At 63.0% G+C, this 480941-nt stretch overlaps 9 protein-coding genes and 3 long non-coding RNA genes across 36 annotated transcripts; 5 read left to right on the top strand and 7 right to left on the bottom strand.

Annotated features, from left to right (window-relative positions):
• Positions 1–3605: 3605 nt before the first annotated feature.
• On the bottom strand, positions 3606–6729 carry LOC144300901 (uncharacterized). Its single transcript, XR_013367627.1, has 4 exons — positions 6618–6729; positions 6016–6136; positions 4598–4658; positions 3606–3868 (listed from the first exon to the last, which is right to left on the bottom strand). It is a non-coding gene; the product is annotated as an uncharacterized LOC144300901 (long non-coding RNA).
• A 4345-nt stretch (positions 6730–11074) lies between these two features.
• VENTX (VENT homeobox) lies at positions 11075–14681 on the bottom strand. Its single transcript, XM_077877006.1, is given in 4 exon segments — positions 11075–11782; positions 11784–11894; positions 12729–12889; positions 14447–14681. Coding segments are annotated over 4 exon segments (777 nt in total). The 3' UTR covers positions 11075–11512.
• A 4372-nt stretch (positions 14682–19053) lies between these two features.
• UTF1 (undifferentiated embryonic cell transcription factor 1) lies at positions 19054–22035 on the bottom strand. The gene is made up of 2 exons (XM_077877016.1): positions 21207–22035; positions 19054–20733 (listed from the first exon to the last, which is right to left on the bottom strand). Exons 1-2 carry the CDS (start codon positions 21763–21765, stop codon positions 20255–20257), a joined length of 1038 nt encoding a protein of 345 aa, XP_077733142.1. The 5' UTR covers positions 21766–22035; the 3' UTR covers positions 19054–20254.
• Positions 22036–25224: 3189 nt separating this feature from the next.
• KNDC1 (kinase non-catalytic C-lobe domain containing 1) lies at positions 25225–77067 on the bottom strand. 2 transcript variants are annotated; one of them, XM_077877096.1, is made up of 31 exons: positions 76708–76896; positions 70845–71043; positions 70372–70430; positions 59872–60018; positions 59423–59540; positions 57593–58227; positions 55796–55910; positions 55318–55389; positions 55168–55229; positions 48773–48931; positions 47793–47870; positions 47146–47239; positions 46642–46804; positions 45925–46568; positions 45499–45643; positions 44551–44651; positions 43396–43772; positions 40052–40081; positions 36810–36903; positions 36647–36738; positions 36330–36556; positions 33141–33254; positions 32346–32493; positions 32068–32247; positions 31371–31574; positions 31038–31120; positions 30722–30872; positions 29142–29264; positions 29010–29069; positions 28474–28631; positions 25225–27241 (listed from the first exon to the last, which is right to left on the bottom strand). In XM_077877096.1, the coding sequence occupies exons 1-31, from the start codon at positions 76807–76809 to the stop codon at positions 27010–27012; spliced, it is 5166 nt and encodes a 1721-aa protein (XP_077733222.1). In that variant the 5' UTR covers positions 76810–76896; the 3' UTR covers positions 25225–27009. The 2 variants fall into 2 exon arrangements, with proteins under 2 accessions (XP_077733222.1, XP_077733223.1); XM_077877097.1 differs by lacking the exons at positions 25225–27241; positions 28474–28631; positions 29010–29069; ... (23 more) ...; positions 59423–59540; positions 59872–60018 and adding an exon at positions 62692–64217 and having other exon boundaries at positions 76708–77067.
• A 3189-nt stretch (positions 77068–80256) lies between these two features.
• On the top strand, positions 80257–84011 carry LOC144300903 (uncharacterized). Of its 2 annotated transcripts, none has more exons than XR_013367628.1 (3): positions 80257–80859; positions 81246–81319; positions 81447–84011. It is a non-coding gene; the product is annotated as an uncharacterized LOC144300903 (long non-coding RNA). The 2 variants fall into 2 exon arrangements; XR_013367629.1 differs by having other exon boundaries at positions 80257–80855.
• Positions 84012–87537: 3526 nt separating this feature from the next.
• ADGRA1 (adhesion G protein-coupled receptor A1) lies at positions 87538–108650 on the bottom strand. 4 transcript variants are annotated; one of them, XM_077877100.1, is made up of 8 exons: positions 108347–108650; positions 107616–107807; positions 101767–105393; positions 100151–100278; positions 97997–98120; positions 94832–94977; positions 90255–90353; positions 87538–90060 (listed from the first exon to the last, which is right to left on the bottom strand). In XM_077877100.1, the coding sequence occupies exons 4-8, from the start codon at positions 100198–100200 to the stop codon at positions 88842–88844; spliced, it is 1638 nt and encodes a 545-aa protein (XP_077733226.1). In that variant the 5' UTR covers positions 100201–100278; positions 101767–105393; positions 107616–107807; positions 108347–108650; the 3' UTR covers positions 87538–88841. The 4 variants fall into 4 exon arrangements, with proteins under 4 accessions (XP_077733226.1, XP_077733225.1, XP_077733228.1 ...); XM_077877099.1 differs by lacking the exon at positions 101767–105393; XM_077877102.1 differs by lacking the exons at positions 107616–107807; positions 108347–108650 and adding an exon at positions 105911–107577.
• LOC144300905 (uncharacterized) lies at positions 101041–120111 on the top strand. 9 transcript variants are annotated; one of them, XR_013367631.1, is made up of 6 exons: positions 101041–104256; positions 105070–106153; positions 108892–109003; positions 114246–114858; positions 118924–119138; positions 119821–120111. XR_013367631.1 is itself a non-coding variant. In XM_077877104.1 (6 exons), the coding sequence occupies exons 4-6, from the start codon at positions 110371–110373 to the stop codon at positions 111706–111708; spliced, it is 978 nt and encodes a 325-aa protein (XP_077733230.1). In that variant the 5' UTR covers positions 101041–104256; positions 105070–106153; positions 108892–109003; positions 109364–110370; the 3' UTR covers positions 111709–114239. The 9 variants fall into 9 exon arrangements, 6 of the variants coding, with proteins under 6 accessions (XP_077733230.1, XP_077733231.1, XP_077733232.1 ...); XM_077877104.1 differs by lacking the exons at positions 114246–114858; positions 118924–119138; positions 119821–120111 and adding exons at positions 109364–110622; positions 110723–110969; positions 111230–114239; XM_077877105.1 differs by lacking the exons at positions 114246–114858; positions 118924–119138; positions 119821–120111 and adding exons at positions 110723–110969; positions 111230–114239 and having other exon boundaries at positions 105070–105235; positions 105913–106153; positions 108892–110622.
• A 49887-nt stretch (positions 120112–169998) lies between these two features.
• On the top strand, positions 169999–264257 carry CFAP46 (cilia and flagella associated protein 46). 8 transcript variants are annotated; one of them, XM_077877109.1, is made up of 59 exons: positions 169999–170133; positions 170553–170677; positions 170810–170941; positions 171437–171501; positions 172702–172866; positions 173686–173809; positions 174435–174529; positions 175618–175728; positions 180087–180186; positions 188881–188979; positions 190482–190672; positions 195596–195824; positions 195918–196038; positions 197179–197302; positions 197477–197607; positions 198404–198528; positions 199451–199584; positions 200013–200225; positions 201728–201893; positions 202272–202421; positions 203038–203145; positions 203377–203543; positions 210796–210927; positions 211233–211395; positions 217160–217244; positions 219401–219539; positions 219735–219918; positions 220867–221026; positions 221301–221506; positions 222326–222547; positions 223134–223283; positions 228456–228604; positions 229428–229526; positions 229824–229956; positions 230552–230698; positions 232502–232702; positions 232789–232895; positions 234118–234294; positions 235375–235510; positions 241697–241885; positions 242550–242738; positions 244243–244377; positions 244452–244631; positions 245104–245274; positions 250863–250960; positions 251373–251449; positions 251936–252066; positions 252446–252567; positions 253532–253611; positions 254627–254788; positions 258779–258843; positions 258921–258981; positions 259052–259087; positions 259521–259623; positions 260762–260874; positions 262018–262099; positions 262692–262828; positions 262927–263007; positions 263714–264257. In XM_077877109.1, the coding sequence occupies exons 1-59, from the start codon at positions 170085–170087 to the stop codon at positions 263836–263838; spliced, it is 7851 nt and encodes a 2616-aa protein (XP_077733235.1). In that variant the 5' UTR covers positions 169999–170084; the 3' UTR covers positions 263839–264257. The 8 variants fall into 8 exon arrangements, with proteins under 8 accessions (XP_077733235.1, XP_077733239.1, XP_077733238.1 ...); XM_077877113.1 differs by having other exon boundaries at positions 252491–252567; XM_077877112.1 differs by having other exon boundaries at positions 251936–252030.
• Positions 227291–229598, bottom strand: LOC144300908 (uncharacterized). 2 transcript variants are annotated; one of them, XR_013367633.1, is made up of 4 exons: positions 229450–229598; positions 228815–228952; positions 228474–228561; positions 227291–227755 (listed from the first exon to the last, which is right to left on the bottom strand). It is a non-coding gene; the product is annotated as an uncharacterized LOC144300908 (long non-coding RNA). The 2 variants fall into 2 exon arrangements; XR_013367634.1 differs by lacking the exon at positions 228815–228952.
• Positions 264258–275792: 11535 nt separating the features above from the next.
• NKX6-2 (NK6 homeobox 2) lies at positions 275793–279584 on the top strand. Of its 2 annotated transcripts, XM_077877123.1 has the most exons (4): positions 275793–276251; positions 276349–276521; positions 276782–276997; positions 279031–279584. In XM_077877123.1, exons 1-4 carry the CDS (start codon positions 275849–275851, stop codon positions 279247–279249), a joined length of 1011 nt encoding a protein of 336 aa, XP_077733249.1. In that variant the 5' UTR covers positions 275793–275848; the 3' UTR covers positions 279250–279584. The 2 variants fall into 2 exon arrangements, with proteins under 2 accessions (XP_077733249.1, XP_077733250.1); XM_077877124.1 differs by lacking the exon at positions 279031–279584 and having other exon boundaries at positions 275795–276251; positions 276782–277178.
• On the bottom strand, positions 279000–436621 carry INPP5A (inositol polyphosphate-5-phosphatase A). Of its 3 annotated transcripts, XM_077877118.1 has the most exons (17): positions 436503–436621; positions 393043–393084; positions 380725–380838; positions 375729–375829; positions 371919–372006; positions 337416–337479; positions 328771–328874; positions 323245–323297; positions 322293–322412; positions 312248–312332; positions 299130–299225; positions 298935–299009; positions 291774–291847; positions 283502–283613; positions 281363–281431; positions 280510–280596; positions 279000–280427 (listed from the first exon to the last, which is right to left on the bottom strand). In XM_077877118.1, the coding sequence occupies exons 1-16, from the start codon at positions 436575–436577 to the stop codon at positions 280516–280518; spliced, it is 1353 nt and encodes a 450-aa protein (XP_077733244.1). In that variant the 5' UTR covers positions 436578–436621; the 3' UTR covers positions 279000–280427; positions 280510–280515. The 3 variants fall into 3 exon arrangements, with proteins under 3 accessions (XP_077733244.1, XP_077733246.1, XP_077733247.1); XM_077877120.1 differs by lacking the exon at positions 380725–380838 and having other exon boundaries at positions 436503–436618; XM_077877121.1 differs by lacking the exons at positions 380725–380838; positions 436503–436621 and adding an exon at positions 435710–435799.
• On the top strand, positions 318684–324703 carry LOC144300910 (uncharacterized). The gene is made up of 2 exons (XM_077877122.1): positions 318684–321199; positions 324081–324703. Exons 1-2 carry the CDS (start codon positions 320108–320110, stop codon positions 324285–324287), a joined length of 1299 nt encoding a protein of 432 aa, XP_077733248.1. The 5' UTR covers positions 318684–320107; the 3' UTR covers positions 324288–324703.
• Positions 436622–480941: the final 44320 nt, after the last annotated feature.

The raw sequence follows: 480941 nt of genomic DNA on the forward strand, positions 1-480941 counted from the left end.
CCCCTGCACCCAGCAGGCTCAGGGTGGGCCTCTGCGGCACGGGGTGCTCAGGGGCGGCGCGAGGGCCCCCAGCCCCTTGCCCCCCAGCTCCCCCGCCCCATCGGCAAGTGAAGACGTGGGCCTTGTTCCCTCCAGCCCCGAGCTGTGCTGCCGTCATTGCGGCCGCGCAGTTCCTCTCTGGGGGGTGTTGCATCACGCAGGTGGTTGGCGGAGCCGCAACATCCTGCGGCAGCCACACTGGCCTCCTGTGGAGGGTTCTGCAGAGGCGCTCTGGGGTGCGCCTGTGGGCTCGCCCCAGGTTCCCCAGGGAGGGGGCATGTGAAGAGTGGGAAGTGCCCTCGATGAGTGGCTCCAGGCGACCCCCCAAGACGGCCTGGTGCTGCTCTGGGGTCCCCTGGCCTGCGGGATGGCAGGGGGCTGCACCCTCCTGCTGGGAGCACCCCTACCCGGCTCCCACTGCCCCCGCCCCACCTCCTGCAGCCTGAGCCTGGCCCTGCGCGGCTCAGGAAGCTGCGTCAGAGCCACAAGCCACCTCAGCAGCTCTGAGTCAGACTGTCCAGGCCCCGCAGCCACCGAGGCCCGCGTCGGGGCTTGCAGCTGGGTGCAGCAGGGCCCGAGGTTTGGGTCTCCCCAGCCGGGAGGCACGTGGAGACTCGGGTCCGGTGGCATCTGGGCGGCACCCGGGCACCGCGGTGGATGGAGGGGGGCTCAGAGGTCTACACAGCCTGCCCTGCAGGACGGGGAGCTGCCAGGCGGTGGGGGGCCCGGCTCCTGCTCCGGAGTCCACACCCCACTAGCCCTGAACGTCTGGGCTACAGGTGGCGCTTGCTTGTTCCGGGACATCAGCGTCAAGAGCCACAAAATCTGCCTGGACACCGGGTCACCAGAGCCCACGGCGGCCTCTTGGTGGCTGCGGGACAGGTGGGAAGTGGCTGAGCCCGGATGTGCAGGGGCCAGTACAGCTGGGGACCCGCCTGCCTGCTCCTGCCCGGGGCTCACTGGCAGAGGTGGCCCTCGGGGCTGCGTCCTGGGGTAGAGGCAGGACGGCGCTGGCCCCACAGCCTGGAGCGGTCCTGAGCATCTGGGGCCGGGTGGGAGGGGCACGTCCAGCCAGACCTGGACCCCAGACCTGGTGGGCGGGTGGCCGGGCACTGGGTTCTGGGTCCTCGGCGGTGACTCCGCGGGACGGGGGGGGGGCAGCTGCAGCCCCTGCAGGCTGTGTTGTGTCCTGGGCCACTGCAGAAGCCCTTCCCCAGCAAACACCCCCAAACTGAGACCCCAACGGGGGCTCCCTCTGGCCCCACAGCACCCACGACCTTGGTGCCGTCTAGGGTGCCTCACAGGGGACTCCAGGTAGGAGGTGTGGGTCTGCAGCCCCTCGGGGCCTCCCCGGTGTGCCTGCATCTCGGGGTGCCCCAGGTTGCGGAGCCAGGGTTCCCTCAGGGCCTGGACAAAGCTGATGACAGCAGGGCACCAGGGCGCTGTGGGCCCCACCACCCAGTCCTGTTTCCAGGGGCACCTAGGGCCACCTCAAGGTCAGGCCCAAGAGGCTTCTGGACCCTCCCCTGGGGAGGTGGGACCCCAGCACCGAGCCACAAACTCCCTCTGGGGGGCCTCATGCAGGTTCTGCGGGGGTGGGGGGGCCACCTGGCCTGGGCGCTCAGGCCTCCGCAGCGTGGGGTGGGCTGGGTCACAGCCCCCCAGGTGCACGGAGTGGCCACCTCCCGGGTGAGTGACCGGCCGCGTCGGGAGGAGGGGACCTTAGGACCAAGGACCCCCGCCACCGCCCCCCGCAGCTGCTCTCCAGTTCGAATCAGCTGTGTGTGGGTGGACGGAGGGCAAGCGCCAGAGCCCGATGCTGCCCGCGGGCCCGCAACCAGCCCCTGCACCAGCGCAGACCCCGGAGCAGACCCCAGAGCCGCTGCCCGAGGTTCCCGGGGCTGCAAGAGGGGGGGGGGAGGGGGCGGGAGGGGGGCAGGGGGCAGAGCTCGGCGCCCTGCAGTCTTGTTTTTAAGCTTTTAAGGGGAAGGCGAAGGTGGCGCGGGCTGCAGACCTGCACGGTGACCCCACCCCCTGCCCAGGAGAGCCCAGCACCCCGGCCTCTGTGCAGCGGCAGACCCGCTCCCCCCCACCCCCCCACTCCTGGGGCGGCCCGGGTCTACCCACTTCCTCATTTGTAAAATGGGGAACTAAGGATCCCACTGCCCCTCCCGTCCCCGGGGCTGGCCCAACCCCCACCACGTGGACTCCCCTTCCTGACCCGGGAGATGGGCCACACCCAGCGAGGTGTGTGGGGCTGCGACACGCGGTGCCCAGCTGGGCCGGGGCCTGGGGGCGCTGCTGCGGGGGGGTGTCCCCGTGGGCAGACGCCCGACCGCAGGGCCTGCCCCCCCCATGCCCGCCCGCTGCCTCAGGAGCATAGGTTGTCATGAATTTTTTGTGTTTGTTTGTTTGTTTTGGTTTTCATGAATTTTGAAACAACGGATCCGACTGTCGTCCCCTTGCACCCCCGTTTCCAGCCCCATGTGTGCGTGCGCGTGTGCAGGAGGCTGGGGAGCCCCGGCCCGACTGCTGGGACACGCAGCAGCTCCTGGTGGCCTGCGGTGCCGCGGGCAGTGGTGGGGAAGCAAGGGGCAGGGCCCTGTCCCTGCTGGTCCCGGTCCTGGTCCTGGCGAGCGGGACGACGGGGGGCGGGGGGGGGCAGCGTCCCCACCTTGGTGACACAGGCCCTCCGGCGGCAGAGGGAACCGCAGGCGGCGTGGGGGGGCCGGGGAGGGGAGTGACGGGCGGTGGAGAGCGGTGGCCAGGGCAGCCCCGCGGGGTGGACACAGGAGGTTGGTGGCCCCGGCCCTGGGGCAGCAGGTGCAGAGAGCCTGGGGTCCGAGGCCTGCGGGCTGGCGGGTCACGGCTTGGGGATCCTTTGCTCTGAGAAAGGTGGGAGCCGCTGGTGGGTGCTGGGCAAGCGAGCGGCTCACCGTTGTGTCACGATCCTCGTGACCCCGACCCCCAGTGGACGAGGCCCGGACGAGGCAGTGGACGCCTGAGGAGCCTGCGGCTCTGGCTGTGCTTTGGAGGCGGAGGGAGCAGGATGGCACAGGCGTCCTCGGCGTCGCTGATGAGACGTGTCCAGAATGCCAGCAAACGGGAAGGATGCCTGCATCCCAGGGGGCGCGCCACCCCAGGGCCCGGGGTCACCTGGGGGTCGGGGTAGTGCCTGGGCTGGGGGGGATTCTGGGTGGGGAGTGTGGTTGCATGGCCGCTGGTTCAGAGCTCAGCACGTGTCTTTGCGGCGTCCCCTGCACCTGTGCCCCCTGCACCCAGACCCCCTGCACCCGCGCCCCCTGCACCTGTGCCCCCTGCACCCAGACCCCCTGCACCTGTGCCCCCTGCACCCGGACCCCCTGTACCCGCGCCCCCTGCACCTGGACCCCCTGCACCCACGCCCCCTGCACCTGGATCCCCTGCACCTGGACCCCCTGCACCTGCACCCCCTGCACCAGGCCCCCCTGCACCCATGCCCCCTGCACCCGGACCCCCTGCACTGGCCCTCCCTGCACCAGCCCCCCCTGCACCGGGCCCCCCTGCACCCGCCCCCCCCCCCGCGTCTATAAGGGAGCCCCGCGGCGCGTGGGTGCAGAGACACGCCCTGCTGATCGGAACCGCGTTGCTGAGAAGGCCCGTTTCTGCAGAACTCACTTCGGAAACAACGTATGAAATTAGGTCAAAGCTTGAAATAAGTCGGAGCGCACGGAGCAGAGGCGAGGACTGCGTGGCCGCGCGGCCCGGGCGCAGGGAGCCAGCGTGAGGACCCGGCTCCTTGGGGCCCGTCCCCATCCGTGTTGCTGTTTCCATAGCTGTTGTTCTGTGACTGGGGAAACCACAGCAACTAAGGGTTCTTCCTGGTGCTCGGGAGCTGAGACCCCCCCCGGGACCAGGGGGCGCAGGAAAGCTCAAAACTGGACGAAGCCTGGACCCACGGCCCCGGCCCACGGCCCCCCCCGCCGGGAAGCAGCCTCGGGCCAGGAGGCGGCTGATGGGCGTCCTCAGGGTGGCCCTGTCCCCGGGGAGGGGGGACCCCACATCCAGACCCTTCGGGCCCTCCACGCCCTCCCCCTGTTCTCAGAGGGGCTTGGCCTCCCCCCACGCGGTGAAATAAACGGATACCTCCCCCACCCCTGCCACTGCCCCCATCCCTCGGGCCGGCCCAGCTGCCGTCCAGGCAGAGGTCAAGGGGGCGGGCGGGGGACCGCGGGTCCGAGGAGGGGCTGCAGGGCCGGGCTAGAGGCCGCGGCACCCTGGATGTCCTCGTGGTGGCCGTCACCCGCATCGGGATCGCCCCCCAGGCTCCTGGCCCTGGTTGGCACAGGGCCAGCTTGCCCGCCCTGCCCCGCGTGGAGCCGTGTCGAGCTGCCGACTGGCGGGTACTGAGCCCCCTCGGGGCTCCCGGGGGAGCGCCCACCCTCCAGGCTGGGCCCCAGGAGAGACCAGCAGGGCTGAGGGTGGAGGGTCAGCTGGTCCCTCCTGAAGACGCGCACCATGTCTGCCCCCCTCTCGCAGGGCCGCCGCCCCGGCCCCGCCCCGGCCGACCCTCCCTTACCTGCTCCCCAGTGTCCCTGGGGGCCCAGCCGCGGGCACCTGCCTGGTCACCCCTCCAGCGCCTGGGGACAGAGGGCAGGGGCTCTGCTCACTTGCATTCCCAGGCTCGGAGGCCTCGCCGTCCCTCCCCATCAGGGTCCCAGAGCACCCCCGACCCCGTGCACGCCCACCCACACGTGAGCGCACACTCAGTCCCCCGGGGCGCCCTCCTTTGCTCCCACCAGCCGTTGGGACTGGTCCTCTTCCCCGTGACCCAGAGCCGCGGGGAGCAGCCCCTTCCCCAGATTCAGCGGCCTCTGGGCCTTCCCGGCTGGGTCCCAGGCAGGGGGCCCTGGGGACACGGCGCCCGCAGCCTCCCCGAGCCAGCCAGCCAGTTTCTCTGTGGACAGAGTGGGGAGGGGGCCCCCGAGGGTCCCCGGAGCCCGGGCCCTGGATGCTGGGCTCGGCTTGCTGTCGGGGCCTCGGTTCCCCTCAGCACAGGGCCCCAGGACCGGGGCTCCCAGAGCTGCCGAGGGGCCTGCGGTTGGGGGGCCGGGGGCCGAGGGCGTGTCTCCGTGGGCGAGCTGGCCGAGGACCCGAGGGACACAAAGGGACCACGAGTGAACGGCAGTGGCCGTCGTCAGAGCCCCGTCCCAGCGTGAAAGCCCCCGAGCCCGGGGCAGTGGGGACCTGGCTCAGCCTGGCTCCAGGCCGGGGTGCGGGGGGCCCAGCCGGGGCAGGCGGGCAGGAGCGCGAGGGGTGCTGAGGCACACACACAGGGCTGCCCGGTCAGCACTTCCTCGTGGGTGCGGGTCCCGGAAAGGCCAAGGGTGCCTGGGAAGGGCCTGTGCGCAGTGGCCTTGGACGGCAGAGGGGGGTTCCCACGGCCGCCGTGCTCGGGCCGCCCGAGAAGTGGAAGAAAATATCAAGAAGCCGGATTATCTCCCCCAGAGGGAGTCACAGCCTTGAAACCCTGACGCAGGGAGGCCCAGGGAGGCCGAGGCAGGGCCCCCCCAGCCAGCCTTAACCCTTTGCCGCCCCTCCCGTGGGCCCGGGCATCCTCCTTCAGAGCCTCTGGGCACAGGCCGCAGGTGGCTGCAGGTGGCCGCAGGTGGCCCCAGGGACCCAGGAGCCTCCGCTGAGGTCAGGCTGGCCGCTCCGTCCCCCTGCCCAGGGCGCCCGGGCCCAGGTGGTCCCAGCAGCACCCGCCCAGCCCAGGGCCGAGGATGCAGACCCAGCCTGGTTCCCGGGGAGTCCCCGCCACAGACACCTTGGGGAGCAAGTCGGAACCCAGGGCCCCAGCTCACTCCAGGCAGATGAAGGATTAACAGTTGCTGCTCCCCAGCCCTCGGCGGAAGGGCGCCCTTGTTCTAGTGGGGGGCTCGCTCCCCTGGGTGGGCTCCTGCGGGCCAGATTTCCACACCCAGACGCAGCCTTTACCTTCATGCCCCAGGGGGCTTGGCCATTCTCGGGCAACTGAGGCCAGGAGTGTCGCCCCGGGGAGCTGGGCCCCTGTGGAGGGAGGGGCTGCTGACCCCGCCTGGCCTAGGCTGCAGGGCGCCTGCGGGGAGCAGTGGGGAGCTGCAGGGCATCCAAGAAAGTGTGGGGCAGGCTGGGGTGCAGGGCAGGCTGGGGGGCCTGGACAGACTGGGGTGCAGGGGGGGCCAGGCAGGCTGGGGTGCAGGGCAAGCTGGGGGGCCTGGGCAGACTGGAGTACAGGGGGGCTAGGCAGGCTGGGAGGCCTGGGCACACTGGGGTGCAGGGGGGGCTAGGCAGGTTGGGGTGCAGGGCAGGCTGGGTGCAGGCTGGGGTGCAGGCTGGGGTACAGGGCAGGTTGGGGGGACTGGGAAGACTGGGGTACAGGCAGGTTGGGGTGCAGGCTAGGGTGCAGGGCAGGCTGGGGTGCAGGCTGGGGTGCAGGGCAGGCTGGGGGGCCTGGGCAGACTGGGGTGCTGGGGGGCTAGGCAGGCTGGGGTGCAGGGCACACTGGGTGCAGGCTGCGGTGCAGGCTGGGGTACAGGCCGGGTTGGGGGTCTGCAGACCTGTGGGCTGCTCTCGGGGCACAGAGGAGAATCAGTGGGGTTAACTGCAGGGCCAGGGCTGAGGCGACAGCCGGGACAGCCCCTCCGCACGGGAACAGCACAGGGAGGGAGCGAGTCGTCTTGAAGGACACCCCTTATCGCCCATCAGGCCGGTGCCAAGCACGTCCTCCCAGGGCCAGCAAGGACGTTTTCTGTCTTGTAGGCAGAGGGAGGGCCGGGTCCGGGGTGTGTGCAGGGGTGGGGGCCACTCTTGGGGTCCAGGGTGCCCAGGGTTTAAGTGGGTGACACTTAAAGCCCCTTCGCAGGGGGCTCTGGCCGGGTGACAGCGCCCGAGACGCAGAGCCCAGGCCTTGGTGGACCCCGGGGGCTGGCGGACGGGACGGCTCCCTGGGGGTGGGGTCTGCGAAGACCCGGTCCCTCGGCTGGCCTCCCCCAGTCCCTTGTCTCCCCCCGGGGGGGCCGCCCGCACACAGTGGTCTGACCCGGGCTCCCTGCAGGCAGGAGCTGCCCGGCGGCTGAGGGTGCAGGCAGGGCCCCAGGTCTGAGGGTCACTCGGCGCGAGGCGACCAGGCGGCGGCTGGGAGCGGGACGGGCGGCCAGGGCAGCCCCGTGGGGTCCTGCTGCCGGCGACTCTCCCGACGGCTCCGCCAGGCTGACCTGGACCCGCAAACGCCACGTGTGCGGGAGGCTGGGCCACGGGGGTCGGGGCTGGGGGGACCCCACGGAGCGCCCGGCCCCTCGGCGGCCTCGGCCTGGCAGGAGCGGAGGGAGGACCCCGGGCACAGGACCTCCCTGGTCACGGGGGGCCCTCGGTGGATCTGGGCCCTGCCCCCCCCCGCAGGGGACTGGCCACCCCACACCCGGATGACGCCTTGGGCTGCGGGGGGCCCATGAGGTGACGGCGGGGGCCAGTGACTCCCAGCTGCCGGCCACTCGGGGGCCCGGCCTGACAGGCCTCTCCATACCCTTCTGGGCTCCTGATAATCAGGAAAACAAGTTTAAGGAAACAAAGGGGCGACGTGGGGATCGATGCTCGGGAGCAGGGCCTGCCCCACCCACCGTCTGTCTGTCCGTCCTCCCAATGACCCACCTCAAGGAGCCCAAGGTCAAGGGCGACAGTGTGTTTCCCAGAAGCCCTGGGGCAGGTCTGTGGGGCCTGCGACCCGGGGCACCGGGCAGGACCCCTGTGGTATCAGGGCACAGCGGCCACCGCAGGGGGGAGGCTGGGGTACGGGCTCCGCAGCCGCTCCCCGTCCAGCCAGTGTGAGCGGGTTTGGGGCGCCCCTGCCTCCTCCAGCAGCGGACAGGGGGACACCCCTTTGCTTCCCCGTCGTGGGCTCAGGGAGCCTGTGTCCCCGGCTGGCCAGCTGGGCTCTGCGCCTCTGTGTCCGTCAGCCCGAGGACCGGCCCCATGGCGACCGCAGGCCTCCAGCTGCTCAGGCCACCCCAGGGCCCAGGCCTCGGTGCGGCGGGTCCAGGGGCCACGCGTGTCCACGGGAGGCCAGGGGCTGTGCGCTCTCGCGGCTTACCCCGGCGCCGTCAGGTTTAGATGCGGCGGCGTCCACCCCGTGCTGCGGGCGGGCAGCGCCGAGGGGCTGCTGTGTGTACACGCACATGCACTTGCACACACACACGCACACGCGTGCATGCACAGTCTGGGCAGGTGCCTGCCGAGGAGGTGTCAGCGGGGCAGCTCGGCTCCCGCACCGAAGTAGGTGCCCGGGCAGTGCCTGCCCACGTTGGGAAACAAGTCGGTCCCCATGGGGGGCGTCCAGCACTGTGTTCACAGGGTGAACAGGCTGCGGGTGGCAGGCGGGGGCCCTAGTCCGAAACAGAAGGCCTTCGGGTCCCCACCTGCCCGTCCAGCACCCCCCGCCCCCCGCACAGCGCGTGGTCTCGGCACGGGAGCCTCCGGTCCTTGGGCAACTGTCCCCGGGTGTGCGGGGGCCCAGGGACAGCCGTCCACCTGACCCTCTGGGCTCCCGGGCGGTGTTCCCGGGGGGGTCTGGGACTCACTGCCAGGGGCTCCGGCGGGGCAGGGGGGGACAGGGACAGACGCGCACTTTCCGGGCCCTGACGCAAGCAGTGGCGCGTTGGCAGATAAGTGCGGGCCAGGCTGGCGGGCTCCCAGCTCCGGGCGGCCGCCCCCCGGCCCGGGCCCCGCTCAGCGCTGTGCTCACAGCTCCTCTTTGTGCCCCAATCTCGCAGGCGTGGGGGTGGACGGGGCCTTGGCACGGCTGGACGCGGGACCCACGTGACAGCGGTCGCTCCGCCCGCCCGGCCCCAAGGTCGCTGCCTCGCATAAAGGGGCCCGACGGGCCGGGCTGGAGGCAGAGCTCGGGGCCAGCAGCCCGCGGCCAGCAGCCCGGCTCTCCTCCCAGCTCGCACGCTCCGCCGCCGCCCGGACCCGCCGCCTGGGACCTGCTGCCCGGACCCGCTGCCGCCTGTACCCCCCACCGCCCGGACCTGCCGCCCGGACCCGCGCCCGCGCCCGCTCACGGGCCCTCCCGACGGCGAAGCTGCTCGCTGTTCCTTTTTCCTATGCATATACTTCTTTGAGGGTCTGGCCTGAAGAGGTGTAAGGCATGGGAAAAGGGGGTAACGAGGTCCTCCTCGCGCCACGGAGCCGCCCGGGCCGCCGGGCGAGGTGGGTCCTGATCGATCGCAGGACGAGGCTTTGGTGCGGGCCCCGGGGGCTCTGGACGGGCGCTGGGCCCTGGCTGACCTTTGCCCCCAGGGGCCAGGGAGCGCCCAGAGCCGGGGAAGCTGCTGGGACAGGACGTGGGTGGGGGGCAGGCCGGGGGGCTGGGGCCGGGGTGGCTCCGCAGAGGCTTGGGGGGCGGGGGGCGCTGGGTCAAGGCCTGTAACCGCGAGTGTCGTTCATGTTCTGATCAGAAATGTCAATAAAGCTAATTTCGTGGGAACCTAAATGTGATTGTTTTGATAACTGGTTTGAACCGAAGCCGCGTGGGTTGGTGCGGGGCTGTCTCCTGGCTGCCGGGGGGTGGGGGGCGCGGGGGGCGGGCTCTGGGGAACTTAGGGCGGAGCAGGTGCGACCCCGGGGAAGGGCTGGGATTCGCCGACCGGGGTGGGGGCCGGCGTCCCTGGAACCTGGGGCCTGAGGTTCCCGTGTAGACAAATGGACAGGAGCTTCCATGGCGACTGTGGGGCCTTGGTTGGCGAGTCGCCCAGCAGACCGGCCCCTCGGCCCCGCGCCCGGCGCCCCCTGCCCTCCTTTGATAGCTCCTCCCCCCAGGGCCGCGGTGGGAGGGGGGTGGGCGGCCCCAGGAGACCTCGGGTGCAGGTGCCGCCCCGGGGCCCAGCACCAGTCAGTGCGGCCAGGAGAGCCCTCTGGGTTCCCGACTGACCCCCCCACCCCCGTAGGCCACTCTGGGGAGGGGGAGGAGGAAGGGGAGGGGGAGGGGCAGAGCTGTCCCTGAGGCTGGTGTCAGCCGCAGCCACAGTGGGGACACCCTCGGAGTGTGGGGACGCCCGCCGTCCTGCGAGCAGTGGGGTGGGGGACTCGCCCATGAGCCACACTGTGCCTTCCCTGGGGAGGGGGTTCCCAGTCATCCACGACCTGCCCAGTGCGGGGGAGGGTCCTGGGGGCTGCAGGGGGCGCCAGGGCTGCTGCATGGGGGCCTCACGCTGCCCCTCAGGCCGCGGCTGCTGGACGAAGGTGGGGTCCCGGGGACAGTCCTCCCTCTCGCCCGGGTGCCCCGGACTGGAACGTGTGCGGAGAATCGTGCCACAGGCCAGGAGCTGCGTGTTCTCACCAGTCGGGTGCCCTGAAGCCAGGCCCGGCAGGGGCAGGGGCAGCGTGTGTTCAGCAAGCCTGTGACCTCCGCTCTGCTGGCAGGGCTGGGGGTGCCCCCCCCTCACCGCCTGGGGCCCTCGGCCTGTGGGCTGGGCCTGCACCCCCAGCCAGCGTCCCTGCAGCCCCGCGGCCTGGACACAGGCTCCACCCCAGGGACCCACAACCTGGCCCTGTGGCCACCTGGTGTTTCAGACGTGAGACCTGCAGGGAACCGGGCTGCTCCTGGCCGGGGCTTGGCCCCCCGCGGAGGGAGGTGGGGGAGGCCTGTGGCGCCCGGCCCTTCGGACAAGCGACCTCCGAGGAGCACCAGCTGGCATCCACTATAAAGCCCCCGTTTTCTGTAAACTGGAATGTAGGTTTTTGGCAAAAAGACTATTTCTCTCACAGGCTCCTGGGTCTGTGCTGAGCCCCAGCCAGCTGTCCTGTGCTGGTCACAGCCGAGGGCGACTGCTGGTCATGAAGGCCGCTCGGGTTACAGAGAGGAGGCCCAGGGGTGTCCGCTGCCCGGAGTGAGCTGCTGCTTCAGCCGCGGGATGCCCAAGCTGCGGGGGGGGGGGCGGATCCCGAGAGCAGAGGGACCACGCAGATGCACCTGGTGACATTTCCACGTTTGCACTCGAGGCACGAGGAAGTATCCAAATCTTTTTTATGATTTTATTTTTAGGTAAGCTCTCCGCCTGCCGTGGGGCGCGAACTCACAGCCCCAAGATCAACAGTCTCAGCCTCCACCATCAGAGCAGGCCAGGCGCCCCCGCAGCTTTATTTTTTCCAACACTTTATATTGAATATATTACTCTCCTATCACAGGCTACGAGCCCAACGTTTCAAAGTCCACTTTCGGCTTTGGGCTTTGTCCCCCGACCCCTCGTCGAGTCCTTAAACCGAGCCTGTAGTATCCAGGGAAGGAGCAGCTGGGTGGGGTGGGGGTTCCAGGTCCCGGCTGCCGAGGGGGCGCAGGGCTCGCAGGGTGGACGTCTCCCGGGGAGATGCGGGGCCCTGCGCGCACCCGCGCCGTGTGGACGGCAGGTCGGCCCCGCTCTGCTCCCGCTCCCGGCGGCCGCTGGGCTGTCACGCGTCCTCAGAAGGCATCCCCGGTCTGGGGCAGGGCACACAGGCCCCGGGGCACCCCGGACAAGGCCAAGGCCGGGCCCAGCTCCTGGCCCCCCGGGTCCGGGAGGCAGCACGTGGGAGGCTGTCTGCTGCACGAGGCCCACGCCAAGGCCACGGAGGCTCGATCCACCCGGCAGAGATCCCAGAAGGGGCCAGGGGGCTGCCCCAGAGCTGGAGGCCCCAGTGGGGGCGCCCAAGGACACAGCAGCCGCAGTGGCCTGCGCAGGGCGGGGGGGCGGAGGGCAGAAGGTCACTGGAGGGTGGAGCCCCCCGGGGAAGGGGCCGCTCAGCTGCGAGTCCTGCAGTTGGCGTTTGTGTTTCATCCGGCGATTCTGAAACCAGGTTTTTATCTGCGGGGAAACCTCCATCAGAGCAGGGGCGGGAACAGCCGCCCCCCACCAGGCCCGGCCCCCCTCACCTGCACCCCCGGAGAGCCTGGCCTGCACCCCCAAAAGCCTCACCTGCACCCCCGAGAACCTCACCTGCAGCCCCGAGAGCCTCGCCTGCACCCCTGAGCCTCACCTGTAACCCCCGAGAGCCTCGCCTGCAGCCCCAAGTCTTGCTTGCACCCCAAGAACCTTGCCTGCACCCCAAGAAACTCACCTGCATCCCCAGAGAGCCTCGTCTGCAGCCCTGAGAGCCTCACCTGCACCCCTGAGCCTCACCTGTAACCCCCAAGAGCCTCGCCTGCAGCCCCAAGAGCCTCGCCTGCACCCCCGAGACCTCACCTGCAGCCCCAAGAGCCTCACCTGCAGCTCTGACCCTCACCTGCACCCTGAGAGCCTCGCCTGCACCCCCGAGAAACTCACCTGCACCCTCGGAGAGCTTCGCCTGCACCCCCAAGCCTTGCCTGAACCCTGAGAGCCTCACCTGCACCCTGAGCCTCGCCTGCACCCCCGAGCCTCACCTGCAGCCCCGAGCCTCACCTGCAGCCCGGAACCTCACCTGCAGCCCTGAACCTCGCCTGCACTCCCAAGAGCCTCACCTGCAGCCCTGAGAGCCTCACCTGCACCCCTGAGCCTCACCTGCACCCCTGAGCCTCGCCTGCAGCCTGAGAGACTCGCCTACAACCCCGAGCCTCACCTGCACCCCCGAGCATCACCTGCCGCCCGGAGCCTCACCTCCAGCTCCGAGAGCCTCGCCTGCCGCCCCGAGAGGCTCACCCGCCGCCCCGAGAGGCTCACCTGCACCTCCGAGAGCCGCATGTCACGGGCCAGGCGCCGGCGCTCCAGGGGGCCCAGGTAGCGGCGCCGCCGGAAGGCGCTCTCCAGGGTGCTGAGCTGCTCTGCGGTGAAGGCCGTGCGCACGCGGGGCACCCGCAGGCCGTCCCCGTCCCTGCCCCACCCTGAGGGAGGACGGAAACGCCATCAAACGCCATCAGCCCAGCCGTCGGCCCATGCGGGATGGGGGGTGCCCAGCACCCAGTGCGTCAGGGCGCAGGCCCCTCCTCTGCCGCCTGGAGTGTGGGCTGGGGTCCGGGCGAGGAGGGCGCCTGGCGAACAGCTCTGCAGCCCCCCAGCAGTTTCGCCCAGGACGGCGGTGCCCCCAGGCTGCCCGCCCCCAACGTGAAGCTCTGGCAAGTCTGCGTCTAGTCCTTTTTTATTGATTTAAGATTTCCTTCCCTTGGGGCGTCCGGCAGACTCCCTGCTGAGCTTGGAGCCCGACCCCGGGATCAGGATCTGGGCCGAAACCAAGAGTCAGACACTCAAGCAGTGTCCCCCGGCGCCCGTGTGTCCGCCGGGAGGCGGCGGGAGGCGTGAGCGCTGGTGTGCGGAGCTCGGCTACCTGGTCGGGCCTCACCCAAATGCCAACGGGCTCTAGTGCTGGTGTGGGGGGAGCAGAGCTTACCAATGACTTTAACACTTCCCTGGAAGCAGGCAGGGGACCAGAGGAGCGACCCTTGCTTCGGAGGGGGCGGGGGCAGGGTGTAAGGGGTCGGGGCGCAGGGATGACTGGCTGGCTTTTGTTGGGGAGGGGGCACTGGTTGCAGAGAATAAACGTAGAATTTAACTTCATTGAAGTATAGCATTTTCCCCTAAGATCAAACTCGTTCAAAAATGAACTTAACAGGGGCGCCTGCCTTTGGCTCAGATCGCGATCCCAGGATTGGGATCGAGATCGCATCGGGCTCCCTGCATGGAGCCTGCTTCTCCCTCTGCCTGTCTCTCATGAATAAATAAATAAATCTTAAAAAAAAATGAATTTAACAGATAACATCAATCCCACTTTTGATCACATAGGGCTTTTTTTTTTTTTTTTTTAAGATCCTATCCATCTGTTCACGAGAGACACAGAGAGAGAGACAGAGGCAGAGGCACAGGCAGAGGGAGAAGCAGGCTCCATGAGGGGAGCCTGACGTGGGACCCGATCCCGGGACTTTAGGATCACACCCTGGGCCAAAGGCGGCGCCAAACCCCTGAGCCACCCGGGCTGCCCTGACCACGCAGGGCTTTAAACCTAAAAGCAATGATTACGTCACAAAGACCGAGAAACGCTCCGCAGTGAACGGCAAGGGGTCAGGGGGACGCCCTGCAGCCGAGGCCCGGAGCTCCCAGGTGCAGACAGCAGGGCGCCCCGAGCCACCCCGCAGGGCCGCCGGTGCACCGCCAACGGGCCGGAGTCCCGAGGCCTGGGCGCCCAGTGGGCGGGCTCTGTGAGCTTCAGGACGTGCGTGTCCAGCCCCGACGGCCGACCGCACGCCGGAAGCCCGGGTCCCCCACGGTGCGAAATGACCGTGTCACGGCTCAGGGCCACACGCCAGCCCTTCCAGGACGTGGGAGGCGGGGAGCCCCAGGGGGCCTAAAGACAGGAGACCCCGCCCCCGTGGCTTTGTAGTCCAGGCCTCCCCCCAACCCTCCCGGCTCCCATCTGGGAAGGGAGGCACCCCCCGCCCCAGCCTTACCAGCCGTGGGCGTCCGGGGCGCACACGCTTCTGAAGACTTGGCCTCCTCCACGCCTGCACCGTGCAGGGGCTCCGCGCTGCTGCACCCCCTGGCGGGAGCGGAGGGGCCCCCCCGAGGGGCTTCAGCAGGCCTGGAGGGCGGTGACGGCCCCCCGCGGCTGCTCTGGGAAAGCCAGTCCACCGAGCCGAAGCTGGACGGCCCGCGGCCGCTGGGCAGGGGAGGGGACGGAGACATGGCTGCTCACAGGACAGAGGGGGTGACGCACAGGGTTCCCGCAGCACCGACGGCGGCTAAGGCACCAGGTCGTCCGCCGCCTTAGCGTTTATAAGCTCCGGAGGAGGCGGGTGGGAGGCCGGCCTGCGTAGCCGCTCAGAGCCTCGCCCACCCCCAGATAAGTAGCACCTAATTGCCTTCGATTCAGAGGCACAAAGGAGGCCATTCACACCTCCCCCGGCTCCGAGATGTCTGCGGCGGGGCGGGGCTGAGCCCGGCGGAGGCTGGTCACGTCCTTTCATCCCCCACCCCCACCGGGTGGCCCCTCCCAGCTGAGCACCCAAGCTGGAGGCTTGTCCTTCGGGGTGAGGAGCCGCCTCCTCTCCAGCCCGCGGGGTCTGCGGTGCCGAAGGCGGCAGGTGTGCCCACCTGAGGGAGGGCATGCTTCCCGGAGGGGGAGCAGCATCACCGGCGGGGGTGGGGGCTCCCAGAGCAGGTGCCGCTGCCTCAGGCTGTCCGGCGGGGGGAGGAACGTAGGGCAGGGTGGGTGCTGCTGCCCGGGGAGCACCCACCGGCCCTTCCCTCTCAGACGGTACTCGGTGCCCCCACCCCCGCCTCCACTCTGCAGTGGCAGGAAGGAGGGGTGTCTGCCCTCAGGAGTGCGGCCCCGCCCTGCTGCTCCCGGACGACCCAGCGGGAGGGATGGAGCAGCCCGGTGCTGCCGAGAAGGGCCGCCCCACTGCCCAGCGGGGCCCAGAGCCGCCAGGGACGCGGCAGCCCGGGTTCAAGGCCTGTCCTCTCTCCGGGGACCCAGCCCCCTCCCACCTCCGCTGCTCGCCACCACCACTTTCTGCAGGACGGGACCGAGGGCCAGCGCCTTCGGCGTCCAGGGTGACCCGGGGCAGCCCGGAGCCCCCACCCCCCCACGCCCGCCCCCTGGGTGTGGTGGCCCTAGCCCACCGGCCGACTCCTGGGGGCGCCGGCGCCAGCCTGGGCGGGACCGTGGGATCAAAGGCCCCTCTGGCTGGGCCCGGATTAACACCCCCGGCCGCCCTCCGGCGGGCACAGCGGGAACGGCGGCGCTGACCCCGCCGGGAAGGGTCAGGGGGCCCGACGCCTCCGAGTCAGCGCAGTGGTCCGCCGGTGGCCGCGTCCCGGGCGGCGGTGCTGGCCTGGACCTGGACGGAGAGGCCCCTGCTCTCGGACGCCGTCCTGCCCCTGGGGAACGAGGCCCAGCTGGTGGGGGCTGCGCGGCTCTCGGACCGGGGATGGGGTCGGCACTGCGGACCCCCCGCCCTGTGTGCGGCTCCAGGGGCGCCCTCCCGGTGGACACGACAGGTGCCGGGACTCTGCGTCCTGGTCCCACCTGCACCCACCTGTGAGCAGCGCGCACCCGGTGCTCCCGCGGCGGGCCAGGGTCCTCCCCAGGGGTCCTGCTGCCCACACCCTCCCAGCCCAACCACGCGCCTCCGCACCGCCTGGGCTGCGGCCCCTCGTCCCCCAGGGGTGGGGCTGGGCTTCGTGTCCCCTGGGGTGGGCCCTGCGCGGCCTCCGCCTTCCTCCGAGGCTCAGGACCCGACGCGGGGTGGCCTCGGCCCTGACCGCTGACCTGCCCCCGAATCCCGCACCTGCTTGCAGCGGGGAGGGGCTCCCCAAGCGCATGCCCTGGGTCACTTGGAGGCCCCGGCCGCCCCGCCCCCCGCGTTCCCTGGACGAAACCTTCCCGGGCCTCAGCCCGCCCCCTGGGCTCCATCCCGCCGCCCCGGCCAACCCAGATACAAGGCCCAGGGAGGCCCGCCCTGCGCCAGGCCCCTCCTCCACACCCACCCCAGGAGGGGACTGGGCCGCAGCCCTTCCGGCTCCCCCACGGCTGCTCCTGTTGGAGAGAACCTGGTGTGAGTGTGCAGCTGGGGGGCTGGTTTCCAGGCTGCGGGGTGATGGGGGCACCCAGCCTGCCCGCGCACTCCGTGGAGCAGGGGGTCCAGCGGCAGGGTCCAGGGACACGGGGAGGGAGGCGCGAATCAGCAGGGAGTGCGGCCACTGCCCATCTTTCCGAGATCCCACATTTTGGGGAGACGGGAAGGGTCCTACAAGGGCTGTATCAGAGTCAAGGGTGCGGGGCGCCCACTTGCTGTCCCACGTGTGACATACGTGTGACTCTCTCTATGGGCAGAAAAGCCCCAGGGCCTGCATGTCGGGTGCGTCCATGCGGGATTGCCGGGAAGAGGACCAGGACGCAGCCGGGGATTCCGCGGGGCTTGCATGTGGCCCAGTCATGGGCCAGGAGGACATGAGCCTCACCGCGACAGAGCCACTGTTACACTGAAAGGACAAAAAAAAAAAAAAAAAAAAAAAAGCTAGGGTTTCTCTAGATCTAGATCACAAATAATGGTTCTGGGAGACAGCAGCACGTGCATGTGCCCTGGGGGACGTCACGGGGACAAAGTGAGGGGCCGGCCCGCAGACGTCTGGAACACCCCCGTGGACCTGGTGTGGGATTCCAGATGCGCTCGAGTGACACGTCCGGGGAGCTGGGCGGCACACAGATGCTCCTTTCTCACGGGTCCGGAGGCGGGAGGGCCCAGATCCGGGACCGGGGTGCAGGGGTTCCCGGCAGAGCCACCTCCCGGCCAGCGGACGGTCACCACTTAGCACCAATCCCGGTGGCGAAGCTCAAGGCCTAAGCTCACCCCGGAGGCCCCACGTCCTAACACCATCACACCGGGGGGTAGTGGGGGGTAGGATTTCAACACAGGAATTTGGGGACACAAACATCCGGGGCATAATCCAGAGCAGCGTGGTTTCTGGCCGGGCGCCCTCGCCACAGGGCCGGTGAGGGAGGCCGAGGAGGACCCAGGGACGCAAAGTGGGCGCGTCGGTGGTGCAAACACGAGGAAGGAGTCGCAGACCCTGTGCAACCGGGAAGGAGGGCTCGGGCCTCGGCCGAACTGTGGGATCCCGGGGGGGGGGGGGCGGGGGGACACACCTGTCTTACCTCCCTAGTCATACGGAGGACGAACGTCCACCCAGATCTTGGGGATGTGTTCTCTGCACAAATGGCAGGTCAGGGACACGGAGCCCTGCTGCTGTGACTGCGGATTTCGGAGCCTGCCCCAGCGAGTCCCAGAGCAGCCGGGGTTTGAGAAGGTTCCCGCCACGGAAGCGTTTGTCACTGGAGCGTTACACGGATGCTTCTCCCTCTGCCCGCGTCTCTGCCTCTCTCTCTCTCTCTGTGTCTCTCATGAATAAATAAATCTTTAAAAAAAAAGCTAAGAAAATACCACGTGCTGGGGAGGACTCCGAAACTGGAGGCGCTGCTGCTGGGAGCGTGAAATGGTGCAGCCCCGTGGACAACAGCATCAAGCTTCCTCAAAATATTAAAAATGGAATTACCGGCGGTCTCCCCTCCGAGTGCCCCCCAGGATGGGGGCAGGGCTGCATCACACGCTCACAGGCGCCCAGAGGGGGTGGGGACCCGAGTGTCCCACACAGACGGACCTGAAGGAGGAGCACGGCAGCTCTGGCCACACGCAGCAGCGTCTCTCAGCCTCGAGAGGTGCGGACACGCCCCGAGGGCGAGAAGCCAGACACGGAAGGGCGCCGCGTGATGCCACGTGCATGAGGTCCCCGCGGGGTCGCCTTCCCAGAGACGGGGGCGCAGGGGGCACGGAGGGCGGGGACAGAGCCTCAGCCTGGGGGTGGGGGCCGCACCGCAAGGAACGTGCTGGGTGATGCTGGACTGGATGCTTGATGGCTGAGATGGCAATTTTGTTTTTTAAGATTTTATTTGTTTATTCATGAGAAACACAGAGAGGCAGAGACACAGGCCGAGGGAGAAGCAGGCTCCACCTAGGCAGCCCGACGCGGGACTCGATCCTGGGACCCTGGGATCCTGCCCTGGACTGAAGGTGGATGCTCAACCACTGAGCCCCCCAGGCGTCCCCAAAATTTTTTAATGTATATTTTAATGCAAAAAAATTTTTAAAAGGTATGAATCTATTGTCCAAGGACCCTTAGTGACATGAGAGGAGCCCTACTCTGAGGAGCAGTCCTAGGAGACCCTGCTGGGGACCTCCCCCCGCCCCCGCGCTCGCCGTCAGGCCCGGGCAAAGATGCGCTCGTGCGGGGACGCCCTTCCCGCTGCGGCGTGTGCATGCCCCCCGCCAGAGCCGACCCGGGACACCCGCACGCGACAGGCCCACAGAGCAGGGTGAGGACGCGCTCACCCCACTGACCCGCAAGGGAGCCGCGGGCCGACGGGAGGGCCGCAAGAAGGGGCTTGGAGTCTTCAGGGCTTCGGCCACCGCACGTTTTTTTTTTTTTTTTTTTTTTTTCACCGCACGTTTTTAAAGAGCGGAGCATCCGGCCGAGCCGCTGGGCTGAGCCAGGGCGATGGGAACAGCCAAGACCCCTCCCCTCCCGGGCCTGAAGCACTGAGGATACCAGGCGAGGAACCTTGGGGTTCCCTCCTCCGCAGAAGGGGCTGGCGAGGGAGTTTGGGGCGCTCTATTGTCCCTACCCCTGGGGGGCTGGCAGATTTGCCCACCCTGGCTGTGACCTAAGAGGGTCTGGATGGCAAAGGGCCAGGATCGTGAAGCAGAGACGAGCGTGTCTTGCACCAGGGGACATCGTCACCTCTACGGTCGTGGTCTCACAGGCCCCCAGGACCTGCCATCGACACCGTGGAGAGGTGGGCTCAGCTTTTGGGCTCGGGGAGACCACTCCTGCTCCCACCGGGGGCTTCTTCCACTGACTCCTGAAAAGGACTTGGGGGAGGGGCTTGTAGCCCACCCTAGGCCCACCACCCACCGCAGAGCCCCAGGGACTGCAGGAACCTTGGAACACAGGCCTGCAGAACGCCCACCCCCTCACTGAGCTTTGTGGCCCGGGGCACCTGAGCGTCTGAATGAGCCCCTACTTGGGAAACTATTGTTATGTTGGGCAGGAGCCCCCGGCTACTTCCTTATCTCCCCAGGGCGGGAGCCCCTCCACGGCCCTTTCGGATCCACCTGTGGAGGGTGGGGTCACAATTACTATTTGGAAAATGCTCCCAGGGCGGTTCTGGCCAAGTCTTCCCAGAACAGCAGGGGCCTGGTCCTTGACCTAAGTCCAAAGTCTCAGAGCCCCTGCCAGGGCCGCCTGGGCCCACCCAGAGCAACCACTTCCCCGGGACTAAAGAAGCCCCTTCCCGGAGGTGCCTTAGCTCTCCGGCCGCTCCTTAGGCCTGCCTGGGGCAGCAGGGGAGGGGACCCGCCCACAGGGTCGGGCTGGGAGGTCACTGCCACTCCCACCCCCTCCCAGCGTCCTGCTCAGCAGGGCTCCCGTGAAGGCAGAGGCTGGTCTGTGCTGCTGTGCTGCGTCCTGGAGCCCAGGGTGTGGGAGACCTGGGGGTCCAAGGACCCCAACCTACCGGCCAGCAGCCCCGCACACCCCTGGGTCCTCCCTGGGGTCTGGCTCCGCAGGCCCCACCAGCACATTCGCAGAACGAGGTCGGGAATAAACAATCTCTTTATTGAACTACCTAGACTGGGAGTAGGGGTGGGCGGCGGGACCGGTCGCAGGAGACGCGCCCCTACCGGACGGGCAGGCGGGCCTCACTCCCGCAGGTCGGCCAGGACGCCTCGCTCCGAGGCCGCGGCGCTGCCCAAGATGAAGCCCACGGCCAGGGACACCGTCTGGTCGAAGGAGCCGCGCAGCTGCTCCACGTGCTGGTTCAGGGTCAGCAGCTGGTCGCGCAGGGGGCCCAGGATGGCCACGATGTCGCCCAGGTGCCCCAGGGTCTGCAGCAGGGCGGTGTTCAGCGACGGGGCCGCGGCCTGCGGGGGCGCGTGGTGCTCGGGGCGCCGGGGCGGAGACTCGGGGTCCTCCCGGTCCAGGGACGGCGGCGGCGGGGAGCCCGGGGCGCGGAACGGCGCGCTGTCCTCGTGGCGGCCGGGCGCGGGGGCGGCGGAGAGCAGCGGCGGGGAGCCCGGGGCGCGGGGCGCGTCTGCAGACTTGGGCGGGGTCGGGCTGAACCTGAGCCTCCAGGCGGACTCTGCGTCGGGGTCGCGGGCGGAGGGCGGCGGCAGGACGTCTGCGGGGCGGCGGGGGCGGCGGGCCGGGCTCAGAAGGGCCCTGCCCCCGGGCCCCGGCCCCCACCTCTACCCCCCATCCTGTCCCCTCCCGGCCCCTGCGCCCCAGGACCGCCCCCGCTTCAGACCCGCGGCCCTGATCCCCACCCTTACCCCCGACCCGTCCCCTCTCGGGGCTCTGACCCCCACCCTCTACCCCCCATCCCGTCGCGTTCAGGCCCCTGCGCCCCAGGACCGCCCCCGCTTCCCGGGCCCTGACCCCCACCCCTACCCCCCCCCCGTCCCCTCCCGGCCCCGCTTTCCCCGGCCCTGACCACCCCCTCCCGTTCCCCACCCGTCCCCTCCCGGCCCCTGCGCCCCAGCTCCCCGGGCCCTGACCCCCACCCGCCCCTCCCGGCCCCTGCGCCCCCGCTCCCCGGGCCCTGACCCCCACCCCTACCGCCCCCCCGTCCCCCCCGGGCCCCGCCCCCCTTACCTGGCTCGGGGGCCGGCCGACGTCCGCGCGGGGGGCGCCCGGGCCCCGGGGAGCGGCGGCGGCCGCGGGGGTGCCCGTTCTCGCCCAGCAGCCCCATGAGCTCGCGGATCTGCGCGTCGAAGGGCCCGGGCGGCTGGCCGTGCGCGTCGCGGAGCTTGTCCTTGAGGAACTTGTAGCGGCGGCGGCACTGCGCGGGGGTGCGGCGCACCTGCTGGCGGGCCAGCGCGGCCGACACGCGGCGGTAGGTGGGCAGCGCCTGGCGGCGGTCGAGCAGCAGCGCGCGCCACACGGCCGGCTGCAGGAGCGTGCCCAGCAGCAGCTCCGTCTCGCGGGCGCTCCAGGGCGTGCGCTGCGCCGAGCCCGGGGACACGGGCGAGCCGCGGAGGCCGGGGGACGCGGGGGGCGCGGGGGGCGCGGGGGGCGCGGGGGACGCGGGCGCCGCCAGCGCGCCGGGCGAGGCGGGCCGTCGGGGCGGGGTCCGCGGCTCGGGGTCCGGGCTGTCCGGCGAGGCCGGCGCGGGGAGGGCGGGCGGGGGCGGCCGGCGCGGCCGGAGCAGCATCCCGGGGCCGGGGCCGGGGCCGGGGTCGGGGGCCCGAGCGAGGCCGCGCACACGCGCTCGGACGGTGCGAGCGAGCGGGAGACGGAGCTGGAGCCGCAGCGGGAGCCGCAGCGGGAGCCGCAGGTCTACGCCGCCCGCCCCCGCGCGCCCCCGCGCGCCCCGCCCCGCCCCGCCCCGCCCCCGCCGACTCGCACCCGGGCCGCGCGGGCCCCGACCTGGAACCACCTGCTTCTCAGGCTCTCGCGCGCAGGAGCGAACGCGCACGGCCGCCAGCCCCGGGGCGCAGCGGCGACTCGCTTTTACGCATGTGCGGGCCCCGCCACCGCCCCGCACCCCGAGCCCTGGAACGTTCCACGCCACGAGGCGCCCCCGCCCCGCCCCGCCCCGCCCCGCCCCGCCCCGCGGCCTTAGCTGCGACCTCCCCCACCTGCGGGGGTGCGCGTGCGCGGGGTGGGGCCGCCTGCGCCCCTGCGGCCGCGAGGGCAGGGCCTGCCCAGGGCCCGCGGGCGGGGCTCACGCTCCGCAGAAAACCGTTTTGTTAAAGAGTCTGCAGCGCGCGTCAGGACTAAGAATGTTGAGCATCCCTGGGGGCGATTCGGAATGAGCCAACGGTGCTGCAACCAAGCACCAGTGACTCGTTGTAGTCGACGTTATTCTAGAGGTTTAGCCAGAGCAATAAGACAAGAAAAAGGAATGAGGCTCATGAAGGTCGGAAGGAAACAAGTAAAGCCACGATCGTTTGCAGCTGACGCGATTACAAATAGGGAACGTACAAAATAACCTGCGAGGACGTTATTGGAATTGAACGGATTTAGCAAGGTCGTCGAATACGACGAGAAACAACAGAAATCCATCGTGTTTCTGTGCACCAGCTCTGGTAGCTTTTACAGTTTTTTATTTGGGATAGTTTTAGGTTTACAGCCAGGTGGCAGGGAAGACGCTGGCGTCCCCGTGCTGCCCTTCAGGTGAGCTGCCGGCACCTCCGTCCCAGCTGAGAAAGTCTCGGTGGCCCAGCGCCGTGGGCTGAGCCGCAGTCTGGGTCTTACCAGGTTTCCCGCAGATGCGCCTCTGCCGTCCCCAGACCCGGTCCCGCGTCCTGCCCTGCCTCCCCTACCCCTCGGGACCCTGGCAGCTTCTCGCTCTTGTTTTCCACGTTCCTGACGCGTGGAGGAGCCTCTCGGGCGTTCTGTGGGTGCCCCTGTACTTGGGTCTGCCGGGCGCCTTCTCGTGATTAGCCTGGGGTTACGGGTTTTTGGAGGAAGACCGAGAAGTGAACGCGGCTGAACGTGGCGCCTGCCAGGTCTCCGCGTCCCCTCCCTGCCCTGCGGGGGTCCAGGCATCCTGCACCCCACCCTCGTGGGTAAACCAGGCCGCGCCCGGGGCACCGACACGTGCTGCTTGGGGTTATCCCGGAATTGCTCCTGGTGGGTGACTCAGGGGTGCTCTCTGGTTGCAGGGTGCAGGTCCACACATGGTGTGTAGAGGTCAAGGATACCAGCCTTCCCCTTTCCCTCTCCTCCCGTGTCCTTCTGACATGCTCTACGCCCCGCCCCCCACACTTCCTGGTTATGCAGTGTGACCAGAAACTTCTGCTCATCTTGTACTTGACCAATTCCAGCCCTAGAATCAACCATTCGGCCATTTCTCCAAAAATCTGTGCTTCCTTTTTTTCCCAGAGGATGGTATCTGGGTACAGGGTGTACTGATGCTCCTGGGGTGTCACTGCTTCCAGGCCACCAGTTCTTGGGGGGAGTAGTTTGTCCCCCAGGGTATGTTTGATGGCATCTGGAGATGCTGGCTGTCACACATGGGGGTGCTGCTGGCATCTGGGGGGTGCAGACCAGAGGTGCTGGGAACCCCCTGCCCCACGGTGCCCGGCATGGCCCACGGCAGAGATGGTCCACCCAGAACACCATGGGGGCCATGACAGCCCTGTGCTGGCGTGGGGGAGGGGGTGAGGACACCGACCCACAGGTCCACACACACCTTGCGTCTCCACTGGCTTCTCGGCCACGTCTTTCTCCGACAGCAGGAGGCCTGGCTCCCTTATCTGTGATTTCCTTCTCCATCCGTGAGCCCTCGTGTGTAAGGGAAGCGGCTGTAGGATGGCGCATGGGGATGCTGGTGAACTGGACTGCAGGCCTTATGTGGTCTTTGGCCCCACACTTTCCTTTCTGAGCACCGCTTCCCACGGTGCCTTAGGTCAGCCCCCAAAGGGGTGGGAGGTGGGTGAGGAGACGGGCAGGCCCACGCGGGGCGACCCATGGGAAGCCCCGGCGCTCGTAGAACAAGCCCCAAACGGCAAGGGCGGCCAGAGGACAGCCCCAGAGTGCCCCTGCCCGCAGGGCGGTCCAGGAAGGCCGGCCTGGACCCATCCACCGGGACCCGGGAGCCCACGCACCCTACAGCACACAGGACACCGAGCTGTTCGGCGCAGCGTAACCCAGTGCTCCGAGCAGTGGCTGGAGCTGGCGATTCTGGGGCCAGAGCCGGGCCTTCCCTCCTGACGGGGCGCCGTGCCCCGGGGCCTGGCTGCGTGGGGCTCCGCGGGCCTTCAGCGGGCCTGTGCCGGTGTCCCCGCGGCTCCTGGGCTGGCCAGCCGGCGCCGCTCCCTGCAGGTCCGCTTGGCCCACTCGGGGCCACCTGACGCTTGCTCCAGCCTGGTGGTCCTGGGTGGTCTGGCTGGTGTGGGAGGGGACTGCCCTGGTGGGGGTACCTGGAACCCTGGCTGAGGGGGCGCTCAGGGGTCACCTAGAGGACAACCCGGTGATTTGCTTGGCCCCGGTGCAGAGGAGCTCCTCATGGTCCTCATGGCCTTGCTCGAGTCTCTGGGAGCAAGAGATACCGGGCTACAGCGATTTTAAAGTGGGTGAGGACCGGACCCACCCCTCCACCCACGGCTGGGATGCGCGATCCACCTAGCGGTGGCAGCTGCTGCCCACGGTGCCCTTGTTCTTCGGGGTCCCCTGCCACGTGGAGGGCTTCCCGGGGGCTCCTGCCAAAGGTGCCACATCATGTCCCCGAATCCTCTGCGCCCACGGCCTCCCCCAACCCTAAGCTCTTCCCCCAGGACCCTTCCCAGCAGCCGGAAGCCGGCCCTGCCCCGGACAGAGGATGGAGGAGGAGGACGGAAGAGCTGTCGTCCCGCCCTAGGCTCCGGTGGGCTGAGCTCACTGCCGCCCACAGACCGTGGTGGAGTCGCCTTGGGGCCTCGGGACGGGGGCCTCGGGGGCTCCGCGATTTCAGGCAGTTTGCCCCGGAGTGATGGGGTTCACTTCTGGGGGCCCTGAATTGAATGGATCGGCAGACCTGGCCCGTCTCTGTGCCTCCCAAGGACACGGCTGTGGCCGGTACTCCGCGTCCCCTGGTGCCGTCAGGAGCACCCCTGAGGAGCCCACCCTGACCCCCCAGGGCAAGTGTCACTTGGGAGACAGACAAAATAAGGCGTCTGAAGCCGTGTCCGTAGAAATGGTTTTATTTAGAAATCTGTGCCAGTGACATTCGGGCGACATGCAGACAGTCGTGCTTAAGCCGAAAGCCCGGTCACTTCCCGCGAAGAAATCGTTACGACTGGAATGTGTATCGGCGCCAGACGCTAACTAGGCTCGGGGACTCCGCCGCTGCAACCTCGGAATCTGAACGTCAGCGTTGATTAGTGGATCGGGGTCCTCGTGTGAAGGCCAGAAGCCCCGCCTCCGCGTGGCGGGGTACCGAGTCCTCCGCGTCCCGGAAGTAAGTCTCCGATGAATTTATGTGGGAAACACATCTTGACGTTACAAACTCAGCATTTTATTGCAAGTAGCCGCTTTCCCAGAATCCCACTGGCTGGTTGTCGTAAGAATCCGTGATTCTGAGGTGAGAACAGCCCTGGGTCTCCCGGCGATTTGCCACTGAAGGACGTTGGCACCTGCGATGGTGTCGGGGCTCGGACCACACTTCCGTGCCCGCACGCCTGGCCCAGGGGGCCTTCTCGCTGCCGAGCGGCCCCCAGCACCGGCCAGAAACGGAGCCCCGGGAAGAGCCTGGCACCATCCGGGCAGCACCCGTCCTCTGTCCTCGGCTGTGACAAAGCTCTAGTGAAGGCAAGCGGCAGGAGCCTGGGCACAGGCGTGTGCAGCGCATGCACGGCTGCAGAAGGCAGGTGGGCACGGGCCCCAGGCCGCCGGAGGGGCTGCCCTGGAGCTGCTGTCCGTGTGCTTTGCGAGGAAGCAGAGCCTGACAGGCCTCCCCGGGAGCTGTCGTAGGTGGTGGGGTTGGCAAGGGTGGAGGGCGCGAGGGGCCGCGGGCACTTGGCTGCCAGCGTGGAGCTGTGAGGTGCTCACCAGCAGCAGGAGGCTGGGCTGGGACCGAAACCCCATCGGGCCTGTTGGGGCAGCGGCTGCAAAACTCGGGCACCCCTGCTTAGGCTGGAACAGGGGTGAGCTGAGCTGCTCCCCTAGGAGGAGGTCTGCAAGGAGGGTCGGGGGAAGCGGGGCTTGTGGGGGTGAAGTGTGGGGTGTGAGGGGAGGTCTGGAAGAGTGTGGGAGGAGATCTGGGGGGCCTGAGTGGAAGGGAGGGGGAGGCCTGGGGGGAGGCCAGATGGATGGGAGGGGGCGATTGGGGTCTGGGGGGAGGTCTGGAGGGTGGGGAGTAAGGGGTGAGGTGGGGGGGTAGGAGGGGAGAGTGTGTGGAGAGGTCTGGAGGGCGGGGGTGAGGGAGGGGGCCGGGGGAGACTTGGGTGGAAGCAGGGGGCGGGTCTGGGTGGAAGGGAGCGGGAGGCCTGGGCAGGGGAGTCTGGACCCGGTTAGGGGCTTGGGCCACTGGGAAGCCTCGGGCCAGTGGACGGCTCGGAAAGCCCTGGAACCTGGGTTGGCATGGGGGTCGGAGGTCGTTTTGGTCCTTGGTTGCTGGGCAGACGGAAGCCAGACTCCTGGAAACAGTGCTCTGAGTCGGGGGGGTGGGTGGGGTCTGGGGGATCCCCGGAGCTGGGTGGGAGCGGTTCATCTCTAGAAGTGTGGGTGCGAATACGGCTCCTGGGGAGTTCACTTACTCTATTATTGTTTTAATTTGTAAATATAGTTTTACCCGAGCAGGAAGAGCCCGCCTCCGCGGGAGCCCGTCCCCTCCGGGCCCTGGGCCTCCACCCCCCGGGCCCAGCCTGAGCCCCGGGCGAAGGCCGCTCGCCTGGCCGGGCCGCGGGGCTCCTCTCCCAGCCCCCGCCCCCCGCGCTGCAGTTCTCGCCCCGGGGGGGCCCCCCTCCCCCCGCTACTGAAACGTGGCCTTCATTCTGCGCAGCTTGTCCTGGATCTTCCGCGAGTGCTTCTCGCTGCTCACGTGGTGGAGGGAGGCCCTGCTGTCGGCCGCTAACACGGAGACGTCGGCCCCGCTGAAGCGGGCGATCCTTTGCTTGAGGTAGGACTGCAGCTTGGGGTCGGGGGCGAACGTGTAGGGGTTCTCCTGGAACGCGTGCACCTGGCTCACCACCTTGGCGATGTTCCTGCGTCGGGGACAAGACGTGCGCGTCGGTGTGCGCGAGCCGGGCCTGTGAACTCCCCGCGTGTCCTGGGAGGCACGCGAACCGGACGGCGTCCAGCGGCAGCTCGGGGCCGGAGCCCACGCCAGCCTCGGCCCGCCTGCCCGCCTGCCCTGCCGTCCGTCCCTCGGTCCGTCGGTCCATCCAGCCACTTCTAGCGCATGAACACTGCAAGTCTGTGTTGCGCCTGGTCGGTGCTCAGGGGTCCAGGAAGGACACCCCCAGGGCCAGCCCCCGAGGGTCCCCAGAGGAGGTCCCCGGGGCAGACGCACGCCGGGTCGCCCCAGGGCTGTGCTCAGGGACGTGATGCGGCTCAGGAGCCGCCACCGTGGGAGCATCTACGCCCTGGGAACTGGCCACCGCCGGGTCCCAGGGCTCCCTTCCCCGGAGCGCTGTGACCCGCACGCCCCGGGTGTCGTCCAGGACACGGGGAGCAGGAAGCAGAAGTCGGGACTAATGCCCGGGGAGGCTGCGGGCCTTACAGAGGTTCCCACCCTGGTGGTGGACGAGGGACGGCGGGGCCAGCACGAAGGGTGCACTTTTGGTTGTTAAAACACAAACGTGCGGGGCGCCCGGGGGGCTCAGTCTGATTACAGTCGCGGTCCCCGGGTCCTGAGATCGAGCCCTGCGTGGGGCTCCGTGCAGGGCGTGGAGCCTGCTTGGGGGTGTCCCTGTGCCTCTGCCCCACCCCACCGCCCATGTCTCTCTGTCTCTAAAAACTAAAGAACATAAGTCGAAGACAAACATGCGTGCACATCGGACGTAAAGCAGGGCAAGGGGCGTCGTCAGAGCCCGCCCCGCCGCCTCTGGACGGTGGCCTTCCCTCCAGCCGCTGCGTTCTGTGTCGCCGGCGCCGACCGCGCGCTGTGCTGCGCGTCAGACAACCGTCAAGCTGGTGACCGGGGAGGGGGCGCTGCGGGGCTCCGGGCCCCCTGGGCCGTGGCTGCCGAGGCCTGCCCTGCCCCGACCCGCTCGCCCGCGTGGGTGCTGCGGGGGCGGCAAGGGGGGCAAGGGCACCCTGACGGGGAGGGCGTCTGGAGGCGGGGCTCCTCGCCCGGGGCGCCACGGGGGTCACCGCCAGCAGCCCCTCCCAGGCAGGTGGCCCCGGGTGCCGGGCAGGGGCCCCGCGGCAGCACGGGGGGGGGGGGGGCGAGGACTGGCCGCAGTGCAGCAGCCCCAGGGCGCGGCCCCCTCACCTGAGCTTGCTCCACCTGTGGGCGCCGTTGGTCATGGTGAAGCCCCCGGTCTCCAGCTGCTGGATGTGCATGGCCAGGAGGCGGGCCGAGGGCAGCGTGGGCTGGGCGCGGAAGCGGCGGCCTTCCATCAGACACAGGCTGTCGCTCTTCAGGAAGACCTGCGGGCCGGCCAGGGCGCGGGCGGGCACGGGTGAGGGGGTGAGGGGGTGAGTGCTGCGGCCGGAGGGACGGGCCCGCGGCGGGGAGCCGCATGCAGCCCCCGGGCGCGGCAGCTCGGCCCTGACCCGCTGTCGCCGGGCCGCGGAGGGGCGCGGGCGGCCCGGGAGCAACAGGGAGGCCGAGCGCCAGGGCACGCGCGCCAGCCGTCCGGGCCGGGGGTCGCTGCCGCCGTCGGGTGCGCGGCCTTCCAGTGGGCGCTGTGCGGGTCCCGCCTCTGGGCGCCCCCTCCCGCCCGGTGAGGCCCGGGGGACGCGGCCGGGTAGTGGGGGCTGCCTGGGCTGCTCCGGCTGCGGGGCGGGGCCGCGGGGCGCCAGTACCTCCACGGCTTTCAGCTCCTCCATGACCTCCGCTATCTTCGCGGGTAGAACCCTCCAGGCCTGGAAGAAACGCACGGTGAGGCGCGGCCCGGCCGGTGCCCGTGCGCCCCCCGCGGCCGGGCCGCCACTCACGGGGGACTGCCTCACGGCGAGGTGCTCCAGGCCCCCCAGGATCTGCATGGCCGTCGCGAAGTTCCTTTGCTCGTAGCAGGACTTGGCGATCAGCAGGAACTTGGAGAGCAGAGTCACCTGCAGCTGGGGGGCGGGGACGCGGTCAGGGCCACCCGCGCCAGGTGTGGGGAGCGTGGGCCGCGGGGGGGCTGCTGGGAAGGGGCGGCCCGTGGGGCTCGGGCCGCAGCCGCGTCGAGGGGTCGCTGCCCGCGGAGCGGCGGTGTCCACCCGGGAAGGGGCCGCGTCACACGGGGCTGCCCCAGCGCGCGGCCCTCAGTCCTCCGCCTGCCGGTGCCGCCTCACGGGGACGGGCTCCAGGGGCGCGGGGTGAGCAGGACGGGGCACAGCCGGGCGCCACGGTCCCCGCCCTGGGAGCCGGCTCAGGCACGGGGCGCCGGGAGCCCCTCGGGGGTGCCCTCTGACTGAACCGAGCGTGAGTGTGAGTGTGTGAGCAGGTGTGAGCGCGGCAGAGAGAGGGCGTGCGTGTCGGGGAATCTGTGAGAGGAGCTATGTGGGTAACAGACGATTCGGGAGAGGCTCGGGGGTCAGGCACTATGTGTGCGAAGGCAGCTGTGTGTGAGGGGGCGTGTCGGGCTGTGAGGGGGCACGAGGGATAGTGTGAGGGGGTGAGGGAGCGTGAGGGAGTGTGAGGGGGCATGTGTGTGAGGGGTCATAAGGGAGTATGTGAGGGTGTGTGTGTGAGGGAGTGTGAGTGTGTGTGAAGAGTGTGAGGAGGCGTGTGAGGGCATGTGTGAGCGGGAGTGGGGGAGTGTGTGAGGAGGCATGAGGGAGTGTGTGAGGCGGTGTGAGGGAGCGTGAGGGACTGTGAGTGAGGAGGTAGGTGTGTGAGGGGTGTGTGTGAAGCGGAGTGTGTGTTAGGGGGCATGTGTGTGAGGGGGTGCGAGGGGCCGTGTGAGGACACAGGAGGGAGTGTGTGTGGGGGGAGTGTGTCGGACTATGTAAAGGGGTGAGGGATAGTGTGTGTGTGTGACGGAGTGTGAGAGTGTGAAGGGGGTGTGAGGGTGTGTGAGGAGGCATTAGGGAGTGTGTGAGGCAGTGTAACGGGGTGTGTAACAGTGTGAGGGATTGTGTGTGAGGGGGAGTGAGGGAACGTGAGGGATAGTGTGTAAGGGCATGAGGGAGTGTGAGGGTGTGTGTGTGAGGGAGTGTGTGGAGCGTGTGAGGGGCGTGAGGGAGTGTGAGGAGGTAGGTGTGAGGGGTGTGCGTGAAGGCGTGTATTTGTGCGTACTGGCGTGTGCACACGCGTGGGGCTCTGCGTGCCCACGGATACGTGTGCAGGTTCCACGGAGGAGGGGCTCGCCCCGGCGTGCAGAGCCAGTGCGCACTTGCAGGCGGCGCCGCGGGGAGCCGACCGTGTGGCCGACGTCACCGTCCGCGGAAGCTGTGACGCTACTTGTAGCCGTTGCCTGGGGTTGAGCGTGGCTTCCCCGCGCGTGGGGCACGCCCGCGGGTCCCCGGGAGGCAGCCGGCGGCCGCGCTCGGCCGCGAAGGCCCCTGTGGGACGGAGCTGAGGCGCCCACCTTGGAGGTGTGGCTGGTCACGATCTCGGCGGCCACCCAGGTGCTGACGTCGTCCGCGCTCCGCAAGAGCTGTAGGAGGTACTTGTCCTGCACGTAATTGGGCAGAAACAGGCTGCAGGTTTTGGCTGACAGGGACTCGCAGGAGCTGGCCCTGGGGAGACACGGGTGCCCGTCACGGCGGGGCCGCGGGGCGCTGCCAGGTCCGCGGGGGCCGCAGGGGGCTCTGCGCACGCGGGGGCGCCGGGCCCGGGCCGTAGACGGGCCCCTCGGGGAGGCCCCAAGCCCTGGCTCCGGCCGCGGCCCGGACGACACTCACTTGGGGATGGCCACACTCTTGTCCATGACGCCCAGGGCCCGGGAGTTCAGGAAGTGGACGGGATGGCACTTTTGGAACAGCTCCTGCCGGAGACAAGGGCGCGGGCGTCGGGCGTCTCCGGGCCTCGAGGCCGGGCCGCGTGTCGGGGACCCGCCGCGCAGCCGTCGTGGCCGCAGGTGGGATCGCTCGGTCACCGCCTCGGCTGCCACCTGGGGCCCAGGCGTGGGGCGCGTGGGGCGGGCTCGGGGAGGCGGGGGCCGCGGGCGGGGGTGGGGGAGGGGGACGGGCGGGGGAGGCCCGCGGGGGGCACAGGGGGGCCGGGGGCGCCCTCACCTGCTGCAGGAGCGTCAGCTGGCTGCAGAGCTGCTGGGTGCTGTACTCGGTCAGGAGGCAGGGCCCCTTCTCGCCGGCCCTGGCGTACGGCCCGTACAGGTCCTCGAGGAAGCAGGGCTTGGGCAGCGCCGCCGCGATGCTGTACTGACGCTCCTTGTGCGGCAGCGCCAGCCCGTTGCCCCGGCTCAGCCTCCAGGGGAAGCTCTGCGGGGCAGGCGCGACGTGCTGAAGGGGCGCGGGCACAGCCGGCCCGCGCGTGGGTGGCCCGCTGCGGGGTCGGGGAGGAGCGGCCGGCTACAGCCCCCGCGCAAACGCCTCCCGCCCGTGGCCGTGTTGGCCCAAGGACACCTGTCCCGGTCCCCCGGGCGGGTCCCTCGCGGACAGAGCCACTGAAGTGCCCGTATACTGTGGACAGGCCCCCCAGGCCCCCGGCCCGGGCCACGTCCCGAGTGGTGCCTTCCACCCAGGCCCCTGGCCCGAGGGTGGGGAACGCTGGTCCTCCGGGCCGGGGCTCCCCTGCCGTCCTGTCCTCTGCGGGGCGAGGCCTCACGGGCTGGCGCCCCGGCCGGCAGCGTGGGGAGCACGTGTGGGCGTGTCTGCCCACGGATCCACGTGCGCGCAGCCCCCGGAGTTCGCCGGGCTGGGCTGGGGAGCCACGGCGCCCGCCCCGGGAGGCCCACCCGGGAGAGGCCCCCACCTTCCGGGAGACGCCGTCTTCCGAGAGCCTCTTACAGAGCGCGTTGAGAGGCCTGGCGTCCTCCTCGGCTTCCTTGGGGTGCTCCAGGTCCGCGCCCCGTGAGGGGCCCTCGGCCCGCCGCTCCGCGCCCACCTCCAGGAGGCCCAGCAGGTGCTCCGCGGAGCCGTCCAGGGGCAGGATCTGGGCAGGAGCGCAAGGCGGTCACTTGCCACCCCGACGGTGGTGGCCGTCAGGGCCCCGGCGCCGCCCGCGGGGTCCAGGGGCTGTGCCCGCGTCACCTTGGAGGAGATGAAGTCCTCGAGGCTGCCCAGGAGCCCGCTGTTGCGGGTGAAGTCCACGGCGTAGCAGTCCTCCAGCCAGGCCTGCAGCAGGCAGAAGCTTCGCTTGTAGATCTTGGTGAAGGTTGAGCTGGGGTCCTGGTGGGCCCTGCGGGCAGAGGGGACGACAGCTGAGCCGCGCGGGTCCCCCCAGCCCTGCGAGGCCGTGCGCTGCGGGGGCGGAGGGCTGAGTGGGGTCTGGACGAGGCCGTCTTCGGGGGGTGGGACGCAGAGGCGGCAGCCGGCCAGCTGGGCTCCGGGCTCCTGGGGCGGCCGTCACCCCCGCAGCCGGGCTCTGCGCGTGGAGGTGTCTCCTGTGAGTCCCTGCCCCCAGGGCGGGAGGTGACGGCCGTTGGGCCGCGGCTCCGGAGCTCCCAGCCTGGGCCCCGCGCACAGGCCTGCCGAGGGGCGCATGGGGGTCTGGCGGGGGCGACGGGCCGGCTTGGACAGCAGGCCACAGCCCGTCCGTCGCGCCTCCCCTCCCCTGACCCTGGCCCTCACCCCGTGTGCGGCCGCGGAAGGCCGAGGGCTTGGCACGCGCTCGCCTCCCACGGGCCCCACACCCGCCGCGGCCACCGCCTCCCGGAGCGTCCGCGGCCTTGCCGCCCGGGTCCCTTCCCGTGTACCCTCTGTCCTCCGTCTTTGCCCATCCTTCCCCGACCAGGCCGCGGCCTCGTCCTTGTCGGGGTCCCTGGGACCCCGGCCCTGCGGAGTCCCTACCGAGGCGCCCGGGGTCGCCGGGGGTCGCGGCCGTACCTGGACAGGGTGCTGTTGATGCGGTCCAGCAGGAAGTGCAGGAAGTCGTGGGGGGTGCAGAAGTACCGGAAGGTGTAGAGGAACTGCTGCACGTAGCCCTCCAGGAAGGCGTCGCTGCGGCGACAGGACGCGCTCAGGGCACTGCGGGGGCCCGGGCTGCTCCCCACCCCGACCCCCAGCCGCCGTCCAGGGCCCGCGGGCCTCTCCTCCCGCCGGAGCCCGCCGGTGCGTCGGGTACGTGGGGGAGGCCCGGCTCCCCGCGGCCTTCGTTAGCGGTGCTGGGGTAGGCGTGTGGAAGGGAGCCGTGTGAACGTGCGTGAGCGTGCAGGCGGCTGGGCTGCGTGTGTGGGCGCGCGTGCATGCTCACCCTCGCCAGGAGGACGGCGGGAGAGGTAAAGGGGCGTGTGGGGTGCTGGGAACGCGAGGGGCTCCCAACCATTTCCGGGCGGAGGACCCTCTTTACCACCATTTTTGAGGCGCCCTCCCCACGGGCTTCTGGAACCCGTTCGGAACCCCCGCGCGGCCCGGGACCCCGCCCCTAGCCCGAACTCGCTGCATCGGGGGCGAGGCTGGCAATTTGTGCCCCCACATTCTCGGTTCCTCGGGCAAACCAGGCGGTGAGGGGACGAGCGTCCCCAGCCTCGGGGTGCCCCAGGGAGCCCCAGGTCGGGCGACACCGCGCCGCTCAGTGACTGGGTCCCAGAAACAGGAAAGGCGTGAGGGTCGTGCGAGGCCGCCTCCCCGGCCACCACGCCGGGCCTCCGAGAGCGGACACGGCGCCTGGAGCCAGGTGGGCGCCCGGGCCGGCCTCCGTGGGCTGCGGCTGCCGTGGGCGCCGGGACCACCTGCGGGGGAGCCGCGTCCTCCAGCAGCCAAGGCCCCCGCGCTGGGCTGCCGTGCGCACTCGTACACGCCCCCACGCACAGCCCACTCACGCACCCGTGCAACGCGCACCTGTGCACACACACCCCCTCACAACGCACCTGTGCATACACACCCGTGCACACACATGCCCCCGTGCACACATGCAACTGTGTACACCCCCAAACACACACTAGTGCACACACAGCCCATGCACACACCACCCACACATGCACTCATGCACCCATGCACTACCCCACTCACATATGCACCCATGCACACACACTGCATTCACACACGCACCCGTGACATACCCATGCACACCCCCCACTTAACGCACCTATGTGCACACACGCACCTGTGCACACACTCATGCATACATACCCCACCCACACACGCACCCGTGCACACAGGCATCTGTGTACACAAACCCCACTCATATACACACCTGTGCACACACACCACTCACACCACACACACATGCAGACACACGCACACCATGTGAGACCCCTCAACACACGCACCCCCGTGCACACCCCACTCACACACACCCCCACCCATGCACATATATACCCCCCATTCCCCCACAGGCAGATACAGGCACACCATGAAAAACCTCTCAACACACACATTCCCTCATGCACACACCACACACACACCTCACTCACACACCACACACACATGTATAACCCCCTCATGCACATATATGCACATTCCACTCACACACCACATACACTCCTCACCCACAAACATGCACACACACACACCCATGCACATAGGCATACATCCCACTCACACCCCCACATGCACATATGCGCACACCCTACTCACACACATACACACATGAACACAACCCACACAGGTACACATACACCCCTCATACACCACACACATACTCATGCAATATGCACACCCCACTCACACATGCACACTCCCCCATGCACATATATACACTCCCCATTCACACACCATACACACACTCATGTACTTATGCACACACCCCACTCACATTGCAGACACCCCACTTACACATGTACATTCTCTAATGCACATATACACACCCACTGCTCACACACCAAACACACTCATGCACATATGCACACATCCCACCCACACACACACCCCCCTCACACACCACACATACACACACTCCACTCACACAGGCACACACGCATCTCCTGTCATCGCACAGCCAGCCCTCGGCGTGTGGTATACTCATCACAAAGAAGATGGAGGCTAAGGTCTGAGTCCAAGGGTCGGCCTAGGGCCCAGGGCCAGTGGAAGGCTCCTAGTGCAGCCAGGTGGAGCCCAGCTTGGGAGAACAGGGTACACGGGAAGAGGCTTCTGTCCTGGGAGGCCCCTGCTCTCGGGGACTTCCCTTGTTCTCTGATAGTGTCCCCGTGTACCCTGCTGACACCTGACCATCAGTTCTAGCGTCACCACAGCCTCCAGCTCAAAGGTCTTGGGAGCTCCCAAGAGTGTTATGGGTCTCCCAAAGCCAAGACTGGGTAAGGCCTCCCACCCCTGTCTGGGAAGGTAATCTGTACCCAACCCTGAGCTGCTGGGCCTGTGCCTGGTGTGGGCCAGGCCACTGGGTCAAGGGGACTTGCCAAGTGGTCCTGCACCTGCATACCAGGTGGACCTGAGAGGCCCATCCACACAGGACATGTGGCCGTGCCGATGGACTGGTGGGCACAAGGGTAGAGGGGTGTGAGGGTGTCCTGGGGTTCTGTGACCCTGAGTGTGAGGGGATTGGCCTCCCTGCTGCGCACGGTGAGCATGCACATTTATCAGTTACGGTGTCTGATGAATGGGTATAGTGCTCCTGCCCAGAAACAGTGGCTGCAGAAAGAATTCAGCGAGCATGCTGAGACCAGCCTCCCTGGCAGTCCGGGGGGCTAGACAATTACGGGGTGTTCTGACGTGGCAAAGTGGCTAGGATCCAGGCATGTCCCGGAGGCTTCTGTGTCTGCTTAATTCTAGGGGCCCCCTGGGCTGTTACTTCTGCACGGCCATGCTCCTGGCTCCTCCCTGAAGCACCTGCCCTGGCACACCTGAGGCTGCAGGTGCACGTCCACCCAAGAGCTTGGCAAGGGAGGCAAATTGCAGCTGAGCTGACACAGGAGGCTTAAAGTTCTGATGAAAAAAAATTTAAATTGAAAAACGTATAAACCCACGTCAGATGAGGGAAGGCAGAGACTTTCCTCACCTTGTTTCCCTCCTGGGGGCCTGTTTCTTTTTTTCGGTCTCCCTTTTGCTTTCAAAAGGCATGAAAGGGTCCAGGGAACCCCCAGGCCCGCCTCCCCACTTGGGGCTGGGCAGCCGCACCTGGAGTAGAGGTATGCCATGAGCCCCAGCGGCGTGCCGGCCTGCAGGACACGGGCCTTCCTCTGCTTGCCACCGCGGGGGTGCTTGCTGACGTTGTAGAAGATGAGGGACGAGGACTCGTCCAGAGGGCTGAAGTCCAGCGTGTCGCAGTGGGCCGCGGAGATGTTCACGATTACTGGCAGCGCACAGGGCTCCAGGCCCCACCGCTCGGCATACATGACCTGTGTGTGCGGGGAAGCGGGCGCCTCGGTCTGGCTGGCCTCTGCCACCAGGTGCTGAGGGAGGGGGTGGGCCGGGTGCGGCGGACTTGCCTGCAGATACTTCTTGACCAGTCCCAGGAACTGCACTTTGCACTTCATTTCTTCCAGCTGGCCTCTCAGTTTGGACAACATGGTCTTCACCTCGGAACCTGTGGGCGGGCAGAGTGGGCACAAAGTGCCCCCCACTCCCCCACGGGTGCCCTGCCCAGCGCCCTGCTACCTTTACTGCGCTTCTCCTTCTGAAGGAGCTTCTGGTAGAATTTCAGAGTCTTCCGGTAATTCCTCTTCTCTATCAGGAGCTGCTGCTCCAGCTCCTGGCAGGACAGAGCCGGTGAGCGTTGCAGGTGCCCGCCATCCGCCCGCCTGTCTCCGAGTGCACCTGTCCCAGCGCAGCCTCCAGAAGTGGCCTCCCCCACCTCTGCGGCCACGTGGGGACCTCCCAGGGACACAGTCACCCAGCTGCAGAAACAGTATCTGTGCGCCACGGGGGACAGGAATCCGATGGAGGGACGAGGAAATGAGAGGGGAAACCGTGACAGTGGGTGTGGACGCTAACAGGAGGAGCCCTCGGCACCCCTCTCTGGGAACAGGTGGTGGAGCAAGGAACCCTGCAGGTGGACACACTGCTCTACCCTGGAGGGACCGGGAAGGTTTCCTCCTGCCCTGGCAACAGCCCAGCCAATGAGAGACGGCCAGGGCCCAGCCAATGAGAAGCCGTTTCTCTTGCAGCCCTCAGTTTACTCCAATTGGGTTTTAGTTTACAGCGGGCGCCCCAACTTTCTCTATAAAAGAGCCTCCTCTCCATCCCCAGGGCTCACCTGTGGTTTTGCCTTAATTTGCCATTCTGTGCGATTCCCAAATAAACCTGTTTTTCTGGTAACGTAACTGGCAGTTTTATCCTAAGAGTCCACAGAACTGGGGTGTAGACAGAGCACGTCGGTAGATCCCACTGAGCCACTGAGGACAGTGAGCTCGGAAGACGGCTGGGGTGGTGAGCACCTGACCTGGACCCGGACCTGGTCCCCGACCCGGACCCTGCCCGCCACCCCCAGCAGCAGTGCTGGGCCCCCAGCCCCCGCAGTGGCTCCCCCAGCCCCCCCATGCTGCCCCACCCACCAGGGACTGCACTTCAGGGGGTCTCCAGCGCTGCTTCTGGCAGCGGGGTGGGGTGTGGTGGTGGTGGTGGGGTCTGCTGGCCAGCGCCTCCAGCCATCCTGCCCCCCAGGCCCCTGTAGGCCCCCGCACACCCCGGGCCCCTGCCGCAGACTCCTCCCACTCACCCTCGTTACCCCGGGCCCCTTGTCCGCCCTGCGTGGGGACAGCAGCCTGGACGTGGGGTCATTGCTGCCCCCCGGCCTTCCAGTGAGTCATGTCCTCAGGGGGTTTCCTGGGGGTCACGGTTTGTGGGGTGCCCAGGAGTGGGGGTCCCAGCTCCTCCTGGAGAACAGGCACCTCCCAGGGGACCCCCCAAGTGGGCCTGGCCACGTGGTGCCCCCTGCTCTGTCCTCCCCACAGGCACAGGTCAGGGTTCTTGTGTCACAGGAAAGCCCCGGGCAGGGCCGGCTCAGGCAGCCAGTGGTAGCAACGACCAGAACCCTCTCGGGACAGGTGCAGCCTGGCTCCATGTCCCCACCCCGGGGCCCGGGGCTGCGGAGCAGTCAGGGTGGCCTGGCACCTCTCCTCCCGGCCGGCCCCGGGGCCCTGACGCGGCCACACCGCCCGGAGCCTCCACCTAAAGCCGGATACACTGTGGCCTTCCTCCGGGCCCGGGGATCAGCGGCACCCCGAACGAGCTCCCCCTCACCTGTCCAACTGCCGCGAGGGACTTCGCTTTGTTGGTAACACCTACTTCTGTGCGGCTTGTGAGATTGAAAATGCAGGTGGTGTTGTATTTAAATGTTTGAATATCTGGTGGTTTTACCCGAAAGGTGGTTCCTCATGCGGCTGTTTGAACAGCGGGGAGCAGGTGCTACTGGGGTGCTGCGGGGCCGGGGCCGTGCCTGCTGTGGGGGGACGCGGCACAGACCGACCACCTCCTCCCTCTGCCACGTGAAATCAGGTCCCAGGCCTCTGGCTCGTTTTCCAACCGCAGGACGAGGAGGTCATGGTGTCCCGAGTGGGCTGGAGGCCCCAGCGGCTAGCTGCCAGGGTCGGCGCGGGACTGACCCCCGGGGTACGTGGGCAGAACCGGGTGCGCAGGACCTGCGCGCCTGCAGCGGGGAGCCACTGGCCGCATGTGGCGTCTCTCGTACAGAAAGGACACAAAAATGTCAGTTCCTGGGTCTGTGGGCTGCACCTCGAGAGCTCAGCCGCACGTGGCCGGTGGATGGCACGGATCCGGCCTGTGAGGTCACTGCCGACAGGCTGCCGGGTGGTACGAGGCCTGACACAGCGGTCCCCGCAGCGGCCCCGCAGCACTGTGCTCACAGGGACTCGCCCCCCGCCCCACCCCACCCCCAGGGTCTGGCTTGACCCCCCGGGGTCTCTGCCGTCCTGTCCACACACACTTCTCTGCGATCCGGCTTCCTGAAGATGCGGGGACCCCGGCTGACGACCCCTAAAGCCCAAAGCGGGGGACGGCCTGGAGCCCTGGGTGGGGAGCCCTCCTTTTGCGCGGCTCAGGACCGCCATGCGGAGAGCGCCCTTGGGGGACAGCCTGCACACAGCCCCCTCCAGCCCCGTCGGCCCCTCGCACCTGTCCAGGTACGGGCCTGGACCGATGGCACGCACCCGCTTCCTGCCCGAGTGGGGCTCCAAGTCCCGGCATCTTGGAAACTTCCGTTTATGAAGTTAGGTATGAAGTTTGTTGGCCACACTTCTCACCCCACAGAACTACAGACTGGTTTTTCGGAAAGGACCTTTTTGACTGATTTTAAAACTAAGTCTAGTGAACTAAAATTCCTAGATGTTGGGGTCTGCACAGTGGCCGCAGGCCCGACACGGACTGGCCAGGCCTAGGTACACTCGGGGGCACGGGCGGGCAGGCTTCCGGGCCTAAGCCAGCCAAGGGTTCTCTGGGGTCATAGGAGTGAGTGTGGATTCGAGGCCCGGAGCACACGCGGCTCCTGGTGCAGGACCTGAGGGCGGCCCGGACCAGGACAACCCATTGGAAGGAAGCCGGAAAGTGGGAACGCGTAGACAAGGAGAGGAAAGGCTGAACGGGAATCAGCACCGAACGCCGACAACAAAGCCTGACAGCCCGGGGCCGCAGGGGCCGCGGGCACCCAGCCCACACTCACGCAGGGGCCCCAGGCCCGGCCGCTCACGCTCCTGTCGATGCCCTCAGCCGTGCTGCCCACGCCACGCCCGGGCCTGCCCCACACTCGCCCTGTGTGGGCAGCGAGTGTGAACGCGTGTCCAGTCCATCCCTTCTGAGGCAGATGCGGCGGGTTCTGAGAGGAACGCGCAACGACGGCCGCCCCGTCCGGCCCGCCCACGACGCGTGGGGCGCGGGAAGCTCACCTGTCTGCATTCCGGTTCCAGGAGAGACGTCTTCCCAGGTGAGCGGGAATGAAAAGGAAAACAAGGTCACTGAGGTCACTCTGCAGCGCCTCTCGCACGGCCTGTCTCCCCCAGACTGTGCCTCGGGGGCCGCCCCAGAGCACCCGTGGGGCCGAGCCTTGGTTTCGGAGCCCGAGGCCCAGGGAAGCTCGTCCACCTTGGGGTCGTGGCCGCCGGCACCTCCTGTCCTGCTCTGGTCCGCGAGGCCCTTTCAAGACCTGTGGGAGCATGGTGACGGGGCCCGGGGTCCCCGGTGGGTGTGTGTCCCTGCCTGGGGCTGCCGGGGGGAGCCAGGGATGGACGACAGGGCCCATGGGCACTCACACGCACCAGAGCCACCCTCTGCGGTCCCCACATGGTGTGACCGAGGTCGGTGGGCGTGACCTGTGATGTCAGAGGATGATGAGAACGACCTGAGGCGCTGGAGGCCACACCTGGACTCTGGGTGTCCCCCTTCCCCACAACTGCGAGGATGAAGCTGTTGGGGCCTCCGAGAGGCCACGTTCTTTGTGACTTGGGGCATGGCCCCCGGTGCCACCATCATCCCCGTTCCTGGGTCAGTGGGGCCCGTGTCCTGGTCCAGCTGAGGTCAAGGTGACAGGCCGGTGCGAACACCCAGGCTCGGACCAAGGGACGGCAGAGGGACCTCCCGGGGATGCCGCCCGGCGTCTTCTGCGTTCACTTCGACTCAACTGTGATGACCTGTGCTTCACGTCCCCAGGGCCGCTGGTCGTCTGCCCCATTTTGTTCTCAACTATTTTATTTAAAGATTGATTTATTTACGGGATCCCAGGGTTGCTCAGTGGTTTGGTACCTGCCTTTGGCCCAGGGTGTGATCCTGGAGACCCAGGATCGAGTCCCACATCGAGCTCCCTGCATGGAGCCTGCTTCTCCCTCTGCCTGTGTCTCTGCCTCTCTCTTTCTCTCTCTCTGTATCTCTCATGAATAAATAAATAAAATCTTTTAAAAAATTGATTTATTTGAGAGGAAGAGCGAGCACGTGGCACAGTGGGGAGGGGCCAAAGCTGGGTCCCTGAGGTCATGACCTGACCTGAAACTAAGGGTTGGATACCTGACGGACTGGGCCACCCAGGCACCTCGTTCTCAGCTGGCTTTTACATTTCATTTTCAAAAGTTTTTTGTGACAATCTATAGAACGTACAATTTACCGTTTTTCATCGTGCTGTTCAGCGGCATCACCCAGCTGGGTCACCTGGGTCACGGCGGTGCAGCCCCAATCCCCACCCCAGCCCGGTCCCCAGGCCTCTCCCACCCCCACCCCCACCCCCACCCCAGGCTGAGGCTCTGTTCCTGCCCCCGTGCTCCGGTGCCCCCTGTTTCTGGGAAGGCGACCTCGCGGGGACCTCGTGCAGGTGGCATCATGCAGCGCGCGTTCTTCCGTGTCCGGCTTCTCTCCCTCGGCCTTGTGCCCTCAGGGCGCATCTGCACTTCCTCTCGTGGCTGAGATTTGCTCTGTGTGGCCGGAGCTGCTGTGCTCCTCTGTCTGTCCCTCCGTGCGGGACACGTGGGTCCCCGCCCCCTCTGGGCACCTGGGCCTGTGTGGTGCAGCCCTGCCTGGTCCTGGGGGGACCGGGGTATGTGCTGAGTTGCGTGGTAAATCCAGGTGTAGGCTTGGAGGAGGCTCCCGGGAGGTGGTGCCACCTCCTTTCTCCGCATGCTGCCACGCGCATTTCCCCCCTGAGGGAGCTCTGGGAGGCTGGAGGAGGCTGGTGGGGGCTGGAGGGGGCTGGAGGAGGCTGGAGGGGGCTGGAGGGGGCTGGCAGTCCCTCTCACCGCCCGCGCCGTCCAGGTGGTCCTGGGCTTTCCCGCGGGGATCGGGGATGCTGGGCGCCTCCTTGCGCGCGGGGCTGTTCGGCCCCTGTGGCCCCTGCACGGCCGAGGACCCCGCGCCCTGGGGCCGACCCTCCGCGGCCTGGGGCCTGCGCGAGCTCCCGCCGCTGATGCACAGCTGCCTCCTGGCCGCGCACCTTCTCCGCTGGTACCTCCGGTGCCTGCGCTCCGGGCGCCACATCCGAGAAGCCGAGTCCGCGTGCCGTGTCGCGGAGCTTCCACGCGTGATTTCTTCCAGGGCTGCGGCTGCAGCGCTCAGGTCGGGACGTTCTCGCTCCTACTCAGAGCAGCCTGTGGAGCCCGGACACCCAGGGGTGCAGGGCCGCCTCGGCTCCTCCGGGCGCTGCAGGCCGGGCGCTGGGCCCGCGGTGCCGACGACCCCCGCCCGCACCTTCCAGACTCAAGGCCCCGTCCCCAGGCCGCGGCGGTCCCGGAGGTCCCTGGGCTTCTCCGTAAGGTCGGGTCGGCTCCCTCCCCCCGGACAGCGCGGCCCTGGGCGTGGGCGTGGGCGTGGGCGTGCGTGTCTGTGACTCTGAGCGGGATGCGCTGGTCTCCAAGGCCCTCCCGCCCCGCCCCCCGGCGCCCCCTCTGCGCCCCGCGGCGACCCCCGGACGGCCCAGCGTGGGGAGGACCATCCCGCCCCCGGCGCACCACGCGCTGCGGCCCCGTCTCACCCGTGGCGCGAGCCCCGTCCGCTTCGCAGCCTCAGTTTCCCTACGGGCCCACTCGGGGCTGCCCCCGGGCTTCGGGGTCGCCCTCCGCGCCAGGCCCCGGGGTGTCGTGGCCGCCACGGCGCGTGGGGGCGCAGGAGGCCAGGAGGAAGGGGCGGAGCAGCCCCCATCCCCACGCGTGCCAGGCCCGGGTCGTGCCGCGGATGTCCTTAGGGTGTGGGCAGCCACGCGGCAGCGGGAGGTGACCCGGGGAGGCCCCTGGACCCGGGGGAGTGGGCGGAGCACGGCAGGAACCCGAGCATCTGGGGCCCTGCCCGTGGCTGTCCGGGAGGCCAGGCCTGCGCCCCGAGGCCTGAGTGGGCCCTGCTGGGGGGCGCAGGGGCTACAGCCTGGGTCCGAGCTGCTGGCTCCGCAGGCGCGGGGCCGGGGCTCTGGGTGTCCTCCCCAGGGGCGGCCTGGCCGCTCTCAAGGGTGAGGCCCACCTGGCCCTGCTGACCCGCGGGGCGCAGGGGAGACGCTGCCTGCCTCAGACAGCCGGGCCAAGGGACCCCTTGTGCCACCTGGACAGACCCCACGGGCCTGGCACCTCTGCTGTTCTCACACCTCGTGCTGCCCCCCGTTTGCGGAGGCGGCCTGGAGGAGGGGCTCGGCCCACCTGCCCCCGTGGGGGACACGGCCGCACCCAGCTGTGGCGGCCAGGCCAGCCGGGGCTCACCACTGGGGGACGTGCGGCCGCCACGCCCCTCCCCGCACCGCCAGCCGCGGGCCGCGGGCGACACTCACCGGGCCCTGGGCGTCCGCGTCGCCGGCCCCGCCAGCCTTCTGCCTCGCCAGCTCCCTCACGTAGCTGTAGACGTCGGCGCCGAAGCAGTCGGCCTCGTAGAAGGCGCTGCACCAGCCGGGGCTGCAGCTCTGGAGCTCGGCCAGCCCGGCGTCCTTGGGCCTGGCCAGCCGGGTCACCGCCTCGGGGCCCGGTCCCCCGCCCGGCTGCCCGTGCTCTCCCGCCTCCTGCTGCCGCTCCCGCTCGGCTTTGACCGACTTCTGAGGCCGGAATCCCACCTCGAAGTTACCCCGTGAGAGCTCGTCGGCGTCCACGTCAGACAGCGATGGGGGCGGGCAGGGGGCTCGGCTCAGGCGCCCCGCGGTCAGTTTGTCCTTCCCTGCACAGGACGGGAGGACCCCGCTGGGAACACGAGCGCGCGGGGCCGACCGCATCCCGGATCGTCAGGAGAGGCTGCTCGTGCTGAGCCGCAGACGCGAGGCCCTGCCTGCTGCTCTGGGGCCCCCGGGGTCCTGAGGGTTCAGGGTGCAGTCCTGCTTCCCAGGAGGCCCCCGATCCCCTCCCCAACGCAGGCTGCCCTGGGGCCGGCATCCCAAGAGGAGCCCCCAGGGCCTGTGCAGGGTGAGCACGGGGAGGCGGGCCCGGGGGGCCGAGATGCTCGCTGGGCACCGGCACCCTGCTCTGCACCTGCCGGGGCTGTGCGGGGCGAGAGGGCGGGAGGAGGGCGCCTGCCCCGCCACCGCTGCGGTGGCCGTCACATGGGTGCTCGTGGTCATGCGGCCTGGTGCCCGAAGCCGCGACCGCCCAGGCCGGATTCCGTGAGCTTATGAAGGTTTCAGTGACCTCGGAGTCCTGTGCTAACGTTGTAGGACGACCAGCCCCAGAGCCTTGAAATGGCACAAGTTTGCAGGAAAAGTGCCAAGACGTCCCGGTCACCACGCTGCCGCCCGTGATCCCAGGACGCCGAGGTGTCCGCCCAGCCCTGCCCTGCGCTCTGGCTTGCCGCCCACCTGCTGACGTGGGGACCCTCCCGGCACGGAGCCCCCAGGGAACGAGCCTGTGCTGGGGCCTCCGCAGGGGCAGGGAAGCCTCTGCCGTAGTGACCCAGTCACAGGCAGGGGGCAGCGGGGATCCGCCGCGCACAGCTCCTGTCTTACCCGCTCCACGCAGCGACGGCCTTTTGCTGGACAGCGAGCAGCCAAGTGGCCCGCTGGCCTCGCCGGCCTCAGCCTGTGACCCGGCCTCCTCCTCGGGAGCTCTGGCATCAGAAGGGAGGACAATGCAGGCGCCCCCCGGCCCCCCCACCACACCACTTCCCTGCACTGCCTTCTGGGGGGACACTTGGCGCCGGGCTAGGGGCCTCCGAGGGCACCCGAGCGCAGGCCCCAGGCTGTCCCGACACCCTCCTTCCAGAGTTAAGGGGCCCAGTGTTGGCACGGGGCTTCCCGGGCACCCGTTTCTGGAGGTCCCCGGAGGGCCCTGCTCACGCTGTGGGAACTGTGGCGTTTGCTGCTTTGTGGGGCGCAGGGGGGTCCGGGGGGGAGAGTGGGACGGGGTGGGGTGCTCCTGCCAGTGCTCCGTCGACGTGTGTGCACAGGCGCCCTCACAGCTCTCACAGCACATGTGAAGTGACCGTGGGCCCCACCCGCCTGCTGTGGTCGCTGTGGCATCGGGTCACCTCCCTCGGTCCCCACAGCCCCCTGGGAGGCCTGCGACTGTCACCCCACCTTCTGCCGTTAGGACGGGAGCTGTCCCCCCGCGCTGACCTGGACAGTGAGGGGGCAGATGCAGTTCCCTGGGGTCACCCTCCTCTGGGGCTCCTGTCACGTGGCCTCTTCAAGCCGGTAGCTGAGCGGGGAGGTGTGCTGCCCGCACCCCGGGAGCCCCCTGCCCTGTCCTCCCCGGGGGTTCGGGTGGGTTCAGGCCCAGCCAGAGGGCCCCAGGGCCGGGGCGGCCAGTGCCGGGAGGGGAGGGGGACGAGCTGGACGTCAGGCGACAGGAGGGTGTGTGGGGACACGGCGGGGCTGGGAGGGGGTGGACCCGGGGCCGTCCCGCCCGGCAGGGACCCCAGGGTGCGGAAGGCCTGGGGCCTGAGCAGGACTCACTTGTGGGAGGGGGACGTCCTCCCGTTCACCACCCTGAAGAGGCTCTGCAGCAGCTTCTCCCCCCAGTAGAGGTCGCAGAACTTCTCGGAGATGGCCCCGCAGAACGTGGCGTACGTGAGGTCTTTCAAGGCGTAAATGTATTCCCCTGGGTTTGCGGGGCGGTAGCGGCCAGTTACGCGGTGGGCGAGCCCCCCTCGGGTCCCCTGCTCCCCACGGCTGACGGGCGGGCGGGGAAGGGGGTCCTGGCTCTGAGACCCTCGTCCTGCCCCCCCCCCCCCCCGGGGGCTCAGCTCTGCCCCGAGCTCCTGGTGCAGATGGACGAGCGGGGCCCCTGCTGGCGCCGAGCCTCCCCCAGTGCACTGGGTCCCCTCGTGGCCTCTCCCGGGCCCTGGGGTTCTCTGGGGGACCCCGTGCCCCCCACGCTACCCATGATCAGAGCCTCCAGCCCGTTGTCCAGGTAGCCGTCGAAGGCAAACTCCTCCTGGATGAGGCGCATGGCCTCCTGCAGCGACGGGCAGGCTGTCCTCGGGAGGGGCGAGGCGTCCAGGCTGGGCGGGCCGGGCTTGCGGTCTGCTGGCGGGGGCCGCTCGGGGCCACCGTCCGGGGCCTGCGCATCCTGCTCTGGGACACGGGTGCGTGTGGGGCTGTCTGGACTGGCCTCGGCCGTGGAGGGGTCCCGGGGGGCTGGCGGGGGACCCGCAGGCTCCTGGCCTGGGCCCTCGGTGGCCTTGCTCCTGGGTGGCTGGGCCGGGCAGCGGGCGTCGAGGCCGGCTGCATTGGACCCTGGGGCTCCGGGTGCGACTCGGTCCGGCCCCTGCTCTGCGGTGGGAGGCGCCTGTGGCTTCAGGGGTGGGACAGCCGTGGCAGACTCGGGCCTGGCCGGGGAGGCCCCCTCCAGGGCAGGGGGTGCGGGGCAGGGGCTCCCCTGGGCCGTGTCCGTCGCGGGCTCCCTGAGAGGTTCTGGGGCTGCTCCCTGGGGTCCAGGCCCCGGTGCTGGCTGCTCAGGCGTCGTCCAGCTGGGGGCGGCTCCGTGGGCCTCAGGGGCCTGCCTCCTGTCGCCCGCCCCGTCCCTGAGAGCACAGAGAGCAGTTGGCACTGTGGGGGGCTCGGGGACCCCGCAGGCTCCGGGGTGGGGGTGCTCACCTGGCGCCACCTGCGTCGGATGCCAGCACGATGGGCCTGAAGCGTGAGGCTGCGGAGGTGAGGGCGGCCGGCAGCAGCGCGGCCCCTTCGCGGCAGGGGGGTGCAGCGGGCACGGGCCCCTGCGTGGCCTCCAGGCTGGTGGGGCCGCTGACCCCAACAGAGCCTGGGGACGAGCTGCGGGTGAGCGCCGGTGCCGACGCCCTGGTGGAGCCCCCGCCTCTGCCCCCCACGGGCCCCGCGCGTCTCTGAGGGGACTTCCAGAGGCCTGAGCGGGGGTGGGGAGGCAGCCGAGGGGGGCCGGGGGGACGCGGCGGTCGGCGGGATGTGCACGTGGCGGTGGGGCGAGAGCGGAGAGAGGTCACCGGCCTGCTGTGGTGGCTGGCGACGCGGGGGCTGGCGGCGGTGGGGCGAGGGCTGGAGTGGACGGCAAGGCCGCTGGACGCCCTGGGGCACCCCCAGGGCCGAGGGGGCAGCGGAGCGCGAGGGGCTGGACCTGGGGCCCACCTGAGCCGGGCCCTGGGGTGGGCTCCGCGCTGGGCTGCAGCTCAACCAGGGAGACGGCGTTCTGGAGGCCGATGGTCTCTTCCTCCTGGGGAACCTGGGAGGGGACAGGGCCGGCCCGGTCAGGGCGGCAGCAGGGCCCGAGGCGCAGGGTGGACGCTGCGGCCCGCACCGGCTCACACGACGGGCTGGCTCGTCCTTCCCGTGGGTGCCCTCGGGGGCACTCGGCTTCCCAAGTCAGCAAGATTTTCTGGGTTCCTGGCCCCGTGGAGGCCCCGGGTGACCTGGGGCGCAGACTCCCAAGCCGAGCAGGGGGGCGTGTGTGCGAGTCCAGTGTCCGAGGGCCCTGCCTGGGGCAGCTTGCCCAGGAGGCTGGCAGGTGCATTTATGAACCCCGCCAGCACCCCAAGGGTCGCCCGGCAGGATGTGTCCGCATCCCCGTGGCGGCCGAAGGGCACCCACCCACGCGGGCCAGCAGCAGAGGACGGGGCGCGGGCTGGGGGGGGCCCCTCTGAGGCTAAGAAGTGACCACCTCCCCCCTAAACTCGCTCTGTATTTGCAAAAAACAGCATATAATGAAGATCCTCCTGCCCCCCCGGGCCTCCAAGGCAGAGTAAAGGGGGTTCGCCACCTGCGAGGCCCCATCTCACCTTACAGGTCAACTCCCGCAGGTGGGCCAGGATCTTTCTGCTGTCCATGCCTCGCTGCAGGAGGTAGGTGCTGCATACCTGCGGGGGACAGGCCTCGTGTGCAGGCGCTCTGCGACGCCGCAGCCGGGCACCAGCCCCCAGGGCCCCCCGTGGCCCCCCGGGATCCTAGGTCACCCCCTGTGACCCCCATAACCCGCACGTGGAGGGGCACCAGCCCACCATGTGGGAGCGTCTACGGTAACGGGGGTGACCTGTCCCCTGCCCTTGAGCATCTGTGTCCTACCCCCCAGCCTCAGGAGCACCATCGCCAAGAAGGACGGGGCCCTGGCTCCCAGCATCTCTGGGGCGGTGGGCACAGCACCCCCCCAGACCCTCATTCTCAGAAGACTCCCAGCGGGCTCCATGCCGATCTGCAGTGGAGGGAAGGTCCTTCCCTGGGGTCTGTCCACCCGTCTGTCCACCTGCTGTAGCCACTGAGCAAAGTGCTTCAGCATCGAGGCTGACGTCTGCTGCCTTCATCTGCCAGGGGAGCGGCCAGGGCGGCCGGGGGCACAGGGGGCCACACAGGGCTCCCCTGCAGAAGGTGGCCGCCTGCGGCCTCTTCATCTCGGGAACAATCTCGGGACCCCCTGGGCTGGTGCAGCTCTTGCTGGCAGATGGGGGCTCTCCTGGGAGGGGCAGGACCCGGCCCACGGACCCCTGCCCAGCCTGCAGAGACCACAGCGGGAAGGGGAGGCCCAGAGGACCCGGAGGAGGCGTGGGGGGTTGGGCTGTTGGGGAGAACACCCCGTCCCCACGCCGGCCGGCCGAACTCCCCGGAGACAACCGGGTGTCAGATGCTGTCGGCCACCTGTCCGCAAACGAACCCACGGCCCTCCCGGCGCAATGCCCACGTGTCCTGGAGTCAGGCACCTGTGCACCCCGTCGGCCACCGCCCGGGCCCTGGACCGGGAGCTGGGGTCCTGCCTGTGGCACGTTACCTTGATGGCCTCAGCTGGGCACGGCCGCTCCTGGGCACTGCGTCTGGCCATGTCCAAGAGGAGGGTCTTGAGCCTGCGGGGCAGGGCCAGCTTGTGGTCTCGGGGGACGCTGAACTTGGCGGCCGTCCACAGCACCGCGGCCACGCAGTACACGGAAGCCTGGTGGGGAAGAGCCCAGCCCTGCTCAGCACCCCCCCAGGGCCCCCAGGGCCCCAGCAGGGCAGCCGCTCCGTGGGGACCCCCCCTCGGATTGCAGACGCCCAGCTGGACCCGCAGGCAGGTCCCCCAGGGGCCTGTGGCCTGGGAATGTACTCGTCGCCAAACACCCTGGGGTCACTCGCAGCCACGACCCCGGGGCCCCTGCAGGACCCTCCCACTTTCACTGACCTGGGGGGGGTAGTGGAGGCCGCGTCCCGGGGCCCCGAGCCAGCGCGTGCTGTGAAGTGGTCGACCGGGCTCCTGAGCAGAAGTGCCCGCCTCTACGTCCACATGGGACTTTGTTCTAAGTGCCCCGTGCGCAGGGCGGGCGCACACCGTGGACGAGAGGGGCGGGATACTTAGTACGTTCCACGGAGCCTGGGGATCGTCCCCGACATGCTTGTGCATTTGACTCGGCGCTTGGACCTGAGTCCACCTGCGGCCGACACGCGGCCCCCACGCCTGCCGCCGGGTGTTTCCGTTTAACCCAAGACGGAAGTGCAAGTGGAAGGCCGCGGTCGGTTCGCTGCGGGGCGGGGGCGGGGGGCGGCTATCTCGCCACGGGCGGCGGCTGCTGGAGGTCGCGGGTCGGCACCGGACACGGCACGCTTCACCACCAACGCTTCCTCCTCACGCCGTGAGGTCTGCGCAGCCCTGGTTTCTGCGTGTGCCCGTCTCCGGGGTGAACGGTCCACACGCCTGCACCGGGCACGGGGGGGCGGCCCACGGCGCCCCTCCTGGAGCGCAGATCCGTGCATGACGCTCTCATCCCGCAGACCCCGTTTGCTGTGCACATTTACTGACGTTTTTAGAAAACGTAACCCTTTATTTTGAGATAATTACAGATTCCCGTACAGCTGTAGGAAAGGATACAAACGGACCCGCGTACCCCGTACCCAGTTCCCCACAATAGTCACATCTCGCAAAACCGTTGGGCAACACCGACCAGGACGCTGGCCTCGACACGATGACGACACAGGATGTGTCCCTCCTTGGGATGCGCCCCGCTGCCCTCGCCGCAGGCACTTAATCCCCGGTGACTAGGATCTGTGGTGCGTTTCCGTGATTTTGTGCCGTTCGCATGAATGGGCACAGCGGGTGACCTCTGGGGATCAGCATACGCGGAGATCCAGCCAGGCTGCTGCCTTATCGACCCCCGGCTCCCTGTGCGCAGGGACCACGCTCGCTTTACCACCATTTGCGCCCCGGGGGCAGACGTCTGGGCTGTTCTGGAGGCAGTGGCGGTGATCATCCGGGGGCAGGATTTTGTGCAGATTTACGACTCATTTCTCCAGGACGGGTGCCTGGGAATGCGCTTCTGGGCTGCAGGGAACCTACGTGTTGAGTTTCTGACCCAGCTGCCAAAAGGGCTGTGCCCCCCCAGCAGCGACCAGGAGCTCCCGCTGTGCCGTGTCCTACCCGGCACCGGCTCTGGTCAGCATTTGCGGTCGAGCCATCCTCATCGCAAGGAGTGGTGTCTCCCTGTTTTGGTTTGCAATTCCCACGAGCCACATGACGTCGCACGGCTTTCATATGCTCGCTTGCCATCTTGTTCAGTGAGGGTCTGTGCAGATCTTTTGCCCACTTTTTTTTTTAATTTATTTATGATAGTTACAGAGAGAGAGAGAGGGAGGCAGAGACACAGGCAGAGGGAGAAGCAGGCTCCATGCACCGGGAGCCCGATGTGGGATTCGATCCCGGGTCTCCGGGATCACGCCCTGGGTCAAAGGCAGGCGCCAAACCGCTGCGCCACCCAGGGATCCCTGCCCACTTTTTAATTGGGTTGGTTTTGTTAATTGTTGACTTATAAGAGCTCTTTGTATATTTAGGATATAGGGGCTTCATCAGATGTGTGTTCTGCAAATATTTTCTCCCATCCGTGGCTTGTCTTTTCACTCCCTTAGAGTGTCTTTCGCAGACTGGAGGTTTGAGGTTATAATGAGGCCTACACATCGGACTCTCTTTCACAGACTGCTTTTGTGTCGTGCCCAGAAGCTACTGCCAGATTCCTCCTCTGGTATCTTCTGGGGGCTTTACGGTTTGCATGTTGCATTTAGGTCTAGGATCCATCTTGAGTTAACGTTTGTGAACAGTGCAAGGTCTTTGTTAAGATCCGTCTTATTGGGATCCCTGGGTGGCGCAGCGGTTCGGCGCCTGCCTTTGGCCCAGGGCGTGATCCTGGAGTCCCGGGATCGAGTCCCGCATCAGGCTCCCTGCATGGAGCCTGCTTCTCCCTCTGCCTATGTCTCTGCCTCTCTCTCTCTCTCTCTGTGTGACTATCATAAATAAATAAATAAATTAAAAAAAAATAAAGATCCGTCTTGTTTTCGTGTTTTGCACGCGGGCACTCGGTTGTTCCAGCGCCATTTGTTAAAGAGACTGTTGTTTTTCCACGGAACGGCCTTGGCAACTTGGCTGAGACCATGGACTATATTTGTGTGGGTCTAATTCTGAGTTCTCTGTTCTGTTCCATTTATTTGTCTTTTGCCAGCAACACAGTCGTGATAACAACTGGCTTTATAGTAAGTTTTAAACTTGAGCAGCGTCAGTCTCCTGACTTTCTTCCCTTTCTCCTTCCCCTTCCCCTTCTCCTTCTTCTTCTTTACTGGCCCTTTAGTCTCCATACAGACTCGAAAACCAGATCGTTCACATCTGTGAGTAACTTGCCGGGATTCCGACTGGAGTTGCATTCAACCTATGGGTCAACTTCGGAAGAACTGATATCTTAACGGGATTGAATCCTCCTATCCATGAACATGGACTATCTCTCAATTTATTTAGATTTTTTAATCAGAGAGTTTTGTAGTTTCCCTTATGGATCTTATATGTATTTTGTTAGATTTTTACGTGTGAATGTAAATGGAATTGTATTTTAAATCCCAGGTGCCAGTTGTGCACCGCTGGTGAACAGTGAAGCAACTGACTTTTGCATATTAACCTGCCATCCTAAAATCTCGCTTATTAGTTCCAGGAGGTTTTTGTTGATTCTTTGGGATTTTCTACATAGACAATCACGTCACTGTGAACAAAGGCAGTTTTATTTCTTCCTTCTCAATCTGTACCCATTTTCTTTTCTTGTCTTATTCCATTACCTAGGACTTCCAGTATGAGGTCAAGCTGCAGTGGTTAGAGGGACACTCTTGAGTTTTTCCCAATCTAGTTCCTCACCATTAATTGTGTGAGCTGTAGGTTTTAGTAGATGTTCTTTATCAAGTTGAGGAGGTTCCCCTCCATTCGTAGGTTGCTGAGAGTTTGTACCCTGATGTTTGTCAGATTTTGTCGATAGCTTAGCATCTGTTGACATGAACACAATTTGTCTTCTTTGGCCATTGACGTGATATCCTGAATTAATGGCTTTCCCATTGTTGAGTCAGCCTTCCATACGTGGAATAAAATCTCACTTGGTCAGTTTCTGACTTTGGTGCAGTTAATTTTTCCCACTTTTCCTTTCGTGGAAACATTTATGGACACTGCTTGTGGTGTCAAGTTTAAAAACTCTTTGCCTGGAGCTTTATCGCAGAGATTTTTCTTTGATTTCTTTCATCAGCGTTTTGTAGTTTTCAAGACATAAGTCCTGCGCATGCTTGGTTAGATTTACATGTAAGTATTTCATTGTTTGAGTCACTATACATTAAATTGAGCCTACATTTTATATTTTAATTAGATTTATGTTTATTTTTGAATTTTCCTTCAGCTAAGACAACAGAAGAGATTTATTGTACATGTTACAAATCAGCAGCAACTGAGAACAGAATTAGTCCTAAATGTCACAGTTCCGGGGCAAAGGACCAAAGGGATTGTTTTTGTATGAACAAGGTGGATCTCTCAGAAGTGGCTGTGATCAGGGACCCCTGGGTGGCTCAGTGGTTTAGCGCTGCCTTCAGCCCAGGGCGTGATCCTGGAGTCCCGGGATCGAGTCCCACATGGAGTCCCGCAGGGAGCCTGCTTCTCCCTCTGCCTGTGTCTCTGCTTCTCTCTCTCTCTCTCTCTCTGTGTCTCTCATGAGTAAATGGATAAAATCTTAAAAAAAAAAAAAAAGAAATGGCTGTGATCAGATGGCGATGGATGTTCTAGAGCCATTGAGACAAATTCTAGAAGGTAAGTGTGGCTGTCCAACAATTTGCACCACTGTCCCTGGCCTCTGGCCTTTCTTTCCTGTGGCCTTGTGGGTGCACAAGCTTGCACTTTACTTGGACCTCAGCCTCCTCTTTCTTCTTTTTCACTTTGGTCTCTGCATTTGCTTTTTCCTCCACTTGGTTCGTGGCCCAAAGGTTTCCAAGATGGTGCCAATGCTGAGAGCAAATGCACTGTATATGTATATTTTTTGTACTGTATTTTAAATTTTGGGGTCTGCATGTTCATCGCTAACATACAGAAATACAATTGATTTTTGAACGTTTATCTTATATCCTGTGAGCTTTCTGAACTCACTCGCTAATCCCATGGTCTTCCTTGGAATTTTCTACATAGACAGTTATGTCTTCTGCAAACAGTATCATTTCTTCTTCTTGGCCTTTATGTTTTTTACTTGCTATTTTTTTTTTTTTTTTTTTTGCATTATGGTAGTGGCTGGAACTTCCAGCAGTAGCCATAGAAACTGGTACTTAAAAAAAGAAAAAAAAAAGAAAAGAAAGAAAGAAACTGGTACTTTGTTTTCTGAAGAGTTGGTCCATTTCATCTAAGTTGTTAAATTTATGTGCGTAGAGTTGTCTGTGGCCTTCACTGCATTATTCTTTTGATGTCTAAACGGTCTGTGGGGATCCGTTTGCCATCCTGATATTGATAATTTGTGTCTTGTTTTTCTTTCTTGGTCAGTTTTGCTGGTAAGTTTAAAAATTTTATTCATCTTTTCCAAGAACCAGATCACTAAGTTGAGCTTTTACCTCTTTTCTCACATAGGCATTTAGTGCTATGAATTTCCCTCTTAGGCCTGCTTTGGTGTCTCGGCGTCGATGTTGGCATCTGTTGATTGTCTTTCTTTCATTTGGTTTGAGATCTTCCTGGTTCTTGGCGTGGCAAGTGGTTTTTGGTTGAAACCTGGCCATTTTCATGTTGTAAGACTCTCAGTCTTGTTTAACCTGTTTTTCCTGGCTTTCTCGGACAGCACCGTCAGGAAGAGGGGCACCATCTCATTATCGCCAGGTGGGGGCAGAGTCCAGGTTCTGTATTTGGCTCCATCGGACACCTGAGTTGTGGGGGGTCTCCTCTTCACTGTGAACGGGGTTGGGGGATACTCCTCTGGCTGGGGAGGCAGGCATGCATCCTTTCTGCTCCTCACCTGCCTCCATTCCCAGCACGAGGTGGGGGTGGCCTTGTGGCTGCTGCGAGGTGGTGGGAGCCCCAGCTCTCCACGAGGCCTCCTCCAACAGCACCTGGCTGGGAGGGGCATTTGCTACTGCCAGGGCTGGGGGGTGCGGTGGGGGTCCAGGCTCCCCCTGGGTCCCCACTGGCCTAATGGACAGAGGTGCCTGGGGGCCCACTCCTTCCCTTGCCACGTCCTCCGGCTTGAGAGCACGGCCTCTGTGTCTCCGTGTATGAGGTAGAGAGAGGGAGCACGGCCTTCCCTCCTGTGCCTTCCTCGGGCCTGAGGCCCCGGCCCGGCTGCCTTCTGCGCTCTACCCTTCAGACCTCTCGTGCTTGTTTGAGGGATCTGGGGTTTTGAGATGTACGTTGGAGGAGCGGGGAAGTGGAGTTCACCTCAGTTTTGAATATAGTTTACCTAATTTTCAAGTTTGTACAATTTGATTTATTATTATTATTATTATTTTTTAAAGTAAGCTCCATGCCCAGTGTGGGGCTTGAATCCACCACCCTGCGATGAGGAGTCGCGCCCTCTACTGACTGGGGCAGCCAGGCGCCCCGTACGTTCGTACCGTTTAATCTTTAATAAAGCCTGTGCTTGGCAGGTGCCTGGTAAATATTCCTGCACGTTTGGCCCTGGGCTCTCAGGCCAGGACTGCCCAGAGTGTCCATGCACAATCCTGCCCATGTGGGGCCGATGCCCCCAGAGCCACTGCCCGTCCCCCCTGGGGAGGCACCTGCTGGGTGGGTGCTGCCAGGACTCTGGATGCACCTGCTGCCCTGTGTCCGGGCCGGGCCCCTGCCTCTTCCCCCAGCCCCACTCCTTGGGCAGAAGGGGGGCTCCCCGAGGATGTGGGGCCCAGAGGCTGCAGGAAGGGAAGGGACGGCCCCGTTACCTTCTCAGTCACCAGTTCCTTCTCTGCAACCTCAGGAGCCAGAAAAAATGTGTCATAAGTGCCTATAAGAGAAAAGCCCAGGTTCTGAGTTCACCTTTCAGCCTTGGGTGCGGTGGCGGGGTGCAGGTCGGGGGGCTCCCGGGTACGCACCGTTGGCAGGGGGTGGGCTGAAGAGCACGGCCCCGTCCTCGGCCACCAGCACGGAGTCCAGGCACAGGTAGGCTGCAAGAGAAGGTGAGGGTCAGGGCAGCTGGAATCACAGGGGGAACCAGCATTTCTCCGCATTGTCCGTCCCCAGGTCCTGCTTGTATCCAGGGGCCATCGGCCAGTCACACTGTCCAGGAGGGTCGAGCTTCGGGGAGCCGCAAGCCTGGCCCAGTTTGCCCCCTGGGGGACAGCGTCGCACCTGCCGAGGGGCTGCGGCCGTCCACGCCCCCTCACTTTAGAGCAGGGCCATCGCCCCTCTGCTGCCCCCTGACATCTCTAGGGCACCCCCGGCCCCAGTGGGGACACAGCCACCTGGCCCCTGGGTGTCCCCGTGGCCCACATGGGGCCATGTGCTGCCCTAGGTCCTGGGCCTGGGCCACATGCTGGGGGCAGCTGAACGGAACCACAGACGGGGCGTCACCTGGGTGCTCGCTGTGTGTGCGCAGGGCAGTGAGACACGCGTGGGACAGCGCCCAGAGCTCATACTCCTTGAAGGGCCGGCCCAGCTGGCACAGGAGGTCCTGCAGGGAGACGCCCTGTGGGGGGAGGTCGCATCTTAGGGAGAAAGGGCCGGGGGGTCGGCTGGGCCCAGGCTGCTGGGCCAGTGACAGGCGGGAACCCCTTCAAGTGAGGGCGGGATGTGCCTCCCACGCAGCCCAGCCTTGACCAGCAAGGCCCCTGCGTGTCCCGCACAGACGGACAGACGGAGGAGCACAGCGGCTCCGGCCACATGCAGCGTCTCTCAGCCACGAGAGGAGGTGTAGACGCGCCCCGAGGGCACGAGGCTGAGAGAAGCCAGACGCGGAAGGACGCGCGCTGCGTGATGCCACCTGCTCGAGGTCCCTGCGGGGTCGCTTTCCCAGAGACAGGGGCGCGGGGGGCGCCAGGGGGCTGGGACAGAGCCTCAGCCTGGGGTGGGGGTGGGGGTGGGGGGCTGCACCGCAGGGAACGTGCTGGGTGACGCGGGGCCGGGTGCCTGACGGCGGGGACAGCAGATTCTGTGCCGTGAGTTGTACTCTAGCCCCACCGTCCCCGCCACACACGGGAATGTCCCCGGGTCAGAAGGATGCGCTCAGCTGGAAGGTGGGGCTAGGGCCGCAGCCACCACCCTTTAGGGAAGGTTCCAGAGGCAGCGTCTGCCCCCTGGGCCCCATCCATGCCCCGGGGTGCAGCCGCCCTGCTCTCCTAGCTGCTGCCAGCATGGCCGGCGGCCCATGTTCGGGGGGCTCCCTGCCCAGACCTCCCACATGCGGGGCAGCCTGCTTGGAAAGCAGGAGGTGCTTGCAGCAGGCTCTGGGTGGGCCCTGGTCCCATGAGGCCTCTGGGCAGGGGAACCTGCTGGTTAAGACCGTGCCTGGGCTCCCAGTCCACGCTGCCCCTCATGGGCGCCCACCCTCCAACGGAGGGCATGCCCACTCCATGCCTCAGTTTACCACCTGGCAGGTGGCTGTCTGAGGCTGCTGGGCATGGGAAGGTGGGCCCAGTCCAGGGCTGGGGTGTGTGAGGTTTTCCGGCCTTGGTGGCTGGAGGTCGGGTGGGTGGATCCAGGGGGCAGTGGAGACCGCGTGAGCTGAGGTGTGGACACACGTGTGTGCGACGGGACCTGTCAGTGCACTGGGATCTTCAGGGTACACATTTGTTTTAAAGTAACCGTGTCTTTGGGGGGCTTGGGTGGCTCAGTCGGTCAAGCATCCGACTCTGGGTTCGACTCAGGTCATGATCCCGGGGCGTAGGGTGCAGCCGGGTCGGGCTCCCCGCTCCATGGGGCATAGGCCCCACGTCCAGGGTGAAGCCCAGTGCGGGGCCGGAGCTTGGATCAAGTCAGACGCTCAACTGACTGCGGCACCCAGGTCCCGAGTCCTCACACAATCGCAGAGGAAGCCGCTGCAGCCCCTGAGGGCCGGGGTGGGGGACAGGCCCAGAGGTCAGGGGCTCCTCCTGGGGAGCTGCTCCCGGCAAGAACATGAACCCCAAAGCGGTGGAGTGCCTCCTCCAAGGGACGCACGGGGTGCTGCCTGCGGCCGGAGCCAGGTGAGGCCTCGGGGACGCCCCACCTTCAGGGAGGCTGCAGCAGGGGCTCCGAGCGCGGGGCACCAGGCTGTGCTCAGGCGCCCTGCGGGCCCCGGCAGCTCGCCCGAAGCTGGTCGGTGACTGAGCGGGAGGCTGAGCTCCTCGCGGGACGGCAGCGGCCCCGGGCTGCCCACGGCCCGTCACCCACCTGCTCCGCGGCGACGCTCGCCGGCTCCCCCGCTCCGTCCGGAGGCCCCCCGGCCCTGGAAGGCCCTCGGCCTGCGTCTCCGGGCTCTCGGGATCGGGGCGGCGGGCTTTCCTCCGCAGGGCTGCGGCCCGGCGTCCCCGCTGCCCTGTGCCCCGCGCTGGCGTCTGCGGCTCCTCCCTGCCGAGGCTCGGGGCCCCGCTCCGGCCACAGCCTGGCCTGGGGCTGCGTCGTGTAGCTGGAAAGGCCGCTCTTCCCGTCGAGGAAGACCCTCCTGGGGTCTGGAGGGAAGACCTCGGAGGCGGGCAGCTGGAGCCTGGAGGGGGCCAGGGTCAGGCCGAGGGCGCTGGGCTCAGGGCCGTCGGGCAGGAGCCTGGGGAACGTCTGCACCTTCCTCAGGCGGCTCCTGTCCAGGTCCCCCAGAGGGCGCTGGGGGTCCAGGATGAGGCTGGCCAGCCGCTCTCCGTTCCTCACCGGGGCTGACAGGAGGGGCTTGGCGGGCGGCTCCGGGGGGCCGTGGGCTTCGCGGGCAGGGCGCGGGGGCAGGCCCTCGGGGTCGGCGGCACGGCTCCCAGGCGGCTTCCTGGGCCCCAGGCTCCCCGCAGCAGGTCTCCCGCGCCAGGCGCTCTCGTTGACATCTGGGCAGAAGCAAGGTGGTGGCTGCGGGGACCTCCCCGGGGGCTCCTCCCAGTGGGGGAGGGGGCGCCTCTTCTGTGCTCCCGGGTCCCCCCCGGGTCCCCCACGCCTCCCGCAGGACCCGCCCAGGACCGCCTCCTTCCGCCTCCTGCTCACATACCCCCGCGGATTCTAATTACCGGGGCTCCAAAGGCTCCCGGGCCCTCCCCGCCTGCACAGCCGCCCGGGTCTTCCTCAGGCACCCGAGCAGCGTGTCCCTTCCACCACACGTCCACGGGCGATGCCCCCGACGGAAGGCACTGGGTCTGGCTGCGGCCCCGTCCCTCGCACCATCTCCCCCACACTGTCTGGGTCTCCGTGCAGACACCGGCCCCTCTTGGTGGCCCGCAGCCCCTCCTGTGGTGACTGCTCTCTGCCGCCCCGCTGCAGCCAAGCCTCAAGCCTGTGGTCCCCGGGGCGGCGTGCGGAGGGCCCTGCCGCCCCCAGAGGCTCTGCGCACCTCCCCCGAGGGCCTCTAGGCTCCCTGCTGCAGGCACAGGGCAGAGCGGACGCCGGCATTTGTTCAAAACGTGACTCGAGACGGAGCCAGGGTCCCACGAGAGCCGGGCAAGTCCCAGATGCTGCAGAACAGCTTCCACAGTGGAGAACTACGGGTCTGCTGGACACCGCGTGGAGACCCCGCGTGGAGACCCCGCGGGGTGTGTGAAATGTCCCCATGTCCAGGCACCGACCACTCACAGACTAGGACGGAGGTGAGAGGTCTGATTCGCTCACTCCTCAACATGACCTGGGTTTGCACCCCCAGGGGCACAGGTGTCTGCAGAGTGTGCACACGGTGATTGAGAGTGATGGTGAGCGTCTGTGTCAATCTGCGAGCGTGTTTGCCCAGGGGTCTGTACACATTGGGGAGTGCTGTGTCTGTGCACAAGTGTGCATGCTTGTGTAAGAGCGGGCGTGCATGACTTTGCACCTCCATGTATGTTTCTGTGACTGTGAGCAAGTGGGTGCGAACATGTGGGGTCCTGTGGGGCACCTGCGACCTGTGTGCATACATGTGCACGTGAGTGGGCGTTTGCAACGGTGTGGACCTGCGTGTCTGATCTGGGCTACGGTTTGTGCACACGCACGTATGTGAGCGGGTACGTGTGTGCATGGCCATCTCTGTGTGCATGTGCAAGCACATGTGCACCTGCTTACCTTGAAATGCTCCGAAGGACTCGATGGAGAGCACCCTCCTCCCGATGGCCGACAGGCTCCGGCAGAGGCGGCAGGAAGACGTGAAGAGCATCTTCTCTTCACACAGCGCGATGATGCTCTGCAGGGTGCGGGGGCGGCTCAGACGGGGAGGCGCACCTGGGAGGCCCGCCCCCCGCAGCCCCCCACCCGGCCTGCTTTCCGGCCTAAGGAAGCATCGTGTCCTGCGATTACAGAAAACCAGCCCGTGAGCATCACGAGCCAAACCTCTTCTAGTAAGAGTGTGCAACCACGGGTCAAGCTCTTCTTCAAGCGAAAGGCGACGTGGCACCAAGTCCTGGGCGCAGAAGAGCCGCGACGCGCAGGGGAGAGACGCGCGGGCCTCGTGTGTGAGCGGGGCCCTCAGGTCTCCGCCTCGGGGTTGCAGGCGGGGAGGGTCCCCCGCTGTTTACCTCGAGGTCGGGCCGGTCCCTGGGGTCCTCCGCCTGCATCTGGCTCAGCAGCTCCTCCAGGTCTCGGCTCAGCCGGGGCTCGGGCTCGGGCTCCGTCACATACTCGAGGGCGGCCTTCAGCGTGGCCCCCAGGGAGTAGATGTGAGCCTGCGGCGCCGAAAGCCTGTCAGCGCCTGGAGCGTGGCTGGTCCCCGCGCGCCTCTGCCCCCCCGGCCGGACACGTGTTGGGGGGCACCTGCCGGCCACGGGGGGCGCAAGGAGGGCCCAGCGGCTCCCCCACCACGGCTCACTGCAGTGCCCGTGTCCCCCGGGCCTCGGGGTCGCCCCAGACCCCAGCTCACCCCACCGGACGCTAGGATCCCACTGTGATGGCGGCCGTGCCTCCGAAGGGCTGTCGTCTCTTTTTATTTATTTTTAAAATATTTTATTTATTTATTCATGAGAGACACACACACAGAGAGGCAGAGACACAGGCAGAGGGAGAAGCAGGCCCCGTGCAGGGAGCCCGACTCGGGACTCGATCCCGGGTCTCCAGAATCAGGCCCTGAGCTGAAGGCGGCGCTAACCACTGAGCCACCCGGGATGCCCCATCGTCTCTTTTTAAATCTGCGTTTCTCTAATTTCGAACGGGGCCGAGCATCTGTTCGTCACTATTCGCGGCTAACTTTCCTCTCTCTGCCCACTCACGGACCCCGTTGCTTCCCGTTCGGGGTGGAGCCCTGGCGCACAGGGGATCTGACTGCCGGTCTGGGTGCCACACATATGTTCTTACCATTTGTCACTTAGCTTTTGACGTGGTTCACACATCTTTTGACATTCACAAATTCTAATGTTTAATTTGTGAAAACAGACGTTTTATTTCTTTAGCTGCTTCTTAGGAGGAGCTTCTCTATCCCAAGATGATAAAAACAGCTTTCTTTTGTTTCCTCCAATATTTTTATAATTTTTACACATCCAGCTCTAATCCGTCTGAAATCTGTCAGCGTGCTGGCGTGCCGTAGGGATCTGGGTTTGCTTCCCTCCTCGTGGAGAGCAGCCCCGGCACCATTCACACAAGATTCCAGCCTCTGCACGGAGCTGCTGCCCGACCTGCTGCTCCGCTGGGGCCCTGGTACCACTGGCCTCTCCTCCTCTAATGCTGGTCCCTGAGTCTGTCCTGTCCAGACTGTGCTGTTTTGATTATAGTAGCGTCAACGTGTATTTTCATATCGTGAGGACAAGTTGTCCCTTTTTTCCTCAAAAAGTTGGATTATTTTCACATTTGTCAGCTTTTAAAAAACAAATATGGGTTCTCCCATTCCCATTCACAAAACAAATCAAAAATGGTTGCGATTTTATTGTAATTGCACTCCCATTGCAGAATTTGGGAAGGACCAACTTCTTATAAAATAAAATGTTAAATAAAATAAAATAAAATAAAATAAAATAAAATAAAATAAAATAAAATAATAAAATGTTTAGGATGTCGCCAGGATGGTCAACAGGACGTCCCCAGAGCCTGTCCCTCAACAGCCATCCAACCTCCTCCGTGGGGGCCGCAGGAGCCAGTGCCTCACGCAAGGGACCTGCGTGTTGGCTAACGGGTAGACTTTGGTCCTGGCTGTGACCCCACTGCTGGACCAGCCAGAAAAACAGAGAGGAATCAAATTAGTAGAATCAGAAGTGCAAGAGGAGACGTTACAAGTAACCCCACAGGAACGCCCTGATCTTAAGAGACTAATATGAACAACTGCACATCAACAAATCGGATAACCTAGGGAAAAAAACGGGTGAATGCCTAGAAACCTACAACCTACCAAGACTGAATCATGAAGAAATAGATACTCTGAACAGACCGTGAATAGTAAGGAGATTGAATCAGTAATCAAAGACCTCCCAACAAAGAAAAGCTCAAGACCAGATGGTTTCCCCAGCAAATTCTACCAAACATTTAAAGAAGAATTAATACCAATCCTTCTTAAATTCCTCCAGAAACCTGAAGAGGAGGGAATACTTGCAAACTCATTTTGTGAGGCCAGCATTAACCTGATACCAAAGTCAGATAAGGGACCTAAGTAAAACCACAGAGTAATATCCCTGATGAACACAGATGTAAAAGTTCTCAACAAAACGTTAGCAAAGTGAATTTAACGACACATCAGAAGGCTCATACGTCACAGTCACGTGGGATTTGTCCCTGGGATGCAAAGGTGACTCAGCATCCGCAAATCAGTCAACGCAACGACTACATTAGTAGAAAGGGGAATAAAAATCGTAGAATCATCTCAATAGACGCGAAAAAAGCATTTGACAAAATCCAACATCTCTTATGATAAAAACTCTCAAGAGATTGGGTTTAGGAGAAACACGTCTCAACATAACAAAGGCCACATGTGACGGCCTCCAGCCAACTTGACACTCAATGGTGACAGGGTGAGAGCTTTCCCTCTGAGATGAGAACAAGACAGGGGTGCCCACCGTCCCCTCGCCCATCCGACACAGCACTGGAAGTCCCAGCCAGAGCAATCAGGCAAGAAAAAGAAATAAAATACATCCGAATCAGAAAGGAAGAAGTACAACTGTCTCTATTTGCAGACACTATGGTCTTACATATAGAAAATCCACCAAAAAGGCTCCACCGAAACTGTTAGAACCAATCAACAGGGATCCCTGTGTGGCGCAGCGGTTTAGCGCCTGCCTTTGGCCCAGGGCGCGATCCTGGGGTCCCGGGATCGAGTCCCACGTCGGGCTCCCAGCATGGAGCCTGCTTCTCCCTCTGCCCATGTCTCTGCCTCTCTCTCTCTCTCTGTGTCTATCATGAATAAATAAATAAATAAATAAATCTTAAAAAAAAAAAAGAACCAATCAACAAACTCAGTAAGGTTGCAGGACACAGGTCAACATGCAGACGTCAGCTTTCTATATACTAACGATATATAGGAAAAATAAAGGAAGAATGCAATCCCATTCACGATAGCATCAAAAACTAAAAACAATAATTAGGAATAAATATACCCAAGAAAGCGAAAGTTTTGTACATGGAAAAAGTTTAAGACTTTGGTGAAAGAAATTAAGGAAGACACAAGTACATGGGGAGATACCCCACGCTCATGGACTGGAAGAATTAGTGTCGCTACAATGTCCATCCATACCACCCAAAGTCAGTTCCTACGGCATTTTTCACAGAAATAGAACAATCCTAAAACTCATCTGGAGCCACAAAAGACCCCTAAAGAGCCAAAGCAATCCTGAGAAAGAACGAAACTGGAGGCGCCACACGTCCTGATTTCAAACTTTGCTTCAAAGCCATGGTGATGCGAACAGAGCGGTCCTGGGATAAAAACATCACACAAGCCAACGGAACCGAATCGAGAGCTGGCATTGAGCTCACGTCTATACAGTCAGCCTGTATTTGACACGGGAGCCAATAATACTCAACGGGGAAGGGATGGTCTCTTCGGTAAGTGGTGTTGGGAACACTGGACAGGCCCCTGCAGGAGAACGACGCTGGACCATCTTACACCACTTACAAAAATTAACTCAAAATGGATGAGACTCCACGTAAGATCCCAAACCGTAACACTACTGGAAGGAACCATGGGAAAAAGCTCTAGGACGTTGGCTTTGCCAACGATTGTTTGGATGCGACAGCAAAAGCACAAGCAACGAGAGAAGAAACAGGTCAGTGGAATTACATCCAACACTAAAGATTCTGGACGGCACGGGAAACAGTCCGCAGAGCGAAAAGACGACCCACAGAATGGGAGGAAATATTTGCAACCCGCCTGTCTCCTAGGGATCTAATATCCAAAAATATATAAGGAACTCGCACAACTCGAGAACAAAGGAACAATCTGACCGAGAAACGGGCGGAGGAACTGAGCCGACACCTTCCCAGAGAAGACGTCCAGATGCCAACGGACACATGAGAAGATGCTCCACGTCCTCGTCATCAGGGGAGTGCGAATCAAAACCACCCCGAGGCGTCACCTCGCGCCGGTCAGAACGGCTGACGTCGAAAAGACAAGCGGTAACGTGTGTTGGGGGGGATGTGGAGAAGGGGGAACCCTCTGGCGCCGTTGGTGGGAACGCGAAACGGTGCGCGGAGGTTCTCAAAGGTCAAAGCGGGAGCCACCTTGTCACCGGCCATTCCACTCCTGGGTACGGGTCCAGAGGAGCTAAAATCACGATCTCAGGCAGGTGTGTGCCCTGCCACGTTCACGGCAGCATTATTTACAAAAGGGCAAGATGTGGAGGCCGCCTGGGTGCCCGTCTCCGGCTGAACCGGCAAAGCAGTGTGGTCTAGAGACAGCGAGTAGGGTTCAGAGAGGAGGGCCCTCGAGGGCGCGGGGCTGCAGGAGGCGAGCCTGGCGGGGAAAGACAAAGACTCTGTGACACGACGGACGTGTACGTGGGATCTAAGAAAGCCAAACTCTCAGAAACAGTGCCGGGGGGGTCGCCACGGGCCGGGGCTGGAGGAGACAGGGGGGCGCTGGAGAAAGGACGCAGGGCTGCGGTGCCAAGATGAGCAAGCTCCGCATCTGACCCCCGGCTCGGCGACACGGGACGCCCGCCGCGCTGCAAACCTGGAGGCTGACACGGCAGATCCGGGTGTTCTCACAGCCAGAAGCAGCGGTAGCTGCGTGACGCCGGTGGTAACCGTCCCTAGGAGTGGGAAGCATTTTGCAAAACACGAACGTGTCAAATCATCTGTGCACAGACTCAGTGCTCCGTGTCGGTTCCGTCCCCGAGGCCGCGAGGACCCACCGACTCCTCGTTTTCTTGCATCTCGTTTTCTCATCTTTGGAAAAGTGGTTCCCTTTACATTTCTAGCCCTCCTGCTCGGTTTACTGCAGACCTTCCATGGTTGTTGCTATTGTTAATGAGATATTTTCCATTTCATCTCTAAGTCTCTAACTGGTAATTACTGGCACAAAGAGAAACTACTTATTTTTGGGGGGATTGGATCTTGTCTTCAGCTGGCCTCTGAGAATTCAGGCCCACGATCTTGTCATCCATCCGCGGACAAGGCAATCCTGCAACCCCCACCCCCCACCCCTGGCACCACTCAGCGTCGGTGTCCTGCGGCCGGCTTGGGTCCCCCACGTACGTGGTTGAGCAGCCCTGGTGACGCCTGAATCCACCCACTGTCCCTGTGCCCAAAGCTGGGCCCCAGGCCACTACCCCATCTCTCACAGAAGACACGGGAACCCCCAGTTGGTCCCCATGTGGAGGGCAGCCTGCTCCCCCTTCTCACGCATCGACCGTGCCGATCGCACCCCAGGTCCCCCCCCCGCCCCGGTCCCCACACAGCCAGTGTCCAGGGCCTCCGGAAGGGGCCAAACTAAAGTGACGCTGCTGCATGGACTCAGGGCAGATGCCTTGTTGTAGGGACCCTGCTGGTGCCCTTGCTTGGGGTGGAAGGAAAAGCAAACCCTACGCGCCCCCACCTGTAGGGCTCCAGCCAGGGTTGTGAGCTGTGAGTCTGCAGTGAGCAGACCCCCCACCACCCATCACAGGTCTGAAAATAAAACCTGGCTCCATACCCCCAATGTCAGGGCATCTGCTTCTGCCCTCTACCACCTTTTATTTCCCTCCAGGAACACTGGTACTCACCTGTCCAATCACCTGTCTATCTAGCCATCCGTCCATCTACCCACTCACCACCCATCCACTCACCATCCACTCACAATCCATCCCCATCCGTCCACCCACCCACCCACCCACACATCCATCCATCCATCCGTCCACCCACCCACCCACACATCCATCCAGCATCCATCCACCCATTCGTCATCCCATATCTTTTAGTTTGACAATGATTCAACAAATAAACCTCTCCTTCGTTGTTGGGTGACACTGCCCGTGACATGCTGGCCAATATCAGCATCTTTGCCACCCAAGGCCTCTGCATATGTCCCTCCTTCCGTCTGGGTCCTCCCTGGTCTTGATCTGGTGAATCCTACTCACTCTAGGTTCCAACCTGAACATCATTTCTCATAAAGTGGCCTCTACATGAAAAGTCCCCGGATGAGAACCCTATTATCTCCTTGGAAGGCCCCGTGCTCCTCTCTCAGGACCCCACCCACTGCCCACATCAAGTCTGTCTCCTGTGAAGATCGTGGCCCCCCAGGCGGCAGGAGCTCGTCTGTCTGCTCTGTTCACCGTGAGGCCTGACACACGTCTGTGGACAAGCGACAGTGGGCGGTAATGGTGGGTGGTGGGTGTTGAGGTTGTCCTGGCTGCGCTGCCCTGGACCCCCGACAGGCTCAGGATGACGGGGCCCAGAGGAGAGTCAGGGGCTTGCCTGGCGCAGGCCTTGAATGCTGGTGATGGGTCATAGCTTATCTTTAGGGAACTAGCCCACCTCTGGGGTCTCCTGGGCAGGGGGTGAGACGTGCAGGGGATGGGCCCAGGAGGGCCAGCTTCCATGTGTCTGGGGATCTGGGGACCTGAGGGGTCACCCCAGCAGCGGGCAGGGTCAGAAGGGGGAGTTCTGTGCGAGGATTCGAGGGCTCAGAAAAGCTGCCCCCCATCTTTGTCCTGTGTGTGGGGTGGACGTGGGGGCAAGACCGGACCAGCAGGGGCCGTGCTGACCGGTGGTCAGGAAGGCACACAGTGGGCCAGGGGTGGGCTCAGTCCCGACGTGGCCAGCAAGCACGACCCGACATGCTGCACCCTGGCCACAGTCCTGGGACCCAAAGGTCGCGACCGGAGGCGTCAATAGCAGCAGCGGCACCAATAGGCCACATTTGCCACTGTGGTCCTGTGGGCAGGGGGCCGCCACCCCAGGCCGCAGGCAACGGGCACCTGAGCAGACGTGGTCCGTCCATGTGACGTGTGCAGAACGTGGTACCTACGGAAGGGGCTCCTGACAGCCCCAGGAACAGGCACGGGATAGAAGCCAATCCGAGAGCAGCACGGAGGCCCTGGGGGACACACGGGCCACGCACACCGAAGCGTCGGTGCACACCCACAGGCCCTTTGCACGTGTCGGGAAGAAGGGCTTGTTTGCCCCGTGGAGGGGGGACCCACTGGGAATTGCCCTCATCACAAGACAATTAAAGACTTGGGGGCCTCCAGCTTGGCAGGTGGACAGGCTGGAGTGTGGACCCCGTGGCAGGCCCGCCGGCCCCGCGCCCCGCAGGGTGCTGTCATCTGTGCTTCTGGATCCGGGTGCTGCCTTAGGGACCTCGGTCTGTGAAAGCCCGTGGAGACGAGCGTGCTTCTGGGTGTGTTACATCTCAGTAGAAAGTCAGGAAATGGTCAGCCCACTGCTGCTGCTGAACGACTCACAGGCTAAAGAAGAAACCCCCGTGGGAATAAAAGAGGCACCTAGAAGTGGAGGACCCGCGAACGCTCCCTGGCAGGGCTCCCAGGACCCAGCAAAACCCGCATCTCGAGGGGAACTCACGGCCTGGGCTGGAGATGCTCGTACCGGAGAGGAAGGGGGGCCAGAGACGGGCGAGCCGGGGCCCCCCGCGCGTTGGGAGGGACGCCTGCCAAACTCCAAACCAGGAGAAGAGGATGAAAAATAACAGCAGAATCAGTGGAAAAAGAAAACAAAGACACGCCAGGGAACTAGCAAAATGAATACCCCTGGCGCGGCTGACGGGCGCGAGGAAGGAGGATTTCAAGCATCCCACGTCCCACGTCCCACGGACCGTGCGGTGACTCACAGGAGACGCCACAACCTAAAAGCCAAGTAGGAACGGGGTAACGCTCGGAAATATCTAGTTTACCGGGAAGCCTCGGAGAGGAGTACACGACAGGTGAGGCCCGTCGCCGCGAGAAGCTGGGCAGCCGCGAAGGCCCTTCCCTCCAGGGACGCAGGCGGCCGAGGGGGCGCGGGGCCCGGCTCGGGGACAGGGGAGGGACAGAGGGAGGGGTGCTCGCACGCCCTGGGGGCCGAAGCCGCGCAAACGCCCCAAGGAACAGACGCGACCGTGCAGTAAGCTGGGCCCTTAGGCCTCCCTCGGCGGGAAGGGGGCTCGACGCTGGAGAACACGTGTGCAAACAGGGGACGTCCTCACGGTCACTTCAGAGGACGCAGACGCACTTTTGTGAAAGCCCCGGTGGCTCGACAGCTGGTGCAGGCGCCGTCCTGGCCGGGAGGGTCGGGCCCCACGCTCAGGGCCCCCGTCCCCCGTCCCCTGGGGCGCGCACCTGCCACGGCCCGAACCTCGACCCCCACCCTCGCTCGTGCTGCAGGTGGGGCCGCGCAGAGGGAAGCCCGGGAGGAGCTGTAGGTCACGGGACACACGGAAGGAACTCAGCCCGACGGCGGGATAGGACACGCAGGGGTTCCGGCGACTCGCGTTCCGTGGACTTGAATCAAACGGGCAGAAGGATGCCATCGCGAGGATGACGTGGGGCTAGGACGGAAGCAAAACACCAAGTTCCCGAGAACAAACGAGTAAAGGGAAGGGACTCCGCGTGGCTGGCACGTTGGAGGCTCTCGCTAGGCCAGCGGTGAACCGCGTGTGAAGACCGGGTGTGACAGAGGCTGAGCCTCCCCCCGTGACCGACGGACGCGCCGCCCTTCCGTCCAGGCCCGCGGAGCTTCTTACGGGACCCGATACCCACTTCTGACCCTTACGAGGAGGACAAAGGGCCCGGAACAGTGAGCGGGGGTCCCGGGGGGCCGGGCGGGCGGGGTCTACACGGAGAGCTGTGCCGCTGGGTCCTCCGCTCACACTGCAAAGTCCCTGAAGCCGCTCACAGGAGAACAAGAGGGTCTGCAAAGTCCTCGTAGGAGATTTCAGGGAACCTCCGGGAGCCTGGGGCTTGGGACGGTCCCTTAAGGTACAAGAAATACTAGGATGCTAACATGTCAGAAACGTGAATCGGTTTCACTCCACCAAGCGGGGGACACTTCTTCCCTCGCGGGAGGCCTTGAGGCTGTCGTCCCAGCTGGGGTTCCTGGGGGCGGCTGGGGACATGCTGCGTGCCCCCCGACCCCTTCCAGCCCAGCGCACCTGGACCTGCCAGACGCTATGCCCGGGGACGCTGCCCTGGGGACACGGCCTGGGGACACTGCCATGGACCGAAAACCCAGCTGGCTTCCACGGAGCCCAACATTAAAGGGTGGACGACAGGTGGCTGGAAAAGCCCTATTCTTTGCAGATTTGGGGGAAAAATACTGCTATTTTTCATAAAAATACATTCTGGATGGTACGTGCAGTGGCTTGTTACTATTTTTAACCGGCCACGGGCTCTGGCCTGCAGGCGGTCCCAGCTCTGGCCTGCAGGTGACCCGCGGCGGCGTCGGGAGTGGGAGGCGCCCCCGGAGCCGCTGGCTGCCCTCGGGACACGCTGTCCGCGGGACATTTACAATCATGACAAAAAGAGTGAAAATTCACGGAGAGAGACGGGCCTTGCGGGGGGCGTGGGGCTGGGCGTCCGCCGTGGCGGGAGGCAGAGGGGCACCTGCCCGCGCGCTGTGGGGCCACCCGTGGCTTCGTCCACCGAGGCTGTGCAGAGCGGGCCCGGCGCTCCCGGGGGCCAGAGGGCGACGCGTGCGGTGACCCGGAGCACCTGCTGGGGCTCGGCCGCTGCGTCCCGAGCACGCGCGAGCTAGGGGGGCGGGCGCTGCCCTGAGAACGCGGAGGCCAGCACAGGCGAGCAGCGTCGCCGTTGGGGACAGCCCGGCGCTCGGGGGAGAGGGGCCCGGACGGCGGGGCTATTTCCAGGGCCGTCGCTTCCAGAATGAAACGCGAGGGAGAGAGAGCGGTCGGTGCGGACCCGGGACGGGGCGGCCACAGCCCACGAGCACGCGGAGCCTGGTCCCCCTGGGGCATCCAGGGCAGCAGAGACCCGGCCTGGTCCTGCCAGGTGCCCGGGGGGGGGGGGACGAGGGCCCCTGGGGCCAGGGGGCCGGGCAAGAGCTCACCTCAAGGTAAACAGCACCGAGGAGCCAACCCCTCAGATTTGGGGTAAAGATCTGACCTGATGTCACTAAGCTAACGGGTTTTCCCTGAAATGTTTGAGTTTGTGATCAGGCACGTGATTTATTGTTCTCCACGCAGGCTGCTCGGGGGGATCCCGGCGCCACTCGCAGCGGGGAGGCGGGCTGGGCAGGGCGTCCCCCTTCCTTGGCGGCCCAGCCTCGCTGCCCCGAAAACACGGGGGCGTCCGGGGGTCCACCCTGTGAGCAGGCGCCTCGCAGGGGCATGTGGCCCTCGGTGGTGAGGCCGGCGGGCGCTGTGCCCACCCCTCGGCTCCTCCCCCGGCAGCTGGGGTGCCTGCCACCCACCAGGGCCACCTCGGCACCTTTAACATGTTAAATCCGGCGAGTTCACACTCCAGAAACACACTTGACGACGGTGAGGACGAGCAGGCGTCCAAACAGCAAGCTGCCCCCAGAGCCAAGTGCACCACGGGGAGCCCGAGTCTGACCAGGGCGGGGGTGCCCCCAAGCAGCCCCCCGGCCCCGGCCCGCGTCCCGCACGGAGCTGCCCTCAATGTCGCGGCCTTTCCCACCCGTGGGGTCAGGGTTGCGGGGGCCCCGGCGCTGCTCACCTGGAAGGTGTTCCCGGTCACGTCGAACTCCGGGGGAACAAACGCGCCCTCGGGGTCGTCTGCGGAAGCGGAAGACGGGCTCGGGTCACGGGCCACACACCCACGGGGCCCGGGAGCAGGAATCCCGAGGCCGGGAGGGCAGGCACTGGGGCCCGTTTCCACCCCCGCCCGTCGGGGCCTGGGCCCTGGGCGTCGAGGAAACAGTGCTCGGGAAACAGTGCTCCAGCAGGGAACCTCCCTCCCCTGCGAGCCCGGGGACGCTGCCCCAAGGGAGGCGGGAGGCGGGAGGGTTTTGCTGGCCTCCCAGAGTAGGGGCTGCGGGCTCCGTGGGGGAGTCGGGCCCGCTCAGCCTCCCCGGCAGCGGGGCAGGGGCGGCGGGAACACGGACGCGGGCGTCCTCGAGCCGGCAGGGGCCCTCCCCGTCTGCCCCTCGCGGGCCTGGGCTGGACCCCAGCCCCCCGGCCCCCGCTCACCGCTCAGCTGCTCCATGAAGCACACGTTCCCGCTGGTGTTGAAGGCCAGCGTGTCGGGCGTGATGCACAGCGTCTGGAAGATGGCCGCGTGGGCGACGCTCCTCATGGACAGGCTGCACTCCAGGCACACGGCCCAGGCCTCCTGCTCGCTGAGGCCGCTGTCCCGCAGTGACAGGATGTCGGCCAGGGACACGTTCTCCTGCCGAGAGGGGCCGAGAGGGGCCGCGGTGAGGCGGCGTGGGGCCGCGCGGCAGGTCCTCCTCCCAGGGCCAAGGCTTTCCAAGGACAAAGGGCGGCAGCCCAGGAGGTCACCCGCCGCACTGTCCCCGGCCGCCGGGGCCCGGAGCATTTGGCAGAGGGGCCTGCGCCTGGGGCCGGGACCTGGTTGTCCCAGAAATCACGGCGCCCCGCGGCCCCACGAGCAGCGGCCCCACCGCCGTGGCGCCGGCCCTCGGGCTCAGGAGCAGCTCGGAGGAGCGGTGGACGTGAGCCGGTGCGTGCAGAGACACGCTTGTGTGGGGAGCCCGTGGAAGAGCACACGCGCTGCGATCGGTCCACACAAGCCCGTGACGTACGGGATTGTGCACACGCGCGGCCGAGGAGCGGCCCAGACGTCAGCTCCGGGCAGTGCACACAGGGACGCAGACCCCAGGCCTCCCCGCGCGGGCCCTGCCCTCCGGCCTGAGCTCAGCGCCAGTGTGTCAGCAGCACACGCGCAGGCACTCACGTGTGTGTGCACACACCTCCTGCGTGCACACACGCCACGTGTACTCACACACGCCCACGTTTTCAGGGGCGTCCCACACGGACACACACTCATGCAATGAGTTCATGCACCGTGGTTGTGCACGGGCCACCCAGCCTCACGCACACACTCAGGGACCCACACTTTCACTCACGTGCACGATGGTGCCGTCCCCCCTCGCAAGCCTGCACACTGACTCATACAGACTCTCACACGTCACACACCTCGGATCTCCAGGCCCTAAGCTGGCCTGCGGCTCGGTGCCCTGGTCACCTCTGTGCTCCACGAGGGAGTCAGGCTGGGGGCTCAGGTGGGTCAGGGTGGGGTGGGGGGGGGAGCAGGGGCGATGGAGCAGGAGGCCGGGCCCCACCCCTCCCAGCCCACCGGCCCTCCTCCCAGGCGGCTGAGCCCTCGGGGCATCAGAAGTCTCCTAGCTGCGGCCCCTGAATGTCCCCACCCGCACCACAGGCGAAGGGCAGAGGCTTCAGGAAAGAAGGGGAGTGGGGGGGGAGGGAGTGGAGGGAAGGGGAGGGGGAAGGGAGGAAGTGAATCAGGAAGTGCCCCGGGGGTACCTCGGCCAAGCCTGGGGGTCAGCAGTGTGGGGGTGGGGACCCGGGAGCTGGGCCGCCCGGTGCCCATGTGCTGGGCGCCCCCCCACCCGGCTTCCCGGTCGGCGTTGGGTGTGGGCCTCCCCTTCCGGCTCCCTCTGCCGGGTCCATGGGTGAGGGGGCCGGTTCTGGAAGCTTCTTCCAGAACTGGCCGCAGGGCACACTGAGCGCAGACGTGCCATGAGGAAGGAGGTCGGGGGTTTGAAAGGAGGCTGCAGCATGGGCAGGACAAGGTCACACCGGGCATGGGGGGGGCTGCCGAGCCCCGAACCTCACTCCCAGCTCCCAGCTATGCCCCGGGGCCCCGTGGAAGGTCTGCTTTGGCTCAATCCCGAGGCCTGTGTGCCCCACCCAGGGACTCCCGAGATGGCGGAGAGCCCGTGACGCCTGGGGGCCTCGTTCAAGAGGGTCTTGGCTGTGTGCACACGCACACACCACAACGCTGCACCTGCATACACGTGCACACACTACAGCACACACGTGTACACATACGCACACATGCACACATGCACACACCACACGCTACACCTGCACACACGTGCACACACCTGCACACACGTGCACACATGCACACACCACACACTACACCTGCACCCACGTGCACACATGCACACACCTACACACACCTGCACACACGCACACACCACACGCTACACCTGCACCCACGTGCACACATGCACACACCTGCACACATGTGCACACATGCACACAACACACACACTACATGTACACACAATGCAGATACCTGACACGCATGCATGCTATACCTGCACACACACCTGCACACCTGCACACACGTGTGCACACACCGCACAATGCTACACCTGCACACATGTGCAGATAACACTCGTGCAGACACACGTGCACATGACACACGACACCCACACATGCCTGCAGATAACACACGTGCACACATGCGCATGCGTGCAACCACATACAGAGGCACACACTAATAAACAACCCAACGGGCCCGTGGTTTTGTGCTATTTAGGAGAACAAGGCCAGCCCACGGTGTGAGTGTGAGCCAGTTCCCAGTGCAGGGGCTGGTGGACACCCCGCGGGCGGTTGCCCACACGGGCCTCACGCGCCAGCTCCCGCAGCTGCCAACTGGATGTGCTGCCAAGAGAAGGGAGCCCAGGGCAGCTGTGCCCCCCGCATCTCACGGCCCACGGCGCCGTCCCGTCCCCTGGGACGCGCCCCCGCGGTGGGGGCGCCCTGTAGCCCCCCTGCCTGTTCGTGGTGGAAGCACCTAAGGGGGGACTCTCGGCGTGACTTTATGGGGTGAATCCTGTGGGTCCTGAGTCACCGCTTCCGGCGCTGAGGCCTCCGCTCACGGACACGACGCTCTCAGCCCCTCCGAAGCCCAGCTGTTGCGAGGGGAAGGCATGATTCAGCTGACAGCTGGCCCGGGGACAGAGCCCAGGTACGCCGCTGGCACTCCCGATACTCCAGGGCTGGGGGGCGGGGATCACCAAGTGCTGGGGATGCTGCACCATGGACCCCACGGTCACCTGTCCTCTGGGACCTGCCACCCACTTTCCCCGTTCACCCTGGCAGGAGGAATGACCCTCCCTCGCCTGAATCCATGGCCCGAGGAGGGCGGACAGGATGAGGCTTGGCCGATGGGCCAGGTAGGAAGACGGCCATGTCCCCATCACAATCCCAGGGGACACCCCCGCCCCGGCCACCCTGACCGACAAGGGCCGTGGGGACATCCCGCACGTCTGCGCTCATGTCCAGGAGCTGCTCCGGGACCTGTGGGCCCTGTTCTGTGCCCGAATGACACTGCGGGAGCCTCACTGGCAGACGTTTCAGGAGGAGGCCAAGCCGGCCACGGTGCCCCCTGATGCCCGTCTGCAGCCCCAGCCCAGGGCACCCACACGCCCAGCACCCACGAGGGCCGTGGCAGGCCGGACGCATCATGACTTCCACGCCGCAGCTGTCCCCTGCCAACAATGTGTGGCCTTGTGCCTGCTGGGCAGCCTCCCCCTCCTGGGTGGGCCTAGAAGGTTCTCCAGAACCCAGCAGAGCCCATGGGTCCTGGAACCCCACCGCGCACCGTTCCCCAGCAGGGCGCCGCCTGGGTGGGCCGTGGAGGAGGGTCACCGAGGTCACGTTCCTTGCAGGGCACGGAGGACTGTCCTTCCCTTGCACAGACTGTCCCGGGGGCCAGGCCGGGAGGAGGGGCAGCGCTCACGGCCGCCCCGGGGGTCAGGGGGCAGGGCTGGCTTCCCCCCGAGGACCCCAGACGGCCCTCCCGCGGCCGGTGCTTGGCCCGTTGCCCCCTCCCAGCACAGCAGGGCCGCTGCGGGAGGCCGGAGACTCGCCCGGGCCGGGGTGTCCCGCTGGGGGCCGTCGGGGCAAGCTCCCAGAGCAAGCGCTGGGCAGTGGCCGCCTCCCGCGTCCCTCTCAGAGCCAAGCTGCTTTCCACACCTGCTGCCACCGTCGGGGCTGGGGTCCGCCGCCCTGCCAGTCCCCGCCGGCTCGGCCACCGCCCAGGGTTTACCGCTGGCGCTGCGGGGGCGCTCACGGCGGGGCCTCTGCATTCCTTGCTGACGACGAAGTTCGACATTTTCCTGTGTCTCCGGGCCCCTCGGGTTTTCTCTGGGGTTACCACCAGATTCCACGGGGCTCCTGGGGGCGCACGTAGGGCCCCATGTCTGGGCCTTGCTAACAGTCTGCTCCAATCAGCTGCAAACCGGGTGACTCCCCAGGTGCACGTCCCTCTGTGGGAGCTGCCCGGAGCTTCTCCCCGGGGTCGCATCAGCACGGCCTGGCCTGGGGACGATGCAGTGGCCCCCCCTCGTCCTACATGGGAGGGGGAAGTCGCCACCTGACTGTGACGCCGTAGTAGGAGTCGGGTGTCTCTGACGGGGCCGTAAGACCTTCAACAGCAACGGAGCTGAGCGTGTGCGGGAAGCATGAGGCGGGACCAGGGGTGTTTGCGGCTCCAGGACATCGGTCTGGCTCCATGGCTGCGGCCTGGGCAGGCTTCCTGTTTTGTGGGCGCGGGCCCCAGACAGTGCCTCTGCGTCCCGGAGAAGGTGCGGAAAGGCGGGAGGGCCCACGAGCCTCCCCAGTGGAAGCCAGCAAGGTGGTGGCGATCCCACCTCCTCGAGGCCCCGGGCCTAGGCGGGAGGTCGGAGCCCTGTGCACTGGGCACAGCTGGGGGTGCTCCGACCCGGAGACGGACCAGGGCACCCAACGCCCAGGCCGTGGGCTGAATCTGGGCCCTGCTGTTCTGTTTCCCGGGCACCAGCCGCTGGCTCCGTGGGGCACAAACAGGCCCCCAGGTGTGGGGCGGCTGGCACGACACAGCTCTGTAGGAAGAACCACGTTCTCCATCTGCTTCCGATGGTGACTCCGGAGGTGAGTCTTCTGAGAGATGCTCTGAAATGTGTCCTGTGGGGGAGCCTCTGGCGGCTGGGGGCGGGGTGCACCTTTCATTTTCCATCAAAGCCACGGAGATGCCCAAAGGTTTCTCACTCCCTTGCTTCTCCCTCCGCAGCCTTCCCTGTCACCAAATCCAGGCCACCGTGGGGGGGTGTGTGTCGTGGGGGAGGCAGCTCCAGCCCTCGGCTGCTGCCTCTGCGGCTCTCACCGGCACCCTGTGGCAGACATGCCTCCCAGGGCAGTGCTCCCGGGGCAGGAGCTCCGTCCTCTCAGGCAGCTCTTCTGAGAAAGTGGGCGGAGGGGGGCAGCGGAGGAGGAAGACCCTGGGGACCGCCGCTGTGGCCCCCGTGAGCCCCCCTGTGTGCTCCGGGAGGGTGGTGGCCACGTGTAAGTCTTGGTGTTGGAGGGTGCTCATCGGCACCACGCTGGTCACAGCCTGTCCCACGAACGCTGCGTGATGCCAGCATTCCCGAACCCCGGGCGCAGAAGCCCAGAGGCGGGGCGTTGGCCTGCTGGAGGCCTGGAGGGCCGACCCCCCGGACCCCGTGGCCTTGGGTCTTCCTGGGAGTGGCCGCCTATCACGTGGATGGACCTGGCCAGCTCCTCTGACCCCAAGCCACCGCCTGCGGGGCGCGCCGGGGAAGCCGGAGTTGCGGGCACACCGGTTCTGTGGGCACCTGTCCAGCTAATGACCAGGAGCTCCACGGGGTGGAGCCTGCGGGCCCTCTGAGCCTTGGGCAGGGGGTGCTCAGGGCTCAGGACCCAGGACCCCATGTGGAGGCGCCTGCTGCCCTCCGTGCCCTAGAAGCAGCCCGCAGCCCTGGGGGGCCTGCCCGACCCCCACCCCAGCTCCTGAGCCTGTTGCCAGGAGTGGGCTCTGCTGGCTGGTGACCTGCCAGGTGCCCGCAAGGAGGAAAACCGCGGCCCACGGCGCCCCCCAATGCCCAAGCACCTCCCCCAGGCGCACTCTAGCCCGGAGCCCCCCAGGGCACCCGCTTCCTCAGGGACCACCCACCCCTGCGGCCCACGCGGCCTTCCGGGGGCCTGGCGCTCCGTTCGGGCGCTGGGGGCCGCGGCCCGGGGGAGGGGTGGGCGGCGGCGGCGGGACCGGGCTCACCTCGTCCTCGGGCAGAGTGGGGAGCGGCTCGAAGTCGTAGCCCGCCAGCCCCGCGCCCTCCTCCGCGAGCACAGCGGCGCCCGGCGCGTCCATGGCCTGCATCCTGCTGCGCCCGCCCCGCGCCCGGCTGCGCGCCGCTGGGTCGGGTCGCCTGGGCCGCGGGCTCCGCTCGGTCCTGCCCCGCGGGCTCGGCTCGGCTCGGCTCGGGCTCCGGCTCGGCTACGCGCGCCCGGCCTCCATGGCAACGCGCCCGCCCCCCGCGCCCCGCCCGCGCCCCGCCCGCGCGCCTGCCGCAGTGTCACCCGAGCGAGCGGCCGGCCCGGGAGGAGGGTCCCCGGGGCCCGCTCCGGGGCTGCGCGGGGGCTCGGGTGCGCGGGGGTGCGCGCTCGGGGTGCGCTCGGACGCGCGGGGCCTGCGTCCTCGGCTCGGCTGCCCTCCGCGGGGAGGGGGGGGGGGCTGCGGGCGGGGCCCGGGGGGCCGGTGTCGGTGTCGGGCGGCGCCACCGCAGGCTGCAGGGGGGCACCTGCGCCCCGAGGCCGAGGCCGAGGTCCACTCCCCAGAGGCTCCACGGGGGCTCCCTCCCCCGCCGCCAGGACGGGGCTGCCGCAGTCTTGGGGGGGGTGGGGGTGGGGGTGGGGAGGGGCGCCGGAGACCCGTGGCCCCCTAAGCCTGAGCCAGGGTCCAGAGGCCTCCTGGGAGCCACCACTGCTTTCAACCCACCAGCCTTGGGGCAAAGGCCCCCCAAGACCAGACAACCGCACCTGCCGTGCCCTGGTTAACCCCTTCCCTGCCCCACTTACTGTCCTGGCCAACCCGCCTTCCCCAAGCTGGGGCCCCTGGTGGTGCTGGAGCCAGGATGCTCTCCCCACCCCCCGCAAAGGGCCCCACAGCACCCCCACCACCTTGTCCGGAGCAGGGGGATGGCAGCCACGTCCCTTCCCTCCCAGCAGCACCCTGGGTCACGGCCCTCAGAGAGCAGATCCTCCCGGCCAGGCTGTCAGCATCCACGTCCTCACAGCATGGCCTGGCCAGGTACACAGCAGGTGCTCCATAAATGCTGCTCCTGGGAATGAGGCAGGGCTTGTGGCCAGGGGTGCAAAGTCCAGGCGTTCGCTGAGACGCGGATTCCCAGCGTTCTGTGCTCAGCTCAGGTCACTGTGACCCTGGGCCCTGGCACGGGACACCCAAGCACACGGGGGGGGGGGGGTGCCCAGATGACCAGAGAAACAGGCCTCCAGATGGTCACGGGGTGGTCAGCCTCACTTTGTGCAAAATGCTGGTCCTCGCGCTCACCCAGGTCAACGCAGCAGAACCTGGGTGTGGCCCCCCTCGTGTGGCGCTGGAAGGCTCAGGGCGACAGCCGGGGCTGGAGAAGAGCGGCTCCTGGGGTGCGACGGGGGCCAGCGGTCTGTGGGCTGTGTCTGCGAGCGCCACACGGGGCCTCAGGGCGGGCAGGGGGTCGGGGGCCCTGGGTCCCCCTGCCACAGGGTCCGGGGGGGCGGCTGTGGCACATAGGCCTCCCCCACCTGCAGCCTAGGTGCCCGGGGCGGGGCACAGAAGAGCACCTCAGGGACCTCACGGAGGTGGATGTGGGCCTTGTCCCCAGTGTCCGGTCACTGCACCTGGCCGCGGGCACCAGTGTCAGGGCTGGGGATGCAACCCGAGAGCGGGAGATGCAAGGATGATCCTTCTCCAAGGAGTGAAAGCAAGTGTATGGTGAGTGCTCCCGGGCGGAGGACACGCGTGTCCCTGAGGGGAAGGTGCCTCCCCCTGCGGCTTGGGTAAGACACAGAACCGACAGGCTGCCCGTGTGCCCCTATGTCCTCAGCCGGTGGAGCGCTGCCGTGGACAGCCACCAGGAGCGTGGGCCGGCCCGGCCGCCGGGTCGTTCTCCTGCCGCTGGCTCCCCCGCTGAGGGCAGCGATGTCCCCCCCGCTGGTACCGGGGTGCACACTTGGCGGTCGCTCCGCTGCGGGAGGTGCTGGCCCCGTGTGCTGCTGCCCGAGCGCTAACGGGCGCGGTTGGGCGGGCGAGGCTCTAACTGGCAGGGCAGCTCCCCACGAGGCCCTGGGAACCTCCCAGAGCCGAGGAGGCCACGCACGCAGCCGGGAGCACGTCCAGGCAGCCCCGACGGCCCCCAGGATCCCCGCGGCTGTGGCTGTGCCCACGCCTCCTGCCCTGCCTGGTGTGCACCCCGCGCCCAGCCCCTCCTCAGGCCTCAGGCCCGTGGGATCCTGCTCTGGGGGTGAGGCCGAGACGTGGGGGTGCCCCGACCTTCCAACTGCTCTCCCTGCCCCCACGGCCCTCCCGCCCCCAGCCTCTGCCCTCCTCAGGCCGGGCCAGGACGCCCCCGAGGCCGGCTGCATCCTGCAAAGGCCCTGCTTGCCCCCGCGCCCCCGTCCTGGCACATGGGGGCTCCAGCCCGTCTCGGGGGCGCAGGCGGCACTCGGCCCGACAGGCCTGAGGTGACGTCGGTGCAGCGGGCTGGGGGGGCGTCTTCGGAGTCTGGCTCTCGTTTTCCCTAAATGAATTTTGAAAACTTGTCAAACTGCTTGCAGAGTTTGAAGTCAACATTTAAATTTCGTAAGAAATCTCAAATGTAAATAATTGCAAAGGGTGGAATTTCTGGCGTGGTAAACATTGATGTTTTGCAGTGAAGCTGTTGCTCTCGTCAATGTATCTGAGAAGCTAAATATCGAAATTTTTTTGTTGTTGTTGTTTTACTTTTTTTTTTAAGTAGGCTCCGTGCCCAACGTGGGGCTGAAACTCACCGCCGCCCCCCCCCCCCCGAGATCGGTGGTCGTGCCTCCACTGACGGCGCCAGCCGGCTGCCCCGATACCAAAATAGGTTTTGATGCCAACCGTTGACTTAAAAAAAAATCACATAAACACGTTGTTTAGCGTCCAAAATCTTCATCACAACATTTTCCCTTAAAACAGAACATGAGAGACTCCTAATTCTGGGAAACGAACTAGGGGTGGTGGAAAGGGAGGTGGGTGGGGGGTGGGGGTGACGGGGTGACGGGCACTGAGGGGGACACTTGACGGGGTGAGCACTGGGTGTTATTCTGTATGTTGGCAAATTGAACACCGATAAAAAATAAATTTATATAAAATAAAAAAACCAAAACAACAAAAAAGCATTTTCCCTTAAACTTACTACAGACATCAAATTCCGGCCAGAGTCTATCCTACTGGGATATCCTTTCGTGCTCAGAAGCCTCTATACATACCTCCCCCGTCCCACGTCGTTGCAACAAATACACATATGAATTTTAATAAATTGTATATTCAATAAATTAAAAAAAATTAGAGTTTTGTTTTTTTTTTTTGGTTTCCAGTGACCATAAGACTCGCGTACAGTCCTGAAGTCTCTTGGTGAAGTGAGCATTTGTCCTGGGGCTGGGAGCACACACCCGAGGATGGTGGCCGTCGCCCTGTCCCTCTGTCGCTCTCACCCTGCCTGTCCTTTTTTTCACAAAGACACCGTTCATGTTGGGTTATACCCACCAAGCACTTATGTCCGAATATGATGACTCTTGCAGGTGCCTGGAGTCAGGCCTGACGTGTCATCCTGGGGACGCGCTCCAGCCCACCGAGCTGGGAGCCTGTGAGAGCTCAGCAAGGCCCAGGGCCCTCCCGGGGGCGCCCGCACCCCACAGCCGGCTCTTCTCCGCGGAGGGCAGGAGGACCCCGGCCAGGGAGGGGTGAGCAGCGGCAGGACGGGCCCGCTCTGGGCCGGCGCCCGTGATGGGGTGTCGTGTGCAGCCCCGGCCCCGCCGCCCCTGCAGGGCTCTCCCCAGCCAGGCGGCCGCTGTGCCCACTGCAGGTTTAAAGATCGAGACGCGCCGCGGTGTTTTCCTGTGTTTTCACCGCGCGCCGCTCACGATGATCCGCGAGGACAAGAGCAGGCGTGGGCGGCGCAGGGCCCGACTCTGATGTGCCAACGCCAGACGGTGGCGGCCGGGGTGGGAGTGGGGGCGCCAGCTGCCTCCCCGCCCCCACGGTGACTGTCGGCTCGCCTCCCCCTCGCCGCTGCTCGAGACCGTGGGAGATGAGGAAGCCATCGGGGCTCAGAGGGGGCCTCGCTGGGTCCGGAGGGTCCCCGCCAGCGTCAGGCCTTCTCTGCGGCCAGAGCGTCTGTCCTGGTTTGTAAGCAGAGCCGGCCCCCGACTGGGAACCAGCGGGAACTGGCGCTTCTTCCCTTGTTCCTATTCATGGAGCCGGATTTCAAACAGGGCTTTTATAGGTTATGGGGCGGGGGAGGGGGCAGCTCTCACTCCCCAACGTGAACCCGCTCAGTCTTTCCACGCGAGATTCCTCGGCCAGGAGACCAATACTAACCCGTTATAAACAAACATTGGTCTTAGACACACGATTCCAGAATAAATCCAACTGAGCCCAGTTTAAACGAGGAATTGCCAGGAGCTTATTGCTCCCGCGGTTCCCTAACGCCTGAAGCGTGAAATTGATATTACGCGCGGGTCCCTATAAATAAAATGCTAAAATGCTGCCCCCTTTCCTGGATGGATGCTTAGGTTTATTGAAAGCCAGCGGAATACTCCATTTCACCCGCTTCAGTGGGAAACGTTTCGCAGAAAAACACAAGAAGGTCTGGGGCTCAGATCCTATGGGCGTGGGCGGCAGCGGGGAGCCCTGGACCCTGGACCCCGCGGGCGGCGGGAGCAGGATTCCCCGTGTCCTGGCGACTCCCTCTCCTTGCTCCAAACTCCACGCAGGGGTCTTCATTCCTGGACGCCCCGTGATGTGTCCCCTCCAGCTCTCCGGAAGCTTCTGCAGCCAGGGCTTTGGCGACCTGCCCACGGAGCCCCAGGACCCGAGCCCCGTGGCATTCTCGGGGGTCCGCGCGGCCACCAGCGGTCAGCGGCTTTCAACGCTGGGCTCGAGCTCAGGCCTCTCCTTTTCCACGGGGGTTCACCGCATCGTCTGCCCCGAGTCCCGGGCCGGCTTCCCCGCTGGCCCCGCCTGAGGACGGTCGCCGTGACGCGCTGTCTTCACCTGCTGATTCGTCCCTTCTGGAGGCTCGTGGCCTCCCCCGGCCGAGGCTGACGTCTGGGCTCAGGACGGTGTCCCACGGCTCCGGAGGGGATTCCGCGCGTTGACCAACAGTCTGGACATTCATACTCACCTGCCCGAGTTTCTGGTGCGTCTGCAGGAAACGAGAGACTCTGTGTCTTTGCCTCATGAGCTCCGTCTGCAGCCCTGGGGCTCTGAGAACATGACAGGCGCCCCCGTGAGTCGCCGGCACCCGTGGTCGCTGGGGCCCCGGCCGCTGAGCCGTGGGGATGCACATCCACGGATGGGGAGGGAGGCCCGGGCAGCAGGGAGCGGGCAGGGGGGCGGCGGGTGAGCGCCTGCGTCAGGCCGGTGCAGCCCGGGGAGCGCTGGCCACGGGGACTCAGACGCCCCTGGCGTGTGCTTCACGCAGGTTCTGGCTCCGTCTCGTCCCGACTGTGTGGCCCTGGGCAGGTCACTCGACCTGAGCCCTGGGGCACTGCACACGGTCAAGCGAGGCCCCGGGCCCAGGGACGGGACGGGATGGGGGTGACGGGGACACCTGCAGGCCCCTCCTCCGGGCAGAAGCTTTTCTGTTTTCCAGTTTCCAACCCTGGGCTGTGGAGCGTGTGCAGGTAAGAGGTGAGGCACCTGCTGCGCTTTACCCGCAGGTACCTGGTGAGGTCACTTCTCGCCGACCCTGTGTCCTGGACCCAGTGGGTCACCGGTGGGGGGGGGGCGCCGGCCCGGAGCCTGCGGTGGGGGAGAGCCGTCTTTCCCGAAGATTCAGGTGCCATTCGTAGGGGCTGTTTTACATCAATTTAGATTTTTTAGCGCGGCGTCCCGGTCCGATGACGGAACTTTTGGTGCCCTGCCAGGGTGTGCTGAGCGCGATCCCCGGGCGCCCCCAGGCCTCCCAGGTCACGTGCCTTCCACCGAGCTCGGGCTGGGCCGCGGCTGCAGGGGCGCCCTCTGCTCCCCAGGGGTGGGGTCTCCGAGCTGGGCCGCCTGTGAGGTCATCATGGGGCGCGGGGGGCCCTTTCTTGCACCTTCTCGCTCAGACTTCTGGGTAAGTTCTGGGGAAGGAGCAGGTTTTCCAGGTGGTGCTTCTTTTTCGGGGTGTGTGGGTGAGGGGAGGCTCGGCCTGCCCCGAGGTGACCCTCAGGCCTGTTGTCCGTGAGTCCTGGGGTTGGGGAGGGGACACCTGGGGACAGCTGGGAGCAGGGCGGGAGCACAGGCCCTGGCTTCCGTGCAGGGTGTGTGGCAGGCAGACCCGTGGGTCCTTGTCACGGCCCCGAGGCCCCGAGGTGCACGTGGTGACGGACTGTCCTCACTCGACTGCTCAACTCCCAGGGCCTGGCTCCTGGGCTCGGAGCTTCCCTCCAAACCGTCCGGTTTCAGCGAGCGTCCTGCTGGCCCGCGAGGCAGGAGCCCGGGGCCTGGCAGCTGACCGGCCACCCCGATGCCTCCTGCGGGGATCCCAGGGGCCCCTGCTCCTGGCTCTCGCTCCCGCCGTGTCTGAGAGCAGCGCAGGGCGGAGGCCGCGGCAGTGCAGGCTCCTCCGTGTCAGGCGGCTGTGGGGCAGGTGTGGGCCCCGCGCTGAGCGCAGCGTGGACATGGGCGCGGCCCTCGGGGAGGACCTTTCTCCAGCAGTGAGACCCGAGCCAGCCCCTGACTGAACACAGGAGGGAGCCGGGAAGATGGTGGCAGCGCACCCAGCGCAGGACCTCGCCCACGACAGGCCCGACCCCTGCAACGAGACCCAGGCCCCAGCAGCGGAGACCCCGGCCGCTGCAGTGGAGACCCCGGCCCCTGCGGAGACCCAGCACATCTGAGGCCCAGGAGACAGACGGTCTCACGCTTGTCCTGGTTCGCCTCCCACTGGGGACCACTCTGCCCTCGGCCAGCACATGTGCTCAGGGTGGCCCCGGGCACCTCCCGCCTCCGGCCCACCATGAGCCTCACCTCGTCCGTCCTTGGTCCCTGGTGCCGAGGAGCAAGGGCAGCCGAGCAGCAGCCGAGCAGGGCCTGGGTGTGCCCCCCCCCCCCCCGTCTTTCCCTTGTTTCTTGCCCACGGCCTACGGATGAGTTTCTAGGGTTTACGGAGGGATGAGGACACACCCTGAGCTGTACTCGCTGGAACCGCGGGGATCCGCGGGGGGAGCAGCAGGGCAGTGGGCAGGGCCACCCCGTGTGCCCGCGCGGGGGCAGTGAGGACACACCTCAGGGCCCAGCCCTCAGATGAGGGCTCCCTGGGAAGGAAGGCAGTAAAGGCCGGAGAAGTTGTACTTTGCTGTTTCACGTTGATCGCGGGCACAGGTTGCAGAAGTGGAGACGTTAACCTGGATGAAACAGAAACCCTTGCAGGTGAATTTCCGAGCCAGCCCTGCAGCGGGGGTGACCCTCGGCTGCTGTGATGTCCCCAAGTGGCCCCGTAGCAGAGCCTGTGTCACGGTGTGACCCCGGGCCAGCTGCGGGGGCAGGGTCAGGCCCCCAGTAGCCCCGGGCCAGGCCGTGAGGGGGGCTGCGGGGCTGAGGCGTCCTCCTGGTGGGGTGCAGTCCGGCTGGCTTCTGAACGGGCTGTCGGTGGTGGGTCCCGTGTTCGCGAGCTCCTCACCACGTTCCCCCAAAACCAGCGTCCCTGCGTGCGGTGTGGCCCAGCGACACGTGCTGCAGCAACGCCAGCCCCCGGGGGCAGAGCCAGGTCCGGGGGGACCTCAGGTCCCGGGGGGCTCACACCTGGCCTGGACACTCAGCCTGAGGTGGCGTCTGCCGTGGGACGTGATGCGGGGACGTGTTTGGTATGGGGGTGACCTGCGGTGCCCACTGCGATGTCTGTGTCCTCGGGCCCCACTGTCCCTGGGCGCCGCATTCCCTGGGCCTCCCGCACACAGGGCCCTGTGGGTTTTCTCCGTCTGTTCTCTGCTCCTGACCACCGACCTCGCAGCCCAGGGCGGGGGCTGCACAACCTGGGGGGGTCGTGTGGGCGCAGCCACCCGCAGGTACCATCTGCGGGGGCTCAGCCCTCACGGCCGGTCTGCTCACTCTCCACCTGGACTGGGGCTGGGGCTCCATGGAGGGGGGTGCACAGCGTCCAGCACCCGGGGCTCCACGGAGGGGGGTGCACAGTGTCTAGCACGCACGGCCCCACGGGGGGAGGTGCTCAGCGTCCAGCACCCGGGGCTCCACGGAGGGGGGTGCTCAGCGTCCAGCACCCGGGGCTCCACGGAGGGGGGTGCTCAGCGTCCAGCACCCGGGGCTCCACGGGGGGAGGTGCTCAGCGTCCAGCACCCGGGGCTCCACGGAGGGGGGTGCACAGTGTCTAGCACGCACGGCCCCATGGGGGGAGGTGCTCAGCGTCCAGCACCCGGGGCTCCACGGGGGGAGGTGCTCAGCGTCCAGTACCCGGGGCCCCACGGGGGGAGGTGCTCAGCGTCCAGTACCCGGGGCCCCACGGGGGGAGGTGCTCAGCGTCCAGCACCCGGGGCTCCACGGAGGGGGGTGCTCAGCGTCCAGCACCCGGGGCTCCACGGAGGGGGGTGCTCAGCGTCCAGCACCCGGGGCTCCACGGGGGGAGGTGCTCAGCGTCCAGCACCCGGGGCTCCACGGAGGGGGGTGCACAGTGTCTAGCACGCACGGCCCCATGGGGGGAGGTGCTCAGCGTCCAGCACCCGGGGCTCCACGGGGGGAGGTGCTCAGCGTCCAGTACCCGGGGCCCCACGGGGGGAGGTGCTCAGCGTCCAGTACCCGGGGCCCCACGGGGGGAGGTGCTCAGCGTCCAGCACCCGGGGCTCCACGGAGGGGGGTGCTCAGCGTCCAGCACCCGGGGCTCCACGGGGGGAGGTCCTCAGCGTCCAGCACCCGGGGCCCCACGGGGGGAGGTGCTCAGCGTCCAGCACCCGGGGCTCCACGGAGGGGGGTGCTCAGCGTCCAGCACCCGGGGCTCCATGGAGGGGGTGCTCAGCGTCCAGCACCCGGGGCTCCACAGAGGGGGTGCTCAGCGTCCAGCTGCATCCGTCTGGCAGGAGGAGCTGCCCCCCACTTTCCATCCAGCCTCTGCGGCCCTGGGGGCAGGAGCCTGACCGGGCCTCGGGGGCCCGCAGGGAACTGGCTCCCTTCTCCGGGCCCCCAGCTGGGGGTTACGGGAGGCAAGGGCCCCCAGGCCTGTGGGGTGGGAGGTGGGGCCTCAGGGAGCTGCTGGGGGAGGATGGGCGGAGATGAGGCCTTCGGTGTGTGAGTGTGCACATGTGAGCGTGCCCCGTGTCCTCATGGGACTCCTGCCCTGTCCCGTCCCCACCTCCGGACACACCCATCCCCGCACACGCAGAGCTGCCCTGCATCCCAGCCAGACGCTCCTCCTTCCCGACCTATGGGCCCAGAACGTTCTTTGATCTTGGATCCAACAGGAAAGTTATAACCCGAAGGTGCCTGTTTGATAATAAATCACGTAATACCAGCTTCTACTGGAGCCCCGGGGTCGTAGACACCCCCGGGGACAAGGTGAGAGGGAGGCCCCGGCTCCAGCGGGTGGGGGGGTGGGCAGTCCCCGGGAGGCTGCGGCCGAGCTCCGAGCGAGGACACGCACAGCCTGAGCCCGGCGGTACCCCCCCTTAGAGACCCCGGGGGTCACAGGGAAGGGGGGCAGCCTGGCGACAGCCCCGGCTCTGCGTGCGGCTCCGTGTCCGCCCAGGGCCCTGAGTGCGAGGGCAGGCTGCCACCCCAGCCCCGTGCACAGCCTGGCACCTCGTGGGAGCGCCCGCACAGCTGCCTTTGGAGGTGTGACCTATGCCACGACGCCCGCCCCGAGGCTCTCCTGGGCTCCGGCCCGCAGACAGCTGGCGCTCACGGGGCTCCTGGGGGCTCAGGGCTACCGTGACCATCGTGTAGAGCCCCAGGCAGGCAGGGGGCCGTGGGGTGATGGGGGCAGGCTGCTGGCCCTGAGCCCCGATCCTGCCCCTTCCCCACGGACCTGGAGGGGCTCCCCGTGGCGCGAAGGCCCTGGGGTCCCTCATTCGGAGGGGGCTCCGGAGGCTTCTCAGAGTCAGGGGCCGCGGGGTAGCCTTCATCCAGTCGGCCGTGCCCGCGGGGGTGGAGCCTCCAGGTGAGCATCCGGGGCGCAGGCAGGTGCGCGGCTGCTGCGGACGGCACGGGGAGCAGGACTGACACCGAGGCGGCGCCCAGCACTGACCGTCCGCGTCCTTGGCTCCAAGCGCCGGAGGGACGCTGTTCAGGCCCGTTGGGCTTCCAGGGCCTTCGGCTGATGGGGTCAGCGTGGCGTTCCTCCCCCGGGCAGCTACTCGGGCCCAACACGCACCTCACACGCTCTCAGAGGGCGGCAGACGCGCAGCTCTCAGCACCCACACGTGTACACACACACACACACACACGTGTAGACAAGGGAAGGAGGGGACACGCCGTGAGACCGGAGACCCTGGTCCCGTCCCTGACCTCCGTCCCGCATCCTCCTGGAGCGCGCCCCGTGTCGTGCGCTGAGGCCTGGGTGCCCTGACAAGGTGGCAGGCAGACGGAGCAGGTCACAACACCGCCCCAAGTGGACTCAGGAGGCTGAACCGATATCGAAACGCGAGATTTAATGTTTAATGTTGAATTTCTTTGGCTTGAGTCGGGGAGGTGCGCTCCGCTCGGCCGGGCCGCGGGGGCAGGGAGGAACGCGGCCGCCTCCCAGGGGCCCAGAGGGTCGGGGTGGAGCGGCCTCCCTGGCGCCGGCCCCGCCTGGTCCCCGCGTGCGGAAGCAGGAGCCCCCACCGAGGACGAGAGACGCACGTGATGCCATTAACCAGCCTCACAAGGACAAACAGTGCAAAATACTGTATTTTGTCTGACAGTTGTGCATCTACAGCGTGTACACAGCACGGCGTCGGCTCTCTGGGTCCTCTCGGCTACGGAAGCAGGCGGCCCGGCCGGACAGGCGGACACTGCCGGGCGGTCATCTGGTGGCCCGTCCGGGTGGCCTGTGAGGACGCGCGGGGCTCGCGGCGCGTGGGACGTCGTCAGGTCTACGGGAATCCCAGGAAGCGAGGCTCCTCGTGCTCAGATGCTGAGCGGTGGCCCTCGGACCCCGACACACCCCTGGCCCCCAGGCGTGCGTAGGACGGGCCTGCGCCTGGTGGAGCCCCGCCCAGAGCGCGGCCACGGAGGCGCCAGAGACGACGTCCATGGGGGCAATGACGCGGGCGCTCCGATGCCTGGGGAACGCGGGCTGTGCGTGTGCACGGTGTGCTGAGTGCGTGTATGCGTGCACGCATGTGTGTCTGCACGTGTGCGTGGGCCTGGGGGGAGGGAGGGGGATGGCTGTGCACAGTCCTGCACACGTGTTCCCCGGGAGGTCGGGCCTCCATCCGTGGCCCTGCCTGCGGGATGAGCCTCGCTTCACTCACTGTCCTGACACCCGTCCTGAGTCGGAGCGTCGTGCCCGGGTGTTCCTGGAAATGCCAGACCCCCTCTTCCCTGCCCTAGTGACCTCGTGGGGTGCGGTACGGTCCCGACAGAGGCTGGCGCGACAGGCGAATCTGAAGGGCTTTTGGGCATTTCCGGAGGCGCGCAGCCCCTCAAAGACCCCAACCAGCGCCCTGGAGCACGGTCACACGTGCGCCCACATCACGGTCACAAGCCCCAGTGTCCGTGACGCTTCCAGGGTGGCCACTGCAGGCGGAGGTGGCGACGTGGGCCCCCGACTCTGACACGGGCCGGCGAGGGGCCAGCGGTGACTGCCCAGGTCCAGGGCACCTGTGCCAACCAGCAGGCTGCCCGTGCCTTGGAACCAGACCTAATGACACACACACTAGACGCTGGAGAAACCGGGTGGCACCTCCTGTCGCGGCCGGGGTGGTGGGGCAGGCGCCGGGCGCCACGGGTGTTTCCCTGCTCGGTTCCTGGGCTGCCCCGGGGACTGGGTGCCGCGGGCCAGGAGTGACCGGGACGCGGACGGCCCGTCCGGCCTCAGGGTTAGCGGAAGCAGGCGCAGCCCGAAGCACGTTCCCGCTGGGTCCGTCGCAGCGCAGGTCAGGGGCGCCAGCCGCTCCGAGAAGCGGGCCCCGCTGGCCTCCCCTGGCGGCCCGGCTCTGCCCGGGCGCGTGCGTGGGGCGGGGACGGGGCAGCTACACGGTGGTCTCGTTCTTCCACGGCCCCGTCCGGATGTTGCCCATGCCGTTGGCGCTGAAGGACAGGACCTCACACAGGTCGCCCTTGAGCAGCCCGTTCTGGCCGGGGCCGCCGAAGGGCAGGGACTGTGTTCTGCGGAGCATCTCGAAGTGCGGCGGGCCGTGGGCCGACTCCCGGCCGGGCCGCAGGGCGCAGCCGTACAGCACCGAGCCCGCGTCGCTGCCCTCGGGCTGGCTGACCAAGGGGAAGGGGTCGGCCTGGGCGCAGCAGGCCAGCGCGTGCGCCCCCACGGGGCCCTCGAGCGAGCTGGGGGGGCTGTCCGAGCGCGAGCTGCGGGGGCTGCCGTCGGGGCTGGACGGGATGTGGTAGGCGTACTCCTCCGCCGCGGCTGCCCGGTGCCGGCCGAAGTAGGGAGGCTTAGTTCTGGCCTGGAGGCACCTGTGCAGGTGCGGGTCGTGCCCGAAGGCGTCCTCCTCGTGCACGTGGACGTGGGCCGCGTCCTCCATCAGCTGCTCGCAGTGCATCTTGGCGCAGCACGGCGTGGCTGGAGACAGGCAGTTGACGTGGCTCTGGGCGGCCTGCAGGTTGGTCACCTTGCAGGGGCCGGCGGGCAGGGGGCCGAAGCCCCGCGGCTTCCCCAGACACGGCGAGTCCTGCAGGCAGGCTGCGTGCCCCAGGGCGTCCCCGTTGGTGTCGAGCGCGGGGCAGGCCCCGAGCTTGGCGCCGTGGGCGTCCCCGCGGGAGGGGCAGCAGGACCACCAGCAGTGCCACACGTCGTCCCGCTTGGCGCAGTGGTGGATGAGCACGAAGAGCCCCAGCGTCACGCAGAAGGCGCCGTACAGGCAGCTGAAGACCATGTCCAGGAAGTGGCCCTGGGACACGGCCAGCGCCCCGAAGGCCCAGGTGGCCGCGAACAGGAACAGCGTGAAGGCGGCGGCCCGCAGCTGGGCCTTCAGCGAGTGCTCGTTCTGCAGCAGGGAGGCGGCCAGGGCGTCGCAGGCGGGCAGCGAGCCGGGCCGGGCGCCGGGGCTGTGGCGGGCCTCGGGCACTGCCAGCCGCTGCTGCTCCTCCACGCGCGCCCGGAGCTCGTACCTGCGCTCTGGGTGGCGCCGCAGCTGCACGTAGGTGCCCAGGAAGTAGACGCAGGTGACCAGGGCGATGAAGGCCGCCGGCCCGTAGAAGGCGCCCAGGCTGGGCTCCCAGGCCATCCAGCAGCTGCGGAGGGGGGGTGTAAGGGGGGGCGGGGGGGCAGACACACCTCCCGCTGCCGGCAGGGCCCTCACCCCTCCCTCCCGCCTCAGGGGCCGCGGGCGTGTGCCCGGCGCTGGAGCCCGGGGAGCAGAGGTCAACTGAGGGCAAGGGGCGCTGGGCGCTGGGCGGGGAGGGGCCGCGGGCGCCGGGGGACTCACTAGGGCACGTCCTCGCTCTCCGTCCCGTAGTTCCTGATGTTCGTGGCGGCCGTGACCCCGCAGATGATGAAGGGCACCCCTCCACTGATGAGGTAAAACCTGGGGGGTGGAGGGCCACTGGGTGCCTGCGGAGCCGCCCTGGCCCCCGCCCAGCCCTCTGTGGGCAACGGGGGCCTGTGCTGGACCCCACCCCGCACCCCCGGCCCTGCACCCCCACCCCACCAACCCCACCCCGCAACCTCCAGTCCCCAGCCCTGCAACCCTGGCCTGCAACCCTGGCCCTGCATCACTGCCACCCCCCGCTGCAACCCCCGGCCCCCACACACCCCCCCCCCCGCCCCGCAAACCCCACCCTGTAAACACCCTGCCCCCGCACCCCCCCGGCCCTGCAACCCTGGCCCTGCATCACCATCTCCTGCCCCAGATCCCCCGCAACCTCAGCCCCGCAACTCCACCCGCCCTGCCCCCCCGCCCCCCCACATAGCCCCTCACCCCGCACCTCACCTGCTCCACAACCCGCACCCCACATTCCCCCGACCCTGCAACCACCCCCCGCAAACCCTGCCTGCAACTTCCCCCCTCCTCGCCCCCCCGTCCTGCACACCCCGTCCCACCCCCAACCCCCGCCCCGCATCCCCCCTGCAACCGCTCGCCCTGCCACATAACCGTGCCCCCCCCGCCCCCCCTGCAACCCCCATTCCCCACCCCCCACACCCGGCAAACCCCACCCTGCCATGTAATCCCCCCCTGCAACTCCTGCAGTCGGCCAGGTAACTCCGTCCCCCCCAAACCCAGCGCCCTGCAAACCCCCACCCTGCACGTCCCCGAACACCCCCTCCCCCGTAACTCCCCAGAGGGGCCTCTGCCCAGCCCTCCCCTCCCTTCCCCTCCCCCTCCCTTCTCCCCTCCCCCACACCCAGGGCCCTGCCTGGCAGCCCGGCCTCTCCGCTGCTTGGGGCGCATCTGACCTCTGACCCCGCCCCAGGACAGTGACCCGTGTGGACGGGAGTTGGCCCCACTCCGGGCCTGGCCGACCTTGGCAGCAGGGCCTGAGCCAGCAGCTCCCCCTGGGGCCATTCTAGGGCCCCCCCAGGCCGGGTCCTGGAGGAACAAGAGCTCCGGGCCCCACGGTGAGGGTCGTGGGCGAGGGGCAGCTGGCGGACGATGCCCCACGCTCCCGGCGGGCACCGCGGCTCTTTGTCCCCAGCGAGGGGATGACACAGGTCCCAGGCCTGCAGGTGGGAGCCCAGCGACCCCGGGGACTCTGTGCCTCCCCGAATTCTATATGCAGACAACGTGTCCTTCAGAACAGGAAAAATACAGACGCTTTCTGACAAAAATAAAACTGAGCGCATGTGTCACCAGCTGGCCTTCGGGAAACGCTGCGCTGCGACCTTCAGGCTGAAGGGCTACTGCACCAGACTGAAACCGGGGGAACGGGAGCACCCGGACGCCAGACATCGGGACAAACGGAAACTTTGCTTTCTCTTCGTTAAAACACACGTATACGGTTGTGTAAAGAAGCGAACGCTGCCGAGCGGAGCTGCCAGGGCGTGTGGGCGCGCGGACGGCGGGGGCCGGCCCCACGGGGGCTCCGGCGCACACTTGCACGGACCAGCGTGACTCTCACTCCAAAGATACGGGAAGAGTCCGTGGACTTTGATCCCCAAGGCAACACGGAAGATTAATAGGCAAAGGGCTAAGAGATAAAACGAAATGTAGAAAAATATTAAAATATTTCAAAAGAAGGAAACAGGACAAGAAAGGAGAGGAGAAGGGAGAAAAGAGGTAAAACCAGAAAACAGGTGGTGAAGCGGAGCCCGAGGGCCCCCTCGTCCTGGACGGGAGGCAGAAGCGGCAGCTCGGGTCCACGGGAGACGCCCGGGGCCCCCGCGCCCAGGCTTCAGGGGAAAGAGAGAGGAAGGCCCCTGCGTGTCCGCGTCAGCACAGCCCACGGGGACCCGGCGCCCAGGGAGCCCACATGGGAGGGAGCATCGCCCCTGGGACCTCAGGGGACTGGGCCAGAGCCGCACGGGAGGGACGGGAGGGAGGACGAGCGAGCGCACGGCAGCCGGGCCGCGGGGACCAGGGCCAACGGGGGCAGAGGTCGTCAGGTCAGAGGACAGGAAAGCCACCCGGGACGTGGATGAACCCCACGCGGGTCCTTTAGAGCCGCCCGCAGAAGTGGCCAGCCGCTGGCCGCACCGGCCCGGAGCAAGAGCGAGAGGGAGGGAGGGGGGGCTCGTATGGTCCGAAGTCCCGGCCTGAGCCACCAGGCGGGAAGACACGCCGTCCTCACTGGACAGGTGTCCCGTGGCCGATGACGGGACCACGGACGCAAGATCCTAGGGACCCACGGGCAGCTCCCCGAGCTCGCGAGCAAGCGCAGCGGATCTTCCGGACACAAGGCCCGTGCATGCGACTCGGTTGTGTTTCGACCCGTGAGCGACGCTCGACCCAAAGAGACGATGAAGGAGACGATCCCGGTAAAGTCGCGTGAAAACGATCCGTGGGCAGGGAGCCCGGCCCGGGCGGCGCAGGACGCGAGCTGGGGGCTGGGAGCGTCGGATGCTGTGGGCGTGAGCGCGTCCGTGATCCCTACGGGCTCTGTGGGGCCCAGGCCGGCGCCACCGAAATTCCAGGGGCTGTTTTCCCAGAAATGGAAGAAGGATCCTACTATCCACACGGAAGGGAAGGGACGTGGGATAGACAGATCAGCCTGGCGACGCGAGACCCTGCGCCCCCTGTGCCCCTTGAGCCGCCCCGCCCGAAGGCCGGCCCCACACGGGGACGCGGGCTCCCAGCCCCGGCAGGCCGTCCGCCCGGCAAGGAGGCCCCAGGTGGGGGGGCAGGGCCCCCGGTTGCTGCACATTCCAGGTCACGTGAACCATCTAAACGGGTTTGGTTCCCCCAAAGCTGCACGGAGGGCGTGTGCAGACCCCAGCACGGCCACGGGGACAGCGGGGCCCTCGGCAGACCCCTGGGGCACAGCCCAGGGGCCACCTGGCAGCGGGGCCAAGGTCAGCGGTTAGACGACTGGGCCCTCGTCTCTCCAAAAGCCGTGTGCTCGGGGGCACACACCGGGTCCTGACCCACGACCACTTTCCTTTTATTTGTCGTCAGAAGTGAGACGGAGCCCCTGCCTGCCGCCGACCGTGTCCCCCGCTCTGCCCCCCGAGGCTCTGCGGGGCCTCTGGCCGCTCTCTCGGCCTTGGCCGGGGCCCAGCAGCCCGAGCAGGGGCTCCCCCCTCCCCGGAAGGCTCGGGAGGGACATTCCTGCTGATGGGCCCTGCTGGGAAGGGGGCCGGGGTGCCGGGGGCCGTCGGGGGGTCATCGCTGGTAAGGACGCCTCCGGCTGGACGGGGCCGGCAGCGGGAGGGCACACGAGGGGCGGGGCTCAGGGAGGAAGGCTGGCCCCAGCGTTGGGGCCCCACCAGCAGCCCCGGGCAGGGCCTGAGCAGAGAAGGCGGTGAAGGGGGCAGGCCCGCAGCCCAGCCCAGAGCCCGTGTCCCCCCTGCCCCCAGGGTCCGGCTGTTTGTACTAAGAAGGGGACACGGGGGGCGGGGGACAGGTGACAGTGGTTTCCAGACGGCACAGTGAGGGTCTAACGTGGCCGATGTATTACACGGTCCCCGAGCCCACCCCTGCTGGTCCAGGGCCCCCTGAGCCCCCGACCCACAGGGCACTTGTCCCCCGAGCCCTGGGGCCTCTGCTCCCAGAAGCGCCTGCGAGTCTGGTTCATTTTGTGCATGTGATGCCGTCGGACAGAAAGGTGCCAGAATGTTCTGAGGCTGCCATCTTGTTCTTCCATCAAGCAGAGACCAGGACAATCATTTTGAGACGGATTCTTACACCCAGGAATGGGGGTGCCCCAGCAGGGAACCCCTGCCTCCCTGGGCTGAGTGGGCAGCAGAGGCTCCGGGGCCCTGGGAACGGGAGGCGCCGGGCCCGTGGGCTGCAGCGTCGGGAAGCCCCGGGGGTCGGCGAGTCCTCCGCCAGCAGGTGCACGGAGCTGTTTTCCCAGATGCCCCTTGCAGTTTGGACCTGGACCGAGCTCCGTCCAGGGGGCTGGGTGTCCGTGACCCAGGGCCCAGGCCACAACCCGATAGCGGCGTCAGCTGCCCCTCATGGCGACCACCTGCCCTCCCGGCACCCTCCCAGCTTGGCCAATAACTGCCCCCCAGCCTCGGGAGGCCCAGGCCCCGTGGTCACCCTGGGGTTGGCACCCGGGCCGCCTCAGTTCTCCCCGCTGAGGAGCCGGTGCCTGAGCTCGCTGAGGTCCACGTGTGAGCCGTGGGCAGGCCCGGAGCAGTGACGCGTCCCCCGAGCTGTCTCCACAGCCCCTGGTGGGCACACTGGCCCCCGGCCCCGCTGACTCGGCTGCGGCCCAGCACCCCCACGTCCCGTCCCCGGCCCCCGGCCCCAGCACCCACCCCCACCCTGGCCACCTGTGCACACTGGGCTGCCCTTGACCCGTTTCCCTGGAGCCCGTTTGCTGAGGCCCCGGAGGGGAGCCCAGAGCTGGCGGCTGCGGGCGCCCGGGGGGTGCGGGAGGCCGGGCACGTGCGCTTGGCTACCTGAGCAGGGGCTGCTTGGGGTACGGCGGGTGGTCTGCGCCCGGGCACGGCAGGGCCTTCTTGGTCACCTGCTTGTAGATGTTCCTGGCGGTCACCCCGATCCACAGCATGGTGGCCAGCGTGGAGTAGTGCAGGAGGATGCCCACCTGCAGGGGAGAGGTGGTCAGCTGCGGCCTGGGAGCCCGTGCGGTACCCTGGGTCTGACCCTCCCGCTCCCCCTGCATCCTCAGGACAGCCACCGGCGACCGGGAGGAGGGCACATGGGGTCCCGTGTCACAGGGAGGCGCACGGGCACCCGGCCTGGTTCTGCTGTCCCGCGGGGAGCCGGGGCTGGGCGCACACGGGCCTGTGCGCACGATCCCCCGGGGGGTCCGCGTGAGGCTGGCCACGTGTGTGCCCCTCGGCAGCGTGCACTCAGTGCCCACCCTTCAGGCCTGTGTGCCCTGTGTCTGCGGTCGGCGTGGCCCAGATGTGGGCCCGGAGGGCTCCAGGGAGGGCGTCCTGTGGGCTCGGGGCCGGGCGGGCCGGGCGTCGCCTCCGGAGCAGCGACCGACTGTTGGCGTCTGCGGGGCACGCGGCCACGTTCCAGAAATGGCAGAGGAGTCCCGGGCAGAAGGTCCCCCCGACGGCTCTGCGGGCTCCTCCCACTGGCTCGCCGGGCCCCAGCTCTGTCCTCCCGCCCGCACATGGGGCCCACAGGAACCACGGGGCCCTCTGTCCCTCGTCCCCGCTGCAGAGCTGGGCGGCACCGCAGAGCCCCAGGGGCTTTGCTCCCCAGGGCGGGTCTGGTCCCGATGCACGTTTGCAAACGAGTGAGCGAGGGAGCCCGGGCCCTGCTGCCTCGTGGACAGGGGTCTGGAGGCCACGGCGGCCTCCCGCGGGAGGACTGTCTCCACCGTGAAGCGACCGTTTCTCACGCCAACCTCACTCTCCTGACCTGGCCTCTCGGGACCCGGCCGGGCCCGGGCCGACCCCAGGCTGTCGACCCGTAGGCGCCGGGCCCCACATGGAGGAGGACCCCTGGCCTCCGGGGCTCGCCACCCAGGCTGGAGCGCGGGCAAGGCTCCCGGGTGTTCGGGGGGAGTGGGCCCCAGGGGCCGAGAGCCGCGGGGCCCGGAGCGGCGCTTCCTCACCGCCAGGGGCCTGGCTCGGGGCGCGCTCGTGTGGCCGAGTGTGACCTGAACACGCGGTGGAGCTCACGGCTTGCCCCTCAGCAGGCGCTCACGGGCTGGCCGTTCCCACGCCCGTGCCCAGGCGCCCCAGATGTGCGGCCGCCCCTCGGCGTGCTTCCACGTGCGCGCTGGCGGCTCCTTGCTGCGGCCCAAGCGCGGGGCCTCCCTGGGAGGTGGCCGGCCGGGGGTGTCGGGCAGGGCTCGGAGCCGGCCCTCACTCCCGTTCTTTCCCAGGCACCTCTGCGGAGCAGCGTCCCCCGGGGCGTCGCCTGCCACCTGCGCCAGGGCCAGGTTGTCTCTTGGTGCGGACCCCACCAAGGACGGCACCGGCGCCCCCGGCTGTCGGGTGAGTAGGTTCCAGCAGCCCCTGCAGCCCTCAGCCAGTATCGACCTCCCAGAACGACGGCTGGAGGGGACCAGCTCGCCATCCCTGCTGCGGCCCAGGCAGGCGCGCCCGCTGACAGACCGAAGACGCGGGTCCTCGCTAAGATGCTCTTTGGTCCCCGGGGCAGCCCCCCTCCGGCTCCCACCTGGGCGCTGGAGGAGACGGCCCTCCTAGAGGCCACTGTCCGTGTAGAGGCCACTCTCCACGTGGAGGTCACTGTCCACCCTGGAGGCCACTGTCCACGTGGGTCACTGTCCACATAGAGGTTGCTGTCCACCTAGATAGAGGCCACTGTCCATGTGGAGGTCACTGTCCACCCTGGAGGTCACTGTCCACCTAGAGGTCACTGTCCTTGTAGAGGCCACTGTCCACGTGGAGGCCACTGTCCACCCTGGAGGCCACTGTCCACATGGAGGTCACTGTCCATCTAGAGGTCACTGTCCACCCTGGAGGTCACTGTCCACCTGGAGGTCACTGTCCACCTAGAGGTCACTGTCAATCCTAGAGGTCACTGTCCATTTAGAGGTCACTGTCCATATGGAGGTCACTGTGTCGAGGCCACTGTCCACCTAGAGGTCACTGTCCACCCCGGAGGTCACTGTCCACCCTGGAGGCCACTGTCCACATGGAGGTCACTGTCCATCTAGAGGTCACTGTCCACCTAGAGGTCACTGTCCATGCAGAGGTCACTGTCCACATGGAGGTCACTGTCCACCCTGGAGGTCACTGTCCACCTAGAGGTCACTGTCCATTTAGAGGTCACTGTCCACATGGAGGTCACTGTCTGTGTCGAGGCCACTGTCCACCTAGAGGTCACTGTCCACCCCGGAGGTCACTGTCCACCCCGGAGGCCGCTGTCCATGTAGAGGCCACTGCCCGCCTACAGGCCGCTGTCCACCTAGAGGTCTCTGCCCCCCTGGGCTGAGCTGGGGCCCGAGCAGGAGGTGGGGCGGGAGCTGGAGGGGGGAGAGCACAGAGCACCCCGGGTTTGGGGTCACTTGTCCTGCGCCCGGGGCCGCGGTGAGCAGCACAGGGAAGCGGCTGCCCGCTGGGGAAGGGCCTCTCCTGCGCCATGTCGGAACCAACGGGTCTTCTCCCCTTGGAGACAAAAGCCAAGTGAGGCCACAGAGGGGGACGAAGACCCCTTGGTGGCTTGTTCTCAAGGCCGGATGCGCTGAAGAGGGGAGCAGAACCTTCCCGAGTTCCACGCGGGGGGTGGGCGGCTCGGCCCTGACCAGAGCCTTACGTGGCCGCGGTTGCGGGAGCAGGTGAGCCCTTCTCGTGCCCCTGCCGCCCCCACCTCCGGGGGGGACAGCTCCGGCCCTGTTCCTGGGACCGACACGGCTGGACGTGTCACCATAGGCCTCCGCAAGCTGCTCAGGCGAGAAGCCAACGATCCGACGTGAGCCAAAGGTGAGCGAGGCCGGGGGCCTCGTGTGGAGAGGCTGTGGTTCAGGCGCGGGGGTGCCGAGCCCTCCCCGGGGACGCGTCTGGACAATGCCGCAGGGTCCTTACATGAGCAAGACCGTTGGCACAGATGCCCCCCTGGTAGCAGGGTGGACAAACGCTTCAAATCTGTAGCGAAATGAGGACGCGGACAGCACTCACCGCCTGGCACAGGATCGGGTACTTGGTGCGGTTCACGCCGCCGGCAAACACCGTGAAGGTCAGCGCCGCGTGGAAGCAGAAATTCAGGAGCGTGTGCCGTCCTTTCCGGCTGATCCGGATGGCGCTGCGGGAAATGAGGTTTCCCGTCAGGACCCGGCGTGCAAGTCAGCCCTCCTCCCAGATGCCGTGCTCCGTCCACACGGGGCGGAGCTGAAGGCCTCTCAGGGGTGACTGGGGGTCGGGGGAGCAACCCCAAGGGCCAGGCGGAGGGAGGACACAGTGAGTGGCCGGTGGGTCGTTCTGTGCTACGTCTGTCTGGAGCGCTCTGACGGGAAGGGGTTTGAGAAGTCTCCAAGCTACTCATTGGCCAGATGCTGACATTGAGCCCCGAGACTGACTTGTCTGGTCACAGAGACAGACGGTGGGAGGGACCCCCCGGCCTCACCTCCTGGCTCCCCAGACGGACGTCTTCCCTCTTGTGGAGAGGCCTGTCCTCAAAAAGAGGACATGACTGTGACTGAATGTTAGCAAGACCCCGACAGCCACACTTGCCCCTGGCCATCGCCGAGACCAGGCCTCACCTGGGCTGTGGCCACCACAGAGATTGCTCAGCCGATGCCTAGAACTCTGACGATGGCCACAGTGTCTCCATGGCCTGGGACATGTCCCAGCCTGACATGTCCATGACCCTGACCTTGGACATGCCCAAGACTCTGACCATGACCATGACCTTAGACACGCCCAAGCCTCTTCCCATGACCCTGACCTCGGACACACCCAAGCCTGTTCCCATGACCATGACCTTGGACACACCCAAGCCTGTTCCCATGACCATGACCTTGGACACGCCCAAGCCTGTTCCCATGACCATGACCTTGGACACGCCCAAGCCTGTTCCCATGACCATGACCTTGGACACACCCAAGCCTCTCCCCATGACCCTGACCTCAGACAAGCCCAAGCCTGTTCCCATGACCATGACCTTGGACACACCCAAGCCTGTTCCCATGACCATGACCTCGGACACACCCAAGGCTGTTCCCATGACCATGACCTTGGACACGCCCAAGCCTGTTCCCATGACCATGAATGACCTTGGACACACCAAAGCCTGTTCCCATGACCCTGACCTCGGACACGCCCAAGCCTTTTCCCATGACCATGACCTCGGACACACCCAAGCCTATCCCCATGACCCTGACCTCGGACACACCCAAGCCTGTTCCCATGACCCTGACCTCGGACACACCCAAGCCTGTTCCCATGACCATGACCTTGGACACGCCCAAGCCTGTTCCCATGACCATGACCTTGGACACACCCAAGCCTCTCCCCATGACCCTGACCTCGGACATGCCCAAGCCTCTCCCCATGACCCTGACCTCAGACACACCCAAGCCTCTCCCCATGACCCTGACCTCGGACATGCCCAAGCCTCTCCCCATGACCCTGACCTCAGACACACCCAAGCCTCTCCCCATGACCCTGACCTCAGACATGCCCAAGCCTCTCCCCATGACCCTGACCTCGGACACACCCAAGCCTGTTCCCATGACCCTGACCTTGGACACACCCAAGCCTGTTCCCATGACCCTGACCTTGGACACACCCAAGCCTGTTCCCATGACCCTGACCTCAGAGACGTCCAAGCCTCTTCTCATCACTGTGGTTATGGCCACAGTCTGGGCTTTGCTCCTGACTGATTATGAGCTTGGCCCTGCCCCTGTCAGAGACTCCTCACATTTCCCAGGTCATCCTCCCTGCAGGCAGAGGTGGCAGGAAACCAGCTCAGAAGGAAAGCAACTAGACCCCCTCCCCCCAGGCTAAAGGGCGCAATGCAAAGGTGGTGAGAGTTCTGGCAGCTACTGTAACTTCCCAAGGGTGTGGGCTCTTGAGCTGACCCTGCGCCGTCGGAGGAAGACGTAGGTCACCAGATTTGGTAAGAACACGGAGGCCACTGTGAGAAGACCCTGGTGGAGGCCTAGCCTGAAGGGCATGGCTGTCCTGGAGCGCTTGGCCACCCTCGGCTGCAGCGGGCCACCCCTGGTGCTAGGCAGGCGAATCTGAAGCACCTTCCGGGACCTCCTGTTATGTGAGGGTGGGTTTGCCTCTGCGGGTAAACGCACGCGATGTCGAGGCAAAGCGGGGCCTTACTTCTGGTGCACGATGTAGGTGATGACAGAGGCGAGGAGGCACAGCAGCATGACAGCGGTGCAGGCGTACACCACGGGGTGCAGGAACTCCCCTGGGTACTGGGGCAGGGAGAGGACAGTCTTCAAATCCTGGAAAGAACACAGACAGGCTGTGTGGGCCAAGTGGCCAGGGAACGAGGCGCCCGGCAGAGCCGCCTGGCTGCCCCCAGGTCTGGCCTCGCCCCTGCAGGCCGTCAGAGGTGTCTGCTGAGTTGGCTGGAGATCTGTGACGGGCGCCCCGCTCCCTCGGGGCCCACCTGGGTGAGGGCGCGGGCAGCAGAGAGGCAGCAGCACACGGCAGGTGCCCCGGATCCCACCCGCCCCGGCACCGGGAGATTGTGCTCCCTGGGATCACGCCAGCCCCTGGAGCCGATTCGGGCCGGTGGGGAAAGGGCGGTGGCCGTGACGGGGCCGTGTGGCTGGGCCCTCCGGAGCGCGCCGACCCAGGGTCGGGGGGCACGTCTACCCCAAGGGACGGGAGGCTGAGGGGCGAGGGCCCCGCTGGCGTGTGAACTGAGGGCATTTTGCCTCTTTGTCCGCGAGGGGGTGAGGTGAGCTCTCGCGGGGTCAGCACAGGCCGCCCTGGGGTTCCGGGCCCCGGGCCCGGGTTCCCGAGACGCCGCCGATAGAAGAGGCGCCAACCAAGCTCAGGGGGGTGCGGGCGGCCATGCACACCCCGCCGGGCACCCCGCTCCCAACCTGGTGATTCTGTGCGCTGAGCAGGCCCCAAGGGTGCAGAGCCTCCTCTGCCGCGGGCTCCGGAGGTGCAGAGACAGGAGGCAGGGAGGCTGGGAGTCGGGAGCCTGGCCTTGTGCACCTCTGACCTCCGACCTCTGACCCGCGCGGAGCAGTGTTCCAGCCCGTCGTGTGCTGTAACTGCCGCGGGACAGGGAAGCCGGGCTGTGGACAGAAACGGAGCCCTACGGCTCAGGGGCTGGAGTCCTCGCGCCCCACGTGGCTGTAGTCACCCCACGGGCCTTCAGGGGGGCGACTAAGGCCACGGGGGGTCATAGGGCGAGGCCTGGTTCCATAGGACCCGCGTCCTTAGCGGAGGGAGACGCGCCCAGGACCTGCCCGGAGGGAAGGCCGTCGGAGGACACGGCGAGAAGGCGGCTGTGTACACGACCGGGGGGTGGCCTCGGGGGAGACCTGCGACTCCTGGACCTTGGACTTCCAGGCTCTAGGACTGAGGGGTGGGTCGCGTCTTAACGGGCTCAGGGGCCTGGGGGTTGGGGGCCGGTTATGGCCGTGCCCTCCCCGCCCTAGCCGGTCACGGCCCCCGCAGCAGATGCGCACGCTCGACCAGGGTCTGCTCCTGCTCCCACTTTGCAAGTCAGAGGGTCAGAGCGTGAGACCCTTTCTTGGCCTCTGGCCTCCTGCTCTGAGCCGCCCGCTCTGCTCCCACGGCCCTGGACCTGCCCCGCTGGGGGAGGCAGGTGGGCGCTGGTGCCCCTAGAGGGCCGCCCGGGGCCCCGTGAGAGCGTGCCGAGCCATCCAGCTGTGACAACAGGCTGGTGGCCAGCGGGGGAGGGGGTGGTCTGCAGCCTCGCCAGCCGTGCCCGAGGCGGGTGCACCCACCCCGGGCTGACACGGGCCCTGGGTGCGCGATGGGCCGCTCCCGGGGCAGTGAGGGCGGCAGGAAGCGGCTGGTGCTCCTCCAGGAGGGCACCCGGCCTGGGTCACGTGGGAAAAGGAGAGAAACTGGCCCTCGCAGGACTTGGGCTCGCCACGGCCGGGACGGCGCAGCGTCCCAGAGCTTTCCTGGTGGACCACATCCTGCCGGGGCAGCGAAGACGAGGCCCCGGGCTGTCGGGATTTCCAGGGAGCGCGAGGGCCACCCTAGTGTCCGGCCGTGGCCTCTGCACCCCGATCTGGCTCTGCCCGGGGACGTTTCCGAGGAGAGCTCCCAGCGGTCTTGGCAACAGCAGATGGAGTCCCGTCACCAGGGAGAAGGTGCCGAGCGACCTGGACACCAAGGGACTCCTTCCAGCTGGCCGTGCGGGAGGACCGACTGACTCTCGAAGCCAGAAGTGGGATCCCTGACCCAGCACATGGCCAGCTGCAGCCGAGGCGGGAGGGCGTGTCACTGGGTAGACCGGGGACGGCACGATGGCGGCGCGCCAGGAAGCCTGAGGGCAGGTGCGGTTGCGCGTAGGGCGTAGGACGCCAAACCCCAAGTGCCAGGGCGTCATGAGCTCAGGAGGGAAGACAGCCGAAGGACGCCAGCCTTGCGGTGGCAGGGCCACGTGGAGGGCCCACCGGCCTGGGCCGCATGGCCACTGCGCAGGCTGCTCCCCGGGGCACACACCTGCCGGCCTCCGCCCCGCGGCGTGAACGTGCGTCCCCGGGGCACCGCTGTGCCGGTGAAGACACGGAGCGGGGCCGGGAGGTCACGGCCGGCTTGTGGGCTTTCCGGGCTCGCTGCTCCCCTCGGCTCCCCGCCTGCTGGAAGCGCTCTCGCGTCCCGACTCCATCCCAACTTCCGAGCGCGAGGGACCCTCCCTGTGGCCCTGGGGGGACGAGGGTTCAGACGCTTGTCACCTTCAGCCTCCTGCCAATTGTAAATCGCTGCAAAAGTCGAGGAGGGCACGCTTTCCTGGTCTGATCCTGATACGGAATCGTCTTCTCGTGGCCGTTCCTTCTGGAAATTCCCCGCTGTCCACCGGGAGAGAGCCTGGCAGGCCGTCGACAGGCCTCAGCACGCCCCAGATACGCCCAGGCCCTCGCCTGCGTCGTAGTCCCTGTCACAGAGCAGTGGCTTCTCACCTGGGGTCTAAGCACCCTGACGCTCCTGACCTGAGGCGCCCTGGCTGCTGGGACGGGCTCCCTGAGCACGGAGCCGGTGCCTTGGGTCGGGGCCAGGGGTGGGCGCGGCCCTCCGGGGGCTCACGGCCCCTCTGGGGGCTTTGCCGGGCGCTGCCACTGCTCGTCCAAGGCCTATGCCCTCCTGCCGCGTTGGCAGCCCCGAGTCCTGGCGGGGGTGGGGGGCCGAGGGAGCAAGCACGCGTCCCAGAGCAGCGATGCCCAGCCCCGCGCCCTGCACCCCATGCCCCCTGCGGCGCCCAGGCCTGCATCGGAGACGTCACGCTCAGCACGTCCCACCCGCCCAGGAAACCAGGCCCCGGTTGTGCCGCCGGATGATGCTTCAGGGCGATGCTCCAGACGCAGCGCTTCCCGGGAACGGCCCTGGCCCCACGCAGGCCCCACGCACCCGCCTCGGGGGCTCCTCAGCCCAGGGCCGGGTTTTGAGTGAGGTGGTGCCGGGGGGCAGGGGGGGGCTTCCTGGCCTCGAGCTCTGCAGCAGCAACATCTGCTTTATGAGAAACGGAGCTTCAACCATCGGGGCTCCTGGGTTTCTCCTCCGAGTTCCCGACCGACTGTGCCTTCTCTACATTCTTGAGGTGACATTTAAAGCTCCAAGTAGGTAATGCGAAAGGGAGGTATTTTATATGTTAAAGTTCACGCGTGTCCCGGCTCCTCCTGGAGGACCTGCTTCACTAGCGTCCCACGGACGGGGTCCTTGAGGGGTGTGGACGGGCCTGCACGGAGCTCGCATGGAGACGCCGGGCTCGGCCGCAGATCCCCTCCTGCCGGGGCCCGGCCTGGGGAAGACGCCGCGCCTCCTGCCAAATCCGGGCTCCGTGTTCCCTCGGACGGGCCGTGCTCCCGCGGAGCCCGGAGGCTCAGAGCCCGGCCGGGTTGGCTGGAGCTCTCCCTCCTCTTAGGCTTTGCCTTCCTTGCACGTGTTATTATTATTTGAGTGGATGTATCCTTTCTGGCATGTTCTGCAAACAATCGACTTGGGTGTTGAGAGAGACAAGAAGAGAGAGGAAGGAGGTGCTGTCGTCCGATCCTGACGGGGCCTGTGCCGGCCGCGGGGCAGGGAAGGGGCCGCCTCGGCCCGGGGGGCGCGGACGGTGCCGGCGTCCCCTCTGCCTCCGCTCCGGACCGACTGAGACGGATCCCGTTCCTGGTCTCCGGCGTCCTTTGTGTTTTTAACGATCGTCGCGGCTCATCGATCTGTCAGCCTTCCGCGGCAGCGTCCCGGGGGAAAGGCAGAGGCAAAAGGTAAGTAATTTATTCATTTGGAGCACAAATTACCCTAATTGGACATCACATTTGTACAGTGTGTTACACTTTTCTCTGGGAGGGGAGTGTGGGAAATAGCACAGGCTCGCCTGGTGGCCTCAGGTTAATGCTCAGGTGGGCGTAGGGGTGACATTTCTGGGACGAAGGTAAGCTCAAAAGTTTTTAGAACGTTAAATATGAGGCCGAAGAGCTGGTGGGGTGTGGGTGCTTGTACGTGCCTGCAGGTGTATATAGGTGCTTGCGGGTGCTTGCAGGTGGTTTCAGGTGATTGCAGGTGTTTATAGGTGCTTGCAGGGGGTTGCAGGTGGTTTCAGGTGTTTGCAGGTGTTTGCAGGTGTTTGTAGGTGTTTGCAGGTGTTTGCAGGTGACTGCAGATGGTTTCAGGTGATCACAGGTGTTTGCAGGTGCCTGCAGGTGCTTATAAGTGGTTTCAAGTGTTTGCAGGTGCCTGCAGGTGTTTGTAGGTGCTTGCAGAGGGTTGCATGTGCCACAGGCGCCTTGTGTGGCCGGCTGGAGGTTATGAGGGTGCAGCCTCGACGAGCTGTGGCGTGCGCACAGGCCAGGCTGGGTCCTGCCCAGCTCTGCCTGCACAGCAGTGTGGTGGGCACCAGGAAGGCTTCTGCGTCTCCACCCTGCAGCTACCCCTGGTCTTTTCAGGGATCTCCATTCCACTGTTGGCTTTTCAAATGTGGGGTGCTTTTGTGCAGAAAAGGGGTGTCCTGAGCATGCTGTGTCCTTGGGATCCTGTGCTCCGAGCACAGCCAGGGCAGGTCTTGCTTTCTATCCTTCCAGCCCCTGCTGGATGTGGCAAAGGACAGTCTGGCGACACGGAGGCCAGCCCGAGTTCAGGGCAGGTGGGGCTCTGCGGGGTCCTCGGCTGCTGCCGGCACCTGCTGGGCCAGGGCCATGTCACACAGAAGCCACCCAAGGGAGGTCTCGGCCCCGAGGCTCAGCATCGGTAAGTGGGGGATCTTGTCCTCTGAGATCCGCTTGGCGCCCCAGCGACCAGGGGAGTCCCCGGCACACCTCGTGGCCTCGGGAGATGTGGCCGGAAGGCAGAGCTTGTGCAGCGTGAACGTGGTGACCACACGCTCCTCAGGCCACCAGACCCACATGCTGAAAGGAAACAGGGAGAAAGTGCACAACTTTGGACAACTTCTTACTCCCTTCTGGCGCCTGTCACGTGTTCCCTTGGGGGAGGAAGTGTGAAGCTCACGGAGGATCACGAGGTGCCAAGGAACATGCATTTTGGTCGCTGCTTGAATTTGGACACTAGCGGGGCCGCTGAATGCACACACTCACATGCACACACACAACTGCCCGTGCACACACGCACACACATACACGTGCATATGCACACACACGCTCACACAAGCACACACCGCAAGTGCACACGCACACACGTGCACATGCACTACACATGCACACACGTGCACAAGCACACACGCACACGTGCACACAGACATACACACACAAGTGCACACGTACACGCACACACATAGACACACGTGCACACGGGCAATACACGCTCACGTGCACTCACACAAGTGCACACGCATGCACACAGAAATGCACATGCACACATGTACGTGCAGGCACACACACAAGTGCACGTCCGCTTCTGTTGGCTCACAGCTGTGATGGAGGCCTTGGTCCTGCAGGCCCGGCTGGGGAGTGTCGGGTGTGTGTGCGTGCATGGTCCTGCCGGAGCACTGAGGGCAGCTGGGGCGCACGTCCAGGAGGGAGGCACAAGCGTCTGCGGGGCCCCCCAGGTGCCTCCAGGGGACCACGTGGCGTCACCCAGGAGCCAGAAGGCTGATTGCCAACCGCAGGCGTCAGGGAAGCCGACCGCCAGCCCGAGGCAGGTGCCTCGCAGGTGAGTGTGGCAGCGTGGGCCGGGCAGGTTGGGCCGCCCTGCTGGCCGCAGCCTCTGGGCGTCCTCCCCGTGTCGCCTGGGCCCCAGGGGTGAAGCTTGCACCGGAGCTGCCCCACGCGGGGCTGCCTCCCCATGTCTTTGGAGACTCTCCAGTGAAAATGTTATTGAGAATAAAAACCGAACAAATTGCTAAGACTCCAAACCCTCTGGGCAAGTGTAACCCGCCCGTCTCCACTGTCCTGGACTGGCCGGTGTCAAGAGGCTGGACCAGGGCAGCACTGTGCATGGACGCCGTCACCGGGGATGGGACGCCGGGTGGACGTGCTTGGGGGCCGGGGTCAGAGAGGAAGAAGCGCCAGGGCAGCCGCTCCGGCCGGGCCCGCCCCTGCCCCGGCCCTGCAGGCCTCCTGGCTCACGCTCCGTGTGCCGACAACGGGCTCCACTTTGCAAATAAGGCTCTAACCTGAGGACGAAAAGCCAAGAAACAGGCCGACCTAGAGGCCCCAGGTGCGTCGGGTGAGGCACCGCGGGCAACAGGCTGTCCCTTAGGGAGCCCGGCCAGGCTGGGGGCCTCCCGAGGAGCCGCCGAGCCTGATGCACAGCCTCTAGGGCGTCTGGCGTCCTCCTGGCCGGTGAGGCTTGGGGCGGCCGTGTGGACGCGCGATGCTGAGTCCTGGCAGCCAGCACCGACCTTGTTTGCGCGTCTCGAACGAACAGGAAGGAAACAAGTGACTCAGACAGACCCCCCCTTAGGAAGCAGACAATCGGGTGTGCATTTGACTCATTGCTGGCGTCCGCGCCACGGCCGCTGCCGGCCACGTGTCCCGTGGCCATTGGCATTCCCTGCACGCGCTCTGGGCCCTCCGCGGTCGCCGTCCCTCACACGCGCGCGCACACACACACACACACACACACACAATGCATTATTTACTCGGCCCCCAGCCTCCCAGGATCCAAGCTGGCAGCGACCACACGGAGGCTGCACAAGCCTTCACGACGATCCCCCGTGGCCCTGCTCGCTGCTGACAGCGGCCGTGCCCCCTTTCCTGGCGAGAGAAGCGTCCCCCCCCTCCCCGTGTTTGCCGTATGCGCTGCTGAAGCTCACCCACGTCTCCCCGCCATTCGGCCAACTTTCCGAGGGGAAGGGTCCGGCGGGCCACAGTGGGAAGGCCGCACGACAGCCTGGGACGGAGGGCGGGGGCCCAGCCGGGGGTCGTGGGCCTGAGCCCTGGGGGAGGGACGCAGGCCCGCGTGTCCTCCCCTGGCTCCACGGCTCCACATTGCGGCACGCCTGCCACTAATTAGTATGATCGACGCCGAGCGAGCCGACCTCAGAGCAGCCCGCAGGCAGCCCCCGGGACCGGGGACCCAACGCCACTACCTGACCGTGCGGTGGCCCCACTGATGGGGTGGCCGCCCTCGGCGCTGCTGGGCCCCGCTGCCCGGTGGGGCACGTACTCACCATGAGCCCTGCGAAGTGAGTGCTGGACGGAGGGGGGTCGCCGCCGAGCCGCTTATGTGGCACCCTCTTCCCCGCCGGCCTCCATGGCCGTCCCGAAGGTCAAGGTCCCACACAGTGGCCGTGGGGTCGGGCCCCGGGCCAGGTGCCTCGGGGCGACCGTGGGGCGGGTGATGGTCAAGAGGCCGTCCCCATCTGTGAAGACAGGGCACGGTCAGGGCAGGGCGGAGGGTCCCCTGGCCTCAGCCCCCGCTGGCCCCACGCGGCCGTCCCACCCTGGCTCGGGGCACACAGCGGCGGCGGCTGCCCGGGGACCCGGGGCGGGACGTGAGAGCAGACGCTGCCGCCCGCCCGGGAGCCTGTCCAACGGGGGAAGGCAGGGCTCAGAGCCCCGCGACATGTCCGTCAGGTTCCATCAGGAACAGAGCAGACCCGGGATCCGCCTCCTGACCGGCAGCTGCGTGGGGCCGGCACATGCGGGGGCCGGGGTGGCCCCCCAGACACCCCCGGGGCCCAGCCGCTCGCCCCCGGGAGCCCGAAAGTTGTCAGCGTCCGCATGGGGCTCCGTGGCGGATCCGATGTGGGGGAGCCGCCCCAGCCCGGGGAGGGGGGCGCCCAGGGCCGGGAGCCGCAGGGGGCAGGTGCTGGGGTCCGGGGCCCCCCTCGCCCCCTCGTCCCGCGCCCCCGCCCAGGCCCACCCGCCGCGCGGCCCGAGCCGCAGCTCAACTTCTCACCTATTTTGGCAGAAGCAGCCGGAGCGGCCGCGGCGCGCCCCGGGGAGGCGAGCGGCTGCGGCGGGGGCTCGGGGCCCGGGGCCGGGCTGCCATGGCGGGGGGCGGCCGCCGGCGAGCCCGCCGATCAACAGATTGCGGGACCGCAGCCCGGCGCGGGCTCCGCAGCCCAGGGGATGAGTCAGAGCCCGCGGCGGCAGACATGCGAGGCGATGCTCCGCGGGCGGCCTCCGGGGCTCGGGCGGGACCGCGGCCGCCTCTGCGCCTGCTTGGAGGGCGGGCGACAGCCGCCAGCCGGGGACGGGACCGGCCGCGAAGCAGGCGCCGTAACCATGGGGACGGGGGAGGCGCCGGGCGGTGGCCGCTCCCGCTCCCCGCTCCCCGCGCCCGCAGTGGTTCTTCCCGCGCCGCCCGCCACACTGCGGAGCCGATTTAAAGGGACAACCGGCCGCTGTCGCCTTGGCTCCCTACAGAACCAGACTCCGTTAGACATCTCCCCGAAGGGAGGCGGGGGACCGGGTGGTTTTATTTTATTTTATGTTTTGCAGGAAATCCGTGTCTGTTGAGGCTCAGGAACGGACACGTGAGCAAGAAAATTGATTTCAGAGGGATTCTCACGGGCCTTGTGTTAGAGTAGCCTCCAGTCCCTGTCCGCAGGAGGTGAGCCCACCTTGGGTCTGTCCCCCCGAGGGCCGGCGGGGTGACCCTGCCGGGGGGTGGGCCGTGCCCACGCAGAGGGGACCCCCTGCCCCAGCCCGGGGTCCCGGCCCCCAGCCCCGAGACAGGCCGGGTGCCGGGAGGGTGACGGGGCTGAGGGCAGGCGTGAGCCCAGGGGACGGGGCCCCGGGCGGGCGAGGGGGGACCCGGGGTTCCAGCCCCGAGCCCCAGGCAGCTGTGGTGGGGGCCCCGGGGAGACCCCCGCTGTCCCCTCTGGGCGGGAAGGTCGTGACACTGGGGCCTGCTTGGAGAGTCACTGGGTTCAGGACCCCTGGGCCCCGACGCCGGGGGGACATCTTTCAGGGTGAAGCCTTCAGGGGGCCCTGCCTGAGGGGCTGCGTCCTCGGCTCCTGGGGGTCGGGTCGCTGTGAGGATCCCGGGCTCCCGACCAGGGACGTGAAACCCGAGGGCTGCACGGATTTTCTGGTCGCCCAGAGAGCAAGTGTCAGCGTGGGCGCCCCTTGGGCCCCGACCACCCTGCTGCCCCGGGGTTGCACCCCCAGAGCTCGAGGGGTCGAGGGCCCGGGTTGGTGCTTCTGTGTGAGTGGGGGCAAGCGGAGGGCGGGAAGGCCCGCAGCCCCTGACGACCCCCAGCCCCTGACCACCCCAACCCCTGACTGCCCTGTAGCCCCCGATCGCCCCCATCCCCCAACCGCCCGCAGGCCCCTCCACGCCGACTGCCCACAGGAACACAGGTCAACTCCTCACCACCTCTGGGGGCTCCCAGCCCAGAGACGATGGGAGGACAGACGCCTGGGGGAGTGGGAAGGCCACAGAGGAGGGGGTTTGCGGGTGGCCACGGCCCCCTGCTCCGTGCGGAACCCCATGTGCTTCCCCACACGGCCTGTGCTGTGCCCTGGCCTCGGAGCAGGGGTTGTAGGGCCGGGACCGGGGCCTCCTGCATCCCGAAGAGGTGGCTTCTGGGAGAACTTACAAAGATGCATTGGGAGGCAGAGGGTGGGCCCAGCCAGCCCTGGAGGCCCCGCAGAAGCCCCCGCCCCGGCCAGGGCGCAGCACCACCCGCGTGCCTTGGGCCCCCGGGAGGCACGTGCACCCGGACCTTTGTGGCCTGGACGCGGGTGGGGGGAGCGCCCAGAATCCCAGTGTTAACCTGGTGAAGGTGGGGGTGTCCCTTTGGAATTGCTGGGCGGGCCCTCATCAGCGTGGGGGGGCACAACGGAGGCCTCTGGCAGGGCCCTGCCCCCCACGGCTGCCCTGCCAGCCCACCTGCAGGCTGCCGGGTGCCCCGGCCTGGGGGCTGCCCCCAAAGGGCGTCTGCGGCAGGTGGGGGCGAGGGCCAGTGGGTCTGCATGTCACGCGCCTGTGAGATGGGGAAACCGAGGCACCAGCAGTGGGTGCTCCCGCTGCCGCGCTGCCCGGGGGGGCCGGGGATGGCGGGTCCAGTGCTCGGTGTGACCGTCCGCCGCCGAGAGCCTCAGACCTTCCCTCCAAGGCAACAGCGTCCCGGGCGTGGAGAAGCCGGGGCCCCACTGGGTGTGACTGTGGACGTCACAGGCGCCGGCCCCCCGCGTTGCACCCAGAGCCTCAGGGTGACCCTGGCGGTGAGCCCCGGGCCCTTCACCCTGGGCTGCGGGTGCCCTGGTTTTGGGAGCGTGGGGCTGGCGCAGGAGACGGTTGTCACGCACCTGTCGTCCCTCCCAGGGCGGCAGCCTCATCTCCTCGACGAGCGAGCAACCCCTGGACGCGGGCAGCCCCGGGGACTCGGCCGGCACACCCGCCGTCTCCCGGGAAGGCCGGCCACCCGCACGGTCCGGGCTCAGGCCTCCGCGTGAAGAGCTCCCACGGCCGACGTGGGGCCGCGCTGTCCTCGGGGGAGGCCACGCCGACCTCGGCACGTCCAGCTCTGACCTCCTATCTCACGCCCGAGCCGCTCGTTCAACCGAGGGAGGTTTTTTCCGTCTGGGGGAGCTTGCTTGTGACGCGGAGGTGGGCGGCTGGTGGTTTCCGTGCGGGCCGGCTGGACGGGCTGCTCCGCCTGCGTGGGGCCTGCCTGCTGGGGTGGGGTGGGGGGTGGAGGGTGGGGGCTGGGCCCGCCCTGCTGCTCCTCCCTGCTGAACGGCCGGGGTCCTAGAGCCCTGGGTCCCCATGCCCAGGCCACGTGCTCGGGGGTCGGGGTTTCTCTGCACCTGCTGCCTTGGGGACCCGCAGGTGTTTGGGGAGAAGAGGAAACGGTTCAGGGGAGGCTGGTGGGCCTCGAGGTCGGCCTGAGTGACGTGGCCTGGGGATGTCATGAGGACGGAGCGGCACGACGGGGCTCAGGGAGCTCGGGTGCGTGCCCGCTGCCCTCCGTCTCCCGCGAGTGCCCAGCCCCCACCCGCGCCCAGATGGCCTTGGAGCCCCTGGCAGGTGTGCGCTTTCCTGCGTGGCCCGGGCCCTGGGCCCGAAACAGAAGCCCTGGGACGCTGGGGACGCACCTCCGGGTCCGGGGGCGGGGGGCGGGGGGCGGGCAGGACGTGCGTGCAGCCTTTCTCACCGCGCACTTAGCATCCAAGCCTCACGGAGCGGAATTAAAACCGGCTCTCCCGTTGCCGTGGCAACCAGCCCCCACCCCCAGGCGTCAGTTTGAGTTTGTGCCGAGCGTTTCTAACAAAGATTTGCAGCAACAGATTCATTCTGCCCTGAAGTGAAGCCCAGTTTGAGACCAAACAGTAAAAGTAACACACGTGTCGGGCCCCAGGAGCACCCAGGCGGCGTCCCGGGGAGGCCACGGGGAGGTCACGGGGCATTTTGCACGACTTCCTGGTGACCGTCCGTGGTTGGCGGGGAGCAGAGTGTTCGGGCCCTGCCGGATTGGGCCTGGGCGGTTTCTGCTGTGGGAGGTGTCCTGCGGGGTCTGCGCCCTCGTGCGTCTGGGCTCGGGGTCGGGGGTCGGGGGTCGGGGGCAGGCCCACCTCGGGCTCCCCGGGACACAGGTGGGTGGCCCTCGGCGACTGAGCACCTGGGGGCCGCTGGCCATTCCTCGGGTGCATCCTGATGGCCCCCTGCAGGCACGGGGGGCGGGCGGGGTGCTGAGGTCCCTGGTCACTGGTGCATGATTAGTCCTTTCTCCTTGAAATCACATTTTTTCTTCTTCCTCGTCTTCTGGCCCCTGGGAGTGTCCTTCAGGGGTGCGTCCTGGAGCCGACGTGCTGGGACGAGGGGTCTGCGGGCCGCAGGGCTCCAGGTGGGCCGGACTCGCGGAGCGGGCGAGGGGGGTTGCTCTGGCACTGCTGGGGGCCTGTGGGCGCTGCTCCGCCCGGAGGAGGTTCGCCTACGGAGGAGGAACAGCTGGGATGCTATTCGGGACCAGGTGGGGAGGGCGGGTGTGTGAGGAATTGCCGCTGGCTCCGAGGCACTGGGGAGTCATGGTGGGTGTCGGGGAGAGAGCAGCCCTCCGCGGCGCCGGACTGTAGGTGTGCCAGGGCTCGGCTCCGGCTCTTGGGCCAGGGCTGCCGCCCGAGGCCGGTCATCGTCCTCGGGGGGCCTCCTCCTGGCTCTGCTGACCCCCGTGCGCCCCACGGCCGCGCTGCAGCCTGCCCCACAGTGGGCACCGCGCGGTGGGAACGCACGTCCGTCGGCCGGCCCGTCGGAGGACACGCCAGGGCTCCCTCGGGAACTGAGCACGCTGCTTGCCGGCGACCGGCGACCCTGTCGAGGCACAGACCGGCCGGCGATCCGCTCGGTGCAGGTTCTGGGCGGCAGTGACCGCATCTGCCCACTGTGGCCCCCAGGCCCCCGGGCTGTGCAGACGTGCACACGACGGTCCCGGGCACGCAGGGGGAGGCCGGGCGCTCCACACGGAGTCGGGCCCAACAGGCCGTCCGAGCCCAGGGTGCAGCACACAGCAGAGGCCGCGGGCGGCACCCCGGAGCTGGAGACCCGGCGACTCCGAGCCCCGACCCCGGGCGGAGAGGAGGCCTGGCCCCGTCACAGGCAGCAGCCCGTGGACTCCGGTGGGGCGTCCCCCGCGGTGCTCGCGGCTCCTCTCCCGGCCTGTGTCTGCGGTGGTGGTGGGGGGGACTGCAGCCCCGGCGCGGGCTTTGTTGGGGGGGGGGCGCATGTTCCCTCCAGACCCGGAAGTCGCGTGAGTCGCCCGGACGCGGTCAGCACGCCGCTCTCGTGACCGGGGCCTCCGCGCGACCGTCTCTTGGTGGAACCGCTACGCCCGCCACCGGCCCGATGGTTTTACACCAGGACCAGGCGCCAACAGTGGACCGAAAGCTGATGTTCCCTGGAGGCGTTGGGCCTGCTGGACGGGGCGGCCGTCGTGGGGCTGGGTCGGGACTGGACGCTCCCTGCCCGCGCCCCAGCTCGGGGTCCTGCTCCCAGGAGCTCCGTGTGGGGAGGCAGGTGGCACTCACGCCCCCCGGACACGCTCACCGGCCCTGCTGCCCCCGAGGTTCACGCGGCACCTCCTTGCCCTGCACCTGTGAGGCTGCAGCCCAGACAGTCCGTGATCTCCCCCTGGTGACCCGCCCGGAGCCCTCAGCCCAGCTCCAGGCTCTTGGTGCCCCTGCCCGCCTGTCCTGCCCACCTGCCCAGCCAACGTGGCCGCTGCCCCGAAGCTGCCCGCCAAGGCTTCCGCACGCGAGCCAAGGCAATGTTACCAGATTGGAAGTGGTCAGGAGCAAGTGTGTCTCCACCTGGCGATTCTCTTAGAATCCTGATTTGTCTGAAAATTAATATTCCCAAGTGGCTGGCTTCCACATTCCACACACGCAGGACGGTCCGACGGCGCCCGACGTCCTGGAGCAGCTCTCCCTCTCCTTGGAAAATATCCTTGGGCATAAAAGCATCTTTAATTTCTGTTTCTCAGCCATTTAGTCCCATTTTGAGCTGCTGGAACAGCAGTGGTTGGGAACGTTCTGGACGCCTTAGACCAGGGGCCGGTTGGGGTCACCTCCGGGTGGGCGACGGCGTGGGCACCGGTGCATGTGCCGGGGGTGGTCCACGCGGACCCCGCGGCCTCGGGACGGGTGCCCACAGCCGCGCAGGATGGGGACTGTTGTCACCTTATTCTTTTGCATCCGTACTTCCAGTATTACTTTCTTGACCATGTAGAGAAAAACCCCAATAAAATTGGCTTAAACAATAAAAAAACAACATGACGTTTTTATGTGGCGACGTCCAGGTTTTTTCAGTTAACTCCTTGCTTGTGCTTTGGTTTGTCCCACTGTTTGCCCAGGTCACAAAGCAGGAGAGGAAAAGGTAGCTGGAATTTATGACAAAGTAAAAAAAAAAAAAAAAAAAAACCAAATCAAGAGAAAAGGAAAAGGCAAACATTGTGATAAGTAGAAACGTCGGGAGCAAAGCTGGTGGATCCCGAGGAGGAACTCGTGAGCACGAGCGTGCGTTTACCCAAACCGGGTCCTAAAGAAGCTGCGGCGGGCGCCCCGCGGGGGTCTCTGGTGACACGGGGACGACGGCCGTGTGCAGGGCAGCCGTGAGGACGGGGCGCGGGCGGACCCCCCTGGAACTGGGCCTTGGAGGGAAGCACGTTGCGGGGTCCCAGGCCATAGAGCCAAGGCCTCGCTCACGGCCCCGCGCCCGCGCCCCCAGTGCACCTGTTGTCCGGGCGGGCGCTGGCCCTGCTGCAGGTGGAGCTGCCCCCTGCACCCCCCTCCCGAGTTCGGGTCCTTCTCTCCCGGTCGGCGTGCTCGTCTATGCAAGCTAAGATCCTCATTAATTTCAAAACAGTTCACAGACTCCAAGTACTTGACCAGGAGGCCCGCAGGTCCCGCAGCTTCTCCCCGCGGAGGCGCAGGCGACGGAGGGACCAAGGAGACCGCAGGGGAGTGGTAGGTGGGGGGAGCGCGGCCCCAGCGGGAGGCCTGGGGAGCACGGGTCCCAGCTCCCCGCTGCCCTGCGCTCACCTCTGTCTGCAGACCCGGGTGTCCCCCCTGCCCTCCCCAGGCAGGGCTCAGGGCCGCACTGGCCTCTTCGTCCTCACCCCTGCACCTGCCCCACCCAGCCCCATGCATCCCGAGGGCCAGAACCTCGCCCCTGCCCGGCCTCCGCAGAGCTGAGACCCCGAGGGCGGCCCATGGGGCATCCCTGCTCCCGGGCGGGTCGGGGACGCTGTCTGTGGGGCGGCCCGCAGCCTTCACCCCTGCTCCGGGGGTCGGCCCAGCGCAGGGAGTGAGACGCCCGGCCGTGCATGCGGGCTGGGGAATGGGCTGTGGGGCCGGCGTGGGCAGGTGTTGGCCCGGCCGCCAGGTGGGAGGCCTGGCTCCCTGGGCTGGGGGTGGGGGGCGCCTCCCGCAGGGGCAGAGCGTGAGGGGCCTGGGGCTCCCAGCAGGCAGAGGCCGGGGTTGCAGGACGACTTCCAGAGCCCTCCGTCCGCGTCTACCCCGAAGGGTCCGCGGCACCGACGGGCACACAGGCACCTCCCCACGGCCCGGAGCGCCAGGTCACTGCCCAGGTGGCCTCTGTAAGGCCGGACGAGGTGCCTGGTGCCTGGGAGAGGCCGGCCCCATCCGGATGCGACGTCTCCTGACCGGGGGCTCCCGGGTGACCCCCGGGGTGGCTGGCTGTGCCCTGCGGGGCATGGGTGCGAGCGGGGCCCCTCCTCTGACCCCAGCCGTGTGCAGCCAGGCTGGGGTGCTGGTGGGAGGAGGGTCCAGAGGCCAAGACCACCCTGTGCCCGTAGTCACCCCCAGGCCGGTGGCCGGCCCCTGGCTATTCCTCGCCTGGAAAAGTCGGGGACGACCCAGATGCCGTCTGGAAAGAGGATGTTAAATGGGAGGTGAATTTGGAAAGCTCGATGTTCTAATTCTGTGAACGAGAGGCCACGGCTCTCAAGCTCTCGATGAGGCATAACGAGCGTGTGTGGATGTGACACCGGCCGCGACGCCGTGAGGAGCCTCCAGGGCCCCCGACTCCACGGGGCTCGTCCGCGTCTGGGGTGCTGGCAGCTGCTCCCCGCCTCGGGCGCTCAGCCTGGGCCCCGTTGCCTGCGGCCTTCCTGCCGGGGGCGGCCCAGTGGTGCCTCCGCTGTCCCTGAACCGGCTCCCGGAGAGGATCGCAGGCGCCCCCGGACTCTGGGTCGGAGCCCCGGGCCCCGGCGAGCTCCTCCCTCCCCCACAAGCGCTCGGGTCAGCGGCCTCTCCAGAAAGGCCTCCCGCCGGGTCCCGAGCCTCCGCACATGGACGTCCCGCCTCGGGAGGCGTCCTGGGGGGGGACAGATGCCGCCCAGGCAGGAACCGGCCCGGGCCTGGACACGGGGAGGGGGAGGCCTGCTTCCAGGACAACGGCTCCTCGGGCGGTGGCCGGGCCGTCCTCCCACTCGTCCTCCACCCGCCGCTCACTTGGGGTCCTGCCCCTCCTCCCACGGGGCCTTGTCAGAGCCCGAGCCCCCAGGCCAAACCCGCACAAGCCTGCTTGGGGGTGACTTGAATTCCCTCAGAGACCACGTTCCTGCCGGCCGCCTCTCCCAGCTCCACGCCCGCTGCCCCCTTCCCGGCTCCCCCGCACGATGCCCACGCTCCCCCCTCGGGCCTCCATGGCGCCTGCATCCTCTCCCCTCTCCTGCGGTGACCCGACTGCCCCGGACACTCAGAGGCAAAGGCCACACTGGTCACGAGACAGAGAGAGAGGGACAGAGGGACAGGGAGACGGGGCGACAGAGGCCTGGGGTGGGTAGCGGGCGGGAAGGCTGCCCTGGACCTGCTGACCCGGGGGAAGAGCCTGGAGCCCGAGACGCCCGGGAGCAGCTGGAAGGCCGGTCGGAGAAGCCGCCCTCGTGCTGACCGCCCGCCCCTGGGCGGCTGCCCGGGGGCAGAGCGGCCTCGGGGACCCTGGGGGCCTGGGCTCAGTCTCCTCTGACCCCCATCACCCCCATCCTGCACCCCCACAGTTAAACAGGGCAGAGCAGTGGGGTGCGGTCGTGGGTCGCGTCCCTGTGCTGAGTCCCCGCCGTGTTGCCCTGTGACCCAGGTCGCTGACCTGGGAACGACCCGGAGACATGAGCGCTTCACCTGCAGGTCGGGCAGGCGCTGGTCACCCCGACCTGGGGCGGAGTCAGGCCCGCGGTGCTGCTGTGGGCACATGTGTCACGGGGTCACGTGTGATGATTGGGGCGTGGGTGCCCTCCCATGCCGCCGGACAGTCCGTGAGCAGAACCAAGGTGATCCCAGACGGGGCCGTGGGCACGTGTGTGCAGGTCGCACCCTGGACCTAGAGGGTCCCAGTGGCTGCTCCCCCCATGTCAGGGCTGCTCCCCCCCATACCCTCCCGTCAGGGCTGGTCCCTCCACCCCTGCGCCCCCGCCCGTCCTTGTCACTCCAGCCCCCGCCCCTGTCCAGCCCCGGCGAGCCCCAGCCTGTGGGCAGCGGTGACCGTCTCTGCTGTGACCCGGATCACGTGGGGTGGGGACCCCACTCCTGACGGCCGGCGAGGAGCCCGTGTGGACTCGGCCTACGTCTCCTCCTCAGGTCCCGGGAGGTCGGGGCCCGGTGTGACCCCCAGAAGGGCCCCGTGTGGCTTCCTTGGGAAGCTGGCCCAGTCGTCCTCCTGAGGCCTCTGCTGGACGCGGTTCTGAGATGCTTCCTGGGGCGGGGCCCCCCCACCTCAAGGCGCCACGCCCTGGAGGGCCCCGCATGGAGGGCCGGCCTCCCCCCCGTGACCCTGGCGCCCGGCAGAGCTGAGCCCGCTGAACCCCGGAAGCAGGTGTGCCGGGTCCCCCCCGCCGGCTCCCCCAACGTGGGACTGTGACCCCAGACCCCGCCCCTGTGCCCCCAGGGGCTGCGCCCGTGGCCCTCGCCTCCGTGTCACCTGCACGTTTGCCTGTTTCTTGGGTGACAGCCGTCCCGGCTGCAGCCCTGCGTGTCCGCGATGGCCTCGTTCTGCGGGAAGCGGTGCCCACAGACAGCCCGCGGGGACGGACAGATGGCGGGTGCAGACGTGGGCACCTGTGTCGGGGACAGAGAAGGGGACAGACTCCGCCAGGCTGGGGCAGGTGGCCAGCAGCGCTGAGTCCCGGGGTCAGACCCGGGTGGCCGCTTGGTGTGGATGCCGTGGCGCGGGCCCTCGGCCACAAGTTCCGGTTCAGCAGGTCCGGTTCTCGGGACCGACACCGACCTTACAAACCCAATTTGTGCGGGTCTCCGGCTCCGTCACGGCGGAGGCTCCTAGGCAGCCGGTCACTTGGCGGCTCGGGGGTCAACTGGCTGAGCGGGTGTTGCTTGAAGGTCCCCTGGGGGGCGCGGCCTGAGGCGGGCCCCCTGCATGGAGCGCGATCCTGAGGGTGGCCCTGCCCTGGGCACAGGTGACGGGGGTCCCTCCGGCCCGGGGACGGGGCGCTGGCTCTCCATGGGGACGCTGCCGGCTGTGCCGTCGGGTCCTGTGCGGCGAGCCCCAAGGGCAGGGCTGCAGCGGCTCCGACACGGGTCCTCCGAGGCGTGGGTGAGGCAGGAGTCGGCCGTGGGCAGGCCGGTCGGGGCAGGCAGCGTCTGTGGGGGGGAGCCGACCCCACGGCTGTGACAGCCCGGTGCCCACCTGCCCGACGGCCTCCCCACCCTCCACTCCCGGAGCCCCGCTGTTGGGGTGTACGGGGTCAGGACACTGCAGGGGCCCGGGGCCGGGGCTGTGGGGTCACCTATGGGGTCGGGCAGGAAACGCGGCTCCGAGCCACCGGCAGTGTGTTGTCCTCACCCAGCAGCCTCTTCGTCATTTCCTCAAAATGACAAAACTGAGGACAGAGCTGGGGGCGTGGGGACCTGGGAGCCCCGCGGACCAGTCAGGGAGCCGGGGCAGCGGGCGGCGGCCGGCATGGGGGCTCGAGGCCCATGGCCCGACGTCACAACACGCTGGGGAGCAGCTCCGTCAGCACGTGTCAACGTTCTTCATTTTTCTTTTTTCTAAAGATTTTATTTACTTACTCATGAGAGACGCAGAGAGAGGCAGAGACCCAGGCGGAGGGAGAAGCCGGCTCCATGCGGGGAGCCCGACGCGGGACTCGAACCCGGGGTCCTGGATGGCGACCTGAGCCGAGGGCACACGTGTCACCCCCCGAGGCCCCGGGCGCCCCAAATCTCAGCATCCGCGTCACAGTCTCTCTACAGTATTTGTACACACACAGGTGAGCAACACACTGACGTCTGTGGGAGAGGTCGGGGCGCAAATCCCAGAGAAGCTGCCCAGGACCCACGGGGGCCCTGGCGTCCGGTGACGGTGGGGGGGCGAGCGGCCGCGGCAGAGCCGGACACACTGGGTCCCTGCGGGCCTTGAACAGCTGGGGTCGGGCCTGGTGCCTGGGCTGCGGGGGTGGGGGGGCGCGGCGTCTGCAGGGCGGGAAGCTCGGGGCCCGCAGGAGCCCAGGTGGGAGAACGGGAGTCAGACGGGCTGCAGAGAACTGTGCTCCTGGAGGGGGACGCCTGGGTGTCACCTGGGGGGATACATAGGGGTCACCTGAGAGTCACCTGGGGGTCACCTGGAGGGGGATACATGGGGGTCACCTGGGAGGTTACCTGGAGGGGGAGCTTGGAGGTGGCCTGGAGGGGGATACCTGGGGATCACTTGGAGAGTCACCTGTGGGTCACCTGGGGGTCACCTGTGGGTCATCTGGGGGGTCACCTGGAGGGGGATACCTTGGGGTCACCTGTGGGTCATCTGGGGGGTCACCTGGAGGGGGATACCTGGGGGTCAGGTGCAGAGCCTGGGGGCTCCTGCAGGGGTCTCCCAGGGGATGAACCATGTCTCCCCAAGGACGGCTCCGTGCTGCCCACTGAGCTCTGCTCACCCCTCTGGACTGACCTCCCAAGGACGAGGGAGCCCTGTGCCAACACACGAACTGTCTGGCTCTGGGCGACCGTGTCCTCGGGCGCCACGTCCGACCTGATCCCCGAGCCGTGTCTCCCCGTGGCTCCTTCCCGCCTGCTCTCGGGCGCCGCACTCATCCGTGATCCGACTGCGTTGCTGCAAATTCCATTAGTCCTGGTGCTGAGCTGCAATACGAAGACTTCAAGAAATTAATTTCAAGTTTATTCCCTTGATTTGTACTTGATTTGCTAAAGCAGTTTTCATTTGAAGATGCTCTCTTCTCATTAAAAGAGCAAAACCAAAAAAAAGAGAAAGGGCTACATGTGTCTGTGACGGGACTACATCTGTGGCGGGGCGGGCACGCGCGGCGGGCGGGCAGCCAGAGGGGACGGTGGCCGCGGCCCTGTAGGACCCCGCCGCCCGGCTGCATGGACGGCAGCCGTACTCAGCGCAGTCACTAGCAGATTCTGCCGACGGCTTTCAGGGGTCTGAGGGCCCCTCCCGTGGGCACGCACGAGGCGCAGGGGCGATCGGGTGAGGCAGCGTCTCCTCCGCCAGGGCCCCGGGCTGCGCAGCACAGGGGGCCTCACCAGGGGCCAGGCCAGCAGCCATTGCGCTGCCCCAGATGCACCTGTGTGCCGGTCCAGCGCCACCACCACGTGCCCCTGCGTTAGCAAGTGGCCTGGCCAGCCAGGGAGCCGGTGGGCACGTGGGGCGGGTCTCGGGCTCAGTGGCAGCTCTGCAGGGCCAGGAGGGGACTGGGCCCTGTGCCTGCAGCGCCAGCCCTGCGTCACCTCCCCCTCAGTCAGCTGCCCCAGAAGATGGCGGCCGGGGTGGGGTGTGGGAGCGCATCTGTCCCCGAGGTTCCTTCAAGGCCGCGGTTGGCTCAGCCAGGGCATCACTGCAGCGGGGGTGGGGCTAACCCTAACCCCAACCCCAACCCCAACCCTAACCCTAACCCTAACCCCAACCCCAACCCCAACCCTAACCCTAAACCTAACCCCAACCCCAACCCTAACCCTAACCCCAACCCCAACCCCAACCCTAACCCTAACCCCAACCCCAACCCTAACCCTAACCCCAACCCCAACCCCAACCCTAACCCCAACCCCAACCCCAACCCCAACCCTAACCCTAACCCCAACCCCAACCCCAACCCTAACCCTAAACCTAACCCCAACCCCAACCCTAACCCTAACCCCAACCCCAACCCCAACCCTAACCCTAACCCCAACCCCAACCCTAACCCTAACCCCAACCCCAACCCCAACCCTAACCCCAACCCCAACCCCAACCCCAACCCTAACCCCAACCCCAACCCCAACCCCAACCCCAACCCTAACCCCAACCCCAACCCCAACCCTAACCCTAACTCTAAACCCTACCCGAACGGAGGACGCTGTGCCAGAGGCACCCTGGTGAGTCCCCGACCCATGCCCTGCCGTGGGCAGCACCGAGACGAGGCCGTGGTCCTGGAAGCACTTCCGATGGGTCCGCGGGGGGCAGGGCTGCGGGCGGCATGTGGTGGGGACGGCAGACGCGTCCGGAGCTGAGCCGGGCAGACCGTGGGTCCGCGATGCATCTTTTCAGAAAATACGTCCCACTCGAGGCTGGCTGACGGCCGCTTTGTCCTGGGGGTTTTCTTTCTCTGAGTTTTTATTTATTTTATTTATTTTTTTAAAGATTTATTTATTTATTTATGATAGAGAGAGAGAGAGAGAGAGAGAGAGAGGCAGAGACACAGGCAGAGGGAGAAGCAGGCTCCATGCAGGGAGCCCGACGCGGGACTCGATTCCGGGACCCCAGGATCAGGCCCTGAGCCAAAGGCAGGCGCCAAACCGCTGAGCTCCCTGGGGATCCCCTTTCTCTGAGTTTTTACCCGGGACGCGTTCCTCAGAGTGGCCCAGACGCTCCGGGTCGTGGGCGCCCGGTGGCCCCTCCCGCGTGCGGTGAGGGCGGCTGCTGCTCGGGGCCCGGCGCCCTGCTGGGAGGGCGAGGTCACAGGCAGGCGACCTGGAGCCGCAGGGAGGCGGCTGTGGCGGGGACGGGCAGTGACGGGGGCGCCCTGCACCCTGGCGTCCGGGTGACGTGCTCACGACGGCAGCACCAAGGACCAGCAGAGCGGTGGCTGCGCGGGGTCGCTCCAGGAGTCCTGGGGCCCAACCTCGGGCCGTGTCAGGGTGAGGGCAGGACCCGCCGCCCCAGGTGCCCGCGGAGGCAGAAATGTCTCGTGAGTAAATAAATCGGAGAACATCCCAAGGCAGGAAAATCTGTGTTGCTCACTACAAAGGGCTGAGGAGTCCCGGCGAGGCCCGTCACCCCTACGTGTCTGAGCTGGGTCAGGGGGGCGGTGTGCCCCCAGCCTCGGAGCAGCCCGGCCGCCGGCACGGGCAGGGGGCAGGGGCAGGGGACACGGGCAAGGGGCACGGACAGAGGGCAGGGACTGGGGCCAGGGGCAGGGGGCAGGGGCAGGGACAGGGGGTAGGGGTAGGGGGCAGGGGGCAGGGGGACGGGGCACGGACAGGGGCTGGGGCCACGGGCAGGGGCTGGGGGCTGGGGGCAGGAGCAGGGGGCACAGGCAGGGGGAGGGGGCAGGGGCAGGGACAGGGGCAGGGGCTGGGGCCACGGGCAGCCGTCCAGTGTCACAGCCTTGAGGGTGGACGAGGCCCCGGGCTGCCGCGGGCCAGGGAGGGACGCCCGCTGAGCGCAGCACCTGCAGCCCCGACCGTCTCGGGGTCCCCCGTCTCAGGAGGTGCCGGGCGGCAGCCGGCCCGAGGGTCTGGAGACCAGTGGAGGCCTGGGGCCGTGAGGGCCTCAGAGGACCCAGCGTCTGCAGAGGACGTCGGTCCCCACGGCAGGGACGTCCAGAGGCAGGGCTGGAGGCCCCACTGGAAGCCCGGCTGGCGTCCACGCGTGTCCACCCCGTCCCCCAGGCCTCAGTCCAGCAGCCACGGTCGTCTTTGCTTCCTTGACCCCAGGGGTGGGCCGAGGACACGACCGTGCGGCTCTTGCAGCTCCAGCCCCGGGGACGACTGATTAATCACAATATGCAAATAGCTCATTAAAATAATCCATCACCCGGGACGGTTAGATTCATTATTCAGGGCCGAGGTGTGCACAGAATTCCTGATGACCCCACGAGCCAAGGCCCAGCGCGGTCGGTGGAGACGAACCGACCTGCGGGGTGGGGGGACGCTGCTGTGCCCCCGCCCGGCTCCCTCCCCCACGTCTCCCCAGATCACCAGGACCCAGGGCCTGAGCAGGGGGGTGGGGGGCTGGTCAGCGGGACCAGGAAGGAGACAGGGTTCTGGCGTCTGCGCTGCCCCCCAGCCCACCCCCAGGACCAACCCCCGGGCCCCTGGCTGCCTCTGCTCCTCCTCCCCGCAATCCCGGCTGGGAGCACCGAGTCCCCTGTGACCTGCCCCGGGCTCCGTCCCGGGACACTTGGAAGCTCCCGTCCGCGGCCGCACCCAGAGACCAGAGCGTGGGGTGCTGCGCGTCCCCGTGAGAGGAGCCACGTCCGGGTCCCCAGGTCCCCGCGCCGTCCTGGCTTCATTCCCGGGCCAGCTGGGGCCTCCTGATGGGCCGGAGGCGGGGTGGCCGCCCTAGGGTCAGAGGGGCGCGGGCGCGGGGGCAGGGCAACAGCTTCTCCTTGGACCCGGCAGGATGGCAGGAGGGCAGGGGGGCTGGAGCAGCCCCTCCCCGCACCCCATCCTCCCTGGGCGGGAGGGTGAGCTGGCCCCGGAGGGGCTCGGCGGGCGGGCTTCGGGCCTGGCTCGTCTCCAGGCTCCGGGGCCACAGGTCACAGCTTCTTGCGTGGGCTCCCTGGGGTGGTCCTAGCACATGGCCGTACACGGGGCCCGCGGCCCGAAATCGAGGTGTCGGCAGGGCTGTGCCCCCCACAGGCTCTGGGGAGGTTCGGAGCGGCTTTCCCCGACCTCCCTGCGTGACCCCACCTCTCCCCTCCCGTCCCGTGTCAGGACCCTTGCCAGTGTACGTGGGTCCATCTGGACCACCCGGGGCGGTCACCTGTCGAGGTCTTCAGCTTGTTGTGTCTGTGAAAGACCATCTTCCGGAGGCGGCCACACGCACAGGTGTCGGGCGTTCAGACACGGGCAGACCCTTCAGCCCGGGGACCCGCAGCCCAGGGCACAGAGGTGAGGCGGGCAGGCGGCAGGCGAGGGCCCCGGGGACCCCTGCTGGGGGCCAGCGTCACCTGCCGCCGAGAGGCCGTTACCTGGGCTCTGAGAGCTGAGCCGCGGCGCAGGGGTGCAGGGACTGAGCTTCGTCACCTTCCTCTTGGGCTCCGGGCCGCGGGAGAGCGGGTGATCCGGGGGGCCTGGAGCAGGCGGCGGAGTCCTCGGAGCCCGAACCCCAAGATCCAGGCTTTCAGGCCTTACTTTCGCACCCGAGGCCGGCGCGATCCCCCGCTGGCAGGTGTGCGGAGCTGGGGCTCGGCTCACCGCCCCCGGGCAGGGTTCCTGGGCCCCCTTGCACACCCGCGTCGGGAAGGCCTTTCCCCGCTCCCTCCGGCCAAGGCCGCCTGCGGGGGTCACGGAGCGCCCGGCACACGGAGGCCTCAAATCGGGGCCCAAATCAGCTGGGACGCACCGGGAGGCCCTTCGTCAGGCGGCCCGGCTCCGGCGCCCGTCACCCCGGAGGACAGGAAGGACGTCCAACAAGACAGCAAGACGACCTTGGCATCCACCCCACAGGGCTTCTGTGACCCGCCCGTGGACGGGGAAGGGTGGTGACGCGGGCACGGGCACACGAGGGCGCTTGCTGGCTCTCCGAGGCACGCCAGGCCTAGTCCCGGGGGTCCCTCTGTCAGGGGCGCCTTGGCTGAGCCCGTTCGTGCAGACCCGGGGGGGGGGGGGACCCACGTCCTAGGTCCTCACGACAACCAGGGAGCCGGGAAGGCCTTCCCTCAGCTCGGAAACACGAGGACGCCTGGGGGCGCTCCTGCCTCCCGAGGTTCGGGTTCAGTATTTCTGCCATAATTGTCTCCTTCAACGACTTCACTATTTATTTGGAGCTTATTTTGGACCTGAGATTTTATTTTCCTTGAGAGAAAGAAAACGCTCCCAAGTGTTTTCTACTCACTGTCCCAACCTGGGAGCGGGCCACGCGGATTGAAGTGTACGACGGAGCATCAGGGTTTAGGCTCACTATGATTTTATTTTTTTTTTATTTTTATTTTTTTAAAAAATTTATTCATGAGAGACACACAGAGAGAGACAGGGACACAGGCAGAGGGAGAAGCAGGCTCCCTGCGGGGATCCTGATGCGGGACTTGATCCCGAGACCCTGGGATCACACCCCCGAGCTGAAGGCAGATGCTCAACCGCTGAGCCCCCCGGGTGTCCCGACTCACTATGATTTTAAACGTTACGTGCTGACCGAAATGGAAAGTTCATCATGAAGGGTTTCCCTAAAAATACTCCAGAACTGCATTTACTTGGGACTAGATTCATTAAACATGTATTAGGTTTTATTTGAAACGCTTGCGTTCTGAAGCTCTCACTTCGGGTAAAGGGTCCTCCTCCCTCATCCGCATGTATTTTAAACATTAACGCGTTTCTTAAAATGGTGTTTTCTCTACAAAACAAAACTGTGTGTAGCCTTTTAAACATTTGTATCCTATATAATCCTTAAAACTTCCTTCTGGGATGCTCAGCCTGGCGCTTTCCCTGCAAACACGACGGTTTGTGGAGGCAACGCCTTCGTTTCGATGCGCGGGGGCCCCTAGTGCCCGGCAGCCGTGACGGTCGCGTCTCACAGAATCATCATCTCTTTTGGGCTAAAACACAGCCGCTGGGAAGGGGGGGCAGGTGCCACCGGTCACTTCTGTTCACGGAGGAAAGGGGCTCCCCCCACCCCCTGGCCAGAGCAGCACAGAGGGTGGAGTCTGCCTGTGTCAGTCTTGGGGGGTCGGGGGGTGGAGGAGCCGAAACCAGATGCCGTCCTCCCAGGCTGAGGCCTCGGCACCTTGGTCTGACCCCACTCTGACCCCCGCTGTGACCCTGCTGTGACCCCTGCTGTGACCCCCCTCTGACATCTGCTGTGACCCCGCTGTGACCCCACTCTGATCCCCACTCTGTCCCCTGCTGTGACCCTGCTGACCCCACTCTGACCCCCTCTGTGACCCTGCTGTGACCCCACTCTGACCTGCTGTGACCCCGCTGACCCCACTCTGACCCCCTCTGTGACCCTACTGTGACCCCACTCTGACCCACTGTGACCCCACTGTGACCCCTGCTCTGATTCCCCACTCTGTCCCCTGCTGTGACCCTGTTCTGACCCCTGCTGTGACCCCTGCTGTGACCCCCACTGACCCTAGTCTGACCCCCTCTGTGACACCAAGGACAGGAGCGGTCGTCACCTGGAGGCGCAGCTGTGGGGCCCTGAACACAGGTTTGTGCAGAGACAGGCCTGATGGTGCCCTGTCCTGCTCGGGGGCCCCAGGGGGCAGGGTCGTGGGGCTGCGACCTGGGCTGATGCAGCCCCGCCCACAAGGACCCCACGCTCTGCTGTTGCCGTCCCGAAATTCTCGGCACTTTTTCAACAAGGACCCTGAGTGTCCAACTTGCACCGGACCTTGAAAACCAGGTGTCCAGCCCTATGTGTGTCCTTGGGGCCTGTCCTCTGGCCAGAAGGGCAGGCGGTGAAGGGACACCGGAGGCGTCCTGCATCCTCGATGGGGCTCCTCCTGGGGGCCGGCCGCCCTGCCAGCCCCGTCACTGCCCGAGGAATGTGGGCCACAGTGGGTGTGAGGATGCTCGGAGCCCCCCACCCTGCCAGGCACCCGGGCCATGGTCCTGTCTCCCCTGGGGCAGCCCCTGCGTGGGTCAGCGGGGAGGGCGGGTGACCCCGCGCCCTGGATGCCCTCGCAGTCCAAACGCCGGGAGGGAGGGGGCTGGCGTCCTGGCACCGCGTGGTCAGGGCCTCATGGGGCTGTCCCTGGGACCGGGGAAGCCCCGGTGTGTCAGGTGGGGGCCTTGGGACTCTGCTGTGAGGTCCGGGGACGTGGACTCCGGGCGCGTGTGTGTCGGAGCAGGTGCACGCGTGTCAGCCCGGCCTCTGTAGGGCTGAGCGTGTCCTCACCTTCACCCCCGCCGCCCGCACTGGAAGATGTCCGGTTGCCACGGCTACTTTCACGCACAAGTCGCGCAGGCCCAATTGTCAAAAACGGTCCCTACGTCTAGGCTGTTCAACTCCATTAGCCACGGAGAATTGTCAGCGTGACCCAACACGTGTGTTGCATCGGCGCGTTTTAACGGGAGGTTCCTTCGTGTTTGCTCGAAGGCAAAAACGATTCTTTAAAAACCTCCCTTAAAAGTACTTTGGGAGGAACGAGCATCTGGAGAAAACCACGAGCGCAAGGGGAACACGGGATCTGAAACCCAGGCGGCCCCGGGCTCTCGAGTGCTTGGTGACACGTCAGCATCCCCGGGGACAAACGTCAATAGGAAAACAATTTCTCGGGAGATTGAAACAGAACCAATGCTCACAGACATGTCGGTTCTGGAAGGAGGAACGGCCTCCGGCTCGACGTGCTGCTCAGCTGCTCCGCGGCGGCCCGAGGCGGGAGGCTCCCGGGTGAACCACCCACCGCGTGGAACCCTCTGAACCAGCCGATCGGGGAGGGCCTCTCCGGGCCGCGGGCATCTCGGGGGAGACGATTCTCCTGCTGACTCAGCCTGGATTCGCGGGGAGGCCAGCCCGGACCTGGGGTGGGCGGGGGGCTCCGGGGTCGGCGGCCGCGCTGTCCGCGGGGCTGCCCTTCCTTCCGCGGCTTGGCGAGGCCACGCTCACGGGCTTCTCTGAATTGGGGCTGGTGGCCCAGGTCCCCGCCCGCGGCCAGGGCGGTGAGCATCCGCTGCGGACGGCTCTGCGCCCGGGACAAACTGCGCCTGGCCCGAGGCTGGGGGGCCGGGGAGTCACGGGGTCTGTCCCCAGACCAGAGCTGCTGGCCATTCTCGCCCCAGGGTGGACGGCAAAAGGCAGGGGCGCTGCGAGCTCCCGTATTTTGTTATCAGGCTGTTTAAAAAAGAAAATTAAGACCCGCCTGGTTGAGTGAGCTGCACACTCGGCCACCCCCGCGTGCCCTCTGGGCCGTCCCGCTGTCGCGCGGGCACTCACCTAGACGCTGCACTGCCAGCAGCTGCCGAGCGCCTTTGCGAGAGGACCTCACGGCCTCGCCGGCCAAGGAAGGCCTGACCCCGGCACGAGCAGAGGAAACCCCGTTTCTGGTGGCGACTCCGCCCCCACGGGGCCAGGCCGCGGGCGTCAGAGCTGCGGACGCGCAGACCCCGAGAGCAAGGTTTGGGGTGGAGAGTCTGCTCCGGGCAGAGCACAGACCCCAGAAGTAAAAGAACAAGGACTCTTCAGACACCGGCAAAGCCGAACCCCCTTACGGAGCGAACGGACCAGAGCAGCCAGGCTGGAAAAAGAAGAGTGTGAGGCTCCCACGGCCCGCTTCGAGCTAGTCCCACGCACTGGCCATCGTGGCCTGTGGCTCTGGCGTGAGGACGGACACATGGATCGGGGCCGCGAGCAGGGGCCGGACATCAGCCCTCAGACCTCGGACAGAGGCACAGAAGCACTCCAAGTGGGGACAGGACCTGAGGCCACGACCGCTGGACGTCCACGTGCAAGAAGAGGAACTTGCATGGAAACGAGAACTGGATCAAAATGAGTCAAAGACCTAAATGAACAAATGGAAATTTAAAAACTCTTAAAACGGGATCCCTGGGTGGCGCAGCGGTTTGGCGCCTGCCTTTGGCCGAGGGCGCGATCCTGGAGACCCGGGATCGAATCCCACGTCGGGCTCCCGGTGCATGGAGCCTGCTTCTCCCTCTGCCTGTGTCTCTGCCTCTCTCTCTCTCTGTGATTATTATAAATAAATAAATAAATAAATAAATAAATTAATTAATTAATTAATTTAAAAAAACTTAAAACAAAGCAGAGGAGTAGGACTTCCTGAGCTCGGCTCAGGCAGGGATTCCTTAGAGGGACACGCAAAGGACAAGCAAATGAAGAACCAGTCAAATGGACCTAAAAAGGCATCATTTAAAGAGGCAAAGACAAGCCGCAGCCTGGAAGGCGCCCTTGCCAGCCGCGCGTCTGTCAGGGACTTGTGTGCGGCGTACAGAAAGAGCCCCTACCGCCCCGTGACGTAGCACAGAACCCAATAAAGTGGACAAATCCTTGAGCGGAGACGTCACCAAAGGAGACGCAGGAATGGCCAGTGAGTGCAAGACGCCACCGGGCCTCGGCCCCCGGGCGGGTCCAGGAGTGTCCCCGCTGGTCCTCGGTGGCCGCTCAGCACGGGTTTCCTGGGTGCTTCGCGGCAAACACTCACTTGGAAACACCCCCCACCCCGAGGGCGCTGGGGCTCTGAGGCCGGCCCTCCCGTCCCGCAGACTCACCGGAGCCCCGGCCGTGGCGCGTCACCAGCCCGCGGCTTCCCACCAAGCGGCGGCATTTACCTACAGTCGGACACAGAGACACAGAGATGGAGAGACAGGGGTGGGCAGAGACACAGAGACAGGCAGAGATATAGGGACACAGAGACAGGGACGCCGATGTCCGCCCCGTGCTGGCCCACAGTGTCCCTCACGTTCCGTCCTCATCACCGAGACCCCAGAGACGACACCGGCCCCGGATGGTGGGTTTGTGGAAAGGCCTGAGGTCCCGTCACCAGCGCTTGGCTCCCCTGGTTAGTGGACGCCTGGAGACAAGGGCGCAGAGCTTCCCCCGGCTACCGGCCCCTTACAGCTGGGGGGGGAGCGGGAGCATCACGGCCCCCGAGGGCGGTTCCCCCGAGGTGCCCCTGGCGTGTGAGGGGGGTGGGGACAGGGCGTGCCCACCCCACATCTCCCCGTAGGGTCCCCCCACCCTGTCCTGTGGACCCTCGGTGCCTGGGCCCGTGCGTGCGGTGCATCCGGAGCGGGCAGGTGCCTCTGCGGGGGGCAGCCTGGGAGCAGCCAGGGCCTGGGAGGGGGTCAGAGGGGGTGGGACGGGGTGCGTGGGGGGTGAGGGGGTGGGGGGTGGGAGGGAGTGGGAGGGATATGAGGGGGGTGGGTGGGCAACGGTGGCGTCTCTGGGGCCGGGAGCAGGTGCTGGGAGCACATATGGGGGCGCCCGCATTAAGGCCGCACCCGCCCTTGGGTTGCTCGCCCCGAGGTCGCTAACTGGACGTGAACTTTACCCCAATTGAAGTAGTGAAGCTGCCGTTCTTTCTCGGGGTCCCCGCCCTGCGCCCTCGGTGCCCCTCCACCTCCTGGTCGCTCGGGAGGGCTGCAGCCTCCTTGGCGTCACTGCCCTGGCCCGGGGACAGCCAGGGACGGAGTCCTCAGCGGCGGGACTTCTCTGTGCTCTCGACTCCTGTCCCCGCACGTTCTGTGCACGCTCCGCATGCACCTCGGGTCGGGTTCTGGGAGACTCCCTGCTCCCCGAACGGCCTCCTGTCCCTCGCAGCTCGGCCAGGCCCCCCTCTGGGGCCACCAAGTCCGGTTCTGGCCGAAGGTCACAAACCCAGGGCCCCTGGGTCTCCCTCCAAGTCTGGCGGGTGCCCCCTCCTGCCAGGGCAGCTCCGGGTGACCCGCCGCGTGCTGGGCGTCTGGCCCTGGGGTGGGGTCGAGGCTGGGCCGCTGCCGGGTCACGTGGTCCCCCCGCCCTCACCACGGCCGCCCGACCTCCCGGGGCGAAGCCCTTCCAGGCAGGGGGACACGAGCCCCCACCGGGCCTCCAGACGTCGTGTCCTGACGCTGCGAAGTCTTGGGGAGATCCCCCGGGGGCGGCTCCTGCTCGCGGCAGTCACAGCCGGAGCGAGCCTGCTCGGTACCATGCGTCTCCGCGTCTCTTCAAGCCCTCGAAGCATCGGCGCCTTGTGCCTGTGACGTGCGGGGGGCGCCGGGTCCAAGGGGCCGGCGCTCGGGGGCCGCGGAGCGTCCACCTGCCGCCGAGTCTCCTGGGACATGCGGTGCTGCGGAGGCCGCCCTGGGGTCCCCTGGGCTCGCGGCGCCGTCAGCTCCAGGCGTTGGCCCCGGGCTGGAGGTGGACGCCGGGTGGACGCCGGGCCGGGGTTGCCGCGTGTCCCCTGCCCCTGTGCTGCCCGCGGGTTGGGGCCGCGGCTCCAGGGCCGTGGATGGAGTGTTGTGGGGCTGCTCGGTCCTGCGGCTCCTCCGCCCCACACGGGGCTCCCCGAGGCCCTCCCGCCCAGCCCCTTGCCTCCCAGTCAGCGCGGGAGGTTCTCGTGCCTGGAGGCCCCTGCACGGGGCGTGACACGGCAGCGGCGGGAGCGTCACCCCGGCTGCTGGCCCCGAGCAGGCATGAGGCCTCCGTCCGAGATGCCCCTGGGAGGCTGGGCACCATGCTGGCCACCTGTGCCCACGTCCACCTGCACCCGGGAGGCCGGGAGCCGGTGCAGGCAGGAGGCTCGGTCCCCCGGGGCTTCCCCTGCCTCCAGGGGCCCCTCGCAGGGACACGGTGGGAACCCCGCCAGCTCCGAGCTCCGGCCCCTGTGCCTCACGCCAGCGGGCAGGGCCGGGCGCCCCAGTCGCAAGGCAGCTCCCGGTCCCCGGCTCTCGGGAGGCGCCTGCTGCCGGGCAGGGAGGATGGGTCTGGGCCGAGCGGCCCTGGGCTCCCCTTCACCCTGCTGCCCTCCGTCGTGACGCGAGCAGCCCAGAGGGGCGCAGGGCTGAGGGGCTGGGGCGCCCAGGTCAGGGGTCGCCCCCCAGGTCAGCCCAGGTACATCGGCTGCTCAACGTTTGTTCCCCCCAGGGTCGTGCATCAAAGCCCAACGCCCCGGAGGTGGTGTTGGGAGGTGTTTAGGGCGGGAGGGTGGGGCCCTGGCTGGTGCCTCTGCCCGGGTGACCCCAGAGACCCCGTGAGCCCGCAGTGTGCGCACGGCCGCCCGGGGACTGAGGGGCTCTCAGTGAATCTGCGGGACCCTGATCGCGGCCTCCGGCCTCCAGAACCGTGAGCAGCGTGCTTGCTGTTGGCGAGGGCCCGGGCGGGCGGCGGGCGCGGGAGCCAGTGGACAGCGAGGGGACGGCGCCCCACGGTCCCCGGTAAACCGCCCTCGCACACCCGTGCTCCGTCCACACTCCGTCTGCGCGCTGGCGTTCCTGCAGGCGGTGCTCCCCGAGCGTGGATGCGGCGCCCACGCTTGCCGCCCGCTGCGGTGCCGGCCTCGACCCCGTGTCACGCTGTGGGAACTGAGGCGCAGGGACAGGCCGCGCCCCAAGGTCGCGCGGCTCAGAGGCGGCTGCGGGGCACTCGCGGGCCTGCACCCCCACACGTGTGCACACATGCACCTCGTCCCTCCACAACCGCAGACCCGTGTCGAGCAGGACTCGAGCCCGCCCAGCGGGGCAGAGCACAAGCCGGAAGCAGGACTCGCGGCGGCGGCGCTCACAGACCGGGAAAGGCGGCCGCTCGCCTCCTCGACGGCCTCGTCGCTCCTTTCGGAAGCAGCCGACTCGCCCCTGCGCCGAGAACGCGTTTCCTCCCCGGGGCCACGGCGATCGCCTGTGAGGGGTCGTGGCGAGGAATTCTCAAAATCCTGCGCACTCTCCACGTCCGTCCCGCGCGCTGAGAAGACAAAGGTCACACAGGCCACTCAACATGCGTCTTCAGAACTGTAGGTGTTGGTGTCTCTGTGGACCGAGCTCCCCGTCGGCACCGATGGGCTCTCGGGACCTCGGCTGGGGACCGGAGGCCGTGCACCTGGGGGCGTGTGACGGCGGCGACGGCTGTCCGGGGTCCTCACAGAGCGCGGAGGAGCGGCCCACCTCGCCCCACACACCCCAGCGCTGCAGCCCAGCGCCCGGGCACGGGTGTCACTGGTGGGACCCCCAATCTCAGGAAGCCCCAGGAGCTTCTGCGTGACCACCGAGTTTATTTTTAGAAGTTAACCACGGAACTGCTGGAAGAGGAGAGGAAACGCTTTGAGCATCTGCACAGACGAAGCGTAAGGGGTCCAGCCGGCCTGCAGCATCGTCATAACGTGAAAATCCACCCGGCGGCGGGGGGCACAAGCTCCATTAGCATCACCTACAGCGGGTGCCCGCGAGGGCACACCTCGCCCTGCCCACTGTGTGATAACAAGGCCTGTGCTCTGAATCTTCATCCCGAACCCCGATAACAGGAGCCTGTGCACCCCGGGGAGTCAGGGCTCTGACGCCCGTCCTGCGGTCTCCGGGTCTGCGCCGATGGGCGACTCCCCTGCTGTGGTCTCTGCTTAGGTCTCGAGCAGTGGGTCCTCCGTGGTCCGGGCATAGGGCGGCTTGGGCTGGGCTGCGCGGCGCGTCCACGGCCCCTGCCCGGCTCTGCTGGCGGCGTCCGTGGGGGCCGCCCCCACCGCTTGCCTCACACTCCCATGTGCTCGGACGCCTTCCCAGAGCGGAGCAGGGGCCCCGGGAGGCGCTGGCCTCAGGGACGGGGCTTGCGGGCCGGCCTGGGGGAAGCGGCGGTGTCCACGGGGCCCCTGCGTGGGCGTGCAGCCGGCCTCCGACCCGCGGGGGGGTTGGGTTTGGTAGCAGCTGCCCTGGTTTGCATGGCCCTCGGGCCTGTGTGCCGCCCCCCCACCCCCGCCTCCTCATTCAGCCCGACCTGCGGCAGCACCAGGTGCAGACACGACACTCACAGTGTGTCTAGGGCTGCGGACATGGAAAGCACCGTCCTCCCGTCCAGAAGCTGCTTGCGGCTCAGGACTCCACGGAGGCCAGAGAGCAGCCAGGCGGAGGCACGCGGGGCCCGGTGAGCCCGGAGCTGGGCCTGCTCTGGGAGGCGGCCTGGCCCCCAGTCCAGCGGGGAGACTCCCACGGGGGGCGGTCTGGTGGCAGGAAGGCCAGAGCGTGCACCCAGGGCGGCATCCCCAGAGGGGTGCTCGCTGCCCGGGGGAGAGAGCCCACCTCCTCTGGCCCTCTGGGTGACGTCTACGGGCTTCGAGGGGTTGAAACACCATCAGTTCTGACACCAGTGGTGGAGAATTGGGTGTAATTGGATAAAAATGCTTTTGAAAATGTGTGTATTTGGCCGACGACGCAATCTGGGCAGGGTGCCATCTGCTCCGTCTGCCTCGGGGACACGTGTCGGAGCGGCCGGGCCACAAAACAGGTCACCAGAAGCCGGGGGCTTAGGCGGCACACTTGTCACCTCGGAGGTGTGAGGCCGAGGTGTCGGAGGCCAGTGCTCCCCCAGGGGCCCCGAGGACCCCCTTCCAGCCGCCACCTGGGCCCTGAGCACTGCTCCTCCGCCCCGAACCCCAGCCCCCTCTGCCTCTGCCGGGGATGCTCGTCGGGGACTCGGGCTCACCTAATTCCTTAAGTCAATCACACTTCACAGAACTTTTGCCAAACAAGGTCACCTTCACGGGGACCCGCTAAGGGCGAGGCGGGTCTCTTTGGGAGACGCCGTTTAACCCACTACAAAGCGCCTTAACTATAATCCGCCGGGATGGAGCAAGGAAGACCTCAGACTTGGCGAGACATCACGGCAAGACTCCGGTTTCCAGCTCTGGCCTCCTGCCTCGCCCACGCGTGACGCAGAGCCTACACAGCAGGTGCCATCAGGGCGCACAGGCCCGCCGGTGGGTCCCGGGGTGGAGTGAGGCCCCTGCGGAGGCCCGGCGTGGTGTCCCTCACGCAGCGTGGCCAGCAAAGTGACAGCCCCCCCCGGGGGAGCTTGACTGGTCTCAGCAGGGAACGTGGTGCGGAGTCTCGGAAGTGCAATCGGCCAGACAGAGGATTCGAACTCGGGAGCCAGGCTGCTTTACTGCAGGGCTGTGGAGACACCTCCGGAGCGAGGAGCTGGTTAGCAGCGCACAGGAATGAGAGGAAATCTGTGGCTACGGCTCAGCCCACTGCCCCCGGGGGAGGCTGGGCCCGCTCAGCGCTGAGCCCTGCTCCTGCGGGCAGTGGGAGGGGGCCACACGGTGGTCCACACTCCCCCACCCGAGTCCACAGGGCCCCTGGCCCCACAGCACAGGAAGCCCGCAGTGGGCAGGCCAGCGGCAGGGACGGGAGGGGGCCCACCGGACCGTGGCCGCTACACCCACGGGGGCCCCTCGCCACCGCAGACCTGCACCTCAGAGGTGCCCCCTGTCCTTTGCAAACCAGCCTGCGCTGGCCACCTGCAAAAGAATGAAGCTGCGCTCTTACGCCACAAACATTAACTCAAAACGGATCAAGGGCCCTAAATACAAGAGCTCAACCTCTTGGAAGAAAACACGGGACAAAAGCTTCACGACACTGGGTGTGACAGTGATTTCTTGGATATGATGTAAAAGGCACCGGCGGCAAAAGAGAGTAATAGATACATCTGACATCATGAAAAATAATTTAAGCTTGTGCCTCAAAAGACAATATCCACAGAGTAAATAGGCAACCCACGGGATGGGAGGACGTATTTGCAAACCATGTAGCCGGTGAGAGATTACTATCCAGAATGTACAGCAAATCCCTAAAATTTAACATCAATAAAAAACCCGATGAGGGCAGCACGGGTGGCTCAGCGGTTTAGCACCTGCCTTTGGCCCAGGGCATGACCCCGGGGTCCCGGGATCGAGTCCCGCATCGGGCTCCCTGCATGGAGCCTGCTTCTCCCTCTGCCTGTGTCTCTGCCTCTCTCTGTGTGTCTCTCATGAATAAATAAATAAAATCTTAAAAAAAAACAATGAAAATACAAGCAAAGGACTTGAACAGACATCTGTCCAAAGAAGAGGTACAGATGGTCCCATAAGGTGACACCAGTAGTCACCAGGGAAATGCGGATCCAAACCACAATGAGACGCCACCTCACATCCATGGGGACAGCCACTTCCAAAAAAGCTAGAAAATACCAAGTGTGGGGAGGATGTGGAGAGATGGTGGGAATGTTAACGTGGGGCAGTCACCGTGGAAGCAGAATTGCCACGTGGTCCAGGAATCCCACCTCTGGGCATGCACCCGAAATAATCAACAGCACGATTCGGAGAGGTACCTAGGCGCGCGTCACCGACTACAGGAGCTGCACCATGGAAGCAAAACAAACGTCCACTCATAGATTAACGGACAAGCAAAATGTGGTGCATCATACACGCCATCATTCAGTCTCAAAAAGGACATTATTTCTGCAAAACACCGACACACCTCGACGACACTGCTTAGTGAGATAATCCAAGCACAGGAAGGCGAGTATCATGTGGTTGCACTTCTAGGAGGTACTTAGAATTATGCAGACACGATGGAGAAAGGGGGGGCCCGGGGGCTGGAGACAGGAGAATTGAGGGTTTGCTGGGTGCAGAGTCTCATTTTTACAAGATAAAAGGTGTTTTGGAGAAGAACGGTCTGTGCTGGTTGCACAACACCACGCATGTGTTTAGTATCACTGAGTCATACACTTAAAAACCATTAAGATGGTAATTTTATGCTGTGTGTTATTATAGCACAGAATAAAACAGTGGGGGAAAATCCAAACACCTAGTAAGACACTTGAAATGGGTTTTCCATAAATAACATACACATTCTTTTAAAAAGATGGTTAGAGAACAAATGACACACACAAATCCTACCTCTCAGTAATTATATTAAATGTAAATGGGTTAAACACATACTCAAAAGGCAGAGATCAATGAAATGGGATTTTTAAAAAAGTTTTTATTTATTTATTCATGAGAAAGAGAGAGACAGAGGCAGAGACACAGGCAGAGGGAGGAGCAGGCTCTATGCAGGGAGCCTGATGCAGGACTCAATCCCGGGACCCCAGGATCACGCCCTGGGCTGAAGGTGGTGCTAAACCGCTGAGCCACCCGGGCTGCCAGAAATGGGCTTTTTAAAAGTGCTCCAACATTTTCTGCAAAAGACAAGCTCAGATTCAAAGACGGGAGTAAATTGAGAGTAGGAGGCATGGAAATGGACACACCTGCAAACGGTGACCTGGAGTGGCTACGCTAATGTGAGACGAGATCTTTAAATTTTTAAAAAAGATTTTATTTATTTATTCATGAGACACAGAGACAGAGAGAGAGAGAGGCAGAGACATGGGCAGAGGGAGAAACAGGCTCCATGCAGGGAGCCCGATGCGGGACTCGATTCCGGGACCCCAGGATCAGGCCCTGAGCCAAAGGCAGATGCTCAACCACTGAGCCGCCCAGGCGTCCCCAAGAGATGACCTAGGTCTTGAGACAAATTTGTTACTAGAGATAAAGGACACGTTCAGATGACAAGAGCCTCAATCCTTCAAGAAGACGGAACATTATAAACCTGCAAACACCTGACGACTCAGCTCTAAATGCAGGAGCTTCAAGGGGGCGTCAGCACTCCGTCTGAGAGCTGGGCGCTTGACCCCCCGCCGTCTACACTGAAGAGTGGCCAGACAGAGGGTCATGGGAGGGTGCAGAAAGACAGGAGCCACCGGGCGACAGACGCCCCAGAAACCCCACCCGACGGCGGCAGCACCACGTTCTTCCCACGTGGTCCTGGGGCATCGTTGAGAACTCTGCAGATTCCGTCGTGTGTTGGGCCAGAAATAGTTCCAGGACGTTGGAAAGGACTGAACTCGGAGCGTGTTTCTGCCTCGGCAGGGGGGCTGGAAGGAAAAAGGAAACTGGTAACAGGGAAATCTGAGAAATTCAGAATCTATGGAGGTTGAACAGGATGCTCCCGATAACCTGTGGGTTCAGGAGGAAGGGACGTCGTAACGAAACCCACAGAGGCCGCCGAGCCGTGCGGCGGGAACAGACGCCGTGAACGCGAGTCTGAAGGAGGGGGACCCCCGCACGTCGGCAGTTCAGTCTCCCGCCTGTAGAAACTAGGAAAAGAAGGGCAGGCTCGGCACGCAGCGGGCTAAGGCAGGCGGTAGGAGACGGGAGCGCAGGGAACGAGGCGGGGGCAGAAGGGCCACGGGGACAGTCAGCAAACCAGACCCAGGTTCTCTGGGAAGGTCAACAATATTGACAAATCTTTAGCTAAAAAGAGAGGACTCCGGGTGCCGGCCGCCTCGCGGAAGTAAGTGGGTTCGAAGGAGCCGTGAAGACGATTCGGCGAAGACGGTGCATCCCGGGGCAGACACGGCCACCGAAACAGGCGCCGCGGAGCCGAAGGTCAGCAGGGGTCTCCCGGAGGCCAAGCAGACCGAGCGGACACAGCTGCGCAGGGCCACGGGCCACGGGACGGCCAGCCAACGAGGGGCGGCCGAGGGTGTCCGGTCACCTTCACCGACGGCGATGGCTGGAGCCCCTGGAGCCGGGCAGCAGGGTTGACGAGGCCCGGCGGGGTGGGGCGGGGAGGGGGGGTGGGGGGGCAGGTCAACAGCAGGAAAGCACGGAGTTGGCGTAGAGGGAGGGGTGTTCGGGGTCCCCGCCGCAGCCTCCCGAGCTTCCAGAAGCTGGGCTCTGCGTGGGTCAGGAGTGAGGGGCCGGGACGTGGCCGGGGCCCCTTGGACGCTGCCGTGTGCTGGCCGCCCACCTGGCCTGGGGGGGTCCCGTGAGGCCACGCGGCGAGGGGGCCTTGACCCTGAGGCGTCGCCCACAGCACTTGTCCAGGATCCCGCTGTCCGCCCAGAGGAGGTGCCACTGGGCACGGGCTCCTCCGATCTCCCACGTGCATGGAGGAGGCTCCGGCCTTCATCAGACCCCGTGGGCCGAGCTCGTGGAGGCCGCGCCGAGGGCTTCGCGGGAGCCGCCGTGGCTCCTCAGAGCTTCCGGCGTGAACATCCAATCCCGTCGGCCGCGCCGTGGGAAGCCCAGATGTTTTGTTGCACAGATGACGCTACGTAGACGTGAAAGCGGCGCCTAAGTTCTGGAGCGAGGAGCGCGGGATGGGGAGGACGGCGGGCTCCCTGGCACCCACCTGCCCACCGCGCCGCCGCCCCGTGTTGCCGCTGATGGCACGCTGGCCGCACGCCCAGGGGCTCGGGGCTTGGGCGGCAGGGCGTCCCGGGGGGGCCAGGGCCACGGAGCGTGGGGCAGCTGTCCCTTGGGCCGCCTCTCCCGCTCCCGGGCCCGGCTGGGGGCCTGTCCCACCCGGTTCCGCGGCAACAGCAAACCCGAGGTGTCATACACGGGAAAACCTGGTGCCGACCGAGCCGGCTCCAGGAAGGGGCTGTTCTGGAACTTGTAGGATAGGGACGGGTCAGCAAGCCGGGGGTGAGACGGGCAGTCTGAGGTCAGGGTCTGGCTCCCACACCCACGTGATCCCGCCGCAAGGACCCCCAACCCCGGGCGGGCACCCGCAGGAGCCCAGGGATGTTCAGTGGACCAGTCGCCACCTGCAGGTGGGGGGACGCCCCGAGTTGCTGGTGGTCCTGGACCAGAGCTCCCGCCCAGGGACGTGCCGGGCGTCACCGGGGCAGAGGCGGGCGGTGAGGCCGGAGCATGGCCAGGACCCTGGCTGGACGTGGGGGGACAGAGACACGGGAAGCAGGCCGAGGACACGCCGGCCATCAGGGCCCCTGGGAGCCCCTCCCCAGCGCCCGCGGCTCGCAGCTGGCCGTGCAGCCCGTCCGGGCTGTGGGGAGGACCCAGCGGGGTCCGGAGGCTGCAGCTCGGAGGTCCTGCTCCTGGTCTCGCGCGGCTGGGCCCTCCTGGCTGCACAGGCCCGGGCTCCAGGGGGTCCCAGGGAAGCGCCCCCCACCCGCCCGCCCCAGGCCTCCACCGGGCCCAAGGGGACAGAGTGTGAGGCGGGAGCTCACAGCAGGCGTGCTACCCCCGGACGTGCGTGGCCCAGGCTCCCACAATCCGTGCGCAGCCGGGTGCCCCAAGGAGGGGCTGTGGGCTCGGCAGGAACGGGCGCTCCGCAGACAGACCCCCAGCCTGGTGGCCCCAGTCCCCTCGTACCACGGCGACTGCCCTCTCCAGGGTGACGGCACACGGAGCCCTGACGTGCATCCTAGCTGAGGCCTGGACCCAGTCCCGGCCCCGCCTCTGCCCCCGGCCGTAGCCCCGGCCCTGCCCCCTGCCCCCTGCCCCCTGCCCCAGACCTCAGCCCTGGGTCCTGCCCTGACCCCACCGCCCTGGCCCCTGGGGCCCCACCGCCCTGGGCCACCATCTCGGACGGCAGAGCCTCTTTCAGGGAGAGCCGCAGAGGGAACCCCTGTGGCTTCGGGGGCGCCTGATGGGCCTTTGCCCTACACCCCAGGTCACAGCCTGCCCCACGGCTGCCCGGGCAGAAAGCGAGGTTTTCAAATATTAAAGAGACGCTGTCAGGACGGCCCTGACAAACCATATTTTCTGGAATATTTAACCCGGCTCCCGGCCGCTCAGCTGGAAAGGCGGGGACAGACGCACAGGGACTGTCAGAACCAGTTAACCCAGGTCCCGAGGAGACGGCACTTCCTACCATTGCCCTCAGCCTGTCCTTTCAAGCGGCAGCATTCGTCCCTGTGCCGCCGAGAAGGCCGCCCGGCAGACTCACGCCCGGGACCTCAGTGGGGCCTCTCCTCCTGGGGTCCCCACCCCCCCCCGACCAAGGGGAGCCCGATGCCCTCCAGGGGCACCGCCGATGGCTGAGCGCGGGGAGGGACGGCGGAGATGCCCCGAGGCCCTGGTGGGGCCGGAGCTCAGGTTGGGGGGGCCAGGACGGGAGCCCGAGGGGGTCAGGGCAGGACCAGGCCCCCGGCCCCCTCGCCCCCCAGGCTGGACGCGCCCCCCCGGCCCGCCGACTACGGCTCCTCACGTAGAGCGCGTCGGTGGCGAGGGCGCAGGCCGCGGCCGGGAAGGCTGCTTTCCGGGGCTCCTGGCTCTGGACCTCAGTCCAGCGAGGGGTCGGCTGAGTCCGGTCCCGGCTCTAGGGGGGCTGGGCTGAGCCGCGGGGTGAGTGACCCTGCCCCAGGGCAGCCCGAGCCCCAGGCCGCTGCGGGCAGGCGACTGGCTCCCACCTCACGGCGCCCCTGGCGGCCGCGCAGACCTCGGGCCGAGCAGCCTGAAGCAGGGCCGTGGGAGCCCTCGTGGAGCGCGGCCAGCCCTAGCTTGGGGGACACGGGGGGCACAGCAGGGCCACGGGCTGCCTCTGCCGTCAGCGCCGCCCGCGCCTCACAGGTCTGGCCCGTGTCCCTCGCTGGTCCCCGCACCCGCGGCCTGGACACACCCACCTGCTCCGGCCCTGGGAGGGCACCTGGGGCGGCTCACAGGCGTCGTTCTGGGCGGCGACAAAGGACCGCGGACGGACGCCCCCTCCCAGGTCCACAGCTCAGCGCCCGGCCCTGCTGGCCCCCACCTCAGGGCTCCGTCAACTCAGAAAAAGGGGCGCCCGTGTCCCAGCAACCGGGGGCCATAAAGCACCTCGGAACCGCAGCCTCTTGGGAATGAGGAGATATGGCTGATTCGTCCACGACCCGCTAGCGAGTGGGCCCCTGACGCTCGTGCAGCGGAATCCGGGGAGCTACGTGGGGAGACGCTCCGGGAGGCGGCGCCACCAAGCGCAGGGTCCCAGGCTCAGCGCAAGGTACAGTCCCCGCAGCCCGCCGCCTGGGCCCCTTGCCCCGGGGGCACGTCCTCGTCTCCCCGCGACCTCGCTGTGTTGCGGTGCCTGTGGGACCTTCAGGGCCGAGGCGGCAAGTGGTCCCAGCAAACCAGTGGGTGGTCCCCCCACCTGGAGCCTGTGACTGTCCCCTGCGTGCGACTCCAGCACAATCCAACCCTCTGTGGAGACGAGGGCCGTCCACGCGTGCCTGGGAGCGGGGGGCGCTGCCCAGTGGAAGAGAGCCCCGGACACGCACCCGGGGTCCCATCTGCTCTGGGCACACAGCTTGTCCGCCTGGCCCCCGCAGAGAATGCTGCTGTCACCTCCCCTCTCGGCCCTGCCCCGCATCCCCGGGGGCTGCCCAGGCCCCGCCAGATGCTCCCTGTGTGCCCGGGGCTCCAGGCTGTGGTCTGCACACGGGCTCACCCCGCCCGCCCCCCTCTCCAGCCGGCACGTCCTCCTCATCCCTCCGATGAGGCGTCCTGGCCCCTGAGAGTCACGGTCCACAGGAACAGCACCTTCGATGGCCGACACTTGTTAGGGCCACTTGTCATTGTCACGAGGCTCAGAGTCTGTCACTCAGCAGGGCCTCACGGCTGCTGAGTCAAAGGAGCTCAGGCGCTGACCCGCGAGGTGCTGTGTTGGCTCCGGAGCAGGACTTCAGACCCACTCCCGGTCAGCCTTCAAAGGGACGACGCGGCATTGCCAACCAGCCGGGAGGGCTCCAGGCCTTACTGACACCGCAGGGTGTGTGGGAGTCCTCAGGACGGGCCTGCTGCCACCGTCCCACTGTCAGCATGGTCCCCGCCACCGTGATCACCCCCAGCATTGTCATCATCCCCACCATGACCTCTACCACCATGATCATCACCACCACAACCACCACCACCACCACCACCACCTCCACCATCGTCACCACCACCACCACCACCACCACCGTCACCACCACCACCACCACCACCACCGTCACCACCACCACCACCACCACCACCGTCACCACCACCACCACCACCACCACCGTCACCACCACCACCATCACCACCATCACCACCATCACCACCACCACCACTGTCACCACCATCACCACCACCACCACCACCATCACCACTGTCACCATCACCACCACCATCACCACCACCATCATCACCATCATCACCATCATCACCATCATCATCACCACCACCACCACCACCACCACCATCACCCCCACCACCATCACCACCACCACCATCACCACCACCACCACCACCGTCACCACCACCACCACCACCACCACCACCGTCACCATCACCACCATCACCACCGTCACCACCATCACCACCACCACCACCACCACCGTCACCACCACCACCATCACCACCATCACCACCGTCACCACCACCACCACCACCACCGTCACCACCGTCACCGTCACCACCACCACCACCACCGTCACCACCATCACCACCACCACCACCTCCACCACCGTCACCACCACCACCACCACCACCACCGTCACCACCGTCACCACCACCACCACCACCACCGTCACCACCACCACCGTCACCACCATCACCATCATCACCACCACCGTCACCACCACCACCACCACCACCGTCATAACCATCACCACCACCACCACCACCTCCACCACCATCACCACCATCACCACCTCCGGATACTTCTGGGACCTGGACAGCGCCGAGGTCAGGAATTCGTTGGAACGCAGTGATCCATTCGTGAAGGGAGAATGAAAAGACGTTCTTTCAACTCAGCTTTTGGACTCATGTCACTCCTGCACACCTGTCCCAGCACACCTGCCATGTGTTTCCAGGGGAGACCTGCAGTAGGTATAGATGGGGGCCCCCCACGTGGATCGCCTCAAAGCCTAAACAGCAAAGCACACGTTAAACAGTTTCCACATTTTTTTCTGTTTTTTCCTTTTCAGCAGAAGAGCCTTGGTTTTCCTGAACAAAGCCTCAGATGGAATCCAGAAGGCAAACCTGCAGCAGAGCCGCCCTGGGTGCCGGAGGCCCAGAGGCTCCTGCGCAGCCCGCCCTCCTGTGCCCCAGAGCTCCTCGGTCCTCGCCCATCAGGGGACAAGCCTCTGGGCACCTCGGAGATGTCCCACCAGAGCCAATGCGGACCCACGGGGCCAGAGGGAGCTTCGCCGGCAGGGAAACTGTCTCGAGTGGAATTCAACAGTGTCTACACCAGGCTTGGCTCTGCGGGAAGGAGCCCCCAGCTGCCAGACGAGAGGCTGCCCCATCCAAGGACGCCACCGGCCCCCAACGGGGACAGATGCCCAAGAACCGGGGATTTTGAGGTGAATGTGCACTTGCATGCACCCGTGGTCCTCAGACTCTTGCAGAGTGAAGTCAAGGTTTGACAGTAAAAATTATGTTTTTTCATTTTATGTCCGTGGAGTGTCCAGCACCAAAAACATCAGCTTCTTTTCTGGAGGCACCCGTGCGGCTCAAGGTCAGGGAGGAGAGGTTCCCCGGACAGACCCCGGGCCGCCAGGGCCCCAGACGTGCCACCCGCCCGCCGAGCTCGTCTCTAGTGCGGCCCCGTCCTTGGGGTGGGGGATCCTTCCTGACGCCCCGGAACCCGAGGGCCTACAGAGTTGGCTGCTGTGGCCTGGCCCGCACCCCGACCGCACCCGGTCCCTCACGTCTCCATGCCCAGCATGAAGCTTCTGGGCCTTTCCACGGGGCCAAGGCCAGGACACCGTTCGGAAGAGACCCAGCTGGCGGGAGCCAGCCACGTGTCGCAGGCTCCAGGAATTGGCTTCAAACCCGCGCTGCTTCCCCGTTTCCTCCTTGGGCGCCTCCGCCGTGTGGCGTGTTCGCCCGCCTGTCTCCGCACGGAGACGACCCGGCAGTCGGGAGCGGGAAGTGGAGACCCGACTGCGGCCACACCAGACGCCTCCGTAACCGGAAGGCAGTGGCCTCCCTGTCCCCCGCCCTCGCCTCACAGCCGCTGAGGGTCCAGCGGAGTCCGCAGTGGCCCCAGGAGCAGGCCCGGCGCCGTTAGGGGCCACTGATGGTGCTGCCTGGTGCTCCCTCCTGGAGCAGACACCCTGCAGCTGGAGGACGCGGGGGTCCCCCGAGAGCACAGGTGCACGGCTCACCCTCCTGGCCCGAACTCCCCTCACACGACATTCATTTTGTTGATTCCCATCATCGTCGGTGACCTTCAGACGACTTTCTGGGGTTGGTGTTAGTGTTTGATGTCTAAGGAAGCAACGGGAATGTGCCCTCCAGGGTTCAGGCAGCTCTAGGCGGGCCCCCGGGAGCACTCGGAGCACTCCCTGCAGCGGGACAGTCCCCCGGGAGCACTCCCTGCAGTGGGATGTCCCCTGGGACCACTCCCTGCAGCGGCCCCACCCAGAGCACTCCCTGCAGTGTGGAAGCGTGTTATTCCCCATCAGAAGACGGGTCCTAGGGTGGCCTCAAGCAGGGTGGAGAAGCAGGTGCAAGCCCACGACAGACGGAGGCCACACCAGACGGGGGCCTTCGGGAAGCCACCCTATAATACAGAAGGGCACACCTGCCTCTCCTCTCCCCCCACGTCCCCCATCCCTCTCTCCCCCCCACTACCTCCCCCCACCCCTGCCTCCTCCCCCCTCCTCCCACCCTTCCCCCCTCCCCTGCCTCCCCACCCCTCCCCCTCCCTCCTGCCTCCCCCCTCCTCCCCCCTCCTCCCATCCCTCTTTCCTCTCCCCCGCCTCCCCCCACCCCCTGCCTCCCGCTACTCCTCCCCCTCCCCCCTCCTCCCACCCCTCCCTCCTCCCTCCGCCTCCCCCCACCCCTCCCTCCACTCCCCACAGCCCAGTGGGCCCTCCGGGAGCACCAGCCCGCAGGACCGCCAGCCCGGGGTGCAGGGAGCAGGCAGCCAGGCCGTCAGGAGCCCTCACAACCTGCATGTGGACAGAGCAAAGGGCATGATGAGATTTCCGGGTCACGAGGAGGGGCAGCCCGGCTATTTTTAACTAAATCACCTGTCCTTTTTATAGAAGAGAGAGAGGCTGATTTTTTCCCTGCTCCACGGTTTCTGCTGCTGGAGAAATGGTAAAATCTGTCTTCAAAAATCCAAGACAAGGTTCAACAAAACTCGGTAATCAACCTCTGGCAGATGATGCGTTCCTACCTTGCCGAGGCGGGGTTCTTTTCTGACGCTGACAGGTTGGGTGTTTATTATTCTCACAGTAGCCTTTCTGCGACGTTGCCGGTCGCCTTCCGGGGAAAGGCCCGACCCTCCAGGACTCTCCGGCCTCCGAGGGGGCAGAGCAGCCGCGAGCTCCCGGCCCGGAGACGCGCCCGAGGGGCAGACAGGCTCCCCCAGCCCCACCCCAACCCCGACGCCTTCCCGGGGCTTCTCCCTTTCGGCCAGTTCAAGCCGGTGCCTGGCGCCTGGGGTTGCAGCTGCTGAGGCTCCCCGAGCCTGGACCGGCCAGTGAGGTGCGGAAGGTGGGGGCGCCGGGGGGAAGGACGGCCGCCACCTGCACCCCAGCAAGTAGGAGTGTTGTGGGGCGCTTGGGCCTGCACAGACTCAGTGGGGTCCCCCCAGCTTGGACACTGGGCGAGCCAAGGCCCCACCCCGAGAGCAGGGTGGACAGTTAGTAAGTAGCCCCCGAAGAACTACGCCCTGGGCCGGGCCCCACGGGGGGCGGCAGGGGCCCCGACCTCACTGGACGTAGGTTAGAACAGAGCTGGGGGCCAGCGGAGACAGAGGCCCACCCAGGCGCGTCCCAGGCGGGAGGGTGGCCAGGCGGCGGGGCCAGAGCGACCCGGGCTCTGGGTGGGCAGGTGGGGAGCATCTGGAGAGGACGGTGGGCGCAGGCCGGGCCCTCGGGGCTGCCGGGACGGATGCTGGACGTGTGTGCCGCGTCCCTGGCACAGCCTGAACCCCACGAGGGGCAGGTTCCTTAGAGGGTGTCAGGCCCACGGTCCAGGGGCAGGAGGACGGAGGCAGGTGGACCCCCAAGGGGCTGAGCAAGGACACGCCGGGGAAGGGGCCTGGCCGAGCTTCCCGCCACGTGCCCACAGGTAGCAGTCGCCACGGGGCATGCGGGATGTGCTCGCTCGCAGCCCCGGGGCAGGTCCCTCGAGCCCAGCCCCCCTCTGCTGGCCCCATCGGCCGTGCTGCCGAGTGGAGAGGGTCAGGTCAAACCCCGGGGTCTGGCCTTCTGGGTGCTTGTCCCATGGGTCCCACACCACTGAGCGGGGCTTGTCCCTTGGGGCCCCTTCTGACCCGCGGGCGAGGAGGGCTTCCGGCCAGGACGCGGGTTCCACATCCCTCCGGGGTTGATGGGGCAGCTGGGGGGCCCGGCCCTGCTCCCCGGCGGCCCGCCCCTTGGCGTTCAGTGACGAGGACGTAGGGGTGGCCCCGCAGAGGCGGCGGCAGGAGCCCCTCGACGCCCCCCAGCCTGGCGCCTGCCCGGCTCCTCGCCCCAGAGGTGGGAGCCGTGATTCCGGGGCCCCCTCGCTGCCCAGAGCTGAGCCAGTTTGCTCCGCGAGGCCAGTTCCAGTTCCCGACGTCCGGTCTCCGAGGGCAGCGCCGCTCCCGCTCCCGAAGGAAGTGCCGGACCGACGCCCATGGACGAGGGTCGCCCTCCTGGGAGCCGCTCCCTCCTGCGGGAGTAGGACCCCCGGGTACGCAGAGTGAGGTGTGCGAAGCTCTTCATCAGGTCTCGCCCAGCGGGGTTGAGCCGCGAACATCAGCCCGAGGGCGGCTGCTCCGGAAGGAGGAAGCGGGGACAGCAGGCCTGGGGGAGCCTCGGGGACGGGCGGCCGGCAGTGCCTGCCAGAAACGGGGCCCAGGCCCTCCCCCCCGGGTTCCAGCGCCGCGGTCCCCTGAAATCTGCGGGGAAGCAGCTCCCGCCCCCTGGAGGTCACAGCAGACCCCCACGGCCGTCCCAGGACGCGCAGACGCAGGTCATCCTCCCGGCGGCTTCCACGGACCCACCACGAGCCTCCTCATCCCCTCGGAGCGCTGGCCGGGGTGGGGGGCCCTCCGTCCGCCCAGATGACTGTTGGTGGGCCCCGTGCCCTGGTGCGGAGGGAGGGGCAGCAGGGCCTCTGTGGGGGGGTCTCCATCCTGCACGCCCGAGGCCGGGGTCAGTGCCCAGGACACAGCGCTCCCCACGGCCACCACCCTGCGGCCCCGACAGCCGACGTCCCAGGAGCCCGGAGCTCGTCCTGGGGAACGTCATCTCCCAGTGTCCCCCGCCCCGTGAGGAGCCGCCTGCGGGAGCCCGACCGAGCCCTCCTCCTCCCCCTGCAAGTCCGCGCCCTCCCTTCCCGGGGCCGGGGCCCACCGAGACCCGCGTCACACGCAGAGATGGTCCCCGGGCAGGTGCAGCTCTGGGAGAGGCAGGAGCGCGGCAGCAAGAGCCCGTTGGCCGCAGGAGGCCTCCCTCCAGCCTCCGCAGGAGTCCGGGCCTCGGAGCAGAGGGGAGCGGGGGCAGGGGGGGCATCAGGCTGCGGCCTCGGGGACAGAGCCCCACCGGCCCGGGCACCTGCAGAGGCCGCGCTCTATCGCCTTCCTTGGTGGGGGGGGCGGGTGGCACCCGCTGCGGTCACCACTTAGGAAATGCGAGAGTTTGAGGAGCTCTGAGCCCGGAGCCGGCGAAGACCAAGTACCTATTTTTATTGTAAATCACGATCGTCACAGAGGGGGCCCCGGAATTATTACAAAGGATGTTGGCAGGAGAGGAGGCTCCAGCGCGCCCCATGGCCAGGCTCTCACGGACGCGGGGGGTGGGAGCTGCCGGGGCTTCGGCCCCCAGCGCTGGGGCCTGGGGTCACCCCCCCCGGGGCCAGAGCACTCGCAGGGTCAGCGGTCAGCCCTCCCCGCCCAGCCGCACTCCGAGCCCCCGCTCCTTGGGGATGAAGTGTTTGCGGGCGGGTGGGGGGACGAGGGGAGGACGCAGGAAAGCACGGAGCTGTCAAACCCAGGGATGGCCCGGCCGTTCCCGGCTCACGGCCGCGGGGGGCGCCCGGGGGTGGTCCTGAGCCCCGGGACCCCCACCCCTGGCCCAGCAGGTCCGGCGCAGGGCTGCGGGGCTGCGGGGCTGCGGGGCTGCCGCTCGTAACTTGCTTCTCTTGCCTTTATTTCCCTGGCTGCGTGTTCCGGGAAGTCACGTAAAATGCCTAGAAATTTCTCCGCGTCGCTGCGCAGGATCACATTCCTGGTTGCTACGATCTCAAAATGCCACACGTCACGGAGGCGACCGAGCCCCCCGGGCAGCGAGGCCGTGCTTTCCCGGGGTGTCTTGCCTGCCCTTGCCCCGCGGCCGCGTCCCTCGCAGCGCCCGTGTCCCCGTGGGCTCCTCCCTGACGCTGCCGGCCGCCGACAGACCGGCAGAGCGCGGCCCCGAGCCCGGGGAGGACCTACACCGTCGGCCGGGACCCGGGCCCTCGAACCGCCGGCCCCGACCAGCAGACCCAGAACTAATCAGGTCGCGTGAACCGACGGGGCCGTTACAGCGCTTGCGCCTCCCCTCAGCGCCGTCCTTCGCGTCGCGCGTCCAGATCTGAGGATCTCCTTTCGTGCCAGCTCTTAACTTACAGCAATTCGGTGACCTGCGCTTCTGCATAAACAGAAATAAAACATTTATTCCCCCGCCGCCCCGATCCCTCCGGAATGCAGAGCCTCCCGCCGAGTGTTCTTATTTTCACGGCCACGTAGGGATTCACTCAAACTCAAAACAGCCTGTCGTCCTTGGAACGGGACACGGCGGGGGAGCCCTTGGCTTGGCTTCCACCCGAGACGCTCCAGACATCTCATCGGAGGTTCCTTATTCCCGCGTGGTTTTGAGGAGCCGAGACCGACTTTTGGAGCCCACGACGCCCTCGGGGATCCCCCGGGCGTGGCCTCAACATCCCACTGGAGAATATGCATGAAATCACTGCTCCCGCCGCCCCACGGGACACTCAGGCGGCGTTCGGGGAGGCGGGCCCCCTCCGACCGTGACGCGTCGGGCAGCACGTTCCGGGGGGACGCAGGCTGCCCGCCCCACACTCCAGTCCTGTTCATGGTTCCTGAGGCCTCGGCATCTCCCCGCGAACTGGCCTCGGTCCTAAATCCTCCCAGTGCCCCCAGCTCTCTGGGCATCTCCTCCACCTTCCTGACTAAAGAAAGAACGTTCTGGCTAAGAACTGAAGCTACCGTTTTCCTGAAGCCCCGAGAGCTTGATGGACGGCTGGACCCCTCGGTGCCAAGTCCAGAGAAGCCACCCGGACCGAGCCCGCGGGGACAAGCCTCCGCCAACCGCGTGGACGGCTCAGAGAACCCAGCAGGACGTCTGGTGACACCGCCAGGGACGCTCCGGCCGCAAACCAGCAGCACCCACCTGATTGAAACCCCGTCGTCGGGGCGCTGGGGCGCTCGGTCCTGGAGCTCCGCCCTCGGCTCAGGTCAGGACCCCGGGGTCCTGGGTTCAAGCCCTGCGTCGGGCTCCCCGCGTCTCCCTCCCACTGCCCCCCCCATGCTCTCTCTTTCTCTCTCTCAAATAAATAAATAAAATCTTTCTTTAAAAAATTAAATAAACCACCATCCTCGTTCCACCATCTAAAGATGCTCCAAGCTCAAAGGCAGAAAGTTTCTCAACTGGATGCTCTCCGACCTGAGGAAAGGAGTTTTGTTTGTTTTTAAAGATTTTATTTATTTATTCCTAAGAGACACGGAGAGAGGCAGAGACACAGGCAGAGGGAGAAGCAGGCTCCATGCAGGGAGCCCGACGCGGGACTCGATCCCGGGACCCCGGGGTGACGCCCCCTGGGGATCCCCAGGAATTGAGTTTATAACAGTAACTATTAACTTCTGTTTTTCTTTTGTTTCCATAGAAATGCCTCCCCAACCGCCTCGGAGCTGGTGCCACACGGAGGCCTGCGTTGGACGAAGGCCCACTGGCGCCGCAGCCTCGGTGTGTCCGGGCCGCCTGGGAAGTCGTGACGCGGCCACAGGCGGAGGCGCGAGGGCCCCACAGTCAGGTCCTGGGAACTCAACTTCCCGGGAAGGACGGCGACAAATGGCCGCTCGCACCTCCTTGGCGGGGACCCGTCTGGAGAAGGGGCCTGCGCTCACGGCACCCTGTGCCCCAAAGCCGGACTGGACTGGGCCTGCCCCGTGGGGCGTCGTGGCGGGACAGGCGGCGGGACTGTCGCTCCACCGCGCTGGACGGGGTGCCCACGAGCGGCCCTCGTAAGCAGCTCAGAAACTGACAGCTGGCCCTACACGTATGTGCAGGAAAACGCAGGTTGGCCTGAAAAAGTCCAGCCTGGGCCTGACGATAATTCCATCAATTGGTTTAATTAATTAATCGATCGATTGATTCCATCGGTTATTCTATCTGGGGCAGGTCGACCGCGGCCTGGGCTCCGCCTCCTGGTGGCAGACTGCGCCGTCCCGCCCGTGCCCTGTCCCCCCACCCCAGGCCCCTCGTGCCGCCCGGTGGCCGCCGACCCCGCCGAGGAGACCCGGCCCTTGGGGACCCTCCGAGGAAGGACGACTCGGCTCCGCTGAGAGAATGAGCGGAAGGAGCTCGTGTCACAGAGGCGCCAGGGCGGGCCCGCGGGTCAGTGGCTCGGGGGTGCCCCGCACGGCGTCCTGGAAGCCCAGCGGCCGCACCCCCTCTCCGTGACCCCAGCAGGTGGGTGGGCCCCGCACTGTCTTCTCCACCTTGAGGTTCTTGTGACGACAATTCAGCTCGTTTGCAGATGCGCTGGGTTGAGGTTGGTGCGGCTTTCCTGTCCCCCCGCTTCCCCACACCCCGCGCCTGCTCCCGGGACCTGCCCTCCACCGGGGCCCGCGGCGTCTGCGCCTCATTTCCTCCCGGCAGCCTGTGTCGGCCGGCGGGTCCCCCACGCGGGCGTCCATCTCCACTCCACACTTGCACGCGTGTCCCCCCGGCTCTGCGCGGCCTTATTCTGGTTTGGACTCGCTGGACTGCGGGCACCTGGACGCGTCGGCTTTTCCGCAGACTTGGGGGGATGTCGGCCCTCAGCTGAGCGAGTCTCCCGCCGTCGTCTTGCTCCACTTGGGCGAAGGCCGCACCCGGGCCGGGGGACGGGCCGCGCTCTGTCCTTGCCTCTGCGTCCCTCGGGTTGGCGATTTCCACTGACCTGTGATGGGAGCCCCCAGTGGGAGCCTTGGGGGGCTGGGCTGCAGCCGGGGTCCCCGCCTCGGTGGTGACGAGGCCCCATCCGTGGGTGAGACGTGGGCCCCTCTCAGCCTCTACTTGGGGTCGGGACAGCGAAAGCACCGAGTGCCATCCCTGAGGCTCCCTCCCGCATGGACGGGGTGGCGACCAGGGCGCGTGCGTCCGTGGGCTGCGGTGCCTCCACCCCCTCGTCAGCCCAGGCCCCCAGGCCCCAGGCTCCTCTGTCAGGGTGGGTGGCCCTCCTCCCTGCAGGGCGTCCCAGGGGCGTCCCCCACCCGCGGGCCCAGCACCAGACGTGGGGCCTGTGTCCTGAGGGCCATGAGCACCCGAAGGCCCCCAGTCTCGGACAGACAGCCTGTCTTGCCAGTCACCGTCCTCCCTGCTGTGCTCCCCCCAGGCTGTGCACAGAGCTGTGCCCTGGGGCTGGGACAGAGCCCCCTCCAGGGGACACCAGCTCCACGGACAGACATCCTGGGTGGCCTGAGGGTTGGCATGTGGGCCCGCACAGCCCGGCGACCCCTGGGGTCCCTCTGGGTGTCCCTCTGCATGTCCCTCTGGGGTCCCTCTAGGGTCCGTGTCTCCCCCTGGGGTCCCTCTGGGGTCCCTCTGTGTGTTCCTCTGTGGTCCCTCTGGGTTCCCTCTGGGGGCCCTATGGGGGTCCCTCTGGGTGTCTCCCTGGGGTCGCTCTGCGTGTCCCCCTGGAGTCCCTCTGGGGTCCCTCTGAGTATCCCTCTGGAGTCCCTCTGCATGTCCCTTTGGAGTCCCTCTGGGGTCCCCCTGGGGTCCCTCTGGGGTCCCTCTGGGTGGCCAGCCAGCTGACCTAGTGGATGCTGACCCTGCCAAGCAGCCTGGGGGTCCTCCCTCCCTCCCCCTGCCCCCTGAGTGTCTCTCCTTCTCTGTCCCTTCCCCCTCCGTCCCTTCCTTTGCCTTCAGAGCCTCCCCTCACACGGAGTGTGGTCAGGTGCCCCCCGTGTTCACCCAGCTCCCTGGGTCCCGGGACAGGGGACAGGAACGCAGCCCCTCCATCCTTGCCGTGACCCAGCAGCGGGGGGACATAGGGGAGTCCCACTCAGCTCTAGCTGGGGCCCCAGGGTCAGGGGGCCTCCGAGGAAGGGGGTCACGGCTTCCCCCAGGTGACACTGTGTCTACTCCCAGCTGCCAGCCAAGGACTCAGGGTAGGGACCCCGCGGGGGGCAAGAGGCGGGATGGAAGGGGGGGGGCTGCCAAAGACGTCACGGGGCAACGGAAAGATGGAGAAGGATCCTGGAAGCTTCCCTGGGGAGGCTGGAGGTCACTCAGAGCGCAAGTGGCCGTGCCTCCAAGGCAGCGGGGACGTTCACTGCCCTGGGCCTCTGCCCCTGCCCCCCGCACCCCCTCCCCCACCCCCTGCACCCACCCCGTCCCCTGTGCCCACAGCCAGTCCTCTCCCCCGGGGGGTGTCCTCTCTCATGCGGCTGCTGCCTGTCCAGCGTTGCTCTAGGGAGGGTCAGCCCGTGACCTCCTGAGGCCCAAGCCCGACTGAGGAGGACCCAGCCCCTGCAGAGGGAGAGAGCCCCATTGTGTGGAGGTTTTGCAGGAAGAGGTGAAGTAGGAGAGCTCCGAGGACAGAGCCTCTCGGTGGGCCCATGGCCGCGGAGGACGCGGGGACGGTGGCTCGGCCGCGCACCCCGGGACGCAGACCCGGCCCACGGCGGACAGGCCGCGGGACCTCACGGCAGAGCCGACCCCATGCTGGGCCCTGCAGAGAGGAGCGGGGACTCGGGTGTCCTCGGAGGCGGGGACTCAGCGTGGCCGGGACACAGGTCTCTTTAATTAATAATTTAAAAATAATAACAATTAATTAATTGTTAATAAATAACAATTAATAATTCATCTTCCGTGAAGAGTCACGGAGCGCAGAAAAGGAGGCAAGCTCCCAGGTGGGGTCGATGAAGACAGGACGACCTCGGTGTCTCATTCCGACCAAGGCGGCACACGAGTGGAAGCTACAGACCAACCTTGCTGTGCACATCAATGTAAAAACCTGCAATAAGTAAACTATTAGCGAGCAGAATTTAACAGCACAAATAAAGAAAGAAAAAAAAAAAAAGAAAGAAAAAGAAAAGGACGACCAGGTGGGCTCGTCCTGGGAATTCAAAGGCAGCGTAACACGTGGGCATTTATTCTTATAAATCAGCACGTAATGATCTTAAACAGAAAAAAACAAAACATGATTATTTCCATAAATGCCTGAAAGGAATTTGATAAAATCTAAACATCCATTTTTGATTAAAAGCTCTCAATTAATTGGGAAGAAACAAGCATTTTCCATCATCCTAAGGGAATATTATCATTACCCTCCTTAAGTCAGAAGACAGACAAAGATGTTCAATGTTACCTTGATGCAATTTGGTAAAAATGCAGAAATCAGAGGCATAAAGAGGGGGAAACGGAAGTAAAGTGACTTGTATTTCGGGAAGGCAGGGCCGTGGGCACGTCACAAACAGGTCAGCGGAAGACCACGCGTCATAGTCCACACACGTCCTGCGAAGACCGTGACCCGTTAAAGGGACCGCGGGAAGGTGACGCCGTCTACCACCACCACGGCGACTCCGGCACCAAGTGCCCAGGAGTAAACCTAACAAGAAATAGCTTAGATGTTCACAAAGAAAATTCGCGATGCTCCTGAAGACGGGGAAACAACTGGGAGGAGCGGCCGTGTTCTTGGACAGAAAAGCTCGATATTACAGAGACTCATTCTCCCACAATTAACCTATAAAGTCGATGTCACCAAATCCATGGAGGTGCGTGTATGTGCTCAGAACTGGTCAGGTTGGGGCCAAGTTTTATTTTTTCTTTTTTTAAAATTTTTATTTATTTATGATAGTCACAGAGAGAGAGAGAGGCAGAGACATAGGCAGAGGGAGAAGCAGGCTCCATGCACCGGGAGCCTGACGTGGGATTCGATCCCGGGTCTCCAGGATCACGCCCTGGGCCAAAGGCAGGTGCTAAACCACTGCGCCACCCAGGGGTCCCCTGGGCCAAGTTTTATTTTGAGAAACAAGCCCACACGCATTCAAAACTCCTGTGGCGGAATCGAGGGTACGCCGGTCCTTCGGGCGGTGGGGACGGGAGGACCGTGTCCCGGGGCGCGGGCGCGGGGCGAAGGGTGTGGACACTCCCCGCGGGGGCTGAGGGGCGGCCCCACTGTGAGAGGGCGAGGGCGCGCCCTCCCGGGGTCCCGGCAGCGGGGGGCGGGGGTGGACGGTCCTACTTCCCGCTAACCCCGGGATCCTTCCAGGGAATCCACAAGCGACACAGAGAAACGGGGACCGAGACTCCAGAAGCAGCAGGAGACTTCACACAGTCTCGGTCCGGTGTGAGCGTGCAGGGACTCGGAGACTGTGAAAGGCAGCCCGGAACTTCGAAATGATAAAAATCCCGCCGTAAGGAGGTAAAAAGACAGACAAGCGAGGACCAGCGGCAGCACGTGGTACGGGCGAAGGCCTGGCTTCCGCACCCACGTCTGCAAATCTGCCCGAAAGTGGCCACACGCTCAGGAAAGCGCGGGGACGGGGTGGGGGCACAGCCGCGTTTAAGGCCAGCGCCTCCTAAGAAGGGACGTGTCCGTCCGCGGACGGGGCAGCCCCTGCATCCATCCGTGTGGGAAGGACAGGGATGGGGACGGTCCGACCCCACAGCGCTCTGGGAAGCAAGTGGGCCAGGCCGGCGGCCGCTCCCTGTGCCCGAACTTCCACACGTGGCCGCAAACCCCCGTGGCCAGCAGCCCTGCCCACTCCGTGCGGCCATCTGGCTGGCATCCCTGACGCACCCCGAGCATGGGGACGTGGCGTGCACGGTCCGCCCATGGGGCCCGTCATCCAACAGGAGCCCTCGGCTAAACAACCCACGGCAGGGAACCGGCAGGGGTGACCGGAGGGCCCGCCCTCGGCCTCCTTCCAGGGCATCCCACCCACGACGTGCGGTGCTGCCGCTCCGGCTGGGAAGCCTGACCTGCAGGTCCCCGGAGCGCAGACGACCCCACTCTCTGCAGCCGGTGACCCATGGGGGTGCTGGAGATGCATCCCCTCTGGGTGGTCGGTGCGGCGGGGCCGTGAGCCCCCAGGCTCTAGCTGCCACACGGGGCTAATGCCCCCCTGTGGAGACCCCCGCTCTGCCGCCCTCCCACCTGGATCGCTGCCTGTGGCCCCTACAGGCCTCCTGCCCCACCCAGCCTCCGTGTCACGGCGGCCCCGGGGGGTCCTGGCGGGGTGCGAGCCACGTCCCCGGCTCCAGGAGGGCTGGCCTCCAGCACCCCACCGCGTCGCCGTGCAGGGGGGACGCGGCCCGTCCTCCTGCGGCCCCAGCCCATAGGTTGGAGGCAGGGCCCATCCTCCTCCCTGGCCACTCTTCCTGGCCCCTGGGGGTCAGTGGACTGTCTCCCCGGTACAAAGGCTCCGGCACCTTCCGGGGCCCGTCACCCCAGGGGTGGTTTCTGTGCCCGCCCTGGGAGGGTGGCGTTTTGTAGTTCACGTAAACGTGCACTTGGTCTCCCCGCGTGCCTCCCCCGGGACACGCCCCCACCTGCCCAGGCTCCTCCATGTGTCCTGGGCCCCAGCAGGACTGAGCCCCGGGGCCGGAGCAGGAGTCCACGTCGGGACCAGGGAGGGGGTCCCTCCTCCCTCTCCCTCCTCCTCCGTCCCCACCCGCTTCTCAGCTCCCCCCAGCAAACATGCACTTGGACCCCAGATCAGGCCTGTGGCCAGGCCAGCCCACGGCACGGCCAAGCACCCTCCTGGGCCCGGCTCAGCGACCTCTCCCCAGCGTCCACGTCGGACCCCCCAGGACGATCACATATCCCACCCGTGTGGCCTGAGCAGGTGGGTGCATGGGGACCGAGAGGGACTCAGCTGCCCACACCCACAGCCAGGAGGGGTCACCACCTGCCTGCCTGGTTCGTGTCCCAGCCTGGCCCTGACGTTGCTCCCACCTCACACTGTGAGGAGAAAGGCCCCCTGCAGGGGTGAGGCCCCCTCCGTGGGTCAGGGCGGAGGTCGCGGGGCCTGGCCACCCTCCCAGGGATGCCGCGGCTTGTCCCCTGAGGAGAGAGAACAGGTGTGAGTCCAAACTGTCCTGATATCAGGCCTCAGGTACATGGGAGGGTGATGGGGCCGGGGAGACACTTCCCGGGTGTCCCCGACCGACAGGCACCCAGCCCAGCGCCCGCCAGGGTCAAGGCCACTCCTGACGCCAAGGGAGGGCTCTCACGTTTAGGCGGTGGGACGTGCAAAGGAGTTGCTAGTTAATGCTGTCGGCGGGTGTCCTGGAAAATTTGGGAACGGTTTGACCGAGGTCGGCTCTAATGACATTCCTGAGGCGCAGGGCAAGGACGAGAGGCTGCGGTCGCACGAAGGACATGGTGACATTTCCGTGCAGAGTGAACCCTCCAGCCGCCAGCCTGTGCCCTGGGAGCCCCCGGGTGAAGGCCAGCTGGCTCCCGAGGATGGTGGGCTGTGTGTGTGCGAGCACACGTGTGCGTCTGTGAGTGGGGGGTGTGAGCATGTGTCAGCGTGAGCGTGAGCACAGTGTGTGAGTGGGGGGGTGAGTGTGTGAGTGTGAACGTGAGTGTGAGTGGGGGTGTGAGCGTGAGCTCAGTGTGCGTGTGTGAGTGGGGGGTGTGAGCGTGCGTGTGAGTACATGCACATTTATGAGTTCAGGGGTGTATGAGGATATGAGCATGGGCATGAGTGTGTACGTGTGTGTTTGTGAAACGTGAGTGTGAGCACACGCGTGCATCTGTGAGAGTCTTGTCCCCAGCAGGTGTGTCCATCCCGGCCGTCTCCCTGCCCCACGTGTGACGCCGGCGTCACGGACCTGCCAGCACGATGCCGGGCACCTGCGATACCGCGTGGCACCACCCACGGCAGCTGGAGCGGGACCCGCCTCACCACACACCTCGTGGGCGCAGAAGGAGGCCCGGCCCCGGGGGTGGGGGGCGCCCGGCGTCCTCCTCAGTGTAGACGGCCTCTTCGGTGACGGAAAATGGAGCCGACGCCTGCCTGAATTTCAAACAAATGACTTCAGGAGAGTCAGGGGAGGAAGGAGGCGCGGCCCCCCGCACCCTGGCCCCCCGCACCCTGGCCCCCAGCACCCCGGGCTCTCTGGCCCCCAATACCCTGGCCCCAGTGCCCGGCCCCCAGTCCCCCGGGGCTCCCTGGCTCCCAGCCCCCAGCACCCAGGGCCCCCACACCCTGGCCCCCAGCACCCTGGGCTCTCTGGCCCCCAGCCCTCAGCTCCCAGTACCCCAGCCCCCAGCACCCCAGCCCCCAGCACCCAGGGCCCCCGCACCCAAGCCCCCCAGCCCCCGGCTCCCAGTCCCCCGGGCTCCCTGGCCCCCAGCTCCCGGCCCCCCACACCCCGGCCCCCAGCGCCCGGCCCCCCGGCCACCTTGCTGCTGCCCTATACGGAGCCTCCTACTCTCTGCTGAAATATTCACGGAGCAACGAGACCCCAAGCATCAGTGGCTGCCCTTGTGCTCACTGCTCGCCAGGCCAGCGGCTCGCTCGGGGCAAGACCTCCCTCCTCCTCCAAGAAAGGAAGGCAAGTGGGCAAAGGTGGCAGCGCCCATATTTTTAGACCATTGAACTGAACACTTAAGGGACCTGCCGCCAGACGAGACCTGAGTACAGATGGGCGCAGCCCGGCTGAGCACCAGACGCGGCCGAGCTTCTGGTACCTGCTCCCCGAGGGCCGACTTCGTTCCACTGAGGCCCCGGCCGACTCCGGGCCCGCCCGCTGCGCCTCACGGCTGTGGTTGAGGGGGCGCCCGCACCCCGCAGCATCGGGCGGCCCACAGGAGGGGTGTCTGCGGGGGCAGCGGCCTCGGGTCAGGGGGCGGGGGCTCTGCGGTCACCCCCCGGGAGCTCGACTGCTCTGGGTGGACGTGGCCGCCGGCACCCGCCCCTTCTCCCCGAAGCCCCCCCTGTGCTCACCACCCCCGCGTGCTCACTACCGCCCTCCCCGAAGCCACTGCATGCTGGGCGAGGGCAGAGGTCGGGGCTGGCGTCCCGGGGCATCGGTTTCCCAGGGCTGACGCGACAAATGCACACTCGGGGAGACGTGCTGGGGTGCTGGCGGCAGGAGCCCGAAGCCCGTGGGGCTCCCTCCAGAGGCTCCAGGGGAGGACCCTTCCCGCCTCTTCCAGCCCCAGGGCCTGGGTGTCCCCCGCCTGTGGCCTCGCCGTCCCGGGGCCCCTCCCCTCCTCTGTCCCCTCACAGGGAGGGACTCTGGGACTTGCGTGGAGGGTCCCCCCCCTATCGAGGATGATGTCGTCCTGACACCTTAATCACACCCGAAGACCTTATTTCCAGGTGCCGTCACGGTCACAGGTTCCAGGTGGACGTGGACACGGCTTGCTGAGGAGCAGCTTCCACCTACCTCCTGCGGACTGAGCTCCGAGGGGCCCGCACGCGGCTGCCGCCTTCACCGGCCCCTTCACCGCCCCCTTCGGGGTCCAGCGACGAGGAGCCCGAACTACAAGAATCCACTCGTGTGCCGCCTTGGTCGGAGTGAGACACCGAGGTCGTCCTGTCTTCATCGACCCCACCTGGGAGCTTGCCTCCTTTTCTGCACTCCGCGACTCTTCACGGAAGATGAATTATTAATTGTTATTTATTAACAATTAATTAATTGTTATTATTTTTAAATTATTAATTAAAGAGACCTGTGTCCCGGCCACGCTGAGTCCCCGCCTCCGAGGACACCCGAGTCCCCGCTCCTCTCTGCAGGGCCCAGCGTGGGGTCGGCTCTGCCGTGAGGTCCCGCGGCCTGTCCGCCGTGGGCCGGGTCTGCGTCCCGGGGTGCGCGGCCGAGCCACCGTCCCCGCGTCCTCCGCGGCCACGGGCCCACCGAGAGGCTCTGTCCCCGGAGCTCTCCTACTTCACCTCTTCCTGCAAAACCTCCACACGACGGGGCTCTCTCCCGGGGGTTCATTCTAAATCTCCACGATTCCCCTTTACCCCGGATGCTTTTGCGTATTTGTGCCTTTTCGGATCTTCTGGACTAGCGAGGAGCTGACCTGGCGCCGGGCGTGGCCGCGGAGCTCGGTCCTTCCGCTCCGTCGTCCCCCTGCTACGATCGCCTTGCTTCCGTCTTGCGCTCGTACGTGGATGCTCGTCCTCTGGGGCCTGAGCTGGACGGTGGGCACCTGCCGGCCCACACCCCTGAGCGCCTGCGAGTCCTGGGGGAACGCCTGCCCTGCGGCACCGAGTACGCCCGCCCTCGTTCCTGGGATGCTCCGGTTCACAGATTTGTTTTCGTTTCTCCTTGAATCTCAGCGTGAGGACACGGGTGCTTCTAGGGCTGTTTGCTGTTGTGTTGTAACGTCTGATTTTGTTGTCATGATCAGACAACGTCCTCTGCGCTGTTTCTACTTTGGGGACCATTTGAGGGTTTTTGGGACGAGCGATGGAACATTCTGTGGGAAACAAAGCTTTGTTCTCTACGTTCAGCCTCCGGTACAGATCTCGGTCTGTCTCCTCGGCCCCGTTGTGGACGAGACGGAACTGGAATTTCCTGTTATGAATATTTTTCTACTGTGTTTGCTGACGCTTTTTTTTTTGTTTATTTTTGCTGACGCTCTCTTAATTTGATTTTAACCTCGTCCGGCGGCGGACGCTCCGTCTGGCCTGTCAGCCTGTCTGACCTCTCTGGGCCACTCGGGTGCCCTCGGGTCTCTTTTGACAGCAAGTGACTCGTTTGTTTTATGTTCCAATTCGAGCCTTTTTCATTCCATGGGTGTGTTCTAAGCCTGTGATATTCATGGATATGACTTTGGTCTTATTATATTTTATGCATTTATCTGTTTTATTTATATTTCATGTTTATTCCTATTTTTAAAATTTGTATGTGATGCTTTCTGTCTTTATCATTTTTTTTTTAATCTTTTTGTTTCCCCAAATGACCTGTGAATCCTGTGCTTGGGCTTGTGTGGCTCGCTGTGGACGTGGCTTCTCCACGGCCTCGCTGGAGTCCCAGGGCGCCTCCGCTTCATCCCCCCTGCCTGGGCTTTTTTCCTTTTTCCTCTTAATGCATTTTCCCCATAAAATTCTTTGAGTCTCTGGGGTGGGATTTCTGAGGTTCTGCTGACAGGAACCAGGGGAGCGGTTGAGCAGGCCCAGAGCTGAGGACTCTCCCAGCCAGTCGCTGGGGAAGCACGCGGGTACCCGGGGCCCTGGGACTGTGGCCGTGGGGCTGCTGGCCCTCCCGCCCCGGGACACACGGCCCGTCCCTGCCCTTCCCTGCCCAGCAGGAGGGACCCATCTGTGAGCAGCCCTGTCGTCCCTACTACCCCAGTCCACACAGGTGGGGGCTGCTCCCCAGCCCCCTGGAACTTTCCGGAGCATCTGCAATCCCCTCTCCTGGGCCCCTCCTTCCTGGGCCTTCATCCTGCAGGTTCTCCCGAGCAACCACCCGGGCAGCGGGAACAGGCACCGATGCCAACTCCTGCTGCAGGTCCGCACTCCCCTCTACTCCACGAGCCCCCCTCCCCTGCAGCTTCACCGGGCGTCACTGCGCGTCCCTCTGCTGCGGAGCCGCCCGACGGCCTGGGCTGCCCCTGCACTGACCTCCGGACCCCCGGGTCACAGCCCACATGTGCCCACCCCCGGACCGGCCTGTCCCACGCGGCCCCTTCCCTGAGAGTGCCGGGCTACCTGCCGGCCTGGCTGGACTCCGAGGCCAGAGCATGGGGCAGTGGCCAGCGCAGAGCGGAGCCCCGGGCAGGGAGGCCTGAGCACGTGAGTAACGACGTGGCGTCTCCTAAAACAGGCAATGGCAGGAGGACACCAAGCGTGCGGCTCGAGGCCAGGCTGGGGGCTCCTGAGCCTGGGGCGGGGGGGTCCTGGCGAGCATCTGGCCACCAGCAGGGAGAGGTCATGGCACCTGGGCCTTGCTCAGCCTTGGGCGCTCAGGACCTGCACTCGCTGTGCCCACGCAGAGCCTGCGTCTGTGGCTGTGCCCAGGGCCCGTGCAGCTGCCGCGGGAGGCCCAGCCCACGCGAAGGTGCCCGAGTGTCGGCTCCAAACCCCTCAGGTCCAGGGCTCTGGCTTCCCCCGGGGACCGACTCTGGGCCTGCGAGGACGAGGCTCCCACCCTGCCCCTTCCGGAAGCCTCTCGCTTCTTGCCGGACATTTCTGCCCAAAGAGCCGATCGTGACCCGAGAGTCCTCTCTCCCCGAGGGGCTGGGGACATGGTGAGCCCCCGGGGCCTTCTGAACCCCCAATGTCAAAGCGTGCCCCCAGATCTCCCATTTGCAGGACATTTTTCAGACTGGCTGCTTCCTCCACCAAATCCTGCTTGGGAGGGTGAGAGGAAAGCTCAGTTCTAGAAGGTTCTCGTGCCTTGTGCTTTGCGCACAGTGAAACCCCCCCTGGAAATCCTTTCTCTGACCCCTGCCTCTTTCTTAGCCAGGGCACCACCGCCAACCACTGTCCTGGGAGGGCACGTCCTCAGGTCCCAGTGGGAGGGGGCGTTGGGGGGCTGGGGTCCCGTCCACACTGGGGCTGGTGAGGTAGGAGGACCCCCCCAGTCACCTTCCTGCAGGGTCCTGTGCAAACAAGACAACAGGCCCGACGCGGACTCGCCACCCCAAGCCTCAGGTCACCCACCCAAACCCTAATTACAGGTTCGGCTTCCCCAGAAACGGATCCTGAGGGCAGTGAGGTGGGAGCGGCCGGGGCAGCCTGGAGGCCATCGGCCTGACGGCGCCGTCCCCTGGCCCTCACCACCCTCCGCTTCTGTCGGTAATTCCCAGGCCCCCTCCCCGACGCCCTCCTGTCTGCAGGATGGGGGCATCCGGTTCTTGAATCATTGAACAAAGCCAGTCGGACCCCTGACATTTACTTTGTCAAATGAATTCTTAGCGGTTCCGAAAGACGCTGCCTCTTGAATCTAGTGTCAGTGGTTCTGTGGGGCGGGAGGGCGCAGGACACAGGGGCAGGGCTGCCGTCTCCCTCGTCCTGGCGCCAGAAACAGGGGCGCGGCCCCGTTCTGGGGGGGGCTGAGGTGGTGGCGTGGGGGCTCTGGCCGTGCCCGCTGAGGCTGCTCCCTGGCTCTGCAGCTCTGGGCTCACTGGCAGATGACCCACGGGGCTGAAAACCTCAAAAAAGTGCAGGTTCCAGAAACAGCCGTGTGGAGGAGCCACAGAGGAGCCCGAGAGCAGCCACGGAACAAGGCCCGTCCCTCCAGCCACGCGGAGGCCTCCACCCCACGGCCCGGTGGGCAGCCTGCACCTGTGCGGGTGACGCTGACCCGCTCGCAAACCCAGGGGACTCGGCGGAGGGCAGGTCACGTTCCAGCCCCACAGCCCGTGGGGGAAGGCCTGTCCGCGGGATGTGCCAGGAGCCGTGACCCCATCGCCAAGGGACAGATGGCTTGACTCCGCGAACAGGCGAAAGGCCGGGCCGGACCCTCCGCCGAGCCGGCCGCGCAGTCCCGCAGTCCCACGGGGCGTCAGTAAGGACGTGCAAGCAGAAGCCAGGCTGGATCGCTGCGTCCCGTCCACAGGATCGGTGACACTATGAAGGTGACAGCAAACCGTGCCGGATATCCGGGGCGGCCGGAACTGTCCCGCGTCCTGGCGCAAATGGCAAAAGGAGCCCCTTGGAAAGCAGTTTGCAGTCGTCGTGAGGCTAAGGCCTCAGCCACCCTGCGTCTTACCGCCCACCCCGGGAAGCCAGGGCCGGTGCCCCAAACACGCCGACTTGACGGTAGCCTTGCTCCCCGAGGCCCCAGAGGACAGGGACGTGCGTGTGACCCAGCAGAGCGCAGCCCACGGCGACAGGGCGCTCGGGCGGGCCTGTTCCCACACAGAGTGGTTTCTGCGAGCGCCGTGGTGACGCCAGCGTGTTTCCTTGTAAGAACACAGCGCAGGACACGCGCACGCACGAACCACATACGGATTCAGCACGCGTCTGTGGCGGGCAAGTCCGCGGGTCCGCGGCAGGCGATCGGTAGCTAAGTTCTGGGGGAATCTGGTTACACGCGGATTTTCAGCTGCGCGGGGTGGGCGCCCCTTCCCCCCGTGTTCGGGGTCAGCTCTACGCATCAGCAAATGAAGGAAAACGCCGCACACACAGCAGCGTGGACGAGGGTGGAGAGCATCGTGTTCAGTGAGAATAGCAGCCGGACGCCAGAGAACGCCGGGCAAACCGTGGGACGGAAATGTGCTGATGCCCAGCGCAGGCCTGGCACATGTCTGCGGGACGATGCGGGAGCCGAGTGGGGTGCCGCCGCGCTCCCCACAGCACAGGAGGCAGGAGCGCCGCCGCCGCCGGAACACGCACCTTCTTCGGAGCCTGTTGCTCCAGAGGAGACCCGAGAGCTCTCGTTCCAGGATGTCCCGTAGACAACGCCGCGGAGATCCCCGCTGTTCAGGTAAACGTAGCCAGATTCGGAGAAAGCAAAGTAACGGCTCTGTGACCGTGCCCGTCTGGCCACGCAGAGGGCAGGGCCCCCGCCGGGCCTCCCGACAGCCGTCCAACCCGGGGACAGAGAGGTCACCTGTGGAAGGTGGCCGAGGAGCCACGCGGTCTCCGCCCCGACGCTGTGCGCCCGCCGCGCACCTGCCCGCGCCTCTGCTCATGGTCGGTTGGCTCATAGGAGGGGTGGAAGGAAGCGAGCCAAGCACCCAAGAAGTCGCGCTAAGTGACAAAAAGGGGCGAGCGGGCAAGTACAGAAGAAATTACTCGAAAATGAATTCTACGATCAATGAAGAAGCCTGAAAGCTCAGTCTTTAAAAATAGGAAGAGAGTAAAGTAGGACGTTAAAGAGACGCAGGATAAAGGAGCCGTGGGAAGGAAACAGCCCGAGGCACCGCGGAGACGAGACACAACCACGTTCACGGCTGCGCGTCCTGAAGCCCGGGTGACGCCGATGCTGTTCCAGAAAAGTGCAGGCGGGTGTGTCACACACACGCCCACCCACCCACGCACACCCACCCCCGTGCACACACCCACCTGCACACACCCACACGCATGCAGACACACTCTCAAGGTCGCTTGCTGAAAACAAACAAAAGAACAATCCAGTTTCACAAGAGCTGGTGGCCTTGGAGGAACAAACCTTTGAATTCTCACGGACAGAAACCCAGGCCACCTCCCGCCCCCGTGCGGAGGCACAGCGTTAGGAGGCGAGGCCTGACGCTGTGGGCCAGGAGGAGCAGCCCCGCTCGCTGCCCCAGGGCGGCCACTGAGGAGCCCGAGTCGGTGCAGCCGGGCTGAGGGAGGTGCACGTGGGCGTGGCCACGTCACGGGACCAAGACGCTGTGGGGGGCACGTGGGGGGCACATCAGGGAGGTCCTGCTGCAGTGGGCGCTGGTGCACCTGGAAGGAAGCCACTCAGGGGGCACGAGGGACGGTCCTGCGGGTGCAGCGTGTCCCTCATGGGCGATGCCGCAGTGCTCGGTGCTGTCCTCGTGGGGCCTGGGTCACAGCAAGGACAAGGAGGTGCTCTCGGGGGACACGGGGCACCCCGCAAGGTCCACACTCGGGTCTCAGGCGGAGGAAGGGGAAGAGCGGGTTGGGCCTGACCCGAATCGTCTTCACTAAATGAACCCCCGTCCGTCGAACAAAGAAGCCTGTGCTCCATTCTCCATACCTGAGACGCTGCAGCACGAGGAAAAGGAGTTTTAATACTTCATGCTCCAGGATTTGGAAAATCTCTTACTACGTAACGTTGGCAGATGCTTCCTTGGGGGGAATAAATGTTTTATAACCGCCGTGTGCGCGGTGCCCCGCGTCCCCCTGAATAAACGGAGACGTTTCAGGACACTGTGGAGCTGACAGCTGGCCGACGAGACCCGAGCCTTCTCCCTCCGGTCCCCGCGTGACTGCAGATCCCGGGCGAAACGGGGTCAGAATCGTGTCCGGGCAGAAGCCATTTCAGCACATGCTCACTCTCGCCCACCGCGCCGCATCTCTCACGTGTGCACACGTACGTGCAGGTATGTACATCTTGTCATGCTTTGAATTTAAATCTTATCTAAGAAAACGTAGACACGATACTTGCCCGAAATCTTCCCGAATCCTCGTCTTCCAAAGGCAAAGTGGAGGCGGAGGGAGGACATCGGCGGGGAGCGCACAGGGAAGAGGCAGCTTACGCTTACCAGGGGAGGTGCCTACTTCTCTTTCCCACAGGCCGTGGGGGACAGCAGCTGCCCCACAGGTTACCCCCACGTGGCACAAAGGGGCTGCTCCAGCTCCAGCCTTCACGGCCGTGTCTCCGCGGCAGGCAAGAGGAAGGGCCCACCAAGGGATTGCGCTCCCGTGACGATACACCCCCAAACTGCTTTAAGGTGCCCAGAGCTTGCACACCTGGCCACCCTGGCGATAGGGAGGTGCGACGTCAGGGAGCCTCGTGCCTGCGGGAATCGGAGTCTCTTCCTCACACAGGAAGGGGAGGGACAGTGTAGACAAGGCCCGCAGACTCGCCCACCGCGGGCGGGGCCCCCAAGGGAGCGGACACCCCAACAGCTCCAGGTGGCCTCCTCCGCAGCTCTTGTGGGGGGCTGCCCCTGACTCCCTGCCCGCCCCCTCCGCGCCCCCTCCCTCCTCCCCCCTCCCCCCGCCCCCCCTCCCGCCCACCCCCTTCACCCTGCTTCACAGGCCCCAGCGGCCCACAGCTCCCGCCCACCAGCCGTGGGGACTCTGCGGGGCTGGCCAGCCCTCCCTCCAGGAGGACCCCAGGGGGGCCTTCCCTCATCCTGGGGGCCTGCAGGTGGGCAGAGGTCACGGGGAAGGGGCTCCAACCTCGGGGGGCCTTGCTCTGCCCACCCCTGGGGCCTCTGGACCGTCCTCCTCCACACCCAGCCCTGGGCACCTCACCCCCACCCCGCAGACCACCCGCCTGTGCACTACCCGGGAGCAGGAGCCCCCCCCCATGCCCCCCGGAGTCCAGGGTTTCCCGGGGCATGCGCTGATCCTCCACCCAGTCCTGCTGCCTGTCCTGCCGGACCCCTGCCTGCCCCCCCCCCATTCGGCCCCCCCACATCCCCCTGGCCCCCCGCCCCTGCCTAGCCCCAAGTCCCCCCATCCCGCCTGGCCTCTCGCCCAGCCCCCAGCCTGGCCCACCACCCTCCTGTCCCCCACCCCTGCCTAGCTCCTGGTCCCCCCATTGTTCCCCTCACCCAGCCCCCAGCTTGACCCCCGCCCAGCTCCCCACTCCTGGCTCTGCCCCGTCGTGACCCCGCTTGGCCCCCCATCCCCCTTGGCCCCCCTTCTGGTCCCCTGCCCCTTGTAGCTCCTGCCTGACCCCTGCCTGCCCCCCTTCTGGCCCCACCCCATCCTGGCCCCTACCCAGCCCCCTCATCCTCCCAGGCCCCATTCCGGTCCCCCGTCCCTGCCTAGTCCCCAGTCCCTCCCATCCTGCTTGGCCTCTTGCCCAGCTCCCAGCCTGGCCCCACCACCCTCCTGGCCCCCCACCCCTGCCTAGCTCCTGGTCCCCGCTTCTGGCCCCCTCACCCAGTCCCCAGCTTGACCCCCACCCGGCCCCCACCCGCCTGGCTCCGCCCCCCTCGTGCCCCCCTTGGCCTTCCCATCCCCCCTTCTTCTGCCCCCCCCTCCCTCCTAGCTCCTGCCTGACCCCCGCCTGACCCCCTCCTGGCCCCCACCCGGCCCCCCCAACCCTCCCACCCACCAGGCCCCCACCTGGCTGCCCTCTTAGGCCAGCCCCTCCCCCCCGTCCCTCCCCAGCTCTGTGGGTTTATGCCCCGCGTTGGCTTGGTCCATCCTCCAGGTGCAGCTCTCAGGAGGGCTCCCCCTCTCCCCACTCTGGGGCGCTGCTCCTCGGCAGGTCGGCAGGTCCGCAGGTGTTGGGGCGGTGGCCTGGCTCCTCTTCTCCCAGCGGAGACGTGGCCGTGGGAGCTCAGCACACTGTGGCTGCGGGATGCTTGGGTGGTTTCCACTTCGGGGAGATGGGGACAGAGCTGCTGTGGACATGCTTGTGCACGGGCTTCTGCGGAGGCATCATGTGTGTTGGGTAAACCCCTAAAAGGAGGATGGGGGGGTCGGGGTAGGTGGAAGTTACCCTGTCTGTCTCGGACATTGCACCACTTTTCATTCCCATGGGCCGCGTGTGAGGGTCGCGCGGCACCTCCCACCGATACTCACCGTGGCCAGTGTCTTTAATTTCAGCGTTTCTTGTGGCCGAGTTTTTGTGTGCTGTTTGTCTTTCCGTATTGATTTAGTGGTTTTAGGAATACAGCCTGGGCCCAATCCCCGTGTCAGGCACATTTACTGCGAATACTTTCCTCCGGTCTGTTCATTTTCTTTGCAGCCTTTCGGAGAGCAGAGGTCTCACTTTCGACGAGGACGGCTTTATGTTTTCCTTGATGGTTTCCCTTTTGTGCCCTTGCTAAGAAACTTCCATCTGCTCCAAGACGGTGTGGTTGTTTCCCTCTTCCACACCCTTAAATCGGCCCCCAAGCCTGAGACGGGGCTGTGACGGGGCTGCCCGGCGAGGCCGAGGCACCCGGCGCCCAGGGGGAGACACCGCTCCGTTCCCCATGGGGTGTAGGGTCGGCGGGCTGCAGACACAGGTGCTGGCTCTGCGGCCGCTCGGCTCCGCTGGTCCACACCGTGTCGCGTCCGGCCGCGGCCTCACCGTCAGGCCCGAAAGGAAGCAGCGTGCGTCCTCCAAGGCCGCCTTGCTCCTCAGCGTCGTCTTGGCCACTCTGCGTCCTTCGTGTATCTGTGGATATTTTAGGGTCACCTGCAGGTTTCCAGAGAAAGGTCTGCTGGGATCGTGACTGGGATTGCCCGGAGCGAGAAGCGCCCCTCCGAAGGAAAGGGCATCTCCCGAACCCCAAATCCCAGACTTGCGACCTCTCAGCCACGTTTTGTAGCCTTACTGCTGCGGTTTTACGCATCTTTTGTTAAATTTATTCCAAAGTGCTCTGTTTTGGTACTGTTCTAGACGGCGTGTTTCTGTCCTTTTCTGCTTGTTGCTGGTATTTACAGACACGATCCACACTCACTGTTGGCATCGTACCCTGTTCCTGGCTAAAGTCACTTCCTAGTAGCTGTTTGTCTCCGTGGAGGCTGCAGGATTCTCCACATTCGCCGCCACGTGAGGCAATAAAAGCCCATCAGCTTTACAAGCTCGCCTGTCTCATTCCTTTAGAAATATCCCTCCCAGATGACTAAGTCCCTGCCTCGTCTCCTCCACTCCGTGAGAAGTCAAATTTCTTGAAAAAGCTGTGCAACTCCCTCTGTCTCTGCTCCAGGGCCCACTCACTCTTGCACCCCCCCCCCACGCCCCCTTCAGAGAAATGGTTGTCCTGGGGTTGCTCACAGCCTCCACGCTGCTAACCCCGACCGCTGCTTCTCAGCGCTCGCCTCACGACACCTTGGCCACATTTCACGTAGCTGACGCCCTCCCCCAACACCTGCCCTTGCTGCGGGGGCTCTGCACGGCTTCCCTTCCACCTCTGCAGCTCTTCCTGCAGCTCTTCCCGCTGCTCCTGGCCGAGGGCTCTCCAAGGCCGGTCTCCAGCCCCCCTGGCCCCGGGGCTCTCACCCGCACACCAAGGCCGGGGCAGGTGTGTGCACGCCTGCACCTCCAGCCCAGAGCCTTCCTGCGAACATGAGCTCTGAATACTCAGCATCCCACATGCCCCCACAGAACACCCAGGACCCGCTCCTGAGCTGCCCCTGGCCAGCCCTCTCCTGGAGCTCCCCGGCCCGGTGCCTGCCCTGTGCACCCCCGGGGTGGACGGCCCTCTTGGTCCTCTTTGGTCCCACACCTGTCACCCATACACCTGTCACCCAGACCCGCTCTCCCTTCCTGCCCTGGGCATGAGCCTGTGGCCTTGTCACCACCTCCAAACCAGTCTCCACCTGGTACCGTCAGAAAACGCTGATACCCGGGGCCGCTGGGTCCAATATCCTGGTGTGGGGGGCACCTGCCCTGGCGGGTTCCCTCCCCCCCCACGCCTCCTGGGCACCCAGTCCTGCTCCCCGCCGGCGCAGGTGCTGCTCATCCCGCACTTGTGGGGAGCCTCCTCTCCTCTGGCGGATCTCAGCTCGGCCCCCAGCCCTCGCCTGCGCCACCCCCTCGGGATCCGACCCCTGGCAGGCATTCGCTGTGCCTGACATCCCCTCCGCAGGCGCAGGCAGCGGCAGGTGCACCTGCTGCGCTCCCAGGCGCACTCAGCCCCGCCCCGCAGGGTCAGCAGCTGTAGGATCCTCCTTCTGCAGCGGGCACGAATGAATGAACGAAGGAACGAGTGAATGAGCGCACGCGTGCATGCCCGAGTGAAGGAGTTAAGGCCGGCAGGACACTTCCGGGGCCGGGACCAGGCCGGGGCATCCTTGTGCTGGGGGATGCGGGCGAGGGGGCGGGGCTCCCCGGAGCATCAGCCGGGGCGGGGGGAGCGGGGCCGGTGCGGTGAGGGCGCCCGGGCAGCGCGACCCCGACCCCGACCCGACCCGACCCGACCCGACCCCGACGCGAGCGCGCCCCGCCCTGGCTCCGCTGCCCTCGCGCCCCCGTAGGGAAGGCGGCCCCGGCGGCCGTTCGCCTCCGCACTAGTGTGGCCCCGGCGCCGACCCGTAGGGCCCGCGGCGTCCCCCGTCGCTAGGCAACCGCGCTCCGGCCGCGAGCGGGAGGAAACCCAGGGCCCGGGGCCGCCGCCATGGACCTGGTCATCACGCAGGAGCTGGCCCGAGCCCAGAGCCAGCAGGGTGCGCCGGCCCGACCCCGACCCCGACCCCGACCCCGCCCCGGGAGGCGACACGCCCGCCCCAGCAGACCCCTGACTCGGGGCGCCCCCGAACCCCCGTCCGCCGCTCCCCCCGCGGGGCCTCCGCGACCCCGTGTCGTGTCATCCTCCACTGCTGCGGGGGCTCGGCCTGGGGGAGGCAGCGGAGGGGGCGCGGGGCGGGGGGGGGACGCCGGGCAGCAGGGGGGAGGGGGAGGGGAGGAGCCCCGCGGGGGGATGGGGGAGGGGGAGGGGAGGGTGCAGACGCCGGGCAGCAGGGGGGAGGGGGAGGGGAGGAGGCCCGCGGGGGAGGGGGAGGGGGAGGGGAGGCCGGCGCGGGAGGGTGTGGACCCGGGCTGCAGCCCCTCCTCACGGCCTCCGCCGGACCTTGGCCTCCGGTAGATGCCGCCTCCCTAAGGAGGGCCTATGAGCTCATTAAGTCGGCCAACCTGGGCAAGTCAGAGTTTGACCCCACGGAGAGCTTCAGCCCCGACCTGTTTGTTCTGTGTGCGGAGCAGGCCCTGAAGGTACGAGTCCAGGGGTCCAGGGGTCGCGGGGCGGATAGGGCAGGAGCACCCAGGGGGGTCCCCGGGGATCTGCTGGACCTGCGCCCTCAGGCTGCCGTCAGAGCGGCTGGGGGGGGCACCCCTGTCCTGCAGATGGGGCAGCCCGAGATGAGCGACGACTGCATCCAGATGTACTTCAAGGTGAAGGGGCCGGTCACCCAGTTCCTGGGCAGAGCACACCTGTGCCGGGCCCAGCTCTGTGCCCCCAAGTCGTCGGAAAACCTGGTGAGAGATGCCCCAGGGGGCAGGCGGGGGCTTGAGGGTGCAGCCCTGGTGGGCACAGCCCCAAGGCTTCCGGGGGACCCAGCACCCCTGCCAGTGGGCCGTTCCCGGGTGGCTAGTGGTTTGTCCCACTCCGGGTTTTCCCCCGAGGCTGCCTTGATCCTCAGCACTCTGTGTCTCGTGTGGAAACGCAGTCCCACTCCGCTTCCGGAACTGTGGGGCCAGACGTGTCCTCACGTGCCCTTTACGGATACGGTGAGCAGCGTGTGGGCTGCGTGTGGGCTGCTCCAGGACTCAGCTCCTGCTTGACGTTTGGCGGCTGCGCCCTGCCCTGCTGGTGCCAGGGCCCCGGCCTGTGAGCGGGCGTGTCTGACACCTGACCGTGGCCGCTCCTGCTGCTTACCGTGGGCTCCTTACTGTCCGCAGAAGCGACCACGAGCCACGATTGAGGTTTCAGGGGCAAATTCATGTAATTGTGTGTTCTTTACGTTGTTTTAGGAGGAATTTGAAAACTGCGTGACCCAGTATATGAAGGCAATAAACTTTGCAAAAGGAGAACCCAGGTGGGCGTGATGCACGCGGCGTTTCTATGAGGATCGTGGAAGGGTTTCGGGACCACGGCTCCCATGTGCTGACACCTGTTCACACTGCGGGGTTTTGTGCGTGCTGTAGGCTCTTTCTCTGACGTGGAGGGCCGGGCACGGTGCACGCCTTTGTCCTTCTGTCTGTCCTGCAGTCTGTGGTCTGCGATGACTTTTGTGTGCTTTCTCCACGGGAACCTCCTCTGGGGTCTCCCCACAGCCCCTCACTCCCTGGGCCTCCCTGAGGGTTCAGCATCGAGGTCCTCTCCCCCAGGCAGATTGCCAGGCCTCGCATCCGCGTCCCTAGTGATTTAGCTGGAAGTAGCCAGGTTTTCTACTTACCGTCTCCTTCATCAGAAAGCAAGGTTCCCGAAACCGTTGGGCTCGCAGACGAGCCCGTGTGAACACCGCTAATCGAGCAGGCTGCCCCGTGGAAGGAGCCCGGGGTGCACGGCCGCGCGGCCTCCTCCCGGCACCTGGGGCGTCCCAGGCCGAGCTGGCCTCTCCGAGAGGGGGCTCCTCACTCAGATGCGCCCAGTGGGAGGCCCGCCCTCCGGGGGGCCCCTGCCCCCCCCACCTTACTTTGCACTCCGAGTGCAGGCTTGGGGACTTCGTTCCCCAAAGGCTCTGCTCCCCCACCTCTGCCTGTTGGCCCCTCCTGTGCGCTGTCTCCGGGCTGATTGCTCGTCACGGTGCAGGTCTCAGAAGATGTTACTCCCTCCGGGAAGACTTCCTGGGTTCCCGCTGTGCCTGCCTGTTCTCGTCTGTCCCTTGGGAGCCAAAGACCTTGTGGTGCTGTGTTTTTACAGGGAGCCGATCACTTTGGGAATGAGTGAATGAGTGAATGGGTGAATGAGTGAACGGACCTCTGGTCTGGACTCAGGAGCCCCGTGGCTGGGTCCTCATGGCCCGGGCTGACCTGCAGCCTCGAGCCCCTTCTGCCAGGACGCCCTGGGAGGGCTCTCCCCTCCCGTGACCACCTCCCCCATGACGTTCCCTCCTGTGATGTCCCCTCCCGCAACCACCTCCCCTGCGACCACCTCCCCCACGACATCCCCTCCTGCGACGTCCTCCCCCCCCCCCCACGACGTTCCCCCCCGCCGCGACGTCCCCTCCCACAACCACCTCCCCCACAATGTCCCCTCCCGTGACGACCTCCTGGGTGACTGTCCCCCGCCGCAGGTATTACTTCCTGGTGTATAACGCGTCGGTGCTGTACTGGCACATGGTGAGGCCCTTCCTGAAGCCCGGGTTCCACCACCACCTGATCTCCAGCCTGTCGCAGATCGTCGCCGTGTTAAATCAGACGGAGGAGGAGGACAAGGAGTGGCGCGCGGAGCTGATGCTGTGAGTTGAAGCCGCCTCCCCTGCGGCGAGGCCTGAGCAGGACCCGCGGCCCCGTGACCTTCCCGGCCCGGTGGCCCACAGGGGGACGTCAGTGCTCTCTGCCGCGTGGTTAGAGTCGTGTCGTCGTCTTGTTCGCTGGGGTCTGTGGCTGGACTCGGGGCCGATCACGTGGATGGCACAACACGATGGCCGTTGACACTTAGAGCGCAGGAAACCGAGCTTCTGTCACATCCTGGCTCGGGGGTTAGAAGTCGGCCCTGTGCATGGGTGACATGGTGGCTGCGGCAGCAGATGACCCCAGGCGGCGGGGCCTGCTCAGGGCAGCGCGCACAAGCGTGTCTGCACGCAGACAGCCCAACGGGCCTCAGTGACACGGGCAGCGTGCGGTCCCCGAGCTGGGTGCACCCGAAGGCAGTGGCCAGGCTGCCCCTCGAGGGGAGCGCCGCTGCAGGCCAGCGACTGTGTGAGTGTCCGCAGGGACCCGCCATCCGCCCGACGTGGGAACCCAGAATCCCCGGGCTGTCCCCCCTTGGCCTGGTGACGTGGGGAGCCTTCAACAGACCACAAGCGCCGAGACAGCCTTTCTTCGAAGTGCAACTCTAAGCACTGGGGGGAGTCACGGCGCGTACACGTCCTCCCGCCCCGCCAGCCCCGCGCCAGTCCCGGGCCCCGCGCTGCAGGAGTGTGGCCCACGCGGCCGTGGGCGGCTTCCCGAACCTCGTGAACCGGGACAGGAGTAAATGAGTGATAACCCGGCGGCTCGACGTTTGCAGCAGGAGGCGATTTCGTCAGTGGTAACAGTGTCTTTGTATCATCCAGGGAGCTTCTGGACTGTTACCTACAGGCTGGAAGGAAGGAGGAGGCCGCGAAGTTTTGTGTCACTGCAGCGCCGTTTATAAAGGCCCACGTGCCACACAGATATCGACAGATGTTTTCTGTCCTGGTAGGTTGGCGCGTTGAGGACGCCGGGAGGAGGGAACGGGCTTCGATGTCGTTTTTGCAAAACTATAAAAACAGCCAAGTCCATCCCCCGAGAGACACCAAAGCACGCGTACGTCGTGCGTACCTGAGGAGACAAACAGAATCTTTTCCCTTCACCGTGATCTTTGAATAGGTCACTCATGACAGCCTTGAATTAAAAAAGGCCAGGAGAGGGCAGCCCGGGTGCTCAGCGGTTTAGGGCCACCTTCGGCCCCGGGATCGAGTCCACGTCGGGCTCCCGGCATGGAGCCTGCGTCTCCCCCCGCCTGTGTCTCCGCCTCTCTCTCTCCCTCTGTGTCTTTCATGAATAGATAAATAAAATCTTAAAATAAAAAAAGAGCAGCAGAAAGCTCGTTACTGAAGTAACCAGCCCCCCAAGGTACGAGGACCGTCGCCCTTTGCTAACTTCCGTGTGTAGGAAACCAGCTGAGGTTCTTTGTGAAAACTAAACGGGAAACCTAACTAACGAGGAGATGTTGTTCGTTACAATATTAATTTTAAAGGAGAAATAAATGTAAAGGAACTAATTCCTGCGTCTCTGCCTAATTATTTAAGCCGGTTAGTAATCCGGTTCCATTTTGTTGCAGGTACAACACGAATTAGTGGATGAGCTTCAGCTAAAGCAGGAAAAGAGAACCTCCGTGAGCCTGTCTGTCACTTACGACATCAACGTGCTCAAAGCGTAAGTGCTCAGGGGGTCGGTGCCGGCCGCTGCGCACTCGGGGTCCGCCCCAGACGGGCTACGGCTGTGCGCGGGAGGGGGCCGGAGGGGCGCCGCGCACAGGACGCACTCGGCCTCCCTGCCTTTACCGCGAGGAGCGAGAGGCTGCCAGGAGGTGAGCGGCTGCTACGCCAGTGAGGAGGGTGGGGGAGGAGGACTGGCGGGCGGCCTGAGATCTGGCGACGGCCCCCCCAGGAGGCTGGACGTTGCACCCCGACGTCGAGGAAAACAACAGTAGCTAACTCGACAGTAGTGGGTGAGGTGAGGGAGGAGGGGAACGGCACAGAGAGAGCTGCTACCGTGGCGGAGGCAGTGACGAGGGGGGTGCGCTGTGTGAGGGGAAAGGCACTGAGGAGACCGGTGCCCTGGGAGGAGGGCGGCCAAGAGACGAGCGCGGTGAGGACAGGGCCGTGAGGAGATGAGGGCGGCGAGGAGACGAGCGCGTGTGAGGAGACGAGCGCATGTGAGGACAGGGCCGTGAGGAGATGAATGCTTCTGAGGGGACGGTGGTGAGGAAACGAATGTGTGTATGGGAAGGGTGGTGAGGAGACGAGCCTGTGTGAGGGGAGGGCGGTGAGGAGACGAGCGTGTGTGAGGGGAGAGGGTGGTGAGACCAGTGCGTGTGGGAGGAGGGTGGTGAAGAGACCGTTGCGTGTGAGGAGACAAGTGTGCGTAAGGGGAGGGCGGTGAGGAGATGAGCGTGTGTGAGGGGAGAGGGCGGGGAGACGAGTGCGTGTGAAGATCAGCGTGCGGGTGACGAGAGGCAGGTTCCAGCGGGAGGCGCGCCCGCCCCAGTACTACGGGTCAGGCCCGTCCACGTAGTTGCCCTCCTGTGAGTCCGGGTTGGCCGCCGGGCTGCGCGGGGAGGACGCGCCTGCTCTGGCAGGAGGAGCGTGAGGAGGCGGGAGGAGTTCTGGGAGTGAAGAACGCGGGAGGGGGGTGTCGTTAGGCCTTCTGTTCAGTGGGAAACACAGGTCCTTAGACTCGGAGTCTCCCTTAGGATGGTTTGAACGAATCTGACGTGATGTTTTGGTTCTTATAAATTCTAGGAAATTGGATAAAAATGATTTACCTGAAGATGTCGGTGCGATTCTGAAGAAGACCTATAAGCACTTGAGCTATTTCAATCACCAGCACCTCCCTTCAGTCAGAGAGGAAAAGTAAGTGTCCCCCTCGCCCCCCGGGCGTCTGCGCCGTCGCTGTGTGAGACCCGAAGTACAGGAAACGGGGCGCGGTGGACGAAGCGGCCTCGGCAGCCACCGTGGAGGCTCTGGCGGTTTGTGCGGTCTGGGGGGCGCTCGGGATACGTGACTTCACATCACGCTTCTGAAATCCAGGCTGACCTGTAAGCGCAGGTGGTTTCCAAGTTACTGAAGCGTCTCCCACCTGTCGGAGTCGCAGCGTAACGTCCGTCCGGCAGCTGGAGTCCTCAGCCTCGGGGCTGAGCGAGTGGGGGGGCCTCCCGGACCGGAGCCCAGCGGCCGCCGCGGCGTCAGGCTGACAGGAGGAGCAGGGAGCAGCCCGTAGCGGAGCCCCGGAAATGGCGGATGCGCTTCCCGCGGGTGCAGACTCAGAGGACCGACGCCCCGGCCCACCCCGTGCACGCGGCGGCTGGAGTCACCCCCCGCCTTGGCTTCCCCCGCGCCCCGGTCACCAGTGCGGCGTCCCACCCAGCATGTGCGGAGGCCTCCGAACCACCCCTTGGGAGAATTTCTCTTTTGGCTTCTCTGACTTTCTCGTCAGCGCCTCTGCGCTCCTAACATGTGAAACATTTGGGCCGTCGTCTGTGGTAATTACTGATGTATTTTTTCCGTCTGTCATTCATTCATTGATTTTGGGGTGTTATGGGCAGAATCGTGTTCCCCAAAAAGGTAGAGTCACGTGCCCACCCTTGGGACTTGCTGCCTGTGAACACGATCTGGTTTGGATATAGGATCTTTGCAGATGTCATCGAGTTGAGATGGGGTCATGCTGGACGAGGATGGGCCCTAACCAGTGACTTCTGTCCTTATAAGACGAGGGAAATTTGGGATGTGGATGCTCGCGGGGACGAAGGCCGGGTGACAATAGAGGCAGGGTTGGGGTGTTGCAGCTGCGGGCCGGGGAGCACCCGGGCTGGCCGGCAAACTCCGGAAGCTGGGGGAGCAAGGCAGCCCTGAGCCCGCCAGGGAGCGCGGTCCTGCACGCCTGCTCCCAGTCTCCGGGCCCCGAGAACCGGGGAAGACGGGATTTCTGGTGTTTGGGCCAGTCAGTCGAGCGGAGGCCCGTGGAGGGGGTGTTAGCGACGCGGCGTCACCATCACCCCAGAGCCGCAGCTGCTGACCCTGCACGTGGGTCCTCTTGCCATGTCTGTGGGGCAGTCAGGCGCGGCCGCCGCCCGGGTGACGGCGGGGCTGCGGTCTCTCGCGAAGCCCGACCAAGCAGGTGCTTTATCAGAGCCAGCAGGGGGAACACGCACGAGGAGGTCCGAGCTGCCTGGGGTCTGAGCAGGCCCAACGTCGAGGCCTCCTTGGTTAGACGGGAGTCACCCGGGGGAAGGGGTCACGCAGGCCGCCAACAGCAGGGCTCAGGGTCGCCGGGTGTCTCCAGGCGGCCTGGGGCAGATCGGACGAAAGGGCCGGCCGGCTGTCTGGTGTTCATGCTGTCGCTGCCCGCGTGAGCTGCGCCGCGGCTCCTGAGTGCACGGGCCGGGGGTGCTGCGTACACAGAACTGCCCGTGATTCCCCCCAGCAGGGGCCGGCGTGGCCGGTCGGAGGAGCATCCGCCTCCTGGCTTCCGCTCAGGCCGACCTCGGGCCTGTGAGACCGACCCCACATCAGGCTCCGCGCTCAGTGCAAAGTCAGCTTGCGGTTCTCCCTCCCCTGCCGCTACCCACCTCTCCCTCTCCCTCTCCCTGTTCCCCCCCCCCCAAATAATCTTCAAATGATTTTCATCATCTTTTAAATTTCAAATGTAATATGCGATAATTGCAGAAAGTCTGAAATGGATCAACGTATATTTTCAACATTATCGTAAGATAGGTTTTTAACCCGCTTTTCCCATGTGAATTGTGAACGTGTTTCTGCATCACAGAATATTCTTTTTTTTTTTTTTTTTTTTTTTTAATTTTACTGAAATCCATTGATTTTGCACAGGACTTTCACCATTGCCTTAACATGTACAGATTTTTTCTTAATTTTTATTTATTTATGGTAGTCACACACACAGAGAGAGAGAGAGAGAGAGAGAGGCAGAGACACAGGCAGAGGGAGAAGCAGGCTCCATGCACCGGGAGCGCAACGTGGGATTCGATCCCGGGTCTCCAGGATCGCGCCCTGGGCCAAAGGCAGGCGCTAAACCGCTGCGCCACCCAGAGATCCCCATCACAGAATATTCTACAACTAGGTTCTCCCCCTGGGTTTTCAAGCGCTCTAGGAGGTCAGCCCGAGCGCTCTGGGTCCCGTGAACCCGGGCACACGTTTTTGAATGCATAGGCACGTGCAGGCACGAATGTGCAGGGTCCCCTCTGGCATCCCCTGGCACAGTGGCCCTCCCTTGGACGCGTCACTACGGACAAGAGCAGCCCTGGGGGAAGTTTCTAGAAATGGGCCTCTGGGGCACTTGAGACATGCTGCAGGAGCCCTACGGAGCGCGCACGTGAAGACCCGGTCGCCTCGGAGCAAGTCGGAGGGGAGGGGACACGCCCTTGCTCTCACCCTGAGTCCTCTGGCTGCTGCCGTTTTGTCGTGTTCCCTGGCATTTTGTCCCTTTATTAGTTTCCTATACGTTTCTTTTGCCTGTTTTTTGTAAGTGGAGTAGAAATTGTTTCATTATTGACGTGCAGAAGCTTTTTCTATTTTAAAATTTGAGCCCTCCAGCTCCAGTATATGTATCAATTGTCCCGTTCGTGTATCTCTTAGGTTTATAAAATTAATTTTTTATGTACAGAAATGTTTTATTTAACGTGAGAATGATTTGAACCCCCGTCCACTCCCGCCAGTCCTGGGCCTGTCGCGGATTCCCTGCCCAACAGCCCTGTGGGGCGAGGCTGACCCGGGTCCCCCCGAAGTCCAGGCCGTGCGGCTCCAACTCAGAGCCGCTGCGCACTCTGCCCCCCGTCGTGTGCCCCCAACTCTGCGTATGTGCCCTGCACGGCCCTTCCCCTGCCGCGTCTCTGTGCCTTGACTTTTGTAAGAACTTGTGCCGTCGCTGTGCGTGGCCACAGAGGGCGACCCAGCAGCTTCGACGTGGATAGTCGGGTTTCCGTGTGGCTTCGCCTGCCGCTGGCACGTGGTCGGTGCTCCTCGGCCTGGGGGAGCGGCCGTGCCGTCTGCCGGCCGCAGCTGCCTCTGTGTGTTTGCTGTCAGGTCCTCCCCGACTCTGTGAGGGACCCTGCTGACACCCCTCCACCCTGGCTTCTGTGCCAAGAATTCTGGGTGGGAAAAATGTTCTGTTTAAAACTAAAAAAAAAAACAAAAAAGGAGTAAAACCCAGTGATATTTATCTTTATGGGTTTTCTCTTTGGACCTGTGTGGTGGGTGCGTGTGGCCAGAGCTCGGGGAGCACTGAGGGGCCAATGTCAGGAGGCCAGGCCTGCCAGGGCCCCGCGGCTCCAGGGGTGAGCAGGTGGCAGAGGACATGGGCCGGCACGGTGGGGGTGCAGGGACCCATGTCACTCCGAGTGCAGGGAGGGGAGGGTGGTGACCCCAAGTTCGGCTCTTATAGCAGACAAGCCATTTGGGGCCTGGGTAAGACTGATGGTTGGCTGGCAAGGGGCAGGGGGGCACTGGCTCATCGAGGGGCCAGTGGGCATGTCTGGAGACACCGCCGGTGGCCGCCGCTGGGGCTGCTACTGGCGTCCCGTGCCTGGCCGCCAGGGATGCTGCGACACGTACTGCGCCTGGTGCACACGACGGGTGTCCCATGCCCAGCGAGGAGGCCTGGTCCGGAATGTCAGGGTCGAGGCGGAGGACTCGGGCCTGTCCTGCGTCAGGCCTGGACTCCTACGATTTTATACCAAGTCTCACGGTCAGGTGGCTGGTCCTCCAGCCTTGGGCTTTTTCCAAGTTCACTTAGGCCGTCGGTGTTTTGCGTTTCCTTGTAGATGTCAGCGTCCCCCTGCCACTTCGTACAAAGATGCCCACTGGTGACGTCCTTGTGTGTTTGTCCCGTGGTTGGAGGAAGAGGCTTTGAGTCAGGAAATTCCTGCCTGTTCCCCATGTTGCCCCCACTGCCCTGGTGATTCGGACGGTGACACCCGTGGCGCCGAGTCAGTTTGCAGGGCTGTTTGTTCCTGCCTCCTTCACCGCACTTGTACCCACGTGAGGGCGGCGGCGGCGGAGGAACAGCTCGCCCAGCGGACGCAGCTCTGCCAAATTCTGTGTCACGGCCTGGCGGGGGCTGGGCAGGGTATTTATTTTATTTTTACTTCCTGCCTCTGGTTGAATACTGACTGCTTTCTCTCCCCGACAGCGACCTGCAGGTACATGCTCCCCGACGCCTCTATTGATGCCTTGCTTTTTTGTTTTTTCATTTCCAGAATTCTTTTGCTTTTTGAATTGGCTCGTCTTTCTTTGACCTTGAAATGTGAGGAGATCTCCTCTGGCTGCCTCTCAGACTTGAAGAACATGGACAGCAAAGTAAGTGACGGGTGACTGTGGATGTGCGGCACCTGCCCGTTGTCTTCTGGACATAAAAGGCTAAAGGAAGGGAAAGGAATTACAAAACCCTCCGGCAGGAGGGCCTCGCAGCGTGTGGTCGGTAAACCGCTTCCAGTTTTCCACATGTGCCCTTGACACAGTGGAGACGATGTGACACTTGCATCACGCGCTCTCGCTGCCATCACAGCAGCGGCCCGTGTTGCCACCAGGTGTTTACACGATTCACTTGAAGGCTGCACAGCATTTCATGGTATTCATGATCCAAAGCAGATTCTTCGGCCCCGTGATTGGACGTTTAAAGCCTGTTACTTTTTGCTTCTACCTAAAGGGCTGCAATCAATATTTTACACTCAAAGCTTTTATTTGCACATAGTTTTTTTTTTTTTTTTTCCGCTAAGGTAAGCTCATCGACATGAAATTACTTGGGAATTTTCACTTTGAGGATTTTAGAACACATATTACAACACTGCCCTCCAAAGAAAAATTTACACTGCCGTCAGAAGTTTCTAAGAGCACATGCTTCAGTTCAGGTGTATGTGTTTTAACATAAGAAGCTGCAAGGACTCTTGCTCAGAGCAGAGGTTCATTTAGCCACTGGCACAGGCGGTGTGGACGTAGTGCCTGGTGACCAGCAGGTGTTGCTGGGGGCACTGCTGCCCGTGAGGGTGACAGAGGCGGAGGGAGGAGGATTCACTCGGGCAGTGGGACCATTTGCAGGGGCATCAGTGTCTGCCCTTTCCAGGGAACACCTGCTGGGCTCAAAGTACCTGGAGTCCTAGATATCAGCTGACCCTCAGGAGTTTCCTCCAAATAAAGCTCTAGGGTAGTGCCCCTTCCACGGTGCAGATAATAAGACCTACAGTTTTTTTTTTTTTAATACTTATGTATTCATGAGAAACAGAGAGGTAGAGACACAGGCAGAGGGAGAAGCAGGCTCCATGCAGGGAGCCTGATGTAGGACTTGATCCCGGGACTTGGGGTCATGACCTGAGCTGACGGCAGATGCTCGACCGCTGAGCCACCCAGGTGCCCAAGACCTATGGTTTAGCAGAAGGGAAATCAGTCGTCATATCATGGTCATGTTGATCTGGAAATTGTTCTAAAGCAGGAAATTTGCACCTTGGTGGCCTGGTAGGACTTGGATAGGACTGCTGGTGGGAGAGGTAGGATGGCGTGCAAGCATGGGTGCAGCTTGGGCTGGGAACACCTAGACCAGAAAGCACAGGATGAAAACAGCAGAGGTGCCTATTTTCAGAGGGTTTCAGAGTTCTTTTATGGCCCCATTCCCATAGTCTGTTTCCACACACAGTGGCCCTAACTTAGCATTGGGGTCTCACCGTGCTTGCATCACTCACCAGCCGAGTGACACCCTCGGAGTGTGGGTTTTTATCTCTGTAAAATGTCAGCAGGGCTAAGCCCCTTTTCCTGGTGCTGCTACGGAAGTCACGCAGATGCTCTGCCTATGGTGAGGTGAGTCGCCCTCATTGCCGCCAGCAGGTTCCTGTAAAGGAGGATCACATGTAGGTGGTGGGGCCCTCACCACTCTGGTGCTTCCAGAGCACGTCCCCCAGGGGACTCTCCCTGCCCGGCCTCAGCTCGGACGTCGCCTCCCTCAGACCATCTGCACAGAGCACCCTCTGTGTACGAGAGGGACGTTCCCCCCGGGCTGTGTTATCCTTCCTGGTGTTGCCGTGTGGTATCTGTGGAAATGACTAGTACTGGTTCTTTTTTTTAACTTAAATGTATAACTCAAACGCAGAGCGTTCATTTGGTGAACTGCACCTCTGAGATGAAGGCACCCTCTCCTCGCTGGCACTTTGCAACATACTCAGTATTTATTGCTCTTAGTTTTTGTAAACATTCTGTGCATACTCAAAAAGGATTTCTTCATTTTTTAAGTAAAGGATTCTGTACGTATCCATTAAACAGCACTGCAGTGTTCATTGTTTCAGGGTTTCACTCATTTTTATCTGTTTGCTCTATTGAGTTCTATGAGAAATGTGTTAAAAGTCTCCCTACAAACACGAGTTTCTCAGTTTTACACTGTACATTTGTTGTTTCTTATGTGTATTTGTTCATATAGGTTTGGAATTGTTAGATTTTCCTGGCAAGTGGTTACATTATTACATCTCGCCCGTCTTTATGCCTAATAATGATGTTCATGTGTTACTTGGTGATTTGTCCATTTTCCCAATGGGAACGAGACCTCCTGGAGGACGGGGACCTGATCTGTTTGCTTCCTAGCCTAATGCCTGGCACTTAAGAGGTGTGCGGCAAATTTTGTTGGTGATAGGCCAACATGGTTGGGAAGTGTAGGAGTTGGGTCACTCCGAGGAGCTCAGTGTGGAGTGACATCAATCGAGGGGGAAGAGGCAATCGAGGAAAGCAGAAATGACTGTGAGGCTGGGTTAGATCTCCAACACTGAATTGCAATGCCTGATATTTTACTACCTTCTTGAGAGGAACAATAAACAAATACAAAGCAAAAACAAATACGTAATCATATATGATTGTTCAGAAATAAATGAGACTTTTCTTAAAAGGGGGAAAGAATATGAAAATGATATAGTGAAAGAAATGAACGTTTCTGGCCAAATTGGAGTCAAAGGCCTTCAAGCCTGAAACAACTGAAAAAAGCCAAACAATATTTGTAACAATATGTTTGAAGACACTGAACAGTAGATAACGAAAGAAGGCAAAACTGGAGAGGTGGGGAACACATGGGGGTGAGTCTCGTTGTCATCACCCAGCTTACTGCCTGGAGACTTTGCAGACTCGGCGAGGGAAGAGCACACTGGTGAAGCCTGGGCCTGTCTACCCGAGTTGAGGAGGAGTTGGCAGTGAGGAGGACAGAGCAGCTGTGGTTGATAGGATGGAGGAGTGAACTGCACAGAGTGAGAGCTCTGGAGACCTACAGAGGCTACCCCTCAAATCTTCAACTGAGTTCTGATTAGTGCATGTTTATAAGGGAACCACACAAGCTGGAGAGAGAGCCACCTAAAAGGAGACCAGGGAACAACCTTCAGAAGTTACATAGGGCTGAGAATAGTTCCTGGAATGGAATTTAAAGCAGTTAGATGTAGATCCTGGTCTCATGGCCACTTGTCACGCCCGTGTCACACTCCATATCACTGCTGTCAGCTAGCCAGTACCTAGGACCCCAGAACTGCTGTGACTCTGAAAGTGCCCTCCAATGCAGTCTTCAGCTCTAAGTGGCTCTGTGGGTGCCTGTGCATCAGAAATCAGTGCCACCACTGCTAGGGTGCTTGCAACCCAGACCTAGTGCCACAAGAGATCCCCCATGGCCACAACATCCCCTGAGGGAGAAAAAGTGATCAGGGGGGTCCTAGCAGGCTTTACCACCAAAGACCCCAACAGACCTTGAAACTAGAGACTAGCAGTCTTGACTTTTGAGGAATCCTAGTGTTTGCTGTGGCTGACCTCAGCTGTGGAGCTGCATGGAGTTCTAGGCCTTCCCTACAACTATAGCTGCCACATCCTTCTTAGCTTGCATTCTCACCCCACCCACAGGTGACGGTCTCTCCCCACCAAAACTGGACTGTAAGGTATGAAAAAAATGATTACATCAAATGCACAGATGTCAACACTAGGCTACAAGAAACAGCAAAAAATCAAGGAAACATGACACCACCAAGAGAACAGTTTTCCAGTAACCTACTCCATAGAAATGGAGATATATGAATTTCCAGACGAAGAAATCAAAATAATTGTTTTAAGGAAGCTCAGCAAGCTGCAAGAGAACACAGGTACACAATGAAATCAGGAAAAACATATGTGACGAAAATGAGTTTAATAGTAAAAAAAATAAATAAAATAAAATAGAAATCCTGGAGCTGAAGAATAAATACAGTGAATGAAGTCAGTGGAGAGCATCAGTAGGAGGCTTGATCAAGCAGAAAAAAGAATTTGTAACCTAAAACATCACTTGAAATTATCCAGAGAAAAAAATGAAAAAGAGCGTAGAGAAAAAAAAAAAAAAAGAACGTAGAAAGCCTATGTGAATTATGGGACACTAGTAAGCAAAACAATATTTGTATTATGGGAGTTCCAGAAGGCAAAAGAAGATAAAGGGGAAAGAAAAATGATTTTTAAAAATAATGGTTGAAAACTTCCCAAAACTGCAGAGAGGTATGGTCATCCAAGTACATAAAGCTCATAGGTCCCATGGAGATTCAGCCCAGTGAAGACTTCACCAAGACATGTTATAATAAAACTGTTAAAAGTTTTATAAAAATTATTGTTATAAAGGAGAGAATTTTGAAAGTAACAGGAGAAACAAACTGATCTGATGAAAGAAAACTGCCATAAGGCTATCAATGGATTTACCAGCAGAGACCTTGCAGGCCAGGAGGGAATCAGATGATATATTCAAAGTGCTAAAAGAAAAAAAACTGTGAGACAATATTTTATCCAGCAAAGCTGTCCTTCAGAAACGAAGGACAGAGAAAGACAGTTCCAGAGAAACAAAAGTTGGGTGAGTTACCAGACCTGCCTTAGAAGAAATGCTAAAGAGAGTTCTTCAAGGTGAAATGGAAGGACATTAATTAGTAACATAAAAATATATGAAAGTATAAAACTAACTGGTAAAGGTAAGTATATAGTTATGTCAGAATACTCCTATTGTAATGGTGGCGTGTAAATCACTAGTTTAAAAGACAAAATTAGTAAAAATAACTTGCTACAATAATCTGTTAATGGTTACAAAACACTAAAAGATGTAAATTGTGACAAAAAACCAATGGGGGGATAGTAAGAAGAGTTTTTGTATGTGATTGGAGTAAAGCTGTTTCAACTTAAAATAGATTGTCATTTAACATAAATGTTTTTAAGTGTTTTATGTAATCTTCATGGTAACCACAAAGCACAATGTGCAGAAGATTAAAAGAATTAAAGGATACCACAATGGAGAATCATCAAATCACAAAAGAAGAAAGCAGGAGAAAGAAACAAAGAAACTGTAAAACAGCCAGAAAAGAAGATGGCGATAAGTCTTTACCTATTAACAATTACTTTAAATATGAAGGACTAAGTTCTCCTATCAAAAGACACAGAATACTGAATGTATTAAAAAAAAATACACATATGCTGCCCACAAGAGACTCACTTCAACTTTAAGGATACATGTAGGCTGAAAGTGAAGGAATGGGAAAAAAACATTCCATGCTGATGGTAACCAAAAGAGCAGGAGTAGCTATATTTATACAAAAGTAAAAAAAAAAATGTAATGAGACAAAGATGATCATTCTATAATGACATGCAATTGATTAATCAAGAGAATATAACAGATTATAATGTGATCCCAGAATAAATAAAATCTTAAAAAAGAGAATATAGCAATTGTGTAGACATATGTACCTTGCATTGGAACTCCTAAGTGTATGAGGTGAGAGTATTAGCAGATCTGAAAGCAGAAATATACAGCAACACAATAATAGTAGGGATCTACAATACTTCACTTTTTTCTTTTTTAGGATTTTACTTATTTATTCATGGAGACACAGAGAGAGAGAGAGAGAGAGAGAGAGAGAGAGAGGCAGAGACACAGGCAGAGGGAGAAGCAGGCTCCATGCAGGGAGCCCGACGTGGGACTTGATCCCGGGACCCCGGGATCCCGCCCCGGGCCTAAGGCAGAAGCTCAACCACTGAGCCACCGGGGCGTCCCAGCACTTCACTTTCAACATGGGTATATCATCCAGACAGAAACTCATTAGGGATATATCGGGCTTGAGCTACGCTTTAGACCAAATGGGCTTGATAGACATATGTAGAGCTTATCACCCAACAGCAGCAAAATACATCTAAGCACACACGAAGCATTCTCCGTGATAGATCATACGTTAAGTCACAAAACACATCTTGATGCATTAAGAAGACTGAAATCATATCAAGTATCCTTTCTGAACACAGTGATAGGAAACCAGAAGTTAGTAATGGGAAGAAAGCTAGGAAATTCACAAACATGGAAATTAAAACAATATGTCCCTGAACCACCAATCGGTCAAGGAAGAAATCAAGAGGGAAATCTAAAGTATCTTGGAACGTATGACAAGGGAAACACAACATATCAAGACTTACGGGATGCAGCCAAAGCAGTCCTAACAGGGCAGTAAAAACGCCCAACGTAGGGAAAAAAGAAAGCTCTACAGTAAACAACCTATCCTTATACCTCAAGGAACTAGAAAAAGAAGAAACAAGCCCAGTTAGCAGAAGGAAGGAAGATCAGAGCAAAAATAAATGAAATAGACATCAAAAAGCCAATAAAAAAGTTTAATGTAACTAATAGCTATTTTTTACAAAAAAACCTAATAGCTATTTTTTAAAAAAGGTAAAATTGACAACATCTGTAAAATATGAAAAGAAAAAAGTATTCACCTAAAAATCTATACTCAGAAAGTGTCTTTAAAAACCAGAGGTAAGGGGATCCCTGGGTGGCGCAGCGGTTTCGCGCCTGCCTTTGGCCCAAGGCGTGATCCTGGAGACCCAGGATTGAGTCCCACGTCGGGCTCCCGGTGCATGGGACCAGAGTCCCAGCGGGAGTGCTTCGGAGAGGGACACCCTCATGGTAAAACGTGGATGGAAATGCAAAGGAACCAAAATACCTAAAAGCCACTTTGGAAGAGCAGTGCAAAAAATAAAAATAAAAAAATTAAATTAAAAAAAAGGAAAAGCAGTGCGGTGTCAGAAGGTGGACGCTGCATCACCTGAGGACGTACGATGCAGATGAACAGGATGAAAGGAGCCCAGCGTCAGAGCTGCAGACGTGAGGCCAGCTGACTTGACACAGGTGTAGTGTTCCTGGAGCAGGTGACTAGCCACGTGGTAGAACAAAGGAAAACCGTGGCCCCCTACTTCACTCTATATACAGAAATTAGCTCAAAATGCACCGTAGACCTAAATGTGAGAGTCAAAACGATACAGCTTTTAGGGGGAAAAAAAAAAAGTCTTTGTGACTTTGAGTTAGGCAAAGAATTCTCAGAAGTGATGTCAAGAGTGTAATCCATACAAGAAATTAATACATTTTGTTAAAACGAAGAACTTTTGTTCTTTGATATCGTTCAGAAAATGGAAATACGAATGAGATCCCGAGTGCAAATGTCTGCAAATCACATATCTGATAAAGGGCTTCGTATCCAGAGTATGCAGAGAACTCTCAATACTCAAGAAAGCCAACAACGGGGAAAAAAAGGCGGGGCGAGGGGGCGGGGGACGCTCTGGATAGACACTTGCCCCGGTGAGGATGCGTGGATGGAGGGAGGAGGCGCTGAGCATCACGCCTTGTGACGCCACTAACTACTCTGTCTGGGAAGAGCTGCTTTTCCAAGTCCTGACGACTTCGGCTTTGCTTTTACACAGAACAGTGCACTTCTGGCACTTCCAGCACCAAAAGGGGTGGGTGTTCCCCACCTCGAGCAGTTCTCTGGGACTCCGGCTGGGTGTCCTACAATTTTATGCAACCCTGACGCTCTTAACGGGGGGGCAGCGTCAGATCCCACGGGTGAAGGACTCAATCCCACAAAACTGCCCCCCGACTTTGGTGCCAACAGCGAGGAGAAAGGTCCCCAAGTTACCCGCAGCTTCTGTCATCTTTGCCTACAAGTGAGGGGCTCCCACAACCGCCTCCTCGGGTTTGATTAATTTTCCAGAGCAGCTTACAGAACTCAGGGACACACGTTTGCCGACTTCTTGTGTAATAAATGACGTGATAAAGGATGCAGATGAAGGCACAGATGAAGAGACACAGAGGGAGGGTCTGGGAGAGGCCCAGGCGAGGCGGGAGCTTCTGTCCCTGCGGAGTTGGTGGGTCACGCTCCCCGCGTGTGGACGGGTTACCCACCTGGAGGCTCCTCGAACCCGGTACTATTGGGATTTCATGGGCCTTCCTCACGTAGGCGTGATCCAATTATCGGTCCGTTTCCAGCCCCTCCCCACTCTGGAGGATGGGGCAGGCTCAGAGTCCCAAGCTTGCAATCACGGGTGAGCAGCCCCCACCTGGGAGCCCACGGGAGTCTCACCCTTGGAAGGAAAGATGCCCCCGGGGCACCCCGAGGGTGTCGGGAGTGCTCCGCCGGGAACCAGGCAGAGACGGCCACGCAGCCTGCACAGCAGCAGACCCATGACCATAGCCGGGCCCTACTCCCCGGGGGGAGGGCCGGAGGCCTCCGCTCTCCTCAGCCCCGGCTTGCAGCCCCGCAGCCCCGCAGAGCCGCACGCGGTTTGCTGGAGGCCAAGGGTGCCCCTGAAGGCCCCCGGGCCTGCTGCCCACCACCTCTCCTCCTCCTCTCCCAGCCCTGTCGGGGACCAAGTAAAACACATTTGCCACATTTTATGAGTTCATCTGAAGTTGACGTGATTATGTAAAAATTCAATGTCCAGTGAAATCATCTCCCCCCCCCACCCCCGGCCTCCGCCCGGCGCACAGTTAAAAAAGTCTTTTAAAAAACTGTTTTTCACTTAACATCTTTGCATTTGGGGGAAACATCTTAAGCTTTCGTTGTATGTCTTTGTATTCTCTGATTTTTTTTTGTTGTTGTTGTTGAATCTCTACCTAGCACATTAGTTATATTTTAAAATGGTCTTTGAAGCCGAGGAATGTGCGTGATTGCGTCGTTCGTGAAGCATCTGCCCCGCTGACAAAAGCCGTGTGTCCTGCAGGATCCCGGGAAGCTGATTGAAATCGAATGCCTGGAGTACGAACTAGAAGCTTTAAGACTCGAGAGTAAAGTTAAAATGTACGTCCGAGCAGCTGTTGAGGTAAGTCCCTGAGCAGGAGTCAGCGACTCGGAGCGGTTTCCACGTGTCCTGGAAGCTGCTGGCTCCCGGGAGGCGTGGACACGAGGCCAGCGCCCCAGTCTGCGGGTTCGCACCTGTGACACGGCCTCTCTGGTGGGAGCCGCACCAGGACTGGCTGCCGCCCCCCACGGCGTCCCAGGCCCGTCAGGGTCCTGCAGCCCGTGTGCGGGGCTGGAGGGGGGGCGGGGGAGCCCTCCTGCCGCCCGTGTGCAGCTGCTCTTCCCCTCGCCAACGTGCACGCTGACGGCACTTGCTGTTGGTCAGGGCCTCCGTGTCCCCGTCGTGGCTCTTTGCCCCCGTGACTCTTGTCCAGGAAGGCAGGAGTGGCCTGCCCGGCGTGGGGCCATCCGCCTCGCTGGGCCTGGGGGCGGGGTAAGGTCACTGCCAGGGACGGGGGCCAGGGGGTTCCCGGGGCGAGCAGAGGAGGGTCGCCAGAGGGGGTTGGGCATACAGGCACCCCGAGGGTCCATGGGGAGGGGCGAGGAGCCCGGGGAGGCCAGGTCCCGAGGGCTCACACTGGGTCGTGAGCACAGGGCCCGGAGCAGGGTGTTGTGTGAGCTCAGGGTCCGGAAGCAGGGGTGCGAGCTCGGCCCACTGCCCCTCCCGTCTGCTTACTTCACGCGGTAGGATTTGGCCCAGCAGCCCTGGCCAGAGAAGGAATCCAGAGAGTATTTTAGACGAGTCTTGAATGAGGATTTTGCAGCTTAAAAAAAAAATCTGTTGAAACAGTCACGGTGGCCCCTGTGGATTTGGAGGCCGGTGCGGTGGGATGAGCTCGGGCGCCTCCGGGTTCCAGGGATCTGCCGTCCAGGCTCCGTCCCCACACCCGCGGCTTCCCGTGCCCCCTGGCACTGGCGCGTGTGGCTGCCGGCATGGACCTGTCTGGCTCCTGGCAGAGCCTGTCCAGGGGCGTAGGCGGCGGTTGGCGGAGCCCACCGGGCCACGTTCGAGCAGAGGAGGCAGGGGTGCACGGGGCCCCTGTGCTGCTGCCCCCGGGGCCCATTCACCAGCAGCACAACAGATGCCCTGGGGGTGGCGGCAGCCAGAGGCCGCGGGACGTGGGCGAGCTCAGGCCCGCTGGCAGCCCCGGTGGGCTCTGAGGAAGCGTGGGGCTGGTAACAGGGTCCACGGATCCTCAGACGTGGGGCCGGAGCCTGTCCGGTGGGAGGCGCGCATAGCACAGAGCAGAGGTGTTCCAGGGGTGCTCCCCGGCCCCAGGGCGCAGTGAGCAGACAAGCCGGAGAAATGCTGGTGGAGTCAATTCACGGAAGAGAAGCATGTCCCTGGGTGTGCAGAGCCCGTTCTAGGCCCTTTACGGAGGCGTCGAATACACAGCGGGGCCTTCCGGAGACGCTGCCCCGGCCAGACCCGCCCTGGCCCACCGGCTGCCTCCTGACCCTCCAGCCCCAGGGCGGTGCTCCTCACCTCCCGTCCTCATGGACCGGCCCGTGTGTTTTGTGCAGACGCAGCTGAATCTAGTGCAGAGGCTTGACGTCGCGCTACAGCGAGCCGTGCGCCTCGGCGACCCCAGGCTCATCCACGTGGTGTGCACCACGCAGTGGAACACGTGTCTCCCTTTGCTCCAGCACAACCTGCGCTACCACCTGCGGAAGCCGCTGACCAACATTGCGGACATCCTGGAGAAGGTGGACAGGTAGCTGCCCTCCAGGGGGCCGCTCGGGCGGGAGCGGCCTGGCGCGGAACCCTCCAGCACCGGGGACACGAGGCCATCTGACTCGGGCCCCAAGCAGCCGTGCCAGCAGGAAAGTCCCCCTGCGTCAGAGGCCGGGAATGTGCCCGGGGCGGGGCCGGGTGGGCCTCCTCAGCCGCTGACAGGCTCTCAGGGCAGCCCGGCCCCGCCAAGCCGCGAGCCTGCAGGCGCACCCCCAGCAGCGGGAACCCCTTCGGGTCGCCTGACGGCCGGCGCCTGCACACGGGGTCTGTGCTCCACCAGCCACCGTGGGGGGCCCGCAGGCCGGGAAGCCAGCGCACATCACCTGGTGCCTGGAACACTCCGGGGTCAGTGCTGAGGCGACACCCGCCTTCTGTGCTCACTGCGTCGGAGGCATACATCACGCACTTGTGAGCGCCTACCTGGGGCCAGGAGCCACGCCGGCCTGGACACACACAGCAAGGGTGTGCAGCCAAGTGCCTGCACCCACGCCTGCCCCTGCGCCCCAGTCTCCACCTGCACCCACACCTGCTCCTGTGCCCCCGTCTCTACCCGCACTCCCATCTCCACCTGCACCCATGACTGCCCCTGTGCCCGTCTCCACCTGCACCCCCATCTCCACCTGCACCCATGCCTGCCCCTGCACCCCCGTCTCCACCCGCACTCCCGTCTCCACCTGCCCCCCCGTCTCCGCCTGCACCCACACCTACATCTGCACTCTGTGCAGTAGGCTGGTCGTGTTAAGTGCTAAGAAGGCAGTGAAGCAGGGAGGGAGGGGCAGAGGATGCTGTTAAGGCAGAGTGGTCCTGGTTGGTCCCTGAGAAGCCCACTTCCTGTTGGAGTCCAGGCAGAGGGGACGGCCTGGGGGCTGGGGGGTGGCGCCCCAGGAGCAGAGCCCTGTGTCCACCCTGAAGGGGGCTTGTGAAGGCCCCTCCCCTCAGGACAGGGGTTCTGCTAGGGGGTCATCAGAGGACCTGGCATGGAGGAGGGGTGTTCGGTGGTCAGATGGCTGCTCTGCGGCTGTTGAGAACAGCCTGAGACAGAGCTGGCACAGCGTGCAGGTGACACGGTGGCCTGGAAGCCAGCGGGGCCCAGAGGACGGATCCGAGGGAGGCAGGCGGCACACACCCCTGGCTTGAGAGGCCGTGGGAATTGTGTCTGGAGCTCGCAGGGATCTTCAGGGAGGTCACCTGGGCTCCGGACAGGGCGCCAGGCAACCGGGAGGGTGGGGCGGGGTTCCAGTGCTGGGGGGAGCGGGCTGTGCGGGGAGGACGGTCGGCAGCGGGTGCAGGTGGGCGGCCGGCGGCTAGAGGTTGTGCGGGCCGCCTCCCCGGGCCTCCTCATTTCCTTTTTTTTTTTAAATTGGAGTTCGATTTGCCAACATAGATTATCACACCCGTGCTCATCCCGTCACGTGCCCCCTCAGTGCCCGTCACCCAGTCACCCCAACCCCCGCCTCATTTCCATCAGTTCTTTGTGTTGCAGATTGTCTATAATTCTTTCTTGTCTTTGGCCTGTTTTTAACCTTAAGGACTTTATTTCCCATTTCCCAATCTGTCCTATTAGTTTGTATCCACCTTTGCCGGAGCTTTGAAGACTACTTGCCGCTCCCCTTTCTCTCCCGTAATTCTGTCCTGATGACGTTGAGGCGTGGAACACAGACCACGTGTGTGAACACCTGGTCTGCCGACGGGTCCTCGAACCCAGACGGCGTCGTGCTGTGTCTCTGGAGACGGTCACATGCCTTGTCTCCTTTGTTCTTTGCCGCAAACTACGCGATGTTTCGGGGGTCAAGCCAGCCTTGCCCTGTGCACACGGCCTGGGGTAGCCACGTTGCAGCGTGCTGCCCGCTTAGGGCCTGGGGTCGTGTCGCAGCGTTCCGTGTGTCTGGTGACGGGGACGCTGGCCTGCCAGGGTCGGACGGCACATCAGGCTGACTTTATAAATGCTTTGGGAGCTGGGCAGCCTCTTTCTCCCTTGCTTTCTGAAGGACTCTGCAGATATTGGTGTTTTTCCGTACATGGTTGATAGAACCCGGTGGAATGCTCTGGGCCTGGGGGCTATTCCCATGGGGAGGCCCAGGCGGCCACAGCCCCGTGGTATGTTGACGGGAGGGAGTCCTGGTGGCGGCCGGGGCATCGCCCGCCTGTGCCGAAGGGGTCTGGCCTTCCGTCCCCAGTGGGCCGCGCTCATCCCAGCAAGCGCCCGAGGGGACGGCCTCCGGCTCGAGCAGGCTGGCCTCTCACGCCCCGTGGATAATCAGCCTCGCTCTGTGTGGTTCCAGACGCCGTGCCTGCATGTTTGGGGTCGTGTCTGCCCCCTTAGCCTCCTGCCCGCCCCCTGCCCGGAGGCCCCATGTGTGGCAGCTGCACAGCCTCTCCGCTCCCTACTTTTACTCCCCGCCCCCCACCGTGCATCTTCAAGTTAAAGCCTGGAGTGTGGCTTGACGCGGGCGTCTGGTGGGCATCCGCCGTCCTCCTTTCATCTACTGGGACCATCTGTGCGGTGGCTGGAGCTCCAGCCCCTCCGCCGCCGCGTTGCGCTTGTCTTCAACCTCATTTCTTTCTGCTCGTCCCTTCTGCTTCCTGCTGCTCCTTCCCTGCCTTCCTTGAGGTTAATTTTTAGAATCCTGCTCCATTTCCTCCACTGGCTTCTTTGTTTCTCGGCTGCACCTCCTGGGGCGGGCAGGGGGGTGTCGATCGAGGGCCAGTAGCACGGGTCGTCAGGCGGCGGGGTGCGCGGGGTCAGCTGCACGCCTCCCCACGCCCCAGGGTAGAGCCTTGCCCGCTTCCCCCTCACCGCGCCCACGCCTTCCCGCGCTTGTGCTCGTGGGTTTCACGTCCAGGCAGATGCATCCTCCACGTACGGGGATCCACCTCCCCTCCAGGGCTGTCATCTGCTCTGAGCAGCCAGCGGTTTGATTGTTGTCTTTAAGAAAATCACAGAGGAAAACAGTAGTTCTACCTCGTTAGCTGATCCCGCAGGCTCTTTCCTTCCCACACGTCCCAGTTCTCTCTCATCTGCTTTATTTCAACCCCAAACCTTCCTGCTGGAGACGAACTCTTCCTGTTGACCTGGAAAGGCCTTTCCCTCACCCTCATCCTTGAAGCCTGTTGCCACCGGCTACTGGGTTCTGGGTTCCTAGACGTTGTTCTGCAGATGCGGGTAAGAGGCCGCTGTGCTCGGGCGAGGCTGCGCCCCATGCCGGGGGGTCCCCACGCAGGCTGCGGTCCTGCCGCTCCTTCTGTTTTCAGAGTCCCGACTGGGGTTTTCCCTGGAGCCTTTAGAAACTCCTCCACGGGTCTGCTGGGACGCTCAGACGCGGACGGGGCCTCTCATGAGCCGTTCCGCTGGGCGGCCGCCTCCTGGGACTCGAGCTGCGCACACGCCCTGAGTCCTGCCCGCAGGTCCCGAGCCTCTGCGCGTGTCTATACCGTCTTGCTCGTGCAACCTGCGCTCCGGCGGGCGATCTCTGGGCTCGCTGGCTCCCCGTCCCCGGCCTGCTGTGAGCCGTGAGCCCCGAGCAGCGGCTTCCCAACGCCGCATATTCTGATTCCGAGCCCTGGTCTCCTGAGAGTCCACGCCTGTTCTGTCCTTACTGTTGTTTTCCGCAGGTTTGTGAACACATTTTGTGTTGCAGCATCCGTGTTGAAGGACTTCTCTGGTAAACCCAACATCTGTTCCTTCCCATATCCTGACGCTGGGTCACATTCTTCTCTTCCCTTGCACGTCTAGTGTTACCGTGGTGTGTGGGGCGTCGTGGGAGATGCGCCAGGAGTGCTTGGCCCCCGCCCTCTTCATTCGTGTTGTAGTAGCTGTTGAGTTAACTACGTCTGGTGATGAGCAGGCTCTTGCCCATGCGGTCTCCGTCCCAGGCTGTGCTCCCGTCTTGCCCCCCTGGCTCGGCAGCCCCTGCTCTGTCCCCGGTGGGGGCCACAATCACGGGCTCCCCCCTCCCGACCCTCCGGGGCTGCAGCCTCGTGCTGCCCAGAGCCCCGTGCTGGTAAAGCTGGTGCATCTGGCTCAGGTGGATGGTGGTTACGTGTGGCAGAGTCACTTCCCACGGCTGGAAGTAGAAGTTAAGCCCGAGATTTTCTCACTTCTATGTCCTTGTCGGCTGGTTCCGTTCCTCTGCTCCGGGAGGTCTGGGTCTGCTCACGGGAGTCACTGCCTCCTCGAGTGAGCTGTCTGCCGGGCTGCTCCTGACATGGGCTCTCCTCCCCCGGCGTGTGCTGCTGGCTTGCCTCGGCCGGTTCTTCAGCTCGGCCAGCCCTGGGCGGGTCTCCCGCAGTGGGGTCTCCTCCAGGCCCATGACTCAGTGCAGGGCCTGTCCCAGAAACGTGGCGCATTCTGGGCAGAGTCTGTGGGAGCTGGTTCCCTGGCAAGTGTGGACCTCCCCCGGCACTAACCAGGGACGGCTCACGGGTGCGGGTGAAGCCACAGGCACTCCCCTGTCCCTGAGGTCACAGGCACGGACACCTCCGTCTGCGCTCAGTTGGTTCACGGGTCCTGCAGAACTTGGATTCGGCCAAATTGGTTGGGTTTGCTAATGCTGGTTCCCAGGACGGTGGCCATGATGTGGGGTCTCCCTCCGCCAGGCAGGGGCGAGCGCCTGTGGGGCGGTGGGTGGGACGGCACTGATGGACAGAGATGGCGGCGGCAGCATTGCAAGCTTCCGTGTCCGCTGGGCCCTCCACCAGCAGGTCTCACTGGCACGTCCCCAGTCTGCTGACCTGCTGCTCCTCAGCCCCGGAGCCCCGGTTCTAGCCACTCTGCAGGGACCTCCCTGCTCCTCCTCGCTGGGAGTCCCCCAGGCCAGACCAGGGGAGCTGAGGATGCCGGGAAGCCCAGGCGGCAAGAGGGTCTCGCCCGGGGCCTGTGTAGCAGCACGCTGTCCCTCCGCAGCCTCATGGTCCTGCTCCGCTGCCAAGTGCACATGGAGATGGCTCACATCGACGAGGACGAGGACCGGCTGGAGCCGGCCATGCAGCACTTGCAGAAGGCCATGCTCCTGGACAGCCTCGGCCTCTACCAGGACAAGCTCACAATGGCCTTCAACCGGCTGCAGCTGTGCACCATGCAGTACCAGTCCCCCGAGCGCGCGGAGGACCAGGCCATCATGGCCATCGAGCAGGTGCCGTCATGGCCTCTGTGTGGGACAGCCTGGGGCGGTGTCGCCTCAGACGGCGTAACAGCCTACTCTCCATACCTTCTCTTCCTGTTGCAGGCAAAAAAAGCCATCCCGAAGGATAGCGTCAGGAAGAAGCGGGCTCTCCTGGTGAACGCGGGCCTGGCGCTAGCCCCCGACACCTTCCAGATCGTGCTCGACAGCGAGAACGAGGCCAAAGGTACACAGCGCCCTCACTCCCGGAGCCCAGAAGGTTCTGCTCACGAACCGCCCCGAGCCTCACGTCCTCGGGAAGCAGACCCCCCGCCCGACATGTGGGGACCGTGCTGCGCCCCGCCTGAGGTCTGCACCCGCTGTGCAGCCCTTGTGCAGGCCTTGATGTATGGTCTGGGTCTCCGCGCGGCCGCCGTCACCCGGGACCCCGTCACCGCAGGACGGACCATCACGGTCTGGAGGCCCGGGGCCCAGATGAGGTGTCGGCGGGGCGGGGAGCAACCCCTGAGCCCGGGCAGAGCGCGGCCCTGCCCCTTTGGCTTACAGCCGGTGGTCTTCTCCGGGTCTTCACAGCATCTTCCCTCTGTACCTGTTTCTCTGGGTCCAGAGTTGCCCCTTTTAAGGACGTCTATCGTAATGGATCAGGATCCACCCTAATGATCTCACTGTAACTGGATTGTCCCAGTAGAGACCCAAGTAAGGTCGCATCGTGAGGTTCTGGGCTTAGGGCTCCATCAGACCTTTCCGGGGACACTGATCCGCCGAGCGCATCACGTCCTTGTGGACGGCCAGTCTGTGCCCAGCTGGGGCCCCACCACGGCCACCCCAGGGCTCTGCATCCCCAGGTGTCACGCCCTAGCGGTGGGGGCGGATGGCCTGGGACGTGGCCCTCCGTCGGCCTTCGGGCTCATCTGAGGTGTGGTGGTGCCACCGCGGGTTTCCACGTTGCCCAGCCGGTGTCGGGCTGTGGCGGCAGTGCTGACGTGCTCCCACCAGCAAGCTGGCTGCCCGCCTGCAGTAGCCCAGCTGGAGACGGCCTCGTGGCCCCGCATGGTGAGGGTCTTCCGGGGGCTCTGAGGGCCGGCTCCTGGAGGGGCTGGCATGTTGGCTGAGGGGAGCTGCTTGTGTCGCACGCCCTGCACGACTGTGCTGGGCAGCCGGTGCCTGGAGCGGCTGGGCTCTCGTAGTCTGTGCTTTCCTCGCCAGCAGGAGCCTCTGGCACCAGGCAGACCAAGGGGCCGGGCCACGGGGTGGGGGGGCGTCGAGCAGGGCCCGCCAGGCGCACTGCCCCATGGAGACGCAGCTCCGCCCGGCCTGGGGTCCCTCACCGTCAGCCTCAGCCTTGCGTTTCCATTTCCACCCTCAGTTTCCACGGGGAAAATCAGGGGCCGGTTCACCTACCTGTTCGCGAAGGCGCGGCACCACATCATCAGCGTGGACAAAGCCGCCGGGCATTTGCGGCGTCTGGGGAACAAGAACGACAAGGAGAGGTGGGTGGGTGGCGCCTGACCCGGGGACAGGACGGGTGCGGGGCAGACGGCGGGGGGAGCGGGGGTGCCTGCCACGACCCGGGAGCACCGTGGCCCCGCGCAGCAGCAGCAGGGCTCTGGGCCGCTCCCGCCTCGTCCACTCCTCGCGTCCGCGCTTCCCTGTCCCGTGAGCAGGATCCAGATCTGGGCGGAGCTCGCCAAAGTGGCGCGGAAGCAGGGAGTGTGGGATGTTTGCCGGGCCGCCAGCCGCTTCTGCCTCCTGTACGACAACGTCAAGGTGAAGAAGCCCACGTGGCTGAAGAAAGGTACGGGGCGTGGCCGCGCGTGTGCAGCTCGGGGCTTCGGCCTCCCCGGAACCGGAGCCGAGGGGCCGTGGGGCCGTCAGCTCAGGGTGGCCGGGGGCGGGCGCCTGTGCCCGAGCCCAGCTCAGTGGGGCCCATTGGGCCCTCCGTGCAGCGGCTGCTCTCGCCGTGTCTGCTGGCCCTCCGGTCCCCTGAGGTCGTCAGGGGCTCAGCGCAGGCACCTGCCGTGAGCAGGGAAATGGGCCCCTGCGTGGGAGCCTGGGGGCAGAGGGCGGAGCACAGGGCTGAAGGCGGGCCCCTCAGGAGTGGGGAGCAGCCAGCTACCCGCGTCGGCACAAGGTCTGGGATGGCTCGGGGCAGCTCCGGAGGGGCCGCGGTCTAGTGGACTGTGAGGACACAGGGATGCACAGGGGCCCCACGGCCGGGCACGGGGCTGTCGGGCCGCTGGGCGCAGGGGGGCTGGGGCCGCTGGGCACAGGGGTGTTGGGGCTACCGGGCACCGGGGGGGGGCTGGGGCCGGGGCCTCTGGGCATGAGGTTGCTACAGGCTGGGCAGGGCCAGGGCTTCTCGGGTGCAGAAGTGCAGGAGGAAAAGCCACGACTGTGTCAGGAACGTCCTCAGCTGACCTGGGGCCGCCTTAGCCGTCCTCCCCCGGGGCCCAGCCCACCGTCCTGGGCAGAAGGCCCACCTCCAAGACCAGCACGACCCCACAGCTGGGGTGGGCCAGGACCCCTGTGCTTTGTTTGCCGGGAAAGCCGAGCATGTCTGGCCGAGGGTGCACCGTGGCTCTTTCCCTCAGGGAGGAAGAAGGGCGGAGACAGCTCTGCCCAGGACTCCTGGGGCCCGTCGGAGGTCCCCCTGCAGAAGCAGGTGTCGTCCAGCCTGCTCCGGAAGTTCGCGGAGGTGGGGTTCATCAGTGCAGAGGTGCGCCCCTGTCTGCAGCGTGCGCCCAGCGGGCACCCCGACACGGTCTCCGGGAACGGCAGTGCGGGGGGGGGGGGGTGGCGCTTTCCTGGGCTCACGAATGTGTCGCGATGATCTCATATTCCTTAGAAGTCATTTCTGAATCCCGAGTCCTAAGTCTGGAGGTACCACAAGGTGACCGTTGCTGCGTGTGGGGGTGTTTGCTTCGGAGTGGGCTTCGACGGCACCTTTAGCGAGGTGTAGTAGGGAGGAGGGCTGGGAGTTCCAGGGACCGGCCCCCGGGGCCTTCCCGGGCATCACGGCTGCCGCCGGAGTGAGCCCAGGGGACCCCAGGCTCCCGTCTCAGCCACGCACCTGCACCCGCACCCAGGGAGGGGATACGTGGTGACGTTTGTCACTTCATGGTTCCTGGAGCCGCTTCCCATGGTTTCTCTTGGGGTCAGTGGGGAAACCCGAATGATTCGGTCAGGGTCTGCCGAGTGCCTCCCGAGGGCGGGCCCGGTGCTGTGAGCTGGGGACACGGTGGTGACGGCGCGGAGCCCTGTGCTGGGGAGCAGGCAGCCAGGAGCGGCAGGGCCGTGGGCCCCGCTGTGAGCAGCCCTGCCCGCCCGCACCGGCGCGCCCAAGAGCAGTCAGTGTCTCCACACACTGGCGGAGTGACCGGGGGCGGGGGTGGCGCTGGCCAGGCACTTGGTGCCGTCGAGAAGTGAGCGTGTCTGAGCCAGGGGCCGACCAGGCTGGTGCTCCTGGCAGGGCCTTCTCTCCCCGAGACACAGCCTTTATGGGTGAGACGCGAGCAGGGGGCGGCGGGGAGGATGCTCGAGGCTGGGGAGACCGTGGCTTCCTCCCGGGGCCCACCCACCTCCCGCCTGGCGCCCGGGCCCTCTCCTGCGACTGCTCCTGCCGCGCCCTTCCTTCCCAGGCCACCGTGCACCTGCTGCGGTCGGAAGGTGTGGAGCTAAATGACCGTCCGCAGCCCCCCGAGGACCTGAGCCAGCACTCGGCTGGCTACACACTCGAGTCCCCGGAGGACAACACGCAGTGGATCACGTACCAGTAGGTGGCCTGCCGGGGCCCGGGCGACCCCGCAGCGGTGGGGGCAGCAGGGTGCAAGCTCAGGGTGGCCGTGCGCAGCCCAGGGCCGCGGTTGGCGCCGTGTGCCTGGAAGCACAGATGTGTCTGGTGTGTTTGACTTCGAACTGCCTCCTTCCGGTGGGTCTGTTATTAGTGCAAATGGGAGACGAGGAGGTGGTGTTAGTGGCGGGCGTGTGCGGGGGGCGCGCTCTGTGTGCTCCGAGGACGGCTCCTCACGGGACCTGCTGCGGGGCCAGGAGGCAGCCGCGGTCGCAGGGACAGCCCCGCGCAGGGGCCTCTTCCTGGCCCCAGACGCCGCAGGCCGCTGGCAGAGGTCACGTTCGTGCCTTTGATGCCCGTTTGGGGGGGGCGTCCCTTCAGGGGAAGCCTGAGGGGGCGTTGCTCCGCAGGACCTGGATCGAGGGACTGTCGCAGAGCGCCATGAGCTGCTGGCTGCGGTCCGCCGAGATCGGACGAGAGATCCAGGAGAGCTGGATCGTGCAGAATGCGGTGGTCTACGTCCTGAACCACAACCACCACCTCATCGTGGCCGGGAGGCAGAAGGAGCTCGTGAACACCTTGGACCACCTCCTGAGCATCGTCAAGGCCACGGGCCACAGCGGGTAGGTGCGCCCAGCCCCACGGAGGCTCCATCCGCTGCCCCGAGACCGCTCCCTGCGGGGAGGGCTGGGACTGCCGTTGGCCGGTGTGTGTCTGGCGGTGGCGGGGACGTGGGGGGCTGCTCAGGCCGTCCCTGGCTCTTTGCTGCCCTGCACCCCCAGCGGTGCTCACCCTCCCGCACACAGCCCCGCCCCTGCCCCGCAGCGGCCCTGCGTGGATCCCGCCAACCTCACTGTTCCAGACAGAAGGATTTTGAGGAAGGTTTGCTGAGACTTGGGAAATGGGAGGGGACAGGACCCTCTATACGAACCTCACTCGGGTTCCGCGTGGGGTTGAGACGCTTCATCTGTGATTTCTTATCCGGTGGGTGTGAGTCTGTGAGAGACGACGCTCTCGTGAGCTGAGGCAGACCTTGGAAACATCCGGTCGGCCGAAGCTTCCCTGACGAGGATGACGTTTTAGAGCTCTCCTTTTTGTTGTTGTTGGTTTGGGTTTTAGTCTGAATGATAAGATTTTATTTTTATTTTTTTTTATTTTTTTTTATTTTTATTTATTTATTTATTTATTTATTTATTTATTTATTTATTTATTTTTATTTATGATAGTCACAGAGAGAGAGAGAGAGGGGCAGAGACACAGGCAGAGGGAGAAGCAGGCTCCATGCACCGGGAGCCCGACGTGGGATTCGATCCCGGGTCTCCAGGATCGCGCCCTGGGCCAAAGGCAGGCGCCAAACCGCTGCGCCACCCAGGGATCCCAAGATTTTATTTTTAAAAAATAATTTATTTATTCACGAGAGAGAGAGGCAGAGACCCAGGCAGAGGGAGAAGCAGACTCCCTGCGGGGAGCCCGATGCAGGACTCGATCCCGGGACCTCGGGGTCCCGCCCTGAGCTGAAGGCAGGTGCTCAACTGCTGAGCCCCCCCTAGGCATCCCCTGAATGATAAGATTTTAGGTTTTTGCATCAGGTACTGAGGCAGAGACGCCGTGGTGGGTCAGGGCGCAGCAGTGCTTTTGTGGATTTTTGTGACAAATAACAAAAATGGGCCACAAGATCCAGAAGAGCTCAGCAGGCCCCACGGACAGCCCAGAGCTCTGACTCGGGCGCCCGCCGGGACCCCCTGGATACCAGCCTCTCCCTTTTGTCCTGCCAGTTGCCACGTGGATGGGGATCAGACTTTGTGTCCCTGATTCTTGACACGTGGAGACCATTTTTGACAAATTTAACTGACCGTTGGGCATGCCTGGGCTGTGACCGGGGCCGGGTGCACAGACGCCTCGCAGCGGCCGAGGAGGCCAGGTTCTCTCTGTGCAGCACCCCACGGCGCCCGGGGAGCCTGCCCACCTGGCATGGGGCGCCCTCTCGGTGTGAAGGCCGGCGGCGGCGGGGGACCGAGGCGTCACCAGTGTGGACCTCATCACAGCCAGCGCCCCCCGGAAGGCCTGAGAACCGTGAACCGGTGTGCGTGCGACTGTGCTCTCACCCGCTGGTGCTTGCTTTCAGAGACCCCACCATGCTGGTGATGCTGTGCAATGCTTTGGCTCGGGGCTTGATTATCACCTGGATTCCCACCCAAGTGCCAGAAAAATCTAAAAGACCCGTGCGCCCAAACCTGTTTCATATACCCCTGGACTCGGGAGCCAGCTCTGAAGTCAGAACTGCTGTAGAGGTATAGCCCCCGCTGCACGTGAGGCCGCGGGACCCCGCTCAGTGCGGGCAGGTGACAGAGGGCCGGGCGGTCGGGAGGGGGGCTGGCCACGGCCAGGAAGCAGGGTGCACGGCACAGAGGGGCGGAAAACATGGATTTCTCTAAAATTAAGGCCGCCGCAGAGACCTGGACGTTCTCGGGGAGGCTCAGGGCCCTGGGGCTCGGGCTCCCCCAGGGTATGTGCGGGTCTGGCCGCCCAGCTTCAGGGCCGGTGCCCACTTGAACCACTGCTGCGGTCTGACCGGGAGCCGCGTCCACTTATTTTTAATAATGGGGGCTTTAGCTCAGATTTCCCTGTTTGAAATTCAGGTCCTATGAGCGAGGAGCTGTCTGTTCTAGGTCTGTGAGTTTGCCCTGGGCCTGACCGACGGGACTGTGCCCGAGGAGGTGGTGCCCACCAGCACCCGGCAGCAGCTCATCGCCACCTGGGTGAAGGCCAAGCAGCTGCTGCAGCAGCAGATCGGGCCACGACTGGGCATCGATGAGCAGGTGCCGGCACCCTGGGGTGCTAGCCAGCGTCCAGGGGTGCCCGTGGGCTTGGGGAGGCTTGTCCCCACGTGCCAGGACCTGTGGGCAGGCGCCTCTGGCCGGAATCTTCCTCTGTTTCCCACCTGAAGGGACAGCGGGGTGGGCACCATGCGGCCTCGCCGACGTGCATGAGAGTGCGTGGCGGGGAGACCCCCTCCTCCCGCTGAGGAGCGCTTGCCCTCCAGGAAGGTCTGTGCCCGCTGAGGTCCCTGCCCCGGCCACAGCGTCCTCTCCTGAGTCCTCTGGCCTTACCTGGTGCGGAACCCAGGCCGGAGGGAACCAGGCTGTGGGGGTGAGGCTGGGCGGGCGAACAGGGGCCCGGGGAGGAGAGGGACAGGGGGCCCACGGCCTCTGCTCCCCCAGACGTGGGCTCTGAGTTGGTGGGCAGTCAGAGGGCACCTGGGCCGCAGGAGGGCAGGCCCCGCCCCACCGGCCAGCCCAGCCACCACCTGTCACAGCCTGGAAAGGGATCTTGGAGAGAAACGGGCACAGCAGTGGCAGGGGCCACGTGTCCTGGGGCCACGGTCCCGGTGTCTGGCGTCCTTGGGCTGATGGACGCTGCTGCTTCCTCCCCCAGAATCCCAACGAGGACGTGAACTCAGTGACACGGGTCCTCGTCGCCCTGGAGATGTACTCCTGCAACGGGCTGGGCCTCATGGACTTCACCGTGCCCCCCTTGGCCCAGGTAGGAGTCCCCGCCCCGAGGCTGCTCCTTGGACATGGAGCTGGGGTCGGGGGCCTCCCCTACGGGGGGAGGAGGGACTCAGCGCCCCATGCAGTGACCCCGTCCTCACCTCGGAGTCGGCGCCGTCCCCGCAGGGCCCCCGAGGTCCCTTCCCCACGGGAGCTCAGTGCAGGGCAAGGGCAGCCCGTGGGGCTCACGCGGCTGCACTAAGACCCCCCCCAACCCTGGAAGTTGGTGAAGATGGCTTCTGAGTGCACCTGGTCGGACCCCCTGGTGGAGCTGCAGACCCTGATGCGACTGACCCACTTTGCCCACGTGGCCCACGACTACGAGGTCACCATGCTGTGCTCGCAGAAGGCCGTCCAGATGGGCATCCGGTACCTGCGGATGTGTAGCCCGTAAGTAGCACCTGACGCCCGGTGTCCACACGACGCGGACTGACTCCCCACAGGTCGAGGGGCACACGGGCAGCGGCTGCGTGTGGACGGAGGGGCAGGCAGGCCGAGGTCACGTGCGCACCAGCCCCCCGCAGCCTCCCCGGGTCACCGAGCTGCCCGTGATGGGCAGAGGCGGGGGGGCGCCCGGAGCCACGTGTGCCGTGCCCGAGGCACCCAGAGCTTCGACTGAAGTAGCCATGAACGTGTCCGGTGAGTCTGGAAGTCCCTGGGAGGACTGTCAGCGACGGGAGCACCCCCGCGCCCGCTCGGGGCCATGGTGGCCAGGGCTCCAGGACCTGCTCCGGCCCCCGGCCCCACGCCCGGGAACGCCCGAGCCCAACCTCTCCCGTCTGTCGCTGCTGTGACTGCGTCCGAGGTGAAGACAGCTGTCCCGGACGTTCTTCTGGGGTTATTTACTGAAAATGGCAAAATCACCAACTGAAGAGTCTGAAGACGATCTTGGTGGCCGAACAGCCGGTCTGCTTGTCCGAGGGCAGATCGCAGGCGTGCCCGCCACCCTGTGTCCCCAGCCCTGGCCGCCCCTGCAGCAGCGCGCTTGGTGGTTGAGGGGTGCTCCGTCTCCTACTCTGAACCCCTGGGGAGGGGATCCATCCGCCGTATCTCAGCCGCAGCTCCACGGCCTGCATCAGACACATCCGATGTGTATTTGGGGGCCGGCGAATGGAGGCACTCGAGATGTCCTCCCACCGCTGACCGGCGCGTGGCCAGGGCCTCAGCTCAGGGGCTGGCGGGGGCACCGTGTGGCCGGGGGTTCTCGGGCTGCCTCACACCTTGGAGCAGCTCTCTGGTGGGCACGACGGCTCCCACGTTGATGGGAGAAACTGAGGCAAGTAGAGGTCGAGTCGCTGGCCTGAGGCCACCCCGCTCTGGGCAACAAGCCCACACCCCCAGAGACCACCGGAGGCTGCCTCTCAGACGTGACCGGGGCCCCCGCTCTGTCGGCAGGAGCGTGCTGGAAACTGCCGGAGACGTCAGCCGTGGCCCCTGTGAGTGCGCGTCCCCGAGACGGGAGCCCCGGGCGGGGGCACAGGCGGCAGGAGAGGCCCCTCCACAGAGGGGCTCTGAGGACGCGGCCCGAGGAACGACGTCCGTTCCTGCAAAGTACTGGGAAACCATCCGAACTGAACAGGGGTCCCCCGTGTTTGGTTACTTTACGTAACTTCCCGGGAATCAGCCATCACGGTGGCCGCTCGGGCTCTGAGAGCACCAGCTGCCCTCCCGCCTCAGACGGGGTGCAGGAAGCTCGCCCTGGGGGCGGAGGGGGTGGACACGGGGCCGTAAAGTCCTGCTGGGGGGCTGTGGTCCCGGCTCAACACGGTGGGTGGCGGGCAGGTGAGGCGTGGCCCTGCAGGGCAAGTCGGGGCGGGCGCCCAGGACGCTGGGCTGCATGACCCATCAGGACAGGGCAGCACCCGAGGGAGCCTGGGGCTCGGGGCAGCACCCAGGAGGCCCAGGCGTCGCTGAAGCAGAGGCAGAGATTTCCAGAACGCCCCCGTCGTGGACGCGTGTTGGGATGAGGTGGAGCTGCGGAGCTTGCCCCACGGAGGGGAGGAGAGGTCAGCGGGCGGAGCGTGAGGCCGCTGGAAGGCGGCAGGAGCCCGCAAGTCTGTGAGCACACGGTCGGCTAAGCCCCCGAGGAGCTGAGCATGTGGCACCTGTGCCCGCCAGCCTCGCCCCAGGTGCCCGGGCCCCCCGAGGTGAGGCGGGAGCCGTGGGACGTCAGGAAGGCTCCCTGGGGAAGCAGAGCCAGCTGCCACGGGGCCTGTCATTTCTCACCACAGCACCGGGGGCCTTGCTGTCGGGAGGGACCCTTCCTCCAAACAGCGTGCACTGGTGGTGGTGGTGGTATATTTGACGGTGCTCGGAGGCCAGACATTATTTTTTCTCAACAATCTGTAATAAGAGTTACTTTGCTTCCAAAAGGAAAATCTCCTACTTTTCGACTTCCCACCCAAGGCTTACCATGCAGTGGGTGGGCACCGAGGGGTGGTCCCGGGCCACCCAGCCCGAGGGCTGCGAGGAGACTGCCGCTGCTGGCCTTCGCCCACGCAGGCGGCCATGCACCGAGGTGGGACGTGCACCTGGCCACCTGCCGGGACATCTGGCCCCAGGTAGGCATCGGGGGTCCCTCGCCCGACCCCGGCTGCCCACCAACCAGCGTGAAGCTATGCCCGTCAGCAGATGGGCCGAAGCCACGTATGAAGAGCTCCCCAGCAGCACCTCAGCCACACTCTTAAGTAGGGAAATCAGTCTGCGGCGCAGATTGCACAGCGATCAGAGGAGAACGTTAAGAGAAACCTCTCAAACATACGAAAAACGCAGCATTGAAGAAGCACAGCACTGCGTTGTTGTGGAAAATGAATAACGAAGGACGGAGGATCTCCTGAGCAGAAATTCAGTGCAGATGAAGTGTGGGGAAGTCTCGCAGGAAGTCGATGAAAAGGACAGATGTACAGAAAACGGGACAGAAGCCAGAAGACACGCGGGACGTCTAACTTTCAGACTCCAGAAGGAGCAGGGAATGGTCTTGAGAGCGAAGTCTGAGTGAGGGGTGACGCAGAGGAAGCCCGTCCCGTGAGCAGCCCCGCCACCACGGAGCCGCAGAGAGAGCGAGGAGACCCTCGGGTGCAGGCCACCCCACAGAGTCCCCACAGAGGGACCTGCGAGGCCGCAGGAGACAGAAATTCAAGTTGTCTGAACCCATCCCTGGAAGGTAGAGGAAGAATGGAGCTTCCTAAGTGGAAATTCTAGCTCACCCACACTTATTGTCAAATCTATGGGTACGGAGAGCCATTTTTAGACGGACACAGACCTAGAACATATATGTCCCACACACCTGTTTTTAGAAAGCTCGTTGAAGGATATGCTCCAGAAAAACAAGGGAATAAACCAAAAAAAGAGAAGAATGTGGGATGTTGGAAATAATAGATCCAACCCAGAAAGTTGTCAAGCTGTGCTGCTCGCTGCGAGAGCCACCGTGTAAACTGGGGCAGGATGGAGGATGCCCTGGGGAGTGAGGGCAGGGAAGCCAGAGGACCCCGGGTGTTGTGAGGAAGGAAAATAACACAGTGGACAAAAAGCCAACCGGAAGCTCCAGGAGACCCCGGAGTAATACGCAGCTGGACTTCCCGGTGAAAGCCACTTGCGTTATCATGGTGTTTGCTGACATTTTAGTTTAGGATCAACATTTTGTGACTATTTAACAGAAGATCAGTGTTACCGACTTTGACGGTGCCACAGTGAAAGCACAGACGACACACTTCGGGGGGGAGGGGTGTTGCCGTGATAACGTCCTCGCCCAAGGAGGTGACCCATGGTGTCACCTGCTGCGGGTCCACCAGATTGGAAGCTAGTGTGATGTTCTTTTTTCTTTTTTAAGATTTATTTTATTTATTTATTTATTTATTTATTTATTTATTTATTTATTTATTTATGATAGACATAGAGAGAGAGAGAGACACAGGAGGAGGGAGAAGCAGGCTCCATGCCGGGAGCCTGACGCAGGACTCGATCCCAGGTCTCCAGGATGGCGCTCTGGGCCAAAGGCAGGCGCTAAACCGCTGAGCCACCCAGGGATCCCTAGTGTGATGTTCTGAGGCACATGCCGCCATCAGCTGTGCCACAGGCTGGGAAGAGGGCAAAGGAGGGTCTGAGTGATTAAGCTCCGTGGGTCGCTGTGAGAGCTCCGTAGGTAAGGTGTGAGGTGGTCCGATGGGAAGTCAAGTTCGACGCCAGGGCTCTAGAGGCAAGCGCGTGCCTCTTGGAGGACAGCTGTGGATTTAGGGGTCACTTCCTCGGGGGAACAGCGTGGGGATGGGTAGGAGGTAGTTACTCCTAACCATGTGCAGGTTCCGTTGCGATAAAAATCCAACACCGCAAAGACATTGTCCTACAAGGGGTCGGTCCGTGAGCACCGCTGTGTTAGTCCTGTCGTTGGGCTGAGGCTGACTCTGTTGCTGGTTGAGGGCTGGTCAGGAGGGCGCGGCCAGGGAATGCAGCACAGGTGCCCTGGCTTTGCCATTCTTCGTCAGAGTCTCTTAAATTTACTTTCACTTTAAAATGACAAATCTTGGGATCCCTGGGTGGCGCAGCAGTTTAGCGCCTGCCTTTGGCCCAGGGCACGATCCTGGAGACCCAGGATCGAATCCCACGTCGGGCTCCCGGTGCAGGGAGCCTGCTTCTCCCTCTGCCTGTGTCTCTGCCTCTCTCTCTCTCTCTCTCTCTCTCTCTCTCTCTCTGTGTATGACTATCATAAATAAATAAAAATTTTTAAAAAATAAAAATAAAATGACGAATCTTATAAAAATACAAATATTTTTACATTTACATTTTATATTACATACAGTAACAGGGAAATAGAGGTACTGTAAAAATTTAATTTCCACTTTGACTTTTGGAACTCATTTGTAGAACATCACCGTCCTCTGGTGGTAACCAGCGTCACTGCACCCCGTGGGTTGCCGTCTCGCCCGGGTTTGACTGTGGCTCTGACGGTTCATCCCCCACCCTCGGGTGCTAGCTGTGTCCAGGCATGCTGCTCAGCGCTCGGCGGCGGGAGAGACTGACACGAGTGGTCCTTGGTTCTGTAAGCGACGCCACACTTTGCGGTGATCTTGCCGGTCGCTCAGAGCACTGGACCCTGTGCCTGGTCAAGCAGGATACGTAATCACACTCAGCCACATGGCATGCACCGCAGATGATTCTTTTTCTTAAAAAACTATACACATTTCAAATTTTTGTGCTAATTTTTCCATTTTGCAGGTTATATGTAAGAACTCTAGTATGGAATTGGTCACAGAGCAAGTTTATAATAGCACTTCACATTCAATAGTAGAAAGAAGTTTTAGTTCTTGGTGAAAAATAGGACAGTTGCTAATCAATTAGTATTTTTCACCTCTGAGTGTTTAATTACCAGAATAACTTTCACGTTCACAGTATCAACGTAAAGGAATATTCATTAATAAGAAATTTCATGTGGGTCCCTAAAACAGCACAAAGTAGATTGAAAGGAAGTAGTCTAAGAGTATCTGGGACATTTCTACTTGGTTCACCATTATTATTTTATTATTTAACATAATCATCAGTGTTGGGTCTTTATATAAATTCGAATGTCCCCCTTTCTACCATTTCTGCCCATGATACAGTAATGGATATTACACTCTTGTCCTGTGGGAAAAAAACTGTAAAGATTAACAAAACACATGAAACAATCATTTTCAGGCGTTGGACAACAGACGGTCCAGAGCAGAAATTTTTGCAAGAAGGGGTCTTCAAAGGTGGGCTTCACATTTCACTCTTACCTTCTGCCGTGTGGGGTTGGAGGGCTGTTCAAACACCAGATGGAAGACATCCTGGGATAAAACAGGGTCCCATGCTGGGGGCTGCTGAGGCAGCTGGCATTTACAGGATATGACGTGGTGAGAGGGGGGGTTTCTGGACAGAGCATGTGTGCTCACAGGCACGGAGGTGTGGTCTCTAAGCTGAAGACAGATGGTGGAACCTAGAGTTGGCCAACGAGAGTCAGGGACGCGTCACTGAACTTGCCAGGCGCTCTGGAAGACCTCACGTTGGGGATAGGGCGGTAAGGCCTCCTGTAGACTCACCCTAAGAAGCCTCATTCGAATCTTGATAGAACAAGCTGAGCCACCAGTAAATTAACTGCCCGTCAGAAGGAAACCCAACCTTCCTCTAAAGGAAGACGTCAGCCACACTCTCGACAATAGAGCCCTTACAGTGTCCAGCATGAAATAAAAAACCACTAGACACGTGGAAACACAAGGAGATGTGCTCCCCTCCCAGGAGAAGACACAGTCATTAGGACAGAAACAGTCGGGCGCCTGGGTGGGTCAGAGGGTTAAGCGGCTGCTTTCGGCTCAGGTTGGGATCCTGTGGCCTGAGGCTCGAGTCCCGTGTCGGGCTCCCTGCTCAGTGGAGTCTGCTGCTCCCTCTCCCTCTGCCTGCCGCTCCCCCTGCGTGTGTGCTATTGCTCCCTCTTGTGAAATGAGATCTTTTTTAAAAGAAGAAAAATCTGTCCATCTAAAATTGTACGTCCAAGAATAGCCTTCAGAAAATGAAGGCAAAATCAAGATGTTTTAAGGTAAACTAAAGGTAAGATCGTCCATTCCTAGAAGAGATGTCAAAAGAAATTCTTCAGGCTAAAGGAAGATGATACAGCTGATGGAAACCTGGCCCAAGCAGCCGTCGAGAGCGCCCAGAGTGGCGAATCTGTGGGTAAACACAAGGGCTTTCCCCCTCAGTTCTTAAATGCTTTAAAAGATATTTGCCTGTTTGAAACAAAAGTACGCTGAATTGTGGGATTGTTAATATAGAAGTAAAATGCACGGCCGCAGGAACACGGGTGACAGGAAGGAGGTGCGTAGGAGTATATTGTTCAGAGTTCTTACATCACCTTAACCCAAGCTAGACCGTAACTAGTTAAGGACGCATGTTGTAATCTCTAGGGCAAGTCCTAAAAAAATAATAAAAAAGTATAACTAAAAATCCAATAGAGGTGATGAAATACAATGCTAAAAAATAGTGGATTAACTCAAAAGGGGGGAGGAAAGAAACAACATAGAGATTGAAAGGCAAGCAAGGCAAAGGGAGGGGTCGACCCCAACCGCATCCAGCTGTCTAGGTAAATATGTGGGGTGTGTTGCACTGAATACAGTGAGTAAGAGCCGACGAGAAGCTGTTTGCAAGAGACTCTCTTCAAAAACGAAGACTCGAATGGCCCGTGGAGGGAGCCTGCCCAGGTGCCCCCCGGGGGGAGTTTCGGGGATTTGCTCCCCTCTAGCGTCGGACGGGGGCGATGGGGCGTCGCGTGTGCACCAGCCACGGCGCGGCCACCATAGACATTTCGGGAGAAGGGCTCGCACATGACGTGGGTTTGCATCGAAACTGTAGGACTGAGCTCTCAGCACGCAGCGGGGCTCGGCCATCCTACGAGGCGGGAGCCAACGGGGGCTTCTGGTGCTCGGCTGTAGCTGCCGCGCGACAAACCACAAACGAGTCCTGTAAAACCCCAGTTCACGATTGTGTGTCGTGGTTCTGGGGGCCGACCGGATTCAGCCAGTTAGTCGTGGTTTGGGGACCTTCCTGAGGTTTCCGCGGACACCCCCAGGGCTCCCACCCCCTCCTGCCCGTGTCCCCGGAGAGCCGTCCTGCATGTGCGGCCCTTCTCTGTCTCCAGGGCCGAGACGGCGCCGGTGGCGGAGATGCTGAGCACCACAGCCTGCGTCCAGGGCAGGAGCATCATGGAGAACCTGAAGGGGAGAAAGCAGCTGCGCCTGGCGGCCGCGAGGGCCTTCATAGAGGCCGCCAGGTACGCCGCACCGTGCCGAGTGGCCAGGGGTTTGGGGTGCACGCCGCATAGGGGAGATGAACGGCACCTGCAGTACCACGGCATGAAGGGCCCGGCGCTTGGTGGGGACTGTCAGTAAGGCTGGCCCTTCCTTGGTGACCCTTTGTGGTGACGCCCACCCCACCCCCTGGACATGAGTCATCAGAGGGAGGGGGCACGTGCATCGTGGGGTGCCCTGTGGCACCCAGCCCCACCTCCTCCCTGTAAATCCAGGAGCCTCCCATGCACCGTGTCTGCGCCGCTCCCAGCCAGGGATTCCCTTTCAGGTTCGGGGGCATTGCGGGGAGCAGCGCCCTGGTGATGCTGGCCGCGAGGCACTACTGGAACACCTGGCTTCCGTTCCTGTCCTCCGCTGTCAACAGAAGGAAGACCAAGAACGTCATACAGAAGATCATTAGCATCATCAACAAGACCGAAAGGAAAAAGCAGGTGTGCCGCGTGGGGCCGCGGTGGGGTGGGCTCCCTCCAGAAGGGGCGGGGGACATCCCAAGGGAGACAGACCTCGGGGAGCTGTCGAAACCAGAAACACGAAGGCCCGCAGAGTGGGGGGCTCGGAGGACGGCAACCTCTCCCAAATCCCAGCTGGGCGAAATGTCACCCCACCCTCTGTGCCCTCCGGAGGACGCTGGCCCACACCAGAAAGCTCCAGCAGGAGAGAGGAAGGGGACGGAGGAGGGGGGGACAGAAGGGTAGATTCAGATGGCAGAAGTCAAGGTGTGACCACCCCACGCCCACCCCATCACCAGCGCGTGAGGTCTTGGTAGAGGGACTGCCCCCGACTGGCTCCCCGTGTCTGGCTGGCCCCTGAGCGGGCACCGCTGGGCCCAGAGCCAGCGCGAGAGGGTCCGTGGAGGTGCGTGAGGCGGCCCTCCCGCCTGCTGACCACGTGTGTCCCGAGCACATCCTGCGCATTCCCAGCCCCAGCCCTTGGCCCCCGCAGGCCTTCCGGCACCTTTCCCATCTGCCCGGGAAGGCCAGCCTCATGCCTATGAACCCGCGGTGTTCAGCAGGGCCCCGAGGAGGGCAAGGTCTGCAGGTCAAAGGCGTTGGCAGACCGAGGTCCGTGGGCAGACAGTAGGGCAGAGCCTGTGGACGGAGCCGGTTGGGCCCTCGGCCCAGCGCCCCGTGGAGCCTCAGAGGCCAGCAGCCAGACGAGCTGTGGGAGGCGTGGCGGGGACGGGGACGGGGACGAGGATGAGGATGGGCACCACAGGGGAGCTACCCACTGCGCTGACTCCAGCGCTGGGCTCGTGGCAGGAGGGCCCACAGCGGTGTGTGAACATGTGACCTTCCCAAGGCCGTCCCCGGCCGGGGAGACTGCCGTCCAAGGCACAGCAAGAAGAAAATGGAAAATCGTAGTCTCACATAAGCAATTGGTCGATGCTTCCTATCCCCTTACTGGGGTGTTGAGGAGCTCCGGCGGTCTGAGCGGGGTGCGCAGCGCTGCCCATGGGCCGCATCTCGCCTGTCTGCTGTTTGCGTAAATAAAGTTTCATCGGGACACGATCGTGCTGTTCGTTTACGTATTGTCTGTGGCTTGGCTACCACAGCAGAGGGGAGTAGTGGTGACGGCGGCCGGGTGACCCGCGACGCCAGAAGTACTTAGTACCTGGCACTTTACGGGAAAGGTTTGCCAAGCCCAGGCGTGAACTTAGCCTCAAGTTCAGTTCTTGCCAATGTGCTTTTTAAAATTATGGTAAAATACACGTAACATAATATTTACTGTTTTAACTGATCGAAAGTATACAATTCAGTGTGACCTTCACCAGTGTCCATACCTGAAGCCTTTTCATCATCCCCGACAGAAACCCTGTCCCCGTAAGACAACAGCTCCACTTCCTGTGTCTGTGAATGGGGGGCCCTAGGTTCCTCATATCAGTGGAATCATAAGGGCCCTGTCCTTCTGCGTCTGGCTGATTTCACTCGGCGTAGTGTCCTCAAGCTTCGTCCGTGTTGTAGCAGGCGTCAGCATTTCCTTTTTATGGCTGCGTAGTATTCCACTGTAGGGATGGACCACAGTTGGCTTATCCATCCATCCATCGATGGACGTGATTTCGCTGCTGTGAACGTGGGTGTACAGGTATCTCCGTGTCCCCGCTCTCAGTTCTTTTGGTCGTGTACCTAGGAGTGGAGTTGCTGGGTTATATGGTACTTGTGTGTTTAACCTTTGGGGGAAATGCAAAAGTATTTACCACAGAAGTTGCTCCATTGTACATTCCCACCAGACCTTCTGATTTCTGCACCTCCTTGTCAGCACTTGTTAGTTCCCATGTTAAAAAAAAATCATGCCCATCCCAATAGAGAGGTACAAAGCGGTACCTCATTGTGGTGGGTTTTTTTTTTTTTTAAGATTTTATTTATTTATTTGAGAGAGAGAATGCATGTGTGCGCCCAGAAGTGGGAGGAGGGTCAGAGGGCGAGGGAGAAGCAGACTCTGGGCTGAGCAGGGAGCCCGACGTGGGGCCCAGTCCAGGACCTGGGATCATGACCTGGGCCGAAGGCAGACGCTTCACGGACTGAGCCGCCCAGGAGCTCCCACGCCTCACCATGGTTTTGATTCGCATTTTCTGATGACTAATGATATTGAGCTTTACATTTGCCGATTAGCTATCCACAGATTTTCTTTGGGAAACATCTCTTATGTGAGCGACCCCTAACTCTGGGAAATGAACAAGGGGTAGGGGAAGGGGAGGTGGGCAGGGGGCCAGGGGGACTGGGTGACGGGCACTGAGGGGGGCACTTGGCGGGATGAGCACTGGGTGTTATTTTATATGTTGGCAAATTGAACACCGATAAAAAAAATTTTTTTTAAAAAGAAACATCTGTTCACGTTCCTTGCCCATCTTTGAACTGGTTTGTTTTTTGTTGTTGAGTTGTAAGAGTTCTCTGTGTATCCTGGATATTAATCCCTTATCAGGCAAAAGACTTGGAGATTTTTTTTCTCCATTTGTTTCACTGCCTCTTCACTCCCTTGGTGGAATCTTTTGATGCACAGAAGTTCTTAATTATGATGAAATTCAACTATGTTTTTCTTTTTGCCTGTGTTTTTGGTGTCACGTCCATAGAGTCATCACCAAATCCAATGTCATGAAGAATTTTTCCAGTGATTTCTTCTAAGAGTGGTACAGCTTTAGCTCTTAGGTTTAGGGTTGTTTTCCCTCACTTTGAGTTAATTTCAGTATATGGTGTAAGATGGGGGGAAAGTTTTATTCCTTTGCATGTAAAAATCCAGTTTCCCCCGCACCAGTTGTTGAAAAGACTGTTCTTGCCCCGTTGAATGATCTTGGCATCCTGGCCAAAGACCATTTCACCATGTATGTGAGAGGTTGTTTCTGGGCTCTGTCTTCTATTCCTCTGGTCTGTGTGTCTGTCTTTATGCCAGGACCGCACTGATCGGATTACTACAGCTTTGTAGTAAACTTTGAAATCAGGAACTACGAGCCTTACAACTTTATTAATCCTTTTTGAGATGGGTTTTGGCCACTTGGGGCCTCCTTGCAATTCCACATGAATTTGAGGATTGACTTTCCTATGTCTCCGGAAAAAAAAGGTGGAATTTCGAGAGGGATTGTGTTGACTCCGTAGATATCTTTGGGTGGTACGGACAGTTTAACATTTTGAAGACTTTCCGTGAACATGGATGTTTCTCCATTCATGTAGATCTTCCTTAATTTCTTTCAGCAATGTTTCCATAGTTTGCAGCAGATCTGTCTCTCATCTCTTTGGAAGGATTTAGTTCTTTTTTTTTTTTTTTTTGGATTTAGTTCTTTTAAGAGCTAATATAAATGAAACCGCTTTCTGTGTTAGCTCTGGCTGCCGTCACAAAATGCTGGGTGACTGGGTGGCTTAGACAACAGAAATTTGTTTCACGTTCTTCTGGAGTCTGGAAGTCAAAGGCCAGGGAAGCAGCGTGGTCAGGTTCTGATACAGGCCTTCTTCCTGCCTTGCATACATCTGCCTTCTTGCTCCGTCCTCCTCTGGGGCAGTGTGGCGACAGAGCAAGATATCTGCTGTCTCCTCGTCTTAGGAGGACACTAATCCCATCATGCGGACCCTCCCTCCCCTCATGACCTCATCTAATCCTAATTACCCCCAAAGACCTCATCTCCAAATATCAGCACACTGGGGACGAGGGTCGAGGGGGCGGGTGCACAACTAAGTCCACAGCACTTTCTAGTTTCCTTTCTGGATTGTTCATTGCTGCTACGTAGAAAAACAACCGATTGTTGTATTGTTGTGTCCTGCAACTTTGCGAAATTCATTTATTAGTCCCAATTTTGTCTTGGGGATTCTTTGGGATCTTCTGTATATAGGATCATGTCCTCTGCGAATGGAGACAGTTCTACCTCTTCTTTCCAATTTGGATAACATGTATTCTTTTTCTTGTCTATTACTCTGGCTGGAATTTCCAGTAAAATTTTGAACAGCAGCAGTGAAAGCAGGCATCCTCATCTTGTTCCTGATAGCAGGGGCGAGCGTCAGTCTCTCACCACTGAGCACAGTGTCAGCTGTGGATCTTTCATAAATACCCTTTATGTGTTGAAGAATGTTCCCATTATTCTTAGTTTTCTAGGATCTTACTATGAAAAGTTGTTGGATTTTGTCAAATGCCTTTTCTCCATCAGTTGAGATGATCATGAAGTTTCTCTGCCATTTTATGAATGTGATGGGTTACATTGATTGATCTTCTGTGCAACCACCCTTGTATTCCTGGGATAAACCCCATGTGGTCATGGTGAATAATGTTTTTACCGTGCAGCTGGATTTGATTTGCTAAATCTTGTTGAGGATTTTTGCCTCATCTATATCCATTATGAGTATTTTTCTGTGATTTTCCTTGTGATGCCTTCGTCTGGATTTGCTATTAAGGTAATGCTGGTGTCAGAATCAGTGTGGAAGTATTTCTTCCCCTTCAGTATTTTGAAGACTTGAGGAGGATTAGTGTCAATAGTTTAGATGTTTAGTAGAATCTACCCGTGAGCCACTGAGTCCAGGACTTTTCTGTGTTGGGAGCTGATCATTGATTCCGTCTCTGCTTGTGCACGTTTGTTGAGATTTTTCCATTTCTTGGTGAGTCAGCTTAGGCAGCATGTATGTTTCAAGGTATTTTTCCATTTCTTCTGGTCTTCTAATCTGTTGGTGGTGTACGCTAGCCCCCAGGGTTCTCCTAGAATCCTGTTTATCTCTCCAGGATTGGTGGCAAGTTTCCCACTTGCACTTCTGATTCTAGTTATTTGTGTCTACTTTTTTTTCCTTTTTGTTAGTCTTGCTAAAATTTTGTCAGTTGTCTTGATCTTTTCATTGACTTTCTCAATGATTTTTCCAATCTGTTTTATTTATCTGTGCTCTGGTCTGTTGGCTTTGAGTTTGGTTGCTCTTTTCTAATTCCTTAAGTTGTGAAGTTAGGTTGTTGATTTGAGATCTTTCTTCTATCGATGTAGGCATTTGCAGCTATAAACTCTGAGCACTGCTTTTGCTGTATCTTACAAGTTTTTCCTTATGTATTTATTTAGAGAGAACTTGCACAAGTGGGGAGTGGGGCAGAGAGAGAGAATCTCAAGCAGACGCCCCGCTGAGCAGGAAGCCCAAGGCAGGGCTCCATCCCAGGACCCCGAGATCATGACCTGAGCCTAAATCAACAGTCAGATGCTTAACCAGCTGCATCACCCAGGCACCCCCTTACAAGTATTTTCTAATGTGCCTTTGATCCCATTGATTTCAAGCTCTAAAACGGATTTGGGTGCTTCCTGTCATTAAAAAAGCTGCAGGCTATGCTGGGGGTAGTCCCTATGTGTGTGTCCTCCTGTGCTCCAGGGAGCCTTTTCTCATGGGCAAAACTTGACTTCACTTTTTATGACTTAGTATTTCAGAAATTTATTTATTTTTTTAAAAAAATTGTTAAAGACTTTATTCATAGAGACACAGAGAGAGAGAGAGAGAGAGGCAGAGACACAGGCAGAGGGAGAAGCAGGCTCCATGCAGGGAGCCTGACGTGGGACTCGATCCTCGGTCTCCAGGATCACGCCCTGGGCTGCAGGCAGTGTTAAACCGCTGCCCCACTGGGGCTGCCCAGTATTTCAGAAATTTAGCTGCAGTTTCTGTTATTAGACACTGAGCCAAATAAACACCAAAATGGTGAAAGAATAAATTGCAACTTTCAAATCTATGTATTGTTTCTTTGTTTTTATATCAGAGAGAAGGCAAAGCACTGCTCCTGCACCAGTGGCCTACAGCGGACTTCCACAGTGGAGGGTCGACAGAAGGTCATTTTCTCCCAGGTTTGTAGACACAAGACAGACACAGCCAGAGGCACAAGGAAAGGGAAGTGCTCAATGCTGTGAATTCCTGTGCGAAGGCTGCTTAACTGGGACGGTGACCACAGGGAGTGTCTGCTCGGCACTTGGCACTTCATGGGTAATGAGCCCTGAGCGCTTCTCGTGAACAACTTCATGGAATCCCCGTTGTGTGCACAGGGACACCAAAGCCTAGAGGCCCCCTGTCCAGGGCCCCCTGGGGTCAGAGCAGGAGCTCTCAACCTAGTGGCCGCTGTGAAACCCGGCCCCTGGCTTACTCAGGCACATAGACCATATTCTTCTAACTTCCATAAAAAAAAATGTGGAGATGGACCCTTGCAAAACCAAATAAGACACAAACTGAACTTAGAACAGCAAAACTATATTTGAGAATTCATGTTTAATTCTGCTAAAAAATAATCATCCCTGTAAGAGTGTCAGTGTCTGTTGGAGAGTGTAAATGCCGGGGATTAGGATGGCAGTCCCCCCTCCCCGAGAACTTTAGGTCTATTTAGAGAGATAAACTTGATTTAAAATAATGAACAAAAGTATACCCATGTGTAATTAAACATTGAATCCTACACCCAAACAGTTGGCAGGAGTCCGCTGGCGCTGCAGAGCGTGCTGTGGCTGGCGGCCCACACAGGGGACACGTAGCCCCGTGCAGCCCACGCTGCCTGCTAGAATGCAGCACCCCTGGGACACTGTGCAGGTCAAGTGTGCGCTGAACTCCCTGCGCCAGAATAAACACGACAGAGGTTAAACAGTTGAGCAGTAGTAAGAATTCAAACTGTAGGGAAAAATGAGAAAGTAGAATTGAGCGTAGCAGGTGTTTTGTGGGAAGATTACCTCTTAAACTTTAAAGTGAGCAGAGAGTCACACCTACAAATACACAAAAACTTAAATAATGAGAACAATAAGAAATACAGAAAATTAAAAAGTAAACACTGGGACAATATTTTCACCAAATTTGGGAGCTAAATGAATAACTCCTGTGATATGTAGTCGTATTAGTCAGGGTGGGCTGTGCTGTGCTGCGGTAACGAAGTAGCCCCAGAGCCCAGGGGCTTAGCTCCACTAGCACTGGTCTCCCCCGCAAGGCCTCGTGGGCTCCCCTCCACCTCACGGCCTCCCCTGGAAGGACCTGTGGGGGAAGGGGTGCAGGAGGGGGGTCCCAGTGCACAGACGACTGCTGGGCTCTTTGGCGGGCGGGGCCTGGGCCACAGCCCCCCGTGGGTGGACTGGAGAAGCAGGAGGTGGTCCAATGACAGGCCCATGACCGAGGATCAGGGATCAGTCCCCCTGAGCCGGGCAGGACTGAAATGCCCAACAGCAGCCCTATTGGCCGTTTCAGAGGTTGGCCAGCTTATCCGGTCATGCGCCCGAATCCACCTGCTCCTGGGCGTGGACAGCAGGGACACCTGTAGATCCCAGCACCGGCCGTGCAGAGGCCACAGGGGGCCCACGGGTCCCACACAGCCTGTACTGGCGGAGTCCCCAGGCATGCTCTCCCCTCTGCTCCAACAATTCAAAACAGGGAAAGTTTTGAATGGCTACATGGTCAGAGATGTCAACTAGAGCCACCTGAGTGTCCTGTGCCCACGGTGGGGCCTCTGCTTACGTGGACGGTGGGGCGCTGAAGCTCAGCGGTGGTCGCCGTCCCTCAGCAGGTGCTTCCACCTGCGGGGCCCAGCGAGCAGCCACAGCTGACGGTGCTGGTTACGGCTGTGGGGACTGATTCTGCTCCCCTCATGCTCACACTGCTTATTTTCAGAGCTACGGAAACGTGACAAAGGGCTCGGAGGACGCAGAGTTTGAGCAAGCTTAAGTGGGGGCGGGCGGCCCAGCAGGGGTGCGGGTGCGCTCAGGAAGCACCTGGTGGGGGTGAACCGCGTCAGGGGAGGAAGACCAGGGGGGCAGCTGCAGGGACAGCAGCCCCTGAGGAGCCATGTCACGTGGCTCTGCTCCCCACGGAGCGCCGCGTGTCGGCCTGAGGGCAGTTGTCAGGCCCTGAGGTCGGGCCACAGTTTGGGGCTCTGAGTGTTGCTGAGTGAGCTCCCCGTGGCACCCGAGGGCCCTGCCAGCCTCGCTGCCCACGCACAGGCCCCTTCTCCGGCTCCTGAGCACCTCTCCCACCACAGGGGCCGAGGACGATCTGACGCTCCGCGCGGCGCTCTACGGCCTGCTCTTCCACTGCCACGCGGACCACGGCGACTGGGAGGGAGGCCTCAAGGTGCTGGACGAGGCCGTGCACGTGCTGCCCCGGACGGCACACCGCCTGTGAGTGCTCCTCCCTCCTGGGGCCCCCTCGGCGCCCACCCCACATTCCCAACACGCGAGAATCCCAAGTAACTCAGGCTCCGTTCTGGTTTGTCTTTGTCAGAAGGAAAAGGGACTCCGACCCCTTAGTTTTAGATGCATCACACATATTTGTTTATCACTCAAGCGTTAATCTCTCTCTTTTCCTCTTTTTAGCTTGATTTTCAAACACATGGTAATCGTGAAGGCCAAACTTGGCCAGAATTTTACAATGGAAATACAGAAATTCAAAGACGAAAGTGAAGATTATTTGGCACACATGTGGCACCGGCTGGCCTTGAACTCAAAGAGCGTCCACGGGGAGCTGGTCTGCTACCACAACGCGATCCAGGCCTTACAGGTGTGCCTGCGGCTGTGACTGGAGCTGCTCGGTATAGACGTGGCCCCTGGAGGGAGGCTGAGCCCCCGGGCGGCTGCTGTGCGGGAGCCTCAGAGGAGGAGGTGCAGCCGCGCGAGGTGATGGGCCCTTCTGATGAGTCAAGGGCAATGGACCGACGACCCGTGTCTTCTCTGACACCTTCCCAGCGCGGAGGGCCGAGGTCCTCGTGTGGGTGGGGCACCCGTGTTGCTGCAGGGGAGATGGTTGTGGGGGGCAGCGGGTGAAGCCTACCCAAGGAGGGGACGCCCGAGGCCAGACTGGGCTGAGGAGGGAGCAGCACTCTGCAGCCTTCGGAGATTCGGGGGTCTTGGGGCGCTCCCCACCCCAACAAGAGCTGTGACGCGGGAGTGGATTCGGGGGGTGCCTCGGTGTAGGGCCCAGCAGGTGGAAGGCGGAGGCGCCATCGGCAGGGCTGGCTCTGCTCTCTGAGGGTCAGGGATTCGTGACCTCGTTTGAGCATGGGCCAGGGCCTTGGGCTGGACGCTGGGGCTGCCTGCTGCTCGGAGCAGCACCTTCCCTGACCCCTGGAGCTCTGGTTAACCACAGAACCATCCAGAGAAAGCCTCACCTGCACATCCAAACGATTGCCCGAGGAATCAAAGCTGCGCAGAGCAAAGACGGCCTGACTCAGGAGGGGGCAGGTGGGGAGCGGGGCTGGCGGGGCTGGCGGGCACCCGCGGACGGAGTGGAGGGCCCCGGGAGACTGCCAGGCTGTGTTCTGAGGACAACGGAAAGCTTCCAACCAGTGTGGCCGTCAGATAAGTCGGCCAGGGGGTCCCGCTGCAGTGGAGGCGGGGTCAGTGCACACACTTGCTTCCAGAGGATGTAGCAGCGACGCCCTCCATTTCAGTGTTTGGGACACCGAGTGGCAAGCACATGTCTCTTCTGTCCTTGTTTTTCATCCCAAAGAAGCCAGAGAGTGAGTGGCAAAAAGTCGAGTACATCATGGAATTCAGCGAGTGGCTTTATTACAAACAGTTTCCTATGGAAGACGTGACTTTCCACCTAAAGTGGGCGATTGACATCCTGCTGATGATGACATCTGCCAGGGACACGCCTGAGCCGGCAGGTGACGTGGGGCTGCTCTGGTTCACAGCCGGCGTTCAGTGTGTCCAGGGCTGCGCCCTCCTGGGGCGCCGGGGGAGCTCAGGTGGGGAAGCTCCGTCCCACGCGGGCCTGGGACGGATGTGTCCTCTCGGCCCCGCTGGCACCTGCAGCCAGGGGAGGAGCCCTGGGATGGCCGTCCCTCAGGTCAGCCTGGCCCCTGACGGTGGGCGCCCCTCCCAGAAGGGCCCAGGACCCCCAATCGGGTGCTCATGGCTGCGGGCACCCCTGTCTTGCAGAGGAGCACCTGCCCGCTCAGGCGGCCCCTGAGAGTCCAGGGCCCGAGGACACGGGGATGGCCCCCTTGGAGAGGCTTTGGAACGTGAGACAGCTGGAGGCGCTGGCCCGTGCCTACACCCTGCTGGCCCTGGTGGTGTCCCCGAGCGCTGCCGACTACGAGGACTACTGCCTCATGGCCTACACGTTTCTCAAGCGCATCTGGCAGGTGAGGCGTGAGGCTGCTCCACCCTGGGTCCCCGTGCCTCCTCCTTGTACCCACAGGCCTCACCGGCTTGTGCAGCCCCTCGGAGGGGGGCCTTCCCCCACTGCAGTGGCCAGGGCCACCCTTCTCCGAAGCCCACCCACCACCCTTGTCCATCCACCCAGAAGTGCCCGGGGCAAGGGTGCCCAAGCCCCTGCATGTGGAGGGGATGGCCAGCCTATGCTTGCATCTGCCTGTCCCTCGCACCCTGGCACTCGGCTTCCAGAACCTTCTTCCGTGTGTCCCCCGTCCCCACCATCTCTTTACTCCCTTGGAGCTCTTGGAGCCTCTGGTCCTTGAGAACCTCCTGAGGGCAGCGCCCCTGACCCTCCCAGCAATGTGCTGGGGGACAGTGGGGCTGTCACCTGTCGGCAGCGGGAAGAATGGGAGGGACTGGGAGGCATCCCTGGGCTTCGGGATGCCCCGCCCACTCTCCCACCACCCACAAAACAGGGATTCTTTACACGTCTTCCAGGAGAACTGCTAAAAGTCGTATGTGCTCTTAATTAGAGACAGGAGCTCACGTCATGGAGCTGACAAGCGCTCCTTGGAGGGCAGCCCTGTGTGCCCGCTGGCCCAGCGTCCTGGAGGCCGAGTGTCCCACCACCGAGGGGCGCTGCAGCCACCTGTGCAGGGGGCGGGCTCACTGGTGTGGCCCCGGTGCCTGAGCGGACACGAGGTTCCCACTCGGAGCCTTAGGACCACAGACCCCAGATGGCGCAGGTGCAGGGGGGTGGGCGCAGCTGCTCTTAATGTGGCAAATCTGGATTTTACTTTTCACAGGTTTCTTTATTAACAGCAGGAAAAACAATTTCAGAAAGTAAAATTCTAGAAGCAGCACCTAGTTCACATTTGTTATTGCCTAAAAAAGAGAAGGAGAAGAAGAAGGAGAAAGAGAAGGAGAAAGAGAAGGAGAAGAAGGAGAAGGAGAAAGAGGAGAAGAAGGAGAAGGAGAAGGAGAGAGATAAAGAGAAGGAGAAGGAGAAAGGCCGAGACCCCAAGCAGGTGCCGCGCACGACCGAGTGTGCAGACTGTGCCCGGGCGGCCCTGGCAGTGGGCGGGCAGGGCCGCGGGCTGGGGCCACGCAGCGAGTGGAGGCCCACACCCAGGCTGCAAGGCCTGGAGACCCTCTCTGTGCCTCAGTTTGTTCTTCCGTAAAGTGGAGGCAGCGACTTCACCCCCAGCCCGGGCTGGTAGGAGGGTGACCCGGGCCGTGTGCGTGCCCGGGCAGGTGTGTGCGCAGGAGGGCGGCTCTCGGGAGCCGCGGGGAGACAGTCCCGTGGGCGCGGCCCCTGGAGCAGGCACCCACACTGGGCTGCGGCACCGAGTCCTCCGGGCGCTCGTGCACGCGGCACTGACCGGGCCCAGGTGTGCGGGTCCCGGGGAGACACTGGCTGCGCCCGCGGCCAGGAGCTTCGGCTTCGCGGCCTGCGAGTGACATCGGAGCGCGTTGCCCGTGGCCTCGAATGCGGCTGTGGTGTGGTCCGCCCGGGCCGGGACAGCGGGGCGCCCTCGGGGCAGGGGCGGGCGCGCCGTCACCCCCTCTGCTCAAGCTGTGCTGGGTGCTAAGCCCCGGGGTCCTGCTTTGCAGAACCAGACGGCGCTTCCTGGCAAACAACCGGAAGACTTACCGGGGAGCATAGAAGAATGGGCGTCCTACTCCTGCCCCGAAGACGTGGTGTCTGTGTTTAAACAGGACAGAAGCGACTTGACCATGAACCCATCAAGCATCCAGAAGCCGGTGAGGTGATTGCACAGCGGCGTGGGCCGCCTGTGGTCCGAGCCCGTGTCCCTCCCGCTAGCCTTTCCGTCGCGAGGTCCACCCAGAAAGAGGGGGACAAAGCAAGGGGCCGGCTTAGACACTTGTCGAGCAGGCCCAGGCCCCGGGCCCCTCCCAGGTGCCCCCAGACAACCACCAGTGTCCTCGGAAGCTCATGCAGGCCCCCCAACACCCTGGAACGCGGGGACCCCGTGCCTACTGTCGGGCTGGGGCGGTAGCAGGGCTGGGGGCTGCAGCAGCAGACAACTCCTCCCTGCGCTGCGGAGGCCGGAGGCCACGGCTGGCACGCTGGGCCCAAGTTGGGGTGTCAGCGGGGCCACCTTCCCTCTGGGTCTCCCGGGAAGAGCTCCAGGGGTCCCCAGGCTGTACACCCCCATCTCTGGTTCCCACCTCGGGGTCCCACCCCTCTCCACCTCCCCCTTACAGTGAGCCCTGTGATGACATTGGGGCCTCTGGGGAACCCGCAAAGGTCTCTCCCTGTCTGGATCATAACATTCACTGCACTGGCGACGAGGCCCCTTGCCGTGTGGGGTTCCAGGGCTTTGACCCAGTGACTTCCGGGACCTTAATCACCCACTGCCTTCCGCCTGTCTTTTGGGTGTAAAAACGTGGAAATATTCATCGTAAAGCTTTCGCGTTTGGGTTCGTTCATCCAGTATGTTGTGGGACTCCTCCACGGTCGTGGGTCTCCGTCATCGGTGGCTTTCACTGCTGTGGAGCGGTCCCGCGGCCCATGACGAGACCACACTCTGTCCATTGGGCTCACGATGACGTTTGGGTCGTGTGCTGTGAGCACCCGTGGCAGGGCTTGAGCGTCTTGGGGTACGTGTGTGGTCGCTGCATCGCCTGTGGCCAGGCTGCCCCACAAGTGGCCGTGCAGGTTCCATCCCCACCCGGGGCGGGCAGGAGCTCCCGCCACGCCCTTGCCAGCCCCCTGTGGCTCACCCTCCCGCATCGGCCACCCCGACGGGGCCTGGCAGCACGTCCCCGTGGCCTCGCTGGGCGCTCCCTGGGCACCGTGAGGCTGCGCCCTTTGCCGTGCCCACTGGCCACTTGCATGTCCTCTTCTGTGGCCTTTCCAGTCTGTTGCCCACATTTTATTAAGGTTTCTGTCTCTTTGTTGTTGATTTGAAGGAATTCTTTAGCCTGGAAGTGACGCTGACAGTTTATGAACGCCCGGTCACCTTCCACTCTGTGCTTTGTTTTTTTTGTTTTTTTTTTTAATATTTTTTAATTTATTTGTGATAGTCACAGAGAGAGAGAGAGAGGCAGAGACACAGGCAGAGGGAGAAGCAGGCTCCATGCACCGGGAGCCCGATGTGGGATTCGATCCCGGGTCTCCAGGATCGCGCCCTGGGCCAAAGGCAAGGGCCAAACCTCTGCGCCACCCAGGGATCCCCCCACTCTGTGCTTTGGCTCTTGAGGTCGTCTTGTGACTGTCCTAGTGTTAATGGGACAAAACTAGTGATCTTTTCCTGTGTCGCTGGTATTTTTTATGTCCTATTTAAAAAGGTGGTTTCCTTTTCCAAGGGTCATGAAGATGTTCTCTTACAGTATTTTCCCAAGTGTTAATGGTTGATGTGTCCGATCCAGACCCACGGCCCACGGAGACGGTGTTGTGGCCGTGGCGCGGGTGGAGGGTCGCCTCAGGTTCTACGGTTTCTGACTGTTCCAACCCCGTGTATGGGGAAAGCGTTCGCCTGCCTTCTTCACAGCACCACGTCTGTCCTGAATCCAGTGTCCGCACCTCACTGTCGTGATTACTGGGCGTCGTGACCCTGCGTGTTTGCTGCCCGCGCACCCTCACCCTGTTCTCTGAGAAGTCATGGACTTCCCCTCACATTTCTCGTCCGTACAAGCGCCCTTGGCAGGATTTGGTAAAAAGTAACACGGACCCTGAGCCGTTTGCGGCCCCCAGCCGGCCCCTCTGCCTGTGGGCACTGGCCTCCGTTCCCTGACCCCGGGGCCCGTCCCACGGATGCTCTCCTCCACTGCTCACCTCTAGAACCGGTCCCGCTGACAGTGACCCAGGCGTGTGGCTTCTCCCCACAGCGTCCAGCTCCCGCCCGTCGTCTGTGGGATCCACAGGCCCGACACCCACCCCCCAGGCGTGGTTGGCAGGGGCCCCGCAGGTTCAGGGCGGCGGCCCCAGGTCAGCAAGTGCCGAGCCCCTGGGCCACCCGCACCTGTGTGACGTGGCTGCGGATCGGCGGTTCCCACGAGACCCTGGGGTTGGAGGACTCGCTAGGACGGCTCCCAGAACGCAGGGACACACCACTCTCCGGGTGGCCGGGCTGTTAGGGAGACACGTGAGCGGCCGGGTGAAGAGGTCCCGGGGGCAAGGCCTGGGCAGGGGTCAGGCGCAGGAGCCCTGTGCGCATGGCCTCGGGTGCGCCCCCCGCGTGGACGTGTCCACCACCCCAGAAACTCCCCACAGCCCTTCACGTAGTGTCAGGGAGCGTCCGTGGCGCAGGCCCCACTGATGAAATCCTTGGCCGTGGGCGATCTGCCCGCCTCCTGCCTCTCCCGTCCCCAGCATCGGGGTGGGACCGGACACTCCAGGCCTCCGGTCACAGGGCTGGTCCCAAGCTGTCTGGGGGCTCCCACAGTCACCCCACGGGCGTGAACTCAGGTGTGTGTGGGAGGGACTCGGGAGTAAGGAGATGGCAGGGGCTTCAGGAGCTCCGTGCCGGCAGCCAGGGACAAGGGCCAGAGATGCACGTCCTACGGGGTCACGATGACCTTTTCATCAATTAGGAAGTATTCCCTCCCCCTCCCCATTTTTTTTTTTTTTTGGAGGGACTTCTTGCTTTTACCGATACTTATTTCTTTTAGAAGTCTGGTATATGACAATGCGATGTTGTGTTTATTTTGTCTTTAGTAACTAATATTTGAGAACATTTCAATGTTAATGGAATGTAATCGAAGAAGTTCAGTTTTTTACATTGCAATATCAGAGTATTAATAGGAGATAATAAAAATAATTATGGTCAAAATTACTGTGCCAAAACATAATAAATGCTTGGTTTGAGTCCACAAACCATTTCGTTTCTGGCATAAAGGTCTTCGACTACAAGGGAGAACATTTGCTTGACCTCAGGAAGGGACTGTTGCTCCATGCTGGGCTGGCCTCGCTCGCCTGGGGTTTCTTCTGCCGTGGCCCTTAGCCTCGCGGTCTGGCCGTGTGAGTGGGGTTGGGTGGAGAGGCGCTCCTCACGGGCATCCCAGCTCGAGAGCCTAAGCCACTAACCGGAACGAGGAGGCAGCCCAGCGGGACGAGCGCCCGGCACGTTTGAGGCCAGGAGGTTGAGCCTAAGGAATGGCGTCAGGATTCAGGAAAAAAGCTCACACCTCACATAGCACGAAGGCCAGTTGGGAGCTTGAGAAAAGAACAAAGTCCTAAATCGCTCTTTCTGGGAATGGTGACAGCGAACCTTCCACCGTTTTCCCTGTGGCCGCAGACCACAGGTCTTTGCTGGCCCGGTGGGCACGAGGGCGGGGCCGGCCAGGACACTCCGCTCACCGCCGCGGAAGGCTGCCCCCCCCTTATTTTATTTATTTATTTATTTTACTATTCTTGGGGAGAATTTGTATGAGATTATTTGTTCTTTCTTCCCTAAATTTGGTGGAATTCCCTGGTGGAAACTTCTGCCAAGTTCTTCTACATGGGAAGGTCACAGGTTATGATTCAGTTCACTTTGCAGTTCTGGAGCTCTTCAGATTTCCTGTTTCTTCTGGTAATCTGGCGGATTGTGTTTTTCTAGGGTATTTCCACTTAATATAAAATTTCAAGTTTGTAATATAATGTTGTTCTTTTATATATATATAATTATATATAAAAAGCACAGAGTGGAAGGTGACCGGGCATTCATAAACTGTCAGCGTCACTTCCAGGCTAAAGAATTCCTTCAAAAAAAAAAAAAAAAAAGAATTCCTTCAATTATATATATATATAATTGTTCTTTTTTTTTTTTTTTTAAAGATTTTATTTATTTATTCATGATAGACACAGAGAGAGAGAGGCAGAGACACAGGCAGAGAGAGAAGCAGGCTCCATGCACCGGGAGCCTGACGTGGGATTCGATCCCGGGTCTCCAGGATCGCGCCCTGGGTCAAAGGCAGGCGCTAAACCGCTGCGCCACCCAGGGATCCCCTAATTGTTCTTAATATCCTTTTATTATCCTCAGTGTCTGTAGGGTCTGTAGGATTTGTGTCTTCCCACCCCTCTTTCCTGACCGGCCTCACCAGGAGTTCTCAGTGACTAGTCTCTCAAAGAACAAGATGTTTTCCAGGCCACCCAAAGCTTTTGAGGACATCCCGGAGACGGCTGCTTTACTTCTAGATCACCCTTAATCCTAAAATGCAGCCCTTGGGGCATCCAGTCTGGGCATGTAGCTTTCAGTGGGGCCTCAACACCGGTTTTTGTCTCTGCCCTACAAAAAAAAAAAAAAAAAAAAAATCAAAAACACCCAGAGGTACCGTGACATGCAGCCTCCCAGCTGCAGAATCCACAGAAACTCCCAGGACAACTGTACCCCACTATGGCAGGCTCATTTCTCTGGACGCCCATTGTCTTCCGGCTCTCAGCCTGGTAACTTCTCCCAGCATCACCCAGGCTTCAGAGCCTTTGGCATGTTTCTAAAATACTTCATCCAACTTTTCTAATTTTCCGCTACAGAATGATGATTTTATCAAACCCACTCTGTCTTTGTAAATATTAGTTCTTCTCTACCTGTATTAAATTTTAAGGCAGTTATATGTGTTCATAAATATTCTGTTTTTAGTGGACCAGCAGTTTTTTTTTTTTTTTTTTAGTGGAAGAAATCCAACAAAAACATTAATTTGAGTAAATACATAAAAGGATTATTTCTTATGAGGACCTTTAGCTGCACTTGGGCATTGAAGATTCTGGATGCTCCCACGTGACCTGATGAAAGCTGTGAATGAAGGAGAGCAGGGGGAGGGCACGTCGTCCATTCATTCACAAACAGTGCCGGGCACCTGCTGTGTGCCAGGAGCCGTGCTTGGCAGGGGGAAGGAGAGAAGTTTTTGAAGAAAGACCCTATAAACTAGTGGCCTAGAACTAGACTTCTCCCCTCTTTGACCTTACATGTTTGTTGTGTGTTTATGTAGACATACACTTTATATTACCTGGACCATTTGGTCAAAGCCTTGCAGAAGATGTCCCTTTATGAGCTCACCATCCCAGTCCTGCAGCTGGGCGTAGTAATCGCAGCCTCTGTGGTAGAAAGCAAGAGCCTCAAAGACCTCTACCACCTTCGGTCAGTATAACTGTTTTATTTTCAGGGAAACTGGGGACTATTTAGGTGGCTAAAGCGAACATTTCCCCCAAAGCAATATAAAAACGGTATTTTCAAATAATTAATTCTGTGGTTGACTGTTTCTATACATATTATTCCTTGTGGTTTGTTAAACCCAATAAACCAATATACTTGAACATAAAAATAGTAATTATATTTTAAAATTCCTACCTGGTCCTTAAGAGAAGGTCATTCTTCTAAGGAAACATTCACTGAAGTATTAGAAAAAAGGGCCGCTGTGTCTGTCGCCTACTCTCAAATCATCCAGAAAAAAAAAATACAAGGGGGTGTGCGTGGGTGGGGGCGGCCCTGGAGGGAAAACGATAAAGCGAACGTGGTGAAGCGCATGTGCTACGGGAGTCTGGGCGAGGGACGGACCAGCCATCCTTTGCCGTGTTTGTGCGGCCTTCAAGCAGGCTTGAAATCATTTCAAAATAAAACCGTTTCGCACCAGAATCAAAGCAGAGCCTGTCTGCTTGCAGTTGTGACGGGTGGTCAGAGCCCCACCCACGTGCCTTATTTTTACCTCTAAAGGCGACCCTAAGAGCGCAGGTGTGCACGGAGTCAGGTACAGGAATGAATATTAAAGTTTTTCTACCTGAAATGTGGCAGAGGCACCTGTGTAATTCTGCGAAGGTCTAAAACTTATTGAAAACATCAGCAAAGCGGACGTTTCTTTTTCGTTTACCACTCTTTATGAGGCACACAGGGCCCGGGACAGCCCGGGGCGGATCTGCCGCGTCCGTGTAGCCTGTCCCCTCTCCCCGCCGCCCCCGTCCCCTAGGCTTGCTGTTGTTTGTTCCGACCTGAAGCTGCGCGAGGCGGCCGCTCACCACGAGGCGCTGGCCGGGCAAACACACATCTACGAAGCGGAGCAGGCAAGGTGGGCAGGCAGGGTGGGCCCCGCGGGACGCCAGCTCGCCTGCCCCACCGCAGGCTCCGCCCCTCGTCCGCCTGCAGGGCTGTGCCCGGCGGGGGGGGGGGGTGGGGGCAGCTGTGCCCAGGGGCGGTCGAGGGAGCTTTTCGTTATCTTTGTAAACATGTGGGTGGGCAGTGGCGTGTGGCTTCCTGCAGCTGTTTCCATTTGCACTTCTTGATGACTAATAACACTGAACATTTTCAGGTATTTCTCGGCTGTTGAATTTCTTCTTTGGCATTTTGCCCATGTTCCTTATATTAGCTGCAGAAAAGAGATCGCCTTGAGGAAGGAGAAGAATAAGGAACCGTTCTCGGAAGACAGCGTGGCGACACTGGCTGAGCCCGTCGCTGCAGTCCAGCCCGCAGAGGTGAAGCCGCTGGTGGCCAAGGATAAGGTACCTCTCTCTGCCGGCCGCCTGCGTTCCTGGCCCGGCAGGGCAGCGCCGAGGCCGTGCTCGGGCCACTAGCCAGGACGTGTCTTAGCCACGAGCTGTGTCCTAAACCCTCACGCAGGGTCCCCGGGAAACCCCGGGACTGGCCGGGTGTGTCCCCTCCCCACGGGCCCCGGCTGTCTCAGGAAGATGGGGCCACAGATCACCTCGGGGCGGGCCTGCCCGGGCCCTGGGCAGCATTCAGAGAAGACGGGGTGGGGGCTGCCCAGGGGGCTCCCCAGGAAGGGCAGACCGGCCTGGACCACAGAGAGTGGAGGCTCTCCCCTCCACACAGCGGCTCCCCCTGTGTGGGCTCGCCCACGAAGGAAAGTAGCCACGCCAGCCACTTGTCCCAGATGGGAGCACCACATCTGGGACTCCATTTGTGAGCCCCCAGCATCCACCACTTGGGAGATGCGGTGGGAACAGGCCAAGGGGCCCAGGGACACCTCCCGGGCTGGGCCGGGTGCCACCCGGTACCTGAGAACACGGGGCATGGGCGGGAGCTGGGGCGGCAAGGACCGGCCGCCGGTGTGGACACGCCTGCCCTGCCTCACAGATCCTGCAGATCAACGGAGAGACTGGGAAGGGCCTGGAAGGGACCTCCTTTCCCGAGCTGTGGACCCTCAAAGCAGAGGTGCTGCTGGAGATGGACCTGTACCAGCCCGCGAGGCTGCTGCTGGCAGAGGCCTACCTGGCCTTCCAGGTGAGGGGCCGCCCCCGGCCGCCCGAAGCAGCATCCCCGGCTGCTCTCTGGGGCTCGGGCTGTCTGCTCCGAAGCTGGCCAGCCTCTTGCCATTCTGGAACATCCGTGTTAGACTTGGATCCAAGTCTCTGCCCTTTGCCCAGCATTTCTCTGGTTTTTGTTCACTCTTTATTGAGAGTTTGCTGAAGTCTCTACTTCCTACGGCTGCTGTGGGTCTGATTCCACGGCCTCTTTCTCTTGGACGGTGGGGCTCCCAGTGGGCGGCTGCGCTGTTTCCTGATGTCGTGTGTGGAGGCTGAGAGCCTGGAGGGCCCGGGGGCAGCTTCATCCTTAGCGCCTCCCTGGGGCCTCGTGGAAGCCCGGGCTTCTTTGACCCCTCAGGCCTGCATTGCAGCCTGGCTCTTGGGATCCTAGCTCACTCCTTAGCCCCCTGCGACTCCCGTCTGCTGAGCGTCTTGGGCCCGCTCCACCCTGAGCACAGCTCTTTGGCCCTCCTGCGCCCCCGGTGACTGGCCCTCTGGTGCCAGCTCCTCCCCAGCTGCTGTTGCTTTTCTCCTGGGCTCTGTCCCCCCGGGCATGGATGCCCACGTGCGCATCCCTCCTCGCAGAGGTTGTGATTCTCTGGCGCCTGCAGACAAGTGATTCTAACTGTGTCCACCTCCAAGAACTGCATTCCCTGGTGGGCGAGGCAAAGTTAAACGGGCCCAGACAGGCTGTCACTTGTTTTGAAGGACTCCAGAGAGTGAGACGTTCCTAATAAAAACAGAAATCAAGGCCGTGGGAGGTAGAGGCGGTGGGCTGGGTGCTCAGGCGTGTGGGTCTTGGCCAGCCAGCCAGCCGTGTGCAGGCCTGGCAGTGAGACAGGCGGGCAGACTGCGGAGGGAGCGAGGCTGGGGAGGAAGAGTCTCAGAGGCCGCACGCTGCCCTGCCGGACGTCAGACAGGTCCTGGGGCAGAGTCAGTCCCCACAGGGTGGCTGGGCCACCTTTGCTTCCTCCAGACAGCACACTGCCCCTCCTGGCCTTCTAGCATGTGTCCCACACACATGGATGGTGCTTGGCCCACGCCCTGGACCACCCACACCATGGCCACATCTCCATGGGGGACATGGAGCCAGAGCCTGGTGGACAAGCGCCTGCTTCCACCCACAGTAGCCCGCAGTCTGCCTCTTTGCTGCAGAGGTGTCCACCTGCCAGCCCGCCCACCTACCATGTGCACTTTGCTCTCCTCGTCTCCAGCCTGCATTTGCCTTCCAGGGCCCTGGCTCCAGGCCCCTGGGGCCTCCACTTGGGTCTCTTTGGGCTGCATACTAGCTGCTGTGTCTGGAGCCGGCCGCCTTGGACTCTTGCTCTTCCCGCCTGAGCACCCTGTGTCCTCCTGCTGGGGTGTGGTTCAGAGGCCAACAGCACCCCCACCCCACGCCCAGGCCACCTGCAACTGTATGCAACGGATGGGGGATGAGACAGCCCTGGCTGGCTAGGGTGCGAGTCTGTTTGCCGGCCCCGGAACCCTGCTGCCTTCAGCCAGCATCTGGACAGGGGCTCCTGGGAGGGCGCTGGGGACTGCCACTAAGGGGAGGGGGCTTTCCAGGGCCCTGAGCACCGTCGAGAACCCTGAGGAGGTTTCAGCACATGCACAGGCCTCAAGCCCACCCACTCTGTGCCCTGAGGGCACGTAGGGGGCCTCCTTCAGAGGTGAGGGAGCAGCCCAGTGGACACCGTGGGGGCAGGCCTGGTGCCCGGAGCTGCCTCGCTCTGTTTCTTCCCGCTTCCCCATCCCCTCTCTGTATACATATATTTTTTAGGAGCTTGATGATCCTTGTGCAGAAGCAAAATGCCTGCACCTTCTAGCACAGCTAGCAAACAAGGAAAAAAACTATGGACAAGCGAAGGAGATGGTGGAGCAGGCCCAGCGCCTGGGGGGCAGTGAGGACTTCTGGTACAGCTCAGCCCTGACTCTGGCAGATGCGCTCCTGTCCATGGAGGGTGAAGGCCGAGAGGCGGTAGTACGGACGCCCTGGGGCCCTGGGGGGCGGTGGCTGGGCCCCACGGCCAGAGCAACACGCAGATGTCAGCGCTGCGTCACCCTCAGGTCTGCCAGTTGTTTCAAAGACTCATGGATGCCTTCAGGGCCCTGCAGAGGGAAAGACCCAACCGAACACCCGTCTTGGAATTTATGATCACAGACCTAGAAGCCAGGTAGTTCTTTGTAAGAAAAACTGTTAATTCACATGAAAAGTCACGGTCGGCTTTATTCTTTATGCCGTGTTTCAAACCTGTGAGGCGCCGAGAATCATACCCGGAGAGCCATCGGCCCGCGCCCCGACCCCGCTGAGCCGCTCCGAAGCGGGGCCTTCCACCCGGGGACCCCCTGCCTGCCACACGCGGCTCCGGGCGGGGAGCCTGGGGAGGTTTCCAGAGCCTGACCTTCGGCCTTCTGGCTCCTGGGGGACGTGTCTCTTCCTTTCCAGGGATGCAGGTGGCTTGTGTTGTTCCTAAATTCGTGTCCCCAGGTGTGCGTAGGTGTCCTGCAGACACGGGGGCGCAGGCGCAGGCATGGGGTGGTCTGGCCGCGGGGTGCCCTCCGGCCCCCCTGCCAGCGTGGAGCTCTGAGGGGGAAGACCCTGGGGTCTGTCCTGCTCCTTCTTCACCTCTGCTCCGGCTGCTGGGGGCCTGCGGCCTGTCTGGGCAGGCGGGCGGCAGGTGCCCGGGGGCAGAGCTGAAGGGCAGCGCTCTGGTCTCTCAGATTTGCAGCTTATTTCTGAGCCATCTTTCTGGTAATTTGTATTCTTCTAGAAAACTGTTTCCTCTGGGTTTTGGGTTGTGTTGCTGTGTGTGTCTGGGCTCTTGTCCCGGAACTTCACAGAGTCTTTGTCATAAGGCCGTCCCCTGCCTCGTACCCCGTGCCCTGGCTCTCCTCCTACCTCAGAGCTGGACCCCACCCTTCAACGACCGTAACAGAGAGGCAGCCTGTCCTATCTCGACCAGAGCAACGGAGGCTTGTCTGACTTTGGTTTTCCTCATTTTTGGTTGTCTTTGCTAAGTTCTTGGCTCTGTATCTGGGAGGGGCTGCCCGTGACTCTCCGTGGCCGTCCGTGCCTGTTCCCCTTCCCCTCTTCCCGCTCCTACTGCAGACGCTGGGACACCCCCGGCAGCACCCCACCGTTGCATGTGTGAAGCCTGTCCCTTCCGCGTGGGTTTCCTTTTCTGCCCCTGAGTCATAGGACAGTGGTTTTGAATTTCCCAAAGCAGGTGATGCCGGGGTGGGGGCTGCTACTTTCCAACTCAATGACGTTGCGGGGGAAGCATGTGGCCTGGGTGGTTTCTGGCCTGTGGGGGGTGCGCTCAGGTGTTTCCTCTGGCGTCAGGTGATGCTGCCCAGACTGCAGTCACTGCATGGGATGGTCCGTGTCCCCTGCAGGTGCGTGAGCCTCCAGATCAGGGCTGCTCAGGAGCTAGTCAGTGGAGAACCTCCCGAAGGCTTGTTTCGACTGAGCGAAATGGATGATCGCTTGATGGAGATTGAGAAAAAGTTGATCACCTGGGGCTGCCCACAGAATTGTGTGAATATAAAACTAGAGCGCGCAAAGATAAAGAGGTGAGCAGCCCTGCTGTGGGCCCTCCCAGGCGACGGAGGGGCTGGCCCTCTGAGCACAGTCAGGGCCAGCCTGTCACTCGTTCAGTGACCGTCACCGTGCCCAAGCCCTGCATGCGGCTCCCCCAGGCTGCACCAGCCCTTCCCCCTCTTGCCCCTCTTTGCCCCCACCTCCTGCCCCATGTCCTGACCCCATGCCCAGCTCTCCTAGGTCAAGCCCCCATTGGGCCCCATTGTCGTGCAACAGAACCTCCTCCTCCTGGCCCTGACCCTGTGGTCGCCTGCACTTCCCTCCAGGGCAGCAGCACAGGGGGGTGTCCTCACTCTCGTGCCGTCTACTCAGCATCCCATGGGCTCCGTCTCTGCAAACACACGGACATACCCCCACAGCGCTCACACAGTGGTCACATTTGTGCCAACACAGGCCACGCCCACATGTACACATTACCCATGAGCACTCACAGGTGTTCACATACATGCACCTGCTCACACTGGCTCCAGGTCTGTCAGCCTCCCTCGTGCTACCTCTCAGAGTCCCCACTGTCATCGAGGGCAAGGGCTGGCCCAGAGGCAGAGGAACGAGGCCAGGCCTCAGGAACCGCCCTCCCTCTCTCACCTGCCCTCCATCATTCTGGCCCCAGGCCACCCATGTGCTTGGTGGACACGCAGACATTTCGAAGCAAAGCAGGCCAATCCTGTGTAAGGTCTTAAAAACAGCCTTTGGGAGGGAAAAGAAACCTGGACACTTGGGGAATATAACCTTGATCCTATTACAGTGAAATTGATATATGACATCATAGAACTTTTAGAAATGCAGAAAAGCACAAATAGGAAAACAAGGTGGTTAAATCAGCACAGTTAATGTTGTGGTATTGGTTCACTGGTTCTGTCAGGCATAGATTTAATTTTACTGTGCTAAGATATAGTAACAATATCTTTACATATAAAACATCAGAAAGCTTGAAGTACAAATAAAAATACCATATGATTATTTAAAAATTACATATACTCTGCGTTTTGTTAATACTGTTGGCATAATGCTTGAAATTTTTATTCTAAATTCCACTCTTCCGTCTTACAAAGATTATGTGCCCAAAATGAGAAAGATGAAGAGCAAAAAATGGCGTACCACCTAGAAGCCCATGACTTGGTCCAGACAGCCGTGGCTGAGGCTGAGGAGCTGTTCCGCCACGTGCGGGGCTTACTGTCCGTGCAGGAGGTGAGTCTGTCCTGGGTCCCTCCCTGCAGCCCAGAGCACCCCCGTGGCACACACAGACATGCCCCGCACTTGCCCTAAACAAGCTGCCGGCTCCCACTTCTGGCTGAGGTGCAGTAAGTGACAAGATTTGCTCTCCCTTCCAAAATAACCAAAAAGTAGACAAAAATGTGACACAGATTTTCAACACACTAGATGTCAGCATGGGCACCGTCAACCCCGAGCAGACGGCCCCACCCATGTCCACACTCACCACAGCTGCAGGGGCCCAATGGGTCAGTGCGGTGCCACTTGGAGCAGCACCTGCTCCCACTGGCCAGACTGGACAACCTCATGACCCAGAGCACGGCACAGAGCAGAGGGAAGGTCTTGTCTCGATCCGGGATAAGCTGCCCTGATGAGACCTGCCCCAGAACTGCCTGAAGAGTCATAGACCTGAGAGGACTACAGTGTCTGCATATGGTGGTCCCAGAGCAAAAGTGAAAGTAGGAGCATGAATGTCCATCTGCCAAAAAAACAAGTTGCATGATGTCTGGCAACCAATGAAAAATCATCACGCCGAAATCCCAATCGAAAATTGCATGCAAAATTACCATGCCAAAAAGAGGGGAAAACATAGCTTATAACATGTGGAATAATCCATGAAGACCAGCTGAGAATCGGCACAGATACCAGAATACAACAACAGGGGTGTTAAAAGCTACTACTGACCGCATTCTGTATGCTCAGAAAGCTAAGTAGAGACATTGAAGGTGTAAAAAGAGCAAGAATGAACTTTTAGGGGCAAAAACCACAATGTGTGTGATGAAGCGTGCATGGCGTAGATACACGGCAGAGACTGCAGCTGGTCAGAGGACCTGAAAATGGGGGAGAAACCAGTAGTGGTGGACGAGGAGGAAAGAGAACGGAAGCTGACATCACCAGAACACCAGTTAGCATGTCCCGAGCACGGGTACGTGTGCAATAACTGGAATCTTGCAAGAAGAGGAGGAATAGGAGTGGACATTAAATATTTGAGGAAATAATGGCTGAAACTTCCAAATTTAATAAAAAGACCCATAAACCCACAGATCCAAGAAGCTCAATAACTATGAAGAGCACTGAAGCGATGCTAAGGCATGTTATAACCCAACTGCTTACAACTGGTGATTAGAAGATTTCCTTAAGATCAGGCAGGTGGAAGAGCATATTTTATGTACAGAGCAGCAGAGGTCAGGTGACAGCAGAAACCAGAAGCAGTAGGATTCAGGAGACAGCGAAGCACAGATTCAGATACAGTGAAGTATCTGTAAGGTACTAGGAGAAAGAACTGCTGATCTGTACCCAGCACGAACATCTTTCCAAAATTAAGGTGAAATAAAGATTTTCCCCCCAACATTCAAGAGCCAAGAGAACACATCAGCAGCAGACACACAACAGGAACAAGCAAAGTGGTCTTGGAGGCAGAAGGAAAATGATACCAAATGGAAATATGACCTGTACAAGTGAATGAAGGGCGTTGACAGGGTGAGCTACCTGGCAAAACCTACAAAGATTTTCTTTTATTATTTAAATCTCTCTAAAAGATAGCTGGCTTTTCAAGCAAAAATAATAACAACGTAGCATCAGGTTTATAACGCTTGTAAAAGATGAGGTGTATGACAACAATAGTGTGAAGGATTTTTGTGCTCTATGTGAAGTGTTAAAATACACCACAAACCGTGAAGCAATTATGAAAATTGCAGAACAAAGAGGTATACCTCATAAGCCAAGAAGGGAGAGGAAAGGAAATCCAAAAAAAAAAATCATTCACTTGTTCCTCAAGAAAGCAGAAAAGGGGAAAAGAGAATAAAGAACCAGTGGAACATAGAGAAAACAAACAGCAGGATGATGCCCTCAAACCAAGTCATATCAGCAATCACGGTAAATCAGAATGGTCTGAACGGCCAAGTAAATGACAGACTTGTCAGACCATATGAAGAAGCAAAACCCAACTATGTGCTACAACTGTGTGCCTGCAGGACAGCCACTTTAAATATAAAGACATGAATAAACTCAAAAAGGTGGGGAAAGATAAACATGCTGACCTTCATCAAAAGAAAGCTGGGGTGGCTACGTTCATTCACATCGGGCAAAGCAGGCTTCAGAGAAGGAGCATCACCAGGGACAGAGGAGTTCATTTCACAATGTAATGGGATCGACTAACCAAGAAGACATAATGTTCTCAATGTCTAACGGCCCAACAGCAGATTTTCAAAATGAAGTAAAAGCTTGTCACATCCGATGGAATAAACAAATCTACAATTACAGCCAGAGATTTCAATATTAATATTAATAGAACAAGGAGGCATAAAGCAAGCAAAGAACTAGAAGATTTGAACACCACCACCAACCAATCTATACAGCACTCCACCCAGCAATAGCAGAATCACATTCTTTTTGTTTTGTGTGCACACAAGACATTCTCCACAATAGACCGTACTCTGGATCATAAACATAAAACGATTCTCAATAAATACAAGCAGATTTAAGGGAAAAAAATATATTTGTAAACCAAGACCACAATGCAATTAAAGTAGAAATCAAAAAGCAGCATAAAAGATAGAACAGTTAAGTCCATAGACAGAAAGCTGGTTAGTGGTTGTGGGGGAGGGGGCCGGAGAGGGACATAAGACATGGGGGATGGGGTTTCCCATTGCAATGATGAGACATCTTGGAGGTAGGTGGGGTGGTGCTGCACAAAGTTGTGAATGCACTAAGTACCACTGAATTGTACACTTTAAAACGGTTAATTTTATGTTATATGAGTTTTACCTCAATTAAAAAACAAAACAAAACCAGAAAGCTATGGGTGAAATACCCAAATATGTGGAAAGTAAATAGCATCCATCAAAATAACTATGAGCCAGAGAACAAATCAAAAGGGAAAGTATTTCTGAACTGAAGGGAGAAAAAAATACATGTCACTTTTTAAGATGTCTCTAATTGTAATGCTCAGGGGGAAACTTATAACACTAAATAACCATATGACAAAAGAAAAAAGATCCCAAACTAGTGAACTTAGCCTTCACTCTAATAAAGTAGAAGAAGAGCAAACTCCAAATAAGCAGAAGAAAGGAAATTAAAGATCAGAGTAGAAATCAGTGAAATAGGAAACATAAAAATAAAAGGTAAAATCAGTAAAACCACAAGTTGTTATTTGAGATGAATAAATGCATACACTTTGTCCAGACTGATCAGAAAAAAAAAAAGAGAGGACCTAAATAATCAATATCTGAAACAAGAGATGTAACATCACCATTGAACCTACGTGTATTTAAAAAGATACTAAGGGAATATTCTGAACAGTTTTATGATGATATAGAACAATTCCCTGAAAGACACAAACAACCAAAACTCACTCAAAAAGAAATAAATCACCTGAGTAGCCCTCCATCTGTTAAAGAAATGGAATTTATAGTCTATCCACAAAGAAAACATCAGACCGAGGTGGTTTTACTGGTGAGTCCTAGCAAGCATTTAAGGGAAGCATAATATCAATTCAACACAAAGTCTTCTAGAAAATTGAGAAGGAGGGAACACATCCCTACTCTGTAAGGCTAGTATGACCCTGATACCAAAACAAAAATTACAGATCATTATTCTTCAAGAGCACAGATGCAAAAGTTGTAAACAAAATTTTAGCAAATTAATATATGTAATATGTAAGAAGGATAATACATCAGTGCCAAGTTGGGGCTATCCTGGGTTTGTTTAACGTTCAAAAGTCAATTTGGTTCACCGTATTTTTTTTAAAGATTTTATTTATTTATTCGAGAGAGAGAGAGAGAGAGAGACAGGCAGAGAGACAGGCAGAGGGACAAGCAGGCTCCATGCTGGGAGCCTGACATGGGACTCAATCCTGGGACTCCAGGATCGTGCCCTGGGCCAAAGGCAGGTGCCAAACCACTGAGCCACCCAGGGATCCCATGGTTCACTGTATTTTTTAAAAAATTAAAAAACCCATACCATAACCTCAGTTGACAAAACCCAACACTCATCCCTGATGGAAAAAAAAGACTCTTAGCAAACTATTAATAGAAGGGATGTTCCTCAAGCTGATACAGGGCATCTGTGAAAACACTAGGGCTCATGTCACACTTAGTCATGAAAGCAAAGCACTAAGGTGGCAGCGTGCCTTCTCCCCACCTTCATTCAGAATTATACTTGAGTTGTAGCCAGCTCAATAGGTAAGAGAAAGAAATTAAAAGGAAGTAAAATTATCTTTGTTTACAGATGACATGATCATCTGTATAGAAAATGTCATGCAGGGGCACCTGGGTGGCACCTTGGTTAAGTGTCTAACTCTTGATTTCAGCTCAGGTCATGATCTCAGGGTGCTGAGATTGAGTCCCATGCCGGGCTCCACACTGGATGAGGAGGCTACTCAAGGTTCTCTCTACCTCTTCCATTGCCCCTCCCCTGCCTGCTTGCATGCTTGAGCGCTCTCTCTCTCTTAAAAAAAAAAAAAAAAAAGAATCTCCTGCAACCTACAAAAATGGTAATAAATGTACTAAGACTAACAAGTGATTACAGTAAGGCTTCAGGACATGAGAACAATAGGCAAGTATTAATTTTTTATTTCTGTATACTTGCAACAATTGATCAAGTATTAAAAATTCAAAAACAATAGCATTTGACAGCATAAAAATGAAATTTGTCAAAAAAAGTGAAAGCTTACCCCTGAGAACAAGAAAACATCATTGAGAGAAATTGAAGAAAACCTAAATAGATGGAGAGATATACCATGTTCGCGGACCAGAAGACTTGATATTACTAAGATCTCAATACATTTTCTGCAATCCTGACCAAGAAGCTACAGGCTTTTTAATAGAAATTGAAAAAAAAATATTTTAGAATTCATTTGGAATTGCAAAAGATGTAACATAGCAAACCCAACTTTAAAAAAGAAAAGCTAAAAAAATAAATAAATGAAATAAAATAAATTAAAAAAGAAAAACTGAGTTGGAGATCAAACACTATCTGATTTTTTAAAAGACTTATTATAAAATGACAGGAATCAAAACTGTGGCTTTAGTGTAAAAATAAGCTGAGCAGATCATGGAACGTAACAGAGAATCCAGAAATAGACACACAGACCGGCAGAAGATTGCTTTTCTACCAAAGAGCAAAGGTAATTCAGTGAAGAAAGGCTACTCTTCAAAACTGATGCTGGAGCAACTGACATCCACACCCAAACCACAGACTGCAGTTCATCCCTCACACCAGACGGAAGATTGACCCCAAGTGGATCATAGACCTGAAGGTAAGAGCTGAAACTGTATTTCTAGAGGAAAACACCTTTGGGACCTTGGATTCAGTGAAGACTCCTTACATACGACAACAAAAACACGATCCACGAGAGAATAATAAATGGATAAACTGGAGTCTGCTCTTCAAAAGACACTATTCAGGGGATGAAAAGACAAGGCGCACACTGGGGGGGGAACATATTTGCAAACCATGTAACTGACAAGGTCTTGTATTCAGAATATAGAACACTCTTAAAATTAAAAAAAAAAACATAAAAAGTAGGCAAACAGTTGAGCAGACATTTCTCTAAGAAAATAGGTGGATGGTAAATAATTACACGAAGGGATGAGTCAGGGAAACCACCAGACATCTATTCAAGTGGCTACAATTGAAAAGACCAAGCAAGCAAACGTTAGCAAGGACGTGGGGGGGGACCGAGCTCTCTTTATCGTCGTGCGGGGTGTAGCACGGACCACAGCTTGGCAGTTAAACACAGGCCACTGGAGGAGCCAGCTCCCCACTCCTGGGAATTTGCACGGCCACACGGAAGCTCGTGCATGCGTGTTCATGGCCGTTGTGTTTGCAGTAGCCCCCAGCGTTGAGTGGATAAGTGCACTGGGGCCCACCTGTATGACGACAGGTACTCCTGGTCAGTGAAAGGGTGTGAGCACAGGCAGTACCACGGATGGGTCTGGAGTAATTAATTATGCGAGTGGCAGAGGCCAGAGTGTGCACGTGCCGTGTGACCCCCTGGTACAAAACCCTGGAAACTGCAAACCAGCTCGTGGTGCAGGAGTGTGGCCCCGGGCTGCTCGGGAGGGAGGGGCTGGTTAGAAAGGGCCGTGAGGGCTTGGGGGTGCGGGACACAGGCGTTGTGCTCATCATGGCGCTCTGACCGTGTGTGTCTGGCACGCCCAGTTGCAGAACATTAACACGCCTCTGATGAGGAAGCTGGCACACCTGCGGCTGCACCTCGCAGAAGTGTCGCTGGACATGCTGCAGCTCATGTGGGCCGAGGCCCTGGCTCGGCAGCTGGAGCAGAGCTCTGTGGACAAGCTGCTGGCCGACTACCTGCAGAGCACGAGGGACTACACCTCCGTAGGCCTGGTAACCGTCCCCAAGACGACGTGGGCCCGTTGCTCCGGTCCGCGGGGCGCCGTGCTGGGACGCAGGAGTGGCCAGGAGGATGCGCGGCGCCCAGCTCCCAGGCCGCCAGTGTGTGCTCGCCCCAGCGGCTCCCAGGGCCCTGGGGGCCTTTCCTCAGTCTGACGGCTGCGGAGGGGGGTTCTCCTGGGGGACGTTCCTCGGTGCATTGCACTCTCTTACCCAGGGTATGCATTTGCTTTGACTTAATTATGTCAGCATGTTAAAGAGCTCTACAAAGGTGAATTCATTTTGTTTTTTAAAAAATTGAATTTGCAAAATATTGGAAGGAAACATCCTGCTATTTCAGACATCTTGGATTCCATGTGCCACGAATCAAATTACCTTGATGTAACTATAAATACATCAAAGATAGCCCCAAAATCGAACTCGATACAAGCTAATGTATTTCCCACGAGCCCCGAATAAGATTATCTAAGCAGACTGTTGTGACCTCCCCCAATGCCAAAGGTGCCAAAGGTCAGAGTGCTTGGATGTTGCCACCCCGGGGTGTTAGACCGGGGATCTCAGGGACTGGATGGGTGGGGGGAGGTCCAGAGGGGACAGAGGGTGGGCCTCTGCACTTCCCAAGGCGAGGTGAAGGTGACCAGGCGGTTTGTGTTTGCAGGAATGGTTCACGCTGAAGCGGACCCTGGCACACGCGGTGCTGGCGCAGCTGGGGAGTCTGCACTCCCTGTGCAGCGGCTGCGTGGAGATCCGCGCTCAGGTCCTGGGCCTGGCCGGGAAGGCCCTCCGCCTGCTGGCCACGCAGGCAGACCCCATGCGCCCCGCCCACTACTGGGAGGAGGGCCCCTTGGTATGTGCCCCTGCTTCTAGCTCACCCACGAGCCCTCCCACTAATCTCGTAAGAGCTGGGACATGAAATAGGCCTCGAATTGTCCCTGCTTAAGAAGGGTGCTGTGACCCGAGAAAGGGAGAAAAGGCTGGAAGTTGTCTGTCCGGTGGGACCAGTGGGTGGGAGAGACACGGACTTCTGGGGATGGGCCCTGGAGGGAGGGGAGTGAGCAAGGGCAGGACGTCCCAGCCCAGATGTGTCCAGCACGTCGTGGCTCCTGGCGTCCCCCCTGCACCTCGGCTGCTCTCCTCCAGGGAGCCTGGGGTCCGCCTGAGTGCTGAGTGCTGAGCCCCCCTCCTCACGTGCAGCAGGGAACCCCGAGCCCTCTTAACGCTCCTCCTCCACCCGCACTGTCTGGTGAAGCCCAGGCACTGGCCGTGTCACACACTCAGGCTTGCTCCCTTCTGCAGAGCCCCCTGCAAGGCTGCCCAGGAGGACTGGTGCTCCCAGGGAGCACCCCCCAGGGAGCACCCCACCCCTCCTAAGGAGCGTGGGTGACAGCCACCACCACCGAGGGCTGTAGGAGCTCCAGGCCGCCATCCGAGATGCCTCTGCAGGTGCCGCTTCTGCCACTGGAAGGCACCCGCCCAAAGGCAAAGCCAGGCTTTTAGGAAGACCCCCAGCCCGAGCGGCTGGGCTCTGTACCCCTGTGTGATTGGCCATCCTGCTGGATTAACTGGATCCCAGGACCCAAGGCTGGACTCACATTTGGGGGAGATGGTGGAGTTTTGGCCTCTCGCTCAGTCTGTTTGTTGAGCACCTGCCCGTGGCTCTGAGTCAGGTGGGCGTGGACCAGAGATGTGGCCTGGGCAGCGCCTCCCCTTGGGGTTGGGTCCTTGTTTATGGAGCCGCACCAAGGATGCTCCCTCGCAGAGGCGCCACCTGGGAAACACGTGCTACGTCCTTTGTGACTGGGTGCAGGTGGCTTTCAAGAAGCACGTCCATCAGCCCCGTTCCCCAGCCGGGCTTTGCCTGCTGCTCCCTGTCATGACCCAACAGACCCCGGGGCTCCCCCTCACCCCGAGTTCTTACCTGCTGCCACACACCCCCTGGAGATCCCCCGGCACCCCTAGGTCCTCCTCAGGGTGGCTTGTCCTGCAGTCAGGGAGGCCCAGGTCCCCATGAGGGCTTGTCTGAACATTCGTCCCTGGCACCCGGGGGCGGTGGGCACCTGACTCCTCCTGGTGGCACAATGCTGGCTGGTGCCAGTGCCTGAAGGACTGCTGAGCAAGCACAGAACTGCACTGCTCTGCTTCTCCAGAGCTGCTTCCCCACACAGGCTCACCCACCAGCCGCCAGCGCTCCTGGGCCAGGCCCCTGCGGGTCAGCCCCATCGGCGACAGGCCTGACCACTGCCCGTAGCACGCCGCACTGAGGGGTCCACAGGGATGCCCCAAGGGAGACCAGCGCCCCCGGGCGTGGCCGTGTGGCAGATGCCGGCTGATAAGAGGCTTCTTCTCCATAGGCGGGCACTGAGCTGAGCAGCCTTAGGCGTCTAGAAACCATCACAGAGGACGGGGTGGGCGAGGATCACTGCCGGGACCCGCGGGCCATGAGGGCCAGCCCCGAGGAGCACACCAGGAAGGGCTCGGACCTGCAGGTACGGCCGCGCTCACCTGCCCCGCAATGCCCTGCCCGCAGAGCCCACCTGAGCCTGAGCCTTGGCCCCTGCAGAGGAGACTGGTGCTGGCCCAGCGCTACCTGGCCCAGGCCTCCGAGGTGCTGCTGCAGTGCATGCAGGTCGCCCTGGGCAGCTGCCTCCTGGACGTTGCCGCGGCCGCCAGCCTGGAAATGGTGGAGTGCACCGGCACCCTGGACCCCGCCACCACCTGCCAGTTCCTGGCGCTCTCTCAGGTACGGCTCTGCTCTGTGCCCCTGCCTCGAGGCCCAGCTGGGCCTACCTGGGAAGGGGAGTTCCCTGAGCACCCGGCACTCCTCCTGCTGGTGGGCTGGCCAGCCAGGCTATAGGGCAGGTCTCTGCCTTGAGAAAGTGGTGCTCAGCTGGGGAGGGAGCTTCCGCCCTGGAAGAAGTAGGGAAGGCTGTCCCATCCCCCTGAGGCCCCTCTGAGCCCCCGCCCCTATTACTCACTTCCCGTTGGTTCACTAGGCCTCATGTTCTAGAGCCCAGAAGTGGGCAGGTGCCGGGGGCACAGTGGTGAAGGGCCTGGGGACTGCCGGTGGCCAGGAGAAGCACAGCATCCCAAGTAGCAGCCCCTGCCACCCTCCCGCATGGGCACCCCCCCCCCCCCCCCCCCCCCCCCCCCCCCCCCCCCGCCCAGGCCCAGGGCTGAGCTCAGCCCCGTGGCGCCCTCCTGTGTCTGTTCAGAGCTGCTCGGCTTCAGAGATGATGCGGGATGTCCTGTTCACGGCCACAGCCAACACCAGCAGCTCGCAGCTGGCAGCCCTGATGCAGCTCCAGCACCAGCTGAAGCAGAAGGGGAGGATGTCCACCAGCTTGTTTGCGAGTGTGAAGCAGAGGCTGGCTGTCATTTCCAAGGTGAGCGAGCCCGCGCAGCCTGCCCTGGCCATGCAGCTCTGCAGTGCCACCCTGCTGCTGCCAGCTGATGGCAGCATGCTCCAGCTCGGCCTCTTGCCAGCTGTGTAGTTCTGGGGGTGCCTCTCACCCTCCTGGCCTCCTCTTCCCCGAGGGCCTTGTGGGCTAGCAGCTCACCTGGTTGGTGGCGGGTGGGGCCCGGGCCTGCAGCAGACTGCGGGAGGGGACAGGGCCCCTGAGGGTGTCCTGGGGGGCGCACTTGTTTCAGCCGCAGGAGACCACTGCAGATACCAGCACATCCTCTTTTGCTTGGATGAGCAGGTGTGAATTGGGGGGTTAAAGAAATGGAACTTGATGAACTGCAACAAATCGGGATGACGGGCTAGGGGCACTCGATGCCATTCGTCTGCCTCCCCTGTTGTTTCCGTGCCCACTTGTGTGGGTCTGACTTCGGCCCTTCAGCCGAGGCTTCCCTTCTCCCTCTGATGCTTGGGGCCGCACCGTCGTTTGCGGAGGGGCGTCCAGTGCGCCGTGGGACGTTGAGCCCCATCCATGGCCTCCTCGCAGCAGGTGCTGGCAGCCCCTCCCTAGCTGCGGCAGCCACAAGGTCCCCAGAATCACCCTGGCTGAGAGCCAGCGCCTTAACCCCACTGCTGGAAAGTCTGCTCTCCTCCTGAAGAGCAGCACGGCCGTCAGAGGCACAGGGACCAGCAGGCCAGTCCCCCAGGAGAAGCAGCACAGCCAGGCACCGCCCTTGGAGGACACATCCATGTGTGTCCACTGAGGCCGGGGTGGGGGTAACCTAGCGCTCACCTCAGAGGACAGTTGAGGGACCAGACACATCAATGCACGTGCAGTGCTGAGGACGGGGCCGGTTGCGGGGAGGGCAGGGGCTCTGTCTGGGGCAGGACGGGATCGGGACGAGGTTGGGCGGGACAGGGTCAGGGCGGAAGGGGGGTCGGGACGGGTGCCGGGCGGCCAACTCCATCACGGGTGCTGTGACGTCTCCTCCTGCTGCTGTTCCAAGGGTCCTTGTGGAGCCCTGCATTGGCCTGGTCAGGGGCACAGAGCAGTCGCAGGCTTGGGTCGGCTGCAGGTGGGGGTGCGGCTGCGGACCACAGCCAGGCCACCGCGGCAGCCACAGCAAGAGCCGCTGTCCTCGCAAGCCCTGTGACAGCTCCCGGGACGGGAAGCTGTCGGCAGCAGCCTGCCCGCGTCAGTGCCGCCCGCTGGGGCACGCGGCCGCCTGTGGTGACCTGCCTGGGGACTGCAGCGGCGCCCGGGCCCTGGGGAGCTTGCCTGCAGCTGTGGACAGCGGTGAACTCCTTCGTGGTACTCACAGCGCCTGGGAAGTAAGGGCCGTCCTGGGAGGAGGTGGCCTCCAGGACACCGGCTCTGGGAGATGCCGCGTGAGGTCTCCCCGGGGGGCGCAACACGGCGCAGGGAGCAAGGGTTGGCAGGAGGCGCCTGGCTGCGGAGGGAGGGTGTGGGAGAGGCGGAGCAGAGGCAAACGCCCCGGGAGAGACCCTCCGAAGGCCGTGCACACTGGGCCCGTGTCCAGAGGCCAGGGGAACGTGACCCGGAGCTGAGGCAGCAGTGACCTGACAGTGGCTTACCGTGTCCCCAAACTCACGAGTCACAGACTCGGGAACGCCAGCTCCTGCACACGGGAGGAACACAAGAGCCACGGGCACGTGCGCCCAGCTGCCGCCGCCCAGGATGGGCGCTCCGAGGGCACCTGCGAGCAGCCAGGGGAGACCGCTGCCCACTGTGGCGGCGCAGAGCCCGGGCGAAGGTGCCACCAGGTGGCCGCAGCACCCGACACTAGGAGGAGGGGCGAGACAGAAACACCGGAAGGTAGGAGAGAACCGAGAATACTACAGGGCAAACGCTTAGGTACAAGGAAATAAACTTTGAACGTACAAAATAGTAATTTTAACATCCTGTGGAGTTTAACTTATTTTGTAGAAGTAAAGTGAAAGACGGTGATACAAAAAGCAGGAAGGGTCAGAGCGTACAGCGTGCAGGCTCTGTCCCTGCTAGGGAAGGGTAAAGCTACATTTCTGTGAGATCACAGTAGGCCAAAGTCCCTAGAGTAACCAGTAAAACAACGTGTAACTAAGTTAATAAAAAGGGGGGAAAAAGTAATAGTATTTTATTATCCCAAAGATAGGCAAAAAGAGTGAGGGGAGAGAAATATAAAAACATTATGGTCCCAGTAGGAAAAAAAAAAAGCAGGGTAATAAGAGATAAAAACCCAAATATCTATGTAAGTAAAATAAATGTAAATCGGCCAAATCGTACAAGTCACAGACTAAGATTGTCGGACTGGCTGAAAAGAAAAACAAAATCTAATCATGCGCTGTTTAAAAGAGACCTGCTGCACATACAAGGTCACAGAAATGTTGGGTGGAAGAGATGAGAAATAGTATCCAAGTCATGGAGCTACTCGTCAGATGAAAGCCAGGGGCCCCGCGGGTCGGTCACAGGGATCCCCACCCGAACTCTGTATGTTCAGTGATGTAGCCTCATAGGCACGAAACAGGAGTCACAGGGATAAAAGGGGCCCCGGACAGGCCGGCGTCCAGAGACCCAGTCGGCACGCGGGGCCGTGGGGGAAAGCCCGTCGTGTGCAGACCCGCCGCCGCCGTTCCCGACCGGGACCCGAAGACTCCCAGGGGAGTAGAGTCTGATTCCCTCTGTGTCCTAACCACAAGGCAATTAAATTAGAAGAAGGCCCATAGCTGAGAGCTATAATTAATTTGAAATTAAACAGTACCCTTATCATCAGCAATTAGTTAAAGGAGAAATCGGGATGAAATTTAGAAAATATTTTAAAGTGACTTACGGAATGAAAATACCACATGTCAAAACTGACGAGACTTGTCTACAGCAGGCCTTAGAGGAAAAATACAGCCCTGAACACAGGGAGGAAACCTTAAAAACTGTAATCGAGGTTTTGGCCTCTAGAAGCTAGAATAAAAACACCTCTAAGAAAAATAGAAGGTAACAAATAAATACAACAGAATCAAAGGAAAGGAGACAAAATATGGAAGAAGAAACCGACAGTGGTAAAGGGTTCCAAGGGGACTAATAAAGTTGATGAGCATTTAGGAAGGCCCAAAAAGGAAAAAAAAAAGAAAGAAAGAAAGAAAGAAAGAAAGAAAGAAAGAAAGAAAGAAAGAAAGAAAGAAAACCCCAAATTCCACCATCAGTCATACAAAGACATCATGGAGATCATTCAGACTCCAAAAAAACTAAGAAAGGAGTACTGGACGCAGCCACACTGTGGTGGAGTCTGGCCATCTGGGCCCCGCTGCCCTGACCTCCCCGGCGGCCTTGGGAGTCACAGGAAGCCCTCCCGTGGGCCGTCAACCCACAGGTGCAGCAGAAGCCAAATCAGGCTCCCGGCACGCATTTATTTATTTGTTTGTTTTCACCAATTGGCAATCGGAGTCTAAAATTTGTGCAGAAATGCCAACTTGCTATCCGGAACCTGAGGACCCATTTAAAGCAACAGAAGGTAAGGCAGCGTGCTGCTGACACAGAGAATATACCACCCACAGAAGGGGGCCAACAGCACGGAAGAAATCCCGAACAAGCTGCATCCACACAGCGCCCGCTGCGTGAAGGGTGGCACTGAGGGCCGCGGGGCAGGGTGGTGCAGGGTCTGCCGGGCCTCCCTCCACATCGCAGACCTTACACGCGAAGGGGGAAACCGTAACAGCGTTAGGGGAAAACGAGACGGCCCCCTCGTGACCTCGGGTGGGGAGAAAGGGGAGCCCTGGTGAGCTGCTGGCGGCGGGCACACAAGCTGGCGCAGCCACTCTGGAAGACAGCGTGGAGGCTCCTCATAAAGTTAAAAATAGAGCTGCCCTAGGACCCAGCAAACGCAGTCCTGGGTATTTACCCAAGAAATACAAACACACCGATTCAGAGGGATACAGGCCCCCCGATGTTTGTGGCCGCGTTACTACACAATAGCCAAGGTCTGGAAGCTGCCCAAGTGTCCATCAAGTGAGGAATGGACAAAGAAGATGTGGTCCGTGTACACAATGGGATATTACTCATCAAGAAGAATGAGATCTTGCCATTTGCGATGATGTGGATACAGCCAGAGACTATTATGCTAAGTGAAGTCAGTCAGAGAAGGGCAAACACCATACGGTTTCACTCATATGTGGAATTTAAGAAGCAAAATGAGCAAAGGGAAAAAGAGAGAGAGAAACCGAGAAATAGACTGTTAGCCCTAGAGAAGCCGCTGACGGTCAGCAGAGGGGAGGCGGGGGGGTGAAGGTGTGCACTTGAGCTGGGGTGACGCGTGCACGTATTGAATCACGACACTGTGCACCCCAAACGGATATAATGCAGTGTTAACTATTTTGAAATTAAAATAACTTTAAACAGGGCTGCCCGGGTGGCTCAGCGGTTGAGCGTCTGCCTTCAGCCCAGGGTGTGACCCTGGAGACCCGGGATCGAGTCCCACATCGGGCTCCCTGAATGGAGCCTGCTTCTCCCTCCACCTTTGTCTCTGCCTCTCTCTCTCTATGTCTCTCATGAATAAATAAATAAAATCTTAAAAAAAATAACTTTAAACAAAAAGCAAGCCCCAGAGGAGAGCCTCAGAGCCCACATTCTGTGTATACAAGGGACGAGCTCCCTTCCACCAGAAAAAGACAGGCGCTCCCACAGAGAAAAACAACTGCAAGACTGGAATTTTACAGAAGATACCCAGATGGTCCATAAACGTTTTTAATGGCCCTCACCTTCAGCGGTTACCAGGGAAATGCAAAACTTAAAGCTGCGTTCAGCTGCCAGTAGCCCCGCGCCAGAGCGGCGGGACCCGAGCAGGTGCCGCGGGCGGAGCGAGGGCGCGCGGGCGGGGCGGGCCTCCCACCTGCGCCCCGGGCCTGCGCCCGCAGAGCTGCTCGCGCGCCTCCAGCAGCTTCCCGGGCAGGGCAGCCAAGGTGGGGCCTGCCCGCGGGGCACAGGCTGGGGCATTCAGGCGCAGGACTCTCCGGGAAGCCTGCCCGGTGCCCTGGGGGCGGGGGGGGCTCCGGGCCTGCGGCTCCCCGTGGCAGGCGGTGCGGCCCACTGAGGATTTTCCGCTTTCCGTGTGTCTGCTCCACCCGCACACATGACGCCAGTGCAGCCCCGGTGGGTGCTTGCAAATGTGAAACTGGTTCCTCAGCGACTGGGGGTCTGTGCTGAGGGCCGCGGAGCACCCCCCGGTGGGGTGCGGGCCACGCGCAGCAGAGGGGAGGGCGGGGGCACGAGTGTGTCCACACCCGTGGCGTTCAGGGGACCAGGCAGAGGATGGACCAGGCTGGGTGGCTGGAGGATGCTCCGTCTCTTACCTTTTGGGTTCTCAGGCAGGTCAGGTTTGTGTCGCCCGAGGGGCAGCTCCGTGGGTCTGGGTGGACTCCGCATGCGCCCTCTGCCCCCCTGTGGCCTCCACGAGTCCTGGGGGGCCTGGCCCCAGCCCTGCGGTGTAGACGGCCCCCCAGCCCACGCCCTCAGAGCCTCCCGGACTTCTCAGGGGCTGGGCCTGCATCGTGCCCGGTCGGTTGATTCCTGCCTGTCCCACGCAGGCTTGGCAAAATCTCTCGGTCACCGAGCAGCATTTTAACCTCCTGAATGAAATCCCGCCTAACCTTCGGATCCTCATCCTGCACCACTCCCGGGACAGGTAAAGCCCTCCTGCTCCTGCTCTGGGGCCGTTCCCCGCCCTGTTAAAAGTGTAGCAGGGTAGCGGGGACGCAGCCTCGATGGGGGGCATGTTGTCCGTGGACCAAAGGCTGGACAGACAGGGGCTGGCAGGGGCTCCCACTGAGATGGGCTGGGGCCAGGCTGTATGGCGGGGGCCTGTGCCTCTGCTGAAGGCCACCTTTACCGTGGCCCGGACGCACTGGCCTGGCTCGGGAGCTCGCCGCTGATGACTCCCAGATGGGCCCATTTCAACGCTGCGTCTTGACTTGGCCAAGCCATTTATGGGGAGGGGACTCCTGCCGGGTGTATCTGGTTCCCCGAATCAGCATCTCGGGGGCTCCTCTAGGACCCCACGAGCCGGGCTTTGACCCTGCCCTTTGTCCTGCCAACAGGGCCCATCTGTACTGTGCTGCTTATGAGAGACCCAAGTCCATCCCGGCGGCCAAAGGGAAGGTGCTCCAAGTGGGGGGTGAGTCCTGCGAGGTGCTTATCCTGAGCCTGGGGCACGCACCCCGTGGGGCTGCTACAGGCAGGTCCACCCTCCACGCACTTGCTGGGTGGGGTCATTGAGCCTGGGAAGGAGGCAGAGGCATGTGCTTCCGGACCCCTGGCAGCCCCTGGGGCCCCCACTCCCCCTCCTGGAAACACCACCTTCCCGCTCTCCTCAGGCCTCAGGCACAGGATTCCACTTAGCATTTCATTTAAAAAAAAGGAAGGCTGTAGCACGCACGGGAAGCTCCCATCCGTGTCCCCACTTCTGACGGCCATCGTGAGCGCCCACGGGCGAGCTGTGTCCGTGGCCAGCACCTTCTCACGTGGAGGAGCCCTGTGCCGGCGGCTTGCTCATGCTGTCCCACACTCCCAGCGTTCACGCACGGCCCCACTCTGTCCTCAGCCCCAAAGGGCGGGTCTGTGAGGCCATGGGGCGGCACAGCAGGGGTGTCGGTCTCCACAGGCTCCTGCAAGGTGGCTCGGGTGGCCGTGAATCCAGCCACCTTCTCCCGCCTGTTGGCCAGCACCCAGCGGTTCCGGGAGCTGACCCAGGCCGAGGTGAACAATGAGGACCTGCTCCCGAGCTCAGGCCCGGTGAGCCCCTGAGCCCAGCTTCCGGGCTGCTCCCACCGCCAGGCAGGTGGGGTCAGGAGGGACAAGTGTGTCCTCAGCCATGCAGGCCCCAGGCAGTGCTGGACACCTGGACTGGGGGCCCCACAGGGTGGCCAATCGTTGACATCCCTGAGTGAGTCTGGTGCCGATGCCTCCCTGATGCCAGCAGAGAAGCCGATGGGGCAGGGGGTGCCAGGGTGGCCTCTCGGGTGGGGGGCAGGCAACCCCGGCAGGAGCACCGTGTGCGGGCGGGTGGGTGGGCCCCTGGCCCCCAGGCTTTTCTCCCGAAGGGCAGGTTCGAGGGCCCTGCAGGGTCCTTCCACTCTGCTCTGACCGCGGGCTGATGCCTGGGTTGAGCCAGGAGCTGGAAAACGTGCACCCTGAAAGGGAAGGACACTCTGTGCAGAGCTTCAGTGACGTCCTGGCGTCCATGGAGGAGTACCTGAGGCCGCTGTTCCCCGTGCTCGGCGGCCCCGAGGCCAGGTGCCTGCGGGGGCTGGGGGCGGGGCCACGGACGGGTGGGCGGGGCCACGGAGGGGTGGGCGGGGCCATGGGGCGGGGCCACGGAGGGGTGGGCGGGGCCATGGGGCGGGGCCACGGAGGGGTGGGCGGGGCCGCGGGGCGGGGCGGGGCCACGGAGGGATGGGCACGGAGGGGTGGGCGGGGCCACAGGGAGTGGGGCGGGGCCACTGGGGGTGGGCGGGGCCAGGGAGGGGCCAGCGACATCTGCAAGACCCCGTGGGGTGGGTTTCGGGCCCAGAGACAGACAGGAGGGTCCCCGTGTCTCCATCCCCAGCAGTGCCCCGAAATGCCGGGGGTAGGCAGGAATATGGGGCCCCGCCTGGGGCCGACGGGGTGGGAGCTCAGCCTGCAGGCCAGCGCTGCGGGACCCCGAATCCCAGGGTGAGCCGGGTGGCTGGCTATGGGGTGGGGGACGCTGTTCCCACCTGGAGGTTCAAGTCTCTGATGCTTCCGTCTGTGCCGAATCAGACGGTGCTGAATTCAAACGGCAAGTGCACAAAGGGCCCTTCACATCCAGAATGCCCGACTTGGGGCGTCTGTCATAGGGGAGAAGCCCTGCTCTGCTGGAAATCCTTTCTGGGGGCTCGTCCCCACCACTCAGGTCCCCTGTGCCCCCAGCCCTTGCAGCACCTGGTGCAGGTACAGGGGAGGAGTGGGGGGCACGGCCCCTGTGATTTGTTCTCAGTAGAGGAAGGCAGAGGGCTTGGCAGTGGGTCAGAGATAATCCAGAGTCCTGGCTGTGCCTGGCTGTGCCCGGTCGTCCCTGGGCCCTGGTATGGGGAGGCGGCCCCAAACCTGAGCTGTGAGAAGTGCCTCGTGGCACTCACCGCCCTGATGTGGAGGCGTCCAGAGCTGTTCTTTCCATTCTTCGTGCACATGATTTTCACTTGTTTTTAAAAACCCAAGGACGTGCTTTGGCTTCCAGGATGCAGGTCCCCACGGCTGTCGCGGATTCTGGGAAGGCAAAGGGCAAAGACAAGGAGAGGAAGGTGTCACAGGCCCAGGGTGAGTGGGGGCTGGACGGGGCTCTGCTGGGGGGCAGCTGGGCGGGGTGGGGGCCAGGCCTCCCCAGAGGGGTCTGTGCCTGCCCGGCCGCCAGCACAGGGGGACCCAGCGCGCTTGCCCTTCCCCAGAGAGCTGGTGGCCCATGTGCGCGCTGGGGCAGCGGAGACGTGTGGCCCGTCACCCTCCTGGGCACCCCAGATGACCCACGGCCGATGAGCGCAGGATGAAGTGTGCCTGGCTCAGCCGCCCCGGGGAGAGGGCCCGGCTTGGGCCTGGGCGGCCTCGGCACCTCTGCGCTGCCAGGACAGACCCGCCGGCCTCACTGACCTGCCTGCGCCACCTGCCACGGCCCAGACGGGAGGTGCTGTGGCGCACCCGGGGGCTCCACCGCTTACCCGGCACTGCGGGTTGATAAATCGCTCTTCAAAGGCATTTTTATGGGTCGGCTTTCCGTGGCCCCCGCAGAATCCATGAGCAGAGGGAAGGGTGATGAGGCGAGGGCCGGAGGCTGTGGGCATGGAGGGAAGCAGGCCCGCCCCGTGGTTCGGAGGCCACCTCTGCCCGCCTGAGGTCAGCTCTGCCCTAGAACTTCCCCAGATTAAGGTCTTTGCTCACTTTTAAGCGATTTGGTTTTGCTTTGAACATACGGCGCGTTCAATCCAAGTGTCTTGTGGCCTTGCCCTCTGCGTGCTTTGGGCCTGGCGGAAGGAGCGGGTCGTCCAACAGGCCAGGCAGGTCCCCCGGCCTTGAGGGCTCCACGGCCGCCGGGCGGGCTGCCACGTGACAAGTGTGCAGACCTTCATCCTTCGAGAGGGGCTCCGTGGTGAGAGGGGTCCTGGCCTGGAGCTGCCCCGGAGCTGGCCACGTGGAGGCTGGACCGCGGAGGCCTGGGGAACCTGGCGGGAGCTCTGCGGGCCTGCATCTCCGCACAGCGAGTGCAGCCCATCCTGGGCTTCGTAGGTCCGGGGGAGCCCGTCCCCCGCCGCCTTCGTAGCTGCTGCCTCCCTGCCCACAGTTCAGCTCGAGGCTGCAGACGACACCGTCCTCATCGTGGACAGGCATCTTCTGGAGCTGCCCCTGGAGGGCCTCTCTGTGTTTGAGGCAGGGATGGTGTCCTCCGTGTCCCGAGAATTCTCCCTGCAGATGCTGTGCAATCGCCTCCGGAAGGAGGAGACAGGTAAGGGGCACCCTCGGCCGCGCCCCAACTGCCTTCACTGTGGGCCCACCCGGGTCACCTCCAGGCGCTCCCGCCACATGCTCTAATCAGTGGCTGCCACCTGCTTCGGGGGCCTCAATGGCGTGTGAGGTGCCGTGGCTCCCTGGAGGAGAGGTTAAACACTGATCTCGGCCTCACGAGCCTGTTTGAAAGGTGTGGGTGGGTGGTGACCAACGACATGGCCACCTGCTTCCTGGGTGGTGAGCAGAGGCAAGGAGGGAGGGACCAGGAGCAGGGACAGGACTCAGGCCATTGGCAACCATGGGCCCAGAGCCTGAAACCATCCAGGCTGTAGCTTGTGCTCTGTGCTGTTTTACGCACTTCAACAAATATGAAGTTAAATTAAAAACAAATAGTTTGGGCTTTGGCTTCCATCCCAGAGGAGGTAACAAGGACCGAATTTGCCCTTCCAACAGAAACAGGTGAAAACTGGAAAGAGAGGCAACGGTGGGTTTCGGACTCTGGAGGGTGGGGCTGACCCCACATAAGACGGATCCGAGCCTAGAGGAGCGATGACCTGTGCTCAGAGCCCTCGGAAGGGGAGTACGGCAATTAATAATGGCCAGTGTCTCCCACCAAATCGAATGCAAAACAACGGGTCCAGAAGTTTCCATAAGCCCCAGCCACAGGAGGCGGAGAGGAGACTCCAGGGGGGGTGGTCAGAGCGACAGGCCCCCGGGCGGCGTTTCAGGAGCAGCCACAGAACACAGGCGCTGCGCTCGCAGAAGCAAGGCCAAGAGTGACCCCGACTTCCCGACGGAGCCAGCGCAGCCGGCGAGCGACAGACATCCCTACGTTAGTGCCGAGGGTCGGAGCCGCAGCCCACACGCCGTGAGGACAGCGAAGTGGAACACAGAAGCACCCAGGAATGCGCAAAGGGCAGGAAAAGGGAAAGAGCCGCTGGGGCCGGTAGAAACAAACAGCAGGTGTGTCCACACCAACCAGCAGGCGCCCCCTCCTCCGTGGAGGGTCCCAGCCCCCGACGAAGAGGGAGGGCTCTTTGTGGGCGAGTCCGCGTCCAGGGCCAAGTTTTGGCAGGTTGTCTGGTTTTCATTCTTTTTTTTTGGTTGGCAGGGTTTCCATAGGTTTGTGTGTGCACTTTCTTATTTTTGTGACCACAGATGCCGCCTCCCACCCTGTAGTTTGTTCACTCTCTTAAATGGTGTCTTTTGAACAAAATATATTTTAAAAGGTTTTATTTATTTATGCATGAGGGATACACAGAGAGAGAGAGGCAGAGACACAGGCAGAGGGAGGAGCAGGCTCCATGCAGGGAGCCCGACGTGGGACTCGATCCAGGACCCCAGGATCACGCCCTGGAGTCGAAGGCAGGCGCTAAACTGTTGAGCCACCCAGGGATCCCCGCTCTGGGGTCTTTTTAAAAACTTGTTGACTCACAATCATGAAGCTCTTCTCCCATGGTATCTCGTAAATACATCTGGTTTTCTTTTCTGCCTTTAACATTTTATCCACCCTCCTGACCTACAGCGCAAGGTACGGTTTCCATTTCTTTCCCGACATGAGCACCCAGTGGTCTGTGCGTCGTTTACAGGAAGGTCCTTGTTTCTCCTCTGCTCTGGGTGGCCCGTGTTGCTGTGGCAGCAGCAGAGAGTAGAGCACCCCCGGGGTGGTGGGAGGACTCCCCAGAATCTGAGTGTGACCTGACCCCTGTGCAGATGTGACCCAGGGACCGCCCTGAGACAGCAGAGTGACCCAGATGACCCAGGAGGCCCGATGGCAGCACCAGGGTCCTTTTAAGATGGAGGCAGGAGGGTGGCAGAGGGATGGGAAGAGCCGCGCTGCGGCCTCTGAAGATGGGGAGGCAGCGAGGCCGCCAGGAGGCAGGTTGTAAGGAAAAGGCGGGGAACAGATTCTCTCCAGAGCCCCCAGGAGGAAACAGCCTGGCCACACCTGGATTCCAGCCCAGGGGGACCCTTTTCGACTTCTGACCTCCAGACGGTGAGACAGTAAATGTGTATTTTAAGATCCCACGTTTGGGGCAGTTTGTTAGGGCAGCAACGAGACATGCACACAGGCTCTGAGCGTGAAGTACCAGTAATACTGACTAAGCGTGAGTTCAGGCTCTCCAAACGCATTAGTGGGTGCTGACCGCCAGGACCCCGCACACCCAGAGCGGGGCGAGCTCAGGGCCGCGGGCCGCGCCGGCTGCAGGAATGCCGCGTGCGTGGGAAGAGCTCAGGGTTCTTCAGGGAGAACGACCAAAAGAAGAGAATTGGCGGATGAGCCCCAGACCAACAGTCGGAGAACGAGTAAGAAAAACAAACGAACGGAACGCGTGAGCCGAGCCCCCGGGAGCCAGGGACCGGGAAGCACACACAGGCCAGGGAGAGGAGAGGCAAAGCCCCAAGGACGCCCGGAGGGATGAGCAACACTGGCCGACTCCACAGTGATCGGGACAGAAGCCGCTACCAGGACGTGGATTTCTTAAATCCCCCTGCATTTGGAAATTTAGAAACACACTTGTGCACATCTCATGGGACGGGACGGTCCACGCCTGGCGGAGTGAGGGCAGCGGGGCTGGAAGGGCCTCACAGCTTGAACATTTGTATTGGGAAAGGAAAAGGTTGGATGTTCATAAGCCTTAAAGCATCGAATTTATGAAGTTAGAGCAAGAACAGCAAAAAAAAAATCTCTTAAGAAAGCAGAGGAAAAAAAAAAGAAAAAGAAAAAGAAAAAAAAAAAGAAAGCAGAGGAAGTGTCCAATAAACGCATGAGCAGACATCAACAAAAATAGAAAACAAAATCTTTTTAAAAAAACTCATTAAATAGACACATTCTGGTAAGAATGATCAAGAAAGAAGTGGATGGTGCACAAATACGCGTCAGGAATGAAAAGAGACTCAAACTCTAAAGATGCAGCAGAGATTTGGAAGATCGTCAGAGACCGGACGACCGCGTATCCAAACCCTTAGGCCAAGCGGACCGCGTCCTGGGGAAGCACAGCTCCCGGACCCCGAAGGAAAACCCTGAGGGCCTCCGAGCCAGCAAGGAGGGGAGATGGACGACTTACCCCGCTGGGATCGACCAGACTTTCCAGAAACCGTCCACGCCAGTCTCTACGGGTCTCCTCGAGAGTAGAGCGGAGGGCCCACCCGGCCTAGACTTCCGTCGCCCCGGGCACCCAAACTGCCAAGAACAGCACAAGAAAGAAAAATAGAACTCTCACCACCCAGCCCGAACCCACAATTTACAAGTGTCATTAGATTAGATTAAACAAAAACAAACTTACAAGCATCTCAATTGCTGCAGAAAAACAGCATTTGATAAAATGCTTGCGTTCGTAGTAGAAATTCTTAGCAAAGGGGACAGAGTGAAATACCTCACGCCGGTGGAGGCGCCACCTGGACCTGGGGCCCGCTGCCTTCCTGAGGGCACCCCCGGGGAGCCTGCCGTCCCCGCCCTGCTGGAGCCTCGATGCGGGGGGGGGGGGGGGGGGGTGCAGAAACGGGACGCACGAGGGAGAGGGAGGAAGGCGAGGCAGTAAACTGCCATCCTTTGGGCCCCTCTGATAGAACCAGGAGCCACCAGAACGCTGCGGCGTAAATCCTCGTGCGGGGGGCAGAACCGCCCAGTGGGTGCTGGGCCCACTGTGTGAACGGTCAGCCAGGTGGGCTGGGGCCTCCGGGACTCGCCTCTGGTGGGGTCCCTTGCGCCGCCTTCCCCGGCCCTGCAACCTTAACAATTCAAAGGCGACTGCTCTCTCGGCTTCACAAGAATTAAAGTAAAAAAAAAAAAAAAAAAAGAATTAAAGTCAATTGTTCACTACTTTTGGGTTTGTTTTTTTGTTTTTTTTTAATTGAGGTGAAAGTCACAGAATGTAAACTTAACCCTTTTAAAGTATGAACAGTTCAGGGACAGTTAGTGTGTTCATGATGCCGTGTGCCACCAACTCTACTAGCCCCGAACACCACCTTCTCGTGTCGTCTGCAGCCGAAGGGGCCATGAAGAAGGAAGGCAGAGGCAAGAAGAGGATTCCAGGGAAGAAGGGATGGAAGGTGGGCACGTGGGCCTGGGGGGCCTGGGGTCCCAGCTGCGGGACACAGGACCCCAACGACCCTTGTCCATGGCGCAGGACACTCCACCCCGGCTCATCCCGCCCGACTGCATCATCGTGGACGCCGACAAGTTCAAGTGTATCCTTTACCGGCCCCGCTGCCCGGGTGGCCCAAGCCCGAGCGCTGTTGCTCCTTAACCGAGACCTAGTCGTGGTGGACCCCTACGAGGAGGCCCAGGGCACAGGTGAGTGCCTCCCCGGGCCACGCTGGGCTCCCTCACAGGGCAGCGTGGCCGCGGTGCTGTGGCCTCGGAGCCGGCCTCCTGGGCACGGCCTCTGTCCCCCGGCTGCCCCGGTTACACCGACCACGCGGGGGGAGTAGGCCCTTCGCCCTCACAGCCACGTCAGGACAGTGGTCGTGGGAAAGATGAACCCCTAAACGGAATCCGGTGCAGAAACGGGACTTGGTGCTGCCCACTGCAGCGCTGAGTAGTCAGCTCCTGGGGGTTGCTTTGGCTAAACTGGTTTTTAGACTCTTTACAAAGGAGGGAAGGCGCCCTGACGTGCCCACCAGCAGCAAACGTGGAGTCGGCCGGGCCCTGGGTCAGGCCTGCTGCTGCCCACGCCCGCGGCCTCGCAGCTCCGCCCTGCTTGCTCACCGCTCCATTCCTGTCGCAGAAATGCTGACTCCTGTCTTCGTCACCCGGGAAATTCTGGAGAGATTCCGAGACACGTTCACCGCCCTGTGGGTGGGCCATCTGGGCAATAAGCACCTGCCCAGGTTGGTGTTGGGGTGTCCTGCAGGGGGCAGGTCTGTGTGGGCGGCTGGAGGGGTGCTCTGCACGTGCTGGGAGGGGCCGTCCTCCGTCTCCCCTTGTCTCCCAGGCGCCCCCGGCCTGGACCTCCCATTCTGCCCCGTGCACCCCCACCTCTGCTGCCCCCCCAGGGGCTCCTGGGGTCTGGCCTTTCTCCATCACACTGCGGGCTCCCCCGTCCTCATGGTGCCTGTGTGGGGGAGTCACTGTCCTCATACCCACTGCACAAGTGAGGACCTGGCACCCAGGGGTGGGCTCCTGCCCGGGACCCCCAGGCAGTCCAGTGCCCGCCGGCCCCTGGCTCTGACACCTGGGGGGAGTGTTGGGGAGAACCTGGAGAGGGGCGGGGCCTGCTGGGGGCGGGGCTGTGGGAGGAGGTGGGGCCTGCTGGGGGCGGGGCTGTGGAGGAGGCGGGGCCTGCTGGGGGCGGGGCTGTGAGAGCAGGGCGGGGCCTGCTGGGGGCGGGGCTGTGGGAGAGCAGGGCGGGGCCTGCTGGGGGCGGGGCTGTGGGAGAGCAGGGCGGGGCCTGCTGGGGGCGGGGCTGTGGGAGGAGGCGGGGCCTGCTGGGGGCGGGGCTGTGGGAGGAGGCGGGGCCTGCTGGGGGCGGGGCTGTGGGAGGAGGCGGGGCCTGCTGGGGCGGGGCTGCAGGAGAAGAGGGCGGGGCCTGCTGGGGGCGGGGCTGTGGGAGAGGAGGGCGGGGCCTGCTGGGGGCGGGGCCGAGTGCTGGGGGCAGGGACACTTCCCTGTGGGTGCTCTCTGAGACCTGGGTGCGGTTGGCCGTCAGGGACGCATCCTTCTAGCACTTTCCAGACTCCCTGCTCAGTGAGATGAGGACTCATTCCTGGGAGTCGAGGGCCATTGTCAGGAGAGCCACGTGGATAGAAGGAGCCCAGGAGGGAGCTGACCCTGGGCACCAGGAGAGTGGCCGTTAGCTCTGTCCCAGCCGAGGGGGTCGGGGAGTGAAGAGCACAGACCCATCCCGAGAGTGTGCAGCCCTGAAGGCCCCCGTCCAGGGGTGGTCCTGGCTGCAGCACCTGGGGACACCGGGACACCTGCTGCCTGCCTCTGGCTCCGCCCACGGGGCCACCCTCCTTTGCGTTGCAGCCAGGCCGAGTGGGAGCAGCTCCTGGGCAGCTGTGGCGGCTTCTTCTTCTATGGGATGGAGAGCTTCCTGTCTCACATACTGGTGGAAAGGTTGGCTGCCATGAACCTTCAAGGTGAGCCCGTCCCTCAGCGCTGCCCAAAGCCCCACGCTCTGCCGGGCCCCAGTGCGCCGGATGAATCCACGCAGGGACAGAGCAAGGCCCCTGAGTCCCCACTGGTCACCCTCTGATAAAGGGCTTGTGGGGGGGCCCTTGGGGGCCCCGCCGGCTCTGCCCCTCCTCCACTCCCAGAGACCCTCCGCCAGAGTCGGGAGCTGGCCGGGCGCTTCCAGGGCACACTGGCCGCAGCCCCCACCGCTCCTGCTGTACACGCGGCTCCTCTCGGCCTGGCACGCTGTGGCTGTCCCCTGAGGACTCCCGAGTACGAGGCCTCACTTGCCCTTGGTGCCCTCGTCCTGAGGCAGTGGCTGACTGGCCGCACTGCAGAGTCGCTGGGAGCCTTTCAGGGACCCTAGAGGGTGCCCTCAAGAGGCACGCGGCCCCCTGCTGGCAGCACAAGCAGCACAGGGACATCTGTCCTGTGGTCAGGGCAGCTGAACCCCTGGCCCATCACCTGGTACCTGTCTCCTTTCCAGCCCCCGAGAGATGGGCCATCCACAGCCCACCCACCCCAGAGCCGGTCACCTGGGGATTCCTTGCCCCAAGGGGAGGTAGGAACCGGCCCTCTCAGGGGCCGTCTTGGAGGCACGAAGCTGCGTTCTCAGGCTCACCAGGCTCGGGGGAGGGTGACGGCACCGCTGGCGCCCCGTGCTGCCCCCATCGAGGCTCGTCCTCACGCGCTGGAGGTGCCGCCTGCCCCTGTCCACAGCCAGGCCACTGCAGGAAGTGGGGCTCTCGGCGTGCCCACAGCCAGGGGTCGCACTCGGATCCTGGCACCCATCTCGGGGCACACGAGCCAGGGTGACCAGCCTTCACCCCGTGCCTGAGACCACCCCCCGCAGGCTGGGGTGCTTGTGCATGGCATGCTGGGAGCAGAGCCGCCTGCACGAGGAGACGGCAAAGGGCGGGGAGTTCCTGAAGCAGATTACGTCCCCGAGAGCTCGTGCAGCCAGTGGGTCTTGGGAAAGGGTCTGTGGACGTCAGGTCCGAGTATGGGGCTGCGTTTCCCCGATCCTCGCACCCCTGGTGCCGCCCCCAGCCCGCACTGGCCTGCCCGTCCTGGGCGTGCAGCTGCTGAGGCCTCTCCGTGCCCCGCAGAGTGCCAGATGATGGTCCTGCTGGACCTGACGCGGTCCTACGAGAGCATGCGGCGGCAGGCGGAGCGCTCGGAGAACAAGAGGTGCCTGGGCCCCTGCACCGGCCTGGGCCGGCCGCCTGCCTCCACTCCCGGGGTGCCGGGGGGCCAGGACTGATGGGTGTGCCCCGGGGGCTGTGGGGGCCAGAGTGTCCCTGCACCCCCGGGCAGAGCCCCGGAATCCGCCCCCGACCCCTTCCCTGGAAGAGCCGGGGGCGGGGGTGCAGTGGGAGGGGAGGGCAGCTCCAGCAGCAGAGCACAGGCCGGCCTGTCCTCCCGAGGCCCGCTGGGACTGGGCCAGCGGACAGAGGGCCGGCCGCCGGGGGGGTGCCCTGGCTTCAGAGCGCCCCACGTCTCGTGCACCCCAGGCCTGTGTGGGCTCCCAAGGTGGCAGAGCAGGGGCCTGTCTCATGACGGATGCTTTGCGTCCCGGCTCCCCTGCAAGGCTGGGAGTGGCCCCGAGGGATTGGGCGGCGCCCCGGGTCGCCCTCTTATTGGACGACATGGGGGAGGGCGGGGGGCGGGAGGGTGTTCTGATTCCTTCGCGAACCCCAAGAGCTTCCGTCCACTACCCGGTGCTATCTGGTCTGAGGGCTGGGCGGCTCGGGCCGTCCCACTGGAGCTCCATCCCCCGCAGCGTGGCCCAGCTGTGCTTGGAGGACCCCATCGAGACCGCCGTGCTCCTGAGTCTGGCGGGGGTCAGGAGCATCCTGGCAAACCAGTGGCCGACGCTCCTGCGGGACAACGCGCTGCGGGCCAGCGTCCTGTGGGAAAGTGAGTGGCGGGCATCCCGGGCGCGGCCCCAGCCTGCGGGCCCCCCAGAAGCCCGCAGGCCACGCCCCTGGCCAGTCTGAGGGGTGTCGCCTTCCTAGATCTGTTGGCGCTTGGCAAGCCGATCGGGAGAGCAGCGCGCGTCCTTCAGAAGATGGGAGCTGGTGACGTGAGTAGCCACGGTACGCGGCTGTCCCTCAGCCCCGCCGGCGTCCCCGCGGCCTGCAGGGCGGGGTGCCCACTGCGTCCGCGCCCCTCCCCGGGCCAGCGGCGCCGACGGACAGCACAGCCCCCCGTGGGAGCTGGCACCGCAGACCCTTGGGGCAAAACGTGGGCGTTAGGAGTGCGCGGGCGCCGGAGGCCTGGAGCCCAGGAGCCCTCGGGGCGGGCGCGCGAGCCTTCTAGGTGCGCAGCGCAGAAGGAGCTTAGGATTTAGGAGCGACAGGGTCCAGGGGCCCGCATACGGCTGTGAATGCGTTGGGGGTGGCACCTGCCACAGGTGCATGAGGGCGGAGGCCCCGGGAGAGCCGGCCGTGCAGCCGCTGCTGACAAGTTGCTCTGTGGATGGAGGAAGGGGAAGCCGCGGCGCCCCCGTGCTCGCTGCCGTCCTGTGCTGATGTGCCCTGGAAGCAGGGACAAAACCGTGATTGTCGCGCAGGCCTCCCCACAGTCAGCGGTGGCAGCAGGAGGTCGGAGCTGGCGGGGGCCCGGCTGCCCGGCCCTCCGTGCTGCGAGTGGGCCCCTCGGCTCAGTGTCCCTCGGCGTCCCCGGGAGCCGATGGCGGCAGTGTCCACGTTCAGGGCTGCGTCCGCAGGCAGTCGGGCCCCCTCGTCCTCCGGGTGCCCCCGTGAGCCGGGCTGCCGCGAGCGCTGTCCCACTCTCCCTCAGATGAGTCTGCGTGGACCTCCAGGGACAAGCCTCCGTACCTCTGGCCGCAGCTCGGCGACTCCGCTTGGCTCCCCGTCACCCTCAACTCCGTCCTGTATGGGCTGCCGCACCTGGCCGTCGGGTGACCCCGGGGCCAGGGCCTGCAGACCCCTCCGCTGAGGAGCCACCGCCCAGCCCTCCCCAGACGTCGGCTCCCCTCCTCCAGTGGCCCCGCCCTGAGCCCCAGTTCTGCTCAGGGTCAGGCCAGGGCCCTCCGAGTCTGGCCGGCTCAGGCGCTTCCTCCTCGGGACCCCCTCCCCCAGGCTCGTCTGGGGACCCTGGTGGAGGAGGAGACTCGGGGGGGTGCATCGCTGACCCCATGGCTGCCAGGACCCCAGAACCCTCCCCGGCACTGTGCCTTCCCTCGGGCCCCAGTGGTGGGGGGCGGCTGTATTTGGGGTAGGGCTGGTCCTGGGCTGCGGCTCTCCCTGGAGGTCCCCCGGGTCCCGGACAAGGAACACCATGGATTTGGCGTGAGCCCCTTAGTAAATGACAAGTGTCTGCATCCCCGTGTGCGGTGTGGCCTGGGGCCCCGGGTGCAGCACCGTCCTGCGTGGGGCTCAGCCGACATCGCCGGATGAGCGCGTGAGCGAAGGGAGTCCAGCCCCGGGGCCTCGGATGTGCCCGTGAGGCCAGGTCCCCAGAGGCAGCCAGAGCTCCCCGGGAGTCACGGGCGTCTGCTGGAGGCAGAGGTGGCTGAGACGTGCAGCCCTGGTGTCCCAGGCCCACGGGGGGGACGTGCAGCGGCAACACCTCCCCCACGGTCGTGGGCACCACAGTGGACCAGGGCAGCCCCGGGAGAGGCCGCCGACCCAGGGCTGGACAGGCCGCCAGTGCCGAGGTGGCCGTGGGAAGAGCAGAGGCCCCGGTGCCCAGCAAGTGCCCTGCGCAGGCCCCCAGCCACCCTGGCCCATGTGGAGGCTGGGGACGGAGCGGCTAGGACCCCGTGTCCCCAGAATCCCCCGGGCTGGTGGCCGTGGACGAGGAGAGCCGGCTCCAGGTCTCTCTGGGTGGAGCTGAGCCCGTCAGAGTCCACGGGCGGTGGGGGTCCTGGTCCCCAGGGGCGCAGCAGCCAGGACGGGGACCCCGGCCCGGGGGCCACTGGCACTGCCCCTTCCAGGCCCCAGCACAGATCGCAGCCTTCTGCCTGCCTCACCTGGACACGCGTGGCCTCCGAGCACCAGCTCTGGGGACACCTGGGAGCCGGGGGCAGCCCCCCTTAGGCCAAGGCACCACGGTCACTCTGGGCTGGGAGGCCTGGAGCTAAGCGGTCGGGAGACCTGCTCGCCCGGGTTCCTCCCTCTGGTGCGGTGAGGAGCGTGGACGCGCGTGTCCTGGCCTCGTGTCCTGGACGCAGGTGGCAAGCCCACGCTCAGCCCCTGCCCGGGGCCAGACAGGCCGCACGGGGGCCTCCTGGGTGGCGCGGAGGCCCGGCCCCATAGTGAGGCAGAGAGTGTGACACTGGACGGCGGAAGCATCCCATGGACCTGCTGACCCTGCTGCGGGGAAGAGGCGGCCCGGGCCCCGACGTCACCCACGGGGCAGAGACGAGGCAGCCTCTGGGCGGCCGTTGGGCTGCGTCCTCTGACCTCGGCGTGTGCCCAGCTCGCGCCCGGCCCCGCGCCCCAGGCCGCACCCAGAGAAGCGGGGCTCCGGGCTCCGTTGGCGCGCGGTCCGTCCCACCAGCGTGAGCCCTAGACACAGGCCAGTGTCCTTCCCCGGGAGTGGCCGAGCGGGGCCTGGCGCGTGTGCCCGCGGGGTCCCCAAGGACAGGCAGCGAGCCGCCGACCCCTGACGGCCTCCGGGGCGCTACCGGCCGGGTCACACACCGCATGGGTCGCGTCATGGGTCGCGACCGACGCATTCTCAGGATGACGAGAGCACAGGGAGGGGAGAACACGGTGGTGGCGCGGGGGGCACGGGGCCCGGGCGGGCAGGGGTCCGTGCGCAGGTGCACGCGCTCTGGGCACCGGGCGGAACGGAGCTCGGCGGCGGTCGGGCTCCAGGTCCAGGCGCCCCGCTGGGAAGCCGCGCGAGGGCCGCGCCGCCCCGACTGTCTCCGCGACTCCTTGCAAATCTACGGTCAGTTCAACGTAAGAACTTTCAAAACAGCTCATGTCTGAGAACATCGAAAGGCGGTGATTCCCTTCTTTTTGTTTAATTTTTTCCCTTTTGTCAAACATACACATACTTCTTCCAGTTAAAAAAAAAAAAATAAAAGAGCTAACTAATGATCAAGGAATAAATTCAAATCAGAGCAGCCGTGGATATATGAGCTTCCTTCTAGAAAGATGTTGGCACCCACCCAAACAACAAGAATAAAAGCCTCTGGAGATATTTCATCTGTGCAGCCTCACATTTTTTACCTTATGCTGTGTCTACGCGTGTGAGAAATATGAAACGTGAGTGCTCGTCCGCGTATCGGAGGCTTTGAAATAACTTTCTGAGTTATGCCCCAGCAACATGACAAATCACATTATCAATTAGCTCCTGTAACAGAAGTGGCATCCCGTAATATATTCACGCATGAAAAAATTGCATGGGTGGAATTTATGTAACCCTAAAAACTGTAAGGAGAGAAAGGATCACTTGGAATTTATTGGTGATCATAGACGGAAGGTAATTGGAATGGCGGGCCGGCCTCGGAGGGAGGTGGCGGGATCCCCGCGATGCCCGCGCCCGGGGCCCTGGGGCTGCAGGGGGCCAGGCGGCCCTGAGCCCGTCACTCGGGAGCCCGTCCTGTCCTAGGGGAAGGGCAGCCCTGGCCTCGGGGCCCGGAAGGGCCTGACCTCGCCCTGCTCCCAGGCCGCGTGTCCAGGCCCAGGCCGGCCGGGCCCCTCCCTTGCAACGACTGGAAGCACCAACGTGCTCCGGCTTGCTTGGCAGTCACCATTTTAAAAGTCACATCTGTTTTAATTTTTTTTAAAGATTTTATTTCATGAGAGACACAGAGAGAGGCAGAGACACAGGCAGAGGGAGAAGCAGGCTCCATGCAGGGAGCCCGACCTGGGACTCGATCTCGGGACCCTGGGGTCACGCCCTACGCCGGAGGCAGGTGCTCAACCGCTGAGCCCCCCAGGCGTCCTTCATCTGTTTTAATTCATATCTTGAAAATTGTGATTTCCATTTTTTTAAAAAGACGTATTTATGTATTTTACAGAGGCGGGGGTGGGTGCAGAGGGAGAGAGAGTCCCCCGCAGAAGTCCCCACCGAGCCTGGGGCCACCGCGGGGCTCGATCTCACAACCCCAAGATAACGACCTGAGCCGAAACCGAGTCCCACGCTCAACCCACCGAGCCACCCAGGCGCCCCGAGACTTCCGCATTTTTACAACAAGGACTGTTTTTTAGACAATATATTTTATTGTAGGAAAGTTGGAGAATTAAAAAAGGAGAAAAATGTACTCAAAAGCCACGCCCTGGGTCAGCGTTTGGGTGGCCCCGTGCCTGCGGCCCTCCCTGCGCGGCGGCCTCTCCCGCGGGGCCACCCAGCGCCCCCCGCGCTCCCGCTGCCACACCTTGAATCACAATTCTCGTGGGCAGCATCTCGGGCGCGCGGCGGACGCTGGCCGAGGGGCCTCCGGGCGGGCGGATCAGCGGGGCCGGGGCCTGCGGGCTCGAGCAGGCCAGCGGGGTCGCCCCCCGTGGGACGTGCGGGCGGTTTCCCCAGCTCAGTACGTCACGGTGGGGCCTCAGTCGATCCCCGTGGAAGAGCATCGCCCACCACCCCGGGGTCCGTGCCCGCGTCGCCGCCGCCGCAGGTGCGCCCGGGGAGCGAGTGCGGGTCGGGCGGGCGCCGGGCCCTCCTCCAGGGAGTTCGGCGTCGGCTGCAGTCGGCCTCCCCGGTGGATCCGGATGAAGAAACCAGGCGCCTTCATACAGCTAAAGCGTTCACAGGTGCTTGTGTGTAGATTTCTATTCAGCCCCTCCATCCAGCCCCGGTCTCCAATAGTTTAATTTCTATATTAAATAATTAAAACTCTATTTTCAATTGCTGTGAACAATTGTTTTCCTTAATGATCTTCCCAGAGGAGCCAGTAATTTTATATCTTGTAAAGATGATGAAGTGGCATCATTATCCCATATCTCTGAAATATAACCGAGCGACTTCAGGGAAGGCCATTCGTATTCAATTAACGCTCCCTCGCATTAGGGCGGACAGTATTACTCCGCGCCGCGCACCCCCGCTGTCCTCTCATTTTATTATGACGATGATGGAGACAGAAACAACCAGTTTAATTATCCCATTTCCAACAGAAATCAATTTCAACACGTCCTCACCCTTAAGCGGGAGGAAGCCAGCGGCGCGGCTCGGGGGCCGGGCAGGCCCACCCCGCTCGCGGCCAGAGCGGGGTGCACAGGGCCCGCACCCCACCCCCCCCACACCCAGCCACCCACACCTGCACCCCGCCCCTGGCACCCTGCACCCCGCCCCCAGCCCCACCCCCGACCCCCGACCCGGGGGTGGCCTCCCAGGTGAAGCAGCCTGTGGGGACCGGCAGGCCCTGGGAGCACCTCTGACCTGCCTCCTGGCGTCCGAGCCCCGGGGACTGCGGACTCCGCCTCCCTCCCTCGTCCCTCCCGCCACCACCGACCCGCAGGCCCAGGCCGGGCCTCAGTTTCCCGCCCGGTGCTGCCGAGACCTGCTGCCCGCGCACAGGTGGGGGCGGGGGATTTACCGGCGGCGTCAGGGTGATTCAGGGGACGCGCCCTGCCTCGCCACTCAATCACGCCGCGCTCCTGGCCGCGTAATCTAATTGTTTGACATTTTTATCACAATTCATTGAGGCCGGAGGGAGATGACGAGACGGATGCCCCGGCGCTTGGCTGAGGGCCGGGAAGGCGCTGATGGGCCAAATGACAGGGGCGCTGCGAGCTTTTCTTATTATAGATTTTAATTCTTTGTGACAAGAGGCAGGAGATGGTGTCGGCTAATCAGGCCGAGCGGCTGCCCTGGCTGGGGCCCGGGGTGGGGCGCCCCCCGCGCTGGCCCCGTTCTCTGGGCTGGGGACACGGCGGGTGGCTGGGGACGCTCGCACGGCGGCACAGCGTTCACCGGCCCCCCAGCCCCGGCGCGGCCCACGCAGCCACGTGTGCCCGGGACGCTGGGCGACTGGCCCTGAGGGTCCCGCAAGCCCACGTGGGGCCCCCCAGGCCAGGTCCCGTCCAGGGGTGTGGGGGGGCAGGAGGGGCCGCAGATCCCCAACCTAGCCCTGCTCGCTCCGGGCTGCAGGACCAGGTGCCACCGGCTCCTTCTCCGGCCGGGCCTCCCGGGCAGCAGGGGACCAGCAGGGGCTCCGGGCGCCCCCACCTGCCCTCCTCCCCGAGCCTGGGGCAGGGGCCTGGGGCTCCGCTGCCAAACCACAGGCTCAGGGGCCGGGGGGCCCTGTTCCTGCTGGAGAGCCCGGGTCCCTCGCTGACCCCGACGTGCCATGTGGGCGCCCTGGGAACGTGGGCGGAGGGGAGCTCCCGTCTCCGGGGACGGGGCTGTGATCCCCACACCTTGGCGCAGTCTGTGGGGCAGCGAGGGCGGCTCTCAACGTCGCCAGGCGACAGGGACGTGGCCCAGCTGGGGGCCCTGGGTGTGCCAGGCAGGGGCGCGTGTCCAGGCGGTGGGGCCGCTCCCTGGGCTGGTGCCGGGACGCGCCCCACGCTGCCCTCGGGCCGGGGACAGTGGATCCAGGCGAAGGCGTGACCCGAGGGTCTCCTGGCTCCAGCTCGTGGCAGTGACCCCCGTCCGCGGCTCGCTGACCACACGCGGCTGCCCCGTCGGGTGCGCTGACCGTGACCCGCCGGCCTCGGCCTCCGAGGGGAGCACAGCGCCCGGCCTGCCCGCCTCCCCCCAGAGGCCCCCCCCGGGCTGGCTCTGGGGGCCTTGCCCCGGCCCTTCTCACCCACGGGCTGACCCGCCGAGCACCCTCCGCGCCGGCCGACCACGGGCGCCGCCCCACGCTGACCCCCGGCCCCACTCACAGGCCTCGTCCCCCTTGGGGCGTCCCCCCTGGAATCGCGAGAATAACGGCGGCCCTCGCAGAGGGTGCCCCCCGCCCCCCGTGTCCCCAGGAGCACGGCCCCCCGGCCTCGGTCGGACTCGGAGGGTGTAGAGGGCACCGCACGAGGAGGCCGCTAGGGAGTGAAGGACGCTGGGGGCGGCCGAGCCTCGTGGGGGGGACGCTCCGGGTGCGGGGGGGCAATGCCAGCGCGTGGGGGCTTGTCAGGACGCGGCCAGGACACTCCCCGCGAGCGCACCCACGTCAGGAAGGCGGCTGCGCCTTCTGTCCTCGAGCACCCACTGCCCCAAACCTCGGGGCGGATCCCCGAGGCGCAGACTGAGGCAGGAGACGTGACCCCGGGCAACGCGCCACCCGAGGAGCCCGTTGCTGCTCTGTGGGTCGTGTTACTCTCCAGGATCGTGAAGGACCTGATCCTCCGCTCGGTCCCCGGGGGCAGATGGGACCGGGGCCCCTTCTCTGCTCCTCGTTCATGGGCTTAAAGATGAAACGACAATTTGTTTCGTGAAATGAGGCGTGCAGTTTCCCAGGTGGCGCCACGTGGGGGCCCCCGGCCCGGCCCCGCGGGCGTCCTCCCTCCTGAGCGGGCGCGTCACCCGCCCCAAGCCTGTCTCTGTTCCCCGGAAGTCCCCGTTTATCCCGCTCCCGTTCCTCGCACCCCACGCGGGAGAGTGACCGGGAGTTCACGGCCACCCGGGATTCGCTTTGCTGCAGCCCCCAGGCCGCAAACCCCACAGGTCTGACTCCCGTGTCCGTGTGTCCTGTGCAAACCACACGGCGGGCAGGGACACGCCGGCCCTGCACCCGCACCTCCGGGTCTTTCGGGGAGACGGTCCGGCCCGTCCTTCACGCACCCGGGGGAGGAGGAGGCGGCGCAGGGATGACAAGCAGAAAGAACCTCGGGGGCCGCGGGCAGAGAGGACGTGGGGCCACGGGGGTGGCTGCTGCGATGGCAGGTGACACCGCCACCAAGGCCCCTCCGCTGGGCCCGCGGCCCCAGCTGCTCACCCTGGCAACGCCCCGGGCGGTCTCCCTGGCGGGCGGGCTCGGCCCACTGTCATTTCACGGGAGGTCAGGGATGCTGCGTGGAGCCCCGGACGGGCAGCTGTGTCCCTGGCCGCGTCCCCGTCCAGCCCAGGAGGCTGGCGCTCCCGTCCTGCCCCTCGGGGAGGCCCCATCCCAGCACCTCCTCCCCATGTGGCCTCCTGGCACGGGCGCCTGTGTCCCCTGACGGCACCGTCCGCCCTGCACAGCGGGACCCGCCCACCCTTCCCTGCCCCGCGCGCGGCCCTCCCGTCTGGGTTCTGCTGGCCTCACCTGTTCCCAAGGACCGCCGTGGGCAGCACCTGCCCCAGGGCCCGCCAGGCCCGCCGTGGAGGGCAGGTGTGTCACACACAGAGCCTGGCAGGGACCTGCCACCCAGGGGCACCGCGCTCTCCGTGGGGCGAGGAGGCCAAGCCTCCTCTGGTGACGTCTTCATGTCGTGCTCCCTGCCCGGGTCTGGCAGCTGAGAGTCCCCAGACCCCTGCCTGCTCCCCCCGGGATGTCCCGGAGTCTCCCGCAGCGATGGGTGTACCAGGGTGCCCGGCACGGGCTGCAGAGTGGGCCCCAGAGACCCCGAGGGCCGGGGAGGGGCCCCCAACACCAGGCCATTCTCAGACCCAGGCCCACGCGCCCCTCGCTGGGAGAGTGCGACGGGGCCCAGCACTCTGGCCTGAGGCCACCCCCAGACCTTAGGACACGTCACAGACCTTCCTTCCGACTCCCTGGGCTGGACCCTGAGCTCCTGCCCCCCTCCCCGGCCCCGGGCCTCCAGCTGTCTCCAGGCCGGGTTCCGGGAAGCAGCCCCCCAGCCCCCCAGGCACGTCGGCGGGCCAGCCCTTAGCAAGAGGGCCCCGGCCACCCTGTAACCCACGAGGGGACGATCCGCCTCCCATGACGGGCGACAGGCACCTCGTAAGAGCCCAGGATGGGGTGGACAAGGCAGCCCAGGCCAGAGCCCAGGGGGGCAGGGGCAGCCCCTCCCCGCGGCCGAGGCCTGCTGGCCCCGAGCGGCCCGTGGAAGGTGCCCGGCCCCTGTCCTGGCACAGCCAGACCCTTGCCCGCCACGATGCCCGCGCAGAGGGGGGCTGGGACCCGGCCTGGAGTGCGGCCAAGAGCCCTTCCGGAAGCCTCCGCCAGGCCAGGCCAGTCCCGTCCCATCCTGGGAGCACGGCGACGGCGGCCGCGGAGCGAGGCCCTAACACAAATCTTTTACTCGGTGCTCAATTAGCGCGTTTGGCACGCAGTCAGGACCCCCCAGCAGCCCCCGGGAGAGAGCTCATTACCCGCGATTGCACATCTGGGGCCCGCGCAGCCCCGGGGGAATGAGTCTGAGCCGTGATTTACGGCCACTTCCCTTTGTCCTTTCCTGAAGGAGACACGGTTCTCGGGACCCCAGAGGATGGCTTCCGAGCCGTCCTGTGTGACGATCCCCGAGGACTGGCCTCTGCTGTCCCGCTGTGCGGCCGCCCTCCTGGGGGCCCTCCTGCGACTCTGAGCCAGGCGGCCCTGCAGGGCTCCCCTCCAGGGATGGTCATCCCCCAGGGATGGTCCACGGGGCCCTGGGGGGTGACTCCCAGCACAGACCATCCCTGGGGCTCGGGTTCCGCCTGCCGGGCTGGGCTGGGGCCGCTGCCTTGGATGTGGCTGCAGGGGACGGGTAGCCACAGGTCTCCGCGGAGCCTCTCAGAAGTGGGAGGGACAGCAAGGTGGTGCCAGGGCTCAGGTTCCCACGGGGTCCCCCCGCCCCCGGGGCCCGGGCTCCGAGCTACCTCTTCGGGGTCTGTCTGTGGCTCAAGTGCTTATGGCCGCATGCCTGGCGGGTTGGTGCCCATGGGGTGTCTTGCGGAGAGCGTGGGTCCCGGGAAGCAGAGGAGGAAGACAGGCACCTGCAGCAGCCACCCCTGCAGCCACCCGAGCGGCAGAGATCAGGGAGCCGAGTGTGGGCCGGGGCAGCTGGCCGAGGGGGTGCCGCCCTCCAGAGAGGCTTTCATGAGGCGGAGGGAGGGAGTGTGAGTGGCCGTGTGTCAGCAGGGGGGACGTGGGCACCCCACAAGCACCGGCGGGCTGTGGACCTGTGTCCCCAGGGCGGAGAACGTGCGGCCAGCTCAAACGTCACAGCCCGGGAGCCCGGGAGCCTGCGGACCCCGCAGCAGGCCCTGACTCCAACGGGGGGCTGCACCTGCGGAGGAGGGAGGTGAAGACGGGGCAGGGCGGGAGCCCGCGGGTCAGTCCAGTACAGAGAGGGGGGAGCTGGGGCGCCGGCAGGGGCGCAGCGGGAGGCCGTGGACCCTGGGCTTCGGGGGAGCTTCAGGCTCTGCCCCGACGGGAGCGCCACCCCTTCCCCGCTGGCCAGGGAGGAGCGGGCCGGGCTTCCCTGCACCCCTGCCTGCGCCCAGCCCCCCCTTCCTGAGCACACCTCCGGGCTCCTCCAACGGGGCTCCCGCCTCCCAGGGCCTGGCCGGCCTCTTCCTGCCGCCCCGCAAGATGCCCTTGGCTCAGGCGCCTGGGGCCCTGGGTGGTGCCTACCTGGGGGAGCACAGAGCCCCTCCGCCGCCCGGACACGGGGCTCCCACCCGCGGCTCTCGCCAGCCCCCGGAGCACCTGGGCACCGAGCGTCCCCGCCGGGCCGGGCAGGGTCGTGGGGACACGCTCAGGACGCGCATCCCGAGGTGCGGCGCGCAGGGCCTTGGCTGTTCCCGGGGCTGCACAGCAGGGCAGGGGGCAGGGGGCAGGGGGCGAAGGGGCGGGGCGGGGCGGGTGGGCGGAGGGGTGGGGGAGGAGGCCCCTAGCCTCGTCCCCGCCCACCTGAGGGCCTCCAGGACCGCCCTGCTCACTCCCCCGCAGCAGCAGGGGTGCGGTGGGAGGGCGGTGCTCAGGTCCCACCGGGGGCCAGGGGGGCCGTGGAGGGGCGGGGAGCGCAGGGGCCCCTGCGTGTGGCCTCGGGGGTGACGCCACGCGGGCGTGGGCCTTGCCCCAGCCCCGGTCCCCGCCGCGCTCCCCTGCCCGTCGGCCCGGGGCGGCCCCTCCGCGTCCCCGACCTGCTGTGGCTCCGGGGCCCGCGGGCGCAAGATCCCTGGATGGGCCGCGGCGCCTGCTCGGGGAGGGGCGAGGGCTGCACCACGCGGGGCCCCGCGCCCCCCCCCCGCCGCCCCGCCCCTGCCCCCCGCCCGCCCCGCCCGCCCCGCCCCTGCCCCCGTGCCCCGCCCCCCGCCGCCCCCTCCCCCGCGGCACTTGCCGAGGCTCGGGGTTCGGCTCCGCGGCCCAGCGGTCCTTGGCGCCCCCCGCGGCTCCCGGGCGCCGGATGCTCGCAGCTCGGGGCCAAGCGCTCCCGGTCTCCGACGGCGGCGGGTTTGCGCGCAGAAGCCGCCGCCGCCGCCTCCGCCTCCGCCTCCGCAGGACGTTTCCTTCCAGGCCAGGAGGTGGCATCCTCCGACCTCGGCTCCGCCCGCGGGGTCCGCCGCTGGGGACCTGCCCCGAGGGGGCGGCGCCTGGGGGCGCTGCAGGGGGCGCGGGGGGCGGGGCTGGGGGCGGGGGGAGCCTGGGGAGAGGGAGGGAGCGGGGGGTGGGATGAGCGGGGGGAGCCCTGGTGGGGGACCCGGGGAGGGGAGGGGAGGGGAGCGAGCGGGGAGGGACCCGGGAGAAGCCGGACGCTCACGCCTCCCCCTCCCCGCGCCCACTGGCTCCCGGGAGACGCGCGGCCCCACCGCGACCCCGGGCGTCCGGGCGGGAGCGGGGGGGGGGGGGGCGGGCGACGTCAGAGACCCGGGGGCGCGCGGCGGGGGGCGGGGGCGGCTGGGGCCCCAGGTCCTGCGCAGCCTCCCCCGCCCGGGGAAAGGGGGGCCCCAGGGACGCGCCCCGCCCGCTCCGCTCCGCCCGGGCCCGGGGTCCTGCGGGAGAGCGTCCCCCGCCGGGTCCCGGGGCGCACGGGCGCGTGGTGCAGGGAAGCGGGGCAGGTGAAGCGGGAGCCCCGAGGGCGCGGGGGCGTGGGCGCGGGGGAAGCTGCGCACCCGGAGGGGAGCGGGGAGCCCGACCGCCCCCGCGTCGCGAGGCCTCGTCCGGGCGGGAGTGACCGTGCGGCCGCCGGCCCGGGGCTCCGATCTGCCGCGGGGACCTCGCCGTCAACGCCGCACAACGAAAGCGGCGCCGCGAAGCGCCCCGGCGAGCGCGCCCCGGGTCCCCGCGCGGAGCGAGGCCGGGCAGTCGTCGCGGGCGCCCCGCACCGGGCCGGGGGAGGCCGCGCGGGCGCGAGGGTGTGGCCCCGCCGGCGGGGAGCGGCCCCCGAGGCCCAGCCGAGGCCTTCGCGAGGCGCCCCCGGGAGCGCACAGCCCCGCGCGCAGAGCCCGCCGGCCCGGGTGTGCTGCGTCGCGGGTGGGCCCCGGACCCGGCGGGGGCAGGGCGTGCGCGCGGGGCCGTCGGCCGTCGGGGCGGGGAGCGCGGGGGGCGCGCCCGGGGCCCGGGGCGAGGGGGGCGCACGGCGCGCGCAGGGCGGGTCTCGGGATCTGCATTCCTGCGGGCGATAGACTCTGCCGCCGTATTTTTCCGTGGTTCCCCATTAAAAGCTTCGCCTAACTAAAGTCCCATCCGGCGGGATTTATTTCGTCCCGCGGGAGATAAATCAGGGCCCGAATTTACAGCCGGGGAGGCACCTGCCGCGCTAATGGGCCCTTCATGGAGTGCGGGCCGCGGGGGCGGCGGGCGGGCGGCGGGCGCTGGCCAATGGCCGGGCCGCGGGCGTCCGCAGCCAATCAGCGCGCGCGCCGCGCGGGGGCCCCCGCGGTTATCAGCGCGCCCGGCCCGCGCCCCGCCGCTCGGATCGGCCGGAGCCGGAGCCGCCGCCGCCGCCGCCGCCGCCGCCCCTGCCCGCGCCCCGGCCCCCGCCCCGCGCCGCGCCCGAGCCGCCGCCCAGCCTCGCGCCTCCCCGGCCGTCGGCGCCCGCGCCCCGAGCGCCCCGGGCGGCGCGCAAAGTTCCCGGGCGGCGGGCGCGGCGCGGGGCGGCGGCGGCGGGGCCCGGATGCGCTCCCGGGCCGGCGGCGGCGGCGCCCATGGACGCTAACCGCCCGGGCGCGTTCGTGCTGAGCAGCGCCCCGCTGGCCGCGCTGCACAACATGGCCGAGATGAAGAGCGCGCTGTTCCCCTACGCGCAGCTGGGCCCCGCCGGCTTCAAGGCGCCCGCGCTCGGCGGCCTGGGCGCGCAGCTGCCCCTCGGCACCCCGCACGGCATCAGCGACATCCTGGGGCGGCCGGTGGGGGCGGCGGGCGGCGGGCTCCTGGGCGGCCTGCCCCGCCTCAACGGGCTCGCCTCGTCGGCCGGCGTGTACTTCGGGCCCGCGGCCGTGGCGCGCGGCTACCCCAAGCCGCTGGCCGAGCTGCCGGGGCGCCCGCCCATCTTCTGGCCCGGCGTGGTGCAGGGCTCGCCCTGGAGGGACCCGCGGCTGGCCGGCCCGGGTAGGCGCGCGGGGCGCGGGGCGCGGGGGGCGGGCCGGGCCGGGCGGGGAGCGGCGGGGAGGGGCGGGCGGCCGCGCTCACCCGCGCGCCCTTGCAGCCCCGGCCGGCGGCGTCCTGGACAAGGACGGCAAGAAGAAGCACTCGCGGCCCACCTTCTCGGGCCAGCAGATCTTCGCGCTGGAGAAGACCTTCGAGCAGACCAAGTACCTGGCGGGCCCCGAGCGCGCGCGCCTCGCCTACTCGCTGGGCATGACCGAGAGCCAGGTCAAGGTGAGCGGCGGCCCGCGTCGGGCGAACCGGGCGGGCGGCGGGTCGGTGCGCGTCCTGCGGGCCCAAGGCCCCGCGCGTCCTGGAGACGGGGTCCCCGCGCGTCCTGCGGCCCCCGCGGTCGGTGCGCGTCCCGCGGGCTCAAGGCCCCGCGCGTCCCGGAGGCTGCGGGGTCCCCGTGCGTCCCGCGGCCCCGCGGCTCCTGCGCGCCCGCCCGCCCGCCCCCGCCCGGCCCTCGGGCCGCTGACCGCCCGGCCCCGCAGGTGTGGTTCCAGAACCGCCGGACCAAGTGGCGCAAGCGGCACGCGGCGGAGATGGCGTCGGCCAAGAAGAAGCAGGACTCGGACGCCGAGAAGCTGAAGGTGGGCGGCTCGGACGCGGAGGACGACGACGAGTACAACCGGCCCCTGGACCCCAACTCGGACGACGAGAAGATCACGCGGCTGCTCAAGAAACACAAACCCGCGAACTTGGCGCTGGTCAGCCCGTGCGGCGGCGCGGGGGACGCCTTGTGACCCGGTGGGGTCGGGTCGGGGTCGGGGCCCGGCGCCCCTCGCCGCCGCCCGGGTGTAGATATATTTTTACAGGATAAGTTATAAGGCGGCCGGCGCGGGCTCGGGCGGAGCCACTTTGTATGATCAATAAATTATTTAACACGTCCCGGGGAGCCGCGGCTCCGAGGCTGCACCGCGTGTGTTTCCTTCGCGGCCCCGCCCCCCCCCCCCAGTCCCGGGCCCCGCGACCCGGACCCCTCGGCCGCCCGGGAGCCGGAGGAGCCGCGACGCCAGCGAGCGCCCAGCGCAGCGGGACGGGGACCGGACGGAGACGCGGCAGGTGGGCAGGTGCGCAGGCGGGCAGGTGCGGCGGCCTCCCGGGCTGCGGGCCGGCTCCGCGGCGGGGGCCTGGCAGGTGAGCAGCGCCGCCGCGTGCTGGGACCCGGGGCGGGCGAGGGGCGAGTCCCAGCTGCGGCTCCGCCCGCGGCCCGCAGCTCCCGGACCCTGCAGCGCCCGCGGCTCAGGCGGCCGCAGCCTCCTCGCTAGAAATGGTCGTTCGACTCATCCGGGCGCCAAAGGCAAACCCGAAGGAACCGCGCGCCCTCCGAGGGTCCGCTCGCACTGCCTCCTCCCCGGTGAGGCCCGGACGGCTCCGCGGGGGACGGGACCCGGGTCGGGGTGCAGGGAGCGCGGTGGGGGCGCAGGGACCGTGGTCGGGGCGCAGGGATCCCGGTCGGGGCGCAGGGAGCGCGGTGGGGGCGCAGGGACCGTGGTCGGGGCGCAGGGATCCCGGTCGGGGCGCAGGGACCTCGGTCGGGGCGCAGGGACCGTGGTCGGGGCGCAGGGATCCCGGTCGGGGCGCAGGGACCTCGGTCGGGGCGCAGGGACCGTGGTCGGGGCGCAGGGATCCCGGTCGGGGCGCAGGGATCCCGGTCGGGGCGCAGGGTCCGCGGTCGGGGCGCAGGGACCTCGGTCGGGGCGCAGGGTCCGCGGTCGGGGCGCAGGGACCTCGGTCGGGGCGCAGGGTCCGCGGTCGGGGCGCAGGGACCTCGGTCGGGGCGCGGGGCCGCGGTCGGGGCGCAGGGACCGCGGTCGGGGCGCAGGGAGCGCGGTGGGGGCGCAGGGATCCCGGTCGGGGCGCAGGGGCCGCGGTCTGGGCGCAGGGACCTCGGTCGGGGCGCAGGGAGCGCGGTGCGGGCGCAGGGATCCCGGTCGGGGCGCAGGGGGCGCGGTCGGGGCGCAGGGAGCGCGGTGGGGACGCAGGGAGCGCGGTGGGGACGCAGGGAGCGTGGTGGGGGCGCAGGGACTCCAGTCGGGGCGCAGGGAGTGCGGTCGGGGCGCGGGGCCGCGGTCGGGGCGCAGGGAGCTCACCGGCAGGCCCCGCCGCAGGTCCGGCTGGGGGAAGACCTCGGGCCGGCGCTCCACGTGGTCGCATCCTACTGAGAACTGTGGAGCTTACAGAAACTGTAAGGTTTCTCCTGGAAGGCATTTTTGAAAATGTTAGAGAAACGGAAAAGGCTGGTGATTGGTTCTATGCCTCGTGGCTGCACCATCAATTTTAAAAAACAGACGTTTCTTTTGAACCACTGGCCGGTCTTTTTAATGCAGCAACATGGAAACCTGTTTTATGTCTGGGTGAACTGCTTTCCCTGCTCACGTTGAGAGCAAAGGAATTTCCAGTTTTAAAGTCTCGAGGACAGCAGAGAGTTTTTATAATCTCGTTTTTAAATGCTGCGGGGTAATTCGTTAGTTACCGGTACGGTAAAAAAAAAAACAAAACAAAAAACCCGAAAGATGATTTTCCTGCACTTAACTGAGCGCTTGGTTTGGTGTAGCCGAGTCTGAGGACGACCTCCGGGATCTCCCCTCTCTCCTCTCGGCTCACCCCGGTCTCCAGTTAGCAGCCCACAAAGGAGCGCCCGCCCGCCGCTTAGCATCTCAAAGGCGATGGGGCAGGGAAGGCAGAGAAACAAAGCGGACGCAGGACTGTTTTCACCATGATCAATTTTATTGCTTAGGAACCGGAGCGGTCATTTCTAGAGGCCTCCACGGCGACCCACAGCCGATACCCCGTTCCACAGAAGCGCGTGGGGCCGGACTGCCGCGGGGCACGGGGACAGAGCAGCGGCCACAGCACTGACGCCGAACAGACCCCGATGGCACCGTCAGGAACGGATTCGGCAAGCGGACACCCCAGCACTTCAGTGGTAGTGATTTACCTAAAAACGAGCGTCTAAGGCCTTCGCCCAGTCCAGGAATTCTGTAGTGTTCTGAAGCAGATCAATAAAACATACGTTGTGTTTCATCCACAGGCTCTGCAATGACCTTTTAATGCTGTCCTTCGTGCTAGGGGAGACGTCGCGGCGAGGCTACTACTAGGCTGGCTGCGCTGCGCAGCCCGGGAAACTTACAGTTTTGCTCGTCGTAATAGGGTTATGTACAGCCCATGTTAGAAGCAGGTTCTATCTGAAGCGGACTAGGCTAGTTTTGTTTCTCCCATGATATTATTGTTTATGTAGAGTACTTGGCACCATAGAACAGTAACAAAAGACAGACGAAACGGTTTACAAAATTCTTAAAAGGTACACCCGAGCTAGCTACAAACTTCACATTCAGTTCTTAATATTACACAGAAAAAAAAGGCATAGGAGTAAGAATCTGCAAGTGTAGATGTGCTGTGGTCAGCGTCCCCCGGACGGCCCCGCTGGGGCGCGCGGTCGGACAGGTTCACGTGCCTCAACTGCTAGACTCCGTCTCTACCTGCGGACAGGACCCTCTCAAGCATTCATCCTGGAAAGTATATTTAGCATAAGTTTTGGTAAGATTTATAAATTATTTTTAAAAAGTATATATTTATATATATTTATATATATAAAAATGGAAAAGCAGCTGCAGTGTGATTCAAAAACCATGTAACACGGCAGGGGAGTAAATAACACGGCAGGGCAGCCGCCGGAGGCGGAGACGGGCCCCGGCTCTCCTCCAGCGGCCACACCGCCCACCGCCTCGCCCGGGCGCACCTCCAGCTGGCAGAGGGGACGTGGCCCCGGGGGGCTTCCACGCCGGAGAAGCTCTTCCCACGCTGACAATGATTAAAAATTGAAACTCTGAAGTCTCAGGTACAGACTCCCTCTCCTGTCTATAGAGTTTTGGCAACAGGACGGTGACTTATTACAAAAACCCAATATTTCTACTTAATGTCACACGAACAGACAAGACAGTGAGGTATGTGAGGCTTTTCCGGAACGTCCGGAGGCTGAAGCGAAGTGTGGGGCCGGCCGTCTAGCGGGTGGCGCTCGGGCGGGTTGTCGATGCAGCTGTAGGAGGACGTATCTCAATGGACGGGACGTCACCTGCTCCTCGCGCTACAGGGAGGTCTCGCGAAGGGCCCTCTGGTGTCGCTGCCATCGCTTCCCTGCCGTGGAATTGGTCACTCGTTAAAGGAACAAACACACCAGGAAAAGCTGAGAAAAGGTGGAGGAAGGAGTCATATTTACCACACGTCACTGCACGACACAACACTTGTGCACATGGGCGTGAGGTTTACCTGCCCCGGGCGCGATGCGGAACGCCAGGAACACGGGCTGCGGCGGGAGAAGAAGGGCGTCAGGAGCCCGGCCGAGCCCCGACCCGGCCCGACCCCGACCCGACCCCGCTCCGACCCGGTCACACGGCCTCCCGCTGGGGCCGAGTGGGAAGGGCGCGGCCTCCAGGTACAGGGGGCGCGGCTGCCCGCAAGGCCCTGCGGACGGGGGCACCGGGTGCCCTCCTGGGTCCGCTCCCGCGGCGACGGTGCCCTGAACTCGGGACAGCACAGCGCGGGCGCCCCGTCGGTCCGGCGGAAGGTAAGACGCGAGCAGCACTGCCCGGGCGACAGCGGGGGCCCCGGGGTGGGGGACGCTCAGGCGCAGGGCCACCAGGAGCCACCGCGGGTCCCAAGGGCACACGAGAAAGAGGGCCCTGGAAGCCGCTGCTGGAGTCTGTGTCTTGTCATAAGTAGTGAAGTTCTCTACTTTGTTCCACGGGACTAGGCTTTTCTGTGCTTGCCTCCCCCCTCCTGGTATTTCACTGCAACCAAGTGAAAATAGACCAGGCGACCTGTGCCCTGGAGCCCGCCTGACCCCCCCCCACCTCCCACGAGCAGCCCTGCCCCCGTCCCACCCCCACCGCAGTCCCTCCACCCCCACCTCCTGGTCCAGCCCCCCCACCTCCCACCTCCCACCCCGAGTCCAGCCCCTCTCACCCCACTGTCGCCCCCCCCCCCAGTCCAGCCCTCCTCCTCCGGGCAGTCCCCACCCTGGTCCAGGCCCCCCCTCCGCCGCCCGCCGGGGCCCAGGGAGGGCACATCACCTTGTGGTCTCCCATGCAGACGTTAGGCCCGATGTGGTCGTAGGTGACAACCTTCTCCTCGCTCTCCGACTGGGGAAGCAAACAGAACCGTGTGGAAGGCGGGGATGGAGGGGCTTCCTGGGGGGGAGGGCATGAGCCCCGCACCCCCCGCCTGCCTCCTGGAGGCCTCTGGCCGGCTGGAAGGCAGAGCCTTCTGGAAGCCCCGTCATCCCCCTAGCCCCTGGCTCTTCCTGCTTCCGGAGGGGGGTCGGGTCGGGGCCCCGCGCCCTCGTCTCGTGCGCCCAGCAGTTCTCTTAGCCCAGATCCGTGTTTGGAGGCGAGCAGATGCCGAGTCCTGCTCCCCGCGTGTTAATTAACACTGCGCACCGGCTGCCCTTCCTCCGGGCGCCTCAGCCACCGGCAGGTGCCCGCGTGTTGGGGCGACCGGGAACCGTCTGTTCCTGGCAGGCGCCCCACTGGGCCGGATTTTCACATCCGCAGCTGAAGCACCGAGACCGTAAAGTTAGAACTGAGTTATCTTTAATGCAGCAGGAAGCTTAAGGTCAGATTCACTTTCCAGCACGGTCGCCTGCCAGAAAGTATAAAAACGTAACCTTCGGCGCCGGCTGCGCCCCTCCCGAGCCCCTCCCACCCTCACGCGCCGCGGCCCGCGAGGGGACATTCATCAGACACGCGCCGTAATTTACAAAGGCAGCAGAAAATTGTGGATTTCCATCCGCATAATCTCGAGACAGATAAACAAATTACAGCCGCGCGCTCATCACCGCGGCTCCCGGGCGCCGCCGCCAGCCCGCCGCCCTCCGTGTTTTCGGGCCGGGGAAGCAGAACGGAACATGACGACGAGGTAACCGAGCGTAGCATGATGGATGAGGCCGCGGAGCCGCTCGCGAGGCGCGTCTGCTCCGACTGTAACGCCCGCCGCCGCCGGGCGGCCCCGGGGAGGGCCTGGGCCGTCGGGGGGGCTCCCTCCAGCTCTGAAGCATCACAGCTCCGAGACGTGAACGAGCAGGAGACCGTCTACAGGGAACCGCTTCCAGGGAGCGCAGCAGTGGGTTTCCCTGGCTGTGGGTGCTTTCCCTGGTGGACGCCACCCGTGTCTCTGTCCCCCGCACCCTGGAGGCACCGCACGCGCTCTGGGCGGCAGGTGGATGCTGCGAGCCACCGCGAGACTGCGCCCGGCCCTCCCCAGAGCGCCACCAGCAGGCCGGGCATGGAGGGCGCCGCCACATCTGGGGCCAGGCAGGCTCGGCCGGAGCCGTGGCCCTGTGCCTGCGTGGCCGACATCCCATGGGGCGTCAGTCGAGAGGCCCTGGGGGGAGGTGGCCCTGGGGCAGCCCCCAGCGACCGGCCCTGGGTGCGAGGGTGTCAGACGGGTGCGGGTCCCGGACGGGGCGCCGGGCAGGAGTGCCGAGGCCCTGACACAGCAGGCTTCCTGCAGACCCAGCGAAGCCCCTGCCTCCAGCCCAGGCCCCTGGGGGCTCCCCCTGGGCTCGGGAAGGACACCACGGGCTGCGCCCTCACGGAGCAGGGGGCACCGGGGGTGCGTGCGGCAGGGTGCTGGAGGCCCGGGGCAGCCTGGGGGGGGCGCTGCTCTCCTGGCTGTGACCCCGCCTGCCCAAGAAGGGCCCCGGGGGGGGCGGGGGGCAGCTGGAGCCTCAAGCAGCAGAGCTCAGGCCCACCCGCTGCCGTGTCTGCTCTGAGCACCGAGCACCTGCCTGCGGCCCTGAGTGGGATGTTTGGGACGGTTCCTCATGGACGGGGTTGACAAATCTAATTCAGATATTGATTCTTTTGAAAACACTCTTTCTGTATTAAAATGTGGGCACTGGAAATTCTGGAAAATCAGGAGGCTGCCTCCTAAAAGCTGCCTCGAGCCTGGATGTGAATCGGGCTCCTGATTTACAACTTGGGGGAATCAGGACAGATGGGTCCACCGCACTTTACAGCTTACAAGCGCCTGAGTGGACGAGAGCATGCTTGGCTCCCGAGGACACAATAAACTACTGATGTTTAAAGCACCGATGACCGTGCTGCGTGTTTTGGGTTCAGAAAGTCCTGGGGTGTCGCGAGGGCCCTGGGGCCGGGCGCAGGGTCTGAGGGGGCCCGTGTGGCCAGTCCTGGGGCAAGGCGGGCACTCACCTTCAGGATCAGCTCCCTGGCGGACGGGGACATGAGGACGCGGTCACACCACGCGGGGCACCGGGTGTTCATGTACTGCCTGCCCTGGCCGGAGTCCTCGCTGTACGGGTAGCTGCGGGGACAGAGGCACGGGTCAGCCGGTCGGCCACGGCTCTAGCCCCGCCTCCCGCGTCTTCCGGGCCCCCGGGGAGGGCCGGGAGGTTCTTCCCACGCACGCGGAGCGGCCAGTGCTGCGCAGGGAAGGAACCCACCAACAGAAGATTCCAGAGCACAAGGCCAAACCCACGATTTAAGTTCTCGCTTGAATTTTAGTTGTAACAGGCCCCGGGGACAAACCAATGGCATCACCTGTGATGCTGTGCTTTGGGTCTGGGACGCTGTCTGAGGACGGCTTGGCCCGGCCTGGCTCTGAACGCAGGGGTGCCGCTGGGGGACTCCCACCAGGCGCCCGGAGGCGGAGGCGCGGGTTCAACGCGGGCCCAGCCCCGTCCCCGTGCCTGCCCCACCACAGCGTCTGCTCAGCAGGTGTGCGGTGCCCCGGCCGCGGGATCATCGTGGTGGCCCGGCCCATGGCCGTCCCGGACTCGGGGCTCCGGCCACTGGGCGCCCCTCCCACCCACTGACCTGGCTCAGCCACGGGGCAGGGCCCTGACGGCAAGGGACACAAACGTGGGCGGGGAGCCTGGGGGCGCCGCCAGCTGGGGACCCCAGGGCAGCTTCTTTCCGATTCCAGGACCCACGGAAGCAGTCCCGTCTCCGTCCACAGAAAACCGCCAGCCCCACCCCAAGCGGGCATCCTGACGGGACTGAGGGGTGAAGAGCGCACTCAGGACGAGCTGCCTTCGGGGAGACGGGGGCAGCGTCCCGTGTGCCCACAGCAGTGTGGCGCATCTGCCCACCGCTGGTGACCTCGTACGGCCGTCACTAGAGTCTAGACTTTTCCTTGTAAAAAAATGTTTTTAAGTTCATTCCAAAGGCCCACGTGGTCTTGGGTGCGAGCTGGCGTCTTCTCTGCTTCACCTTCCTGCACCTGGAAGGGGGGACGGCGCTGGCCTTCGGGCCGCTCTGCGGAGGACCCGGTCCCTCTGCTCTGCGGCCTCCAGACCCGTGTCGGGCCTGCACGCTGACCAAAGGGTTCCCGCCTGCCCGTCCTGCAGGGGGTCCCACACGCCTTCACCAGGAACAGAGGCCGAGGGCCCCAGCCCCTCAGGGAATCAGCGTTTCACTTGACTAAAGACCCAAAGCAGCAAATATGCTTAAAACCCAAACCCGCCCAGTCCTGCCTGTAGCAGCAGCGCGTGCAGGGGGCCCGGACGGCAGCGGCTCTACAGACGCCTGAGCAGGAGGGCGGCGAGCCCGTGGCCGATGCTGCTCCGCGCGTGCAGACGCCGGGCCCCCGGCTCCATCGGAGCAGGTGGGCGGGCGGGGCTGCGGGGGCACACCCTGACATCACGGCCCTGACATCGCGGCCGGGAGGGCACAAAGCCCGGCTGTGTTTCCACCCTAACCCACAGGGCGGCCGCGGGTGGGGGACGCCGGGCTCAAGAGGAGACAAGGTAAAGCACAGCCAGACCAGGACGTCCTGCACCTGCTCCCCCAAGCAGGGGGCACCCAGGGAGGCCGCGGGGACCAAGCGCCTCCTCGGAGCCCTGCCTGGTGACAGCAGCCGCAGCCCGGTACCCAACACGCTGGTGTAGACGCGGGCCCTCGGCGGCCTGGCAAACTGCGTGTCCCCAAGTACTCTGTTTCAAAAACCCCCACTGTTACTGATATTCCCAGAAAAGACCGAGAAAGACAAAAAGAAGGAAAGGGAGCAGGAGCCGCGGCCACACTGCGCTCTCGGGTGGAGAAGGGGCGGCGGCACCCGGACCGGCCGCGGAGTGCGCACCTGGCTCCCCGGAGCGGCTCAGCTCTGGCCACCCTGACACCGCGGGGGCCTCGCCCAGGGCGCAGGGGACGGCGGGCGGCGGGGCTCCTTCCGGTCCGGACCTCCCAGCGGGACAGGTGACCCCAGACACCAACCTGCAGCCCGAGAGCCTCTATCCCTCATCTAGAAGTAAACGCCCCGGGGCCGACCGCCCGCCTCCTCGAGCCGCCTTTACCTCGCTTTACAGACTTTTGTCCTCAGAAGCCGCGGCTTCCCCTCACTCTGTGATCAGCTGTTGAGCAGAAACACCTCCTGCCCACGGGACCGTGATCCTCCCCGCGTGACTTCCCGGGGATGAGGAAACTGCTTCGAGAAGTTCTGAGTAGACCAGCAGCTCCTGTCGTCACCGTGTCACCCGCGCGGCACGGCCCCCACGTCCAGGGACGGCCCCGCCGGAAAGCCCAGGGTCGTGGCTTCAGCACCACCAGCGAGTCACGCCTGTGCGACCTGCGCGTGAGCACGAGTGCACGGCCTTCTGCCCCGTGCGGCTGCCCTGGGGTCTGCTCAGGACCAGCCTGCCACATCCTGCCGCGTGGCGCTCCACTGCGGGGGCGAGTCTCCGACCGCCACGGTGCGCCCTCCGGCCCCTTCAGTTCCTGGCTAGTCCCGGGTGTGGTGTGCGGAGCCTCCAGGTCCCAGGGCCCTCCCGGGGGGTCGGGAAGGTGCGCGTGGCCCTCACGCGTCTGCCGCGGCCGTCGTGCTGGTGCTGGTGGCGCCCCTCGGCCCCGCCCCCGCGGCCTGGGAGGCGTGCGGTTTCGAGATGCGGTGGGATGAGGAGAACATACGTGACGCGTGCTGCCGGGTGGCTGTTTTGGTTCATTTCATGGAATATCTCTGTTTTGCCAGAAAGGCAGCCGCTGCTGTCACTCAGGAGTTTTGTCAAGCAGCGATGAAACGAGCCACTTCTCCAAGAAAACATCCAAGGCTATTTGTAGCCAGTGACAAAATCCAAGCGTTTGAGCCCAGCCCAGAACCCCGGAGAATGTGTGTGGGCCCCGTGCCTGACAGCGGCCCCGGGAAGACCGGCCTCCACTCGGTGGTGCCGAGGGAAGCGCCGTCCGACACCTGCCGACACCTGGGGCCTGCGTACAGTCGGGCGACCCGGGGGTTCTGGGGGCCGGCTCGTGAGGTCGCCCCCGTGTGTGCATGGGCGAGAGACCGGGCCCTTCTAACCGCAAGGAGCCAGCGGCTCACAGATTCGGGTTCAGATCCACGCGGTGAGCCGTCGGAGGGCCGTTCGCCTCAGAAGCACAGGGACACACCGCCGGCATCTCGGACCTGCACGTGTCCAGGTGCCACCCCGGCCTGCGGGGCGGGGGGGGGCAGGTGCCACCCTGGAGCGCGGGGCGCGCCCTCCTGCCCGCCGCACACTCTGCCTCTTGATCACCACCCGCGGGCGGCGGCTGCCGTCGTTGCCCTAACGCAGGTGGGAGCCGCGCTGCGCCCTCGATGGGAAGGAGCCGAAGGCGCTCTGGGAACGTCGGAATGTCGGAATGTTAGCCCGTCTTCCAGCAAAGTGACAGCATGAAGTTGCAATCCACTAGGCCTGAGGGGCTGTGAGTCCGTGGGGAACAGCGACCGATGTCTGGAGAACCCTCTCTCCCTTTGAGGCCGGTCCGCAAACGGAGCGTCTGTGGGGGACTCGGCGTGTGGCTGTGCTGACGCTCTGCGCTCCGGCCAGGACGAGCGGCCCCGGGCATGCCCGGCCCCACGCAGTGCTGCGGGAGGCGCCCCCGGGAGGGACCCAGGCCGCGTGACCAGTGTGCAGCGCGCCCCCGGCTCGGAGGTGCAGGAGCAGCAGCCGCGGGAGCAGATGCTCAGGGTCCCTGCGCAGGACAGACAGGCGACGCCCTGGGACGGCGAGCCCCACGTTCCTGGATTCGGAAGAACCGGAGCAAACATAGGCCTTGCTGAGCCCAGAGCCCCGTGAGGACGGGACAGCCTGAGGCGGCCCCGGCCACACGGGCTCAGTCCTCGCAGCCTTCCAGACAGTCCCGGGAGCCCGGCAGCGCGCAGGGAGCTCCAGTAGGTCCTGACACGCACCGAGAGCCGCGCCGGCTGAGAGCACGCGGGGCCGCCCGGGAGCGCAAAGCCAGTCCCACGGGGCGGAAACGTGTGGGGCGCATCTCCCGGGCTGTGGAAGGGGCCTGGCACGCAGGGTACCCCTCGGTCCCTGCAGCGTCTCGCTGTGCACAGCCCTGCCCGGGCCGCGTGGACGACGCACCAGGGGCCCCCTCTGGGAGGGTCCCCACAGGGCCCCGCCGACCTTTACAGACGTGAGCCGTGCAGCGCGGCCTCCGACCTCACAAGCCTCTGTCCAAGGGGAGGAGCATCCTCCAGTCCAGGATGCGTGTGCCTCGCCAGGGCACTGGCCTCCGCGGAGCCCCGGGGGAGGGTGGCCCTGCGGGTCGGGGTGCAGCAGCCCGGGGGCACCTCGAGCTCAGCCCCACCCGCAGGCGCCCTGGCCCCGTGCAGAGCCTCGTGGTCCAGCAGTCCAGCCTCAGACCCCAGTGCTGGGGCCCGGCCCTCAGGACACGGACACCCCCGAAGTCGTCCCGGGGTTCCCCGCACTGGCCCGGGGCGCGTGGGGATGGAATTCCTGCCTCCTCTCCCACGGGGAGACCTCGGGCCCGGGGTGGGGGCAGTGGAGGGGCCGCAGGCCTGCCAATCTGGAAGGCTCTGGCCCCGAACAGGGGTTTGTTCACTCACGACTCAGCGGGCAGCGCTGCCCCTCCCCCGGTGGGCGTAGCACGGCGTCCCCAACTCCCGCACACTGCACACTTGGGGCTTCCCGCCCTCTGCTCCAGGGGGGACACGGGAAGCCCCCAGCTGCTTCCCGCCACGAGCTGCTCAGTGCTGCGGGCTGCGCACAGGCCGTGTACACACACCCACACCCAGGCCACACACGAGTACATACCCACACGTACACATGAATGTACACACTCCCTACTCACGTGTGTGCACACCACATGCACAAACTCCGCAATAGGTCTTGCACACGAACACACTCCCACATACACACTCATGCACATGCAAACAGCTACATGCACACGTGCACACATCACGTACACATACACGTACATAGCTTAGGCACACCCACACCCATGCAGTGGTCACTTGCATACACCCAAGTACATGCACACACCACATACAGGCCCTTGTGTGCACACAGCCATGCACACACGCACACACAACCCGTACCCCCACACCTGTATAAGATACGTGCATACACCCCTACACCTAGATATGTGCACATATAACCACACGTGTACCAAGTCTGTATACACACACCTACACACCTCATGTACGCGCGTGCAAACCCATGCACACATGTGTGGACTCTGTACACACATACAAACCCAAACACATATACGCTACACACACACGTACAGTAACCCACACACACCCTGCATGTACGTGCCTTTACCTGTGCACGTACCACATACTTACCCATGTGCACACACATGCACTCATACCTGAGGAAGACCCACATACTTGCTCACAAGCACATGTGCCTACACAGTGCACACAGTCCTCTGCACACATCCCCATGCATACATGGAGGTGCCCATGCGGCACACACGTGCATACGCCTACACACATCTGCACACGAGCTCATATACCATTAGGCACACATAGCCCCCCAGATGTACACACACACACACACACACTGCACGCCCGACCACCTATTTTACGGTACAGTCAGGAGTACCTGGCAGGCACCACACCTTACAGCCGCTACCTCACCATCGCTCATCACCTGTCCTGGACTTTGCTGCAGCTTAAACTCTTCCCACAGCTTGGAGCTCTCGCAGCCCCACGTGGCCACCCTGCGGCTGTGGACCCTGGTCACAGGCATGATCTCAAAAACGCAAAAGAGCTGGGAGGCGTGGGTGGCTCAGAGGTTGAGCATCTGCCTGCAGCCCAGGGCATGACCCCGGGTCCTGGGATCGAGTCCCGCGTCGGGCTCCCCGCAGGGAGCCTGCTGCTCCCTCTGCCTGTGTCTCTGCCTCTCTGTCTCTCATGAATAAATACAATATTTTAAAAAGTACAGAAGAGCGAAAGGAAGGGGATTGGTGTGACCCAGACATGGGGGAGGGTCTCGCCACGGTCTCTGAGCAGAAGCTGGGCTCGGCGTCTGAGAGCTGTCGGTTTGCTTGGAAACCTTCCACCTTCCCTCCTCCCGTGTCCATCCAGGGAAAGTACCGTCTCATTTCCTAATTAAAGGGAAAGTAGGGGATCCCTGGGTGGCGCAGCGGTTTGGCGCCTGCCTTTGGCCCAGGGCACGATCCTGGAGTCCCGGGATCGAGTCCCACGTTGGGCTCCTGGCATGGAGCCTGCTTCTCCCTCCTCCTGTGTCTCTGCCTCTCTCTCTCTCTCTCTCTCTTTGTCTATCATAAATAAATAAATAAATCTTAAAAAAAAAATAAAAAAAGGGAAAGTATCTGATGAGTTGACTGACCAGGCAGGTAGCGCCTGCACCTGTGAAGCCAGTGCTGCTGAGACACCCGTGTCCCCTCCTGTCACAGTTCCTGTCCCCAGTCCGAGTGAGCTCTCTGCTCCTCAGGCTCACGGGGCTCCACAGGCCGACCTGGACGGCTCGGGACACCACCCTGCAGCCCCAGGTCCCCCGACAGTGCAGGGACATCGCTGGGGGCCATCCTCCCACGAGCCAAGCAATCCCCCCAGAGATTTATGCTCAGCAGCAGTCGCACGCCTCACGGACCCGGACCTTGCTGAGGGCAGGGTGACCCCAGCCTGGGCCCACAGCCCACCCCAGGTGTCCCGGTGAACACGGGAGGAGGTACCCCAACAACCAACACACACGCGCAGCTCTCCAAAGCTCCCCCCACGTAGCACGAAGTCACCCACTTCTCCTGTCCAGGGGCAGAAAGGGCCCCACACAGGCAGGCAGGGTACCCCACCCTCCCAGCGAGGCTTGTGCTTCCTCGGCCAGGGACCACCAGCCCAGGACCCCACCACCCACGTGGCCGTCCTGCCAAACTCCCGAAGTGTCGGGCGGGGCCAGGCAGGTTTCTCTCTGCTGCCCGGGCTGGTGGTGGGCTTGCTGCTCGCCCCCACGCACTGGCCACTAGGCCCTGTGGGCTCTGGGCTTGAGAGAAACTCGGAGATGCAGACACCAGTGCAGGGTACATGTGTCCACAGGGTCGTGGCCTCTGCCCGAGGTGCCCCCAGGCCTCCTTCCTCCTCTCCAGCTCAGCAAAGACCGAGAAAGAGATCCTCGGGTTGTTCAAGTGAGAGGCGCCGTTCGGGGCATCCGGCCTACCGCAGCCAGGAAGGGGCGGGCTCACAAATCCTAAGACCCTCTTTAGGTCTCAGGTGTACCTGGAAGTGTCGCGACTTCAAGGGGGACACTGTGGTCAGTTCCTGGGTGGGAACTGCTGGGGTGGCCCCCTGTCCTGCGGCATTCCTGGCTGTCCCAGACCTCAGCCTGGGCACCGAGTCGCTGCCTCTCTGGTCCCCTGCAACTCACGCGGTGGCCCTCTCGGCCAGAGTCTGGACCCTGAGGTCAGAGGGGCACAGCCCATGTGCACCCGCTGCAGGAAGTCCTGTGCGCAGTGGGCTGCGGGGTCCTCTGCCAGCCTCCGCGCACGGGGCCCAGGGACGGGGCGCCCTCACAGCACACGTGAAAGCCCATCTGGTTTCCGGGCATATTCTCGGAGCAGAGCTATTGTGTCTGGTGACAGGGTGTGACGTGGGCCCCGGACGCCCCCACGCCTGTGTTATAAAGTTTCCCTGAACGTGCCCCAGTGACGAGGATTCACACCAGGGTCTGAGAAAGGAGAAGGGCCGGGGAGGAGTCCCGGGAGAGGCCTCCGTGGCCCAGGGTGCCCTCCCCTGAATGCCTGGCACGGCGGGGGAGGCGGGCTGAGCCCCCGTCCAGCCGCAGCTGCCGAGGCCGCCCTCTGCGGCTTCCCTACGCCCCACGCCCTCTAAGGCCTGGGCACCGGTGCGGGCCGCACCCCCAGTGCTCGCGACGGAACGGGCTGTCACTGCTGCGGGTCAAGGTGCTGTGAACAGCAGAGTAAAGCACAACAGAAACTTCGTGTCTAAGAGAAAAACACCCCCAAACCTACCCCAGCACCCACACTGCCGAACGTCCTACGTTCCCAGAAAGACCCAGTGTGCTGGTCTGAGAAGTGGTATTTGGCATATTTCATAAAAATCTTTTTCTTTTTTTAGAGAAGAGAGCAGAATCGCTTATTGCTCTCAGCTGGCTGCGGCCTTCGGGGCTGGGCTAGAGCGGGCAGGAGGAAGGTGTTCACAGGTGCACACGGCCCCGGGGGAAGTTACCTGCTCATCCGGCACGCGGGGGCTCCTTACCTGGGAGGAAACGAGATGTCCAGCTCATACAGCCTGTCCTTAAAAACAGACAGCTCTTTGTCAAATTCTAAGAGCTAAAGAAAAGAAAAGAAACAAGAAAACAAGGTCACTGTGGCTGGCCTCCCGGGGGGCACGGTCGTGTGCGGCAGGGACCCACGCACTCCCAGGAGCCACGCCAGGCCACAGAGGGCCATATGCAGGCGGAGCCGCCGGGGCTGCCCACGGGGTCCCTGGGGAGGTCTGTGGGCTCCCAGCAGGCCCTCTGCCCCGGGGTCCACACTGGGCTCCAGCCCCCTGCCCAGGGCGGCCTGGCCAGGCAGGGTCACCTCTGCCGGAACCACACGGGGCAGCAGACACGGCAGCGCCCTGACGCCGACGCCCGGCAGCACGGCCACGCTCTCAGCTCGGCCCAAACTAAGGTCAACGGTGACCACGCTGGCGCGCAGGTGGGGTCAGCAGGAAGCCTGGGTGGGAAGCACTGGTTTCTGCGCGGGGAAGACAGCAGCCTGCCCGCAGAACCCTTCGGAACCAACCCCGAGGGGCACGGTGTCCCAGCGGGGAACGGGTGCCACCAGCCGTGTCCACCCCAGGCCGAGCTGAGCCTCCGCGATGCACAGCCTCGGACGTGCGCGTGGGTCAGGTCCTCGGCCCCCCAGCTCCTGTCCCGGCACCTCGTGCGTCACACCAGAAGTGTGACATCAGCAGCTCCATGTTTACGCAGTCATGGCCTGTGTGCCAAGCTGCTCCCTGAGCCACCTGCACACGGCGCCCCCCGCCAGGAGGAGCGCGGGGGGTTGTGGGGAGGGAGGGTACACCAGTAGAGCAGTAGAGCCTCACGCACGTTCCTGCAGAATCCCAGACACTCAGACGCGGATCACAAAGCACCTCGGACCCTGCCTGGGCAGGCTCAGATGTCAGGGGTTGGGGGCCTGGACCCCTCGTGCCACCCGTGAGCCCATATCTCCTGAGCGTGAGCCTGCTCAGCTTTCTGATGGGGACGGGCCTGGGGGACCCAGGGTGGTTGCCAAGCAGGGGTGCAGGGACCCACGGGGGGTGGAGCTTCAGGGAGGGGGTACCTGTGGGGTGGGGAAGCATGTGGAGCACACAGGGGCTTGGCTTCCATGGCACCGAGTGGCCTTGATGCCCAGCATCAAGGGGAGACTCTGGCTCCTCCTCCAGGGAGGTCTCCAGGCCAAACAGCTTCTGGAAAGTTCCTAGGTCAGTTCTTCCAGTGGGGCTGGGGATGGAGAGGAAGGGTCTAGGGACAGAGACGCACCCTCCGTGTGTGCGTGGGGCCCGAACAGGTCCTGCAGTTATGTGCACGTTTACTCCTGTGTTTCTACGCGTATTACACGCACACACACACGCCTATAGCGTGTTTCTTATCTAGATCACCCTGCAGCTTGAATTCCCGACTTCCCAGATCAGAGACAGGCCCTGGATGTGGCAGGGTGGACGTGGGGGGCAGCTGCTGGCTCGCACAGGCGCTCTGTGGTTTTGACCGAGGACGGATAAGAGGAACTGGCCTGGCCCGGGTCAGAGGCCGGGTTTCCAGAAGGGCCGGTGTGGAGCCTCTAGGGAAGTCCGGCCAGGCTGACGGGCGGCCTGGGGGTGAGCAGGAAGCATCCAGGGCCCCTTATTACCGCAGGGTCGCGTGTGCAGCCGCAGGGCCCGTGCTCCGCTCTCCCGGCGTCAGCACATCTTCCCATCTCTCCCGCACTGAGCTCAGGCGCTTGGAGAAGTCCATGTCGTGGAGACGGAGGTGTGAGACCCTCCGGGATGCGCGGCGGTGGCGTCCTGGGACCGCAGCGCTCCCACGCACCCCGCGGAGAGGTCCTGGGCCTCCCCGGCGCGCAGACTCCTCCCTCGGGCCGCCGAGTCGAGTCGTGCCTGGCGCCAGCTCCCCTCCTGCGGGGGCCGGCGGCCTCTTCGCTGCCCTCTGCCCGGTCTCCTCCGTCTGGAGCCCCGCTGCTGGTCGGCGCACCGCCTGCCCCTGAGGATGCGTCTCCCGTGGCCCAGCGTCAGCTCGCCCAGCGTGGCCGCCGGCGCGGCGCTGCCCTCCACCCCCACCCCTGCCGTCCTGCCTGGGGCGCCGCGCCCTACACACCGCCGCCGCCAATTTACCTCGAGGGCTTCTCTGTGGCCACCTTCTAGAAGTTCTGTGTTATTTAATGTTTCTTCCTGGGTGTGGTGTCTGTTTCTGATTCTTTCATGTTTTTAATCATTTTAAATATTCTCATTTTACAGTTTCTGTCGGCTACTGTGCTGTTCACGTGCTGTTCTCCACTTGATCTTAGCCAAAAGGCCGAGAAGCGATCACGTGCTGTTCTCAAGCGTGCGCCCGACCTGTGTGGGGCCTGGACTGCAAGCTCGCCTTCGTGGACCTTCGTCTCGGGGGACGTGGGGCTGCCGTCCATCTGACCCCACCCGCTGTGAGAGGCGAGGGGCCAGGTGCTCAGGTACAGGTACTCGGAACGTGACCCATCCGCTGTGCGGTGCCGGGGCTCTACGCTCTTCCTTACACGTCGAAGGAAACCCGGGGAGACCTGGGGTGTCCCCCAGGCTCGTGCCCCCCGGAGCCTCGGCCAGGGCACCCCTTCTCCGCGTGGACGGCCGTGGTCTCTCCTGAGTCTCGTGCGGCGCCGCTTCGGGACTCACTTGCAGCTGACCCTCCTCTGTCGCCAGCAGCCCGCGAGCCCCGTGGGGCATCTGTGTCCAGAACGGGGCCCGAGCAGCACCCACTTGGTGGCCCTAGGACTTGATTTTACAGCAATCCACACTCGCTTCCTACTGTTTCCTCAGGAAAGGGCACTGCCTGTGTCCAGATTCCTCCCCTGAAAGGGTTCTTCTCTCCCAGGGAGACGCCACTGCCTCCCGGCTGCAGGCCAAGCCCCCGCGGCCCCCCAAGCTCTGCAGGCGGACAGAGCACGCACCGTCCCTCGCTGGCACACGCACGCACACACGTGTTCCGCTGTTCTGAGAAATTTCTGAGTCAACAGACTATAAAGCAGTGACCACGAGGACGCTGACCAACTTCACTCCACTGTGTGTCTGACCCCAGTGACAACAGTGGGGGTTCCCAGGTCCCCAAGACCAGCCTGGGGGACACCAGGAGGGGCTACGGGGGCTGTGACTGCGCACTGACACTGGCTCTGCGTGGGAGCCCGTGCACGTGGCTTTCCCTGGTCACCTGCTGAACGTTCCAGTTTTGTACAGCCTCGGAAAGAGACCCTGGAAGCCTTCCCGGGCCCTGGGCCTCCGCAGTGGCCAGAAGCAGCCTGGAGGGCATCCACGTGGGTGCCCAGGGCCCGCGGAACCCGACACTCGCACGCTCACACGCGTGTGCTCCAGCAGGCGCGGCCTGGCAGCAGGCCTGAGACAAGCTGGAGACTTGGATGAGCCGTCGGCGTGGCTCCGAGCAGGAGGGCGGCTCTGCCAGCGAGAGAGCACAGCGGGCAGGTGCGCCATGGGGCCGACCGCGGCAGCCCCTGGGAGGGAGCCACGGGGAGCCCGCCGCGTTTCTGTGTTTCTACCTGCTGCGGGTGCGAAGGAAAATTAAAGCAACTCGATAGCCGGTCTGGGACGGGTTTGAGCCTCCCAGCTGCTGAAACCGTAACAGCCCCTCTGGGGGGAGCTGGACCACCGGGGTCTGGCGGGCCAGGCACCTCCTCCTGGGCTGTCCTGCCGTGCGCCCGCACCCCAAGCCCCGCACGGAAACACGCAGCTGCTCCCCGGCAGCTCTGCCCGTAGAGCCCCCGTCTGTTAGCTCATCTGTCCGTCTTCTAACGTGGAGATGTTCTGAGCCGTGAATACTCACGCTAGGTCCACGGGTGCTTACTGAGCCTCTGCCGTGTCAGGCCCTGCTAGACGCTCAGGAAAGGCCGAGGACAAGAGCGGACGACCCTGGCCCTCCTGGGCCTCCCCAACCTGGCCCACGCGTCCCAAGCCGTGCTGGCAGCTCGCCGAACCCCCGGGGGACCAGGGGGACGCGCCCAGGGCTCCGTGAGGGCGGGGGGCGCAGGGCTGCCACGGGGCCATCTCCAGCCCTGAGAGCTTCCTGATTAGAAATTATGCTGCATTTCTGTTGAAATGATAATTTGTTTCTCTTTGAGATTTTTCAGAAACATGATAACCAATTTCGCATGTATCTTAAACATTCTTGTTGATTACAAAGTGAAAAACAGCGCAGGGCGTGTGTGGACAGTGATAAAGCAGCGGGGCCGATCATATGTATCTGTCAGCAGCTGTCCCCGCTGTACAAATTCCACTGTTACTGCAGAGACACCACGCTGATAAAGAAAAAAGAGCCCGGAAAATCAATGCGCCTTGAGCTAGAGCAGTTGCTAAACACACAGAAAACATCTCTATCCAACAGGCCAAGCGCTGTGAAGATTCCCAAGCCCTGCCCTGGGACAGCCAAGGAAAATTTAATCTCTCCAAATCCTCACCAGGGCACTCCATCCTGCAGCCCTGACAGCCACACTTATAATTAATTATACAATTTCGATGGGAATATCGACTAAACAAAGCTATAAATCATAGAAAAAGTCAATAGGCATGGACACATTCAATCATGTCCCGGCCAATGATTACTACTCTTAAAATACAATAATTATTTCCAGAAGCCAGCTTGAATTAAATTTCTGTCAGGCGGGTACAAGACCGGTGCTTGATGAAGGGCGCGATGGATTTTGGGGCTGCGTCCGGCGCAGGCACATCCATCCTGCGGATGGCTACTTTGTTCCAGTGGCCGTGGGGCCGCCTCGCCGCGGAGGTGAGATGGCTCATCAGACCATTTATCTTGTCCCCCGTGGCTGGTCTGGACGACCCCGCTTCCTCTGTGTGACTGACGTGGAGGCGCCGTTCAGCGTGCCAGGTTGCGGCCGGGGGCACGGAGTGCGCGTCAGCGTGGCCCCGCGAGGCGTCTCTGGAGGCCACCCAAGGCCGGAGAGCCCTCGGCACACCCTCTGTGCCTCCGGGGAGGCCGCGGCCCGGGCGCCCTGCCCTCCACGAGGGGCCACACCGACCCACCAAAGGGGCACGCGAGTCTTTCCAAAAGAACCCCATGGAAATCGACTCTCCGTAACCCTACGCTGCATTTCTTTCATCTCCGAATGACATTCAAACAGTCTCCTGAATATTCAAACTCATTTTCCTCCATCTTAAAAAACTGTATAGGATAAATACAGAACTAAAAGCTGCCACCTCCAACAGTGACAGCATCGGTCATTTCTAATGGCGGTAACACGCGCTTTGCCCAGACGCAGAGGACAGTGGCGGGGGGTCCGGGTGTGCTGGCTCGTTTCCCAAACGCACGGCTTCTCCCGCCCTGTGCTGCCCTGGCCCGGGCCCCACCGCACACCCTCCTCACCCATCTCCTGCTTCTTCCCGAACGTCCCAGCCCCTGGCCGCCTCGGTGCCACCCCCCGTCCACTCTTTGCCTCCTGGGCCCCGCATCAGGGGCTGCCTCTGTACCAGGGCCCAGAAAGCCTACGCTGCCTCTAAGCTCAGAAAGTCACACAGCTGCCCAGAGACAGCCTCCTGGGTACTTTCCCTGCACCCGGTCCCCCCAACAGTCCTGTCCCCAAGCCTGTGCCCTGAGTGCTCAGGCCCTAAAATCACCAGGTTGCTGCCCTCTTTGGTGCAGACAGCAGGTAGGGCAGGTCCTTACCCCGGTGCCTCCTGCCTAGGAAGTGGGCTGGGTGTTGCAGGGGACATGACTGCCGCGTGTTGAGCTGGGTGCTGCAGGGGACACAGAAGGAGAGTCGAGGAACCTCGCCAGGGCCTGAGGCCTCCGGAGGAGGTGAGACAGGAAGTGGCCAGGGCCGAAGGGAAGAGAGCCCAGTGGGACAGGCTGGTGGGAAGAGCAGGTAAGGAAACCAGAGCATTTGCTGGAGCAAAAGGAAACCCGGTGCCCTGAATGGTGGGGGGACGTGGGGGGAGAGCCAAGCAGTGAGCCCGGCCTCAGAGACCAGAGCAGGCTCCAGGCTCACCTGAGGTCGTGAGAAGCAGCAAAGAGCTTGGAGCAGAGGCCTGACCGGCTACACACGAGACGAGCCCCAGGTTGGGCCCCAGGGGAGACACAGGGATGTGGAGGGCGTAACGGACGTGGGGGCTGTGGGGATGGAGGCGGGAGGCAGCTCCACACCAGTGGTTTGATGGAGGGATCCATGACGGGCAGAGTCTGCTAGTGGGGCAGTGCCTGTCACCCAACACTGACACCTGCCAGCACTCCTCCCACACACTGATGGGAAACTGAGGCACAGGTGTAGAGCACTCAGCACAGCTGGGCCCCGAGGGCAGGGGTGACAAGACCATGCTGGGGCTCCCAGATGCAGAGAGGTGAGCACAGGGATGGCCAGGCGGGGGTGCAGAGTCCAAGCACCATCTCCAGGCTTTGGAAGAAAGATGTCCTCCAGACAGGTGACCGTGGTCTTGGTGGCATGTAGGCTAGACTGCAGGGTGTGGGGTGACCGGGAGATGAAAATGGGGACAGCTGTGCACAGCCCCTATGGAGCTGGGGTGGAGTGGGGGGAGCAGAAAGGCCGGAGGGCAGGCAGGTGGGTGGCAGGTGTGTTCAGGTGTCCCCACCTGCTGGGGCGCCTTTGGGGAAGCCTCAGCCTTCCAGCATGCACCGCCCCCGCCTGGACCAGCCTCTGCACCATGAGCCCCGGGGGCCGTGGGGTCAGGAGCCTGGAACTGGCCATGGAACAGTCACACAGCGACTGTTCATCTACACAAACAGATACCCAGGAACCACATGAAAAACAGGCCCAAATCACATCGCGAGAGACTGGCTGCCCCTCGCTGTGCTGCGTCTCTGGGTTCTGAAGGGTTAGTGGGCAGTGGCTTCAGAGCAGGGGAGCAGTTCCCACACGACCAGGTCTCGACCAACTGGTTTGAGCTGCATGTTTCATTTGCACGTACATCCTCTGCTCACACGCACGCACACACGTGTGCACACAGGCAGGCACAGGGAGGCCTGGTCAGGCGTGTACACGAGCCCAGGCCGCGCTGGCCGCCCCGTGTGCCTGGAGCGTGAGCGTTCCACCTCCCGTGCCACCCGCCAACCAGACCCTGGGGCCCGCAGTGTGGCCCAGAGCCCGTCCCGGGAGAGCCCGGGGCTGCGACAGCTTCGAGGCCATCTGCAGCAGAGCTCACCGCAGTGCCGTTGTTGTCACGGAAAACCTCCTGGTTGAAGTAGTGGAAGAGTTTCTTCTCCAGCTGAAGCATGACCTGCAAAGCAAAAGTGGACGTCAGTGTGGGCAGAGTGGGGGCCACGCCTCGAGCAGAGTCCAGACACCCCCCAACTCCTGACGGCCGCGGTGCACGGCCCACCGTTCGGGCTTCACTTACCTTCCGGTCATTGTCCGACTCGCGAAATATCAGCTTCACGACTTCATTGGTGTCGGCGGCGCGGACCGTCTGCATCGTGGCCTTTGTGCAGAGAGTCTGCAAAAGACACAGAAGGGACTCAGTCCCCGGGGAGGGGCCCCAGCCTGTGTCCCCTGAAAGCGATCGGCACACCTGGCCTTGCTGCCCTGAGCCCGTCCTTCCCAGGCTGCTTCCGCCTGGCTTCGCACCAACATGTCACGGGGCCGACACGCCAAGGGGCCACGGATCCGCCCGCACGGAAGCAGGGGCATCAGCAGGTGGGCGTCCGAGGGCAGGCCCGCCGGCAAGTGCCGCGCGGCTCTAGTGGCCCCGGCCTCCCTGCCCACCTCCCTGCCCTGAGCTGTCCCGGAGCGGGCTCACCTCTGACCCCGGAAAGTCTGCTGGGGGCTTCACTGCCCAGGGAAGTCATAGCCGCCTCATGGGGTCCCCAAGGCGGGCTGGGGATGCCCTGCAATGAGATCTGCCCTGGTGGGGGGGCAATGGGACAGGCCCGGGGGTAACAGAGGCCACGCTGGGTCCCAGGCAGAGACTCTGACTGGCTGAGGGACGGGACAGCTGGACAGGCAGGGAGAGGGCTGAGCGAGCACGATCACCCCCACGGCCGCCGGGCTGGCGCGCTCCACAAGGCACACGCAGCTCACTGCCAGGCCACCGCCTGACTACAAACTACCACCAGCTTTGTTGAGAAAATTCCTCTCTTCTGAACCTGGGTGTGCGGCGGGAAAGGCTTGGGGCGGGTGCCAGCGGGCGGCTTGCTGAACGCAGCTCCAGGACGCTGGAGACCCCCACCGGGCTGCTCACCCGGCTCCAGGGCAGGCAGGCACTTAGGAACGTATCCAGCAAAGCAAGTGCCAGGTGCGCCGACAGGGACGACAGGGACGGCGTACAGAGAAGGTAGGCCGCGCAGACGGGCGAGGACCCGGCGAGCACGCAGGAAGCAGGGCCCCCTCCCCCTGCTGACCAGGGTCCATGCACACAAACATCCAGGACGGGCACGCAGTGGCGGCCTGGGGCTGAGTGCCAGGGGACAGAGGCCGGTCTCTAAACCACAGTTCAACGGAGCTGCTCTTTAAAAAATGACTAGATGATTTTTATTAAAAAAAAAGAAAAAAAGATGACTGCGAGGAAACAACTGATTTTGACTTTTAAAAACATCCTCCTCTCAAGGGCCCTTGTGAAGTCGTGGGAAACCCTTCACCCAGGGGAGAGCGGCCTCCGCGCAGGGGCGGGCAGGGCAGGTCCCGGTGCGGCTGGAGACCCTTCCTGGGCAGGCTCCACGGGCAGGGACCCGCTGGGATGAGCCGAAGCCTCTCTGCAGCCCGAGGCAGACCCTTCTGGGTTGGCCGGGACGTGCACACGCAGCGCCCAGCATGGGGCAGGGAGGCAGTGGCCGCTGTCCCCAGAAGGGTGGGACCAGGACAGGCCATTGGCATTCAGAGCACAAATGAGTTAAGCAGGTCAAGCCCCCAGAGTGGCTTTTGGACTCATGTGTCACAAATCAGTCTGGCCGCCTTCAAACAGTGCGGATTAGAACAAGCGCAGGAACAATCCGGAGCAGAGCGCGGCCACCCTGCCCACCCCAGCGTCCGAGGAGGTCCGGCTCCATCCAGATGCTAATGTGCTTAAGTGGCTTAAGTGCTTCCGTGAATGGGGGAGGGCTGGGGCAGGCAGACGGCCATTGTCGCCACCCTAGGACGCGATTCAGGAAACTCCTGGTTCTTCTCCCAAAGGCATCTGCTAGAAACTTTTAAAAACATTGCTTTATTTAGCCATTTCGGGCGGGCTCCCAAAGGATAAACATCTGATCAGCCAGGCGCCCTGAGAGGGGCCACCCTGCGCCTCCAGCTCTCGGCCTGCTTTCTCCACACCCTCCCACGGAGGCACCTCATTCACCAGGTTTTAAAGAAGTGATCAGGACCCGGCCAGCCCGGCCTCAGCCTCGTCTCCGCTTTCAATCCGCAGTCATGACCACTCATGCAGAAACCTGCAGGCCGGGGCCTTTCCGCTCGCCTACTTACCGAAGGGATTTTTCTTTTGAAAGGAGGAAAAAAAATACCCAAAATGCTGTTTTTTAAGCGCCATCTAAGATTTATTTCATGATCAGCTGCCACACGAAGGGGCACCAGACAGGACGGCCCCGCACTTTGTCTTCTTGGCACTCGGAGTGCCCGGGTTTTGTCTTGGAATTTCCCGGGACCGCTGTCAGCAAGCCTGTCCACCTGTCGTGTGGACAATGAGATTCCTGTGTTTCTTCGCAGTCTGGATAACTGCTGGAGTAGGCGGCCGGGACAGGGCACCCCCGGGCCCCGGGTCAGCCCAGGGGGCTATTTCCAGTGTTTTCTCCCAGTCCTGAAGTTTACAGCCCACCTGACACTCAGCCACCAGCGCTCAGAGGGGCACAGAGGGGCACGCGTGCCCTGCCCACCCCAGGAGCTAAATTAACCTGTCCCAAATGCCCCCATTCAACTGCCACTGATGCTCCCCCACGGCCCCAAACACGAACCCAGGCAACAGCTCTGGACCCATACAGCTGGGCCTTGTGGAGTCCACTCCGTATCCGGTGCTGCAGAGGAAGGACCCCGTGCTCCGCAGCAGCACGGATGGTGAACGGGTGCAGCTCAGGCCCCCCAGAGTGCACACGGGCCGCATGACAGAGCCCCAGGGGTGAGGAGCTCTTGGCTCCCAGGATGCCCGCGGTGCCGCAAGGGGCACCTCAGGAAGGCCCTGACTTACGGAGCCAAGCCTGACGGGGGGCAGCCTCGCAAGGGATGTGTCCGTTACAAGTCTGTCCCGACGTCCCGCAGGGCAGGCTTCAGTCCGTGTAGGCAAGAGGCACACAAGCAGAAACCTCTAAACGTAAATTCCAAAAACTCCACGAGGGACAGGAACGAGGTGAGGCAGCCCGAAGCACAGCCTGAAGGTCTTGTTTAAATCAGTCCCTTGCTAACCTGCGGATGAGAGCCGGACCCCGTGCTGCGGATCCACCTGCAGAGGCGGCAGGGGAACCCGGCTCCCCCGCCTTTGCCGTCAGCTGCCGTCGTGGTCTCTGCGCGGCTTTGCGCCCAGCGCCCGCAGCCCGGTGCCTCTGGCAGGGGCTGACGCTCTCCAGGAGTTTCCAAAGCACCAAGCACAGCCCGGGCAGGTGAGAGGGCCGAGAGCCGCTGGTCACGGGGGTGTCGAGTGGGACCACGGCGACCCCGTAACAGAGCGCCCGGAGGAAGAACGGGGCAGCGACAGCGGAGCAGTCATGTGGGGGCTCCAGGGACAGGCAGTCGGAGAGCTGGGGAGGGCCTGGGGGGCCGCCGGGTGTGGGGTCTTCAGCCTGGCGCCTGTGGTGGGAGGCAGTGTCCCAGGAAGCAGCCCGGCCCAGGATGTGGGCAGTGGAGGGGGTGGAGGGGGTGCGTGCCCGCGGGCGTGCCCCCCCGTTCCCCAGGGGTGTAGTGGGTCCTTCCCTCCTCGGGGGCAGGCTCCTTGCTGGCTCTCCACTGTCCTGTTTCCCTCCATTCCAGAAAATGCAGGAAGCAACGCATATATTGCAAGCATATTTTGAATTTAAACCTGCTGAGCACAAGAGGCTAGTCCTCCTGTCGGCAAGGCCCCATGTGGCCTGGGAACCCGCGTTTGGTCCCCCCCCAACCGCCCCAGAGTCAGGAGGGGTCCCAGTGGGAGCGGGCAGCGGTCTAGTCTCCCTCAGGCCAAGAAGTAGCCCACCTCCCCCAGGCTCCCTGTCTGGCCGGGAGTGGAGCTTCCTGGAGGGTGAGCAGGGCCACTGTCCCGGGGTCACTATCCGTCTTCTGTGGCGACACGGGGTGGGGGGGCCCAAGGTGGATCCTGATGCCCGTCAGGGATGGAAACCAGTTGGGGCCAGGTGTCCGCAGACTGCTGAACGTGCAGGAAGCGCACGGCGGCCTCTGCTTTCCTTCCCTCCGCGAGGCCCACGGAAACAACCGGTGGAGCCCCGGAGCCCGCTCGGCCGCGTGTCGTTCACACAAGTAGGGCAGCTTTGAAGGAAGCACCGGAGGGGATCCTCGAGGAATCACACACCAGCCACCACACACGCTTTCTTTTGTTTTTAAACTGAGATCCCCGGAGGCGGCACCGGAGGGAGAGTCCCGGAGGGAGAGCCCGCAGCGCCCTGCACGGGTGGGCGCCCTCACCTGTCGCGCCAGGCAGCTTGTGGGCGAGGCTCCCGAGGTGAGCGCTCACCCGGCTTTCCTGCTCCCAGCAACAGACAGGAAGGGAAGAACCCCTCTGCAGAGGACATCTGATGGTTAAGAGAAGTGTGCGGCTGGCACTTCTCAGATGTCAACACCCAAGGACAGAAGGAGGAGGAGGGAGGAGGATGGAGAGAGGAGGAGGGGAGGGAGGAGGAAGGAAGAAGGGGGAGGAGGGGGGAGGAAGAGGAAGGAAGAAGGGGGAGGAGGGGGGAGGAAGAGGAGGGAAGAAGGGGGAGGAAGAGGAGGGAAGAAGGGGGAGGAGGGGAGGGAGGAGGGTGAAGGAGAGAGGAGCATGAAGGAGGGGGAGGGAGGAGGGGGAGGGTGAAGGAGAGAGGAGGAGGATGAAGGAGGAGGAGGGAGAAGCCCTGAGCCCTGCCCCTGCCGCGTGCCCAGGGACTCCGGAGGACGCGCCCCTCCTCGCTCGAGGCCTGGCGCCCGTGAACTGGTGGGTGGGCTTGAAGACACATTTCCCCCATCGCTCACGCCTTGCCGGGGAAGCGGGACCCTGCCGCAGGCTTTCATCCCCTGACAGCTCCGCACACGACAAGCAGGCCCTCTGAGAGCGTGAAATCGGAAACAAAGGAATGCTCCAGCCTAATTTCAGCCGCAGATGCTCCAGAAAAGCCGCAGGAAAAGCTTGTGGAAGAAATGGGCCTTAAAGCAACGTCTCCAGAGGGGCCAAGGAAGTGGTGCGCCCGGCCGAGGCCGAGGGCGTCAGTCCCAGGGAGGCGCCTCCTTTGGGCCGAGGGCTCTCCAGCCCGCCTGGGACCCCAGAGCCATCCGACGGGGGCCAGTGCTCCCCGGGACCAGCCGTGGGCCGAGGGGCCACCCTCTGGGACCTTCCTGACAAACAGCTACGACAAAATGGCAGCAAAGCCACCCTGAGGAGCGCACGGTAGACGGAAGCAGCCAGGCCTCAGGCCAGCTGTTGGGGAGCAGGGGGGTGGGTGCCCCAGCCCATACAGAGCGGAGCGTGGGAGGTGGGGCCGCTGTGATGAGCGGGCCTCCGCCACAAAGAGGGGAGCAGGGCCACCGCGGGGCATGACCCCGAGTCCTGAACACACGCAAGGGCTATAATGGAGAGCCACCAGCCCATCACTTTGCTGAAGGTTCCAGAATGGAAACCGGTGGGTGTAAGACGCCTGGGTCCCTGGTAGCCTGAGCATCCGGGGGACAGTGCTGGGAAAGGGCGCCTCAGCCGCCGACCGTCCACTTCTCCGTCCCCCTGGGGGCGGGCTCATGCTGCCCCACAGCCGGGGTGGCCGAGGGGCACCTGCAGCGGAGGGGGCTCAGCCCCGGGGACGTGGCTGCCGCACAAGCCCGGGAGGCCTGCCGCCCCGAACAGCAAGGACACACCGTGCACGCCCGGCCTGGGACAGCGGCATGAATTCTGGCGGACGTCTCAGCTCCTTCCCTGTACCACGTGAGCACAACCGTGTACACGGACAGCAGATGTACGCGCGTCTACACGGCGTGGGTTCAGGTCACGTCTGTGCACACACGTGCACACGGGCAGCACGTGTGTTTGATGCACACACAGGTGCATACGCTGCGCACCACTCGTGTACACACACACTGGCACCTGCACGCACGTGCACGCCTCCTCGCACAGGTGCACGGCTCCCGGGGGGCAGCGAGGGCTGTGGTAGCAGGGGAGGGCGGCAGGCCTGGGGCCGTGGACGGCCATGTCCTGGAGCTGACCCCTGGGGTTGTAGGATCAGGTCTGCACGGACACACAGAACAGTCCCGGATGGGGCCGGAAGGCAGCTTCCAGGGGAGAGCAGCTCGGGGCTCGTCCTCCCCCGGGAAAGGAACCATCCCAAACGGTCCCCGTCCCGTGCACGCGGACTTCCCGAAGACCCTCCAGCGAGCTCTTTCAAAGGTTTTCCCACCAAACCCCTGCACTCCCAGCAGCAAAGAGGCCCCTTACTGTTGGGGAAACACCGCCTCTGAGGACCCCAACGTGCTGACGCCACGGGAGCGAGGGCCCCGCCACTGCGCCCGGGGACACGGGGAGCTGCTGGCGGGTCCTGAGGAGGCGCCGTTATGGGGCTTATGTCAGCGGCGAAGGCACCTTCCCCCTCTCTGTTTCAGACTGTGCACTGTTCATCCAGAACAACAACACCCCATAAAGACCCTTTCATCTCCTCTCCCAGGACGGCTCGGCCGACTCCCGACCAGCCCGGCCACGAGGGCGGGTGCCAAGGAAGCGGCAGCAGCGCCCACGCGCGGGTGCCCTGGGCCAGCCCCACGGTGCCTGTGAGCCCGCGTGGACCACTCAGCCGGCGTTCTGGAAGGGAGCCGAGTGGGCTCTTCTCAGGCCAGGACGGCTCCCGGCTGGGGACACGGGACGTGCTCCGGGTGTGGTCTCGAGAGCCCCGGGCTTCCACGGACACGCCAGGCTCAACCTGGGAGGAGCGGGGGCCGGGGCACCTCCTCCCACCAGCCCGGCTGGCTGACGTCCCCATGGGCTGTGCTGACCCGGAGCAGGAGCAAAGCAGTGTCAAAGCACCACCGAGCAGGACGCGCAGAACAAGGTGTGAGAGATCCGGGAGCACGGGCCTGACCACAAGTCAGAAAATCAAGTTCCCACAACAGGAGGCCACTGACGGGGAAAGTCTTTTTTGTATGATCACGGGAATAATTATTGTGACATCAATCTACCCGCTGGAAATATGAGCTAATTTGTAAGACGAACCTTCTGGGAGAAAATCCCCTCAACGTGACACCCAGAATGGTCATAAGTTTAACATCGTAGTTTAACGCCACAGGCCCCACAACAAAACAGATCAAAGGTCTTTTTTTCTGAAACACTCATTAAATAAATTTAACGATTTAAATGAGTAAACCTGCTGTTTTAAAACAAGACCTTAGGGCAGCCCGGGTGACTCAGTGGTTAGCGCCACCTTCAGCCCCGGGCGTGCCCCCTGGGTCCTGGGATGGAGTCCCACGTCGGGCTCCCTGTGTGGAGCCTGCTCCTCCCTCTGCCTGTGTCCCTGCCTCAGTCTCTCTGTGTCTCTAATGAGTAAATAAGTAAAATCGTAGAAAAAAAAAAACAAGACCTTAAAAGGCCACACGAGTAAGCTGAGTGATGCGGCTACCGCCCCCCGCACAGGCTCCCGGCTCAGCCACTGCCGACACAAGTGATGCCCGGAGCCGAGGAGGCCGCGGGCCCCGCAGCCCGGTCTACGCTCCTAACTCAGAGGAGACACCCTCGGGAGCACTAGCGTTTGCCAGCGACCCAGGGAGGGGACGGGGCGGGCGGCACACTGAAGCCCCCACCGTCCCGGAGGCGCCATTCCCAACGAGGCTTTCTCCAGATGTATCCCTGTGGCGTCTCCTGGGCACCGGGCGGCCACAGCCGTGGCAGACACCGACCCGCTCCTGGGGGCTCACGTGGGCACCGTGTCAGCGGCCGAGGCTCTGGGGTGCAGGGGCGCGGCTGGGGCTGAGATCAGCAAGCTAAGCGGAGACCAACTGCAAGCCAGCACTCCACCGGCACTCGGGGGCGGGGCACAGCGACTCTCCCGGCAGGCGGCCCTGGAGGGGTCCTGGGGAGCTGGCACCGGCTGTGACAGGGCCCCCCAGGCCGAGCGGGAGCGCCTCCCCGGGACGCCGGAGCACCCACGGGAAGGTCTGCGTCGGGGGACAGGGCTCGGGCCGCCGGCCGCACCACTCTCGTTGGCTGTGGTCCTCGGTGCTGTCGAGGGGCGGGGGGCGCACTGCTGTGCTTCTCTCCCGCCCCTTCCAAGGCCATGCTGTTAGCCTGGGGGTGCCCCTCCCCGAAGGGTCCTCGTGGGGCCCGCGTCCCCACAGGCCCACCTGGCACCTGAGCGCACGCACACGTGTCAGTGACTGGCAACTGGTTTTCAAAACAGCCGCCAGCCTCCAAAAACACATCCATCACCATCACTGTCAGGGATGAAGGACGGCAGGTGGACGCGCGGCCGGGCCTCGCAGAGACGGGAGCGCCTGGCACTGCTGTCACTCTTTGTCACTGCGGCCAGCTGAGCGCCCCAGCTGCCAGTTGCCACTGCGCAAGGCATAAAACATACCCTCTGAGCGATGCCGCCAGCAGGGCTGAGCTGGAGGCTGCGTTAATAACCAGCTTCATGACGCACGACCCCTCGGAGGGCACGTGACGGTCGTGTCTGACTCGTGTTTTAACTACGGCTTCGGCAGAGCCCAGTCTCCTCAGTCGTGCCCTGCGAGCTCGCTGCAGGGGTCGCCTCGGAGATGGGAATCTGCTGAGTCCTGGGGGGCGGGGTCCTCTCACGCTGCACTCCGGGGACCCTGTTCCCTTCCCACCATGCAAATGGCAAGATTTCGCAGCCCAGAGCTAGGGGCCTGCCGCCCCCCCCCCCCCCGCCTCCCCCGCGGGAGGGACAATCGCTGCCTGTACTTCACGGGGGCCGCAAGCTGCTCACTGGCCCCTCATTGTTTCGGAGGCAGATTTAATTAACCTCTGATGACTCCGGCCAGTGTATGCGACAGCGGCGCCCAGGAGGACAGCGAGGAGCGCCCTCGTCCCGGGCCCAGGAGGCTGACCTTGCCGCTCCAGGTGCGCGATCGGCTGCGGAGTCCACGCCAAGGCCAGCGTCGGCTTCGAAGGGCACATTCCAGAGGAAGAGCCCTGCCCAGCGGACGGACGGACTCTGCACGCTCTGGCAGGAGGGGCATCCCCACCCCCGACGCCTCCCTAGGCCTCCGGAACACTCACAGCCGTGCACCGTCCAGGGCGCTCCTGCTCCCCAGCCGCGCTGACCTCGGGCCATCTGAAAATACGCATGGGCCCCTGTGCCTGAGCTGAGGGCTCAGACCTCCTCCAGAGCCAGGGCCGAGGCCGCATGGCCTTCTCCCACCCCAGGACCCCGTTCACAAGCACTGAATCTGGGTGTCCACAAATGGCTGTTGTAAGAGGGGTCCCTGCTGACCGTCCGCCTGTCCACCCCGGGAGGAGGAGGAGGGACAGTGCCAGGCTCAGGCCAAGGCCGCTGTGGGCAGCGTGGGTCAAGCCCCTCCGGGCTTCCCTCTGACCCGTGTCCTTCCTGGGCCCTGCTATGGTTTGGAAGGAGAGGCCAGTCCCCCACTCACCTCCGCGGCACAGCAGACGTGCAGAAAGCACTCTGAGCTGGTAGGTGGGCAGAGGACGCCTGTGCTCATCCAGGCCCCTCCTCCTGGGTGCGCACACCCGGCAGCCTGCCTGGGGCCGCACCTCTGCCCTGTCTACACTGCCGATCTCACTGACACCCCTGGAGGACACCTGAGACCCCAACAGGACCCCACAGCTCCCAGCCAGGCCTCGCCTACAGGAGACCCATTCCCAAACATGCCCTGCTGGCCCCGAGCTGACACGACGGTCCAGACACGGATGCCTCTGGAATAGGGCTCTCCTGCGGAAGGCACGTGCTTCTGGAACAGGGTGGCGGGAAGCACAGACGCCCTGGCGGACTCTGCTCTCAGGTTGCTTTTCAGACTCTGGGGGTCACAGAATGGACTGAAGCCCAGCAGGAAGGGCAGACAAGGTGCAGGACTCGGCCCACAGGCCGCCCAGGGCCTGGGGCCGTCCCACTCGCTGGGCAGATGCACCCCCACGGCTCTCCCGGCAGCCAGGTCATCGCCACGGGGGGCTGGGCTCTGCGTCCACCCAGGGGTGTGGAGCAGGCCCCACGCAGGAAACACTCGCTGGACAAACGGGGAAGAGACACCAGCTCTGGAGCAGTGGCTGGAAACTGAGCAAGATCAGAGTATCCAACCTGCCCACGGCGTCTGTGAGACGGACCCACCCGTGCAGGCCGCTGAAAACAAAGCACTAGCTCTGACCTCCCGGGGGTGACCCGGGGTCCCTCCTGACACCTGCCGCTGCAAAGACAGGAGACGAACTCGGGAACGTGGCAGGCGGCAGGAAGCGGCGCAGCCAAGACGGGCCGCCCACAGGACCCCGCGGCCCCCAGCCTAGTGACGCAGGCCGGCCTCCCGCGTGTTCTGTAAGGGGGCCGCCCGGCGCAGTCAGCCCGGGGGGATGCCGGCCGCTGCGTCCCCGTCCCGCGTCCCGGGGGAAGCCCCGGCTCAGCGGTGCAGGCCCAGCGGGCGCCTGGGTGTGACCTGCGGGGCCCGCGGCCCGGGGCGTGGTGCTTCACGTGACGCCCGATGCCCGAGGCTCAACGTAAAGTGCTTCTCCCCACGGGGCCCCAGGGATGAGCATTTCTAACAAGCTCCCCGTGACAGGAAGCGGCGGCGGTGCTCACCGGTCCCTCCCGTCACATCCTCACCACACAGTTACTTTGCACGACAATCAGAAGCAGTGAAGTGGGTCAGAGGCCCAGCGAGAGCCGGCCCCTCAGAGCGCGGGGCCCTGAATCTGCATTCGCAGAGGCCGGACTCCTGGACGCCCCTCCTCGACCGACCGCTCGAGGTTGCCTCTGGCGGACTCACACACTCAGGGTTCCCACAAAACTTCTGTTACTTGTTTTTGCAGTTAAAACCCCTTTTAAAAACCCAGGCCAGGCCATTAGCAGATTCCGATTTTTCCCAAAGAGGTACTTACGCGGTATTTTAAAATTCGGTGACCGAAGACACCTTAACCAGCGCCACTAAATTAACCGCCAAGGAAAGAAGTGTGTTCTTTTTCAGTGCAACTTATTTTTAGGTAAACCTCTCCCAAGAAGCGTGTTTACTACGTTAGTGTTCGGTCCATCAAGTGAGGCGGGCGTGCTGATCTGTTCCGCGCTGTCGGGCCGAGGAGTGTCCCTCAAAATTGGTGTCCACCCAGACCTCAGAACGTGACCTTATTTGGAAGTAGGGTCTTTGTGGGTGTAATTAGTTAAGGACCTCGAGATTAAACCAGGCTGGATTTGGGACGGGCTCCAAGGCCAGTGGCTGGGGTCCCCCCGAGGGGACGGTGAGGACAGAGGTTGGGACAGGCCACATGATGACAATAAGCTAGAGGTGCACTGGGGCCACCAATGAGCCCCATGACCCCTGTGACCTTCTGAGGCCGCCCTGCACCCTCCCTGTCCGTCTCCCCACTGTGAGTCCTGGGTGTCCCTGCTCTCGGCCCCCTGTGGTTCAGGCCTCGGGTCCCAGGACGTCCAGGCACCTACAGGCCCCTGGTACCTCCCAACACCATCGCCGTGGGGCTTCCCAGCAGAGCAGTCAACAAGGACCTGGGGGCACACGTAAAAACATTCAGCGTTAACCGAGCTCCTTGAAAGGGGGAGCCCCACACGTGCAGGCTGATTCCCCCCAGGACTTTGCACCTGGCGTCACAGGCACACAGGACACGGGACCGGAGCTTCTCCCCATCAGCGCTCCAGAAGTGCAGGCAGCTGACCTCCCTGCGTCTGCTCAGTGCGGCTGCGCCTCAGTCCACTGCCTCAGGGCGGGGGGGGGGCAGGACCCTGAGCTACTGGGGCCCCAGGGCCAGCCCAGCCGACAGTAGATGAGGACCCCACAGGCCCCACGGGCAGCAGGCATGGGCGGTTCCACTTTTGAAAATCAGCTACTGACGGAGCCCCACCCCGAAAATAGCATTTCAAATAATGCTTCCCTGCGTCAGGCAGTTTTGACGGCAACGTCATCAGAGGGAAGAGCCTCCTTTATTTCCTGCAGGAAGTGGGGGGAGGCTGTCATTAAAGCAGGCAGCCTGTCAGATGTTGGTGCTCACTGATCTGGAACGTTCCAGGCCACGTGCAGCCTGAAGATTCATGAAGGTCTGCAGAGATCTCGATGAGAACGTGTCCGCTCTCGGGAGCTGCCCCCAGTTCACAAGACGGCTCCTCCCGCCGGTGACCACCTGTGTGCAGGGGCCCCACGCTGCTGAGGCCACGGGGCAGGGGAAAGGCATCCGTGCGTCCGCCCAGAGCAGTCGAGTCCGGCAGCTGGCGTCCTGCAGCGCCAGGGCCGCACACCCTCCCAGCACTCGGTGATGTCCGGGTGTGTCCACAGGTAGCTCTGTGGGCCCGCCCCGCGGGGTGCCGTCACATTAATCACAAAGAAGAGAATTTCAATACATTCGTCATCTCTGTGGAACGACGGGCAGCCCTGACTTTACAGAACGGCGTCTCAGAGAACGGACGACCACCGTGTGGCTGCGTCTGTGCAGGGGACCTGGAGGGAAGGTGATCGCCTGGAGGCCCCCATGTGTTCACCCGGGGGGCGCTGCACTCTGGGCAGGCCCCGAAGGCTGGCCTGGGGTGGGCTGTCGGCCTCCTGGGCAGGTGCGGTGGCGGGGGGTGGGTCTCCCCTCTGCTGCAGCGGGTGTGGGGCTGCGGTCACTGCTGCCGGGGCGCACGCCGGAACCTTGGCCCCGAGCCAGAGCCACAGCCTCCCCTCCCGACTGCGGAGGTGACACTCGAGGTCACGCGGCTGGGACCAGGCAGGGCTGAGGCTTTCTATCTGCACCTGTCCACCGGGCATCCCGCCAGGGGCCCTGTGGGTGTACCTGGGGACACGGGACACGGCCTCCAAGCCCCCGGATAGAGCGGCACCTGTGAGTTTTTAAGTGGAAGAGAAGGACTGGTTTACAGCGTGGGCAACGGGAAGCGATGGGCCTGCCACTGGCCCCGCCCCGTCCCCAGCGGTGTCTCCAAGGCTCTACAGCTGAGGACAGAACCTCTGCGGCAGGATGCCGTGTCCCGGGGGACAGCAGCTGCGGAGGCCTGCAGGACCCCGTCCATTTCTGTGTCCAGCAACGGCCCCCCTTCAACAGTAAAACATCTTTATTGGGAACGTTTGCTTTATATACTAGCAGTGAGCGCGGCGGGGCTGAGCTTGCCTGCGGGGGGCGCACCCGCCTCGGCAGCTCCCGCGAAGACCCGACCTGGGCCAAGGCCCCCCACGAGGCGGGGAGCAGGTGCCTACCTCCACTACGGACTTGGAGTCCAGCCGGAAGTTGAAATCGCCAAACACAAAGTAGGACACTTTCTCGAATCGCTGGTCGATGATTCTGGGAGGAGAGAAGGACACCACGTTACCGCCACGCCAGGCCAGCCGCTCTCTCGGCCACGCGCCCCTCGCACGCCCTCCCGCGCACTCCCAAATGGCACGGGGACCATGCCGCGTGCCCAGCAGACAAGCGCAGCTCCCTCTGCACCGACACGCGTGTGCTGCCAGCGCATCCTCACACGTGGAAACTGCATCTGGTGGGAAGGGCAGCTGGCGTGGGGAGCAGTGAAGGCCGGGGCCAGGGACTCGGGGGAAGGACGCGGGCCGGGGCCTCCCGCCCGGCACCTCCACGGCTCCTCCCAGGCGGGTCGCACGCTTGTGCTCGCTATGGAAGTGTTCACACATCATCCCCATTTCCAGGTTTCAAACGTGTAAAGCACAGCAACTGCATCTTTTTAAAAAAAGTGTGGCACTGCTCGCTCGGAAACAATTTTTTCACCTATTTTAAGTCGACCACAGTCCACTTCCTCGCTTTCCAGAAACACACACACAGCAAGTGTGCGACAGCCACGGCGTCAGCCGGGAGGCCCCTCACGGCCACACGAAGACTGCTCCCTCTGCGCGTCCCCAGCGAGCAGCAGCAGCGATAACGACCACCGACCACCACCACCGACCACCACTGTTCACTCCTGACGCAGAGCAGAGCGTCGCTTACTTCCGGCGGGAAAGCAGAGTGCGCAGCATCGCCAACTGGACGAGCAGTGGAGCAGGGCGCCTGGCTTGGAGGGAGGGACGGGCAGGGAGCAAGGCCCCCGCAACGCTGCCCGGCCGTGGCTCCACTCACGCACTCGCTGGGGCGGGGCTGTGGGCCTGAAAATCCGATGTCGTCAGGCAGGCAGAGGCCAGGGGCACAGTTTCTGCCATGTTAACTCGGAAACTCCCTCTAGCAACGCCTCTCCGCTGCCAGCAGTGCCTGGGCCAGCCGGACGTCATGCTGGGGCTCCGCGTCCCCCTGCCTCGGGCACCACTTGCCACCGTGACCTCCTCACTCGATGCATTAGCTTGGGAAACAGAAGGGACCAGGCACAGGACCATGTGCCGCCGCCTGGCTCTGCAGCGTTCTCCTGGGTCACAGGGTCTCCGCAGGCCGTGGCTGCTGCCCTCCTAGCACTGGAGGGCGGCAGGGCATGTGGGGTCCTGGCATCCTGGTGGGTTCCAGACCCCTGATGGTGCACAGTGAATTTGTTGACACCATCGACCCATCCTGTCCCTGGAAACGAGCTGTGCTTGTGCTGGAGTCTGTGCCCTGATCCCCTGGGCCTCGCAAGGACGCTGCCTGGTCAGGTACCTGTGGAATGTGTGTCTTCTGTTCTTATTTCTGTTTTTCCTTTCAGATTCTCTCCAGTTTCTGTTTGAATCCCAGGAGCCTCCAGGGAATTGGTGAGAACCCACCCTCGGTCCCTGGCTGGTCTCTGGGATGTTCACGGGGCCTCCAGCTGCAACTGAGGGTCTGCCCCCTTGGGGGTGGCGAGCAGGCCCCTGGTTGTGCGTCCTGTCCAGGAGGCCTGCCCACCCCAGGCCGGGCAGGGCTCCCCTTCTTCCCTCTCCAGTTGGCCTTTAATTTGTCTGGAATCACAGTGTGAAGTCGGGATCTCAGGTATCGATTTTCCCGCCCATCGATCGACTGCTGTTTGTTAAACGTTCAATCCTCTTCCGTCACTTCATGGAGCACAGAATTCCCCAAATCATGTGGCCCCAGGCCCTGCCCCGCACGCCTGCAATCAATGCGACTTTCCACACAGACGCCCTTCCCGCTGACGATTCCTCTAAGACCAGCTCAGCTACCTTCGTGTTCTGCTCCCATCTTTTTTTTTTTTCAAAAGATTTATTCATTTATGATAGACATGGGGGGGGGGGGCAGAGACACAGGCAGAGGGAGAAGCAGGCCCCATGCGGGGAGCCTGATGCGGGACTTGATCCCGGGTCTCCAGGATCAGGCCCTGGGCCGAAGGCAGGCACCGAACCACTGAGCCCCCCAGGGATCCCCCTGCTCCCATCTTAATCGCCGTATCATCTAGTTGTGTTGCACAAAACATCCTGTTTTCCCTTCTAATTGGAGTAACTTTCCACTTATGCACACATTTGAAGACAAAAGGCCATACTCAAGAGACCCCGAGGGTGCAGCCAGCGGGCCCCCTTCCTGCCCAGGACGTAGCGCTCCTGGGAGGAGCGGCGGGCGCTGAGGGGCCAGGACCGGCCTCCCCGCCGTCCTCTCCCGCCCTCAGGAGGCCTCGGCTGCTTCTGCCGCTAAACATCCTCAGAAACCAAGCCCGTGGGGGCCCATGCAGGCGCCTGGGGAGGCCCCTCGAGCGTGGGCAGCAGGACACGCGGGGGTCCAGGCCCGCAGCACGGCCGGGGAAGGAGGCGGCCGGGAGCCTGCAGGAGGGAGGGCGCCTCGGCCCAGAGGCTGGCACGCGGCGGGCGGTGCGGGCGGTGCAGGCGGTGCAGGCGGTGCAGGCGGTGCAGGCGGTGCAGGTGGTGCAGGTGGTGCAGGTGCTGCGGGCAGGGCGGGTGCGGCGGGGCGGGGCGGGCGCCGCCCGCAGGCGCAGGTGGGCCGGGGCGTCCCGCGGGCCCGTCCCAGGCTGTGGCGGGGCAGGCGTCCGTGGCGGGCGGGCCCAGCGGCGGCCCGCGGCTCCCCGACCAGCGACCAGCGACCAGCGACCACCGCAGGCAGGTCCCGCCGGCGCAGGAGCAGGTCCCCGGGGTCACGGGCCGGGCCGCCCACGTCCTCCGCGCGGCCTCACGCCTCTCGAGTGCGCTTCTCTTCACTCTCTTTTCAGATATTTTTGAGAAAAACGAAACCACAGCGACGCCCCGGCTCGGCTCGCGCCCGTTGGGGGGCACCGCGGGCCGCAGCCGCGACACCTCGAGGTCAAAGAGCCCCGACCCGAGGCCTCGCTTCCGGCGAGGGGGCGGGGCGGGGCTCCGGGGGGCGGGGCTTCGGGGACGGGGCGGGGCGAGGCCGGGGGCGGGGCGGGGCTTCGGGGACGGGGGCGGGGCGAGGCCGGGGGCGGGGCGGGGCTTCGGGGACGGGGCGGGGCGAGGCCCGGGGGCGGGGCGGGGCTCCGGGGAACGACGCCCGCCGCGCAGGTGCCGGCCGCCGAGGGGAGGGCGTTCGCGCCCGTTCCCGCCCGTTCCCGCCCCCGGGAGCCACGGGGAGCCCGGCCCGACCCCGAGGCCGCTCGCAGGGCAGCGCTCAGTCCGCCCCCGCGACGCCGACCGCGTCCAGGTCCGACCCCCGACGGGACGGGACGGGCTTCAGGAAGCGCAGGGGCGTCCGGCCTCCAGCGTCCCGCGGCCCGCCCCGCCCCGCCCCTGCCCTCCGCCCCGCCCCGGGGACCCGCGGGTCCTCCCAAGCTCTCCTTAGAACCGGAGACGTCAGGGCCCGCGCTCATTCGTAACCCCCTCCCCTCCCCTCCCCCCCGCCCTCCCTCCCCTCCCCCCTCCCCCGCCTCCAAAGGTCGCGGCAAGACGGAGGGGCTGTCAGGGCGGAGGCAATCACCTGAGTGCCAGGCCGCTGCCCTCCCGCGCTCACTTTTAATTTCAATAGAGTGCCATTTGGACCAAGAGAAAAAAGTTGTTTTAAAATTAATTACCTTGTCAGACGCTATTATGATTAAAAAGTAGGCCCACATCAATATCATGCGCCTAATTCAAAAAGAGAATTACAAGAAGAGCCATAAAAATCAATTTTTTAGGCCTTGAAAACAGAGTCTCGCCGTGTTTTGACAGGCGATTCCATTACGTGACAAGCCACGCTGACATGTGCCGTGTCCCGGAGGCCGCTCAGGAGGGGCCACGCGAGTCCCCAGGAACAGGCCACGTCCATCCTCCGAGCATGGAGACGACGTCCCAAGGGAGTGGGGCTCCCGCTGCGGACGCTGGTGCCGCGGCTGGTGGCTCTAGGCACGTGGCACCGACAGCGCGGGGGGCACACAGACTCGTGTCACCCCGAGAATCTGGCACAGTCTGGAAAGGAGGCAGGCGCCAGTCGGTCCAGGCCGCGGGCTCGCTCCCCTGGCTTTCCCCTTTCATCTATGGCACACGCAGGGATCACACACGGACACGGGGCGACCAGCATCTGCACTCATTCCCGGATCCACACGGACCACAGCCCCTGCTCACGCGGTTCTAAGCAGCCACAACACCCACCCGGAGGCTCCCACACAGGGTGGAGCTTCTGCGGTTTGCTGCACAGGCGTCTAAGCTGCTCTTACTGAGCAGACCAATCTGTTTTCCCTTCTAGTGACGGACAAAGATTTTCCACAACCTCCATGGGCATGTGGGACGTGTGTGGGGCACGTGTGGGGCACGTGTGGGGCACGTACAGGGCACGTACGGGGTGTGTATGGGGTCAGCAGCTCTCAGGAGGACAGTTGCCCAGACAGGACACAGGCCAGCACCAGGGAACCTGCGGAGGTTTGTGTACAAGGCTCTGAGGCAGACAGAGGATCTCACAGATGGATGAGGGGGTGTTTGAAGGGCCCGTGCCACCGTCAGGGCACCCACAGGCCTCAACGGCCCCTTTGGTGTCAGGCAATGCCCCAACAACGCACCTGCCCAAGGGGCACAGTGACGGCTGCTGACCAGCCCTCCCAGGCCAGGGCATCTGGCGGGCCTAGTGGACTGAGGCCATGGCACCCGAGGGCCCCAAGGTGGGGAGCTCCGTGGCTCGGCCCCAGGGAGCCATGGCAGGTACGGCAGGTAGCCCTCAGAGAGCCGGCTGTAGGCATCAGCATGTCCCTGGTTTGAGGGCAGCCGCTGGTGCTGGAGGCCCAGGTGGCCCACGATCCCTGTCGCAGGCATGGGATCGGCTGGAGCAGCCACAGCACAACTCGCGCTCTCACTGGTGATACTGGAATCACAAAGTCCGCTCTTTCCTGCTACCTGTCTCCTGCCCCCCACACCCCCCCCCGCCGGGAACTATCGCCACATTTCCAAAACCTGCCTCTCATCCTAGCAGCTGGAGCCTGAGCCAGCTGTTAGCAAGAGACCCTGAGGCCCTGCTGAGCCCAGGTCTGTGTCCCTCCCCCAGATTCTCAGGTCGAGGCCCCGACGCCCCTGAGGTTGGCCATGGGCCAGTCACGGCATTGGGGGTGACGAAGGTGAGATGGGGTCTGAAGGGTGGGGCGCCCTGGGGAGCAGACACCAGCATGCTCTCCTCCTCGTGCAGACACAGCAGCCAGGTAGCCGCGTGCCCACCAGGCAGCGGCTCCTCACCAGGACCCAGGCAGCTGGCACAGGCTCTCAAGGCTGCGAGCAGTGAGCGTGTCGTTGCAGCCACGGGTCTGTGGCACTCTGCATAGCAGCCTGAGATGACGAGACAACCTGAGCCTCAGCCCCCTCCCGGGCCTCGGTGTCCTCGCCGCCACTGCGACGGGGCCCCTCACGCCAGGATTTCCCAGTGATCAAGTCCCTGGTCCTCCTGCCCACTGTCCCCCAGCAGCAGCCTCTCCCGGGGGCAGAGCTGCAGGGCGCTCGCTCGCTGTGAGCCTCGGGCGGGGCTCCTGCTCAGGTTCCTGCAGCGATTCTCATTGTCACACCCATTTTCTGCGCTGAGAACCACCTCTCGAGCCGCTCAGATACCACCACGAACCAGACCATCGGCACAGGAGATCTTGAGTGTCCGTCGGGACAAACGAGAGCCAGTCTGGGAGAGCCGACTATGCCTCGGAGGCCTTCGCCACCAGCAAGTGCAGCAAGCACGGGGAATTGCGAGCCACGCCAAGGACGCCCGCAGGATGCCCAGCCGCAGCTCGAGACGTCGTCCTGTTGGCAAACACGGAGAACAAGCCAAACGCCAACGTAGTGGTCGAGTGCGTAGGCGGCAAGTGCGTGACAAGTCCCGGAGCGGAAGCTGGATGGAGGCTCCGTGCAGAATGCCCCCGGCGACGCTCGGCACATGCGGCTGAGGTGCTTCCAGAGGCTTCCACGTGTGGAGGGGCACATGGCGCAAACGTGTGTGGCCAAGGCCTGCACGGGTGTGCACAGGACACACAGACAAGGGGCGGCGGCACCCACACGAGTGTCAGGAAAGGAGGGCTGAGGACGCATGAGCCACACGGAGACACCAGAGGTGGCTGAGCCGGGGCAGGGCGCGCGCTGTCCTTGGCGTCTTGTATGCTCTTCTGGACGCTGGGATTTGTTTTCAGTGAAGTAAAATAAAGGACAGATCACAGACCACGGCGACTGAGACGTAAGGGACACTGAGCTCATTCTGCTGGGTCTGCAACTGGACTTCACGCGTCCTCACTGGGCGTGTTCCTACCCGGCACCGTGAGCACGCAGCGGCCCAGGGCCTACGGGCTGGGCGGGGTCGAGGGCGCTGGGCCCTGCAGCCTGGCTCCACGCCGCGTCACGCCCACGCGACAGCGGCCACCGCGGCCTCCAGGCTCCAGGCCTCCCTGGGCACTCGGAGCAGGGAACCAGGTCGCAGGAGGCAGCTCTGCGCCTGGCCACGCGGAGGGGGTGTCCCGAATGACCCAGGTCTTTAGCCGTGCTCGCCTTTGCCTGGAGACGCAGCGGCTTTTCTTCTGCCCGCTGAACAGCCAAGCGAGTTCTGGGAACGGCCTGAAGAGAAACGTTTAGGTTGGAGGGGTCTTTGAGCAGCTGACAGCTGAGTGATGGCCGCCCGGGAGGCCACAAAGGGAGCGGGGCGGCGGGGCGCATCACGTCGCCTCTCCCTGGGAAACTAATTGCTCCCAATTGTTCCGAGCAACATTATTTTTCTGGCAATCATTTCCTTTGAATGCCCAAAATGAGCATGAAACAGCTCTTTTGCCTGGACATAAAAGTTAAATGTCCCAATGTTGATCAAATTAACTTGAGCGCCGGGACAATGGACTGTATTTCTGAGAAAATAATGGGGGGACAACGGGGCGCTTCATGCCAAGATTTCACAGTTGTAATGTAGAATGTTCTGTTGAACTAGGCCAGGCCACGTTTCAAAGGGGAGACAGAAGAGCCCTGTCACTTGTGGAAAAAAATCTCATTTCACGGCCGAAAGCTTGGGGAGACGTCAGGAAGTTCTGGCGCTGGCAGCTCAGGGAGGACGGTGCTCCGAGGTCTGCTCCTCTTCCACCCCAGGACGCTCCCCAAGTGCTCGCCCGTGTGGGCGGGAGGCGCACCGACCCGTCCCCAGGGCGGCATGGAGGTGAGGCGCTCCGGGGAGGACGGGCCCCAGGGTGCACACAGGCCTCCCAGACCCGCACTCCCTGTTAACCAGGGGTCGTCGCCTCTAACGTCTCTTGAGGTTAAAAGCAAAACATTTGTGAACTGCACAAAAAACACGGAGATGATTATTTGTAATAAAGCCCAGAGGACCCCACGGGCTGCGCTTTGTTAACACAGGGTCACCCTCGGAAGTCTCGACGGGATTCCTTCCCAGGAGTCCCAGGCTGCGGCCAGCGTCGGCCCAAGGGCCACATCCTGCACGAGTGCTCCCTGGCGCCCACGGCTGGCACGGCTCGGGGGTTACACACTTCCGAAGAGTTTGTCTCTTCAGTTTTGTTAAGGTAAGTTTTTAGTTTGGAATAAACTGAGATTTACAGAGAAGTTGCACAGGCAGCACCAGGTGCCTCTCAGTTTCCACCCAGGCTTCCCACCCCCGGCGCTGGGGGCCGGGGCGCCAGGCTGCTGTGCCACCTCTGCCCGGCCGACGCCACGGGGAGACGACGCCGGGAAAGGCAGGCGCCCCTCTCAGGAGCCTCCTTGCCGTCTCCCCGCGTCCCCACAGAGCGCGGCGGACAATGCTCCCAGAGGTTCCCAACGCCGTGAATGGGGCACTGTTGGTGGCAGCGTCCATTCAAAGGGCCAGCGTGGCATTGTCTTCCCAATCGGCAGAGCAGAATGCAGTCTGCTGGTGGCTGCCAAAAGGTTAGCCGCCCCGATGAAAGGAGGGCCCGTTATTCACCGCGGCTACAGAGCTGCCCTTTGTGCCGGGCGGCCCGGCCCTGCACGCCGGAGGTCCGGATCTGCGGCTGGCTGAGCTCCCCACAGAAGCGATTCATGGGAATGCAAAGTCGCAAAAAAGTGCCCCGAAACCCAAAGCCTGCTTTCCCGGAGGCCCTAGAGGAACGGCGGTCTGGGGCAATGACACATTTAACGGCAGAGCCCGGTGACAACCTGACTACAGGCCCCAGGACCAGATTGTTCGGGGATATGTCTCGGCCCCCAGACGCCGCGGGAGGTCCCGGCGCGTGGGTGCAGCCAACACAGAGCCCGTCGGGCCAGGAGGGCCACACATGGCTGTGCCTGGACCAGCCTGGCTCCCGGGCCGGGGCTCACTGTTGCACCCACAGCACCGCAGGCAAGCGGTCTGGAGCAGGGAGCAGCCCCCGGCCCCTTTGTGCCGAGCCCCCCGCCAGAGCGCTGCTCCCCTGCACCGGACGCACCTGCACGTCCCTGTCGTTTTCGCTTCTGCGACTAGACGGCCAGGCGCCGGCAGGTCAGTGCCCGCCCGAGTGTTTCAACTTGCCTGGGTGGTGCCGGCATTCTCACGGCATAGACACGGCACTGCTGAGGCCGGCACGTTGGGGGCCCTCCAGAGTGGGCCCGGGAGAGAGCCAGGGGCGGGGAGCCCCGCCGCGGGCGGTCATGGGCCGGCACGCTGGGATGCGGCTGGGATGCGGCGCCAGGCCCCACCCTGCATGCCCGGACCTCAGGTCGGCATGGGGCCCAGCTCCAAGAGCGCCCAGCCTGGGTCTGGGAGGACCCCCAAAGAGCAGCCAACACAGAACCTGTCCTGGGTTAAAGGCCAGGCCCTCAGCGAGCAGGACCAGCAGCAGCAGCAACCAGACCCCACGTCCCACAGTCGTGGCTCCTCTGTGCAGGCCGGCAGGTGGCAACAGGACCAGGGTGCCCAGACAGGTAAGGTCCCTGGAGGTGAACGGACGGCCACTGTCCCACACCTTCCAGCTCCCTGTCCAGAGCACGTCCCTGCTGGGCCCCATGAGCCATCCTGAAGGACCATGCATGTGTCAGGTGAGGCCCCATGCAGGCCGGGGCCAGGGCCAGGGCTGAGCTGGGGGCCGGGGGTGGGGGGGTGCTGGGTGCAGGAGGAGGGGTCAGAGGTCAGAGTCTAGTCCTTGGCATGTTTATGCGGATGCGTAACTCCGTGCCCTCGCACAGACACAGAGGTGGGGGTGGCAGGGACCCCAGGAAATTTGAGATTGCCGGGGCAGATGTGGGGAGACCCTGTCAGCAGTGACCGCTCTTGCAAGGTCAAGTGGGTCACTGGCATCATGCAGGCGGGGGAAGCTGGTAGGGGAGGGCGTGGGTCTGAGGTCCAGGGAGGACAGCCCCACAGACGCAGGCTGCCAGGCTGAGCCTAAGCGAGAGATCCACCTGCAAACCCAGGGGGACGCTGGGCCAGGACCACACGTACCCTGTCAGTCGGGGTGCGAGGGGCGGCCTTTCCTGCCCAGACGCCTGCCAGCCCCGACCCTGCAGAAGGTCACACAGCAGGGTCACAGGCAGCTGGCAGGCCTCCCGGGTCCAGAGTATGAGGCTCTGAAAACCAGCAGGAGGGAGAGTGGGGGCGGGGTGGGCAGGGCCCGGGCCGCAGTGGGCGAAGCCAGGGGAGCCGGAGCCCAGCAGCACCCAGAGCGGCGCGGGTACCGGGGCCACGGGAGGCCCGTCTATGGCCAGCAGAGCGCGGGCCACGGCGTCTCTGAGCCCTCGGCCGACACGTAACGCTTCAGCTGACATCTGAGGACGTCCTCTTACCTTCCCCACGACGTGGGAGAGAAACTAAGACCACCCACCCACCTCCGGGTCCGTCTGGCAGGGTCTGCTCAAGCTGTGACACGGGGGCCAGGATTTGGGGCAACATTTTTGTATTGCACTGTATTTTGGCAAGTTTCGTATTTTGGCAAGTAGAAAAAAAACATGAGGGTAAGTGAGTTAAGAGAGAAAGAGCCAGCGTCCTTGGAGGAGGGGCGGGGGCACGTCCGGCACCTACCTGTCCAGCACGTAGCCCAGGGCCTTGTGTCGGATGCCCGAATACACCGAAGGGCTCGTCTCCCAAGCAACCAAATTGGAAGCATCGTGAAAAAGATGGATGTTGACCAAGTCAAAGGCACTGCGGAGAGAGAAGGAAACGGTGACAAAGGGCTGGGGCTGCAGGGGCGCCTGGCGTGGCCCAGGTCCCTGCGGAGATGTGGGGCCGGGGCCCGGGGGTCGCAGAGGGGAGCACCTCCTGCACCCACTCCCGTCCTCCTCAGCCACCTGGGTCGACCCAGAGCACGTCCCCTGCCGGGTCAGAGGGGGTGCAGGCGACCTCAGGGCCAGTCTCTAAATACGTCCCGCCAACTGAGAAGGGGCTGTTTCCTGTCAAGGAAAAGATGTGACATGATTGCAGAAACTTTCCTCGAGCCCCAGGAGGAGGGAGGAAGAAGAAAAAGAGGAGAGAGGGAGGAGGGAGGAGGCAGTGGAGGGAGAGGAGGGGAGGAGGGGAGGAAGGGAGAGCCGCCCCGAGGGCCCCGGGGAAGGCACGGTGCCGACTGCAGGGGTGGCTGAGGGCCCACCCGGGACGGGCCACCCCGCAGGCACCCAGTGCCCCCACCCCGCCCGGGTGTGCGCTCAGCTGGCCACTCGCGGGACCCACTGGCACTAGGACCCTAAGACCCGTGGTCCCTGGCAGCTCGTTAGGAAAGCTGTGGCAGCAGGGGTGGGGCCGCGCTGTCGGAGACCAGGCCCGAGGGTCGGCCTGGGGGGGCTGCCCACCGCCTCAGGGACCCTGCATCACACGGAGCCTCCGTGAACAGCGCGGGCCGAAGCGTGGGGGCGGCCGGGGCGCTGACGTCAGGGCGGCTTCTGACGGCACGTGTGCCCACGCCGCCCGGCGGCACCATAGCCAGGGAAAACATTCCGAGGTTTACGAAGCGGGGATAAACAGCAGCAGGTACACATACCAGTCCGCCACGCACCATCTTGTCCGGACGAAGCCTTTTCTCGACCATTTGCACTGAAAAACAAGCGGGTCGCACAAGTGAGCGAGCGTAACAGAGGAAGGGGACGGAGCCTCCCTCACACCCGGGGACACCCAAGGCGCCTCCCCAGCCAGGCAAACCGCTCCTCTTAGCGCTACAGGCTCCTGCAGGAAGAAGCGGAGCGAGCGCCCGGGAAGGGCAGAGCGTCCCACGGAAGGCCGGCCGGGCCCCACGCTCAGCCACGCGGGAGGGGAGGCAGCGGCGACTCCAGGCTGGCAGGGGTGAGGCGCCGCCGAGCAGAGGAGCAGAGGACGGCCTGCCCGCGGCCTCCACGAAGGCCCTGCCGCGCGAGCCCGAGAGCCGCCTGTGTCTGGACGCTGGGAGAAGGCTCCCGCTTGCTGGTCCCGGGGCGGAGAGGGGTCCCCACACCCACACCCGTGGGGGCTGCTCGCCGCCAGGCACTCACGGGCCCCCGAGCAGTGCGGTGACCGCCCCGTCGAGCGCACTCATGACGGCCGGCACGGGGGAGTGTCACGCTGTCCCACACGGGAGCCGTGGCCAGCTGGGCCACAACACGGCAACCGTGTCCCTGAGGAGCCGGTGGTTCCTGTGGTGACGCCCTGCTGGGGGTGTCCTCAAGGTCCCCACGGCCTCCAGGTGCCAACCCTGGAGGCCCCTCGCGTGCGGCCCCGCAGCCCTGGAGCCCCCACTGCCGAGTGTCCAGTGCGCAGCACCCTCCCCGCCGCCGCCGCCACCCTCGCCAGGCCGAGCCAAACACCCACTCCCGGCCCTGAGCCGTGTTTTCCCTCTTCTCACAGACCCACCGACGCTCTGCAGGTGCCGGCACGCACGCTCCGGAGCCTGGGCCTCTGCTCCCCGACTGTGCCCACGGGACCCAGGCGGGTGTGGGGGGAGACGGGGGCCCACCCCGCGCCCAGAGGAGCAGCACGCCCGGGACGGATGCGCAGCAGGAGAGTCCGCGTCCCCACCGGGCGCCGAGCCCTGCTGCTGAGACCCCAAGCTGAATTTAACACGACCACTGGTTTCACTTCCGTTAAAATTGGAAGGCATTTGTGAATTTAATCTAATTAACCAAAATTTAATTATTGTTCTCAATTTTCAGTTTTGTGGTAACTGAGGTCTCTCCGTATACGTAGACGTGTACGTGTGCCTTCAACACTGCACGTGTGTACCTTTCTAGGTGTTTAAATTGTCCACAATGATGGAGCGTTACCGTCACTAACAGGACACACACGTGAAACAGGACACAACGTGTTACTTGTTTATACAACGTCGATTTGTGATCGCTGTAACTTCAGGATCCTTAACCAGGTTTCAGATTTTTAACTACACTGCAAGTAAATCTCAAAAAAAAAAAAAGTTTAGCAGAATACCTATTTTAACTAAATGCACAAAATATACTATTTTTGAAGTAACTTTGTCATCACAATTACAAACGTGTCTACGCTGCATTTCTGAGTAACCGCACAGCATGAAAAAGCAGGGCCCCAGCCTGTGACACCCTGACCTGTCCTCGGGCGGCCGGGCTGCAGCAGGTCCTTCCCGAGACCCCCTGCCCCCGAGGGCCGGGCGCGCGGTCACGGCAAGCGCTGCTGCATCGCGGCCCGACCGTCAGCTGCCGAGAGCACCGGCTCCCGGAAGGAAGGGCCAGGCCCGGACTCTCCCTGAGGCCCTTGCCGGGCCCCGAGCGGGGTCGGTCACCTGGGCCACGCCGGGCCAGGCCGCGGCCAGGGACACACCCAATCACCCGAAGGTGTGAGTGCCCGCCCAGAGGGGCCTCCCTCACAGCCCTGTAGTGGAAACACACACGCGTGCTACATGCACACGCACACAGGCCCACAGCTGTCCTGCACCCGGGAACCTGGTGCCTCGGTCCCAGGCTGTGGGGTCCCTCCAACGTCCGCCGGCCCGTTTCATCCCATCTTCCTGCTGAGACCCGCTGGTGGGCGGGCGCGGGGGCCGTGGCAGGGTCCCGCCCCGCCTGCAGAGAGGCTGTCGCCACGGAATGAAACCACGTCACGCGGGCGGGGGCACCGCCACATCGCTCACCTTGCAATATTAAGTCCCTGCTCAGACCCCCTGTTAATAGGATTCCTTTAGCCAGCAGATGGATGGCAAATGCAGGACGGTTCATCCACTAAAGGACGGCATAAATCAGCGCGGAGAAAGGGAGGCTGTGGGGAGGTTATCGGCACGCAGCCTTGCCCGTGAAAGGCCCGCTTTGGAGCATTAGTGAAATTAATCCATCTTTCATAAGAGCTCGGAGCAGTCCCCGTGATCTATGGTAACAACCAATTTCTCACCACGGGCAAGGGGAAAAAAACGCCTCGGCCCCGATCGACTACACAAATCTGCTTTTTAAAAATGGTCTCACATTATCTGGAGTGCTGCTCCCAGAGGCAGCATTTGAAATTCATGCCGAGCCAAACGCACCCATAAATCAGCAGGGAAAGTTTTGTTAGTTTTATATGCAGTGGGCTGTAATTATTTGGAATTGCATTATGGCTCCATCATGGTAATTACATTTAGATTATCCGTAAGTGATGGCAATAAAAGAAGAGAAATCAGGCTTAGAATAATTCCCTCCCCCAAAACGCGTGCAAATCCAGCTCAAGGATTGGCTCGGAGGCACGAGAGCAGGGCTGGCGCCGGGCGGGCACGCGCCCCTGCAGCCCCCGCCACGGGCCCCACTGAGGCACCCGAGAAACACGTCACCGGTGTCTAACTAGGTGTCTCCTTGTCTTAGTTTCGCCACGGCCCCTCGCCACACGCGCACGTGCCCAGGCCGTGGGGACCAGGCGCCATCTCTAACGCAGCAACATCACGTCCAGCCAAACAGGGAGGGTGACCCCGCTGCTCTCCAGCAGAGACTGGGCTCTGCCCCGCGACACCCCGCCTCTCCTTCTAGAAAACCTTCCCTTGCCTGCGGATGGACGGTGGTCGCCCTGCAGCCAGGTCTGCGTGGGTGCTGGGACTCGGACCCCCCACTTCTCCCACAGGAGGGAGGCGGCCACTGGCCGTCACCCCCGCAGAGCCACCAGCACCTCAGAGAGGACGGCGGACTGGCCTCAGACGGAGGCCCCCGGGGGTGGCTGCCCGGACACGTGTGCAGGAGGCGGGACACCACAGCCCAAGCCCTGGACTTTGTGGGGACCCACCCACGCACCAGCCCCCCAGCCCCACGCCTCTCACCCGCACGGCCTGGGCGTGGAGGGAAGAGTCGGGACCTGGGCCAGGCGGCGGGGCCCCCACGCGCTGCGGTATAGGGGCCCAGGAGACAGCCTGAGGGCCGGGGAGCCGGGAGCCCCCAGGAGGCCTGTTGCCCTGCAGGACGGACAGAGCGTCTGTGCCGGGGGCTCAGCAGGCTCCCGGCTCCCCCGCGGGGCATCCTGCGTGGGGCCCTGCCCTGCTCTGTCCTCCTCTGGCACCAGGGGGACGCGGGGCCGTCAGAGGCCTCTTCTCTGGGTGCATCACAGCTCACGGCTGACCGAGCCTGACTCCGGGCACCTCCAAGGACCTGGGCTCCAAGGACGAGGACACAGGTGTGCGTGGGGGCGCAGGAGCGGGAGGAAGAGGGACCTGGGAGGTGAGCAGTGCGGCCAGGTGTCCGCCGTGCACGGGTGATCAGGGCCTGTCCTGCCCTCGGAGCGAGTGTGCACCACGCAGCAGACACCAAGGCCCTGCTGCACCAGGCGTCCCTGGCTCCCCCGTGCACACGGAGGTGCGTGGCTCTCCCACGCGGGGGCCCCTTGCTCCTCAGCAGGCGCCAGTGCACAGCCTGGGCGCAGGCAGATGCCGTCAGCAGATAGCACGGCTGGGGGCGGCCTCAGACCTCCCCCACCTGCCCTCATGTGGTCACCCCCGCAGGCCCCCAGAGTCCTGCCTCTCCCGGGTGCACCCCCACTGTGTCCACTCCTTGCGGGGGCCCACGCCACCGGCTGCCAGGCTCCAGGTGGTGCCCCCCCGACTGGGATGTGCTCTGGGCCAGGGCGCAGGAGCCGGGCAACCCCAGATCTCTGCTGCAGTCGCTCGGGCTGACGGAACAGCGGGAGAGGCAGCTGAGTGGGGCCCGGGGGCTTCTCAGCCACTGGGCGCCATGGGACACCCTCCGTGGAGAAGACGCAGGGAGACCTGCTCCCAAACCTCCCCGAGCACCAGTTAGAGCTCGCTCTCCCGGCTGCCCACGGCCAGAAACCCGTGGCGGCCCTGCCACCGGCTCTGCAGCCCACCGCCTCCACTAGGGCCCACGGTCACTCTCGGTGGCCCCGCTCAGCTCTGAAGCTGACTCTGTGGCCCCCAGCGCCTCCCAGGGGACAGCAGCTGGGGCAGAAGTTCAGGGAACACTGCCAGGGTTCAGTCAGCTGCTTCCAGAGCCTTCCAGCCACGCCGCAAGCTCAGGAGGAGCAGGGGCCAGCGGGGGCTGGGGCAGCCGGGACAGAGGCCGGCCCCGACACCGCGTCCTTGGCTCAGGGACAAGGGATGAGGAAGCTGCGCCCGGCGTGACAAGCGCACCCATCCTTCACCGCGGCGGCCACAATTCCTTCACCCCGGGCTGGCGTCGTAAACTAGTTAATACAGTTGTGGCCTTGCTGGAAATCAGCTCCAACGCGGGTGGGCGTCTCCGCGGAGGTGGGCGGTCCTCTGCAGAAGGGACCTGGTGGGGCGATCCTTCTTGCCCAGGGCCGACCTCCGCTGGTGGGGAGCTGGGCCGTGCAGGCGTGTCGACACCCCGTCCCCACGCTTCGGGCACGCTTCGCCGTGATTTCACAGACCACAGAGGGCACGGTGAGCTGCTCGCTCTGGGTCGACGCGTGAATCACACGGGATTAGCGGTCACGGAGTTTAAGATGATCCGTGCAGCGTAACGACTGCACACCAACAGCAGAACGACACAGAAATGCACGAAACCCCAGTGGAAACAGATCCGCACGTCCTGGTCACTGCGTCTGCGCGGCGGGAGGTTAGGAGCCCCGCTGTCCCTGAGCGCCTGAGCTCTGCGGCGTCAGCACCCCAGGACCCGGGGAGGGCGCCCTCGGCTCCCGTGTGCGGCTGTGCCTCTCACGGGCTGCCCCCCGAGGCTTTGTCTGCGAGACGGCGAGGGGCCCAGCCAGCACCCCGGCAGAGGGGAGCCCCCGCCCCCGCGCCCCAGCCGCACTGGCCGGGCCCACCCGCGCCCTCTAATGTTTGCTGGGAGGCCACCGGCCTCTCCAGCCCCAGTGAACTGGTATTTTCCTACCTCGTGTGGGGAAGGCTCCTTTGCCTGGAAATGATGGTTAGAGAACTTGGTGGTTCGTGTAACGACAGACACGACAGGTTCTCAGCCCCACCTCGGACCCCCCAGATGGACCCACGGGGGCCTCAGGACCTCCCAGAAAAACCGCCTGCTGGACACGTGGGCAGCTGGGACGCAACCCCCTGCCCCGAAATACGAGGCCTTGAGCTCCTCCATCCCACCGCTGCTGAGGCTGCGGGCGGCCGGGGACCCACCTCGGGGAAGTAGTCCTGCGGGAACTTCTCCTTCTCCAGCATGGGCGTGCTCTCCAGCGTGTCCGAGTAGATCTCCTTGCCGGTGACTTTTTTATACTTCTTGGCTGGAAAAGAGCAAAGGGGGACACGAATGACCTCATGGCTACGCCCCACCCAACCGGAGCAGCCCGTGGGGAGCTCGGGAAGCCCCTGGAGGGGAGGCCGCACGGCTCCGGGGGCCGCCAGTGGCTCGTAAATTCCCACTCCACGACCCGGAGCCTGACACTCCACTTCATTATCCCGGAGAGCTTCCAGCCTGCAGATTTACAAGGGCTAATTGGCCTCCTCTGTTAAAACTGTGAATATATTTAAGACGGCTGCAGAATAACCATTCACTCATACCTTAATACGAATTTACTTAATAACATCGATTTCCTCCCCACATGCAGCCGACATCACTCATGTCCGGGGAAGAGCAGTTTTTCTGTGAGGCTGAGGCACAGGGAATACGGTGTGGGGCGCTCTGGACTTCGCTGGGCACAGCTCCCTGGACCCCGCATCTGGGCTGACGCCCCTGCGGACAGGGCTCGGCCTCGTCCTTTCACACCCAGGCCCAGGCCCACTTCTTTCCCCCAATGGGTCACCCCACGCCCAGGGTGCGGTCTCACGCGTGGCCCGGTGGCGGGGGCAGCTGGCTTCCCCACAAGATACTGTGCAGGGAGCTCGGGCAGCAGCGGGCCAGACGCCTGCAGGGCCTGCTCCTGGGCCAGGAACACCTGGCACCAGGCGAAGCTCCTGCCAGGGGTGACGCCGAGCCGTGCTGTGTTTCTGTGGGGTCCGTGATCCTTGCCCCACAGCAGCCCCAAGGACCCACAGATGGGAGCGCAGAGCGGGAAGGAGGTTCATGCGCAATGTCTTGGGACGAAGCTCCGGCCACTGTGGGTGTCGGGGACAGTGAACCTCAGGTCAAAGCAAACCACGGCTGGTAAGGCCCGTGATAACCTGCCCCAGCAGCAGGAGACAGGATTTGGTGACTCAGGGAATTCAGGACAGAACAGTGACGTGGAGACATCCCCCAAAGGCAGAGCCGCACGCTCACTGTACCCACTGTCCCTCTGGTCTTGTTCTCAGACACGAGGATGATCACTGAGAGCACAGGTGCATGTGGTTCTGAGGCTAGTCCCCTGGTGTCCCCTCACCAGTCACCATGGCCTCCAGAGACCCCCTGGGGGAAACAGGACAAACCCCATTAGTCAGGAGGCTGAGCCAGGGGGCAGGTGGGCACAGGTTGAGTAAAGGAACAAGTGGCCACCGCGTGGCCGTGACCCCGTGCCTGACACCCACCACCACTGGAAAGTGGTGCAGAAGTGTGTTAATCACCGGACGCGGTTCCTGGAGCCACCCATCCACGTCCGTGGCAGGACATTTATCAAACAGCAGCCCCGTGCGCCGTCACCACACTGGGGAGGTGCAAGTGCAAGCGCCCATCTGAGAGGGCGGCAGCCACCTGGCCCGACACAGGCTCTCCTCCGCGGGGCACCCATCCACGCCTGGGGAGGGCGGGCCTGAGCACCGCGAACTGCTCCCTGCGTGTCCCACCGGCAATGCGACGCTTCTCCGCGGCCTCGGCCTGTAGTGGCAGCTCCCCGGTCTTGCTCACCCGACTCCCTTTCTGCCACTGAGTCACCAGCAAAGGCCCAGCTCAGATGTCCCTCTGCAGCCTCGACCCTCCTGGGCTCTTCCTCCTGAGGCAGGACACCGGGCTGCCGGAGCACCAGTCCCTGAGCTGCAGGGGTGGACGCCCCCGAGGTACATGCTCCCAGGACCAGTCCTCCCAGGACAGGCGCCCACGGTCCTCCGTGGGCTGGGCGTGAGCAGGTGCACGAGCAGGGGCAGCGGTCGGAAGTGCCCCATGGCACTGAGGAAGGGCACAAGAGGCTGCAGGAGGCAGTTTTGCTTCAGATGCAAACCCTCGTTGCTTAAGAAAGAGGGTGGGACCGGGAGTGGAGAGCAGGCGGCCTTCGTGCTTCGTTAAGGAACAGACTACTTTTTGGAACAGTTTCAGGATAAAATCACTCGGGCGGGAAGCGGGTAAGCGCCCAGACTCCCCAAGTCCATCGGGCTCTCGACCCGCTGCACTGGCGCCCACGGTGTGCGGTTCCTGCGGAGGCCGGGGCTCGCCGCCTGCGCTGTGTCCCACTGTCCAGACGTGTCGGGGCTTTGCCCGCGCACCCGCCTCCCACAGCCCCTCCAGCACCGTGTCCTGCCTGCACCTAGCCGCCACCTTGTCACCAGCACCCACCGCTTTCACTCAGAAATACACCTGAGGTGCCTGTGTTTTCTGTGGCTCAACGGCTCACTTTACTTTACTGGTCATATTCCACTGCAGGATGGACCGCAGGTTGCTGACCCACTCACCTAGAAAGGACATATTCTGGTTCCTTCCAGTTGTTGGTAATTATGAAAAAGAGGCTGTAAATATTTCTGTAGGTTTTTGTGTGGACGTAATTTGTCAACCCCTCTGGGTGACACACCAAGCAGCATATTTGCTGGGCGGCCTAGTAAGCCTCAGTTTACTTTGTAAGAAGCTGCCAAGCTGGCAAAGGGGTCGCACCACGTTGCACCCCAGCAGTCCTGGGTGGGAGCTCCCGCTGCTCCCCGTCCTCCTGGCGCCTGTACCATCAGCAATCTGGGTGTTGGCTGTCCCAACAGGTACGTGGAGGTCTCCTTACCCGTGATGTGGAGCCCACCTTCATAGTTTTATCTGCCACCTATTATACATCATCTTGAGTGAGATGTCTGTCGGAACTTTTGGCTCATTAATTGGGTTTTCTTATTGTTGAGTTTTAAGAGTTCCTTGCATATTTTGGATTATCAGCTAGTTTTTTTTTTTTTTTGCAAATATTTTCTTCCAGTCTGTGGCCTCTCTTTCCATTTGTGCAGAGATTTGTAAATTTAATGAAGTCCAATGCATCAGTTTTCCTCACGAAATGTGGCATTGTATTTAAAAAGTCATTGCCAGACCCAAAGTAACCTAGTTTATGTGTCACCTTCCAGGCATTTTATACTTTCATACTTTATACTTTGGTCTCTGATCCGCTTTCAGTTAACTTCTGTGAAGGTGTGAGGTCGGCTCTAGATTCAGTATTTTGCAAGTGGACGTCCAGTTGCTCCTGCACCACCTGCTGAAGAGATCATGTTTGCTCCACCGTCAAACATCCATCGACTATTTATGTGGGTCTTATTTCTGGGCCCTACTCTGTTCTGTTGATCTTTTTGTCTATTTTTTTCACCAACACCACACTGCCTTAACTACTAGAGCTTTTACAGTGAGTCCTGAAGTCGGGTAGCGTCAGTCCTACAACTCTGTTCTTCTGTCAACACCGGGTTGGCTGTTCTGGGTCTTTTGTCTCTCCACATAAGTGTAGAATCAATTTGCTGAGGTCTACAAAGTAACTCGCTAGAATTTTGGTTAACATTGCACCGAATCAATGGATCAGGAAGGGAAGAACCAACATATGGACAATACTGAGTTTTCCTGTCCATGAACATGGGATACTGCTCCACTTACATCCTCTTTGATTGTTTTCAGCGAGTTTTATAGTTTTCCTTGTATTAATCTTGTACATATTTCACTAGATCTATTTCTGAGTATTTCTTTTGTGTGTCTGCTGTTTTAGAGTATACCCCAGAGCCCCACTCCATGTTTTGGTTTGAATGCTTGGGTTTTGCAAACTGTCTTGTTTGCACAGCAAACTTTTACTAATTATTTACTTGAGTGATTCAGTGGTCTTACTTCTGTTATTTCTGAAATTGTTTTAAGTAATTTTTTTAGAGATTTTATTTATTTGACAGAGTTCTGAGAGAGTGCATGCGCGCACACACATGCGTGCAGGGGCACATAAGTTGGGGGAGCGTCAGACAGAAGAGGGAGAAGCAGGCTTTCCGTGGAGCAGGGAGCCCGATGTGGGGCTTGATCCCAGGACCCTGGGATCATGACCGGAGCCAAAGGCAGATGCTTAACCCACTGAGCCACCCAGGCGCCCTTTTATTTCTGAAATTTTGACATAAGTATCTTGGGATTTTCTAGCTATCTTTCTGTTATTGATTTTTAGTTAAATTCCACTGTGGTCCAAAAGTATACTTTGTATGATTTCTGTTCTTTTAAATTTGTTGAGGAGTGTTTTATGGCCCAGAATGTGGTCTGCCATGGTAAATGTTCCACATGAACTTGAGAAGAATGTGTGTTCTGCTCTTGTTGGAGAGAATATTCTATAAATGTCAATTAGATCCAGTTGATTGATGGTGCTGTTGAGTTGAACTACGTCCTTCCCAATTCTCTGCCTGCTGGATCTGTCCATCTCTGATAGAGGGGCAACGAAGTCTCCACCTGTGACACTGGATTCATCCATTTCTCCTGGGAGCTCTATCAGCTTTTCCCTCCTGTGTTGGATGCTCTGCTGTTGGGCACACACACGTTAGGAACTGTTAAGTCTTCTAAAGAGAACTGACCCCTTTATCGTTTGTAATAAATAGGCTTCTTTATCCTCGATAACTCTCCTCGCTCTGCAGTCTGCTGTGTCTGAAATGATTTGCTACTCTGGCATTCTTTTGACTGGTGTTAACTGGCGTGGCCTACCTCTCTCCATCCCTTTACTTTCAATTTCACGTGTTAATGTGTTTTTAAGTGGGTTTTTAGTAGACAGCACATAGTTGGGTCTTATTTTGTTAACCATTCTGACGATTTCTGTCTTATAATTGGTGTAGTTGCACCACTGACATCTAAAGTGAACCTGGCTAAAGTTCAAGTAAGACTCCGTATCGCTACCTTGTCCACCTATTGCCTCTGTTTCCTGTGTCTTTTTTGTCTTCTTCTTTTTTTCTGTAGACTTTTCTGGTTTAATTGAGCATTTTGTATAATTCCATGATTTCTTCTCTATTAACATGTCAACTGTATTTCTTTTTAAAAATTTTTAGTGATTGGGGCACCTGGGTGGCTCAGCAGTTGAGCATCTGCCTTTGGCTCAGGTTGTGACCCAGCGTCCTAGGATCGAGTCCCACGTCGGGCTCCCTGCATGGAGCCTGCTTCTCCCTCTGCCTGGGTCTCTGCCTCTCTCTCTCAATCTGTGTCTCTCATGAATAAAATATTTTAAAAAATAAAAATAAAAGTATTTAGTGGTTGCCAGAGCTGCAATATGCATTCACCACTGACCCAAGTCCACTTCCACGTAGCACATATTCCTCTACAGGGAGGACAGGTTCCCTGCCACAGAGCCCCCAGCTCCTCCCTCCCATCCCTCCTAACATCACTGTTACCTATAAGCTATAGCCACATGATACGTTGTTGCTGTTGACACTTGGAGCAAAAGTTATCTGTCAGATTAAGAATAACAAGAAATGAAATATTTTACCTTCGTTTATTCCTTCTCTTAACACTTCTTCTTTCTTAACGTAGATCTAAGTGTGCAATCTATAGCATTTTCCTTTTGTCAAATAAATTTTAATATTTTTTGACAGGTGGGTCTACTGGAAACAAATTCCCCCAATTTTTGTCTGAGAAAGTCTTTATTTCTCTTTAACTTTTGAAGGATAACTTTGCTGGATACAGAATTCTAGGGTTTTTTTCTTCTACCAATATAAATATTTCACACCACTGTCTTTGCTTCCGTGGTTTCCGATGAGAAGTGCGATGTACTTTGTATCCTCATTCCTTTCTAGGTCACCCCAACCACACCCCTGCTTCTTTCAAGGTCTTCTCTTCATCTCTGGCTTTCTGCAGCTTGAGTAGGACATGCTTATGTGCAGGTTATGGGCATCTGTCTGCTTGGTCATCTATGAGCTTTTTGGATCTGTGGCTTGGTGTCTATGATTAATTCTGGAAAAATCTGGGCTATTACTTCAAATATTTCTTGTTCCTGTCTCTCTTACGAGTGCTGCCTCTTAGTGCACATGCCTCACCTTCTGCACGTGTCCCACAGGGCTTGGACATCTTGTTCTGCTTTTGTGTCTTGTTTTCTTTCTCTCTTTACTTTTCAGTTTACAAAGTTTTCAGTGACACTGGCTCTGTCCTCAGCCGTGTCTAGGCTGGTGAGCTCGTCAAGGGCCTGGTGTTCTCTCTCTTTTGAGCTTTACCTTTTGATTCATAGAGTTTCCAACCTGACTCTTGTTACACATCTGCTCTTGCACGCTGTCCATTTTTTCCATTAGCGCCTTCCACATATTAATCAGTTACCTGAAATTCCCTGACAGCTCCAGATGGAGCCCACGTCCTAGTCTGGCTGCAAACGTACCTGTTCTCTTCACACTGTATCTTCTGTCCTTCAGTCTGGCCTGTAACTTTTGGTTGAAAGCAAAACATAAATAATTGGAAAAAGGAACTGAGGCAGATAGGACTTTGACGTGAAGCTTTGTGTTTCTCTCGTGAGGAGCTGGACTGTGGTTCCTGCAGGGGCTCAGAGGCTGAGATATCCCCCCCCGTCCGGTTCTTGTCTCCTCTGCCGTCGCTGTGCTCCTCCTAAGAATCCTTCCTGAGTAGGGGGCGAGCTTTGCGGACTGTCCACCATGACCCCTGGTGCGAGGATGGGCACTGCGGCTGGGTGGAGGGCACTGTCCCACCATCGCTCGGGCCGCAGGGCCCGGGCGCAGCCTTCTCACGCGCTCTCGGCACCTCGGCCCCCTCAAGCACGGCAGCAAGGCCAGGAGGCTGAAGCTGTCCACCGGCCTCCCCTAGGCCCTGGGCCGCTCTGGTGACATGGTCGTCCTCGAGGGCAGGCCTTCAAGGAGAATGAGCAGCTCCTTCCCTCTCCCCCCACCAGAAGGGCCGGGGGCTCTTCTCTGACCTTCACCACGACAACCTGGTGGGGCTCCTGCAGGCAGAGCTCACCAGAGTGGGGGGGCCGGCCTCGGAGGTGCTCTTCTCTCTCAAGCGCCCCAGAGCCCCCAGCATTCTGCATCCCAGCTGCTCCCACCAGTGCCCCTTGCACAGGCTGTGGCTCCCGGGCTCCGCCCACCGGGCCCTCCAGACTGGGGCAGCTCTAGCTCTGTGGCCTCGCTTCTCGAGGGACCTACCAGGCTCACTCTGCCCTGGTTTGCTCAGCACCATCCATGCTCGTCAGGTGTTGGACCAGAAACTAGTGTCCCTCCCACCCCTTTTCGTCACACCTTCTGGGAGTCCTCAAATTTCTAAGTACTAAATTTAGGCTATTGCTTCTTAAAAACTTAATTCAAAATTTTCACAAATTTGAGACTGTTTCTGCTGTAACTTAAGTCATACGAGTGAGCCTTAAAGAGCGGGGCCCACAGCCTGGGGGCAGGTGTCCCCGCTCCCCTGAGCCCCGTTGTGCCATGCACCTGCGCCCGGCAGTGATGTCATGCTCGGCCACCGTGCGCCTCCAGAGGGAGCATGTAGTCCTGCCACAGACGTGCCCAGGCACGGTCACCACCACCGTCTCCACTCATCCCTGGGGAGGTGCTGGAGTGGGGCGTATCGGCTACTGTAGTTAGTTTCAAGCACACCACGGGCCAGCTGGGTGTGTCACGGCTCATCTGATTCAGTGATAAAACGTGTATGGAAATGGTTACTCAAAAAAGGAAGAAGTTCAGTAGACCCGCTACACACCCAAGCCTGACGTACATACAAGCTCATGAGAAGTGCAGCCCCGCTCCGCTTCCAGCTCCACCTGGAGCGTGCTGTGCCTGCACACCTCCCCTCTGCTCACTCTCGCCCACAGCCCTGCTGCTCCGGAGCACCACCCATGGGTGTCCAGCATCTAGTAACATCAGGGCAGTGGCCTCTGGCCTGTCTCTTGCGAGGTTTGCAAGGCTACTTACTCCCAAAAAGTCCCTGGGTGGGAAGTCAGTGCTTGTGTTTAAAACTCGGTAAAGAATCCTGAGGCAACAGGGCCGATGAGAAATCATCCTGCTGGCTGGAATCCTGTTCTTAGTGCTGATGAAATCACTACTCAAGCAATTTAGGGAAGACTGCTTCTCAATTTCATAAGAGGTGATCTGTCTCCTAAGTGAGCAAAGATAATGAATCTGAACAAACTGACATAATTAGTTGCTCTCCACAGTTATTACAACTTCAGTGACATCTCAAATTAATGTGATCTGGCTCAGGAGCCGACACGGAGTCAGAGTCACGTGTGGTGTGAAGGGGGTGTCGCACAGGGTGTGCACACAGACACCCACCGCCGAGCAGGTGGACGCAGGGCCGCTGGGCTCGGGGCCGCTGGCTCAGTGTGCAGAGACACAGAGACAGGAGCTTCTTAGGACGAACCTCCTCCACGAGCACAGGTGCTGGCCTAGAAATGCGGCCGGTTTTGCCCTCCACCGCTACCATCAGCTCTTTTTAAAGACACCACCCTTGCGGGCTGGTCTCCATTCTTGCCCATTTGATACAGACACAGACACGAGACCATTCCTCGTCCTCTGGACTCCACTGCGTGAGAGCCAGTGCCACCTGCCGGCCCTGCTTGGGGAGCTGGCGGTGTGGGGGGGGGGGGGGAGGGGGGGGCAGGGGCTGGGGTCCGGGGCAGGGTCCGGGGTGGGGTGGGGTCCAGAGCGGGATGGGATCTGGGATGAGGTGGGGTCCAGGGCAGGGTCCGGCAGAGGTGGGGGATCCAGGGCGGGGTGAGGCCAGCTGGGGAGTCCTGGAAGAGTCTTACCTTTAAAGTCAAACTGGTAGATGTTTTTTAAGGATTCGTGAAGAAAATAAAAGCTTCCTAGCGCCTGCAGAGCAAAGAGAGAAACCGAGTGAGACCAGCACTGGGGACGGTTTGAAAGCAGGTTCACGTGACAAACAAAAAGCTCGGTTGAACCAGAAAGGAGTTCAGGCATCAGGCCTTAATCGCGGTCCCTGGGATGGCTGTGAGCCCACCAGCGCCACAGCTCGGGCTCTTCCCCGACAGCGCGCACCCACTAGCGCAGTCCCGCCTTGCCTGTGAGCGCCGCGTCCAGTGGGGAGGGGCTCGCCTCCGGCCTCCATCCTCCTCCATCCTCGCCGCCTGCTGCACTCCACAGCGGCCCCTCTCTGCCCACCCTGCCCCCTGCCTTCCTCCTCCTCCTCCTCCTCCTCCACGAGGGGCGGCAACAGCACTCCCCCCAGAGCCACTGGCCTCGTCCCCTCCGTGGACCCCGGGGTCCAGTCCTGCTCTCACACTCAGGTGAAGGCAAACCTGCAGGGGTCAGGCTGGCAGTGGGGTGACCCCTGGGGAGGGCTGCGTGGGACGCCGGACATAAAGTTATTTGCTGTAGATGTGACATTCAAACTTGGGTGTGTTTTATAGGCTTGTGCGTGTGTATGTATGCACGTGTATACATCTGTGTGAGTCGGTGTAATGTGTGTACGTGTGTGCATGTGTGCACATATATATACCTGTGTACATGTACACATGCAATGTGTGTATGTGCACGTACAGCCGTGTGTATGTAGGAATGCCCATGTGTGTATATGTGTGCACGTGTGTGCATATACATGCACGTACATATATGTGTACACACACTTTAGGAGCATGCAGCCATGTACACACAGATATAGACGTGTGCGTGTCTGTACATATGTATATATATTTTATTCTTCTGCTAAATCTGGCAACCCCAACAAGGGGCCTGGGGAGACCTTTAGGTGATAAAAATACCCCACAACCAGATCGCAGTGGTGGTTACACACTACAGGTTTCTCAAAACCCACTGACCTATACCTTAGAAGGGGTGAATTTTACCTTTTATAACCCTGACTCATGCAACAACCCCCGTCGTCCTGGAGCTCCCACCCCCTGGGACAAGATCCAGCAGGGGACAGAGGACCAGCCAGCAGAGCCAGCAAGGCCTCTGCCTGAGGCTGAACCAGTGAGAGCTGGGGGTATGGACACCAGGCAAAGGGGCAGGTCAGTGCACGGCGTGTGGGGCTGGCCATGCAGGGACGCCGGCCGTGACCAGAAGCGCTCGGGCCACCCCAGGCAGGGCCTCACTGGAAGAGACACCAGGAGCCACTGGTGGGGCCCTAACCCCTACTTTTCATTTTGCAGCTTCATGCGGAAGGTTGAGGAGGTGGAAAAGCTGGGGGCGGACGGGCAGAGAAGGGCCAGTGTGCGAGCCGGACAAGCAGGCCCTTGACACCGGCGCCTCTCCCCCAGTTCCCAGCTGCCAGGACCTGCTGCACACACTCCACCCTCCCGCGTGCAGGCACATGCATACATGCACACATGCATACATGCACACACATGCACACAAGCGCACACACACACATGCACACATGCACATGCACATACACGTGCACACGCAGGCAGCAGAATCATTTGAAAACAGCTGCCAGCCCCACAACCCTTCAGGCCTGACGCACTGCAGCGGGCTCCCCTGGTTAGAACGTTCCCCTTCGTAACCACACACCAGTATCTCTGCAGCAAACGGGCAGGAGCGCCTCAGATGACCAATATCAAAGCCCAGACTAAAGTTCCCAGCCCCCCTGCCCATCCTCCATCCCTGCCGCTCCCCTGCAGCTGGTTTGGCCCGGCTTCCTCACGGAAGGGCTGCCTGGGGGGTGCACGCGGGGGGGGGGGGGGGACGGAGGTGCACAGTGCAGGCTGCCCACGTCCCCTCTAATCTGGGTGACGGCCTGCTGCAGGGCTCTCCACGGCCCCTGAACTCAGGGGTGCTCTGCTGGCTTCCTCGTGCCAGGTGTGGTTGTCTGCATGCCTTCCAGAGGGACCTGCTGGTGGGACCCTGCCCCAGTGCCCAGGACACCAGCCAGTGAGGACGGTGGGTGCAGGGGGTGCTAGTGACCTGGGGCACACATGCAAGCCCCATGCACCCTGACCCCAGCATCCCTCCCGCCATCCCCACAGATCTCCGCAATCTGGGAATTGCAGTTTCCGGCAGGCTCCACGCCCTCGGGGCACCACATTCTCAGCCATCCCACCAATGCTGCTTGTCACCATGACCCTCCCCTGTGGAAGATGCTGCAACTGCGGCCTCTGTCGAGCTGGGCCCCAAATACTGCCAGTCGGTCAAACGGTCAAAGGGCACAGATGCTCCTGGTTCTGGATGCATGTTGCTGATTCCACAAAGGGCACGTGTGTTCAGAGCCACGGCCCGGGCCCACTGGCAGAGGCTGCAGAGCACCCGCTCTCCGCGAGGTGCCGAGGCCCAGGCCAGGCACCGCACCGTGGGTCGGGGCTCTGCCCCATGCGTGGCTCTCCCACGGGCCCGGGCCCAGGCAGCCGGCAGTGTCCTTCACCCAGGAATCCACGGGCAGAGAGAGGACACCTCCTCGAGTCCAAGCACAGTGCCGTCTCACAAGCCTCCCTGATGGGATCCAAAGACAAAGTCCTGACACTTCCTGAGGTGCAGGCGTCCCCAGGGACCTTCAGACCCCTCCAGGTTTTGGGCCTCTCTCGGTGGCCCAGCACTTCACTCGCAGTGGCAGTGTGTATGTGTGTGTGTGTGTGTGTGTGTGTGTGTGTGTACACGGGAAAAGCTGCAAACTCGCAGACCAGACGCCTGCTGACTTGCCAAAGCACAGCACTGAGGCCTCGTCTTGATTCCTCGGGGAGACCTTCCCGTGTCCGTGAGCATATTCAGTGAGGGAGCAGCCGGGGACTCGGTGCCGACAAGTGGAACGGAGGGCTCCCTGCACCCCGCCGCCCCCCGGCGTCAGGCACCTGCCTCGAATCCACTCAGAGGAAGGCACACGTGTGAGGACGGCCAGCAGCGGCCGTCTTTTTTTTTATAACAAGACACAGTTGAGGTCCCTCCAAGTAGGAGGGACGGCAGGACCACCGGCAGCCCGCGGCCCCCAGAGAACGTGCAGGACGACGTCCCTGAGTGAGCTTGGCCTCTGCGGCCCCGCGGACGTCCGCCTCGGGCAGGGCGTGCTTCCGTCTGATTCCGGAAAAGAGGGCGCTCAGACGAAGTGTCAGGAAATAAACGTCGTGGAAACCTGTAACCACTGCCTTGTTGAACCTGTACCCAGTGCGATCAAGCTAATACCACATAATGAAGTTGACAATAAACGGAAAACACACCGCCAGTGCAGGTGTCGCAAGTGTAATTCATGGAGTCAGAAAACCCATAATTAGCTCTAATGAATATTTAAAGTCAAAGTTCAAGCTAACTTTTTCAATGTTTAACCCGCTCTATCAATATGGCTCAGGGCACGCACCTGTCACCGGACCCGGCGACGTCTGCACAAAAGCGCGCCCGGACCTGCGGACGGGAGCCCTGCACTCGCGGGGCCCTCCGACCACGGCACCTGTCAGCACTGTGCTCGCCGCGTCTGAGAATATTGACTCCTTGCCTGTTTGGCTAAAAACAATTAAAATACTTTTTACATATTTATAAACCTGACTGTCAAGGGTGGCAATTAATTCCCCATTAGTGAGATGCAATCCAGTCGATGCCGTACTCCTGCCGGAACAGCTCACACGAGGTGGCTCCACCCACCGTGGGCCCGGCCTCAAGGCCTGGCCTGGGGGGGGGGGGGGGGGGGCAGAGTTCCGGGGTCCTCCAGCACAGAGCCGAGCCCCCTGCAGCATGGGGCTGGGAGACCCCGGCTCCCGCGTTCGACGGAACACAGCAGGCCGCGGGTCCCCGACGCTCTGGGCCTCCGTCCACCTGGGCATCTGCACGGCCTGCTGCCCACCTCCCCCGGCCCAGCAGCGGACTCGGAGGCAAACGCCATGAAGCCAGTTCTCGGCCCAACTGGAGTCCGCCAACGTGATGCCTGGCCCCACGCGGCCACGGGCTTGCTCTCTGGAGTTGAAGTCTGATGCCAGGCAGCCGACGCGGGGGCGCAGACCACCCCACACATCACGCCCCTCCTCCAGTGGCGCTGCCGCACAGGCCTGGGGGTGACCTGGGCCTGGACAGAAGCCAACCAGGAAACAGCACAAAGCCACTCGTCAGAAAGGCCTCCATCACTTTTTATTTGCAAACAAATCAGAGGCCCAGTGATTAATCATGCCTGCAATTAGGTTAGCAGCCAAAGTACATATCATTGACCTGCAGGCCTCCCGCATCCGGCTCGCTCTTCCTCGCAACATAGAACGTTCCTAATGCTCACGTCAGGGACAGCAGGCAGAGGCTCTCGGGAGCATGTTCTTCTTCTGCAGACACCACGGAGAGCGTGTCGAGAGTGACCCCGAGGGGCGATGGGGGCGCCCCATGTCCTCATCAGTGTCGGCGGCCCCTCCCCACGGCCCCTCTGAGTCCCCAGGACACAGAGCCACGGCGGCCTCTCCCAGGGGCTGGGCTGGGCTGGGGCGGGAGGCGGGGAAGCCAGCTGCGGGGTCGGTACCCGGGCGGGGTCCTGGCACAAATGCCACGCGGCCTTTGGTGAGTGTGTCCTCCTCCGGGACGGCACACGAGCTGCCTCTACAGGTAAAGTGTCTTCAACTTGCTGTTTTTTAAAAATAAGTAAATGGATTTAAGAACAGGAACAGGAACTTCCTGAGACGTTGATAACCGTCAAGTTTACAGCAAATCAGAGAACCTGAGCTGTTCTAAGTGAGAACCAACGGATGAGAATGAATCACGGCTGGAAAAGCCTCCTCGGAGGGGAGGGTGGTGACGGCCCTGGCATGTGGCCCGCTCTGTCCCGGCGCAGGCGGGCAGCTCGGGGACCCCGTGTGACAGCCGTGGCCTCGCCCGTGAGTGTGTGGTGTGTGGTGAGCAGGAGGAGCTCCGGGTGCAGCCCTGAGACCCGCATGGGGACAGGCACTCGGCTGCGGGTCAGCCCCTTCCACACCATCCCCTTGTCCTGATTCGCGGCGACCTGAGCACTGAGGACACACACGACGGGGAGACGGGCGCGTCCCACATTTTTACTCTAGTCCACACTCATGGGGCGCGTGGAGCTCACTCTCAGAAGCGGGAGCCCTCGGGAGGTGTGCACACGAGTGCGGCAGCAGCACCTCCCGACACACGAGCTCACTAACGCTCAGCAGTGCCAAGGTGGGTGAATACAGTCTGCACTCTCCTACGATGGCGTACCACAGGCGAGGAAAGCAAACAAGTCATACCCCAAACCCAGATGGGCTGGGAAAGAGGAAGTCCCTACAACTGAAGTTGTAGTTACCGTATGGCCAAGGTAACAAAGACCTAATCAAAAGGAGCTGAAATTTAAAAAAAAAAAAAAAAAAAAAGGTGATGTTAAGACTCTACCCCAAAAAAGGAATAAAATCATAAACACAAAATTCAGAGCATGAGGGTGGGGGTTCGGGCAGGTGCCTGTGCGCACCCGCAGTTACACCTGAGAGGATGCTGCTGGGCCCCGCGCGGGACACCACGGGCCTCTCCCTGGAGGTGGCCGCCATCCTGGACGGCAGGGACCAGGCTCCGAAGCTCAGCGCGCTCAACCCCATCAATCCCACTTTATCTACTCTCCGCAGGAGCTTGGGGTTTTTCCATTCAGGTATAGTTTACAGACATTCCAGACTGAGACTGTCACCTTAGCTTACTTTTAATGCTCTGTTACAATCCAATCTGTAGAAATACTGCGATTTTTATCCATCCCGTTAGAGGTGGAGACCGTCTCCGGTGTTTTCACTATGACGACTGCTGCCACGGTGAACACGCGTGCACAGTCCTGGAGCACGTGACAGGCATGAGAGGAGCACGTCTGCACTGAGTGTGCATATGAGCCTGGGCTTCCAGGTCACAGGGTACGGGCACCCTCAGACGCAGGCGTCATCAGGGTGCCCGGGCGACCCCACTCCCCAGCACTTCCGGCAGGGCCTGCGGCTCCTCATGCCCGCCCAGGCCTGGCGTCAGCACACTCTGATCTTTGCTCGTTGGAAGGTGTGAAATCACACACCACTGCTGCTTGGATTTGCATCTTCGTTATGCTGTCAGAGTCGTGCACCTCTTCTTAGATTTGGGTTTCTCCTGGGAATTCCTTATCAGTATCCTTTTTTCTATTTGTCTTTTTCTCATTTTATAAGATTTTTAATCTTTAAATATAATTGGAAATTATTTCTCCACCTACTACTTGCATTACAAAGAATTTCTCCCTCTTTAGCTTATCTTTTTGTGACAACTTTCATTAAACGAGAAGTTTTTAATTTTAAAGTAGTCAAAGTAATCAGGGCGCCTGGGTGGCTCGGTCAGTTCAGTGTCTGACTTTTTATTTCGGCTCATGTCATGATCTCGGGGCGTGAGACGGAGCCGCACCTTGGGCTCCATGCTGAGTGTGGAGCCTGCTCGAGGTCCTCTCTCCCTCCCTATGCCCCACCCCCGACACACACTCTCTCTCAAAAAGTAGTCAAATCAGTCAATATATTCCTCTACAGTTTCTGCTTTTATGTCTTATTTGGAAATAGTTCCCTAGTTTGACTCCACAGTGATATTCTCTGTATCTTTGTGCAAAGCGGTAAAACTGTGTTGTATCCATTTAAGATTTTCCAGTAACAGAGACTTGTTTGAGGCTGTGGCACAAGGTAAAGCCCCACGTTATTTCATTCTCCGTGGAAACCAATCGTCTGGTCTCCCCACGCCTTACCTCGCCACCCTCACAGCCTAGCTGTGCACCTACTGGAGGTCTGTTCGTGGGTCCTCAGTTCTGCCCAATTCATCTGTTTCTAGTAATACTTTTTCCTATTTTAGCTTTATAACAAGTGTTGATATTTACTCGTTTTATTCTTCCTCACGACCGCTTTCGTTATTGGGGCCCTCTGTGTTTCCATGAAGCTGCTAGACCTCGGGGTGTGAGATCGAGCCCCATCGGGGAGTATAGCTGCCGGATCACACCCACGGCATCTCGCTAGGGTCTGGATGAGACACAGGACTGCGGAGAGGGGAGAGATTTTTAGGATATTCAGCTTTCCTTCCCATAAATATGATACATCTTTAACCATATATCTGAAGTCTTTCAAAAGGTCTTCTAAAAAAGGTTCATGATTTTCTCCATAAAACCCTTGAAGCCCTTTGGTCAGACTCAGTCACCTTCTGGTTTCTGTTGCTATTAGAACATGTTTTTTTAACCGCGGTTGGTCACCAGCGACCAGGAGTGCTGCTGGCCGTGGTATGTTCATCTTTTGTTTAGCAACACCGCTCAGCTTCCTTTCCGGTCCAACAATTACGGATTCTGATGATTTCTGAGGGCTTCTTTAGGTTCACTTCTTATGCACAATCTTTATGCCTTTTCTTTCCTCGTTCTTTGTTTTGTCTTGTTGCAGCACCAGGTGGAAAGGAGGAGCCTGGCTCCGAGAGCACCGTGCATGCTGGGAGGGCAGCAGGGGGATGCACCTGATTTGATTTTCTGATAAATTTAAAGTAAAGAAAAAAGTAAGGTCAAAGATGACCCAGGCGTGGTGAAGGAAACGAGTGGGCAGTTTTCTGGGTGGAGGAGACTCCAAGAGGAGTGGGATCTGGTGGGAAACAAGTAGCCAGGATGAAACATCCACGCAGGGACGCCCCACAGGCACGGGGCTCCTGAGTCTGGGTCCATGTCTGAGCAAGATGGGACATTTTATTGTCTGTGAAGGTTGCGATTAGAAGTGGTGGGAATGCCCAGGAGGAGACGTTGGAGGGCTGAGCCCGGCGCAGTCTGCGGCAAGGCACGTCGGCAGAGAGGCCTGCTGGACGGGGTGAAGCAAGACGATCACAGGCCGTTTCTGGTCTTTAATCAGTTAAAGTAGTGAATCACTTTTAAACATTTTAAAATGTTAAGCCAGCCTTGCACTCTCGGTGTCCACCCAGCAGGCCCATCATGGGTGTGTTCACACGTGGTTGGATTCTGTTCCTAATACCGCGTGTAGCAGTTTTACAGTTTCCAAGCTTGTCTGTTCCCACGACCCCAGGGAAATGACTCTCTGCCAGTCTTCAGTGACGTTCCACCCAAGATCCAAAGTGTCCTTACACTTTCACGGCACTTGTGTTCTCAGCAGCACACATCGCCTGCCCTTCCTTCCTCCTTGACTTCTGGGTTTGAGGACGAGTGTCTGCCTCTCTGGACTCTCCTCCTCCCCAGGTGAGGACACACTGTGCATGGAGCCCTCTCCTCCTCCCTCTGTGGGTCTCCAACCTCCCCTGTTGCAGGGCCCGGGGCCTCCCTCTGAAGGCCAGCCGCAGCGGCCAGGGGTGCGCAGCTCCACGTGCCTTCTCGCGAGGAGCCCATCTCTCCTGACCGAGGGCATCACTGCCTCACCCCCTCCTGCCCCTGGAAACGGAGGGCCTCCGGACCCCTCCAGCCACTTCTCCACCCACACTGTGAAGTCCTCACACCACAGAACCGCTGTCCACCTCTGTCCACTTGCAGCCCCACGCCGGGCCAGGACCCCTGCTTCCCCCACGGCTACTGCCCCTCAGCCTCTGCACCCGGCGCCGGGGTGACCTTTTAGGCAGAGAACGTGACCTGTCACTCCCCTGCTCTTCAGTGGCGGCCAGCACACGGGTCCTCCGGACCCACTCTTGCACGTTCCCAGGCCCCACCCCAGCGCACACACCCGCCTGCCGCCGCAGGTCTCCATGGAGCAGCTGCCTCCTCTGAGCAGCCCTCCCAGACTGCTCGTGCAGAGCCTCGGCAGCCCCAGCACGGCCCCCCACCTTCCCAGGGCTGCTCACTGTGGCCGCATGCCTGTTTCCTTCCCAGTCCTGCCTTCTTCACCAGGAGGGGTGGGAAGCTCCTTGTCGGTGTTCCCATCACCTCGGAGCCCCCAGCTCCTGGCACGCGGCAGGAACCCAGCCACGCCTGGCTCAAGGAGAGGGAAGCAGAGATGCCCCCGCGGGGCTGACTGCTGAGCGGCCCGAGACCCAACACGCGGGACCGTCGACTCAGGTTTCAGAGGAAAGCCTAACGCACGGCTGCCCGGCGTCTCCAAGAAGCTGAGCGTGGCTGCAAAAAAATAACACTTTTTATCAATAAGGGGAACAAGTCTTTCAGGAGAGTAGGCCCCTACCCCGCTCCTGGTTTTGAAACAATTTAATAGATTGAGTAATAAATCAAAGCAAAGTTACTGTAACAGTCATTAGATTATAAACAATAATAAATGAAACAAAGCTTTTGTTTAAATCAGCGTGGAGCTTCATTGATCTCTTCCTGTATAATAAACTCGCGGACGGCCGATCTAACTGGATGAGGGGCATTACTGCCCGTGGCACCGAGCGGCACCCAGCGGGGCGGCCTGTGCGGGGGGCTGCGTTTAGCACGTCACTGTCTCGGCACTGCCCTCTCTCTCCGAGCGGCTTTGCAACCGTCTGAAATGAGAGCTGACTCAGGTACAAGGCACTGACGTTCCAAGTCCAGCTTCCGTAGCTAAACGCGAAACGACGGCACCAAGGTGTCCCCCCGCCTGACCCCCGCCACGGGCCCCGCTCCGGGCCGGCCGCCTGCCCGAGACATGCACGTGTAATTTCATTTCGTCTCCCGTCCAACAGCCAGCATTAGAAGTTAATTAAATTGGTTGTCCATTGTGTTCATCTACTTACAAAGTTAATGATATTCTGCTCCTGAATTAAAGAGCATTTTATAAAGCTTGCCCCGTGGGAGGCGGCACGCGGTGCGCTGGGTGCTGAGCCCTGTCGCAGCCCCCGTTGTAGTGGCCCCAATTAGGCCATCAGGCGAGGGCCCGGGCCAAGCACACGTCATCCTGACAGGAGGGTAAACGCTCCACACAACAGCCACTTAATATCTCACGTGGTTTCCATAAATCCCCCAGATTAATACGCCTGTTAACATTTCGTATTACCGCAGCGAGCGGCAACTGAAATGGAACAAGACGGCCTTTGGAAATGGCCTCGAGCACGTGACGTGATGAGCGCTGGGTGCTGTAACTACATGTTGGCAAATGGAATTTAAATTTTAAAAAACTAAAAAAACAAGAAACGAAAATGAAATGGCCGCAAGGACGGGCCGCCTGGAAGGGGGCAGGTGTGAGGGCGAGGAAGGCAAAGCGGTGGCAATGCCAGACCCTAGCATGCAAGGGACACTGGGCGGCAAAGTCACCAGCTGGAGCAGGGCACAGTCCTGAGAGGACTCGCGCCCACTCGCGCGCCCACTCGCTCCACAGACGGTTACCAGCACCTTCTCTGTGCCGCACGGGCCTGGGCGTCCAAATGGTCCCAAGGAGTGAATGGCTGAGGCGTGGGGGACAGTGACAGGTGCGTCCCACGAAGGGCCAGCTGCTGACCACAGGGGCCCGGCCCACAGGAAGCCCCAACACAGCGGAGCGGGGGGGGCACTCGGGGACCATGCCAGGGTTCCTGCCAGGGTGGCCGGGGTGGGCTCCTGCAATGGGGTCTCTGGAGAGAAGATGCCCAGCTTGAAATAGCTGTTAAGACTCCATAGGCAGACATTGGAAGATGCTGGACATTCGGGCCTGGGGCCCAGGACAGAGGTGGGAGAAGTGTAAATGGGGGTGCACAACACATGGGTGGTCGACACCACAGAGGCTGAGCTTGCCAAGCAGGGACTGGACTCAGGACCGCCACCAGGGAGGGACAGGGAGCAGGTGACAGAGCCAACAGAGACTGCCAAGTGGGGTCAGTGTGGACAAGGAGCTGTCAGCGAGGATAAGGGGAAGTCATGGGGACACGGGGTGGTCAGTGGGGACCCAGAGATGGGGGGGACATGGGGCGGTCAGTGGGGACCCAGAGATTGGGGGGGGACATGGGGCGGTCAGTGGGGACCCAGAGATGGGGGGACACAGGGTGGTCAGTGTGGACCCAAGATGGTGGGGGACATGGGGCGGTCAGTGGGGACCCAGAGGTCGGGGGGACACGGGGTGGTCAGTGGGCACCCAGGGGCAGGTGGCGTCTGGAGGGAGTGGCCCCGGGACATGGGGACTGAGCCCAGCCTCCCACTCCGCCCGCGGGGGTGTGTGCGGCTGCGTCTGAACGGTCCGTGAAGGAAATTCTGGCCCTCGAGGCTCCTGGTCTCACGGGCAGAGACGGGCAGTCCCACCCCGAGGCCCGGAGGCCGGGGAAGCACGTTCAGAGGACACCGTCAGGCGGGTCGGGAGGCTCCCTCTCCGCACACCGTCACCTGCCGCCGTCCGGCGCACGTGGACCTTCCTCTCCCGAAGGGAGATCCTCCTGCCTCTCCCCCGATGGCACGGATTTCACGAGCTGGTGCCCACGACGGGCGGGGGACGGCGGCTGACTCCCCCTGCAGCCTGACGGGGGGCGGGAGGCAGGCAGAGGCGGCAGCGAGCCCCCCGGCGCGCGGTGGTTCACGTCGCCTCTGGAGGTCCCCCTGCACGTGGACACACTTGTCGGTAACACGCGTTCTGCAAACTGGAAGTTCCAATGACGAGCAAAGAGAAACATCAGTCTTAAAACAAGCAGCTTTAATTATGAAATTTATTAAGTCATTTTTTCATGTCTAAGTGATTAGAAATATAAAATCAATAAACTTTTATGCCAATTAAATTATGTGGAGCATTTGCATCATAATCAAAACAGCTCTGACTTTTATCTTTTCTCTTCCAAAAATCATTAGCTTTTCAATTACAATTTCACCCTTACCAGCGTTCTGGAGAAATCGGTGACGTGCATTACGGAGGGAGGATAATTAAAGTCAGATGCACTTTAAGAGTCAGACACAAGCTGTTTACAAAATACCTTCTGCCCTCAGGGAAGCCTGGGGCGTAGGAAATGCTACTCAAAACACTTAATTGATTTTTAAATTTCAATGATATTGCCAATGCCATCCACTCCGCTTCAAATAATTTAACTCACTCCCTGTTGCAGGGACACTCCGAGGGGCTGCATTCCGCCTCGGGCCTCGTCGCAGTTACTGTCTCCACGTCACAAGCCCTGGGAGTGAGGACCGGGACCCGCCGGCCTCGAGGGGACCCCCGGGCCCTGCACGCCACCGCGTGGGTCTCCGGGTCCTGTGACTGCTCTGCGCTCCCCCTGCCACCCCGTCCGGACGTCCGGACGCTTCTCCGCGCGTGAACACAGACCGTCCTGCAGGAGCCCCGCTTCCGTGTGGTCCGCTGGCCAGTGTCCGTGGCGCTCAGTGCCGACGGGACAGCACGACTCCACGGCGGCCTCCGTCCATGGGAGCCCCTTGTCCCCATCACCGCCTGCGAAGTGTCTCGTGTCTGTGCTCGAGCTCGGGGGACACTGGTCGCCCTGGGTCAGTGGCTTCCTCAATCTGTGAGGCCTTCCACGCGTGGGAAAGCTGTCCCCTAGCATCTCTTGCAAAATGGCTTCTTGAAACAAAGGACACGTGCTTCATCCCAGCTTGGTCCTGGGCTGCGCCCCACGCCCGCAGGCCTCGCCCCTCCACACTCTGGTCACTGGGCCGCATCCTCTGGCCCCGCGGCTCATCCCGCTGTTCCCTCCGGGCTGTGCGGTCGCTCACCCGGGCCATTTCGGTCCCCACAGGACCGGAGTCCCCTTCCGCACAGCGGGGCTGACCGTCCAGCTCTCTGCACACAGAGCCCACAGGGGAACACGGCACGGCGCCAGCGTGCGTCAAAGGAACCACGGGACAGCGCGGCTCTCCTCTGGGACCCCCCACGACAGGGCCGGGGCCTCAACTCCTTCCCCAAGTTTAAAAGCCCAGCACCCCCTTGCCCGCCCTGGTCCCTGGGTCCTCTGCTGGCTGCGCAGAGCCCCGCTTGGCGGCAGCCTCTTCCTGCCTGGGGGCCTCCGTTGGGCACGGGGCCGTGGCACAGGGGACATGGGCGGAGAACGGTGGAACCTGCTCCCCGGGGTCGCTTGCAGCCCTTGCTGGTGGTTCCGTGATGCCCCCGGGACGGGCTGTGGCCATTCAGCGCTCCCGATTGTTCCTACTGGGCGGTGCGCGGCCTGTGTCCCTTCCTGCGGCACCCGGAGCGCGCTACAGGGGGAGCGGGCGCCTCCACGTGTGGCTGGGCTGAGCCAGGGTGAAAAGTGTGGGAGGCACGGCCGTGCCAGCAAGGGAGGCTCTCCCGGTCCCGGCAGGGGCCGCGGCACCTGAGCACCCTGACCGAGCACCTGCCACTGCGCACAGCCACCGGCCCACCAGCAGGAGGGCGGTGAGGGCACCAGCTCGGGCGCACGCCACCCTCCGCATTGCGGGGCTGCCGGCCGGCCACTCACGCCTCCCATAACCTCATCCCCCTCCTTCTCTTCTGAGGCCAAATCACGGGGCTCTTCAGGGAGAAGCTACCACCTACCAACGGCCTTGATATCAATGAGGCCTGTGGATGGCGCCCACGGGGCGTGACGCCCACCCCCGGGTGCACCTCCTCCTTGCTGGTGCGGCTGCCCCGACCATGCAGAAATCCATCACTGTCCTTAAAAAAGATGGAGAAACAGTGTTTCCCTGGGACGGGCACCTGAGGGCAGGTGTGGCCTCCAGAGGTGTCTCCAGGAGAGAGGGAAACGCTGGCCCGCGTGTGTGCGGCGGGAGAAGATGCGTGAAGGGAGCCCCACGGTGGGGGCACCTGATGGACCCTCGAGGCCAGTGGGACGTAAGCAGGCACGACGCCCGCAGGAGGCCCCTGCGAGGCCCAGGTGACCAGGCGCCCTGTCCCCCTCCGCCCTCCTGGGTGACAGGGCCCCACGCGCCTGGTGGGAACAAGCAGCCAGGCGGGCGGCACACCCACCCTGTGGGCGCGAGTCTGACGCAGCGGCTGTGCCGGCAGGACACATGGACGCCCCGGGGCTGGCACAAGACAGAGTGGGGCCGAGGGGTTTCCCGGGAAGGGGTAGGTGAGGTTGAGACCCGGCGGGGCCAGGGCCGGGGCCGGAGAGGCGGGAGGGGCGGCAGGGCACGACGGCACGGGCACGGGGGCCATGCGGCCAGGACGGGGGCTGGGTGCTCGGGGCTGGAGGGCAGGAGCGCCCACGCGTGCGGAGAGCAAGCGCGCCCAGCGGGAAGCAGGGCAGGGACTGGAGAGCCAGGCCGGCGCGAATGCGGAGGGGACCCCAGGCCCGCCCGCGGCAGGGGAGGTGGCCGTTCAAGGGGGCCGGGCTGGACACGCAGGACCCCACCCCGTGCCCTGGCGACTCCGCGAGCCGCCCCCGGGCGGGGCCGCAGGCCTCACGCTCATCGATTTCCCATCACGGCCACAGCAGTCCCCATGGTCTGCCAGCGTCTGAGGGCAGCCGGCCGTCGCTGTCCCCTGCTTCCGAGGAAGTGTTGAGCCAGAGCAAGCGCAGCCACCTGTCCCCACAGTGTCCTCCGTGGGAGGCGCTGCCTCTAGTGCGTCAGACAGGGCTCACGGGCCCTCGGCCTCCCCGGAGATGCACCAGCAGCTCTCAGAGCGCGAGCTTACGGCAGCAGCGCAGGCCCGCTTCCGTCACGTCCCCCCGCAAGGGCAGCCGAGTCCCCGGGGGCTGCTGGGCGCTCCTCCACTCACCGGTGCCGGCCGACCCGCGTCTCAGGGCTGCTCGGAGCGGGGAAAGCACGGTCAGGTCTGCACAGCGACGGATCCCGGCCGCGAGCAGGTGCCGAGAACAGAGTCCTGGTGGGGACGCAGCTGGTCGTCAAGGGGAAGAGACGTCGCCAGGGCTGAGGACCCGGGAGGCCGGACGGTGCGCGGAGGTCGCAGGCGGAGGGACGGGGGCCTCGAGGGCTCGGGTGCAGGTCCACGTCTCACTCGAGGAGAAACACCAGCGTGTTTTCACTTCCCCGATCATGTTTTAATTAAATCTCCAGCCGCCGTTTGAAATAAAGCCATTATGGACAGTGATCCAGAATTTCATCATTCCCTACTGAGCCATAAAATCAATCACCTAAGTTTTTATTATGTCAGCTCTACAGAGTAAAACGGGTGGAGGCGCGATGGGAGCCCTGGTGCCCACCCACGGCGGGCGCACTCAGGGGCACGGGCCGGCACGGCGACGGCAGGAGAGCCTCCCAGGGGGCCCGAGGGAGGTGCTGACTGAGTTCCCGTGTCATTCTGTCTCGAGGAGGACCGGCCACACGGAAGCCTGGGATTTGCCTTTGGAATTTTCAGGAGTGACATGAGGCGTGCGCGGCCCCCGGCCCCCGCACCCCACACACGGCCGCCCCGAGGGGCCCACCGACACAGCACGTCAGAAAAACGGAATAATTTTGTTTGATGTTACCTAGAAATGAGGAAAAATAACAAATACTTACAAAAGTTACACCTGAAAAATCTGCACTCAAACTTCTGTTCAATGTACTTAGCGAAAAGGTCAACGCTCGGAATTTGCTGGATAAATAAATGTTGGTAAGGCGGATGAATCACCGGAGAATTGGTGCATGGCAGCGAATGAATAACCTGCGGACGCTTCCCAAACCCCATTATTTCCCCTTTTCCAAGAGCCCGAGATTCATGTCCCCGCATGCCGCCAGTTCATTACCGAGAAATGCCATCCCTCTTCCGGCTCTCGCCGGGCGGCACGCGGCCCCTCGAGGACCCTTAATGTTTAATTCCCCATCATCCGCTCCGCTGAACAGCTTAATCTCTGCTTGTGTGATCAATACTATATCAGTGTAAATTAAAATGACAATTTTAAAGTAATTAAGCCTGTTAATGCTCGATTCAAATGTCATTATTTGCACAAGGGATTGAGGAGACGTTACACGGTGTCCAGGGTGACAGGAAGATCTCTGCGCCTCCTCACTCCTGCTGCGTGGCGGCCACTAGAGGCTTTAGCAAAGCGGATTAACTTCTGCTTCGCCCCGCCAGGGCACCTATCCAATTTCTAAAGAGGATAACGCAATTTGATAAATTTAATTCCAGCTACAAACTCAGTTACTGTGATAACACATGAAAACGGGGAGACTCTGAACGAGGCCCACATTTCTAAAAATACACTCGGCTCCGGAAGGAGGTACGACAGTTATGGTCTGATTGAATTTGTTCTCTCTCTTTCGAAAACCCTTTAAATAATTACGGTGGCTGGAAGAACCGCCAACGTTCATTACACAGACCAGCCCCAACCCAGAGGGGCCCGGCCTCCGCGGCTCACCGTGGAAACGCCTGCCGGCGGAGCCCGACACACGCGGCCACGTCATTAGGTCACCAGGCCTCATCCAGACACAGAAAACGCCTGCGGCCCAGACCCCCGCCTGGCCCTGCTCCGAGCCTCGGGCCAGGGTGTGGACGCACAGAAAGGGAAGGGAAGGGAAGCCAGCCGTCCAGGGCCTGGCACCTCGTCCGCCCCGGGGTGCGGGGTGGGGGGCGTGGGGGATGCGGGCTCAGGCTGCCGGCGAGGGTCCCACCCAGGAGCTTCTCCACCGGAGCCACCGGCAGTGGAGCCCGTGCGGGCCGCTCTGCGCCGCACACTCGCGGTTCACCCGCAGGGAAGCCGCCGCAGCAGGGCCGCATCCCTTACTGTGCAATAAACACGGACAACCCGACCCTGATTTCACCACAAAGAGCAAAGTGTAACAATTTCCATCTGAAAGATGTGTGAGCACCCCGCGGCCGGTCCTTCGGGGTCTTCTCGGACAGCCGGGGAGGCGGGAGCGGGAGGTGGCCAGAGCAGCAGGAGGGCCGCCCTGGGGCCGGGGTCTGTTCTGGGTTGTCTGACGGTTTTCGGTGCGCTCCACGGTTCCATAGACGGGAGTGGTGTGTGGCCTGCGGGGCGGCCCCAGGTCACCTGCATGCCGCAAAGGCCTTATCCTCCCCGCCTCTGTGCGTCCCTGCGTCCCTGCGCCCGAGTTGCTGCCTGCAGGGGCGCAAGGCGGCTGCAGGTCGGGGAAGGTGCCTGCACTTCTGCGCTGCAGACAAGGGGACCCCACGGACGAGACACCAGGTAAGAATTAATGATCGTTGACGACTAACCGTGAGACGGAAGGAAACAAACACCCGGCTCACAAGGCCCCGATCCTACGGCAAACGCGTTAAGGGGGTAACGCGGTTACGACGTTCCTCCCTCCCAGCCAGGAAAGCATCACGCGCGATGCAGGAAACCCCAATCTCAGGGCTCCGTCTCTACGGCCATCAGGCATCGGCTCTCCTGGAAGGCCGCGGGTACACGGCAGCGGGAAAAGGGAGACGACGGTATTTTTACGCACCTAAGAGGCAGCGTCCTGAGATCTAGAGCAACGAGTCACCGCAAGACGTGAGCTCCTCGGGAGGGTGCGCCCCAGGGGAAGGAGCGGGCCCTGCTTCGTCAGCCTGTTGTGAAGACACTGGAACAGCCTCCAGGAACCATGCGCAGTGTGCAAACCCGGCTTTTCATGTCCTCCTGTCTGAGGGGCTGCTGCGCCCGGGCCGTCCTGCAGATTCGCTGGATCCGCGTGGCCCGGAGGCCCTGGCATGGCCCCTGGGGGAGCTGCAGGCAGAGACCTGGCACGGGGGCCGCTGGGGCCTCGGGCAGCACCAGCCTGGGAGCAGCGGCCACCCCGTGGCACGGGGACTCGGCACCGTGGGGAGCCCTGTGCTGCCCCCCCACACCCACACGTGGGTGCAGCGCAGCAAGTAGGGCAGCAGGGTGTGCACAGGAGAAGTCTGACGCACAAAAAGACAGCACCTGCGGGGTGCGTGCACACGTGGGCCACGGGATTCACCGTGAGGACACGCAGAGGCTGGCCGGCGACACCACCGCGGGTCACACCTGCCGGGACCCGGTGCCACTGGCACCAGCCATCGGGGCCAAATGCAGCCCGGCACAGAGGTCAGCACCCCTCGGGCAAACACGCTTCCCACGGCCCTCAGGACGCGGCAGGGAGTGAAGCCCGGCCACCCCGCGGTGTGGACGCAGGCGCGCGAGCAGGAAGCCCGGGGCGCACGGAGCTGCACACGGAGCCGCTCCTGGAGACAAACGTCGCGGAGGCCAAGTGAGCCCGACTACAAGCCAGACCGTGAATCAACCGTGACTATTTTGTTATGTTCACTGCTTCACTGATTTTCTGTCAGAAAATGCTAACAAGCAGGAAAGTCCTTAAGAGCTTTACAATTTTTCAGTTTGTTCACCAATACATTTCCAGCGGCGTATTTGTTTCCTGGGCTGCGTGTGACACGGCCCTCGATCACGCCTGTCTGCGCCTGATGGATCGGCCGGCCACGAGGCGCCTGTTCCGGACTCCCACTGGGGAAAGCCAGACCCGCCAGGGAAGGGCCGCTTGGACGCGCAGGGGACCCCCGGGCTCGTGCTGCCCAGGCCCCGTGCGGAGCGGCCCGGGGAGCGGGAGGGAAGCAAGACGGCCCGGCCACCGCGCTCAGAACCAACCCAGGCCCGGCACCCGGGGATCGCGTCAGTCCTGCCGCGGCACCAGCAGGTGTGCAGGCGAGTCCAAAGGGCGCGGCTCGGGATGACAAGGATGCACGAGGCCGCGGGCAGCTGTGTGGCCAGCTGTGGGGTGGACGGAGCCCCGCCTGCAGGGGGGTCCCCTCCTTATGCCACGTGGCTGCCGTGCGGGGTCCCCGCCCCCAAGCAGACCCCGGGCCGGCTCCTTGCAGAGATAAGGCCATGTGGCAGATAGGCTTATTGGGCACAGACAGGCTGAGCGGGCCACCCGCACCCCTGAGCGCCCAGCCCAGCCACGAGTCCAGGTCCCAGATGTGGGCGATGCTCCCTCAGACACCCTGCTACCCTCGGCGCCACATCCACCCGCTGGCCCCACTCCGTTCCAGTTCCCGGAGGACAGTGGCTCTGGTAGCAGCAAAGCAAGGCCGCGGGGCGGGGACAGGCCAGCTGGGGCCGCACGCTCAGCCCATGCCGGACTGTCACTGAATGCAGCAGCCTGGCCAGTGGGGGTGCACGCCGTGTGCCCGTGTGCCCGGCTGGCCTCCAGGGACACCTGCAGCACACGGCCCGCCCCCGGCCCCAAATTCATGGTGAGGAAGGGGAGACACACACAGGACAAGACGGTGGCAACTCGGGAGGAAGGGGCTCCACGGAGAGCCAGGATCGAAGCTCACTGGAGACGGGAAGCGACGCGTCTACACAAGGAGCCCCGCGGCGTTCCGCAAGCCCCCTGGCCAGCTGCAAGTGGGAGCGCAGAGCAGACGTGGGCTGATGTCACTCCGACAGGCAAACCCCAACCCTTATTTAACCTAAAACACGCTTTTCACGTCATACTGACGGCACCTGCACAGCGTGGCCGTGAGACCATGGTTCACACTCGGCTGCTCCTTGTCCTGCAGCGTCCCCCCTTCTCCACAGGTGCCTCCCTCTGAGGTTAAACCCTGGAAGGCCGAGCACCCAGCCATTCGCCCGCGACCAGATTCTGTAGCAGCGTCACGGGTGCGGGGCTGCGCAGGCCGCAGTGTGCACGGGGTGGGGGGGGGGGGTCCGGCAGGCCCCAGGGACAGCACAAGCGCTGCTCCCGGGCTCCCCGTCCCCGGAAGCCCCCGATCCGCCTTCCGCCCGTAGGTGAGTTTGCGTTCTCAGGACCATCGTGCCGGTGGAATCGCGGCAGGACCGCTGTGCCCCAGGCCGCTCCCCGCCTGCGGAGCAGGACAGCAGCCCGTCCCTCCGCCACGCGGCCGTCCTCAGACACGACGCCCCTTCGCGTGGGCCCCTGCGCTTGCTGGACAGGCTGCCCCGCTTCTCCTGGGCCACCTCGGGTCACTCGCAGGAACTGCCGGGGTCCCCCAGGGGCCGCGACTGCACGTTCCCGCAGGCCCCGGGGCCACCCTTCCCGCTCCCGGGGTCCGGCCTTCCGCTGCCCTAACAGGCTTCCGTACCCTTCCCTGAGCCCGCGCGGCTTCCCCGTCTGACCTGGGCCGGTGCCGCGTGTCGGGGCAGCACTAAGCGGCATCGGTGCTTCACGGGCAGGACCGCAGCCCGAACTCCTTTGTCGGACAGAGTCTGCACGTTTTCTCTCTGCCTGTGAACAGCCTCCTCCTGTGTCTTTGGGAGAACCCGTGCTTTCATTCTGATGAACCGCAACAGATTAACTTTCCTTTCATAGCAGTTTGTGCTTTTTGTGTCACGTTTAAGGAACCTTTACCAAAGCTGGGGTGACTCAGAGCCTCTCTGCGCTCTCGCAGGGGCTCATGGTTGCAGCTCCCACACTAGGTCTGTGGTCTACTCACAGTTACGCTGTCACAAGCTGTGAGGCAAGGGCTGACTTTTTGCACACGATCATCTAATCGTTAAAGCGCCACTTGTGAGAGGACGGCCAGCCCCGCCCTGGACACACACTCGGCTGGGCTGCCCGACGGCCTGAGAACCCAGGGGAGAGCTGTTCCTGGGCTCTCCACTCGGGCCCACGGCCTGTGCATGTGGCTTCACGGCAGTGCTACTGTGCCTCAAGGACCAGCGCTAGGACGTCTTCCCGCACAGCGTGAGTCCTCATTTACGGGCTAATCTAAGCCCCTTACACATCCACGAATATTTTAGAACCAGTTTGTCAACTTCCACCAAAAAAACGTCTGCTGAGATTTCAACTGGTATCTTTACATCAATGTGGGCAGAAATGACATCTACGTGGTAGTGGGTCTTCCAACCCCTGAACATGGTCTCTCTCTCCATTTATTTAGATTTTCTCTGGTTTTTCTCACTGATGTGTTACAGTGTTTGGTACGTGAGTCCTGCTATCTTTGGCCTAATTTATTCCTAAATTTTGATGCTATCATAAATGGTAATGTTATTTAAATTTCAAATCCCAACTAGAAGGTGAGAGCTTATAAGCCATGACTACATGACCAGGCTGTTAAAACATCCGTTACGTTCACATCAGCCAATCCCTCTATTCACGGAAGCACTTGGTTCTCATCTTCTCCTGAAGGAGAGATGTGTCCTCGTCACCTCCAGTGCAGTCAGTTCGGTGAAGCTGACTTATGCCTGAAACAGCATACAGCAGGCTCCGCACCCTGTGATCGGCTGGAGCGAGGGGCGCACGCGGGGGAGGAACGCGGGCTTCGCACTAGGCCGGTCCGTGCTGTGCGGCCTCCTCACCGGGCGGAGACCCAGAGAGAGACCCGGAGATCCGCTCCATCTCCCAGGCTCCTGCGTTTGCTCCCACTTCTCTTGCATTCACTAGGGCCCCCCTGGGTGTTGGAGCTTAGGAGAAGGAAGCAGAGTCCGCTCGGTACTTAACTTCAACCAGAGGTTCAAAGCGAGAGCTGACAGGTCTTTAAATCTGCAACAACCCATCTCCTCTTTGCCCGGAGAACCTCACCTTTCCCCCAGCTGCAATGGCTCCCCACTGACCATCTGACGTCCTTCAAGTCCTTTGCCTGATGCTCAAAAGGTCACCAGGGCTCCAGCCTCCTCTGTCACTGCCAATCTCTTGGACAGGCTGGGCTCAGATGGGCGTCCTGCTCCTCCTGCCCACGACACACGGCTGCTTCGGCGTGCCACCGCGCCGACCCACATGCCACCTCTTCCCACACATCTTCTCTGAGGAATCTCTGCCCACCAAGGCTTTTTTAAGTCGGGAAAAAAAAAAATCAGTCTACAAAAGGATTATTATGAAAAACAACAGTTCCCCGGCCATTTCAATGTTCTCCTCCCCAGAGAAGATTACTTTCTTTTACTTGTTTTCTTCTGGTATCCACCTCCGTACCACTAGAACTTATTCGGCTACTTCTTGATTTTCTAGTTTTCAACGTTAAGTATTGATTGTTCCACTGTGTTAGATTAAGATTTAATTCCCTCTCACTGGCTTTCCTCTTCACTCACACGTCACACACATGCATCCCCGATCCCTCATCCTCTGGATATAAACACATTTTTACTTTAATTAGTAATGAGTGTTTATATCGCCGTAACTTTAGTAATGTCCTTCACGACAGAACATCATGACTGCATCTCCTTTTTCGACTGCTCTTTGTTTTTCCTGTAGATCATTACTGCCTTCTTTTTATGTTCACCAAGTTCTTTATGTATGTTACCATGATGCGTCCGCACACTCTGTACGTCTCACCCCAGTAAGTCTCGGCACATCAGATAACCTATCAATTACGTCATCTCTTGGAGAATCTTCTTAGAAACTGAACTAGCTTCATTAACTGCTCACCTGCTCACGATTCCCCTCCTGGGCTCTACCTTCACTCTTGACCTGGGGACCCCCTGGACAGTTGGGGCGCAGGCCTCACACACAGGTGTACACACTGGTGCTGCAGAGCTGGATGGGAAGGGCACTGCGTCCAAGAAGCGGAGTGACCCCCCATGCACGTGTGAACTCTCTGCTACACACCGTCAAGGAAGCCACCATGTTCAAACCCCTGCTTCCTGGGTTTCCTGGACCCTGTGCCCACTTATTTAGATATAGCACCTCCTGACAGAGCTTCTTGACAAAGGGTGCTGGGGACATAATTTTTTCCACATCTTACATATCTGATAGACTCTTCATTTTTCCCTGTTTGCACGCTTACAGACTGGCCCAATGGGAATCCACAGGAGAATTTCTGGTATGCCAGAGGTTGAGGACACTGCTCCTGGCTGTCACCTGCTGTCCAACGTAGCACTCGAAACAGGGTACCACTCGGGTTCCAACTCCTTTGGCTAGAACTTGCCCTTCCCTGTTTTCCTTCAGGGCTGCCCCACAGGGCCTCACCAGCTGTATAACCCCCCCTCCCCGCCCCGTAGGGCCTGGGCCTGGGGGTGGGAGGCCAGGGGGGCTGTCCACAATCCTGCGCTCCACAGCGCAGCGGGCCATCCACAAAGGGGCCCAGGAGGCAGAGATCCATGTCTCCCGTGGCTTCCGTGCACACACCCCTGCCCAGCCTGGAATGCTTTCTCCTCTTTCCTTCCACGGCTCACTCCTGCTCATCCTTTAGGTTCAGATGAAACCCACCTCGTCAGGGCAGCCTGTTCGTAACTCCTAGATCCATCAGGCACCTGGGGTGCCCTTCTCTCTTGGTCACTGCACACTCTGTGCTTGTGCCCCCGAGTCTGCACGCTCCACATGGGAGGAGAACTTGAGGATGTGTCGTGTCACGGGTGGCTCTGTCACATGACATGCCATGGGTTGTGACCCAGTGTCGTGTGTAGGCACTTGCTCCCAGGGCCCATAAGCTTGAGGACAAAGAGCACAGTGCGGAGAGCGGTGCGTCGGGAGTCCTGCACTGTGTGCCATGCAGCGTGGGGCCCAGCCACCGGCGCAGGACAGCACGCTGCCCCGTCGGCTGTGGGAAAGGGCTGCTGGACTTCTCTCTTTCTGCTTCCCACCATGGAACTCAGGCTGGGAGCCGGAGTCCGAGCAGCACACGTGGGCACCAAGGTGACCAGGTGACCCGCTTTGCCAGTGCTCTGGTTTCCAGCCTCACATCTGCCCTCAGGCGTCCTTGCCCAGCAGAAAACCAGCCCCCGGCCTGTTTCTGCCACACCTGCCTCGGTGCAGAACGTGCGTGCACACGGCAGGGCCTGACCAAGGTTTGTGGACTACGTGAACCCACGTCTCAGCTCACCGCTCATGTGGGGCTGTGGTTCCAGATTTTGGATGAATCTGAACATGATTATCCTTCAAAGCTCAACTTTTTGAATCAGCACTGGGGACCCACTCCACACGGAATTGTCAGCGTGCCACTGACCAGGGCACACAAGAGGAGGAGGACCTCTGCACACAAGCCACAGCAGCCCTTTGCCTCTCTGGTTCTAGATTCTTCTCAGGGAGCTCTTTTATTTATTTTAGAGAGAAAGAGCACACACGAGTGGGGGTCGGGGCAGGGGAAGAGGAGAGAAGCAGCCTCCACGCTCCATGCAGGGCCCGGAGACACTGGGCTCGATCTCAGGACCCTGAGATCACGACCTGAGCTGAAAACTAAGAGTCAGACGCCTAACTGACGGAGCGGCCCAGGCGCCCCCCAGGGAGCTCTTTTTCTTAGAATTGTGTGCACTTAACGTGCACGACGGGATGATGCGAGGGGCCTTTCTCAGCACGTCCTTGTCCTGGTGGAGGCCCTGCCCGTGGGCGCCCGGGGCAGAGGTCAGGTGCAACCACCCACATTCCTGCAGCTAAATGGAACGACTTTAAGTCACCTTCATGCCTGGGAAGCCAGACCAAGCCTCTGCTGGGAACAGACCCCGGCTCTTAGGAAGGAGGCCAGCTCACGGCCTCAGCTCTGCACCAACCGAGGCACAGACAGGACCGTGGCCTGGCATTCCCATCGGGAGCCTCCTGCAGCCCCCCGCACAGCCCTGTCCCGGTCCTTGGCAAGAACCGGAGTGGCAACCTCTCAAGCTTCTTAATGCAGGCAGCATGCGTCCCATGTGCATTCTTACGTGAAATATTATTTCTAGAGGCAGGAATGGTGCCCAGAGCAAAGAGAAATGTCAGTAAACAGGACTGAAGGACTGGACGCTCATGGATATGTGGCTCTCAGAGACGAGCTCTCTTCCAGGCAGCGGTCATCTCCGTCCCAGGGGAGCTGGCTCCTCCTACCTCCTGCCCCAAACCGTGGAGCAGGGTGATGGCCCCCACAGGGCCAGCGTGCCACACGGCCCCACACACCACAGTCCCGCCAGTGTGGTCGGCCCTGACCACATCCACCTCGTTCCACCCCTGCTGCCGAGCCAGGCTGGACGACAGCGGTTCCTTCCTGCGTGACCCTCAACCCTCCCAGAGAGGCCCATCCGCGCCCCGGCTGGTGGCCCTCCTTCTGTCCTGCCAGCACACCAGCCCCTAGGAAACGCCCGTCAGCCTCCTGGACCTGTGCCGACTCCAATCGGTCAGAACCGCCGGCCCTCGTGTGAGGCACAGAAGGAATGTGTCCCTCGGGCTGTGCATCTCAGTGACCGCAGAGGAGCCTGTGTGTGCCTCGGCCTCCTCCATCTGGCGGGGACCACGGCCACATGCACGCGACACCTCTCATTAAGTGCTGTGGCCAGAGCGGCACAGGCACCGCAAGCGTCCTGCTCCGTCCACGCGGTGTCAGGGGCAGACCACGTGTGTGGAAAATACCGGGCCGTCTTTTCTCGTGGCTCAGGAGCAGGGCGCCGAGCAGGAGGGGCATGTGGGCGGGGAGGCCCAGCACAGGGCTGGCATCCCCCGGGAGGCCCAGGGACAGGACCTTTCTTCTTGCCGCCCCCAGGGTGCAGCCGGGGGGCCCTGTGCCTGGCAGCGGCTCAGTCCACACACAGCGAGTGGGAAATGGTCGCAGGGGACCCTGGCTCGGGGCCGCGAGGCTTGCTGTCGGCCCCACATGCTTGAAGTCCCACGTCTTCCTGGCAACTCTTGGCCCCACAAGCAGCCACGCAGAAGTGGCCACCCCACCATTCGCTGCGTCCCTCGCTGGCACCCTCACGCCCCATCCTGCTGGGCCACGTGGACCCACACACACCGTGTGGCCTTGGGCTCTGAGCTCTGGGGGCCCCCGAGAGCCTCTTCCCAGAAGCACACGGTTCCCCGACGCTGCCGAGAACCACAGCCGCACCTGAGCCGGCCATAGGCCACTGCTGGACGCCGGGGACCTGGGCCTCTCGGGTGCAGGGGGCTCCAGGGCTCGGGAGGACCTGCTGTGCCAGGACACACCCGGCGCCTCCTCGGAACGCACGGAGCCGGATAAAATTAACCTTGTGGCAACCGTCCTTCCCCGCTCAATAGCCCCACGCCACCTCATCTGTTAGAGGCAAATAAAAAAGTCAAGTCTAAATGTATAAAAAATTATGATAGAAGCCCTAAATAAGGCAGGGACTGCAAGCTTATTGAGTCAAAAATCAATCAATCAATGAGCGAGTGGATCAGAAGCACCTCATAAGCCCCAAAGAAATAATTTGCCCAAACACTGGGATTTAACAGTGGAAGACCAAATTTCAACACTTTTAGGAAGTAAATAATGAAAAATCAATTCAAAGAAAAAACAGATCAAGAACCCTGGACCCTGACGTGCCGACACATTTATTGCTGAGACCGTTTCTCGGCTGACCCGAAAACTTCGGGAGGTGTTTATTTACTTTCAGCACCTTCCAGAGATCAATATTTTTAATTTGGATCCGAGTTATTATTTTTCACATCACAGCAGCGGGGAGCGGAGTAAAGTGGCTCATATTTTAGTGCTAAAAAGATCGATATGACAGCTTCACCTTCACTGCGGGCCCCCGCCGCCGCCCGGCCGCACATCACCGCGTCCCGCGGGGCTGCAGGTGCCGCCGAGGGGAGCCGGTCGTTACCGCCAGCAGAGCAGACAGTGTGATTTAGCGGAGCGCGGAGGGCCCGGTGCCCTCGGAAAACCAATCTTGCTTCCCGCACTCCATCAGGCCTGTCGGGCCCACAGGCAGGGCGCGGAGGCAGGCGAGCCACCGGGAGGGGAGCCGCTCCCGGAGCAGATTAGTTCCCTCATCAGAAATGCATTTGCCTTCCTTCCCCTTCCTCAGATCAAAGAACATCAGTAAACTCCATTAATTTTCCATAAATTTCCCCTAAAATCTTACTCAGGAGAGCAGAGACAGGATGAGGGGCTGGTCATGGGGGGAGCACGGGGGAGGCGGCAGGGCACGTCCTCCAGGAGCACGGAGGGGGCGGGGAGGGGCAGGGACGAGAGGGAAGCAAGACAGCAGCTGCCTCCCCCTCCCCCCGCCCCTCCTCACCCCGCAGATGGGGTCGGGGCAGGCAGGCCCAGACCCTCCCAGAAAAGTGGGCCGGGGTCAGCATGGAGGCCGTTGGGCTGTGCTCCCCGTGAGGACCCTCCTCTCGGCAGGGAGCCCCCAGGACGGGGGACGGAAGAGGAAGGAGCACGCTTGCTGGTGGCCAGCAGCGGAGGTGTCGCGGGGCCGGGGGCCAGCAGCGCGGGCACTGCAGCGGGGCTGTGGGAACGCACCTGCAGGCCGGAGGCCGCCCCCCAGGCCCCAGCCCCTGCCCCCCAGCAGGCCGGGGGAGGTGCCTCGGGAGGACAGTCTCCCCTGGAGGTCGGGGGTCGCTGCCGCGTGGCTTGCCTGGCACACACGCAGACGACGCCATGCTCCGGGCTGTCCCGGCGTCCCTGGGCCACGTCCGCAAGGTGCTGGCTCGACCCCACCTCTTGCCTCCCAGAAATGAAACTCAGCTGCGCACCTCTTTCCAGGAGCCTCACTGGCCGAGGGCTGAAGATGCTGCTGGGACCCCGCGGGCAGCGGAGGCTTCGGGGCCTCCCCGCGGTGGGCTCTGCACCCTGGGAGCCCGCTCCATGGCCCGCCCACCTTCCTGGGGCCTCGGTGACACTAAAGGACGCGGACACGTCTGTGGCTCCAAACCCCTCTGCCCAGAAGGAACCCCACTCCTAGAGCTTCAAGCAGCCAGAGCTTCCGGTGCTGAGGCAGCCCCACGGTCACACAGGCCCATGCGCTCTCCGGGCAGCGAGGCCCCAAGGACGAGCTCCGCAGGTACCAGCCCAGCGCCACACGACAGCCGGTGCCAGCCCTGCCCGCACCCGCCCGGCCCGGCAGACAGCCCTGCCCGCCTGTGGGTCCCGCTGCCGCGCACACGTCTGGGGCCCCCAGCCCCGGGCAAGGACAGGCAAAGCTGGCTGCCGTGGCTCCCTTCCCGCAGCAGCCGTGGCCGGGGCTGCCCGTGGGGATGCACCTCAGCCCCGCATCCGTGCCACCTGCACCCTTCCCCGCCTGGCCATCCGCGCAGCCGTCTTGTGGCGTGCAGACTGGCACAGGCTCCGCGCCGGGCTGCGGTGTTGGGGCCTCCAGCTGCCCCACCAAAACCACGGCCTGTGTCTCCACGGAGCTGGTGCCGCAGGAGAAACACCGCTGCACACGCCCGTTCACCCGGCCCGACGTCCCTGGCGCACAGCGGTCCCCGAATCCCGAGGGCTCCTCGGGGCACTGGGCATCGATCAGCCTGCGGGTCGAGGGGCCCTGACGGCCGGGTCGGTGCCCAGGCCCCCCGCAGGTCCTGCCCGGGAGCCAGGCGCCCCCATCCTCCTCTCCTTCGTCCTGCGCACGCGTCACCCAGGGAGGGCAGGGAACACGGGGGCCTCCGGCCGTGGCTCCCCCGGGCCTCAGCAGCCCGGGCAGCCGGGAGTTCACACAGATGAACGGCCCGCTCCGCCGCCACCTCCGGGCCCGCGCGTCACACAAGCGAGCAGCAGAACAGCAAGACACGCTCTGCGCCAGCAGTGAGAGGAGACGAGGAAATTACACCAAAATAAATTTGCAATTTCTTCCTCATTTAGCCATTTCTGAAGCCAGAGTACAGGAAAGCCGTTACCTTCACGTCCCTCTATCGACGTCCAGGCTTTTCAGGTGGTAAGTGATGAACTTTCTATGTTCCTCCCGTGAAATGAGACACGATTCCTGTGCTATTGGGTCTCGGATCAATAGACACTCGAAAGCCCTGGAAAACTTCCGCAGCCACTCCCTCAGTGTCAAGGCCTGCACGGCCGTGCCCTGGGCTGCTGCGAAGTCAATGTGGCCAATCAGGGGGCACCTGAGAACCCAGGGGGAGCTTCCCAGGGGGGCAAGTCCTGGGGGACTTCCTGCAGGAGGCATCTCAGGGCGTTTCGGGGGTCCAGGTGCACCCCGCAGCGCTGGGCGCTCGCTGTAACGCAGACGATAGCAGGTGCCTCGGAGTAGGTGCAGAGCCCCGGGTGTCCTCTAGGGACCCTCCTCCCTAAGCCTGGGGCCCTGGGCAGGCGAGGCCACGCGGCAGCCTCCACACGCCTCCTGGGCCGCAGGGCCCGGCACACGCGGCAGGGAAGGGCCTGAGCGGGCAGGTCCCAGGAAGCCGGACAGTCTGCAAAGTCCCGCCTACCCCGGAGCCCGTGCTTGTCACCGAGCAGCTTATTGAATCACCAGACACATCACGGCCCGACTACGACCGCCCTTCCCCACGGGCTCCATCACTGACCCCGGGGACGGGCAGACCGTGCGGGCCATGTCCTCGCGGGGCCAACAAGACGGCGGGATGGGGTGCTGGCAAAGGGCAGGGGCACGCGTGAACGCACGTGGTGCTTCAAGGGAGGGAGGGTCCCACAGGGGGCAGGCCAGGGGCTGGGCGCAGGTGCTGGAGGACGGATTCGGGCAGGATGTGCATGAGCGTGGCCGCCCCCACCCCCCAGAAGATGGGCGCCAGGGGAGGGACCACCCGGTGACAGCGATGCCCGCCTCCTCCCAAGGACCTTCCAGACGCTGAGGCTCAGCCAGGGGTGTGCGGGGACCGCCAGCTCCCGGACCAGATGCTGCTGGGCCTCTGGGGCTGCAGGGACAGGCCCCCTGGGGGCACCCGCTCCGAGTGTCCTCTGCAGGGCCATTGACAGGGGCCTCCTGTCCGTCCCCGCTGCGTCCCCCCCACGTGGCAAGAACAGGACAAGGCGCCTTCAAACAGCGGGTGGTTAACTCCAGTCGTCCCAGTTCCCTGTGGGCAAGTCCACAAACCCTAACGGGATGTCGAGACCTCAAAGCGCGAGGACACCGAAGGGCCCCGTGTCTGTGGAGGAGACCATGTCCCTCAGGGAGGGTCGGCCGGGCGTCCGTGTGCGCACGCTCAGGCAGGGCTCTGGGCAGCCCCAGGCGGGGGTCTGCACCCGGGCACCTCGGGGACGAGCCCCCTCCCTCGTGGGGTCTTTCCTTGCTGCCACGTGGCTTCCAGCACAGCTCGCCCTGCCTTCCCCCCGCGTCCCCTTGATGCCCCACAAGAGCGCACCTCATCTTCCCAAACTCCACATGTGCGGCCCAGGCTCAGGGGCCTCGGCCCTGCACCCCTCCAGGCCGGGGGGGCTCGCCCGATCTGTGCTCTAGGTAGACTTAAACCCCCATCCCGAGCTCACACCAGTGGACCCACAGGGACGGACGAAGGGCGCCCACGTCTCACCCAGGCTCTCCCGTCCCCGGGGCCCCACTCGCTCACGGACTCGGAGCAGGTGTGCTGCAGCCCCAGGCCAGAGCGGGCAGCCAGGGCACAATCGGGGGTCGGGGGGCTCGGGCGGTGGGGCGCCAGACGAGGTCAGCAGCAGGAGCGCCTCTGGAGCAGCCCCGCGAGGGGAGGGCCTCGGGGCGCCCGGTGCCCGGAACAGTCCTGGCGGGCGCTCCAGCTCGGGCAGGGTCCTCAGCCTGCCCCGGGGGCGTCCCCAGGGGTCCCGGGGCAGGTCGGGCCACCATCCGGGGCCAAAGTCAACGGCCAGCCCGGAGCAGACACGCAAACAGGCGGTGACCCTGTCAGCAGCCAGGTCACGGCGCAGGGACAGGGACAGGGACAGCGGGCCCCACGCACACGGCCCGCGCGATCCTCAGGAGCAACCTCAGCATCCTCGCTGTTCCAGGTCTGCCAAGGCGGGAGCAGCTCCTGAACCAGCCTCAAGGTCCCACGCGCTGCTCTGGCGCCATCTCCTGGTGACAAGGAGCACCTGTGGGTCCCGCCTCCGCCCGCGGGCACCCTACTGAGCCCCCGGGGTGGGGACCCCCAGGCCGCGGCCCCCCCCAGATCCAGGCCCCCCAGGTCGAGCCCCCAGGCCCAGAGCACCCCCCAGCCCTGGGCCCCTCAGCTCAGAGACCCCAGGCAGCCGCGCCCCTGGATCGAGTCCCCGAGGCTGCAGTCCCCTAGATCCAGGTCCCCGTCGAGTCCCCCAGTCCGCAGGCCCCTCCCAGGCGCAGCCCCCACGCTCCTGCGGCAGGGTGGACCCCCGCGGTCACGCTCATGCCAGGTGCAGCTGCAGCTTCAGCCTCTTTCTGGGAACACACCGCTATTTTCTGATCCCTATTAATACCCGTGACAGCATTTATGTACAAGATAAATTCATTTCAATTTTCTTTTTCAATTAATGGCCTATTATTTGAACCACACTCAGCTAAAAATACCGCTCCAATACTATTAATCTTGTAAAAATTAAATTTTCCTCCCTCTGACAGCCAGAGGCCACCAGGTGGGGGCAGGAGGGTGGCCACCCAGATGGCCCACAGACCCCAGCCCTGCCCGGACGCTGGCAGTGCCGGGTCCCCTCCACCAGGACGTCACAGGCCCCCCGCAGAGACGGTCCCACACGCAGCACATGGAGGCCCGGCCCCCACGGGCCCCAGGTCCAGTAGGATTTTATCACAAACCACGGGCATCTGAGTCAGAAGGTGAGAAGACGGACGCACACGGGCCTCCGCGCCAACTCCGGGATGAGCTCCAGCGACCATTCCCCACTCGCCACACCGGCTGTCGGGCTGTCCCGTGGCCACCGGCAGGCCTCCCAGGACTGCGGCCCCGGGACAGCACCCACACCCGCAGCCGCCCCGCCCCGCGCCGCCCGGCCCGGGTGAGCCCCGCCGCGGGGACCGACTGGAGCGCGTCTCAGGCTCCACGGCCGCGTCTCCCACCAGCGACATTTCCGTGCTTCCGCCCCAGAGACGAAAGCGCGGCCCCTTACCCTGATCTGCCTCGGCCCGGGACCACCCGGCTTGCCGATGCTCCAGTGTGAAAACCCGGGTGCTGAAGAACCAGAATCGACGCCCTCGTTGAACACTTCGCCGCACCCATCGGACGGCAAGCGCGCCCGGCGAGGAGAGCACGGGCTCCGGCCTCTGCGCCTCCTCCTGGGGGCCTGCAGGCGGGTCCCCCCGATGCCCTGCACCAGGAGACCTGTCACGTGGCTGTTCCACGGGGTGAAAATCTCTCTGGTATTTATGTTATTTCCAGTTTTTGCCGTCGAATAGTTTTTGATGACCGCCGTGTACACAGCTGTCCGGGAGAGCGGCTCTTCTCCCCGGAGGCTGCGGCGCCGCGGGCGAGCCCCTGCCGGGTGTTTGTTCTCCACCACAGGCCGCACCGTGGCAGCCAGAGCTGCATCCCAGGGGACAAGGGGGACGGAAACACGCGCCCGGCCGACTGCCGACACCGCGCCCCTCGTCTTGTCGGCCACGTGCTCGCGTGGGACACATGCAGCTGTATGGGCACAGGACGGCGGCGCGGGCGGCGGGGCCCGGCCCCGAGTGGCCGCAGCTGGCGTCTGCCGGGCCCTGCCCAGCGCGGGGAGCTCCTGGCCCCGACGGCCTGGCCCCGTCCCCCACAGTGTGCTGCCCCGCCAGGAGGCCCCGGGGACGCGCGGACCCGCCCGCCGACCGTGTGCTACCAGGACGAGGTCACTGGTTGCTTCTACCCTATTTTCCTCGTCACTCCTTTCAGCTCTTAGTTTATTATTTCCTTTCCTCTACTCGCTTTGGGTTAATTCACTTATTTTTAAGTTTTCTAATGCAAGCACTTAATGCTAAAAATTCCCCTGGATGCGCCACTCTAGGTGCATCTCACGAATCCTGAAGGGTTCAGTCTCTCATTCATCGGACCCACGAGCCAGTCTGCTCTGTGAGATTCTCTCGGACTCCAGAGATATTTGCAAGTTGACTGTTTATTTCCACGCATTTAGGAGTCGTCCACACATGGTTTACTTCCAGTCTGTGCACTCTGTGCTCAGAAACACGAGGGGTCTCGCCTCATGCTGGATTTCCACGAGCATGTGAGCGTCCCCGGGGACATGGTCCGACACCCCCGCGGCCGGGGAGGGAGCGGCAGGTGCACACGCAGAGTCCTCGGCAGGCGGCCTCGGGGCGGCCCGGAGCTCACGGGGCCACTCTGCACCCACCTGAGCCTGACCCAGCCTTCTCCCAAGTCTCCTTGCCCTTCATTTTTAGACATTTTTCAGGAAACAGCAGCAGCCGGCAGCCACCCTGCCCGCCCCATGGCCACCGAGCGTCCTCTGGCGCAGGCCCAGACCCCGTGGCGCACACACAGCCCTGTGGGGCTGCCCCTCCAGTCGGTGTCCCGCCGACGATCCTTGGTCCCCCTGCAGCAGCAGTCTGTGGGAGGAGCCGTCGAAGTCTCTGCTGCCCCTGATCTGTCCCCTGATCTGTCCCCGGCCATCAGTGGTCACAGTAGGAGCACGATTCCCGACTCTGGGCACCACCCCGTCCCCGTACGTCCTCTTGGGGGCCTGGCCTCCTCCACCTGTGATGCTCCGCGCTCGGAGCCCAGTGGCGACTCTGACGCACTCACTTCCTCAGCGTGTGTCTGTGGGGCCTGTTTTCCTGCACCTTTTCCTGCTACGACACGGAGCCTCCCACTGAAAGGAGGCTGTGCAGACGTGAGGGGAGGTGACCGACCCCCGTGACCGCCGTGGAACGCGGCCGCCTCTGGGGCTGAGCAGAGCGTGCGGGGAGACCAGCGCCTGAGGGTGACGGGGGTGGAGGATCCGGAACCATGGCCTTGGCCTCATCAGGATGAACCTCTGCTGCTCACAGGTCGTCTGCAGGAAGCCTGCGTGATGACTCCATCTGCGCATCCACACGTTTCATCAAATTTTCAAAACTTTCTCTAACATCCTTCAGGTATCGGCCCATGTCCTGCTCCCTCTCCTCCTGGGGTGCAGCAACACACACACTGGCACCCCGGACGCTCTATCCCGGCAGGGACATCCCGTTAACCTCTTTCACGTCTTATTCTGAAGGGTCCCCGTTGCTAGGACCCCAGGTCAACTATCCACCCTGGTCCTCTGCAGTGGCCTGCGAGCCGCTCGCCCCAACCGACAGATTTGCACTCCAGGCACCGTGCTCTTCATCTCAAGTCCCAATGGGGGACAGTGCGGGGACACAGGAGGCTCAGGAGTGCATTTATGCAAAGGACGGGCTGAGAGCAAATGGCCAGCGGTCAGGGGCAGGAAGGCCGCGGGGGCGCGTGTGGCTGGGCGGCCAGGACAGCAGCAGATCGCGGGGCAGCCAGGCCCCGGTGACCATCTGGGCCACAGGAGACACCGCAGAGCTGGCACTGACGCCCGGAGAGACTGAGAACTGACAGGCGTCCTTCCCACCACGGACGGTCTCCGAGGCTGCTCCCCACTCAGGACGTGCTCCCCGGCCCTGCCCACCTGGCGCGCAGGCACCTGCCGCTGCACACCACCAGCCTTCGGGGGCTCCGTGCCTGCGGCACCCCAGGCTTCCGGTGACGTGAGGGACTTCAGGGGAAGGACACGGGGAACAGAACCTGGAGGTTCTGAGCAGCCCCGAGACGTCCCTGAGATGGGAGCCGACGAGCAGCTACTTAAGACCCATCTGACATCTGCGCCTCCCAGAAGCCTTCAGCCCCGCCCGTCACCAGTACCACGTGCAGCTGCTGCACCCCAGCGGGGGCCCCTCTCCAGGTGTCCACCGTCCCCCCACCAGGGACCCTCGCAGAGAAGGGACAGGAGGCCAGGCCCCCGAGCAGTGCTGCGCGGGCCCACGAAGGGACCGGCCTGCATCCTACGGGCAGGACCGGCACGAGCAACTCTGCAGAGCAGACCCAGGGACGGTGCAACCCCTCACCTCCGCACGGAGCCCCAACTCCCCCATCAGCCCGTGGGCCACGGCCCTGGACCCCTCTTGGCAGCGGCCCCCCCCCATGGAGCCGGTCGGTGCCGCTGACGACAGGGAGCATCCCCATGGAGGGGACCCCAGTGGCCGCCTTGTCAGGAGCAGGCCCCGCGGACACTCACTGTGAAGTGCTCCTGGGATTTGAAGTTCTCGTCCAGGTAGACGCGGGCCCTGTTGTACTCCTTCATCGCGTCACTGGACAGCAGCTCTCTGGAAGGGAGAGGGGAGGAGTCAGTCCTTTAGTGAAGAGCCACCCGAGCAGCTGTTGTACGGCCCGGGCTCCCGGCGGGCACACCGTGCTGTGTCACCCTGGAAACGCCCCTAGCCAGCGGTCGGGAGGCAAGGGCAGCAGAAACTCAGGCACCCCGTGTGCTGCAGGCGGCGAGGGCTGCGCGTCCTGGCAGTGCCCCCACGACACCCGGGGACACTGGAGGCCGGAGACACAGGGGGGCGGTGGCACGGGGGCTCGGCCAGGGCCATGCACCGCGACGGCACGACCCCCGGGACCCTGGGGGTCTCCCGGCTGCTTGTGCGTGGGCAGGGGCGGGGGCAGCACACTCACAATGCCCCCCGGCCCGGCCACTCCCTCGCTGCCTGCCCCCTGGGAGGCTGAGCACCGTGCGCAGCTGCCGGCGTGTCCTCCTCCTCAGGACACGGAGGAGGAAGCGTCTCTCAACACCGTCCCGCTGGGCCACGGTCTCATTTCACAACCAGAGAAGACTAAGTGGGCGCCTCGCCATCATCTTGGCAAATGTGGCCGGAAAGGGAGCCAGTGTGCCCCCCGAGCCCCGCCAACACCCCAGAGCAGCAACGGGAAGCGAGGGGCCTCCCTGCTCAGCCGACGGTCCCAGCGCGGAGCCCCCGCAGCTCGGTGGCCACAGGGGAGGGGACACGGTGCCCCGAGGCGCCAGCCCGTGGGCCACACGGCAGAGGCCTCTGCTCTAGGAAGCAGGAGAGGGGACCTAACCGACCGCGCAGCGCCCCACGCAACGGTCGTCACGTCTGCGGCCAAGTCAAAAACTGACCCGGCGCACGGCACAGTGTGAGCCCGGCCTGCAGAGAAGCAGGGACGGCCGGCGAGCCCCAAGCCGGTCAAACATCAAAGGTCTCCGGGAAACCGTGAACGTGACCAGAGGTAAAAATTCACACCGCAAGGGACACTTCTCCAGCTGAAAACGGAACCCGGGGTGGCCGTGAAAGCAGGTGAAAACCCAGGGAAACAAGTGAACCCGCGGTCACTATGGGACACGGTGACGGGAACCCGCACTGCGGCGACGCAGCCGGAAGCGTGGGGCCCGGGAGACAGCACAGGGCGACCCCAGGACAGCGCCCGGGGACACAGCCAGGACGCGGGGACACAGGGAGGACAGCCTACGGCTTTTCCCAAATCCGGTTAAATTAGACGCCCAGGGACAGGGAACCACCGAGGAAAACCACCCCCACCTGCAGCGGGGACGGGCGCACCGCAGGGACCCTCGGCGAGGCCCATGGCCAGGCGCCACCCGCCACGGCACGGCCCAGCACAGCGCGGCGACGTCCTGCCGGGGGACGGGCCGCCAGGCTTCTGGCCACGACGAAACACCTTCCGACGCTGCAGACTTTCTTCAGGCAAACCGAAGGGAGAGAACGTGTCAGCGGTGACTCGTGCTGACGTGACGCACACGGCCCGGGGAGGGGGCGCTGCACGGACACCCGCTGCGGGGCCGCAGCCTGGAAACCGGCGCTGCTGGAAATAAACGGCCTCTTCTCTCGCTTTTTGATCTTCTTATAAGGTAACAGCTCAAAGCAAATGTGATAGCGTGTGTCACACGTGGTGCGGGTAGGAGACCGACCCGACGGCAGCGCCAGGACGGCAAGGGGACCGCAGAAGCGGCCGTCGACACGCAGGGCGGGGACACGGGGCAGGGACATGGGGTGCGGATGTGGGGCAGGGGTTAGGGACTGGGGTGGGGGAACAGACGTGGAGGGGACACAGGGCGGGGACACGGGGCAGGGACGCAGAGAGTGGATGCAAGGTGCAGACACGGGACAGGGGTTCAGGGACTGGAGTGGGGGGACATGGGGCGGGGACATGGGGTGTGGACACAGGGCAGAGATTAGGGCCTGGGGTGGGGGAACAGGACCCGGGGGGACACGGGGCGGGGACATGGGGTGTGGACACAGGGTGGGCGTTAGGGACTGGGTTGGGGGAACAGGATGTGGGGGGACCCGGGGCAGGGACGTGGGGCAGGGGTTCAGGGACTGGGCCGCGGGGCCGCGAGTGGCCTCCCTGCACCAGCCGCTGTGCACCTGCAGGCCCCCTCTGGGAACCCCCGGCCCCCACACACCCGCTCGCAGCCTCCCCAGGGCTCCTCAGGTCACGTCCTGGCTTCTGCCCGAAGGTGTGTGGCACAGTGTCACAGCTGACTTTCACCCTTCCATTCACTCAAACTTCTGCATCTTTAGCACGTGACACATTTAGCACCTTTTCAAAAGAAATCTCTCCCTGCTGCTGAGCCGCAGACACCTCTCCCTGGTCTGGTCTCAGCGTCGTCACCCTGTCACGTCTACTGACATGTGTGACACTCGTCCCGGGTGCGGGGATGGGGGGAGGCCCAGTGTCCTGTTCTCACGCAGACACCAGTGGCCGGTCCTCGGCTGCAGAGGGCAGGGCGACGCGGGGCGGGGACCTCCTGAGCACCCCCCCCGCAGCCCGGCCCCACCCTCGCCGCTCCCCAGGGAGGCCGCAGCCCAGCGGGGCACGGGGACAGGCGCCCACCTCACGCCTCCTCAGTATCCCTGTGGCTACTCTTGGCTCTTCAGCTACGTCCCTCGCTCTCCCACATTGACCTTCGCACTAGTTTAAGGGTCAAAAAAACTCGATTGCTTTAAAAGTACATTTTTGGGGACCCCTGGGTGCCTTCAGCCCAGGGCGTGACCCCAGGGTCCTGGGATCAAGTCCCACGTCGGGCTCCCCACATGGAGCCTGCTTCTCCCTCTGTCTCTCTCTCTCTCTCTCTCTGTACCTTGGTGTTTCTCATGAACAAATAAAATCTTTAAGAAAAATTTAAAAAACAAAAGTACGTTGTTTTGGGAAAATATGGCCACTCTTTTACAAAAAGTATGGCCCTTAACAGATCACCGCCCAGTTTAACCACAGAGAACACGGAGGCTCGCGTCCACCCAGCACGTCAGGGGCCCCGAGCACGGGTGGGGGGGCGGCCGGCAGCTGACCCCCGGCGGCCACGCGGCTGGGGCTCTAGGCAGGGAGCCCGCGGCCCACACCCCCGCCGGCACGGGGCCTCCGCTGGCCGCCTCCGAGGGCAGGAAGCTCTGGCCGTGCTTGGCGGGCAGTCGGTGTGCAGGTCCCAGCTGGGGGAGGCCCGGGCCACACCTGGGGGCTCAGGGGGGCACATGCAGCGGGGCCGGCGGCAGAGACGACGTCCTGGCCCCTCAGGCGGGAGGCAACGCAGAAGGTGGGCACCCTGGTCCCACCTCCCCAGGACAGGCTATTGCTCCTGGTCCCTGCCCTGGGGACAGCTTTCACCCTGTGGTCCCTCCCGGGGACAGGCTGTCACCCCTGGTCCCCCCTCTGCAGAGACAGGTTGTTGCCCCCAGTTTCCCCCCGCCCAGGGACAGGCTGTCACCTTGTGATCCACTCCCAGGGATAGACTGTCACCCTGTGGTCCCCTCCCCAGGGACAGGCTGTCACCCCTGGTCCCACCTCCCCAGGGACAGGCTGTCGCCGCAGGTCCCCCCCCCCCCAGGGACAGGCTGTCGCCCCTGGTCCCCCCTCCCCAGGGACAGGCTGTCGCCCCTGGTCCCCCCTCCCCAGGGACAGGCTGTCACCCCTGGTCCCCCCTCCCCAGGGACAGGCTGTCGCCCCTGGTTCCCCCCAAGGGGCAGGGCATCCAGGGAAGAGGCGCAGGGCCGTGGCGCGCACCAGGACTTACTTGACGAACTTGTCCACGTGTGACATGGAGGCCTCGTAGTTCTTCCCTCCGAACTCCTGGCAGTGCAGGGCCATGAAGTGAGGCTTGTGTGTGTGCACGACCTGGGGAGGGAAGCGCAGGGCACGGTCAGAGGCTCCGCACTGCACAGCCACGCGGGGAAGGCGGCCAAGACTGGGGCCCCGCACCCCCAACAAGCCACCTGAACGGTTTCTAGGGCTCCTGCATGCAGTCCTTCTGGCCCCGTGTCTTCTGTTCTCCTGATCCTAGTCCCCACGTGGGTTCAGAATGATCAGAACCCGCTTCTATAACCTCGAGGTTCGTCCCCTCCTGTTACAAACACACGTACGTGCTGGAGTGGAGCAGCTGTTAAACCCCAAAGGAACAAACACCCCGATTATCATCCCACTGCTGACACCGGGGCACGTCCTCCACGGCGGCTGCAAGCCCAGCTGGCACCCATGCCGAGTGTGTGTGCAAACACCGCACGCATGGGCGTGTATGTGCATGTAAGCACGTGTGCACGTGTGGGCACGCACACGCTTCTAAGCTGCCCGGAGAAAGCCAAGCGGACGGCGTGCTCGCCCGGGGCTGGCGCTGCCCCACGCGCAGTGTGCGCACCGGCTCCTGACATCGCCAGGGGGCAGGCGCCCAGCGTCCACGTCCCCGCGGGGCACGCGGCCGCCAGCAGGACTGCCCCCAGGCCCAGGGCCACGCGGCAGCGGGGGTGGCACGGCCACAGAGCCACTGCCCTGCAGCCAGAGGACGCAGGGCCTGGGGGCGGCTGCGCGGCGGCCACGGCATCCTCTGGCGCCAGGGCTCGGCGAGCTGCGGACCCGCCCCGGGCCTTTGTTACCGGACAACACGAGCAAACATCCCCGACGGAACGGTTTCCTGAGCTGCCCGGCGACGCCGTCAGGAAGTGTGGTCACTGTCCGGAAGCCCTGCAGCCACGCCCCAGCCCAGCCCAGCACAGGGGCTCCAGCTCCCCAGCACCGACCCACGCTGGAGTCTCGGGGCGACCACGGCACGCGCTCACGGCAGCGACGGGGCACAGCCACCCCGCTCTCCTGGGCCCGGGGACAGCGTGTCACTCCTGGGCCCATGAGGCGGCCAGGCCACTAAGCCTGGGCTTGGGGCAGGGGCAAGGGCCGCGGGGACCACGGGAACCAGAGGGCCAAGGGCAGTAGGGCAGGGGTGCGGGGGCCCGTTCCCCATCCCCGGCACCCGTCGCACTAAGTGCACATGCCCGTGGCTGCCAGGGTCGTCTTCTGGGTGTCGTGCGGCTCCTCCTCTCTCCCCAACACCTAAGTTCCCCTTCCCCAAACACAGCACCCCAGGGGCACCCCTGCACACGTCTGTGAGGTCACCTGGATCCCAGCCTCGGACGCGGTCTCCTGCGGGGTCTGGCGGCCAGACTGGCGTGCGCAGCCCCAGTGGACAGCAGCTGCTTCTAGGACTGAGCCGGGCCCAGAGCACGGGAGGAGGAGGAGGGCGCTACGCGGGACGGAGGCTACGGGGGCCAGGGACGCACGGCACGTGTCAGGGCACACACGGCCCACAGCGCGGCCGGGAGGCTCCGCAGGCAGCGGCTGCCCCTCCGTCTACCAGCAGGCGCCCAGCGGCGCAGCCCCCTTGTCCTCCCCTGGGCCACGAACAGGCCACAACCCAGGCCCCAGGGCTCAGGAGTGGGACCAGGGGACCCAGGACGGGGCCTCAGGGCTGGGGGGGGACGGGGGTGGGGCCAGGGCCGGGGGGGACCACGGGACCCAGGATGGCAGGGGCAGGGCCAGGCCCTCAGCGCTCCCGCTCCCCGCTCCCCGGCATCACCTGACTGAGGAGTGACAGCCCGTACCCGTGCTCTGGGCCCGCCCCGCCAGCGCACCCCTCCTTAGCGCACGCCGGGCCTTCCCCAGGCGGCCAGTCTGCTCGGCCGGGCCTGGGGCAACACAAACCTTCTCAGAACAGGCGACTCCTGGGGCGGGCGGCAGAGAACGTGCTGGCCGCGCGGCCCTGCGACGCCCGACGCCGTGTCGGTCTTGGGCTGCCACGGTGGCCGAGGCCTGCGTCAGGCTCCAGAACTGCCCACGGACTTCCGACCACGGACCAGGCCTCCTGGACAACAGAGCCGCCGTGCAGGCCCCCTACCCTGACGGCCGCCCCGGGACCCCAGCCACCCCGCAGCGCTCTGCCTGGACAAGCGACCTCCACTCGCCCCCACCACCCCGGATCCGGAAGGGAAGATGTCTGCAGGCACCAGGGGCTCTGGACACGTCCCTGACAGGCCCGCCACGGGGGCCACGGGCTCTGAAAGGCACTGGTGGGATGGACTCGAGCAGCAGGTGCTTCGGGGCGTGCAGAGGGCAGCGGGGGCGTCCACGGGCACCGGCCCCCGGCTGCCCCTCCACCCACAGGCGCCCCACCCCGCCAGGCCGAGCCTCGACCGTGAGCCGGACCAGGGGGTCATGATCCGGGGCAGCCCCGGTCACGGTCTCCAAAGCCCACGGGTTAGCAAAGCCCTTGGCACCGGCTAAGGACGCTGATGAAGGGAACGTTCCCTGCTTTCCCCTCGTTCCGACCCGGGGGCCGCCTCTCCACGCACCACACCCCCCGGGAGGCCTCGTCAGCCCAGATGGGTTCTGAAGGGTGCTCGGGATGTAGGGCAGGCCCCCCGTGGGGGCTGAGGCCGGCGGCGGGGAGGGCAGGGCGTGCAGGGTCCCGGGAGCTGCCCTGGCCACCCCTCCCCAGGCCCTGCCGCCCGCCCAAGGACGCGGGGTCCCGAGGAGCCCAGGTGCGCTGCAGGCGCTCTGAGCACAGCCCCTCAAGGGCAGGCCCAGGCCAGAACCCCGAGAGCCAGGCCCGAGTCCCTGCCCTGACGCCGTCCAGCCGTCCGTCCCACAGCAGCTCACGCTCTCCGGGGAGCATCCTGACCATCCTTCCGCCCCCTCTGCCTCCCCCCGCCGCTCTGGGCAGGGCCTGGCTGCTTGACCTCACTCCCTGGGGACTCCCCCTCTCCAGCACGGCCGGGCTGCCACGCCGCGTGCACCTGTCCCAGGCGACAGGGCCTCAGCGTGGCTGTGACATGTCCGGGGAGCACTGGTCCCGACCCTACGCCTCGCTGTGGGGTTGGCTGCAGCCTCAAACTCACGAGGGTGCGGGGCACTCAGGATGGGGCCGTGGGGTCTCAGGCCTTCCACCTCCGCCCCGGCACCTGCGAGCCCACCTTGACGCACCCCAGCCGGCAGCCGGGCAGCCACCCTCCGGCTCTCCGCCTCCTGCGCCCGCACTTGGCTCCGGGTCTGACACCCAAACGCCCGGTGCTGTGTCCCGGGGCCGCACCCTGCCCGGCTCCTCAGGAGGCGCCTCTCCTGCCCACAGTGCGGCCCCTGCGCCCCCTGATCTCCAGGCGCGACGGCTAGTGCACAGGGCCGCGCCCTGACCGAGCCGCGCTTCTGGGCCAGGAGAGGCCTCGGCTCGATGTGCGCCGGACGGAAAACACAGCCACCTCCCAAATTAAATTCATATTTGAAACTAAACTTTAACTGATTGTAAGTTTAAATAAACAGCCAAGACAATGGCTCCTGTGACTTGACTTTATCTGTGTGACCTTCCCTGACAGCGACGGTCTCTGCGGCGACCCCACGGCCCCAGCAGCAGAGGCCGCAGGGCACGTGGCCCAGAGGGACAGGGCCGCCAGAGAAGGGACACACGCGAGGGGAGGCAGCCCCGGGGCCGCTGCGGACCCGCAGAAAGGGAGGCAAGGGGGAGCCGGGCTCACAGGCCGGAAGGGTGGGGAGCCCCGCGGAGCCTGCACCTCGCCGGGCGGGCAGAAGGGGGTGCTGTCGGGCCGGGACTCGCACAGGCCTGCTCCAGCTCCTGCCCAAGGACAGGCGTCCCGCAGCCCCCGCAGCGACAGAGCTGAATCCACCCAGACCCCATCTGACAATGGGAGGAACACCTGGAATCAGAAACACAAAACAAACCAGAAATGGGCCAAAAACAAAAAAAGAAAGATGGCATTACCCTCAGAAGAGAAATGGAAAAAAGACAAAATCTTCACAGAAAAGAGGAACAGAGAACAAAGTACCAAGGGAGGGAGGCTCTACTGACAGGTCAAGCTGCAATGGGCGGGGGGGGGGGGGGGGGGGGGACACGGGCAGAGGGAGGCGGACCAGTGCGGAGGGGAGGGGAGAGTCCGCAGTCCCTGCGGGAGGACCCACCAGATCAGAACTAACCCTTACAATCCTAATCCGAGGCAACCCCAGAACACAGAGACCTGAGGTGTACCCCACAGCCCCCCCAACATCCCCACAGAGCGAGGCGACCTCGCAGGGGCGACCTCCAGGCCTCCAGGTCACAGGTCGGCGAGGAAAACCGAGGGTCAGAACCACACAGGAACCAAGGGGGCAACGGGAAGGCCGCTCTGCAAACCTTGATCCCTTGGATCAAGTGTGAGCCAAGGACTCACACACCTGCTAAGGGTCCTTCAAACCTCAAAGGCTCAGAAAACGACTTTTAGACAGAAATCTAGGGAATTCCGCCCGGAGCACATGCGGGCAGACGTTTTCCGTGGAGAGAGCCACGCCAATGCTCTCAGCTTGGGAGGCCATGGCGTCTACACGGCAATAGCTCCAAGGTGTCAGTGTAGACAACAGCACACGTGTACACACACACACGTGCATGCATGCACACAGCCACCCATGAGCCCACACGTGTGCACGTGCAAACACAAGTGCACATTTACAGCCATGCACACATACGAGCACATGCATGTGCAAACCCACATGCACCCAGCCACACCCACATGAGCACAAGCGTGCATACATGCCCACACGTGTACACATACCAGCACATGCGTGTGTGCACACCCACACCCACACACATGTGCGTGCATATTCATGCACATACACGGGCACACACACAAGACCAAGTGACACAGCCAAGCACCCTGACGTAACAAGAGCCCGGGTGACGGCTGCACGCAGTCCTCTGTACGCACTGCAGGGCGGTCATGGCCGGGTCTCCGGGACTCCCGAGACAGGGCACGTGGAGTGCACCGGCGAGGGCAGCCCACAAGCAAGGCCATCCCGTGTGATTCCACTGACACGGAAACCTAGAAATGCAAACCCATGGATAGCAGGGGACGGAAAGCAAACCAGTGGCCACCTGGCACGGGGCCCCGGAGCGGCCACTCCAGCCTGCAGGAACCGTGTGGCACACGAGCCTCCAGGGTGGACAGGACGTGCCGCACCACCCGCTTCGAGCACGCGAGGCCCACTCTACGCCACTTACACCTCCATACAGTCATGAAAACATGTTCGTTTCTACCCAGTGATGCGCCGCGAGACAGGAAGTCCTCATGAATCAGGGGACAATGGGGGACACCTGAACACAGACCCGACGCTCAGGACGTGACGGAGCTCCTGCCAATCTTTGTAGGGGGCACCGCGACGTGGAGGGTGCTCTGTCCCTCCAGAGACACACGCAGACGCGCTGACATCTGACGTCATGCTGCCTGGACTTTGCTCCAAGTGACGGGGGGCGGGGGGCACGACCACAGCAGGACCGGCGGGAGCTGGAAACCACGAGCGAGGGTAGTGGGGACCGAGGGACGTCGTCCTGGTCCCTCTACTTCACACACGTTTTAAATTCATCACTTATAAAGTGTGTTCAACACATTCATCGTCTGAGTCAGAGGAAGCGGGGCTCAGCTGCCCGCCCCCTGGACTCCGGAGCTGGGCAGGGGGCCTGAGGGACGAGGGCGAGGTGACCTCTGGTGTCCCATCTCCCCGGTTCCTTCACGGCAGGACCCCACAGCTCGTGCCGGCATCCTCCGCTGCAAGTCTGCCTGCAGCACCCAGGGGAGGGCAGGTGCCTGTGCGCAGGGTGTGGGACCCGTCGCCGTGTCACTCAAAGCAGACACACCAACTAAGGACTTTGTGTGAAGACAGATTTAATTACGGCACGTGGGGAAAAATTCAAAATAGCTCATTAGAAAATGATCATTTTAGTGACACGCTGTGAAAATTTTTGCTAAGGAAAATGTTTCCTTTGAAGCTGAGTGAAGCTGTATGGGGCAACTGTCAGCTCGCCCGGACAGCCCCCTGAGTCGCACGGGTGGGGGGCATCCGGCAAGGGGCTGTGCTCACCCCGCGTGGACGATGCCAGTGCACGCCGTCCATCGTGCACACTTACCCAACCACACCCTGCAGCCAGGTGCCACCCCTCTGAGATGTCCTCACCAGACAGAAAGCACCTGTCCGGTTTCTGACGCATCCCAGGAACTGCCGCCCGGGGGGACAGGTGTCCTAGGGTCTGGGCCAGCAGCTGCCCGGCAGGTGTGCTGGGAGGCCTGACAACTGGCTCTCGGGGGCAGAGCCCCAACTGGTTGAACTGACCCGTTTCCACGACAGCACTGCCCTCTAAGCCCCCGCTGAGCTCCTGACGGGACGGCCCTGGACCTGGAGTTTGGGAGACGCTCAGCGACATGCGGCCACAGTCTCTCCCCTCCTGCAGACACTAATAGCCCAGATCCCAGGAGTAAGACGCCGTGAAGTAACCAGGGCGCAGTGAGTGTGGGGCAGCTGTCCTCTCTGGTTTTGTATCATTTACGGGGTCACAGGTTAACAGAACCAGATGGTCAGTGACGCTGCACGGAGCAGCCGGGGCCTGAGAGCAGAGGGCTTGCACAGCTGGCGGGGGCAGGCGGGGGGCAGGCGGGGTGGCGGCGCGGGCTCTGCAGGAGGCACATCCGCCGGAGGGGTCCTGCTCCGTCCTGCCTGGCGGAGACCCCGTGCCCGGCGCCCTGGGCCACCTGGGTGTCCATTTCCTGGGCAGCCTGTCTTGGACAGTCACCGAGAGCCGTCGGTGAGGACACTGGGCCCAGGCCCTCAGCACAAGCCGACGGGTGGCGGGAGCTCGATGCACCACATGGATCAGTGTGGCGGAGGCGCTGGGAGAGCTCTGGTCGTTCCCCAGCCCTTGGGGAGGGCTCGGGACCACGGTGACCCTGGGCACGGATTCCCCTCCGGGCCGACGACAGGGACACCCTGAGGATGGACAGAAAAGCCCTGCACCGCGGGGGACGTGTGGGGCAGCGCAGGCCTCTTCTGGTGGGAAACGTCTCAGGGCATGACCCGGGGGCAGGTGGTCTCCAGGCCCCGGGCCTTCACTCAGCTGGGTCCTGCCCGACGGGGACGCTGGTGTGTCCTCACCTGGGACAGCGAGCAAGTCACCGCCCAAAGTGCATACGCACGTCACCAAAGTTCTACAAAACAAAACACAGCAACAACAAAACACCTTCTGATAAAAATACACGGTTCTTTCATCAGAGGATCAAGAAAAATATTCTGGAAAAGAGGGAATTGGAAACGTGGGCCAGAAAGCGGAGGACGCCCCAGCACACAGGGCAGCCTCGGCCCCGTGCAGGTGGCCTCCGGAGGTGGCCTCGCCCACCAAGCAGGGAGGCGGCCGCGCCCAGCGCCCAGCGCCCAGCACCCAGCGCACCGGCCCCTCCGCGCCAGGAGGCAGCGCTAAAAATAGCAGCAGCCAGGCCTTGTTAGGCTTTCTGCAGAGAGGAGCAGCGGAGTGACCTAAAAAGGAATTACGTCCTGCACACAGGCCCTGGAAGCCTGGGAGCCAAGATAAGGCGCGGAAAGGGGACAAAGGAATTTCTCGAGAGAAGAGCTACTGCTCTTTACACGCCGGCTGTGAGAACACACTCATCTGGGAGACGCTCTGCCCACCCGGGCCGGGGCAGCCGGGCCTCCACTCTGCAGGCCGGGGTCGCCCTCCCCAGGCTCCGGGCCGCGCCGGGCGGGCGAGGCTGGAGGCTGGAGGCTGGAGGTGGAGGCCCGCCCCCTGGAGGGAGCCCACACTCCTCTGCCCGCGGCCCCGGGGACGCCCGCCCACAGTCCACACCCCGCGACCGCCGCCCGGCCGCTAGCAGCCCATCTCCCCACGGGCCAGCGTGCGGAAGGCCACAAGCTTCCGTGGCCCCAGCGGCCGGCGGCGGTGGCGAGGGCTCTTCGGGGCCAGCGTGAAGCCGGGCCCCCGCTCGGCGTCCAGGATGGGTCCGGCCCTGCCATGCGCACAGCCGACGGCGAACGCCGAAGCTGCGGCTCCCGGAGGCTGGACGGGCCACCAAGTTGCGCGGTGTGCGTGCGCGTATGCGGGTGAGCAGGAGGCCGCACCTGTTACAGACCAGCAACGCGCACCCTGGCTCCATTTTAACACAACTTGCTGCTCCAGGACATCAAAGCTCTCCCGGCACGGGTGGATTTTCACTTAAGCAGCACTTTTCCCCAAGGGAGGGGGAGCAGGACCACACCGGGGCCCTGGCCCATACGGTGAGGCCTCCCACCTTCTTCGGGCTGACCACAGGGCCGGTGGGGGCCCCGGCCCAAGACACCCACACTTCCAGACACCCACACTTCCAGAAGGCCCGTGCCCAACGCCCACCCACCACGCACACCCACACGGCCCCTTCTTGTGATCCCAGGGCCCACACCTGGCCCTGGCCTCCCCCTCAGCTGCCCTCTGACCCCTCCACCTCCCCAGTCCCCCAGGGAATCGGCCTGGCCTGAACTCCCAGCCCGTCCCTCCAGAGCCCGGCGACGTCCACCCACACGGGGCCCGAAGGACTCACTTCCAGCCCCACAGGAGTTACCACCAACTCCACGGGGAACCCCGGATCTGACCCAGGGCACAGCGGACTCCCCTCTCCTCCTGGGCCCACCACCCTCCTCCTTCCTCCCTCCTCACGCGCCCACATCTGCCGCCCGCCCTGCAGCAGGAGGCCCCCTCGACCCCGAGGCCCCAGTTCCCTCCTGAGCCCCCCGCCTGCAGCCCCCCCGCCCCTGCCTGCTGCCAGGAAGCCACGCCCAAGCCCCTTCCAAGGCCGCCCTGACGCTGGACCCCCGCCCCTGGCACCACCGCCTCTCGCCCCAGGGCTCTCCCTCAGGGGCCAGCTGGGCCGTTGGCCCCGCAGAGGCTGGGGCTCCCATCCTGTGGCTGCACAGCCTTGGGCACATCTCCTGACCCCTGCACGCCTCAGTTTCCTCATCTGTAGAGTGGGGCCACGGCAGAGGCTCCGCTGGGCTGCGGCTGGCGGCAAGCACCCACGGCTTAGCCCAGGGCCGGCTCCAGACGAGCCCTTGAGACGGAGGAAACGCAGGTGCATCGGAGCACGAACTCCCCCATCACCTGGATCCGCAGCCAAGTGTTGCCTGCACCGCCGCCAGGGCCTGCAAGGGCACGGCGCTGTGAGCTCCCTCCCAGGTCACTGCAGTCACCACGGGTGCCAGACCACCTTCCGTGGGCCTGAGGCTGAGAGGCGGGCCCGGCAGTGCAGCGACGGGCCTGTGGAGGCGAGGGCCTGCGCTCCCTGGCCCACCTGGGAGGGGAGAGGGCACAGGGCTGGGGGTCAGAGCGACTCTGGTCCCCGCATGTACGGCCAACCTGCAGGCGTCTGTGGGTGCCGGTGGCCACAGGGGCCTCCGTCGTGGTCAGCGGCTGTGGAGGTGACAAGGAGCAGCTTGCCGCGTCTGTCCTCTGCGTCTGCCACGGTGCCGCTCAAAACACACCCAGGCACATCGCGACGTGCCGAGGGGGTGGAGTACAGCGGGCGGCACGGAAGGACAGGTGGGAGGTGTCCCAGGACCGCACGGGGTGAGGGGTGGGACGCGTTACTGAAGCCGTTTCAGCTCCTCCTCCGTCCTGTTCCACTGTGGCTCCCAGACAACTGGGACCACGTGCTCTCACGGGCTCGATCCTGCAAGACGCACTCTGGTCACGCTTCTGCTCGAGTTTTACACATTCTTCTTAGTTTGTAAGACTTCTTCATGAAGTTTCTCAAGACCGCACCTTTACAGAGTCAGCTCCATCGCCCTTTCCTCAGTGACCCCTTCAGCCATCGGGAACTCCGAAGCGCCGCCCCGTGCACCCAGAGAAGACACGATGTGGCTCGTCCCCCTCCCCAGCGCTCCCTGCACACGGGGGACAGGCCGGGCGGCAGGGCCCGCTCAGCTCACCGCGGTCCGGCGGGCACTGGCGTCCACGGTGCACAGCGGCCGGAGGCCAGGGCCCAAAGGCCACGCAGGGTGCTGGCACGTGAGAGCAGCGACTCTGTCCCTCCTTAGGCCTTCGTGGTCCTCAGGCCCCGGAGGGGTGGCGCGAGGGTCTGAGCTGCAGGCTGTGTCCACAGACGTTCACAAAGAAACGTCCTCAGGAGGTGAGGCCTGTCATCAGCTCTGGATCTGAGAGTGCCTTCTAGAACAGCGCTCACCCAGGCCCGAGGCCCTCCCCGGAGCGCCCTCCCCGGAGCGGGAACTGCGGGTCCACAGGGCACGTGACCCACAGGACAGCAATGGCGAGGGTCTCCACTGCACCAGCAACGCAGCCCCCGGGCACGCGGACCGTCCGTGTCCCGACCGTGTCCATCCCCGTCTGCTCGCCCCACACCCAGCTTCTCCCAACGAGCTGCTGCAGCCGATGGCCTCCACGAGCGACCTCACTGAGGGCCAGAGGGCAGAGGGCCTGGGCCGTGTCGTGGGAACCCTGGTGCCCGAGCCCCAGCCCCAGCCCTGAGCCTGCTCCCTGAGCGGAGTCTTGCCACTCGCCGTGACTCCCACTTCTTCCAGCTGACAAGCAGCTCTGGGGTTTGGCCAGTTCCTAATTATGATAAATCCTAATTCCTCCATTTTTTTCTCTTATGAATGATGCTTTCGGTGTGTCTAAGACATCGCTGCCTAATTCAGGATCACAAGGGTTTTCTCCTAAGATTTCTTCTAGAACTTCTATGATTTTAAGTTTTGTATTTAGGTCCGCAGCTTACTTTAATCTCCGTGTGGGGTGCCAAGTACAGAAAATCTGCATCTGCAGGTGGACAGACGGACGCCAATTTCCCAGCACCGTCTGCAGAACACACGTCCCGCCCCTCACGAACTGCAGTCAGCCCTCGTCCCCTGCCTGCCGTGCTCCCGGGTCTCTGGGTCCCTCTTCGGCTCCACTGATGTGTAGCTCTGTCCCGACACAGAACACCGTCCCCACTGCTACGACTTTACAGTAAATCCTCAGATGAGACCGTGTGAGTCCCTAACCTCCTGGCGGACCTCGTTCCCTTGTCCTCCCAGGTAGCTGCAGATGTGTCTTGCAGGCTTCTACCAAATAGCAGGCGGAGGCGTCACGGGGAAGGGCACCACACGGGACCTCAGCCGGTGGGGGCCACGTGCTGGCACCATGGCGTCCCCATGCCACAAACCGGGCCTGCCTCTCTCCCTTGCACGCAGGTCACGGGTCTCGGCGCGCCCCTGCCACGCCCCGGCCTCGTCCCTCGCTCCAGCACGACCGTCAGGGTCACATGCGACCTGTCCCACTGTGCACAGCGAACAGGAGGGAGATGCTTCCACTCAGCCCCGTGTGCTGCCGACTGAACACCTGGGCTCACATTAGCAAGGCCTCCGCGGACTCCCCATGGCGCCCCAGCAGCCCCTCGCACCTTCACCCACACACGCGGTTTTGTTCCTTCCTTTCCTTTCCTCTCCTTGTCTGTCTGCACCTGCCAGGACCCCCGGGGCCACAGGGAGCGGGAGGGGGCCGCCAGCGCTGGCGCGGGCTGAAGACCCCCACGACCCGGGACAGGTCCCTCACTTCTTCGTTTCCTGAGACTTCTCATCAGAAATGGTTCTAGAATTTTGCCAGATGCTTTGTCTGCGTATATCGAGATGATTGTTGGCTTTTCTTCATTAATCTGTCGACGCAGATTTTATTGATTGATTTCCGATCTCCATTTGCTGACGATGTGCTGCCCTCTGATACGTAGTGTTTATGCGGCACGCGTGCGCGTGTGACGGGGTCGCGTGCACCGGTCCACACGGTGGAAGTCAGCGTTTTCTCCTTCGCGCGTGTGGGCGACGTGGTGCGTGTACTCTCAGGACTAAAGCCTCCGCCTGCCGTGGTGTTGGGACTGGCGTCGCAGGAAGAGGAGGCAGCAGTGCCTCCTGGAAGTTTCTGAACAACTGTGATTGTTTCCTGCTCAAACGTGTGACGGAACTGACCGGGGAAGCCACACGGTCCTGGAGTTCTTTGTTGCGAAGAGCTGGGCAAATTTTAATTTTAATTTAACAGAAAGAGAGCTACTGAATTCACTTCTTGACCGTAAGCTTTGAAGCTGGACTTATTTACCAATATGTTCCTTTCATATAAAAGATAAATTTATTAGCATAAAGTTGCTTATGATACTCCCTTCTCGTCTGTTTCTTTAACATCTACAGGATTTTTAGGGATGATGCCCCTGTCGGATTTCTGAAATTGGTGATTTTGTCTTCTACCTTCAAAAATTAGATGTAGAGGGCAGCCCGGGTGGCTCAGCGGTTCAGCACCGCCTTCAGCCCAGGGCCTGATCCTGGGGACCCGGGATCGAGTGCCATGTCAGACTCCCTGCGTGGAGCCTGCTTCTCCCTCTGCCTGTGTCTCTGCCTCTGTGTGTGTGTGTGTCTCTCATGAATAAATAAAATCTTAAAAAAAAAATTAGATGAAGAAATAAAATAAAAAGAAATCAGAAATCAGTGGATGAAAAAACAAAAACAACAGACGTAATGAAACCCAAAGCAGGTTCTCCAAGATGGTAAAACTAATAGTCCTCCAGCCACACTCCCGACTGGTTTTCTCCTCCTTAGGGCCTGTTTTCCTGCATCCTTGCTGCCTGCTAACCTTCGATGGGGGGTACACAGTGACCGTACCCCCAACCTTGCTGGGTGCCCATCCAGGCGCCCCCACCCCTGGAGGCAGGTGGGGAGGCCTCAAGGCAGCTCTGACCCTCCCCGTGGTCACCGCCTGGACTGGCCTGAGGTCTGAGGTTTAAAAACCACAGTTTCACAGACGTTTCTATTTTAAGGAGGGAGGGGGGAATCCCTGGGTGGCGCAGCGGTTTGGCGCCTGCCTTCGGCCCAGGGCGCGATCCTGGAGACCCGGGATCGAATCCCACATCGGGCTCCCGGCGCATGGAGCCTGCTTCTCCCTCTGCCTGTGTCTCTGCCTCTCTCTCTCTCTCTCTGTGACTATCATGAATAAATAAATAAAATCTTTATAAAAAAAAAAAAAAAGAAAAGGAGGGAGGGGAGGCTTCCTGCCCGTTCCTCCAGGTGACCTGGAAGCAGGTGTTGCTCATCACATTCCTTTTACCGCTGCTGTCAGGAAAAGCTGAGCTCCCTGATTTGAGTCATCTCTTCCTTACTAATCGCTGAGCTGTTGTACGATTCCGTGAATTCTAAAACTTAAGAGCGACGCAATGACGTGTGGCCGCAAGAGCACAGCGTCTGGAGGGGAGAACGGATTACCTGCCTTTGAGGGCAAATCCGCTGCTGGGAGAATCCGGGTTTGCTCTGCGGAGTCTTGTGCGCAGCAGCCATAATGTGCTACTTAACCTACTTGTCTGGCTAATAATAAATACTTATTACCACGATTTTTAGAATCTTCAATACTTGCTCAACTTATATTTGCACGAGAGACAGCCTATCTGTTTTAAAATGTATCCACACATCACAATGAACTCCGAACAACCTAGAAATCCTTCAACGGAACAATGACTTGAAAAGCGATGGCCTGTCCGGCTAATGAAACACTGTGGAGCCAAGAAGACAAGGGTGTGCGCTCGGTGACACAGGAAGACTTCCCAGCTTACCGGAGAAGAGAGCAAGCTGTCCAAATACATGTATCTGCAACGTGCCAGGGAAGGTGCCCTGCGCCGGGCACACAGCCAGCGAGGCGCACCGGGCATGAGCGTGGAACCACGGGCGCAACGGGGCAGGGGGAGCCGACTGATTCATCCGTTCTGCTTTGTACAACTGCCCCGGACTGTTACCCGAGAAAGAAGTGCTGAACGCACACCACGCACCAGACACAGCCCTGATGCTCAGGAGAGGCAGCAAGCGGGGCGGCAACCTGGCCCCGGAGCGACTCACGGACACGCCACCATCACAGAGCAAGGAAGGTCCAGCTTGAGCTCCCAGCAGCCTCCCCCGTGGTCCGGAGAGTCCAGGGTGACCTGGGCAGCAGGACAGCCCAGGTGTGGCCACGGCTCCTCAAGCGCCTTCCTGAGCACCCCGCCAGCAGGGGCCTGCACCCCCAGCTCCAGGCAGGCCGCTCCCTTCCCGGCACCACCCCGGCCCTCCCGAGGGCAGGGTGTCTGACCGCCCTGGCTGTGGCCTCTCCCTCTCCTAGCAGGGGCAGAGATGCCATCACGGGCAGGCCTCATGACCTCTTCCAACCCTAGTCTCCTCCCAAGGCCCCGCCTCACACACCTGCTTCAGCGCAGGACCGTGGGGGCCATGAGGATTCGGCCCGCGGCAGGTGCAGAGCCTGCCTTCCCAGGGGCAGAGGTAAATAAGCACCCGACAGACAGGCTGCAAGTTCAGGCGGTGACGATGAATCCTGGGAGCACGAGTGTGTGGGGGAGGCCAAGAGTGACCTGGAGGGTGGGGGGTGGCCGGGCCCACGACCGGAGCTGGGGGCTGGGGGCCCAGGGCTGGGAGGTGGGGAAGTGGGGACCCGGAATACCTGGCGTGTCAGAGGACAGAGCAGAAGCCACATACGGACCCTGGGTCTCCCCTGGGGGGCCGGGAGCAGGACAGCCACCGACCTGAGCTGGTTTCAGGGAGCACCGTGCAGCCCAGAGAGAGAACAGGGATGTGGCCGGCCCCGGGGGAGGTTCTGGGCAGACCGAGCAGGGGGCTTGGAAGGCCTGGGGCTGCTCCAGAGGAGGAGAGCAGGACTGGCCTGTACTTGGGGCCAGCGCACCCCAACAACGGGGACGTGCGTGTGACCAGCCCAGGGTGCTCAGGGAGGCTGGATGGGGAGAGGCGCAGGGCAGCCAGCTGGGGTGACGCCAGACAGTGCACCCCCTCTGGTGCCACGGCCACATCCAGGACCCAACAGGTGAAAGTCCTGGATGCCAAAAGCACCAGGGGCTCGTCAGGATGAAGGATGGAAACCCCAGCAATATTTTCTCCTCCCTGCATTTTTATGGCAAATGAGGATTACAGAGAAAGCAAAAATTAATCCAAAGGTTTAAAGGCATGAATGTCATATTCCGTTCCTGTGTTTATACAAGCAGCCCATCAAAGGCTACTCTGAAAAAAACAAAGTAACTGCACGTAGGAACTCCAGGATTAAACATTTTTGAAAAAGGCAGTGGCCCTGGGCCCCGACGCCCTCCTTCCCGAGTCCGGCAGGCAGGACCCGCTCCCTCTGCGGAGCTGCGGGCGGCTGGCCGATCACTCACCGACCAGCTCAGCCCACCGTGTCAGGGCGCTGGTGTTAAGCCCTTACTTACAACAATCGTCGCAGAAAATTCCCTAAGTGTCGCTGGAACTTCTCCTTCTGAAGAGACTCCCGCCAACAAAGCAGGAAGCGCTCACGGGCACCAGCACGACCCTCACGCACGAGCCCTCCCGGCAATGGCTCGACGCTCCGAGCAGGACCCGGAGCAGCACCCGCGGCTCTGCCGACAGCCTGAGGGGCACCCTGGCCCCCGCCCTCTGGGCTCGTGTGCAGCGAGGAGGCTCAGGGAGGGCGACAGTCCTGAGGTCCGCGGTCGTCCGGGGTCAGCGTCCAGAGACCACACTGCCCAGCTCTGGACTCACTCGCACGTCCCGGCAACCGCATCATAAGCAGAGTAGGAAGGGGAACGGTCGGGGTGTGCACTGCAGTTCAGCCCGGGGCTGTCGGGCGGGGCCCCCACAGGGCCCCTCACCAGGGACCCACCTGCAGCGGAGCCAGGACAGCCGCGCTCGCCCTCCTACACCTACCTGCTCCTCGCAGCTCCAGGTCCACCCCATGGCCCCCCCACCCCCAGCCCTAGGACCTGCCTCTGAAAAACAAAGAGGAGCTGTAGCTTCACGTGGCAGCTGCTCCAGCCAAACTGACACAGACCCAGGAGCCCGGAGAGCAGGCTGGAGGGGACCCCAGGGCCTGTCCTGCCCCCGAGGCCGGCCTCCTACCTGGAGCCGCACCGGGGAGCCCTGGGCGGGGCAGAGTGTTAGAGGACGAAGGGCTGACCTCCCGACAGCCTCCCACCCGTCTATCCCAAGGGACGCTCCCTCCAGAGCATTCCAGATGTCCCAGGGATCTGCCTTCCCTCCAAGAACCAAGCACAGCACCTGGTGACAACACATGTGGGATGGCTGAGGGAAGGACCCCACCTCCAAGCACCCAGGGGGACACGCGTCGCTGGACGCCAGGATGAAAAGGCCCGCCCGAGGCTCTTCCCTCCAGCGTGGGAGCAGGATCAGCCACCCGCTGCCACTGCACCCTGAGCATGTAGAGGATGGCTCAGCACCCGCTGACCCACCACCCGGCCGCCCTCCACCCCCGGCGTGGGCAGCGGGACCTAGAGCAGCCCACTGGCCCGTGCTCAGGCCACCCCCACCCCAAGCCAGGACCTTGCATGGAGCTGGCCGGACGCAGCCCACGCCCAAGGGACCCACTGCTGGGCCAGCCCTGCAGCCCCGCAGCCCCTCAGCCCGCGGACCCTGAGGCCAGGAGGGAGGGAGGCCCAGGGCCATCGGCGGTACCTCCTGCGGCTCCTGCTCACAGAGCGCGGCACTGGCTCACAGAGCTGCAGGAGGGCAGCGGGCCGAGCCCCAGCCGCCCCTCCCCCGGGGCCCCACCTGTGCCATCCTGCTCCTAGCTGCCCTCTGGGCTACCGGCCCTCACCTCCTGGTGGGCCAGTCAGCCACTGCCCCAGCCAAGCTGGTGCCAGGCCGCTGGGCTCCCCTCACCCACAGAAGTCCCCGAGCATCCTGCCTCAGAGCAGCCTCTCCGACCCCCACCCGGGGGCCCCCCACGTGTCACATGCTCAGCCCTACGGCACCCGTCATCCTCACCGTCTGCTGCTCCAAACCCGCCCCCAGCATCCGGCACAGGAATCACCACACACCGGGGGTCCCACCAATACCCGCTCCACACCCAGGGCTGGAGTCTGGCCCCTCGTGCCTGTGACGCGTCCCCTGGAGCCTGTGCCTGGGCCACCTCCCCTGGCCCGGGCTCCCCCGCTTTCTGCCCAGACCCCATCATGGCCCCTCTGGCGGCCGTGCCAGCTGTGTGCTCCCCACAGGCATCCTCATGTCCCCAGCAGCTTCCAGTGGCCTCCCCCTCTGAATCCTGGCCCGAGCGGGGAATCTGAGCAGGAGCCTCTGAGGGGAACGGGACGCCCATCACAGCCACGCACGACTCGGACAGAACACGGTTCCCACAGAAATAAAATACTCACGACGTAAATACTTCATCTGAGAGAGCTGCTGTCACAAGTACTTCTTACCTGATAGAACTCCCGAAGCCAGTTCTTCTGTAGGTTTTCTGGCTATAAATTAAGAAGAAAAAAAGACAGTCAGACCATTGGCACAGCCCCAGAGAGCCACGAGCAGAAGCTAATGGTCTTCATCAGGCCCTTGCAGGCCTCACTGGGGGTGTCAGCGGGGAGCACAGTCCGGGGGGGACCCTCCCGGCGCCCAGGAGAGGCCCCAGCTCCGCGTGGGGGGACCACGTGCAGGCCGCCCCGCAGACGCAGCTCTCCAGGCGACAGGCAGGCCCGCAGCGCCCGGTGTCCACACCCGTCCCCACGGGGACTGAGCTTCTGCCCCCACGACGCCCCCACGACCCAAAGTCATGGCAACCCGCAGCCGGCCCCCCAAGCAGGTGCTGGCTGCCCGCATCCTGATACACGGGAAGACGGAACTGCCCACGAGGTCCCGGCGGGAAGAAGCCGGGCTGGGGAGCGAGGGCCTGCAGGCCACCGGGGGAGCAGAGGCGGTGCCCGGGCTGCAGCAGGTGTGGGCCTGCCTCCCCCAGGACCAAGCTCAGGGTGCTGGGCCCAGGCCGGCAGCCCCCCCGACTCAGCAAGCCACCCGGACCCCGTCTTCCCTGCGGAGGAGTGAGGGGGAAGCTGCCCCAAAAGACAAAGACCGGGTGGGCTGGGCCGAACGAGCCGCCAGGGCAAGGGGCAGCGCATCGCGGGGCATCGGGGTACAGACTGGGCCACGGGGCCACGGCACAGCCCTGGGACCCTGAAACCAAAAAGGAGAAGACAGGTGTGGGGTGGAGCAATGGGTGGCCCACGGCCACTGAGGAAAACAGTCCAGCGGGTCCCGAACGGGCGGGTGGAGTGTGCACGGGATCCTGAGGACACCTGTCCCCAGAGACAGGTGCCACCACTGCCAGAGGCACCGGTGGGAGTCACAAGAGGTGGGAGTGGCCCAAACATCCGCCCACAGAAGGACGTCACTCCACCTTGAAGGGAACAAAGCAGGGACACCTGCCCCAACGTGGGGGAGCCTCAAACTCGACGCTTGGACAGTCCACAGGGGGAAGCGGACTGTTGCGGGGGCCGCGGAAGTGAGGGGCCACCAGCCCTCCATGGGGTGACAGGAGTGCCGGGCGATGGACGAGCCCGGTGGCTGCAGCGCCCCGTGAGGCCACGCCCCCGCCGCGTGGAGCAGCGACACCGCGGGCAGGCGCCACGGCCGGGACGGGGCGGGGTGGCCAACGAACGGCCGCAGGACAGCGGGACCACAGCCCTGCCCGACCCCGGCCCAGTCCCGCAGGAGCAGAGGAGCGGGGGGCAGAGCTGCCCCTCTGGGGAGGTGCCTAGGCACACCCGTGACCGCCGCCTTTCACGGCCCTGAGTGAGGGAGAAGCGCCAGCGGCCCGGCCTGTGGCCTGACCGTGGCCTGGCACAGCCCTGCCCCCGCCCCCGAGGTCCCGCGGGGACTGTGGAGAGCACCAGGTCAGGTGCGGCGGGGGGCGGGCCCCCTGCTCCCTCCTCTTCCTCTTGCTCCTCTCCTCCGAGCTGGCAATCGCCCGCCTTACTCTCCCATTTTCTAACTTAATCTTAAAAGCTTAAGCCAGAGACAAACAACGAGGTGCTCAGGACGCCGTGACAACCCCTCCAATAACACTGGTCACCGCAAGCAACAGGAAGAGGCAAGGGACGACCAGGGAAGCCACTCGCGGGCGAGACGAGAGCGGCCGAGCCTGCGGGGCAGGAGCCGCGCTGTGACAGCTGCTAACTTTACTGCATGAAAAGCTGCTACCAACAGGCCAGACCAAGAGCAACGACTCACACGTGCCCCCACCGTGTGCACACGCACACACGCGCACGCCGGCTTGGAAGCTGCAGGCCCCAGGGCTGGATGGTGCGGATTACACGTCTCCACCGACACGGGCTCGGCACCATGGAGCAGAACCGTCCGTGGGGACAGAGCGTGCCAGGTCTGCACCTGAGATGTGGCTGGTGTGACCGAGGGCCTGAGTTTCTACTGTCGCTTAACCCTGAGCAGTCACACGGCTGCAGAAACCCAGCTCGGGAGGAAAAAGAGGGAAGCTTCTAGGTCCCACAATGAAGCGAATGTAATACTGACGTACAGACGTGATGAACACGGCATGTGCAACAGGGCAGAAACCGGGACGCCCCGGGGGCTCAGGGGATGAGCACCTGCTTTTGGCTTAGGGTGTGACCCCGGGGTCCTGGGATCGAGTCCCACATCAGGCTCCCTGCATGGAGCCTGCTTCTCCCTCTGCCTGTGTCTCTGCCTCTCTCTCTGGGTCTCTCATGGATAAATAAAATCTTTAAAAAGAAAAAAAAAGGACAGAAACCTAGGGGCCACCCCTGTCCCACCGACGGCCGTCAGTAGAGACACCCAAAACTAAAGAATGATGAGAAGCTGCTCAGGACCACAATGCGAGGAGGCTCCCAGGTCTGGGTGGGTTTACCTGCCGGGACTTAGCAGGTACTCAGTGTCTATGTGAGAGAAGGATCCCTGGAGAAAGATGCCCTCTCGGCTCCGGCCGGGGGACGGGAGGAGGAGCCCGGAGAAACACACCCAGGTCCATCTTGCTGGGAAGAGACCTCACGGGCGCCCGAGCCCACCCCTGGAAAGGGTGCTTCCCCCAACCCGCCTGTCTACCGCACGGAAGGACGGGCAACGGGGAGCTGAAAAACACGCGTGGGGCGCCCAGGACAGGGACAAGGCGCACCAAGGGTCTGAGATTTAGCCACAGGCTGCAGAGCGCTCCCCCCCTCCGACGGCAACAGGGCACCGGTGCCGCGACGGCAGGTGCCAGCACAAGAGGGCTGAGGGGTCCTCAGGGAGCCCCAAACACAAGCACGAGGACCCCGACACCACAGCCACAGCACGCAGGAAACACGGCCCAGAGGCAAGGCGGAGATACCTGTGTACAGACAAAGGGCATCAGACTCTGCCATGACCCAGACTCCGGAACTGTCAGGAAGGGAATTAGAGTGCAGCACGGGCTGTGATGGGAACGGGGGGCACAGGACGGAGGAGCCGCACAGGCAGTGTGACGGGAACTCTAGACTCCAAAGGAAATACTAAAATCAAAGACACCGCAGCCGAAACGAGGAAGCCCTGAATGGCTCAACACACTGGACGCGGCTGCGGTAACGACCGGGGAGCCCGAAGACCGTCACACAAACCCCCACAACAAAGATGCAGAGAGAAACACTGGAGAAGCTACAGAGCGTCCAAGAGCCCACGGACACTGTCACACGACGAGGGCCCGAGAAGACCGCGTGGCCAGCGCTCGTGAGGCCCCAACGGGAGGATTCTTCAGGATGAACGACGATCCCGAGCCACAGGTGCAGGACGCTGGGGCACCGCGCGGTGGCGTAAATCCCGGAAAACCTCCTTGCAGGCACCCGATGCTCCCCCTGCAGAACCCCAGCAACAGAGCATCGGGAAGGGGGGAGAAACAGAGGGGCCAGGGGCCAGCACCTTCTGACAGGCAGGCAGGCAGGAGGGCCACCGGGGCTGAGGGGCCCACCCAGGACTCTGCTTCTAGCAAAAGGATCTCCCAAAAGCGAAGGAGAAACGAAGATGTTCTCAGACACACAGGACAGGAAACTCCTCACCAGCAGACCCGCCCCAAGGGTAATGTGTGTAAAAAGTTCAGCAAAAAGGAAAACCACACAGGTCAAAATTGTGGATTTACATGAAGAAAAGATGGAGAAGAAACAAATGCAAGTTCTCCAGGGAGAGTCTGCAACCATTAGGGGCCAAGCTCTGGCGAGCCGGGAAGTGCCCGCCGAGGCCTGCAGCGCCGGCAAGCGCCCCGCCTGTGTGCCCAGGGGACCCTCCCTGGGCATGGCGCCCGGGAAAACCGTAAGGTGTGGCTCCCCCCGATCGGGCACATTAGTGATGAGCTGGAAGGGTCCCCGGAGGTAGGCAAACCCCGAGATCAGCTGGGCGGGGCATCAGGTGGGCGGGGCATGGGCGGGAGCGGAGGGCGCTCGGCTGGGGCCCGCGGAGGCAGCTGCCCCCCTCCCACGGCGGCGAGGACATAGCGCATCTCTGGCCCGCCGGGAAGGCGCCTGGGAGGGCCGATGTCCCCGCGGGGCGGGAGAGCGGGGCTGTGCCCACGGCGCAGGACACGGGCACCGAGTCAGCGTCAGAATCCGGCGTGTGCTGTGTGCAAGGTAACAAAGTAAGTGTCGCGGTAAACGTTTCTCTGCATCCAGACTTTATTGCGTGGTCAGGTCCACGGGGAAGGAGGCTCTAGCGCGCCCGTGGTGAACCCGCTGTCCTAGGACGCGCCGCGCAGGCCGCGGAACCCGGTCCCCAAGGGCTACGGAGCGGCCGGTCTGTGTGCTGACCGCCCGCCCTCAAACACCGCGGTGACCAAATACGTGGCTCACGTAGGTGCTCAGATACACGGCTCTCAACGTTGCCTTCGTTCACGGGTGTTTCTGGTGTTTTTTTGTTTTTTTGTTCAATAACAAATCCGGGTTTATGTTCATCCTCCTGTCACGGGTCAGTTTACGGCACAGCTCGAATCCAGGCTTTCTGGGTGACACGTCTCCTCGCCTTGTGCGACTTGTTCAAGGGCGAGGGCTGAGGGCCGCAGGCTGCACGCGCCCCCGAGCCCGGGACCGAGACGCCGTCACTGCCGCCGCCGCAGACACTACAACGACAGAGAAGAGCCTGAGGCCCCACGACGGGGAAGGCGCAGGGTCCACAAACTACGGGGAACGTGAAAGAACTTAGAGCAGGATGTGAAATCAAGACGCAACCTCGACGGCCCCCCTCGCCGAGAAGCCATCGGAGGCCGCCCAGGGAGAAACCCTGTTTAGCGCAGCACCGTCGAGGTGACCACAGGCAATGGCACCAGGAACGAGCGCGAGCCCCGGCAGAGGCGACCCCCGGCCCACAGGGAGGGCGGCCCACACCCCCGCCAGCGCCAGCAGGTGTAGACTCCGCATCCCGAGCTCCACACTCGACTGTCAGGTTCACGTGGCAAAGCACACCCCGACTCGGAGTCTACACCCCATTCCCAAGGCAGACAACACGCTCCCCGCAGCCGCAACTGGGCGCGAAGAGACGGATGCCAGGCTGACCGGGGAGCGGGCGCCAGCGGCCACACACCCACGGCTGACCTTCCACACCCAGCACGTCTTCAAAGGTCTGATGGGAAAGTCACCGCCAGCAGTACCCCGCCCGAGGAATCCAGAAAAGGCCTCCAAGTCCGCAGACACGTCGGCAAGACGGTCGCCCCGTCCCCGGGCAAGAGCTGGCCAGCTGGGCCTGGCCACACAGCGGGCGCGCCAGGCGAGCGAAGGCACCCTTTGTTCTCCGGGAGCAGGGGCCGCGGGGAGGGCCGACCGTGGTGATGCTCGCCGTGACCGCAGGCCTGGCAGCTGAGGCAGGGCCGCCCGGCCACTCAGGGAACACGGCTGCGCCCCACGCTGTCGCCGTTCCCGGGACGGGGTTGGGGCCCACGCACGACGGAGGCTGAACCTGCAACCGCAAGCAGTGCGCCCGGGCGGAGCAGATGACTGGCGGCCGCCCACGTGGCTCTCAGCCAAGCGGCCCACGGCCCACGGCGCGACACTGAGCACCTGAGCAGCAGACGCGGCCGCACGCTGCCGTGGCAGGGTACGGAGTTGGGGGCGACCCACCCCGCTTGCCCGCAAGGACGTGAGCCCCGCATGCACCCCGCTGCCCTCACTTTCAAGGGACGAGAAACCCACAGGCCGCAGCTGAACAGCAGGCACGGCGCGCGTCCCGCGGAGGGTCACCGCCCGGCCTCCGCACAGCGACGCAGCCGCAGCGCCCTGTCCTCGCCCGGGGCCCCTCCGGCACTCCCTGCGGCCAGGCCTTCCACACTCCCACGCGCCACGGCTCGTCCACACGCGGAGGCAGAGGCCGGGTTTCAGGGCCACGCAGCTCGTCCCGGGCTGTGATCCCCACGAAGGCTGAGCAGGCGACCGCGGCGCCGCCTCCCCCACCATGTGCGGCCCCGAGACAGAGGCCAACTCTACGTGGCTCCTGGGGGTAAACACGAGCCCCGGGAGGTGACAGGAAGTCCCAGAACTGCAGGGCCTGGGGGTGTCTGAAGAAGGAGGCCCGTGAGCCTGACAGGGAAGCGCCCCCACCCAGGTGGGAGCCGGGTGCCCACGCAGGCTCTTCAACACACGGGGATAAAACTGATAAACCCTGGGCAGAACGATCGAGAAGTCAAGGACACAAGGGACCAAGGGAATCAAGGGAAGTCACCAACACAGACCTGGAAAGAGCAACGAGAGGCCGCGAACATGCGCCAACAGACCTGACTACTCAGACGAAGCACAAACCCCTGAAAAGCCAACGGACACAGGATGAAACAGAAAATGTTCATCCACTGAATTAGTTGCATTTGAACCAAAAGCCACCCCACAGGACGCGGCCGGGCTCCCTGCTGAGCCGCACGGCCACCAACGGACACGCATCAACCCCACAGTCTGTCCCAGGAAGCCAGCCCCACGGCGAGGGAGGGACACCGCACACCCATGTGTCCCCGAGCCACGTGCACGAGCACATGAGAGAAAGGCCCGCGTGGCCCGGAATGTCGGCCCAGGGACGCCAGTCCTGTCGGATGCTGGAGAGACCCGTGTCGTCCCCGAGGAAACGATGCCATCGCTGCCAGAGACACGGAACATCCTCCAAAGCTGGGAAACAGAACACAAGACCTCGCAGCAAAGAAAGAGAAGGAAACTTCCCCAGTTTGCAAAAGGCTCTAAAGAAAAGGTGGTGAACCCCAGTCTGCAGCTCACCGCCCCCACTGCTTCCCTGTGAGAAGAGCAGGGGCTGGCCGGGCCTGGGGGGCTGTGCTGGGACCTGGGGGGCTCTGCTAGGACCTGGGGGGGGAATCTGCTCGGACCTGGGATGGACTGTGCTGGGGCCCTGGGGGGACTGTGCTGGGAACTGGGGGGCTCTGCTAGGACCTGGAGGGGGGACTCTGCTCGGACCTGGGAGGGACTGTGCTGGGACCTAGGGGGACTGTGCTGGGGACCTGGGGGGACTGTGCTGGGGCCTAGGGGGGAGGACTGTGTTGGGGCCTGCAGGGACTGTGCTGGGGCCCTGGGGGGACTGTGCTGGGGACCTGAGGGGGCTCTGCTGGGACCTGGGGGGACTGTGCTGGGACCTGGGGGGCTCTGCTAGGACCTGGGGGGGGACTCTGCTCGGACCTGGGGGGGACTGTGCTGGGGCCTGTGGGGAGTGTGCTGGGGCCTGGGGGGGAGGACTGTGCTGGGGCCTGCGGGGACTGTGCTGGGGCCTGGGGGGACTGTGCTGGGGACCTGGGGGGACTGTGCTGGGGCCTGGGGGGACTGTGCTAGGGCCTGGGGGGACTGTGCTGGGGACTGCGGGGAGTGTGCTGGGGCCTGGGGGGGAGGACTGTGCTGGGGCCTGGTGGGGAGGACTGTGCTGGGGCCTGGGGGGGAGGACTGTGCTGGGGCCTGCGGGGACTGTGCTGGGGCCCTGGGGGGCTCTGCTGGGACCTGGGGGGGGACTGTGCTGGGGACCTGGGGGGACTGTGCTGGGACCTTGGGGGGTTCTGCTGGGACCGGGGGCAGGGGCTCTGCTGGGACCTGGGGGGGGACTGTGCTGGGGACCTGGGGGGACTGTGCTGGGACCTTGGGGGGTTCTGCTGGGACCGGGGGCAGGGGCTCTGCTGGGACCTGGGGGGGGGGCTCTGCTGGCTGGGCCCACAGGCCACCAGACCCGCACGGGAACCTTCACCTGCGTGTCCCCCCAACCAGAGCAGACAAGTGCACAGTGAGATGCTGACTACCTACGAGCACCAAGAACACAAGTTACTGGGCAACACGCCTAACAACCGGCAGGCAGGCCTCCAGCTGACACCACAAAGCAGGGCTGAGCGACAGGAGCCGAGAGCCAGCAGGGCCAGGACGGCAGCTCCCGCTCTCCTGTGGGCCCCGGGAGCCCCGGCCGCGACGTCAGCAGGCTTTCTGACCCACGGACCCGCTGGCTCAGAGGCCCGGGCAGAAACGCAGCCGGCCCCGGATCCCGAGGCAGACTCTGCAGACTGTGAAAGCGCGGCGGCGCCCAGGGGCCGAGGCGGGCGTCAGGCCCCCCCCAGAAAGCCCCCAGGGTGAAGGCAGCCGGTCCTGGAGGTAAAGTGGACGAACAGATCGACCTGGAGAGGGACGCACGCTCGCACCTTGATTCACGTCAACAAAGGTGCCAGCGCGATCCACGGGCGGAGGCCGGGTGACGCCCCGGGGAGAACACACGCCACCACTACGGCATCGCACACGAAGATTAACTGAGATCAATGGAAAACCTCAAGATAACAGAGAAAACCGTACTGCTCGAGGAGGCAAAGGGAAGAAGGTCTTCACAACCTGGTGGCAGGCGGATTTCTGAGGGCACAGAAAGCAATAATCATAAAAAAAAAATCACAATTAGACACTGCAGGTCACTGAAATCACCACCGAGAAAATGAACAGACAAGCCACAGTCTGGGGGAAAGTATCTGCAAAACAGAAGTCAAGCAAAGACTGGGCCGCGACGTGTAAAGAGTTCTTACAACCCAGTTATGAAAACAAACAATTCATGAGAAAGGGGCCAAGGACGGCACAGCAACTGATAACTTTACCAAAAACAAAAATGAAGACGCACAAATGGCCAACAAGCAGTTGAAAGCAGCTGAGTACCAGCAGTCCCGGAGGAGGGGCCACCGCGCGGCTGAGATTAGCGGATGGAAACGCAGACCTCCGACCTCCACCTCCGCTGGCAGCGGGGAGCAACCAGACACCGGGGCTGGGGACTTCGGGGCAAGTCCCGCCCGTGACGCACCAACTGCACTCCCAGGTGGAATTACCTGAGAGACGGAAACGTGGCCACACAAGCACCTGCACTCGAATGTTCAGAGCGTCGCTCACAACGAAAACGCGGGCAGAGCCCAGGACATGTGGGCGGGAGACGAGCTAGACCCCCCGAGGTACGGCCAGAAACCCCTACGGGGAAAAAGGAGCAAAGTGCGCTGCCAACAGGACCAATGGGACAGACGGACAGGACAGACCAGAGCCCACGTGGACCCACTGGCGGGACGGCCAGGGCAGCTGAAGTGCACAGGAGGGAACCGGGGCCCGGCTCCCCGGCGGCGGAGGGGACGGGAACCCTCTGGGTGGGCGGTCGCGGTCTACACCTTGATGAAGGTTTGGGCCAAATGTAAGAACTTGTCAAAACTCAGGGGCACCGGGCGGCTCAGGGCGTGACCCCGGGGTCCTGGGATCGAGTCCGCATTGGGTGCCCCGCAGGGAGCCTGCTTCTCCCTCTCTCTGTGTCTCATGAATAAATAAATCTTTTTTAAAACGGGGGAAACCATTAAAGAAAAAAAGAAGGGCCTTGTCAGAACTCAGCAAACGAACAGTCAACCCCGTCCAGCGACCACGCGGAACTGTTCCACCAACAGAAACACCGAAAGCCCCGCTGAGCCCCGCTGAGCCCCGCTGGCGACACGCCCCGGAGAGCTTGGAGGGGAGCGTCCCGCCTGCCGCCCGCCACCGACCCCGAGGTGCACGGAAGCCACGAGTGACCCGCGGGCGGGGCGGCGGATCAGCGCCATGAAACAAATGCACCAGAAAGTTAACGACAGAACCCAGGTGGCTGACACACAGCACTAATGGAAAAATTCCTTCAACTTTATCATATGCTGGAAATTTTGTAATAAATGTTGGGAAAGAGTTTAAAAATAAACAAGAAAGGGCCGAAGTTGACGGTCCATGAGGCCCTTTCCGTGACTTTTTCCACGAAGCATGGCCAGCTGCAGGAGCTCCAGGAGGCCACGGGCTTGGCTTTGCTCCTCCCCCGGCGGGACCCACGGCCGGCTGCCCCAGACCCCGCTCCCGCGCCCTCCACTCCCAGCCATGAGCCTCAGGAAGGGGCCGCTCCAGCCCCACCCCTGGGCGGACAGGGAGCCCCACCAGCGGGAGAGTGGCCACGGGGAGAGCGTGACCCCCTCCGCAGCCCGTGCTGCCCTCTGTAACCCTGGACGGCCGTAGGGCCCTGCGGACGGCCAAGCGTCAGGAGCCACAGAGGGGCGGGCAGGTCATGAAGCAGGAAAGCCCAAAACACCCCTTCTCCAACAATCAGACATGCTAATTCTTAGTCTCAGATATTTTTTAATCTTAAAATTCAAGTCCAAAATAACTTAAGTCTAAAAATAGGACCCCTGTAAAGTAAACACATGTGAAATCCTTCCAGCTCCTTCCCTTTTCACTGGCCACACCCAGGGCTGCACTGATGTCACACCTCCCCGGAGCCTCGCAGGTCCCTATGCGGCAGGAGGGGGGCAGGAGGGGGGCAGGATGGGGGCCGGGGACAAATGCAAGCCCCCCAGCTGCAGGCAAGGCTGGCTCACCCCCGGGCCCCCTCCGAAGCCTCTGGCCAGGCTGTGAGGAGAGCACAGGGCCTCCGCCCGGGGCCCCAGAAACATGTAACAGCGAGGCACAGTGGTGGCCCCGAGGGACGGAGAGGCAGCCCTCGTGCTCTGGGACAGGAGCGAGGCACACGGACCTGCAGAGGGTGCCCTGGGGGAGCGGAGCCAACCACCCGAGTCCTCCAGCTCCAAGCCATCTGGGGTCTGGGGCAACTGGAGCCCGGGCTGGGGAGCAGGAGGTATGAACGCTGCATTCCTAGGTCATGGGGTCACCACACCTGGCCTGTGGAGTACAGGGTCACTGGCAGCGTGCCTGTGGACCATGGGGTCACAGACACCTGACCCATGGGCTGTAGGGTCACCGACACGTGCCTGAGGGCACGGGGTCCTAGACACTGGACCTGGCGCCGTGGGGTCATGGGGTCACTACCCCTGCCCCACAGGCCCGGCCCGGCTGCGGCAATGGCTGAGCCGGAGGACACGGGACAGACGCACAGCAGGGCCATCTCCGACGTGACTGGAGGAGGCAGGACAGGGGTTGGCGGGGCCCGAGGGCCAGGGCAGCACAGAGGCTCTGAGCGTGGAAGGAGGGGCGGGTGAGGGCTGGAGGCTCTCGATACTCCCCCTACCTGAAGCACTCGCTGTTCACAAGTCTCATCAGACGCCCAAGGCAAAAGCTAAAACACGTTTTCCTGCAAAAGCCGCAGAAGTGACCTCCTGAAGCACACCCTCTGCAAAATCACTATTAAGGCAAAGGCGGAGCGGCAGTGAGTAAGGAGCGGGCGCGGAGCGTGTGCTGGGGCCACGCGGGGCGGGTGCCTGGACGTGCGACCCCCAGCCTCCCGCGGAGGCCGAGGCTCCCCAGGCTGAGAAAGGCGGAGCTGGCCCAACCGGGGCCGGGCGAAGCAGGGGCAGCTGCACACCGGCCGGTGCTCGGAGACCCCGTTCGGAGGGAGGCACAGCCGCCCACGGGCCACGTTCCACAGCATCGGAAGCACTCACAACGCGAGTTTGTCTTCACTGACGTGGAATCTCCATCTCGAGACACGTGTGGGCCACAACGCTCGTCCACACGTCAGAGCCCCACGGGCCCCTTGGGTCGCTGCCCCACCCCCGGCCCCCAGGTCAGAGGCACTCTTCCCACAGAAATGCAGGCTTCTCCCGGTCACATCCACCCAGGGCCCGGGCCGCAGGTAAACGTGTGATGCACAGGGTCGCAGACCAGAGAACACACCGGCAGGAAGTCCAGCCCCGCGCCTCGCAGGCCCCGCGCCTCCCGTACATTTAATCTCAGATGCAAAGGTGAGTAACGCGGCCAGTGTGCAGGGCGACCAGAGGGCCCCCGAAACACACAGCAGCTGAGTAACTTCACGAAGCCCCGGTGCAGCAGTGCTGGGCTCTACGGGCACCGGGGCCGGGGGCCGCCGACCTTGTCCTCCCAGCTCGTCCCCAGGCACCGTGGCCCTGCCTGGCACACCCTCACACCTTCCACCTCGCTGCTTTGCTCCTGCCTCGGCCAGAACCCTCCCCACACCTCAACGCCCTTCCCAACCTTGAGGACCCCCTCCCAGGTCCCAGAGCCCCCCAGGGTCTGCAACACACATGACAGAGTCTCTCCAACTGCAGGTGCAGGCCCAGGGGGCCCACATGCCTCTGGCAGGTGGGCAGCAGGAAGAAGAGGGCAGCCCCAGGAGGGCCCATGCCAGCAGCACCGGGAGCGTGGGTGCCAGGCACAGGTGGCCGGCCGGGCCCACTCAGGCCTCAGGACAGAACCCACACTCCCATAGAGCGCATGCTCGCACGGCATGGGCGTGAGTCATCAAGAGATCTACTTCGTTGAGAGGCAAACGCTCAGAGCTGCAAAATAACCCAGGAGAATCTAGAACACTCTAACTCGCACGCTGCCAGTCAGGTGAGTCGGTAAATACCCGCACTGTGTGCAGGTAGGCCCGAGGGTGGGAGAGTGTGGGTCGGAGAGGAACGGAGCGGAGGAGGAGGATGTCCCAGCGCAGGCCCTGCCCCGCCGTCCAGGCCTCGGGGGACGTTCCACCCAGGGCTGGGCCCCAGAACCCCAGGGCACCGTCCACGCTTACACGTCACCCCAATCTGAACCTGCCGTCCACCCTGCAAACACGGCCAAACCTACACACCCGGAGCCCCACCCTGGACAGCACAGGGCAAGTGCCGGACCTCACGGGGAGGGGATGGACCCTGGGCGCCCCCGCCTCTGCCCTGCGGCCCGATGCTGCAAGCACCTCGGCCGTGCACGCAGCCTCCGCCACCGTGGCCACGGATGTGCAGAGCAGGGCGGGCCTGGAGCACGCGGGGTGGGGCCAGCAGCTTGGGAGCACCGCGCGCCAGCGGTGGCAACAGGGACAGACCATCTCCCTAGAAGGGACGGCGGTACAGGGACGGACGGGCCCCGGGGTCCAGAGGTCACCAGAGCCACAACAGTAGTCAGATGGCTCTTCGGCAGCAAGTATGAGAAAGGAGCCAAAGAGAGGCAGCGTGACAGGGTCCTCCGAACCCCACACCCAGGGCCGCGGCCACACAGCCACACAGAAGCTCAAGGGCCCTGGGCACCAGCGAGGCTGGCGGGAAGGGCCACTCGGGGGCCAAGAGCAGGGGCGCCCCATGAGCCAACTGTTTAACTTCGTACTGGATTCCTTCTGGCCAATGTAAACACGGTTTACAGGATTTCAAATAAACGGATTTCTACCCAGGAAAGAGCCTAAAAGTAAATGCACTCAAGTGCTTGTGGTCTGGTTAGGGGAGTGGGGGCCACGGCCTTCTCCTCTTTCACTAGTTTCCAAGTGACTGTGGGTGTGGTTAGATGGCTGGTTACTAATTTTACAATTTCCAGCCCGACTGCCACTCTGCTGCGGTGAGAGCCCGCCAGGCACGCTCCTTCCTGTGGGTTTCCCGCTGCCCCGTCTGTGCAACCCTCCCCTCCCCTATGAGCAGAGGGGGCTCCTGGGAGCGAGCGAGGCCCCCCGGGATGAGGCCACCCCACCGTCAGCTCCTGGGCTGTGCACGGGCCTCTCGGCAGGGGGCGGGGGTGTCAGGTGCAAAGTGCCAACATCCAGGCGGCAACCCCAGCAGGGGTCCGGGCAATCCTTCAGAGATGTGCCAACACCAGGCCCTAAGGAAGAGCGCGCGTGTTTACCTGATGCGCAGATTATCCAAACAGCCGGCAGCGAGCCTGGAACCCACCTCTGCTGGGGTCTCACGCCTCAACGTCGTGCTCCTAAAGTCGGCAAAGTGCCGACCGGGCTTTTCAAATTCCAGGGCCCGGAACCAGTCCCCGTGCACGTGCTGAGAAGCCTCCCCGTCACACGGCCGACTTCACGGCGCGCGTCCGCGGCAGGCCCTGGGAGCACACGCACCTCCCATGTTCCGTTCAGCGGTTCGGCTGCCGGCCCGGGAAACCAGCATCGCTGCTCCGCGTTCCGACGCCACCCACGGCGGCTCTTCCCTTCCCTAGAACGTCGGGTAACGACTGGTACAGTCCCTTTAACGGGCCCCGTATGATGAGGGGCAAGAACAGCCTCCCTGAGCCCCGCTCGCTCGCCGCAGCGGGAAACAGACCCTGTCCTCGCGGGCTCCTACACCGTCCGCGACATCCCAACAAACCCGAGTCTCTGCGAAAAACAGCCAGATACCGATGAGCTCTGCTGCCGTGTCTTCAAGGTGCTCTCGCTCTGATTCTGGAAACGACCCCATGTGGATGGTTCGGCCCTCGGCGGCCCAGGACACAGACCCCAGACCCCAGCTCCCAGCTCCCAGACACTGAGGGCAAGGCGCATGGGGCCCTCCTGCAGCCCGGGCGTCTCCCGGCGGCAGGGGCGACAACAAGCCGGCAGGTGCGACCAGACCACGAGGAGCAACAGCAAAAATACTCTGTGGGAGCCACACAAACCAAACAGGGCAAACAAAAGGCAACCCCACCGCGAGCCCTGGGCTCCCACGAGTGTTTCTGAGCGCCCCCAACACACCGTCCCCTGATCACGACGCGGGGCGGGGCCGGGCACACCCGGCGGCCTGCTCTCCCCGGCCCAAATCCCGGCTTCCTCCTGGATGCAGACGACCCGCTGGGAAAACCGCTCCATCCACACGTGAGCGGACCCCTCCACCACCCTGAGCCACACCAGAAGTGTCTCCAGCTAAGGCACGTACAACATCCTGAAGGACACGTCCCTGGACCAAGAGTGTCTCCCCATCAGTAACTCTCTCCATCAAAGTCTGCACTCTCACACGCTGATGGCCACCCTCTCGGCACACCTGGTCAGCACTCCTGGGTCAGTGCAGGTGGGCCGGCACACCTGGGGGAGGCACCTGGGTGAGCACACCTGGGCCGGCACACCTGGGGCTTTCCAGCGCCCTTGCTCCTCAGGTGAGTCACATGGCTCCCTGTGGATGACTGCTCAGTTGGCACTTCCCAATTGTGATTCCACGTGGGACCCCGCCTCGAATGCCTACTCACCAGGCCCTCCCACCATGCTAAGCAGGGAGGCACAGAAGGGCCTCAGAGCCCCATGGATCAGCCAGCGAGGCCTGTCCAGTTCCCCAAGGACACTGCCCCTCGGAGCCCCAGGAGCATGGAGGGGAGGGCTGTCCCAGGTGCAGGTGCAGGTGCAGCCCCATCGGGACCCCACACTCAGCAGTAAGGAAGGAGCCCGGAGCCCGAGGCTGGTCTCAAACCTTGGCCTCCCTCACCGTGTGCTCAGCTCTGGGGCCTTGTTCCCATGTGGACACGGGATGGACACAGCACACGCTCCCCGGGGCTGCTGGTTCTCCCAGTACGCACTCCACCCGACTGTGATTTGCTAAGTTAGCTACGCCCCCGGACAGCTCTGCTTAGGTCCACAGTGGCTGGTCTCGTTACTGCCAGGCCCGCTCACAACCACACGCAGTGGCGGTGGGTGGGGAGTAGGCCACCAGCAGGCAGTCGGGGGGCAGCACCCAGAAAGCCAGTGATGGGGGGCTGGCCAGGCAGGCCTCCCCTCCCTGCCCCTCCACGCGCACCTTCAGACCCACCGGGCAAGAGCCCGGGTCTCCAGCCTGTGCTGTCCACCCTCACCATCTGTCCCTCATCTCATCCCACCTGTCTCCCCGCATTCGGGGCACCTGGGCCTGGGGCAGGTGGGCCCAGCAGGTGCGTGGCCTGACCTGAACAGGCCCGAGGCGCCCACGTGGTGGTATCTGGTCTCCACTCCTCAGCCGGCCCAGCCAGCAGCTGGAAGGCCGACATGCTCCCTAGCAGTGGGAGGGGGCCCAGAGCAACAGCACCGAGGGCCCCCCTCCCCGCCTGCACGTGAGGATGTGAGGCCACACCCCTCCATCAGGCGCAGTGCTGCAGGGCGTCGGCCTCCCGCTGTCCTGACGCTGCGAAACACCCAGGGCCCAGCAGGCGCCCTGCTCCTCCGGAACACGCGCCACCAGGGTCCCCAAGCTACGGCCACTGACGCTTCCCAGTGGTTTCGCCGCCTCCTTGTCCCGTGGCTGGTGCACCGGAATTCTTGGGGAAACAGAAGCAAGGGTGTTGGCACCCGCAAACACAAAAACATGTGACGTGGTATAAAAAACAAACTCCTAAGATGATGGGGGACTGAAGGCTGTTCCACGTGAGGACAAAGGCGACTCTTCCCCCGAAGCCCCGGGTGGTGGGGGGTGGAGATGGGGGTGCAGCAGGGAGCCCGAGGGAAAACCCGGTGGTGTGGCGCACTGCACAGAAGGCAGGCGACCAGGAGGCTCTACCAACAGAATCTGCCAGGAAATCCCTCCGCCCGCCTCAGGCGAAGCCGTGGCACCGCCGTGCGGTCAGGGAGAGCGTGCCGACGTAAAGCCCCCCACGCAGCCTCGGGAGACTTTTAAATAAAACTTAAATTGTTAACCAGAGAGAAGTGACAACAACCAGAAGATGTGCGAGTATGAGAGTCTGGTGCTGTCTTCGTGAGATCAGATCTGGGCACGGGTCGGATGTCCCGTGTTTAAAAAAGCATTTCAAAAAAACACAAATAACATATCATCACAATCTATATTTATTGCCTTTTAATTTGTATTTTTTCCAAATATACATAACAAAGTTACACATCTTTGGTAATAAATTCAATCTTCATTGAAAGTTTCAATTATTTCAAAAAGATTCTTAACAATTTGCTTGGGATGGGAAACTCAAGGACTTAATTACAGACAAGCTAATGACTGGGTTGCTCTCCTGACGCTGCCGGGGACACTCTGGAAGTGTCAGAGCAGACTCTGCTATCGGCGCCTGTGAAAAGGGTTTCAGTGAGCGGTGAGCGTGCGAACTCCTGACTGGATCCTGCACAGGCGGCCTTGGGTGAAGGCCAGATGCCCGCCGACTCGGCCAGAACTTCCCAACGCTGGTTCCAGATGCTGTAACAGAACGCCAAGTTCCCGTGCAATGACTTAAAAAGTGGGAGAATCATCACGGTACATTGAGAGAAAATAAAACAGCGTTAAATACCTGGGGCCTTAATGATGAAGCCGGGAGGTGAGCGGGGCCGGGCACACAGGTGGCTGGAGCAGCACACCCAGGCCCCCCCGCAGCCCGTCCCACGCGGAGACCCACGCTTCACAAAGGAACAGCGCAGCGCGTCACTTGGAGGGCAGGTGGAAGGGGAGCTGCTCGGAGCTGCTTCGTCCTGTTGGGCAGCATCTCCCCAGAGGCCAGGCCCGCGTCTGGACCGCAGCAGACGCACCACTGTTTGTAGCGGGGAGTCACCCCGTCTTCCGACCTTGGATCCCGTGTGTGTGCAGATCTGCGTGCAGGCGCAAAGACACGTTTTACTTTTAACTCTTGTGGTACTGTTTCTGCTTTTCTATCTTCACACGGAAACCATCCACGTTTCTGAAACCCGGACCCGCCTCCGCACGGAAGGCTTCCTGCTTCTGTGCTGGCAGCGGTTTCTCTTTCCTTTCTGAGTACGGACAATAGTGTGTGTCCTGCAGCGGACACCCCTGGACGCAAGGAAACGCAGGGACGCTGGCCCCCAGCGCGGACCAGCCGCAGGGCCTGGGAGGCGACGGGCTGTCGTGTCGGGCAAGGCGTCCACGCTGCCCCACCAGCGTCACGCGGCCTGGCTCCCCGGCCCACGCCAACCTCCCAAGGCCTGTCTCACGCGTGCTCCCAGAGTGCCCCCTGCCCCCCGCCCTTGCCAAGGTGTAACGGACACAAAACGCTGGAGAAGCTGGAGGCGTGCCGTGTGACTCGATGCGTGTGTGTCACATAAGCACTGCGTGAGTCAGTGGACGACCACCACCCCCCGGCTACAGACGCTGTCCCCACGATGAGGCCTCCAGAGACCTCTCGGCGACGTTCACGGGCGTGACACCGCGCTGCGCATCACCTCCAGGCCGCTCTGACCCCCAGCCTGGTGGCCCGGCCGGGCTCCCTGCTGGAGCAGCCTCTGCCTTGCTCTCCTTTCTCAGATTTTTCCTGGCTGCCACTCACACACTCCCTGGCTTGTCGAGCTCCAGAGCAGTGCAAATGGTCTGGGGTCGAGAGTCCAGGGGTCCGCGGCAGCAAAGGCACCCGCCGCGGGGGCCCAGGCCTGGGGAGCCCCCCACACCATCCTGCTCCCCTCCCGTCCGGCCTGGCAGCCAGAGGCTCCGACCGGACACAGCCCGGGGACACCGCGGAGCCTTCCCGGAGGATGCCCTCCCTGACAGGAAAGCTGCGTGTGACCCCTCGAGGGGTAATGAGCACACAAGCACCCAGATCCTGTTTCTAAATACCGTGCTCCAATAGAAGAGCCAGGCCCGGGAGAACTGGCTGGCTCCAGGGAGGGGGCAGGGGAAACACGAGATGAGTCAGGAAGCGCTCAAAAAAGCCCGCAGGACGGGCGTGTACACGGGAGCCAGACGGAGGACTCAGCAGCCAAGGCCCGCGTCCTCGACCCCTACCCGCCACGCGTGGGCCTGCACCCGGCACCGGAGAGCACCCCCGAGTCACCCACCAGGAGCAATTCCGGGAGAACCCCAAGCAACACGTGTCGGTGCCCCGGGCGCGGCCTGGTTTACCCACAAGGGTGGGGTGCACGGATGCCCGGACCCCCGCAGGGCAGGGAGGGGACGCGGAGACCTGGCAGGCGCCGCGTTCACTCCTCGGTCTTCCTCCAAAAACCCGTAACCCCAGGCTAATCACGAGAAGGCGCCCGGCAGACCCAAGTACAGGGGCACCCACAGAACGCCCGAGAGGCTCCTCCACGCGTCAGGAACGTGGAAAACAAGAGCGAGAAGCTGCCAGGGTCCCGAGGGGTAGGGGAGGCAGGGCAGGACGCGGGACCGGGTCTGGGGACGGCAGAGGCGCATCTGCGGGAAACCTGGTAAGACCCAGACTGCGGCTCAGCCCACGGCGTTGGGCCACCGAGACTTTCTCAGCTGGGACGGAGGTGCCGGCAGCTCACCTGAAGGGCAGCACGGGGACGCCAGCGTCTTCCCTGCCACCTGGCTGTAAACCTAAACCTCCCAAAACTGATAAGCTGTCTAAAAGGTACCCCAGGAAATGCTGGGGGGGTTTCTCCTATCCTGTCCCCCACCCCCCGCCCTCTGTCAACCACAAGTTAACTCTGTGTCTGAGGCCACTTACGTTCTGTCCAGTTGTTCGGATTTCTTTTTTTTAAGATTTTATTTATTGATTCGTGAGAGACACAGAGAGAGGCAGAGACCCAGGCAGAGGGAGCAGCAGGCTCCATGCAGGGAGCCTGACGCGGGACTCGATCCCGGGACCCCGGGGTCACGGCCTGGGCCACAGGCAGCCGCTCGCCCGCTGAGCCCCCGGGGTGTCCCCCGTTGTTGTGATTTTTAAGGTCCACACAGGGGGGAGATGACATGGCCTCGGCCTGTGATCAGCTCCCGAGCAGACTGCTCCCTGGGGCCGCCCGTGCTGGTGCAGATGGCAAGACTTCCTTTTGTTTACGGCGGAGTAATACCTCGCCGTGGGCACATGTGCGCACACGTGCTTCACCCACCCATCTCTGATGGGCGACGCGGGGTTTGCGTCTTGGCTGTCGTGCACAACGCTGCGGGGAACCCGGGGGTGCACACGTCTTTCCAAATGAGCGCTTTCACATTTTTTGGGAAAAGAATGGGGTTCTTGTTTGAGGTTTTCTTTGGTGGGGGACAGGGCTGTGCTCCCACCCCCACCCAGCGCCCCTCCCTCTGCCTACAGAGTGTGCCCTGAGGATCGGAGGGCGGCTCCCAGCCTTTATCAGAGGACAGGGCGGCGGCAGAATGGAGACGGGCGGGCTGGTCCCCGATGGCACACGGAGCTGCCCAGGCGCGCCCGCCAACTCCCCAAGCTTCCTGCTACGTGTGTGACCGCACGGCAGCCGGTGGCAGCCCGGTCGGAAGGGGACTCTGGGACTCTGCGGCTCGCCCCGCAGCATCCCAACTGACACGGTGTATTTCCCAGGAGATGAGTTAGATTTAAAGATTAGCAGACGTCTCTGTTCTACAGACGTGAGGCGTCTGCGCTCATCAACAGGCGCATTGTTTCCACTGACGGCAGCTCCTCTCCACGCGCAGATCTCGGCGCCTAAATTCATGGGCAGGTTTCACGACCACGGCGGGCGGGACGTCTTGTTTCCTGCCTGTATATATGGGAACGCCGTGGACTCTTACGTATTCATCACCACATGCTTTCATTGCATATCACAGGTTTTCAGTAAATTCGCTTTTCCCCAGATGCATAATCACGTTTGTAAATAATTCTCTCCCCATTCTAATATTTCAGTATTTATAGTTTTTCTTGTTTAATTACTAACTGCAGTAGCTAAAGCTTCTAGAACTATTTAAATAATCGCATTTGTGTCAGGTTTCTTTCCCTTGTCCTTCACTTTAACAGAAATGTTTTATTTACAAGTTTTAAAATAATATTAAGGAAGGACGCCTGGGTGGCTCAGTCTGTGAAGCTTCAGCCTTTGGCTCAGGTCATAATCTCGGGGTCCTGGGATCCAACTCCACGTCGTGGGGCTCCCTGCTCAGCGGGGAGTCTGCTTCTCCCTCTCCCTCCCTGTACTCGTGTGCTCTCTAATAAATACATTAAAATCTTAAAAATAAAATAAATACTATTAAGGAAATACGTGCCTATATCAATCTTATTAACATTAACCACTGTTGGGGATCCCCGGGTGGCTCAACGGTTTGGCGCCTGCCTTCAGCCCAGGGCGTGATCCTGGAGTCCTGGGATCGAGTCCCGCATCGGGCTCCCGGCATGGGGCCTGCTTCTCCCCCTGCCTGGGTCTCTGCCTCTCTCTCTCTCTCTCTGTCTCTCGTGAATAAATAAATACAATCTTTAAAAAAAAAAGTAACCACTGTTTACTCAAAGAGATGTTGAATTTTATCAAATACATTCTCGGCATCTAGACAGATGACCAAAAAAGGAATATTTTCCTATTGACAAATCATTAACAAGCTGAATTATGTGGCCCAGTTTTTCCAAACGCAAACTACACTTACGTGTCTAATACAAATACACTCGACTGTCTGCGTTTGCTGCCGGCCCTCCACGGACCCTTGCACAAAGACGCCCAGGCAGCGTCCGGGGTGCTGACCAGGGCTCTGTGGGCCCCGACGGCTCTTAACCTCCCTGGAGCAGGGAGAGGCCATGCAGGCCTGGAGTGGGCGGTTCCCCGGCAGCCTAGATCCCCCCACCCCCCCCGCCCTGGCACTTCTGCGGGGCAGAGTGTTGATGAGCCCATCACTCCTTTTTCCTCTGATAACAGGACAACTTCACTTTCTCCTCCTCAGTCAGGGGAGCTGTGCAATGTTGCTAGAAATTTATCCATTTTGTTAATTTTTTCAGTTATTTGAACACAGCTGTACCAGTTCATGTCTTGAAACGGACTTAACTTTGACAAGTTCCCTTGGAGAACCAGGGAACGCAGGGCAGGGGGCCAGGCTGCTGAGGCCTCACGGCCCCCTCCCCACGCCCCACGGCCGCCCGGTCAGCCACCGACCTGGGTGGAACGTGGAGGACAGTGGTCTTCTGTCCTACGACCCCACTAAGGACCCAAGTCCCGATCCAGAGACCGAGGGAGGAGGCAGCAGCCACGGACGTGCACACAGAAAACGGGCTGCGCGGCTGGCCTCAGGTCCAGGCCGCGGAGCAACGCCTCGGGCCCAGCCTGCCTCTCACCCTCCAGCCAGAGCCACCTGGGACGCCGAGCTCTGATCCCACACAGCTTACGTGCCGTCCACACCACAGGGTGCACTCCCACACGCTGTAGGTTAAACGTGAAGAATGGAAAGTGCTCTGGGCGTCTTTGGCTTATTCCTTAAGTGGCTTAGGTTTGGAATTAAAATAAATGTTCAAATGTGCACCACTTCACATACACTCTACAAAATAAGCGGTGACATTTCTGCTCAGCACAGAGGCTGTAAAACGGCACCGTGGAAGTGGCTCGCTGGTGTCTGTGCTACGCCGGGCAGAGGAGCTCCCGGGAGCAGGGGCTCCAGCCTGGGCCCGAGGGGGCCCCCATCTCTGGGTCAGCCGCGGCCAGTCCCGTCTCCGCGAGGCTCACCCCGGGCCTCTCCAGGAGGCCTCCCCCGCACAGCTCAGGGCCCACACATGCAGCTCCCACAGCCAGCGTGGGGCCGGGCACACAGCAGGCGCTCGACAAACACTTCCGTGGGCACCAAGTAACCCCAGACGTAGCCGTCTTCAAGTCTAGAGCTCTCAGACCACATGGAAAGTCCCAGCACGGTCAGGAGCTGCAAACACGACCCGAGACCCACGGACATCGCCACACTGCCTTCGTGCCACTGTCATCTCCATCCTCGAGTCCTCGGCCATTTAGAAAACACCCCTGAGGGACACATCCTCCTCCTAACGAGACCAGAGCGTTTGGACCCGGCCTGCACTGCGGGGGCTACTTCACGGCCACCGCTCGGGGGGGCGCACGGAGACAGGTGCTGGGCCACCACGGCCACCACGGCAGCGCTGGGTCAAAGCCTCTCAGACGCGCCCGACACTGCACAGCCCCAGGAGGCGGCCCCGGGCGTCCAGCACCCACCGGGCCCCCGCCGCTCCAGGCCCCAGCGCAGCCTTCCCGGGGAGGATGGCAGCCACGCCGACTTCCCAGGGGGACGGTGGCAGCCGGGGCGAAGTCACACGCAAGGAGAGCGAGAGGGGGCTGCGGCCACCCGGCGGAGGCCAGGCCACGAAGGCCGCGGACGGCGAGCCCCCGCCAGCTGTGCGTGGCCCCGGAGGCAGGTTCCAGGGCCCTTCCTGGCCGCCGCCTGGCCTCACCCTCATGGTGGGGACGGAGACCCCTCCCACGCGCGTGCCTCCCTGACAGGTCCCAAACACACAGGACAAAATCCAGTCTCGGGGCCCCGACCAGGCCGGCCTCAGCAGCAGGCAGAGGGCAACTGGCGCCACCCAAGCGCCAAGGGGAGTCCGGGCGTCGCTCCCCCACCTCCCCGTCACTTCTCCGCGTCCTTTCCCCGGGGCACGCCCACTCCACACTGCAGCTGTCACAGCAGGCCCGAGGAAGAACTGCTCTGGGCTGCAGAGCCACTCAGCACGGCGACCCACAATTACCCTCGGCGAACCTACCGACACGCGCACCTGCTTTCCTGCCCTGCGCCCGCTTGTGTAAACTCACAGGCGTGAACGTGCCTGTGCCTCACTCCTGCGACAGGAAAGCACAGCCACGCTCCCACTCTGACACGCGGAGTCGCCCTGGAAGCGCTGGGACCGCAGCGGCCACGCGGAATCACCGCAGCCACACACGCTCCACTCCGGGACCTCTCTCCAGGGGCCGCATGAGCCCGGGACAGAGGCCAGAGCCGGACCCGTGGGCCAGGCGGGCTACGGGCAGGGGCAGGGCAGGTGCACGGAGACACGGGGGGAGCCCCGTGGTGCTGTGACCCTCGGCTGGCCCCCGGGGCTGGGGACGCTGCTCGCTCTGGCTTCACAGCCTAGACTCTGAACAACACATCAAGCTGCTTTCCAGTCTTGCCCAATTCCCAAATTCAGCCTCTCTTAACCCAAAATAAGAGTCTGGTGAAAGCTTTAAATAGAAAACCATATAGAAATCGAAAGGACAGGGGTCCCATGATCATCTGCACCCACTCCCCCTTCTCCTGGCATCGTGTCCTGGAGCCAGCGCGCCCCACACCCAGCTGGAGCACCAGCCCTCAGAGAAGGGTGCCCTGGTCCACATGGGCCAAGGAGACTCCACCTTCCGAAGCCCCCTCCCCATCTCCGGGGTGCAGCGCCGGCGCCTGGTCATTCCTCCCCACGGCCTGAAGGACCTCCCCCACACTCAGCCACCCGCACCCTGCAGGCCTGCCCCCAGTGCCCTCCATCCTGACCCCCATCCCCTCTGGCCCCTTCTTGTACCTCCTGTCCTCTGCTCCTATGGCTCCTCTGCCTCGGGGCGGGGGGTGGTGTCTCCTCAGGTCCTCCCATGGCCCCTCCTCCCCCGCAGACCCCCTGGGCTCCCACCACTTCTGTGACTCTGGATCTAGTCCAGTTGGCCGTGTCTCCAGATGTGAGCACAGCCACCTGGGGGCTTGCAGTGACGCCCACTAGAAGGGGTCCCAGCTCAGTGTGGCCGGCACCACATATTTAAAACACAACTTCAACTACATATTGTTCCAGTCTGACAACCACTCCTTTGAAAACATTCCAGAAGGTTCTGCTTCATCTCAATGGGCATGGGCAGGGGGCAGTACGAGCGCGAGGAGGAGGTGAGTCCCGGCTGAGCTGAGGCTCAGAAGGAAGGCCAGGAGCCCATGCCACGTGGAAATAAGCAGCCCTGGGGCAGCCTTCTTGGGGCCACCAGGCGGGAACCAGGAAAGGCCACTACCCCACTACACTGCCAACCAGGCCATCTGGGGCCCACGGGCCAAGGAGTGTGCAGTGAAGGACAGAATCGGGGGGTGGGCATCACCAACAGCTCGCTGCCAGGACCCTCCTCCGTCCCAACTCCTCAGACGTGCTTTCCAGAGGCGGGCCTTAACCCCCTCCTACTCCCTCCACGTCACAGTGAGAAGTCAGCCCCGAGTCCATGGTTCCCGGTCTGCCAGCTGCCATCTCTGACTCGGGTTTTCTTCTCAAGGACAGAAGACAAGACAGAGAGGTGACATGGCCAACCTCTAAGGACTTCTCTCTTACAAAGGGAATTCCGAGACCTGTTCCAGGCCCCTGGTCCTGTGGTTTGTGTGTGAGCCCCTGATGACACCGATGCCCGGACCCACACAAAGACTCCCTCTGCAAGGGACACACTGGGCCACTGATGCCAGGTCACAGGCTGTCCTGGGGCCAGGGCAGGAGCCACAGACACAGCAAGAAAAGGGGCCCAAGAATCCTGCATCTCAATAGGTTCCAGGGAGAAGAGGGCCCACCTGACTACCTCAACGGTGGCCCCTGTGGCCCCGAGTCCCAGGCAGACAATGGCTCTGAAGCTGGCTCTGGAGTGACAGCCGCAGACGGCAAGCAGTCTGCTCCTACATGCAAGACTCATGGGTATGGCCTGGGCTGCGTACTGCTGGACCCAGACCTCCAGGGTGGGCTGGCAGAGATGACTCCAGAGGCGGCAGGACAGTCCAGCAGGAGCCTGGGAGGAGGTCAGGATGGGGGGGACCGGCCTACAGGAGAGCGGCCCAGGTACTGCTCCAGGTGCCGCCCTCCCACGTCCCCAGGAACCTGCCCAAGGCTGCCCACCTTCAGGATAAGGGATGAGGAACAAGACATGGGGTCAGGGTAGGGAGGGGCAGACTGGCCACCAGGCTGAGGCCATACTCAGGGGGTAAGAGGTAGAAGGACCAGTGCATCGGGAACAGTCCACTGGCCCGAGGTCAGCAGGACTCCCACGGGGGATGGCGAGCTCCACAGGCTAGACTTACAAATGCAGATGCAAAACATCCAAATCTGTGATTTGTTCTCTCAAGAAAAAAATAGCTGTGACCAGCAAGCAGAGCCAGGAGTTACTGTCCAGTTCCCACAGCCCCCAAACTAGCCCCCAAACCACTGATCCTGTGGCATCAGCGATCCTGATGGGACAGATGGCAGCTGAGGCCCCCAGACCGGCCCAACCATGCCTCCCAGCCTGGATGCGTGCCGAGCGCTCCGCGCATCTGGCCACTGGGAGTATGAGGCGTGTGAGAGCTGGTCCACTGAGGCCCAACCACGGATGTGAGAGCGGTCCCAGATGTGGGAGTTAGCCCATGGACATCCGCAGATGTGAGAGCTGGTTTACTAACACCCAGGGACGGGAGAGCTGGTCCACGGGCGACCACGGGCGGCCACGGGCGTGAGGGCTGGCCACATACGCGAGTGCAAGTGTGTCTACTCCTGCCACTTGTGACATCACATCTCACATCCACTTCAAAAGTCAAAGCTCCCAACCTCACAAGACAGGGCTTCCCAACTGGCTCTCGAGCCCACCAGCCCACCCCATCCGGATAGTGGGCACCAGCCCCATGGGGCCAGCCCGCAGGCCAGAGCTCGCACAGCTCAGCGAAGTGTGGGGAGAAAGGCCCCAGATCAGCCCATGGCTGTATGGCTGCCACGACAGCTGCGAGGAGCGCCCTTCTCCCTCGGGGACACCACCCCCGACCCTCCTATGTGTGGTGGACTAGCCAGTCCCCTGATGAGCACAGGACCCCAACAGATGCGGTGAGGCGTCCACAGCTCTCACGGTCGCCCCGCTGCCCTTGGTGGGGACAGGCTGGGAAGAGTCGGGCTGCCTGGGAAAGGTCTCCTGGCACACAAGCAGGAGGGCCCAGAAGACACGGCAGGAGCAGGAGGGGAGAAGGCACAGGTGCCAAGCTCTGTGGACGCGGGGCCCACAGGGAGCAGCTCCCGCTCCTGCTGAAGACCCCACGCTCAAGACAGAGCAAACCTGCCGGGGCCTCCGCACCTATAGCCCAGGAGCTAGGTGACCTCCCTTTTCCCTCCTTCGAGGCAATTACCTGTGAAAACAAGTCCCAGGCCCCGTCTCCTCTGCACATTTGAGCCCAGAAACAACACCTGAGGCCTGTCACGCTGCTCCTTTCTGGGGCAGAACTCAGAACTGGAGGACCCGGGGTGAGACGCAGACACTTCCCACCCTCGGGGCCCCGGGAAGCCACACAGCCCCCTTTAGGATCGGCACTATGCTCTGTGCCCTTTCTTACCCCGAATGGAAACTGTAACCGTACTGAGCACGAAGGGTCTGAAACCAACGCTCGGCCGACCAGTGCACCAGCAGGTTTGGACTCCGGGTCCGCATAGACGCGGTTCCTTCCGACAAGTACACTGCAGTGTCGTGCATGTATTTTCTGTTTCTCACGGTTCTCTTGACGACACTTTCTTTCCTTAGCTTGGTTTACTGTCAGCACAGTATTTAACACACGACGCACAAACCCTGGTTAACTAAGCCGCTGGTAAGGCTTCCCTCCCAGTCGACGGCACCCGAGCACGGTAAGGTTTGGAGTCAAAATTTATTACGGGGGACTTCCGAGGGGGGGGAGGGTCATGCCCCTAACCCGGGGGTGGTTCAAAGGCCAATAAGTGGAAGTAGTTTATATTAAAACACCCATTTACACACAGACGTGTTAAACTTACACCCAGACACACACACACACACACACACATCTGGTGTCCAACTTGGAGCTATAAAAATTCTAGCTAATGCCATTTTTAAAAAGCTCAAGGAACATACAAATATACTGCATTCCATGGAACCCAGTGGCGAAGAGCGCGACGGCGAGGGACCCGGCTCCCGCCCACCCCGCCCGGAGTGCCCTCTGCACCTCGAGGTTCGTCCTGCCCAAGTCCCAGGAATCAGTCCTCACCCTCTCAGCTTTCTTTTTAAAAAAACCATCTGTTTTCAGACGGCAAACGGCAAGCTGTTAGGAAAGTACACTTTAAGCAGAACCATGATCGCCCTCGACAGCAGCCGGGGGCACTTCGCACACCCCCAGCGGCTGGGCCGGGGAGGATGGCGTGGGCCCCTCGGCGCCTCCAGCACCGCGGCCTGGCAGCAGGACGGGCTCCCCAGGCCCCAGGCCCGGCCCGCCGCGCAGTGGGCACCAGGGGCAGCAGGAGGCCGTCCGGACACCCTTCCTGGCAGGGGCAGGGCGGGTGGGGACGGGCTCAGAAGCCGCGGGGCGGGTCCCCTGCCCAACAGCAGCGAGGGCCCCCAGAGGCGGGGATACACACGGACACCCCCTCCCTGGGTCCAGCACGCCTGACTCCTGGCCCTTCCCAGGAGCCACCTCTTTTTAAAACTTCCTTCTGTGCTTCAACTAGCCCGAGGAGCTGTGTCTCCCTAGAGCCCTGAGGCTGACAAACAAGATACAGCTGTAATCTCGCCCTCATCTTCCACTCCAAACTGTGACATCCCGAGGGCAGGCGATCCCACAGCCCAGGACCTAGGTCAGTAAGGACTGTGTCACCCCCTGCAATGCACTCCTCACCCCTGAGGCCAAGCGGACAGGTCCCGAAGGGCATTTCTTCCCAACCCCACTTCTGAAGACTATTCTAGGTACTTCCTGCTTCTTCCTACTGTCAGTCCGGTGGTGGGAGAGAAGGGAGCCCACGGGAGCAGAAGTCGCAGGCTCCAGGGTGCTAGTGGCCACGGCCCTCTGGCTCTCAGAGCTGCAGACCGGTGCCCAGAGGCGTCAGTGCTCAGAGGAGCATCTGGCTGGAGGCTCACTCGTGCCCAGTTTGCCTTTAATCAAGCAACAAAGAAAGTCAACACATCTGCCCTAAAGGCCACGTCTCCCGGCCCTGGTGCCCGGCATACAGGGGAAGTGCAGTCGTCCGGAGCGAGGACCAAAAGCCACCACCGGGGTGCCCAGCACAGGTGACTCAGAAGGCCACGTCGGCCTGCTTCACAAATGCCGTCTCTGCTCGGGGAAAAGCAGGACAGTGGCTCGGTGTCAACCACAAACACAAAGTGGAAGGCAAAGAATGAGATTCTATCACCAGTTTTTCAAGAAAGGTTTCTGTGGGATTTAATTCTAAACGCGGCCAACACTGAGACCAGAAAAATAGCAGAGAAAAATCAATGAAACCGAAAGGCTGCTCCTTTGAGAAAAATCAACAGAACTGACAACCTTTGGCTGGACTGACACACAGGGAAGACTCAGGTGGCTAAAGTGGGACGGAAAGGGAACATCACTGCCAGCCTGAACCCAGAAGGACTACGGGCAGACCACGGGGGCCGCGGGCCAGGCTGGAAACCCACGTGAAGGACACAAACTAGCAAGAACCAAACCCAAAGAAACAGAAAATCTAAACAGACCAGCAGAAAGACGGGGGATAAATTAAACAAAACAAGTGCCAGACTCGTACTGAAACCCAGAGAACATCCCTGACAGACACCGAAGAGGACCTAAATAAACAGAGGGCTCTCCTGTGGCCTTGGACTGAAGACGCCACGCTAACGGGCCGCGCTTCCCAAAGCGATCCCTACGGACACTCCCGCGGGCGCCTCGGTGGCCCCGGACAGGCTCCTCCCAGGATCCGCGTGCAAGGGGAAGACACCCAGAGCAACCAAGCCCAACAAAGGGCAGGACTCGTGCTTCCTGATTTCAACACTTGCTACAAGGCTACCATCACCAACTCGGTGTGGTCCCCCCACAAGGGCAGACGCAGAGGTCAAGGGAACAGAACCGAGAGAAATCTGCATCTTTATGGCCAATTAATTTCCAACAAATTTCAATTCATTTCCTCCAAGACAATTCGGTGGCAGAAAACAGTCTTTTCAACAAATGGTGCTGAGACAGCCAAGTGTCCGTGGGCAAAAGAACAAACAAGAACCCTTAACTCACACCATATATAAAAATTAACTTGAAATATGAGACGCCTCAGGGCTCAGCGGGTGAGCGTCTGCCTGCGGCTCAGGGCGTGATCCCAGGGTCCTGGATCGAGTCCCGCGTCCGGCTCCCCACAGGGAGCCTGCTTCTCCCTCCGCCTGTGTCTCTGCCTCTCTCTCTGCGTCTCTCATGAATAAATACATAAAATCTTTTATTTTAAATAAATATAAAAATTAACTTGAAACAGACGACAGCTGAAAGTACAGACTTAGAGGAAAAGATCAGGGTAAGTCTCCCTGTAACGTTGGGTTGGGCAGTGGTTTCTCAGATACAACCTGAAGCACAAGAAACCCAAGACAGATAACGTGGCCTTCACCAAAGTTCCAGACGTCTGTGCTTCCAAGGACACCAGCGGGAACAAGACAGGACAACACACAGAACGGGAGAAAGTATTTGCAGGCCTCGCATCTGATAAGAACCCAGGACCTAGAATACATGAAGAAAAACTCAACAATTTAAGAAAAAAATGTTTAGCAGGCAAAGGATGTAAATGAACATGTGTCCGAAGTAGACCTACGGATACCCAGGAAGCGGACGGACAGACAGGCGACGCCGCCAGTCATCGGGCAACGCAAATCAAAACCACTTCACAGCAACGGGGAAGTCAGGATCAGAAAGATGGACACGCGTTTGCAGACATGGAGACCGTGGGGCCCCCGTGTGCGGGGGGCGGGGGGCAACACGGAGCAGCCACTCTGGACGACAGTAAACCTGTTACCACACGGCCCAGGGGGCAGTCCTAGGTCCACGCCCGGCGAGTCAGAAGCGTACATTCACACAAACGTTCCTGGCAACACTACCAGGGACAGCCAGGTGCCCACCAGCGGAGGAGGGGACAGGGGCGGTCCAGCCCCACAGCGGAGCAGCAGCCGAGGAGGAACGGCGCCCTGATGCACCCACAGCGCGGACAAGCCTTGAAGCCACACAAAAAAGACACGTGTTGTCAGATTCCCTCTAGAAAACCTCCAGAAGAGGCAAATTCATAAACACAGAGAGATAAGTGGTTTCCAGCATTTGAGGGTACCCGCTGATGGGTACCAGGATTTCGTAGGGGTGACGAACACGCTCTAGGATTGTGTGACCTTTGTAGACCCCGAACTACACGCTGCAAGAGAGAGTCTCGGGGCAGCTGAACTGTCTCCGTTTTTCAGTAACAAGAGCCACGGTAAACGCAGCCGCGCACGCCGCCAGCTGGAGCGACTCACTCTCCGCCACGGGGCACTGCAACGCATGGCCGCAGCCAGGGTGCCAGGACTGGTGGGAGCCTGCCCTGAGGGAAGACGCAGGGGGACCTGCCCGGCGGCCACGTGCCCTCTAGGCACAAAGGCCAGGACACGCTGCCCCCGTGCGCGTCGCCATCCGTCCCGTGAGGCCGGGGCACTCCTGGCACTCGGCGGCGCAGCGTCCACTTGCACCAGGAGCCCCGAGACGGCAGGAGGCCCGGGCCCGCGCCCCGGAGACCCTCTCCACTCACAGTCACGCCAACTCAGACATGCAAGAAGAGCCTCCTTGGCCTTCCACCAAACGTACAAATGGCTATTTCCTCCGATTTCGGCACCCAGGGCCCTCGTTCCTACTAAAGAGTTTCTGAGGATTCCATGACCACGGGGGCCACCCACCGCCAGTGCCCGGCTGAGGACGCGTGTGCTGCCAGGAGCGACCCCCCGCCCAAGCCTCCTGCCACCCAACCAGAAGAGACTGCAGACTCATCCCATGCGGGGTCCCGCACACCAGCGAGGCTGCCCCAGCCTGGCCCCGCGCGAGTCCCGGGAGCAGGGTGACCCCGACCACGAGTGCGCGGCGGCCAGGACCCGCCTGCGTGTAACTTCGGCACCCGGAGGAGGCCTGTGTGCGACAAGGCAGGGCTGGCCGGGGCTCCCTCCGCGGTGCCCTGCACCCCGGCACACGCCCCCGACGCCCCCGCTGCACAGACCCCGCCTCGGCTCCCCCGCCCTGGGAACTGGACTCGCTCCGTGAAAGCAACCCCGCCGGAGCCAGGGGGATTTACTTTTACAAAATGGTAAAACTTTGGGATCCCTGGGTGGCGCAGCAGTTTAGCGCCTGCCTTTGGCCCAGGGCGCGATCCTGGAGACCCGGGATCGAATCCCACGTCGGGCTCCCGGTGCATGGAGCCTGCTTCTCCCTCTGCCTGTGTCTCTGCCTCTCTCTCTCACTGTGTGCCTATCATAAATAAATAAAAAAATTTTTTAAAAATGGTAAAACTTTGTTTCTCGTCCCAAGTGGAGATTCCTAACGCAGCAATTCCCATAAAACACTGCAATCGTTCTTTGGTCGGTCTGTGCCGCTGGCTTGTCAGGCGATTCAAAGCGTCGCACGGGGTCTGCGCAAAGCGTGGCAGGAAGCCTTTGGGTCACTCTACCTGATTTTTTCATTACAGAAAACTAGAAGTACCCAGGCTCTCAGCCGGCAGCTTTCTCCCGGAACCCAAATCTCTAAGGCCCCTCGTACACTTTCCTGCCACGGAGAACAGACACGGGAAGCACACTCCTCGGTGCCCTCCCACCTGCCATCCCGTCCGTGAGGACCTCGGGGCACCCCCCCCCCGGGGCACCGACCCTCGCCACCGCCTCGCTCTCCAGCCCGCCCCGAGCACCCCCCCTTCCCCTTCCGGACTGACTCACTTATCAGCAGTGAAAACCCAAACGGGGCGCGGCAGCCCCGATGGCCCGGGTACCCGGACTCAAGGCCACACCTGGGGGTGACAGTGCACCCACACCTTGCTGGCCGCGGGAGTGGGGTCATTGGCCACAGCCCCCGTGGCCCGAAGGAGCAGGGGCTCAAAGGCCCTCCGAGCCATGCCACCCCTCGGCCCACAGTGCCTGGCTTCCGCCATCCACGGGCCCCGCCGGGCCTGCTGACCACACCGCCCACGCCAGCCGCACGGCTTCCCACGCGGGCTCGGCCCCCCATTTCCTGCCTCCGCTCCTGCTTGGCAGTGGCCCTGGAGGCCACCTCTTGCCCACTTCTCCAGCCAGCTCCCAGGCCCCACGGACTTCAGGTCCTGACCCCAGCCATTCGCCCAAGAGGCGGTCTGTGGGCCCAGGGCCCAGGGCACGTATTTCTGGGCATCCTAGGCCCCCTGGAGTCCACCTCCTGCCACACCGGCAGCTGGAGGCCTGGAGTGTGAGCCGCGAGCCGGGCTGCCCCGCAGGAGGCCCCTCGGCCCTGAGAGCGCGCTGTGCGTCCCCGCAGCAGGACAGAGCAGGAGCCCCCCTTCGGGCAGTGAGGCCTCGACCACGCGCGGGTGCCACAGACGATGAACCCTGGCTCCTGCCTGCTGGCTCCTGCGGCCCTGCACCCCACACCCCAGCACACCAACCTGAAATGCTCCTCCCCCAACCCAGGCCCCCTCCCAGGCCCCCTCCGGCCTCCTCACCTCAGCCCGAGGACACTCCCTTCTCTGCTGGCCCGTCACCTGCTGCCCTCTTCTCCTACAGTCCCTCATGCCTCAGATGAGACATGGTAGCTGCTTCCCACAGGGGTGGGAAATGGGGGCAGGGAAGGCAGCACACGGGGCCACAGGGACCGCCCCCGGGGGACCCCAAGACCTCCAGCGCTCAGCCACCTGCCCAGCCAATTCAAGGAACTGCCCACAGAGGCGGGCAGGGCGAGTGTACTGCTGGGAGCACTGGTGTGGGGGAGCCGGGGTGCTCCCTGGTGCTCCCTGCCAAGGTTCCAGCCCCTGGACAAGGGCCCAGCTCTGGGGAGACACTCACTAAGCCCAAGGCCACCGGAACCACGCTAGTAACAGCCCCTAAAAATGAGCTCTCTGGGCCCTCATCGCCCACACACCTGCAAGCCCAGCTGAGGCTGAACCGGGGCAACTCAGCAGAACCACCCACAACCGGGAGCCCAGACCTCCTGGCCCCAGAGCTCCTCTCCAATAGCACCAAGCGCCTGGGCGGACAGGGCCCAGGGGCTTCAGAAACTTCAGCAAGACCCCACCTGGCCCAGTGACCGTCCTGGCCAGTCCTCGGATCGGCCACTGGGGCCCGGCCTTGGTGGCCCCGGTTGGTCAGTTCCTGCCACTCTGCACACTCTGCTCACAGCATCAGCAAGCACGACCCCCTCCCACCTGGACAGCGTGCACGGCGCGAGCTGCCTCAATGCAGCGCTGAGGGCGGTGACGGCGTTACAGCAAAAACAGGAAGTTGCAAAAGATCTGAAAAACCGTAAGTGATGAAGGAGAAAAAAGCAAAACAGGCGTCCCCACAGATCTGTCTGCCACTTGGACACATGTCATTCTTAACAGAATGACTCCATCTTGACATAATCCCAAATCACCCCAAATCACAACTCAACAAACGAGGAGCATGCTCTGCACGCAGGTGCTGGGCCACCACCCGCTGAAGCGGACGAAGCCAGCGCCCGCCGGTGCACCCCAACGAAGCCTGGACCCGGAACTGGTACAGGCCCCAAGAGGGTCTGGAGGGCACCCAAGGCAAACCGGGACGGGTGGCTCTGTCCACTCAGCTCCTCCGTGGGCACCTCTCAGTGCAGCGGCCCCCCGGGCTCTGCACAAAGAGGCCTCAACATGGTTTTAAGAGCACTGACCCTTCACCCCAAATCTCAGCTCAGGCTCCACCAGCAAGTCAGAGCTCACCCGAGCCCAACCCTCTACCGGGTCGTCTTCTGGGGCCACCGACAGCTCAGAGCTGGGGTCGGGCAGCTGCTTCCCACAGGGGTCCTCAGGACCACCCCCCCCATCTGCTCTGCGGGCCTAGGCAGAATCCCAGGACTAGTGCGAGTGTGGCCAAAGGAAGCTCCAGGCCCATGCGGATCCTGGTGCAGACGAGCCGCAGGGACCTGAGCACGGGGCGGGCGCGTCCCCACGCAAGGATGGCCAGGCCCCTCCCGCGGGCCAGCATTCTAGTGCAACTTCGGGAACAGCTGCCGACTCCCTGAACCGTCCACCTGAGAGAGTCCTTGCTGACCAGCTGGGTGCACCGTGGAACAGCGTCCCCTCACCAGCAGGACTATAAAAGATCCCAGACCCCCAGGAGATAAAGGTACACGGGGGGCGGGGGGGGGGCAGACACCCAGAGGCTGGGAGACAGGAACTCACCTGCCAGAGGCACTCCCTGCCCCTCACTGCGGGTGGTGTCCTCCATGCCCGGGCAGTGGAGGGGAGGCTGCAGATGCCACCGCTGCTCAGCTCCCCAAGACTAATACCACCAGACTGATTGTTGAGCCACGACTCCGTGCCATCCCCCCATGGCGGGGGGGGGGGGGGGGGGGGGGGCAGGCTGTGGGGCAGAGGCTAAGTCCCAGGAGCCAAGCCCCAGTGCACCTGTCCTTGCCCCTGCCTCACCTGCATAACTACACTGGAGGGCACGACGCTATCACAGGTACCTGCCATCCAGGCAAACTGGGCCCCTCTAGGGAGGTCCCAGCATCCGGTGTGCCTGCCCCAAGGGGGTGAGCAGAAGTGCAAGAGCCCCAGAGGAGCCGCTCCCAGTCAACAGCCTGCCGAGTACCATTACCATCATAATCACGGTACCCACAAGACCACTGCAGCCGCCTATTTTTAAAGCCAGGGGCCAGAAAGTGCACAGGCCATCTCCACCACACCTGCAGTGGCCGACCCACACGGAGAGCCTCAGCCCCACGCGGCCAGGGCACGTGGAATGGTGCAGCTGCTTGGAACAGGTGGGCACTGCCCACAAAACCAGTGTCCGCTGACCACGCGACCAGAGGCGGAGACGATCGCTCACGCAGCTCAAATCAGAAACTACATCACATCCATCAACCGGGGAGCGGACACGCTGCAGGGCGCACACCTTCCGGAACCCACTTGACCCTAAGAAGGCACAGAACTGCTGAGACAAACAGCTACGCGGGCAGGACACTGATGCCAGGCCCAAGGACCACAGGCCGTGCGGTTCCACCACACAAGGTGGGTGCTGGGGGCGAAGTTCTGGAGACAGGACGCAGAGCCGTGGCACCGAGGGCTGCCGTGGGCAGGGGGCACCTGCTGTAAAATGAGCGTGGGGAGAGTCACACAACTGTCAGCGCTGCCCTAAGTCACTGAGCCGCACGCTTGCGCGGGGTGAGCCGTGCGACACACAACTGTCCCTCAACAAAAGCGCAGAGAGGACAGGCTGGCGCCCAGAGCCTTGTCACCGCGCCCGCAGGGGCCCCACCGCACTCCCACAGCCCTGGAGGGCACACCTGGCCTTGACACACCCGGGGTCCGGCCACCTTCCGATTCCCTCCAGCCCTGACTGCTCCGCCCTCCACCCCCCCCAGAAGAACCCCAAATTCCACCCCGCAGCGGCTGTCCTGAGGCCCACACCCCTCAACACCACAGACGGTGACGACAGCCACGTGCGCACGAAAGCACAAAGCTGAGGGATTCAGGTGGGGAAGGGGGAGGGCGGGACAGCACGGCACGGAGCTGGTCACAGCACGCTGTCCCCAGAAGGGACGGTAAGCAGCAGGAGGCCAAAGGGACCCTGGGGACAGAGCAGCTGCAGAAGCACGCCCTGTGCAGACCACGGAGGACCGACCTGCCACGGGGGCTTGGTGGGGAAGGGGGTCGGGAAGGCGAGTGGGGAGTGAAGGGACAGCTACACGCATCCCGGACACCTGGCGGGGAGCCCGCAGGCCGAGGGCTAGAGCCCGGGCAGCCACCCCAAGGCCGCCCCACAGCCCGACACAGGAGCCTGCGTCCAGGGGACCGCGATGGACCAACCCGGCGTCCCCGGCGCTGCTCAGCCCTGGACGCGGTAAGGACGCCTTGGCTGGGCAGGAGGGGACGAGGTCTTGGGAGGAAGGCGCGGCAGGATCGCCGGCAGCCCCAGCACCCCCCAGGAAGCCAGGGCTGCTGCCCCCCTCCACGGGCGCCGCGGCCCGTGCCAGATGGCATGCCCGCCTCCTGACGCACCGAGCAAACAAGGGTGAGCCGGCACGGCCCTGGCGCGGGTGATAAACAGCACACTGCAGCCTCCACACCTTCCCGTCCCCCGTGTCCCTGCGGACTCCGCCACGTGGCCTCGCGCTCGCACGGAGGCAGGATCCCTCCCCCGAGACCCAGGCCGGGCCATGCCGCCCTCGCCCTCGTAAACCTCAGGGTCCTAGGGTAACAGCGATGGCTCAGGGGCCTGGGAGGGGGGCGGAGACGGCAGGTGCCTGAGCCCAGGCCCACAAGGCTGAACCAGAGCCAGGCCCGGACTCCGCCACGGGGAAGAGGGGCCCCCGCCTCCAGGAAGCAGTCCTGGACTCCGCTCCCGCGCACGCAGCGGAGAGAGGGCAGGGCCCGATGGGAGGCCCGGGGCCAGGCTCGGGCCCAGAGGCGGGGTGGGCCGGGGTGCAGGCGGATGCACCTCGGGGCAGGTCGGTCAGGGCAGGAACTCTGGGAAAGCCACCCCCACACCAGCACGTTTGGCTCAAACAGGTGAGGGGGTGTGGCCCTAGTCCCCACGTCCCAACCAAGCCCGAACCCCAAAGAAGGGCCCTAGGCCCCCGTCAGAGCTCAGGAGGGAGAAGACAAGGGGCCTGAGGCCACAACAACCCCCCAGCGGGTCAAGATTCAAGTAACAGGTGACCCCAAGGCCACCCTCCTGGGGCGGGGCTGACTATTCCCCAGGGAAGACCAGCCCAGAGCGCTTCCCTGGAACTTCGTCACCTCATCCCCTGCCCCATGTGCCGGGGCACATCGTCAGCCCGGAACAGCCCTGCTGTGTGAGGGCAGCAAGAGCAGCCCCCAGCAGAGCCCCGGGCACCCCCGAGCCGCCCCCGGGGGCCGGACCAGCTCCCACGTCGTCGGGCCACTCGCCGGCGCTGGACCCACGGGTGGGCAGCGCGCCTCGGCACACAGCACCACCCGGCCCGGCCTGCTTGGGGCAGGTCCAGGCGGATGCTCCAGGGCCTCTTCCGTCTCCCAAAACACACCCGTGCGCCCAAACTGCAGATGTGAACAGTGCAGGCCCCCCCTCCATTCCCACGGCCAGAGCCCGGCAGAGGCGGGCACAGGGAGCAGAGCCTGCGAGGGGCAAGCCCTAAACACAGCCCCGCGCGTGCAGCCCGGCCCGTCTGCACCCACAGCAGGCCGCCCCAACCCCTGCCCCAGGTTGGCGCAACCATCACACAGTCATCTTCCTGGACTAACGTCCTCACCCACTGAAAAGGCCCCTTTCACACTGGCTCCATTTTCACTGCAGCTGGACGCGCCGCTGCTCTAGCCTCATCCATGGCTTAAGGTCAAACCCCAAAGGCTTCCCCATCGGTGGCTCTGTCAGGACGCACACGACTGTGTGCGCTCACCCACCGCCCACGCCGGCACCCAGACCAGCTCTGCACCTGCCCTACGGAAGTCCTCCGTATCGGGACACCTCTCAGGTTCCAACACACACAGAGTAGGGGGCCCTGGGAAGGGGACCGAGGCCTCGAGCCGGTAGGCCAGCTGCCACCCCGCGTGTCTAGGGAGCAGGTCGAGGCTGGACAATTCCAAACGCCCTAATTAATGAGGCAGCAACAGAAGAGAGAAGTCCCAGGCACTTTATGTTCAGCTGAGGAACATCTCTGCCCCTCTCTTCCCCAGCCCCCACGACCACCCTCCTCGAGCTCACGCATGTTGGAAGGGCCCCGGGAGGCACGGGGGCAGCAGGGCTGCATCCCAACAAACACCGACAAATGGTGACCAACACACTGCCCAGACGTCCCCTGCCCTCCTGGCCCTGTGCTGACCCCCCACCTGCTGGACCCCGTTCCTAGACACAGCCCGCCTCCCAACAGGAGACCCTCCTGCCGTCCACCACGCCCCCACCTGCAGGGGCTGACTCGGAGATGGTCAGCATTCAAGGGACCAGCACTCCGCTGTGCCTTAGCAAGCCCCCCTCCAGCTGCTTCATCGCCCCCCACCCAGGTCAGACAGGGGGCTCCCCTAAGGGCGATCCGCCAGGAGGCAGGCCTGGGCCCAACTTCTGTAACTTCCAAACTAGACCCAATGTGTCACGGAATCACACCCAGACAGGCCTCTTCCCCTCAAAACCTGCAGACCGCCGGAGACTGACCCAGGGCAGCGCTAGCCCCATCCCTGCTCCCACTCCGCGGAGGGCACCTTGTCTGCGTATGACAGTGTGTGTGATGCAGGGACCTGTCCGGTGATGGCCCACGAGTGTAACGTCTCCGGGTCATCCAGGCCAAGAGGTGGTGGATGCAGATGCATCTCGGTACAAACACCCAGCAAGCCCACCTGCAGCGCTCACCTCACTAGATTCAAAGCACGCAAAATATTTAACGCTTTGAATGGAAGACGTGCCTCCCCGTGTGGTGGAAAGCCTCTCTCAGCAGCTCTAGAGCTGACGGAGACAGGAAACGCTGAGCACGCCCGTGTGGGCAGAGGACACCGCGTGCTCAGAGGCTGCCGGACAGCGATGAGACCCAGCCGTCGGCAGGAGGGACGGGAGGCCTGCACAGCCTGCACGCAGGCGCTCGGCGTGTCGAGTCCCAGTCCCAGACCACGTCCAAGGCCGGCACGACACGCCGTTTGTCCAGAGTGAGAGGAGGTACACGGGGCACGGATGCGGTTTCCGGAGCAGAAGCAGCAGCACCAGAGCCACTCCGGGCTCTGGACCACCGTGCGGTGGGATGCTACCACCGGGGGAACGGGTCCACGTCTAGAGGCCCCCACGTTGGCAAACAGACCAAATTCTTAGGGAGAAAGTAACCTGAGACCTCAGGTCAGAGGCAGCAATGCAAACAATACCCACATGTATTGAGCCACCTCTAGCCTTGAGCTCTCCTGGGGGGCTCGGGAGCTGCAGAGTATGCAGGGGGCCCGCTGGGAGGCCCTGCCCTCCAGCCCCCACCCTGCACCTAGCACACACAGCCTGCGTTCGGGGGCTGCAGAGACGGTGCACGACCCATCGGGCAGCCCGGCACTTTGAGGGAAACTCTCCACCACGTCCCTGCACCGGCCTTGAGCCCCGGGCTTTCCCAAGCCACAGCAGGAGTCACTGAGCCGCTCCCACTGCGCTACGGGCCGAGTCCTGGGCCTGGGTCTCCTTCCTGCCCCCTGGGCATCTGCACGGATACGGTCCTTCGAGGCCTGAGTCCAGACCATCCCCAAGGGGGTGAGTGTGGCCAGAGAAAGGCAGCTGGTGCTGGGAGGTGGGGGTGAGGAGGAGAGCCCAAAGCAGGGGTGTCCACACAGCCCAGGAAAAACCCTTTAAAGAAAGAGGACAAGGCCAGGAAGATGGGAAGCAACCAGAACACCGGAACGCGTCTAACAGAAGGTAAAATCGTGCAGACGCTGGGCAGTAGCGGGCAGTGCCTCCAAAGGTGGGGCACAGAGTCGCCAAGGACCTACCAGTTCCCCTCCGAGGCATGTGCCTGGGAGAAATGAGGACGGGGCACAGAAATGCTCAGAGCAGCACCGTCCGCAACAGCCAAAATGTGGAAACTGCCCCAACGTCCACCAGCTGACGGACGGATCAACAGACTACGCTGAGTCCACAGGGGGACGGGGCTCGGGCAGAGGAAGGGACGAAGCACCAGCACCCGCCACGTGGTACTCGGGTACTTCACGCCCGGTGAGGGAAGCCAGATACAAAAGGCCACATGTGCGACTCCAGTTACGTGAAACACCCAGAATAAGGGAGGTCCTGGGGGCAGGAAGTCGCCTGGTGACCACCCGGGGCTGGGGGCTCGGGGAGGGGGCCGCTACGGCACCTCTCGTTTCAGCACACAACAGGCTCTAAAATGGGCCATGGTGACAGCTGCCCAAGTCTGCAAACACAGTGAAAACCACGGGCTCGTGACACGTGGAGGGGCGACACGTAAGACACCAGAATGATGTGTCCTCGAAGCCATCACCAAAGTCCTTGAAACACTAGACTGATCCACGGCATCAGAGGCCACCCGGAGCACGTGAGGACAGGCACGACAGCAGCCCCTGGGCTCCAGGTCCCCGTGGACTCCCTCCACCAAGCCCGTGTGACCCGGAGCTAGACAGGGCCCGGGAGGAGAGGGGGCAAGACAACGGGTACACGTGGCCCGCACGCAGCGCCAGCTGGGAACGTGCCCTTTCAGGCTGGGATGGGAACAAGGGCGAGGAGGGCCACGCAGAGGGACAGGAGAGACAAGAGAAACAGGGCTGGGCGGGCGGGGCCCAGGGGCACCTGCTGCCGGGAAGGCCCTGGCGACTGCAGCCAGCTCAGCTCTGCAGGGCTCCTGCGCGAGGTTCCGCAAGCCCCGGGGAGAGGGCCCAGCCGTTGACCCAGCAAAAAGGGAAACCAGCTCAAAAGTGACACAACTCTGAATATGCGCAGGACGAGCCCACAGGCAGATCCCCAAGGGCAAGCCCTGCTCAGAACCCTGCCCTCGGCCAAGTGCCTTTCCCAAGCAACAGCCCTGCGGCACGGCACGGGTGGGCCCCGCACGGGTGGGCCCAGCTCGGAAACCGCAGGGCAGGAATTCACCTTCTGAGTTCGCTTCCAGCAACAATGTAAAGAAGCAAACGCTAGAAATCCAGCCATCTGAAGCAAAACAATTAGGGGTGCAGGCCTGGCCACCCCTTTCCAGGAGCATGTGTAGTGACACCCGGAGGCTAACTGGGGACCACAGAAGAGCTGCAGGGCTCTCCTGACGCAATCTGGCCGCGGCCGTGAGCCCGGAAAAGCTGCCCCCAGGCCCCAGCCGGGGAGACTTGCGTGCACAGAGCCACCAGCGAGGACGGAGGGCCTGGGAGTCACGCCCAGGAGGCCTGGCTGGGTCTGCGGGTCACAGCCATGCTCATGATAACACTACGGTCTCCTCCCCACCCCCCCCACCCCCCCACCCCCCCACCCCCGCCTCCGTGTCCCGAGGGACCAGGAGCTCTCCGGAGGGCCGTGACGTGGGATGGCATCACCGTCCTGACAGCTAACGTGCCGCCGCCGGGTCTGCACGTCTCCCGGACTCTAACTTTCCGATGTGGCGAACGCTGATAGTTGCAACCTATGGGACCAAGAACTGTCCAGGGTCCCCCACGACTCTCCATAACAGAAGGGTGGACAGTGTGGGAACCGCCGAAGGGCAGCCGTTCCCACACCCTCAGGGGTATCACCGCAGGGGAGGAGTAACCCGAGGGCCCTTGGGGAGGGCCACCGCGCCAGCCAGTGGGGCGGACACGAGCCAGGGGCACTGGTGAGAAAAGAGCAGCCTGCCGGACGCCTCTTGACAGTGTCACCTCCAGATGGGGGCAGGTAATAAGGGGGGGCGGAGAGCTCCAGAAGCCCAGGTGCGTCACCTACCTCCCGCGTCCCTCCCGGCAGGCCATGCCTGGGTCTCACCCAGACGCCCCTCCCCACGGTGACAAAGCCAGGCAAGAAGCGTTCCTCCCCAGGCCTTGCCACCTTCTCAAGAGTGTGTCCCTCAGCACGGGCACACGTCGTGCGGACAGTCGCCGGGCGGCTCTGAAACCTCCCATACACCAAGGAATCCACTCGCCCTTCACTCGGCGCCGCAGGTCTTGCCACCGGGCTTCCCTGCCTCAGGCACCAGGACACCCCAGCCACAGCCCGGCTGACGCCCACCCCTGCCGCTCTCCAGGCCTCAAGGGAGGACGGCTGCCCCCTCCAGGCCGAACTCCACCGGCCCAGAAACCTGCAGGTTGGGCGGCTACCCCTCCACTGGCCTTCAAATCCAAAGACGTCCCGCAAGTTTAACCTGCGTACCGTTTACCAAAACAAATGTTCCTTCCAGGTGTAAACAGAACGCAAAACTCCATACAGCCTTTAAGAAAAATGAAAATTCAGGAAGAACACGTTGGCAAACAAAAGTAAATTCAGTTATCCGTTTTAACGTCAGCGGAGAGAAGCGTGCATGTACGACCGAAACACAACAAAAACGCCAGAACTCAGAATCAAAGATTACTGGAAAGAATGTTTGCACAGCAGAATTCTTTTCCCTCTGAGACTAAAATGCCCCACCATGCTTAATTTTCCTGACATTTCTGAGGCTTTGAAGCCTCAGCTAACGGATCTGAATCATCTGAGCAAAAACCATGTTATAGTGGCATGTTACTGGAAAGCCGAGAATAGAACGCTAAATATACAGACACACACCCATACAGGGCACTTTTGTAGAAAAACGATCAAACGAGAAACTAGATAAAGTTGTCCGGGGGAAACAGCGGGGAGGGGCGGCGGGGGGGGACACGGTTTGTCTCCGGCAGGGAAGCAGAATACACGGACGGACGCCTGGAAGTTAAAATAAGAAAAACACAAAAATAGCGCCCACTTTTTGTCGAGGAAGGCGAGCCGAGCCCCTACGTGACCTCGGCTCACTGAGACGCTTCACCCGTGCCTGCTGCCGGCAAGGGAAGGCTCGGCAGGACGCCAGAACCTTCTCCGGGAATCCAAGTCATGCTTGCACCGGTGGCCGGGCCCACACCCACCGCGCACCTCGCGAGGCCGCCACAGGCTCCATCTGTGCCATCGCCCTCTCCTCCCGAACGAGCGTGCCACTTGGAGCTGCATTCTGCTCTATTTGGGTTGGCAGTGCGAGCGCCAACAGCGGGGTGGCACCGCGGCGCTCGGCGAACTAGGTCAGCCCGGGCCTGCCTCGGGGGCCGCTCCCCGGCTTGCAGGCCGGCCGGGCCGGCGGGGGAGGCCCCCGGGCTGGAGGCAGAGGCCCCGGCGGTCACATCCCTTGTCCGGCCTTGAACGGCTTCCCGGCATCTTTCTCTTTATAAACAGGCGGCAGAGAGTCCTCCAGGGCTTCCCACGGCCGCCCTCGCTGACAACTAGATACTAAGTTGCAAGGTGAAGCCGCAGCCGCGCAGCCCCGCAGCCCCGCAGCCCCGCAGCCCACCCGCGGGGCCGGCCCGGGGTCCTCGGCGGGGATCGGGGATCGGGGATCGGGGATCGGGGCCCGGGCGGGCGGGGGGCGGGATGGGAACCGAGGCCGGGGCCTGCGCTCCGGGGCTGCGCCCGGGGTCGGGGTTCAGCCTGTGCAGCCGGAGGCCGGCGGCGGGCCCCGGGAGTCCAAGGTTCGGGCGGGCGGGCCGGGGGCAGGGCCTCGGGATTCGGGGCCCCCGGGGCAGCCAAGGGGCTTCGGTCCACGCCCGGGGGCTCAGAGGCTCGGGCTGCGGACGGGCGCCGGGTCCCGGGTCGCGGGCTCGCGGGGCGGGGTCGCGGGGTCGCGGGGTCGCGGGGTCCCGGGGTCGCGGGGTCGCGGGGTCGGGGTCGCACTTACGTCGTCGAACAGCGAGCCCACGTTGGCCGTGACCAGCAGCACCGCGGTGCCCGGGGCGGCCGCCTTCCCCGCCATCGCGGCCTGGGCGGGCGGCGGGCGCTCGCGCGGGGCCGGCCGGGGTCTCCGCGGGCCGCGGCGTCAGCTGCGCCGGGGGGCGGCCCCGGGGCGCATCGCGGGCTCGGCGGGTCGGGCCGGGCCTGGCCGGGGTCCGGCCGCGCGCGCACTCGCTCGCCCTCGCTGCTCCGCGGCCCCGCGCCCGTCGCTCTCTGCCCGCGCCTCACCGCGGCCCGCGCGCAGCCATTAGGGTCGCCGCCGCCGAAGTTCCCGCAGCCGCCGCCGCCGCCGCTGCCGCCGAGGCGAGTCCCGCCCGGAGCCGGGGGGCGGGGCGTGCGCGGGGCGGAGCGGGGCGTGCGCGGGGCGGGGCGTGCGTGCGCGGGGCGGGGCCTCGCCCGGGGGGCGGGGCCTGCGGTGGGCGGGGCTGCGCGGCCACCGCCCTCCCGTCGGCCCCCGGCCGCCCCGCCCCGCCCGGCGGCGCGCTGTCTCCGCCCCCCGCACTCCTGTGACGTCACGGCCCCGCGGCGCCCGAGCCTCTTAAAGGGGCCGCTCGCTAGTCTGGAGCAGGGGGGCTGCCGGGGGCGGTCCTGCGGCCGCGCAGGTGGGAGCCGGCGGCCCGGGACACTGGGTCGGCTCTCGCAGGCCGTGGGAGCCCGCGCCCAAGGTGGGGCTCAACGGGTCGTGGAGGCCTGGGCGGAACGGTGGGCTCGGGCCGGGGACGCGGGGCGGGCTGCGGACGCGCCTCTCGGGCGGGGGCGTGGCCTGGCCTGGGGCGGGGGCGTGGCCTCGGGCGGGCGGGGGCGTGGCCTGGGGCGGGGGCGTGGCCTGGGGCGGGAGCGCAGGCGGGCCTCCTGCAGGCCCCCGCGCCCCGCTCCCCCGGCCAGGCCAGCGCCCCAGCTGTGCCCACGTGGCCGGGCGGGGGCGGGGGTGCCAGGGCCCGGCCGCCCGTAACCCGCAGGGTCGGTGGGTCTGCAGGCCTGTGCGCCCTCGCCAGGGAGGGCTTCCCTGGGGGATCCCGCTTGCCGCGACCGCCTCCTGGCCCCAGAACCCATCTGACCTAGAAACCAAGGTCTAGTCCGCTCAGCGGGGCTGGACTCAGAATTGGCAAGGCGGAGCCCCCGCCCGGTGTCCCACGTGGGGAGGGGGAGGGGCCCTCCAGGGAGATCCTTAGGTTAGGTGAGGCCTTGAGGGTGTGTCCCTTTATCAGTGGAATTAGTGTCCTTCCTAGGAAGAGCCCCCAGCGCACAGGCTGTCCCCTCACCCTCCCGCTCCCAACAGAGAACAAAGGAGAGGTCATGTGAATGGACAGAGGCTGCCACCGATGAGCCAGGAAGGCAGAGCTTGCAGCAGAACCAGACCCCGTGGGAACTTGATCTCAGAATTTGGGCGTCCTGACTGTGAGAGATAAAGTTCTGTTTAAGGCGCCTGTTGTGCAGTATTTTGTCGGGGCAGCCCAAGCTGACCCATAACAGCATCCCCTTTTACCCTCTTACAAAATCCGTGCATGCTAAGGACACCCTTCATAGAAAGCAAACGAAGAGGCATCACTGACTCCAGGACCTGGTGCCTAAGAAGACCATCGCCTCCGCCCCCGTCCTCAGGCCGCATCTCCACTCACAGGTCTGCACTCCCTGGCCTCGCGCATCAGCCTGCTCACCCCAAGACTGTGCCCGATTCATGGAACACCCAACCCCATACGCTGGTGCCTTCACGCAACACCCATCCTCCTGGCTTCCCTGTTTGAGCCCTCCTGCCGCCTCCAAGCCGCCAGCAGGCCCTACCATCTGGTGGACATGCTTGCCCACCAGCATGTGACCCTCCCCTCCCCAGCCCACAACCACCCTCCGCTGCGTCATGCCATCAGCTCACAAACATCTGCACTGTCTCAAATCCTATAAAGTCCCCCTTTGTCCTCTGCCCCTCCTTGCTCCCCCACCTCTGCTCCCTTTGCTCCAAACCTTCCCCTAGAAGTGATCAGTCTGCCCCGAGTGCCAATGGACCACTCTTCCTACTGTGCTTCTTGTGCCTGCACCCCAATGGGGCATCCTCATGGTTAGCACTGGCTTCTGCCCCCCCTGACTTGCCCCCAGAAACAGGGTCTGCCCTGCTGACCATGACATTGGCGATCTCCGTCCTCCCCCTGGCTGCCAACCCCCTCAGCCTCCTTTGCTTGCACTTCCCTTGTGTTGTAGTCCCCAGGCTGGGTCCTGGCTCCTTCCTTTGTGGGCACCACCTGCTAGCCAGTGTCCTCAGACTTCGTCCATGTGCCTGCTGCCGCCCTGGGAACGCCTTCCTCGAAGCTGGCAGATGGCAACAGATTCCAAATTCAGTCCTTCCTTCTGAGGCTCACACTCCAAAGTGCCCACTTACCAATGCATGGGGCCTGTGGCCACCTCCAGCCATGGGCAGCCTCGTTTGTGCCCCAGAGGTGACTTCACTGGCTTCTTCTGCTCCTCAGGCCTCCCAGAGGCTGCTTCCTCCCCCACCCACCCACCAGTTGCCACACACACCGTCACATCAGCTTTCCTTTCCCCTTCTCTGCCGTCAAGATGCAGAGTGCAGCCTGCCCCAGGGAAACGACAAATACGCACCATGCAAACCCAAGCCACGGCAGAGCCGTCACCGTGCCTGGGTCCAGGGTGGGACTTTCAGAGGCATAGGACACTGGCATCATCTATGTTAAAGCCACGTTCATAAAGTCATGGCAGAAAGGGAGGCTTGCTTTCTCTTTCTTTGCGTGTCCTTTTTTTGCCTTTGGAATCTTGTCCCGTGTCTGGTTGTTCCCTTTGCCAAAATAGTGATATCATTTTTTAAGTTTCACAACTTATTCTAAGTTTTGCAAATCCCACTTACCTGGCTTCAGGAGAGGCCTGGCCCCTCTGGCATCTGGGTCTGGATCCCCCCCAAGGAGCAGGGCAGAGGAAGTGAGGTGGAGCAGCCAGCGGCGTGACAAGGATTCTTCGGCAGAAGCCCGCACGCTTGGACCTGGCCTGCTTGGCCACGTGCCCTCTGGGCTCCCAAGAGAGAGTTTGGCCAAGTCTTTTATTAAACAACAATATGTTGTCAGCTGTTGTTTTAAAAAGGACACGCACGTTAGCCACTAATATCGTATCATTACTTAGTTTAAGATAGCAACCAATCTATTTATGAATTCGGATCACCCGATGCTTGAGAGGCTCACAGCTGGGATTCCTTACCCACAAGCGTGCTTAAAAGTCTCCTTCAGCAGCTAGATGGATAGATGGACGGCACTCTGTAGTTGCTAAGTGTGTTTTAATCCTATAGTCATTAATTTTCAATACTCCTGCCAGGTGGGTCACCCTTAGTCCACTATTTGTGGCGCACTGGGTTCAAGGTCTCACTCAAGTTGATTGACTCTGCATACAGCCTGGCCAGACACACACTGGAGGAACCCAGGGCTCCGTCCTGTGGGGGAGGGGCTGGACTCGGTTGGTTGCTTTAGCCAGAGGCATATTATTGGCCATTAGTAAGTTAGTGGGCCGCTTGTTACTCCACACTCATCTGAGCAAGGGAGGTTTCTTTCCTTCTGAATTATTTGGATTCTTTCTTCATGAATCAGCTCTATCCAGTAACAGCTATCACTTTGCAGGCACCAGTTGTGCGTGAGGTGCTTTACCATTCGTATTTCTACTCCTCATCAGCAGTCGCATGTGGGATGCAGCTCTGTTTTATAGGTAAGAAAACCGAGCTTCTGGAGAGAAAAGCTGGCCAACTCCACGCAGTCAGCAGGTGCAGGGCCAGGACACCAGGCCCGAGCCCCGGCGACCCTCAACAGCATGGGTAGCCTTACCCTGCATCCATTCGTTCATCCCTTTTCTCACTTGCTTATTCGTTCAGCAAGCCTATCGGGTGCCTCCCCCGTGCTGTGCACTACCAGGGCGGGGATGGTTAATGCCCTCGGGAAGCTGAGATCACAGCGGGAGAGCAGGCGAGAATTGCACACACGGTCAGTGTGATTAGGTGGCATTGTGCCGGCTTACTAAGAGTCTCCTCGGCAGAGTCACGTGCTCATCAGAGCATATTGTAGTCCGTAGGAGTTGCACACAGAGTCTGGTAAGGAGGAGCAGTGGCTCATAATTTCACTCCAAACAAATCAAGCACTGTTACTATTTTCACAGTACTTGTGTCAAGTACCGTTTACGCTTAGCTCTTCACCTAGCTGATCAGGCCATACACACAGTCCTGGCTCCTCCGTTTAAAACCAGGCGTTGTAACGTCAGCGCTTTCTGATACGACTGAAAGCCCTCCCTGGAGGCTTTCAGTGCCTGAGTCTCAGACACCCGATGGACGCATTCTGTTGCCAGGTCAGGTTGTTTCCATGTCTGCCCATCAGGTCAGTGGGTTCAGAAAAGGCATTCGGCAAAATCTAGCATCCTTTCTGTGATTAAAAAACTCTGCAAAGTAAAAATAAAGAGAACCTCATAAATTGCATCTATGAAAAATGTGTGCGAACACCATGTGAGTGCTGGTAGACACCACTCGCTTTCTGAGTTTCAGGGCAAGGCAAGAGTATCCACTCTCACTCCTCCTGGTCAATCTTGGACTGAAGGTCTGTCTGTGCAACAAAATAAGAAACTGCATACAGATTGGAAGGGAAGAAGTAAAACTAATTTCAGGCAACATGATCATTGACATAGAAAATCCTGAAGAATCTACAAAAAGTACATCCAAATAAATGAATTTAACAAGGTCGCAGAATACAAGTCAATATTCAGAAATCAATTGTATTGCTATATATTAGAAATGAGCATCAGAGGGGCTCCTGGGGGCTCAGCGGGTGAGCATCTGCCTTCGGCCCAGGGCATGATCCCAGGGTCCCGAGATCGAGTCCTGCGTCGGGGTCCCTGCATGGAGCCTGCTTCTCCCTCTGCCTGTGTCTCTGCCTCTCTCTCTCTGTGTCTCTCATGGATAAATAAATAAAATCTTTAAAAAAGAAGATTGGAATGCTTATGAATAAACATAACAAAAGACGAGAAGATTCTGTGACGAAAACCTCAGGACATGGCGGTTGAATCGAGAGGAGATCCGTGGAAATGGGGCGGCACCCCGTGTTCGTGGTGTGATGTCAGATTCAGCGAAGCTACGATGTCAGTTCTCCTCGACGGAGCTTTGGATTTAGGGCCATCCCGCTCTTAGTTCAGCTGGCTTTGTTTTGTTTCAGAAATTAACAGGTTCCTTCTAAAATATATATGGAAATGCAAAGTCCCTAGAATAGCCAAAGAGTTTTGAAACAGAAAAACAAAGCCGGGGTACTCACACTGCCTGATGTCGAGACTTCTAAAGCCGTAGTAGCCAAGACAGTGTTTGGCTGCCATCAGGATGGGCGTGCGGATCAGGGGAGCAGAGCAGAGCCCCGAGGCCGGCCCACACGCACGCGGTCTCCAGCGGTTTCCAGGGGACAGAACTGCCTTTTCGACGAACGCCGCTGGGGTGAGCTGGCCGTCCACGCGGAGCGCCGCGCACCCTGACCGGCCCTCTACACACACAACATCAAAATCAACAAACACGGATCGGAGACGCACACGCAAAAGCTAAAGCTATACTACTTCTGGAAACATAGGAGAGTATTTTTGAGACCCTGAAGCAGGAACAGATTTCTCAGAGAGGATGGCAAACGCACGGCCCACAAATGGGGAAAAAAGGGTGAGTTGCGCTTTATCAACACTTTAAAACTATGCCTTTGTCACGCCGATGTCCGCCACGGGAATGGAGGGCGAACGAGGATAGCGGCCTGCGCGCACGACCAATGCATGTGGCGCTAGAAACAACACGGCTCCGCCTCGGAAACTCCACGCTGCGTGAAAGAAGCCGGACACGAGGAGGATGTAGCCTCCGCCTCCACGCATAGAACGTTCTGGAAGGCGGCGGGGAGCAGGCCGAGGCGCAAGCAGCGGGAGGGGTGCTGGAGTTTGGCGGGATGTACCCGGCATCTGGACGGCGGAGGAGTGACACGGGGGTATGCGTTTCTCGAAACTCACGGAACTGCCCGTTCAACACAGTTGGATTTCCTTGTGCAAAAATCACACTTCAAGGCAGACCTTACGTGCTTGAAGAAGGAACTGAATCGATGGTAATGTTCATGGGCATCTGCTATTTCTCACGCATGACGACGTAAGCCCAAATCCTCCAACGTCTGAAAGTCGGTTTTAAACCTGTTAGCGTGACCTGAACTGACTTAGGGTCCTCGGGTGCCAGCTTATTGTGAAAATCATGTGCTGTTTCTGAAACATCAGTACACGTGGGTACGGGTTCTCTGCGGGACCCGCCATCTGTGCCCCATCATACGGGGGGTAGGCCGCCTGCCATCTCCCTAAAAGCCCAGGGGGGAATTCTGAGCTCTAAAGTATATCTGGTCCCAAGGGTTTCAGGTAAGAGATTGTGGAGCTTTAATTGGAGCAATCAGTACACGAGAAAGGAGACCACATTCAGATCTGTACGTTTTATTCCCTAGAAAAAGCACCCCTGAAACGTAACAGCAAGAGGCTGCTCCTCACGCCCCTCAGGCCTCGGGAGCGCAGACAGGCTTCATCCTCATCCCAGCCTGCACAGCTGTCACCACCTGGCCTGGGGCCGTGCGTGGCCTGCGGCAGGCTTCCCCGTGGAACCCACTCGGGGAGGGAGCCGGGGGGACACGGGGGGCACCGTGCTGGGAAGAGACCTGGGCCCCGGGCATCGGTCCCCTGCCCCAAAGAGCACCGAGCATCCTCTGCCAGGCACGGACGGGGGTGGCGGCGGCATCAGCTCATGTCTTGTCCCCCCTGCTCCACCTAATGAACCACAATCCTCCATGGAAATGAGTCGCTAAGCAGGGGCGTGGGCATGCTGTCACCGTACGGGTCACAGATCCCTGACCGTGAGGATGCGCGGCTCTGGGAGAGGAAGCCCAAGTCAGGCCGGACGCCGTGCGGAGGGCTTCCCATTCCACTTCAGAAACCTTGGGTTTCTCCTGTGTGATTTGTTCTTAGCTCTGTAAAATTAGTGGCACCCAGAATTGCTCCCAACAGGGTTGGCCCATCCAGCCCGGGCCTTACAGTCCTCCGGGGGCGCTGGCCTTTCCCCACATTTCCTGGTGGCCCTGCTGGGAGCTGCTTTCATTCCGCTGGACTTTGGAGGATATCAAAGGGCGGTCGTGGGTCTCCCACGGCACCGTGTTGGTGAGATGTGTGTGCGAGCACCGGCCCGCCCTTCTGGTAGGACAGTGAGCTCCTCTCCTTTGGCAGAAACAGGCGTCGACATGGCCGGTCATCTACGTAAATTACGCAGGCAGAGCGTGTTGGCAGGTCCGCGATCAGGCAGGCAAGTGCACACCAGACGGCCGCGGGCTGCCCGCTGTAGGCCTCAGAGGACACGGGACCCCCGGCGCTAGCCCCTTGTGGCGAAAGGAGACAGTTTCCAAAATCAGCAAGAGTCCCAAGTGATAACTAAGACAAAGTCAGGAAATTTTTTTTTTTTAAGATTTCATTTATTTATTCATGAGAGACACAGAGAGAGAGGCAGAGACCCAGGCAGAGGGAGAAGCAGGCTCCGTGCAGGGAGCCTGACGTGGGACTTGATCCTGGGACCCCGGGATCACACCCTGGGCTGCAGGCGGCGCTAAATCGCTGGGCCACCGGGGCTGCCCCAAAGTCAGGAAAATTATACAAGGGAAATCAGTCTCTGAGTCAGCAGCGCTCTTTTAAAGTGACCAGGGGCCCCTGGGTCACTCAGCGGTGGAGCATCTGCCTTCAGCTCAGGGCGTGACCCCGGGGTCCGGGATCGAGTCCCGCATCAGGCTCCCTGCAGGGAGGCTGCTTCTGCCTCTGCCTGTGTCCCTGCCTCTCTCTCTCTGTGTCTCTCATGAATAAATAAAATCTTTTAAAAAGCTAAAATAAAATGAAGCGGTCAAGGCTCCCGACACAGTGTCCATTCGCTCTGAGGATAAGGCCCGAGTGCCACGATTTTCTCCTGGTGACCGTGTTTGAAGAAGCGCCTGCTCTTGCTCCAACAACAGGCATGGCTGGTGCTGGCAATCCAGCCTCCGCTTCCAAGGATCCTCAACTCAGGTGTAGTTTCTATTTTGCAAGTTTGTGTTTACGAAATCAGCTTTGCAGAGATTCGGGTCTGCCGTCCGTTGTTTGAACCTTCAGAAGACCAAGCGTGTCCCGACGGTATTTTATTTTATTTTATTTTAATTTTTTTAAAATTTTATTTATCTATGATAGTCACAGAGAGAGGCAGAGACACAGGCAGAGGGAGAAGCAGGCTCCATGCACCGGGAGCCCGACGTGGGACTCGATCCCGGGTCTCCAGGATCGCGCCCCGGGCCAAAGGCAGGCGCCAAACCGCTGCGCCACCCAGGGATCCCCCCGACGGTATTTTAAAAGAACCCCCCTCCACATACACATTCGCGTCTTAAGTCCTTAATCAACAGCACTTGGTGAGGGTGCGTCTCCTTCCCATTCTCTCTGACCTCCACATGGAGCAGGTCCTGCCAGTGTGACGTAGGCACACCCAGACATGACACGCTGCTGCACGCGAGAACCCAAGCAGCGGCGAGTGGGCGTGCAAACAAGCCAGCGCACAGGAACAAGTGACCTCACTGGGCTCAGTAATTCACTAAGAAGATACATTGTAAAAAAAAAAAAAGAAGATACATTCTATTACGTTTTTGCGTCATCCTAGTTGCTGTGAGCAGCGGCCGTGCCAGCCAAGCCCCTCTACTGATAACAGCACCGTTTCTAGTAAAACATGCAGTGATTTGTGTTTGGCGCCGAGCACGCCTTGGCTTTGGCGCATCCTCGCCGACCCGGTACGGTCAGCGGGATTGCTCCTTCGTTGTAAAGGGAAGTGGCTGAAGTTCCAGGGGTCTAGGTTGGCCGAGCGCTCCGGGGGCTGCTCACGGCCGGGCAGCGCGGCGCCGAGGGCCACACGCTGGTCCCGAAGGGCTCCTGTTGGCGGGGAGAGCAGTTCCTGCGACAGCGCAGGGGGCCGGGACGCGGGCTCGGAGGCGAAGCCACCTCCCTGGGGCCCTGTCCTCGTGGACCCGGACTTGGGAGTGAGGGCGGCAGGAGGCCAGTGGCGACGTGGGGACATGGGGTTGGGGGGGGCCTGGAGGCCCTTCCTCCTAGCGGAGAGGGGCATCAGAGCTGGGGGGTTTGGGGCAGCGTGGGGGACACTGGGTTCCCCAAGCGCAAAACAGAGTGGCAGCAGGGTCCGTCCCGTGATGGGGGCAGGTGTCCTGCGCAGACTCAGGGACAGGCAGGCGGCACAGCAGACCCGGGTACAGCCCGCCAGCTGTCGGGTCCCGAGGGGAACGCCGTGGGCGCTGGGAGCAGCCCGTCCGTGAAGGGAGCGTGTGTGTCTGTCTGCGCCGCCTCTCCGCGTGTTTAACAAGGGAGGTGTCCTTGGGTTCGGGATAAAGTCCCTCCGACTGTGTTCTAGAGCTGGTTTTCCTGAGTTTATGGAAGCGAGGAAAGGAAAACAAAGGGCTCATCACCACGCCCTCTGAATTAGGGTTTCATACTTTTTTCCATACACTCCCTTGGGGACAGTCCTCCAGTCACCCCCGGAGCTGCCCCTGCTCGTGGCCGACTGCCATCCTGGCCTTGTCCCTGGTACGGGCCATCCCCGGGACGATCCGGGACGCCAGACCTCACCCTTATTACACACACGGTGTGTTTTCAGATCTCCTGCTGTTTAAAATATTTACTTATTTCCAACCAGTAATACCTTATAAAACAGGTTTGCTCGTGGGAACAGTAATGACTGCGGTGTAATGACGAGACAGCGGGAAACACCTCCTGGCTCGCTTACACGAGCCACGTTGATTCACCATTTGTGCCTAACTGAGGGTAATTCGAGTCTAATGAGGAGAACTAGGAGCAGCCAAATATTTCATTTTCTGGTTATATCTATGTATGGATTTTAGCCTCCTCCATTAAATAGAGGCATATCATTACTGATATTAAGAGAATTCTTTTTTTTAAAGATTTATTTATTTATTTATTTATTTATTTATTTATTTATTCATGAGCGAACAGAGAGAGAGAGAGAGGCAGAGACACAGGCAGAGGGAGAAGCAGGCTCCATGCACCGGGAGCCCGACGTGGGACTCGATCCCGGGGTCTCCAGGATCACGCCCTGGGCTGAAGGCAGGTGCTAAACCGCTGAGCCACCGGGGGGGGGGGGGGGGCTGCCCTATTAAGAGAATTCTGATACTGTACGATACACTCTTTCACCCGGCAGGAATTATTTATCACCCTTTCAATTATAAAATTAAAATACGTCTCAAAAGAGGCCTTTCCACGAACGCAAAGATTCTTAATACGTCCTTCCTTCAGCCCAATTCCCTTTCTTTCAAGCCGTGTCATCCGTAGTTTCCAAATGTATTCCTGGGTGTCTGGACTGTCGTGAGGACTAGGACCGTCTTCTCTCACACGTCTCAAGCGAGCGTGGTCTGCACGCAGAAGCACGCCGCGATCTAAATGTGCGTTTAACATTTGAAAACTCTCACTTCTGGTTTCCTCTCCGTCGTGACTTACGCGGCGTTCTCTCCACGTACCCGGCAGCTGACTCACTAACACGTTTGATGTTAAAGCTGAGCTGAGACGCACCCGAAAATGGAAAGTACCGGACAGATTTTCTTTCAAACCACAAGTAGATTTGATCAAACTGTTTGGTTTTTGACATATGAGTCAAGTAAAATATTTACTTAACGACGTGGCCTATCACAATTTTTTGAATGATATACCTTGAAGGGTAAAGCCGTGTCAAGCATCCATGTGTGTGCGCGGGAGGGCCACCCAGCGGGCCCGGCCCGGCGACGGAGGCTCTGCCCGTGGAGACGACGCCCCGCGGCACCCGTGTCTTTCGAGTTTGCTTTGCTCAGGTGGCGCATTCCTCCCGCCAGTGCTGGCTGCTGGCGGAGGCTGGCAGGAGTCATCGGCCCGAATTCCAGCTGCACAATGGCAGGTGGGACCACCACCACCCGCTCAGCAGCTGGCTTGTCACCCCCTTGACCGGGACGTTGAGTCTGGATCAGTTAGTGCAACAGCTGCCTTAATCAAAAGATTCACCCTAAACTCAAAGCCTGCTTAGGAACTGCAGCTTTTGCCCCTTCCAGCCAAAGCCCAGGGAACAACGGGGCAGGAGTCCCCGGGGCTTCAGGAAGCACGGACCGGCTTCTCTCTGCAGTCCCTCTCGGGGCTTTGACGCCGGGCCGCACCCCCTCCCGAGAGGACACGCTTCCCCTGCGCCCCCGACTTGGCTCCCACTACCCTGTCCTCCTCCACCGGGACGCGGAGGCCACGGACTCGGCTTGGGCAGGCTGGGGAAGCAGGGCCAGGGCCCCATGCCTGTGGGACGAAGGCATACTCACGTCCCACTTCCCTCCAGCCCAGCGGACTCCCCTTTCCTGGGGGGCCTGCCCCCTGGTCGGCTGCTCCCACTCGCACGGAGCTCATTGTTTCCGCAGGGCTGTGCAGGGGCCAGGGGGCTCGGCTGCCCAGGCCTGGGGTTGCGGGGGTTGTGGGCTGGGAGGCGAGAGGGGCTGGGGTGCCCTCCACCAGCTTCCCCACCTGCAGAGGAGCCCAGAAGACCCGGGCCGCAAGCAAAGACAGCAAAGCAGGAGCTGGAGGGACAGACAGACACAGACAGGCCCACGGAGCCTGAGAAAGCAGAGGCAAAGAGAGAAACTGAGGCCCAGGGACCCTGAGCTGACCTCCGTCAGGGTCGGCCGCACCCGGACAGCTCCTGCGAGTCAGCAGCGGGACCGAGCCTTGCTCTCTGGCCCCGCCTCAGACACGCAGCCCAGGGCGAGGCTGCGGCCCCGCGGCCCAAGGGGCAACTCGTGCAAGCTGGGAGCACAGGGACGAGGGACAGTACGATGCTGGAGTGTCCTGTGGGGACAAAACCAGGCTGGAAGGGGCGGAGGGCAGCGGCCGTCAGAGCACGTGCCATGCGGGTCTTGGGCCAGAAGTAAAGGACCCGTATTCGAGAGGTATGTCACCCACGAGACCGAGAACAACACCTTCACCAGAACAGAATTGGAGCCGAGGGAGGGGACCTGCCACATGTGTGCCATCGGCGCTAGGAGTCTCGGCTCAGGCCCTGCACGGCGTCCCCGGTGCTGGCAGGTGGCAGGGCGGGGAGCATGACCAGACCTGCAGGAAGAGGGGAGGGGACGGCCTGTGCGGATCATGGTCACACAGCCCAGGAAGGACGGAGGACACGCCCCGGCTGTCCTCTCCCTGGCCCTTCCTGCCTCGACCCAAAGAGAGGCCAACAGGCAAGCCGGGCTCAGCCTCGGGGCCACAGCAGAGGGCAGAGGGCGGGCAGGGGTCAGATAGGTGCAGAATGAGCGTCACTTCCACCCCAAGATCCTTAAGTTGTCCTCCTGGATGGGGCAGGGAGAGGCTGCTCAGCTTCCAGGCTTCTCACACCTGCCCAGGATGAGGTGGGCCGGGCCCCTGGCTCCACAGGCGGGGAGGGGAGGGAGGCGGCCAGGCTGCACCCCACTGGGGAAGCCCCCCCCTTCTCTCCAAGGGGTCACGGGGTCAGCTGCCCCCATGCCAAGGCTTTTCTTACCGAATCAGCCTAGGAGCTTCTTCCCTTGGCAGAAAGACATAATGACTAATTCATTCTTTTTTTTTTTTTATTGAAGTTCGATTTGCCAACATATAGTGTGACACCCAGGGCTCATCCCGTCCAGTGCCCCCCTCAAAGAGCCAATGTCACTGCATTCATTTCCCTGCAACGGCCACAGGACTGCCCCAGGGCGAGGGTGAGGACGGCCTGTCCTATAGGATTCAGCTGCTGGGGGCCCCTAACCCTGCTCAGGCTCAGGCACTTCCCTGCCCCCCTGGCAGGACCCCGTTCCCAAGCCAGGCTCCTCCTGCGGGGCTCCTACTCCTCTGAGCTGGTGGGGCCATCCCGTCCTCACGGCGAGTGGGTTTGCAGGCGCGGCCCTCTCTGGGGGGCTCCCTGGTGACACTCTGAGGTCCTGGTTCTTGGAGTCCCTCTTGGCAGCCGCAGGTGCCGTGTCACCGGAGGGCCTTGCTGCCTCCTGGTCAGCAGGTCAGCATGGCCTCCCTCTCCCTCCCGGCGGAGCCTCAGGGTCCTACAGCCTGGCAGCTTTGCCAGGACCTGGGAGCACAGCCCCTGGGGCAGCGCCGGCGGAGAGCAGAGGACAGGCCCAGGGCTGGGCAGCACCAGCCATATGGGCTGTGCCACCGGGCTCAGTGCACGACCTGGGAGGACCTGGCTGCGGTCAGCCCCCGAGCAGCAGAGTGCGGAGGGTGGAGGGGGAGGAAGCAGGCTTGGGGAGGGGCTGAGGGTGTCTTGGCACGGACCCCTGCCTCTGGGTCTTGGGCCTGAGGGCAGAAGGGGCCCAGGGAGGGTGGGCCCAGGACCCCAGGGCCTGGTGACCCAACTTGGGGAGACTCCGGCCCCGTGTGGTTGCTGCTCTGAGGGCGTCGGTCAGGCCTGTGCAGACCCTCATCGTGCCCCCACGCCCGGGGCTGGCCAGAGAGTGGTCGGCCTGAGTGCACCCACTCTAAACTGGCTCTGGGTGTCACCACTTCCAGGCAGCCTGGGGCGACTCCTGGGTGCCGTCCAGGGCCACCACGACCAGCGTGGTCAGGGGCTCGAGCTCACGGTGGCCCCGGGGGGCAGGTCACCCGCTGCCTGCACCTGCAGAGCCCGCGGGCCTGCTTGCATACAGGCCAGATGCGGGGCGGCTAGGGGGCACCCCAGACCTCTGCGGGGCTCCACCCGAGGCCCAGATGCAGCGTCGTCCGCGTTCGGTGGACAAGGAGGCCACGCTGGCAGTGGGCACTCCGGGTGGCTGGGGTCCGCCGCTCTCCCTCTTGTGCGTCTGGGAGGCTGGCGGTCCTGGCCTGTCCCTCAGCCCCAGCGTGAGCTCGGGCACACGCCTGCACGTCCCCGCCGCGGCCTCCCCGTGTGCGCCAGTGTGCCCAGCGCCGTGAGGGCAGCGACCTTAGGGAAGGGGCCTGGCCGTCACCTGACTGCAAACGCAGCGTTGCTCCCAGAGTCACACGAAAAGGAGAAGCGCTGTCGGCGAGCCGCCTCCTTACGGCCGCCGCGGGCCAACCGCCTGAGCCTCGGCGGAGGCCAACCAGAGGCCCCGCTCCAGGCTATTTTAAGCATGGACTTAAAAAGTAAAAGCAGCTGTGAAGTGAAAAGTTTTAGGAACATTTCCATTTCCTGCAGCGATGGCGCGCAGAGCCCGGCCCGCAGCCCAGCGGCACAGGGTCCCCTGCGGCAGAGGCGAGGCGTCCAGGCCTGCGCCAGCCGGGCCGGCTTCGGGGATCGCCCGGCCCGGCCTCGGGCCACCGCCGGGTCTGCGGGTCTGCAGGTCGAGGTTGGGTGACTCATCCGGGTGGGTGGCGCAGGGCAAAGGCCGCGGCGGGTGTGGCCCCGGGTGCAGCACAGGCGGGGTAGGAGCGGCCCTGACCCGCCCAGAGCCAGTCCTGCCGGGGGGGCCCCTCCATCGGCCCCCTCAGTCCTAGGCTGGGGGCGCCCAGCAGGGTGGTCACGCAGGTGGCTCTCCACCTCCTGGTCTGCGTCCTCGGTCTCCCTCTCCCTCTGTGCGCCCCTCGCCCCAGGTCTGCAGGGCCCACTGGCGGGCCTGGCCGTGTCCAGCGTCGATGGGGCTGCACCTGCACACAGAGCACAGGGCCCGGCGTAGGGGCCCCCAGCAGGAGCGTCCGGAGGCGGGCGGTGTCTGGGTCTGAAGGGCTCCTGCAGGTGCACGCCCGGGCGTTCCCACCCGCCCTGCTCACAGGGGACGCCCAACAGGTGGGACCCTTGAAGGCCTCTCTCCCTACGGGTCACTGCTCCTGGGCCAGGGACAGTCCTGCCTCCAGCCCCGGGCTGACCTGTCTCGGGCTTGACTGTTGGCTTCTTGACTCTCGTGGGGAGCGGGCTCCTCTGTCCCAACCCGACCCAGGGCGCCCAGAGGGACCTGGACGTGGTCTGCTCCCAGGACCGGGGCCCCATCCTGGGGAGGGACGCGCAGCACTCACGGCCTGGTGGGCAGCTGCTGGCCACGTCCTGGGGAATCCAAGCACCACCACAGCCATGGGGGCCGGTACCCCAGGAGAGAGGAGGGAGGGAGGGAGGGAGGGGACCACAGACATCCCGGGGCTCTGGTCCTAACGTGGGGCTTCTAGAAATGAATCAAGCGCAGGGAGGGAGGCGTTGAGTCTGCAGGCCCCTGGGGGTGTTACCTCGCCCATGTCCTCCCTGCTCTCCAGGCTGCTGTGCAGAGCCCCCCGCCCCCGACAGTTCCAGGGGAGCCCAGCCACCCTCCATCCTGCTTCCCTGGGGGCACCCGGCGCCGGTGCTCAGCCAGCTGCAGGCCTGGCCAGGGGTGGGGATGGCCTGCACCCCAGCCCCGCACGGCGCAGTGAGGGGCGGCTGCTGCTGCTGACGGTGCCGGGGGGCGGAGGGCTCGTGGAGGACAACCCCCAGCTGGCAGCAATGGCTGTCGCCCGCCCCCCCATCTTCTCTCCGTCGCCGTCACCCGCCTGGGATGGGATGTGAGTGTGCGGAGGCCAGACCAGGCCTGGGCTGCACAAATGCCTGTCTCCCATCACCGCAAATCAGATGTCTGCTCTCAAAGGTCAGCTCTTACTTTGAGCAAAGAGATAAATGTGGATCTTTATTTCCCCATTAGGGTGGCGTGGGCACCCGCTGCCCCATTTACCCCCGGCCCTCCTCAGCCCTGACTCCGCAGCCACACTCCCTCTGGGGCCGGGCACCCCTCTCTCCTGAAGCAAGTGCTCAGCCAGCTCACCTGTGCGCACCTGTGTCCCCCGCAAGCCAGGTCCAGACTTGGGCTCCAGCACCAAGGGGGCGTCCATCAGCCTGGGACGTCATCTCCACTCGGCCCCGATGCCGGTGGCTCACATGCGGTGGCATCACTTTCGGGGTCACCGAGTCTGTGGGCCCCGGTGAAGGGGCCATGCCCGTTCCCCGGCCTCTGCCGCATGGTAGGTTCCAGCCGGGGGCGGGGGGGCCGAGTCCGAGGGGCCCAGGGCTCCGGGTGTGGAGCGGGACACCTGGGAAGGTGGCACTGTCAGAGCCCCAGCTGGAAATCGGGTGCAAGATTCCTGCTTTTTTCTTGGCTTCCTGGGAAATTCGGCCCCGTTAGTGACGTGCGATGGCGAGTGGAGGGGACACCTGCAGGCGGCTGCACTAGTGGGTGACGTCAGCAGTGCACCTGCACCGTGGGCAGCTTCGGGCCCCTGGGTGGACTGGTCCGCAGTGACCGACCGGCGTCCCGGCAGCCGGGGTCTGCAGCTGGGTGCCTGTGCCTGCAGCTGGGGTGCCCCAGCTCCTCGGGTCAGCTGCTTGTCAGCGCTCACAGGACTACATGGTTTCCCCCGAAGATCTGTCCCCTGAGGGGGCTCTGGGAAGCGCTAGCTGCCTGGAAAGAAGGCTCCACGTTCTCCCCACATGTGCAGCCCCGGGGAGTGGGTGCTGGGGACCCTGGTCCTGGAGACCTTGGGGGGCCGTGCAACCCCGACAGGTGAGACCTGGCTCATGTCCTTCCAGCCCATGAATCACCTTTTCAGGAGGAAAGGGCTCATCCTCGCCATAGGTCTGGAGGCCAGCACGGCAGTGGCTCCTTCTGGCCGGGGGGGGGGGGGGGGGGGGTGCGGGGGGAGCGCCTGCAAAGGCCCCACTGCGGGTCAGGGCTGAGCATGTGGCTCTCCCGGGCCTGGCCGGTCCTGCTCCCTCCTCCGGAAGCCCTGAGGGACCGGGTCCCTGCCCTTGAGGGTGGAGTCCCAGCCTTGCTGAGCGGCTACCGGGTGCTCGCGGTGCTCAGGGACACCTGTGCTTTGGGCTGAGCCCCGTGGGTGACCCGATGACGCTGACGCTGTCGGGCGCCCCATGAGCCGGCACCCCTCTGGGCGTCACGGGTCATCCCCGGCCTAAGTGCCACTGGCGATCCGAGTGAAGCGCCATCCTGGTTGGTGTGGGTAGGTCACGGTGCCCGCCCCCAGCCCGGGGACAGCGGGCACAGAGCGCTCACTCGGGAAGTTCCTGTTTCCCTAGGGGCTTCCTGAGGCCGGGCCCCCGCCCCGTGGAGCTCACCCCTCCGGAGAGGGAGTGGGTGGCTCTGCCCCAGGACGTCCGCTCGCTCGCGCGGAGTCCAGAAGTTAGCTAGTGCTGGCACAGCTTCTCGCCCCGCTGCTGCGTGGAGCCGCTTTACCACGAGAGGTGACCCCACGCGGGGGGAAGACCCCACACGGCAGCGGCAGGCCCGGCTCTGGCCCTGGAGGCCGCTGGGGTTGAGGCCCTGGCTGGAGGCTGCTGGCTGGGTCTGAAGTCCTGGGTCGCATGGGGGGCAGGGGGCTGGAGTGGGTGGAGGGCCCTGCACGCCTGCCCGGGGGCAGTGTCCCGTCCGGGGGCTCGGGGTTAACTGGAGAGTTTCTGAGGGAGCCTGACCTCCCCCGGAGCAGCACCCAGGGGCCACCCGCCTCCTCAGCAGCAGGATGACCAACCCGAGGGCCATGACGTCACACGAACGGCTCAAGTCACCTGGAGAGGAAGCCTGACGGCTGTTTTTCCCATGGAAAAAGACGGCGGGCTTGGTGTTCGGGGACCCCTGCTCCCCCCACAGGCTCTGAGGCTGTGACCTCTCTCCTCGGGAACCCAAAACGACCTCTGGGGACAGGTGCGGGGCCAGCTTCCCAGGCTGTGGACTGGACAGTCCCCCAGGACAGCAAGGTAGAAGGACCCCCTACTGGTCCTGAAATTCTGAATCCTTCTCCCACAAGGGGCCACGTTTTCATTCGGGCCCCACATCCCGGGCTCTGCAGGGGTCACCCCGGCCTGTGTGAAGGGCCAGGAGCTGCCACGGGGCCACCATGGGTGCCAGGATTAGGCTGTCTGGGTGGGAGGAGGGTGGGGGGCTCCACCCCTGGGCCCAGGGAGAGGGTGGGCTTCCGTGTCCAGGGCTGGGGGGCCAGGTAGCCCTGCCTGCCGCCTGTCCCTTCTCTTCCAGGGGCTCTGAGAGGCGGACCCCTCCCCCCGCAGGGGCTCTGTGCGGCCTAATAATAACTGCGGGCCTGGCCCCAGGGGCCGGCTATTTTTAGAGCCCCTAACCCAGCCCCCATGTGACTCAGCAAGACCTCAGCAGGGATGAGAAAGTCGGAGGGTGGCCAGCGGCCAGGGTGCTCAGGCGGCGGCAGGCAGCGGGGGGGCCCCCCCAGCCGGGAGGTGAGGAGCCCTCCCGCCGCCCCCTCCGCGCCGGCTCCGCCCCCGCCGAGCATGGAAAATCTGATGTCAGAATTCCAGCATTGGCAAGGAATGCGGCTGACCTTCACCTCCCGGAGCCAGAGCCCGGGCTCCCACCCAGGCCCCCAGGCGCCCTGGGACCGCCGCCCCTTCCCCTGTCTGACCCCCCAGTGTGGCCCTGGCCCCACCAGCCCAGGGGGGCTCTCCCGCACGGAGCCCCGAAGGCACCCCCCCAGCGTGTCCCAGGCTGGTCCCGCCCCAGGCTGGCCCCGCCCCCCGCAGGCCCGGACATGTGGGTGGCCCCGCCAGGCCATTTGTTCCAGGAAGGGTTTCCAGAGCGGGTCCCCCAGGCTGGGTGGCGAACCCCTGCCCCGCTCCCGGCTCCCGGCTCCCAGCACCGCCTGCAGCGCTGAGGCTCCTGGTCCTGTCCACACCTCGAGGAATGTCGGCAGGATGTGGGGAGGGTGGTGGGACCAGCAAGAGAGCAGTGTACATGCATGTGAGCATGCTCGTGTGTTACGGCATGTGCACGTGAGTGTATGAACGTGTGTACACACGTGTGCTCGTGTCTCATGCGTGCACATGAATGCAAATGTGTCCTTGTGGGCACGGGCACACGAGCATAGGTGTATGGGTACACATGTGCACGCCAGATGCTCTGGGTACGTGTGAGGCACGTGTGTTCACATGTACACAAACATACGTGTGTGTGTGCACACGTGCATATGTAGGAGCTTTGCTCCCTTGGAAGTACGCTGAGTTCCCGCAGCACCTTCTGGTCAAGTGGAGGCACACGGACAGCTGTTCCCGCCTGCTGCCCGGTCCCTTCCTCCCAGTGGGAGCTGTGCCCCCAGCTAAGGGAGAAGACGGGGTGAGGGCGAGGTCTGTGGGGACCTGGGTCTCTGGGTCAGGAGGGATCCCTGTGCATTGGGGGCCCCATGAAGAATCAGGGAGACACTGAGGAGCGGTGGCGGGGATGCCCTCGGGGAGGATCCCAGCCGCAGAGGGCAGGTCCTACGAGGCCTGGCCCCCCTTTCCTGGCAGGTCCATGGTTTTGGGCCGCCCTGCAGCCGGCAGGGAAGGGCAGCAGCCTGGCGTGCGCAGCCTCCCACGCCCCGGGGCCCGCCAGCGCCCCCGCCCCTCCTGCTGGCTCTTCCCAGGCACCCCCGGTGCCCAGCTGCGGTCCAGCTGTGAGGCATCTGTTGTTTATTCCCCAGAAAGCCAACGTGCCGGCGTTCACCTTGGACGCACAGCCTTTGGGTCGGCCGCTGTTTGTTTTCTCTGCTTGGAGCGTCAGGACGCGGACCTATTTAGGGAAGGCGTTGCTTCCCAAAGATGGATAATGACAGTAATTACATCTGGCCTGTCCTGCGTCTTCCGGCCCCACGTCTGTCTTCAATGAAGTAAAGAAGAATTAAAAGCCATTTTCTGGAATGAAAGCATTTTGCTGTTTTTCATTAACTTCGGAATCACCCAGGAAAGGTTTTCCCAAACAGGATACAGCTGCCCGCCCATCACAGGCTTCCTCTTCAGGTCCCGCTATGACCCCCTGAGGCAGAGACACAGAAGCCCACCGCACGTGGGGAGCCAGGCCGTCCAGTCCTCGTGCGAGGCCGGGCCGGGGTGCCTGCCGGCTGGTGGGCGTCAAGCGGGGGTCCCCTGCCCTCTGCTGGCCCCGTGCCGCCTGCAGCCTCCCGCTCAGGAGCGCCAGCCTGGGCACACCAGGAGCCCGCAAGGCCCTCTCGGCCGTGGGGCTGCTCTGAGGCGGCTGTGCTGGTTCCCAAGAGCCCCCCGAGGCTCTCGCCCCCCAAAAATTCAGGATGTGGTGGATGGCAGGGGACGTCCCCTCTGTGCATGTGGACCCTGTCTGGGGACCCCACGGGGACTCAGGGCCAGGCCAGTGGGAGCCAAGGATACAGGGCCTGGGACAAAGGTGATCGGAGGACAGAGGACCCCTAGACGTGGGCCCCCCAGGCTCCCTGCTGCAGCCTTTGTGGGACAGGGTGCTGCACCCCCGGGAACGGAGGAAAACCAGTCCCCAGTCCTGCCGGGGTGGACACGGATGGCCCCCTGTGTGCCCACACGTGCACTTGCACACAAATACGTCCACGACAGACACACACGCCAGCCACACGCATGCACACACACCACACACACTCACAGAGCACACGTCCCAGAGCCCGTACGCTGGTCCTGTGTAAGGGAAGTGAAATGGCTCCCCTCCAACAACAACATGAAAGAACGAATCTTTGGACAGGAAGGAAACTGAGGCAGCCCAGGAGTCCGAGCCGGAGGAGGAACGGGGCTTCCGTGAGCCAAGAGCAGGGGCGGCAGGGGCGTGCATGGGGCGGGGGACATGTGGCGCCCCGGCTCCGAGTGCCAGGCTGCGGGTGTTGGTGTGCAGAAGCTGCGGGCGCCGAGCCACGTCCGCGGGAGTGTGTCCGTGTTGAGAGATAATCACGCACCAGCTGCCGGCTTTGGACCCGTGAAGGGAGTCGAGACCTTCGGCGGCACGGTTGAAGTGACCGTGTTACAGAATGCCGGGTGTCACGTGAAGAATGCACTTGTTGGTGAGCATGTGTCACATCTTCCTCGAATTTGCTCATGTACCAGACCTCGTGAAATCTCAAGCCTCCCAGAATATGTTTCTGTAGCGGCCACGCTTTTCCACCTCGATGAAATACGCTGGAAGGGAACGACAGGCACGACAAGGACCCTGCACGTCTGGCTGTGTGGGGCACGTGCACGAGCCTGAGGCTTCCCTGACGGCCGATGGCCGGGGGACACGGGACGGCCTCTCCTCAGGCTGGGCCGGGCAGCCCTCCTAGCTTGCCTGGAGACCCCAGCCACTAGGAAGGAAAGCAGATCCCCCCAATAGCAGGCCACGCTCAGATACTGGGACATCGTGGAATTGCTGGTGCTACCTGTTAATGGTTATAGGACGTGTCAACTTCTCTTCCCAGACCCAAACTGGGAGGTCTTCGATGTTGTCCTTGGGAGGAAGCGTGAGCATCTGAGCATTTCTCAACTATATCAATTTTAAAAGCAAACTGGGGGGAAGAACTAAGTATCTTGTAAGCAAAAACTAAAGAATTAGAAAAACGATCAAAACTGATCAATACATCCAACTCCCGCTCCGTGGAAAGGAATGGCAACAAAGAAAGAGATCGGTGGCAAACAGAACCTGGAAAAAGAGCAAAAATAGAAATAAGCAAAATCGTATAACAAAAGACACACAGTTAATGCATGAAAATCCCAACAAAAATAATTTTATAAAATATAAGTTAACAGGGGATCCCTGGATGGCTCAGCGGCTGAGCATCTGCCTTCAGTGCAGGGCGTGATCCTGGAGCCCTGGGATCGAGTCCTGCATCGGGCTCCCCGCATGGAGCCTGCTTCTCCCTCTGCCTGTGTCTCTGCCTCTTGCTCTCTCTGTGTCTCTCATGAATAAATAAATAAAATCTTTAAAATATATATATATAAGTCAACAAAATGGCCTCAAGAAGCATGAGAAAATAGAACACTCATGGGAGAAATTGAGGAAGACACCAGAAAATGGACACAGTCCATGCTCATGGATTGAAGAATAAATATTGTTAAAGCGCCTTGCTAGCCAGAGCCATCTACACAGTCAATTCAATCTCTGTCAAAATGCCATCAACTTATTTCACAGAGGTGGAACAAATAATCCTAAAGTTTATCTAGAACCAGAAAAGACCCTAAACATCCAAAGGAATGTTGAAAAAGAAAGCCAGAGCCGGGGGCATCACAAAGCCGGACTTCAGGGTGTACTACGAAGCCGTGGTCATCAAGACAGTGTGGTCCTGGCACAAGAACAGACACAGAGATCAATGGAACAGAATAGAGAACCCAGACGTGGACCCTCAACTCTGTGGTCAACTCGTCTTCAACAAAGCAGGAAAGACTCTCCCCTGGAAGAAGGACGGTCTCTTCAACAAATGGTGCTGGGAACACTGGCCAGCCAGGGGCAGGAGGATGAAACTGGACCGTTTCCTCACACCGCACACAAAGATAGACTCAAAATGGGTGAAAGACCTAAATGTGAGACAGCGGCCCAAGAAAATCCCAGAGGAGAACACAGGCACCGACCTCTGTGACCTTGGGCACAGCAACTTCTTGCAAGACACATCTTTACTGGCAGGGGAAATAGAAGCAAAAATGAACTGTTGGGACTTCATCGAGATAAAAAGCATCTGCACAGCAAAGGAAACAGTCACGAAACCAGAAGACAACTGACAGGATGGGAGAAGATATTTGCAAATGTCTTATCAGATCAAGGGCTAGGATCCAAGATCTATAAAGAACTTATCAAACTCAACACCCAAGACAGAAACAATCCAGTCATGAAATGGGCAGAAGACGGAGGAGGACATAGACGTGGCCACCAAGCACGTGGGAACGTGCTCCGCATCACGTGTCCTCAAGGAAATAGAGATCAAAACCACGACGAGATCCCACCTCACCCCGGTGGGAATGGGGAAAATAAGACAGGAAGCAGCCGGTGTTGGCGAGGATGTGGAGGAAGGGGAGCCTCCTGCACTGCTGGTGGGGATGTGACCTGGTGCAGCCTCTCTGGACAACACCGTGGAGGGTCCTCAAAGAGTTAAACAATGACCCGCCCTACGACCCGGCAATTGCCCTGCTGGGATTCACCCCAAAGACACAGATGCAGCGAAACGCACGGGTCACTGACCTCTCCCTCCGAGACTGACAGTACGTGTTAATTAATTGAATTTAAATTTAAAAAATTTTAAAAAGCAGCACAAGAAAAACTATACGGGCCGATCAATAACTATAGAAGATTTTCGAAAGACGCCTGGGGGACCGTCCGTTCATTCTACGAGGTCGGGCCGCCCGAGGAGCCCCAGCCCCGCGGAGGTCTGTGCCCACGGACACGCCGGGGCTGCCCCAGACGTGCCTGTGAGAAGCAGCGGCTTTTCTCCTTCGTGGGAAGTGCGCGCGGGACCCCGGGGACGACCCCCAGGACCCAGCCTCCCGCGTGTCGCGTGTGCTCAGCTGTGCCTGCAGCTGGGAGAAGCGAGCATGTGACGTGCCTTCCAGAGGGTTTTTGTTGCACATGTGACACTTGCGTGAAAAATGACTTTTTTCCATCTCTCGTTCCAGAACATGAGCGCTTCCCGTCCGCTGGAAGGGCTCCATCTGTCCAGCGGTCCGGCGTCCTCGGTTCAGCCACGGGCCCTGCGCGGCCAGGAGCCGACGGACGCTGCACGCTCGGCGGGGCTCACGCACGCCGAGGCCAGGAAGCCAAGGCTGCCGTCATGGGGCGCCCACCTCCCGGGGCCCTCGGGGTCCCCCGGCCTTCCCTAAGCCCCTGCAGATCCCCTTCTGGATCCGTCCGTGGGCCCAGGACCATCCGGGAATGACAGGCCCACTCAAGCCCGTCAGGCTGCACCCCGCAGGGCCGGGGGTGCCGACCCGGGAGCGAGCCGGAGCCCGAGAGGCCCCGGGGGCCGGGGGGGTCACTGGCAGATGCGCGGGGGCAGGGCTGGACCTCTGGCAGGCTCGCAGGCCCGGTGCCCCCAGAGCAGCTGCCCCCGGGCACCAGCTGAAGCCCGCGGCCATCGCTCCGTGGCCTCTTTCTGGGAGTTTCCACGAGAGCCTCTGCTCCTTCGCCCAGCGTCTGACGGCCCCTCTGGGATGTGTTTTAATATCCTCGCCAAATTGAAATGTGAGCCACCTACTTACAATCAGAGCACTCGGCGCGGGACGAGCTCCTTGATCTTGGGAAGGACGGTTCCCGTCGCTCCCTTGAAGGCACGTCCGCGTCCGCGTCAGGACGGGGCCGGCGGCTCCGGGGCCAGGTGGGAGCTGCCAAGTCCCAGGGGCCGCCCTAGGACAGGCTGAGGCCCACTTGGAGGCTCGGTCCCCCGTGTCGGGTCGCACACGAGAGCTCCTCCCGGCCTGGCCTGCGTCCTGGCCCGCCGTGCTTCCAGGGCCCCGAGGGCCAGCGGGAGGCCAGCTGCCTCCAGAGGGTGCCCGGATGGACCCCACGACTCAGCTCTGTCGCAGCACCGAGTGGCCCCTGTGCAGATGCAGGCCCCTCCTCGGTCCGGGGGGACACTGGGATGGGGTGCTTTTCCCGGGCCGGTCCCTCCAGGTACGAGCTCACGGCTAAGGATGCTCCCCTCACCCCCCGGGTGCAGGGCATGAGGGTCACAGGGGCTCATCTGGCAGCGCAGCAGCGCTCATCTCCGGGGGCACATGTCACCACTGCCCGGACCTCGCCAGGCCCTCTCTGCTCATGCACCCTTCTAGGGCTCCCGCAGGACTTCGTGGGCCAGCGGGGTTTGAGGAGGAACCAAGTGTGTTGGGTGGCGGGGACTGAACCTGGGGCCTCCGTGGGATGCGCTTGGGGTGCACAACCCGCCCCCACAGGCCCCTCTGTTCCATCTCCTGCACTAACCAGCCCAAACACAGCGGCTACCTTTAGCCTTTGGGGAGCCAACCCCCAGGGATATCGGACCATTCACCATTTTTATCAAAGATCCAAGAATGTCCACCAAGAACAAGTCCGACTGTCTGAAGGCCGGGGAAGTTTCCAGAAGGGGCACAGACCGTGCGCTCCCTCTGCCACCCGCCAGCAGGGATGTAAAGAGCCCCGCATCTGGGAGGCCCCCGGGAGGCGCAGGTGGGACCCGCAGGACAGCTCCTGGGGAACCCGGGTCCGAGGGAGGGAACAGCCGGGGGCAGAGGGACATTCACGTGCCGGGGGGGTGGTCAGCGGAGCCTCGCTGACCAGCTGGGCGCTCTGGGCCACAGGGACACTGGGGCTGCCTGGTCTCGGCCTGGCCCGGGCCTGTGTCCTGCGCTGACCAGTCCTGGGTAGGCCCAGCCGGGGACGCGGGCAGCACATCTCCCCGGAAACGTCCGCTGCTTGGGAGCGGCTGTTCTGGGGCCTCAGGCCGTGGTTACAGGTCACCCGGGCGCGTGGCTGGGGTGCGCCCCTCCCTGTGTCCTCTGGCCGAGCTGCTCCCGCTGCTCCTGTGGGACGTGCCTCTGTCACCCTGACCCGGGCCTGGGCTGGGCCTTCCCGGGGGGGGCGCGCGGGGCCGTCCAGAGCCCACCCGACCGCGGAGTGGGCCGGCACTAGGGCTCAGAGGCGGGGGCATGACAGCGCGTCCTCATGGTGGCGGCAGGGACCCTCCGGGGCCGGTGAGGAAGGCTGCGGGACCCCACCGCGGGCGTCGGGCCGGAGCCGCTGCAGCCCTGTCCTGAGAGCAGCTGCCTCTGGAAACCGCGGCCTGAGGCCTGAGGGGCGCGCAGCGGGGCAAGGCCTGGGAGCCGCAGGACGGATGCCGAGGCCCTTTGCTGTGTTTAACAGGAGAGGGACGAAGCCGAAGCCCCCGCGCCACCCCCGCCCGGGCCGTGTGGGGACGCGGGACCAGGTCTCCTCGGCCTGAAGGCGCCTGGAAACAGGGTCTGGGCAGATCCTTAAAAGCTGACCTTACAAGTCATCCTTACCAGAGATTGATCTAAAAAGAGATTTCCTTTGTCATTGACTCATCTTGGCCTAAATTCCGTGGGAAATTTCCACAGCTTCTCGCCCGACAGGAGCGCCGCGGAGTCCCGCGCGGGGTGTGGGCGCCCGTGGGGCAGCGAGGCTCCCAGGGGGCGGGTGGGGGACCGCGGGGGGCCGCGGGGCGGCTCGGGGACGCGGTCCTGGCGGGGGCCCAGCCCTCGCCCACGTTTGCCTGTAGAAATGTCTTCCGAGAAACCCCCCCTCACTGGGCTGTTCCTGTTTTTCCAAAGCTTTCCTGAGGCCGAGTTCACGCACTTACACTTCACCCGTGAGCGCACCGTGCGGCGGCTTGGCGTGCCGCGGGGACGTGGGGCTGCTCACACAGGCAACGCGAGGACACTTCCTGACCTCGGGGGAGCCCGCTCCCCGACTCGACCTGCCCCCACCCCGAGCAGCCACGCGTCGGCGCCTCCGATGCTGGGGGATTTCACGGGATTGGAACAGCCGATGCGGGGGCCCCTGTCTCCACGCCCCTCTGAGTGCGGGAGGCCCTGCATCTGGGCGACGGTGGCTCAGGGCGTCTTCCTCTGAGTTCCAAGAATGAGTTCAGCTCCGGGGCGTCACGGAAGACCTGCTTCTCTGCACGAGGTCAGAGACCGGGGTGCAGGGGACACCGGACCACGGACGCCCGGGCCCCGCGGAGGCCTTGCTGCCTGCGGGACCTTGCCCTCCCCGCTGGGTGCTGGCTCCCCAGTCCCTTGTCCCCCCGGGGGAGGGGCAGCCGGCTTCCCTTAGCAAACGTCCCAGCTGTTGGTGGCTCTTCCCAAGCTCCGAGGCCCACCAAGCTGCCCCGGCCCCAAGCCCTGCCGTCCTGCCCTGGGCCTCCTGCTCTCGGCTCTGCTCCCCTGGAGGAAAAGCTAGCTCACGAGCCGGTGCACACAGCCCACAAAGCCACTAGCCAGGCACATGGCAACCACAGGACGTTTCAGCAGCTGAGCTGTGAGGTCCAAACAGACGGGGGGGAAAAAGATGTTTTAACCAACTCTTTATGTTTAAATAATTTCAGAGCCAAAGAGATCAATGCGCAGCCTGTGCTTGGACGACCAGGGTCACCAGGGCGGGGAGGCCAGGCGCGTGTGGACGGGCCACCCTGGGAGGAGCCCCCACAGCAGGCCTCGATGACAGGAGTCCCGCTGCCTCCCAGCACGCAGGCTCGGCACCATCAGCAGTGGGAAGAGGCATAGCTAAGTATAGAAATGTTTTCAGAGAATCAAACCCAAAGTGTTAATTTAAATTGTTATTTTTTCTTGTCCACAATTTGCTGGTTTCAGTTAGAAAGCTTCAGAGAACAGATGGACGGACGTTCTGGCCCCCACTGTCACCACCTTCTGGTTTTGAGGATGTCATGGCCCAAAGGAATGGGTCACACCCAAGGGGGAAGAGTGCTCTGAGCTGGGGATGGTGGCACTGGGGGCTACTGCCACCTAAATGACCATAGTCTGGCCAAGGCTGGCAAGACTGGTCCTTGGACAAACGAAACATCACAAAGTTAGTTCCTGGGGGTTTTGACTTAAACATGAGTCCTCTACAGTAGCTCGTTCTGAAAGACAAGAATGAGTGAGAGAGTAGGGCCCCGGGCTCATGGGGGCAGCATCCAGGAGGAAACAGTGCCCTACCTCCCCAGGTGGCGGGAAGAACAAGCAGGGCCGGCCAAGACTTGAGGATATCCAGTCTCCCACAGTGGACCCAGGCTCAGGCCATGATGGAGCCAGGCTCAGCTGAGGATGGAGCCAGGCTCAGCTCAGGGGGACCCAGGCTCAGCCAAGGATGGATCCAGGCTCAGCCCAGGGAGGCCCAGGCTCAGGCCATGATGGAGTCAGGCTCAGCTGAGGATGGATCCAGGCTCAGCCCAGGGGGACCCAGGCTCAGCCAAGGATGGAGCCAGGCTCAGCCCAGGGAGGCCCAGGCTCAGGCCATGATGGACCCAGGCTCAGCTGAGGATGGATCCAGGCTCAGCCCAGGGGGACCCAGGCTCAGCCAAGGATGGAGCCAGGCTCAGCCCAGGGAGGCCCAGGCTCAGGCCATGATGGAGTCAGGCTCAGGCCAGGGGGACCCAGGCTTAGGTCATGATGGAGCCAGGCTCAGCTGAGGATGGAGCCAGGCTCAGGCCAAGGGGACCCAGGCTCAGGCCATGATGGAGCCAGGCTCAGGCAGGGTGGACCCAGGATCAACACTGGCAGCTTTTGAAAAATGAAACTGGGTCACAGTAGACGCACCCCATTTCGGGCTCGGGACGTCTGGGCCGCGCTCGCTGGCATAGACTCTGACAGTACATCGCAGCACATTGGATTTGTTTCAAAGCTGTTGACAGAGGCGCCCGCTTCCTTCCCCGTATCAGGAGCCGCGCCCGCTCTGGGGTCAGCAGCTGACAGGGACGCAGTGGCCCCCACGCTCAGCCGTGTGCGCCCGGGGTCCTCGGAGAGCACGCGGGCCTTGGGGTGAAGTTAGATCAGCTCCCCTTGGGTCAGCGCCAGGCTGGACACTGTCCACGCCCGCAGGCCACTCCCCGAGTGTGGCCCTCGCCCCCCTGGGCCTGCGCTTCCGTCTGGGGGAGGACAGGACCCCTTAGGTGGGGATGTCCCGGGGCTGGAGGTAACGCCCGCTCAGCCGCGCTGTTTCCTCCGCACCCGAGGCTCGGCTCACACCCCGTTCCTGTCGGGGAACCCAGAATTTCTGCAGGGAAGCATCTCAAATGGGCCGACCCAGAGGCACAGGGAGCTGTGGGTCCGAGAGGAGTGACGCGCCCTGGCCAGGCCCCTGCCGCCACCCCGGGGTTGCTGAACCTCACTTGGCGACCTCCCCTCGTGGCTCCCACGGGTCTGACCCTGGGGACGTGGTCCCGACGGGGCTGCTGGACCTGCTTGCAGCCTGGCTGCACAGCTTCCCCAGGGTCCCCAACTTTGCAAGCTTGCTTCCAGAGATTTCTAGGGCTGTGCTTCCCTCTCCCACTTCCTGAGTGATCGCGTGGCGCCGCGTGGCCCCGGCATTAAGGAGCAGCCGAGGAATCGGGGCCTGCTCGCCGTGCTGCAAGCCGGGCTCCCACTGGTTCCCACCAACCACCGGACAGGAATCGCCGGTCGGAGCCCACGAGGGGCCCAGGCTGTGCCCTCCAGCCTCACCTCCCGCCCCCACGGCGCTTGACTCACCCACGACGGACAGACCAGGGCCAGAGCCCACACGTGTCCCTGCCCGTCGGCACTCATGGTCCAGAGGGACAGATGGACAGAGGAGAATCACAGCGGGGACCGGGGAGGGCCTGGCTGGAGACCCACAGAGCCTTTTGGAAGATGGGACATCGAGGGGTGACCTGAGAGGTTAGAGTCCCTGTTGGCTCGCTGCCCTGTCTCCTGGCCTCTGATGGCCGTGCTGGTCCCTTGGCCCATAGTCCCTAGGAGAGGATTCCACGGACATTCCCTTTGGGGAGACAGATGGGGGACCTCAGTGGTTGGGCTTGGCCCGAAGTGTGCGTGTGACTGTGTCTGTGTGACTGTATTTGTCCCCATGTCTCCATGTCCCCGTAGCTGTGTGTCCCCTTGGCTCTGTGTCCCCTTGGCTCTGTGTCCCCTTGGCTCTGTGTCCCCTTGGCTCTGTGTCCCCGTGGCTGTGTGTTCCTGTGGCCATGTGTCCCCTTGGCTCGCTCTGTGTCCCCGTGTCCCTGTGGCTGTGGCTGTGCCCTGAGTGAAGCAGGCCCATGTCACTTGGATGAAATGCAAACTTGGGCCCCCACTGGAGGATGGATTTGAACGTCTGTGTCCACTGTGTGTGCGTCTGTGCCCCTGCGACCCTGCAGTCATGTGCAGCACACGTGGTGACAGGCTCATGGAACGTTCCAGTAGACTCATCTCCAGGAGGCCCTGAACAGTCCCAGCCTGTGGCGCTTGCCCGAGAGGGACCCTCTGTGCACCCCGAGTGGTGGCTGCTGCTCCTCCCGCTGGGGCACCTCTCAGAAGCGGGCCGTCCACCTTCGCTCTGCCCCGAGATGGGCGGCCCCCCGGGAGGAGGCTGGGCTCTGGGTCTGCACGAGGCCCGGTGGACGTCCTACCTGGGCACAGCATGGCCATGGCAAGCGGCATCCTGCAGCCCCGTGTCCAGCGGCGCCGCCGAGTGGACAGGAATGTGGAGGGGGGGGACACACGTCCAGTGGGGGGCCCAGCGCTGTGCGGAGGAGCTCGGGGCTCAGGGAGGCCAAGAACCTGCCTAGAGGCCACCTGCTGGGGAGCATCGCAGCCAGGATCGTCACCAAGGGTGACTTGTCTTCGAGAGGGTGGACTGAGGTGGGGGGCACCGTCTGCGTCGAGGAAAGCCCCGAGGCGAGGTGGGGCCTAGGGGCCTGGCTGGCCTCCTGTGAGCCCAGGGGGCAGGCTCGGGAGCAGCGGGCCTGCACCCGGCCCTTGTCCAGGAGCCCGCACGCGCCCTGGAACCAAAGCTCCCCCAGCAGCACCCCGTGAGCCCGGTGGCCTGGCGGCGGGGGCTGCACGGGGGGTGGGGAGGCCCGGGGCCCAGGGAAGAGGGAAGGGACGTGCCGCCTGCCGGGCTGTAGATGAGGCGGCCATACAGACCCTCCTCGGAAGGAGGGGAGGGTCCCAGGGTCCCTCCAGCCAGCGCCATGGTGAGGAGCCTCGGGGGGGACGCGGGTGTGGACATCACACAGCACGGCAGAGGCCAGGCCGGGGCTCCCGGCAGGCAACGGTGCGTCCCTGGGGCAGCAGGCACCTCGGCCGCTGCAGGGCCCCGCCCTGGGGCTCCCCCTGCACCCTGCCAGGCCAGCTCCCGCCTGCCAAGGAAGACAGAGGGGGACCCCGACGCCTCAGCACGCCCCGGTGACTTCCCTCCCTCCAGCCCCCCCCCCCGGAAGTCGGTGGCCGGGCAGCGGTCCTCAGAGGGGACCCCTTCTCCTGTCTGGGACGGCCGCTGGCCTGGCTCCTGCCTGTGTCCCTCCTCAGGGCGCGGCTGGTCCCCCTCTGCACCCTCCCACCCCCGCCAGACCCCGTGCCCCGCACGCCCAGCATCACCAGGGAGCCTGTTAGAAATGCAGGTTCAGGACCCTCCCTCCCCGGGCGTCAGGATCAGGAGCACCGTCCAGCGAGCTCCAGGGCATCCTTGCTCGTGATGCAGCCCGACACAGCCTCTGCCGAAGGGCCGCTCCGGCGCTCCTCCCACAGCGCCCCTGCTCCCCGACAAGGCGCCCGCGGGCCAGCGATGCCCACCACCGGCAGGAGCTGGACCCCTGGATGCCTGCCCCAGGGTCCCGAGTCCCTCTCCGGGGCCTGCGGGAGGCCCTCCCCCTTGCTGTGCTCCAGATGGGGTTTCTAGAACCTCTGAGCTTGCAGGTGGGCTCCAGTGAGGACGTCCCTCAGACGCGTGACATTACCGCACACAGTTGTCCCTCTGAGGAGGGTGAGAAGACACTCGGCGGCCCTGCCAGGCTCCCCGGGCGGAGGGGGTGTGGAAGCGGCTCTGCCCTGAGAGCCCCCTCTGTCCGCCGGCCTCGCTGCAGCGGCGAAACACACGGCCCCGTCCCGGGCCCGGGACCCACATGGACACGGGGCCTCCACAGGCGCAGGTGATACCTGGGCTCAGGAAAGGACGCGGGGTCTCCAGGACTCCCAGCCTCCTGCCGGGCTCGCGCTCCTTCACTGGCCGCGGGCGTTCAAAAGGCAAGTCAGCGGCGTGGGGGGCCCGCGGCGTGGAGCTTTGAGTCTCGGGTCCGCAGAGAGAAGCGGAGCCCTGCGAAGGCCTGTCCAGGGCACAAGTCGTCTGCAATCATTCGTTCATTCATTCATTCATTCATTCATGAGAGTGAGTGAGGGGATGAAGAACGAAGGGATAAAGGGATGAATGAGTGTGTGGGGAGGGGACAAATGAATGAGTGAGTGAGGGGATGAATGAATGAATGAGGCGATGAGTGAGGAGTGAAGGAGTGGATGAGGGGATGAATAAATGAGTAAGAGAATGAATGAGGGGCGAGTGAATGAGAGGGAGGGAGGGATGAGTGAGGGGACAGTGGGTGACGGAGGGTGAGGACGTGCTGCCCATCCCCACAGTGGCCGCCGTCAGTGCGTCCCGTGTGCTGGGGAAGCCCGGCGAGCAGATGCTTCTGGGTCCACCTGTAGCCTGGACCCACGTGTCACGAGGGGTGGCAGCTCGGTCGTGGGGGCCCCTGCGGTCCTCATGGACACGGTGGCCTCCAAGCCCGAGGACCACGGGAGCCACTCAGGTTGCTCAGGCAGCGACTCGCTGGGAGCCCCCCAGGGGAGGTGGTCCTGCCCGGGTGTCCTCCGCGCGGAGGCCCCCAGAGGCAGCAGGGCTCCCGACCCCCTGCCCAGACCCAGGCGGCCCTGCCCGGCCAGGCGGTCACCCCAAGCTCCCCTGCTCCTGGAACCACAGTCTGTGACCCGACCTTTCGGGCCTGGAGGGAGGCAGACGGGAGACGGGAGCCCCGGGCCACAGGGATGACCCCCCCACCCCAGGCCTCCGGAGGGGACGTGGCTGCCACACCTGGATTCGGACCTCGGCCTCCCAGGCTGCGGGCGTAGGCGCCGCGGAGGGTCGGGGGGCAGAGGGCCGGGCCTGCATGATGGTAGGTGTCGAGCCGAGGTCCATTCCAGGCCCCCGGTGTCCCCGGGGCCGAGGGAGCCCCAGCTGGACAGGGGCAGGCAGGGGGCCCCGAGCCCCTTCTGGTGACGGATGTCAGACCCTGCCGGGGGCTCACGTGTAGCCAGGTGACCGCGCCAAGGCTGCTGCTGGTGGCCACCGGGCTACCGACCGCCGTGGGCCGTCAGACAGGTGAGCCGCCTCACCCGCGGCGGCAGGTGGCCTACAGGTGGCCCGCGGCGGCTCCCAGAGCAGAGGCCAGAGACTCGCTCCCCCAGGAGCTCAGACACGGCGGCAGCCGGCTGAGGCTGGGGCCCGTCCCCACCCGGGCCCGGACAGGCCTGAGCATGAGCCTCGAGAGCGCCACCCGGCCTGCGTCCACCCTGGGACGTGGGTCCCCGGACACAGCCCCGCTGGATGCGGACACGAGGGGGAGCTTGGCACGCAGACCCGGGGCTGTGACTGACACAGCGTGAGTCAGAGCCAGGGCACCCAGAGCGCGGGCTCTCCGGCACCCGCTGCAAGGGACAGAGCCGCACTGGGTGACCGCAGGGGTGACGGCGGCGCACACCGGGGGCGGCCAGGCGCTGGGGGCAGCGGCCTCCTCCCAGGACGTCACACAGCAAACGGGCATGAGGGCAGTCGAGAAGCCTCTGCTCACACTGTCTCCGCTCCCTGGGCCTGCAAAGCCTCGTGCCGCTCCAGGACGACGAGCAGGGAACACCCCCATGCACGCACACACACATCCACAAACACACAAGAGTGCACATGCACATGTGTACACACCTGCACGTGCGTGCACATGGGCCCCACACGGACACATGTCGGTTCCCACAGGCGCACATGTGCACACATGCATGCACGTTCACATGGGAGCACATCCGTACACATACATGCACGCACACATCCCAAATAAAACCCACTTAGGGCCTATAAAGAAATCTTTCCTTCCAAAAGTAGAGAATAGGGGCACCTGGGGGCTCAGTGGGGTCAGCACCTGCCTTCGGCTCAGGCCACGATCCTGGGGTCCTGGGGTCGAGCTCCCTGCTCAGTGGGGAGTCTGCTCCTCCCTCTCTTGCTACAGCTCCCCCTGCTCGGGCTCATTCTCTCTCTCTCTCTCTCTGTCAAATAAATAAATAAAATCTTAAAAAAAAATAAAAATAAAAGTAGAGAATCTAACAACCAAGATGAAGATAAAAAACATATTTTACAAAATATTTTCTAACAGAGAAGTACGACTTTCAAACTGTGTGCTTTGAGCTTTCACTAAAAATCAAGAATCAAGGGCGCCTGGGTGGCTCAATGGGTGAGCATCTGCCTTCAGCCCAGGGCGTGACCCCGGGGTCCCGGGATCGAGTCCCACGTCGGGCTCCCTGCATGGAGCCTGCTTCTCCCTCTGCCTGTGTCTCTGCCTCTCTGTGTGTCTCTCATGAATAAATAAATAAAATCTTTAAAAAGAAAATCAAGAATCAACATGCTAAAGAAACAGGAGACGAGGTCTTGGTGGAATCATAAGATTTTAAAAGGAGAGCTGAGGCCTAAATATCAGATGAAAATAGAAAGATTGATGGATGGAAAGACAACAAAGGGAAGGTCATAGAGAAACTGGAAGTAAACTGGAGGAATGGACTATGCACCAGAAGTGGGGGGAGCGTGCATTCCTGCTTCCCAATGCCGGAGTCGGAGGGAGGATGCCGAACGAAGGACACTGTGATGAGGGACAGCTCGAAATTAGAAAAAAAACTTTAGTGACTTTTGAAACAAATTACAAGTAGAAAGAATCTACATGTGTTTCGTTCCAATGCAGAATTAAGTATCAAAAACAATTCTTAAAAAAAAAAATAAGAATAATAAGTGAAAAACATACATCAAAATAAATTTATACCTCTAAAGAAAAGGGTGATTTTCCAAGAAAATAGGCTTTTCCAAAGCTGTATTAAGAGAAAATTTGAAAAGTGTGATAGGTGAATAACCATGGAATGAATTTGAAAGTTTGCATAAGTGGTGGCAGATCAATACAATTTTAAGCGTGGATATTTCAAAATTTTAAGCAACAGTTATTTCCAATGCCATATAAACTGATAATCAATTAATAAACTGATAATCAATTTTAAAAAACATATGAATACCTTCTCAGGGTGGCTCAGTCAGTAGAGTGTGTGACTCTTGATCAAGATGGGGTTGAGTTCAAGCCTCATGTTGGGCATGGAGCCTATTTAAAAAAAAGAAAATCTTCTCAATTTTATGATTCCAGTTTTTTCTATTTAAAAAAAAAAGATCTTATTTATTTGTTCATGAGAACCACAGAGAGAGGCAGAGACACAGGCAGAGGGAGAAGCAGGCTCCCTGCAGGGAGCCCGATGTGGAACTCGATCCTAAGACCCCAGGGTCACAACCTGGGCTGAAGGTAGACACTCAACCGTCGAGCCACCCAGGCATCCCTTTATGAATCTTGTTTAACCGTGATACTAAAGCTTGGCAAAGACAGCATTAAAAGAAAAACTGTGGTGGGGCACCTGGGTGGCTCCACTGGCTAAGTGTCTGACTCTTGATTTTGGCTCAGGTCATGATCCCAGGGTTGTGAGAATGAGCCCCACATCGGGCTCCATGCCCAGCATGGAATCTGCTTAAGATTCTCTATCTGCCTCCCTCTGCCCCTTCCCCTCACCCCACTCTCTAAAAAAAAAAAAAAAAAGAAAAAAGAAAAAAAAAAGTATGGTACAGTCTCAAATATGAATACAGATCTAAGAATTCCAAATAAATTTCTAGAAAGTTAAATGCAGTCACTATCTCAAGTTAACAATGCCTTGAGTGCATGGGGTTCATCCTTTGAAGACAATAATCAGCTAGAATCATAAAATCCAAGCTATATCAATAATTTAATCATATCTACAAGTAAATGAGAAATATAATTTATTAATAAATACAACAAAAGGCATTTGATAATAATTAATATCCATTGACCTTGACTTTAATCAAAGTGATATATGATTCATTTTAAAATTCAGAATTGTTAGTTAAGGTTTATAGCATAATGCTCTAGTCCCTTAATTCTTCTTACTTCTAGAAATTTTCTGCTCCCCAGAGGTGAGCAGAAAATAGCCCTTTTAAAAAAATTTCTTCATACCTCATAAATTTCTAAATAACACATTTCTCCTATCATTGCTTGAGTTTTTCATTTTTAGGTATTATCAACTGGGTTCTTAGTTTGGAAGTTTGAACTTCTCTTTCATTGCCTCCACCATTATACAGACCCATGAGCTTTTCCCTCTTCTCCTTATTTTATGGGATATATCACAATTTTTATTAAATCAAAATTGTGTTTGTGTTATTAGATAAGGCAAATGTCATTCAGATCTGAGCTATGAAATGTACTTTAATTATATTTCCTTTATTATGTAACTTTATGTTTTCCCAGAGTTAATAATTGCCTTGTTATTCATTAGCTTGATTCTTCTGCCAAAGGTCTAGAATCCACGGGCTGATGTTTTTCATTTGTTCTGGAAATTTTTAGCCATTATCTCTTTGCACAGTACTTCTGCCCCATTTCTTTCATCTCTTTCTGAAACTCTAAGTATTAGTACATTAGAAATTTTGAGCATGCTTCATATGTCTTACATGTTTCTCTGGCTTTTCCCCTTATACATCTTTATTCTCTGTGCTTCAGAATTTTCTGTTAACCTGGCGTCTGGTTCCTCATTCCTATGTTCTGCTGCCTAGGGCATTGGTTGAGTTATTAATTTCAGATGTTGAATATATGGTTATAGAACATCTATTTGATCTTTTATAATTTTTTTAAATGGGCTTCATACCCAACATGGAGCCCAATGTCGTTCTTGAACTCATGACCCTGAGATCAAGACTCGGACACTTAACTGACTGAGCCACCCGGGTGCTCCTTATAATTTCAATGATAGTTTTTTTAAGAAAAGATTTCAATTCTCTTGTGAAACTTTCCATCTTTTCCTCAATTTCCTTTAATGTATTCATCATAGTTATTTTGAAGTCCTTGCCTGCCAACCCTGATGTCCGGATCATCTTTGGGTCTAATTCCATTGTCCATTTTTCCTCTCAGTTATGGGTCATATTTTCTTGCCTTCACCATGTGTGATAAGTGTTCGTTATATGCTTCACACTGTGCGTCCCAGGACCGGTGAGATCCAGGGAAGGCTACCTCACAGCAGTCCCACCTTGCAGGTGTCAGGCGGGGGTCAGGGCTGGAGCTGGCCGGGCTGCCCAGGCAGGGCCTGTACGCCTCGCTGGTCTGAGGCCGAGAGGGCCCTGACTACCTCTCTGTGGTTCTCGCCGACCCTCCAGCCTCTTGATTCCAGCCTCCCTTCTAGCGACGTCTTGAGGAAGAGGCCGGGGCGAGCTTGCAGAGCTCCCTGCCCGCGGGGGGACTGCCAGGGATTCCCTCTGCCTTTCAGAATTGCTCAGCCTGGTCCCCGGCCTCCCCTGAGGCCTCCGCTCAGAGAACCCTCGTGGTGTGTTTGAGGTGCCCCCAGGGTCCCGCCTGGCCTTGGTGCAAGACTGCGTGTGGAGCTGGCTTCTCTCTCCTCAGCAGGGCCTCTCATCTGGGCCCCCGGTGCTGGGCCAGACCCAAGTGGGCAAGGGTCTCTGGGTAAAGGACCGGAGGCTCCCACCCCCACGGATTTCATGTGCTTCTCTTCGCTGCCTCCGCGGCTCTCTGCCGCCCTCAACGCCTTGAGTTTTGTGCTTTCCCCGGCCTTCGGTGCCGGCCCAGAAGCGTGGGCCTGCCGTGACCCCCAGCCTTCCACCCGGACGTGGGGGCTCCGTGTGCACTGTGGGCACCCTGTGGGCCCTGTGGCCAGCTTCTGCTCCGAGGCCCGCGCGGCACGCCAGCCTCCCCTGGACCCTCTCCTCTGGGGCTCCCCGGAAGCGACGCCCGCCCACGCGGCCCTCCCACTCGCCCACGATCTCACTGGGGAAAGAATTCTGGCTCCGAGTTTCGAGGACGGAGTCCTACCTTCAGTCTCGTGGCTTTCCATTGCTGCAGTTTGACGTCATCCTGTTGCACTGAGCTCTCCACCCCGGGATGAGCTTTAGCAGAGGGAGGGAGGGCAGGTCAGAGAGGCGGGAGGCCGGGGAGGCCGGGGCAGGCTGGGTCCCTGGCCCCGGGGCGGGGGGCGGGGGTGCAGTGGTCCCTCCCCGTGGGGCCCCTCGAGCCCAGCGCTCGCCTCCTGGGTTCGCTCTGAGCCCCGCCCGCAGCCAGGTAGCCCCAGCCCCGGGCCCGGACCGTAACGAGTATCCGACCAACCTCGCTGGGATAATTGGCTAATTATTGGGAGAGGAGAATAAAGCTGTCGCCCTGGCCAAGCATCCATATAAATTGATTCCAGATGGGCTAGAGAAGTATGAAAAAAATGAGAACAGAAACTCATGCCGTAAATAAAAGAGGCGTATGTAAGCATCGCGCCAATTTTGAATTTGATAAGAACTTTCTGAGCATAAACCCGAAGATGTCATCAAAGGAAACTATGGCTAACTCAGTGAGCACTGGGTGGGAAACAAAGGCAGGAGAGAAATGATTAGATCTCCTGGCTCCGGGCCGCCCGCTGCCGCGTCCTCCTCCTCCAGGCACTCGGCTGCCTCGGACGTTAGCAGCCGCTGAGGCAACAGGCAATCGGAGCCCGACCCCGACCCCGGGACCCGTGAGTCTCCTTCAACACATAAACGTTCCTTTAGAGACTTCACCTCTAAAGGCCCGAGACCCGTGCCGGCGACCACCCCCCAGCCCAGGCCCCCCGCGCGGAGACTCTCGTGACTCGTGACTCCTGACAGCAGCTCCAGGTCCTGCAGACCCCGCTTCCCAATTCCTTAGAGACTCACGCGCTCCCTGACGCCTCCCAACTGGGAAGGATACGCGGGGCCCCTCCTCACCCCCCCACCCCGGGGCAGCTCTTCCTGCCCCGGGCCTGTCCCCGGGCTCCAACCAAACCCCCTTCTGGCACCAAGGGCGTCTCAAGAACCCTCTCTTGGCCTCGGCTTCGAGCCCTGACGTCTTTCCCCACATCGTGTACCATCCTCCCATTTCTATACGTAAATGTCTTCAGTAAATTAGAAGCCAAGTGACAAACAGGAAAAAACACTGATGATAGGAGAAGAGCTCCAAAACTAACAGAAAGTGGAAAATGGGAAAGACTAGGACCCAAGGGTTTCAATAAAATAAATCAAATGTCTGCAGGGAACATGCCTGGTGCCTCTGAGCACCAGAGGAATCAGACGAAACCCAGGTAGGCCTAATCCCCCCCAGGCCGCCCAGTCCTGGTCCTGGTCCTGGGGTCAGCTGCCCTGCAGGCCCCCGGCGGCGGTGGGGGGGGGGGGGGAGGCGGGCTTCCTGCAGAGCTCCCCATTCTGGGTCCAGCCTGTGCCCCAGGATTCCAGGACTTTCCCTTCAGATCTGAAAGGCCCGTTAACATATTTTCCTAAACACATAAACAGTTTCCCCTGGAGACGAAGTGCACCCCCCCCAGGAAGGAGGGCTGAAAGAGAGCCAGGGCTCCCCCCACCCCCCTGCCTGCCAGCGCCCCGCCTCACGGGAAGCCCCTGCCCGCCCCGACCCCCCTCCACCTGCATCTGGGCCTGGGGGGCCTAGGGTGAGCTTTGCGGCCAGGAGCAGTCCTGGGGCCAGGACACGAGGATGCGGCTGCAGGGCCCTGGTTCCCTCGGGCTCTGGGTGTGTGGGGGACAGGGCTGTCCCCGGTTCACGGATGTCCTGACGCCTATGCTTGCGGGAGGCAGCGCCCGTGGTTTAGGAGGAGGCGGACGCAGGGGAGCCTCTGGGCTGAGGAACTGAGCCCGCGGCTGAGGGGACTGCGTGTGGGGCCGGGAGGGGGACCTGCCGCTGGGCTCAGGCCGAGGAACTGGATCTGGCTGGGCTCCTCCGGGCCAAGGGGCCATAAACACCTCCTGCTCCAGCACAGGGCCAGTACTCAGCTCTGCCAGAACTTTCTGGGCTGTGATGCGGCTTGATGACAGCCCTGCCCGCCCCAGGCACACCCAGCCCTTGCCCAGCCGTCAGGAGGGGCCCCCGGAGCAGGAGGGTGTGAGGGTCAGCACCCAGGGGCCCCCGGGGCGGGACAGTGTGAGGGTCAGCACCCGGGTCCCTCCCGGGCAGGACGGTGCTGCTGCTCCTGGGGCCCCTCCAAGCCTGGGATGCCCGAGCTCAGCCTGGCGGCCCTGCGGAACCTCCTGCGCGCCCCGTGCGTGAGCCACCTGGAGGGCAGAGCCGGCTGCTGGCCAGTCCCTACTGACCCGAGCACTGCCACTAGGCTGCCCTGGGAGGGGCCACATCCCCCCTCTGCAGACGGGGGCCTGCAGGCGCCCAGGTCACCCTCCCAGGACGGAGGCCAGGCCTGGTGGCCGCACCGCCTCCCTGCCCCCTCCGTGCCGCCGGGCCTGGGCGGGCCACGGCAGGGGCAGGCGCGACCCGCAGCCCACTGGGAGCCCCGGTAACGAGGTGTTGTATAACTCCCCGCTGCCCTCTCTGGGCTTTTCGGTTTAATTGGGAGTGTATTTCCAGAAGCAGAATCTGGGCCACGGTGAGGAGAGCAGGTCTGAGGGGAGGCAGCGAGGCCGGGGGGGGGGGGGGGGGGGGAGGCCTCTCCCTCCGCAGTTCCCACCGCGCTCCTCTGAACTGATGGGCTCGGGGACATGCTGGGGCCCCCCTCCTGCGGAGCACCGCTCGGGGGCGACCCTGGGAGCAGGGAGCCTGCAGACCCTCCTGCCCTCTGGGCCACCCCTCCTTCTGGATGCTTCCTTCACTGGGAAGTGGCCAGCGCTGGGTGCTGCGGTCACCGCCGGGGCCTGGATCTCCAGTGGTCACTGAGGCGTCACCGCGGTGTGCCCCACCCTGTCCCTGCCTGCAGGTGGCCCCGGCTCGGCAGCGGACACCACAGGAAGTTGCCGGCGGCGGCCGGGTGGCGAGGGTCTTTCATTCCCTCCCACACTCTGGGCTTCCACGGCGGCCCGTGTCCTCAGGAAGGACTGACCTCTCCTGGCCTCAGTGTCCCCACGTGTAGCTGTGCTCCGAGGAGCAGGGACCTGCTGGCCACCTCTAGGACCGGCAGGTGGGGGAGGCGAGTGGCCTGACCTAGAGGCCGGCGGCAGGTGGAGCGCCGCTCCTGCAGGCCGGTCGCCTCCGTCCCAGCCAGGAGGGTGGCCCTCCGTCCTGGGGGCCACTCCCAGTGGACCTGGCACTCAGCTGTCCCGGCGCGGGGTGGGCAGGCGGCCCAGGGCTGGCTCGGGGAGGGATGAGCCCCAGCAGGCGCTCCAGGAAAGCGTCCTCCTCCGGAGTCTCGGGTCTGGAGCCGGGACAGTGCGGACCCCCCGGGGCGTCCCTACTGCCCAGGGGCAGTTCCTGGGGGGAAGGAGGCTGAGCCCCCCCCCACCCGCAGCCCGGCCCCCAGGGAGAAGCCGAGCAGCCCTCGCTGCCGCTCTAGCAATGGGCTTTTCTTCTGGGCGGATTAGGGCGGCAGGCAGCCAGCAGTAGGTGAAGGGCGGGCCTTGGGGGTTGCCCACAGCTGGGCCAGGCCACCAGTGACATTTTTAGAAAGGATTTGGTATTTGTTATTTCCAAAACGGCATCCAAGGAGTCTCTATGGGAAAGAGCAGAACCTTGACCTCCTTCCACGTACTTGACAGCTTAGCACTGTTTCTGCTTTGAATTACACAGCGGTGGGGGGTGGGGCCCCAATCCTCCGGCTCTGGGGGCCCGAGGGCCAGGGCAGGAGCCCCGGGGGGAGCCCAAGGGGGACCCCCAGACCCGGCCCCAGGAGGACACGTGCAGAAGTGCGGCAGCTCCACGAGGGGCCAGGGCCCGGCAGCCGGGGAGCCCAGCAGAGACGTGACCTCTGACCCCACTGGGGGGGCCCCGACCCAGCCCCGGGGGTGTCTGCTGGGCCGGGGGTGCCACCTGCCCGCTCCTGGGACGCCGGGCACCACCTCGGGGGTCAGGACCCGCGGTGCCCCAGGCCTGCGGCCGGCTCCTCCTCCTGCGGGCCGGTGGGCGGGCCCTGGCTCGGCCCCCGGGGTGTCCTGGACGCTTCCGGGTCGGGGTGGGACAGGCCCGGCTCCCTGGAGTCCGGCCAGACCAGAACTCCAGATGGGCTTGTCCGGAGCCAGGCCGGCACCGCCGCTCCCACCTCCAGCCGGCACGCGCTGCTCTGAGAAGGAAGAGCCTCCATCCTGCCCCCAGGAGGCCCGGGGGGGGGTGTCGCGGGGGGGCACCCGTGGGGACCTGGCGCCCACCCCCAGCCACCCCCGGCCCACCCGGCCCTGCTGCTCCCTGGGGGAGGGGCCCCACCGACCCGGGACCACACGCCGGAGCCCGGGGCCAGCTTGGCCGCAGAGCAGGTGACCCCCGGGGCCTGTGTCCCTTCACCCAGCCCGGCACGAGCACCCCGCCCAGGGCGACGGGCGGACGCCAGGATCCCTGGAATGCTGGACAAGAGGCCCTGCCTCAGGCTTGGCTGCGCCCCCTCCGGACGCCGGGCCAGGGCCAGCTTGGACGCGGCGAGCTGCTGTTTGCTGCAGCCAGAAAACATGAGGCTCTGGCCGCGGGCGGCGGGCGGCCCTTCCAGGGCGGGCGGGCAGGGCTCCTGGTCCGCCTGCGGGGGTGCTGGGCGCCCTGGGGGTGCTGCGGAGCCTGCCGGGGGCGCGGGGCCCGGAGCTCCGGCCTCGGGGGGCGGGGCTCAGGGGGCCTCACGTTAGGGCCTCCTGGTCGGCGTCCAGCGCTGCTGCTGAAGGCAGGGTGACCTTGGCAGGGGACCCAGCCCTCCTGGCCTCCGTCCCGCATCTGTGGCCTGGGCCCGACCGATGTCCCTAGAGGTGCAGTGGGAGCTGGTGAGCAGGGGGTGATGACCCTCCGTGGGGCCCGACCCCTTCCTCAGCCCGGCCGCCGCCCCCGCCTGCTTCTCGGGGAGACGGCCGGGGCTGCAGGTGCGGAGAGGGCCCTGCCCTTGCTCCCTGCCCACCGGTCATCTCCGAAGCTGCGCACCGACCTCCTGCCCCGCGAGTGCGCCCCGCCCTGGGGAGCAGAGCCCGTCGGAGGAGAGGGGCCCAGGGGAGACCGATGGGGGGCTGGAGAAGGGGGTCTCTGTGGGGGCACAGGGCAGGGCAGCCCAGGCACGACGTCCGCCTGCGTCTCCGTGCTGGCCCCTGGGCGCCGCTGGGGACGCTTCAGTCTCGTGGTGCGTGGGGCGGGAGGGGCCTGTCTGCGAGGCCTCTGCCAACGCCTGAAGGAAGGGCTGGGCCCAGGCCCGGCCTGGGGCTCCAGCAGACGCAGGGAGGCAGCTCCCAGGGGACGGTCCTGCCCCCAGACGCTCACGCTGACACCTGGTGAGGGGACATCACATCCCGAGGCCCATCCCAGCCCTGAACGCTCCGCTTCTGCGGCCGGAACACAAGCCTGGCTCTTGTCCTGCATCCCGGGCCTGTCCGGGCGCTGGGCCCCAGACTCAGGCCTGTACCGCCTGTGGGGGTGCCGGGGCCGGCTCCCCGAGCTCTAAGTGTCTGCGTCGGCTCTGGGGCCTCCCGGCCGGCCCCCTGCCAGCCCCGCCTGGTCCAGCTGCAGCTCCGCCCGCCCCCACCCAGCCCTCACTAAGAGGAGACCTGGAGCGGCCCGAGCCGTGGGAGGGAGTCTGGGGTGCTGCCCCCTGGGTCTCCCCGGGGCGTGCTAGGGGCAGCCTGGGCCACTCCACTAGCCCGCTGTCCTTTCCCAGAGCCCCCTACAGCAGGCTCTCCCCTCCCAGAAGAGAACTTTCTAGAAGCTATGGGGTTTGCCGGGGTTCCGACGGCCGCCCGCTTGGAAGGAGTGTGGTGCGGACTCTCGGCCTTGGCCAAGAGCGCTGCCGGCCGCTGGACGGAGAGGCTTGACCAAGCCCTTGGCTGAAGGCACCCCCGTCACTTCTGTCCCCAAGCTCCCAGCATCCATTTCCAAGGTGGCCTCAGAAGCAGCAGCAGGCCTCCCGCTTGGCTGGAAGGTGACTGCGTGGGTCTCCAGGACCCCACGATGTCCCACGAGCCCACGGCCCCGGGGGAACCCCGTCGTCGGTGCTGGTCTTAGGGCTCCTCCGTACCCTGCAAGGAAGAGCTGCTGGTGCCCCGCTTCAGCCTCCGTCAGGGCGGGGGGCGCCCCGGGGCCCAGGGGCCTGCAGGCAGGAGGCAGGGGCCGTCCCAGGGGAGCCCACCGGTGCCTCCAGGAGGCGGCTGCCGCTCAAGCCAGAGGGAGGGCAAGTTCCCGGGCAGCGCAGTCACGCCCGCGGCGTCGCTCCTGGGAGGCCCCAGCCCTGCGCCGGGACCCCCACCCGGGAGGCAGGACACAGGCCCCCCGAAACACAAGACGGCGATTCTGGGCTCTGTCCGACGAGGGGTCGCCGGCAGCCCCTCGCCCCAGGCGGGCCCTGCAGGGCGTCTCTGGGTCCCCAAGCCAGTGCACAGCGCCGACGCCACCCCGCGGCCGGACGTCCTAGCCAGGCGCGTGGAGCCCCTCCCGGCCTTCTTCCTCCCTCGCTGCCTGTCCCCCATCTAGTGTCCCGAAGCGCCCCCACGCGAGGAGCAAGGGTAGTGCCGGGGACACGAGCCGCGGGAGAGGCCGGCCTGGGAAGGAGAGGGAGAGGGAGGGGCCGGGAGGGCTCCAGGGGGGAGGTGAGGCCGGGGGACAGAAGGGGCGGGATGGGGGGACGCCCGGGGCCTCAGAACAGGAGCCGGGCAGGTGAAGGCAGGGTCCCAGGGTCCCCACGGCCCCGTCCCGGGCGGGCCCCACCCAGAGTCGGAACTGCGCTCAGGCCCGGGCTGAGCAGGAAGGCAGGAGGGCCCTTCCCTGCCCCAGACAGCGTGACGGTCACCTGGTGGCCACCTGGTCTGCAGCTGCCCCCGGCTATGGGGGACAGGGGCCCTGGGGGCCGACGGCGCCTGCTCTGTCCTCTGCCCTCCTCAGCAAG

Source organism: Canis aureus, chromosome 29 (assembly GCF_053574225.1).
Source record: "Canis aureus isolate CA01 chromosome 29, VMU_Caureus_v.1.0, whole genome shotgun sequence".
NCBI classification, from domain to species: Eukaryota; Metazoa; Chordata; class Mammalia; order Carnivora; family Canidae; genus Canis; species Canis aureus.

Excerpts from the sequence above, each read along its gene's own strand:
- UTF1 (XM_077877016.1), bottom strand. The coding sequence starts at position 21,765 with ATGCTGCTCCGGCCGCGCCGGCCGCCCCCGCCCGCCCTCCCCGCGCCG. Across the intron at positions 20,734-21,206 it reads TCGGCCGGCCCCCGAGCCAG|ACGTCCTGCCGCCGCCCTCC; the intron begins GTAAGGGGGGCG and ends GCCGCCCCGCAG.
- KNDC1 (XM_077877096.1), bottom strand. The coding sequence starts at position 76,809 with ATGCAGGCCATGGACGCGCCGGGCGCCGCTGTGCTCGCGGAGGAGGGC. Across the intron at positions 55,390-55,795 it reads CACACACAGCGAGCACCCAG|CCTACCTGTGCCTGGACTCC; the intron begins GTGACGCCCCGT and ends CTTCTCTTGCAG. Across the intron at positions 27,242-28,473 it reads CACAGGTGGAGCAAGCTCAG|GAACATCGCCAAGGTGGTGA; the intron begins GTGAGGGGGCCG and ends TCCCCGACGCAG.
- ADGRA1 (XM_077877099.1), bottom strand. Across the intron at positions 98,121-100,150 it reads ACCTACATCGTGCACCAGAA|CGCCATCCGGATCAGCCGGA; the intron begins GTAAGGCCCCGC and ends CATTTCCCGCAG. Across the intron at positions 90,354-94,831 it reads CCCAAGCAGCCCCTGCTCAG|GTTTTACCTCATCAGTGGAG; the intron begins GTAGCCAAGCGC and ends TCCACCCCCCAG.
- LOC144300905 (XM_077877103.1), top strand. The coding sequence starts at position 110,371 with ATGTCACGCGCCTGTGAGATGGGGAAACCGAGGCACCAGCAGTGGGTG. Across the intron at positions 110,623-110,722 it reads GCCTCAGGGTGACCCTGGCG|GGCGGCAGCCTCATCTCCTC; the intron begins GTGAGCCCCGGG and ends CGTCCCTCCCAG. Across the intron at positions 110,970-111,229 it reads CGCTCGTTCAACCGAGGGAG|GTGTTTGGGGAGAAGAGGAA; the intron begins GTTTTTTCCGTC and ends GGGGACCCGCAG.
- CFAP46 (XM_077877109.1), top strand. The coding sequence starts at position 170,085 with ATGGACCTGGTCATCACGCAGGAGCTGGCCCGAGCCCAGAGCCAGCAG. Across the intron at positions 252,568-253,531 it reads CTCGGCGGCCCCGAGGCCAG|GATGCAGGTCCCCACGGCTG; the intron begins GTGCCTGCGGGG and ends TTTGGCTTCCAG. Across the intron at positions 254,789-258,778 it reads CCTCCGGAAGGAGGAGACAG|CCGAAGGGGCCATGAAGAAG; the intron begins GTAAGGGGCACC and ends TGTCGTCTGCAG.
- NKX6-2 (XM_077877123.1), top strand. The coding sequence starts at position 275,849 with ATGGACGCTAACCGCCCGGGCGCGTTCGTGCTGAGCAGCGCCCCGCTG. Across the intron at positions 276,252-276,348 it reads CCCGCGGCTGGCCGGCCCGG|CCCCGGCCGGCGGCGTCCTG; the intron begins GTAGGCGCGCGG and ends GCGCCCTTGCAG. Across the intron at positions 276,998-279,030 it reads AACCCGCGAACTTGGCGCTG|GAACCGGAGCGGTCATTTCT; the intron begins GTCAGCCCGTGC and ends TTTATTGCTTAG.
- LOC144300910 (XM_077877122.1), top strand. The coding sequence starts at position 320,108 with ATGGGGCACTGTTGGTGGCAGCGTCCATTCAAAGGGCCAGCGTGGCAT. Across the intron at positions 321,200-324,080 it reads GGACCAGGGTGCCCAGACAG|ACCCACCGACGCTCTGCAGG; the intron begins GTAAGGTCCCTG and ends CTCTTCTCACAG.
- INPP5A (XM_077877118.1), bottom strand. The coding sequence starts at position 436,577 with ATGGCGGGGAAGGCGGCCGCCCCGGGCACCGCGGTGCTGCTGGTCACG. Across the intron at positions 323,298-328,770 it reads CGCAGGACTACTTCCCCGAG|TGCAAATGGTCGAGAAAAGG; the intron begins GTGGGTCCCCGG and ends CTTGTTTTTCAG. Across the intron at positions 281,432-283,501 it reads CCAGGGAGCTGATCCTGAAG|TCGGAGAGCGAGGAGAAGGT; the intron begins GTGAGTGCCCGC and ends TTGCTTCCCCAG.